Source organism: Microcaecilia unicolor, chromosome 3 (genome assembly GCF_901765095.1).
Source record: "Microcaecilia unicolor chromosome 3, aMicUni1.1, whole genome shotgun sequence".
Lineage (NCBI taxonomy): Eukaryota > Metazoa > Chordata > Amphibia > Gymnophiona > Siphonopidae > Microcaecilia > Microcaecilia unicolor.
In genome coordinates, this window is record NC_044033.1 from 265581316 (window position 1) to 266065839 (window position 484524).

Consider the following 484524-nt stretch of genomic DNA (forward strand, 5'->3'; position numbering starts at 1 on the left):
CCATTCAGCTGCCCCCTCCCAGCCTGTACCCCAACAAGCCAGGCAGCCACTTTCCAATAGGGTTACCATATGGCTACAGAAAAAGGAGGACAGATGGAGCCAGTCCAAGTTTTATTTCCATTGCTTTCAACCCCCAGCCTGTACTCCATCAAACCAGCCAACTACCCACCACCCTCCCCATCCCGTACTCTGAGCCTCTACCCAAGCAAATCAGCTGCCCCACCCTCCCTAGCCTGTGCTCTAAGAAGCTGGTCTGGCACCCCCCCCCCACCAGAAAGTCAGTCAGCTGCCACCCCTAATCCCTATAGAAGTAAGACAGCCTTTCTCCTGTCCTGCTAGCCTTCAGGGGTACCTCTTATCGTGGCTGCTGCCAGGAGCAAAACTTTCTCCTCTGTGCATCGTGTGGCCTATGTGAGTCTGAGCCATGTGCTTGCTGCAGGAACTCTCATACTGGTTTCACAAGATTGGAGACCAATGTGACAGTTCCTATATAATTTGGCTCAGACTTACACAGAGCTGTGTGATGCATAGAAGAGGACATTCCTGCTCCAGCAGTGGTGGTGTCAACCACAAAAGCACTTAAAAATGGTCAAAAAATCCCATATCTAATGGAGTTCCTTTTGTTTAATTATTTTAGTATATTTATGATTGTAAACCGCCAAGATCACTTACAGTTTGGCTGTACTGCATATAAAGTTCTTAATAAATGATCAGTGGCGTACCAAGGGGGGGGGGGCGGTGGGGGCGGTCCGCCCCTGGTGCACGCCGCTGGGGGGGTGCCGCGTGCCTGCCGGCTCTTCGTTTTCATGCTCCCTTTGCCCCAGAACAGGTTACTTCCTGTTCCAGGGCAGAGGGAGCATGAAAACGAAGAGCCGGCAGGCGCGCGGCACTCCCCCCCCCAGCGGCGTGCACCTGGGGGTTCTTTCGCCGGGGGAGCAGGGGGGGGGTTCGCCGGTGGGGGGGGGGCGTTGCGCTGTTCCGGGGGGGCGCATCGGCGATCCGCCCCGGGTGTCAGCCCCCCTAGGAACGCCACTGTAAATGATACATGATAAGCCATTAAAGAGGTTAGTTTCCATTATTAGGGAGTTGAGGTCATGGAATATGGAAGAGAGGAGTGGCCTAGTGGTTAGGGTGGTGGACTTTGGTCCTGAGGAACTGAGTTTGATTCCTGGCACAGGCAGTTCCTTGTGACTCTGGGCAAGTCACTTAACCCTCCATTGCCCCATGTAAGCCGCATTGAGCCTGCCATGAGTGGGAAAGCGCAGGGTACAAATGTAACAACAAAAAAAGCCATCCAGCAGTTTTACTTATTTTTAAAGAATTATTTGTCTTCCACGGAAAGAGGAAGTCTATCAACATCTTTTGTAGCTTAGAACACTAAATTCCCCAGATGTCCTCCTAAGTCTAGCAAGAGTGGTGGATCAGTAGATCACAGTCTGACTCCATGCAATCAAAAGTTTCTTTAATGGATAGGTTGCCCTTAGGGATACACTTTGTCTAAGCATATCTTGGTGCAGGACTTCCCACTGTGGTTTCCTCCATACATTTTTGTACATTTTGGAGTAACTTCAGGTGCTGATCTTTTCTCTTCATTATTCTCTTGGCCAAGACTCAGGTGCTGAGGCACTTGGGAGCTTAGGTTTCACCTTGTAAGGGTGTAGGATGCTAAAATGCTGGTCACTGCCACACTCTGCACTTGATGATTTTTCTAGCCTTTAGCAAGGTGGTTAGATGAAGAATAGCATTTACAGCAGATTATGCACTTTTTGAGCAATTCTTTGCATTCTTTCAAGGGTTCTCTCTAAACCTTCAACATTTTCTCAGTGGATGAGTTTCTTGTATAAAGGGCTTTGTCGGTTCAGGTTCTCTGTTTTTGTCTGTAGCAAGAGGAAGATCAGAAGGTGTAGATGCTGTGGACAACACCTCTGTCTTGTGATAGATATGGGTTTCCTGGTAATGCTGTGCTTCTTGGCTGGCCTTTTACTTTGGAAATGGTTAGTCTTGTTTGCTTTGGGTGCATCAAATGAGAAGCTAGGATCATTTCTCCTCTTCTAAAGCTTAAGAAAAATGCAAAGGAAGGGAATTTCCCTTGATTGTCTTCTTTGTACTTTGCACTATGCAAAGACCACATCTTAGGTCATATGGCAGCTTCTCTGATGAGACTTATGCCTCGAGATGTATCCGAGCAGCAGATTGGCTTTGCCTGCCTCCAGCTCAGGAGCAGATCTAGTACTTGGAACTTGTGATTGTCTTTGCTTGATATTTTTATAAACAGTGCATTTTAATTGTTTTTGTGCTGCCATAATACTACTCAAGGCTTCTTCATATTTCAGCTAGTCCTTCAGAGGGGTTATTCTCATGTGTGAAGATTTTTAGATTTTTAAATATATTATACAAATCTGCTCCCCAGGCACAATATTCTGCTAGCATATAGTTTCTGTGTGGAGATCTGTAGCAATCTTGTTTGTTTTGTTTCCTCACTATGTAGTGTATTGCTGTTTTAGAGCCCAGTGTAATATTTATAGTGCTGCTTTTTCATGAGTAAGATTGCTGCTCTTGTTTGTGAAATAAGCATAGAATGTTTGTACTTTTTTCTTCTTCTGAGAAGGTAACCCTAGAATGAACAGTTGGTTGTGGAGAGGTGGGGCAGGAGAAGGGTGCAGTAAGGGCTTAGGGGAGGGCAAGGGAAGAACATGGGTGGGGCAAGGGAGGCGCTTGGAATGAGGCAACTGTCAGATTTTTCTCTGTGAAAAGGTTGGCAACCCTAATTGGCAGCAGCTTTAGCAGTTGCCCTCTGTTTCTCTTGTTCTGTTCTGGTTCTCTCTGAATTTAGGGCTCCCTCTTGCTGGCTGAACGAGATACACTCTTTTGCTACTTCCTAGCAGTGGCTGCACTTGTTGTAGATTAGATTGAATGCACTGTCTTCCATGATGTTAGATATATGCTTAGAGGCATGGGCATATTGGGAAATATTTTCTTTTGCAAGTTTTCTATTCTCTGCCTCTCTTGTGATATCTGTTACCATATTCTAGCATTTCTGTTCTATGGCTTAGTGGAGTTCACTTTTTCTAGACTTTCCTGGACTTTTTTCTTAATTAAGAAATTATAGAAACAGAGAAAAATGTAGGCAGATAAAGACCATATGGCCTATCCAATCTGCTCATCTATGCCATCTACTTTCCCTAACCACTTCCATAGAGATCCTATGTACTTGTCCCAAGCTCTCTTGAATTCAGATACTGTTTTCATCCCACCACTTCCACCAGGAGACCGTTCTATGAATTCACCCCCTTTCCGTGATGAAGTATTTCCTCAGGTTACTTCTGAGTCTAACCCCTTTCATCCTCATCCTATGTCCCCTTGTTCCAGAGCTTCCTTTCAATTGAAAGAGACTCATCTCCTGTGCATTTATGCTGCATAAGTATTTAAATACCTCTTCCACCTTTCTTCCAAAGTGTACATATTGAGATTGTTATATCTATCCCCATAAACTTTATGACAAAAACCACTGACCATTTTAGTAGCCACCCTCTGGACTGACTCCGTGCTGTTTATATCTTTTTGAAGGTGTGGTCTCCAGAATTGCACACAATATTCTAAATGAGGTCTCACCAGAGTCTTAGACAGGGGCATCATCACCTCCTTTTTTCTACTTTCCATTTCTCTATGCACCCAAATATCCTTCTAGCTTTTGCCGCCGCCTTTTCTACCTGTTTATTCACCTTAAGATAATCACATTCAATCATATCCAAGCACACTCCTCTTTCATGCACAAATGTTCTTCACCCCCTAAACTGTACTCTTCCCTTGGGGTTTTGCAACCCAAATGCATGACTCTGCATTTTGTTTAGCATTAAATCTAAGCTGCCAAATTCCAGACCATTTCTTTAGCTTCACTAAGTCCTTCCTCATATTATCCATACATCAGGGATGTCTACCCTATTGCAGCATGTGGTTTCATTTGCAAAGAGGCAAACCTTACCAGACAACCATTCAGCAATAGTGCTTACAAAAATATTAAAAAGAACCGACTCAAGAATCAAACATTTCCTCTACTTACCACTACCCTCTGTCACCTTCCACTCAACCAGCTCTTAACCCAGTCAATCACTTTAGGGCCCATATTGAGGGCACTCAGTTTATTTATTAGTAGTCTACGTGGAACTGTGTCAAAGGCTTTGCTAAAATCTAAATACACCACAGCTAGCGCTCTCCCTTGATCCAGCTCTCTGGTCACCTAGTCAATGACATTAATAAGATTTGTCTGACAAGACCTGCCTCTAGTGAAACCATGTTGTCGCAGATCCTGTAATCCACTGGATTCCAAAAATCTTTATTATTTTATGTTTTAAAAGCATTTCCATTAATTTACTTACCAGAGAAGTCAGATTTACTGGCCTGTAGTTCCCAACCTCCTTACTTCCAGTTTTGTAGAGAGGGAACACGTCTGATCTTCTCCAGTCCCCTGGAACTGCTATCATTTACTCATAAAACCCAGTGTCTAATGATTTCAAATCCAAAATTTTAATTAAGGCAGATTTTTTTAAAACATAAAAAGTCATAGACCTCAGTGGTGACTCATTTCATAAGAGCCAGATCAACTGTTTGAGCCTTTTTGTTGTATATTCTGCTCCCAGCTGCTTTTAGTGAGATTTCTATGTGGACCATTTGAAGTTGATTTATCATTTACATATATACATTCTAACATCTATGTGCAGGTATTTATACCAGCTATAGGTCTGGTGTAAGTGAGATCAAACCTTAATTTACACATGATTTTGGCCATTTGATCTAGTATTCTATAAAGAAAGTAGGCACCTACCTTTGTTTATAGAATAGGTTTAAATGCAAACATTAAAATAAAGTGAGTACAAAACCTCATGTGGTTTCCATATAAAAAAGATTTTTCTTGCATGGCAAGTATATTTGCAGTGCGCAGTCCATGCCCATTCTCCGCCTATAAACCATCCTGTTTCCTACCCCGTAACACGGCATGCGGTTAGCATGTGAATTAGTGTGTGCTATCATGCCAGCGCAGTAACAGTTACCCCATGCTAATTCACGCACTAACAGCTTAGTGCACTTTAGTAATGCACCCTTGGTTTCCTTGTCTCTTTAGGACCCTCTTGAGAATCTATAGACATGTTAATGGATTGCCTCATAAAGTGGGGGGGGGGGGGGGGGGGGGGAAGGGATCAACCCAACACATTACAATACAACATATGTATCCTGACCATACATTTCCGAATAATTAAAAAAAAATAAATCTAGCCTAGTGACTCAGTGACAATAGATTGTAAGCTGTGTCAAGCAGGGACTGTTTCATACATGTTTACCGTACAGCATTGCTGAGTTTGCATAGTTGCTACTATACGTTATAACTGTGCTCAATGGCAGTAGAAATAAGTTTACAAGTGGGAAAAAGCACTTGTAGTTGTGAACTTAGGCTTTTGGCAGCTTGATTCAGTGAAGGCTGACTCCAATTGAACGAGAACCCCTCCTCCCCCCACACAAAATGACAAAAACCACAGCTTGCACTCCCTCCCCTCCATCAAAAATCAAACCAAAGGATGATCACATAATACATTTACTACTTGCAAGATTGAAAGTTACAAAGTTTACTACAGGTTTAGCCAGTGCGTTTTTTCTAACGAAAAAGGTGCCGGTACTCAAATGCCAAGCTATCCTTCAGGGGTGGGGTGATCACTGAGGGACCCACCCCACAATAGCCAGGCCCCCTGCAACCAGTCACAGAATCTATGACAAGGCAGAATTGGCATATAGAGCCTGAGCTCTTTCATTAAAACGTGGGGACCATGGGTCAATTTTAGCAGACAATGGAAAAGGTGCTGGTACTCAGTACCCCCAAGTACCCCCTCAAAAAAAGCCCTGGGTTTAGCTGAGACAGAACAGGTTATATACCTGCTTTTACAATGCTGAATACGCTAGAATAAAATTAAGTGATCTATCATCCCTTTTTTTTTCTTCTGGGTGAACAAATGATACCGTAGTTCACAACAGTTTCCTCAGCTGCACTGCCATAAAAGTTGTGCAAGTTCAATGCCAGCACTGCTTGATTCTTTGAGGTATCTTCAGCCTTTTTGGCTCATTCTGGTCTTTGGGGAGTTTCGAGCTTTTAGCACAGGAAGTCAGATTTTCAATTCTCAGACCCCTGTGGGTGAGAACTCGATTTCTATCCCGAATACAAGCATTCTCCTGCTTCCATCTCCAGATGTGCATGGTGCAACCCAAATGGTACAAAGCAAGAGCAACAGAAAAATAATCCCCTTGCTGGAGGTTTAGCAGGAGGGCTCTTTCTATCACTGTTTGATGCCGTAAGTCGTATCATTGCTGCCTCATTCTTTTGCTCGCTTTATTTATTTCTTAACTAGCCTTTGAGAGCTAAAATCCTCTTGTTCAAGTTAGAAATGAATGCTCAAAAGATGGCAATAATAAAACTATAGGTGCTGACATGTCAATATGATCGGGGGTGCCAAAGAAAAGATGAATTATCTCTTCCTGGACACAATGAAGGAACTTGCTCAATACTGGGGGTGCTCAGTACCCACTGCACTCACAAAGCTGGCTCCTATGACAAAAACTATAAAGGAACCATAAAAAGCATTCCAATAATAGTCTGAAGGGGACAGGCAGCAGTGGCGTTCCTAGGGCGGTTGACACCCAGGGCGGATCGCCGATGCACCCCCCCCCCTCGGGTGCAGCGCCTCCCCCCCTGGCGAAACGAACCCCCCCGGGTGCATTTTTACTTGCTGGGGGGGTGCCGCGCACCTGTCTTCTTCGCTCGTTCCATGCTCCCTCTGCCCCGGAACAGGAAGTAACCTGTTCCGGGGCAGAGGGAGCATGGAACGAGCGGCGCCGACAGGCGCATGGCACCCCCCCCAGCAGCGTGCACCCGGGGCGGACCGCACCCACTGCCCCCCCTAGGAACGCCACTGACAGGCGGTAGCAGTGGAGAGACTGAGTGATCAGAAGGTAACAGGCAGTGGGATTTTTTTTCACTTATAATGGTTTTAATAAACTATATTGGCTTACAATCGTCTACACTACATCCAAAATATGCATCAAACGAAGTAGACTGTTTCAATAACCCTTACTTCCTGACTGGTGTGTACAGGTATTCTTTTGGGAGGAAAAAGGTCTCATAAATCACAGGGATCTAGTGCTCAATAGTGATTCAACAATGTTATCAATCCCTTTCTTGTGATTGTGAATAATCATAGACCTCAAAAACCTCCTCCTACCCTGTTAGTTGTTTTGGGAAATAATTGCTGAGTAATAAAGAAAACAGCAATGAAAAAGAAAAAAAGTTAAAACAACAAGAAAAATATTTGTTTTCACTTTACAGTATGTTATGCACTAAAACATGAATTAAGGTAGGAGGAGGTTTTTGAGGTCTATGATTATTCACAATCACAAGAAAGAGATTGATACACTGTTGAATTGCTATTGAGCACTAGATCCCTGTGATTTATGAGACCTTTTTCCCCGCCAAAAGAATACCTGTTGTCAGCTGGGCCCTCATCCAAGGTCAGCCCTGCTTAGCTTCCTCAGATACACTGCCAACTGGACAGGTCCGCCACACTCTGGTCTTTAATTAACTCTTTATTCAGCTTCAGTCCTTACTGCCAGTATTGCTGCTCTTTCTATCCACAAATGCACACCAATGGCAAGACTTCTTATAAATGAAAGTTTATTTGAGCAATCCATACCAGTACTGCTTACAACTTCACAATGGAACTTCTTTCTCACCTCAGTCCTGCACACAGCTGGAGGGAGCTTTACTGTGCCTTTACTTTTCAGACACTGTTTTCAAACTCTCAGCAGTTAATGTGCTTCTACACCTTTACAACATCAGTATATTCCTTCACATGGTCACAGATCATCAAACAAACAAATCTCTTTCATTTCTTCTACTCCGGTGCTTAATCTCTGCAACACCCCTTTCTATTCTCTGAAGCAAATTACCTGGCACATCTTTCCCACAGGGGCTTTCCCCATTGCCTCAACCTTCTTTCTCCAGTCTTCCACAACTGGCTCAGCATGGCCGCCAGGAAACCTCTCACTGCATTCTCCTTAGTTTGAGCCAGAGCTGCAATCTCCATACTTTCCTCCTCCATCTCCTCAACTACCTCCATTTTATCATAATCCCTAGTCCCCTCCTCCTCTGACTCTTCCTCATCACTTTCATCAGAAATCATTTCCCAATCCCCACCTCCCAGCTCCTGTGTGACTTGCCTAGGAAGCGAGGGTTCCTGGACTGGTAGTTCCTCCCCCTCTTCAATACTCGGGCTGGTCTCTCGGCCACTAGGGGGCGAACCCTCGGTGTACTGGGAACTTGATACTGAAACTTTCTCTTTCTGTAACCTCCTACCTGCTTGAGCCCCTGTTCCCGTATTCCTTTGGTCCAACTTTTCCTTGCCCCCTTACACTGTACACACCAGTCAGGAAGTAACGGTTATTTAAACAGTCTACTTCATTCGACTTATAATGGTATTAGGAATGCCAGAGCGTTTAAAAGTCCATTTCAATCATATCTTTATATATCTATATACACACACTGTTTAAAAAAAAAAAAATATATATATATACATACACACAAAGCTTTCTGCCTAACTCAGTCAAAACTTGACCAATTTCAATAAAATTTGGGATACATCATTCTAAATAAGTTTGCATTAAACCTACACTCATGCTGGCCACCTCACCTAAATGACATCACTTTACTACCTGATTCTTCAATTGTCATGGTGTTTTCTTCAGTGTGAACTGATCAGGGCCTGCTGCTTACTGACTGACGATCAGTTGAGCCCGTTTCTTACAAGAAACACACCTTCCCAGTTGGCAACAGTATATTGGCTCTGCAGGCTGGATTGGTCACTCATTAGACTCTCCTGCATCAGGAAAGCATAATGGTGTCTCTATCTTTTTTCATAAAGACATTACAATTCAAGCCCTTGATAAATTCATTGACTCAGAAGGTAGATGGATAATTTAAAAAAATGCATATATACAACATGAACATTATTTTAATAAATGTATATGGTCCAAATAGAGATAATCCTGAATTTTTCAATAATTTATTCCAAAATGTTGCAGAATGTGGACATGATCCTATTATAATAGGTGGAGACTTCAACCTTCCCCTTGATCCCTGGTTAGGCAATCAAAATCTCCATATTACCCCACCAAATCACGTTGCATGTTACTTCCTTATATCAAGCAATATCATCTCTTTGACCCATGGCATCTCCATAATCCTGATAACAAAGAGTTCACCTTTTTCTCAAACTATCATCAACTTTCACCAGAATAGATTTTTTCCTAATATCCAGTTCTCTCCTACAATCTTTACTTGCAGCCAAGATAGGCATAATTTCCATCTCAGACCATGCTCTCATCTCAATACAACTCCAATTTATTTTACAATATCCCAATAAAAATCCATTATGGAGTTCAGTCCATATATATTGAATAATGAGGAAAGCATCATTAGAATCTGTTCCTTTATTAAAGATTTTTTTCTCATTAATAACCCAGCAGATACTAATCCATTCATTAATTGGGAGGCTCTTAAAGCTTCTCTACATGAAGAAATGATCTCTATATCCCATTTAAACAAAACAAATAACTAACACCTAAATGATTTAGAAGTCAAACTAAAAAATCTGGAACAACAATGTATAAGATTCAAATCCCAACATCCTTAAAGATATATTTCAAAACAGATATGAATACAATAAACTATGGGCACAAAAAGCTGGTCATGAGATATTTGTCCATAAAAGAACTCAATATGTGGAAATGAACAAAAGTAGTCACATGTTAGCAAACTATTTAAAAAGAAAAAGAACAAAAACCCAAATTCCCTTAATATATGACACCAACAAAAAAGCCATAACCAACACAAAAGACATATTCATTGCCTTTCACTCATTCTCTGCCTCCCTATACTCTTCAGAATCACATAATAACTTACCAAATCTACAAAATGTTTTAAACTCTCTCAATAAACCCATGTTCTCAATAGCTGAACAAAACACTCTGTAATCCCCATTAAAGACACAAGAAATTTATGAAGTCATTAAACAACTTAATTGACCCCCTAAAAATATTTTTTGAAGATCTGGAAAATAATAATAAAACTCCTAACAAATTTAATGAAGTTATTATCACTGTCTTACCCAAACTGAATAACGATGTTACACAAGTTGCCAATTATAGACCCATCTCATTACTCAACTTAGATTATAAAATCTATACAAAAATACTAATAGATTAACACCAATAATCTCAAAAATCATCCATCCTAATCAAGTTGGATTTATGCCCAATAGACTCATATCAGAGAATGCATGTCTATTTCACCATATCAAACCATGCGAAATCTGATTCTGACCCTATCATAGCCTTTTCAGTTGATACAGAAAAGGCATTTGACAGGGTTGAATGGTGGTACCTATTTCAAGCACTTCATTGGTTTGAGATCCCCACAGAATTTATCAACAAAACTAAAGTACTATACAACTCTACTTCAGCCCGTATCCTAGCAAACAATTCTCTTTCTGATCCTGTGATCCTTCACAGAGGAACCCGTCAGAAATGCCCATTATCTTCTCTGCTTTTCAACATAGCAGTGGAACCACTATTAATTGCTATTCGCTCTTCCCCACTCATATCTGGGATAAACATTTAAAAAATTGAAATCAAAATTTCAGCATATACTGACGACATCATGTTCTTTTTATCCAACCCAGATCAATCATTAAATCACTTCTTTAAATTAGTAGATAACTATCGGGCTTATTTTCGAAAGTGATCACCGGCCATCTTCCGACATAAATTGGGAGATGGCCGGCGATCTCGGAAAAGCGGCGAAATCGGTATAATTGAAAGCTGCTTTTTTGACAGCATCGCCGCTTTTCCATCGTCTCACCGGCGAAAGTTCAAAGGGGTGTGTCACCGGTGAAGTGAAGGAGGGACATGGGTGGGCATGGATGTGGCTACCAGATGGCCAGCTTTCGCGGATAATGGAAAAAAAAAAGCGGCGTTAAGCAGTATTTCGCCGGGTTTACTTGGTTGTTTTATTTTTACGACCAAGCCTCAAAAAGGTGCCCCAACTGACCAGATGACCACTGGAGGGAATGGGGGATGACCTCCCCGTACTCCCCCAGTGGTCACCAACCCTCTCCCACACAAAAAAAATAAAAATAAAGCACTTTTTTGCCAGTCTCTATGCCAGCCTCAAATGTCATACCCAGGTCCCTGACAGCAGTATGCAAGTCCCTGGAGCAGTTTTTAATGGGTGCAGTGCATTTCAGGCAGGCAGACCCAGGTCCATCCCTCCCCTACCTGTTACACTTGTGGTGCTAAGTGTTGAGCCCTCCAAACCCCCCAAAACCCACTGTACCCACATGTAAGTGCCCCCTTCACCCATAAGGGTTTGGCAATGGAGTAGAGGTGTGGGGAGTGGGTTTGGGGAGGATTTGGGGGGGGCTCAGCACCCAAGGTAAGGGTGCTATGCACCTGGGAGATTTTTTTGTATTTTTTAAACATTTTTAGAAGTGCCCCCTAGGATGCCCTGGCATGTCAGGGGGACCAGTGCACTAAAAATGCTGGCTCCTCCCATGACCAAATGCCTTGGATTTCGCTGGGTTTGAGATGGCCAGCATTTTATTCCATTATCGTTGAAAAACAAAACCGGCGATTTCATATCCGGTGAACTCTGGCATTTGGACGGGCTAAACCGTATTATCGAAAAAAAGATGGCCGGCCATTTTTTTCGATAATACAGTTCCAACCAGCTGTTGCGCCACTGCCAAAATAGATCGCCGGCGACATTCGATTATGCCCCTCCTTGCCTCCCTCTCAGGTTATAAAATAAACATACAAAAAATGGAAGTATTACCTCTAAATATACATGCCACCCCAGATATTGTCTCCTCATATGGATTAATATGGTCTTCTAAAAAATCATTGATTCAATACAATCATTACTTAAATCATGGTCTTCATTATGCCTATCTTGGTGGGGTTGCTTAGACACCATTAAAATGATGATTTCTCCCCAAATCAATTATATCCTAAGTATGATCCCAATTTTATTTTCTCCCACATTTTATAAACAAATAGACAAAATTCTGAACACATTCCTATGGTCTGGGAAAACACCTAAAATAGCCCTATCTACCCTCAAACTTCCTAAAGAAAAAGCAGGAGTCTTCCTTCCCGACTTTTTTTTCATACCACAGAGCCTTTATTCTGCAACAGGCCTCTACGTGGCTAATAACAGATACAGAATATACTCCAATATGATTACTAATTGAAAATGAAATCTGGAACTCTTTTGACATAGTTCCTATCTTCCTCTCTCTCTACAAGATAAGCAAAAAAATAACATATTAATACCTACTGCATTTTCATGTTTAATTATGTTGGATAAACAAATGGACATTCCCTCTGACACATCACTGCAGTCAACTTTATGGAACAATCCCAAAATTCGAATAAATAATCAACCCATTCTATGGAAAGAATGGTATAACAAAAACATTTGGTCTCTTGAACATATCTTAACAAACAATAAACTGAAATCATTCTCAACTCTCCAAGAACAATATAACCTAAATACCATCCAATACTTTCACTGGATCCAACTTAAACATTGCCTCACGTCAACTCATACATACTTATCAAAAATGACACCGGATACCCCTTCAAGCTTTGAATTCATTACATCAATCAACAAAAAAGGACATGTTGCTTCTCAAATATACAAATTCCTAATTTCCCATAGCTTCAATGGAAAATCTAGCCTTCATTCAGTATGGGAAAATGACATACAACATCAACTAACAGAACATCAATGGACACTCTTCTGGACCAAAATAAGTAAACCAATAGCTTCTGCAAACTATCTTCAATCTACTTTTTTCCTACATCATAGAACTCTATGGACTCCACAAAAAAATGCATGTCGCTGGATTACTTGATAACAACCAATGTTGGTCCTGCAAATCCGAAAAAGGCACCTTCATACATATGTTGATAGAATGCAAATATACTTTCCAATTTTGGAATGAAGTATGGCAAATAATTTTGGACATATTACATTTACCTGAAAATCTATCCACAAGCAAAATCATCTTTGGATCCCTCGCTTTGGAAAACTCAACAGACAGATACGTTTCTAAACTTTATGATACTCTAATTGTAATAGCTCTTAAAATGGTACTATCCAATTGGAAAGATAACACTAACCTCAATGTTCATTTTTGGTGGAACTTCGTAATACAGATTCATAAGTTTGAAACATCCCTCGCTATTAAGCTTAAGACAGTTCAACAAACTGATAAAGTCTGGCTACCAATTAAAAACTACTTAGTAAATGGAAAACCTAATAAGTTTACATGATGTTTATTCTTGAATATATGTTATGTTTAAATATATGACATTGTATAACTTCAAATCCATCTTGTAGATTTGTTAATGCCACTTATTTTCTCTTTGTATTAATACAAAATATACATAAGTGTAAAACATAACTTTTTCTGTTCTCATCATTCCTTCTTTTCTTCCCCTTTCCATCCCTTCCTTCTTTCCTTCCATTCTCTCTTTCCCTAATATATCCCACATATTTCACCCCTATGCTATAAACTAAAGAAACTCAATGTCTAGGCACTTGTCTCTACCATTGATATTATTACTTATATTATATAGAAACTGTTCAAATAGAAAGATAATTTAATAATTGTAATGTTTCTCCCAAATGTTTTCTTGAACAACTAAAAACTCAATAAACTTTCTTTGAAAATAAAAAAAGAAAAGAAAACTTAGGCCCTCACCAAGAGGTTCTGAAAGATAAGACAGTACCTCATTATTTCATTCTTAGAACTATACACAGCGGCATCTCTTCTAGATTTTGATGAGTTTGAGGAGTGATCCACCCCACCTATACAGGATAAGAATGAAGAGACAATGAAGGCATTAAAATGCATCAGATTACTTAGTCTAGCATAAGCATATTCTTCTCAGGTGCTTTCTATTTCTACATCTCAATGAGGCTCCACACCTTTTCAAGGCTAACATGCTTGAAAAGGAAGAGAAAGGAAAGGAAAGGAAGAGAGAAGGTTAGTTCATTTTAACTTGAAGTATTTGTGTGTAGGGACAATCAGCCATTTAGCAGCCTGGTCTTACAAATTATATAGCTGAAGTTTGCTGTAACAGTGTGAGTCCACACAATGGCTGCAAAACCTGTGATAATCTTGAAATCTGATGTCTTTGATAGGCCATGATCATGAACAATGAGGCCCAGGGTCACAAGGAGCTGCAGTGAGAATTGAACCCATTTCCCCAGGTTCTTAGCCCTCTGCACTAATCATTAAGCTTCTACATCTGGCTTCTTATACTAAGGTAGTATCTTTCTTAAGATTTTCTACATTGAATAGTACATACTACATTAGAGGAACATTGGAACAGCATGTGTAAGATTCCCTTATGTTGAGTATTATTTCAATGTGGGTAACTGTGGGGTCCCATGATATATGCTGGCACATTTTGCAGTGACTTATACCACTCTTTTCTTCCTGAGTTTCTTAAAAGCTTGTTTTAAAATAATTTTTGCTTCAGGTTAGGCCATTGTTGGAAGGTCAGTAAAGCAGACAATAGCCCTTTCAGAAATTCTTCCTCCAGGAGAAGTATAATTCGTCCTTCCTAGCTTTTCAGTGCTGGATTGTATGCCACTATAAGGGGGACTCTTTTTCTTTCTTTATATTGTAGGAGGTGTTTTAATGGAAGATGCAATCTTAATGAAAATTATTTTGGAGTAACCTTTTTGTGGTCCATTATACACAACCAAGCCACTCAGTATCACCCTATATGAACATCTCAGTAATGTCCATGTCCTTCAAAATAAGAGGTCTGGGTAACAGCCTAAGGAATGATCTCTTGATGGTGGGGAGGTATAAGAACGCCTGGGTAAGCCTAGAGAGAGAGATAGTCCAGGGGATTCAAGAGAGGGGACCTTGGGAGAAGACCATCCAAGGCCAATTAGGCATGGAAGAAAAGGTTCCCTTAGGCCAGATAGGCTTAAATTTGAGAAGAAGCAGAGGGGTAAGTTGCTTGATCCAGCTCCACTGTGTGGGTAACCTGGACTCAGAAGGAGTGCCAGGACCAACAGAGATAGGGTTCCAGTCAATGTGTGACTGATGTTGGAGTGAAGAGATCCGGAGCTTATTTTGGCCAGAAACCCAGGGGTCTACCAGAAGAGGAGCCAGAAGAAATCAGTTTTTGTTAGAGAAGGGACAGGAAGAGACTTTGTGTGGCCTCACAGGTATCAGTAAATAGAAGCAACAGGATACAAGAGCTTTGAAGAGCCAATGATCATCTGCCTCCAAGGGAGGTTGGAAGGAGAACAGTGGAAAGGGTTACTGAGAAGAAGAGATCCCAGAGACATTCTCTGCCTAAGAAGTTACTTTCATCTGCTTTACAAAAGAGAAGACTTTATAGGAGCTAATTAAATCCAGTTTATTTTATACACACATTTACTCTTGGGTGTGGGCTTCGAAAGACTTAATTTTTTCCCCTTTCTAGAAGTTTAAAAAGTGTGGATTGCTGAAACCATGTCTCCCTCCTCCTCCCCTCCCCCATAAGCATCCAGGGCCTGAAATAGAAATTGTCTTTGTTCCACCATCAGCACTGAAGTACAGCATCTCCTTAGCTACCTTGGGCTACTCTTTACAGAAGCAAAGCAAAAATTTATCTTACGTGTATCCTTAGAATTTTCTAGTCAACTACCCCAGGCTCCAAAATGAAAACTTGTCAGCTAATATCCTGGAAAAGAGAATTTGGCTCTCATTTAAACTTTCTGTTCCAGGTGTGAGGTCTATTTTCTTCAGAAATAGAAAACTAATGGATAAACATTTAACTGGTTGTCTGCTATTATTTACTTTAGCAAGCCAGTGTTTTTGTTTGCTCTGCCAAAAGAGAATCAGCTATTTAAAAGCTCCAGTAGTCAGTAAAAGCACTTAAAGCATGTGGTCTTGCTGGATATTTATCTAAGCAGCATGTTGTCCATCTGAGATTCCTGTGCAAAGAAACTTGCATTTTTTTTTTTTAGTCATAGGATATTTTATAATGTAGTTTCCAAAACAATGAATGAGTAAATCTTTGGAATTTTATTTTAAAAAGGGAAAGATTTTCTCTTTTCATTACTTAAGTACTGCCATACTGGGAAAGACCAAAGGTCCATCAAACCCAGCATCCTGTTTCCAACAGTGGTCAATCCAGTTCACAAATACCTGGCAAAATCCCCCAAAAGTACAAAACATTCTAAACTGCTTATCCCAGAATTAGTGGATTTTCCCCATGTCCATTTAATAATGATCTGTGGACTTTTTCTTTAGGAAGCTATTAGAGCTAAAAGAAAATCCTTCAGAAAATGGAAGAAGGCGAGTGATTCAAGATGGCCGCTGCTGGCATCTGACTCACCTGAATGCTCTCTGAATCCTCCACGTTTTGGGATGCCAAAGAGGAGAGGCCATCCCACTTCTACTGCCCCTCAACGGCAAAACCCTTCACCAGACGTTGGCCCTTTACAGGCATGTTTTCAAAGAACAGGGATTTCAGCAATGTCACGAGGTAGCCCGCTGGTCCACTCTGAGGTGCATGGAGACCCCAGAGCACTCCTTGGGCTAGAGCTGTCGCTCAGCCCTAACATGAGAGCTCCTCCCCCGCAACCCTGCGGCAGTAGTTTCCCATTGTTGGCGTCCTCAAACCCGGCTCCAGAGGTGGGTATGGAAGAAGAGAGACAGGAGGCGATACAAGCTAGCAAGGAAACTCGGGTCAACGGAGCACTAAGAAGTCCGATAAAATGAGTAACACCAAATACATCTGGTACAGTGCAGGAGATTGAAGCTGTAAATACGGAACAAGGCATTTTCTCTGGAAAATCTGAGGTAATAGTGACTCTATTTCCTACATCTATTTCTAAGCCCAGTGAAGTAACTCTGGATAGTTTATGGACATTGATTATGGATTTAGGTAAAGCTTTATCTCCACAAATACAGAAATTATCGCAAGACCTATCTGCATTAGAGAAAAAAACTAATGAAGTTGATTTAAGAGTGGAAACTCTAACCCAACAAAGTAAAGTATATGAAAAAGAAATTCAGCAGATAAGGTCTTATCAAAATAACTTTATTAAAGATTTGACTTATCTGAGAAGAAAAACTGAGTCCCTTGAAAACTTTACAAGGGGCAATAACCTATGTTTTCTCAATTTTCCTAAACAACCCACAATTACCCCACGAGAAATGTTGAGAAAATATATTAAAGAAATACTGGGAGTAGATGAAGGAATTATTCCACCATTTTCGCAAGTCTATTATTTGCCTACCAAATTAATGATGAATCAACAAGATCAAAATAATCAAGAAATGGATGTCTCCGCATTATTAGAACTTTCAGATAATGAAATGGTAGTGGCATCAACTTTGATTTCCACTGTTGCTTTGAAGCCCGATAAAGATTGGATAATGAAATTTTTCTTTAAAAATAAAGATAAAACTTTTTTGGGACTCAAAATTCAAATCTTTCCAGACGTCTCCAAGGAAACTCAAAAGAGATGTCAACAATTTCTACTGATGAGGCCAGCTGTTCTTCAATTAGGTGCTACTTTTTTTCTTAGATATCCATGTAAATGTGTCATTAAATATCAATCAACTAAATATGTTTTTTTGGATCCTCCCCAACTTCCAGCTTTTTTAACATCTAAAAGGATTACTAGCGTGATCCAATAAATAGCTCTATAATTATTTTTCTGATATCTCATTAGGTCTCTCAGATGTAGCAAATTCCTTTATTTTATCTTAATATACTCCATTGTTTAACATCTTGGATCTCAAATAGTGGACTTGAGTAATAACTGGCAGAAATATTGATTCTTTAAGAGTTTTCTTTTGTTAAAATTATACTGTTAAGTCGGTTTTACTTTTCTGTACAAGTGTTCTGCTTGATCAAAATATGAAAATTTCATAAATAAATAAATAAAAAGAAAATGGAAGAACGAACCGACTGAAAATAATAAGAAACAGCATAAGGAATCTCAAGTCAAATGCAAAGTGCTGATAAGGAAGGCTAAGAGGGACTTTGAAAAAAAAATTGCATTGGAGGCAAAAACACATAGTAAAATTTCTTTTAGGTATATTAAAAGCAGGAAGCCGGCAAAAGAATAGGTTGGACTGCTAGATGACCGAGGAGTAAAAGGGGCAATCAGGGAAGACAAAGCCGTAGCGGAGAGATTAAATGAATTCTGTGCTTCGGTCTTCCCCGAGGAAGATTTGGGTGGGATACCGGTGCCAGAAATGGTATTCGAAGCTGACGAGTCAGAGAAACTTAATTAATTCTCTGTAAACCCGGAGGATGTAATGGGCAGTTCTACAAACTCAAGAGTAGCAAATCGCCTGGACTGGATGGTATTCATCCCAGAGTACTGATAGAACTGAAAAATGAGTTTGCGGAGCTATTGTTAGTAATATGTAATTTATCCTTAAAATCGAGCGTGGTACCGGAAGATTGGAGGGTGGCTGATGTAACGTCAATTTTTTTAAAAGGTTCCAGAGGAGATCTGGGAAATTATAGACCGGTGAGTCTGACATTGATGCCAGGCAAAATGGTAGAGACTATTATTAAGAACAAAATTACAGAGCATATTCAAAAGCATGGATTAATGAGACAAAGAGGGGAATAATCGAACGGCGAAATACATGGCCGGCGATGTATTTTGGCAGTGCAGCAAACAGCTGGCCAGACCCGTAGTTTCAAAAAAGATGGCCGGCCATCTTTTGTTTTGTAATACGGTTCCGGCCAGCCAAATGCCTTGGATTTGGCCGGGGTTTGAGATGGGCGGCTTCATTTTTTAGCGATAATGGAAAGTTATGTTGGCCATCTCAAACCCCGGCCAAATCCAAGGCATTTAGCCGTGGGAGGAGCCAGCATTTTTAGTGCACTGGCCCCCCTGACATGGCAGGACACCAACCGGGCTCCCTAGGGGTCATTGCGGTGGACTTCAGAAAAGCTCCCACGTGCATAGCTCCCTTACTTTGGGAGCTGAGCCCCCCAACCCCCCCCCCCAAAGCCCACTACCCACAAATGTACTGCACCCACTAAAATTGCTCCAGGGACCTGCATACAGCCTCTAGGACTTATTGCTGCTATATAACTTTGGCACACCAGTTCACACCTGAAGACTAATCTCTCTGAAAAAGTCCTTTCTTGAAATAACCACGTTTACTCACAGTTAACTGCAGATCAGAGGTTGTGCCCCACTGGCAAAGAGTCCCCTGGTACTAAGATTAGCAGTAGGTCAGAGCTGGCACAATGGTGTACAATGCCTTCTTTCAGCACCATTCAAGGTAATAACTAAGTTCTCTAACGTGGGTAACACAGGAAAGGGAATTAAAACTGGCTTACAAAAATGGCCACTACCGCATGGACTACAACAGGAAACAAAACAGGGCACACTCTGACCCAGTAAGCAGGGGGAAAGCACCAGGGGAGTAGAGCCTACCAACTACCAATACCTACACCCACCACAATGCATTGCTGATGTGACTCTGCAGTGCAAATAACAGAAAACGTGTCACACTCTTCAGCTTGGACAAAAGGCGGCTGAGGGGAGATATGATAGAGGTCTATAAAATAATGAGTGGAGTTGAATGGTTAGATGTGAAGTGTCTGTTTACGCTTTCCAAAAATACTAGGACTAGGGGGAATGCAATGAAGCTACAATGTAGTAAATTTAAAATGAATTGGAGAAAAATTTTCTTCACTCAATGTGTAATTAAACTCTGGAATTCAATGCCAGAGAATGTGGTAAAGGCGGTTAGTTTAGCGGAGTTTTAAAAAGGTTTGGACAGCTTCCTAAAGGAAAAGTCCATAGACCATTATTAAATGGAGAAAATCCACTATTTTGGGGATAAGCAGTATAAAATGTTTTGTACTTTTTTGGGATTTTGCCAGGTATTTGTGACCTGGATTGGCCACAGTTGGAAACAGGATGCTGGGCTTGATGGACCTTTGGTCTTTCCCAGTATGGCAATACTTGTGTACATGCAAAAGTCTTTCCTTCCTTGTTCCTGTGAGAGGAATTAGGAGCCTGGAATCAAAAGCGCTTCTCAGTTCTAGCAAAATTCCTGTTTCTGAAGTAATAAACCACTCCTTTTTTACCTTATCTATCTATGTGTACCTGACCATTCTCATGTCTCTGCTGATGGCCCCCTTATCTAAAAACATCTGGCTTTACTTGTTCCTGAAAAACCAGTCTCACGACCTCCAACCACAAATCTTTACACAGAATAGTCCTAGGGTTTGTTTCACCTCCTTCGTCACCCCTCCCTTTGGCTGTGCTTGCAAGTAAGAACTTATTGCTGTCTGACCTTACCTTGCTGTTTTACAGAGTTGGGCAAACTCTGCTCCACAGAAAAAATGGCAGGCATCTTAGGAGTTATACAGTGGTCCAACATCTTATGGACCACAGATTTATACACACCCCAGTCCACCCCTGAAATTGGAGGGCTGGATACACCCTTGATTTAAAGTGTTTACTGGCTGGGAGAGAGAAATGTTGGAACAAGCAGAATGGAGCTGTAAAGGGAAAAGAGGCTGGGTGATAGGGACAAGACTGCTAGTGGAGCTGTGGGAGAGGAGGAGACCCAGGCTGTGAGGGTGCGAGGAACTCAGGGAAAGCATGGGCTTTGGGGGAGAAAATTGTTAGCAGGAGAAATTATCTGGGAGAGAGGAACAACAGCAGGCAGTGGGGACATGAGCTACAGACAGAAGAAGAGCTGAAAGAGATGGAGGAGTAGCTGTGTGGGACTGGGAAAAGAGCAGGTGAGGGAAAGGGGAGCCACGGTGGAGAGAGGAGACATGAAGTTGAGGAAAAGGGTGAGAGGGAGCAGGAGTGAGTAAGAATAGAAGAAAGTGAGATGAGAGAAGCTGTAGAGAGAAACCATGGAGAGACAAATATAAATGGAGGAAAGGGAAATTATAATGACATGGGAGAAAGACTGGAAGAGAATCCTTAAAAGAAGGATTGTGAGGACAGAGAGAAAACCAAGAACAAGTAGACAGAGGACTGAAGTTTCAAGTTTCTTTATTGCTTGATATGTCGCTAAAGAGTGACTGCCATCAGAGCAGTTTACAAAGGTACACAAAGAAATGAAGCTAAACTACAAAGGTTGGAAACTTTAAGTTTTTAGTAAAGATTTCTGTGTCAGCTGGGCTATTTCAAGGGTAGGCAATAGTCGCATTTTTCTCTTCATCTCCAGCCCTGTAGTTACCAGAATTAATAAGCTATTTTACTGAAAGGACATGGATTGGCAGAAGGAAATTTTGCCAGTATTTAATGCCATGAAAAATATCTTTAAAATTGCTTCTCTTTGGCAGCTCTGAAATGCAGAGACTTATGATTACATCTCAAATTTAAAGGGAATAGAGCGTAACATCAGTGGCGTACCTAGGGTAGTTGATACCCGGGGCCGGTCATTTTTTAACACCCCCCCCCCCCAAAAAAAAAAATCCAGTACTAGGCATGCCGAGAATACAAAACACTCAGGACCTATAGAGTAATTCTACCATACCATAAGCAGTCATTTCTACGAGTCACACAAGGAAAAGGAAAGCATCTTAAACACTACAGTGAGCACTAGAACATCAATTCACCTATTGTAAAACGAAACCAGACAGAATAGTACAGATCGTAGATCCTGCACAGTCAATGCCAACTGAAAGCCATGTCTTTTTCACAAACACAGATACACCCTAATCCACAATAAAATAAGTAATCATAAACTTTCTATTGAGACAAAAATTAAACTGAACCCCCAATGCCAGACTCTGCATACAATGCAACACCACAGAAACAGAAACTGTCCCCTAGTACTGTGCAAAATATAAAGACAGCAGATGTAAATTTGAAAAAAACTAACAAGTACCAATCACCACTTTACAAATTAACAAATAGAAATAAAGCAAATATAGAAAGTAAAATAATACCATTTTATTGGACTAATACATTTAGCTTTCAGAGGCCAAAACCTCCATCCTCGGGTCAGTACAGTATAGTGCTGTTACAGTATCCTATCCTGACCTGAGGAAGGGGGTTTTGTTCTCCAAAAGTTAGGCAAAATGTATTAAAATTAGTCCAATAAAAAGATTACCTTGTTTACATGTTCTATTATAAACATTTATTAACACAGCTACAATACTACTTTATCCTAAAGCAAAAAACAAAAATATATATTTTATTTACAGTTTGTTGTCTCTGGTTTCTGCTTTCCTCATCTTCTTTTCACCGTCTTCCTTCCATCCAGCATCTGTCTTCGTTCTCTGCCATCCAGTGTCAGCCCTCTCTGCTGTCCCCTCCATCCAATGCCTGCCCTCTCTCCCGGCCCCTTCCATCCACATCTGCCCTCTATCTCTGCCCCTTCCATTCACTGTCTGCCCTTTCCCTTCCATCCACGCCACTGTCTGCCCTTTCTTTCTGCCCCTTCAATCCACCATTTGCCCTCCCTCTCCCATCCATCCAGGGTCTGCCCTCCCTCTCGCTCCCCCTTCCATCTAGGATCTGTCCCCTCTCTCTCTGCCCCTTTTTTCAGCCCCCAGTTCCAGCCCCCTTCTCCCCTCTGAACACCCCCACCCCAGTCCCCTTCTCCCCTCCCTGTCTCCCATCTGAGATCCCCAACCCAGTCCTCTTCTCCCTTCCCTCTCCCCTGTCTGAGATCCCCACCCCAGTCCCCTTCTCCCCTCCCCTTTTCCTCTCTGAACACCCCCCACCCCAGTCCCCTTCTCCCATCTGAGACACTCACCCCAGTCCCCTTCTCCCCTCCCCCTCCCCTGTCTGAGACCCCCACCCCAGTCCCCTTCTCCCCTCCCCTTTCCTTCTCCCATCTGAGATCCCCACTCCAGTCCCCTTCTCCCCTCCCCCTCCCCTGTCTGAGACCCCCACCCCAGTCCCCTTCTCCCCTCCCCGTCTCCCATCTGAGATCCCCAACCCAGTCCCCTTCTCCCCTCCCCTGTCTGAGATCCCCACCCCAGTCCCCTTCTCCCCTCCCCCTTTCCCCTCTGAACACCCCACCCCAGTCCCCTTCTCCCCTTCCCTTTTCCCCTCTGAACACCCCCACCCCAGTCCCCTTCTCCCCTCCCCTTCCCTTCTCCCGTCTGAGATCCCCACTCCAGTCCCCTTCTCCCCTCCCCTGTCTGAGATCCCACCCCAGTCCCCCTTCTCCCCTCCCCTTTTCCCCTCTGAACACCCCCACCCGAGTCCCTTTCGCCCCTCTCCTTCCCCACCTCAGTCCCGTTCTCACTACTGTCTGAATCGGCGAAGCAGCATCGCAGGCAGTGCCTCGTCTGCCCTGCTGCTTGTAAAAAAATCAAATCTCCTTCTCCTCGTCTTGACGTCGACTCGGGCCTTCCAATCAATCACTATGTCCCGCCCGGTGCCCGCCCTCGCGAAGTTACCTTAGAGGAGGGCGGGACATAATGATTGATTGGAAGGTCCGAGTCGACGTCAAGACGAGGAGAAGGAGAGATTTGATTTTTTCACAAGCAGGGCAGACAAGGCGCTGCCTGCGACGCTGCTTCGCCGATTTTTATTTAAAGGAGGCGGCGAGAGCGGAGCACCCCCCACCCACTGGCACAAGGGGCTGACTGCCCCCACCGCCCCCCCCCCTTGGTACGCCACTGCGTAACATCATTTCCCTGTTTTTACAAAAATAAAATGGTTATTCCCTTGTTGCATCTTATGGGAGACAGCGTTCTTGGACTTTGGTAGACTTATTATGCTGTATGGTCCCAAAGAAATAGCATAGCAGCAGCAGCAGCAGCAGCAAGAGGTTATATGAGATGGGTGGAGTTTGGAACAAGGTATGGGATTCACTGCCCTCCAACTATATGCGTTTCTTTATTTGGTTTTCCTCTTGGCTCAGCTACTAAGCCATGGTTTTCCATTCTCACTCCCAGCACAGCTCTGCTGCTCAACTTCTGACTCCTTTGGAGTATATGACCTGTGTGGCTGTGCAGGGCACCATCAATGATGGGGTACTACTACAGTGGAGTGCCACCCCCATATCCTTCCACATCATGTGTGCCAGGGAAAGAGGCAAGTGGAGACAATGGTGCTGGGAAGAGAAAGGAGGAGAAAGAAGGGGATGTTTGTTAAAGGAGAGAGAAAGAGGGATGCTGTGCTGGAGTCAGCACTAATAAAGGAGGGGACATTATGCCAAAATATTACTACCAAATGAGGTACCAATTTCTATTTTTGCAAAAAGTGCTAGAGTCAGTGCTAACTTAGCTCCCCAAGCCAACCACTTACTCTGTGACCACTACAGCTTTAGCAGCTGGGCTGGCACACACTGAGCTGATATGAATGCATGCCTTTGGGTTTACTGATTTCCTGCTCAGCATTCAGCCTGAAGGCAGGAAGCACCATATGCAAATGTGGCCCTGGGGGCTGTAGAGCTTCCAAGGTTAGTGTATACAGGTGGTGAAGCAGCTCATAGGTAGGGTTACCATACGTCCGGATTTACCCAGACATGTCCTCATTTTGAGGACATGTCCGGGCATCTGGACGGATTTGGCCAGCCTGCCCGTTTGTCCGGATTTCTGGACAAACGGGCTGGCTGGCGGGGGCGGGACTCCCCTCCCCTCACTCTACTATCCCTGGTGGTCTAGAGGTACCTCTTCATCTTCATTCTGTGAGTTCCAGATATGAATGGTGTCTGGGAGTCTGGGAAGGGGGATCTTTGCCTGAAAGGATAGGGACCTGGGGATAAAAATGTGAAATGTGAGATGAATCTGCTTAGGAGGTATGAGGGATGGATAAGCCTAGCCTACAGGAGAGGGGCACAGACCAAGGTGGAGTGTGAGGGAACCTAATGGGGAGAGGAATTAGTAGGAGGCAAGACAGGTCAGGTCAGGAGGAAGTAGAGAGCAGAGAAGTATAGAATGGGGGAGTGGAGTAAGTATTGGGGGGGGGGGGAGGGTATTAACCACCATACTGCAAAACAAAAGTCAAACTGAATTGGGAGAAAAAGTGAGGAAAAAGCAGAATAAGAAGAGGAGAGGAGGAAGAAGACAATAAGACAGGGAGGGACAGAGAAAGAAGTTGGGATGGTCTGAGAGAAAAGAAAGTGTATGGTATACAGGAGGATGATTTGAAACAGGTTCAGCACTTATTTGGAAGTTAGATCCCAGATTTTTTCACAGGAAGACTGTTGCTCAGATTCCTGGCCAGTTAGTTGCTGGGTGCCCCAAAGCACTTTCCTTTCACTAGTGTCATTCAGTATTTACATTTGACTTCACTGGGAAAGTAAGGATATTCAAGAATCTAGCAGTTTGCTAGATTTTTATATTGCATGGAGTGTAGTAAGTATGCACTTCCTGGAGAGAGAAATCACACTTACCACATTAGACAATGGCACCTCAGGGGTTAAAGTCTAGGAGTTCCTTCAGAAAGGAGGAAATAGTGTCTGTCAAGTGGTTTTTATTTTGCTTTTCTTTTAAAGAGTTTTTTTGAATTGTTGATCCTCTGCCACCCTGAGCCTGGCAACAGTTTCTTGTTTCATTCTTGGCACAGGCAATCTGGATTTGGACCCCAGCGCATTGGAGTTCATTCTCAGTTCATTCTTTTTAAAAACTAGTTAGTCTCAAATCATTTGACTTTCAGTTTGCCCATCCCGAATTAGAAGGAAAACTTGTAAACATCATTTGTGTCTGTCAAGGTACCGCAACAAATGAGGACATGTTTCATTTAACTATTCTGTGAAGTGTTTTCTGACCCAGTAATTTGAATGAGGGTTTTTTTTTTGTTTTTTGCTTTTTTTTGCACATTGAAAGATTATGTAATTTCAGGTAAGTTTCTTTGAAATTTCCGGGGCAATTGAAGCCAAAGACCATGTCAATGGGTTTGCTAAACGCCATAGTTTATAGCCAGTCCTCCCTTAAATCTTTTGAAGCAGTGTTTGGGATGAGAAGGTGCTTTGTATTTCATTGTGACTAATCAATGAAGGAAAATTTATAGGCTCAATCAGAGAAGCAAGGATACAGAAGCAGTGTATACCTATTTTAGAAAAGGAAAAAGAAGTACTCACACAAACTGTGCTCTTAACGTTTGATATTATACATGTTTTGTATAATAAATGTATTTTTCATTATAATTGCGGGACTTTTGGGTGGATTTTCTTCCATGATTGGCCCTGTTCTGGGCCTGCTTCTCTCTTTTTACACTTGTTCTTTTGTTGCTTTCTTACCTTCTCACATGACTGTCAATGCCATCTTTATGGTGATGACTCCCAGAGCCATCTCAATCAATAAATCCCTTTATTTATAGCTTTTTTTTGTTTTTTTTATTAGTGGTTAGCTTAGCGGAGTTTAAAAAAGGTTTGGACGGCTTCCTAAAGGAAAAGTCCATAGACCATTATTAAATGGAGAAAATCCACTATTTTTGGGATAAGCAGTATAAAATGTTTTGTACTTTTTTGGGTATTTGTGACCTGGATTGGCCACAGTTGGAAACAGGATGCTGGGCTTGATGGACCTTTGGTCTTTCCCAGTATGGAAACAAGTAGAGGAACAAGTATAACAGCAATAGGAAAACATAATTAAAACAAGGAGCCATAAGAACATCAAAAATGATTCCATTAAATAGCATGACAGTGTTCAATTAAGAATGTGATACATTAGCATAAAAGATATAAAAACAAACAAAAAGCCTGCTATAATAAAATATCCTAATACAACATAAAAGAGAACCATAAAGCAACCGAAGATCAAATAATACTAGTTAAAAGTGAACAGTAGAAACACAAAAAGGGCACTTACTACTACTACTACTACTTATCATGGGCTCCTGTATTTAGGCATCTAGTAAGTGCCTATCTGGAGCCTATTCTGTAAAGGAAAGTAGGCACCTACTGTCCTTTATAGAATAGTAGTGTAACAGGTAAAATGCATGTCTATAATTTAGACATGATCACTTACAGCAGCTATAGAGCTGGGGTAAATGCTCATGCCCAGATTGTAACAACATGTGTGTAAATTATAGTATTCTATCATGTGCATATTTAACTGTACACCCTGCTACACCCCGCCCATGCTCTGCACAGACTCCCCCTATATGTACGTCCATTAAATTGCCGGAATATTGGCACTTATGTAGTATGCATATGCAGATGTTTATGTGCTGGTATTCTGATTATTTACACACATTCTTGCTGCCTATATGCTGACATCTTTTTATAGAATTACCTCTAAGTGCTATAAATAAGCAATAGAACCTTTTAAGCAAATTTAAAAGGTTGCTTGAGAAATCACGTTTCCATTTTTTATGAGATAAGTAGTTATTAGCTGTTTGCAGTGGCGTACCAAGGGGGGGCGGTGGGGGCGGTCCGCCCTGGGTGCACGCTGCTGGGGGGTGCCGCGCGCCTGTCGGCTCTTCATTTTCATGCTCGCTCTGCCCCGGAACAGGTTACTTCCTGTTCCGGGGCAGAGGGAGCATGGAAACGAAGAGCCGACAGGCATGCGGCACCCCCCCCAGCGGCGTGCACCCAGGGGGGATTCTTTCACCGGGGGGGGGGGGGGGGGGGGTGCTGCACCCGGGGGGCGGGGTGCATCGGCGATCCGCCCCGGGTGTCAGCGCCCCTAGGAACGCCACTGGCTGTTTGACTTCCTCTGTTAAGAGGCTCCATAGATGAGGGCCAATATAAGAAAAGACCTTTGAGTATCAGCAGGGTTCATCTCAAAATTGAAGGATCAAGCACAAAGGCTTTGTTTGCTGATATTAGTGAGTATCCCAGAATATACAGAGATACACTGTTCTCTCTAAGCTGAGCAGGAGTCCTCCACCTACAGTCGTGACAGTGGGGGGTGCTCTTTCAATATCACATTTTCAATAGTGAGGGGCAGGCAAGCTCTGCATGACTCCAGAAAACCTGCCTGTCCCTAGCAATTGAAAACATAATATTGAAGCATCACCCCCACAATGCCATTGGAGGACTCCTGCTCAGCTTAGAGGGAACAGTGCAGAGAAACCTTTTGAGTCTATTCAGGCCAGGCACATGGTGTGATAGAGAGCAAGGCATAGTCATTTCCTTGGAAAAGGTAACATGTCGCTCAAAAACTGTGTCAAGCAAGCATAAACTTGAATTTTCAAAGAAAGTCATACAAATTCTATAAAGTGGGCACTAACATTTAAGTGCCAATTACACCCGTAAATGTTTATAATACCAGCATATTAATGTGTATGTGCACATACACGTGCAAAGGTCAAAATTTTATCTAAGTGATATTCTGTAAATATGGCCATATTTTACATAGCATGCATTACATAGGTGGAATCTGGGCAGTGCATAGGTGGGGTGCACACTTATACATATCACTTGTGGAATACTATAAATGATTCAGCTGGCTGGGTTGATTCAGCTGACTTGTCTGACTGGTTTGACTAGGGTTGAATAAGATGACTAGGCTAACCAAGCTGACTCAGTTAACTGGGTTGACTCGGTTAACTGGGTTGAATGGGTTGACTCAGCGTACTTGGTCAATTGGGCTGACTGGGTTCATTCAGCTCACTGGGCTGACTTTATAGATTTTGGGTTGATTCGGTTGACTTAGTTGACTCGATTGACTCAGTTGACTGGGTTGAGAGCTGACTGGCTTGACAGGGTTAGCTGACTCAGTTGACTGGGTTTAATCAGATGACTGAGTTGACTAGGCTGACTAGAATGACTGGGTTTACACAGTTAACTGGGCTGACTTGGTTGATTCAGCTGATTCGGTTGACTGAGCTGACTGAGTTGACTGGGTTACTCAACTGAATGAGTGGACTTGATAGACTACATTGACTGGCTTGACTCAGCTGACTGGGTTGAGATGATTGACTTGAGTGCCTTGGATGACTCAGTTGGCTTGGCTTTCTGGGATGACTGGGTTGGCTCGGCTGACACAGTTTACTGGGTTGACTGGGTTAACTCAGCTGAATGGACTAACTCGGTTGACTCAGATGACTTGGCTGACTAGCTTGACTGGGCTGACTTTTTTTTTAATTATTAAATTCTCGATTACATTACAAGTATCCACTTGTGACAAGAAACTCACAGTAAAGAGTAATAATACAAGAAAACAGAATAAATTCTATCACGGGTATATCATAACCCTTCCTTAGTCCACCAAGAATGGGGGAAATTGCAGGAAAAATAAGGAGAATATATTTAAAAAAGAAAATACAAAGAAAGGCCCAATTTTGAGTAATGCCCGCTGTTAAGCTTAAATTCTCCAACATCAAGCTGTTACAACATCTTTAGATAACCTCTTCAGGTCAATAAAGGATTTAAGGTATTCTGGCATAAAGAAAACATATTTCACTCCCAAATAACATACAATACATTTGCATGGATATGCCAGCAAAAAGGTCACACCCAGAGCTTTGACTCACTCTCTCATACCCAAGCAAGACTTACGCTTATCTTGTGTAGTTTTAGTAACACCAGGATAAATCCATAGTTTCTGACCACAGAGTAATTTCTGAGAGTTCTTAAAATAGTCTTAATATTGCAAATCCTGTTCAAACACATAAGAAACCAATGATGTAGTTACACCATAAAGTGAGTCCTCCAAAATTGCTAATAGATCTCTCAAATCATTATCTTCCTTTTGATCTTGCACTTGATGTCCCTGTAGCTGTGCCTCCCCCACAGCTTTCTTCATAAGCAAATAATAAACCTGATTGAATGGAGGAATATGTTCTGAGGAAAACTTTACATTTTCAATGAAATAATTCTTCAACAAATCCAAAGGGGAGACATCAACAGGCTTAGGGAAATTCAAAATTCTAAGATTTAAACTATCTATTGAAGTTCTCTTGGATTTCCTGTTAACATCCACCCATGGGTAGACAAACCCTCTAGCGTAGACTGCCTCATCCCTTTTATATTTGGCAATCTTCTGCGCCCACACTTCTTGTTTATATTTATCTATTAACACTAAATGTTGCTGATACTGAAATTCATACACTGTATCTCCTAATAAAAGTTTGAGGGAATTTAGTTTTAACGTTAATTCTTCCTGCTGTAAAGAAAGCTCTGCATGTAATTTATCCACAGTCAGCAGTATCCAATCCAATAAGCATCACGTTATTATTTCATTCCAGTGTGCCACAAAGATCTTATCATCTAAAAACTGAGGTATAAACGATTCACATAACTCTCCTCACAAATATCACCGTAGTTCTCAGGTCTTTTTTATGTTCTTTATTCCCTACATGGTGACTATGTTTCACCTTAAAACGGCGTCATCAGGAGAACAAAACTAAAAAACAAATATAAAGATAACAAAAATCAAAAACACTCTGTCAGCCTCCCACAATCATCCATATTAACCCCCAATCTCAAATCTACTGAACAATAAACAATGCTCTAACAGCTACCTGCAGTGAGATCACAATCCACCTACACCAGTGCTCCAGGAAGACGCCAGCACATGCGTTCTACCAAGCAAATCCCACACCCATTCCTAACCAGGGAATTTAAAGCAGCAACTGCCACTTACTTTCTTTATTCAAATCCCTAGGGGTCATAGTTCGCCAGTTGAAAATAAATTGTTGTTCCTTTCTTAACAATAATGCTGCACTATTACCCCCTCTATTCAAATGTATTTTTACCAAAACAATGAAAATTAAATCCTATTCTGTATGGTGGCACAAATCCCAATGGCTAACCAGGGGAGCCTCAGCCTTATGAGTATGCAAATTACTCAGGTGCTCAGCAATTCTATGTTTTATCCTGCGCTTTGTGTGACCTATATACCATTTTGCACATGGACATTGTATGCAGTACACAACCTGAGATATGTTGCAATCAGTGCGTGCTCTCAACTGGAATATTAGTCCAGTTATTGGATGTTTTACTTCATGAGTGACCCAAGCATGTTTACAGTACACGCAATTACCACAAGTCATACGACCTCTATCTGAATCATCCCATTTAGTAACATTCCTGTTGGATAACATCTTACCCAAATTCCTCCCTCTAGTATTAGCAAAACAAGGGGGAGTAATAAATCCATGCAAAGTGAGAAGGTGCCAATGCCTACGAATAATCTCCCTAATTCGAGCAGATTGCACAGAAAAAAGGTAAAACACATGTAATCCTCTCGTCTTGTTGCCTCCCACTATGGTTGTCACTGAGAAGCCACTATGGGCATTGGTAGCCCGTTTGCATGCCATCCTTACTATTTTCCTAGGATAACTCTGTTGAGAGAACCTAATCTGAAGATTTTAGGAGTGAAAAATAAACTCATCCACACAGCTTTTTGACTCTTAGAAATGCCTGGCAGGTATTGCCTTCTTTAAGTTACTCGGGTGAAAGCTCCTAAAATGCAGTAACGTGTTCATGTCAGTGGGCTTCCTAAATATGGTGGTATCAAACCTACCTACCCTAACAAAAATAGTGATATCTGAATAATTAACAGAGGTATTCCCAATACTGACATCAAACTGAATATTATCATCACATGCATTCAAATAGATGAATAATTGCTGCAATATTTCTATAGTGCCCACCCACACTAGAAAAATATCAACAATGAGGCATTTCCACAAAAATATATATGGCCAAAAGCTGGAACTGTAAACATATTGCTCCTCAAACTCAGCCTCAAACTCAGTAAATAAAACGTTTCTCCAAACTGAAAATAATTCTACTTAATAACCATCCTGGCCATCTGATTCAAAAGAGTTAGGGGTCCTTTTACTAAGGTGAGCTGAAAAATGGCACGCATCCAATATCGGATGCGCACCAAAAAATGAAATTACTGCAAGAGCTACATGGTAGACAGGCGGTAACTCCATTTTGGCACGCATTGACACTTACATGGCTTAGTAAAAGGGCCCCTTATTTTCCCACTAGATAGATCTAATTTTTAAAGAAATTCCAAACTGCCCAGAATACTATCCACCTTATAATTGAAAGAGAAAAACGCCTAGATTTCAACCCAAATCGGGAGATAGACGTTTATCTCACAAAAACGAATAAATCGGTATAATAGAAAGGCGATTTTGGACATTTTCAACTGCACTCCATCGCGGAAGCGTACAAAGTTGACGGGGCTGTGTCAGAGGCGTGGTGAAGATGGAACTGGGGCGTGGTTATCGGCCGAGGAGAGATGGGCGCCTTTCGCCGATAATGGAAAAAAAGTATGCGTTTGTAGCTAGAATTTAGGGCACTTTTCCTAGACCCGGTTTTTTCACGAATAAGGCCCCAAAAAGTGCCCTAAATGACCAGATTACCCCCAGACGGAATCGGGGATGACCTCCCCTGACTCCCCCAGTGGTCACTAACCCCTCCCACCACAAAAAATGATGTTTCACAACTTTTTATTTTCACTCTCAAATGTCATACCCACCTCCCTGGCAGCAGTATGCAGGTCCCTGGAGCAGTTGTTAGGGGGGTGCAGTGGACTTCAGGCAGGTGGACCCAGGCCCATCCCCCCCCACCTGTTACAATTGTGCTGCTTAATGCTTATTAGTCGTCCAACCCCCCAAACCCACTGTACCCACATGTAGGTGCCCCCCTTCACCCCTTAGGGCTATAGTAATGGTGTAGACTTGTGGGCAGTGGGTTTTGAGGGGGATTTGGGGGCTCAACACACAAGGGAAGGGTGCTATGCACCTGGGAGCTCTTTTACCTTTTTTTTTGTTTTTGTAAAAGTGCCCCCTAGGGTGCCCGGTTGGTGTCCTGGCATGTGAGGGGGACCAGTGCACTACGAATCCTGGCCCCTCCCACAAACAAATGCCTTGGATTTATTCGTTTTTGAGCTGGGTGCTTTCATTTTTCATTATCACTGAAAAACAAAAACGCCCAGCTCACAAATTGTCGAATAAAACATGGACGTCTATTTTTTGCGAAAATACGGTTCGGTCCGCCCCTTCACGGACCCGTTCTCGGAGATAAACGCCCATGGAGATAGACGTTTTCGTTCAATTATGCCCCTCCACATAATTTTTGGAAAATCTAAATTCGACAGTTCTAGACCCCTTCATGAGAAACTACACTGGCTTCCAGTAAAGGACCGAATCACTTTTAAAATTTGCACCCTGGTCCATAAAATTCTTTATGGTGAAGCCCCAGGTTACATGGATACCCTTATCAATCAGCCATCTAGGAATTCTTGCAGATCATCTCGTTCATATTTAAACCTACATCATCCTACCTGTAATGGTCTCAAATATAAATCCACTTACGCTTCCACCTTTTCCTTTATTAGCAATCAACTATGGAATGCATTACCTAAATCTGTGAAGATCATTCATGATCATCTAAACTTCAGAAAATCTCTTAAGACCAGCTTATTTGGAAAGGCTTACCCTAATGGACCCGTCTTAAATCCGTAATTCCTGGAACATGACTAATTTATGGACCTCATGGACCCTGTTACCCTTCCCCTCTTTTCCCTCGTCCCTTGTAATTATTATCATTCCTATTCACCTTACTATACTTTGTCTGTCTGTTTACCGGATTGGCAATTGCCTATACGGACTGATGTTAACCACATTGAGCCTGCCAGTGGGTGGGAAAATGCGGGGTATAAATGTTATAAATAAATCAATAAATAAATAAATAATTGTTCTAAGTGAGAATCAATCAATTTTAGGGCATGCCCTTGAGGAATCGTGAGTGTACAGAAAGATCACATCAAGTGTTACCAATATGACATCAGCTAAACCCAAATTAATCTCCTATAACAACTGAATCAAATGGCGAGAATCCCTAACATAAGAGAGTATAAGGGGCACTCTAGGTTGTAAAAAATAGTCTAAATATTTAGAGGTTCAAACAAGGAATTTTTACTAGATACAATGAGTCTCCACGGGGGATCAGTCAAACTTTAGTGAATCTTTGGCAGGAAATATATATAAGGAATAACTGCAAATTGCTTAACTAGATTTTGAAAGGTTTGCTTAGGGTGCCTAATACTGGTGGGACAGTGTTGCTAATTGTCTTTGCTTAGATAGGTTGAAACTAAATGTCTCTAAGACTGTCTCGGTTTTTTTCCCTCTAGTTGGCCCGTCCATTCTGTCATGCTCTCCCATCTTCTGTGGCTTACCTATTCCTTTGAAGGATACTGTTAAAATTCTTGGTGTAGTTGTTGACAGTCAGCTTACTTTTTCAGCATATTTCTACTGTTGTACAAAATCATTCTTCACCTTGAGGCACATCAGAGCTGCCCATTCACTCTTCGTAGTCCCTTCGCCTATTAATACATACTTTAGCCATCTCCCTTCTTGACTATTGTCATTCTCTTTTTCATAGTCTTCCTCATTATCAAATATGTCGCTTACACCTAGTCCAAAATACAGTGGTTAAGCTTATTTGCAGTGCTTGAAAATATGACAGTTACCCCCACTTCTGAAATCTGAGCATTGGCTCCCCGTTCATTATCATATTTCTTATAAAATATTGGTGCTGACACATCAAACTCTACACTCGGGACTTCCTTAGCTTTTGTTCTGATCACTTATCGCCTATGTTCCCTCATGTGCTCTGAATTCCTCTCATCAACACTTATTTACCATTCCTACACATTTAGCTATAGGAAAAGGCTAAAAACTTTTTATTCCCAAGGACTTTAAAATGATGTATTATTATTTGTCTTTGCTTTTTAACTGTTTATAGAAGTTTTATTGTATATGATGTAAACCGCACTGAACCCTAAATAGGGAAATTTAGCAGTATGTAAGATTTGTTTTGATTTGATTTGATTCATACCACCTAGATCTACCTGCTTTTCTGTAATTTCTCCTGTACCCCTTAACCTTAGATTGGAGCTATCCTTTACAAACTTCAAGGTTAAATTGGAAACATATTTCTTTACTAAGGGGGTATTTTACAAAGGCACGCTAGCATTTTTAGTGTACACAAAATGCTAGAGATGTCCATAGGAATACATAGGCATCTTTAGCATTTAGCGCATACTTATTTTTAGCTCACAGTAAGGGGGTTGTTTACTAAAGCTTAGCTAGAGTTATCTTCAGCAGGGCCCATTTTATTCCTATGGGCCCTCCTGGAGATAACTCGAGCTAAGCTTTAGTAAACAACCCCCTAAAATCACTAGCGTTCCTTTGTAAAAGGGGCCCTATGGCTTTTAGCACCACTTAAGTTTGCTCCATGGATTCCCTTGCTATTAGTCATGATGCCTTTGTTTTGTGGGCCCTGGGCTGCACCTCACTTTTGTATAGTCTCTTGTTATCACACCCTCCCACCCTCTTGTTTTGTGTAGGTTTAATTTCTCCTACACCATCCCCTCCCCTATTAAATGCAAATTTGTAACCTAGTTCCCTTGGCTATCTCTTCATTTCTTTCCCTTTTCTGACCTATAATTTGTATCTGAATTTGTAAACTCTTTAGATTTTACTGATTTGCAGAATATTAAATAAAGTTGAACCTCGAACCCTGGATGCATTCATTACTGTTGCATTCTTGGGGGGAGGAAGGGTGTCAATGTGTGTGTGAGTCAGAAACTTGCAAATACTTTATTTCAGGGGGCTACAAGTGGGCCTGGATGGGCACTGGACCATTCATTCTTGGCTTGCACCAGAGATCAGCTCAACCACTTAAAATCAGGACTGACCTTGTGAGCCCAGTCAGTTCCCTTAAAATTTTTTTTTACTGGTCTGCTCTGTCCTTGCTCCTGTTCCGCTCCTGCCAGCACCACTTTGCTTCAGTTTGTAATCAGATTTAGCTCCACGCTCCGACTCTTCTCTCAGCAGCTTGTCTGTGAGCCTGTCCTATGCACAAGCGTCCCACACCTGGTTGATTGGGACATCAGGTAGGCCTCTGTCACTCTCCAGATCTATGCGCAAAAGTGTGGTGCTGCTGTTTCCTGAGCTGATCAGAGAGGTCAGCTGTTGCTATCAGTGGATTATTGGGAGCAGGTCAGGCGCACTTTGAACTGTGCTTTCCTGTTCAATTAAACATTTTAATAGCACATTTGAAATGCTTCAGTCGGACTGTGCACTGAAAGGGGATATATCAAATGCATGACCTGCTTTAACCATCTATGGGACCCTGGGCAAACTTTTACGGATAGCCCCCCCCCCCAATCCAGCAGCACAGCTTCCTTAGCCCCCCTACCAGCCAGGCTGTTTCCTGCTGAAACAAATGTGGCATGAAGGTGCACAGCCACTGTTGTTTACTCTCCTGGTTCTACGCCTTAACAGGAAGTTAATGTAAGAAGAGGCAGGACCTCTAGAAATAGGCATTTTCCCCATAGTTTTAAACTGAAACCTTTTCTAGAGGTAGAAACTAAACAGCCAAGAACTCTTGTTCTAAAAAGGCAGTTATTTTCTGTTCCTTGGCTGCTGGAGAGATAGCTCATCCAGCGACCTCAATTAAATATTAATTAAAGTGTGGGGAAGTAGAATACTTGCATAGGTTGCTGAGTCAGCTTCAAAGAGTCTGTTTAAAAAAGGCTCCTTAGATTCAAAACTATATAAAGAGGAAAGGTCCCACTGAACTTTCTTTCTGAGGAGTTCCGAGAGAAGAGGACATTTCTCTGGTAAGTGAACGTTATTTTGCTTTGTGCTTTAGGAACTTAAAGATTGGGGTTTAAAGGAGGAATTGTAGGTTAGTGTTAGGCAAAATAAAAATATAAAAAGCAAATTTTATCAACTAATCTCCATAGTTTTTCCACTTAGTTTTAAAAACTTTGTACCACAACATTAACAGATAGAATCTAGCAGGCACTGCAGGATCTAGTTTAGTATTAAGGGGGAATAAAAAGAGAGAGAGAGAGAGAGAGAGGGAAAAGCAAGCAGGACCTAGTTTAGTATTAAGGGGGGAATAAAAAGAGAGAGAGAGAGAAAAGCAAGCATCATTAACTAGTTGCTGTGTGTACAAACCCTTTTCCCATAGTTTTAAACTGAAATTTTCTCTAGAAATAGGCATTTTCCCCATAGTTTTAAACTGAAACCTTTTCTAGAGGTAGAAACTAAACAGCCAAGAACTCTTGTTCTAAAAGTCAGTTATTTTCTGTTCCTTGGCTGCTGGAGAGGTAGCTCATCCAGCAACCTCAATTAAGTGTTAATTAAGGTGTGGGGAAGTAGAATACTTGCATAGGTTGCTGAGTCAGCTTCAAAGAGCCTGTTTAAAAAAGGCCCCTTAGATTCAAAACTATATAAAGAGGAAAGGTCCCACTGAACTTTCTTTCTGAGAAGTTCTGAGAGAAGAGGACATTTCTCTGGTAAGTGAACAATATTTTGCTTTGTGCTTTGGGAACTTAAAGATTGGGGTTTAAAGGAGGAATTAGATTAGTGTTAGGCAAAATAAAAATATAAAAAGCAAATTTTATCAACTAATCTCCATAGTCTTTTCCACTTAGTTTTAAAAACTTTGTACCACAGCATTAACAGATAGAATCTAGCAGGCACTGCAGGATCTAGTTTAGTCTTCCCACCCACCCCTAGGACAACTCTTCATTTATAGTCAGTTATTGTAATTAGGGTAACAAGCAAGGAGTGCTCTTACTGAGTTTTAAATACATTTCATTACCATCTAAGAAGGAAACACTAAATAATTCATACAATATACTATATAAACTAAAAGACACTTTTATATTAGGTTAATATCCTTAATACTGTAGCAAGTTTTAAATTATTGAAAAACTCAAAAACACTAAGATGGAGTCAGCAGTCCAGTAGCGAGATGGGTGCTATCCAGTCTTTTGCATTGAGTGTCACATGTATGATTATCTACCAGTTGGTGAGGTGTCATATGTGTGTGCCTGATGCAAAGAGCTCCTAGCTCTCAGAGAACGTGTCTGTTCTCTTGAGGCTAGAGTAGCAGACTTGGTGGAGCTGAGGGAGACATAGAGGTACGTAGAGGAGATCTACAGGGATATTGTAGAGAAGTCCCACCTCCAGTCTGGTAGACCCTGTGCTACCTTGGAGGAGGGAGGTCTCCTAGAAGGAGAGCACCACCCTGGTGAAATAGGAAGTACTCTTGTAGCCAGGACCTGCCCACCAGCGGATGTACTATCCTCTCGCATTGAGGATATGTCTCCAAGTGCTGACTGGGAGGGAAAGGTTGTAGTTGGTGATTCGATCATTAGGCATATAGATAGCTGGGTGGCTGGTGGACGTGAGGATCGCCTGGTGACTTGCCTGCCTTGTGCAAAGGTGGCGGACCTCACGCGCCACCTAGATAGGATTTTCGATAGTGCTGGGGAGGAACCGGCTGTCTTGATATATATGGGTACCAATGACATAGGAAAATGTGGGAGAGTTTCTGGAAGCCAAATCTATGCTCTTAGGTAGAAAGCTCAAATCCAGATACTCTAGGTAGCATTTTATGAAATGCTACCCGTTCCACGCGCAGGGCCCAAGGGACAGGCAGAGCTCCGGAGTCTCAATGCATGGATGAAACGATGGTGCAGGGAGGAGGGTTTTAGATTTGTTAGGAACTGGGCAACATTCTGGGGAAGGGGGAGCCTATTTCCGAAAGGATGGGCTCCACCTTAACCAGGGTGCGACCAGGCTGCTGGCATCGGCATTTAAAAAGGAGATACAGCAGCTTTTAAACTAGAAATAGGGGGAAGGCCGACAGTCATTCAAAAGTGCATGGTTTGGGATAAGGTATCTTTCAAAGATATCACCAAAACAGGGAACATAGGATATCCTGATAGTGAGGTTGCAAAAGAGACCGTAGTAGATCAGGTGTCTTTAAATAAAAATAAAAATCAGACAATAGATTGCAAATTAATACTGTTAAGTACTAAGCATCATGTAAATAGGAGCAACAAACATAGTTTGAAATGTCTATATGCGAATGCCAGGACAGGAGCCTAAGAAATAAGATGGGAGAGTTAGAATATATTGCACTAAATGAAAAATTAAATATAATAGGCATCTCTGAGACCTGGTGGAAGGAGGATAACCAGTGGGACACTGTCATACCGGGGTACAAATTATATCGTAGTGATAGGGTGGATCGAATTGGTGGAGGGGTAGCATTGTATATTAATGAGAGCCTTGAATCAAATATATTGAAACAAAACACTTCTTGGAATCACTGTGGATTGAAATTCTATGTGTAAAGGGGAAAAGGATAGTGATAGGAGTGTACTACCGTCCGCCTGGCCAGGATGAACAGACGGATGCAGAAATGTTAAAGGAAATTAGGGATGCAAACAAACTGGGCAACACAATAATAATGGGTGATTTCAATTACCCCGATATTGACTGGGTAAATGTAACATTGGGGCACACTAGGGAGGTAAAATTCCTTGATGAAATCAAGGACAGTTTTATGAAGCAGCTGGTACAGGAGCCGACAAGAGAAGGAAAAATTCTAGACCTAGTCCATCTGGTGCAGGAGGTAATGGTGCTGTGGCCGCTCGATAACAGTGATCATAATATGATCGGATTGGATATTAGCTTTGAAGTAAGTATACATAGGAAATCAAATACGTTAGTGTTTAACTTTAAAAAAGGAGACTATGATAAAATGAGAAGAACAGTGAAAATAAAACTCAGAGGAGCGACTGCGAGGGTTAAAAATTTACATCAGGCGTGGATGCTGTTCAAAAACACCATCCAGGAAGCCCAGGCCAAATATATTCTGCGTATTAAAAAAGGAGGACGGAAGACCAAACGTTAGCCGGCGTGGTTAAAAAGTGAGGTGAAGGAAGCTATTAGAGCTAATAGAAAATCCTTCAGAAAATGGAAGAAGGAACCGACTGAAAATAATAAGAAACAACATAAGGAATGTCAAGTCAAATGCAAAGCGCAGATAAGGAAGGCTAAGAGGGACTTTGAAAAAAAGATTGTGTTGGAGGCAAATACACGTGGAGGGGCATAATAGAAGGAAAATGTCTATCTCCATGGGCATTTATCTCCGAGAACGGGTCCGTGAAGGGGCGGACCGAACCGTATTTTCGAAAAACATGGACGTTTATCTTTTTTATTAGCAGAAATTTAACAACAAGTCAATTCAGTATACAATACAATAATTCCTACCAGTGACTAAGAATCATTAAACAGTTTTAATTTTTCTCCCCCTCCCTCCCCCCTACTGCCTAGCTCACATCCCATATCAATTCTATATTTGCCAAACATTCTAAATGATACCAAAACAAAATGTACTGCAGAGCAAATAGAAATGCAACTTCCTCATCGTAATCACTTCTAGAAAATTCCTCTACTAAGCTTACACGTCCCGTTTATCTTTTTTTGAGCTGGGCGTTTTTGTTTTTCAGTGATAATGGAAACCGAAAGCGCCCAGCTCAAAAACGAATAAATCCAAGGCATTTGTTCGTGGGAGGGGCCAGGATTCGTAATGCACTAGTCCCCCCTCTCATGCCAGGAAACCAACCGGGCACCCTAGGGGGCACTTTTACAAAAAAAAAAAAAAAAACCAAGGTAAAACAGCTCCCAGGTGCATAGCACCCTTCCCTTGGGTGTTGAGCCCCCCCAAATCCCCCTCAAAACCCACTGCTCACAAGTCTACACCATTACTATAGCCCTAATGGGGTGAAGGGGGGCACCTACATGTGGGTACAGTGGGTTTGGGGGGCGGTTTGGATGGCTCCCATTTACCAGCACAAGTGTAACAGGTGGGGGGGGGGGGATGGGCCTGGGTCCACCTGCCTGAAGTCCACTGCACCCCCTAATAACTGCTCCAGTGACCTGCATACTGCTGCCAGGGAGGTGGGTATGACATTTGAGGGTGAAAATAAAAAGTTGTGAAGGCATATTTTGTGGTGGGAGGGGGTTTGTGACCACTGGGGGAGTCAGGGGAGGTCATCCCCGATTCCCTCCAGTGGTCATCTGGTCATTTAGGGCACTTTTTGAGGCCTTATTCGTGGAAAAACAGGGTCCAGGAAAAGTGCCCTAAATTCTCGCTAAAAACGTATATTTTTTTTCCATTATGGGCGAAAGGCACCCATCTCTGATCGCCCGATAACCACGCCCCAGTTCCGCCTTCACCACGCCTTCGACACGCCCCCATCAACTTTGTCCGCATCCGCGACGGAGTGCAGTTGAAAACGTCCAAATTCGGCTTTCGATTATACCGCTTTATTCGTTTTTGTGAGATAAACGTCTATCTCCCGATTTGGGTCGCAATATAGGCGTTTTTCTTTTTCAATTATAAGCTGGATAGTAAAAAGCAGGAAGCTGGCAAAAGAATCGGTTGGACCGCTAGATGACCGAGGAGTAAAAGGGGCGATTGGGGAAGACAAAGCAGTAGCAGAGAGATTAAATGAATTCTTTGCTTCGGTCTTCACTGAGGAAGATTTGGGTGGGATACCGGTGTCGGAAATGGTATTCGAAGCTGACGAGTCGGAAAAACGTAATGAATTCTCTGTAAACATGGAGTATGTAATGGGGCAGTTCTGGATGGTATTCATCCCAGAGTACTGATAGAACTGAAAAATGAGCTTGCGAAGCTATTGTTAGTAATATGTAATTTATCCTTAAAATCGAACGTGGTACCGGAAGATTGGAGGGTGGCCAATGTAACGCCGATTTTTAAAAAAAGGTTCGAGAGGGGATCCGGGAAATTATAGACTGGTGAGTCTGACATCGGTGCTGGGCAAAATGGTAGAGATATTATTAAGAACAAAATTACAGAGCATATTCAAAAGCATGGATTAATGAGACAAAGTCAACATGGATTTAGTGAAGGGAGATCTTGCCTCACCAATCTACCACATTTCTTTGAAGGGGTGAATAAATATGTGGATAAAGGTGAGCCATTTTATATTGTGTATCTGGATTTTCAGAAGGCGTTTGACAAAGTACCTCATGAAAGACTCCAGAGGAAATTGGAGAGTCATGGGATAGGAGGTAGTGTTCTATTGTGGATTAAAAACTGGTTAAAAGATAGAAAACAGAGAGTAGGGTTTAAATGGTCAGTATTCTCAATGGAGAAGAGTAGTTAGTGAGGTTCCCCAGGGGTCTGTGCTGGGACTGCTGCTTTTTAACATATTTATAAATGACCTAGAGATGGGAGTAACTAGTGAGGTAATTAAATTTGCTGATGACACAAAGTTATTCAAAGACGTTAAATCCCAGGAGGATTGTGAAAAATTACAAGAGAACCTTACGAGACTGGGAGACTGGGCCTCCAAATGGCAGATGACATTTAATGTGAGCAAGTGCAAAGTGATGCATGTGGGAAAGAGGAACCTGAATTATACCTACGTCATGCAAGGTTCCACATTAGGAGTCACGGACCAAGAAAGGATCTAGGTGCCGTCGTTGATGATACGGTGAAACCTTCTGCTCAGCGTGCTGCTGCGGCTAAGAAAGCAATAGAATGTTAGGTATTATTAGGAAAGGAATGGAAAGCAAAAATGAGGATGTTATAATGGCTTTGTATCGCTCCATGGTGCGACCGTACCTCGAATATTGTGTTCAATTCTGGTCGCCACATCTCAAAAAAGATATAGTGGAATTAGAAAAGGTGCAGAGAAGGGCGACGAAAATGATAAAGGGGATGGGACGACTTCCCTATGAGAAACGGCTAAAGTGGCTTGGGCTCTTCAGCTTGGAGAAAAGGCGGCAGAGGGGAGATTTGATAGAGGTCTATAAAATAATGAGTGGAGTTGAACAGGTAGATGTGAAGCGTCTGTTTACGCTTTCCAAAAACAGTAGGACTAGGGGGCATGCGATGAAGCTACAATGTAGTAAATTTAAAACGAATCAAAGAAAAATTTTCTTCACTTCACTCAACGTGTAATTAAACTCTGGAATTCATTGCCAGAGAATGTGGCAAAGGCGGTTAGCTTAGCAGAGTTTTAAAAAAAGTTTGGACGACTTCCTAAAGGAAAAGTCCATAGACCATTATTAAATGGACTTGGGGAAAATCTACTATTTCTGGGATAAGCAGTATAAAATGTTTTGTACTTTTTTGGGATCTTTCCAGGTATTTGTGACCTGGATTGGCCACTGTTGGAAACAGGATGCTGGGCTTGATGGACCTTTGGTCTTTCCCAGTATGGCAATACGTATGTACTTATTTACTCCCATCCCTAAAAATCCATCGGGGGATGTCATGAAATGCCTAGCCACTCAGCTGGGGTTACTCCACATCCACTTATAGGGTCTATCCCCAGCACAGCTCAGGTCCGCCTGCATCTGTCACTTGTACTCTACACCAGGGGCGTATCTGGACTGGCGGTAGGGGGGGCCAGAGCCAGAGGGAGGGGGCACATTTTAGCCCCCCCTCCCTGGCGCCACTGATCCCCCCTGCCATTTCCGGACCCCCCCCCGCCACTGCAAGACCCCCCCCTCGCCACCAATGACACTCTCCACCCCCTCCCGCCGCCGCCAACCCTCCCCCGCTGCTGTCACTTGCCTTTGCTGGCGTGGGACCCCAACCCCCCGCCAGCTGAGGTCCTCTCTTCCATGCAGGCTGCGCCGCTGCAAGTTGCAATGCTTCCTGTTCTTCTGAGTCTGACGTCCTGCACGTACAACGCGCAGGACGTCAGACTGAATTCCAAATTCTGAGTCTGACGTTCTGCACGTTGTATGTGTAGGACGTCAGACTCAGAAGAACAGGAACCATTGCAACTTGCATCCTGCACGGAAGAGAGGACTTCGGCTGGCGGGGGCTTGGGGTCCCCCGCCAGCAAAGATCGGCGACGGGTTGGTGGCGGGCGGGCGGGAGGGAGGGGGAGGTGGAGAGGGTCTGTGGTAGGGGGGTCCAGGGTGAAATCTGCGGGGGCCCAGGCCCCTGTGGCCCCACGCAGATACGCCCCTGCTCTACACTAGAACCCTCCTCCCACTGACTGGGTCACAACCGCCTCTGGGTGAGTCTTTCACTTTCCAATTGTCCCCAGTGATTTCTAGGTTACTGGAGCCACATTCCCAGTGGTCCCACAGTTCCCAGAAAGCACTCACAGGCTCAACACACAAACCACCAGGATTCTTTATCAGTCCAGACAAACAGGGCGAACAAACAATTATGTTTATTCTCTTAAAAATATTGAACAGTGGAACAAAATAGTGCAAATAGCAAACAATAACAGGTAACTGAAATATAGATCAATTATAACACTAACTAAACATCTATACACTGTCTAAACATTACCTGGGAAGGTCAGGATATATAATTCACCGAGCCTTAGCAAAGAGTCTGTCTCTTTTTCTTCCTGGGCTGAAACTGAAGCAACAGCCGGCATCTGCTGGGTAATTTTAAAACTCCAGGCTAATCAGAGCCCAGAATAGTCAAGTTTCAAATAAAAACTGGTTATATCACTGCAGTCCTCTGTAACAACTTTAAGCATAAGCATGCACTATCTGCTGGCCAAGTAGGATAAATACACTTCAGAACATAATCAATGCAGGAAAATATCCAATACATTTTACAGGCTGAAAACATACTGTTGCTTCACAGGGGATAAAAATGATGTGACCAATTATAGACCAATAGTGTCAATTCCACTGATTACTAAATTAATGGAAGGTATGGTAGCACAACAACTTATGGAATTCCTAAACGCCTTCTCATTATTACATAAGTCAGAATCCAATTTCAGACCCTGTTACAGCATTGAGACACTCTTAACAACTTTAATATCTAATTTTAGGAGAGAAATTAATAGAGGCAGAAAAATTCTTATCCTACAATGTGATATGTCCAGTGCCTTTGTCATGGTAGACCATGATATATTTATAAGAATACTTGACAACATGGGTTTCCTCACTTTAAGAGCATATCAAGTAAAATTCAAAGGTCTCATCTCTCCATTATGCTCCTGTGTGTGGTGTGCCACAAGGTTCTCCACTATCTCCTATCCTCTTTAACATCATCATGGCCCCACTCGGGAGGAAAGTAGAAGAAAATGGCTTCAACACCTTTATTTATGCAGACGACGTGACCATTTATATACCTTTCATTAACGATTTAAGTGAAATTTTGAATATTGTTAAAGCAAGACTACACCTGATGGAATCATGGGAAGTAGTCCTTACTGATCCATTCCATACCTTGCCAAAGAATTCGTTATAGATGTTAAGACTGATTCTCTAACCACTAGGCTACTCCTCCATACTCTTCCAAGAATACTAGGACTAGGGACATGCAATGAAGCTACTAAGTAGTAAATTTAAAACAAACCGGAGAAAATTATTTTTCACTCAATATGTTATTAAACTCTGGAATTTGTTGCCAGAGAATGTGGTAAAATCAGGATTTTAAAAAAGGTTTGGATACTTTCCTAGAAGTCTATAAACCATTATTAAGATGGACTTGGGAAAATCCGCTGCTCATTTCTAGGATAAGCAGGATAAAATCTGTTTTACTCTTCTGGGATCTTGCCAGGTACTTGTGACCTGGATTGGCCACTGTTGGGAACAGGATACTGGGCTTGATTTACCTTTGGTCTGTCTCAGTATAGCAATGCTTATTGCCCAGGACTTAACCAACTATTGCAAGGAATCTCAATATTGTCATCAAACACTTAGGAGGTCTTTTACTAAAGCTTAGCTTGAGTAATCTGCAGCAGGGCCCATAGGAATAACATGGTGCCTGCTGCAGATAATTTGAGCTCAGCTTTATTAAAAGACCCCCTTAGTTGGCTAGATTTAGCTCTGCAATATCCATGTTTGGAGTTAGCTGGTTATGGTGGTAAATTGGTGATGGAAACACCAAGAGTTCTGAGATCTTGCCAGATACTTGTTGGAAACAGGCTACTGGGCTTGATGGAATTTTGATCTGACCTAAAATGGCAATTCTTATGATTTGAACTGGTGATATGTTGACATCACAGGCATAGAAGCAGGCAGAAATCTACAGAGGCATAAGAGAGGTTGAGAGCCCCCTTTGATATGTATACAATATGGAGGTGATACTATAACTGGGTGCCTTCTGTTAGGTGCCCTGATGTGGTGTGGTGAGTGGCTATTCTATAATGACATCTGGGTGCCAAGATGCAATCATAGCATACTAGTGTAACCTGTCATCGGCGTGCCTAAAATTGATAGGCCAGCACTTAAATGTGGTAAGGGTATGTGTAACATAGTATTCTGTATGTTACATACATAACTGGGAGTCCTGCCTATGCTTCACCTATGTATATGATCCTATGCAGTTATGAGCTATAGCTCTTACACTCTCCCTTAACGAATAGTGCATAGTGCACTTACATGCATAAGTACTACTTTTCTGTGCACTTACATGTGAAAGGGGCATGTTATCACATAAACTAAGTTATAGAATTGCCCTTTATGTCTTGCAAAGGGAAGAAATAAAACATGCTCCTATAGGATTGTGGCTGGATCTAGGAAAGGTGGAGCAGCAATAAAGAGCAGTATATAAGGCAGAGCTTCCCAAAGTGTTGGTCAGGACCCTAAATTGGATCACAAAACTTAAGTTTGAGGTCACAACGTAAATGTACTCTCCATAGGTGCATCGTTATTCTGCACCTCCAGGGGGAGGTCACACAGTTTTATTTGGCCTCAATCGTGGGGTCACAGCCACAAAACGATTGGACAGCACTATAAGTCTAGCCCTGTCATCACAAGGAAATTTTTCTTATACAATAGCATACTGGAACTTGGAACAATTTCTCTCTTTTTTTTTTCTGCTGATTGCTTTGCTGGGCTGACCCTTGGATTACCACCTCTTGCCTCACTATAGGAATCTCACTTTATCCCTAGATCTGATCCACTGGCCAACGGTCCCACCAACTCTAAGCAAAGTGTGAGAACTGCAAGTGTATAGCATCTACAGCTTGGTTGATTTATGACAATCAGTTAATCCAAAGCACACATATCACAGGCCAGAATCAGTAAATGAGTTTTAATTGGTTAGATTTAGAACCATTGCCAACTAGCTTGTAGCTGCAAATGAACAACTTAGCCAGCTAAGCTGGATGTCAAACACTTATGGAGATGTTACGGGGATAGTGCTGGGCAGACTTACACGGTCTGTGCCCTGAAAAGGACAGGTACAAATCAAGGTAAGGTATACACAAAAAGTAGCACATATGAGTTTATCTTGTTGGGCAGACTGGATGGACCATGCAGGTCTTTTTCTGCCGTCATCTACTATGTTACTATGTATGTTACTTGTTTGAACATCTATTCCACGCTAGTTAAATCAGGAAAAATATGAAGTCTAGTGTTCTTTTCTACCACCGGAGGTCACTGCAGTGTTACTTAGCCTCCAGTATGACAGGGTGCAGTAACAGAATAATAGAATCCCCAATGTCAGGGCTCTAAAACTGCCCCTGTTGAATATTATCCATAGGTTGGAGGCTACCTTAACCCACACAGGGACCAATCCAATACAGTGTGTTAAGCTTCGCACACAGCTAAGCGTGGCTTATGCACACAATTTTGTGCACAATTGTGGGTATTATGGTCAAGCGAGTAATGCAAATGAGCCGTGAGCACAGATTTATGCTGGCATAAGCATACAGCTCAATGAAATCTCATGGTAATGAAGGCATTAGCTATTTAATCCAGATGCAAAGAAGAGTGCAAAAGACCTGAAGGCTGAACACAGGGCTTTCTAACACTGCGGCTTTAACATCAGATTGGAGGAAGTGTAAAAGATTAGCTCATTCTTCTGTGGTTGCAGTTATTAAGGACTTTGTACCTGTTTCTTCTTTTTACAGGGATCATGAAGTACACAAAACTTGCTTCTGTCTTTATTGAAGGGAATGGGTCATAAATATAGCAGGGGGTAAGGAGCTGAGCGGAAGGAAGGTGTGCTGGAACAAACAGTAAAGTGCTGGACTGCTCATAATATAGTGCAATACAAGAATATTTCTGCACAGAATAATATTTAACAAGACATACCACAATGACCAACATATATGAACTCCTTCACACATACCTAGAATTGTCTTTACTATTTGCTTGTTATATTAATATCATGCTTATCATTATCATGTTACCCAAGATCCTTCTATAATACTAAATGTTTATTTCTTACATATCTCCATTATTCATGATGTATTGTAAGCCACATTGAGCCTGCAAAGAGGTGGGAAAATGTGGAATACAAATGCAATAAATAAATAAATAAATATTGATGTTCATACATGAAATAGGATTCCAGTACATGCACATAATGTATGAGCATTATAACCATTTGACAGCCACAATTTTCCCATACCAACAATACTTATGTGCAGAACAGCATTCCAGCACATGTGCAGATGTATGTGCTTGCAACTTCGAGTGCCGATACAAATGTTTTTTTGTGTGCCAAATACAGATATTGCTAGCGCAGACCCATGTACTCATGCTTTTGGCGTGTTCACCCGTGTTAGTGCATATTTTGCATGCAATTTACTTGCAGATGGCATAGGAAAGTAGCACCAGACCACAAGAATCCACAGTGGAAAGGCAAGGTTTATTAAGGACCACCCTCAACACAGGAAGAACTCAATGTAACATAGCAACATAACAACGTGGAGGGGCATAATCGAACGGCGCCAGCCATCTCCGGGACTGGCTCCGCAAATGGGTGGAGCCAACCGTATTTTAAAAAAAGATGGCCTGACATCTTTTTTTTTCGATAATACGGTTGGGGCCGCCCAAATGTCAGAGATGGCCGGGTTTGAGATGGCCGGCTTCGGTATTTGCCCATAATGGAAACCGAAGCCGGCCATCTCAAACCCAGCCAAATCCAAGGCATTTGGTTGTAGGAGGGGCCAGGATTCGTAGTGCACTGGTCCCCCTCACATGCCAGGACACCAACCAGGCACCCTAGGGTGCACTTCTAAAAAGGTAAAAAAAAAATTTAAAATAGCTCCCAGGTGCATAGCTCCCTTACCTTGTGTGCTGAGCCCCCCAAAACCCACTCCCCACAACTATACACCACTACCGTAGCCCTAAGGGGTGAAGGGGGGCACCTAGATGTGGGTACAGTGGATTTCGGGTGGGTTTTGAAGGGCTCCCATTTTCTACCACAAGTGTAACAGGTAGGGGGGATGGGCCTGGGTCCGCCTGCCTGAGGTCCACTGAACCCACTAAAACTGCTCCAGGGACCTGTATACTGCTGCGATGGACCTGAGTATGACATTTGAGGCTGGCATAGAGGCTGGCAAAAAACATTTTTAAAGTTGTTTTTTTTGAGGGTGGGAGGGGGTTAGTGACCACTGGGGGAGTCAGGGGAGGTGATCCCCAATTCCCTCCGGTGGTCATCTGGTCAGTTTGGGCACTTTTTTGGGGCTTGGACCTGACAAAAAAGGGACCAAATAAAGTGGACCAAATGCTTGTTACAGCCGGCTTTCTTTTTTCCATTATCGGGCGAAGCTGGCCATCTCAACGCATGCCCCCTTCCTGCCCCGTCCTGCCTTCGCTACCGTGCTGACACGCCCCCTTGAATTTTCACCGGCCCCATGACGGAACGCAGTTGGCGCTGGCCAAAATCGGCTTTCAATTATACCGATTTGGCCGGGTTCAGGAGATTGCCGGCCATCTCCCGATTTGTGTCAGAAGATGGCCAGCGATCTCTTTCGAAAATAAGCTGGATAGTAAATGTTGGCAGATAATAACCCATATGGTCTATCCAGTCTGGCCAGAGTATTATCTGGCACTCTGTATAGGTTCTACTTCTTCATTATTAAACACTGGTGTCATAAATAGGGCAGTCAGCAACTTGCCACCTTGCCAACCTCATATAGACAGTTATATGATGCAATATTGGAAGATAATGCCACAATGCTTTCAACTCTCAGAATATCTTCTCTTCTTGATATGGTTGCTTTCAAGCCTAAGAATTTATTCTCCTCTCCCAAGTTTTGCCAGACCAGGCTGGATCAGGGGTCTGTTGTACAAACAAATATAATCAATAACAACCATGCAAAGAAGTGATCTACAGACATGTTCATAATTATATTAAAATAGAATTGTATTAAAAATGATCATATAAATAAAAAAGCAAACATTTCACATATCACAATCTGTTGGAAATTGTCTTCATTAAATACAGTTTTGTAGTGCTTCTATAAACTGATGCATTCACAACAAAAAAGGTTAATGGTAAATACTAAATACAGGTAATGTGCCTACCATAAATGAACATCTATGTTATAACTAATTATAAGAAGCCAAACTCAAAAACTAATTAAATCTTGACATGACTAATAATGCTCGTACCACCTCCAAGGTAAAAAGACTCACAGATGTATACATTGTAGAAAAACTTATATATAGACATAAGAACATTTCTACGCCTGTCTGTTCAGTACACTTCTATCACTATCCTTTTTCCCTTTACATATGGAATTTTAATTCACAGGGATTCCAAGATGTGTTTTGTGTCCTGCAGAATTTTTAGTCTATTCAATTCAAGGCCCTCCTTAGCATATAATGCTACCCCTCCACCAATTCGATCTATCCTATCACTGCGATATAATTTGTATCTTGGTATGACAATGTCCCACTGGTTATCCTCCTTCCACCAGGTCTCAGAGATGCGTATTATATTTATACCAGTAAAAAAGCCCCGTTTCTGATGCAAATGAAATGGGGGCTAGCAAGGTTTTCTTCTGTGTGCATGTGGGAGTGTGTGTGTCCCTGCCCTCTGCCCTCTCTCCCCTCCCCCCTCTGAGTCCTTCACTGTTACAGAGAGAGCGAGGGCGGGGCAGACACTCATGGGGAAATCGGATATCTCTCCCACTTCACACTTCCGGCTGGAGGCTTCATAGAACGTTGGTGGTGCCTTTTATATATAGAGATTTTTCATTTAGTACAATATATTCTAACTATCCCATCTTATTTCTTAGGCTTCTGGCATTTACATTTAGACATTTCAAACTATTTTTGTTCTTCCTATTTACATCTTGCTCAGCAGTTGACAGTGCTAATGTGCAATCTTGAAAATCTGTCTGCTGCTTTTTATTTAAAGACACCTGGACAACTAATAAATAAACTGAGTGCCCTTAGCATGAGCCTTAAAGTGACTGACTAGGTTAGGAACTAGTTGAGTGGAAGGTGAAAGAGGGTAGTGGTAAATAGAGCTCACTCTGAGGAAAAAGATGTCAAAAGTGGTATGTTAAAAAAATGCAGGATCATGTATTTGAGCTCTAAAACCCGAGGGAATGGTACAGTTTAGGGGATGAAAAACATTTGTACACGAAAGAGGACTGGCCATCTTAGGATCATCACATACAATCACATCAAACAGGTAGAAAAGGTGACGACGCAAGCTAGAAGGATGCTTGGGTGCATAGGGAGGGGAATGGCCAGTAGAAAAAGGAGGTGATGATGCCCCTATGTAAGACTCTGGTGAGAGCTCATTTAGAACATTGTGTGCAATTCTGGGGTCCGCACCTTCAAAAAGCTCTAAACAGGATGAAGTTGGTCTAGAGGGTGACTACTAAAATGGTCAGTGGTCTTCATCATATAGTGTATGGGGACAGACTTAAAAATTTCAATATATATACTTTGGAAGAAAGGCAGGAGAGGGGAGACATGATAGAGACATTTTAAAACCAATGCAGTGTAAATGCACAGGAGGCAAGTCTCTTTCAATTTGGAAGGAAGCTCTGGAACGAGGAGGCATAGGATGAAGGTGAAAGGGGGTAGACTCAGAAGTAACCTGAGGAAATACTTCTTCACAGAAAGGGTGGTGAATTTGTGGAACGGCCTCTCGGTAGAAGTGGTGGAGACGAAAACAGTATCTGAATTCAAGGGAGCTTAGGACAAGTACAAAGGATCTCTAAGGGAGTAATAGGGAGAGTAGATGGCATGGATGGGCAGATTGGATAGGCCATATGGTCTTTATCTGCCTACATTTTTCTATTTTTCTATATGTGTATCACTCCATATAAACATGCAAAAACCAAACAAAAACATTTAAATAAATGACCATTTCACACAACTAAAACATATGTAAACAAGAAAATAAGTAATAAATAAATAAATAAAATAAAAACTGTGGAATGAATCTTTTACAAAGTGTGGTATTGACAGCTGAAGCTCTTCCGAACCCACCAGTAAGAAAACAATATACATCAGAAGAAAAAACATTACAAATTAATGTAAACCAGGAAACAATTTAGAGTTCCCCCCACACGCAAAAAGAATTACCCAGAAAGAGCATTAAAGTAAAACATTTATTACGCACACAAGGTGCACCAGGAAAATATTGCACAAACCTTCTGAAACAAGGGAAGTTGATGCATTCAAGAGATCCACCTCCAAAATGCATACTAAGGATAAAAAGGGAAGCAGATAACAAAGCAGAGTTAAAAGGGGTAAGTGTTCTGAAATCATTATGAAGAGAGAGAAAAACAATTATTAATACTGCCAAGAATACCCCTAAAGTTATAGAAATTTACTTTAAACCCAATGGGAAACTTGTAGCCACATAACAGCAAAAACGGGTGTATATAAAGAACATATGCCACATAAAACTTAACAAAAAGACATTTGCTGTTAAAATCCCCCCTCCCCCCAAAAAAGAACTTAGACTTGTGTACTCAAAGAAAGGTGCTTTCCAAAAATATTAAAAGGGAGCTGCCAACAGTTAGACACAGGGCTGCTATTAAGAGTCCTTACTGAAAACAAACCAACTAGAAATATCAGTGCAGCCAAAAAATAAATTCCCAACAAACTTATCTGATGTGTATCACAGTAATGTACCATTTAAGGTAAAAGTGCTCTGGGCAGAGGGATGTCATTAACATGCATAGCATTTCACCATCAAATTTGGCTGATACTACAACTGATGCAGTTTGGAGACATTAAAAAAAACCCCAACCTTTATTTTTCTATAAAATGCTTAGAATGCTATCTTAAAAAGGCAAAAAATACCTGAATAGCAGGTCTAAACTAAATGGATAGTGCCAGTGCGCTCACCACACATGGAGGGTAACGCTTTAAGGGGGTGCCTAGATTTAAGCGCTAGGAAAGTACCAATTTGAAGCCTATTTTATAAAGAAAAGTGCCTGCTTTTTTTTTTTTTAAGAATACTAGATTAAGTGGCTGAAAATGCACCTAAATTTAAGGTGCACCGCCATAGAGCTGGTGTAAATACTGGCACCTAGATAGACTGTGCATAGATTATAAAATGTTATAATCAGGCTGGGCAATATTCAGCCCGCTGCGGTCATAGTTTTTATAAATGCTGACCACTGTGAGCTGATTTGTGCCTAGATACAGTGGAACCCCGATATAACGCTATGATTGGGATCCATAAAATGTCATCGCATTAACCCCCCGATTCTATATAGCGTGCCTAGAGATCTGCGCCGAAATCCAAGCGTATTCTATAACAACGCATGTACCTTAATTGGCTTAACAAGCTAATCAGCATTGATAATAGCTTTTATCAAGCAATAATGAGCACTGATTGGTAATAATTAGAATTTATGCACACAACTCACTAAGTGCATTCTGTAATGCAGTGTGCCTAACTTTTTTTTTTTTTTTATTTGTACCCTGCACTTTTTCCCACTCATGGCAGGCTCAATGTGGCAGGCAATGGAGGGTTAAGTGACTTGCCCAAAGTCACAAGGAGCTGCCTGGGCTGGGAATCAAACTCAGTTCCTCAGAACCAAAGTCCACCATCCTAACCACTAGGCCACTCCTCTCCTCCATGCCACTTCTAATGTACGCAGGCAAAAAGGGGGCATGGTTATAGGTGGGGAAATGGGCATTTCATGGGCATTCTGAAATATATGCGTGTAATTATAGAATATGGCCCAATGCGCCTAAATCTACGTGCCAGGATTTATGTCATTGGTGTAAAAGGAGGCGCTTAGTTTTAGGCGCTGAGATATGAACTAAGCGTATTCTATATACTGCGCCTAAATCTAGGTGCTGCTTATAGAATATGCTTTGTCGGCATTGATTTCCATGCTGACTTTTTAGATGCTATATAAAGAATCTCCCCCTAAATGTGGGGTCGTGTTATAGCGGGGTCAATAGAACATGAACACAATTGAACCAAAAATTGATCTGTTGCAAAAGGAGATGTATATAAAAAAGGGGAGCCAAGACACAATTGTGTTATAGGCGGACTTGTTTTATTGCGGGGTGCGTTATATCGGGGTTATGCTCAATTTAGGATTAGATTCAGTTAAAAAAAAAAAAAGAAAGAAGAAGACCAAGTGGTATTCTAGAAACAGTGCTCTGAGTTGGGTGCCATTTATAGGGAGGGAATGGGACTTGATAGACTGCCATTCTGTGGTTTTTGTAATTACATTTGAGGTTTACCTACTATATACAGGTACTTATTTTGTACCTGGGGCAATGGAGAGTTGAATGACTTACCCAGAGTCACAAAGAACTACAGTGGGAATTGAACCCAGTTCCCCAGGATCAAAGTCTGTTGCACTAACCACTAGGTTACTCCTCCATGCCAATTATAGGATACTGTGGGCTCCAATCTGGATGCCAGCACTGAATATCCATAAACTTGGCAGCCCCTAGAAATCCTCTGGGTGCTGGCAGGGCAGCCGAGAGACAAGGCCAGGCCCGGGGCAAGGCCACCCCGCCTCCGCCCCCCCCCCCCGCCACTGCTGCCCCCTGTCGCTCCCCTCCCCCCGCCGCTGCAGTCAGCGGTCTCACCTGCCTGCCTCCATGGCTCCGGGCCCCCTCCATTCAAAGCGGCAGTCACAGATCGCCTCTCTTCTGGCCTTCCCTCCCTGTGTCCCGCCCTCGTCTGATGTAACTTCCGGTTTCCGCGAGGGCGGGACACAGGGAGGGAAGGCCCGAAGGGAGGCGATCTTTGACTGCCGCTTCGAATGCAGGGAGCCCAGAGCCAAGGAGGCAGGCAGGTGACACTGGGGACTGCAGCACCAGCGGCCTGACCCTGGTGCCAGGCCCCCCTTTGAGGCCCAGGCCTGGGGAATTTTGCCCCCCTGCCCTCCCTCTCGGCGGCCCTGGGTGCTGGTGATATTCAGAGCTGGTACCTGGTTAGCTATCTTGACAAGTTAGGACTGCTATTTATGCGGTCCTGCTTGCTCAGATACTGTAGTTATCAGGGCTCCAGCATTGAATATTGCTGAAGCACATATAACTTTAGGGACTGCACAGTTCTGCCCCTAGCAGGGGTCTGTGCTGATATTCAGTGGCACTTTCAAGTTAAGTGAGATCATGTTGGAGCCTTCCTACCTAGTTAAATCCTGCTGAATATCAACCCTTTTGTGTTTAATTTTGAGCCCTGCATAAACTCTACATTAATTGTGCCCATGTGACACCTACCCACAAAGAATGCACCATTGTATCTAGGTGTACAATTACAGAATGCCGCTTAGCTGCAAACTGCTCATTTACACGAATGTGTGACCTCACTTTGAGTACTGCATTCAGTTCTGGTCGCTGTATCTCAAAAAAGATATAGTAGAATTAGAAAAGGTTCAAAGAAGAGCGACCAAAATGATAAAGGGGATGGAACGCCTCTCGTATGAGGAAAGGCTAAAGAGGTTAGAGCTCTTCAGCTTGGAAAAGAATTGGCTGAGGGGGGATATGATTGAAGTCTATAAAATACTGAGTGGTGTAGAGTGGGTAAAAGTGCAGGGCCATGCCGATATGGTAAGCGGGGTAAGCACCGCAGGGGGGCGCCGACCTCTGGAGGGCGCCGCGGCGGCGCTTACCCTCAATGCTTACCCTCGCTCCGCGCCGCTGAGGCCTTTAAACCTTTTACCTCCGAGGCTCGATGGTCGCAGCAGCGTCAGTGAAAGCGCTGCCGACGTCTCCCTTCCCTTCGCGCTCGTTGGTTCCCTCAGTGTCCCGCCTTCTTCTGACATCAGAAGAAGATGGGACACTGAGGGAACCAACGAGCGCGAAGGGAAGGGAGATGGCTGCACTTTTACTGACGCTGCTGCGACCGGAGGTAAAAGATTTAAAGGTCCCAGGGCGCGGAGCTGAGGTAAGGGAAGGGCAGAGAGGCATGGAAGGGAGGGCAGGGCCCAGGGAGAGGACAAATTGCTGAAAATGGAGGGGAGGGGAGAGAGAAGGATTGCTGGCTATGGATGGAGGAGGGAAGGGCAGAGAGAGACAAGGATGGACATAGATCAGAGGGCAGGGCCCAGGGAGAGGAGAAATTGCTGGAAATGGAGGGGAGGGAAGAAAGGAGAATTGCTGGCTATGGATGGCGGAGGGAAGGGCAGAGAGGGACAAGGATGGACATGGATGGACATGGATGGGAGGGCAGGACCCAGGGAGAGAGGAGAAATTGCTGGAAATGAATATAGAACAAGAAATGAAGAAGAAAGGAGGAAAGTAAAGAAATAAATGGAAAGGAAGCCCTGGAAACGGAGTTAAGAGGACAGATAGCAGCAGAATCAGATACTGAGCCAGCATGATCGGAAAAAGAAAGTCACCAGACAACAAAGGTAGAAAAAAAAATCATTTTAGCGTTTGGAATATGTCCATTTTCAGAATTTACATCTGCTATCTTATTTTGCAATGTATAGCAATTTGTTTCTAAGAATATTGCTGACAATTCCTGTCAGTGTGGCAAGTGGTGAGCGATCATTTTCACGGTTAAAAATCATAAAAAATTATTTGTGATCTATTTGTTGAGCAATCCCACAAAGATGCACTCCATCTTTCAGCTCCTATTTCCTTTGCATCTTGTGCCACACGGTGGGGAGGGGAGGGGGCGCCAACTGATAGTCTACAGGGGGGCATCAGAGACCCTAGGCATGGCCCTGTAAAAGTGAATTGATTTTTTACTCTTTCAAAAAGTACAAAGACCAGGGGACACTCAATAAAATTACATAAAAATACTTTTAAAACAAACAGGAGATAATACTTTTTCACTCAAAGAATAGTAAGCTCTGGAACTCACTGCTGGAGGACGTGGTAACAGTGATTAGTGTATCTAGTTTAAAAAAAGGTTTGGACAAGTTCCTGGAGGAAAAGTCTATAGTCTGTTATTGAGATGGACATGGGGAAAATCACTGCTTACTCTGGGGTTGGTTTCTGTTAGGTTCTTGTGACCTGGATTGGCCACTGCTGGAAGCAGGATACTGGGCTAGATGGACCATTGGTCTGAACCAGTATGGCTGTTCTTATGCTCTTATGTATTCACATATGTCTGTAAATGACTAGAATACAGGGATTTACACACATTCTTGCTGCTAAAACTAGGCGGCTCCTTATAGAATTACCCAGTATCCCTTGGATTCTATAAACTTGCATACCCAATTTTACACACAGCATGCAAAGTTCTGTTTGCAAGTTATAGAATTAGCTCAGTTGTGCACATAACTTAATACATCAATGAGATGATGTTAAGACTGATTCTGGGAGAACATCGTTTTGCACATGCCGAGCCTCTGCGCTTCAGACTCCATTGGCTACCTGTAAAGGAGCATATTATATTTAAGCTCTGCTCCTTAACCCACAAAATCATCTATGGGCTTGCTCCAGACTATATGCTCCCCTTGATTGACCTTCCACCCAGGAATGCCACGCCTGCAGCACGGTCATATCTCCATCTACACTTCCCAAACTGTAAGGGTGTCAAGTATAAGAAGATTTTCACCTCTTCTTTCCGCTACTGGTGCCCTAAATACTGGAATGCTCTCCAGCAGCACCTCAAAATGCAAGTGGACCACAACCTCTTCAAGAAGTTGCTGAAGACTCACTTCTTTGCCAAAGCTTACTCCCCTAGTTGATCTTCTGATTGATGCACCCTTCTTGAACCCCACCCTGCTTAGTTTCCCATTGTTAGCTACTGCTCCTTCCGTCTATTCTCTGTCCTCTTTGCAATATTTCCCTTATTGTAACTTTTCTTAATTTACTGTAAGCCACGTTGTGCCTGCATGAGTGGGAAAATGTGGAATACAAATGAACCATAAATAAATAAACTGACCTTAGTATTCTATAACATACATGTACAAAATCCATAACGCACAACTGCAAGGGAATGTGGAATGGAGAGGGGCATGGGTGGATCGGGGGCGTGCCCTAGACTTGTGCGCACATCTTACTGAATACATGCAGCTATGTGTCTAACTGGCAACTTACGTTCAGGGCTGTGGAGTTGGAGTCGGAAGCAATTGTAGGTGGAGTTGGAGTCAGAGTTGGTAAAAATGTATCAACTCGGACTCCATTTTCAAAATAAAAACTTACAACATTAGAATATATAGTAAAGCTCCTGGGAGTGCAATCAGCACTCTGAGCCCAGAGGAGGTGGAGGCTTCCGGGAGTGAAATCAGCACTTGGAGACTCCTGGCAGTGCAATTGGCAATTGAAGCTCAACCTCAGAGACTGGCCAAGCCAGATGATCTCAACACTCATTGGATGTCCTGCAGCCACCATTTTAGAGCATTCCAGCAGGAGGATGAGATTTGGGGACTTGGTGAAGGAGAAGACTCAGAGAAGGAATAAGAGGGTCATAGGTGATACTTCCACTTCCACACAGGGAAGTATTTAAAGTTGTTACCTTGGCAAAGAGACTAACTGGTTTCAAAAGTATTGGTTAAAGACTAATTATTAGGTTGCTCATTGAATATCATTCACTCATATGGGTTAAGTTATTATCACAATTATTCCTCATTATCCAATACCCTGTTTTTATATAGCAGAAATTATAATTAGTACAATAAACTATTTAACATTTCAGCCAGCCTTGTTCACGGTGATCTTTCTTTTGAATTTCCTGGGGGAATGGAGGGAAATTCCACCTGCTAGCACTTTTCTTCCCCAGGTGCAGGCACCAATTATTACAGGGCCCAATGGAGCCTGCCCGAGGGAGACTCCATCCAGGTTGACCTCAGACCCAGGGGTGTCCACAAGGAGGCATTACGAAGGGGAACATGCTGAGGCATACTACTTTAACATCCACTGGGGAAACATGTGTATTTATCTGACTTATACTCTTACGTTGTTCTCTCCCTTCTATCCTGTTCTTTCATGATCAAACTTTGCTTGTCTCCTCCCCAGACATATTCTACTTCCGTCATACACTCACTCTTCCCCACCTCATATATACTGCTGCTCTCTTGCTCCTGTCACAATCTTTTCCTTATCTTTTCCTCCATTCCTCCTTCAATTTTTCTCTCCTCCATGCCACTTTTATTCGTCATCCTTCTTCCACTGCTGCACCTTCTCAATTATTTCTCTTCCCTTCTCTCTTTTCATTTCTCTTCTTACTCCTCTTCACATACTCCCCTCATCTCTCTCCTTTTCCCTATCTCCCCTCCTGACTTTCCCAATGTTATCCCATCTCTTTTCTGTTACACCTCTGAACCCCCCCCCCCCCCCCCCCCCCCCAAGGAAAGAGGTTTTCAGAAACAGAAAGAAATAAATCTTTGGTTAAAATAATTTTTGAAGACAGATTGTTCTCACTGGCTGAGGTAAATTTAGAGAGAAATAGAGTTTTATATCTGACATTCTGGTCTGGTAGAAGGCCTCTGAAAAGTAATATTTTTGATATATTCAATAGAGCGGGCAGGAAACATTAATTGCTCACTGTTAGGAAGGCAGACTAAACGATCAACATTTACACACTTTGGGGAGGATTATCCATCAGAGTTGACAAAGTTGGGGTTATTAATGTATACACACTAAGTAAAGGTAACTGAAGCTGGTTATGGGGTTTGGAAAAACTCACCAGAATATAAGTGGAGAAGTATAGCTGTGACCTCCCTGGGTTTTCAGACCTAGATTCATGTCTTTCTCTGATTCAGAGATCTTGGCCTGTTGGCGGAGAGGGAGGCTCCTCTCAAATGGAGAAATCCTAGAATTGCAGGCCACAGGCATACATCAAGTCTGGATGGACACTACATATGGTAGTGCTGTTTTGCCGTGTGCTACCAGTGTGGTAGCCCTACAGCCAGTATGTAAAAGGACCCCATAATCCAGGCTTAATATCACATCTACTGAATGTATTTTGCAGATTGCTTTGGCCACCCCCTAACACTTACTTTATTTATTTATTTATTTATTTATTTATTTATTTATTTATTTATTTATTTATAGAGCTTGATATACCATAAGGGAGCCATCAATGGCCCCAGACAGGAGAGATGGAGGCTGCAGTCTAAGGTGTTGCCTTGAAGCTGTGTTTCTCTGCCAAGGGATGAATTTTTCAGCCTTTACCACAGCCATGGAAGTGTAGGAGACCAATGGTACCACCCTTCCCTCAGGGGAAATTATAGTAAGAAGGGATAGAACTGAGCACATTAAAAGTATATATAATTAATTAATAATATACTATAGTAACAGATAATACTAAGTGTATATTGGTGATGAGAGTTGAAATTTAATGCCAGAAAGTGCAAAGTTATGCACTTGGGGTGTAGAAATACAAGAGAGACATACTGGATAGGAGGGGAGAAATTGGTAAGCTCAGCTCAGGAGAGGGACCTTAGGGTGATAGTGTCTGAAGATCTCAAGGTGACGAAATAGTGCGACAAGGTGGTGGCCATGGCCAGAGGGATGCTAGGCTGCATAGAGAGGGGTATAACCAGCAGAAGAAAAGAGGTGTTGATGCCACTGTACAAGTTGTTGGTGAGGCCCCACTTGGAGTATTGTGTTCAGTTTTGGAAGCCTTATCTTGATAAGGATGTTAAAAGACTTGAAGTGGTTCAGAGAAAAGTGACAAAAATGGCAGGGGGTTTACGTAGCAAGATGTACATGAGATACTTGAGACCTAACACGTATACCCTGGAGGAAAGGAGAAACAGGGGTGATATGATACAGACATTCAAATATTTGATAGGTATTAATTCACAAGCAAACCTTTTCCAGACACGGGAAGGTGGTAGGACTAGAGAGCATGGACTGAATTTGAAAGGGGGACGACTATGGAATAATGTCAGGAAGTATTTTTTCACTGAGAGGGTGGTAGATACCTGGAGTGCCCTCCCTTGGAAGGTGGTAGATATGAAAACTGTAACAGAATTCAAACATGCGTGGGACAAACACAAAGGAATCCTGTTTAGAAGGATCAGATCCAAAGAAGCTTAGGGGAGATTAGATAGGAAAGCTGGTGCTGGGCACACTTCTATGGTCTGCGCCCTGATCGAGGCTGAATAGACTTGGATGGGCTGAAATGGAGCTTTTCAAGCGCTATGACAACAACTTCAGAATTTTAGAACAAGGACAGTGCCAGGCAGACTTCTATGGTCTATGCCCTAAAAAAGGCAAGGATAAATCAAGATCAGGTATACATATGATGTATCATTTCATATCATGTGTAGTGAGTTTATCTCGTTGAGTAGACTGGATGGACCATACTGGTCTTTACCTGCTGCCATCTACTATGTTACATACTTTTTAGAATTTAGGTTTGTTCCTCCTGATTAAGTATTTTGCGAAATTCAGGTCAGCATAGAGGACTACCTTGGGTGGAGGATTTTTAATTGAAATTGGTTGTTAGCATTGCATGACATACTGCTGGTTTATAAAAGGACCCTAAGATTGTAAGCTCTATTGAGCAAGGACTGTCTCTCTATGTCATGTGTTCAGCGCTGCGTGCATCTGGTAGCGCTATACAAATGTTAATAATAATAATCCAGGCTTATTATCATATCTTCTGAATGTGTTTTGCAGATCGCAGAGGCCACCCCCTAACACAGTTTTTATCTTAAATGCCTGTGTAGATAAAAACGTTGTAAATTTCACTAAGTAATTTAATAACTAACTCCACTGTTCACTAAGCTATGTGGCAATGCAAACACAGCCCATTCAAAATGAATAGGCTGTGTCAGCATTAGTCCATGGCAGCCGCTAGTACGGCTACAAACACATAGCCATAGAAAACATAAAAAAGATAGGACAAAGTACATAATTAAAGGAAAGTGTGTCTATACCAAATCCCCAGAACCAATCACATATTACGGAAAGCTAAAGTAAAATAGTAAGTTTTAATTAGGACTGCATTTCGATTAATCATGATTACAAATTTTAATTGAAATGCAGCCCTAAAAAAAATAATGAAAAGATAAGAAATATAAAACACAAATTTGAAAAATTACATATTAAAGAATCTAAAACAGCATGCAGAATAGCTATAAATAGCCTTACAGTTGTCACAGTCTACTTCAGAAAAGCAACCCTAGTTTTAATCAATGCTGCGAGTGGGAGTTTGGTCTTTAATAGCCCTGCAGCTATTGCTTCCCCCTTGTTCAGTCTGAACCAGCAGAAGCTGTGTCAGCATTAGTGCACGGCTGCTAGTAAGGCTACAAACACATAGCCATAGAAAACCGATATTTGGCAACTAAGGTTTATTCCCAAAAAATGCAGGGTCATGCACTTGGGTCGCAAAAATCCGAGGGAATGGTACAGTATAGGGGGTGTAGTGCTTCAGTATGCAAAGGATAAAGCGGGACTTGGGGGTGATTGTGTCTGACGACTTTAAAGCTTTCAAACAGGTAGAAAAAGTGATGGCCAAAGCCAGAAGGATGCGTGGGTGCATAAAGAGAGGCATGACCAGCAGGAAAAAGGAGGTGATAGTGCCATGTATACAGGGCCGGTCAAACCCGGTAAGCGGGGTAAGCACCGCAGGGGGGGCGCCTGCCTTCAAGGGCGCCGTGCCGCCATACCGCGCCACCCTTGGGGCTTTAAATCTTTAATTTACCTCCGTCCCAGCAGCCGCGTCATTTGAAAGGCTTAGCAAAACTTAGGTCCCCATTTTACAAAGCTGCACTACTTATTAGTGATGCACCGAATGCGAAGAAGTCCATTCTATTCCAATGGGCTGCTTTGCGTTTAGCACACCGCTAATCTGTAGCACTGCTATGTAAAATGGGGACCTAAGTTTTGTTAAGCCTAAGTAGTATCCTAAATGACCATCTCTGCCTAGTGAGGACATAGGAGAAGAAGGTTATTACTGGCCATAGGTAAGGGAGGGGGGAGGGGGGGCAGTGGAAAAGGGTATTAGGACAGGGGTTGTTGGTGGTTGGAGAGTGGGGTAGAGGTTTGTCTCAGGGAGGCCAAGGGACTGGTCAAAGATGGGGAGCATGATGACCACAGTGTGGGTGATGGGAGAGACCATATCAGGATGTGCCACACCAGTTCAAATAAATTCCCACATACCTTCACATAAATAGCCATTGTATGAGATCACTTCTAGCTGCTATGCCCTGCTAGTGTGAGTGCACTTGCACAGGTGCTGGTGCTGCGTGCTCCTCCTGTATGTTCACAAACTGTGGTTTCTCTCCTTCGAGTTGTGGGACTCTGTGCCTTAGTGCTAGGTTGTACAGTATGCAAAGCAATGAATATTTTGCAGACTTTTTCGGGTTTGTACAGTATCTCCACCTCCCATCCAGTATCTGTTGAGGCACCTAAAATGTGTCTTTAGCAACCCCAAAAGTCTTTTCTATTGTTGCCTGGGTATGGTGGTGTGTCCTGCTTTAGTGCTTCTCTGTTTCACTGTGGGGTCTGACGGTGGGGGTCATCCACCACCTCTATGGGTAGCCTTGGTCACCTGTGTCAGATACAAAGCGTGAAAGAGTGGACACGGGGGTATTTTGTGATCTGGTGTTGTAGGGATACTATCACAGTTATCTGTGCTTTGCTGGTGTGAGCAGGGCTGGGCACAGGAGGTTTGAGTTGTCGTGGCATCTGTCTGTGTGTGGGTATGTGCTGTACTTAACAAGAAGTCAGCCATCAGTGTTTTCAAACCGGTTATAGATCCCCGAATGTGCCAGGATGTACAAAACATGGCAGGATCCAGGAATGCGGAGGAATCAGTAATCTCCCTCTGTGCATTTCATACAACTTGCATATTGAACAAGTGGAAGGCATTTCTGTTGTGGTAGGTGGAATCTTTTCCTCTTGGGGGCCACATGGGTGCAATTTATGATGCTGAGGGAAAGAGGGCCACCCCATAAAATTGGGTCTTAGTGTGTTGCCTCCTCTGCAGGGTCTTAGGGAATGAAATGTGGTCAGTGGTGTGTGTTAGCAGGAACTGTGTGATGCTCAGTGAGATGGCAGACTAGCTGAGGCCCACAGTGGCTGCCAGGGCAGTCTGGAAACTGTCAGCAGCCAGGAATGCAAGTGTAGAGGTAATTTTCAGATGCATAGGCAGAAGTTGCCCCCTGAGTGGATGAGCAGAGGAGGGGCTCCAACTCTTGGCAGAGATGGTCAATGGCTGCCTTGTAAAAGTGGAAGCAGCCAACGCAGTGTTCCTCTTTGAGGTCGAGAAACTGTGTCCTGGGGCCTATATATCCTGCGATATAGCTGCTGCCTGGTGGCCCTCTTCTCTTCCCACTGTGCACAGCCCACAGGTTCTGCCAGCTTATGTCCCACCACCAACATCCATGAACAGCCAGCCTCAAACACAGAACAGCAGCACAGATGCTCACAGACATACCCTTACTTGCACACACATATAGGCACAGACTCAGATAGCACATGGGGTAGGGGACTTGGGTACAACAGTACAGATGCAGACAGTCAGTTACTGGGTCACGGATAAGAACATAAGACTAGCTATACTGGGTCAGACCAGTGGCCCATCTAGCTCAGTGTCCTGCTTTCAACAGTGGCCAATCCAGGTCACAAGTGCCTGACAGAAACCCAACATTAGCAACATTCCATGCTACCTATCCCAGGGCAAGCAGTGACTTCACTTCACCATGTCTATCTCAATAGCAGACAGTGGAATTTTCCTCCAGGAACTTGTCCAAACCTTTTTAAAACTCAGATATGCTAACAGCTGTTACCACATCCCCCAGCAATGAGTTCAAGAGCTTAACTATTCTTTGAGTGAAAAAATATTTTCTCCTATTTGTTTTAAAAATGTATTACATGTCATCTGGTCTTTGTACTTTTTGAGAGTGATGGTTGTTGGGGGTGCACAGATGTGTGGTGACAGGTTTGTGCAAGAGGGCACGGCAGAGGGGTGAGGGATTGGTTACAGAGGTATTGGGGCATAGGTGGGATCAGAATGGGTAACACACTGACAAGAAAAACATACAAGTGGCAGAACACTAAATACCAGGATTGATATAGCAAAAGTAGTTTATTCTTCAAAAATATACACAGTGGCGTTCCTAGGGGCGCTGACACCCGGGGCGGATCGCCGATGCGCCCCGCCCCCCCGGGTGCAGTGCCCCCCCATGCAGCGCGACCCCCCCAGCAAAAGGACACCCCCCACCCTGGCGAAAGAACCCCCTCCCCCCAGGTGCACGCTGCTGGGGGGGGGGTGCCGCGCGCCGTTCAGCGTCATTCGTTTCCATGCTCCCTCTGCCCCGGAACAGGTTACTTCCTGTTCCGGGGCAGAGGGAGCATGGAAACGAATGACGGACCGGCGTGCGGCACCCCCCCCAGCGGCGTGCACCCGGGGCGGACCGCCCCCACCGCCCCTCCCTTGGTAAGCCACTGAATATACAAGTCCCAGCTAGGTGTCCTCAACATGGGCTGTGTTCCAGCATAAAAGCCTTCATCAGGAGAACACTTAAATGAAATCAAAACCATATAAAGAACACATTAGTATTATATGAAATGTGCAAATGCATTATATATGCACAATAATATTACAATCAATGAATGGTACAGAAAGGAATAAAAGAAAAAAGTAGTAATAAAAAAGACACCTGAAAAAATTTTTTAAAAACCCATAATAGAGTGAAAAATGGAGAAATGTGTAACAATGTGTGGAATATATTCCTGCTAAAGTCTTCTAAATTGATTCTACACAATGAAAATGATGGTAATAGCACTGTAAACAAAAATGCTATATATAAGTAATGCATTGTTGAATGTTGACTGCGACTTCAAAATGCTTGTAAAAAAATACTATACACTAACCATGGTGATGAAATGTATAATGAGTGAAGACACTTAACTACTGTATAAAAAAAAGTGAAAACATATGTTTAAAGCCACCTCTTAATGAAGAATAATAACCTCAGTATAGCCTGAAAAAAAGGGAAATACAAGGAACATAACAAAATACTATATTATTAACAAATGAGATAAAAATGTAAATGCTAATAAGGGCATCTAAAACGATAGAAAAGATGCAGGCATTATTTTATTTATTTATTTATTTATTTGTGACATTTATATTTCACATTATCCCAAACAAGTCTGATTTCAATGTGGCTTACAATAAACAGTATAGGATACATAACAAAGAATAATGCATGAGAAAGTAATTTGTTGTAAGAATCCAGTTTTACAATCCAGTATCATAAACATACTGGGATAACTATGGATGTTTAACATTTAGAAAATCTATTATGAATGAGAAATTGTACATGAAGCAAAGAAAAAGTTAATGGTAAATAGAGTAATAACCATTTCAGGTAATAATTAATTTTTTGAAATATGGTTATCTTAAACTATGTGCTCTAATAATACTGTGCCGGCTGCTAACAGTCCATAGCGCTCCATATTTGCATACCACTGCCTAAATGAATAGCGCCTGTGGTTGAAATAAATAAACTACATAACAAGTGGAACATCCATCTGTAATGCCTTAAAACATGGGGATCAAATCCGCTATAGACTAAAAGAGAGACATCACAGATGAGGGTTAAAACTAGCTTTAAAACAAACTTATACAATTCAAACAACTTCCCTAGCCACTTGACTGAAAAGGGAAAAGGCTAACAAAATGAGTTAAAATGAAAGTGATAGGTATGTGGGTGCCGTCTAATACATGGCTATGGAAAATAAATGCTATGAAGATCTAGTACTCCGTTACGCCTACTTTATCTGATGAAAGACGTAGTGATACTAAAAAGGCTACTACCTGAGTTCAAATCTAGCACCGTATCTGAAAACATTTTAACTAAAAAATGTTACTTACTAAAATTGATGCTGGAGAGAGCTTGAGTATTCAAGCCGCCAGTGTGCCCGCCAACTAAAACCGCCATACTAATTGGCTATGGGTTTAAAAGCATTAGACTGCTGTCGTCAGTGAAGAAGTCAGAATACATTATGATGTGACATTACCTAATGAAGCAGACTTGAGAGTACAAATTAGCGCGTACATGTTGGGTTCTGCTACCGAAGCACAGAAGCCAAAAAGGATGTAGAGATATACTGGATGTCCTCATTGTTGTGTGAATAGCACTGAAACTAAAAACACTACCAGGAGCAGCATGGCAAAACGATAACGCTAAAGTACATATTTAATGCTGCAATGTGATATTGTTATCCCAATACTATAGGACAATCTATGGACTAAAAAAAAACCCTTATTGTGTAACAAATGTATATATGCCCATGTGGCACTATTATAAATTGAAACAAGGGGGAGGAAGGGGCAGAAAAAAAAATAAAATGAATGTACCAGAAAAAAACAGAAAAACAGGAAAGCAAGGGGCAAAGAAAAAATCTTTTAAAAGGTGATATAACACACTCCTAAATGGAAGTAATAGCTAACTATCCAGCTCATTTTCGAAAGTGATCGCCGGCCATTTTCTGACATAAATCGGGAGATGGCCAGCGATCTCGGAAAAGCGGCCAAATCGGTATAATCGAAAGCCGCTTTTTTGGGAACATCGCCGCTTTCCCGTCGCGTCGCCAGCCAAAGATCAAAGGGGCATGTCGGCGGCGAAGTGAAGGTGGGACATGGGCGGGCCTGGGCGTGGCTACCAGATAGCCAGCTTTCGGCGATAATGTAAAAAAACAAAACCGGCGATAAGTAGTATATCGCCAGGTTTACTTGGTCCTTTTATTTTCACGACCAAGCCTCAAAAAGGTGCACCAAATGACCAGATGACCACTGGAGGGAATGGAAGATGACCTCCCCATACTCCCCCAGTGGTCACCAACCCCCTCCCATACTAAAAAAATAAAACTAAACCTTTTTTGCCAGCCTGTATGCCAGCCTCAAATGCCGTACCCACCTCCATGACAGCAGAATGTGTTGTATCCTCCGACAGCCTTTCCCTGGTTGCGATGTTGCTCTCGGGTGAGTGTGACACCTTTTCTGTTAGGTGCCCTGCAGAGTCACATTAGCAATGCATTGTGGTGGGTGTAGGGTACTGGGCTCTACTCCCATGGTGCTTTTCCCCCCTGCTAACTGGGTCAGAGTGTGCCCTGTTTTGTTTCCTGTTGTAGTCCATGAGGTAGTGGCCATTTTTGTAAGCCAATTTTAGATCCCTGTCATGTGTTACCCACGTTAGTGAACGTTATTACCTTGAATGTGGCTGAAAGAGGGCATTGTACACCATTCTGCCAGCTCTGACCTACTGCTCATCTCAGTACCAGGGAGACTCTTTGCCAGTGGGGCACACCCTCTGATCTGCAGTTAACTGTGAGTAAGCGTGCTTATTCCAATAAAGGACGTTTTCGGAGAGATTAGTCTTCAGGTGTCAACTGGTGTGCCAATGTTATATAGCAGCAACAAGTCCTAGAGGCCTGCCTGTATGCAGGTCCCTGGAGCACTTTTAGTGGGTACCGCAGTGCACTTCAGCCAGGTGGACCCAGGCCCATCCCCCCTACCTGTAACACTTGTGCTGGTAATGGAAGCCCTCCAAAACCCACTGTACCCACATGTAGTTGCCCCCTTCACCCCTAAGAGCTTTGGTAGTGTTGTACATTTGTGGGTAGTGTGGTTTGGGGGGGGGGGGGTTGGGGGCTCAGCACCCAAAGTAAGGGAGCTATGCATGTGGGAGGTTTTTCTGAAGTCCACCGCACTGACCCCTAGGGTGCCCAGCTGGTGTCCTGGCATGTCAGGGGGACCAGTGTGCTACAAATGCTGGCTCCTCCCACGACCAAATGCCTTGGATTTCGCCGGGTTGGAGATGGCCGGCATTTTTTCCCATTGTCGCTGAAAAACAAACCTAGCCATCTCAAACCTGGTGAACTCCAAGGCATTTGGCCGGGCTAAACCGTATTATTGAAAAAAAAGATGGCCGGCCATCTTTTTCGATAATACGGTTCCGGCCAGCTGTAGCGACGCCGCCAACATAGATTGCCGGCGATCTATTTGGCCGGCGACGTTCGATTATGCCCCTCCACATTTCCTTGGCAAACAAAACAAATGACAGCATAGACTAAAAATTGCTACCAACAGGTCAGAATAACATATACTAATATCAAATGTTACTGTCTGTATAATAGCTAAATATATTAGAGCAACAAAAGTTTTGGATGTGGAATAATATATTTGCTAGAAGTAAACAACAAGAAAAATCCACAGCATGAAAATGATGCTAATGAAAAAACCATTTATAACTATTCATAAAGGCATTGGCGCCTGGTATAAGAGGCTTGGAGAGGCTAAGCCTCCCCCCTGCTGCAGCAGAATAAATCAGCTGTGGAGTCCAGCTGCTCTGAGGGGATTAAATTGTTGATTTACCTCCATCCTCACAGCAGGAGCTGCAGTGAAAGCCCTCTAGCAGTTGTAGAAATTGGTTTATGGTTTGTTTACCTTACTGCTGGGAAAGCGGGGGGGGGGGGGGGGGGGGGGGGGGGGGTTGGCTGGAGGTGTCCTGGGTTGCCAGGGAGATATTTAATGAGGATGACTTCCTGACCTGCACTGAGGACAGAAAGCAGCAGAATGGATACTGGGCCAGCATGATCAGAAAAAGTCACAAGACAACAAAGGTAGAAAAGATCATTTTATTTTCATTATAGTGTTTGGAATATGTCCACTTTGAGAATCAGGTGCTCAACATTAAAAGTTTATATTTATTTACTTATTTATGGCATTTTATCCCACATTAAACATGAATTAGGGTGTTTTGTGGCTCTACATGAGAATTGTGATGATATGATCCCTTGTTTCATATTGTTGACGGTCTGCATTTTCCGTATGGGTGGTATATTGGTGTATTAGGTTTTGCCCAGTGTAATATTTATGGTACAGTAAGGTTCTGAGTGTGTTTTTGGACAAAGTTGTGCATAGTGTTTTGCAGTTGAGCGATTGTGGTTAGAATATGCTTTGAGCAACCACTTTATTCTTTGACATATGATACATGTCTAATATCTAAATTTAATAAAAGGTATTAATTGTGACTTTTATTTTTATTTATTTATTTTTTCTGCGTGTTATCAGACAATTATGGATTTAAGCTCCACCCCTGGCCCCACCCCTAACCCCGCCCCCTTTAGCCTCCCCAAACAGTTGGGCCACCGACCGCCTTTGCATAAAGGGAAGGGAAAGGCTTCAAAGAGCTCTGAATCATATAGATGTATAGAGCTGAAACAGATCAAACAATCTTCTCTTCATCATTGGCAAAAAACCTTCCCAGTGAAAAATAACTTCTTAAAGATTTTTTCAAACATCAATTTTTATGTATCATTTTATGCTGTAGTTAACTATAGTGAACTTTTCAAAGTCCAGATTTAGTTTAGCTAAGCGTTAGCACTAGACATTAATGCACAGATACAGCATTTATCCTCAAAGTTCAAACTAATCCTAGTGAAGAGCCTAGCACTTATCTTCAATGCACAGGTGAAGCACTTATCTTTGTAAGGCACTTGTGCTGAAACAATTTCTGCTCTCTTCACCCCCAGGCCAATGATGGCCAGCGTTTCGCTCTGCTGCTTCAGGGTCCTGGCATGGATATTTCTGAGTATATTCTATAACGGACACGGAAAGGACAGCACCCATTATAGAACTGTTGAGCAGGGACTGTCTCTTTATGTCCAGTGTACAGCACTGTGTACGTCTAGTAGCACTATAGAAATGATAAGTAGTAGTAGTAGTAAATATCCACACTTAAATTGAACATTGTGCCAAATTTCCTCGCTTTCCCACAGTTCCACGTGGAAGTTGCACGCCGTCCTTTCTGTGCAGTTCTTGGTGCAATGACATCAGCATGTGTCATGGTGGGCATCACTGTACTTTCTCTCTGCTGATCCCTGTGGGTTCACAATGGACGTCATCAGCCATGGTTTTAGGGGATAGCCATGGTCACCTGCATGGAAGGGGGAAGGGAGGAGAGAAGAGTTTAGAGCATTGACATACTCTAAACTCCAGCATATCCACAGGGTGTTGTTAGTATCCTCCAGACCTTGGGGGCATAGGTGCCCATGTACTCGTAGGAAGAAACAGAGATCTGGTAAGTGCATAGAACAAAGCAGGGTGTACTCTGGGTCTCACCTAGCAGCCATCCTCCTGTGATCTCTCCACTCTGGAAGGCCTCATAAATGCATGATCCAGGGTAATTGGCACAGACATCCGTTATAACCTGGGATGCATTGCATACCACTTGCATATTCATAGAATGGTAGTCTTTCCTGTTCCTGTATGTAGCCTTATGGGCTGAGGGTGGTCTGAAGGCTATGTGGGTCCCATCTATTGCACCTAGGACTGATGGGAAGCCTGCCACCTCATGGAAGGCAGTCATGGTCTGCTCTTGTTCTGCCTCACTCATGGGGAATCAAATGTATTGGGTGTCCCTCCTCAGAACACCTTCCAGGAACTGTGCAATGCATTGTAATGCGGCTGGCTGACTGATGTCTGCAACAGCTCCCAGGATCATGGTAACTCTTACATGCACTAGTAGGGCCTTACCCTTCTAAGTACTGAGCTCCATATCTTCCTGCATCAGCTCACGGAGGTACCTGCATATACACTGACTGAGAGGTTCATGAACTGTGTTCCAGGCCTAAAGATCTGCTACACCATGCCTCTCCCTCTCCCCTACTCCTTCTGCTGTCTACGCCTCTGGCAGGCCTGAAGCCTGGTGCCAAATAACTGCTCAGCATACATGCCTCTCACTACAGCCACCCATAACCACACCCACACACAGGCTCACACCCAGGACCAGGACCAGTGACAGAAGACAAACACACAACCATATAACACACAGCTACTGCCACACAGGGATTGTATACTAGGTCAGGTTGGGGTCTAGGGGGAAGGGTAAGCCACATTGAGCCTGCAAAGAGGTGGGAAAATGTGGGATACAAATGCAATAAATAAATAAAATAAAGGGACTTGCAGGTGGATGGGAAGGGATAGAGAGATGGAGGTGGACAAACAAAGGTAGACACCTGCACACACCTAGGACCAGGAACAGAGACAGCAGACAAACACACACACACACACACACATACAACACACAGCTACTGCCACACAGGGATTGTATACTGGGTCAGGGTGGGGTCTAGGGGAAAGGAACTCGCAGGTAGATGGGAAGGGATAGAGAGATGGAGATGAAGCAGGAATGGGCAAGAGGAGTGTGGGCAGGAGTGATAAAGACAGAGTAAAGGTGAAAGAGGTATAGGATGAGGTCAAAAGCACACAGCAAAATTGCAAAGAATCACTGGAATCACAGTACAGCACACCAAAACACCCTCTGAGTCCCAAAAGAGAAGTGCTGTTGGGTCTGAGCGCTGTTTATAGCAGGTGCAAATCTAACACACAATTTCTGTGCCATCACAGGCTAAGGAGCTTAGGCGAGATTGGATAACAGAGCCGGTAGTGGGAGGCGGGGCTGGTGGTTGGGAGGCGGGGATAGTGCTGGGCAGACTTATACGGTCTGTGCCAGAGCCGATGGTGGGAGGCGGGGATAGTGCTGGGCAGACTTGTACGGTCTGTGCCCTGAAAAAGACAGGTACAAATCAAGGTAAGGTATACACAAAAAAGTGGCACATTTCTTGGGCAGACTGGATGGACCATGCAGGTCTTTTTCTGCCATCATCTACTATGTTAGTATGTTACTATCACATTTCACGCCATTTGTAGAGTATGCTCTTTGCACCGATTTTGAAAACAGGCCAGCTCTCTGCCCCCACCATACCCATTTTTCCATGCAGAAAACTCCATGCGATGAGCAGATTACACACCTTCCTAAGCCTTTATAGAATACCACGTAGCGTGCAAGCAGCAAAAATTGCCATTTCTATGCCTAAATTCCATGCTGATCCCTTATAGAATTAGGGTCAATGTGTGCACATTGATGCACTTAGGCATGGCCCTTTACAACTGCCATTGACATGTTATAAGTGTGCCATAGATAAGGTGCCAATCAGGCCTAGTTTCGAAAGAGATCGCCGGCGTTCTTCCGACACAAATTGGGAGATCGCTGGCGATCTCTCAAAAGCGGCCAAATCGGTATAATCGAAACCCCCTTTTTTGACACCATCGCCGCTTTTCCGTCGCTGAGCCAGTGAAAGTTCAAGGGGGCGTGTCGGCGGCGTAGCAAAGGCGGGACATTGGCGGGCATGGGCATGGCTAACAGATGGCCGGCTTTAGCACATAATGGAAAAAACAAATGCGGCATTAATGAATATTTTGCCGGTTTTACTTGGTCCTTTTATTTTCACGACCAAACTGATCAGATGACCACCGGAGGGAATGGGGGATGACCTCCCCATACTCCCCCAGTGGTCATCAACCCCCTTCCAACTAAAAAAATAAAAATAAAAACCTTTTTTGCCAGCCTGTATGCCAGCCTCAAATGTCATACCCAGCTCCCTGACAGCAGTATGCAGGTCCCTGGAACAGTTTTTGTTGGTTGCAGTGGACTTCAGGCAGGCGGACCCAGGCCCATCCCCCCCACCTGTTACACTTGTGGTGCTAAGTGTTGAGCCCTCCAAACCCCACCAAAACCCACTCTACCCACATGTAGGTGCCCCCCTTCAGCCATAAGGGCTATGGTAATGGTGTAGAGTTGTGGGGAGTGGGATTTGGGGGGATTTGGGGGGCTCAGCACCCAAGGTAAGGGAGCTATGCACCTGGGAGCTATTTGTATATTTTAAAAAAATTTTTAGAAGTGCCCCCTAGGGTGCCTGGTTGGTGTCCTGGCATGTCAGGGGGACCAGTGCACTACAAATGCTGGCTCCTCCCACAACCAAATGCCTTGGATTTAGCCGGGGTTGAGATGGCCGCTTTTAGTTTCCATTATCGCTGAAAAACAAAAGTGGCCATCTCAAACCCAGCGAACTCTGGCATTTGGCCGGGCCAAACCATATTATCGAAAGAAAAGATGGCCGGCCATCTTTTTCGATAATATGGTTCCGTCCAGCTGTTTGCGGCGCCACCACAATAGATCACCGGCAATCTATTTCGCCGGCGCCGTTCGATTATTCCCCTCAATGTCAACTTACTGCAATATTCTTTATTTTACTTTACTTTACAAATGTTCTTATATTTTGCAAAACCTTGCAAGTTCTATGCGGATTACAACACAAAAAAGAAAAACAGACAATCCCTGGAAATCACAATCAAAACATTACTTACATACAAATAATTGAACCAGTTACATGGTAAGGTAACTTTTGAATAGAAAAAGTTTTAGTGCTTTCCTAAACATAAGATAGCCCTGTAATCTTCTAATTCGAATAGGGAGAGCAATCCAAATAGCTGGAGCTTGATAAGCAAAACTCAAAAAGAAGATTGTCTTGTACTTCAGCCCTTTAGGATTTGGAAAATGTAACAGCATAAAATGTCAAAGATGTCGCTTGCTAGAATGCATTTGAATCAGCCCACTCAAATATGCTGGGTGCCAATCCATGATGTATTTTAAAAACTGTCAAACAAATTTTAAAGCAAATCTGGGCTTTAATTGGTAGCCAATCCAGCTTATTTTCGAAAGAGAAAGACGCCCATATTTCGGCCCAAAACGGGAGATGGGCGTCTTTCTCCCATGGGCGTCCAAATCGGTATAATCGAAAGCCGATTTTGGGCGTCTTCAACTGCAATCTGTCGCGGAAATGGGCAAAGTTGATGGGGGCGTGTTGGAGGCGTGGTGAAGGCGGGACTGGGGCGTGGTTATCGGCCGAGGAGAGATGGGCGTCCTCGGCCGATAATCGAAAAAAGAAAGGCGTTTTTAACGTGAATTTGGGTCACTTTTTTAGACCCTTTTTTTTTTCACGAACAAGTCCCAAAAAAGTGCCCTAAATGACCAGATGACCACAGGAGGGAATCGGGGATGACCACCCCTGACCCCCCCCCCAGTGGTCACTAACCTCCTCCCACCCAAAAAACACAACTTTAAAAACTTTTTTTTTCCAGCCTGTATGCCAGCCTCAAATGTCACACCCAGCTCCATCACAGCAGTATGCAGGTCTCTGGAGCAGTTGTTAGTGGGTGCAATGGACTTCAGGCAGGTGGACCCAGGCCCATCCCCCCCCCACCTGTTACACTTGTGGTGGTAAATGGGAGCCCTCCAAACTGCCCCCAAAACCCACTGTATCTACACCTAGGTGCCCCCCTTCAGCCATAAGTGCTATGGTAATGGTCTAGAGTTGTGGGGAGTGGGTTTTAGGGGGATTTGGGGGGCTCAGCATCCAAGAGAAGGGAGCTATGGACGTCAGAGGTAGTTTGCTTTTTTTTTTTTAAATTGTTATAAGTGCCCCCTAGGGTGCCCGTTTGGTGTCCTGGCATGTCAGGGGGAACCAGTGCACTACGAATCCTGGCCCCTCCCACAACCCAATGCCTTGGATTTGGTCGTTTTTGAGCTGGGCACCTTTGGTTTCTATTATCGCTGAAAAACGTTACCGCCCAGCTCAAATCCACACAAATCCGGTGCATTTGCCCGGCACAAACCAAAAATACGGTCTGTCCCACCCCTTCTCGTATCCATTCTCGGAGATAGATGCCCATGGAGATGGGCGTTCGCTTTCGATTATGCCCCTCCACATAAGTCAATTAACAATGGAGTGACCTTATCATATTTATAGTCCTTGGAAACAAGTGGGCAAGCAATCCGCTAGTCCCAGTAGAATGGAAACTGTAGAATCAGACATGGTGAGAAATGAATGACAACCTTTATTGTAAAATGCCCAGCAGGACAAAACACGGCTGAGTTGGGCACCCTTTTACCCATTCTGTTTACTCACTACTCCTTCCAGCCGTACTTAACATATTAGTTCACTCCTTGGTTACACTGTATAAAGGGCTTTGTGTTAAGGGTATACACTGCTTACAGATTATTCAAAATACTGCCATTTGTCTCATCATTGATTCACATAAATATGAACGTTACCCATTTTCCCAGGGACACCCAGTGGCTCCCTTTTACTTATCGTATTACCTATAAACTTGCATTGCTTGTCTTTAAAATCTTGCAAGCTAAACAACCTCTTTATCTTTTTCGTTACCTCATTCCATACAGTCCCACACGTGAACTCAGATCCGCACAGCAGAATCAATTAGTGATACCAAGCCACCATGAGATTACCCATGAGCACACAAGACATGTCATATTTAATGTGCAAGGGCCATATCTTTGGAACTCGCTTCCTGTTTCTCTCCGTCTGCAGACTTCACTGGATCGATTTAAAAGTGACCTTAAAACACACGACTTCAAAGAGGCATATAAATGAGTCTGTGTTAAGCTGCAGCAGGCAACCCAGGAGCCACCTTGGAAGATTCTTGTAGCCCTCCCTCTTGTACTTCCCTTACCCTTTCTGTCCTATCAATTATTGTAGTTCTGCCCCAACCCTAATAGTCATGTCTGAAATTTGTTTTTCTACCTCATCTACTTTCTACTATATTTTAGATTGTAAGCCACCCTGAAGGTTCTTCAAAGGGTGGGATAGTAAGCCTATAATAAACTTGAAACTTGCTTCTGCATCTTCCTATCTTATTTATGAGGCGAGAATAAAACGCGCTGTGGTGTTTTGAATAGTTTGACTTTTCCTAATTAAATTCTTTTTGCAGCCAGCATATATGATGTTACTGTAGACTAATAATGATAAAGGTAAGATTCGAACCACTAAATGAAAAACAGAAACATCTAACAGGTAGCAGATTCTCCTTAGCTTTTTCAATAACAAGAATGATTTTTAACCAATAAATTAATTTGGGATTTAAGAATCAAGGAACTAACAAAAGCCCTAAAGATTTTAATATTAGTTTTAAAAAAGTGACATTTTGATCGCTTAATTTCAAAATGTTATCATTCCATACATTATCACTTTGGTTTTCTCTTTGTCTAATTTCAAACGGTACTTCCATATCCAAGACTCTATATACTGAATACAATCCCTTATCTTAATTGAGACGTCCTCAACTGCTTGATATATCGGTAATAGAACAGTAATATCATCTGAATATGGAGCAGTGATGAAGCTGAGCCATTAGAGGAGGAGGTGCTGCTCCAGCCCTCGGGGGGATCCTGAGCTGCCTGGTTATTCTGTCTTGGCAGGAGGAATAGTTGAGGCTCTAGATTATTTTTCTCTCGAATATGCTTACACAGTAAGGTGTTTTCCAACTTGAATTGTGTGCAGAATATTTACTGTGCCAGAAGTAGTTGTAGATAAACAAATGACTGCACTTATGCCAATGTTATTTTTTTCTCAACAAACGTTATGCTGTGGGAAAATAGATGGAGGATATGAATTCATTTATATGAAGGCCAACAACAACAAAAAAAGAGACATAGAATACAAGACTGTGCCTTAACCCAGAGCTTTCCAAACTTCCAGTGAGCCCACAGCCAGGTAGGTTTTCAAGATGTCTTCACTGAATATGCAAGAGATAAATTTGCTTATACTGGGTTTCTCCTGCATATTATAGTGGATATCTTGAAACTAGCTGGGGGGTCTCCAGGCCAGAATTGTGAAGCCTTAAATTCTATGAGAATGCCAACATTTAAATTAATGCATATATTCAGTGCAGCAGTATATTTTATTTTTTCATATACCACCTGAAAGATATCAAAGTGGTGTACATTAGCTATTTTCAATGTAAAATATAGAGGGTTCTCATTTACAGCGTGAGCAGGCACAGAGAGTGTTACAGGAGGGAAAGCCTCGAGAAGCTCCTAGACTTACTTAACAGTCTTACAGGAGCAGGGCTTCATCATCATTGGCAAAAACCTCCTCTATTACCAAAACAGCCCACCAGGGCCGTGCCTAGGGTCTCCGGCGCCCCCCTGCAGTTGGCCCCGCCGGCGCGCCCCCCCCCCCCCCGAAAACGATTGCTACACTACCCGCCCTCTTCTCCCCAGATCCTTTTCCTTTTTGTTTAAATTTACCTCTCCGGCGCGCGGCAGCGTAGCGTTAGTGAGAAGGAGGCGGCGCTCCCCCGCCCCGACGTGTCTTCTTCCCTTTGCTCAGTGTCCCGCCTTCTTCTGACATCATTTCTGATGTCAGAAGAAGGCGGAACCGAGTGAAGGGAAGAGACTGACACGTCGGGGCGGGGGAGCGCCACCTCCTCACTAACGCTACGCTGCCACGCGCCGGAGAGGTAAATTTAAACAAAAAAAAAAAGGACAAGGATCTGGGGAGAAGAGGGTGAGGTAAGCATGGTGCGGCGGGGCGCCCCCCAGAGGATGGCGCCCTCCTGCCGTGCTTACCTCACTTACCGTGTCGGCACGGCCCTGCAGCCCACAGATCAAATTATAAGACTTAGCTTTGGCTGCCAGGTCTCTTTTCTTCCCTTCTTAGTCTCTTCAAACCGACCGTGATCAACGGTGGCCAGCGTTTCGAATAACTGCTTCAGGATCACAAGCCAGAAGAACCTGTAGGGGAAAGAGATATATAAGTTCTTTTGCAAATGGCGTTTCTTTTCTGCATTGACTTCTCGTTACTTCTGTGCTTACTTCTATTCCGTTCAAACTAGTCGACGGAGGCTTCAGAGACAACTTACCTGGAAAAATGGCAGCCCCATATAAAGCTTTTGATGATGTCACACGCTGTTACTGAATTAGCCAATCAAAAGCTCTCAAAAAACTCAGCTTGGCTCTATATTTTACATTGTGCATAATTGGGTGTTTGGGTATCTCTCCCTCTAAAAGTATTATTTAGTACATTAGCTATTTTCCCATCCCCACATGACTTACATCTGTGGGGCCCTTTTACTAAAGCTTAGCACATGTTAATGGAAATCAGTGTGCACTAAGTGCCATGTGGCCCTTAGGTATTAGAATGCATAGCATTTATGGGTCGATGTTCAGAAACAAACGTGGGTGCTAGATGTGATTAGCACCAAACTAGTGACTACATTAGTGAGCACAGAATGCTCAGCGGCTCTAGCGTGGGAGACAATGAGCATGCCAAAGATTAAAACAAATAGCATGTACATGTAGTCAAATGGGATGTTAATGAGGTCATTTCCTATTCCCACCCAATGCTCGGAGAACAGCGCACAAAACAAAGCCGTCTTACCACTAAAAAAATAATGCCAGCTCGGAGCAGCCATTAGGGTGTTTGAAGAGAAGATTTTTCATGATTCTTTAAATATCTTTATTCTTTATATAATTTGGAAGCAGAAGGAAGCCCGTGCAAGCCCCTAAATTTTATATATATTACATTCAGGTAACACTGGCTATTTCTCTGTGCCTGGAGGGCTCACAATCTAATTTTGTACCTGAGGCAATGAAGGCAATAAATGCTGGCAGTTAGAGACAAAAGTGTGACAGTCATTAAACCCAAAAATGAAAGCACAGATTGGCGCCTGTTTCTTGCATTTAAATATAAGCCTTCCAAGTTAAAAAAAATTGAAACACTTATATTTAAAGGTGCAGAAAACAGATGCCAATGTGTGCTTCACTTTCGGGTTTGCCAGGTGCATGCGCACAGGAGCTGAGCTTACCATAAAACTCTAATGCGCATGCACCAGGCACGTTCCCCCCTCCCCCACCATGCATTTTCTTTTGCAGCACACATATAATTTGAATATAATTTCCATTGAGCATTGGCAAGCTGTGTTTCTGCGCTGTTGGCTTACAGTGGCAATTCTGAGCATCAGCCTGTCAGTGCACACTAATGCCCGTTAGCATGTGCTAAGCTTTAGTAACTAGCGTCAGCGTGCGTTTTCGACACGCACTGAGGCCCTCTTTTACCACAGCAGGTAAAAGGCTGTCCATTTTGGGAAAAAAGAAATGGCCATGCGGTAATTGAACCACTGATTGCACGGCCATTTCAGTGAGGAGCCCGTACCACTACCCATTCAGATCACGGTAAGAGCTCCGCACTAACCCAGCGGTAATCAGGCAGCACAGGGTGCTGCTAGATTATTGCCAGTTAAGTTTCAGGCACTATAAAAAAAAGGACTTATTTTTGTAGCGCTGGACATGGCATGCGCTAGGGGTGGGAACTACCACCGGGCTCCTGCGGTAGCCTGGTGGTAGTTATGGATTGGCGTGTGGTAAGCCCGTGGTGGGCTTACTGCTGCTTAGTAAAAGGGCCCCAAAGCGAATGGGCTGTGTCGGCATTAGTGCAACTTAGTAAACAGGGGAGTAAGTATTGTTAATGGACTTACAAAAATGCTGAATTAGAGTGGGTTCACACTTTCCACAGGAAAACAATACCAACAAAAAGAAGTGGAAAAAGAAACCAACTTCAAGAGATCAGTCCAAACACCAGGATAAGATGCTCCAAATACAGCTTTATTTGGACCCTACACGGTCCGTGTTTCGGCTTTAAAAAGCCTTCATCAGGGGTCAATTGATGAGTGCTCAATATTATACTGACTGACGATGGAGCGCATAAACAACTATCTCTGGGCCAGTGCAAAGATATCCATGGGTTCAATCCTAGCTGCTTCTACCCCTTGGGACCCTTGGTTTCTTTTTCCACTTCTTTTTGTTGGAATTAGAGTGGGGCCAATGCTGAACCCTGAGGCACATCACAGTGTAGATTGTGAGGAGCTAAAGCAGGGATGGTAGTGCAACAGTGAAAGTTCATTCATACACAAAAGATGAAAACCATTGGAGAACAGTACCGGCTATATCAATATCAGTCAATCAGGACAGCAATGGTCTGCGAAATCGCAGGCGGCAGACAAGTCAAGTGAAACTACCAGTGCTATTTTGCCGTCAACTGCAGAATGGAAATTGCTCAGTAGAGCCATGAACCTGCTTCATTGACTAGAGGTTGTGCAAAATACAGTCATTAGGTTAATTAGCACCTCACGGAAGTATGATCATGAGACCCCTTTCCTTTGAAAGGCACATTAGTTACCAATTTCATACAGTTTTGATTTTGGCCCATAGAACCTTTTATACTGGATTACCACAGTACTTACATAACCTTTTGGTTCCCCTATGTTACTGCTAGGGGACTGTTCTCAAGCTCAACATTATTTAGCCATTCCTGCATTATCTATTTCTAGGTTGGACTCTACTGGTTATGCAACATTTTTTAAAATCTTGTTTCTGCTCTTTGGAATGCTCTTCCTTGTTATTTATGTGCAGAGATTAGTTTTAGAAGGAGATTTAAGGTTGGTTTGAAAACACGGCTTTTCCCAGGCAATAGTGTGGCAAGGCTAAATGAGGAGCAGTGCCTGTGATGTAAATTTCCATAATTTCTCTTGTTTTTTTTTTGCTTGTATGTTAGTTTTATGTTATTTGTGTTAATTATTTTTATGTATGCATTGGGCTGTTTTGTAGTTTTGGTTGCTTTCCCTTTTTTCTGGTTTATTCTTTTTCATTTCTTCTTTTTTTGTAGTTGTGAACCACTTTGATGTGAGCTATTTCAAGAGTGATGGTGTAGCAAGGTTTTGGCATAATCATGTTTTCTATGCATAAAGTGGCTCTTATGAAATTGTACAAGTGTATACACACATACAAATAGCTTGCCAACAAAAGCTGACATTTTTATGTGACCTGTATGTATACGTTCTGGGAAGCATATTGGAATGGAGTTGCAATATATGCACACAAAGAGCAATTCTGTAATCTAGGCCTCCACATTTATGCGTCCCTTGCACATATATCTAGAATTCTAGAAGTTATGTGCATAAGTGTTCACTTACCCATGAAAGTGCTAGCAGGATGCCTAAGCACTATTCTGTAACAATGCTCCTAGCTTATATAGATGCGCTATCGTTTTTAGTGCACACTAATGCTAGAGACACCCATATATTCCTATGGGTGTCTCAAGTATTAGCGTGCGCTAAAAATGTTAGCTTACCTACAGCACAGCTTAGTAAAAAGGACCCATAATATATAAAGGGGCAGAACATCCACACTCTTATCACCTCCCGCTTAGACTACTGCAACTTGCTTCTCACAGGTCTCCCACTGAGCCAGCTCTTCCTCTTCAATCTGTTCAAAATTCTGCTGCACGACTAATATCCCGCCACTGTCGTTATACTCATATTAGCCCTCTCCCTCAAGTCAAGTATCCGTTTCTGCATTCAGTTCAAACTCCTCTTACTGACTTACCAATGCATTCACTCTGCAGCTCCTCAGTACCTCTCCACTCTCATCTCTCCCTACAGTCCTCCCCTGGAACTCCGCTCACTGGGCAAATCTCTCTTATCTGCACCCTTCTCCTCCACCGCTAACTCCAGACTCTGTTCCTTCTATCTTGCTGCACCGTATGCCTGGAATAAACTTCCTGAGCCAGTACGCCAAGCCTCATCCCTGGCCATCTTCAAATCTAAGCTAAAAACCCACCTCTTCGATGCTGCTTTTAACTCCTAAACCTAACCCTTCAACTGTCCCCTATCCCTGATACGTCCTATCTGTCCTAACCCTTATCCCTTACTTGTCCTGTCTGTCTGTCATAATTAGATTGTAAGCTCTATTGAGCAGGGACTGTCTCTCCATGTTCAAGTGTGAAGCACTGCGTACGTCCGGTAGCGCTATAGAAATGATAAGTAGTAGTAGTATTAGTAGACTTCTACTTATGCATGTAGCTTACAGAGATGGTGACAGCAGGGGTGTAGCCAGACTTCGGCGGGAGGGGGGTCCAGAGCCCAAGGTGAGGGGGCACATTTTAGCCCCCCCCCAGCGCTGCCAACCCCCCGCCATTGCCGACCGCCGCCGCTGCCACCACCACCTTGACCCCCCCTGCTGATGACCCTCTCGACCCCCCCTCCCGTCGCCAACCCTCCCCCGCCGTCGCCGTTGCCTACCTTTGCTGACGGGGGACCCGAACCTCTGCCAGCCGAGTTCCTCTTCTTCCTTCGTTCTGTTTCTGAGTCTGGCATCCTGATTGTTGTTTACTATGGAATTTGAAAGATTTTGTACTGAAGTTGTTTATTGAATATCATATACAGCATTTTTTTCAGTCTTCATTTGTGTTTCCAGATCTGGCCAAAGTTATACAGAGAAGAAAAAATTTTTTTGCTTCTTGGACCAAGGGTCCAAAAAATAGGGGCCCATTTCCTTTTGAAGTTTCCTTGCAAATGTACTGTTTGGTACAGTGGTGTAGCCACAGGTGGGCCCGGCCCACCCACTTAGGGCTCAGGCCCACCCAACAGTAGCACACGTTTAGTGAAGACTTCTTCCAGAGGGTAACAAAAACGTTACTCTCCATGATACCGGCACCTGCGTATGTTCAGTTTTCAGCGCATGCCTGCTGCAGACTGCCAAGGTGGAAAGAAACGTTTTCACACCAGCTGAGATATTTTTTTGGGTGGTGGTTGGGGGGGGGGGGGGGGAACAATTGGTGCCTACCCACTTCTTCCCTAGGCCCACCCAAAATCTGTTGTCTGGCTACGCCCCTGGTTTGGTATGAAAGTGTGAAGTATATCTTTTTCATTCTATCATAACTGATTTTGGAGTCCTTTTACTAAGCTGCGGTAAAAAGTGGCCTTAGCGCACCCTTATCTGGGACTTTCCCGCATGCTAAGGTCATTTTTACTGCAGCTGTAAAATGGCCAATTTTCTATTTTTTTGTATTAATGGCCACTAATTTTAAGATCAAACTATAAAAACTATGGAATATGTTTACTAAGGCGCATTAATATTTTTAACATGCCTATAAAGTTAAGACGCATTAAACGCTAACGCGCCAATACATTCCTATAGGCGTGTTAGCTTTTAACGTGCATTAAAAATGCTAATGTGCCTGTAGCGCGCCTTTGTAAACAGACATATATTTGGGAAGAGAACCTTCAATGTCTATCAACACAAACAAACAACTAAAGATTCCTTATATAAAGTAAATAAGCAATGAAAATATTAAAAATGATGAAAAGGGAGGAAAAAGCGTAGAGAAGCCCCCAGCTATCAGCTGGTAGAGCAGGACTTCTTCATCATCAGCAAGAAACCTCCCAGAAGAAGCATTTGATTTTAATTGAATAGCAAAACATCAGCTTAAAATATTAAGCTGCATATTCTCGTTCTCTCAGCAAAACCAGTCTTGACAGTTCCGTCAGTGTTGAACAGAGTTTGAATTAAAGTTTTGACCAATTGACCCTGACACAGCTTAACAAAACGCTGGCCACTGTTGGTCACGGTCTGGTTTCTGGTTTTGCGGTTACCGCGCAGTAATGTAGGCGCCCACTCTCCATCCACTCTCTGTCCTCCAGACATGATCCCTCTATGATAAAAGCAGAATATTTTTTAGGGCATAGCTTGCATACACAGATCCAAAAATGACCACAGGAGGCCTAAGCACATCCTCTGGTAAGCTATTTTAAGCATCTGCTAATGTTTACCACAGCTTAATAAAAGAACCCCTTTGTTTTTGAGTAGTAAATCCTCCTTGATTTCTTCCGGATAGGCTCCCAGAGATTCCAACTGCTTAATCCAATTGCCATGCCTGCATTTAATTATTGTTAGGATACTCTCATGCTGATCACAAGTTCATTTTCTTTGGTTTGCCTTTTTTTTCCCTTTTTTAAAATATCTCCTTTAAGTTAACCCTGTCTCCCCCTATTGAGGACTTTAATGTTGGAGCAGATGTTCTAGTTTATTGCTTTTGGGTTTTTTTCTTTTTTTGCTTTTTAGTGTTATTTTTCCTTGTGTTTAGCTCTAATAATTGCAATCAAATGTTGTGCTTGTATTTGATTATTTTAAAATGCAATAAAAATAAAGTTAAAAAAAGAATACTGCAAGTTACAGAATAGAAGACAAAACAGCAGATTGTAGATGTTAAAAACCCAAACTATTCAGTGTATTCATCATATACAAAACAATAAATACATAAATAATTAAAAGCCCGACACAGCTTGTTTTGCCCTATCAAGGGCTTCATCAAGGGCTGTTAAAAGACTGTCAATAGGTACATAAAAATATATTAGCATATAAAAATATAAAAAATGTAAATAATACATACTTTGATTACACCTCTGGGGTATGTGACTTCTCCTAGTTGCTTTCAATACTTTTATGCTTTAACATTTTCATTGCCCTTCTCTGTACCTTTTCTAATTCCGCTATATCGTTTTTGAGATGCGGTGACCAGAATTGCACACAATATTCGAGGTGTGGTCGCACCATGGAGCAATACAAAGGCATTATAACATCCTCATTTTGTTTTCCATTCCTTTCCTAATAATACCTAACATTCTATTTGCTTTCTTAGCCACCGCTGCACATATCTGTCACTTTGTGCCATATTTTAAAGGTTTTTCTGATTTGAAAATGAGCCCCATAGAGAATGAGGCAAGATCAATTAAAATATAGAGTGCCATACTTAGTGCTCTCTCCTTTTTGTTTATTATGCTATATCAGATGAACATAAGAGCATAGGAATAGCCATACTGGGTCAGATCAATGGTTTATCTAGCCCAGTATCCTGCTGATGTCAGAGGGTTGCTTGGATTTCTGTAGTCTCAGAGAGTACTTTGTATCATGTCTACAGAGACAGTGGTCTCTATGGGGTCCTTTTACTAAGCTGCAATAAGCACTTGTGTACGTTTACAACAGTTTGAAATGGTTTACCGCAGGTTGTGCTCAGACATTCTATGGTAAGTTTGAGATCTGTAGGCGCAAACAACACGCTAAATATTTTAAAAATTTTCTCCACAGAGGAAGACAACCAAGGTAGCACTGAAGGTAATCCTCTCACATGGGAAGTCCTTACACCAAGTCACCTACCAGGAATGGTGGAACTTATTGCTCCAAATTTACAAATGCGAATTACACCTTGCAAAGAAATCTTCTCACTTTGCTTCATATAAGGAAAAATGGCTACCACTTGTATCTTATTTGGCAATGGCAATGGCCATTAATTGAGAAAATGGAAAATCATCCATTTTCCAGCTGCAGTAAAAATGGCCTTAGCGTGCAGAAAAGACTCGTGTAACGGTGCGCACAAGCCAATTTTTACTTCCGTTTGGTAACAGGGCCCCTAAGTCTTGAGTCAATCTATGAGCCACCATAGCAGGATCTAACTCTGGTATGTCCTCTGTATCTTATATAGAGCTCTTTATTCATGGCTCTTTAGGGTTACATGATGTGATACCCACAAGCGAGCCTTCTCTGGAGTAGCCCCGAAATGCACTGCCATAAAGGCTCCACTTAACCAAGACTATCTCTACTTCAAGAAGCAGGTGAAAGCTTGGCTCTTCAACCAGGACTTTAATAGAAGAAGTAATTAACTTGTTAGTCTCACACACACAAGGAGTGACAAGGTGCTGCACATATTGCAGCAGGACATGTTTATCCAGTCCTACCCTAGCTAAGATAATATTTAACCATCTCTCTGACCTCATGTGTACCTTTCTTTAAATTAGTCACCTTATTTTCTAACTCCTCATTCTCTCTTACCTCTTACCTTTCTATATGTTCCATCTTTGCTTATACCCTACACTGTCTGTTAAACTGTTCTATTACGTATTGTGTTGACATTGTAAGTAATATTCTATGCCATAATTTGTATTGTTATTTGAATATTTTTACTGCCGTAATTGTCTATTGCTTATGTTTGATTTATTTTTACTGCACACTGCCTTGAGTACATCCTAATAAATAAATAAATAAATAACAATAGAATTTCCTCTATTTTCTCTTTGGTTTCCAAGTTTATAGTTGTGACCTCTAAGGTTTTTACTTACCCCCAAAGTCTATATATGGCGCCCTACGTTGTGCGCACAAATTTGGTTGCATGGCTAAATTACACCCACAACTTAATTGATTAACAAGCCAATCAGAGCTGATAATTGGTACTTAACAACCAATTAGCAGCACTGGAGGAGGAGCTCAGGAGTAGCCTAGTGGTTAGTGCAGCAGACTTTGATCCTGGGGAACTGGGTTCAAGTCCCACTGCAGCTTCTTGTGACTGTGGGCAATTCACTTAACCCTCCATTGCCACAGGTGCAAAATAAGTACCCGTATATATTTAAACCACTTCAAATGTAGTTGCAAAATACCACAGAAAGGCAGTGTATCAAGTTCCCTTTAATTAGAATTTTATGCACATAACATTTTGTGCGTATTCTACAACATGGTGCATGTAAATTCTAATGCGTGTACTCAAAAAGGTGGCATGGTCATGGGCATGGAAAGGGCAAGTTGTGGGTGTTTCAAAAAACTATGGGGTCCTTTTACCAAGCTGTGGGAAATAAGGGCCCTGTGATAGCAGCGGGGCAGTTTTTCCCGCACGCCATAGGCGGGCGGTGGCCCAACTGTTTGGGGAGGCTAAAGGGGCGGGGTTATGGGTGGTGCCAGGGGGCGGGGCTTACATCCATAATTGTCTGACAACACACAGGAAAAATAAATAAAAGTAAAATAGTCACAATTAATACGTTTAACAATTCAACATCAGATCCTTCAGCCCCTCCCCACACACACACTTTCTCATCATTTTCAGCAGCTTCTCCCTTTCTCCAGGACTCCAGATCTTCTCCGTGTCCTCCTTCTCTCCCCATCTTCCCACTCTCTCCATTATACCAGCCTAGTGCCTCCCGCTCCCCCTTCCACCCGGTATTAATTTGTTGGCCACAGAAGCACGGGCAGAGACAGTGACCTCTGACTGCAAGATAATATTACAGTCTGAAAGCAAAACACATCTAATGGCTCTGTAAACACACGGCAGATAAGTTCTCCCTTCCCTCAAAGTGGCAGCAGCGGGATGCAAAGAGTTTCTCGACAGATCAACAACTCTCTTTTCTGGCGTTTCCTGTGTTCCTGCCTCTCTCCTTACGAGCAAAACAGCACCCCCCCACGCCAGTGCCCAGTGAACTTTGCACCAGAGAAAAGACAGAACGTACACTTCGACTGACAGTACGAACGGCAGGGTTTCTCTCGCTTTCGGACGTACTTGAGCAGTTTGATCGTCGTCAGCAGCTCCGATCTCCGCTCTCTCCTCCGCCACTCACTCGGTCTCGGTGCCCGGATGCTGGAGAGGGGCAGGGCCAGGCTCCGCGTCCTCCCACCTGTTGCTGCTGCTGCCGCCACTTAAGTCCAGGACAGTGCGCGCTCTGGCAGGTCTGTGTTGGGTGAGCGGGCCTCGGGCCTGGAGGGAAACTGGGTGCTCCCGTGGCTACGTTTGGGGGGGGGGGCGGGGAAGGTCACAGCTGGGCTGGGGAGGCTTAGCCTCCCCAAGCCTCTTATACGGGGCACCTATGCCGCACGCCAGGGCCAAAACATCAGTTCTCTGTATTAAACAGTGATTTATAAAATGTAGATGAAGAAGGTAAATTATATGGTTTTCCACAAAATCTGAGATCCTGTCCACCCTGTATGTGCCCAGTTAGAATAGACCCTTCCAGTGGATCCTAATGGAAAATTCACATTACCTCGAATTGGCAAACAAGGTGTCATTGAATAATTGATACTCTTTTGTTTATATACCCAAACTCATAAATGATGTAAAGGCCAGAATACCTCATTTTGCATTACATGATGCTTAAGTTGGGATCTCTCAGCATGAAGAAAAATTGCCAGACTAGGTGGGATGCAATGGAGCTACTAAGTAGCAAATTTAAAACAAATCAGACAAAATATTTCTTCACTCGATGTGTGATCAAACTCTGGAATTCATTGCCAAAGGATATGGTACAAGCAGTTAGTTTATCAAGGTTTAAAAAATGTTTGGACAATTTTCTAAAAGAAAAGTCCATAAGCCATTATTAAGATAGACTAGGGAAAATCCACAGCTTACTTCTGGGATAAGCAACAAAAAATTTGTTTTACTCATTTGGGGTCTTGCCAGGTACTTGGAAACAGGATACTGGGCTTGATGCACATTCGATCTGTCCCAGTATGGCACTGCTTATGTTCTTAGGCTCAAAAGTGCAGACTCTCAGGCCCTAGGGGTATAGACAAATGTTCCTTGCAACTAGTCTCTAATGTGGTGCAACTGGCAAGCTTTGCTTTATAACTCCACACCACCACCCTTTCCAGATTTCATCATTGTTTATAAACTCACTTGTACTGCCATACCCTTCCAAAAGAATTAGTTGAGCAATTTATGAAGACTTTTAATGTCTCATTTAAGAAGCAGTAGCCGCACCATTTGCAAAACATCCAACCATTTGGGAAAAATGATTATTTTAAATAGAAGTATTCTACCAGCTAACGATACTGGTAGGCCATGCCATATAACAAACGCTTGTTTCTTGAAGTAATGGAGGAACATTCAGCTCATACAGGGGTCCTTTTACCAAGCTGCGGTAAAAAGGGCCCTGCACTAGTGGCGGGGGCCATTTTTGCAACAAGCTGAGGCCCTTTTTACCGCAGCGGATGAAAAGGGTTAAAATTGCCACGGCTATACGATAAGATTGCTTTTACCACATGACCATGTGAGGGGGAGCACTCACTGCCACCCACTGAGGTGGCGGTATGGGATTCCGCGCTAACCCAGCCATAACCGGGTAGCGTGTGGTACTACCCGATTACTGGCGGGTTAGTGCCACGCTAAAAAATACGGGCCGATTTTCCATAGCATGGGAAATGGCACACGCCGGGGCTGGAACTACTGCCGACACCCACATTGGGCTGGCGGTAGCTCCAGATTAGCGTGCGGAAAGCTCGCGTTGGTCTTACAGCTGCTTTGTAAAAGGGCCTCACAGAGATTGGTTTGAAATTGATAACTGTACCTCTAAGTACCTTAGTGGAGGAGTAGCCTAGTGGTTAGTGCAGTGGACTTTGATCCTGGGGAACTAAGTTCAATTCCTGCTGCAGCTCCTTGTGACTCTGGGCAAGTCACTTAACCCTCCATTGCCCCTGGTACAAAATAAGTACCTGAATATATGTAAACCACTTTGAATGTAGTTGCAAAAAACCTCAGAAAGGCAGTATATCAAGTCCCATTTCCCTTTTATCTATTGTCCAACGTAGTAGAAATGAGTCATTCCACAGAGCTGTAATCTCCCCTGGATTAGGGCTAGTCTCATTTTAGTCTGGTTCAAAGTGAACCCTGCAAGATGCTGAAATTGCTGGAATTCTTGCACTGTATTAGGTAGGGTTGCTTGAGGTTTGTCAATAATAGAAAGATATACCATAACCACCGGCTTGATGTTTTACTGAGAACTTAAGTAGTAAATCATAAAAAAAACTAGTGTTTATCAGCATAAAGCAAATTTAGATCATCTCTTCAACAGAGCCTACAAAAGTCACCCTCAATGAAACAAATCATTCCTTAAACTACCCAAGTACTCCAAAAACACCTCTCACACGACCTTACCTAACACCTTTCCATCTGAATTCCTCTTTCACCTCAGTTTATGATCGACTGTTTTCTTAAATCATGTAACGACGTTCTCATTTCCATACTCTGTAAGCCACATTGAGCCTGCAAAAAGGTGGGAAAATGTGGGATACAAATACAATAAATAAATAAATAAATAAAATGGTCTCAGTAGTGCAGCTTTCAGTATCATACATACATACCAAAAGACTTACAGCACGCCACTCGTCACTGACAAAAAGATCCAAAGGTTCTATATTCATAGGTTCACTCACAATAATAGCTTTCAAATTATTTAAACTTTTTAAGTATTTAAATAATGTCTTTAAAGCATTTTCTATGATATACTAATTTGAATAATAGAAAATATCGGGTCGGGGACTTAACCATCCAACATGTTTTGCTAAACGCTGTATCAAGGATAAGTCCATTTCTGCTTCCTAAAATTCAGCAGCTTCTCAACAGAACCACCCTACAGCAACAGTGTCAATCATACGCTATTTTAAATCAGAGATAGAATGAGCTTTCTCTTCCCAGTGGACTACCAGAGGGGCCTATTGATTACGAGTCAGAATACAAGATTTATGTTCGTCAGCCTGGTTTTCACCTGACGACTACTGCATCTGATGTAAACCAAGTTGCAAGGACATGTGATCACATATGCCACATTTGCACTAAGACACTGAAGAGGACAGGTACAAATCAAAGTAGGGTATACACAAAAAGTAGCACATATGAGTTTGTCTTGTTGGACAGACTGGATGGACCGTGCAGGTCTTTTTCTGCCGTCAATTACTATGTTACTATGTTACTATGTAATATGCTCTAGCTTGAATCCTATAGTTGGTTTGAGGGCTGCTGCCAGTGGTATCAGACTACACTACCTGGCACTTTATGCTGATGAATAATAGAAAGATGTCATCTGTGAAGGTTGGAACTTTGATCTCCTCATGCCACTCCTCTTTATATTCGTTACCATTGGCTTCCAGTTAAGTACAGAATACAGTTTAAAATTCTTACAATGACTTATGAAGTATTACATAAAGATATCCCTTGCTATATCTCTTCTTTAGTTGTACCTTACTCTCCTCCTAGAAAATTATACTCATGTGAATGATTGTTGTCTACGTGTCTCTTCTGATTTCCAAAAAACAACAAGGCAAACAATATGCTAACTTCAATGTAGACAACAAAACAGCAGATACAAAACGGAAGAATGTTCAAAAATTTGTTGATGATGTCAAATACCAGACTTATTGCCCGACACAGGCCGTGTTTCACTCAAGAAGGGCTGCGTCAGGGGCAAAAATCTGAGAGATATAATTCATCGTAATAAATGTTATTCACATGAACCTTGGAATGCTAGGTTCTTGATAGAATAATGAGCACTGGAGGAAAGGCATGTGATGATCGTCCTTAGTATATCCTTCCTGCTGTTTTTTCAAGAACTCATTATTCTATCAAGAACCTAGCATTCCAAGGTTCATGTGAATAACATTTATTACGACAAATGATATCTCGGAGATTTTTGCCCCTGACGCAGCCCTTCTTGAGCGAAACACGGCCTGTGTCGGGCAATAAGTCTGGTATTTGACATCATCAATACATTTTTGAACATTCTTCCATTTTGTATCTGCTGTTTTGTTCTTCTGATTTCCATGCATGACTCAACACCACTCATCACAATGCTTTTTATCGCACTGCATACCTGCTGTAAAATGTTCTCCTGGTATCACTTTGGTTGAAACTTTCTTTTTAAAAATTTAAGATTGCACTGAAAACCCATTTGTTTATTCTGGCTTTACTCAACCAGGTTTTTTTTTTTTTGTTACATTTGTACCCCGTGCTTTCCCACTCATGGCAGGCTCAATGCGGCTTACATGGGGCAATGGAGGGTTAAGTGACTTGCCCAGAATCACAAGGAGCTGCCTGTGCCTGAAGTGGGAATTGAACTCAGTTCCTCAGGACCAAAGTCCACCACCGTAACCACTAGGCCACTCCGGAACAAAATGGATTTCTATGGCATGATGATCAGCGCCTGCACTTTCTCTCTTACTGAGTATCTCTTCTACTACTACTACTACTAGAAATCACTTCTATAGCGCTACCCGTCGTACGCAGCGCTTTACAATTGAACATGAAGAAGACAGTCCCTGCTCAAAAGAGCTTACAATCTAAATCAGGACGAACAGACAGGACCAAAAAGGAGAAGGGAAGGACAGACAGAAGGACACATAAGGATAAGATAAAAGTTACAAGTCAGGAGTCGAAAGCAGCATCAAACAGGTAGGCCTTTAGCCCGGATTTGAAGGCAGCCAGGGATGGAGCTAGACGTAATGGCTCGGGAAGCCTATTCCAGGCATAAGGTGCAGCGAGATAGAAGAAGCGGAGTCTGGAGTTAGCGATGGAGGAGAAGGGTGCAATTAGGAGAGATCTGCCTAGTGAACGGAGTTCTAGGGAAGGAGTGTAGGGAGAGATGAGGATTTACCACCATTTTTGGAGGAATTCACTCAAGGGGGTGTACAGTAAGAACAGATCAAACATGAGCAGTAGGCAATTACAACAGTAAAAAATATTAATGTACTTTTCCTAAAGATAGGCATCAAAAAGCACCTACAAACATGAGATAAATTTGCCTGCATGGTATGTAAATCTATCTCATGCTAGGTGTGTCCCAAGAGCTCGGTTGAGAAAGGGAAAGGGTCATGTATTTGATACACCGCCTTTCTGTGGTACATTCACAGTACAGTCTTAATTATCCAGCGTAAACGGGACCAACCTGTTATCAGATAAGTGAACAGGCATAGGGTATCTGTATTTAAAATATTGTTTATTAGCACTAATCATCAACTGTTTGGGGAGGCTAAAGGGGGCGGGGTTAGGGGGTGGAGCCAGGGTGGGGCTTAAATCCATAATTGTCAGATAACACACAGAAAAAAAAATAAAAAGTCACAATACCTTTTATTAATGTATGAAACAATTGGTCTTTCTTGATTCTTTGGTTTTCTCTCTTTTCTATCATATGAATGGTATTCCATTTCATCCTAATTTTTTTATTTGGTTGTTATGTCTTCCAGAAAGGTGGTATAGCAAATTCAATAAACCATAAGCCATTATACATGCAGAAACGGCTTTATAAAATTACAACTACAAAGGTCAGTTTTCAAAACTTTTTATATTGCGATGGACCTTACTTAATTTCTGCTCATACTCATAAATTATACTGCAGCTCTCACGCTGCATGTTTACCATAAACACTGCCTTACTACTAAACCCAAAGACAAAGGAGAGAAACTTCTAATGTTTTGCATCCAGACTGTACCTGGACAAAAACCTTTCCAAAAAAAGCTCTCCTGCCCATAAAGTTTGCTGCAACACAATGGTGTATTCCTACTTAACTACTACTACTACTACTATTTAGCATTTCTATAGCGCTACAAAGCGTACGCAGCACTGCACAAACATAGAAGAAAGACAGTCCCTGCTCAAAAAGCTTACAATCTAGTAGACAAAAAATAAAGCAAACAAATCAATTAATGTGTAGAGGAAGGAGGAGAGGAGGGTAGGTGGAGGCGAGTGGATACAAGTGGTTACGAGTCAAAAGCAATGTTAAAGAAGTGGGCTTTCAATCTAGATTTAAAGATGGTCAAGGATGGGGCAAGATGTAGGGGCTCAGGAAGTCTATTCCAGGCATAGGGCGCAGCAAGACAGAAGGAGCAAAGTCTGGAGTTGGCAGTAGCAGAGAAGGGAACAGATAAGAAGGATTTATCCATGGAGCGGAGTGCACGGGAAGGGGTGTAGGGAAGGACGAGTGTGGAGAGATACTGGGGAGCAGCAGAGTGAGTACACTTATAGGTTAGTATCGATGTATCGATTTATAGGCTAGTATCAATGTATAAATATAAACACGTGCACATCCAGGACCGAGGTACTCATTAAAATATTTACATGGAGACATTGTACGATAAAAATACTACTACTGCACTCCTCTGGATTCTATATTTCTGCTTGACAAAATCCAATTACAGGCAGAATCCCCTGCATCTTCCGTCTTGACTATACTTTAAAGGAAACTGTTAAATCTCTGTTCTTACCTCTGTTGATCGCTAAGACATAACAGTTACACTTCCTTAATTAGAACATTCAACAATCTCTTTATAAATTTCATAAAATATTTTCACATTGCCAACCCAGAATTATAGCCTTAAAAAGCATATAATGTACCATCTGGGTTAGAACTTAAATAACCTAAATCCAAAGTACTCACCGTTTTTTAGCATTAAAACTTAATTGCCAATTATTGGAGCATTCTTAAAGCTTCGCTAGATCCATCTTTATGCTATCCACACCCTCTGGGGTGTCCACCCTTTTACAGAGTTTGGTATCATCTGCAAAGAGACAGTCCAGACAGTCCTTCCGCAATATTACTTTCCAGACAATCCTTATGCAATATCACTCACAAAGATGTTAAAAAGAACAGGCCCAAAGACCGATCCCTGTGGTACACAACTGATAACATCCTTTTCCTTGGAGCAAACTCCATTTACCACTACCCTCTGTCTCCTTCCATTTAACCAGTTTTTAATCCATTCAGAGGGGCATAATTGAACGAAAACGCCTATCTCCATGGGCGTTTATCTCCGAGAACGGGTCCGTGAAGGGGCGGACCGAACCGTATTTTGGGAAAAAATAGACGCCCATGTTTTATTCAACAATGTGTGAGCTGGGCGTTTTTGTTTTTCAGCGATAATGAAAAATGAAAGCGCCCAGCTCAAAAACGAATAAATCCAAGGCATTTGTTCGTGGGAGGGGCCAGGATTCGTAGTGCACTGGTCCCCCTCACATGCCAGGACATCAACAGGGCACCCTAGGGGGCACTTTTACAAAACCAAACAAAAAGGTAAAAGAGCTCCCAGGTGCATAGCACCCTTCCCTTGTGTGTTGAGCCCCCCAAATTCCCCTCAAAACCCACTGCCCACAAGTCTACACCATTACTATAGCCCTAAGGGGTGAAGGGGGGCACCTACATGTGGGTACAGTGGGTTTGGGGGGGTTGGACGACTAATAAGCATTAAGCAGCACAATTGTAACAGGTAGGGGGGATGGGCCTGGGTCCACCTGCCTGAAGTCCACTGCACCCCCTAACAACTCCTCCAGTGACCTGCATACTGCTGTCACGGAGGTGGGTATGACATTTGAGGGTGAAAATAAAAAGTTGAGAAACTTCATTTTTTGTGGTGGGAGGGGGTTAGTGACCACTGGGGGAGTCAGGGGAGGTCATCCCCGATTCCCTCCAGTGGTCATCTGGTCATTTAGGGCACTTTTTGGGGCCTTATTTGTGAAAAAACAGGGTCCAGGAAAAGTGTCCTAAATTCTAGCTAAAAACGCATACTTTTTTCCCATTATTGGTGAAATGCGCCCATCTCTGTTCGGCAGATAACCACGCCCCAGTTCCGCCTTCGCCACACCTCTGACACGCCCCCATCAACTTTGTCCGCATCCGCGACGGATTGCAGTTGAAAACGTCCAAAAATCGGCTTTCGATTATACCGCTTTATTCGTTTTTGTGAGATAAACGTCCATCTCCCGATTTAGGTCGGAACTTGGGCGTTTTTCTCATTCGATTATAAGCAGGTCAGTCACTTTTGTGCGCATAGTGAGGGTTCTCAGTTTTTTTACACGGAACCATGTCAAAGGCATTGCTAAAATCCAAGTACACCACATCTAGCGGTGTAAAAATAACATGTACACATAACAGTAAACATTAAACAAAATCATGGTGCTTACATACAAGCTGGTTATTGATATTTAATATTGCATATTACTATTAAAATATGGCATGTGATGCATACAATAAAATGATGCTTAATAGGGTAAGCGGTTATACAGTAGAAGTCCAAAAATCTGGTCTGCTAGGGGATTGGGTCAGTCCAGATTTTTGAATCTTTCAGATTCTCAGGCAGCCTTTCTGCATCACTTTCTTGGGCCCCCAAGGACCCCCCCCCCCCCCCCCATAGCTATGCATCCCCCTTCCTTCCCCCCCCCCCCCCTCCCTTCTTGCACGATCCAATGTCTTTCTCTCCGCTCCTGGCACTGCCCGCTTGCTCCATCTCTAACCAAGTCCTGAAATCATCTCATACCACCCCTTTTGATGCAACTTCCTGACTTCACAAGGGGCGGTATAGGTCAGAAGGAAAAGGCCTGGTGCATGCCAGAGGCAGCCAGTGAATAAGGTTACCGCTGGCACTGCAAAGACTTCAGGACGAGGTTATAAAGGGAGCAAGCAAGCAAGGCCAGAAGTGGGGGGAAAGAAGCTGGATAGTGCGGGGAGGGAAGGAGGCATAGCCACAGGGGTGCTTGGGGGCCTGGGAGAGTGAGTGAAGAATCGTGTGGGGCGGGAGAGGGTGCAGGGCTGGCAGAGAAGTTGAACCATGTGGGGGAGGGGAGGGAGAGAGAGTCTGGATTATTGGGCATTTTTCTGGATTATTGGGTGGTTAGCATGAAACTTAGAAGGGCTCGGATTCTTGGGTGGTCTGGATTTCTGGCCTCTGGATTTCCAGACATCTACTGTATTGTTGTAAAGGACTGCAGCCACATGCTCAAATTTGGCTGTTGAACACACTGTATTCCACTGCAAGCTATAGTCAAGAGATGTAGAGTCTTTCCAAGAATGTAGTATAGTTTTGATAGCCAATGATAATAGTATTCTCAATAAGTTTGCTTTGTTATCATTGATCAGAGACTTTAATCCAATGCTAACAAAAATCAAGACCTGATATGATAATGGATCACTAATGCCTAAAAGTAAACAAAGAGTAAACCATATTTTGGTCCAGTAATATTGTAAATAATCACATGTAAATAACATATGTGAAAGTGTCCCTGTAGCTTTTTTACATGACCAACAGGTACTATTTTCATCCTTTTTTAAATTTAGACAAATTATACGGCGTCCAGATGGCTCTGTGCAAAAGAAAATACATAGCTTGAGTGATAGTAGCAGAACGGAGCTTTTTAGATATATTAGTCTACTAGTAAAAAAGGCCCGTTTCTGGATCAAATGAAATGGGCGCTAGCAAGTTTTTCCTCCCCAACACCCCCTCTCTCCCTACCCACCGGTTTGTCGTTCTGAAGCCACTGACGCATAGGTCCGCACCTCGTGAACGCACCTTCATCAGCTTCTTGGTTGTGAAGCCACTGACGCCATTGCCCCACCCTCGATGCGTGACGCCATTGCTCCGCCCTCGACGTCATCACGTTTGACGTGAGGGCGGGGCCCAGTGACTTGGTGCTTTCGGTGGCTTCACCACCACGAACCCTTCATTACGGAAGTGACATCAGTGTCCTCAGAACGTTGAGGGTGAGTTTTATTATATTAGATATTTTTGACCATTGTTTAACCTGGATGAGGGTGTTCACATCTATTTCCCATGTTGATGCTGTACCAGTGAACCTATTGAATTTACTTAATTGTAAAATTTTATACCACTTGGATGCTACACCTCTACTATTGTTGATTTGTTTCGATCTAGTGATGATGCTATGTTCCAACTGTATGGAAGAACAGTCCATGTAAGCACTAGCTACACAATGGTGTAGTTGCATTTGTATTTAAAAGTTAGTTAAACTTCTTATTTAGTTCTTCAAAGGATGCCCATTTAGAATTACCTATTAGTTGTCCAGTGTACCATATGCCAGAATCTTGTTTAAACATTTAATTGTTTCAGTCTGCTTATGGACCCATGCATGAAAAATTGGCCAGTCTCAACACTTTGGATCATTATATTCACCGTTTCCCAGAGACAATCATATATTGTATCAACTGTCCTTGGCCACTGGGATTTTGGAAGGGAAACCCTCTCTGGTGTATCCCTTTGAACATAAGTTTGCAATCCTATGGGAGCATCATGAGAAGTCATGATACTGCAAGTCCCACAGTTAGCTTCAAACTTGCGGCAAAACACCAATTTGAATGGAAAAATACTCAAATATATTCCAATTCAGTTTTATAAAAGGTTAAAATTTGAAATATAAAAAATAAAATACTCCATGAGAAAAATGTAATCAGCCAATCTCTATTGTAATGTTGCTCACCAAGCTTGAATTTCTGGATACTCGGCCAATTTCTAGTTTCCCAGAGAGTTTGTAGTCAAACAATGAACCAGTCTCTCATTCAAGAGGAAAACAGGTGCAACCCCTCCACACACTGGGCCCTGGCCTTCTTCCTTCATGCAAATAATGCCTATCTGAAACAAGTTCCCACTATGAGAACTCAGTGGGAACTTGTTCCCCAGGATCAAAGTCCACTGTACTAACCACTAGGAGTAGCCTAGTGGTTAGTGCTTTGAACCTTGATCCTGGGAAACTGGGTTTAATTCCCATTGCAGCTCCTTGCGACTCTTAACCCTCCATTGCCCAAGGTCCAAAATAAGTACCTGTATGTAGTATGTACATGACTTTGAATGTAACCTCTGAAAGGTGGTATATCAAGTCCCATTCCCTTTCCCCCAATGAATTCAATCCTGCATGTCACAGAATATTGTCAGTTAACCCACTATACCACCACCATGCAGCCTCTTATAATGAAAATCAGATTTATTTTCTCCAGAAAGGACTGTTCACTGTGTGTATACAGCATGCATAGGGCTGGATTTGCTAAAAGTAACTATTGTGTGCATGATAACAGAGGGGCCCTTTTGATAAACAGCTAGCACGGGTTTCACTATACATTAACATGCACCTGTGCTAACTTCTAATGCACATTAAAACTGCTAGAATGGCAACAATTCATACTAGCTGCTTAATGTGCTGAGTGGGTGTGGTAGAGGCATGGCCATGGGTGACAGCTAGTGTGCAGGTCTGTACCATATGCTAGCTGTCATGACTGCTAATACATGGCTGCACTTAGCGCCAATTCAAGAGGAGGTTGTAAGTGCAACAGTGTTACCGGCAGTATGGTAATGCATGTGCGGACAAATACCAGTTACTGTGGTGCACACCCCACTCCTAAACACATTCCCCCCTTTTGATCTGCTTCCCAATCTGCTCCTCCCCCCACAAGATCACCCACCAGATCCAATATCCCCCACAAGATCACCCCTCTCTGATTTGCCAACACTCCCAAAAAGACCCCTCCTACCTGATCCCCTGAAGCCCTCTCCCTACCAGGAAGTTACATAGAAGCTCTGCCCCCTTCTCATATTCCCTTCCCTAAGAGCAAGTTGTCTATCCCTCTGCGCTCCCAGACTCCCTAAGAACACCCCAGGACTTATTCTGGTGCCTTCCTTCATGGGTTAGTAGGACAGGATAGAAGTGGTCCCCCTATGCTCCTGCCCTGTTGAGATCCAGCAACAATATGGCTGCCATGACCTCTAGTGGTAGTCTTGTGGTACTACTGCTTTGGGTCAGCTTTTAATGTAAGGAAAAAAAATTTCTTTACATGCAAATCTGACCCCTAGAAGGAATACCACAAGATTACTGCTAGGGGTCATGGGGACCGTATTGTTGCCAGAGCCCGATGGGATGGGAGTGAAGGGGGACTGCTCCTGTTTGTCCCACTAGCACACCAGGGAAAGTTCCCAGCTAAGTCCTGGGGGTTCTTAGGAGGGATGGTCAGGGTTCTTGGGGGAGAGCCAACTGGATCTTAGGGGAGTTGGAAGTGAGAAGGGGGTGGGAACAGTGGCGTAGCTAGGGGGGTGCAGGGGAGCAGTTGCTCCCCCAAACAGACTTTTAGAAAAAATGGCACCTATGCACCGCTGCCACATGCCAATATCATTCTCTACCTCCGTCCTCTCACCTCCTGTGCGAGCTTCTCCTGTCTCTTCCGCCTCTCCCATCCGCGTGGCCGTTTTTACAGCCCTGAAGCGTTCTCTGTCCAGCACCGGTGATTCAGATAGTCAGCCTTCTTGCCAGCATCGGGGCCTCTCCTCAGGCACGTCCCACCTCTGCAGAAAACAGGACGTTGCATTACAGTAGGTGGGACACGCCTGAGGAGAGGCCCCGAAGCTGGCAAGAAGGCTGACTATTTGAATCGCCGGTGCTGGAGAACACTTCAGGGCACTGAAAATGACCACGCGAACTGTAGAGAGGCTGCGGGCGAAACGTGAAAGATGTAAGACTTGGGGGGGGGGGGGGGGGGGGGAGAAGGGAGAAAGAGCTGCCCAAGGAGGCTTTAATAGACAGGAGTGGAAGTGAGCCTATCTAGTCCATTGAAAGCAAGGAAGCCGATTTGGTTAATCTGTTTCCACTCCCCCGCGCAGCCGTCATTGCTGTTCACTCGAAACAAAGCAAGCAAACTTATGAGCTGCTGCATCCACCTTGTCATTTTTTATTGTTGGTCCATCTGTAGCAAGTCTAAAGCTGTTTCAGTTAGATAGGCAGTGCCTTAAAAGTGGGAGGAGAAAAGAAATAACAATTGAATATCACTAAAATAGCTTCAAAAAATAATGTAGCCGGTAGAAACCGCAATTATAAACTCTATAGGTTCAGCTCAGCTCATTTTTCTTCACTGCTCTTGTTCTATACAATACAGATGTCCAGATTTCAGTGAGTTTATCCTGTTTCCTGATGGGTTCATCTTAAATGTTCTTGTAATCTGCCTTGGGAAGCCTGGTGTTTTAAAGGTGATACAATATATTGAAATTAAATGGAAGTAGAATTAAACTCTCCTTTCATTGGGGCACATGGAATCACATCATCTATTTTGTAGAACTTTCTTTTAGATACACAAATAGATTATTCTGTTTTGAACGTGTTTCAGGGGCAAGTGGTTTTATAAGTCAAAATAAAAAGAAATATTTTGTTTCATCAGATCTCTTTTGTTTAAACATGAATGGGCTATAAGCCCCTAATGCAGTCCACTGGTTTTCTTATATTTTTTGCTTGTGATGACTGTGCCAAAACTGAAAACTCTTATCTCTATCTGGTCGATAATAAAAGGAACACTATCCACCCCAAAAAGTTGTTTTGTGGCTGTGCATGAGGAATTGTGATATTGAATAAATAAATAAATGTATATTTGTGTCCCTAGTCTTGCATCCTACGTTTATAAAATCCTTTCAAGAACTCCAGTTAATCATTTAACATTAGTGGAACATAGCCACAGAGGCATGGTATGGTTGCGTTTTTAATAATGGTAACACTAGGGCCCATCTAAGGAACAGGTTATTTTGAGTTAGTCTTCACTGCACCAAACTTGCTTTCCTTGTGCCATCACTATCCAGCAGGATAGGCAGTGTCTTAAAAAGTGGAGGATAAAGGATTTTTTTTTTTTACACATTTATATCACACATTATCCCAGGCAAAGTCGGATTAAATGTGGCTTACATTTGAAAATACAAATACCTGTTTTGTAAAAGGTACATTTTTTTTCAATTTTTATTTTGCAAAGTACAGGAGAAAATGCATCAACTGGAGCATTCGGCATGCACTCTCATCGCCCCATAATCCCCAATAATACTCAGAAACCACTTCTTCGACAAAATTTGGAATTTATTAAGGCCGCAGCCAGGCACTTAAAACTCTATTATACATAATGCAAATTTAACATGTTACCGTAATACATAACTTCTTATAACTTGCCAAATTCAAACCCTGGGGTACACAGCTTTACTTCATAATGCGCCCCAATCCGCTGCCGGTGGTGCCGTCTAAGCACACCCACCGCCAACCTGTGCTTTCTTATAGCACCCGATGACTATGGTGTATCCCGTTTAAGGATACGCCCCAGATAAGTTCTTGGCCTCCTGGCCGTCCAAGCCAGGAGACAAGCCATATCCCCACTGAATTAACTGTAAACCTGCCCCAACTTTAGGCATAACATTGTACTTCATATTGCACTTAACATTAGGGCAATTATTCACCAATAACATAACAGTCTTCTGCGCTCACTTGCTGTGTACCCGCCAGAGTCCCTGGATAATCACCGCCACGCACCGCTCCAGCTGCGACAACCTCCTCCAACGGGAGGGTGGGCCGGGTCAGCTCCTCTCACCAACCTCTTTCTAGCTGCTGACGAATCCCTACGTCAGCAACACTACTTTATATCCTCCCACTTCCCCTCCCACCCTTCCTTACTTTAACCCTTTCCTTACTCTCTAGCCTCAAAAACCCCTTCTCCCTACCTTCTACCTTAACCCTCGCTAGCTCTCAGCTCAGTTGTGATCGGCCTCTCCCTAACGGGCCGGCCTCTTTCTTTCTGTTTCTTTTTTACCAGTATTGCACTGTTTATAGTGTCTGGCTTCCTTGGGCAGAGAGGAGGGGGTCTCTATTTCAATTTTTGTTGTTGTTTTTTCTTTTGTGGATCCCTATTCTGTATTAGATTGTTATCGTGGAATGTTGTCACAATTTGGGTTTCTGCCAGGTGCTTGTGGCCTGGGTTGGCCACTGTTGGAAACAGGATAATGGGCTAGATGGACCATTGGTCTGACCCAGAATGGCTACTCTAATGTTAACGATGTGTCTAGCAGTGAAATAAATGTGTGTGCTAGGTAGGTAAGAAGACAGGTTGCCTGCTCTGGATAGTCCAGGGACCTCTTCTGCCTCCTGCCTCCTGATGTAACTTACTGTTTCCTTGTAGGCAGGATGCAACAGAGACAGCCTGTATTAATCATTGCCCGCAACAGCCCCTGAGCAACAACACAGACACTGCTGTCTAGCTGACCCCAACCAGCGCCTATTTTATAAAAGCCTGCTCTCCCTGAGATCAAAACCTGGCTACGCCTCTGGGTGGGACTTCAGGGATCGATCAGGTAGGAGGGGTCTTTTTGGTGGAGGGAGTCAGATTTGAACTTTCTGCACATTAATCTTTGCTTTTTAATATGCGGTATGTGCAAAACTTATCATACTGTAGTAAAAGGGCACCACACATTAATGTGTACTATTTACTGTAGACCCCATTTTATATAGTGGGTTTTGTTTATTAATAATGCACATTAATACATAAGTACATAAGTAATGCCACACTGGGAAAGACCAAGGGTCCATCGAGCCCAGCATCCTGTCCACGACAGCGGCCAATCCAGGCCAAGGGCACCTGGCGAGCTTCCCAAACGTACAAACATTCTATACATGTTATTCATAGTAACATAGTAACATAGTAACATAGTAGATGACGGCAGAAAAAGACCTGCACGGTCCATCTAGTCTGCCCACGATAAACTCATGTGTATACCTTACCTTGATTTGTACCTGTCTTTTTCAGGGCACAGACCATATAAGTCTGTGCAGCAGTATTTCCCGCCTCCCAACCACCAGTCCCGCCTCCCATCACCGGCTCCGGCACAGACCCCGTATAAGTCTGCCCTCCCCCATCCTAGCCTCTCAACCGCCAACCCCTCTTCCCCCCGCCACCCAATTTCAGCTGGAATTGTGGATTTTTCCCAAGTCTATTTAGTAGCGGTTTATGGACTTGTCCTTTAGGAAACCGTCTTATCCCTTTTTAAACTCTGCTAAGCTAACCGCCTTCACCACGTTCTCCGGCAACGAATTCCAGAGTTTAATTATGCGTTGGGTGAAGAAATATTTTCTCCGATTTGTTTTAAATTTACTACACTGTAGTTTCATTGCATGCCCCCTAGTCCTAGTATTTTTGGAAAGCGTGAACAGACGCTTCACATCCACCTGTTCCATTCCACTCATTATTTTATATACCTCTATCATGTCTCCCCTCAGCCGTCTCTTCTCCAAGATGAAAAGCCCTAGCCTCCTTAGTTTTTCTTCATAGGGAAGTCGTTCCATCCAGCTATCATTTTAGTCGCCCTTCGCTGCACCTTTTCCAATTCTACTATATCTTTCTTGAGATGCGGCGACCAGAATTGAACACAATACTCAAGGTGCGGTCGCACCATGGAGCAATACAACGGCATTATAACATCCTCACACCTGTTTTCCATACCTTTCCTAATAATACCCAACATTCTATTCGCTTTCCTAGCCGCAGCAGCACACTGAGCAGAAGGTTTCAGTGTGTTATCGACGACGACACCCAGATCCCTTTCTTGGTCCGTAACTCCTAACGTGGAACCTTGCATGACGTAGCTATAATTCGGGTTCTTTTTTCCCACATGCATCACCTTGCACTTGCTCACATTAAACGTCATCTGCCATTTAGCCGCCCAGTCTCCCAGTCTCGTAAGGTCCTCTTGTAATTTTTCACAATCCTGTCGCGAGTTAACGACATTGAATAACTTTGTGTCATCAGCAAATTTAATTACCTCGCTAGTTACTCCCATCTCTAAATCATTTATAAATATATTAAAAAGCAGCGGTCCTAGCACAGACCCCTGAGGAATCCCACTAACTACCCTTCTCCATTGTGAATACTGCCCATTTAACCCCACTGTCTGTTTCCTATCCTTCAACCAGTTTTTAATCCACAATAGGACATTTCCTCCTATCCCATGACCCTCCAATTTCCTCTGTAGCCTTTCATGAGGTACCTTGTCAAACGCCTTTTGAAAATCCAGATACACAATATCAACCGGCTTCCCTTTGTCCACATGTTTGTTTACTCCTTCAAAGAATTGAAGTAAATTGGTCAGGCAAGATTTCCCCACACAAAAGCCATGCTGACTTGGTCTCAGTAATCCATGTCCTTGGATGTGCTCTGTAATTTTGTTTTTAATAATAGCCTCTACCATTTTCCCCGGCACCAACGTCAGACTCACCGGTCTATAATTTCCCAGATCTCCCCTGGAGCCTTTTTTGAAAATTGGCGTTACATTGGCCACCTCCAATCTTCCGGTACCACGCTCGATTTTAAGAATAAATTGCATATCACTAACAGTAGCTCCGCAAGCTCATTTTTCAATTCTATCAGTACTCTAGGATGAATACCATCCTGTCCAGGAGATTAATGCACGCTGATATGATAATGTGCTGTAGCAAATCTAGCCCGTACCGTACTGGATCATATCTGATCTCTGTTGGAATTTGTGGGCAAAGAGCATGATCTTGAACATTTCCAAGACACTTTTAGTGAAGCTGCATCAATTAGATTTGATGATGTCAACATTTTGCGTGGGGCATCTATTAGTAAATGGGGTATCTAGGTTGGGGTGTGCACAATTTTCCTGGCCTGCTGAATGCAGAACCTTTTTGAAAAAGATTCAGAAGGACACTAGGAAATACACGTATTGCTTGTAGCAAGTCCAGTGGGACTAGCCATTTTACAAAGGAACATCGTAAAAAAAAAAATAGCATCCCTTGGGGTTTTGAATGCGTATGTGCTGGCATTATGAGGCCCAAAATTCAGCTGGTGGTGATCAGTGTTTTGCTGACCATCACCAGCAGTTAAACCTGGATATTCAATCCTGGGCCATGTCTGGGCTTCGACATTGAATATCCAGTTTGGCAGAGCCGGCTAACACATAACGAGTTAAGTCCAATATACAGTACTGAGGGGCCCTTTTACTAAGCTGCGTAGGTGCCTACATGTGCCCAACGCATGCCAAATTGGAGTTACCACCTGGTTACCACGTGGCCCTTGCGGTAATTTCAATTTTGGTGTGTGTCCGCTAAGTGCATCTGAAAAATATTTTTTATTTTCTGGCATGCGGCAGCTATGCGTGTCAAGTGGCATTTGACGCGCATAGACCATTATTGCCCGGTTGCCACGTGAGACCTTACCATTAGGTCAATGGCTTGCGGTAAAGTCTCAGACCCAAAATGGATGCGCGGCAATTTTCATTTTGCCGCACATCCGTTTTTGGCAGAAATAAAGTATTTTTTGTAGGTGTGCTAAAAAATAATTCTGCAGGCCATTTTTCAGCGCACCTTAGTAAAAGGACCCCTTAACTAGCTATATGTTACTGCATAAAGATATGATCCTATTTATGTAGTTAACCTGGCCAGTTAAGTACTGCATAGTGAGTGGAGGAGTGGCCTAGTGGTTAGGGTGGTGGACTTTGGTCCTGAGGAACTGAGTTTGATTGCCGGCACAGGCAGCTCCTTGTGACTCTGGGCAAGTCACTTAACCCTCCATTGCCTGCCGCATTGAGCCTGCCATGAGTGGGAAAGCACGGGGTACAAATGTAACAAAAAAAAAATATCAGCACTTTACCCTCCCAAATAGCCTGTTTATAGTTCAGTGCTAACCGGTTAAGTGCCTTTGAAAATTAGCAGTTAGCCCTGAACAGGTGACTTAACCTGGCTAGGAGCTGTTTCCGGCCAGTTAAATCACTTTGAATGTCGACGTTACATTTTTAAGTGCTGATTTTACAACCAGATGGATGTAAGTGCTGGATTCTACAGAACTGGATACCCAGGAAGAGTCAATTATAGAACAGAGCAAAAATCCTTTTTAAAAAATATATATTTTTGAGGTGATTTTAACACAAGAAATGTAAGCACAATTTCCCCTAACAGTCACTTCTGCAAACTCCAGGTCCAAATGAGCAGTTAGCTGATGCTTACACCAGCCTTGGAGCTGGTGTAAATGCTGACGTCTAGTTTTTTTTTTTTTTTTTAAGCATGCATGTCCTGTTATTGCAAAATTGGAAATACATGAATTTTTTGGTCCTACAACATACTCCCTTCCAAACTGTGCCTGATGCGGATCTACATGTGTAGCTATAAATGCATAAATGCCAAATGAGCCTTTTAAAATAGCCTCAGTAGACTACATTCCAAATTTGAAACGTAATAATGAGAATACACAGCAGGCTTTTTAAACTTCTAATCATACCTGTAAAAGAACAGGAGGTGGAGAGGACTGGCGGGGGGGGGGGGGGGGGGGGGGGGGGGGGGGGGGGGTTGGGACCAGAAGTTCGACTAAAATGTTTTAAAGATGTAAGCTTACAGTGACTTCTGTATACTGATAAAAAAATGGTTTTATGATGTTTGAGAATAGGCTCAGAGCTGCTGTTATCAGTAGGTGTAGCAATAAGGATACCTCATCTAAGTATAGATTACAAGAAATGAGCTTTCTCTTTTTACTGTATTTTATTTTGTGATAAGAAAGCTGGGAAATATTCCTAGGAACTGGGGACAAAGGTCCTGAGGATTGCACTCTGTGGAAAGACAAACTAGAAATCTATGTGGCTGGGGTTTGTTTTTTCAACGCGTCACATTGCAAAATAAAATACCAACACAAATGTGATGGATATCTGGCTCCTTGAATCCTGGGCTTCTGAAGAAACAGCAGAATTTGGGACAGAATCTCTCGACTTTCCCTGCAGTTCATCAACACCAGAGAGTGGATGTTGGGGACCCACCTTTGGCTAATTACAAAACTGAGATGTCTTGTATTATTAGTGGAGATGCTTGTGAAGCAACAGTGAAGTTGTTTATTTGGCTATCCCCCTGAAGCAGATTTATTCGAAACACGGGTGATGACAGGGTAGATGATCTTATTCTATATAAATATTATTATTATTGCATTTGTACCCCACATTATCCCACCTTTTTGCAGGCTCAATGTGACTTACTGAGTGTTGTTGTGATGCAGTCATTACATTATCTTAAATACATTCAATAATCGGTTGAAGGTGTATGGTCTAGATGTAAGGTGCTAGGTAAGGTATTGTGAAAGGTGTTTTGATGCACCTGAGTAATTTGAGAATGGTTTATTAGGATGTATTTAGTAGGCTTTGTTGAAGAGATGTGTCTTCAAAGCTCTTTGTGACCTATTTTGTATCTGTCTTTACAATCAAAATAAGATTTGTGTGCCAGAATCAAGATAAGTACCTTTATATTACTCACTTTCTTTTGGTGGAGTTGAGTTTTAAGCATTGGACATCATGGAAATTATCACAAAAGAAAAGTCATCGATTGAGAAAAAGCTTTGATTATTACACTGGGGCATTTATTTTTTAAATGTTTTATTTATTTCATACTGCCTGCAAACCAAAAAGCTATCAAAGCAGTGTACATTCAGGTACAGTAGGTATATTTCTGTCCCTGGAAAACTGCACAATCTAAGGGGTCCTTTTACTAAGTTGTGCCAAAAAGTGGCCTTACCACGCCCTTACATGGGTCTTTTCCATGCACTAAGGCCACTTTTTGCTACAGCTGATTTTCCATTTTCTGATTTAATGGCCATGCGCTAATGTTGGCACGTATTTCTCCAGAAGAAGAAAAGATAAGTTAACTGTTTCATTTTTGAGAATGAAAAGTTTATATTAAGAAAATTGTTGAAAAAAATAAGATTAAAAATATGGACTGATGACAATATAGAGTAATATCTTCTGTCAGTTGTTGAAGAACCAATTACTTCTGATGGTCCATTACCTATGTATCAGGGGCATAGTCAGACTTCGGCGGGAAGGGGGTCCAGAGCCTGAGGTGAGGGGACACATTTTAGCACCCCCGGCACCGCCGCCGACCCCCCCCCCGCCATTGCCGACCCCCACCCCCCACCATTGCCGACCCTGCCGCCACCACCAACTTTGCCCCCCCTGCCGACGACCCTCTCGAACCCCCCTCCCGCCGCCAACCCGCCGTCACCTACCATTGCTGGCGGGGGACCCCAACCCCCACCAGCCGAGTCCTCTTCTTCCCGCAAAAGGCTTCCTTCTGTTTCTGACAGAAACAGAAGGAAGCCTTTTGCGGGAAGAAGAGGACCTCGGTTGGTGGGGGTTGGGGTACCCCGCCAGCAAAGGCAGGCGATGGCGACGGCGGGTTGACGGCAGGAGGGGGGTCAAGAGGGTCATTGGCAGGGGGGTCCAGGGCCAAATCTATGGGGGCCCAGGCCCCCTGGCCCCACATAGCTACGCCACTGCTATGTATAAATAATTAAAAGGATCTAGACCTTAGGTGATTGGATGATAGCCATTAGTGTGTAGCTATTAACAACTATTAGTGTGTGAACCCTTACCACCACCTATTTTCACGCTAGTCCTGTGCTAATCAGTTAGGGGTCCTTTAACTAAGCTATGGTAAAAGGGGGCCTACACTAGTGTCAACGTGTGTTTTTGATGTGCGCTGAGGCCTCTTTTACCACAGTGAGAAAGAGACTGTCTTTTTTTCTGGAAAAGAAATGGCCGTATGGTAAGTGAACCACTTGCCACGTGGCCATTTTGGGGGAGAGCACTTACCGCCACTCACTGAGGTGGCAGTAAGGGCTCCCACACTAACTCGGTGGTAACTGGGCAGCAGGCAGCTTGCGGCACTGCCCGATTATTGCCGGGTAAGCACTGTCACTACAAAAATAGAAAATATTTTTGTAGCACCAAAAATGGCGCACGCAGGGAGTGGGCACTATCGCTGGGCTCCTGTGGTAGTTCCAGACTGGCACGTGGCAAGCCTGTTGCCATGTACCAACCATTTAGTAAAAGGGCTCCTTAGTGCATAGTAATGTATCTGTGCTAACTGATTAGCACAGACACACCCACGCTCCGCCCCTGGATATGTCCCCTCAGCAAAAAAATTAAGGGGCCCTTTAATAAGCCATGTAGCTGCCTAAGCGTGCCCAAAGCACACCAAATTGGAGTTACCGCCTGGTTACCGCGTGGCTCTTGTGGTAATTTCAATTTTGGTGCACGTTCGCTATGCACGTCTGAAAAATATTTTTTATTTTCTGATGCGTGAATTTGACACGTGTAGACCATTACTGTCCGGTTACCGTGTGAAACCGTACCGCTAGGTCAATGGCTTGCGGTAAGGTCTCAGACCCAAAATGGACACGTGGCAATTTTCATTTTGCTGCACGTCCATTTTTCAGTAAAAATTTTAAAAAGGCATTTTTTTGTAGGTGTGCTAATAAATACTATACTATACTACCGCAGGCCATTTTTCAGCGCATCTTAGTAAAAGGACCTTTAATTGTTTTTAGCACACTGGTAGCACCTGCACAAGTTAAAAGTACCACGAGATGCCTTAGTGTGCCCTGCAGTATGCCTTTTAAGTTGTGGTCATGCATTAGTGCTTACTGAAGCTTGGTAAAATAGTCCCTAAGTTTCCACCTGCTCATACTGTTTATTATTTTGATGTCCATTTGATGCCTTCCCTGTGAGACCAGTTATATCTGATGGTCCTAATGTAAAGTTCAAGCTGTAAGTCTGTGTAAGTGCATTGGTAAGACTGTTTATGGGGTTTTTTTGGTGGGGGGGGGGGTGGGTTGTCATTTTTGTTCTAACTTATTTTTTTCAGCATTTGGATTAAGCGGTTGACCTATGGTGGTGACTGACGGTGAGTAGCCTTGTAGAGACACTGAGGCTGTTTGTTTAAGAGATTTGCTTTAATATGCTGTGAGTGGATCTTGAGTGAGTCTTTCTTATCATAATTTGGCTTTCCTGTCTGTAGTATATCAAGTATTTTAAACTATTAAACTGTTCAGCATTTGGATTTTGTCATTTGGTCAGTTCTTTCCTGCAGATTAAACAGTTTTTTTTGGGGGGGGGGAGAGGGGTGTACTCATCCCTTCATCTGAACCATGAGTTGCTTAACATACTTGCCCTCTCAGCTGCTGTGTGGGACAGGCTCTGCATTACTTGGCAGGCAACCAGTCCTTCCCTCTCTTCCAGCAGTGCTCCTAGTACTAAATCATTTGTGCGTATGAGGGACAGAGGGAGGGAGGGAGGGACAGAATTTGCTGTGCACTCTGTAACAGGCACTTTTCTAAGAATTACCAGGAGCTGTCAGAAAGTTTGTAAACCTTAATCCACCTGCCCCTCACATTACAGAAGCTCCACTTCGTTTCCATCCTGGGGAGCTTCTTAACAAAAAGATGCCTACTTTCGATGAGGCCTTAAAAGAAGCCGGTGAATTTGGAAGGTTCCAAAAGAGAGTGTTTTTGCTCCTGTGTTTGACAGGCATAACTTTTGCTTTCTCCTTTGTTGGGATAGTTTTTCTGGGTCATACTCCTGAGAATTACTGGTGCCGGAGTCCCGGAGCAGCAGAGTTCAGTCAGGATTGTGGATGGACACTGCAAGAGGAGTGGAATTACACCGTGCCTGCTGCAAAGCTGACAGACAAATCTGCTGACAGCCGGTGTTTGAGGTATGATATAGAATGGAACAGCACTTCTCTGAGTTGTGTCAACCCCTTACTCCACTTCTCCAACCACAGCCTGGACAGTGTGCCGCTCACTGCATGCCAGGATGGCTGGGTATATGAAGAGACTCATTCGACTATTATCAGTGAGGTAAGAAGATAAAACAACCTGGCTCTGTTTACTGCTTTTCTTGGCTTGCAGGGTTTAAAAAATGTTATTGTTAGTGCCGAACCACCCTTCAAGCTCACAGTGAATGTTTAATTAGGCCAGCCTGGCATTTGGAATCTTGACTTCTATTGTCTAAAAATTGCAACCCCCCACCACCACCACCAAAAGAAAATTAGTAAGAATTTGACATACACAGACAGACATGTCTCATTAGTCCTTCTTGGCAGCAAGCCATGTCTGTCCACTGATCCTGTGAATAAACTGGTATTTTGGCCCCTCTTTCCAATTAACATAGTTAGGATAGCAGAACTTTTGCTAGGATATTGTATTAGAATTACCTAGATTATGCTACAGTTTTACAACAGTTGAAGCAAACTGAATGGCAACATTGCCCCCCCCCCCCCCCAGCATATAGTACTGTATTTAGGACACTGTCAGGATTCATACATTAGAAAAATGAAGAGACCCCATTTTATTACAGGTGCTGTCCAGGCACATGCCTCCCTCCCTCCCCCACCTTCCCAATGATTCTAGATGCCATGGCGGATCCAGGCTACAGTAGCATTATTAGTATCCTTCTCTGACACTATGAACCCAAAGAAGAGAAAGTTGGGATGCTGCAGAGTCTCCTCATCCCTCAACCAATCCTTGGGTATTCTGTACCCCTTCCTTGCTGTTGGCCATAGGCGAGCAGTGCTTAACTGAGTCTGCCACCTGGCTCCACGCTCCTATAGTTTCACATGACCACAAACATTGCTTTAATCCATCTGGCTGGGGGTGGGAGGTAAAAGGCATCTTGCCTCTTTTATCCTCAGGTCTGTGGTGGCTGTTTTACCTCCAGTTCACAGCTCTAGTGATTTGGGCATGACAGCCCCATTTTTCATTTCTTTTCACTACCGCAATAAAGCCTACTCTCTCAGAACGACTTCTACAACCAGTGACACAGGAGCAGAGATATGCAGACAGAAGCATTGAAAAGGCTAACGGCATCTCTTAAGGAACCGACTCAGCAGGAGGGGATCATTCTTGATGCTTCAAGCAGCATAACTGTACTGCTGTGCCACTGAGGAAAAAACAGAGAGACCCTGAACATTCACTTCCAATTGCATGCAGAGAAATGTAACTGCAAATCCTTGGCCACTACTACTACTACTTAACATTTCTAGAGCGCTACAAGTGTTACGTAGCGCTGTACAGTTTAACAAAGAAGGACAGTCCCTGCTCGACAGTGTCCTAACCTCACTAAAACGATCAGGATACTGAGAGCCACATTTTCAAAATTGTTCTCTTTTCTTCTGCACCGGTTGTCAACTGGCTTCAGATTCACCCGATAGGGTTGATCCAGTCCTGGGTTTACCTGATTGCATGCAGACTTGCTTTTCTTGAAGAAATGTATTTATTGGGATTTATTAACCACCTTTATGAAGAGATTCACCCAAGGTGGTGTACAGCAGGTCAATTGGGATATCAGAATAAGTCCCTGCATGTAATGAGATAAACCCAGGTCTGGATAAACCTTGTCAGGTGAATCTGTAGCCAGTTGGCAAACCTAGCAATGAAGCAATTATCCCCTTAACTAAGAGTCTGACAGGAGCCTTATAATATTGCCATTCAAATCACCCATTCTCCCTGGACATTTGTCTGTTGTTCCTCCTTCAGCTGCTTAGTTCTTTAAAGAGAATATCTGGATCCCTTTGCACTTATATCACAGCTCCCAACTTACCCAGTTCCAGTAGGGACAAAGTAGGCCAATTATGGTTTTCAACTTTCATCCCTATTGCCATTAAGTGTGGTTTTTGTAGTCCCTGATTCTGCCCATTGAAAATAATGGTGGTGGTCCCCTAATCCATCACAATAGGGTTGTCAGAAACCAGGACTGACCTAAAAATCAGCAAATTGGCAGCTATGTTTAGATGCTGGGATCCAGAGAACTAATTCGCTAAGTTTTCATTTCCCACAGGCACAGGATGAAAAATAAAGATTCAGTAACTCAGGTCTTATATGTTACTACAGTGATGAGTTATAGGACTTTACCAATCAGCCTCATTGCTTCAGAGTTGCCAAGTTACCCATTCCAGGAGGGAGACTGTTTGGCTGGTCCTGAATTTCTGCCAACCTCATCCTGGTGCATTATGGGACCTGCAGCACTGATTTCAATGGATAGAATCATGGACTACAAGTCCCACACTGCTTTGGGATGTAAGTTTACAACCAGGACCGGCCAAAATGTCTCCCTCCTGGAATGGGTAACTTGGCAGCTCTGTTGCTTTCTGTTAATCCTCAGATTGAAGTTCCATGTCTGTTCTGTTCTCCATGACTTTGGTACTTCCAGGCACCCTGATAAGGTGCACGTGACTTTCACACTGCAAGCTAACATGAACTGAATGCTATATATATATATATACCACTGCCAGTTTGTTTCTTGCTTTGAAAAGAGATTCCTCCTACAGGCTGGTTATTTTGGGTGAAATAAGGGCATGGGAAGGTAACCCCTTTGAATACCATCACAACTCCAATTTCATAGGAAACATCTAGTGATGTCAGCATTCAAGTACAATGTGATAAACTCAGTACACTGGGAGGCACAGTTTATCTCTCTGTTCCATGTTGTTTGATTTTCTTGGTCAATGTGTACTCTCTGACCTTCGGTTTTCTTCCTTTTCACTCACTGTTTAGCTGTATACTACAATTGTATATACCACAGTCTTTCGGCAATCAGCTACAGTTTGGGCACATTTTGAGAACACTGAAAAGCTCTAGTTTACCTGTGACAAATTGTGTGTGAGTTTGGTGCCATAGGCATGATGATTCTCGTATCTAATGGGAAATACAAGATGTCTCATACAGCCATGTACACTGAAGGTGGGCTGCAAACAGAGCTGGTGCAAGGGTATTAGGTACCCTAGACAAATGCTGAGCTTTATTTCCCCTCCCCCAATTAACTTTCAGGTCTCTAATCTGCCCCTCCCCCAATAAATCCTGCTTTTAAATATTAAACATTGGTGTGTGTATCGCATACCCACACACACATAAATAATTAGGGCAATTTCCAAAAGTCATTTACCCAGTTAAATGGGCTATTAACAGGTTTGGAGCACCCTGATTTAAAGAAGCTCTACACCCTGATGAAACATTTGACAACTTATCCATTCTCTAATGTTTCCAATGTTGTTCATCCATCAGCAACAGATCTTGCTTCCTATTTTTCTAACAAAATTGAGGTGATATTGTCTTGTCATCAGATATCAAGTAATGCTCAGTATTGTGGAGGAAATAATTGTGAAATAGAGTTACATGATATTCCAGCTGATAGAAGTTGGCCATCTTTTTCACTGTTTCCAATTCTGATATTGTTTTAATAGTCAAATCTCTTTCTAAAACACACTGTCCATTAGATGAATGTTCTACAAATCTGTATTCTGAACTTTCTCAGCATTTGATTACTTGGTTAACATATGTAGTGAATTTGATTTTAAATTGTGGCTGGTTTTGTCTGTTGCTTGGAGATATTGTATTAACTCCCATTCTGAAAACATCAGGATTAGATTTTTCTCTGCCATTAAGTTTTAGACCGGTTGCCAGTATCTCTTTTTTGACAAAACGTATTGAGTTTTCAGTGGCCTCTCAACTTTCAGATTTTAATATTAATTCAAATATATTGTTACCATCTCAATATGATTTTAAGAATTTTCACAGCACCGAGGCACTATTGATTGCATCGGCATCAGTTGATAAGAAAAAAATAAGTAGAGGGGGTCAAATGATGTTGCTATAATTTGGTGTATCGGCGGTGTTCAATACTGTTAATCATTTTTTGTTGACAGATTGGCTGAGTGTGGAATGACAGGTTAGGTTTTACAGTGGTTTGAAGATTTCTGAAAAAACAGGCGCTATAGAGTTACATTTTACCCAGTTGGTACATGTTCTGACAGATACTACAGGGCATACACTAGATCTTATTTTATTGCATAATGATACTTCACTTTCTCTCTTTCCTGTCTTTGCAAACTTCTGTGCTTCCTTGGACCAATCATTTCTTGATCACCTTAACTCTATAAATAGACATGAGCCCTTATAAATCCTCCATAGAGAACTGTGCTATTAATACCTCCATGAGATTTATTAAGAGTAATCTGACAACTTTCCAACCATTATTTACGGCATTACCAAATAACTTTCTCAATCTTCCACTTGAGAAAGCTGTCCACAGTGAAATTCATCTTTATCAGCTCTTTTTTGTCCTCAAAATTCTCAATCCTCTGCTTGTTTTGTCTCCTGCTCTAAGCATTGTAAAACTTCCCCCTGGTTCCAACATGGTCTTTTATTGTTAAAACTTCAGCTATTTTGAGCACTTTTCAGAGAAACTGAATGAAATCTCTATAAACCTGGAGGATGTAATGGCGCGATTTGACAAATTGAAGAGTAGCAAATCTCCTGGACCGGATGATATTCATCCCAGAGTACTGATAGAATTGAAAAATAAACTTGCGGAAAAATGATTAGTAATATGTAATTTATCTTTAAAATCAAGCATGGTACCAGAAGATTGGAGGGTAGCCAATGTAACTGATTTTTAAAAAAGGTACCAGAGGTGATCCGGGAAATCATAGACTGGTGGGCCTGATACTGGTGCCAGGCAAAATGGTAGAGACTATTATAAAGAACAAAATTACATACAGAGCATATTGAAAAGCATGGATTAATGAGACAAAGCCAACAATGATTTAGTGAAGGGAAATCTTACCTCACCAATCTATTACATTTCTTTGAAGGAGTGAACAAGGGGTGAGCCGGTCGATATTGTGTATCTGGATTTTCAAAAGGCATTTGACAAAGCACCTCATGAAACTGGAGAGTCCAGAGGAAATTGGAGAGTCATGGGAATAGGAGGTAGCATCCTATTGTGGATTAACAACCAGTTAAAAGATAGAAAACAGCGAGTTGGGTTAAATGGTCAGTATTCTCAATGAAGAATGGTAGATAGTGGGGTTCCCCAGGAGTCTGTGCTGGGACTGCTGCTTTTTAACATATTTATAAATGATCTAGAAATGGGAGTAACTAGTGAGGTAATTACATTTGCTGACAGCACAAAGTTATTCTAAGTTGTTAAATCGCAAGAGGATTGTGAAAAATTACAAGAGGACCTTATGACACTGGGCATCCAAATGACAGATGACATTTAATGTGAGCAAGTGAGCAAAATGATGCATGTGGGAAAGAGAAACCCGAATTATAGCTACGTGATGCAAGGTTCCACATTAGGTGTCACTAACCAGGAAAGGGATCTAGGCGTCATCGTTGATGATACAATGAAACCCTCTGCTCAGTGTGTAGTGGAGGCTAAGAAAGCAAATAGAATGTTATGTATTATTAGGAAAGGAATGTAAAGCAGAAATGAGAATGTTATAATGCATTTGAGGGGCATTTTCGAAAGAAGCGTCTAAGTCGGAATTTGGACGTTTTACAAAGATGTCCATATTTGGAGGTGGGAAGAAGGTCATTTTTGAAAAAAGATGAACGTCCATCTTTTGTTTTGAAAATACCAAGGACGTCCTGTGATTTGGACGGCCTTGTTTTTGGTCCATTTTCGAACAAAAAACATCCAAATGGAAGACACCCAAAACAGAGGCGGTGTGGATTAATGGTTAGTGTAGTAAGCTTTGATCCTGGCAACATGGGTTCAATTCCCACTGCTGCTCCTTGAGACTTTGGGCAAGTCAAATACAGAAAGGGCATGTTTGGATTTGACATCTTAGTCTGAATTTGGACGTTTTTTGTAAAACGTCCAAAATCAGAACAGGAAAGGTAATTTTCTACAAAAAAAAAGTCTATCTTTTCCTTTTCAAAGTGCTGTTTGGAAAAATGTTTTGTGATTTGGGGGAGTAAGGGGATGTAATCCCCAAGTCCCTCCAGTGGTCATCTGGTCATTTGGGGCACCTCTTGTGTGGAGTAGAGGAGTAGCCTAGTGGTTAGTACAGCAGACTTTGATCCTGGGGAAGTGGGTTCAGTTCCCACTGCAGCTATTCATTATTAAAACAGGTCTAGCTCAAAACATCTAAGTTCTAGTCTTGGACATCTTTGTGTTGTTCCATTATCACTGAAAGGCATCTATGACTTAGGAACGCCAAAGTCCCACCTTGAACACACCCTTGGCATGCCCCCTTGAGATTTGGACATCCTTCTGACAGACTGCAGTTGGAGATGTCCAAAATCAGATTTCAATTATACCGATTTGGATGTCCCTGGGAGATGGACGTCCATGTTCCGATTTATGTCAAAAGATGGACATCCATCTCTTTTGAAAATGAGCTTGTTTGTATCACTCCATGGTGCAACCACACCTTGAATATTGTGTTCAATTCTGGTTACTGCATCTCAAAAAAGATATATTAGTTGAACTAGAAAAGGTACAGAGAAGGGAGATGAAAATGGACATCCATCTCTTTCGAAAATGAGCCTGTTTGTATCGCTCCATGGTGCAACAGCACCTTGAATATTGTGTTCAATTCTGGCCACTGCATCTCAAAAAAGATATATTAGTTGAACTAGAAAAGGTACAGAGAAGGGAGACGAAAATGATAAAGAGGATCAGACCACTTCCCTATGAGGAAAGGGCTCTTCAGCTTAGTGAAAAGACGGCTGAGGGGAGATATGATAGAGGTCCATAAAATAATGAGTGGAATGGCATGAGAAGACGTGAATCACTTGTTTTACGCTTTCCAAAAATATTAGGACTAGGGGGCACGCAATGAAGTTGCAAAGTAGTACATTTAAAACAAATTGGAGAAAATATTTCTTCACTCAATGTGTGGAATTTGTTGCCAGAGAATGTGTTAAAAGCAGTTAACTTAGTAGGGTTTAAAAAAGGTTTGGATAACTTCCTAACAGAAAAGTCCAAAAGCCATTATTAAGATGGACTTGGGGAAAATTCACTGCTTATTTCTAGGATAAGCAGCAAGAAAATGTATTGTACTGTTTTGGAATCTTGTCAGGTACTTGTAACCTGGACTGGCCACTGTTGGAAACAGGATGTTGGGCTTGATGGACCTTCAGTATGGCCCAGTATGGTAATACGTATGTACTTATATACTTAAGAAACACTGCCTTGACATGACAGCTTACCAAAATTATCATGTCCTGGCTAATCAATATAATTATGAAGTTAAAAAGGCTAACCCCCCCCCCCCCCCTTTATACTAAAATAATATTGGACTCTTCTGCCAATTCCTCACGCATTACTGACCAGAATCTCACACCCAATCATTGCCTTCAACGGACTTGCTAGCTCTTCATGTTCAAAGTAAAGTTTCCCACCTTATTCAACAGTTACCATCTCCCTCTGGTGCTTCTGGAGGTCCTCTTTCCCCAACCACAATTCTCACTTCTCTGGTCCCAGTATTCTCATGGAACATATTTTCAATCCCCACTCTTCCATTCAATTAGATTACATGATTATGCCATGCAATGCAATGCTATGCTATGTAACATGATTCTTATATTCTGCTAAATTCAAAAGAGATTCTAAGCAGATTACAAACACTGAAACTAAAAAAACATCTTTCTCATCAATTGCACATTTAAAACATTAATTACAGTTGTAGAAATAACATATTGAAACCAAAAAGCATCTTTCTCATCAAATACATTGAAACTAAATAAAAAACACCTTTCTCATCAAACAAAAACACTTTAATTCTTTCCTGAAGGAATAATATTGTGTTATTCTCCGAATTTCTAAAGGCAGTTAGTTACAAAGCCTAATTCTCCATTGTAAAAAGGAACGCTCTAGCATGGTTTTCTTCCGAAAACACTTTTAAAAGATGGATAGTTTAATTTCAAACTGCATTCTGATCTACCTGAGGAAAAGGATGATGGGAAATCCAAATAATTAATCAGTCTACCAGATCCATCACCCTACAGCATTTTGTACATCATAAATTCTTGCTTAAACTTCAGTCTTGAAGATATAGGAAGCCAACGTAGTTCCTTCAATAGTGGGGATGCTCTTTCATACTTTCCCAGGCTGTAAATCAATCTTGCTGCTGTATTCTGCAGAAATTGAAATTCTTGTAACAGAGTTTTAGTAAGACCCCCTAAATAGCGAATTACAATAATCTAAGTATAGAATCAGGATTGCCTGTGCCACTGTTCTAAATTTATCCAGGTGTAATTTAGATTGAATTGCTCTCAGATGCCATAATCGGAAATTGTTTTTTTTACATAAAGCCTCCACATGTAATTCAAAAGTTAAGCCTGAATCAATTATGACTCCCAACACTTTTGAGTGGTCATCAATCATTAGTTTCTTACCTGTACCCAATTCCAAACACTTAGCTGTCAGTTTCTCATAATCTGCAAACCAAACAACCTTAGTCTATTCAATTTCAGAAAATTAGCTTTAGCCCAATTATCAATTTTGATGACAATCTCCCTTAAGAAAGTCATAGTATCTTCAAACTTTTCTTGAGCTTCACAGAAGAAATAAATCATCAACGTAAAAGTAGACCAATACTCCCAAGGTGAACAGCACTGTTCCCATCATACTTAAATAAATGTTGAACAAGGAAGGTGACAACAGTGACCCTTGTGGAACTCCGTAATCTGCATTCCACTGCAAGGATACCTTAGAATCATTTCTTACACTATATATTCTCCTCTGTAAAAACTCACTAAACCATTTCAAAACAGTACCACTCACTCCAATCTGACTCAGCCTATTCAATAGTTGTTCATGGTTCACCACATCAAAGGAGGCTGATATATCGAATTGTAGCAAAATCATTTGTTTCCCTTACTAAGAGCCAGTCTGATTTCAGTTACCATTTCCAGCAACAAAGATTCAGTACTATGTAGTGTTCTGAAATCATGTTGTGAAATATGAAGAATGTCAAATTTGCTCAACTAGTCACATAATTAAGAATTCCCAACAGATTCAATAAGTTTAGCAACCGCCTATAATTTTCAGGTGTAGACAAATCAGCTCCCATTGATTTGGGAATAGGAGTCAGCATAATATATGCCAAATTAAGGAGGTAACTCCCAGTACTCGGATTAGAATTAACAAACATTGTCAACCAGACCACTATGTCAGTGGATGCTGTCTTAAATAAATAGAAAGGACAAACATCTAAGTAACTAGCTTTCTTAGACAACTTTTTGAGGTAGATATTAATAGTATTTGTATCAACTTCCAAAAATTAATTCCATAGCATGTCTCCTTTCACAGAGTTATCTCCTGTCTCCTCCTGTTGCTCCCACCATTGGCAATCCTGTATGGTTTCAACAAGACTTGCCTAATAATATCTATTTTAGTATGGAAATAATTTGCCAACTCATTTGCTGTAGGTTGTATATCACGTGAAATCATCTGCAGCTTATCAGTTGTTATCGATGAGTTAAAATTTTGGAAAAGTTGTTTTGATGAATTTTCGGAATCAGTTATAAGTTTTCCATAATATTCCTTTTTTGACAGAACAGAATCTTTATACATTTTAATTTCTCCTTTCCACTTTTCTTTGCACCTCTTCAATTCTTTTTACATCCTTAACAATGCCATTCCAAGATCTGGGTGGCCTATAAATTAAAATTATCCCCAGTTTCTCCTTCATAAAATCTCTGGTACCTTTTTAAAAAATCGGCGTTACATTGGCCACCCTCCAATCTTCCAGTACCACGCTCGATTTTAAGGATAAATTTTTCTATCCTGGGAGAACTGGTCGAGAACCACAGCCCGATGCTCTCAGGCAGCTTCCTAAGGGACCAGGCCAAAATAAGCCCCACCCAGCCCTCCATTTTGCTACAACATCCACTCAAATGGTCCCTCCTAATTCAGGCATCCCTAATGGCTCCCAAATTCAGGTCCTCCCCTGAGAATGCCTGCCATGACAGATTTCCCCCCCCCCCCCATAGGGCCTCCACATGGTCTAATGAGGTCAGTGCAGAAGACTGTGCTGATTTCAAAATGGTACCCATAAGCGCCCGGTATAAGAGGCTTGGAGAGGCTAAGCCTCCCCCCTGCTGCAGCAGAATGGATCAGCTGTGGAGTCCAGCTGCTCTGAGGGGTTTAAATTGTTGATTTACCTCCATCCTCACAACAGGAGCTGCAGTGAAAGCCCTCTAGCAGTTGTAGAAATTGGTTTATGGTTTGTTTACCTTACTGCTGGGAAAGCAGGGGGGGTTGGCTGGAGGTGTCCTGGGTTGCCAGGGAGATATTTAACGAGGATGACTTCCTGACCTGCACTGAGGACAGATAGCAGCAGAACGGATACTGGGCCAGCATGATCAGAAAAAGTCACTAGACAACAAAGGTAGAAAAGATCATTTTATTTTCATTATAGTGTTTGGAATATGTCCACTTTGAGAATCAGGTGCTCAACATTAAAAGTTTATATTTATTTACTTATTTATGGCATTTTATCCCACATTAAACATGAATTAGGGTGTTTTGTGGCTCTACATGAAAATTGTGATATTATGATCCCTTGTTTCATATTGTTGACGGTCTGCATTTTCCGTATGGGTGGTATATTGGTGTATTAGGTTCTGCCCAGTGTAATATTTATGGTACAGTAAGGTTCTGAGTGTGTTTTTGGACAAAGTTGTGCATAGTGTTTTGCAGCTGAGCGATTGTGGTTAGAATATGCTTTGAGCAACCACTTTATTCTTTGACATATGATACATATCTAATATCTAAATTTAATAAAAGGTATTAATTGTGACTTTTATTTTTATTTATTTATTTTTTCTGTGTGTTATCAGACAATTATGGATTTAAACTCCACCCCTGGCCCCACCCCTAACCCCAGCCCCTTTAGCCTCCCCAAACAGTTGGGCCACCGACTACCTATGATGGTACCTTTGATTCTTAGCAGTATTCTATTGGTACTACTGCTAAGAGTCGAGCTGGCTGTGGTTACGTGAACAAGGACAGGCCCAGAGCCTGGATAAAACAGAGCTACACAGTGGATTAAGATGAACAGAAACAGTGGCATCACTAGATAAAAATATTTGGAGGGGGAGCACAGGGGATACTGTCTTTCAAACGCTGGAGGTGGTGGCTATGATAGTGCAACACTGCATTCCAATCCGTATTTTTGCAGTATGCACATGTAACAAATTGATAATTCGTCCAACTGATATTAATATCTAAAAAATGTACATTTAATCCACCCACATTATGTTCAAATTTGATATTTGCCATCTCTTGAATTTAAAAATTCAAAAAATTGTTGCAAAGTGTGGACGTCCCCCTTCCATATAAGGAGGACATTGTCAATGTAACGCAATCACCCCACCAAGTCCAAAAAGAAAGAGGAAGAATAGACATGATTGCCTTCAAACTGGGACATGTACAAACATGCCACTGTGGGGGCCACCGTGGCCACCATGGCAACACCTTTGATTTGATGAAAAAATTGCTGTTCAAACATGAAAAAATTATGGCATATAACCAACTCCGCCATTTCTTGCAACAGAGTTACCATCCCTTCTGACAATGGTAAAGTATTCACCAACTGATCCACCATCTCTACGGCCGCCCTTTGGGGAATATTAGTATATAATGTGACAACATCCATGGTCACTAACGTGACATCTTGTGGACTATCAATGACTACTTGGTCCAAAAGTTGTAGAAGGTGTCCACAATCTCTCACATATGAAACAATCTGAGACAGACAGGGGTGCAAATGAAAATCTAAAAACTGCAACAATGGCTCAAAGAGAGAACCCCGACTAGAGTCAATGGGGCGACCAGGTGGGTGGGATAGACTCTTGTGTATCTTAGGGGCAAAGTAAATCATAGGTACTTTAGGAAATCAGTTAAATAGATATTTAAACTCTCGTGCAGATATGACCCCCGACTCAGCAGCCCTGGATAGCACTGAAAAGACTCGTTGTTGGTACAATATTGTAGGATCGTTAACAAGGTTTACATAGCATGATTCATCTGACTACTGTCTCAATGCTTCATGCCGGTAATCACACCTAATCTGTACCACCACTCCACCACCCTTGTCCGCCAGCAAAATCACTATCGAGCCATCCTGTTGCAGATCTTGTAATGCCAATCTTTGCTCCCTGGTAAGATTCCCCCACCCTCAACTCAAATGTTGTTCCATCTCATGGCTTTGTAGTTCCTAACAGGAATTTTGTGCACAAGCGAGGGAGATGTCTGTTAGGTTTAGACAATGAGGGTATCCCTCCAAGGTGTGCAGGGCGATGAAGAGGGCTTATAATGTTCAGCGTGAATGGTATAATACATCAGCTCCTTCAGAGGGTACCTCGTGTCTCACATGCGTGTTGCCATATACACATACATCCAAATTGGTAGTACACACCTTTAGAAAACACTGGGTGATTTTAGCAATGCATACGCAGTTTCAACAAATGCCTATGTTTGCCTTCACTAGGAATAACAATCTTGGGGAGAGACTGCTCTCATGTGGCTACTGAGCATATGTAATCTGCATATGAGGAAGAAGACAGAGGGCACTTTAAATGTAACCAGTGCATATATTGCCACTATGCCATACAGGCAACAGAAGTCTTGATTCCTCATACGCGAGATCAGATGTTTACATTATACAGGCATACTGATTGCAATTCATCTCAGTCTGTATAAGGGGTGTGCTGCCCATGTGGGCTATGGTACCTTGGTCAAACCATACACAAAATTAAATTTAGGATTGCTCAACATTTGAGCAATCTACGTTTGCAGCGGGTGGAGGCTCCCTTGGTGTCTCATTGGTTGGAGGCAGGGCATGAGGTGCGGGACTTAAGGTTTATTGTTTTGCAACAGGTAATGGCCCCTAGGGGTGGTAACATCTCCTTAATGTTATTGCAAAGGGAACAGCGCATGATTTTTAATTGGAACACTGTGATCCCAATGGGACTTAACAGAGAAATTGATTGGCTCAGTGTGTAGGGTCATGCGTATTTAAATATCTATCTCCCGAGGCGCTCCATGTGCATGTGTGGGCATTTCTCCATTGGGAAACCTGTCGTGAGGCATGGGTGCAGTGTGAGTCCTATGTGGCCCGTTTTGGTTGGTAAGAAGAATTCTACTTGTTTGTTTTGGTTTTGATTTACTAAATGAGTGTGAAAAGTATGAGGTGTATTTTGGTTTTGGTTTTTGTTATGCTGTAGGTGAACCAACCCCTGATGATGCTCAGTTGAGCGAAACACAGACTGTGTAGGGTCAGAGGCATGTAGTAAATGAGCATTTGGTATGTTCTACTGTGGATTACAATATATTGCAAATATTGCGACACGGACTGAGCAATGGTAGTGGTAGAACAGTGATCCAGTTAAGTTATCTGTGAAGCTTCCTGTTGTTGGAGGCGGAGAATGTTTGAATCCACCAAAATGTTTATGAGTCAACTATAATGCCATATAGAGGCGTGACTCAACAGTGAGAACAGTTTGTGCTACATTTTGAGGATCATGTGACTTGAGGATTGTTTATTTATTTGTAGCATTTGTATCCCACATTTTCCCACCGATTTGCAGGCTCAATGTGGCTTACATTTGCCGTAATGGCGGTTGCCATTTCCGGGCAGCAGAGTTACATAGGCATTGCATTAAGGTGCATACATACATGGTAAAGAAGAATACATTATGGTATAGCATATAAGTTCCTGAGTGATAGACAGGATTGTAACATACATTAGGTCATTGACTATAGATAGACCTTATTTGACATAAGGATTGAAGTGATAGTGCTTGATCATTATTAATGGAGAGGTTACTTATTCAAGTGGTAAAAAGTTTGATTATTCTAGTTCATGTGCAATCTTATTATTTAGTTTTGAGGATAGGTGTTATTGGTATGCCTTCTTGAGCAGTTCAGTTTTCAGTAGCCTTCGGAAGATAGTGAGGTCTTGCGTTGTTTTTATGGCCTTCGGTAGTGCGTTCCATAGTTGCGTGCAAATGTAGGAGAAACTGGTTGCGTATGTGGTTTTATATTTTAGCCCTTTACAGTTGGGGTAGTGGAGATTGAGGAATGAGTGTGCTCATCTTTTTGCGTTCCTAGTAGGCAAGTCTATAAGGTCTGACATGTAGGCTGGGGCTTCCCCGTGAATGATTTTGTGGACCAGGGTGCAAACTTTGAACGCAATTCGTTCTTTTAATGGGAGCCAGCGCAGTTTTTCTCTTAGGGGTGTGGCGCTTTTGTATTTCGCTTTCCCAAATATGAGTCTGGCTGCTGTGTTTTGTGCGGTTTGAAGCTTCTTAATGATTTGTTCTTTGTATCCGGCATAGATAGCATTGCAATAGTCTAGATGGCTTAGTACCATTGATTGTACCAGGCTGCAGAATACTTTCCTTGGGAAGAAAGGTTTGATCCTTTTAGGTTTCCACATTGCGTAGAACATTTTCTTTGCGGTATTTTTCGCATGGTCTTTGAGTATGAGATTTCGGTCAATTGTGACTCCCAGAATTTTCAGACTGCCTGAGACCAGAAGGGTGTAGTCTGGGGTATTTATAGTAATGGGTTTGTTTGTGTTATATTGTGAGGATAGGATGAGATATTGTGTCTTTTCTGTGTTTAGCTTTAGTTGGAATGCATCCGCCCATGAGTTCATTGTTTGGAGGCTGTGTTTGATTTCATTTGTGATTTCATTTGTGATTTCAGTTATATCGTGTTTGAACGAGATGTATATTGTGACATCGTCCTTGATTGGATAGCAATTTGGCTAAAGGTGTCATCATTAAGTTGAAGAGGGTTGGTGAGAGCGGTGATCCTTGTGGTACTCCGCATTCAGGTTTCCATGGTGTCGACGTTTTTGAGTTTGAAATCACTTGATATGCTCTTGTTGTTAAGAAGCCTTGAAACCAACTTAGTACGTTTCCTCCAATCCCGAAGTAGTCTAGGATGTTCGAGAGTATTTTGTGGTTAACCATGTCGAATGCGCTGGACATGTCAAATTGTAGGAGCAGTATATTGTTCCCGGTTGCAATCAATTGTTTGAATTTGGTTATGAGGGTGGTTAGCACTGTTTCAGTACTATGGTTGAATCGAAATCCTGACTGTGATTCGTGCAGTATTGTGAATTTGTTTAGGTAGTTAGTAAGTTGGTTACCATGCTTTCCATTATTTTAACTATCATGGGGATGGATGCTACTGGTCGATAGTTGGATGTGTCATTTAGTTTTTTTCTTTAAGTCTTTGGGTATTGGTGTAACTACTAATATATTTCCTTTGTTCTTGGGGAAGAGTCCGTGTTGTAACATGTAATTTAGGTATGACGTCAGGTCTGTTATGAAGCATTTGGGGGCGGACCTTATTAGGTTACTAGGGCAAAAATCCAGTTTGGAGTGAGATTAGAGAGAACAGTTTGTGCTACATTTTGAGGATCATGTGACTTGAGGACTATCACAACAAGAACTGAGATTTTGATTTTTGAATACAAAAAGAACATTGTGACAAGTATTCAGATTGTTCCATCCATATTTCTATTGCAATTCGTACTATTTGACATTCCTGCTTGTGTGATTAAGATCTTTATGTATATTTTATGCTGTGGTATGATTGAGTGAGACATGATATGAGGTTGGGTAAGCATGAGTGGTATGTTGTTGGATTTTATTATGTAATACAATTTACTGAGAATTTTGGTACATTATTGATAATAAAGGTATTTAACTATAATAGTTCTACAAGATGCTGAAGCAGTGGCGTTCCTAGGGGGGCGTGCGGGTGCATGCTGCTGTGGGGGGGTGCTGCAGCGCGCGCCTCCTGCAAGTTTACTAACTTTGCTCGTTCGCTGCAGCTCCCTCTGCCCCGGAACAGGAAGTAACCTGTTCTGGGGCAGAGGGAGCTGCAGTGAACGAGAGAAGTTAGCGAACTCTCACAGCAGGTACGCGTCGTGGCACCCCCCAGTGGCGTGCACCTGGGGCGGACCGCCCCCCCCCCCCCTTGGTACGCCACTGTGCTGAAGTTTTGATATAACTGACACAACTATTCCTTAATACATATCCCCCGTTTTTCAAGTATGTATATTCATTGAGGATATACTGAAAATCTGACTAGCTGGATGTGCTTGAGGACTATGTTGAGAAGAACTACTGTAGAGGATGAGACAGAAACTGAAGACACTCACTCCCAGTTCTGTAAACCACTCCACATTCCTCAATAATGAAGCTAGGACATAATTCAGCATACAAAAATATATGAATATTAAAACTCTAATATCATTTTAGGAGCAAAAAAGCACTCAGAATCGAGCAAACACCATGCCAAACTAGTACTAATTCTCACAATTCACACTGCAACAACCCTACCTCTGAAAAGGCAACAGTGCAAGTACTACACCAGGTCCTAGAAAAATCAATACACCTCCTACTGGAGAAACTCAACAAATGAAACTGCTGGAGATCCCTACACAGGAACCACACATAGCTGAATCCTTTATCTCAGACACACATGTAAAATATGGATATACCCTCATCTAATACAGAATAAGAGATTCCAAATTAGAGACAGAAAATGCGAACATTGAAATAGAAACTCCCCAAAATGCTAGACTGAGAAGTGTATTACTGTAAAAAGAAAAACTGGAATACATTTTATCCTGTATTTTGTAAACATATAAAAAACAGATGTGCACAAATCCCAAGCTGACAGTCCCTAAAAATGAAAAATGTTCTTTTTTATTGCCTTTGTTGTCTTGTCATCTTATTTCTATTTTCTCCATTTTTCTTGTCAGCCTTCTAGGGTCTTTTTCAGGGTATCCTTTTCATTTCTTTTCTCCTACTGTTCTCTTCCATTCCCCCTCCACATGTCTCTGACACTGTTTCTTTTTTCTCTCCATTTTTCTCTACTCCCTCTCTACTTCTCTATTTTATCCTTCATGGAGTGGAGGAGTGGCCTAGTGGTTAGGGTGGTGGTCCTGGGGAACTGAGTTCAATTCCTACTTCAGGCACAGGCAGCTCCTTGTGACTCTGGGCAAGTCACTTAACCCTCCATTGCCCCATGTAAACCACATTGAGCCTGCCATGTGTGGGAAAGCACAGGGTACAAATGTAACAAAAAATAAAACTTTCTCATTTATCATCCTCATCACCACCTTTTCATTTTTCACTCACCTTCTAGCTTTCCACCTCTCACCCCTTCTCCAGAGCTCTCATTGTTTCCTGTTTCTCCATCCTATACCCCTTTTTATTTAATGTACTCCCTATCCTAGTCCTCCATTTCCATTCTCTGTACTTACTCCCTCTTTCATCTTTTTTCCTGTCATTTCTCTTAATTGTCTTTATCTTCCTTGAGCTAGACTTTATTTCCCCCTTTTCCTCCATATACTTCTCTAATCCTGCCATTTCCACTTGTCTCTGATTCCTATCCTTCAACTACTTTCTAGTTTCTTATTTTCACTCTCTGTACTCAGAGCCTACTCAGCCTCATCTACCGCCACCTCTAATCACCTCGCCAACCTCATTCCTTCCCTATCATCTGCTCTGTACCAGTCCCTTGCTAATGTCTTACTCTCTTAAACAGGTTTCTATTCCCACTTTTACATCCCCATTTCAATCTTCTCTCACTTCCTTCAAACGCTTGCCCCCTTCCTTTGTGTCTCACCCTCTTAGTTCATAGCCCTCTGCCTCTTTACCCTTTTTTTCTCCAACATCCATTGCCCCACCTCTCTCCCATCTCTAGCATTCATTCTCCCATCTCTTCCCCCTACCCTCTTCCCCAGCATCTGCTCACCTGCCTCCTCCTCCAGAATTAATTTACCCTACCCTTTCTATTTGCCCCAGCATCTATCCCTTATTCCTCTACTCTGCATCTCCACCTTCCACTGCATATGTCCCTGTTTCACTCTGCCACACTGTCTATCCTCCTCTTCTTTCTCACTCCCCCAGCATCAACCCCTGCTCTCACTGCCATCTGCAAATATAGTCCCCCTTCTCCTAGGGCAAACTTTAGTGTGAGCACGCCATGCAGTGTTACATCATGTGAAAAGTGAAGTTTGGTCAAGCCCTACATCTTCCAGTTTTTATTAAGAAAAATCATTTTGTCCACTTTAGCTGGCTTCAGACAACTTGCTTCTTGCAGCTATAATTTGTCCAGCAGCAGAAACAATTTTTTCTGAGGGCACAGAGGTGGCTGGCGTACACAGAATCTTCTGTGCAATCCGGTTCAGTAGTGGCAATTTCATTTGACTTTGCTGCCAGCAATGAAAAACATCACCGCCAATGGCTTGTAGAAAAAGCATGAAACTCGGGCTTGAGAAGAGGCTACTGATGCTTTAGGCTTTGTGACCACAAAAGTGTCAGACTTAACAGAATTCTTAGAAGTGTCTTCAGCTTGCATATCAACAACTTTTGCTTTATGGTATCTTTCAACATGCTGCCAAAGATTGCTGGTGCCACCGCTATGTTTAACTTTAACTTTGCGAAGCGTACATTTCACAAATTCTCCACTCTGTATGGTTTCATCATCCAACTGTGCAAATGCAGACCATATTAGTGACCGCTTGCCAACAGGGCACGCTGACCTTGATTTCTTCTCTTTCTCTGTGGAATCCATTGTCTACTAAACTGTCCTGCTGTGTTCAAGATTTACAGTTCAATCTGCTGCGCACAGCCACATCTTTGCCACACACTGAGAGCTGAGTGTGGTATGCGTCTTTTAGGCTAGGAGAACAGGACCATGATCTGGCAAAAAAAACCTTGTTGATTTGCAGGCTTTTGAAGAAGTGACTATGAAGGAGGGGCACCGCGGGGGAAGGTGGGAACGTGGCGGCATGTAGAAGAGGCGGGACACACATCCTGCACGAAGAAGATGGAACTGCAATCTTCCCTGCTTCCCTCCAGCAGAGAGTGTCTTTTAAACTTGGGGAATGGAGAGCCAGCACCAGGCCTTAGGAGGGGCGCCACAGGGGAAGGTGGGAATGTGGCGGCATGGAGGGGGAGGGACAAGCATCCTGCGCGAAGAAGATGGAAGACGCAGAGGAAGGTGGGAAGGTGGCTAGTGGCAGAGGAAGTGGCTAATAGTGAGTTACTAAAAAATTGATTTTTAAAAGAAATCGATTTGCCGAAAAAAAATTCATGAATCGATTCGAATCGCGAATTGGACAGCCCTAGCGTGCACTACTAACTCTTAGCAAGGCAGCGCACTTCACTTGACTCTGGTCTGGATCCCCCAAGTTACCAGTACATTCTTTAGCAAATAACCTAGGCCGGCCTGCGTCTGTTCAGGATAAAGATACAAGTCTGTAAGGTCTCAAGTTGAACTTGGCCTACCTGACTGTTGTGGTTGCACTTCACACATACATGGTGAAGGCATATGTAGTCAGGTGATGCTGCATCCCTCTGGGCCTCCAACTAGGCCCTGAACTTTTATAGTTCCTGGACTACGTCCTCTTGGTTCTACCCCTCCCATGTCACTTCTCCCCTGGACGGGACTGTAAATTTAAAGGCGATACTGCCACTTTTTTGCCCTTATATGCCAGCTTGACTTCTAGCAGCAGTAGTACCACTCCTAGTCTCCTGTGAGGGGTACATAGTGCGATGTGAAAAGATAAGAATAAGAACAAATCACATCAAGGGATTGAAACACCAGAAATATATGCTGTCAATATTTGGAACGATAATATTTTAAAGTTGAGTAATACTAATTGTAAGTTTGAATCAAGTATTAAAATTTTAGGAGTTCTTTTCTCCACTCCTCTCACTGTAGATTCATAGATTAATGTATTAATCAAAAAATAATTTTTATCATTAAGAAAACTGAGAAGGATTTGAGGATTTTTAGATTTCTCATTTTTTTGCATGGTGGTGCAATCCCTTTTATTGTCTTTCCTGGATTATTGTAATGTTATTATTATTATTATTTGTTACATTTGTATCCCACATTTTCCCACCTATTTCAAGGCTCAATGTGGCTTACATAGTACCATAAAAGTGTTCGCCAATTCCAGTGTAAAGAGTTACATGGTGATGTTATGGTAGAATCAGTTTCAAGTAGAACAACATGTTGGGGAATCATATAGAGGAAGAGTTACGTTATGTCCATTACGTTCTTTGATTTCGTAGTGTTGCAGGGTTCAGGTATTTAAGTAGGCAAACTATGCCAAAATATCTCACAGGACCCCACAGTCATTCACAAAGGAAAAATATTCAACATTAAGGAATCTTTCACATGCTCATCTTCCAATGTGGTATATATCATTCAGTGTAAAAAATGTAACGAAAGATGCTATATTGGAGAAACAAGTCAGATGCTAAAGAAGAGATTTAATTTACATAGACATCATATGAAAAATGCCAGTACCAACAAAGATGTCACACCTGTGGGACAGCACTTTACAAAACCAGAACACTGTACCAGTGATTTTATGGTAAGGATTCTGAAAGGGAACTTTAAAACAATACAGGAACGTAAGACCTTTGAAGTCAGAATGATCAAATATTTTGACACCCATCAGACAGGACTTAACAAAGATCTGGGTTTTCTAGCCCACTATAAAGCATAAAATTGTATTGCTTTGTAAATTGTATTACTCTGTCACCTTCCTATCTCCCTGACTCTCACCTATCCACCCCCATCCTGTTAGACTGTCACTGAAATGCTTTGATGTTTCACTTATATATACTGTCATCTACCAACATTTGCTTATTTCCGATCTGAAGAAAAAGGGCAACCTTTGAAAGCTAATCAAGAAATGTATTAAGTTATGTCCAATAAAAAAGGTATCATCTTATTTTCTTTTCCATGTTTTATTTTGTTTTATTTCTATTGTTAAAAACTTCAAACCATTCAAAACACGGCCATGTCACTAACTTTCTCTCTTCATAAATATGAGAGAATTACCCCGTTATTTATTCAATTGCATTTATTCCTATAGAGGCTAGATTCCAATTTAATTATGTATTAGGACCTTTAAAATTTTGCATGGTTTGGCACCTAACTATTAATAGGCCAACTATCAGGGGCATTTTCGAAAGAGAAGGGCACTCATCTTTCGACACAAATTGGGAGATTGGCATCCTTCTCTCAGGGTCGCCCAAATCGGCATAATCAAAAGCCGATTTTGGGCATCCTCAACTGCTTTCCGTCGCGGAGATGACCAAAGTACCCGGGGAGGGGGGGGGGGTGTCGGCAGTGTACTGAAGGTGGGACGGGGCTGTGCTTAAGAGATGGGCATCCTTGGCTGATAATGGAAAAAAGAAGGGTGTCCCTGATGAGCATTTGGCCAACTTTACTTGGTCCCTTTTTTTCACGACCAAGCCTCGAAAAGGTGCCTGAACTGACCAGATGACCTCCCCTTACTCCCCCAGTGGTCACCAACCCCCTCCCACCCCCAAAAAATTAAAAAACATTTTTTCCAGCCTCTATGCCAGCCTCAAGTCTCATACCAGCTCCATCACAGCAGTATGCAGGTCCCTGGATCAGTTTTTAGTGGGTGCAGTGCACTTCAGGCAGGCGGACCCAGGCCCATCCCGCCCCTACCTATTACACTTGTGGTGGTAAATGTGAGCCCTACAAAACCTACCCGAAAACCATTGTACCTACATGTAGGTGCCCCCCTTCACCCATAAAGGCTATGGTAGTGTTGTACAGTTGTGGGGAGTGGGGTTTGGGGGGCTCAGCACCCAAGGTAAGGGAGCTATGCACCTGGGAGCAATTTCTGAAGTCCACTGCAGTGCCCCCTAGGGTGCCCCGTTGGTGTCCTGGCATGTCAGGGGGACCAGTGCAGAGAGGGCATGCTGGATCTGTGTGATGGGTGGGGGGAAGCAGGGAGAAATGTGTGTGGCCTCGACTTATACACGGGCCACACCAATTTTGGCCATTTGTAGTCCCAAAACGTCCCTTGACCTATACATGAGATCAACGTATAGTCAGGTATATATGGTTCTTGAACATGCTGTTCACTTTTGCTGTCATGACTTTCATCTCAAGCTATTCTACTACAATCTGGCTTTCACCCTCTACATTTTACAGAAAAAGCCCTTGCCAAAATCTCCAGTGACTTGTTCCTGGCCATATACAAGTGCCTTTACTCAGTCCTCATCCTCCTTGACCTATCTAATGCTTTTGACACTGTTTATAGCCACTTACTCCTTGATACGCTGTCCTTACTAGGATTTTGGGGACCTGCTCTGTCTTAGGTTTCTTCTTATCTCTTCCACCACACTTCTAGCATATATTCTGGGATCCTTCTCCATTGCTATCCCACTATCAGTCAGTGTACCTTAGGGCTCTGTTGTGGGTCCTGTTCTCTTCTTCCTGTATACTTCTTCCCTTGGTGCTCTGATCCCCTCCTTTGGTTTTCAGTACCATCTTTATGCTGATGACTCCCAGATTTACATCTGCATCAGAAATTTCAGGAATACAGGCTAAAGCCTTAGTCTACTTGTCTGACATTGCTGCCTTGAAGTCTCACTGTCATCTGAAACTGAACTTGGTCAAGACTGAGTTTATCTTTCCCCATAAACCCACCTCTCTTTTCCCCCCATTCTCTATCTCTGTAGATAACACAGGAAGACCTTAGGAAACTGAAAGACTGGGCATCCAAATGGCAGATGAAATTTAATGTGGACAAATGCAAATTGATGCACATTGGGAAGAATAATCCAAATATTATTTACTTGATGTTAAGATCCACCTTAGGAGTCAGCACTAAAGAAAAGATCTAGGTATCATCGTAGACAATACGATGAAATCTTCTGCCCGGTGTGTGGCGGCAGCCAAGAAAGCAAACAGAATGCTAAGAATTATTAGGAAAGGGATAGAAAATAAGACAAAGAATATTATAATGCCTCTGTATCGCTCAATGGTGTGACCACACCTTGAGTATTGTGTGCAATTCTGGTCGCCATATCTTAAAAAACATACAGCAGAATTAGAAAAGGTTCAAAGAAGGGCAGTGATGGGATAGAACTCTCATGAGGAAAGGCTTAAGAGGTTAGGGCTCTTCAGCTTGGAAAAGAGACAGATGAGGGGTGATAAGATTGACATCTATAAAATCCTGCGAGGTGTAGAATGGGTAAATGTAAATTGGTTTGTTACTCGTTCAATAAGTACAAAGACTAGGGGACACTCAAGGAAGTTACATGGTAATACTTTTAAAATGGAACTGGAGGAAATATTTTTTCACTCAATGAATAGTTAAGCTCTGGAACTCATTCCTGAGCTCTCATTCCCTTGCTTTCGCTGTCTCCTTAAAGCCCACTTGTTTTCCCAGGCGTTTCCATAAGCTCCTAATCTTAGAATCGGTTTCAGGTGACAGGTGTAGTGGGCAGACGGCTGTCTCTTTGCACCCTGCCCGTTCTCAATCTGTTCCCTTTTTTCTGTCTTGTTCACTTCATTTCCTCTGTCCTATTGAAATTGGTGTTCCTTTCCTTGTTCTTTTTTTATATTAGGCGGTATATCAAGTACCTGAATAAGCATAAACATATAGTGGTTAGTGTATCTGGGTTTAAAAAAGGTTTGGACAAGTTCCTGGAGGAAAAGTCCATAGTCTGCCATTGAGATAGACAAGGGGAAAGCCACTGCTGGGATCAGTATCATGAATCTTGCTATTACTTGGGATACTTTCAGGTACTTGTGATCTGTATTGGCGACTGTTGAAAGCAGGATACTGGGCTAGATGGACTATTGGTCTGACCCAGAATGGTTATTTTTATGTTCTTATGCTCTTACGCTCTCATCCTCCCTGTCTCTTCAGTTAGTAACCTTGGGGTCATCTTTGACTCCATTCTCTCTTTCTTTGCACATATCCAACAGACTGCTAAAACCTGTTTCTTTCTCCAAAATTTGTTCCTTCCTTTCTGAGCATCACCTTTCTCATCACCTCCCACTTAGATTCCTGCAACTTGCTCTTCACAGGCCTCCTATTAAACCATCTTTCATCCCTTCACTTTGTCCAAAATTCTGGTGCACATCTTACCTTCTGTCAGTGTTGCTACACTCCCATAACCCTTCTCCTCAAGTCACTGCATTGGATCCCTATCTATTTCCATAGACAAACTTCTTTTATTGACTTACAAGTGTATTCATTCTGCAGCTCCTCAGTATCTCTCCTCTCTTATCTCTTCCTACACCCCTCCCCTGGAACTCTGTTCATCAAGTAAGTCATTCTTATCTGTACCTTTCACCTCCACCCCAAATCTAGACTCCATTCTTTCCATTTTGCTGTGCCATGCACCTGAAATAGACTTCCTGAGACAGTGTGTCATGCTCTGTCTCTGGCTCTATTCAAATCCAGGCTAAAAGCCCTCCTTTTGAGGCTGCTTTTTTACTCTTAAGTGCTTATGCAACATCTATTCCGTACCCATGATGTTTTAATTATTCCCGTAATAAATGAAACTCCCATTCCTTTATTTGTCCTGTTTGCCTGTCTTGCATAGATGTAAACTTTCAAGCAGGGACTGTCTCTTATATGTCCTGTGTACAGTACTGTTTATATTTAGTAGCGTTATAGAAATGATATGTTGTAGTAATTTCTGTTCCTGTGGCTTGGTTTTTACTGGGAAAACATATTCATAATTTGAAAATGTCATTTCTGCATGGATCATTCCTCCCCTAACCTAAACATGAGCCTGGAATCATATTCTCAACATGACTAAAACCCCATACATTGTTTCATATTGAGGGAGAGCGGTCTTCAGACAACTGATTAATGTCAGTGAAATGCTTTTTAGTTGCATAGATCTCTTGGAAAATTGTTCTCACATACCACTGATGATTTTGCAGTTCATAAAACTAGAAATTCTTACTTCATTCATAGGCAATTTTCAAAACTGAACAGGCAGGTAAAAAAAACAAAACAAAAACAAACGACTGCAGGTATGTGTCTTCCTGTGAAAACTATCCAAGAATAAAAGTACTAGAGAGATTTGCATCTCCTTTTGCTGTAGGTACTTTTTCCAACAAAAATGCACACAGTTTTAGAAATGCAAATGCTGAAAGTTTTATCACCACTGAGCACTGGCCATCAAACATTCATCTTTGAATGATGTGTGTGCTGCACCATATTCCATGAACTACCTGTGATGTCTCCCTTGTGTTGCATGTCCTGTTCTGGAGATTGAGGGTTGATAGGATTTCAGCTGCAGATGTCAGCACTGTTAGCCAGATGCACTAAAGTTTTCCTTAGAGCCGTTCCCTACCGAATTCCATAGCGAATCAGTAGGGAACGGCTATGCATCAAGGAAAGGGAATGCAAATGAGCTACTCATTGTAGCTCACTTGCATTTTCTATTCCATCGTAAAACAGAGCAGCAAAGCGTTACACTGGCTGCTCTGCGCATGCCAAATACGCGAAGATGCGGTGCCGCTCACCCCCCCCCCCGCCACAATAATAAAAACAAAAAGTGCAGTTGAGGCCGGCCATCGAAAAAAGCCGTCTGTTTTTGCCGTCATTCACCTCCGCAATAATAAAAAACGTCTTTTTTGGCCGTGCTTCCACTCAGCGTAAACGCGCTGTGATTGGCTCAGAGACTTCCAGGTCTCTCAGCTGAGTGGAAGCATGGCCAAAAAAGACGTTTTTTATTATTGTGGAGGTGAATGATGGTGAAAACAGATGGCTTTTTTCGATGGCCGGCCTCAACTGCACTTTTGTTTTTATTATTGCGGCGGGAGGCGGAATGACGGCGAAAACGGATGGCTTTTTTCAATGGCCAGCCTCAACTGCATTTTTGTTTTTATTATTGCAGCGGGGGGGGGGAGGGGAATGACTTTTTATAGCGGTTTTTCATCAGTTTTCAATCCTGCACAGCCCCAACGAGAGGTACAGACCTCTCGTTAGAATTTCCAGCGTTAAGGCGATCGGAAAAGCTTAGTGCATCTCATTACAATAGGGTTTCTACACAATTTGCTCATCTGCATTCCATTTTCGTTAGCTGCTACCGTTGTCGTAAAATGGCTTTTAGTGCATGCCAGGGTTTACAACTTGCTCAATAATGGCTTGTTAATGTCTTGTTATTGGCTCATTAGGTTTAGTGCATCTGGCCCTTTATCTTGAGCTGTGAGTACATGATGGAATGGAGAAGTTTACAGCTGGTGCTCTGCTAACCCATAAAATTAAGTAAACTTCTACAGATCATAGACAGTACAGTACAGTCTCAATTTTCCGACCTTCATTAATCCGACCATCCAGCATATCCCCCCGGTGACGTCCCTCCGGTGACATCATTGCATTAATTTTTATTAAAAATCTTTGTTTTAGAACAAGCATATGTACAGAAATTATGTTTTAGCGCTCCAATCATGTTGCAGAATGTACTATAGTGTTGTTAATAAATAATTTGTGAAAATCGGGAATTCTATGCCTTTGTTTACTTATTGTTTGAGGGGCTTGTGTAGTGTAGTGTAGTGTAGTATTATCTGACTTTTCAGTTTCCGAGAATGGATCGGTCCTGTTTATGTTGGATAATCGAGACTGTACTGTACAAACTGATAAAGCCTCATTATTTAGCATCTAATCTCTGTATTATACTATGTGAAAAAACATTCCCCCCCACCCAATATTCAAAACCATTTAACTGGCTATCTGGTGATATTCAGCGGCAGATAACCGGCTATCCCCCACTGAATATTCCCGGTTAGTGGCTAGGACAGTGGTTCCCAAACCTGGTCCTGGAGGCACCCTAGCCAGACAGGATTTCAGGATATCCACAATGAATATTCATGAGAGAGATTTGCATGCACTGCCTCCACTGCATGCAGATCTCTCACATGAAATATTCATTGTGGATATCCTGAAAACCTGGCTGACTGAGGTGCCTCCAGGACCAAGTTTGGGAAACATTGGGCTAGGAGATAACTGCCTATATCGTGCAATATAGCTGGCTATCCCCCAATAACCGGCAATTGTAAGCGGCCACATCGGGCCATGTTACTAGCTGGAATATCTTTGGCCAGTTTAAACTTAACCAGCTAGCTCTGAATATTAGCTGGTTAAGATTAAACCAGCCAAAAATAAGCGGATATTCAATGCCGGTCACTGGAAACCGACTTATTGAATATCCGGGCTGACCGCCAACCGCCCGGATATTCAATGCCTGGCTCACCACCACTAAGGGGCTTGCAAAATTAATTGCAAGCTCCTTAGTGGCTTGCAATTAATTTTGAATTTGAGATGCCCTGTTGTGCTTATTGTATCCTTCTACACTGCACAGAAGTAAAGTAGGTTGGTATTCACTGTTCTCGTATCCAGGCCACGTGTCACTCTGCTTTCTTTTGTACTGCTCCTTCCCTATGGAATTCTCTTCCGGTTTATCTGCTCAAAGTGCTCCCTCCTGAAATTTAAAGTTGCTCTAAAGACTTATTTGTTTACCTGGGTTCCCTGGGCCAGGGGATCAGTAGCTTTGTTTGTGGTAATGTTAGTCTTTTGGGGGGGGGGGGGGGGTGTTTTCTTTTTCCCTTCTTTACTATGCTTTCCAATTTTATACACTGGAGTTCCTTTCCTTTTCTATGTTTAAACTGTACTCCGCTTTGCTTTTTTTTTTTTTTTTTCTGAAAGGTGGTTAAGCAAAATCTCAATAAACTAAACTAAACTCATACACTGGAAGGATATTCTGGAAAGTGGGAGCCAACTGTTAGGCATGAAATACCATATCTCCCAGATTCTATATATCATGCCCAAATTTCTGTGCCCAACTTTGTGCATGTATCAGAGATGGGTGTGCAAAGAGTAATGAGCTCAGAAACATGAGTAATTGGGTGCTAATTGGGTGTTAATTGGCAGTTGTAAAAGTTTGTGTGTCCATCTCTCTGCACGCTATTCTATAAAGCATGGCGCCTGACTTCAAAAGCACGCCTAAGTTGGGTGCTGGTATTTACACTTGCTTTTAACAGGCGTAAGTACAGTGCCCAAATGTTGGATGTGGGATCCACGCCGAACACTATTCTATAAAGGGCTTTTCGCTCAAGGTTTTTGCTGCCGAATTTTCAGCAACATTTATTGAATTCTCTCCTATGCACATAAATGACCAGAATGCTAGAATATACAAATATGTGTGTACATAGGCATGTATAGACTGTGCACTATTCTGTAATTAGGGCTATACCCCTTATATGGAGCCTGAAAAATATGCACCAAAAAAATTACACCTAGGCATATTCTATAAAGTATGCCTAAATTTAGGCTCACTTTATAGAATAAGCCTAAATTTCTGCACAGATTATAGAATACACTGAGTGCGCGTCCGCACAACTAAATTTAGTCACGGGCAGTTATGCCAAGTAAAATTTGGTGTAAATTCTGACATCTAAATTAGGCGCAGGCTGGGTGTATTCTATAACAATGCACATGACCACGCCCATGACCAAACCCCTTTCAACTATGTGACTTAGAATTTACACGCATCACGTTGCAGAATACAGTTAGACAGTTCTGTGCGTAAATTCTAATTAATGCCAATTAGTATAAATAATTCTTGTTAAGTGGCAATTATCGGCGCTGTTTGGCTTGTTAACTACATAAGTTGTGCATGCAAATCCAGAATATGACCGGATTTGTGCGCACAACTTAAGTCGCACAATATATCCGGGGGTTAGTGCATATCATCTATAGCATGTACTTTGCAGTTGGAATTACACACGGGCAGAGTGTGGGCAGGGCACAAATGCGTGTAATTTATAGAATACTATATATATCCTGAATCTAGATGCGAGCATTTACATTAGCTCTTTTGCTGGTGTAAGTGCTCATGCTTAAACGCATAGGCATGTCTACCTAGTTATGCTTGTATTCAATAAAGAAAAGTAAACACCTGCTAATATTTATATGCTAATATTTAAGGGTCGATATTCAAAGCAATTTAACCATCCAGAAACAGTTCCTGGCTAGTTAAATCATCTGTTTGTGGCTAACCACTAATTTTCAGTGACACTTAGGGGCACATATTTGAAACAGAAAAAGGAAAAAAAAAGTGTCACAAAGCCGTATTTGAAGTTTTTCTTGCCAAAACTGGTATTTTGGTATTTTTAAAACTCATTATTTAAATGTTTTGATATGCAGTTCATCAGCAATATATCCAGATAAAAGGGGGCATGTTGGGGGCGGAATTTGGGTGTTACTAACACTTGGACTTTTTTCTGCCATAATGGACCAAAACAAAAACATGCAGGGCTACAAACTAATTGTTTTGGTCTAGATCTATTTTTAGAATGAATAAGACACATAAAGGTGCCCTAAATGACCAGATGACCACTGGGGGAATGAAGACATGACTCCTTTCACTCCCACAGTGGTAACTGACCCCCTCCCACTCTCAAATGTGAAATAAATCTTACATACCAGCTTCTATGATAGCCTTAGATGTTATAGTCAGTCCTATTAGAGCAGCAAGCAGGTCCCTGGAGTAGCCTAGTGGTTGGTGCAGTGCATTGTAGAGAAGGGGGGCCATACCCATATTTCCACTCTAACAGTTACACTTGTGGTCAAAAATGTGATCCCTCCTACATTCACCATAAATTTACTGTACCCACATAAAGGTGACCCCTGCAGCCATAAGGGCTGTTGTAGTGGTGTACAGTGATGTTTTTGGCGGGGTTTGGAGGGCTCAGCAATCAATATAAGGGGGTAACAGTGAGACGTGCACCTGAGAGTTTTATGTGAGGTCCTGGGATGTCTGTGTGGCCAGTCTACCAGGAATGCTGGCTCCTCCTACATCCCAATGACTTGATTTTGTGTGTTTTTCACTTGGACTTTTTTTTTTTTTTAAATGAATCAAAAAGATAAACACACTGAGCACAAAAACATCTAGCAAATGGTAATTTTTGAAACAAAAAGATAGGTTGCTGTTTCATAAAAGGCTATATTTCCTATTCGAAAATGGGACATTTGAGCAAAACGTGCAAAGTCAGATTTAAATGTCATATCGAAAATGCCCCATATTAGTGTAAACTGGCTATTTTGGGGGCATTCTGAGGACAGAGTTAGCACTTGGCTAGTTAAATGTCAATATTCAGCACTTAACTGGCCAGGGTAACCGCATAAATTACAATTACAATTAAATTTATGCTGAACTCTTTTTAATAAAGTAATGTTGGATGGATGGAGGGGGGCAGGGGAGAGAAGAGAATTGCTAGATATGGATGGATGGAGGACAGGGGAGAGGAGAGTTGCTGGACATGGGTGGATGGAGGGGAGGGCAGGGGAGAGAGGAGGGTTGCTGGACATAGATGGATGGAGGGCAGGGAGAGAGGAGAATTGTTGGACATGGATGGAGGGGAGGGAAGGGAAGACAGGAAGGAGAGGCACATGGATGGAGGGGAGAGAGAAGAAATTCTGGACATGGATGGAGGGAAGGGAAGACAGAGGAAGAAGATGCACATGGATGGAGGGGAAGGGAGAGAGAAGAAATGCTGGACATGGATAGAGGGGAGGGAAGAGAGAGGAAGTGAGATGAACATGAATGGAGGGGAGAGAGGAGAAATGCTGGACATGGATGGAGGGAGGAGAGGAAAAATGCTGTACATGGATGGAGGAGAGGGAAGGGAGAGAAGAAATGCTGGACATGGATGGAGGGGAGGGAAGAGAGAGGAAGGAGATGAGATGAGGGAAAAGGAAGACAGGAGAAAAACTGCTCATGGATGGAGAAAATAGGCAGAAGCTGGATCCACTGGACAGTCAAGTCTGCGGAGGACCCAGCTTTTACTTACGGATGTAGGGCAAGAAATGAAGAAGAAAGGAGGAAAGTAAAGAAATAAATGGAAAGGAAGCCCTGGAAACGGAGTTAAGAGGACAGATAGCAGTAGAATCAGATACTGGGCCAGCATGATCAGAAAAACAAAGGTAGAAAGGATCACTTTATTTTCATTATAGTGTTTGGAATATGTCCACTTTGAGAATCAGGTGCTGAATGTTAAAAGTTTATATTTATTAACTTATTTATGGCATTTTATACCACATTAAACATGAATTAGATTGGAACCTGGGATCATTTAAAAACATTTTTTCCTGGAGAGAGTAATGCATCCCCCCCCCCCCCCCCGGCTCTCTCCCCGGCTATAGCCAGCTCTGCAAATTTGATGGGGGGTGCAGAGGTGGACCGGGGAGAGAGCCTCTTGTTAAACATTTACCAGCACACTACTGTGCATATCGGACGTGTGGCAAAAATGAATTTACAGCCAAAGCCACGCGGTAGCCGAGCGGTAACTCCAAATTGGTGCACGTTGGGCACATGCAGATGCTTACACGGCTTAATAAAAGGGCCCCAAAATGTCCTGGTTTTTAGTTCTGGGAATTTAGTAACCCTAGTCCAAAGTAAATACCATATGAAATTCAAGTGACAAAAATGTCCCTTTCCATCTTAAAGTTTAAGGACTCCCTTGAATTTTAGTAGCAATAGCCTGTAACATTCAACAAAGTTCTGATCAGAGCAGAAGGTTAAACTTTGCCAGAAACTAAATAGTATGTGGTAATCTGTGTGTCTTTCAGTATGACAAATTTCAAATACGTAAATAGAAGTGGGCTTAGCAATATCCATGGCAGGAATGTACACCTTATCTTTTTTCAAATGCGCATTGCGACCTTTCAGTGACAGCTTCTCTCTTCCAAAATGTTTTAAATTCTTTCAGTGTTAGCCCTCTCACTTAGTGACGCACTTAGTTCCAGACAGTAAATACTAGATCCAGAGATGATGTGGTCAAATCAAACTGAGCTGGAAAACTCCTCACTATATGTGCCAGAAAATCTACAGCAGAATTAGGCACCTGTCCTGAGTAGTTTATTTCTCCTAGCTCGCCTTTCAACTTCATATGTTGATATTCACCTCATGCCTTATTGACATGATTCTACATAACAAGTGACTCATGTTTCACCTATTTACAAGTGAGCCAGAAACAAGACAAGCAAAACCCTGCACAAAGGATAAGCAAAGCCAAAACAAAAAAGCAGGAGGATCTTGCATGGCAAAAAGATAGAAAACAGAGAGTAAGGTTAAATGGTCAGTATTCTCCATGGAGAATAGTGGGGTTCCCCAAGGGTCTGTGCTGGGACTGCTGCTTGTTAACATATTTATAAATAATCTAGAGATGGGAATAACTAGTGAGGTAATTACATTTGCTGATGACACAAAGTTATTCAAAGTTGTTGAATTGCAAGAGGACTGTAAAAAATTACAAGAGGACCTTACATGTCTGGAAGACTCAGCATCCAAATGGCAGATGACATTTAATGGGAGAAAGTGCAAAGTGATGCATGTGGGAAAGAGGGACCCAAATTATAGTCACGTGATGTAAGATTCCACATTAGGAGTCACTGACCAGGAAGAGAATCTAGGTTTCATCGATGATGATACTTTGAAACCCTCTGCTCAGTGTGCAGCAGCGGCTTAGAAAGGAAAAGAACGTTAGCTATTATTAGGAAAGGAATGGAAAGCAAAAATGAGAATGTTATAATGCCTCTGTATCGCCCAACACCTAGACTACTTTGTGTAATTCTGGTCACCACATCTCAAAAAAGATATAGTGGAATTAGAAAAGGTACAGAGAAGGGCAACAAAAATGATAAAGGGGATGGGACGACTTCCCTATGAGGAAAGGCTAAAGTGGCTAGGGCTCTTCATCTTGGAGAAGAGATGGCTAAGGGGAGATATGATAGAGGTCTATAAAATAATGAGTAGAAGGGAATGGGTGGACATGAATTACTTGTTTACTCTTTCTAAAAATACTATAACAAAGGAGCACGCAATGAAACTACTAAGTAGTAAATTTAAAACAAATCAGAGAAAATATTTCTTCACTTAACAGTTAGCTTAGCAAGGTTTAAAAAGGGTTTGGATAACTTCCTAAAAGAAAAGTCCATAAGCCATTATTAAGATGGACTTGGGGAAAATTCACTGCTCATTTCTAGGATATACAATACACAAACTAGTAAAAAATCAGGTGTGTATGTCATGTATCTTGTTACTGAATATCACACTGTTGTGTTTTTGAAAAGGGTAAGTCTCATATAGTCGCCGGGGTCTATTATGTATAACGCTAATCTTAGCGTGCCCCTATTTTGCAACCATTATAATCATAGACCACCCCTACCTTTACCTCCAACCACTTTCTCGGGTCTTTATCAATATTTCCAAATTTTTCTTTTTTGCTTTTTTGTATAGATTTTTCTCTTAAAGGATTATTTCTTACTAAATTTATGGATGCACATTAAGAACTCATATGTTGAATAATGTTAATAAGCTGTACTGAAAAATATTAATGGACTGTACTCATTTTTGATATACAGTCTTAACTTAAGTTTCCAGGTGCCGATATCACCCCGACAGGTGCCTGTTTCACTCAACTTGGCTTTCTCACGGGGTTGGTAGCACTCTGGTCCTGGAATAAAATAAGATGAAAGATTCCACCATTCAACACAATCGTTCGTGCAAAAGTTGGCGTGCAGGTACTTCTTTGCTTCTAACTTACGGCAGGACAGCCTTCCCTTACTTCTACCAGTATTCAAGTGCGGACGTGAGGACTTTTAAAGGTTAGGCTGATTTATACATTTCCTGTTTCCGGTTCCTTAGTCTAGTGTCTCACATAAAACAACCCCAGTGAATATATGTATTGAGACCCTTCGGGTCCAGGGTATCGAGTTGGAAATAGTTGATAAAGACCCGAGAAAGTGGTTGGAGGAGATTATAATTGTCGCAAAATAGGGGCACGCTAAGATTAGCGTAATACATAATAGACCCTGGCGACTGTATGAGACTTACCCTTTTCAAAAACAGAACAGTGTGATATTCAGTAACAAGATATACGACATACACACCTGATTTTCTACTAGTTTGTGTATTGTATATTTGATGTCATAGTAGAATTTTGCCTTAAGACATTAACAGTATTTGTAGGATAAGCAGCATAAAATTAAGGAACAAAAATTATGGAGTGTCTATACTGTATATGAATTATACTAAGAATTATTTTGATTGGGACACGAGCAGGAGCTTGCGGAGCTACTGCTAGTGATATGCAACTTATCCTTAAAATCGAGCGTGGTACCGGAAGATTGGAGGGTGGCCAATGTAACGCCCATTTTTAAAAAAGGCTCCAGGGGAGATCCGGGAAATTATAGACCGGTGAGTCTGACGTCGGTGCCGGGGAAAATGGTAGAGGCTATTATTAAAAACAAAATTACAGAGCACATCCGAGGACATGGATTACTGAGACCGAGTCAGCACGGCTTTTGTGTGGGGAAATCTTGCCTGACCAATTTACTTCAATTTTTTGAAGGAGTAAACAGACATGTGGACAAAGGGGAGCCGGTTGATATTGTGTATCTGGATTTTCAAAAGGCGTTTGACAAGGTACCTCATGAAAGGCTACAGAGGAAATTGGAGGGTCATGGGATAGGAGGAAATGTCCTATTGTGGATTAAAAACTGGTTGAAGGATAGGAAACAGAGAGTGGGGTTAAATGGGCAGTATTCACAATGGAGAAGGGTAGTTAGTGGGGTTCCTCAGGGGTCTGTGCTAGGACCGCTGCTTTTTAATATATTTATAAATGATTTAGAGATGGGAGTAACTAGCGAGGTAATTAAATTTGCTGATGACACAAAGTATTCAAAGTCGTTAACTCGCGACAGGATTGTGAAAAATTACAAGAGGACCTTACGAGACTGAGCGGCTAAATGGCAGATGACATTTAATGTGAGCAAGTGCAAGGTGATGCATGTGGGAAAAAAGAACCTGAATTATAGCTTCGTCATGCAAGGTTCCACGTTAGGAGTTACGGACCAAGAAAGGGATCTGGGTGTCGTCGTCGATAACACACTGAAACCTTCTGCTCAGTGTGCTGCTGCGGCTAGGAAAGCAAATAGAATATTGGGTATTATTAGGAAAGGTATGGAAAACAGGTGTGAGGATGTTATAATGCCGTTGTATCGCTCCATGGTGCGACCGCACCTTGAGTATTGTGTTCAATTCTGGTCGCCGCATCTCAAGAAAGATATAGTAGAATTGGAAAAGGTGCAGCGAAGGGCAACTAAAATGATAGCGGGGATGGGACGACTTCCCTATGAAGAAAGACTAAGGAGGCTAGGGCTATTCAGCTTGGAGAAGAGACGGCTGAGGGGAGATGATAGAGGTATATAAAATAATGAGTGGAGTGGAACAGGTGGATGTGAAGCGTCTGTTCACGCTTTCCAAAAATACTAGGACTAGGGGGCATGCGATTAAACTACAGTGTAGTAAATTTAAAACAAATCGGAGAAAAGTTTTCTTCACCCAACGTGTAATTAAACTCTGGAATTCATTGCCGGAAAATGTGGTGAAGGCAGTTAGCTTAGCAGAGTTTAAAAAGGGGTTGGACGGTTTCCTAAAGGACAAGTCCATAAACCGCTACTAAACGGACTTGGAAAAATCCAAAATCCTAGGAATAACATGTATAGAATGTTTGTACGTTTGGGAAGCTTGCCAGGTGCCCTTGGCCTGGATTGGCCGCTGTCGTGGACAAGATGCTGGGCTCGATGGACCCTTGGTCTTTTCCCAGTATGGCATTACTTATGTACTTATGAATATCTCCTATGTTAATTCTAAAATTGATTTAGAATTTAATTTTAGTTATTGAATTTTCAAAAAATTTTTAAAAATAAAAAACCAAGCTTTTCATATACATATTTTACCCAAATAAGACTCATCCACAATACTGTGGTAAAAAACAAACAAAACAAAACAAAAAAAAGCATTGTCCAAAATACCGCAATTGAAGGGTGTCTAAATATTGGAAACCTTCAGAGCATATTCAGATGACATATAGCAAACATAGATTTATAGAATGTGTGGGTGAAGGGAGTTTGTTGTGGGACTGTATGTGAGCAAAGTGGTGCACGCCAGCTGTGTATTTTAAGGGCCCCTTTGTATATATCGGGGGTGTAGGCAGACTACATGAGAGTGAGTGTGTGATAATGAACAACATTTTAGAAAGGACATCCAAATTGGAAAAGGGATGTCTAAGTCAGTGTGGAGCTCATTTTCAAAAGAGAAAACCGTCTAAAAAGTGGCATAAAGCAGCATTTGGTCATTTTTCTCACAAAAACGTCCAAATCAATATTTTCCAAACAAATTTTTAGATGTTTTTCTATGAAGACCATCAGAAGTGCATTGAAAACACAAGGGGGCATGTCAGGGGTGTGTTAAGGGTGTGTTAAGGGCGGGACTTGGATGTTTTACAGCCATAATGGAACAAAACAAAACCGTCCAGTAGTAAAACTAAGACGTTTTGAGCTAGACCTGTTTTTATAATGAATAAGGCACAAAAGGGCACCCTAAATGACCACTGGAGGGAATCAGGGGTGATCACCAATACCCCCCAGTAGTCACTGACCCCCTCCTACCCCCCAAAAATGTGAATAAAAATATGACTTCCCAGCCTCTATGACAGACTCAGATGTTAAGCCAGGTCTATTAGAGCAGCATGCAGGTCCCTGGAGTAGTGTAGTGGTCAGTGCAGCGCACTATGGCTTGGGGGAGTCAGGTCCCTATCTCCCTCTACCTGTCACATTTGTGGTAGAAACTGTGAACCCTCTAAAACTCACCCAAAACCCACTGTACCCACATATAGGTGTCACCTTCACCCATAAGGGCTACTGTAGTAGTGTACAGTTGGTGGTAGTGGGTTTTGGGGGGGGCTCAGCAGACAAAATAAAGGAGCAATGATGAGATGTTTTATCTGGGTGCATGTTTTAGAAGTCCACTGCAATGTCCCCTGGGATGCCCCATTTATCTCCTGGGATGTCTGTGGGACCAGTCTGCTAAAAATGCTGGCTCCTCCTACATCCCAATGGCTTGATTTTGTGCGTTTTGCACTTGGACTTTTTTTTTAACTGAATACATCGACAATTTCTCAATCCTTCATGAATCACAGTCGGGCTTCAGATCTCTCCACAGTACGGAAACTGTCCTGGTAACTCTCCTAGCCAAGTTCAAAAAGGAAATCGCATTAGATAAAAACATACTCCTCTTGCAATTCGATTTGTCAAGCACATTTGATATGGTTGACCACTATATACTATTAAGAAAACTCGACAAGATAGGCATAGGAGGGAATATACTCAAATGGATCAAGGGTTTCCTAACTATGAGATCTTATCAAGTAAAAGCAAACTCAAACATATCACCATCATGGAGTACCGATTGCGGAGTACCCCAGGGTTCACCTCTCTCATCCATATTATTTAATCTGATGATGATCCCCCATGCTCATGCCCTATACAAGCATAATCTTAATCCTTTTCTGTATGCGGATGATGTCAGCATTTACATACCATTCAACTCTAATCCAACAGAAATCACTGTTGCAATAAAGACTAGTTTAAGCTTAATGGATGCCTGGGCATCGGCATTCAAACTCAAACTCAACAAGGAAAAAACTCACTGCCTTATTCTCTCTTCTCACCACGAAACAAACCTCCCTTCATCCATAAAAACCTCGGAACATATTCTCCCAATATCGGACAAACTGAAGATCCTTGGAATTACTATTGACACCAACCTAACCCTGGAGAGCCAAGCCTCTACCACCACTAAGAAAATGTTCCATGCAATGTGGTGAAGGCGGTTAGCTTGGCAGAGTTTTAAAAGGGTTTGGACGGTTTCCTAAAGGACAAGTCCATAGACCGCTACTAAATGGACTTGGGAAAAATCCACGATTTCGGGAATAACATGTATAGAATGTTTGTATGTTTGGGAAGCTGCCAGGTGCCCTTGACCTGGATTGGCCACTGTCGGGGACAGGATGCTGGGCTTTATGGGCCTTTGGTCTTTTCCCAGTATGGCATTACTTATGTACTTAAACAATTCTTCCCAAGGGAAACTTTCCATAACATAATTCAAACAATGGTACTATCTGACTACGGTAACGCCGTATATGCGGGATGCAAAGAACAGATCTTAAGGAAACTCCAGACTGCGCAGAACACGGCAGCTAGACTCATTTTCGGAAAGACAAGATTTGAAAGTGCTAAACCGCTAGGCGAAATTCTGCACTGGCTACCAATCAAGGAATGGATAGCCTTCAAAATTTGCACTGGTCCACAAATTAATCCATGGTCTAGCCCCAACCTACATGACCGAACTTATCGACTTACCAACTAGAAACATCATCGAATCATCAAGAACGTTTCTAAACCTGCATTACCCAAACTGTAAAGGACTAAAATACAAATCAACATATACATCCAGCTTTTCCTCCATTTGCACCCAGCTCTAGAACACATTACCTAGAAACATTAGAACTGTGAACACCCATTTAAAATTCCGAAAAGATCTCAAGACTCACCTCTTCCGGAAAACCTACCCAGCAAACCTGAACTAATTCATGAACAATCAGGGCCGCCGAGAGCCAGAGCCGGGCCCCCCACCCAACCCACCCGAGGTCATCGTCGCCGCCGGGCCCCCCCACCCGAGGTCGCCAGGCCCCCCCTCCACCCGCTACCGGGCCCTGAACTAACCTTAAATGCCTCCTTCCTTTTCTTTCACCACCTTCGCGGCAAGCAGCAGCAGGGCAGACCTCTCCTTCCTTCCGTGCTCCGCCCTTGCGGATGTTACGTCAGGCGAGGGCGGGACATGGAAGGAAGGAGTGGCCTGTCCTGCTGCTGCTTGCCGCGAAGGTGGTGAAAGGAAAGGAAGGAGGCGTTTAAGGTTAGTTAGTTCGGGAGCGACGGCGGGCGGGCCTGACTGCGGTGGCGCCAGGCCCCCTCCGGAGGCCCAGGCCCGGGGACTTTTGTCCCCCTTGTCCCCCCCTCTCGGCGGCCCTGTGAACAATGCATCACATCTATTGAACTAAGAAATGAACAATACCCCTTCCACATAACCCTATTACTTCAAACTGTACGAATTTTACCACTCCAGTTATATTTAAGTGTACTTCTACCCTGTATCCTACTCTGTATTGCTCACTAGAAGCTGTAGTCCCATCCCCGGAGACTTATCAGCCTCATTGGGATTACTTTTCTCTATATGCTACTATATATTCGTCCCAGAGTAGTATTCTCTTTTCCGGAACCTTATCAGCTTCCTTGCACCTACTGTTGCTCTATTTTCCACTCTGTATATATTCCCGGAGTTGGTACTCTCCTCTCCAGAACCTGTAAGCCACATTGAGCCTACTGCTATGCGGGGAAAATATGGGATACAAATGTAAAAAATAAATAAATAAATAAATAAATAAATAAATAAATATTTAGATTTTGGAAGTTTTGAGCAAAACATCCAAAGTCAGACTTAGATGTCATATTGAAAATGCCCCTTCATGTTTCTGGTGGCATCTGAATATGTCCAAAGTGAACAGTCATTTTACAACCCTGAATGTTGAAACTGTGGATGTAGCTAAACCGAAACATGAAGGCCCGTGTTCTAAAATGACCAAATAGATGTCCATGTCCAGGGGTATGAATGTCCATTTCAGCCATTTTAGTGCCATGAACATCCATCTTTCCTGGAGATGTAACATAGCCATATTTTTCCTTGCTAGTGTCACTTTTGGGAGGGATGTCTGCCCCCTGAATATCACCAGTGAAGTGCTGCTCACTCAGCACACCTTTAGGTAACATGGACATTCCCAAAAGCAGGTCTAAATATCAATATCCATCTTTATGGAAATAGACATTACAGTCTTCTTCTGTAACAGGGAATAGCTGAAACGTGAATATCAAAGTGTCATCCCCCCCTCTAGTTCCATCTAAAACATGCCTCCTTGCTCTTTGCTGGGATAGGGTCATCCAAAACAGAAGAATGCCCAAAGTTTAATCAGTATTTGGACAGTCCTGCATTTTCTACATCCAAATACCAGTTTTAGGGCATCTAGAATGCAGACAGAGCTTCAGAAATAACCACCAATATGTCAGTGTTAATCAGTCGCATAGCCAGACCATATAAAACTTTGCCTCACCCCCGCACTGATCTATGTGCCCCCACAACCCACAAGTACATGAGCTGTTGGGGATTCCTGAGCCCTGCTAGCCATTCCTCCACTGGTGGCTTGGCAGTTGATGGATATCTGAGCTGCCCCCACCCCATGCATGTTCAAATTTCGCACATGTATGAAAACCTAGCATAATTGGGGAGGGGGAGGGGGAGCTGGCGCAGCAGTGGCAGTCTATAGAAAGGGCCTCCAACTTCTACGCCACCAGTGGAGGATCTCTTCCACTGGTGGGGCTTGGGAATACTCACCAATCGTGGCCAACAATGCTCCAATTTTGAGGGGACTGAATCCAAAGTGTATATGTGTGTGGGGAGGGGGGTGCAGGCCCTCTCGTGGCTATGCCACTGGTCTGCATGGATGGTTGGGAGTGTGTGTTTATGTGGGTGAGGTATGTGTGGAGGTGTATATTTGTTGGTAAGCAATGTGTATGTGATAAAGATGAGGTCTGTGTGTATAATATGTTATGTATCTTGTGGGTGGGTGGATGTGTGTGGGATTTATTTTCAAATAGGTAGGGATATGGGTGTGTGGGAGGGGTTTGTTTATGAACTGTGACTCTGTGGGGGGTGTATGCTTCTTGGGGTATGTATGTAAGTTGCACATATGGTTGTCAGGGATTATATATGGGGTGTTTGCAATTGGGGGATGTGTGAGTTTTGGGAGTTGTGCACTTATTGGAAGGATACGGTGTATGTGTATACGCACTGGGGTTTCTGTTTTGAGGTATGTGTATGGGGGGTATAAGTTGGAATGTGCAGGTGTAGGGTATAGTATGTGAGAGGAGTATGTTTGGGAAGTGCTTTTATGAATTTGTGTGTGTGTGTGTGTTAGGGTGAGGTGCGTGGGAGTATGCATGTACTGTTTTGGGGTAGTGTATGGTGGAGAGGTGGTGTGGGGTATGTAAGTATGGGTGAGAATGTGTATAAGGATTTAGAAATGCAAGGAAAGTGGTTTTGAATATGCCTTTTTGAACCATCCTTCACCAACTGCATTGGTTAATTTTCCCTAACTTCATCTGCTTGTGCTACTGGGGGAGGGAGCATTGATCCTCATTCCACAGCTTCTAACAGTTTCCCATAGAAATCACTGGGGAATTTTTTGAGGTCCAGTTCTCTGAAAAAATTGATCCAAGATATATATGAATTTTGAACTTGTCTATTTATGTTTTTTTTCCTCTGTGCCAAATTTGGTGAACTTTCTGTCCATTTTTGGAAGGATTGATAAAGATGATTTTATAAAGGTATGCCTATTTTTAGACATCAAGATGGAACCTATCAGGAGCCTATTTTATAACAGAAAGTAGGTGCCTACTTTTCTTTATTGAATACTAGTGTAGCAGTACAATTATGCATGTATAATTTAGGCACCAGTACTTACACAAGCCAAACACATACAGTTCAAACTCCTTTTATTGACTTACAAGTGCATTCACTCTGCAGCTCCTCAGTACCTCTCCACTCTCATCTCTCCCTACATTCCTCCCCGGGAACCCCGTTCACTGGGTAAATCTCTCTTATCTGCACCCTTCTCCTCCACTGCTAACTCCAGACTCCTTTCTTTTACCTTGCTGCACCATATGCCTGGAATAGACTTCCTGAGCCGGTACATCAAGCTCTATCTCTGGCCGTCTTCAAAACTAAGCTAAAAGCCCACCTTTTTGATGCTGCTTTTGACTCCTAACCCTTAGTCACTTGTTCAGAACCTTTATTTTATCATCCTCACTTTAATATTCCCTTATCTCTTGTTTATCCTGTTTGTCTATCCTGATTAGATTGTAAGCTCTGTTGAGCAGGGGCTGCCTCTTCACATTCAAGTGTATAGCGCTGCGTACGTCTAGTAGCGCTATAGAAATGATAAGTAGTAGTAGACTGTTTAAAAAATACATGTAAAATTTAGTATTCTATGATTTACACACATAGCTGTGTGCCCTGCCCATGCTTTGCCTACACTCTGCCCAAGTGTACGCCCACCTTCAAACTATTCTCAATCACATTTAGATGCCATGTTATAAAATAGCTTGTATGCAAAATATTGGTATTTACATACATATGTGCACACATACATGACTACATGGCAGTATTCTGATCATTTGTGCGTGTTCTTGGAGTCTAAATGTTGGTGCCCTCATTATTTCCATGGTACCTGAAAACTAAGAGCTCTGGAGTTGGTCACCCTCCCCAACCGCTGCTTTAGGGGGTGGCCTTATCAAGAAAGTGCTTTCAGGTTCAATTCTGTATACTGAGCACTTTTTCAAAATGGCAGCCATTCAGGAGGGCCCCAGTCTTCACTGACAGGAGGGATAAGAGAGCCCTCCTGCCAGTATTGCTGCATTCTGCCCAATGATGTCACCTAGTGGTGCTTCAAACTATCTCAATGCTTGATACATTGCTGCCCTTATACAGGCCGCTGGTGAGGCCTCATCTGGAATAGTTTTTGAAGGTCATAGCTTAATAAGGAAATAAAAAGGCTAGAGGTCAACCAGAGAATGGCAAGAAAAATGGTACAGGATCTGCACCAAAAAAACCCAGGAGAGAATTGATGACCTAAATATGTATACCCTTGAGGACAAGAGGGAAAGAAGAGATATGATATAGATGATTTTATTCTTGAATGCTAATAATTTTATTTATTTATTTATTTATTGATTTATTTATTTATTGCATTTGTATCCCACATTATCCCACCTCTATGCAGGCTCAATGTGGCTTACAATTTGTCGTGGATACTGGAAATAGAAGAGAATATACATTTGGTTTTACAGAGGGTTTTGGGTTACATGGTGGTGAAATACATGGTTGTATTAAATAATGAACAAACAAACCTTTTGAGTTACTAAAGGAGAGGATCCTGTAGAACCAGAGGACATGTGAAGCCTCAAGGAAGTAGATGCAAAACCAACATTAAGAAATCATTTTTATCAAGGAAAGGGTGGTGGATACCTTGCAGAGGAAGTGGTAGACACAAAACAGATAGAATTCATAAAAGAATACACACAGAGGATTGCTAAATGTCTAGAAGATGGAAACCAAGCACAGAGCATGTCAGTTCAAAACAGTGGTGAAACGACTTTTTGCTTTTCTAAAACATAATGGAGGCAGTGGGTAATCTGCCTGGAGCAGCAGTTATAATCTTAAATGAAGGCATAGGAAGGTAACCTGCATGGAGTGGCAGTTAAAAACCTAAGCACTGTACTAGACAGACTGGATGGGCTATGTTGCTCTTTATCTGCCATCATTTACTATAACAGACCATGGGACTGTAGCTAGAAATCAAGTGGCATCTTCAGTACTATAACAAGAAAGGAAAATGAGCACACCAAATGGGTCTTGTGGTCTTTATCTATCATTTTAAGCTATGTTTGTTGTTTCTATGTAGTAATTCTTAAGTGTCTATAGTATTCATTTATATTACGCATGAGGAAAACACCTTCCAACAGCTGTTGACCGAATTTCCAGTAAATCAGTCATCCTTTTAATTCCCTTTCCCAGCAGAAGTTAGTGTTTATATATATCTTCAGACTAAGCAATGTCCTTTCTTATTACAGTAATTGCAGTAAGACAGTAAGATTAAGATTTACGTGTCAACATTTTAGTCCAGTTAACGTGAAGAAAAAGGTAAAAAAACAACAAATGATATCATTTTACTGGACTAAACTTTAGTTTTATTTCACTTTGGGGCTCATTTTCAAAAGAGAAAAATGTCCAAAAAGCAGCATAAATCTGCATTTGGATGTTTTTCTCACAAAAACATCCAAATTGGTATTTTGAAAACCAATTTTTAAATGTTTTTCTATGAAGTCCATCCGAAGTGTGTTCAAATCACAAGGGGGTGTGTCAGTGGCATGTTAAGGGTGGGATCTGGGCATTTCTAACACTTAGAAATGCCCAGATCCCACCCTTAACACTTGTGCATTTTTTCTGCCATATTGGAACAAAACAAAAACATCCAGGGCTGTAAGTTGGACATTTTGGTCTAGACCTGTTTTATTAATGAATAAGCCACAAAAAGTGCCCTAAATGACCAGATGACCACTGCAGAAATAAAGGAATGACACCCCTTACTCCTTCAGTGGTCACTGATCCCCTCCCACCCCAAACAAATGTAAATGAAACAGTACGTACCAGCCTCTATGACAGCTTCAGATGTTATGGCCAGTCCTATTAGAGCAGCAAGCAGGTTACTGGAATAGTCTAGTGGTTGGTGCACTGCACTGTAGAGAAAGTGACCCAGGCCCATAATCCAATCTAACTATTACACTTGTGGTGGAAAGTGTCAGCCCCCCATAACCCCCCAAAACCTACTGTACTCACATATAGGTGACACTAGCAGTCATAAGGGCTATTGTGGTGTATAGTTGGGTACAGTAGGTTTTTCATGGGTTTTGAAGGACTTAACATACAATATAAGGGAGTAATGGTGAGATATATACCTAGGACCTTTTATGTGAAGTCCACTGCAGTGCCCCTTAGGGTGCTCCACTGATCTACTGGGATGCCTGTGTGGCCAGTCTACTGTCTTCTCCTATGTCCCAATGGCTTGATTTTGTGCTTTTTTCACTTGGTTTTCTTTTTTGGGGTGGGGTGGGGAAATGGTCCAAAAAGATAGATGTACTAAGCACAACAACATCTAATAAAGGTATGGGGAAGCAACTGCTTGCCCCAGAATTGGTGGCATGGAATGTTGTTGCTAATTGGGTTTCTCTTTTTATTTTATTTTAAGCAATTTACAGAATAATTCCAAGAATAATCTTGATACAGTAAAGATGGATATTATTGAAACTTATTATATACCAGTAAGATAAACAAAATATTATATTATCCAATCTCTAGTCCACAATTGAAGAGGGAGAACAAGGCACAATTCCAAGGGAAAATATCACTAATTGAAATTAGATATAAGAAGAGAATAATTCAGACTTAGAATTAAATTAGATTACGGAGTAGATGAAATTACTACTGCTGGCTGCGAAATTGGAGTTACAACAGTCTTGGATTCCAAAAATGAACTTAAATGTATAGGATCATAGAAAACATACTTCCCTGAATTCAATTTCAATACACACTTGCAAGGAAAATTCAACCAAAAACTAATTGGGTTTCTGACAGGTACTTGTGACCTGGCTTGGCTACTGTTTGGAAATGGACTAGATGGACCATTGGTCTGACCCAGTATGGCTACTCTTATGTTCTAGAATAAAATTACAGAGCACATAAATAAACATGGGTTCAGCCAAAGGAAGTCTTACCTCACCAATTTGCTTCATTTCTTTGAAAGTGTGAATAAACATGTGGATAAAGGTGAGCCAGTTGATGTAGTGTATCTAGATTTTCTGAAAGCTTTTTACAAAGTTCCTCATGAGAGACTCCTAAGAAAATTAAAGTCATGGGATAGGAAGCAATGCCTTTCTGTGGATTATGAACTGGTTATTGGATAGAAAATAGAGGGTAGGGTTAAATGGTCACTTCTATCAATGGAGGAGGGTGAATAGTGGAGTGCCGCAGGGATCTGTACTGTGACCAATGCTATTTAACATATTTATAAATGATCTGGAAATCAGAACTATGAGTGAGTTGAATAAATTTGCAGATGGCACAAAACTATTCAAGGTTGTTAAAACACATGTGGGCTGTGAAGAATTGCAAGAAGACCTTAGAAAATTGGAAGACAGGGCATCCAAATGGTGGATGAAATCTAATGTGGACATATGCAAAGTGATGCACATTGGGAAGAATAAACTGAATCATAGTTACCTGATGCTAGGGTCCACCTTGGGGGTGAGCACCAAAGAAAAAGATCTAGTTGTCATTCTAGAGAATACTAAACAGAGCATGAGGGGAGAGAGAGGGAGGCAGACGGCTACAAACTAGGGCTTAGAGAGGGGGCAAGACAACTATAGGGGGTGAAAGAGGGTGAGAGACGATTACAGACTGGAGTAGGCCAGCTGTGAGCAAATTAGAGACAAGCATCTGCTTGCTATGTCCCCCATAGTCAAATGAGCTGATCTAGTCCAAGCTTTGGCATTGAATATCTGATTTAGCTAAGAGCAGTGAGCCGAGATCTAGAGAAATTCCGTTCAAATCTCACTGACGCTCTTTCTAATCTTGGGCAAGTCACTTAACACAACATAATCTTGTATTTGTTACCAACCGTAATGGCAAACGCCTTTACGATACTTTGTAAGCCACATTGAGCCTGCAAATAGGTGGGAAAATGTGGGGAATAAACGTAACCACACCAAACAAGAGGTGGAAGAAAACCAAATCCAAGTGACCACCAGCCAATTAAAACACAGGAGTTAGAGCTCCAAACAAGGTTTTATTAGGACCCTACATGGTCCGTGTTTCGGCAAGAATGCCTTCCTCAGGGGTCGATGAATCTTCTGCTGAATATCAGACCAAACCTTGAATACTAGCAGAGCACGATTGTAATGCTGGGTCCGTGAGTAGGGACAAAGTCAAACTAGCCAGAAATAGAAAGCAAAAACGGTATAAATGTAACAAATAAAAAATTTACCCTCCATTGCATCAGGGACAAACTTACCCCTCCCCCCCCCCCCCCCCCCCCCCGTTACAAAGCTGCACTAGCAGCTGCTGGTGTAGTAATGCGGAAACAGCCCATTCAAAGTGAATGGGCTATGGTCATCATTATCGCATAGCAGCCACTACCAATGCTTTATAAAAGGGGGGGGGGGTAGATTGTGAGTCTCAATATACAACTCTTCAATAGCTGTTTGGCTTGCAGGTGGTATATAAGAAAATAAAGTTAATTAAAACAAAATTAATATCCTTGCAAGTAATGGAGGGGGGGGGGGGGGAACAAGGACTGAATCAGCATTTTTGGTTGATTTGGGTGAGATGACAACCCTAAATAACATTTATTTTGATTAGGTATATGACTTTGAAGATGTTTAGGCTATTTTGAAATATATTTTTAAAACTAGGTTTTAATATTCGAGGCAGGGTCTTTGGCTAAGGTGAGAATGGCAGTCAATTACTAATGTGCCTCCATGCTGCCGTTGCTGCTTTTAAAGGCAGTAGGGACTCCTTTAAGTCCTAACACATTTGTTAGTGTGTGGCTTTTTATTGAGTTAAAGAGGGAGCACTCCCTCAGCCCCCTATACATGAACAGCTGAAACATTTGAAGGGCCTTAGTCCTCTGAGATTATCTGGAGTGCTGTCTAACCCAGACCCAGTCTGATGCTAAGTGAAATAACTGACCCCTGTTGGGTGGAATGGCATAGCCTTGGGGGCATGGGCTTCCTCATTTTTGGCTCATCCCCTCTGCTTTAATGGCTGGCGAGGATGCCAAGCCCTGCCAGCTGAAGAGGTTTCCTGTGTGCGTCTCGCCCATGCTGTCTGAGCAGTGCTTAAGTCAGCAGGCGTACTTCAGCTGCTGATGCCAGCACCCTCGCTCATACTCGGTTCAGCCACTGCTCTTGCAGCACATGTGAGGATTCACTCAGGAGACCTCTTCAACTGGCGGGGCTTAGCATCCCTGCCAGCAAAGGAATGGTTTAATGTGGTGGTGATGGTGGTGGTGGTGGGATAGGGGTGGGGTGAGATGTATGTGGGAAAATCCACTGCTTATTTCTAGGATAAGCAGCAAGAAATCTGTTTTACTCTTTTGGGATCTTACCAGGTACTAGTGGTACTTGTGACTGGCCACTGTCGGAAACAGGATACTGGGCTTGATTGATCTTCAGTCTGTCCCGCTCATGTTCTTATGTCATTATGAGGCTGAGAATATGGAGCAGGGGAGGGGTGAGAATACCTGGCCCCCTCAGTCCACCTTTGGGTCTGTCCCTCCCCCCCCCCCCTACGTCCCTGGTTGTGTGACAGTGCTTTCCTTATGTTAGCCCTGTCCTGCAGGATTTTCCAATGATTTTTGACTTTTTGTTGTTGTTTACAGAGCCGTAGCGAGGGGAGCTGACACCTGAGGCGGGTCACCGCTGCGCACCCCCCCCCTGGGTGCAGCACGGCGCACCCTCCTCCCGCTGGAGCACACCCCCCCGGAGCGCATACCCCCCCTGGAGCGCATACCTGCGGCGAGGGACGGGCGGGAGGGCCGATCCGCCCCGACTGCACGTTGCTGGGGTGTGTCGGCTCCGCGCTGGTTCACTGCTCTCTCTGTCCCGGAACAGGAAGTAATCTGTTCCGGGGCAGAAAGGGCAGTACCAGCGCGGAGCCGACAACCCCCAGCGGCGTGCACCCGGGGCGGACTGCCCCCGCCCCCCCCTTCCTACGCCACTGGTTGTTTACGTCTGGAGGTAATTTTGTGTGCACATACTATACATTTTCCTTCTTTTCCCATCTCTGCCCTGCCCATTTCCCGGAAGTTCACAATCCAAGGATCATGGGCTGCTATAACAAAGCTGCTAACCCCTCAAACCTCCCCAGAGCCTGGCCTGTTTGAAATGCTTCTCCCATCCTCCTGGCAGAAGGAGAAATGTTTAACTCCTGATGTTTTACTGTATCACTTAAAGACATAGGAAATGCTATACTAGGTGAAAGGGAAATGAGACTTGATATACCGCCTTTCTGAGGTTTTTACAACTATATTAAGTAGAGGAGTGTGGTAGCCGTGTTAGTCCACCCTTAAGGTTATCAATAGAAATCAAACAAAATAAAACATGGAAAAGAAAATAAGATGATACCTTTTTTATTGGACATTAAGTTATATCCAATTAAAAAGGTATCATCTTATTTTCTTTTCCATGTTTTATTTTGTTTGATTTCTATTGATATACAACTATATTCAAAGCGGTTTACATATATTCAGGTACTTATTTTGTACCAGGGGCAATGGAGGGTTAAGTGACTTGCCCAGAGTCACAAGGAGCTGCAGTGGGAATTGAACTCAGTTCCCCAGGATCAAAGTCAATTGCACTAACCACTAGGCTACTCCTAGTTCAGTTTCCTGCTTCCAACAGTGTCAAACCCAGGTCACAAGTATCTGGCAGAATTCCAAAAAGTAGCAAGATTCCATGCTACTTACCCCCAGAGATCAGCAGTGGCTATCACTGGGTCTACATTAATAATGGTTTATAGACTTTACCTTTAGTAATTGATCCAAACCTTTTTGTAAACCCAGCTACGCTAGCTGCTTTTACCTGGCAATGAGCTTAATTGTGCATTAATCTAGGTGCGCTACATGAACTGGCTTACCTTTATTATCATTACTTTCATTAGTCCCAGTACTTGTTCTCCCATCACAATATATTCTCACATCATGATTTTCACAAGCAATTCAAGCAGTATTATTCTTGCCTCAGTAGTGCTAAATTGCCAAACAATAATTTTATGGCAATTCAAAACAGCACTAACTTCTTCACCGGCTTTTATTCATTTATATTAACACTAGTAAAAGAGGCCCGTTTCAGAGCAAATGAAACGGGCGCTAGCAAGGTTTTCGTCACCAACACCCCTCCCTCCCTCCTTGGCCAACCCCTTCGTTGTTCTGCCATTGCTCCGCCCCCAACGTCATGACGTTTGACGCGAGGGCGGGGCCCGGAGCGATTTCCCACCCACCCCGCCTCCCTGCCTCCCTCCCTGCCAACCCCTTCATTGTTCTGCCATTGCTCCGCCCTCGAGGGCGGGGCCCGGAGCGATTTTGGTGACTTCACCACCACGAACCTTCGAACCTTTTTGAAGGAAGTCAGGGCTTGGCTTCACTGACGTCAGTGTCCTCAGAACGTTGAGGGTGAGTTTTATTATAGTAGATTTTAAGCACACTTATCTTACGTGTGTTTGGACTGGGGGCTCAAAGCTGTCCGACATGCATGTTTCGCCACCCGGCTGTGTCAAGGACCTCCCCCTTACGCCGTTCTAGCGCCAGCTCAACCAATTTTGTCAAAGGAACTATTCCTTTATTATCCACATGTTTATTTACACCTTAAAATAAATGTAGCAGATTAGTGACACAAGACTTCCCTTGGCTAAATCCAATTGACTCTGTCCCATTAAGCCATGGTTGTCTATGGACGCAATAAGTTTGCTCTTTTTAATAGTTTCTGCCATTTTGCTTGACACTAACATCAGGCTTACTGGTCTGTAATTTCTCAGATCGCTCCTGGAACTCTTTCAAATATCAGCACTACACTGGCTTATTTCCCGTCTTCAAATACCATGGAAATTTTAATGTCAAGTTACAGATTACTAATAGTAGATCTGCACTTTCATTTTGAGCTCTTTCAGTGCTCTTGGGTGATTTATTGCTTTTTAACTTGTCAGTTTGGGTTATCACATCTTCCAGGTTCATTGAGATTTGTTTCAGCTTCTCCATATCATCACCCTTAAATACCATTTCTAGCACAGGTAGGAGCTCTCTTATATCCTCCCCAGTAAAGAGAGAAACAAAAAATGTATTTAGTCTCTCTGCTATGGCCTTGTCCTCCCTGAGTGCCCCTTTTACTCCTTGATGGTGCAACTGACTTCCTCACAGGCTTTCTGCTTCTAATGTGCTGAAAAAGTTTTGACTATAAGACTATGCCTCTATGGCATGCTTCTTTTGAAATTCTCTTTTTACTTTTCCTTATAAATCTAACTTGCTGGTGCTTATGGTGCTTCCTGTTGTCTTGATCTGGATCCTTTTCCCATTCTTTGAAAGATGTTCTTTTGGCTCTAATAGCCTCTTTCACTTCATCTTGTAATCACGATGGCAGTTGTTTAGCGTTCCTTCTTCCTTTTTAAATGAATGGAATACATCCTGTACGCTGATGGCATTCAATTCTTTTTCAGTTTGATATTTCCTTTAACGATACTGCCTTGACACTGCATAACTGCCTACAAGTAGTTTCCTCCTGGATGCCTGCCAATCGCTTATCCTTGAGCTTAACTACATTGGATATATTATAGTGCTAAGCTGTTCACCATTCCTTGATGTTCCTGTCTGTCCGATTCTTGATAAGTAGCATTTGCCCATTTGATAGCATGTTTGTAGTCTATTCCCCTGATATTCAAACCCAGAAACATGGCTGGTTAAATGGTACATAACCGGCTATCCAGTTAATATTCAAGGGAGAATATTCAGCTATCCCCTGCTGAATATTCTAGGTTAGTGGCTAGGAGATAACTGGCTATTGTCATGGAGCTGGGTATGATATTTGAGGCTGGAAAAAATATTAAAAATGCTTTTTTTTAGGGTGGTAGGGGGTTGGTGAGGGGAGGTGATCCCCGATTCCCTCCGGTGGTCATCTGGTCATTTAGGGCACATTTTTGTGGCTTGGTCGTAAGAAAAAAAGGACCAGGTAAAGTTGTCCAAGTGTTCGTCAGGGACGCCCTTCTTTTTTCCATTATCGGTTGAGGACACCCATGTGTTAGACATGCCCCAGTCCCACCTTCGCCATGCTTCCGACACGCCCCCGTGAACTTTGGTCATCCCCGCAACAGAAAGCAGTTGAGGATGTCCAAAATCGGATTTCGATTATGCCGATTTGGGTGACCCTTTGAGAAGGAAGCCCATCTTGTGATTTGTGTTGAAAGATGGGCGCCCTTCTCTTTCGAAAATAAGCCTGATAGGCACCTATGTGCACCCAACATTGTAATTTCACTTTTGACGCGTGTCTGCTAGACACGTCATTTTATGAGCATAGACCATTACCGCCCAGTTACCGCGCAAGACATTACCGCTAGGTCAATAGCTGGAGGTAAGGTCGTAGACCCAAAATGGACACACAGCAATTTTCATTTTGCCGCACATCCATTTTTTACAGGTGCACTGAAAAATGATTCTGCGCGCACCCAAAACACGAATCTACACTACCGCAGGCCAGTTTTCAGCGCACCTTTGTAAAAGGGCCCCTAAATTGTAGAGCTTGTCAGGGACAGGGATAAAAAAGAACTATAGTAAAGTCCAAATGATTGCTGTTTAGAGTGTCCAGCCTGTGGAGAGAACAGACTTGAAAAGTCCTTACTTTGAACTTAATAAAGCCATTGTTTTACTTTTGTTTAATATATTTGTGAGAGATATTGCTGAAGGGTTGGAAGGAAAGGTTTGCCTTTTTGCGGATGACACAAAGATAGCCAATAGAGTGGATACGCTGGAGGGAGTAGAAACGATGAGAGGGGATCTCAGAAAGTTAGAAGAATGGTTGAGGGTCTGGCAGTTAAAATTTAATTAAGATACTGGGTTTTAAATAAATTTCGGTTTCTAATCAGTGAATTGAAAACTATTACAGAAACCAGAAGATAAAAAATATCAAAACAAAAAAATTCTTAATGAAAAATTTATTTATACTAAAAATGTGTACTAAATATGTAGTAATGAATTGTGCTCAGTTTTTTTGGTGTATTACAAGGACCCGAAGACTCGAGATGTGTAAAAACACCATACCACCATCATCGAACACCCTGCCTCCACTCCTACCTATGATAGTTTCACACAATGTGACAGTCTTCAACAAAAAAGAACCAGCTACTTAACTTAAGTGGAATTGGGAGGGATGAGATGGGATCGTGATCTTCTTAGCGTTCTCAATAAGATGTTGCAGTTCAGGAAATGATACAAGTCCCGGATCGATGCAATACTTTTATATATCAAAATAAATCTGTGACATCACCACTATTGTGTCCATTGCTCAATGTTTGTGGTTCCCTACATGGGCCATGTTTCGCCGTGATATTGGCGTCTTCTGGGGAACTGGTCTATATAAAATAAAAATAAAGAACGATGAAAAAATAATAAACACAAAAAAGCACAAAAAACTCTCTATAGAATTGATCAAAACTCTTGTCATTTATAGAAGATTCTGAAACATTCAAATCAGCATTTGTAGAATTTTTACGTTGTTGCTTACAATTTGGCAAACTATAGGGAGGATCAACTCCCATCCGGGTTAAAAACCTGCAAAAATGCCCACACATGCACAACGCTTTTGTAGGCTATCAGCTGACTCGCAAGCGCGGGAAATCTCTAATCTAAGCTGTTTACATTCCAGTCTTGATTTGTGGTGCTGACCTATGAAAACATATATCTTCCTCTTAAACTTGCTTTAGAAGAAAAATGATCCCTTTGGATGCCTTTCTATAGGTTGCAATTTAGAGGAATTGTGGTTTGGGTGAGCTTACAACAGTAGTATGTAAGTTAAATAGCCCACTTATTCATAGCTTTGATTTTGTGGAAAACCACCCAAAAGTCACTAAACCCTAATACCTCCAGAGTTTCAGTTAACATTTCTGCATTAAACCATCGCCTTTGTTAACAAACGCTGTGACCTCAAGTTTCTTTTCCCACCAGCCACCTCTCTGTGCTCATCTGCATGCCATTGGCCTAGCTAAAGTGACAGTATGATGGATGCTTTTTTTCTATTTATCAAGGTCTGCTTCCTAATGCGTCATTAGCAGCCACTTGGCAACAAGCTGAATGTGGCCATGTTAGCACCCACATAAAGCTTAACACAACAATATTAGGCTTACCACATCTGTTGTAGGCTTATTTGTTGTTTTTTTTTAAGTGAGCAGATCTAAATATTATGTGCTGGCTGTTGGCCAAAATTCTTGGGCACTTTTCAGACTGCCTGTTAAGAGCATGCCAAGAGTTATGACAGCTGAAGGAACAGAACAATTAACTATGGTTCAGCTGAGGCAAGAAAAAGTTGCCAGGATAATTTTCTATTTCCATATGCTAGAATGCTAGATATGTTTGATTTGAATTATTATTGTTTGGCTACAATGTTGAATGCAAGGCTTAAAAAAATTAGTTGAAGCTTAGGAGGATGGCTAAAGCATTTTTTTTAATAATAAAAATGTAAGACCAGGAAAAAAAATCTTCAAAACAAATATAGAAAAAAAATGTACATCAAATTGGTATAAATTTGATTTTTATGTATTTTAAAATTTGTTTTGAAGAGTTTTTCCTGGTCTTATATGTTTACAATTTGTTCTCGCCCCCCCCCCCCCCCCCCCATTTTCAAAGTGAATGGGCTGTGTCAGCAATAGCCTATGGCAGCCGCCTAGCGAGGCTTAGTAAACAGGGCAGGGGGGGACTTGAGGAATTTATATGTACATTTATGTAATGTTTCCTGAATTTTTTTTTGAGTGTAAAGCCTTTTTTAGACATGCTTTTGGGATTATGTAAATTTTTAGGGTGTTTTAATTATTTTCTATGCTGTTTGTAGTTTATAATATTTATGCTATATTTGTATTCTGCTGTGCTAAGACTGTACATTATTGGAATATATGCTGGTTTAAAATAAATACAAAACTAGAACAGATATGTGCTCCTCATCCTTTCTTTCACATTTGGACATATTGATTACCAAGTTCTAGGACCATTTTCCATAGGCGTAACCAACAGCTGGTCTGCGGCAGTGTGAGCACGTGTTTTTGGCGCACACCAGACCCTTATTGCACTGCATCTGGAAAAAAGTGATTATTTTAATGGGCTGGAAAATGGACATGTGGCAAAATGAAAACCAGCAGTGTCCATATTTGGCCTGAGACCTTGCTGCCACCTATTGACTTAGCAGTAAGTTCTCAAATGCTACCCAGACAGTAAGCATGCAGTGGGTGCCAACTGCCATTTACTGCCAGGTAGGTGCCCCACGGTAAAAAATAGAAAGTATTTTCTACCGTGCGTTTCCAGGGTGCACCAGATTTGGAATTACCACCCGGGGCATGCGGTAGCCGGGTGGTAATGCCGATTTGGCACATGCTGGATGCGCGTAGACCCTTACATGCCTTTGTAAAAGGGCCCCTTTATTTGCTAATTTTAAACTTGATTAAACAGAGCTACTTTTTCAATTTGTTGCTAGAGCTTTAAGGAGATAAATAGGCCAATGTGCTAAAACGGAGTGAATTTCCATTTCTGTGTGTGCTATTTTGCTACTAGGACTTCTATGAAGATACAGTTGGTAACAAAGTAGCACACATAAGTTTTCTACAGAAATGTTTTGCAGAATTACATCTGCTATTTTCATATATAGGGCTAGATTCTATATATGGCACCTGAAAATTCTGCGTGGAAAAAAAACATATGCCCAGGCACATTCTCTAAAGTATGCCTAAATTTTATAGAATAGGCTTAATTTTCCATGTGGTATATAGAATACGCTGAGCGCCAGTCCACACAACTAAATTTTGTCGCAGTGAATTACGCCAACTAAAACTTGGTGTAAACCCCATTGCTTAAATTAGGTGTGGAGTGGGTGGATTCTATAACAATGCACATAGATTTTAGAAATGCCTACACCCTGCCCATTCCATGCCATAACCATGCCCACTTTTCAACTGTGCGACTTAGAATTTGTGCGAACCATATAACAGAATACGCTTAGCAAGTAGTGTGCATAAATTCTAATTAATGCCAATTAATGCTGATAATTGCTTGTTAACATTCAATTATCAGCACTGATTAGCTTGTTAACTAATTAAGTTATTCGCATTGTTATGGAATACGCTTTGATTTCCAAGTTGAAATCTCGGTTTGATATCTAGAATCCTGAGTACAGTTTTATTATGCTCTCGTCATTAATGAGCTGATCTTTCTAATTTTGCATCACAAAAGCTCATCAATATAAATTTATGGAAAAATCATCTTTATTAAATTTTCCAATAGAACTTCAGCTCAACATTACCAACATTAGCCATAGAGAAACAACAGGTTTTTATTTTCTCCCCCTCTTCCCCCCCCCCCCCCAATTCAATCAAACAACTAAAGAAACAACTATCTGTGCTAAAATCCCTCCACATCCCTCCCAACCCATCCCATCCCAGGGGAGAAATTTCATATACTCCTATCCCACATAGTCAAATATGCAGCATTTTAAGTATTATACTCCTTAGTTTAGGGGTTAATGAGTTCAGAAAAGGTGTCCACATTTGCATAAATTACTTGATCCTCTTATCTCCCTTCCTACAAATTGTCATGCTCTCCATACGTAACAACTGATGCATTTGGTTTCTCTACAGCATTAATGTCAGCGGCTCCTGTTATATCCACTGTAGCAGAACATATCATATTAACATAGTAACAAGATAAAGTCATAACATAAGCTATGACGTGATACTACATATGCATACTTGATCTTGATTTGTCCTTGCTATTTTCAGCACACAACCCATAGACATTTGCCCAGCCTTGTTCTCCACCTAATGAAGCAGTCATCGAAGCCCCACTCTAGTCCATCCAAATCTGTCCAGCCATGATCAGGGCACATACCGCAGAAGTCTGCCCAGTGCTGGATTTACTTCTCAATTACTGGAGTTGCTATCTAAACAATGCTAAGTTTGTTTGGTTCCATTCCTTCCATACAGGATTCCTTTATGTTTATCCCATGCATTTTTTAATTCTATTACCATTTTCACCTTCACCACCTCCCATGGGAGAGTATTCCAAGTATGTACCGTCATCTCTGTGAAAAAGTACTTCCTGACATTATTCTTGAATCGACACCCACCCTCCTCCAACTTCAGTTCATGTCCTCTAGTTCTACTGCCTTCCCGTCTCTGTAAAAGGTTTGTTTGTATAATAATACCTTTCAAATATGTGAATGTTCATATCATATCACCCCTATCTCTCCTTTCCCCCTGGGTATAGATCTTCAGTTCCTCAAGTCTCTCCTCATACGTCTTGTGGTGCAAACCCTATACCATTTTTGTCACTTTTTTTTGTTGTTACATTTGTACCCCACGCTTTCCCACTCATGGCAGGCTCAGTGCGGCTTACATATTGTATACAGGTACTTATTTGTACCTGGGGCAATGGAGGGTTAAGTGACTTGCCCAGAGTCACAAGGAGCTGCCTGTGCCTGAAGTGGGAATTGAACTCAGTTCCTCAGTTCCCCAGGACCAAAGTCCACCACCCTAACCAATAGGCCACTCCTCCACTCCTCTCTCGCTTCAAGTCTTTTTACGTCCTTTGTGAAATATAGCCTCCAAAACTGAAAACAATACTCCAAATGGGGCCTCACCAATGACTTGTACAGGGGCATCGACATAAACAAACTTACTTGTCTCTTGAACCCAGTGTCTAGCATGTATCATTAAATAAGCTGTATTATAAACGTTGATGTCAGGAAGGCCAAGACCTCCCTTCTCTGTGGGAACCTGTAGCAGGCACAATTGCATGCTTAGCTTTCACCCCCTCCAGAGAAAACGACTGAGAAGTTTGTTCCACCACTTAATATCCTCACCTTTTAGTCTTATAAAAAGATTTTGCAGGACATACAGCCACTTGGGCAATAGTATCATTTTAATTGGTTCAATTCTATCACTTAGGGATAAAGGCAAATCCTACCAATTTTTCAGGAGTCTTTCCATCTCGTAGGAACTTTATGTTAAGAGGATACAACCTAAAGAGCTATCCAAGTATACATAAGCCTAAATATTTAAGGGGGCTCGAGGCCTATTGCAAGGGACAAATCCCCTGCTATGCCCCCTGCTGATTTTCCTGGGTGATAATCATAAAGGACTTTAATTTCAAGCCAGTAAAGTTTGAAAATTCCCCCAAATGAGTCAACAGCTAGGGAGTACCTACTGTGGTGTCATGATAAAAAGCAGTATGTCATCAGCAAACAGCGCAATTTTTAGTTCATAGGCTCCCGTACAAATACCCAATATCCCATTATCTTGTCTGATCAACTATGCTAGCGGTTTCCTGCAGAAAATGGAGATGATGACAAGGGGCAACCCTGACAGGTGCCCCTCTCAATTGGAAATGGATCTGATAGCCAACCGTTTATGGAGACTCGAGCTTTGGGATTTTGATATAATTGGATCCAATTAAGAATCTGTCCCTGAACTCTGAAATTTTGCAACACTCTCCGCATGTAATTCCAGGTGACACTATCAAACGCTTTCTCAATATTTAATCTAACTAAGGTTTCATCTTGTTTTTTTTCAACTGTGCTGCTCTTATGGCTCCTATTGCATATCTAATGTTAGGGCCCTCATTCCTGTACAGATCCTGCCTGCTACAATTCTACTAGCTCGAGTAAAATATTTTATAGCTGATTTGCTATGAGCTTGGCATATATTTTAATATCTACAATTAAAAGTGAAATGGGCCTATAAGAATATATCTGAGAGGACTGGTTTTAAATACAATGTTGACAATGCAGTAAGTTAAACAACACATCCCTCCCACCTACCCCCACCCTGAATGAGAATTATACATTCAAATCCACTTGCATAGTCAAATTTTCATTGTGTTAAGTAACATACTCCTCATTCTGGGGATCAGGGAGTTCAGAAAAGGTGTCCAAACTTGGATAAATTGTGTATTTTTCTTCCCTTCTTTATGGCTAATTGACAGATGCTCAATACACAATAACTTATGCATTTGATTTCTCCAGAGTGTTATGGTCCTTGGTTTTGATTGGATCCATTGCAAGAGTATGTATTTCTTCGCTATTAAACATGTTTTTCATACAAACAAGTTGCTTTCTTCCGAGTTTAAGTCTAAATCATCGTTATATCTATCAAACTCAATACTATCGATGTCTCAAAAGATTTCCCTACAAGACATTGCTGGTGGCGCCACAATTTAGCCAAAGAAGTAGTCACATGAGGACATCCCCACTAGCAATGGATATAGGTGCCCTGTTGATCACCATATTTAACACAATTTTCAGATACATTTGTCATACATTTACTCACCCACCTGCTCTTACCATCTGTAGTTTCAGTCTGGTCTTTCTGGATTTCTTCCGCTTGTTTTGTTGTTTTCTTGTGTTTTTTGCGGGAGATTCGGACTCTCTCTTTGTGGCTTATAGAACTGGTGCAACATTTTATAGTGAATTTCCCTTAATAGTGTACTTTCCACCAAGTCTTCACTGTTTAATACTCCTTTCATGAAACCTCCCATGCTGTAGACCTCCATTTTGTCCTGGATCCATTTCTGCGCTGTATTTATGAAAGGTTCCTTATATCTCTTTTCCATATAGGATTTATAATATTTCCTAACAAGGCCTTTAATTATCCCCTTTTGAGGCCAAAAAAGATCAAAGGGCCTATGTTCCATGCCTCTGGGTACTTATCGATCAAAGGTTGTATATAGTGTTTCAATTGCAAGTACTGAAATGTGTCTGAATCACTAAGTCTAAAATGATGCTTTAATTGATCAAAAGAAAGAAGCTGTAAAGAGCCCAGAGTCTTTACTGTTCGGAGGTGTGTGATGCCTATAGTATCCCAGGCTGTACATCTCATGCCCTGTATTCCTGGTATAAAGTCTTCATTTCCCTGCAAAGGCAGATAGGGGGAGCAGTGGACTGGTAAATAGAGTCCTATTCATCCTTCACGCCCATCTCACCGCTTGAATCACAGGATGTTGTATAATTGCTGTGGGTAGTTCTGCACTTCTAGTAATGCCCCACCATGCCCCCGCAAAATCAACACCCCGGGACACGTTAGCAAGCGAGGGACCTGCTAACAAAATGGCCGCCAAAGCCTTGTGGACCACAGGAACCAACCGTTGGTGCTGAGCCCGCCTAAACTACCATCAGAGTGGGACCAGATTGAATTCTTGTAGATGGAGTACTGACAGCCAAAGTAGGCAAAAACAACATGTCCACAGAAGTAAAGGAAAGTGTGCAGGAACTGGTAGCTGAGCACTTACCCCTTCAGCGCACACAACACTTAATAGATGCAGACATAGAGAATAATAAATATACTCACAGAAAACAGACAGTCTCGTGACCTCCAAGGCATTGAAGCCCCACAATCTTCCCACAGCACAAATGCTCTCAAAAAGAACCAAAGTGGAGGGGGCGGAGCAAGATGGCGGCAGTAACACCATGCCATGAGTGAGCCTTTCGATAGAGCTGCGTTAAACCCACACCTCCTGATAGAATTTATTTCTTAAAGATTTATCTTACTTTTTTTTCGCCGATGCCGCATACCAAGAGGAAGGGGGTTTTGAGAGCCGGAGCCCTGCCGGCGCGAACCTCGACTCCAACGCAGCTCTCTATCCAAGGATTCCTCGCGAGAGCCCCTGGTACGATGCCGGGAAGCCCTGCTGAGCCCGATGCCCGAGGAGAGGCCGAGCTTCAAGGGCAGGACGTTTCATTGTCCCCCCCGGTGCGCCCACCACCACCGCAACCGGCTGAGGTCGATGATGGAGGAGTAGCCCCTAACCGTGGAGACGAGAGAGGAGAGCTACTACCGGGTCCCCACTTCGACGATACAGCTGAGGCCTGTACAATAGCTATGGCTGAGAGTCAGATGGCACAGAGACCAGGAAAATCTTTAGTCTCCTCGCCGGCGGTGACTCTTGAGGCGATATGGAAGACTCTACAGACGGTGATGGAATCAACTAGCAAGATTGAACCGTTACTGGGTAATGTAAAGGGAATTAACTATTGCATTTTCCTCTATGAAAGAAGAGGTAACTGAAAAGATTCAAAATTTGTCTATTGAAACTTCTAAATTGAAGGAAACCTCAGTTAAATTAATACAAGATAATATGCTGATACATAAAAAGCTGGAATATTTTGAAAATTATAATAGGAGGCTAAATTTACGATTTTTGAATTTCCCACGGACTTCTATATATCCTCCATTAGAAATTTTTAAAAGGTATTTGATGGAAAATTTAAAATTTACCTTAGAAAATGTGCCTCCAGTGAATAAAATTTATTATCTTCCTACAAAGAAACCAATACAAGAGCTGGAACAACCGGATTTAAACGTATCAGAACTACTAGAAACCTCGTTAATTGATATAACTGAGCAGCAAACTTTGCTGGTTTCATTCATATTTCCTCAAGACTTAGAATCTGTTAGGAAGATGGCTTTGAAGAACTTGCAAACCCCATTTTATGGGGGGAAAATCTGGGTATTCCCAGACGTTACTAAACAAACTCAAAGTAGAAGGAAAGACTTCTTAGCACTTCGTGCTGAAACTTTGTCTTTAGGAGCCTCATTTCACTTGAACTATCCTTGCAAATGCAATATTAAACATTTAGGGGTAAAATACGTTTTCTTTGAACCCGAACATTTAAAACAATTTATTTTACAGAAAAAATTATTATAATGCTTCTTGAATCTAAACCGTTATGATTCGCCTTAAGACTAAGATGTTGGGAGAGTAATTATATATATTTTTGGGGTTTGTAATAATCTGCTATTGCTTTATTTCAATCTTGAGATATGATCAAGTAAATTTCTTTCTCCTAAGTCAACGGCTCTTAGCCCCTGGAATTTGGTGGTCTAATACAAGTTTGTAATATTTTCCTGTTTTATTTTGTTTAATTATGTGGTAATTTCTTAACTGTATTACCTATTCAAGTAGTAAATGCTTGTAAAAATGTGAAAATGATAAATAAAAATTAAAAAAAAAAAGAACCACAGTGGCTGCTTGTTTATTTTAGAGGCAGAAGAAAAAGAGAAGGGAAGACTAAGATAAAGAGATAGAAAGTGGCAATGGGGGAGCAGGGAGGGATCTAAACCACTAAGTTTATACATGAGGTACAGAGCATCCTCAACCCCAACACTCAACTGAACTTCCAAGCAGGACAGGAGGTCATACAGAAGTCACCACAGTGCACAGGAGCTGCTATCCCATCTGCTGGAGATAGAGAATAATGGCTTGGTTGCTAAGTGCAGGAGCTTATGAGGCACAGTTCATTAGAGTTCTCTATCTCCACCTGCTGGCGGATGGTCATACCCCATTTGTCTGGACCAGTGGTGTAACTATGGGGTGCATTGGGGGCCCAGCCCCCCCAATTCCAGCCTCAGGCCCCTCCAACCCAGGTGGCCAGTCAAGTGCCTGTGTTTTGCCACTACTGGCTGCCCTCCCGCTCCCTGCATTGCTGTAGTTCAATTTTCCAGGCTGACAGCAACTTCAGTAAAGTAAGCACACTGCCTTTGGCAGCCTGGAATCTTTCCCTCTGCTACAATTTCCTGTCCCACATAGGCGGGTTACAGCAACAGAGGGAGAGCTTCCCTGGCCGCCAAAGGCAGTGTATTTACCTCAGTGATGATACTGGCGGCCCAGAAATTTGAAGAAGGGCAGGTACAAGGAGCCAGAATAGGCGATGTTAAAAAGATGAAGTCAATTTAAGTCTCCTTTACCCTTTCCTCTGCACAGCTGTTGATCATCCCCATTCACGCAAAACAAAGCAAGTAAACATATGAGCCACATTATCCACGTTATTGTTCTTTATTGTTGGTAACATTTTTATTTCATCTCGCTTATATTTTCAAACATGCCAGCTTGTGCAGCATGTGGATGTACACAGGGGAAGTATTGGTTTCATTGATTAGAGTAGTAATTAGTTTTAAATTGTAAATCATTGTAAGTCATTTTGAGAGGCTGGCTATTGTGACTCCCTGTATTCATGCAGAGATGTTTTCACCTAGTAAAGGGCCACAAAAATGGACATCATGTTATAAGAATCAGGTGCTTAACAATCAGACTTACTATTTTTAAGTATAATTTAAAATATATATATTAATTAGGTTGAAACCTGGGAGCATTTAACATCTTTTTTTTCCTATGCCTACATCAAAAGAAAAAAATGGTGTGTGGGAACTTGCTCCTTTTGTTTTGTGAAATGCAGTTGTATATTATAAAAAATGCACTTGCATTTTTTTTATTACTACCGTTTCACAGAGAGGTATTGATTAATGAGGGAAGGGCTTCCTTCATGCAGAAGTTTTGTCCAGACTGAGTCAGTCTAAATCTGGAAACATTGTCCAGTTCAGCACACTATTAGCCACAGTGTTCATACAAAGTTAATTACGTTCGGTGGAAAATAAATCTGTTGACTCAGGCTGCTTGCTATATGAATATTCCATCACTGTTTCATTATTGCTACCAAGTATTACATATTAAGGGCATTTGCTTTAAATTGTGTTTTAATTTGTTTATCCAGTCCTTATATGCACGTGGTTTGGCTTTTTAAACCCAAAGGTGAATCCTAAGGGTGGCTGAATAATTAGGTATAAACTGTGTTGTTTCTGACTTTACTTGTTTTGGGTCCTACTGATCTGTACATCTGCTATTTAGAATTTTGGAAGATGGAAATGAGAAAATAAATATTAAGTTTTGGATGTACTCTATATAAGTTGTATACTTTTGCAATGTGTGTATGGATGCCTGTTCTGGTGTGTGCATGTCTATACATATAGCTATGATTTCTGAACATACGGCATCATTAAAGGACAGACTTTTAAATGCCCATTTGGGTATATATGCTAATCTCAACTTTGTTAAATGTTTCAGACATATCCATCTGTTTTCTCCCATGCTATAACTGAATTCTATTATTCTGTATTGCTATATTTTCAACTGAAAGCCACATTGAACCCAAGTCTGCTTGGAATAATGTGGGATATAAATGTAAAAAACAAAAAAAAATCCTTTATCATCCACCTTTTAAGACACTGTCTATACAGCTGGATGGTGATGGTACAAGGAAAGCAAGTTTGGTCCAGTTAAAACTAACTCAAAATAATCTGTTCCTTAGCTGGGATCTAGTATTACCATATTGAAAATGCAACCACATCATGCTTTTTTGATTATGTTCCACTAATAAGTTGGCTGGAGACACTGTTGTCCCACAAGATTTTAACTTTTCATAGGTATCCAAATAATTTATTTGTGGGTTTTATTTTAGAGTAGAAAGTGATCTTGTATTTTGCTCCCTACAGTAGATAATCCCATTTTATTTTTATTTCTTCTGTGCTGTACTGCTTATAGAGAATGTGATTTCTCAGTGTTTCCTTTTCTAATTTTGGACCTTTATTCTGTAATTGATGAGGATTGATTTGTGTTCTGTGAGTGACCAAGGTGAGAGATTCTGCTGGTATGTAATTTGTGCGTGGAGCCATAGGAGTCTGATTTGTCTGGCTTTTCCAATAGGAAGCATACTGTGGTTTTGTATATTCACTGCTGCCTTTTTAAAGGTACAGTTACTGATATTTTGTGTGTTCAGAATTGGTGCTGTTAAGCTTGCTATATAGGCTCTGAGAAGCTTCTTTTCAGGATTTGGTCTTACTTCACAAAGTAATTTGGCAGACAATAAAGAGAAGGGGGTGGAAGGAACACTGTCAGGAACTCCAGGGACTTTGAACTGGTTAATGTCAGCTTCAGAAAGGAAAGAAAGCAGTAGAACTAGAGGAAGGGTCAAGAATACTTATTTTATTAATACAGCTTAATAAGGCATTTTATATTTGTTGTAAAGTAAAGTTGAGGGATATGTGCCACTGTAGTAATTATTTTTCATGATACTGTGATGTGTGTTGAGAGGTTGACCAGACTCAAGTCTACTATAATGGTAAAGTTTAAGTTATGGGGTAATGCAACTTCATTAAAAAATGTCAGTGTTTCCAAGGTTTCTATAAGTGTGCATGTGGTTTATGTTGATGCAGGACAGACTGTTTACTTAGAAATCCATTATCAAGTGCTGTCCAGACCTCTTAAAGTTTTAATATCCAAGAAGTATAACCTTGGCACATCAGCACACACCAGAAGTCTCTTTTCTTTTTCAGAAATTTACTTATATTGAATAAATGCAGCTAATTTTCTCACAGTTAGTAGATATTCAGAAGTTAATGCCCCAAGGCAAGAGACTTTGTAGTTCTGAGAGCTGTATTGGTGGGTGGAGATGGAAATCTTAAGAAAGAAAGCTTTATTGCAGAGGTGGTCAGGTAACATTGAGGATGTTAGGATGTATTATTGTAAGTCACATTGAGTCTGCAAATAGGTGGGAAAATGTGGGATACAAATGCAACAAATAAATAAATAAATGAAAGCAGTTCAGAGATGGGGTGCTGAGTTTGTGCAATATCTTGAAAGAAAGAATGAATGAGGTAAACAGACAAATTTTCTTCAGGGGAGCAGGAACATGTGCAATTCAAGACAAGATGGAGAATGTCAGACTCATGGGGCAGAGGGGATGAGAGGAGCACCCAGTGCCGTAGCGAGGGTGGCTGACACCCAGGGTGGTTCGCCGCTGCGCACCCCCCCCCCCCCCAGGTGCAGCACGACTCACCCCCCGGAGCACATTCTTACCAAAGAGGGCGGGCGGGAGGCCCGCTCCGCCCCGAGTGCACATCACTAAGAGCTGCGTCTGCTCCGCTGGTTCCCTGCTCTCCCTGCCCCGGAACAGGAAGTAACCTGTTCCGGGCCAGAGAAAGCAGGGAACCAGTGGAGCCGACACCCCCCCCAGCGGCGTGCACCCGGGGCGGACCACCCCACTGCCCCCCTTCCTACGCCACTGGGAGCACCCACACGCCCGGGGGGGGGGGGGGGGGGAGAGAGAAAGAAGGGCCAATAAGGACAAAGCCTGAGATCAGGTTGCACAGGTGGTCACGGAGGACAGTCATAAATTGGAGAGACAGGTCATACCTTAGCTGACTGTAACAGTAGAAATCCTTAGAAGCGAGAATCACATTAAAGTCATTAAACACATTTTAGGGCTACACTATAAACCTCTGTAAGGCTACCAGGGGGCAGAACAAGTGCACTCTAAGGCAATATTTAGGAGTATATTTATTTATTTATTATCGCATTTGTACCCCACATTTTCCCAACTGCGTCAGGCTCAATGTGGCTTACAGCGCACTGCAGAGGTGGACGCCAATGCAGTAAAATTAAGCTAATACAACAGAAAACCTACATAAGTAATAATGGGGAGGATAGGGAAGGGATGGAAGGAGCAGGGAAACCAGGAGAGAGGAGGGAAGGGTGGATGCGTCCAAAATTGACACTTTTTTGATGTGTATCAAGCAGAGGAGACACATTCTGAGTCCTTTTCCAAATAACAAGGTCTTAAGTGATTTTCCTGAAATTTAGATGGTTGGAGATGGTTTTCATAGTTTTTGGTAAAGAGTATACTAAGCACAACTCACACCTCTATGCCTAGTGCTCCCCCATGTTAACTCTAGTCCCCCCCCCCCCCCCACCAAATGTCAGGTCTATTTACGCCCCTGGTTTGGACTGATCCTTGTGACGTATGGAAAAGGCCATTGCACACTTTCACTGGAGCAGTTAGTAAAAACTCAGATCCTCTGTGCAGTATATACTCACAGCATTGGTCATTTCCTCCAAAATATGATTTCAAATAAGATCTGCACATTACTGTAAATGCCTCCGCAGTTCTTTTCCTGTTTGTTCCTTTAATTGCTCAGGCTCTTCTATTCCCCAAGTGTAATCTATATGGCCTTTCTTAGTTAAACAATTGTCTTTTTATCCTTCCACCTCTTACAGTTACCCTTTGCCATCTTGGGGTTCTGCCTTCAGAGAGTTGCAATTTATTCAAGTTGTTTACCACCTCTGCAAGCAACTGGCCCTCCTTCTGTAAGATGGGCTTTCCTTCTTCTAAAGAGTGCACCCATAGGCGCCCCGTATAAGAGGCTTGGGGAGCCCAACTGACCGTGAAGTTTTTCCCCTGCTGCCTCCACCCCGTGAGGTGCCCGCTTCCCTGCTCCCCAGCCAGGTCGTTGATCATCTCTCCCGTTTTCCCTCAGCTCCCCGATAGGCAGCCCTCGTTTCCTTCCTGCCCCGGCTCCCCGCCCTACCTTTAAATATTATATTTTTCCTGAAGTTGCGGGCAGCGCCGGCATTGAAGGCAGCAGCAGGCTCATCTCGGCTCCAGCAGCCTTCCCTCGCAAATCGCATGATGGCTCTGCCCTCTTCTGACATATTTCCTGTTTCTGCGAGGGCGGAGCCATCATGCGACTTGCGAGGGAAGGTTGCGGGGGGGGGGGGGGGCCGGAGCAGGAAGGAAATGAGGGCTGCCTATCGGGGAGCAAGGGCAGATGGGAGAGATGATCGAGGACCTGGACATGGGTGGATGGAGGGAAGAGGAGAGGAGGGTTGCTGCACATGGTGGATGAAGGGGATAGGAGAGGGAAGGGGAGAGGAGAGTTGCTTGTCATGGGTGGATGGAGAGAAGGGGAGAGGAGGGTTGCTGGACATGGGTGGATGGAGGGGAGGGGAGAGGAGGGTTGCTGCACATGGTGGATGAAGGGGAGAGGAGAGTTGCTGGACATGGGTGGATGGAGGGGAGGGCAGGGGGCAGAGGAGGGTTGCTGGACATGGAGGGGAGGAAAGAGTGAGGAAGGAGATGAGATGAGGGAAAAGGAAGAGAGAAAAACTGCACATGGAGGAAGAAAATAGGCAGAAGCTGGATCTACTGGACAGTCAAGTCTGTGGAGGACCCAGCTTTTACTTACGGATGTAGGGCAGGAAATGAAGAAGAAAGGCGGAAAGTAAAGAAATAAGTGGAAAGGAAGCCCTGGAAACGGAGTTAAGAGGACAGATAGCAGCAGAATCGGATACTGGGCCAGCATGATCAGAAAAACAAAGTCACCAGACAACAAAGGTAGAAAAGATCATTTTATTTTCATTATAGTGTTTGGAATACGTCCACTTTGAGAATTAGGTGTTCAACATTAAAAGTTTATATTTATTTACTTATTTATGGCATTTTATCCCACATTAAACATGAATTAGGGTGTTTTGTGGCTCTACACGTATCATGATATTATGATCCCTTGTTTCATATTGTTGACGTTCTGCATTTTCCATATGGGTGGTATATTGGTGTATTAGGTTCTGCCTAGTGTAATATTTATGGTACAGTAAGGTTCTGAGTGTGTTTTTGCACAAAGTTGTGCATAGTGTTTTGCAGCTGAGCGATTGTGGTTAGTATATGCTTTGAGCAACCACTTTATTCTTTGACATATGATACATAGCTAATATCTAAATTTAATAAAAGGTATTCATTGTGACTTTTATTTTTATTTTTTTTCTGTGTGTGATCAGACAATTATGGATTTAAGCTCCACCCCTGGCCCCACCCCTAACCCCGCCCCTTCAGCCTCCCCAAACAGTTGGGCCACCGACCGCCTATGAGTGCACCTTATACATTGTCCCTCTTAATATAAACTGAAGGCAGAATGGAAACAGCCATCTATGCTGTATCACTTCTTTTTGCAAGCAACTAGTGAGTGGATGTAGTTCCCATCTGTACCCCAACATATGTGCCGCCATTTCATTATAAATCTATTTTTCCACCTTGCCATTTGATATTGCCCATCTTTCTGGCTTTGCAAATTATCTTATCCTTGATGGTGAATATATGAAGGCAGGAAAAAATGTCTCTCAAGAAGTTTGTGCGGAGAGGGCCCTATGTTTGATGTGCCCTCTCTATTTTTATCTACTTGTTGTCCTTCTGGACCAAATGCTAAGATGGAGGCACAGATCTGTTGTACTATCTGTTTACAGTTTTCATCTCCCTACACTTCTGGTACCCCTCTTATTCTTAATTTATTTCTTCTTGATCTATTTTCCAAATCCTCGAGCTTCTCAAGTAAAACTTGTCCTTCCATTTTGTCTAGACGGTCAATAACACTGTCCAATTCTGTTTGTTGTTCATCTAATCGCTGCACCAACTTTTTCACTTGCCCACAGATCTTAAGTCTGCTCTGAGCTCAGTTAATAAAGTTTTCAGTTCAATCATGCTTGCTCCCATCTCTTTTTTTAGGTCCAATTTAAGATCTGTAAATAGCTGTTGCAGTTCTTGTTTAGTAATCGGGTCATTACCTGATTGTTTCTTACTTAAGAAGAAATCTAAGTCCCAACCATCTCCATCCTCTCCACCAGACTCCATGTGGTTTTCCATACTTATGGCCTTTCACTCATGAGGCTCTCATGGCCCGATGTGAAAAGTATGTTTTTATATCACTTGGGTTTCTTACCCGGTATTAGCAATTCTGCTCACTGAGTCCTTAAATCTTCTGGTATTCCCAAATCAGTCCAGTTAATGACAGGAAGCAGGAGAGATTAATTTCAGTATCAGCGGGTCACGGGGAGCTCCGCAGTCATGTAGCCATTTGCTGCTGACGTCACTGGATGTCCCATCCATATAAACAGAAGTTTGCAAGTGCAAACTATTTACATAAAAATTTAATTCTGAAGCAAATATCTATATTTTACTCATCAGAAAGGCAGATAGTACTTAGCCCATTTTGAATGCAATTCTATGAATTGGCACCTACAATTATGCACCTCTTGGATGTGTGGAGCAAGTTTAAAACTGGATTATCTGGATTTCACAGATGTTCATAGGAATCCATTTAAATCTGTGTATGAAGGCCAGATTTTTCCAAGGAAATTGGCAGTAAGGCAGTAGGGGGTCCTTTTACCAAGCTGCAGGAAAAAGGGCCCTGTGCTAGTGGCAGGGGCTGTTTTTCCCGCACGCAAGGGCCCTTTTTAAAGCAGCGGGTAAAAAGCTTCCAGACACACATGCTCATGCGATGGGGAGCCCTTACTGCCACCCACTGAGGTGGCAATAAGGGCTCCCATGCTAACCTGGCAGTAACAGGGAAGCGTGCAACGATGCCTGATTACCGCCAGGTTACCACTTCACAAGCCATTTCCAGGGGTTTTCCCCCGGAAATGGCACGTGCTTGGGGCGGAACTACTGCTAGTGGCTGTGTTGGGCCAGCGGTAGTCCTGGAAGAGCAAGCGGTAAGCCCGTGTTGGGTTTACCGCCGCTCTGTAATAGTACCTCTAGGTGCATTAGATGCCATTCTGTAAAGACGCATGTTAACTGGTTCGGCGTGTAAGTGCTAGGGGGCATGGCAATGGGCAGGGCATGGGTGGGGGTGCCAAACCATGTGCATACAGCACAGAATCCTAATGTGCCAGCCGTCTATTGGCTGTAATTGGTGATAATTGGCACAAATTAACAGTTATGTGTGTAACTGCCCTTAGTTAGTATTTTACAGATTGTGTGCACAAAATGCATAGTGTGCAACTGAAAGAGGGTTGTGGACCTGGGAGGGGCATGTCTAGCACTTCTGTGTGTGGATCATAGAATATTATCAGTTATGTGTAACTTCCAGCGGCTAGATGCAAGCATTTACACCTGCCTGTGAGCTAACATAGGTGCTCACACCTAAAGGTAGGCACATAACTGTCAATTTAATGTTTTATTCTTTTTCTTTTTGCACAAGCAACAATGACATACATGTGATGAACATAATGCTTTCAAACATCTGAAGCATCCAGGTACAAATATAGTTTATAATACAGTCAATACAAAAGTATGCATGTTACTTGCCAACCACCTGTCTCCATTATATGATAATATTTAAATTTTCTTCCCCTTCGTCAGTCATCTCCCCCCCCCCCCCCCCCCCCCACACACTCACCAACTAAAGTCACATCACACATACTCCCCCTTCTGGAACTAGGTCATTGCCCTTAACCCCTGGGGCAACAATGTAAGTATAACAAAACAAACTATAAGCAATGCTGAGTTGCAATTCAGGAGGCAACAGTCTCATAGAACTTTTGCCAAAGTCTCTTATAGCATTGTTTCTCTTTCTTGTGATTGGCTGCAATTATCCTAATTTTGTGTTCTGCAACTTCCTGTATGCACTGAATCCAATATTGCAAAGCTGAAGCATACTCCACTGTCAAGTATTTCAAGATCGCCTTTTTAACCAACCAAGTATAAATATATATAAACTGTCTCTGCAGCTTTGTCACAGTTTGCTCCAGTAACAATCCCCCATAATCCCAATCTAGAGAACACTGTGTAATAGTTGATATTAAATTCAAGTCATCCCTCCATATTGACAATTTAGGGCATTCTAAGAAGGAATGAACAAAAGTACCCCTCTGAACTTTACACTAAAGACATTCCTCTTCCTCCCAAATCCCTAAGTGAGCCCCTCTCACTCTCACGAGGTATGCTCTATGTAGAATCTTATATTAGGTTTCTTGTAACTCTGTGGATTTTAAAGCCAATTAAAAGAAGCAGCAATCTGCAAACCATCAGTGTAGCAAAACAAAGAGCAGACCAGCAATTAGAAGAACAATGTGGTTTATTAAAAGAACAGACACCCAACGTGGCCACGTTTCACTCATCTACTTGTATGGAAGGGATGCTACCTCTAAGGTGGAAGATAAAAAAAGCAGATCGTGTAAAAAGATAAATATAGTTTATTTCAAACAATATACTGGTATTTGTATAAATATAGACAGCCTATACCAGTATATTGTTTGAAATAAACTATATTTATCTTTTTACACGATCTGCTTTTTTTATCTTCCACCTTGGAGTTTGCAGACCGCCTGCCTTTGTGCTTTCTTGGACCCTTCCTTTAGGGATGCTACCTCTATCAGGACAGATGGCTGTTTTGCTATTTGGGATTGATTTGGCTATTTGTGGAAAGTTTGTTTTTCATTCCCCAGTAGTTGTACCCCTGATGCAGCCTTAGGGCAAAACGTGCCCATGTCAGGTGTCTGTTCTTTTAATAAACCACATTGTTCAGATTGCTGATCTGCTCTTTGTTGTGCTACTCTGTCGATTTTGACATGTCATATAAATTTGCAAATAGCTCTAATATTTGAGGTCTATCATGTCCTTGACCCACATATTAAATCCAATCCTTCCCAAGCTTGTCCACATGCACCAAAGGAAAGGTTTCTTTCACTAATTTATTCCATATGGAGAGTTTATTATAAGAAACAGCATTAGGAATAGCAAGTCAAATGCAAAGCGCTGACAAGGAAGGCAAAGAGGGACTTTGAAACAAGATTGTGTTGGGGGCAAAACCACATGTGTAATTTATCTTTAAAATCAAGCACAGTACCGGAAGATTGGAGGGTAGCCAATGTAACGCTGATTCCGGTTCTAGAGGTGATCCAGGAAATTATAGACCGGTGAGCCTGACGTTGGTGCAGGGCAAAATGGTAGAGATTAATGTAAAGAACAAACTTACAGAGCATATTTAAAAGCATGGATTAATGAGACAAAACCAACATGGATTTAATGAAGGGAAATCTTGCATCACCAATCTACTACATTTCTTTGAAGGGGTGAACAAACATGTGGATAAAGGTTTATATTGTATACCTGGTTTTCAAAAGGCGTTTGACAAAGTACCTCATGAAAGACTTCAGAGGAAATTGGAGAGTCATGGGATAGGAGGTAGTGTTCTATTGTGGATTAAAAACTGGTTAAAAGATAGAAAACAGTGAATAGGGTCAAATGGCCAGTATTCTCAATGGAGAAGGGTAGATAGTGTGGTTCCCGAGGGGTCTGTGCTGGGACCGCTGCTTTTTAACATTTATAAATGATCTAGAGATGGGACTAACTAGTGAGGTAATTAAATTTGCTGATAACATAAAGTTATTCAAAGTTGTTAAATCGCAAGAGGATTGTGAGAAATGACAGGAGGACCTTACAAGACTGGAAGAGTGGGCATCCAAATGGCAGATGACTTTTAATGTGAGCAAGTGCAAAGTGATGCATTTGGGAAAGAGGAACCTGAACTATAACTATGTAATACAAGATTCCACATTAGGAGTCACTGACCAGGAACGGGATCTAGGCGTTATCGTTGATGATACGTTGCAACCCTCTGCTCAGTGTGTGGCAGTGGCTAAAAAAGCAAAATAAACGTTAGGTATTATTAGGAAAGAAATGGAAAACAAAAATGAGGATGTTATGCCTTTGTATTGCTCCATGGTGCAACTGCACTTTGAATACTGTGTGCAGTTCTGGTCACCACATCTCAAAAAAGATATAGTGGAATTAGAAAAGGTACAGAGAAGGGCGACAAAAATGATAAAGGGGATGGGACGACTTCCCTATGAAGAAAGGCTAAAGCGGCTAGGGCTCTTCAGCTTGGAGAAGAGATGACTGATGGTAGACAACAGGTAGACGACTACCTGTCCTTCCAACTATCGCCCCATCTCCCTCTTCCCTTTCCTATCCAAGATACTTGAACATGCTGTTCACCGCCGTTGCCTTGACTTTCTTTCATCTCAAGCTATTCTTGATCCACTTCAATCTGGTTTTTGCCCCCTTCATTCAACTGAAACAGCGCTTGCTAAAGTCTCCAATGATCTGTTCCTGGTCAGATCCAAAGGTCTCTACTTTATCCTCATCTTTCTCGATCTATCTGCTGCTTTTGACACTGTTGATCACAGCCTACTCCTTGATACGTTGTCCTCACTTGGATTTCAGGGTAGAGAGCTGCACGGCTTCCGTCCCCGCGGGAATCCCGCGGAACCCGCGGGATTCCCGCAGGGACGGAGGCAGTTCCTGCGGGGTTCCCGCGGGGATGGAACCAGTTCTGTGGGCTTCCTGTGGAAGTGTAAGCTGCACCTGCACCAGCCTCTCATCTACCGAATACCAATTTATTTGAGTGCTCTCCTCCTCCTCCTCTTCTTCCTTGCTTTAACAGCATAAATGTGGAAAGTCTTCCATTAAGGAGGTGGTAGAGTCACAAATGATGACGGAATTCAAAAAGGTGTGGGATGAACACAGAGGATCTCTAATTAGAAAATGGAAGTTATATAAAAGCTAACCTTAAATGGCTGCATGTGTGTGGATGTGTCAAGTGACGCTTAGATGGCGACTCTGGCTGTGATGAACTAGGGCTGATACCTGGCAGACTTGTATGGTCTGTGTCTCATACATGGCAATCTGGTGTAGGATGGGCTGGAAAGGGCTTAGACAGCAACTTCAGTGGCTGGAACATGAGGACAGTGCTGGACAGACTTTTACGGTCTGTGTCCCACAAATGAGAACATGAATAGGCTGGAGTGGGCTTCGATGGTAACTCCAGCAGTTGGAACATAAGGATGGGGCCAGATAGACTTCTGTGGTCTTTGTTCCAGAAACACGAAAGAAAGACCATAATCAAGTATATAATATCACACTCGTTGATTTAATGATGAATTGATCATGAGTGTGACTATTGGGCAGAGTGGATGGACCGTTCAGGTCTATTTGCTGTCACTTACTATGTTACTATTAATCCTCTTTGCTCCCAGGCCTCAGCTCTGACACAGGCACGAGAATCAGATGTCACCTGACCTACTGGCGCATGCATGTGGCGGCCTCTCAGCACCCACTGCCAATGGATCAGAGACAAATCTTACATGTGCACACCAGAGTGTTCCAAGTTCCAACTTCCGTTCCTTCCTTGCCTACAGTGCTGTGGCTCAAATCCAGAAAGAGACTGAGGGAGCTGACTGGAACTTTCTTTTATGCACTTTTAAATTCTTACGGGGATGGGTGGGGATGGGTTAAATTCTTACGGGGACGGGTGGGGACGGGTTGGGATGGTTTAAATTTTTGCGGGGATGGGCGGGGACGGGTAAGATTCCAGTGGGGATGGGTGGGGACGGGTAAGATTCCAGCAGGGACGGGCGGGGATGGGTAAGATTTCTGTCCCCGTGCAACTCTCTATTTCAGGGCTCTGTTCTTTCCTGGTTTACTTCTTATCTGTCCCAGCGTACCTTTAGTGTATACTCTAGTGGATCCTCCTCTACTTCTATCCCACTGTCAGTTGGTGTACCTCAGGGATCTGTCCTGGGCCCTCTCTTTTTCTCCATCTATACTTCTTCTCTTGGTACTCTGATCTCATCCCATGGTTTTCAATATCATCTTTACGCTGATGACTCCCAGCTCTACCTCTCCACACCAGAAATCTCAGCCGAAATCCAGGCCAAAGTATCAGCCTGCCTGTCAGACATTGCTGCCTGGATGTCTCAGCGCCATCTGAAACTAAACATGACCAAGACTGAGCTTCTTATCTTCCCCCCTAAACCAACGTCTCCTCCTCCCCCATTCTCTATTTCTGTGGATAACACTCTCATCCTTCCTGTCTCATCAGCTCGTAACCTTGGGGTCATCTTCGACTCCTCCCTCTCCTTCTCTGCACATATTCAGCAGACTGCTAAAAGCTGTCGTTTCTTTCTCTATAATATCACCAAAATTCGCCCTTTCCTTTCTGAGCACACTACCAGAACCCTCATTCACACTCTTATCACCTCTCGCTTAGACTATTGCAACTTGCTTCTCACAGGTCTCCCACTTAGCCATCTCTCTCCTCTTCAATCTGTTCAAAATTCTGCTGCACAACTAATATTCTGCTAGTGTCATTATGCTCATAGTAGCCCTCTTCTCAAGTCACTTCACTGGCTTCCTATCCGTTTCCGCATACAGTTCAAACTCCTCTTATTGACCTATAAGTGCATTCACTCTACAGCTCCTCAGTACCTCTCCACTCTCATCTCTCCCTACATTCCTCCCCGGGAACTCCGTTCGCTGGGTAAATCTCTCTTATCTGCACACTTCTCCTCCACTGCTAACTGCAGACTCCATTCCTTTTATCTTGCTGCACCATATGCCTGGAATAGCAGGGCAATGGGCAATGGGTGGGGAAATGGGCATTTCGTGGACATTCCAAAATGTATGCCCATTGTTATAGACTATAGCCCTCTGCTCCAAAATCTATGCACTGGCATTTACACCATGTTTTCATTGGTGTAAATGGACATGCATAGTTTTAAGCTCTAGGATATCAACCAAGTGTATTCTACATATCTCGCCTAAATCTAGGCGCTGCTTATAGAATACACTTAGGTGGAAATCACTTCTGCACAGATTTTTGAGGCGCCATATATAGAATCTGGCCCCAAATTGCTTACTTGAAGAACCATAATCAAAGACCAATCTAAAATAATCCCCAATATCTACACAGAAGATTCCATAGAAATCAGACATCCCAATAATACCAATTGGAACTAAGCCAAAGAATTCTTATTTTGGCTCTATTTAGAATCAATTTATGCATATTGGCCTGATTCTTTACCAATGAAAAACTGCTATTTAGCCGGTACGTCAAACTCCATCTCTGGTTGTCTTCAAATCTAAGCTAAAAGCCCCACCTTTTTTATGCTGCTTTTAACTCCTAACCCTTATTCATTTGTTCAGAACCCTTATTTTATCATCCTCACTTTAATATTCCCTTATCTCTTGTTTGTCCTATTTGTCTGTCCTAATTAGATTGTAAGCTCTGTTGAGCAGGGACTGTCTCTTCATGTTCAAGTGTACAGCGCTGCGTACGTCTAGTAGCACTATAGAAATGATAAGTAGTAGTAGTATGATAGAGGTCTATAAAATAATGAGTAGAGTGGAATGGGTAGACGTGAATTGCTGTTTTACTCTTTCCAAAAATACTAGGACTAGGGTGTACACAATGAAGCTACAAGGTAGTAAATTTAAAACAAATTGGAGTAAATATTTCTTCACTCAACGTATAATTAAACTCTGGATTCGTTGCCAGAGAATGTAGTAAAAGCAGTTAGCTTAGCAGGATTTGGATAGCTTCCTAAAAGAAAAGTTCATAAGCCATTATTAAGATTGAATTAGGGAAAATCCACTGCTTATATCTATGATAAACAGCATAAAATGTATTGTACTGTTCTGGGATCTTGCCAGGTACTTGTAACCTGGATTGGCCACTGTTGGAAGCAAGATGCTGAGCTTGATGGACCTTTGGTCTGTCTGTCCCAGTATGGCAACACTTATGTTCTTATTAAAACGCGGGGGCAATTTAGTCTAAAGTCACATACTTCAAGGCTAGCCCATATTTACTCTGCAGAGTATCAAAATAATGGCATATCTATCAATAGAAATTCCTAACTCAGGCTCACACTACCTGTCTGCTTCTGTTGTGAACATAATATATTTTTCAATATGGAGAAAAAAGCTTCAGAATCGCCGCCCAGCCAGTCCCCCTCAGCGGACTATGAGCTCGGCGTGCCATCATATTGCTTTTAAAAAAAAAATTCTATGTGTATAATCAGTCACCAATTCTCTTAAATGTGCTGCTCTATAATTTATAGTTTATAATTTATATGTCTACTCCACCATCAAACAATATACTGTATATTCTTGGTGCTAAAGCAATCCAAATACGCATACAGTTTGTTGAATGCACATCTAGTAAGTCACACAAACAGAAGCCGCCCCGAAACCACCACTTAGCTCTGTATTCACGCTAAGTGGTGGTTTCGGAGTGGCTTCTGTTTGTGTGACTTAACGTGAGCAAGTGACATTTGTGTGACATTTAACGTGAGCAAGTGCAAAGTGATGCATATGGAAAAGAGGAACCCAAGCTATAGCTACATGATGCAAGGTTCCATATTAGGAGTCACTAACCAGGAAAGGGATCATGTGTCATCATTATTGATACATTGAAACCTCTACTCAGCGTACAGCAGCAGCTAAGAAAGCAAATAGAATGTTAGGAATATAAGGAAAAGAATGGAAAACAAAAATGAGGATGTTATAATGCCATTGTATTGCTCCATGTTGCGGCTGCACCTTGAATACTGTGTGCCATTCTGGTCACCGTATCTCAAAAAAGATACAGTGGAATTAGAAAAGGTACAGAGCAGGGTGACGAAAATGATAAAGGGGATGGGATGACTTCCCCATGAGAATAGGCTAAAGCATTTAGGGCTCTTCAGCTTGGATAAGAGACAGCTGAGGGGGGATATGATAGAAACCTATAAAGTACTAGGTGGAGTGGAACGGGTAGACATGAATCGCTTGTTTACTCTAGGGGGCACACAATGAAGCTATTATGTAGTAAATTTAAAACAAACTGGTGAAAATATTTATTCACTCAACATGTAATTAAACTCTGGAATTCATTGCAAGAGAGTGTGTTAAAAGCAGTTAGCTTAGTAGGGTTTAAAAATGTTTGGTTAATTTCCTAAAAGAAAAATCCATAAGTCATTATTGAGATGGACTTGGGAAAATCCACTGCTTATTTCTGGGATAAGAAGCATAAAATCTGCTTTACTCTTTTGGTATATTGTCAGGCACTTGTGACCTGGATTGATCACTGTTCAAAACAGGATACTGGGCTTGATGGATCTTCAGTTTGTCCCAATATGGCAATGCTTATGTTTTTACATTATCTTTACATTTTATTTTTGTTGCATTTGTACCCCGCGCTTTCCCACTCATGGCAGGCTCAATGCGGCTTACATATTGTATACAGGTACTTATTTGTACCTGGGGCAATGGAGGGTTAAGTGACTTGCCCAGAGTCACAAGGAGCTGCCTGTGCCTGAAGTGGGAATTGAACTCAGTTCCTCAGTTCCCCAGGACCAAAGTCCACCACCCTAACCACTAGGCCACTCCTCCATTAGAGTAAGGTTTGGAAAGGGTATAACAATTTTAATAACGTTACTATTTTGATCAGGGTCACCCACCCCAATGCTCTATTTCTTTTTAATATCTTTATTGAAATCAGGAGCAAAATAATGGAGAAAGGTAAATGGAACAGATATAACAAGCCAATGATGTGCATAATTGCTGATGTAGAATTCACACATAGTATGCATCATTCCAACAACCTGTAGTGAATTAGTCTAGCATAATAGAGCATTATGGGAGAATTCATCAAGCAGTGTTAGGGCTTTAAGTTGCATTATTTGGCTCTTAAAGCCTACATGTCCCTGGATCAAAAAACAAACTAGCTGACTCTTTGTTCTTGGTGCCATTAGATGACAAGGACAGAACAGCAGCCCCACAAGGTGGTATGAGGATTTTGTCCTCTGACGTTTGGGCCCTCACCTTGATATCCCTCTCCGAAGAGACCAGGAAGAGATATCTAAAAGCCTTCCAGGACATTCAAGAATTTTGTGTAGAAGATAAATTATGTGAAAGGGCATTGTTTGCAACTGATATAACAGTTCACTTCATATTGAAGAAAAGAGATAACAGCATGCCTAGAAAAACTACCTATGCACCTAGCAAGTATTAGCTTTTTTTTTTTTACCAAGGTTTGTAGTGCCCTCATAAGGGTGGGCAATTGTGTTGTCAGCAGAATTATGAAAGAATGGGCCTCACTGTCTAGGAGATGTCCAGATATGACATCTATTACGCATATATAGAGAGGTCAAAAAATGACCAGCAGGCAAGGGGAAAAATTAACTGTATGCAGTCTGGATAGGGACTGCCTGCTCAGCAAAGAACCTCAGTAGGGTCAGTGGTGTAGCTACAGGAAAACCTTGGGTGCATGGGCTCCCACCAATTTGGGTTCAGGCCCCCCCCCCCCCCAAAAAAAAATTTGAGATGCTGTCTTCTGCTTTGACATGTGGGGGTCCCTAAGCCCCACCAGCAGAAGCCCTCCTCCAGCCAAAGCTTGATGCATTTCCAGGGCCGCTGCTACACTGACATCTGCCTCTGCATATGCTTGTTTTTTGTGAAACTGAGCATGCACGAGGTAGGCCCTCTCCCAAGCATGTGCAGCAGTGGGGGTTTTGCATGGCAGCAGTAGCCCAAGAAAAACACTAGGCTTTGGCTAGAGGAGGGATTCTACTGGTGGGGCTTGGTGCCCAAACCAGCTCAGGTATGTGGGATTGCATGGGTGGGGGGGGGGGCAAATTTTGGGCCCCCTCACTTTGGACTCAGGCCCTGCCCCCCCCCCCCAAACCTATGCCCCTGCAGTAGCTACTTGGCTTATAGTCCTCAAAGTTCTCCTCACCTTCTGATAGATGAAAACATGCTTTGATCAGGAGCGGACTGACCGTTCGGGCAACTGGGCAGTGCCCGGGGGCCCAGAGGCTCTGCCTAGATGCCCACCGTTCTATCCCTACTCCCACCCAATACCCCCTGCCGTGGCCACCACTGCTGCTGCTGCTGCTGTTACAGCAGTGGCGGCAAAAATAGAAATAAAGATTGTGGAGACGCACTGTTCATCCTGTTTGTGGCTGCCGGTCTTGCCTTCCTCTAACAATTTCCTATGCCGGGGCAGAGCTGGTCAGCTGTGAGCGGGAAGGGAACGGTGCAACCCCGTGATCTTTTTTTTTAATTTTTGCCGCCACTGCTGAAACAGCAGCAGTGGTAGCTGCAGCAGGGGGGTATTGGGTGAGTGTAGGGATAGCCCTGGACCTGGTGTGCCAGTGTTAGTGGGGGTGTCCGGTGGGGGGAGAGGGTTTGGGTGTTGGGTGGGGCTGAAAAAAAAGGCTGCAACACTCGCTGGAGGGGGGAGGGTGTGATTGTAAGTGAGGGTAGGCTGGAAGAGTGGGGACATGGGGATTAGGTGGGGTGATAGTGGGGACATATAAATTGAGCAGGGATAAGGAGGACCCCAGGTACAGGGTGACTGGGCGATGGGGAAGGACAGACGATGGATGGAGAATGGAGTGAGGGAGAAGAGATGGGACAGATACTGGATGGAGGGGGAAGGGAGGACAGATGCTGGATGAGAAGGAGAGAGGGGAAAGATGTCAGATGGAAAGAGGGAGAGGAGGGACAGACACTGGATGAGGGAAAGAGAGGGGATCGAAGCTGGGTGGAAGGGGGAGAGAGGATGCAGATGTTGGATGGAGCTGGAAAGAGAGAAGGGCCTGAGTGGATGGAAGTGAGGAGAGAGAGGGGCCAGATGCTGGATGGAGGAGGGAGAAAAAGAGGAGAGACTCTGGATGGACGTGAGGAGAGACAAGGGTCAGATGCTGGATTGAAAGGGGGAGGAGAGGGGCAGATGCTGGGTGGAAATGGGGAGGAGAGGGGCAGATGCTGGATGGAAAGGGCAAAGAGAGAGAGGGATAGACACTGGCGAGAGTTAAGAAGAGATCGAGGAAAGAAGAAACAAGAGAATGGGACAAACACAATTAGAAAAAAGTAAACGGCCAGACAACAGAGGTAGTTTAGTATAAAGTAGTGTGGTAGCTGTGTTAATAAAGAAAATGGAAATAAGATGATATTTTATTGGCCTAATTTTAATACATTTTTGACTGTTTGGATACCCAACTCTCCTTTCTCATATCAGAACAGAATACCTTAATAGCAGTATACTGTCCTGACCTGAGGAAAGAGGTTTTGGCCTCTGAAAGCTAACCGGAAAATATATTTGATCCAATAAATTGGTATCATCATATTTTCCATTTTTTTGTTTTATGTGAATTTGTTAACCTATAGTATAGTGATTGAAATATGTCAGTTTTTGAAATTTGCATTTGTGGGCGGGGGAGTAGCAGCAGCGCAATGGGTAGGAAAGAACTGGGATGGTGGGGGCATTGGCTGTGACGGTAGGGGACATCAGCTGCAGCGGTGGGGGGGGGGGGGGCGTCGGGTGGTGGCCAGTCGGGGGGCCCAGACCATTCTCAGTCTGCCCCTGGCTCTGATTATTACATTTTCAGAGCAATGGGAACATAAGCACATGACCTGCAAAAAAAAAAAAGCCTGACTTTAATGCCGTGGTAAATCTGGGTTTAGCATATTCTAATGTACATAAGTAATGCCACACTGGGAAAAGACCAAGGGTCCATCGAGCCCAGCATCCTGTCCACGACAGCGGCCAATCCAGGCCAAGGGCACCTGGCAAGCTTCCCAAACGTACAAACATTCTATACATGTTATTCCTGGAACTGTGGATTTTTCCCAAGTCCATTTAGTAGCGGTTTATGGACTTGTCCTTTAGGAAACCGTCTAACCCCTTTTTAAACTCTGCCAAGCTAACCGCCTTCACCACGTTCTCCGGCAACGAATTCCAGAGTTTAATTACGCGTTGGGTGAAGAAAACTATTTTCCGATTTGTTTTAAATTTACTACACTGTAGTTTCATCGCATGCCCCCTAGTCCTAGTATTTTTGGAAAGCGTGAACAGACGCTTCACATCCACCTGTTCCACTCCACTCATTATTTTATATACCTCTATCATGTCTCCCCTGAGCCATCTCTTCTCCAAGCTGAAAAGCCCTAGCCTCCTTAGTCTTTCTTCATACGGAAGTCGTCCCATGCCCGCTATCATTTTAGTCGCCCTTCGCTGCACCTTTTCCAATTCTACTATATCTTTCTTGAGATGCAGCGACCAGAATTGAACATAATACTCAAGGTGCGGTCGCACCATGGAGCGATATAATGCCATTATAACATCCTCACACCTGTTTTTCATAACTTTCCTAATAATACACAACATTCTATTTGCTTTCCGAGCCGCAGCAGCACACTGAGCAGAAGGTTTCAGTGTATTATCGACGACAAAACCCAGATCCCTTTCTTGGTCCGTAACTCCTAACATGGAACCTTGCATGATGTAGCTATAATTCGGGTTCTTTTTTTCCCACATGCATCACCTTGCACTTGCTCACATTAAACATCATCTGCCATTTACTACTACAACTACTACTACTTAACATTTCTAAAGCGCTACTAGGGTTACGCAGCGCTGTACAATTTAACATAGAAGGACAGTCCCTGCTCAAAGAGCTTACAATCTAAAGGACACGTGAACAGTCAGTCTGATAGGGGCAGTCAAATTGGGGCAGTCTGGATTTCCTGAAAGGTAAGAGTTAGGTGCTGAACGCAGCATTGAAGAGGTGGGCTTTAAGCAAAGACTTGAAGATAGGCAGGGAGGGGGCTTGGCGTAAGGGCTCAGGAAGGCTGTTCCAAGCATAGGGTGAGGCGAGGCAGAATGAGCGGAGCCTGGAGTTGGCGGTGGTGGAGAAGGCTAATGAGAGGAGGGATTTGTCCTGTGAATGGAGGTTTTGGGCGGGAATGTAAGGGGAAATGAGGGTAGAGAGGTAGTGAGGGGCAGCAGACTGAGTGCATTTGTAGTTAAAAAGGAGAAGCTTGAACTGAATGCCGCCCAGTCTCCCAGTCTCGTAAGGTCCTTCTGTAATTTTTCACAATCCTGTCGCAAGTTAACGACTTTGAATAACTTTGTGTCATCAGCAAATTTAATTACCTCGCTAGTTACTCCCATCTCTAAATCATTTATAAATATATTAAAAAGCAGTGGTTCTAGCACAGATCCCTGAGGAACCCCACTAACTACCCTTCTCCATTGTGAATACTGCCCATTTAACCCCACTCTGTTTCCTATCCTTCAACTAGTTTTTAATCCACAATAGGACTTTTCCTCCTATCCCATGACCCTCCAATTTCCTCTGTACCCTTTCATGAGGTACCTTGACAAACGCCTTTTGAAAATCCAGATATACAATGTAGGACTTCCCCATGTGCTAAGCCCAGATGTCACTGTATATTAGTGACATCTGAGCTTAGCATAAATCAATTTAACAAATCTGAGATATAAAACTATCACTATAATCAGTTAAAGTCAAAAGTCTGCTGAAAGAGCCAAGTCTTCATTATTTTTTGAAAAGAAAAATAGCCTCCAAAGTCCAGAAAGTGAAAGCTTGTTAATGTGGATAGCTTGAAAATCTGACTGGCAGTAGAGTTACTAGGAGAGGTTTTGGAAATCTTTTAGCCATGTTACTGCACTAGTCCGTAAGGGCTATGCTACGTTGTGTAAACTGAGGGCTGTTAGGAAATATTTTGATGAGAAGACGTTTTTGATATTAGTACATGCATTATTTATGTCACAGTTGGATTATACAAATGCAATTTTGGCAGGAATAACGAAAGAAAATCTGAGAAAATTACAGATCATGCAGAATACTGCAATTTGGATTTTGGGGAGGGCCCCTAGGTTTAATCATGTATGCCCTTTTATTTGTATTATCATTGGTTGCCAGTGGGTTATAGGATCCTTTTTAAATTGATAGTCCTTATTCAGCAGGCTTATTATGAATATAGTCCTGACTCTTTTGTGCATTTGTTGACACCATAAATCATAGTAGATGACGGCAGAAAAAGACCTGCATGGTCCATCCAGTCTGCCCAACAAGATAAACTCATATGTGTATACCTTACCTTGATTTGTACCTGTCTTTTTCAGGGCACAGACCGTATAAGTCTGCCCAGCAGTACTCCCCGCCTCCCAACCACCAACCCCTCTTCCCCCCATCTGCTCCGCCACCCAATTTCGGCTAAGCTTCTGAGGATCCATTCCTTCTGCACAGGATTCCTTTATGCATATCCCACACATGTTTGAATTCCGTTACCGTTTTCATCTCCACCACCTCCCGCGGGAGGGCATTCCAAGCATCCACCACCCTCTCTGTGAAAAAATACTTCCTGACATCTTTCCTGAGTCTTCCCCCCCCTTCAATCTCATTTCATGTCCTCTCGTTCTACCGCCTTCCCAGCTCCGGAAAAGATTTGTTTGTGGATGGGAAAATTAGGTTCTTACCTTGGTAATTTTCTTTCCTTTAGTCATAGCAGATGAAGCCATTATCCTGCACAAAACTTGCGATCTATGGATGCATTGCAATTATCAGTTCCTCCATTGGCTTAGTCTTGAATAGTCATGAGTAGAAAGTGTATGTTTTTTTTTACTTGGCCCCTGTGTTGTGGAACATGCTTCGCATGCCTTCTAAAAGCCTTCTAAAAGCACATTATTATAAAGCTGCATTGACATTATTCTCCCTGGGGATTGGTGGGCCTGACGCTTCGGATAGTTACTGATGGTTGGTTTCTTTTTGTCTGACTATTTTGTGTGTGTGTACTTTCCTGTCATAAATTGGAGTTCCTTTATCTTTTTTTTACATTTTTAAAGTTTTATTTTTACACTGCTGTGATTTTCTATAAAGTTAAGTGGTATATCAAATTTAATGAACTATAACTATAAACTATGTAACTCTGGGAACATCTCTGGCTCGGCTCCTCCCAGGGTTTCACTCACACCACCCAGGACTGGGGTCACACAAATGATACTTCTGCACACACACAGCTCCCACTGGCTGGATCACTCAAGCTGGGTGTAGACTGGGGCCAGGGTACTCTTTCTCTGAGCACTCTCACTCAAAAGATTAGGCAGTGGTCTTAGTGTTGTTATTAACAGTAACTTGGAAAAAACAGTTCATAACTTGTCAGCTTGTTCTGTACAATTCAGGGTGTTTTCTCAGATGGTCAGCACAGCACTAAACATATTCTCCACATGATATCAGGGCATTAAAACTCACAGTTCAGTTCTATCTTAAGTCTCCTCTATTTGCAAACCAGGACAAAGTACTTGATTTTTCTCCTCTTAATTAAACTCTCAATCTACAATCAGTGGCGATCCTAGGTTGGCTGCCACCCGGGGCGGATCGCCGCTGCACACCCCCCCTGGGTGCAGCGGCATCCGTCCCCCCAGGGTGCAGCACAACCCCCCCCCCCCCCGACGCAATGATACCCCCCTCCCCGGCGCATCAAGCCCTCCCCCTCGGGTGCATTCTTGGCTGCTGGAGGGTGCAGAGAGCACCTGCGCCCCTGTCAGCTCCGCTGGTTCCCTGCTCCCTCTGCCCCGCAGCAGGTTCCTTTCTGTTCCGGGGCAGAGGGAGCAGGGAGCCAGCAGAGCCAACAGGTGTGCGTCTGCTCTCTGCACCCTCCAGCAGCCAAGAATGCACCCGGGGGGGGGGGGGGGCTTGATGTCCCCACCGCCCCGCCCTTGCTAGTCACTGTCTACAATCATTTCCACAGTCTCTTCAGTTACTCTGTGTCCCATCCCAGAACAGGGATCATTCACACATGCAATGAAAGTCCTGCCAGAAGTGAGACATGCCAACTCCCACTTCACCTTGTCATTCCCAAGTCGTGAACACTCTGCAGGCACTTGCTGTCATGTAACAGAGGCTTCCAGTCACCACACACTGCAAACTTCTCCTACTTTGGTTCCCAGGACTTCCCCATTGGCACAATGGGTCTCAGCGGGGGTGGGATTCCATAGATCAGAATTTTCTCTATGTAATGCCTTTTATTACTGGCCCTGCCCCCATGGACTGGGCTATATTCTGATTCTCTCACCAGGCTGTCAATACCAGCTCTGTTTCCTTAGTGACCCCAGAAAATCCTCCCTCCTCCAGCCTTATGCCAGACCCTATTTTCAAGGGGGGGGGGGGGGTGTCACAGCTACATTGTGCTACCATATCATCTCAAGATTTTACCTTCTTTCCTTTTCTTTATTCCTCCTTAAATCTGATTCACCCGTGAAGCTTATCTACTGCAGGGAATTTCATTGCTGCCAATTTTATCCCATAAAACAAATGACTTTTTAATCTATTAGGATACTTTTACTTCAAGAGATGAATTCTGGAGATTCCAAGCCAAAACAATTAGCCACCAATCTGTCGTCTGGCTTCTAAGTGAAATTAAACATGTGCTTTCTTATCATAAGTAGACAAACGTGATAAAATCAGGCTAATTCTCCTTTTGTTCATTTTCTAGTACAACCTGGTCTGTGCCAATGCCTGGAAGCTAGATATGACCCAAGCTGTTCTCAATCTGGGATTTTTAGCAGGAGCTGTCACCTTAGGCTATGCAGCAGACAGGTAGAGTATATGCATGAAATATCAACCATCAAGACAATCTAGAGACATCATCGTGAATTAAGAATCTTGGAATGTTAAAAGTAGTATTTGTTTAAAGGTTATACATTAAAATATTTTCTATTATAAATATAACAGAATGTTAACATTGATTCTAAGCCTTCTGGTTTCTATGAAGAGTGTTCCCTACCAATTTACTGTTCATTTTACTTAAAGCATTCAAAGTGCTCATGTTTTCTGCTTCTTATTAAAAGTAAAACTGCTAAAATCACCCCGGAACATCTCTATATATAAAACGCACCTCCAACATTCTAATGAAGCCTCCATAAGTCCCAACATTCTAAATCTGTGGTGGTGTAGATCAAAGTTTGCCCATGAGTGTTTGCCCTGCCCTTGCCTGTAAGGGAAGGGATGCTACTATAGCTATCATAAGAGGGGGGGGGGGGGGGGGAGAGAGGGGGGCAAAGGGGAAGAGAGGAGTAGGAGGGGGGGAACACACTCACTCTCTCACACTCACTGTGTCTCACATACGCACTCGCACACAGTCATTCTGAAACACACACACTCACTCACAGATACAAAGCCACACAGACACAATCTCTCTCTGACACACAATCCCACAGTCACTCTCTCTTTCACACAGAGGGGAATAATCGAACATCGCCGGTGAAATAGGTCGCCGGCGATCTATTTTGGCGGCGGCGCAACAGCTGACCGGAACCGTATTTTCAAAAAAGATGGCCGGCCATCTTTTTTTTCGATAATACGGTGTGGCCCGGCGAAATGCCTTGGATTTCGCCGGGTTTGAGAGCGCCACTTTTGTTTTTCCGCGATAATGGAAAAAACTGCCGGCGATCTCAAACCCGGCGAAATCCAAGGCATTTGGCCGTGGGAGGAGCCAGCATTTGTAGTGCAATGGTCCCCCTCACATGCCAGGACACCAACCGGGCACCCTAGGGGGCACTTCAAACATCTTTTATAAACAACCAAATTAGCTTCCAGGTGCATAGCACCCTTCCCTTGTGTGTTGAGTCTCCCAAATCCCCCCCAAAACCCACTGCCCACAAGTGTGCAACATTACCCTAGTCCTAAGGGCTGAAGGGGGGCACCTACATGTGGGTACAGTGGGTTTTGGGGGGTTTGGGAGGGCTCAACATTACCCACCACAAGTGGAACAGGTAGGGGGGGATGGGCCTGGCTCTGCCTTTCTGCAGTCCACTGCAACCAACAACTGTTCCAGGGACCTGCATACTGCTGTCAGGGTGCTGGGTATGACATTTGAGGCTGGCATACAGGCTGGCAAAAAAGTTTTGTATTTTAATAATTTTAGTGTGGGAGGGGGTTGGCGACCACTGGGGGAGTAAGGGGAGGTCATCCCCCATTCCCTCCGGTGGTTATCTGGTCAGTTGGGGCACCTTTTTGAGGCTTGGTCGTGAAAATAAAAGGACCAAGTAAACCCAGCGAAATACTGCTTATCGCCGGGTTTTATTTTTCCATTATCCGCGAAAGCCGGCCATCTGGTAGCCACGCCCAAGCCTGCCCATGTCCCGCCTTCGCTTCGCCGCCAACACGCCCCTTTGAACTTTTGCCGGCGAGGCGAAGGGAAAGCGGCGAAGCTATCACAAATGTAGCTTTCGATTATACACTTTTCGCTGCTTTTGCGAAATCGCCGGCCATATCCCGATTTGTGTCGGGAAATAGCCGGCGATTACTTTCGATTATAAGCTGGACAGTCACTCTCACACACACACTCACTCAAACATACACACACTGAGGAAAACCTGGCTAGCGCCCATTTCATTTGTTTCAGAAACGGGCCTTTTTTACTAGTTAGTTCATAACAGCAATAATCCCATCTGGACGGCGGATTTACTGTCATTGTTGTGGCTGGATTAATGTACATTGACATCACTGTAGGTATGCAGCTCTTTTGGACAAGGCGCTAGCTATCATGGTTATAAAGGATTACTTGATAAGGTTGTTTTTTTTACTGGGACAGATGATTCAATATAATGAGTTCATTTATGTGTTTCATTCATTAATGAATTAACATTCTTTTCCTAAAGCTGTGGTTCCCAAACCTGGCTTGGGGGAACCCCAACAAGTCAGGTTTTTCAGAACAACCACAATGAATATGCATGAGAGAAATTTGCAAGCAGTGCATGCAAACTAATCTCTTTATTACAGATATCCTGAAAATCTGACTGACTGGGGTTCTCTCAGGACAGGTTTGGGAACCACTGCCCTAAAGTATGATCGAAGGGGCCAATGTTCTAATTAGACCACACTTAATTTTGGTGGGGAAGAATTTGAAATGTCCACTCTGCTAATAAATCACAATGCACCACTAATATGTTTCAACTCATTTTTATTAGTAATAAATCAAACATAAATAATAAGTGTCAGAATAATATACAGTAAGCCACCAGGACAATAATCTACACCCCCTACCACCCTCACACCCCCATTCCAGTCCCTACCCCGAAGAAAACAAATCACAGCAAACTTAAAAATTAAGTAATCAACTACGTGCTGTAGGTGACAATGAGGCGTAGTTTCAAAGCATGTAGATTTACAAAGTTCCATAGTAGCCTATGGAACTTTGTGAGTCTAAGTGCTTTGAAAATGAGCCCCAGTATATTCCAAAAGGGGGTCCAGAAGCACTGAAAATAGAGTCCCACAGAGGAAGAAATATCCTTGGTTCCAAGTATCTCCGTGCATAAACGCAGTCATTGGAGCACACTATTGTTGCATAGAGAAGCCTCAAGGGGAGAGCCACCTCAGTAAAATAGTTTTCTAGGCAATTAGTATAGAGCTTTCATGCCTCGCGGGACTGGTGAAATCAACGTAGGGTGACCAAAAAGCAGGAATGGGATATGCACCACTATTATATAGAAATGGAAGTAGATGAACAGTAAGAACGAGATGAGTGTTCTGTTCATTTTACTATCTTCAAAACATGGGAGAACTATAGTAGGAGAATAATGACATTTTATGTGTGTGTGTGTGTGTGTGTGTGTGTATACATATGGGAGAATAAGTCTATGTGGAACCCCCTAGTTAGATGATATGTACACATATAAATCTAGTATTCTTGCATTACATGCACATGTGAACACAAACTCCAAAACTAATAATCTGTCTAGGCACTATTCTGTTAAGTATGCACATATCTTCAATAGCATTAACATGATTGGCGTCTAGGTGCAAATTAATGTGCTAACTTTTAGAATACCATGAGGCATATTTTCAAAGCACTTTGGGAGGCTAAGTTCCATAGGTTTCTATGGAACTTTGGGAGGCTAAGTGCTTTGAAAATGAGCCTCTATAAGTTATGCATGGATCTCTCCAATCTAGGTGCAAGTATTTGCACCAGCTTTATGGCTGCCATATGTGCTCATGTCTCAACTCCTATGTGCGTAAATATCCAGTCATGCTAGTATTCTATAATGTAAAGTAGGCATTTAGATGTCTTGTAATGACATTGATATCCTGTAATGACATTGTTAACAACATTATGTAAGCCACATTGAGCCTGCAAATAGGTGGGAAAATGTGGGATACAAATGCAATAAATAATAATAAAGCTTAGTGCATGCTAACAGAATTAGCATGCGCTAACCCCCGGGTTCTATATAGCGTGCCTAGAAATCCGCATCGAAATCCAGGAGGATTCTGTAACAACCTGCGTAACTTAATTGGCTTAACAAGCTAATTAGTGTCGATAACAGCACTTTGAACTCAAACTTGTTTGAGATAATGTGGGATATAAATGTGACAAATAAATAAACTTACTAAGTGTATTCAGTAATGCACTGCGCCTAACCTCTAACATGTGCAGACAAGAAGGGGCATGGTTATGGGCAGGGAAATGGACATTTTGTGGGCATTCTGGCATAGTTATAGAATATGGCCCTCTGTGCCTAAATCTATGTACCAGGATTTACACCATCCATCTTATTTTCGAAAGAGAAGGGCGCCCATCTTCCGACAGAAATCGGGAGATGGGCGTCCTCTCCTAAGGGCACCCAAATCGGCATAATCGAAAGCCGATTTTGGCTGTCCTCAACTGCTTTCCATCGCAGGGACAGCCAAAGTTCAAGGGGGCGTGTCAGTAGTGTACCGAAGGCGGGACGGGGCGTGGTTAACAGATGGGCGTCCTCGGCTGATAATGGAAAAAAGAAGGCCGTCCCTGACGAGCATTTGGCCGACTTTACTTGGTCCCTTTTTGTTCATGACCAAGCCTCAAAAAAGGTGCCTGAACTGACCAGATGACCACCGGAGGGAATGGGTTTTGGGGGGCTCAGCACCCAAGGTAAGGGAGCAATGCACCTGGGATCAATTTGTGAAGTCCACTGCAGTGCCCCCTTAGGGTGCCCGATTGGTGTCCTGGCCTGTGAGAGGGGACCAGTGTACTACGAATGCTGGCTCCTGCCACGACCAAATGGCTTGAATTTGGTCGTTTTTGAAATGGCCGTCCTCGGTTTCCATTATCCGCATAAACCGAGGTCGGCCATCTCTAAGGTTGGTGATCTCAACAATTCGGTCAACCTAAATATTGAGATTTGGCCGTCCTTGACCGTATTATCAAAACAAAAGATGGACGCTGGATGCCCATCTTGTTTTGATAATACGGGATGCCCCGCCCCTTCGCCGGGGCGCCCTTAAAGATGGTCGCCCAGTTCGATTATGCCCCTCCATGTTGTCATTGGTGTAAATGGAGGCGCCTGGTTTTAGGCACTGGGCTATCAACTAAGCTTATTTTATATACCGCATCTAAATCTAGGCGCCGCTTATAGAATACACTTAGGCGGAAATGTTTTCCATGTGAATTTTTTAGGTGTCATATATAGAATCCCCCTAAATGCTAAGAAGCCCATTTTATACCTAAGGGCTTTTTAGCATATAGCGTGCACTAAGCTTTAGTAAAATGGCCCTGAAGTTTCCTGTATAGAATAGGCACCCTCTAGGTGCTTAAATATAGACATCCCTTTATAGACTTGACCCCTGTCATCCCAGATACTATAACTTGATTTTGGCCTCCTTCTTCCTACAACTAAAAGAAAGATCATTCTGCAGTAAATCGTTAGTGTATTAAAACTCAGAGAACACAGTGTTACATTGAGATCGATTCCTATTTTCTGTTCCTCTCTGCTATATTCTCAACTGCTATCCACTTCTCTTCTGCTAAACTATCTTTCATTCAGAAGCAGTTGTTCTCTTTGCTCCTTACTACTACTACTACTACTATTTAGCATTTCTATAGCGCTACAAGGCGTACGCAGCATACGCCTTCTGTCTAGTGTCATCAGGGATATTGAAGGTTAGACTGTACGTTGGAAAATCATGTGAATTTTTACTAAGTTTTATGTGTGTGTGCACTAGGTATGGAAGAAAACTCACATATCTCATCTCTGCCTTTGGGGTAGGAATGTGTGGCCTTGTGGCGGCTTTTGCACCCAATTTTCCAGTCTTTGTGCTCTTTCGCTTCCTACAAGGCGTCTTTGGAAAGGGAACCTGGATGACATGCTATGTTATTGGTAAGAATTCTATTTAAGTACTTTAGAGGTAAATAAAGGTGGGATGGCTGGCCTTACTGGTTTTCAGTACAACAGTGATGATCAAACCTTTCCACGTGAGCTCTAGCCAAATTGTAGGATCCAGGATAGAATCAGACTTCCAGTTAAATTATTAAACTTTACAGGTAAATCACAACACATGATTTTTCTTTCAAATACAGCTGTATTTTTCTGTTGAGCACATAGGACAAGATCATTGTTAACATGAAAGTATCTTCAATAGAAAAAAGGGTCAGTACTGTGAATAATACTTTCCATCAGCAAGCAGAACTGAGTCATGCACACCAGTTGGAAATGTCATCTGATGGTGCTGGGATGAAGGTGCTCTCCCAGAACTCAGAACTTAGTGAAAAGTCTGAGCGTATGCAGATCTTCCAGTGCACAACAGTCTCCTCAGCTCCTCAGTTTTGTTTTTTTCCTGACAGAAGAACAAGCAGAAATCAAAGGTCTCCCTTACAATTTTAATAATATTCTAGTTCTTTGGTGTTGTTTTCCTCCTTTCCCCTTTATTTTTTCTAAAGAACAAAAAAAAAAAAAAGACATATATTAGTATACCACTAAAATTGGGTTCAGCCTGGTGGTAGTACTGTGAGACTACCACTAGGAGTTGGTGGCCACCATTTTGAACCCAGAGACAGACCAGACAGGAGCAGAAGGGAGCCACCCACATGGGCCTATTAGCCCACCATGGATAGCCCCTGGGTAAGTCCCAGAAGTTCTCAGGGGGGTCCGGGGGCTGGGGAGGACCAGGCAGGGTTTTGGAGTTGAGTTTTGATTCAGGGGGGTCTGCCCAGGTGGGGGTGGATAGTGAACATTTGGATGGGGATTGGGGATTCAGCAGTACTGGAGGGATTGGGTGGGGGGGGGGGGTTTCAACATTTGGATGGGGATCAGGTGAGGAGGTCAGTGTGGAGGGGATTGGCACTCTGTATTGCTGTGACATGCAATTTAAACTTGCTAACACTGTGTTACATGCAGTGCCTGATAGCAACTAAGTGGTAAGTGACTGCCCTGTGTGATAAATTTAGGTCGTCCATCTCTAAGGTTGACCATCTCTTAGGTCGACCTAAATGTTGAGATTTGGGCATCCCCGACCGTATTATCGAAGCAAAAGATGGACACCCATCTTGTTTCAATAATACGGGATGCCCAACCCCTTCGCGGCGACGTCTTCAGAGATGGGCGTCCCCATTCGAAAATGCCCCTCTATGTCATGTCCAACCATGAAGGAGGTGCACTACAGTTCTATTTCTTTCCTTGTCCTTAGTGTTGCAGGTGTTCAAGCATGGAATGTTCTTTCTTTTTTAGAATGTGATCTTATCATATTTCAGAAGAGTTTAAAGAGATCTTTGTTTAGGATTACATTTCCTGAGTTTGTTCAGGTATTTGTTTTTACTAGGTATAATGTCTTTTTTTGTTATATGCTATTTCTGTATGTTATATGTTTATGACTATAAGTACATAAGCACCGCCATACTGGGAAAAGACCAAGGGTCCATCAAGCCCAGCATCCTGTCTCCGACAGTGGGCCAATCCAGGCTTCAAGAACCCGGCAACCCCCACCCCCCCAAAAAAAAAAATATTAATAATGTTCAATGGGCTTTTCCCTCAGGAATCTGTCCAAACCCCCCTTTAAATTCCGTAAGGCCAGCTGCTGTCACTACATTCTCCGGCAACGAGTTCCAGAGTCTAACTACACGCTGAGTAAAGAAAAACTTTCTCCTATTTCTTTTAAATCTACTATATTCTAGCTTCATCTTGTGTCCCCTGGTTTTGTTCTTGTTTGAAGTGTAAACAAACGCTTCACATCTGTCCACTCTACTCCGCTCATTATCTTGTAGACTTCTATCGTATCACCCCTCACCCGCCTTTTCTCCAAGCTGAAGAGCCCTAACCTTCTCAGCCTTTCCTCATAGGGAAGTCGTTCCATTCCCGTTACATTGTTTGTGATAATTGTTATAGATGTTTTTCCCCCTCACCTAGCACTAAAGAGATAGATGGATTATAAATAAATGAAATTAAATATTAATTTGAGACATCCTAAAAACCTGACCTATTCATGATCCTAGGCCCAAATACGCGTAGCACTGAATAGCAATTTTTATCTTTGAACTATACAAGAGTGGAAAATATGTTTAAAAAAAGATTAATAAAAATGAGGACAAAAAGATGTAGCGCTGGGAAGCAGATGGGTTAGTACATTGCAATGTGTCACAGCCTGTACCTGTAATGGGAGCTGAACTGGAATCTTCATACTATACTGTTGTAGTCTAATGACAAGGCCATGTTAGCAGTGGCGTTCCTAGGGCGGTTGACACCCAGGGCGGATCGCCGATGTGCCCCCCCCAGGTGCAGCCCCCCCCCCCGGCGAAACGACACCTCCCCCGCAGTGAAACAACCCCCCCCCCCGGGTGCATTTTTACCTGCTGGGGGGGGGGGGGGGGCCGCGCGCCTGTCGGCTTCGCTCATTCCATGCTCCCTCTGCCCCAGAACAGGAAGTAACCTGTTCCGGGGCAGAGGGAGCACAGAACGAGCGGAGCCGACAGGCGCATGGCACCCCCCCAGCGGTTTGCACCCGGAGCGGACCGCACCTACCGCCCCCCCCTAGGAACGCCACTGCATGTTAGCCATCTCTGTCTTTTCTTATTAGGTTGGTTGATATTATATTTGCCTTTTTTTGGATTGTAGAGTTGGCAGTGCCTCAGGAATCTGCCTCATAAGTACATAAGCACTGCCACGCTGGGAAAAGACCAAAGGTCCATCAAGCCCAGCACTCTGTCTCCGACAGCGGCCAATCCAGGCCCCAAGAACCTGGCAAAAACCCAAAATTTAATAACGATCAATGGACTTTTCCTTCAGGAATCTGTCCAGACCCCCTTTAAACTCAGCAAGGCCAGCTGCCATCACTACCTTTTCCGGCAATGAGTTCCAGAGTCTAACCACACGCTGAGTAAAGAAAAACTTTCTCCAATTTGTTTTAAACCTACCACATTCTAATTTCATCTTGTGTCCCCTAGTTCTATTATTGTTAGAAAGCGTAAACAAACGCTTCACATCTACCCCACTCATTATTTTGTAGACCTCTATCATATCACCCCTCAGCCGCCTTTTCTCCAGGCTAAAGAGTCCTAGCCGTCTTAACCTCTCCTCATAAGATAGTCGTCCCATCCCTTTTATCATTTTCGTCGCCCTTCTCTACACCTTCTCCAATTCCCTTATATCTTTTTTGAGATGAGTCGACCAGAACTGAACACAATACTCCAGGAGCGGTCGCACCATGGAGCGATATAACAGCATTATAACATCCTCATGCTTGTTTTCCATCCCTTTTGTAATAATACTCAACATTCTGTTCGCCTTCTTAGCCGCCGCAGCACATTGAGCGGAAGATTTCAACGTTCTATCCACGATGACTCCCAGATCCCTTTCTCGGTCCGTAACTCCTAAAGCGGAACCTTGCATGACATAGCCGTAATTCGGGTTCCTCCTTCCCACGTGCATCACTTTGCACTTGTCAACGTTGAACTTCATCTGCCATTTGGACGCCCAATCCCCCAGTCTCACGAGGTCCTCTTGTAATCTTTCACACTCCTCCCGCGACGAGACGACCCTGGATAACTTTGTGTCATCTGCGAATTTAATTACCTCACTAGTTACTCCCATCTCAAGGTCATTTATAAATATGTTAAAAAGCAGCGGTCCCAGCACAGACCCCTGAGGGACCCCACTAACTACCCTTCTCCATCGAGAATACTGACCATTCAACCCTACTCTCTGTTTCCTGTCTTTTAACCAGCTCTTTGTTGACAGTATTGTTTTGACCTCACCATTTCCTTCTTCTCCTTTGGACTTCCAGCTCATTTGAGACCAGCCTCTTGTGGGTATCATGAGGGCAATTCTATGACAATGCAGGAGTTCTCAACACAGTCCTTGCGTCACACCCAGACGCTCTGGTTTCAGGATTTCCACAATGAATATGCATGAGATAAATTGCATGCACTCCATTTTTGGTATGAAGGGGGGGGGGAGGGAATGGGACTTATATACTGCCTTTCTGTGTTTTTTTCAACTACATTCAAAGCGGTTTACATATTATATACAGGTACTTATTTGTTCCTGGGACAATGGAGGGTTAAGTGACTTGCCCAGAGTCACAAGGAGCTGCAGTGGGAATCAAACTCAGTTCCCCAGGATCAGTCCACTGCACTAACCACTAGGCTACTCCTCCACTCTATCTCATACATATTCATTAGTTAGAAGATTATTAATTGATTATAACAGGATATCAAGTGACACTCCAGATTGTGGGTTAATACATATTCATTAGGGATATCCTGAAAACTTGACTGGCTGGATATGCCCCGAGTACTGGGTTGAAAAGCACTTGCTTTGAGGGTGCCTATTCTTCTTTCCTTTCTAGAATACTAGCATAACCAGTCAAATATGCACCTATAATTTACATGCAAGCACTTATTCCAACCATAGAGCTAGTGTAAACTTTCATGTCCAAATTGCTAAAATATGCATGTAACATAATATTCTATGAGTGCCCCACCCATGTATACATCCACATTAAAACTATGCACCAATTCATTTAGGTGCCTTTTTACAGCATAACTTGTAACCAGAACATTGGCATTTATTTATTTTTGTTACATTTGTACCCCGCGCTATCCCACTCATGGCAGGCTCAATGCGGCTTACATATTGTATACAGGTACTTATTTGTACCTGGGGCAATGGAGGGTTAAGTGACTTGCCCAGAGTCACAAGGAGCTGCCTGTGCCTGAAGTGGGAATCGAACTCAGTTCCTCAGGACCAAAGTCCACCACCCTAACCACTAGGCCACTCCTCCACTTTAGAATTATCCCCCATGAACTGTAATTTGCAGCTAGTTAGATGTAGCTTCCATTTTTTAATCCTCTGTGATGTAGCCCATTGCAGTAGCTGCTTTCGTGCAGGGGCCACAGATTGCATGTGCATCCCCTAGATCAGATCACTTGATGTTGCCATTTCATGATAAATAATACACCTCCACCCACAGGCACCAACTTTTCAAAATTATTGGGGGTGCTAAACCCAATAGAAATGACCTCTCCCTGGACAAATTCAAAGTCTGTTCATTATTGGGGGGGGGGGGGGGTGCTCAAACACTCCCAGCCCCCACAGAGATGGCTCCTATGCCTCCATCCAAGGAACTCAGCATGCTGCCTCTCCAGTGTCTCCATTCCTGAATGGAGCCCAAGAACCAGAAGTAAGGCTCAAGAATCCAGTTCAGGTGGCTTGCATGACATAATTCCTGCCACTGACAGACATCAAGTCCCTCATTTGTATTCCTTCAGATAACTTCTATGAGTTAGTTCATGACCACTAACAAACAGCATGAAAACTTGCTGATAGCACATTCACTGTTTTCATGCTGCCTGCAAAATATGCTTGTAAAACATATTGTACCTTGGCTATTTCTGCTTGCAATCCACATTTATAGGGGTGATAACTGTGGCCTTGAGATTCCTTTTCACATCGACCCCTCCCCCCCCCCCCCCACACACACACTTACGCTATTTCATTTAGGACACAACATTGCTGCCAAGAAATACACGTGGAGGGGCATAATCGAAAGGGGCGCCCACGTTTTCCTGAGGACGTCCTCGCAGGACGTCCTGGCAAAGGGACGGGGAAACCCATATTATCAAAACAAGATGGGTGTCCATCTTTCGTTTCAATAATATGGTTGGGATACCCAAATCTTGACATTTAGGTCATCCCTAGAGATGGTCATCCTTAGACTTGGTCATTTCTGATTTTCGGCAATATTGGAAACTAAGGACGCCCATCTCGGAAATGACCAAATGCAAGCCCTTTGGTCGTGGGAGGAGCCAGCATTCCTAGTGCACTGGTCCCTCTCACATGCCAGGACACCAACCGGGCACCCTAGGGGGCACTGCAGTGGACTTCATAAATTACTCCCAGGTGCATAGCTCCCTTACCTTGTGTGCTGAGCCCCCCAAAACCCACTACCCACAACTGTGCACCACTACCATAGCCCTTATGGGTGATGGGGGGCACCTAGATCTGGGTACAGTGGGTTTCTGGTGGGTTTTGAAGGGCTCACATTTACCACCACAAGTGTAACAGGTGGTGGGGGGGGGTGGGCCTGGGTCCGACTACCTGAAGTGCACTGCACCCACTAAAACTGCTCCAGGGACCTGCATACTGCTGTGATGGAGCTGGGTATGATATTTGAGGCTGGCAAAAAATACTTTAAAAATAGTTTTTTGAGGGTGAGAGGGAGTAAGAGGAGGTCATCCTCGATTCCATCCGGTGGTCATCTGGTCAGTTTGGGCACCTTTTTGTGGCTTGGTCGTAAGAAAAAAAGGACCAGGTAAAGTCATCCAAGTGTTCGTGAGGGACGCCATTTTTTTCCATTATGAGGACGCCAATATGTTAGGCACGCCTAAGTCCCGCCTTTGCTACGCATCCGACACGCCCCCGGGAACATTGGTCATCCCCATGACGGAAAGCAGTTGGGGACGCCCAAAATTTGCTTTCGATTATACCGATTTTGGCGACCCTGTGAGAAGGACGCCCATCTTGCGATTTGTGTTTAAAGATGGGTGCCCTTCTCACAGGGCCTGTTAGTCTGAAAAGAGATGGGACTATGTTCTCATAAAATTTGAACTTTCCCTCTGCGAATTTGCAAATAGAGTCACAAGCAGCAAAGATAGATATACCACACCATTCTGTGCAGAAACAAGGCATTTGTTGTCTAACTTAAATTAATGCTTTGCTCAGTCACTGCTGGTACTTTGTTAAATAACAAGTGCTGATAAAGGCTCAGGTCAAAGCAGCAAAAGATTTAATGGAGAATGACATTTATTTAAAAGACTAAACAAACCTTAGAAAAGCTATCTATAAACAGAGAACTATAATTCTACATGCACAGTTTAAGGAGAAACTAAATTAAAGCAATGTGACGCAGTATATGTGGGTCATTTGGGGATTATTTTTAAACAAAGGAAAAGCTTTATTAACTATGGGCCAGATTCTATATATGGCATCTAAAAAATCCCTGTGGTAAACATTTCCGCCTAAGCGTATTCTATAAGCGGCACCTAGATTTAAGTGCGGTATATAGAATAAGCTTAGTTAATATCCCAGCGCTTAAAACTATGCGCCTCTATTTACACCAACAAAAAGGTGACATAAATCCCTGCAGGTAGATTTACATACACTGGGCCATATTCTGTAACAACACCCGTAAATTTGGGAACGCCCATAGAATGTCCATTTCCCTGCCCATAGCCACATTCGTTTTGAACTGCACACTTTAGAATTAAGGCGCAGTTTATTACAGAATCTGCTTAGCAAGTTGTGTGCGCAAATTCTAATTTTTACCAATTAGTGCTCATTATCCTATATAATAATTCTCATCACCAACGTTCTAATGTGGGACTGCCTGTGTCCGTGGCTCCTAGAGTTGCTGAGCTAGGCTCCTTAGCCAGGATGACGTCACTAACAGCTGATTCCCAGGCAGGGGGAGGAGTAGGGAAACACGCTCTGGCACATCAAACACCCCCTCCCCCACAAGCACATCAAACACCCCACTCCCCCCACCCAAAGCACATCAATACCCCCCTCCCCCTTGGCGCATCAAACCCCATTGCCATCCGCAGATGCCAGTAGTAACGCTGTCCGGCCGCTGCTGCTTCTCCTGTTGAGCAGCAGCGGCTGCTACAAAAAGAAAAGAAGCGATAAATGTTTTTAAACCCAGCCCAAATCATTTGCAAATGCCTGAGTCTTACAACGCAGTCTCTGCAGCCGCTCCTCCTCTCGCCTCCACATCACTGCCCCTGGAGTAAGACCCTGGAGGAGCGCAGTGACGTGACAGGCGAGAGGAGGAGCGGATGCAGAGACTGCGTTGTAAGACTCGGGCATTTGCGAATGATTTGCGCTGGGTTTAAAAACATTTATTGCTTCTTTTCTTTTTGTAGCGGCCGCTGCTGCTCAACAGGGGAAGCAGCAGCTGCCAGACAGCGTTACCACTGGCAGCTGCGGGTGGCGAGGGGGTTTGATGCGCTGGGGGGGGAGGGGAGGGTCGCTGGGCATGGGGGTAGGGTCGCTGGACATGGGTAGCTGGAGGGGGGAGGGGAGGGTCACTGGACATGGGTAGCTGCAGGGGGGGCAGGGGAGGGTCGCTGGACATGGATGGCTGGAGGCTGGGCAGGGGAGAGCGAGTTGGGAGGGGGTCCTGAGACCAGGGAGGTGGGGGCGGGGAGGGGGGCCCTGCGAGAGGGGGGGTGGGGGCTCACACTCACTCACTCACTGTCTCTCACAAACACTCTCTCTGACACACTCCCTGTCTATCACACTCTATCTCTCTGTCACACACACACAGTCTCACACACAGACACTCTGTCTCTCACAAACACACACACACGCTGTCTCTCTCTCTCTCTCTCTCATTCTCTCTATGACACACACACTCCATCTCTCACACACACTCTCTCTCTCAAACATACACACTCCGAGGAAAACCTTGCTAGCGCCCGTTTCATTTGTGTCAGAAACGGGCCTTTTTTACTAGTTACTTATAAAGTACTGTTAAATATGCTGATTGGTTTCTTAAGCCAATCAAGTTATGTGCATTGTTATAGAATATGCCTGTATTTTGGCATGGATCTCTAGGTGCGCTATATAGAATCAGGCCCTATGTGTTCAATCCTGGGACCATATTTGAACCCATGTCCAATCCCCAAATGACAGCACTAAGGAAGTATAATTGAGCAGTTGCACTTACTGCATTCTATTAATGGAAACTACATGCTAGAAGGATTTTAACTGGTATTTTAAGAGCAGATGTCATAACCCCAGAAGAGCAGAAAGCAATAAAATGGCTTTTGTGACAGCATTTAAATATCATTTTCCAGAACAGTAAGTCCAAGAAGAGAATTTTAAGAAAATTAATGCTAGCTTTATTTGAGAGGTGTTAACTGGATTTGTTGGCACTCAAATGTATGAGCACGTACAATCCTTTGGGGAAAAAAATAACCCTGGAAATGGCACACAATCTTATAGCAAAGGTTTATTGTCCAAAGTGAAGAAGCCATCTTGGCTGACTGCTGAGTGTGAGACTAGTTAGTTCCTTTTCAAAGTTATAATCCCCCTCCCCCCCTGCAAAAAATAAGTGGCTAGATAGATAGATAGATAGATAGATAGATAGATAGATAGATAATGAGCTTAGGAAAGGAAATTGTAACTTATTATTCTGGATCTGACTGTTTCATTTTCCTTATGTGCTGTGCCTGTCCAAATTGTCACCTTACAATAGATAAACTGATAGACTGTCATAAATGTATTCAGTGTACATTACTCAGATTCCAGATTATGGCCTTGATGCTCAAATGTAAACATGGGTGGTAGAGACCATTAGCACCGCATTAGTGCCTGCATTTACCTGCACAAAATGTTCAGAGCGGTCATGGCAAACAACAAGCTTGCCAGGCATTAGCGTAGATAGCCTGCAAATGTAGCCAAGCTCATGTAAATAAGGTCATTTTGTAGTCTTCCCCAATGCTCAGAAAAGAGCACTCGAAACAAAACCGCCTTACCGCTGCAAAAAATAACACCAGCTCGGAGCAAGTGTTAGGGTGTTGGAAGAGAGGATTTCCCATGATTCTCATGTTTCTTTCATGCTTCTTTCTGCAAAATCTTCTGGTTTTTATTGATTTTTGGAAGCCCTTAAGCGCTGGTCATGAGAAATAGCAGCCCCACGCAAACGCACACATTGGTGTCTGTTTCCTGTGTCTAAATTTAAAGCATCCTTGCTAAAAAAAAATATATAATTAAAAATGCCCAGTGAAAGCACACATTGGCATCTGTTTCCTCCATCTAAATATAAGTGTCCAAGGTAAAAAAAATTTTAAATTTAAAAAACGCTTATATTTAGACCGCAGAGAACAGACACCTCTCTCCGCTACAGGAACTCACTTCCCATCCATTGACTTCATCACCTCACCTTCTCTCCTACCCTCTTCCTCCCTCTTGGCTTTTAATCTCCGTCTCTTTCTTCCCTCCATTTTGCCTTCCCCATTCCACCTAAATACCTCTCGCCTTCGACGCCTTCGTGGCCACACCTCTCCTACTCTCCTCCGCTCTCTTTTACTCCTTCTCTTACTCTCAGCTGGTGACATCAATCCCAATCCTGGCCCTCCTCACCAACTATTATCCAAACTCTACAGATCTCACCGTGACCTCTCTAACCTCATCTCTATTCCTCTACTCCCCTCCTCTTCTCTGCCCTTCTCTTGCGCCCTATGGAATGCCCGCTCTATCTGTAACAAACTCCCCTATATCCAGGACCTCTTTATCTCGCGTCACCTCCATCTGCTCGCCATAACAGAAACCTGGCTCTGCCCTGATGACTCTGCTTCAGTCGCAGCCCTGTGCCATGGCGGTTATCTATTTTCACATACTCCTCGCCCTGCTGGCCGTGGGGGCGGTGTTGGACTACTTCTCTCTCCCTCCTCCAGATTTCAACCCCTTCTTCCACCTCAATCTCACTGTTTTTCCTCCTTTGAAGTCCACTCTATCCGCCTTTTCTCTCCTCTGCCTCTTCGAATAGCGGTCATTTATCGTCCCCCTGATAAGTCCCTTTCATCCTTTCTCAGTGACTTTGATGCCTGGCTTGCCTTCTTCCATGATCCTTCCTCCCCCTCTCTCATCCTTGGTGACTTTAATATTCCTGCTAATGATCCTTCCAACTCTTATATTTCCAAGTTACTCGCTTTAACGTCCTCCTTTAATCTCCAACTATGCTCCACCTCCCCCACTCATCAAAATGGTCACTGTCTTGATCTCATCTTCTCCTCCAACTGTTCACCTTCTAGTTTCCTTGCCTATGATCTTCCCTCCTCTGATCACCATCTTATAACTTTCACACTTAAATCTCCTCCCTCCCAGTCCCTTCCTATCTTATCTAATTTATCTAGGAATCTTCACGATATTGACCCTTCATCTCTATCCTCCCATGTTTCAAACCTCCTCTCTACTGTGGCACCATCCACATCTGTCAACGAGGCTGTTTCTTCTTACAACAATACTCTATCCTCTGCCTTAGACACTCTTGCACCTTTGATGACCCGCCCTGTAAGGCGTACAAAACCCCAACCTTGGCTGACTTCTAATATCCGCTACCTACGTTCCTGTACCCGCTCCGCCGAACGCCTCTGGCGGAAATCTCGGGCCCTTGCTGATTTCTTACACTTTAAGTTCATGCTGACCTCCTTCCAATCTGCTCTTTTACGTGCCAAACAGGATTATTATATCCAACTGACCAACTCTCTTGGCTCTAATCCTCGACTTCTCTTCACCACATTGAACTCTCTCCTCAAGGTGCCCCCTCCCCCAACTCCCCCTTCATTATCTCCTCAGACCCTTGCTGAATTCTTTCACAACAAGGTTCAAAAGATAAACCTTGCTTTCTCTACCTCACCAGCTCTCCCTCCACTAGTCCGTTCCCCTCTCTCTCCTTCCCCTCATTCCCTTTCCTCCTTTCCTGAAGTTACTATTGAGGAAACTACACTTCTCCTTTCTTCCTCAAAATGTACCACCTGTTCCTCTGATCCCATTCCCACCCACCTTCTTAATGCCATCTCTCCTACTCTTATTCCTTTTATCTGTCACATTCTCAACCTCTCACTTTCCACTGCAACTGTCCCTGCTGCCTTTAAACATGCTGTGGTCACACCTCTCCTTAAGAAGCCTTCACTTGACCCTACTTGTCCCTCTAACTACCGACCCATCTCCCTCCTTCCTTTTCTCTCCAAATTACTTGAGCGTGCTGTTCACCGCCGCTGCCTTGATTTTCTCTCCTCACATGCTATTCTTGACCCATTACAATCTGGTTTTCGCCCTCTCCACTCAACCGAAACTGCGCTTACTAAAGTCTCCAATGACCTATTACTGGCTAAATCCAGAGGTCAATATACCATCCTCATTCTTCTTGATCTTTCCGCTGCTTTTGACACTGTCGATCACAGCATACTTCTCGATACCCTGTCCTCACTTGGATTCCAGGGCTCTGTCCTTTCCTGGTTCTCTTCCTACCTCTCCCTCCGCACCTTTAGTGTTCACTCTGGTGGATCCTCTTCTACTTCTATCCCTCTGCCTGTCGGCGTACCTCAGGGTTCTGTTCTTGGTCCCCTCCTCTTTTCTATCTACACTTCTTCCCTTGGTTCATTAATCTCATCCCATGGCTTTTCCTACCATCTCTATGCTGATGACTCCCAAATCTACCTTTCTACCCCTGATATCTCACCTTGCATCCAAACCAAAGTTTCAGCATGCTTGTCTGACATTGCTGCCTGGATGTCTCAACGCCACCTGAAATTAAATATGACCAAAACCGAGCTTCTCATTTTCCCCCCCCCAAACCCACCTCCCCGCTCCCCCCATTTTCTATTTCTGTTGATGGCTCTCTCATTCTCCCTGTCTCCTCAGCTCGAAACCTTGGGGTCATCTTTGACTCTTCTCTCTCCTTCTCTGCTCATATCCAGCAGACCGCCAAGACCTGTCGTTTCTTTCTTTACAACATCCGTAAAATCCGCCCCTTTCTTTCCGAGCACTCTACCAAAACCCTCATCCACACCCTTGTCACCTCTCGTTTAGACTACTGCAATCTGCTTCTTGCTAGCCTCCCACTTAGTCACCTCTCCCCTCTCCAGTCGGTTCAAAACTCTGCTGCCCGTCTCATCTTCCGCCAGGGTCGCTTTACTCATACTACCCCTCTCCTCAAGACCCTTCACTGGCTCCCTATCCGTTTTCGCATCCTGTTCAAACTTCTTCTACTAACCTATAAATGTATTCACTCTGCTGCTCCCCAGTATCTCTCCACACTCGTCCTTCCCTACACCCCTTCCCGTGCACTCCGCTCCATGGATAAATCCTTCTTATCTGTTCCCTTCTTCACTACTGCCAACTCCAGACTTCGCGCCTTCTGTCTCGCTGCACCCTACGCCTGGAATAAACTTCCTGAGCCCCTACGTCTTGCCCCATCCTTGGCCACCTTTAAATCTAGACTGAAAGCCCACCTCTTTAACATTGCTTTTGACTCGTAACCACTTGTAACCACTCGCCTCCACCTACTCTCCTCTCTTCCTTCCCGTTCACATTAATTGATTTGATTTGCTTACTTTATTTATTTTTTGTCTATTAGATTGTAAGCTCTTTGAGCAGGGACTGTCTTTCTTCTATGTTTGTGCAGCGCTGCGTATGCCTTGTAGCGCTATAGAAATGCTAAATAGTAGTAGTAGTAGTAGTAATGTGCTCCACGCTCAGGTTTTTACCAGGCACATGCACACAGGAGCTAAGCTTACCGCGGAACTCTTCTGTGCATGCGCCAAGCACAATCCTCCCACACCAAAGCACAGTCCTGCCAAACTCCCTAATGTTCAATGCGCACCTATAGTTACATCTCATTAGCATTGAGCATTAGGGCATTGTTCTTCTGCGCTGTTCCCAGCGGTATTTTTATGCCGCTATTCAGAATAGCGCCAGAGTTTTGAGCATCGGGGCCTATGTGCGTAATCCATGGCCATACCCTGGTATCTCCCAGTAAAGCAAAGGAGATGACTATGGTGCTACTAAGGAAGCAATCACTGATTAGTCATGGTTTGCCAGTGCAATATATCATGCCATTTTCTTGACAGTTTCCACTGTAGACAGATAAAAATGATTTTCTAAGTAAAGCACATTTCAGTTAATATTCAAATAGATATATGTTTAGGGGCTGCCACTGAAAATCTCTTTAACTACTACTACTACCACTTATCATTTCTATAGCGCTACTAGACATACGCAGCGCTGTTGCATCACTATCTGGATAGTGCCAGGGCAGAGTTAGAGTGGAGGGAGGAATGAACAGGACTATTACACCCAATTGACTAATTCTCTCAGCTCTAACCCTCGTCGTCTCTTCGCCACCCTTAACTCCCTCCTCAAAGTGCCCTCCGCTCCCACCCCCCCGTCACTCTCTCCTCAATCACTGGCTGACTACTTCCGCGACAAGGTGCAAAAGATCAACCTTGAGTTCACTACCAAGCCACCTCCTCCTCTTCACCCTTCAACCCTCTCCCTCAACCAACCAACCCAGACCTCCTTCTCCTCCTTTCCTGATATCTCCGAGGAGGAAACCGCCCGCCTTCTTTCCTCCTCAAAATGCACCACTTGTTCCTCTGATCCCATCCCCACCAACTTACTTAACACCATCTCTCCTACTATCACCCCCTCCATCTGTCATATCCTCAACCTCTCTCTCTCCACTGCAACTGTCCCCAACACCTTCAAGCATGCTGTAGTCACGCCACTCCTCAAAAAACCATCACTAGACCCTACCTGTCCGTCCAACTACCGCCCCATCTCCCTCCTACCCTTCCTCTCCAAGACACTTGAGCGCGCAGTCCACAGCCGCTGCCTTGATTTTCTCTCCTCTCATGCCATCCTTGATCCGCTTCAATCCGGTTTTCGCCCTCTTCACTCGACAGAAACAGCACTTTCTAAAGTCTGTAATGACCTGTTCCTTGCCAAATCCAGAGGCCACTACTCCATCCTCATCCTCCTGGATCTATCCGCCGCTTTTGACACTGTCAATCATGACTTACTTCTTGCCACACTGTCCTCATTTGGGTTCCAGGGCTCTGTCCTCTCCTGGTTCTCCTCCTATCTCTCCCACCGCACCTTCAAAGTTCACTCTCATGGATCTTCCTCCACCCCCATCCCCTTATCTGTTGGTGTTCCCCAGGGATCGGTCCTTGGACCCCTTCTCTTCTCAATCTACACCTCTTCCCTGGGCTCCCTGATCTCATCTCATGGTTTCCAGTATCATCTCTATGCTGATGACACCCAACTGTATCTCTCCACACCAGACATCACCGCGGAGACCCAGGCAAAGGTATCGGCCTGCTTATCCGACATTGCTGCCTGGATGTCCAACCGCCACCTGAAACTGAACATGTCCAAGACCGAGCTTATCGTCTTTCCACCAAAACCCACTTCTCCTCTTCCTCCACTTTCTATCTCAGTTGATAACACCCTCATCCTCCCCGTCTCATCTGCCCGCAACCTCGGAGTCATCTTTGACTCCTCTCTCTCCTCTGCGCATATCCAGCAGATAGCCAAGACCTGTCGCTTCTTCCTCTTTAACATCAGCAAAATTCGCCCTTTCCTCTCTGAACACACCACCCGAACTCTCGTCCATGCTCTCATTACCTCTCGCCTGGACTACTGCAACTTACTCCTCACCGGCCTCCCACTTAGCCATCTATCCCCCCTTCAGTCTGTTCAGAACTCTGCTGCACGTCTCATATTCCGCCAGAACCGATATACTCATATCACCCCTCTCCTCAGGTCACTTCACTGGCTTCCGATCAGATACCGCATTCAATTCAAGCTTCTCCTTCTTACCTACAAATGCACTCAGTCTGCTGCCCCTCACTACCTCTCTACCCTCATCTCCCCTTACGTTCCCGCACGTAACCTCCGTTCACAGGATAAATCCCTCCTCTCAGTACCCTTCTCCACCACCGCCAACTCCAGGCTCCGCTCATTCTGCCTCGCCTCACCCTATGCTTGGAACAACCTTCCTGAACCCTTACGCCAAGCCCCCTCCCTGCCCGTCTTCAAGTCTTTGCTTAAAGCCCACCTCTTCAATGCTGCGTTCGGCACCTAACCCTTACCGTTCAGTGAATCCAGAATGCCCCAATTTGACTGCCCCTATCGGACCGACCGTTCACTTGTCTATTAGATTGTAAGCTCTTTGAGCAGGGACTGTCTCTCTTTGTTAAATTGTACAGCGCTGCGTAACCCTAGTAGCGCTCTAGAAATGTTAAGTAGTAGTAGTAAGAATAGCGGCAATATATAGCCACTGTCCATGTAGTTAAGCAATAAAGCTGTCCTAAATGAAGCTGCTTAACTATATGTATACAGGTTGAATATCACTTATATGCATATTCAGCACTGCCAGTTATCTAAATATACATAATTGTTTCCATGTCACAGCTGACATATAAAAAAAAGAGGCTCACTATCACTGCTGAATATTGACCCATTTGATATTGTGAATTCTGTTGAGTGTTCTAGAAAATAGCTTAAATCATTTCTGTGATCCAAAGTTGATGTTCATGAGAAAGATCTCTGGTTTCTTTTATATTTCCATTAGAGTAATTTTCTACAATATAAAGATAAGTATTTATTATAAAAGAATATTTTTGTAAATGAACAGTTACAGTGAATTATTTTTAAAAAAGGGTTTTCTGGACCAGTGATAATGGCAAATGTCAAGGAACTCTTTCCTAACTAAATTTCTAAGGTCCTTTTTCTAAAGTTTGTATAAAAGTCAATATAACAATTTCTATATTTAAAGTATTACATGAGGTTGTGAATTGGATGGTTAGTATAATGTATGCTAGCATTTAAGTAAACTGGGCATGCTGCTGTCCTATGAAACAGCCAGATGGCTGCCCAAGATCACTTATTATTATACATCTATTTTAGTCAGTGTTGTTCACTGTAAGCTTATAGATGTCATTGTTCTGAGATGGCTACTTGCAAGAACTTAGTAGCAGCAAAAAGAGGAAGGCTACTGTGACTCTAACGTGAATAATTAAACATCAACAAGTGAAGAGTCCAGTGTATGTGCTTAATTAAATTTATCAACACGATATACTAATCTGCTTAACAGCTAAGATCGCTGCATTGAAAAATTGGGGTTAGATAAGATGCAATGTAATCACAAGAATATGTGATATCATCTTTTTAGATATTGTAAGAAAGTTGATGCACGGCTCCTGATGACGCATCCAAAGTGAAACGGGTTTGGCCACCGTCGAGCCATAGCTAAGTGCTCAACAACTTTTTCTTTTATATAAAAAATACAAAAAGAGAATGTTTGAGAATAAAGGAAGATTTGAAACTTTAAATACATTGTGTTGATAAATCTGATTAAGCACATACACTGGACTCTTCACTTGTTGATGTTTACTTGCAAGAACTAGAATCTCTTGAACAAAACTTCAATAAAGTAATGCACCTTTTCAACAAGGCTATAATTTTTTTAAATTATTATTATTTTCATAGGGTTCTTTCTTAGCTGAATTTTTAAAATAATTTCTCCTTTTAGTGACCGAGCTGGTTGGATCGGATCAGCGAAGAATTGTTGGTATCGTGGTTCAAATGTTCTTCACTTTAGGAGTCATTATCATTCCTGGGATTGCATACTTAATTCCAACGTGGCAGGGGATTCAGCTGGCTATTTCGCTACCAAATTTCTTATTCCTGCTATATTATTGGTAATTTTTTTGTTTTATAATTTTTATTATTTTGATTGATGTGATGTTAATTTATAGCACAAAATAATGGTTAGAGATAAACTTGGAATAAGACCTGTTATCTTTATTCAACACTGGTAGTATGCATGGAATTGTACAACAACCATATGCTTCAGTGCATGATAAATAGTTAACATCAGAGCCAACTTAACTGGGATTTCTGGTAATGTGCTAAATTGGTTTTGAGGTTTTTTGTCTAGAATTTATAAGGTGAGGATGAATAATATCATATCAAATGGTTGGGTTATTCCATGTGGAGTGCCCTAAGGCTCTCCACTTTCACCAATACTCTTTAATGTGTTTGTTCACTCTCTTGGATTCACCTTGGAAAGGGCCGGTTACTTGACATACATATATGCTTATGAAATTAGCATATATGTATGTCAAGTGAAGTGGAATGGGTAGACATGAATCGTTTGTTTACTTTTGCCAAAAATACTAGGACTAGGGGGCATGGAAAGAAGCTACAAAGTAGTAAATTTAAAATGAATTGGAGAAAATATTTCTTCACTCAACGTGTAAAACTCTGGAATTCATTGCCAGAGAATGTGGTAAAGGCAGTTAGCTTAGCGAGGTTTAAAAAAAAGGTTTGGACAGCTTACTAAAGGAAAAGTCCATAGACTATTATTAAAATGGGGAAAATACACTGCTTTTTTCTGGGATAAGCAACATAAAATGTATTGTACTTTTTTGAGATCTTGCCAGGTATTTGTGACCTGGATTGGCCACTGTTGGAAACAGAATACTGGGCTTGATGGACCTTTCATCTGTCCCAGTATGGCAATACTTATGTACTTATTCACTCATCCTTGGAGGCTACTAAAGAATTTATTAACGATCATCATCTGAAATTGAATAATGAAAAAATAATTATGTTAGTGAGCAGGAATTTTAATTCTTTATGTGACAAATCATTCAGACATAACAATTTAGAGTATTTTTTCTCACCAACAATTAGGGCCCTGTTTACAAAGTCATGCTAGCATTTTTAGCGTGCACTGTGTAGGTGCCCATAATATTCCTATGGGCGTCTATATGGTTAGCACGTGCTAAAAACGCTAGTGCGCCTTTGTAAACAGGGCCCTTAGAATTTTGGGAATAATGGTTGATCAAACATTGTCATTAGATACCCAAACTAATTCTATAGTCAAGAAATCTTTTTTCCTAATGAGGAAATGATGTAGAATTCATAAATATTTTGACATTGCCTGTTGGTTCAGTCACTTTTATTGTCTCAAATCGACTACTGTAATGTGATTTATCTTTGTTCAAAAAATATTTTTTAAAAGCTTCAGATGATCCAGAACACATCAATCAGGTTGATATTCTCACTTTCTAAATTTGATCATGTTTCTTTGTTTTTCCTACACCTTCACTGGCTTCCGGTGGAGGTTAGGGTGACATTTAAGTTTTATTGTGTTTTGTTTAAGATCTTGCATGGTTTAGTACCATTATAAATGTATTCTTTATTTGAATTTGTTTAATCAGTAAAGGTTCGGCCATTCATACAGCTGAGCCCTTTTGCCTTCCCTAGTACTAGAGGGCTGAAATTATCCCACATATTTGAATCTTCTTTCTCTTCAGATTGATTTATGGTCTATTACAGATTATAAAAGTTTTTAAAGACTCTTATTTCAGAGATTTGTTACCTATTATAAATGTTGATTATATCACTGCTGATATATTATGGAATGATTATGTAATGTCTACTTATGTTGGCATATTATGGCATAATTATGTTATGTAGCTTTTTATGTATTTCCAACATTGTGTCTGGTTTCTTACGAGTTGTGATTTGCACTGAACTAGTTTTGGTATTCACAGAATAGAAAAATAAATACTGTATTATATTATACTTAACCATTGAACCAAGTGAGACTCTGGCCCAGGGCGCTGGGGATTAAGTGCACCAAAATACCCAGCCTCTGACCTCACCTGATCTACAAGTTAAGCCTTTTCTTCCCCACCCCCCAGTCCGGCCTCATCGTAAGTGTTGGGTTTAGCTGTCCTGGTTTGTGATTTTTAGGGGGAGGTCGTAGCTCCCAAAAGGGATTTTAATGTCAGGAATATGACCACTTGTGTTACGGACACACAGGAGCCCTGTTTTACATTATGGAAGGCTGACTCCTAGCAGTAGTCAAGTGAGACTACAACTAGGGGTCAGCCAGCTGTTTTGAATCCAGAGCCAGACTTGGCAGGAGCCCTCACATTGCCTGGTTAAGTGCCTCTGAACATTGGTGGCTGGCCCAATCAGTGTGGTTTAAACAGGCAGGAGAGGCTAATATTGGCCCCTTTATTTTTATTATGCAAAATAAATGTGCATTACTTAATATGAAAAACCATTCAAATTTATGGTCATGGGCAGCATAATTGCAATTGAATTTTAGAAACTTTATCACAGAATTGTCAACCCTTTGTGGTGGAATATATACCTAAATGGAGGCTGTGATCTACAGACTTACAGTCCAGCAGCTGAGTTGAACTGCAATGTTTCTCATTGGAAAGAAAGGATAGCAAAGGCATGAAAAATGGAACAATAACTAATACAGAGAAAAGGCAGCAGCAAGACTTTTTTTTTTCTTATATCTCAGTGAAAGGCTTAAGTATAGCTGTAGGGCTGCAAATCTGAAAAGTAAAAAAGAAAAGAAGTCAGAAAAACTGAAAATACTGAAGAAATCCTTCTATTCAGTGTTCAGTCGAGCTCAGGTTTGGTTTGGAAAGGAAAATAATCTAAAATCCAAAAACAAATGCTTGGCAGGGGTACAGATATCAGGGGAATATCACTCTATTTACCGAAGACATAATTTATATGGGACTAGCAAAACTAAACTTGGATAAGGCAAAGGGAGCAGCTGGGATACATCTTAGGACAGTAAAAGGAGGCCAGAGAGGTCCTTGCAGCGTCACTGACAGTTCTGCTCAATCACACTTTGGAGACAGGGATGGATGCAGAGGATAGGAGAGGGATCAGAAGTCATCCTTCACAGAACTGGAACTATGGGGAAGGGGTTGCTGTTTCATAATAGGTTGCTTCGTTTGACATCAACAATGATTAAATTAAGGGAGTCACAATTAAAGAAAAGTTGCTTCGTTTGACATCAACAATGATTAAATTAAGGGAGTCACAATTAAAGAAAAGTATGGTGATGTACAGAAGAATCTAACTTATATGGTGTTTTTAGTAGTTTAAAATCATGTAGCCTAGTGGTTAGAGCTAGTGGACTCAGAACTCGGGAAGTCAGTCTTCAAATCCCACTGATGCTGCTTGTGATTCTGGGTGAGTCACTTAAGCCTCAATTGCCATAGGGCCAAAGAAATTGTAAGTCATTTAGGAATAGGAAAATAGATACAAATCCTGAATGTAGCTTACCTTGAGATACCACTGAAAAGATGCAAGCTAAATCCAAATAAAGAAATCTGGTCAAATTCTTTGGGTGACTAAAGAACTGGCACAGGGTCACATACTAGGTGGAACAAAGCTTCGCAGCCTTTTCAGCAGGTATTACAAGTTTCATTAAGGAGATGTGGCGGGGCATAATTGAAAGGGACGCCCACGTTTTTCTGAGGACGTCCTCGCAGGACGTCCCCATGAAGGGGCGGGGAAACCCGTATTATCGAAACAAGATGGATGTCTATCTTTCATTTCGATAACACGGTCGGGGATGCCCAAATCTGGAAATTTAGGTCAACCTTAGAGATGGTCGTCCTTAGACTTGGTCGTTTCTGATTTTCGGTGATAATGGAAACTGAGGATGCCCATCTCAGAAATGACCAAATGCAAGCCCTTTGGTCGTGGGAGGAGCCAGCATTCATAGTGCACTGGTCCCCCAGGACACCACCGGACACCCTAGGGGGCACTGAAGTGGACTTCATAACATGCTCCCAGGTACATAGCTCCCTTACCATGTGTGCTGAGCCCCCCAAAACCCACCCAAAACCCACTACCCACAACTGTACACCACTACCATAGCCCTTATGGGTGAAGGGGGGGGTACCTAGATGTGGGTACAGTGGGTTTGTGGTGGGTTTTGGAGGGCTCACATTTACCATCCCACGTGTAACAGGTGGGGGGGATGGGCCTGGGTCCGCCTCTCTGAAGTGCACTGTACCCACTAAAACTGCTCCAGGGACCTGCAAATTGCTGCGATGGACCTCAGTATGACATTTGAGGCTGGCAAAAAATAGTTTGAAAGAATTTTTTTGAGGGTGGGAGGGGGTTACTGACCACTGGGGGAGTAAGGAGAGGTCATCCCTGATTCCATCCGGTAGTCATCTGGTCAGTTTGGGCACCTTTTCGTGGCTTGGTCATAACAAAAAAAGGACCAAGTAAAGTTGTCCAAGTGCTCGTCAGGGATGCCCTTCTTTTTTCGATTATGGGTCGAGGACACCCATGTGTTAAGCACGCCCCAGTCCCGCCTTGGCTATGCCTCCGACACCCCCCCCTCCCCCCCCCCGGGAACTTTGGTCGTCCCCGCGACGGAAAGCAGTTGGGGATGCCTAAAATCGGCTTTTGATTATACCGATTTGGGTGACCCTGTGAGAAGGACGCCCATCTTGCGATTTGTGTCGAAAGATGGGCACCCTTCTCTTTCGAAAATAAGCCTGGTAGTCTATCAGGCTATAAGTATGTTTTATGCAACAACTTATAAAAGGATTTTTTAAATGGGAAATCCACTAGTCCATCAGTGATATTTCAGTCTACAGTCTCAAGCACATTTATTTCAAATGTGGTACAGTGAATTAAGAATACCTCAACCACAGCATGATAGAGGTTGGAGATCCAGCCAAAGTATTCATTGGTGCCATATATAAGCCTTTCAATGGCAAGGCTGATCCTCAATGATTTCTCACTGTTTTGTGGCAAAGATATACCACTTTAACTTTTCATACTGAAAAAAGGAAAACTCTCTTTTTCTTTCTTTATTTTTTGTTTGCTTTTTGTTTATAAAATTTTGAATTTAAACACCATTAATCCCATTGTCAAAAATTCTAGATGCCTAACTTCAAGAGTTAAGCCTGAAGACTTTTGAATTTAAAATGTACAGGCTCCAAGCCCCTAAATTTGGAAAGCTTAAAATTATAAGGCTCCTCAATTTAGACATCTTAAAAGGGAACATGGCCAAACCAGGAATAAATTTGAGGGTCATAAAACTCTATTATTTTGGAATAAAAATATACAATAACTCAAAGATCATAGTTAGTACTGTCTCTTAGGTTTGCATTTACTGGTATTGGCCTAATAAAATTTAGGGATTATTAGTATCTATAGGAGAGGAGACCTGAGAAGTTTCTGAGACAACTTATCACAAAGGGGTCAATATTCAAAGCAATTTAACCCTTTAGTGTCCAATGTTCCCATCAATCTGTTCCCATATGGCTTATTACGGGAACATTGGACACTAAATTAACCAGCCAGGAACAGCTCCTGGCTGTTTAAATCTCTTGTGCGGGCTATCCACTGATATTCAATGGCACTTAACTGGTTAGTGCCACTGAATACCAGCTCTAATCACCAAACACAAACCCAGCTATTTTGTGGGCAGTCTAGGGTGGCATCAGCACTTATGCGGCTAAGTATCAATGTCAGTATTTAGTGTATAATTGCATAAGGTAACTGCATAATAAAAGACAGCATAAAACACAGTCTTATCTTTAGGTGGTTAATCATATGAGGTTAAGTTGAAAGGGGATAGACTCAGAAGTAGCCTGAGGAAATACTTCTTCACGGAAAGGGTGATGGATTCATGGAACGGCCTCCCAGAGGAAGTGGTGGAGACGAAAACAGTATCTGTATTTATGAGAGCTTGGGACAGGTGCATAGGGGTCCTTTTACTAAGGTGCGCTGAAAAATGGCCTGCAGTTGTGTAGGAGTGTGTTTTGGCCGCGTGCAGAATCATTTTCCAGCATACCTGTAAAAAATGCCTTTTTTGGGGGGGGGGGGCTGAAAATGGACGTGCGGCAAAATGAAAACTGGTGCACGTCCATATTGGGTCTGAGACCTTTACACCAGCCATTGACTTAGTGGTAAGGTCTCACACGTTAACCAGGTGGTAATGGTCAACGCGCATTCAAATGCTGATTACTGCCTGCGCATCAGAAAATAAAAATATTTTCTAACGCGCATTGTGGATGTGCATCAAAAATGAAATTACCTCCCGGGCCACGCGGTAAGCAGGCGGTAACTCAGAATTGATATGCATTGGGCGCTCGTAAGTGCTTATGCGGCTTAGTAAAAGGGCCCCATGGTATCTCTAAGGGAGTGATAGGGAGAGTAGATGGTATGGATGGGCAGACTATATAGGCCATGTGGTCTTTATCTGCCTACATTTTTCTCTGTATGAATATTTAATTGCACTTAACCACATAAGTTTTAGCCAGCCGCATTCAACTGGATATTCTTTGCCAATGCTCGAACATGGTCTGACATTGAATATCCAAACATATAACCAGTAGCGGACAAAAGTATTGACCCCAATGTGTTTGTTTATGGGGGAGCACGGGGGCGGGGGAGAAAAAAGTTGTAGGGGATGGGAACCGTAACTTTTTGGAAGACATTGATCTGGTGAGTAGTGGAGTCTAACAAAACCAAACTAGACATACCTTTTTAACCGGGTGTTTAGTGGTTCATAAACATTTGGGGACTCATCAGCCACAGGCCTGCAATTTCTACTAAACTTCCCCTCAACTTTTCTATCAAGAATTTGTAGTTCTTTTCCTCCTTTTATAAGTAATATACATTGTCTTCAGTCGTCTGGAGAGGTAAAAACCTTAGGTGTTAAGATGCAAGAATTGAAAGACTCTGTTGATATGATTAAACAAGATTTTTCACAGAAAATTGAGAACTTACAAAATGAGGTGGTTCAAACTAATGAATTTAAAGCTGCTGTGATAAAAGACAATGTGGATATCAGGAGAAAACTTGAACATATTGAAAATCACAATAGGAGATTGAACTTGCGCCTGCTTAATTTTCCTAAATTGTATGGGGTTTCTCCCCAAGATTTATTTACTAGATTTCTTAAAGAAAATTTAAAATATCCTCAAGAAGCAATTCCTCCATTAGAAAAAATTTACTTTATACCAAATACGATAAAAAAAACAAACGAGGTAACAAATGTTCAACCTGGAAATGAAATGGACGTGGAAAATCTAACCGCGATTTTGGAACAGTCAATAGAAACTGCCACTGAAAGGGCGACGTTGTTGGTAACCTTTCTTTTTCAACAGGACTTGAATGCTGTAATGAGACTTTACTTTAAAACAACAAATCACAATTTTGGTGGAGAAAAAATATGGTTGTATCCAGATGTGACAAAAGTGACTCAGCAAAAGCGAAAACAGTTTCTTTCAATGAGATTAAAAACAATAGAATTGGGAGGTTCCTTTCTGTTAGCATATCCATGCAAATGTATTGTGAGGTTTAATAATACTAAATATGTTTTTTACGTTCCTGATCAGCTTAAGTTGCTCCTAGATTCAAAACAACGATAGAGATAACAAAATAGTAGACTGAGAAATGTGGTGTCATCATTTTCTTATAGAAACTGTTAATATAAAGGTAGCTTCACCTATTCTAAACCCCCCAACTTTTTGAGGTCTAAGAAAGCCATTTAAAGTGTAATGTTAAAAGATTATGTAAGAAATGTTTTATTTTGTGGCTGTTTTTCACTTAACAGTAATATTTCTGTTTAAGTTTAAAGTAAACTAATAAAAATTATGAAAAAAAAAATATATACATTGTCTTGATTTGCCTCTGCAAGAAAGCCGGTATATTAAATCTCAACAAACATAAGCATAAAATAAGACAGGATGAAAGTGAAAAGGATCAGACTCAAGAGTAACATGAGGAAATACTTCTTCACAGAAAGAGTGGTGAATTTATGGAATGGCCTCCCGTTGGAGGTGATGGAGACAAAGATTGTATCTGAATTCAAGCAAGCTTGAGAAAAGTACATAGGATATCTAAGAGAGAGGAAGGGATAGAAAAATGAAGGTAGATAAAGACCATATGGCCGGTCCATACCATCTTCTATGTTTCTATAAAGAGGGGCTAAGCCATATATGGTTTTAAAAGCTAGATATAATACTTTAAATATAATATGGGCAAAGGTAATGTTGTAGACTGTTCACCCAATAAGGATCTCAATAGTTTTTCAGTTCTACAGACAAAGCAGCATTCTGATATATAATCGCCATAACTATTTTTGATATTTTGCAAGTGAGTTACTTGTTATGTGGACTGTAGATTAATGATACAGTGGGCTCTTGCATATAGTTTTCAGGCAGTAGCAGGAAAAGAAATCTCATGCTGTCCAATTAATTTTTGTAGGCTGGTTCCTGAATCCCCTCGTTGGTTGCTGACACGTCAGAAAAAGGAAAAGGCATTGAAATTGATGCGCACCATTGCCAAACATAATGGGAAATATCTGACACCAAGTTACAGTGAGGTACACGCAGTAATTTTGTATCTTAGGATTTCTCTCTGCTGGTAATTAATGGTCATATTTGATGAATGTGTGTAAGACCCCATTGCTCAGGGCATTTCCTGGTAAGAGACCATGCTGGAATACTACAGAGCACTGACAAACTCTCTACAGTCCCAGATCTCAGGATTCTTTCTGTAAGGAGCAGCACGCACTGCCTCCTGGATTCTATGTATGGTGCCGAAAGGTGCGCACACACAAATAAATTATATGAGCTCTGAACCATCAATAATTGAGTGCTAACAACCAATTCTTGATGTTACTTGGCACGTGTTAAAATTTGCGAGTGCATTTGGATTTGCACTATTCTATAAGGCACAGAGCCTAACTCCCAGGGTGTGTATCTCAAAAGGGGGCATGGCCATGTGTAAGTCGAGGACATTCTGAAAAGTAGCACACGGAATAACAGAATACGGCCTAACCACATCTAACTTGGGCTCCGGCATTTATATCAGGTTTCAGCAGGCATAAATCCAGTGCCCTTTATAGAACAGCGCTTAGCACTGAAGTTTTTTGGCAGCAACATTTCAGTAAGAGACCCAAAGATGGCAAAGGTGGTCCAGGAAGGAGGAACAACCAATGATGTACATGTAATGTTTTTTTGCACAAGGACCCGACTTGGCCAAGTTTCGACAATAGCCTTCATCAGCGGTCATCAGATTCTTCAATAAAAAACTATGAACACACGGTGAGACACAATCTGTCTTTGGGTCCCATGCTGGTTCTTCAAAGGTCGCATTCCTGTTTTTCTGCTTGTACCAAAATTTCAGTACCATTTATTGAATTTCCTCCTATGGGCTAAAGAGAGTCACACACAGCTATTTCAATAAACATCTAAGTTTACTAAAGATGAAAACTATTAATTTCAGCCAAACAAAAATCAGCACAAACAGGACAGTTGGTGTAATTCCAAGTCCAAAACATAAAAAATTACATAGCTCAACTCTCATAAGAGGAACAATTCACACACACTACAGCTTTTAATGCCATCTGAGTAATGATATGATATGAGTCTTACAGCCTACCAGGTGAACAAAATTGAACTTCTGTTGGCCCCAATAAAGAGGCAGCTGTGGCAGCATTCTCAGGGCACTGTCTAACTTTGGTTGATTAGCACAGTTATTTAACGGTTGCCAGCCATAGTAACTGTGGCTATCCTAAAGTAAATCAAATAATCTTATCTGACTAACTTTAGTCCGGTTATTCAGCCTCAGCCGTCACGCATGGACGTCCATGGACTGTCGTCACGCATGTGGGGCCTTATCTGGATGAGTACGTATTCACATGGGCGGAGCCTTCCTTATATGGATCATTATCAAGTGTGCGAACTTCATATATACACAATAAAATATGTATGTTCCTTATATTTCCCATAGCTGCATATTCCGGAAGTACAATGCATATAGTTGCAGATATGCAGGTACGGGAAAAATATAAGGAACATTGAGAAGTATAAAGTACAGTAACAAGGACGTGTTTTTCACAGAACTGCCGAAGGACGTTCCTATTACAGCTCCAACGACCTTAGGTCGGCCTAGTAAGATGGACGTCCTTCGGCAGTTCTGTGAGAAACGCGTCCTTGTTACTGTACTAAGGACGTCTTTGCAGTATTTTTCCTATACTTTGGGCGTCCCTGATTTGGGTGTTTTCAGCTGCAATAATGGAATGTCTAAGGACGTTCATACTATTTTTCCATTATACCTACCTGATTTTGGCCGACTTCATGAGGGCGTCCTCATTCAGACTTGGATGACCTTTCGAAAATGCCCCTCCACAGCAACTCATAGCTTGAACCATGAATTTGACATCTCAATGTATTTGTAACATTATAACTTTACATTTAATATTTTTAGTCTGGCTGTATTTTATATTTCAGTCATACATTTCTATACGTTTTGTTTTTACAGTACAGCTTGACTCTAACTTCATTTTTTAGAAATGGAATGTGCAAAATCATCTTATATATGTTAATGCAATGTATATATGGTTTTATACATGGTTTATGTATTTATTATTTTATTTTAATGATCAACTTCATCTTATCATTGCACAACCTGCTGAAGACCAGGGCACCAAGAATCTACTGTTTTTCATGGAAAATGATCATTCTTTAAGCTCAAAATCAAGTTTTACGTCTTCCCTGCATCTCTCAAAGAATTTCCATTGATGAAAACGGCATGAATGCACCATATGCATTATCACTATGTGATGATGTCATTGTAATGCATAACATTTTTAACTTATTCGCTTCATTTTACAGCATTCTGGAAGTCAGAAAATTGCAAAATCAGTGTGGTTTAACTCCCTTGCATCCTTTCTGATGATCTTTGAGAAAATATGATTTTTCAGTGTATTGAGTATTTTTTAAAGCAGATGTTCTGCTTTTGGACAGAATATATTATTTTCTTGGGCTTTACCAAATATTCGTATTTAATTCAGCCCCGAATACATTATTTGTATTCGGCCAAATAGTGATTTAAATTCAAATATGAATAATCTGGGGCTCTACTGTGCTAAACCCTATTTAAGTAAATACTTGATATCTGATTTCATGTTGCTTATTTTATTATTTGTTATTTTAAAGCTCAATGCCCATTATTCGTATTCCTTATTCGGTTGAATATTTTTCATTATTCATATTTGACCAAATAGTAAAATATGCTATTTGGTACAGCTCTATTCATTTCTATGTGAAAACAGCAGAATAATTATCTTTAAAAAGCTACTGGTATAATTCCTAAAGGTTTTGGATAAAAATATCAATAATTAATATATTTTAATAGATACTTGTCTAAGTGATCACGGGACCACTAGGAAGCATAAAAGCACATCCTATATAATAAAACGCACCTCCAACATTCTGAAGCTGACTGCATGGCTGAGGCATTCCTGCTCTCTGTATCCATCTCCTGAATTGACATCACGTACTTCCGGGTTCGTCACAAGCAGAAGTGACCAACCACACGAGGTTTCTCGGCTTCAGAATGTTGAAGTTGCATTCTATTAAATAGGATTGGTCAGTTCCTTGAAGCACAGCCAGAGTTCAGCGTCCTGCACAGTAACGCTCAGACACCAGAGAGGGGGGGGGGGGCCTGACACCAGAGAGAGGGAGGGAGGGGGGGGGGGGCTGACACCAGAGAGGGGGGGGGGGGAAGGTATCTCTGTCATACACACACACTCTCTCTCTCACAGTCATTGTCTTTCTCTCTCTCACTCTCACACACTGTCTCTCACACTATGTCTCACACTGTATCACATTCGCTCTCTATGTGTCACACAGTCACTCACACACTCTCTTGGTCTCATACACCCAGTCTCACAGAGTGTCTGTGTCTCACACACACTCTCTCTCTCGCACACACTGTATCTGTGTGAAACATACTCTCTCTCACACTGTGTCTCACATACACACTTGCACATACACTCATTCTCACACACACACTCTCTCTCTCACAGACACTCGCACCCAGACTCACTCTCTCTCTCACACACACACACTCGCACATTCACTCTCTCTCACACACACAGTCACTCTCATACACTCTCTCAAACGTACACACTCCGAGGAAAACCTTCCTAGCGCCCATTTCATTTGTGTCAGAAACGGGCCTTTTTTACTTGTATGATTATAAAGACTGGTTGAAATGGCAACAGAACCTACATTTGAGGGAGAAAGACAGTATGTTTCCCCTATTAACTATTTTCTGTAGTTTTAAAATTAGTAGTTTTTTATCGCTCAATTTGTTTAGTTTTTATTGCTCATTTCTTTTTGTTTTATCCTTAGTGTGTACCAGATTTGGGGCAAGCAGTATATTATACGCATCTGAGTACGTACTATGGACTTTGTTCCCCTGTGAATACACTTTTAAGTCTGAGCAGTTTTATCTTTTGAGTCATTTTATTTTGAGTAATTATTATTTTGCCATTATTTTATTATTTGATTATAATTTTGATTCATTGATTTTTAATTCTGATGTTCTTTATGTTTCTATTAGCAGTCACTAATCGTGTTATTGCTGTTTTGTTTAAGTCGGTATTTATGTATGTTGTAGATGTGGTATTAATATTCATCAGGTTCTACAATAGTTTTAGCCCCCGATGCAGCCCAAGAAACGCAAAACTTGGCCAAGTTGGGTGCAGTTTTTACTCCTCTGCTGTTTTTGCTAATAAAGATGCCATTGGACTTTCTTTTGGACTACATTGGTCTGCTCGTTATTTTGGAACACGGATGGGGCATAAACAGGGCTTTCACTTATGTTCATAACGTACAAAATAAAAAAAGTTATGTGCAGCCCTGCCACATTTAGGAGCCCAGAGTTACTCCAGCTCTTTGGCTGGTATAAGTTCAGGTTCCTAAATTTTAGGCATACTGATACTGGATTATACTGCTGAACATCTCACAGCCAACAGCACTGGGCAGCTAGGGCTAACTGGAAACCAAGTAGCTGTGTATGTTTCCAGAATGCTGAATATGTTGTTCTGTTTAATATGTTTTATTATTTTGATTTTTTTTTACACATAATTTTCTGTTCGGTGTATACTACCTGTGAAAAGATGGCGGCCGACAAGATGGTCACGGAGCTACTGCTGCTCCAGTGACCCGATCGGATCCCAATTTGTGTTCCCGATTTGTGAGGGAACACATACCTGCCTGACCTGCACTCGAAGGTTGCCAACAAGCGTGAGACAACCCAGGAAAGCGACCCATCTCTCCCTCATGGCTGAAAGGCGGCACTGGAGGACACACAACCCCCACCCACTCCGACTGGAAGGCTCACCTGAAGCACAGAACGAGGGACCGAAGGAATCTCGAACAGCCTCCCGGTGACGCGGACCTGCACGCGAGGAAATCCGCCGAGTTTTGAGACGCCTTTGAAGCTGTTGCGGACTACCGGCCCAACGGGGAGAATCGATCCAACCACATCGGACCGCTGCTATCCAGCCGACAACCACATGGATCTAAGGCCCCCATGCGATCTAAGCCGTGTGCTGCACATCCGTCGCTGACTACCGGTGCGGATCCCCTTCTGTCTGCAGCCACCACACTGCACCGTAGAGGTGCCACTATTGGGAAGCCACCGGTGCCACCAGAACATACGGGCTGCAGTGGCAGTGTACCAGAGGATCGGAAGGTGAAAAGGACGACACGAGCCTCACCTAGGCAGACCGCGATTTCCCCATCGTCCTGGAGATCTAGCGACTCTCTCTACTGAGCCACGTGGCTTAAAATCACCCTCGAACCCATCGGAACACATGGACTATTGCGGCACCACACCAAAGGGTCGAACGGAGTAAGACGATCGAGTTATCCCGCCGATCCCCCCACGGATAGACAGCCGACTGTCTCCAAGAACTACGGACAAAACCACAGCGCGTAAGAGATATTAAATTTAAAAGTTCTGAGAGTAATAATACGAACAAGTATCTAAGTGTCTTTTAAATGCTTTTAAATGCTGTTTATGCATCTAGCATAACACTAAATTGTCTAAGTGCCTTTTTGAATGCTTTTGGATACTTTTATGCACCTAGCTTTTAATGCTTTTTATGCTCCTAGCATAATACTAAATTGTTTATCTAGGTGCCTTCTAAATGCTTTTAGATGCTTCTATGCACCTACCTTAGCAATATATCTAAAACTGTAATTTAGTAGAAATAAATACAACTATCTAACTCATAGTCACTATACCATCTTTCACTTGCATGTATATTGACCTATTGTTATGCTTGTCACACCGCATGCATCCGCCCACCTTCCAACCTAAATATCACATCAGCATGATCATCCTAATAATAACATTCACCATCCACTCACTCAATATATCGCTTACAACTCTCTCAACTCCATTAACTGCAGTCACCATGACATCATCCCTCCAATACTACCCGAACACTCACACAGCATCCATTCCCCCACAAACCACCAAAAACCTCAGAATCCACCCATCGTCCACACCCTTAACAACACCACAACAACACCAAAACACATATAAAAAGACAACTTATCAATATTCGCCCATCCCCCCCACTCCACTGATCCACTCCTATCCGTCCAAATAGGCTACACTAATGCGAGATTAGTGGTAAATAAAAGTGAAATCATCACAGACTGGATCACCTCAGAGAACCTGGATCTACTTTTCATCACTGAAACCTGGATCCGTCAACCAGAAGACCCTATCATAAACGATCTATGTCCCCCAAACTACAAAATATCACACTGGCCAAGGAAAGACAGAAGAGGAGGAGGAATTGCACTCATCTACAGATCACACTTCTCCGCAGAACCCACATCAGAGTCCATCTCAACTCAACTCGAAATAGCCTCTATAAAACTATATAGCCCCATGCTATACGACCATTTAACATGCATACTGTTTTACAGGCCTCCCAATAACTGGAACCATAACCAAACCATATTTATGGACTTCATATCAAACGCATGGGTCAACAATTCCAATATACTACTACTAGGGGACCTAAATCTCCATTTAGAAGACTCCACCTCTACTCACACCCGGGATTGTATAGACTTCCTCCAACTCTGTGAATTCCACCTTCCACCAACAGAACCAACCCACAAAAAAGGCCACTCCACTTCGACATCATAACACTCAAACATTCTACAGATCAAAACTTCCTCCTATCAGACATCCACTGGACTGCATCTCCCTGGTCCGACCACCACAAAGCCACCCTATCCGTACAATGGCAAAAAAAAAGGCCAACCCAAACCACCAGAACCCACAACAATTAAAACCAGAGGACGAGTAGAAAAGGATACCTTCTGGCAACTTATCTTCGACAACAACTGGTCGATTGACCCAAACTCAAACCAATTCCTTGCAGATTGGGACCACAGATGCAAACTCATTCTAGACGAAATTGCTCCGCTACACTCCAAAACACTACACACAAAGAAAAAAACCCTCTCCATGGTTCAATGAAGAATTAAAAATACTGAAGAAGGAAACCAGAAAACTTGAAAAAACTTGGAGCAAATCGAAAGACGACATCACCCTAAATGCGTGGAAACAATCACAAAAGAAATACAAGAATGACATTAAATGAGCCAAAAGAACATACTACACGAAACAAATCACAGCCACTGGAACAGACATAAAAAAAACAATACAAAATCATAAAGAATCTTCTTTACACAAATCCAGTAACAACCTCACCCTCAAACTGCCCATCAGCCGACCAGATGGCCAAATACTTTAACGATAAAATCACAAACCTGTGTAACACAATTCCCCACGATGATACCAATCTTGACACTTTCCTTGACAAACTAGACCCCAATACCAAAGAGATCCCAGCAGATCGCTACTGGACAGATTTCACCCCCCCTCAACACTAAAGAAGTCTCCTCAATACTATCCAAACTCTCAAAGTCTCACTGCCATCTGGACCCATGCACCAACTATCTTATGAAAAAGGCCCCAGAACGATTCATTACTGAACTCATCACCCACTTAAACCTCCTACTCCTACAAGGCTCCTTCCCCGCCGAATACGGCAACATTCTACTCAAACCAATACCGAAAAACCCTAAGAAACCAGCGAATGACATCACCAACTATCGACCTGTGGCCTCCATCCCTCTTCTAACCAAACTGATGGAAAATAGAGTAACCTCCCAACTCAACGAATTCATACAAAAGTTCTCCATACTACATGAATCACAATCGGGGTTTCGACCTGCACACAGCACAGAAACAGTATTACTCACCCTGGTTTCCAAGTTCAAACAAGAAATTTCAATTGGCAACAAAATACTTCTTCTGCAGTTCGACCTATCCAGTGCATTCGACATGGTAGACCATGAAATTCTCACAAAACTACTGGACAAGCTAGGAATCGGAGGAAACATCATTAAATGGATAAAAAGTTTCATCACCACCAGAACTTATCAGGTCAAATCAACATCTTCAATATCGCCTGCGTGGCCATCAAAATGTGGAGTTCCCCAAGGCTCACCCCTATCCCCGATCCTCTTCAATCTCATGATGATTCCTCTGGCCAAATCCCTATCTAAATCTGGCTTAAATCCCTTCATCTATGCTGATGATGTCACAATATTCATCCCCTTCCAATCCAACCTCACAGAAATCTCGGATAAAATAACCACTGCCATGAACATCCTAACATCCTGGGCCAACACTTTCAAGATGAAAATGAACAAAGAAAAAACTCAATGTCTAATCCTTTCATCACAACACTCTACTCTGCTCCCAACTACCCTGAACACTCCAGATGTTACAATCCCAATATCTGACAACCTAAAAATTCTAGGAGTAACATTAGATAAACACTTAACTTTAGACACTCAAGCAAAAGCCACGACGAAGAAGATGTTCAACATGATGTGGGTACTGAAAAGAGTGAAACCATTCCTCCCACAGAAAACTTTCCGCAATCTAGTACAATCCACAGTACTTACCCATGCTGACTACTGCAACAGCATCTTCATCGGTTGCAAAGCCCAAATCATGAAAAAAACTCCAAACTGTCCAAAACACAGCAGCAAGACTAATTTTTGGCAAATCACGATTCGAAAGCGCAACACCACTTCGAGAAAAGCTACATTGGCTCCCTATCAAAGAACAAATAAACTTCAAAGCCCACACTATGATTCACAAGATTCTCAATGGCGAATCCCCAAGCTACATGTCCAACCTGATCGATCTTCCAGCCAGGAACTGGTCCAACTCTTCTCGAACATATCTCAATCTCCATCTTCCCAACTGTAAAGGCCTCAAATACAAAACCTACTACGCATCCAACTTCTCTGTTATAGGCAGCCAACTCTGGAACGCCTTACCTCGACATATCCAAAAAACCAGCGAACACCTACCCTTCCGAAAGCTGCTGAAGACTCACCTATTCAAACAAGCCTACCCAGACAACCCTACAAAGTCTCGGACCTAACCCACACCACAAACAATGCCCACACTCCAATCCTTCCCCACATCGCACACTACTGTCCCACTCTTTATAAATGTGTTATCTCCATGATACTTTGTACCATACTTTGTATTATCTCTATGATACTATGTACCATACTCTGTAAGCCGCACTGAACCTGCTATTGAGCGGGGTATAAATGCCACAAATAAATAAATAATTAAATAAAAATAAATAAATTCTATAATGGAACCTAAGTGCCTAGGTTCCATTATAGAATAGACTCCTACCACATGTCCTCGGGGCACCTTAAATGGAGGTGGCCAGGTACAAAATTGCCTCAAGGGGTCCTTTTACTAAGGTGCGCTAATAGATTTTTGCGCATGCTAATGATTAACGTGTGCTAAATGATAAGATGGTCATAGGAATATAATGTTCAATACTACATCCAGTAGAAAAGATCTACGAAGTATATATGTGCCACTAAGTACTATTGGCTGTTCAAGGGAGAGTCTCATGCAAACACCATAAAAATCCTCTACACCATTCGGTGTATAACCTTTAAAATGGTGACAAATTTAATCATTGACAGCCTCCCTCCTGCCTGTATATCCGAATTTTTATGTTTTTTAAATATTTTTTAAATTCTTTGTTTTTTCAATTCTTTGTTTTTTCAAGTATAATGCTTTCCCACTGTTCTGCATCAGCTTTCATGCAATCAACAACGGAGCCTAAATCCTTTTCTATGCATTACCGCTGTGGTTATGTATACTTCTTGTGCAGATCAAACAATGCAGTCGGAATAGATTAGTAACGGCACTATCGGCTGTGTGGTTTACATCAAGCCTGGCCGTATTCACTTATCTGATGTTGTTACTGTCCTTCGTATTCCAGTCCAGGTACATCTCACGTCCCAGGTACTGGTCTTGCCCCCCGACAGGTGCCTGTTTTGCTAAGACGGCTTTTTCAAGGGGTTTTGGCAAAATGTGATCCGGACAGTGTAGCTGCCTTCGGTGTTTTACCGCGTCATAGGAATATAATGGGCATCTTAACATTTAGTGCATGCTAATTGTTAGCATATGCTAAATCTCTCAGCGCACCATAGCTAAAGGACCACTAAATTATAGCGTTATCATACAGTAGTTATAACTACATTGAATCTAAACCTTTGTTCTGACACTCATAGCCAGTTTCTTTTCTTTAGATTGTGGTTGCAAATGAAAACGTCACTAATCCATCATTCCTAGACCTGGTCAGGACTCCACAAATGAGAAAATGCACCCTTATTCTTATGTATGCTTGGTGAGTTAGATCTGTGGGTTGTTGTTTTTTTTTTTCAAGAAATTATCCATACTGGATGTCTAGTCTACTTGCATAGCAACGTTTTACATTCAGATACCAGGTGGCACTTTTTATTCATTTATGCTCCTTGCTCTGTGAAAATTACATTGTTTGAGGAAAGAAATGTGGTGTGACATGGCAAGGCAGTTTCTAGCTTTTGTCCCTGCCAAAACTGACCTCTTGGCACCTACTATAGCATATACCACTGAAGATTGTGTTTTACTGCAGTCTGCTTTAGGAGGCAGTTGTAAGAGGTGGTCATTAAACATGAGGTGAATGACAATCATAACCTCACGCCTATAAAGTACGAACAGCAAAAAGTATGAAAAATGGCTTTTCACCCTTACACGTTTTTCACAAAAAATAGTTTCCCAAACTCGAGCTTTCAGAATACACTTATATACACAGAATAATATATATGAGCTTATATTTGTATGCATTTAATCTAAATAATTAAAGTGTACATTTTCATTTCCTTGAAATCCAGTTCTTGTACGAGAGTCATTCATGAGGACCGGATTTGAGTGTCATTGAAGAAATGGAAATTAAATTGATATTTTAATAGTTTTGCAAGATGTCACATTTCATGTTAGTGTGCATTTGGTTTGTCAGTCCATTAAAAAATGTAGAATTAAAATCTTTTTGCTTCTCAATCAGTCACCAAGTATAGCTAAACAAACTCAACAAGTCAGCTACTTACTTTCTTCACATGCAGAGCTCATTCAGACTGGCTACCACAGCATCACATATAAACCTAATATAACAATAATGTGTAATGATCCTTTCATTAAGTAGTGAGTTTGATACTTGAGCGTGGTAGGTTTAAAACAAATTGGAGAAAGTTTTTCTTTACTCAGCGCGTGGTTAGACTCTGGAACTCATTGCCGGAGAAGGTAGTGACGGCAGCTGGCCTTGCTGAGTTTAAAGGGGGTCTGGACAGATTCCTGAAGGAAAAGTCCATTGATTGTTATTAAATTTGGGGATTGTGCCAGGTTCTTGGGGCCTGGATTGGCCGCTGTCGGAGATGGAGTGCTGGGCTTGATAGACCTTTGGTCTTTTCCTAGCATGGCAGTGCTTATGTACTAATATAATTCAACTGATGAAGACAAAGTAGAGAGTGCCTGCTATTAAGATCAGTAAGCCTCTTTGAGTTGAAGTCCATTTAAATATTTTCCTCTATTGGCACATTTTGAAGGAAAATCACACAAAGTATACATATTATTGTTATATAATAGGCCCTGTTTACTAAGCCGCGCTGTAGGCGTGCTAGCGTTTTTAGCGGGGGCTTAAAATTAGTACACGCTAATGCTAGAGACATTTCTATGGGTGTCTCTAGCATTAGCACATGCTAAAAATGCTAGTACACCTAAGTAAATAGGGCTCTAAGGGGCCTTTTTACTAAGCCACGGCAAGAAGTGGCCTGCGGCAGTGCAAGACTGTCTTATGGGTGTGCACCGGGTCAGTTTCTACCGCGTCCTGGAAAAAATTGCCTTTTTTTAAAGGGGTGAGAAAATGGACGTGCCGCAAAATAAAAACCAGCGTGTGTCCATTTTTGGCCTGCGACCTTACCACCATCCATTGACTTAGCAGTAAGATCTCACATGCTACCTGGATGGTAGGCATGCATTGCATGGACATTGCTGTTTACCCCTGGGTAAGCGTCACGCGGCAGAAAATAGCAAATATTTTTTACCGCGTGTTTTTGGTGCATGCCAAATTCAGAAATACCACCTGGGGCACGCATTACAAGGGCCCCTAAGTTTATATGTGATGCTCTGAATGAGCTCAGTGTGTGAAGACATTGAGTGGTCGCTGATGAGATTTGTTAATAAGTTTAGTACATGCAAAATTATTCACTGCATATGAACCAATAGATTAACACATGTAAAGTCGATTTGCATTTGTTTAAAAAGTTCTAAAACATTTTCAAAAAAATTTTAATGCAAATATGTGAAACCAAAATAAGTCGTAAAATTGATAAAAAGGGGCAAATAAACCAAAACTTTTGCCCTGTATACCTCCCAGGAAATTCACAGAACAAATGTTTCCATGAAAGGTACAATGTAGAGAACTCTAGAAAATTTATTGTCAAAAGGAGAGGAGTGTGATAGCCGTGTTAGTCCACTCTTAAGGTTATCAATAGAAATCAAACAAAATAAAACATGGAAAAGAAAATAAGATGATACCTTTTTTATTGGACATAACTTAATACCTTCGAAAGCTAATCAAGAAATGTATTAAGTTATGTCCAATAAAAAAGGTATCATCTTATGTTCTTTTCCATGTTTTATTTTGTTTGTCAAAAGGAGAAATTCAGTTGTCCCTCCATTTGCATTCCCTACACATATACACTTAAATTTTACAAAGGAGTACACTGTGGTGGCAATACAACAACACAAGACTGGAGAGATGCACACATATCATCACAGTTTTCCTTATTAAGGTAGATGCCTTCTGCCATTACACACATTTAACTAAAATAGGTTGCACCTTACCAATTGTGATTCAGTTATTACCTTAACACAACACCATTTTCTCATTCTGTTTAGGTTTACAAGTGCCATAGTTTATCAGGGGCTCATCATGCGCTTGGGAATTGTATCAGGAAGTCTCTACATTGATTTTTTCATCTCAGCCATAGTGGAGTTGCCTGCTGCTATCCTAATATTACTGACAATTGATCGCATTGGTCGGCGTCTTCCCTTCGCACTGAGCAATCTTGGGGCTGGAGTGGCATGCTTAATCACAGCTTTCTTATCAGAAGGTATGGTACCAAGAGGTCATTCATGTCTGCTTAACAGGTCACTCCCACACACATGTTCAGAAGTAGGGTACAATAAGCAATCTGGCTGTAAGAGTTCCCAGTTGCACCATAAAGTAATGATTCATATTACAGGAATTACAAATTCAAAACAATCAGGCAGTATATTGATCTGATTTGTGCATATATAGATGTATGGATGAAATTTTAAATGTACCTGGGGCAGTGGAAGAAGTACACAGGAGCAGGGTTGTTGGAGCCAGGGCCTCTGTTGGCCGAATTAGGAGAGTTTGGGGCCTTGTGTTGGAAGTATCTTAATAAGGAAACTCTGTAGTAATCAGGACACACAAAAATATATAGAAGAAAGGCATAGACAGATTTCAAACAGTATTACTATTGAAAAATGACCAAGGAAACCATAAAGGATTATAAAAAACAATTTAAAAATCTTATCAAGACATTTCTAGAGCAAGTATAAAAACTTATTCCAAACCATCCTTTTGTGGGCTCTGCTTTCTAAGATCCATAAGCTTGGAAACCCATTCAGACAAATCATATCTGGTATTGGCACACTCACTGATGAAATATCTGGACTTATAAAGCGTCATATGCTCCAATAATAAATTGAAAGTAACAGCTGATGCACAAACATTGTGAAGACATGAAGAAACAGAAAACAGAGATATCAAAATACAGTATTTACAGAAGACTCAACAGTTCCACAAGGAACTGGGAAAGAACATCTGTACAGTGAAAATACTACCAAATAAAGCTCAGATAGAAACGTTCTAGAGAAACTTATATGAGGACTCTATAGAGCATAATTAAGATTGCAGAATGGCATCCCTGCATATAAGCAAGTAAACATTACCACTATGGAATGGCATGACGTAAAAACAAAAGAGTTCGAAAACCGGTTAAAAAGAGCCCCAAACTGGAAGAACCCTGGCCCAGATGGAATAACCAGTTCTTGGCTGAAACAGCTAATCCCTTCACCAAGACATGACAAACTGCAAAACTCAGTTCATCAGCCAGGCAAATTTGACACCACATTGGCTTACAACAGGAAGAACATTTCTGTTTCCAAAGGAGATACAAGTAACCTTCCCAAAAATTACAGACCAATAACTTGTCTACCTTTGATCTATAGGCTGTTCGCTGCAATAGATGTTGACAGAATATGAGGCTCATTTAAAAAAAAAAAAAAGGTCCAAAAACGTCACAATGTGGCAGAAGGATGTTTTTCCCTAAAAAATGGCCAGTTGTGATTTTTGACACCCCAAGTTTAGACATTTTGCTTCACAGTTTGTCCAAATTTCAAGGAGACATGTTTTGGGTGGGACCTGGGCAGGACCAAAAGATAGACATTTTTATGCAATAATGGAACAAAATGAAAATGTCTAGGGCCAGAATTAAGACATTTTTGGTTAGACCTGTTTCAATCGTGACTAACGGACCTAAAGGTACCCTAAATGACCACTGGAGGGACTAAAGCATAACCCCTTCTTACTCTCCCAGTGGTCACTGACCCTTTCCAAGCCCCCTAAGAGGTGACAGTCACAGTACATACCAGGCTCTTTGACAGCTTCAGATATGATGGCCATTCCTATTAGAGCAGCAAGCAGATCTCAGGAGTAGCCTAGTGGTCAGTGCAGTGGACTGTAGAGAAAGGAACCCATGCCCATATCCCATTGTTCTCCTGAAGACCCTAGGCCTAGTCATTTCCCAACATCTGAGGACATGCAGACACGTAGTATCCTGCTTCCCCGCAATACATGCACAGGTTGTGAATTCATCAAAGCTTCCTTTCCTCCTCCGACAATCAGTTTCGGCCCAGGAGCATAGGTTCTTCCATCCTCCCCTCTGCAGCAGAAGAGGAAGGGGAAGAATTCATGGGACATTGAAACCATGGAGCCAGGCGTAGTAGCTGCCTCATTATGTTACGTTCCTGTACCCGCTCCTGGTGTTGCACATTAATCTGGACTCAGAGGGCGATAAGATCATCTAAGGTAGACATTGTCTCCCGACCAGCCAGCTCATCCTTAATCCTACCTTGAAGGCCTTGCCAGAAGATGGGTACTAGTGCCTCCTGGTTCCATCAAAGTTCTGATTATAATGTCCAGAAGCGAATGGCACAGTTCCCTAAAGTAAGTGACCCTTGTTGCAGATGGCGGAGTTCACTGGCTGCAGAGGAGGATCGGCCTGGGACATCAAAGACAAGCCAGAGTCAGGCAAAAGCAACACTCGCAACGCAGAGGCAGAACACAGTGGAAGACCAATACTGAGGCTCTAAGTGAGGCAAGAAGTAGGAAATAAAAAAGGGAAGGCATCTGACATCAGAGCTCCACCCCGACCGTGAAGATCCACCCCGAGATGCCCGAGAACCCCAGCCAAGAGCACGCCCCAGAGGTGCTGGGACCACCAAATGGCCCCAGCCAGGACCCAAAAACAGACCACCAGAGCCAGCCCACCAATGGAACGTCCGTGCCTGTGCACATGGGAAGTCAGCTGAGCGGGCCGCCTCTGAGCGTGGCAGGATCAGCGGTTTGTGGAAGAACATGGTGGGAGTCAGCAGAACTGCAGTGGGAGTCAGCGGTGCATGGTGGAGCCAGTATGTGACATCATTATTCTACAAAGACTTAAGAGCTAGAATGTACAATCTTTAAAGTAGTGTTAAGTTAGCATGGCAACTTGATACTCAATGGAAATGTACTGTTGAAGATTGGTCCAAAATTTTTAGTATCATCCTTTGCCTTACTGTATCTATTAATTTAATCAATGTATTTCCTAATACATACGGCCATTTGGATCCCAAGTAAAATTACATCGTTCATGTCTTGGTGCCAATAATTGTAATTTACAATTGGATGATCTCATACATATGAAATACCTAAGCCCACAAACCAATACTTTTTGGGTTTTAGTCTGGGATGAAATCAAAACAGTTTTACCAGTTTCATCCTCCCTCAATAATGATATTATTGTATATTGCTCTCTTGCCTTACTGATAGTTTAAACTAAGGGCAAACTATTTTATTTGATATTCTTATTGCTTTGACATTGCAAATGATTCTTGCCAATTGGAAATCAGCAAACCTTTTAAACTTAACATTTTGGTGGATAACTATTAACTCTATTTCTTTTATTCACCATTGATGTAATTCCTCATTTCTGGTAATAATATTAATATCATTATAATTTTGTTTAATTTGAAGTATTCTTTTATTTCATGACTGCTGAATAATTTCTTTATAATATTAGTATTATTCCATGTTGTTGTTCTTGATAGATAGATAGATAGATAGATAGATAGATAGATAGATAGATAGATAGATACACACTGCATATTGTTATTTGCAAAAACAATAAAAAAAATCATATACACTTTTACAACATCATGGCAATACAGCAGAAGGGTAATAAGAGAGAAGCATATAGAACGAAAGACTAGCTCTTGTTAACTAAAGCCATTATGGCTAATGCTAAGAAAAGTATAAACCTCAGTGTAGCATGGATTGATTATAAGAAAGTATTTGATAATATCCCACATGCCTGGATAATAAAATTGTCTTGCAATGTACAATGTAAACTCTAAATTGATTGAGTACATTAACTTCACCATGAAAATGTAGCAAACCACACTCTATCTCCAGTTTGAAAATGGACCACGGCATCCCTAATATCAGGATCCAGCAAGGAATATTTCAGGGACATTCCTCGTCACCGCTCTTGTTTTGCATAGCATTAACTCTTTGAGTACTGTTCTTAACTCTTTGGGCTATGGATTTAGACTTAATCCTAGAACTGGCAAAGATCCAGAGGTAACATCACACCTACTGTTTCTCGAGTTGAAGATCTATAGTTCCAGCGATCAACATTTGGCAGAACAACCTCCATTTTGTAAAAAAAAAAAAAAAAAAACTACAACTTTTTAGAGAACATCAGGATGACTTTTGGCCTGGATAAATGTGCTAAGGTGACATTCCTGGGACAAAAATTGATTGGTGATTGTGCAATCAAGGAACTTGAACAGAAAGGGGTATATAAATATCTAGGAGTAGAGGAAGCAGCCACAGTCCAGCATAAAATTCTAAGAGAATATTACAGGAGAGTGAAATTGATACTAAAAAGTGCTTTAACATTAAAGAATAATGTACAGGCCATCAACCAGCTTGCGATGCCTGTACTTTCATATAGCTTTGGAATTGTGGACTGGCCTCTTAAACTTTATCATGACAAATTGGATAGATGAACAAGAAACCTCCTCTTCGCTCATGAGGTAGTCTATAAAAATCAGTGTATACCAGGACTATATTTCTAGAGCTGAAGGAGAAATGGGCCTCATAGAATAAGTTACACATTAAGGGGTCCATTTACAAAGCTGTGGTAAAAAGTAGCCTGCGGTAGTGTGGGCATGTCTTTTAGGCGCACACTGGGCCATCTTTTACTGTGACTGGGAAAAAGGCTGTTTTTAATGCTACGCTAATATTAAAACTAGCGCATGACTATTTACGGCCTGAGTCCTTACTGCCACCCACTGGCCTAGTGGTAAGGGCTCATGTGCCTGAATCACTCAAAAAAAAAAGCTGCTGCTAAACCACTATTTTGAGTGATTCAGGTATCACACCCTCTTCAAACGATTTTGTTGGTAATATGTACTGCAGAATTTTCTTTCAAAGCTCTTACAATTGAAGGATGACATACATCCAAAACACATAATCTTGTCCTGTCAGATTTGACACTGATAAGGAGGATGGGCTGTGAGTGAGGGTAGAGAAATTGGAGGGAGAAGATTGAACTATATCCTGTACCCTTGTGCGATGATTTTCAAAACCCATTTGTCTGTGGCAATTTTTTGCCATGCTTCCTGGAAGAAGTGAAAGCGACCCCCAACTCTATAGTTGTCAAAAACTAGGCAGCTTCTTTGCAGTTGAAGTGGAAGTAGATGGTGAGATTTCCACTCCTGTGGTCTTTGTCTTTGAAACAAGATCTGAGGAGAAATGTGAGGCTGAGTTATTTGAGATTAAGGCTGGTACCTCCTTTTAAAATATGACTGAGGATAGAGTTGAGAAGGATAATGTCTATGAAGTTATGAAGATGTTGATTTTCTGTAAGTTGTAGTGGAATCTACGGAAAGAAAAGTAAGTTCTTTAATTGTAGAACTGTCCTCTTTAACCTGAGAAACAGCATTTTTAACCTTGTTCCCACCTGACACAGGGCATTAGCAAACTGGTCATGTAGCTTCTCATGAAGCCTAGAAGTATGTAGCCAGACTGTTCTGCAAGCTTCTATGGAGACAGCTGCAATCTGCAAGGCAGTGTTATACATATACATATCATAGGTGTTCTTAATCAGATGAAGCGTTAAATATTGTTAAGATATCCTGAAACATTACTAGCTAGTATATGTAGTACCTTATTTAACTAAGAATGTTATAGTGCAAAATTTGCAGCTAGTAAGCAATTATTCTTTTATCTAACATTGCTTTTGAATAAACCTTTCTGTCCACTGTGTCATGAACTTTAGGATCTTTATCAGGGAGGTATTAGAAAGAAGATCTACTGGATTTACTCTTTAAAAAAACTGCTTCCAAGTCTACTGAATGATGCAGTAATTGTGGTTTGTGATGGCCTGAACAGATTGTACTTTGTATTTTGCATACAGATGCTCAGATATGGGTTGGGTGGAGCATGAGTTTTTCCATATTTTACTTTGCAGACCTTTTAACACTGAATAGGTGGAAATATACTTAGCTGGATCAAGGGTTTCCTAACCACAAGAACGTATCAAGTGAAATCAAACTCCAACATATCATCTCCGTGGAAAGCAGATTGTGGAGTACCCCAAGGATCACCACTATCACTGATCCTCTTCAACCTAATGATGACCCCACTAGCCAAGGCATTATCCAACCAAGGCCTTAATCCTTTTATATATGCAGACGATGTCACAATATATATTCCATACAAACATGACCTAACAGAAATCAGCAACAAAATCAAGCTCAGCCTGAACATCATGGGCTAATGCATTTCAGCTAAAACTCAATAAAGAAAAAACACACTGTCTCATCTTCTCATCCCAATACAACACATACAACCCCACAAGTATCAACACCCCAGATTACACCCTCCCTATCTCAGACAGCCTGAAAATCCTCGGTGTCATATTGGACCATAACCTAACACTAGAGAGCCAAGCGAAATCCACAATGAAGATGTGGAAACTCAAACGGCTGAAACCATTCTTCCCGAGGGAAATAGTTCGCAATCTGATACAATCAATGGTACTAAGTCACGTCGACTATTGTAATGGAATTTACGCGGGATGCAAAGAACAAATCCTAAAGAAACTTCAGACCGCTCAAAATACGGCAGCCAGGCTTATATTTGGGAATCCACAAACCCCTCTGTGCAAAACTACACTGGCTCCCAATCAAAGAACATATCGCTTTCAAAATCTGCACCCTAGTTCATAAATTAATCTTCGGCGAAGCCCCGAGATACATGATAGACCTACCAACCAGAAACACATCTGAATCATCACGAACCTATCAATCTCCACTACCCAAGTTGCAAAGGACTTAAATACAAATCAACTTACACACCCAGTTTTCCAAACAGTGGCCAAGCCAGGTCACAAGTACCTGGCAGAAACCCAAATCGTGGCAACATTCCATACTACAAATTCCAGAGATTTGTCCAAACCTTTTTTAAACCCATATATGCTAACCACTGTTACAGAGGGCATCAGACAGCCCATAAAGCAAGCTATCAGACCTCTTATAGCGCACAGCTATTTCAAGTCCAAGCTCTTGAGATAGTCCTCCATCATTTGTTCAAATGTTCCTCATAAATATATATTTTCTTAATTATATTGATACAACAAACAACCAAAAAAAAAAGCAATTACTTAATGACCAGATAGAGATAAGAGTTTTCAAATTTCAATTTTGGCACAGTATAAGTCATCACAAACAAAATATAGGAAAACCAAAAGCATTGGGGGCTTATAGCCCATGTAGTTATGTTTAAACACAAGAGATCTGCATGAAACAAAATATTAATTTTTTTTATTTTGACTTAAACCCTTCAGAGTTAGCACCTACCTCTCCTGAAATCCAACGTGTGCTGCGTGCCACAATTTCCTCAAATTATTATGGTCTGGGAAGGAAGTGGGAACACCTCAGACAGCCACTCTTAACCAGCCTTGAGCCTTCCCTACTCAGTGACGGCACAAAAAAAGCACTGTATGTATCCCTCATTGATAAGTCTCTGACTCTAAAGTTTAGCAACTTCATTAAAGCAAAATGTATTTTCACATATCACAAACTCTTCCTATAAAAACAAACACAAAAAAAGCAATCAGATTTTCACTTACCAGCTCTGTCAACACATGTCAGCTAAACTTCCTCTTTGAACATACTGTTGGAACCATCAGCCAATGAAATGGCTTTTAGCTGTAGCTATCCCAGGTTACCTGATAATTATGCACACATCATTGCAGTCATGCCCTCCTCTCGGTGTATATGCTCAGAAAAAAAAACTTTGAACCATTTAAAGATTTTAACAATTACACTATTTATTTTTTTATTTCTCCCCAGTCTCACTTGCACACCTCCCTCCAAACCTGTTCTCTTTAATTTGAATGTTGTTCACTTCAAGCTCACCCCGAATGAGAACTTCTTCCCACACCAAAGACATATATAGCACTGGTTGTATTCTTTTAAGCAACTTCAGCAGAGCATGCCTGCCTTAGTGAGCATTGCTGCAGAGTGACTTGGGCAGGGGAGAGAGGAAAATCACAACTTCAGGTAAAAGATTTTGCAAGTGAGCGGACCTGAGCTTCCCCAAGCCTCTTATACCGGGTGCCTATGCTGACGAAGCCTATTTGTCTGCATTGCCGTACCAGGAATTGCTAGCACTGTTTAGTAGAAGGGGCCATTAAACAATAAGTGATTTGCTGTGATTAGCTGGTGAGATACATGAAAACCTTCATTCAAAAGTTTTTGGGTGTTTGTGAGTGCTGATAAGCTGGATTCTTCTCATTTATTTCTATCCAAATATATACATTTTTCTTTGTAAAATTATTCTGCTAGTGCTATTGCTCCAATGTGCAGTCTCTCTGTTTCCCACCTCAACAGTTCATAGTAATATTGCAACACAGCAGATGACAACAGGTAAAAAACGATACAGTCTGTCTAGACCAGAGGTTCTTCACCCAGTCAGATTTTCTGGATATCCACAAAGAATATGAATTGCATAATAGTGGGTTCACAGTCTAAGTAAAGTGGTAGCCTAATTGAAACCTACTCATAAAATAACCACTTACTGTCAGTTACATCTAATATATAAATTTTATTAACAATCCTCCCTTGTTAAAACAAACCACAGTTCTATAAATGCATGCCCTGCAAATTACAACTTTTTCATGACTCTTCCTTTCCAGCTGGGGTCCTTTAGTTCAATTTAACAAGACACTGCTGGTAGTCACTTTGTTTTTGTCCTTTAAAGTTCACCAATAACCGCTGTCATCATGTTATAACACCCGCTAAAATGCGAGTAGCTCCACTGGTTTAATCTTCATTTATTCATATATTTTTTTCTTGTCAAGCTGAGATTTCACCTTTTGGCAATGTTGAATCTTTGCGGGTTTGCACTGTGCTATTGTGCTCATTCCTTTTTAAAAAAAAAAAAACGTGGTCTCCCACTCCAGCTAAGCTGTGTGTCAAAGCTTAAAACAGTGCCGTGTTTCCTCTTTCGGCATCATCAGGAGCTAAGACTGCCAAAATACAAAAATTATTCTTAATGCATCTACTTCCACAGCACTATTTAAATTTTTTATCATGGAAAAGAAAATAAGATGATACCTTTTTTATTGGACATAACTTAATACATTTCTTGATTAGCTTTCGAAGGTTGCCCTTCTTCATCAGATCAGAAATAAGCAAATGTGTTAGCTGACAGTGTATTTAACAGTCCCTCATAGATGGTCTAGCAGGGTGGGTAGGAGATGTGTATAGGGATGTCAAAGCATTCCATAGTCTAGCAGGATGTTTGTGGGGAGAGGAGGGGAGGGGAGGGGAAGGTGATAAGCAGTGAAATATAACTCATGGTTTATAGTGAGCTAGGAAACCCAGATCTTTGTTAAGTCCTGACTGTTGGGTGTCAAAATATTCAATCATTCTGATTTCAAAGGTTTTACGTTCCTGTGTTGTTTTAAAGTAACCTTTCAGTATTCTCACTGTGAAATCACTGGTACGGTGTCCTGGTTCTGTAAAGTGCTGTCCAACCGGGGTTGGGGCCCTACTGGCAGTATTGTTCATGTGATGACTATGTAAATTGAATCTTGTCTTAAGCATCTGGCCTGTTTCTCCAATATAACAACCTTTGTTACATTTTTTATACTGAGTGATATATACCACATTGGAAGATGAGCATGTGAAAGATTCCTTTATGTTGAATATCTTTCCTTTGTGCATGACTGTGGGGTCCTGTGAAATGTTTTGGCATGGTTTTTTATCTAAACATCGTAACAACCTTTTACCTTATACATCCTGAAAACCTACTCAGGCAGCTTGTGGTGTTCCTCCAAAACCCAGTAAGGACACCTTCCTTACCGGGCGTCTCAATTACCCTCAGACAATTAGTGCTCTACATTTATACACACATACCTCATCCACATCCCAATGCTGACCAATCAACTTCCTTATTTAACCCCATTGGTTCCACAGATTGCCAATAGTAAATTAATTTTTGTTCCTTATTCAACAACATCTGAGACATACCACCCCCTCTGATGGTTTGGATATACAGTAAAATTACAAACTTTAAATCCTTTGGTAAATGATTAAATTGCAACCAGTGTTAAACTAATGGTGCCTCCTGTCGGTTCAGACATAAATTGCTTAAATGTTGAACTAGTCACAATTTAATTGGTCTCACCATCTGCCATATATACCATTTATCACATGGTCAAACGATACCATAGACCATATTTTGTGTATTACAATTAGTTCTACTCCTGAAATAGAATTTTTTACTTGAATATGGAATTTGTATCTGTTGGGTTTCCACGCAAAAAGTACAATAACACAGTTTCCACATTTAAAATGTCTTACCTCTCCCTGGGGTTTTCTGTCATCTTTTCTTATATATCTGCTGTAACTAAACAAGTCACCTAAATTGTGGCTTCTAGTGTATGCAAACCTGGTTAATTCCCTAAACTATTGATGTAACCCTAAAATTGCCCAATGTTTTGTATAATGGATTTAACTTGATGAACTTCATAAAAAAAAAAAAAAAAAGAAGGAAGAACACAGGTTAGATACAAATTTTCCTGGGGGGGGGGGGGGGGGTCTCTGATGGAACAATCATTCTCTTTGTACATTAGTGGCCCATTTAAATGCTTTATTAACTCCTTTTTTTTTAATAACCTCTCTGAATAAATAATTGCCTTATATTTGCAGCCTGTGAAGAAATTGGCCTACTGGGATGCTTTCTTTCAGCTGACTAGGGTGAAAACTATGAAAGTGTAACAGCGTGTTCCTATCTATTTCTTTCCTATGTGATTGGGTCATAAACCCTCAGGGTCCCAGAGCAATAGTGATATCCAAAAAATTTATTGAGCGATTCCCAATGTTTGATGTAAATTTAATATTCGGATTGCAAACATTTAAATAATCAAGGAACCCCCTAAGTTCACTGATACCACCCTGCCATGTTAGAAAAATATCATCTATAAATCATTTTCAGATTAAACCAGTGGAGTTACTCTCATTTCAGCGTGGATTATAATATGATCAGATAAAGAGTCCACCAGAGGTGGACGAACACCAAAATCCCAAGGGAAATCAACAGCAAAAAGACAATGGGAAGTGAGCCAGTGACTCAAGAGACCAGGACAACAGACAAATTTCTGAGGTGATTCAATAAATCACCTCAGAAATGATTCTGTTGTCCTGATCTCTTGGGTTATAATATAGAGGGGCATAATCGAATGGGGATGACCATCTCTAATGGCATACATCTCCAAGGACGTTGCAGCGAAGGGGCGGGGAAACCCGTATTATCGAAACAAGATGGATGTCCATCTTTCGTTTCAATAATACGGTCGGGGATGCCCAAATCTCAACATTTAGGTCGACTTTAGAGATGGTCGTCCCCAGTTTTCGGCCATAATGGAAACCGAGGATGCCCATCTCAGAAATGACCAAATCCAAGCCATTTGGTCGTGGGAGGAGCCAGCATTCATAGCGCACTGGTCCTCCTCACATGCCAGGACACCAACTGGGCACCCTTGGGGGCACTGCAGTGCACATCACAAATTGCTTCCAGGTGCATAGCTCCCTTACCTTCGGTGCTGAGCCTCCCAACCCCCCCCCCCCCAAAAACCAACTCCCCACAACTGTACACCACTACCATAGCCCTTAAGGATGAAGGGGGCACCTACAAGTGGGTACAGTGGGTTTCTGGTGGGTTTTGGAGGGCTCACATTTACCACCACAAGTGTAACAGGTGGGGGGATGGGCCTGGGTCTGCCTGCCTGAAGTCCACTGCACCCACTAACAACTGCTCCAGGGACCTGCATACTGCTGTGATGGAGCTGGGTATGACATTTGAGGCTGGCATAGGGCTGGAAAAAATGTTTTTTAATTTTTGTTTTAGGGTGGGAGGGGGTTGGTGACCACTGGGGGAGTAAGGGGAGGTCATCCCCGATTCCCCTCGGTGGTCATCTAGTCAGTTCAGGCACCTTTTCAAGGCATGGACATGAAAAAAAAAGGGCCCAAATAAAGTCGACCAAATGCTCACGAGGGACGCCCTTTTTTTCCATTATCGGCCGAGGATGCCCATTTCTTAACCACGCCCCCGTCCCACCTTTGGTACACTGCCGACACGCCCCCGTGAACTTTGGTCGTCCCCACGACGGAAAGCAGTTGAGGATGCAAAAAAAAATCGGCTTTCGATTATGCTAATTTGGGCGACCTCGGGAGAAGGACGCCCATCTCCCGATTTGTGTCAGAAGATGGGCGTCCTTCCCTTTCGAAAATAAGCTAGATGATGACATAACGGTTATTGGTGAACTTTAAAGGACAAAAACAAAGTGATTACCAGCAGCATCTTGTTAAATTGAACTAAAGGACCCTAGCTGGAAAGAAAGAGTCATGAAAAAGTTATAATTTGCAGGGCATGCACTTATGTTATAGTACTGTGGTTTGTTTTAACAATGAATATGCATGAGATAAATTTATATGCACTGCCTCCACTGCATGCAAATCCATCTCATGTATATTCACTGTGGATATCCTGAAAACCTGATTGGTTGGGTGTGTCCTGAGGACTAGGTTGAGAACCCCTGGTCTAGACTGCCCAGTAAGCTGGTTCGGTCTGAACATCAAGATAATACTGACATCTTATGGTAAAAGTTAAACTTACATCTGTTCATTATAATATCTAACTTTAACTTGTGGTAATACAGGATTTTACCACGCACTAAGCCGAAATTTAACGCAACACTTTTGGGAGGATTTTTCAAAAATATAATTTAATACAGGTTGTGTGATAATGTTATCATTAGCGTGCAGTACCTGCATAGAGATAATACAGGAGTACTTACCGTCTCCTATTTAGGTGATGCTAACTACTCTAGCTGGTTAACTCTTCCGCACCACTCTCTGCCCATGACATGGCCACACCCAAAAATATTTTTTAAAAAGCAGTAATTCTCCTTAGGATATTTTACCTGCACAATTCATTATTTACATATAGTAGAGTAGTGGTTATTTGCAACTAAGTCGAACACTGACAAAATAGAAATGCTTTGGATCAGAGAGCCCCGCATGTCTTTTCTTTGTCCCAAGATTACATTATGAAATTAAGTTCTTGATCCATGCTCAAAAATTAAGATCTTAGGGGTTTGGTTGGATTTTCATTCATTCACATATTTTCATACTGCTTAGACCTAAGCAGTTTACAGTTCTCATTTTACAGGTGCTGGGTCCATCCCTAGTGGGTGCACAGTCTAAGTAGTACATTGTACTACTGCTGTACCTGCGCCAACAGAGGATTAAGTGACTTGCCCAGGTCACACAGAGCTGCAGAGGGAATTGAACCTGGTTCCTCAGAATCTCCACCCATTGCTAACTATCAGGCAGCAGCAGGAATAAACCCAGTTCCCCAGGTGCACAACCCGCTACACTAACCATTCCTCCACTTGGATATTCAGAAGCAAATACATGTGGTAGTGAAGGTAAGTGTCCAGTATTTTGGGGATAGTTATTTATTTATTTTACAGCACTTATATCCCACAATTTCCCACCGCTGGCAGGCTCAATGTGGCTTACAACATTTAAATTACAAATAGGTGAGCACAATAAATGGTAAGGGATAGGCAAGGGCAGAGAGGCAAGGAGAAAGAAATGGGTTAGTCCATAAGGGCAGTGTCCTGAGATCAGTGAGGTTGGCCAGTATCTGCGGGGTACGCTTGCTCAAATAAGCAGGTCTTAAATGACTTCCTAAAAATCAGATAATCCTGAACCGTTTTCACTGATTTGGGTAGTGCATTCCACAAGTGAGTACTGACGTATGAAAAGGTGGAAGCATACATGGTTTTATACTTCAGTTTTGAACACGCAGGGTAATGGAGGTTTAAATAAGAATGGGCAGTTCTGAGTGAGTTTCTTGGTGGTAGGTGGACAAGGGCATCCATGTACGCTGGGGCTGCTCTGTAGAGAATCTTGTGGAGTAGGGTACAGATTTTGAAAGTTATACGCTCTTGTACAGGAAGCCAGTGTAATTTCTCACGAAGTGGACTGAAACTGGTGAACTTTGACACTCCATAGATTAGTCGAGCTGCTGTGTTTTGGACGGTTTGTAGCTTCTTCAGGAGTGCGCCTGTGCACCCTGCGTAGATGCCATTGCAGTAATCTAGTCGGCTCAAGACTAACGATCTGACCAGATTGCAAAAAACTCCTCTTGGGAAATAGGGTTTCACTCGCTTTAGCTTCCAGAGAGAGGAGAATGCTTTCTTGGTGGTTGAGATGGTATGATCAAGTAGCGTTAAGTTCCGATCTACAATAACACCTAGCATACTTAAGCTCTCAGAGATGGGTAAGTTAAAGCCTGGTACGGTTAAGTTAGTGGGTCTGTATTTATTAAAGGGAGAGGCTAGAATGAGGCAATGAGTTTTGTTGGTGTTAAGTTTTAACCTGAAAGCGTTGGCCCATGTGAGCATGGTATTTATTCCAAGGCTGATGTCATCAGTAATTTCAGCGAATCTCTTACGAAATGGGATGTAAATGGTGACATCGTCTGCATAAATAAATGGGTGGAGACCAAGTTTTAAAAGGGCTGCAGCCAGGGGAATCAGCATTACGTTGAAAAGAGTAGGAGAGAGCGGTGAGCCTTGGGGCACCCCACAGACCTGGTGCCACGGAGAGGAGAATTGTGAGTCAGACTTCACTTGGTAGGTCCTGGTGGTTAAGAAACTGGCTGTTTTGTCAGGGCTTTTTTGTCGGGGCTATATTATGACTGGGTGCCTCAAATTTGGCATGTGCCGAATCCCACAGTAGAAAATAAGTTTCTATTTTCTACCGTGGGCCATTTACCCGACGATAAACAGCATTTGGTGTGTGCTGCATGCTTACCGCACGGGTAGCACAGGAGACCTTATTGCTAGGTCAGTGGGTGGCGGTAAGATCTCAGGCCAAAAATGGACGCGTGCTGGTTTCAGTTTTAGCATACGTCCATTTTCTGGCCCCTTAAAAAAAAAGACCTTTTTCCTAGACACAGTAAAAAATGGCCCAGCGTGCGCCCAAAAGATGCACTCGCACTACCGGAGACCTCTTTTTACCAAAGCTTAGTAAAAGGACCCCTCAGTGATATTCTGAAGGGTAAAAGGTGGTGGTGGTGGTGGTGGCAGGGTTATAATGCATTAGAAAACCCATATCTTTGTTAATGGAGTGGAGGAGTGGCCTAGTGGTTAGAGTGGTGGACTTTGGTCCTGGGGAACTGGGTTCAATTCCCACTGCAGGCACAGGCTGCTCCTTGTGACTCTGGGCAAGTCCCTTAACCCTCCATTGCCCCAGGTACAAATAAGTACCTGTATATAATATGTAAGCCGCATTGAACCTGCTATGAGTTGGAAAGCGTGGGGTACAAATGTAAGAAAAAAAATGTGTCAATGCAGGAGACCATGCAGATTTTAGTGAATTAGCCACATTGAAATAAGGGTGGGTGTTGTAATTGAAATACACGGTTACCTGTATTCATAGTAGAACTGGAAAAGGTGCAGCGAAGGGCGACAAAAATGATAGCGGGGATGGGACGACTTCCCTATGAAGAAAGACTAAGGAGGCTAGGGCTTTTCAGCTTGGAGAAGAGACGGCTGAGAGGAGACATGATAGAGGTATATAAAATAATGAGTGGAGTGGAACAGGTGGATGTGAAGTGTCTGTTCACGCTTTCCAAAAATACTAGGACTAGGGGGCATGCGATGAAACTACAGTGTAGTAAATTTAAAACAAATAGGAGAAAAATTTTCTTCACCCAACATGTAATTAAACTCTGCAATTCGTTGCCGGAGAACGTAGTGAAGGCGGTTAGCTTGGCAGAGTTTAAAAAGGGGTTGGACGGTTTCCTGAAGGACAAGTCCATAGACCGCTACTAAATGGACTTGGGAAAAAATCCACAATTTCGGGAATAACTTGTATAAATGTTTGTACGTTTGGGTGGCTTGCCAGGTGCCCTAGACCTGGATTGGCCACTGTCGGGGACAGGATGCTGGGCTCGATGGACCTTTGGTCTTTTCCCAGTATGGCATTACTTATGTACTTACGTTCTTAAAAACCTAGGCAAATAGACTACCTGGGGTATTCTATATATGACAACTAAAATTGCATGCACAAATCAGCACACAATGCTATTTGTGCACACAACTTAATTGATTCATGAGCCAATCAAAAGTTCATCGCGTACCTTCTTAAACCTCCACTACCCCAACTGTAGAGGACTCAAATACAAATCACTACACGCATCTACCTTCACATACCTCTGCACAAAATCATGGAATAAACTACCGAATGCTATAAAAACAACGCATGACTTGGCAACCTTCCGGAAGTTATTGAAGATGCACCTGTTCGAAGAGACTTACAATAAAAATCCTCCTTAATGACTTGATTCCATTCTATATCTAAACCAACTAATACTGATCCCTTCTAATTTGATTATGTTAATCACATTATCACTATTGGTCGTTATATCTTACCTGTTTTATTTTGTGTTATGTAAATAATTCTACTGACCTATCTACCTAATTTTTTACACAGTAATATGTTAAATTAGACCATGCCTCTTACTCTGTTTATGAATATACCTTTTGCAACATAGTGTAAGCCACATTGAGCCTGCAAATAGGTGGGAAAATGTGGGGTACAAATGCAGCAAATAAATAAATAAATAAATCAGCACCAATAATTGGCTGCTAACAACCAATTATTGGTGTTAATTGTCCTTAATTGGGATTTACACATGAATCGTATTCTTTAACACTCGGCACTTAAATCCTATAGCATGTAAATTGAAGGGGGCGTGGCCGGGGGCATTCCAGGGGTGTTCCCAGAATTTACATGCATTGTTACAGAATAGACTCCATCTGGCATTTATATCTGCTTTCAGTAGACGTAATTGTGGGCGCCTTAAGTTAGCCGCCATTTTTCGCTTAGCACTATTCTATAAAAAGCATAGATTCTTTATAGAATAGCGCTCAATGCTTCAATTTTTCAGCACCATTTATAGAATCTAGTCCTACAAGTCTAAATTTAGGAAACATTTCAGCTGAAAACTTAGAAGTCAGTCATCAAAAGGATCTATGAAGTTAACTGCCTAAATTCTTTTTCTGAATTTGTCAATATCTGACCAAATGTTATGCTTATAGGAGGAGGAGGGGCCGGGAGGCATTGTGGGGAGCAGGGCCTAAAGTTATGTGGATGGCACCAATAATCAGAACTATTCAGTTAACTTTACCTCTTTAAGTAGGACCACATAAATGGAAAACTTATCTGCTTAAGTTTACTTACATAGAAAATCCAGCCAAAACGTAAACTGATAAGTCATTCACATATCGTTTTGCAGCAGCTGTCCTGCTGAATACTAACTGCTTTGTTTCCTAAGTTTGAGCACCCACTTATATGATTTCTTATAGTATCAGATGTAAACTTGGTGGTATATTGCATGCTATTTCAACTTGGCTTTCACATTTCTTTCATTACAGATATACTCTGGCTAAAAATAACAATAGCCACATTGGGAAGACTCGGGATCACCATGGCCTTCGAAATTGTCTATTTTGTAAACACTGAATTGTATCCAACATCCTTAAGGTAACTGTAATATTTTCATTGCCATGCTCTTTAACTACTTTCCAACACACATTGAGTGGTCAAAGCATGGAATCAATGTATAAGTGTATTAATTTAACAGGAAGTAAGATTCAATTAAAGCCTAATATATAATGAGCCATCCTAAGGATAACGTAGTAAGTGTCAGCAGATAAAGACCTGCACGGTCTATCCAGTCTGCCCATCAAGGTGGCCAGAGTTGATTGATAGCTGTAGCCCAGGACAGTAGATTATGGACAGGATGGTTTACAGCAAGCTTAGGGAAGTACTGGTATCTGTAGATTCTGCAAAAAAGAGCTGGAAACAGTTACTCATCTCATAGATGTCTACAAAGTGCTGATGGTGGTCAATTTCTCATTGGAAAGGCACAACAAGGTGGCATGTCTCATCCATTAGAAACATAAATAATACAACATCATTGTACCAGAAAAGCATTGGGATCATCCTTAAGAGAACTGTGAAGAATGAAGAGGTTATGATAACCTGGAACATCCCTATCCCAGCCGATAATAGTTGGATGCAAGGAAACTGGACATAACTAATCGAAAAAAGCACCAGAATGGTATAGTGGTATCAGTCCTAGGCAATTATGTGTGGATAGAAAGAAGATCCTCAAGCATCAAGAAATGTGGCAGACCAAGAAAATGTGTCAGAAAAACACAGAACTATTTCCCACCATTTTTGATGCCCCAAGTTTGATTAAAAAGAATTTCCAAGCACACCTGGAGGTTTCAATTACATATTACATCTTATGAACTCCAGTGGGAGGCTCTCTTCGGCATAATGCAAGTTCTATGGTAAGCATTAGCAGTAAATTTGAGAGGCTGAGATCATAATCCCCATTCTCTGGCTTAGAAGTGTGCAAGAAAGATATAGTGGAACTGGAAAAGGTGCAGCAAAGGGCGACTAAAATGATAGCGGGGATGGGACGACTTCCCTATGAAGAAAGACTAAGGAGGCTAGGGCTTTTCAGCTTGGAGAAGAGACGGCTGAGGGGAGACATGATAGAGGTATATAAAATAATGAGTGGAGTGAAACAGGTGGATGTGAAGCGTCTGTTCACGCTTTCCAAAAATACTAGGACTAGGGGGCATGCGATAAAACTACAGTGTAGTAAATTTAAAACAAATCGGAGAAAATGTTTCTTCACCCAACGCGTAATTAAACTCTGGAATTCGTTGCTGGAGAACGTGGTGAAGGCGGTTAGCTTGGCAGAGTTTCGTTTAAATCTTTTTTTATTGGCATTGCGAAACAAATGACAACAGAATCTAGACATATGTCACTAGCAGTGTAAGTCACAATGATCAACATCTAGTCAAGCATCAACATATCATTTACATTTTTCTCCCATTTTCTAACCCTCCCCCCTTCCTATTCTTCCAATTCCTCCTCTCCTCCATCCCTAGCCCTCCCCACCCCTCCCCCTCTCCTTCCTCCCACTTAATATATCCCCTCCCCTTCTCCCTTCCCTTCCCTCCCTTCCCGCACAAGATTATCATGTTAACAGTATTATCACTATTAGGTACTATGAATTGAGGATTCTACTTCGTGCAGTAGGTTGTAAAGTGTCCCAAAAGTTCGTCCATGTTTTCTGCAGCTTCCGACCTTCTCTTGATGTCAAATCTTGAATTCCACGCCTCTCTAACTTCAATAATTCAATCATCTGTATTCTCCAGTCCGCTATGGACGGTGCTTTACTGTCTCTCCAATGCAGCAATATGGCTCTTTTCCCCATCAATGTTGCCCTCTGTAAGAAAGCGCGAAGACCTGAGGGAGCGGGTCCAGCACACTTGAATTCTCCAAAAAGGAGTAGGGGTTGTCGCTGGCTCTTATGACCCCAGTATCTCCTAGTCTCCCGCAGTATCTGTGCCCATAGCAATGTCGTGTGGCAGCAAGTCCAGAACATATGTCCAAGGGAGGCTTGCGCGAAACCATACCACGGGCAGATGTCAGACTGTCCAAATCCTGCTTTAAAGGCTCTGTTTGGAGAAATATAAAGTCGAAGGGCGAATTTATATTGTAGCTCCCAAAAGCGGGTGAAAACCGAGGTATTTTGTATGGAGGTCAGGAAGCCACGCAGTGTATCTTCCGTTATCTCCACCTTCAGGTCTGCCGCCCATTTGCTCGCCACGGTTCTATAATCTATGTCCTCTGTTGTGTCTTGTAGGTATCTGTGGTGGTATTTCAGGGGCACCGGGTTCTGTGCCCCCAAGGTCAATGCAGTGTTTAAAATGTCCTGAACGTCCTCGCTTAGATTGTACCATCTCAAAGATCTGATATAATGATGCACTTGTATATAGGCAAAGTGATCTTTCTCGGTCAGCTTAAACTCCTGTTTTAGTTCTGTGAATGGACGTATCTTGCCCTCTTCCGTCACTAGTTGGTAGACATACTGTATCCCACTTGTCCGCCATCGGGCGAAGGCTGCAGAGGTAGACCCCTCGGGAAAATCCGGATTATGATACAGTGGCAGAAATGGAGTCGCCCTCCAATCAAAGTTATGTCTCTTGCAGAGCCACTTCCATGTTGCCCTTGCTGCCATTATTAATGGATTCTTTCCCAGCCCCTCTTCCAATCTATTTCCCGGTGCATGTAGTCCCCATCCTAGATGTGCAGTGGGAGCCAGAGCCATCTCTAAAGGCGTTATCGAAAAATCTTGAGTTCCTGTTAGCCAATCTTTTATGTGCCTCATAGAGCTAGCTACAGTGAGGTAGCGTATGTTAAGCAAGCCCATTCCCCCATGTGATTTTGGTTTCTGTAATGTCTGAATAGGGAGTCTAGGCCTTTTCCCATTCCACAAAAACTTCTGTGTGAGCTGATTAAGAGTCCGCTCCTCCCTCTCCCTCAGGTACAATGGCAGCATCTGAAATATATATAGCCACTTAGGGGCAATCATCATGTTAAAAAGGCCTATTCGACCCGAAAGGGAGAGAGGGCACGCACTCCATGTCTGTAATAATCTCCTGGTCGAGGTCATAAGGGGCGAAACATTACTCTCATATAGTGCTTTCATATCTACTGGGACTGTGACCCCCAGATAACGGATTTGATGTTGTGCCCACTGCAGTGGTTGTTGGCCTCTCCACTCTTTCCTTACCGTCTCACTCAGCGGAAGGGCTAGTGACTTAGCCAAGTTAAGCCTATATCCCGAAAGTTCCCCGTAATTCTCTATCACAGATAGGAGTGATGTGAGGGAGGCCTGTGGATCATTCAGCAACATCAGCACGTCATCTGCGTATGCCAGTACTTTCAGTTCCCTCCCACACACCTGGATGCCCTTAATGTTACCCTGCGATCGAATTTCTGCCAATAAGGGCTCTAAAGTCAATATGAATAGCAATGGTGACAGAGGGCATCCCTGTCTTGTGCCTCTTTCGATGTCAAAACTGTCTGTGTACATCCCATTTACTCTTAGCATTGCTCGTGGGTGTGTACAATGTTTCTATCGCTTGAAAAAACTACCCTGCCAACCCTCTGTCTCTCAGGACTTCAAACATGAAGGGCCACTCCACCTGATCAAAAGCGCGTTCCGCATCTAAACTCACAAGCAGCCCACGGGCTTCTGAATCTTGACTAGCCATCATGGCTAATAGTAATTTCCGCACGTTAAGGACTGACTGGCGGCCCCGAACGAAGCCCGTTTGTTCTTCCTGTACTAGTTGAGGCACTAGGGGCGCCAATCTATCTGCTAGAATATGAGACAGTAGTTTTGCCTCTACATTAATGAGTGATATGGGTCTGTAGGAGCTAGGGTCCAAGGGGTCTCTGCCAGGTTTAGGTATGAGGCTGACCGCAGCCGTATTCGCATGAGCTGGGAAACACCCCGCCTCTACCACTGTATTTAGATATTCTGTTAAAGGACCTATTATCTGTGATGTTAGTATCTTGTAAAATTCGCCGGACAGGCCATCGGGCCCAGGGGCGGAATGTAATGGCTGTCTGTAGCTCTTTGGCCTCTATCGGGACGTTTAAAGAGGCTAAATGGTCTGTCAAGATGCTCCCCAATTTCCTCTCTTGTAGGTATTTCTGAATTTTCTCCCGGAGGTCCACCCTCCTCACTCCCCCTCTATATAAGGTGGCAAAATGATCTTGAAAAGTCTGCGCTATTTCTGATAAGTTATTTGTAGTCTTGCCCTCAGGCGTCTTTATAGCAGAAATGAAATGCGGTCTCCGGGTTCCTTTTACCAGGCGGGCCATCATTCCTCCTGCTCTGTCCCCAAATTTATACAACTGGTATTTCCTGTACAGCAGGGATTTCTTTATTCTCTCATGTAGTAGACTATTTAAGGCCACTCTAGTAGCCGTCAGTGTCTCATAGTGGGATTGAGTAGGTTCGTGAGTGTATCTGCGTCTCGCCCCTCTTAATTTCTTCTCTAGGTCTATGATTCCCTGGGTGATTTGTCGATTTCGTCTACTGATGTAAGCGATAACCTCACCTCTGAGTACCGCTTTGGCGGTAGACCAAAAAAGAACAATGTCCTCTACGTGTGCCAAGTTATCTGCCTGAAACTCTTCCCATTTCTTTTGCAAGTGGCCTTGGAATTCTCTAGAGGAGAATAAATATGCTGGGAATCTCCACCCCGATGGTCTCTGGAAGAAAGTCCCCGATTCAATATCCACCCAAATGGCAGAATGGTCCGAAATCTCTTCCGGGCCTATTGTGGCTGTAGTGATCCTGGGGAAGAAATCCGGTGTTACCAGGATATAATCTATTCTGGACTGTGTGTGATGTGCTCTGGAGGTATGTGTGTAATCCCTCTCTTCCCCATGGAGGATCCTCCAAGGGTCTATCAGGCCCAGTCCTTGGCAAAAGGTTTCTAACACCGAGGGGGAGGAAGTCAAGCTCCTAGGAGGTGGGTTAGATCTGTCCAACTCTGCATCCATCACCAGATTTAAATCCCCTGCTATTATTAAGGGCCGCCCCTTTCTGTCTTGATATCGGGTTAACAGTTGTGCATAAAATTTTTGCGTTGAGGAGTTTGGCCCATATGCAGAGGCCAACAGTATCTCGTTCCCTTGTAGATTGAGTTGTATCCCCACTAATCTTCCCTCACCATCTTTGTACATCATTTTTGCTGTGCATAAAAGCGCTTTGTGGATCAGGATCGCTACTCCCCCCTTTCGTCCTACTGCTGGGGAGCTAAAAACTTCCCCCACCCAATGGCGTTTCAGTTTCTCATGTTCTTCTTGTGAAAGTCTGGTCTCCTGAAGGCAGGCTATTCCTACTTTATGGCGATTAAGGGCCGCGAGTATTTTAGTTCTCTTGACTGGGGAGGAAATACCCCCCACATTCCATGAGATCAGGCGAATCTTAGCAGATGGCATTCAGGGGTACAGGCTGTCCTGGTAGCGCTAGGATGTTTTGTTTATGTCTCCAGAGCACCCAGCCTTGCCCCAGAGTTCTCTTTTCCCCACTGCACATCTTTTGTCATTATCCTCTCTTTTGTACCTGGTGTTGTTATATGTTTTCTGGACTGGTATCTGTGTTGTATTTCGTGTTCCCAAATGAAATCTTATGCGCCCCTTTCTTCTAACCCTTCCCATCTCATTCCCTATCCCCCCCTCCCAAGAGTCTAACCTTTGTACTCGTTCTCTATCCATCTACCCTCGTTAAGTTGGGAGCCCTACAATGCTCGAGGCCTCCCGCCCTTGTTGGCTGTATAATTAATAAATGTTCTCACAGCTTATTTTACTCACTGCATCAGTTCACTGCAAGGTCCAAGAACAGTCTCATTCTCCCCCTGCTTCCACCGGTTGCGGAGTTAACTTGCTTTCCAACTCAGTGATATATTCCTTGGCTGTCAGCTCTGTGTCAAACGACTTCCACCTTTCTCCATGTCGTATACGTAACACCGCTGGGTAGATAAACATAAATCTGACCTGCAATTCCTGCAAGCGGCGACACAGCGGGTTAAATTTCTTCCGTCGTTCTTGTAGGGATACTGAGTAATCCTGGAAAATTCGAATCAAATGGCCGTCATATTTGGTGGTCTCTCTCTTCAATCTGTAGCCTCTCAGAATCTCTAGCTTATGTAGGTAGTTATGTACTTTTAATATGACTGCTCGCGGTGCCTGGCGGCCATCTTGTCTTCGGCCTACTCTGTGAACTCTCTCCAAACAGAGTGCCCCAGCATGATCTGATAAAGCGAATTCTGATTTGAGCCATTTTTCCACGACTTCTGCTAATGCTGTGTCGCTGATCGATTCTGGCAAACCAATAAGACGTAAGTTGCTCCGTCTCGATCTATTCTCGAGATCGTCAATCTTTTCATTTAGCGCTGTTACCGTACTCTGTAGCTGTTTCATTGTTTGTTGCACCGGGGGGGTGGCTATCTTCCAAGTCTGACACCCGCTTCTCTAACTCTCCTGTTCGCTTGGAAGTTTCTGTCAGACGGGCTTCGAACTGTTCTATTTGTGTCGACAAACGCTCCAAGCGCGGCTCCAGCGCTTGGGTTACTGCCGTCGTTATTTGCAGTAGCTGTTCCTCGGAGAGGGCAAACCCGCCTCGTGCCATTTGCTGATCGGCGCCAGCGTCTGTTCCTCGCGCTTTTTCTTTTTCTTTTTTTACGCTGCGAGCTGGCATTGCTTTTGGTTGTGCTTCAACAAACTTGTCCATCGGTGGGTAAGCTTCCTCTCTGGTCTTTTCTGACCTTCTCAAGAGATTTTAATGAGAATAATTGACGATTTTGGGCGTCGGGCCTCGGAGAGCAGAGATCACACGTCCTGCTCTCTCAGCGCATCACGTGACTCCCCTAGCTTGGCAGAGTTTAAAAAGGGGTTAGACGGTTTCCTAAAGGACAAGTCCATAAACCGCTACTAAATGGACTTGGGAAAAATCCACAATTCCAGGAATAACATGCATAGAATGTTTGTACGTTTGGGAAGCTTGCCAGGTGCCCTTGGACTGGATTGGCCGCTGTCGTGGATAGGATGCTGGGCTCGATGGACCCTTGGTCTTTTCCCAGTGTGGCATTACTTATGTTCTTATCATGGTATGCACAAAACTAACCCATTTGGAGACATTGTCCTTGAGAAAAAACATAAGAAAACTAAGGTTCAAGGGCTAGGCCCTCACACATTAGACTCTAATTAGGAGTCTGATTCCTCACAGATCAAAACACCACAGTACCAAAATCCACACATGCTCACTTTGGTGTCTGACTTTTAAAGGGATGGGAAATACCATTGCAGCCATCCCTGGAAGGGGGATGCTGTAACCAGATGGTATACACTTTTTCTCTTCTCTAACTTGGTATGGTTCTGGGGACAGGAACATACAGAACTAGTGAGGGTCCTGCAAAAATCCTTACACATGGAAGCAGTGGACATCAGAACCTATGTATGTAATAACCGTCACTTACATACAGAATCTGCTGAGTGATGCTGCTCTCTCTCTGAATGGTTTTTTTTAGTTGTTTATTTTTGTTAAATGGCTGTTGCTGCTGGACACGCCAGCAAATACATGTGTATTGCCTGGAATTCCCTATTTTACAAAAGACTCCATGTTAAGCAGAGACTTTTACAAAATACTGGTGGATCTGTGCACATCCTAAGTTGGATGTCCCAATTCCGACTTAAGATGCCCTCTGTAAAACTGGGCTTCGCATCAACTGATCCACCTTTATCCACATTTGTTTATTTAAGAAACTGGTAAGGCAAGACGGGCTGCCGAGAGACTGAACCAGGCCTGGGGTAAGACCACTGCTGCAAGCACTCCCCCCCCCCCCCCCCAGGACTGCCACTTAGCCAGACCACAAAAATTGGGGGTGGCCGAGCCCAAAATGGGGGGGGGGGGCACATTTTGCCCCACCTCCCTGCCCCCCGCCGCAACTCCACATACCTTGGCCCCGCCAACAGAAGTCTTCCTCCAGTGCTGTTCTCTGCTGCACTGCCTGTTCTGTGGCTGCTTTCCCCCTCAAATCGCGCATGAATGACATGAGGAGAAAAGCAGCAGCAGAGTAGGCTATGTGGAGGAGAACAGCTTCTGCTGCCGGGGCTTGGGAACCCCCGCCAACCAAACCAGAGGCCCTGAAGCCCTGTGTCTGCTCCTCCCCAGCCTCTAGGGGGGGCCTGGTGCCAGAGTTCTCACGTCTGCTCCTGTCGGGATGTGATCACCTGGGTCCCTTCAGAAGCAGGAGAGAGACAGACCCCGGCGCCTATATAGATTTCATATGGTATGCAAGAGAGCGACACGGTGCCAAGGCCTAAAATAATCTTTTTTCAAAAGACAAATCAGTATACCGGGCAGATTCCAAAGTCCAGTCCCTCAGTTTACCAGATGAAAACTGTCCATTTGGTTAGTGAACTTGTTTTATTTGCATTTAGCTTCAACATCTGGGAAATAGCCAATGCTTTTAAGTTCTCAATACATCTTCCTACTTTACTCCAAGTTTGTTGGTTATTGCCCAATACAGTTTTAGTATAAAGAATAGATAATTTCAACAGAGGCCAAGGACACAGACCCAAGGTAACTCATAAAAAAGTTAAAAAGGATTGGCGAGGAGACTTCCGGTGATGTCATTGCTACAAGGCAGCCTCAGCCTGAAGCTCCAACTGAGCCCTGCACAAAAGGTGACATAAGTATTGCCATACTGGGAAAGACCAAAGACTATTGAGCAATGTTTTCTCTTCTAAAACTATCCAGCTGGGAGGTATTCCAAGGAGATTTTTTGGTTTTTGGAGAATTTTCAGTTGCAATGGGGCTTTAGTATCATTCCATCTGGTTCTGTACTAGATGATATAAAAGGTAAATTCACTTGCGATCAAAATTTAACAGATTCTGTTTTCCCTCTAGAAAAAAAAAAGAAACATATTTCTAACTGGTATAGCTCTTTATATATCCATACAGGCATTCAGATTAAATTGGGCCAAGTAATGATCTGACCAGGTTACAGGGTTCCAGTTTAAATCTGAAACAGTGTTATGATAGTCAGAATAAGAGGAGAAAGCTACAGCATCTAAAGAATGCCCCTTGGCATGCATAGACCCCAGTCGATGATGGATTGGGGGGGGGGGGGGGGAGTAAAGGTGCGCTTGTTTTCTGAGCTAAGGCTGGACTTCATGCCTCTTCCTGTAGAACCAGTGTCTTGCACCACTCTGCAGATTATCTACATACAATGTGTGTTGTCTCCTTCACCGCAGACTTGCAACTAAATATTTGGAACTTACATTCCCTTGGAGACTCGGTGTCCAACCCTATAGGATTTTCATGGTTGCTTTGCAGTATTCAAATTGTATTTGTTCTTAGTTTTAAAGGAACCAGGCTATGCTGTGAATATACTGTTCCCTGTTGCAAGAAGGGTCTTCTTGATCATTTACAACTGTGTGCTTATATATATTAGGATCGTGTATGCTGATAGGGGGGGGGGGGTTCTTTGCTGTGGGTTGGCTTTGATGTGTGGGCATGATGTTGCTCTTAGTTTAGGGGGAGGCCAGGGCTTTTGGAAAAGTAACATCTTTAAGGTGGTTACTGTAATTATGGGGCTGAGGTGTGGGGGAGGGTTGTTTGGCACAGTGGACAAGGGGAGGTAAGTTTTGGAACTTTTGGGGGGTTTGGTTATAGTTATGCATGTTTTTTTAATTGGCTACTGCAGTGGAGTGTCTTATATGTTTTGTGTTTTTTAGGGGTCTCACTGGGTTGGTACTGCTGTGCATGTGTCTGGGGGGGGGTGGCTGGGACATATATGGGATCATTTTGTATTCCTCCCTTGCATGTAACAATCCCTAAACCTCACAAGATTTTAACTTGGAATGTGGGGGGCATCTACTCACCTATAAAGTGACAGAAAATTCTTCATGCTCTGAACAAACGTGGAGCATCTATAGTTTTTCTACAGGAACCCCATAGCACTTTATTCACTCAACGTGAGACTTTTATCATTTTCTAACCCATTCAACAATGTGGACCCAGTTACAAGCAGACTGAAAAGGTGTTTCCAGGAGTCGAGAAGGGAAAGGAACAAACAAGACCCACAGGCTTGTTTGGTCAAAAGAACAGGCGTTATTTTGCCTAGAAAGTTTACCCACAAAGAAATCAGGAGCAGATCTGTGGCAGTTATATTTTGGTTTGACAATAGAGAAATCAAAAGTACTACCTACCAGTACTACTTATCATTTCTATAGTGGTATAGATGTACACATCATATTGCCTACCTATTGCATCCTCTGTATATGGGAGAACATGGGGGGCAGATATATGGAAAAAAAGAGTTTCCCTACATGTAGAAAGTTTTTGGTATGTATTTGTAGGTGACAAATGAATTAGTGTATGAGAGCGTGACAAAGTGAGGACATCAATATGCAGTAAAAGTATGTGGCTTTAGTTAAGAGCCAGAGAGATAGTGTGCAAGTTGTAAATAAGAGACTAGGACCCGATATGTAAAGGATATATGCTCCTAACTTCGAGAGTTAAGCTCCAAAACTGGCCTCTTTGAAAATTTACTAGGGCTGAATACATAACTTTATACTCAAAATTTCACCAAACTCCTAAATTAAAGAGTATAAAAAGTAGGTGGCAACATGGGCAGATTTAGGGTGGGGGAAACAGGAGCTTAGTCATGAGTTTTGGCATTAGGTTAATAAATCTAGCCCAATAAATGTCAGGCTTAAAATTATAAGCGGAACTTTTAAGCTCCTATATTTTTTTTTTTTTGGCCAAAAACTTAGGGGCCAACTTCACTAAAACTTAGTGTGCGCTAAACGCTAAAAAGCCATAAGTATAGATGGACTTCTTAGCTTTTAGGGCTGGATTCAATAAATGCTGCTCAAAATTGGCGTCTTTTATAGAATAGAATGTAGCAAGGAGTTACACCAACCGAAACCAGGTGTAAATCCCGGCATGCAAGTTGGGCACGGAGCCACATATTCTATAACACTGTGTCCATTTTAAGGGAATGTCCTGACCCGCCCATGCTCCTCCCATGGCCACACCCCCTTTGCAGATCTGCCCAAAACCACATAGGCGTTATTCTATAAATAAGCATGTGTGTTTTCACACAGATCTGCTATTTCTGCCCTGTTTTGGTGCCTTGCACTCGTTAGAACGCTTTTCCATGCTGAAAATTCAGCATGGAGATAGCGCCCTAAAGTTTGGCGCCATTTATAGAATTTCCCTGTTATTGCACACTAATTCCATTAGCATGTGTAAGCTTTCGTAAAAGGGCCCCTTAGGTTCCTAAACTCTGCTGAAAATAGGACACAAAGGAGTACTAAAGGATTTAGTGCTCAATAAATGATAAGATGCCCATAGGAATATAATGGGCATCTTATCATTTAGCTAACGCTAAATCCGTTAGCACGCCTTAGTAAAATGACCCCAAAGTCAGGAGCCTAACTTTGGTCTTCAGTGCATAAATTTAGAAGCTCAGTTTTTGTTTTTTTTTTAATATATCATGCCCCTAATCTTTAGGGCAGACTAATGCAATTTCTAAAAAGTGAGAGCTATCCTCCCCTAAGGTACTGACTCTTAAAACCAATTTTTACATAAGAAGCTTCAGCTAGCATGCAAAAAGAAGTCCCACTGTTCATTTTTCATTTTTAATCTACAGTTCAACACTTATTTGCTTGCTTTCTGATCAACACAATAAAAGTGATCTTTGCTTGCTTTGCAGAAACTTTGGAGTTTCACTGTGTTCAGGTTTGTGTGACTTTGGGGGCATCATAGCCCCATTCCTGCTTTTCCGGTTAGCTGCTTTATGGATGGAGCTACCTCTGATCATTTTCGGTAAGAATTTTATGATATTTTCTCTCAAAAATTTGGAAAAATATGTGAGCACTGTAAAAGTCATGATTTGAGAGTAGTTTATCAAAAAAAAGGAAGGAATAGCCCAGTGGCATAGCCACAGGTGGGCCTGGGCGGGCTGGGGCCCACCCATTTAGGGCTCAGGCCCACCCAACAGTAGCACACATTTAGTGGTAGCTGGTGGGGATCCCAAGCTTGGCCAGCTGAAGACTTACCCCCTGATGGTAACAAAAGTGCTACTCTCCATGATACTGGCACCTGAGCATGCTCATTTTTCAGCACATGCCTGCTGCAGCCTGCCAAGGTGGAAAGAAGCGTTTCCCCGTCAGTTGAGATATTATTTTGGTGGTGGTTGGGGGGTTGGTGCCCACCCAGTTCTTGCCTAGGCCCACCCAAAACCTGTTGCCTGGCTACGCCCCTGGAGTAGCCTAGGATGCAGGGCTCAAATTCCACTTTTTCCACTGATCCTCCTTATGGAAGCCATTTTGTCTCCCATTGCCTATAGTACCTAGTTACGTGGTACGCTCTTTGTGGAAGAGACTTATTATACCTAAAAAGGTTGCAAACCACTTATGAGCTAAAAATTGAAAAGGTAGTTGGTTATGAGAGGCATGACAAAAGAGAAAACAAAGATCATTTCTGGATAGTAGTGAAGCAACTAAAGAGAAAGTGAAAATGATGCATATACTGACGTAATAAGTGCCTGGTCTGTACTGCAAAACATGTTGCAGGTTCAGTAAACTACAAAATTATCTTCACCATTATCCCTGTAATGTAACATCCGACACTATTCTGGAAAACGAAAAGACACCAGGGTGGAGAAATTCCAGCCACAAAAGTCAAGGAAAAGTAGAAACAATTAGCCTAAATTAGCACTACAGGAAATTACCTTAAATACATTCCACACTCTTAAAAAAATAGATTTCATGCTGCATGAACTGATCAGTTCCGACAGTGAAGTCTAGTGAATATACTGTATATTAAAAAAAATATTGACACCTCCAGAAAGAGCTATATTATTAATTATAATGCAGGTTTTGCTGTTCTAGACAAACCAACTCACTGCAGCCTGGACTTATAAGTGAGAGTTAGTGTGTGGAAGATGCAAAACCCTCTAAGCAAAGAAAGAACTTTTCAATACATCTAAAATGTTGTATTTCCCTTTCAATTTTTCAGGCTGATATATTTTTTAAAAAGAGCAACAACAAGCGATTCTCATAACCAATACTCAGGACACAATCGGCTAGTCAGGTTTACAGGGTAACCACATGCATGAGATACATTTACATACAATTGAAGTGGTGCATGCAAATTTAGCTCATGCATATTGAGTAGCCTAATGGTTAGTGCAGCAGCCTGGGAAACTGGGTTCAATTCTAACAGCAAAAAACACTAGTGCATAGAGCTTTAATCAAGCTGTTGTTGATTTTATAGGCGAAAGAGACCTCAGAAACCAATCGGATAGCAATCCTTGGTTGAGTACGGCTGAATTTTCAGCCAGTATTAATTTTCTATCATCGGGCTCACAAAACTCCTTTTAAGTGCTATATTTTTTATTGTGCATCAGAAATTTTGTTTTTAATATATATGTATTTTTGAAAATTCTACTGACAGTGATATAAGCGACAAAATCACAAAGAGGGGCATAATCGAAGGGGGCCCAAGTTTTCCTGAGGACGTCCTCGCAAGACGTCCTCAGGAAGGGGCGGGGAAACCCGCATTATCGAAACAAGATGGGCATCCATCTTTTGTTTTGATAATACTGTCGGGGACGCCCAAATCTTAACATTTAGGTCGACCTTAGAGGTGGTCGTCCTTAGAGATGGTCGTCTCCGGTTTTCAGCGATAATGGAAACAGAGGACGCCCATCTCAGGTTGACTAAATCCAAGCCATTTGGTCATGGGAGGAGCCAGCATTCATAGTGCACTGGTCCCCATGACATGCCAGGACACCAACCAGGCCCCCATAGGGGCACTGCAGAGGACTTCATAAATTGCTCCCAGGTGCATAGCTCCCTTACCTTGGGTGCTGAGCCCCCCCAACCCCCCCCCCAAAACCACTCCCCACAACCTTACAACACTACCTTAGCCCTAAGGGGTGAAGGGGGCACCTACATGTGGGTACAGTGGGTTTCTGGTGGGTTTTGAAGGGCTCCCATTTACCACCACAAGTGTAACAGGTAGGGGGGCATGGGCCTGGGTCCGCCTGCCTAAAGTGCACTGCACCCACTAAAACTGCTCCAGGGACCTGCATACTGCTGTCGGGGAGCTGGGTATGACATTTGAGGCTGGCAAAAAATATTTTTAAAGTTATTTTTAGGATGGGAGGAGGTTAATGACCACTGGGGGAATAAGGGGAGGTCATCCCCAATTCCCTCCGGTGGTCATCTGGTCAGTTTGGGCACCTTTTGAGGCTTGGGTGCAAGAAAAAATGGACCAAGTAGTCGGCCAAGTGCTCGTCAGGGATGCCCTTCTTTTTTTCCATTATCAGCTGAGGACGCCCATGTGTTAAGCACGCCCCAGTCCTGCCTTTGCTATGCTTTCGACACGCCCCCATGAACTTTTGTCATCCCCGCGAAGGAAAGTGGTTGAGGACGCCCAAATGGGCTTTCGATTATGCCGATTTGGGCGACCCTGGGAGAAGGACGCCCATCTCCCGATTTGTGTCGAAAGATGGGCGCCCTTCTCTTTCGAAAATAAGCCTGAAAGTGCATTAATATTACAGCACTGGTCTTAACATTCAGAGTGCAATGGTAAAACAGCACTTATCTTAAAGTTCAACGGGGCCACCGTTTCACCCGTCTGCGACTTCTTCATGAACTATTGCTGCTTAATTTCACTGAAAAAAATCTGAAAAAAGAAAAATCTTATATAAGTTCTACTAAATACTTTTTAAACTATACAGCTTGAACATGACTTCTCAGTACATATACTTCCAGTGTCAAAGCTTTTCCTGCTTCAAAATGGTGCCGTTACATCACACGCCAACTTTGATTCTTTAAATAGGGATACCATCATGAAATCTTAGAGATACATGGCCTAATGCAGTTAGTAAAATATATGCCAGTCAATCGAATTATTTAATCCTGCTGGCTCTTGTAAGCAGGTGCCTCTAAGTGCAGCCAAGGATAGAACAATCTCCTTCAGCCACAAGCTTCTGGTACAGTCAAAATGTCCACCAGCAACTTCAATTTTAAGGCTTTTATTCCATGCAGGTTTCTAGTAGACTGACACACGGTTCCAACAGCAGCATTCATCTTTAATCTTAAGCACATGTAAGCCACCTGAAAGCATGTGGCAAATAGTCCCCTTTAAGCAGTAGGCTACCAGCACCTACCAGGATTCAATACAGGCTCACAGTCAGCTTCAGTCTGGGCTCTTTATCCAGTGCACAATAAACAGTAGTTCAATTCCCAAGACAAACAGTTCAATCAGTTCATCATCCCAGTTCAATCACAAAGCAGCCTTTACTTTCAGGAGGTTTCAATACTTTAGGGACTTCCTCACACCCAAGGGATTTCAGCCTGCTTCAGTACTTTAGGGACCTCTCTTGCCCAAAGATTTTCAGCCTGCAACTGCTTCTCTCCTCCTGAACTGAACTCCTGAGACTCTTTCCCACCTGCCTAATCAATCCCTGGCTTCTGCTCTCACAACCAGTCATTCTCCTTCCACTAGTTTCCACCACACCCATACCAGCTGAGTTAAGCATTAGCCTAATGATGAGCTCTTGCACACAGGGTTTCCTATCTCTTTCCCCCTAGTGGCAGCCAATCTACACATCCTGCTAGCTTACACCCATGTCTTCTCCCATTGCAGCTAGGAGTCCAGTCCAGGTTCCTCATCTTACCCCCTGGCTACTTGTCTGCAATGCCCTCTGGGACTTGTATTTCAAACTGACACTGCCTTAACCCAGTTATCCTGGAGGTGACTTTATCACACTCTACAGACTTAAGTTGAAAGATCCACTTAGCTTCTTTACATTGCAACAACAATTTGCAATTTCCTCCTCTTCTTAGCGGTTCAGTCTTATCCAGGGCACAACATCTGAGATCTTCAAAAGAGTGTTTCATTGACATACAATGTTCCACTAAAGGTTCTTTGCAGATCATTCTTCTTATATTCGATCTGTGTTCCAATAGCTTGACTTTCAACTATCTTGTAGTCATGCCTACATATAATTTGCTGCATGGACAACAGCTCACATAAACTACATGATGTTAAACAATTGGTGTAATGTTGTAAATGGTACATTTTGTGATTAATTTCATCTTTGTAGTGTGATTCAACAAATCTGACAGGTGCCACATTTAAAATGGCCAATAATTTGGTGTTCGTTGCCTCTTGGCTTTGTACATAAATCTGTAGGCCTTAACTTTTCTTTTAAGTTATTCCCTATTGCAAAAGCAATGTGTAAATTTAGGTCTTTAAAAATGGGGATTGATTGTATAATCTCCCAACAGTTTCTCACCATCTTAGCAATCTTAGGGCTGTTTTCCATATATTTCATTACCATTGTACAAGTGCCTTCATCCTTAAATTTTGGACTTGGGCCAGACAAAGTAAGATCCCTGTTGTTATGTTTGGCTCTTTTATATGCTCTACTAAGTACCTTACCTGAATACCCTCTGTCCTTCAATTTGTCTATTACATTTTTAGCTTGTTTTTTATACATCTTGTCATCTGAACATATTATTCAAATTCTCAACATTTGAGATAATGGTAAGCTGTTCTTCAAATGAGTTGGATGGCAACTTGAGTTATGCATAAATGTGTTTCTTTATATGACTTTCTTTGAAAGAGAATGATTAGAAAAATCACCATTTAAAGATTTAATACACCAATGGTGGAGGTTCATAGATGACATTTATGTTGTGGAAGGGAACAATCGTTGAATTACAACATTTTATCAAGTGACTTAATACCTATAAACACCAACATCCAGTTCACTGAAGAACATTCTTTTACAATTATCCATTATCTTGATGTTGAAGTTTCACTGATCGATCAACAGTTTCACACAAGGGTTTATGAAAAGACAACAGACAGAAACACATTTTTGCAATTCTGCCTTGTCATAGATTCTGTGACTAGTTGCAGGGGGCCTGACTATTGTGGAGTGGGTCCCTCAGTGATCACCCCACCCCTGAAGGGAGGCCTGACATTTGAGCACCAGCACCTTTTTTGCTGGAAAAAACACACTGGGGCTCAGACTGAAAAGACTGCTTGGCTCTATCCCTACTTCTCAACTACTGGAGTTGCCGTTGGTCAAAGCCCACTATAGCCCATCCTGATCTGTCTTGCCAAATACAGGACAGACCATAGAAGACTGTCCAGCACTGGCCTCACTTTCCTACTGCTGGAGTTGCAATCTAAGAACCACCCCTGCCCATCACAAATGAACTCATAGCTGTTGATGTGTTAAGTCCTGTTTTTGCCTCCACCACCTCAGAAGCTGATCATAAGTGTGCATGGGGGTTTTGTTTGTAACCCTGGTCGCTTGGGTACTGGCTACCTCTGGGGTCGGGCACTCAATCCAGGGCCTACAAAACATAAATTGTCTGTGCTGAGCTGGGCACAGGCCAGGGCCAGGCTTTACCCCAGTATGCCTTGGGGTATTAAGCCACAAGTCTTTACCAGTAACTGTTCATTTCCCTTCTTACCCCCTAAATTAAAGAGCATAAAATGTAGGTGGCAACATGAGCAGATCTAGGGTAGAAGAAACAGGAGTGTACTACTGAGTTTTAGCATTAAGCTTATAAATTAGGATCATAAATCTAGTCAAATATATGGCAGACCTAAATTTATAAGTATAACTTTTAAGTTCCTTAATACATTTGTGTGCAAAAAAACTTAGGGGCCAATTTCACTAAAGCTTATTACGCACTAAATGCTAAGAAGCCGAAAGGTATAAAATGGGCTTTTTAGCTTTTAGGGCTGAATTCATAAGTACATAAGTATTGCCATACTGGGACAGAACGAAGGTCCATCAATCCCAGCATCCTATTTCCAACAGTGGCCAATCCAGGTCACAAGTACTCGGCAAGATCCCAAAACAGTATAATACATTTTATGCTGCTTATTCTAGAAATAAGGAGTGAATTTTTCCCAAGGCCATTTTAATAATGGTCTATGGACTTTTCCTTTAGGAAGCCATCCAAACCTTTTTTAAACCCCACTAAGCTAACTGCTTTTACTACATTCTCTGGCAATGAATTCCAGAGTTTAATTACACATTGAGTGAAGAAATATTTTCTATGATTCATTTTAAATTAACTACTTTCTAACTTCATTGCGTTGCCCCTAGTCCTAATATTTTTGGAAAGAGTAAACAAGCGATTCACGTCTACCACTCGACTCATTTTATAGACCTCTATCATATCTCCCCTGAGCTGTCTTTACTCCAAGCTGAAGAGCCATAGCTGCTTTACTCTTTCCTCATAGGGAAGTCGTCCCATCCCCTTTATCATTTTCGTCCCCCTTCTCTGTACCATTTCTAATTCCACTATATCTGAGATGTGGTGACAAGAATTGCACACATTTGAGGTGTGGTCGCACCATGGAGTGATACAAAAGGCATTATAATGTCCTCATTTTTGTTTTCCATTCCTAATAGTCCCTAACATTCTATTTGCTTTCTTAGCCTCCACCACACACTGAGCAGAGGGTTTCAATGTATCATCAATGATGACACCTAGATCCCTTTCCTGGTCGGTGACTCCTAATACGGAACTTTGCATTACGTACCTATAATTCGGGTTCCTCCTTCCCACATGCACCACTTTGCAATTGCTCACATTAAACGTCATCTGTATTTAGATGCCCAGTCTCGTAAGGTCCTCTTGTAATTGTTCACAATCCTCTTACGATTTAACAACTTTGAATAACTTTGGTGCTCATTTTCAAAGCACTTAGTGCTTTGAAAATATGCCTAATAGTGTCATCAGCAAATTTAATTACCTTACTAGTTACTCCCATCTCTAGATAATTTATAAATATGTTAAAAAGCAGCGGTCCCAGCACAGACCCCTGGGGAACCCCACTATCTACCCTTCTCCATTGAGAATACTGACCATTTAACCCAACTCTCTGTTTTCTATCTTTTAACCAGTTTTTAATCCACAATAGGACACTACTTCCTATCCCATGACTCTCCAATTTCCTCTGGAGTCTTTCATGAGGTACTTTGTCAAACGCCGTTTGAAAATCCAGATACACAATATCGACTGGATCACCTTTATCGATGTTTGTTCACCCCTTCAAAGAAATGTAGTAGATTGGCGAGGCAAGATTTCCCTTCACATGGAATTTCAATCCATAGTGATTCCAAGATATGGTTTGTTTCCTGCAGAATTTTCTATCTATTTGATCCAAGGCTCTCCTTAATATACAATGCTACCCCTCCACTAATTCGATCCACCCTATCACTACAATATAATTTGTACACCGGTATGACAGTGTCTCACTGGTTATCCTCCTTCCACTGGGTCTCAGAGATGCCTATTATATCTAATTCTTCATTTAGAACAATTTATTCTAACTCTCCCATATTATTTCTTAGGCTCCTGTCATTCACATGTAGACATTACAAACTATGTTTGTTGTTCCTATTTACATTATGCTTAGTACTTGACAGAATTAATTTGCAATCTTTTGTCTGATTTTTATTTTTATTTAAGGACACATGATCTACTACTGTCTCTTTTGCAACCTCACTATCAGGATACCCTATCTTCCCTGTTTTGGTGATATCTTTGAAAGATACCTTATCCCTGAACACCCCATTTACCCCTCGGTCATTTAGCGGTCCAACTGATTCTTTTGCCGGCTTCTTGCTTTTAATGTACCTAAAAAAATTTTTTAATATATGTCTTTGCCTCCAACGCAATCTTTTTTTCAAAGTCCCTCTGCCTTCCTTATCGGCGCTTTGCATTTGACTTGACATTCCTTATGCTGTTTCCAGTCGGATCCTTCTTCCATTTTCTGAAGGACTTTCTTTTAATTCTAATAACTTCCTTCACCTCACTTTTTAACCATGCTGGCTGTCGTTTGGTCTTCTTTCCTCCTTTTTTAATACACGGAATATATTTAGCCTGGGCTTCCAGGATGGTATTTTTAAACAGCATCTTTGTTTTGCAAAGTTTTGCTCAGAAAATCTTCACACTCTGCTTTTCTAAATATAGCACCTGAAACCCACATTGGGGACGATATTCAAAGTGGTTTAAAGAGCTAGGAGAGACTCCTGGACATTTAAATCACTTGTCCTGGGTTAACCAGACATATTCGGCAGCACATACCTGGATAGTGCTACGGAATATAGCCAGTTAGGGCCAGATTCTATATATGGTGCTTAGAAAATCCACATGGAAAACATTTCAGCCTAGACTTATTCTATAAGATTTAGGCACGGTACAGAGTATACGCTCAGTTGATCTCAGCACCTGAAACTACATGCCTCCATTTACAACAAAGAAAACGTGAAGTAAATCCCTGCGTGTAGATTTACGCAGACTGGGCCGTATTATATAACATGCATATATTTGGGAACACCCACGAAATGCTCATTTACCCACCCATAGCCATGCCCCTTTTGAACTGCGCTCTTTGGAATTTAAGTGCAGTTCATTACAGAATACACATGGAGGCATATTTTCAAAGCACTTAGCCTTCCAAAGTTTCATAGATTTCTATGGAACTTTGGAAGGCTAAGTGCTTTGAAAATATGCAAATTAGCGCGTTATGCACATAAATTCGTATTGCTAATTAGTGCTCATTATTGCTTGCTAAGGGGCTAGGGCACACTAACGTTTTTAGCACACACTAATTAGGATGAGCTAAATGCTAGAGATGCCCAGATATTCCTATCAGCGCGTGCTAACAACGCTAGCGTATCTTAGTAAAAGACCCCCTAAGTGCTTAAAAAAACACCGATTGGCTTGTTAAGCCAATTAAGTTACACACTTTGTTATGGAATATGCTTAGATTCCAGTGCGGAACCCTAGGCGCGATATATAGAATCTGGCAGTTAGTGACTAAGCTGAAGCCGACTATTTTGTGGGTGGTTCAGGAGTAGAGTCGGCACTTATATTCAGTGCTTAACCGCATAAGTTAACTGGATAAATAGGACCACATAAACTTAAATGGATAAGTGGTATCTAGCTATATATAACCAGATATTCAATGCCAGTGTTCAGACATAGCCCAGCATTGAATATCTAGGGATAACAGTGACGGTGACCAAAACTATGCTGACTGTCACCAGCTGAATTTCGACCCCAAAGCTTATGCAGAAACAAACACTTTATGAGATGAGCCTCTGGTCTTATTATTATTCACTAAAACATCCTCTGGACATGTATTGGAGCATGAGAAAACTCATGCACTCCTTTTTAACTTGATTCCCTCTGACTTGTCCTAGGTATACTTGCCATGATTTGTGGCGGCCTGGTACTGCTTTTGCCAGAGACCATGGGAATTCCACTGCCAGAAACAATTGAAGATGTTGAAAATCTTTCAAGGTAGGGTGCTGATGCTACTGTCGAATATTTTTGTGGTTAACAAATTGTATCCGTTTTCAATTTGGCCTTAATTCACCAAGATTCAGCCCTTCTCTACCGGGTCACACCCATTATGACTTGTAGGGGTGGGACCCGCTGAGAAAACACAGGCATGTCAGTTCTAGGAACTCCCCACATACACCAGCAGTGGCAGGCAGAGAAAAAGGACTCCTTTTTTAAGGTTGTTCGTAAAATCCAGGAAATTCGGATATATCCGGGAAATTTGTTGTTTAACCAGGCCCCTATGTGAGTTGGGGAAACTCTTTTGGTTGTTAACAGAAAATCGAAAGTTGTGCTGTTCAGTGTTTGACATTTTTTTGCAAATTTATTTAATAAAAAATATTTAATAATAAAGACAACATAGGTACTTATATGACTTTATAATATAGGCTCCCAGAACCAGCCCGATAGCCCAGAAATGCTGACACAAATTCACACCTGCTCCAAAGAAAGTGTAAATTTGTGTGTGTGTGTGTGTGTGTGCATTGTGAAGGTAATTCTATAATGCGAAGGTAATTCTTTGTGGTGCCCCAATATCGCATGGTGAGAGCCTATTCTATATTAGTAACTGGGTATCCAGACCCAGTTATTGATTACAAGCATAATCTGTTATTGGAGTGCGAAAAATCTAGATGTCCACACCTAGTGTAATTGTGGGGGCCTAAATGTGGCAACAGTGAGTGACCCATGTAAATGGCAGCACTGTCCATGCCCCTTCCATACTCCACTCATGAGCTCCCCCTTTGCATTTATGCACTATCCCCCGGATTCTATATATGGCACTCAAAATTGTGCGTGCAAATTTTGGCATGTTCCCAATTTGCACATGCAATTTGATTAAAGAGCCAATTAGCACCAATAAGTGGGTACTAACCAGTGCTTTTTTTGTAGAAAAAAAGGTTCTGGTACTCATTATGGGCGGGGTCACCACATATGACTCCACCCCTATTATAGCCACACCCATATTAGCCACACCTCTTATACCAGCCATGGCACATATAAACAGACATCATTGAAAATATTATACTAGTATTGGAGAAAAAATAACGTGTTTTTCATTATAAATAATTTCTGTAAGTTGTTATAGCTCCAGTATACCCAGTGCAAAATAAGACAGCAGATGTAAATTCTCAAATTGGACATATTCCAGACGCTAAAATGAAAATAAAATTATTTTTCCTACCTTTGTTGTCTGGTGACTTTGTTTTTCTATCCATATTGGTCCCAGTCTCTGATTCTGCTGCTCTCTATCTGTACTCTTAAGTCCGTTTCCAGGGCTTCCTTGCCATATATTTCTTTACTTTCGTCCTTTCTTCTTCATTTCTTGCCCTACATCCATAAGTAAAAGCTGGGTCCTCCTCTGTGGAATTCACTGTAGGAGGTATAACGTGGATCCAGCTTTTGCCTATTTTCTCCATCCATGTGCAGTTTTTCTCCTCTCTTCCCTTTCTCTCATCTCCATTCATGTGCATCTTCATCTTTTTTCTCTCCTCCCTTCCATCCATGTCCAGCAATTCTCCTCTATCTCCTGCCCTCCTCTCCATCCATGTCCAGCATGTCTCCTCTGTCCCCTGCCCAAACCTCTCCCATGTCCAGCGATTCTCCTCTATCCTGTCTTCCCCTGCCATCCATGTCCAGCGATTCTCCTCTCTCCCCTTCCCTCCCCTCTCATCCATGTCCAGCGATTCTCCACTCTCCCCTGCCCTCCCCTTCCATCCATGTCCAGCGAATCTCTCTTCACTGATCTCCCCTCCTATCCATGTTCAGTATGTCTCCTCTCTCCCCTGCCCTCCCCTCTCATCCATGTGCAGCGATTCTCCTCTGCTCCCTGTCCTTCCCTGCCATCCATGTCCAGCGGTTCTCCTCTCCCCTGCCCTCCCATCCATGTCCAGCAATTCTCTCTTCCCTGCCCTCTTCTCCCATCCATGTCCAGCATGTCTCCTCTCTCCCCTGCCCTCCCCTCTCATCCATGTCCAGTGATTCTCCTCTGCCACCTGTCCTCCCCTGCCATCCGTCCAGCAATTCTCTTCTCCTCTGCCCTCCCCTCCATGTCCATCAATTCTCTCTTCCCTCCCCTCCCCTCCATGTCCAGCATTTCTCCTCTGTCTCCTGCCCGCCACTCTAAACCATGTCCAGCGAATCTCTCTCCCCTGACCTCCCCTCTCATCTATGTCCAGCGATTCTCCTCTCTCCCCTGCCCTCCCCTCCCCTCCATGTCCAGCAATTCTCTCTTCCTTGCCCTCCCCTCCCATCCATGTCCATCATGTCTCCTCTCTCCTCTGCCCTCCCCTCCTATCCATGTCCAGCAATTCTCCTCTCTCCCCTGCCCTACATTCCCTCCATGTCCAGTGATTCGTTCAAGCCCCAGTCCCCCCACCCCCGCCCTCCCTCAGCTCCCCGACTTTCCTTGAAATCTTTAATTTACCCAAAGTCACGATGAACCAGCAGGAAAAACAGCAGGCAGGCAGGCTTGCCTCCTTGTCACGTCCCTTCCCTCTCAGCGCGTCCCGCCCTTACGGAAAGGAAATTGCATCAGAGGAGGGTGGGACGCGCTGAGAGGGAAGGGAAGCAACGAGGAGGCAAGCCTGCCTGCCTGCCTGCCAGCTGTTTTTACTGCCGGTTCGCCTCGACTTCTGGTAAATTAAAGATTTCAAGGAAAGTCGGGGAGCTGAAGGAGGGCAGGGGGAGCTGAGGGAGGGCAGTGGGAGCACAGGTGCATGAACGGAAGGAAGGGAGGGAGGGAGCGAGCGGGTGGAGGGTGGAGCATGGGTGCACAAATGGAAGGGAGCAGGCAGGTGAGCCGGACCTCAAAAAAAGGTGCCGGTATGCCGTACCGGCACAAAAAAAGCACTGGTACTAACAATCAGTTATTGGTGCTAATTGGCAACCATTTAGAATTGCGCATGCATCTTGCTAAGCACTATTTTATAAAGATGCGCTCACAAATCTTTTAGCAATCAGCTGTAAAGGGGGCACGGCCATGATAGGGGCATGGGTGGGTCAAGGGCGTTCACTAAAGATGCATTCAGTGTTATAGAATTCAGGGGGGATATACATCTAATTTATGTGCAAGGATTCACAACAGGTTTCAGTTGGCGTAAACCTCACGCCCAAAGTTGGATGCAGGTCACAGGGCTAGCGCTGTTCTATATGGAGTCCTTTGACTAAGCTGCGGTAAAAGGGGGCCTGTGTTAGCATCAGCGCATATAGGCCCCCTTTTACCAGAGTGGGTAAAAGGCTCTCTTTTGTTTGGGAAAAGAAATGGTCGTGCGGTAAGTGAACTACTTGCCGTGTGGCCATTTGGGTGTGAGTACTTACCACCACCCATTGAGGTGGCGATAAGGGCTCCCGCGCTAACCCGATGCTCATTGACACTACAAAACTAGAAATGGCACGTGCTATGGGTGGGAACTACCGCCAGGCTCCTGCAGTAGTTCCAGATTGGCGTTCGGCAAGCCTGTTGCTGCACATTAACCCTTTAGTAAAGGGCCCCAAATGTTTATAGACTAGCGCTCAGTGCGCACTTTTTTTGGTACCCAAATTTGGGCGCCATTTACCGAATCTAGTCCTATACCACGTATGCACACGTTTACAGAAAAGAGCTTAACTGTTTTGCTGCCACTTACGTGTGTCAGCGTACAGTCATGTGCACAAGTTGTGCTGAAACGTTGGCATCCAGTTATAGAATAACCTCCACACCTTAATTCCGCATGGAGATTTCACTTTCCTTGTAGTAAAGGTTTCTGGTTTTCTCACCCAGGTTTCCTTTCTTTCTTTCTTTTACGCAGATCTCAAAAAAGTGTTAAGAAACAGAAGAAGCTAAACACTTCCCCATGCATTTGATCATTTCAAGAGGATAGATGATGAGGACAAGGAAGCCATTCATGTGAAGGATGAACATGCTTTTGGACTGAGAGCTCGCTCTCTGCCATCTTCCTCGTCCCCTTTCAAACCTGTTACAAAGACTGTTGCACAACAGGTTTCATAGCCTTGTTGCCATCCTATAAACTGCTCAAATAATATTTTATAAACTAGCCAAAGGTTGGACATACTTTATGCATTTGTTTTGTATAATGAAGGAATAAATCTATGTTTTTAATGAATGTGTTATTTTCCTCTCTACTATATTAAGGGAATGTATGACAATTTCAGTCTGGTACACACCTAATAACGTTTGCAAACCTTCAGAAGAAGGGATATTTCTCACCTTCAGGATCATTGTATATGACCTTGGCTTTCACTCCCAGTCCTTTAGGCCCACGAATAGGTCATGAATATTCATGAGAGTGCTTTGCAGAGAGTAGAGATAGAAGGAATGCAGGTCTTCTTCACGAATGTTTATTAGGGGTATCCTGAAAACCTGACCCCTTGGCACCCCTAGAGGACTGGAAGACCGAAGGTATATGACATCTTCAGTAATTATAGGGAGTAGTTTTATAAAACTTTTTTCATGTGCAAAACAAGTTTTACATACAAAAAATGGCTCTTATAAAAGGGACAAACAAACTTAAAACATAGGCACACCGAATGATTGCACCTACTTTTACGTTATCTAAGTATAGGCTTTCCTGCGGGCATATTTTGAGCATAACAAGAATAGAGTTGTGCCATACCCACTTATTTTATAAATTACACCTGTACATGGACAGAATTCATGCACACGTTTATAGCTTTCTTGACAGCAGGTATCAATTTGTTTGAGAGAACTTGTGTGTGACTGGAAATCATTGTAGGAGCCTATTTAATAAAACAGCACCAACAGTAATACCTCAAAACCTATCACCTTAAAGCAGGGGTTCTCAGCCCAGTCCTCAGGACATACCAAGCCAGTCTGGACTTCACGATATCCACAACACATATGAATGAGATAAATTTGCATGCACTGCCTCCATGGTATGCAAATCTATCTCTATCTCATGCATTTTCCTCTTCGCGATACTGAAAAACTGACTGGCTGGGTGTGTCCCGAGGACTGGGTTGAGGACCCCTGACTTCAAGATTTCCAAAATTATACCAATTTTATATTGTAATGGACCATCACATTTGAAGCAATTTTTTTGAAAAGCAATAGTTGTCTGTAGTTTCAGGGCCCTGTTTACTAAGGTGACTAGCGTTTTTAGCATGTGCTAAAAATTAGCACGCGTTAACTGTGTAGACACCCATAGGAATATTATGGACATCTTCACGGTTAGCACGCACTAAACATTAGCGCATGCTAAAAATGTTAACTCGCCTCTAAACAGGGCCCTCAGTGTTTGAATATCAGTCCATAAAAGCAAGAGAACTTTTTTTGGTGTTCACAAAATCTCTCTTTTTTTTTTTTCAAACAAATTATGGCCGTCATTTTACAAGCCCTATTCGCAGTTGACACATGCATAAACCGGCACTTAAACATTTATCTTGCATGAAACTTGAAGCGTTCTGTACTGGATGTTTCAATTCTGCTTTCTACATCCTTTCTAAAATGGGATTGTATGTGTACCAATTCACAACTAGTGTTTCAATATTATAAAAATACAAAATCATGAAGGAGTAGCCTAATGGTTAGTGCAGTGAACTGAGATCCTGGGGAACTGGGTTCAATTCCCACTGCAGCTCCTTGTGACCATAGTCAAGTCACTTAGGGGCCCTTTTACTAAGCCGCGTAAGCATCTATGCGCACCCAACGTGCACCAAAATGGAGTTACCACAATGGCTACTGCTTGGCCCTTGTGGTAATTTCATTTTTGGCGCGCATTCCCCCCCCCCCCCCCCCCCCCCCCACACACAAATTTTTTATTTTCTGGCACACGTCAGCTATGCATGCCAAGTGGCATTTGACGTGAGTAGGTCATTACCACCCGGTTACTGCATGAGACTTTACCGCTAGGTCAATGGCTGGCGGTAAGGTCTCAGACCCAAAATGGACGCTCGGCAATTTTGATTTTGCCGCATGTCCATTTTCGGCAAAAATTTTAAAAAGAACTTTTTTACAGGCACGCTGAAAAATGGATTATCGCACACCCAAAACCCGGACCTACACTACCACAAGCCATTTTTCAGCACACTTTAGTAAAAGGACCCCTTAACCCTCTATTGCCCCAGGTACAAAAAACACCTTAGATTGTGAGTGCACTAGGGATAGAGAAAGTATCTGCCCATTCTCCGAGGACAAGCAGGCCAGTTGATTCTCACATGTGGGGGTGACATCATTACTGGCACCCGGTGCAGAATGCTGCCTAGCGTAGTACAGCTTTAAGAGCTCGTGGCAGCACTCCCACCACGCATGCATGTGTGCCTTCCCCATCAGTCTCTTCTCATCTGCGGTGAGGAAAGGAAATGTCTTCACATTTGTTTATTTTCAAAGTGATTGTTGAGCCTTCTCTTACAGGTTTTTTCTGGCTTGAGTTGCCTTTTTCCCTATTCAGGACTTTTTTCAACTCCTTCCCTTATATTTTTTTAGCTTATTTTCCCCTCTTAAAGTTTCCTTTATTTTTCTCGGGCTCACAAAGCCCTTTTAGGCCTGAGCCTTGGTCGGGTACTAACCCTTCTATTTTTTGGTGATCTGCCCCTTTTTTATATCACCATAGATTCATATTATTAATTCTTTTTTTTCTCCCTGCTTTTATATGACAGTTATTATGAGTCCATAATAGTTTGCAATTGAAATGTCCTATATTTAAAAATATTCGGTTTAAGCAGTTGTTATTTGGAATAAATTACCAAGCGTACTTCGAGTAGATCAAAACTATATGCACTTCCATAAGAGGTTTGATAAATCTGATGGTTAATTTGTTAGTTTATATTATTAATTATGTAATTTCGCGTTTTGATTGAGCTTCTTTTATATAAACTGCCTAGAACCTCTTGCTGGGATAGAGTGGTATATAAAATACTAGCCGTTAAGCCCGTAAAATGGGCACGTATTAGTGCAGACCAATTTGATGGGGCCCCATCTTAGCCCCGCCCCACCCTAGCTCCACCCACTGAGCTCCTTCTGAGCTCCAGGGCCGGCCACCCCTCCCTCCGAGGCCTCCCTCCCCCCCCTCCCAGCTCTAAGGCCCCCCTCACCCTCTCTCCCAGCTCCATGGCCCCCCTCCCTCCCCCCCCCCCCCGCCTCCCAGCTCCAAGGCCCCCTTCCTCCCCCCTCTCTCGCAGCTCCATCCCTCTCTCCCAGGTCCAAGGCCCCCCTCCCTCCCCCCTCCTTCCGAGGTCCCCATCCCTCCGAGCTCCAGTCCCCTTCCCTCCATATTGTAAACGTCATCTTACCTCATCAGGTTACAGCACCAGGCAGCAGCAGTGAAACGCATGCGAGCTGTGCGCTTCAGGAGCCTTCCTTTCTCTCTCTCTGCTCTGGTCCCGCTCTCATTTCCTGTTTCCGGGAGGGCGGGACCACAGCTGAGAGAAGGAAGGGAAGGCTCCTGAAACGCCGAGCAGCTCGCACACTTTTCACTGCCGCCGCCTGCTGCCATAACCCCAACGATGTAATTTTGATGACATTACAATTCTGAGGGAGGGGGAGTTGAACTCGACAGGCGGTTGGGGCGGAGTCACCCCGCCTCTGGATGACGTAACGATGTGTAAACTTCAGAGGGATGGGGAGTAGAACTCGATGGGTGTTCTGGATTGAGTTGCCCCGCCTCTAGACTGTTGCTCTTTCAACGTTCGGACTCTACTGCGCATTTGCAGGTGAGTCGGTCACGTCTCATTTATATGTTTGATAGATAGATTAGATTAGGTTTGATTTAACCATGACTGTTTTTCCTTCTATGTCATTGAAGGTTCCCCAGTGGCTTTAAGCGCTGAGATAGGTGTAATAGGACCATTTCTGGGCTGATACCCATTACTGTTGTTTGGGACCAGACCATAACTCTACTGGCTGTATTCTTTGTTTGCATCCAGAGAGGCTCAAAAAGAGAAAATTTTTGGAGCCAGGTCCGAATTATCAATGTCGGCAATGAGATCTATGTTTGATCCTGGGAGTGGACATGCATCGAGCATGTCTCCACCTGACTCAAATTTTCAGGGCGCCCGGGACTGATCAGCATAGGACCCGACACTGAGAAGATGGGATGATTCAATGTAGTCCTCTTCGGCACCGAGGAGTGTCGATGTTCGGCATCAGAAAAAGGCCAAGAAGCACAAGCATCAATCCCCATCAACACTTGGTGCCAGGAGCACCAGGGCACAGAGAGATTCGGTACCTGAAGCATTGGCACCAGGAGAAGCACTGCTCCTCCATTGAAGAGGTGACAGCACAGAAGTCTCATGTAGCTGGGACCAGGCCCCCAAGTCAACACCGGTGGTTCAGCAAGATAGCTCTGACCTGATGCCCCAGCCTTTCCCGATGTGGCCCCTGATGAGCGGATCCAGGCCATGCTCCAAGAGCACTTGGCAGGGCTTTTACAGCAAAGTGCATTGGCATCAGGGGTGCTTGCAACAGCCTTCCATCTGCCTCACAGGACCCACAGCCTGTGGTGAGATTACCGATGCTGGTGCCGCATTCGATACTGCCATCCACAGGCACCCATACGGGTACTCCCTCAACGTAGCTTCCTCCATCTACGTCGAGGGGGTACCCAGACTGGTGCCTGTGGAAGGCAGTATTGAATGCAGCACCAGCATCGGTAATCTCACCACAGGCTGTGGGTCCTGTGAGGCAGATGGAAGAGACATGGCTGTTACAAGCACCCCTGATGCCAATGCACTCTGCTGTAAAAGCCCTGCCAAGTGCTCTTCGAGCATGGCCTGGATCCGCTCATCAGGGGCAACATCGGGAAAGGCTGGGGCATCAGGTCAGAGATATCCTGCTGAACCACTGCTTATTTCTAGGTGGTTGGCAAACAAACATCTGACAGCCGAGACTGCACGTTAAGTTCCCCTTGAGAAAGCCAGGAGGGCGAAACAGGCTCCTGTTGGGGTGTGCTTGTCTACGGCATGCAGATAAGTTATAAGCTTGAAGTTTGCTAAAATAACACAATGGCTTAACAGCATGTGGAAATGATATAAAAATATATAAATAAGAAAACAAACAAAAAAAGTAAAAAACCAGTAGTGCTGTTAGCGGAGTGAAAAGCTAGGAGGGAGGGCATGAGTCTATGATTAGAACGTTAGCAGCAAATTAATTCAAGATCAGCTGCGACTAAATATGAGACTATGTCTGAAAACTCCACCCCAGTAATTCTCCCATAACACTCTACTTTTTTGTATCGATTAGATTATTTCTAGGATAAGCAGTATAAAATGTATTGTAGTTTTTTGGGATCTTGCCAGGTACTTGTGACCTGGATTGGCCACTGTTGGAAACAGGATGCTGGGCTTGATGGACCATCGGTTTGTCCCAGTATGGCAATACTTATGTTCTTATATGTACTGCACAAATATGTTACAAAGCTTTGCAGGATTTTGTCTATTTTCATGCGCTAACCTGCGCATTACTGATTTTTTAAAACACTTTTTTGAGAGGGGGTGTGTCATAGGTGGAGAGTGGGCATGTATATGTTAACCAGTTAGCAATGCATCAACTGGCTAACGAAAAGTCAACCCAGGAGCACTTAGCTAAATTGGAGGTGGCACGTTTCCTGCATTAACTCTGTGCATGTACTATGCGCTGACTTTAGCCCATGAACTGCAATTAACCGCCACCCCCCAAAGTGCTGCATTACATCTGAGCTTTGAAATACTGCATTACCATGCACTAAGCCTAGATTCTAGTGCGTTTTAGTTAAAAGAGCTCCAAAGTTTGTTGATGTGGTAGCACAGTTCAGTAAATGCAGTCCATGATGAACTAGTCATAATCTTACAAGAATGAGAGAGAACATTCTAATCATGATTATCTGTTAAATCTCACCTCTAGTTACTGGAACAATACTCTGGAGTGATTCCATTTGTAAAATTTAGGGACCCTTTTACAAAGGTGCAGCAAAATGTAGCCTTACCGCACCTTTAAGCAGGTCTTTACTGCATGCTAAGGCCACTTTTTGCCTTGGTCGGAAAATGGCCAATTTTCTTTTTTCAGCATTAGTGGCCATGTGCTAATGTAGTCACTAGCGCATGGCCAATAGCATGTGGGCCCTTACCGACACTTATTTTGCAGGCGGTAAGGGCTCACGTACTAATCAGTTAGAGCACAGCAGTATGGATGTGCTAACTGACGCTCCACCTCCAGACATACCCCCTCGGCCAAAAAAAAATTTTTTTTTTTGAGCGTGTAGCACACACACATCAGGATTTTACCACTAGATGCCTCTGTGCCCTTTTAATCTGTGTGTTAGCATGCATTGGTGAAATGCTGGTAAATAGCTCAGAGAAATGCTGAGTATGCAGTTCATCACAACTAAAGAAGCTATCCATATGATCTTGAAATCTCATATACCACCTCACCTTTGAATGATTTTTTTAGTTGAACTTATAAACAACATCACAACTTGCAAAGAATCTACTTACTTCAAGTCCACAAGCATTACTAGAAGTCTACGTAAAAAAGAGGTACTCTAAAGCATATATCATAAAGGGACGGTCACATATTTTAGGAAATTACCACATCTGATTTTGAAATGCCTACTTTTTTTCTGACAGATAGAATGTCCATCTGGCTTTACCCTTGGCAAATTCTTTATAATTAGATATGAAAGCCACAGTGGCGCTTATTTTTGAAGCATATGGATGTCTCAAAAGGCCAAAACCGATGTCCATGTGCTTGAAATGTCCAAGTACCAATTTTGCAAAGGACATTCCAGTTTGTAAAATGGATGTTCATGCTGGACGTTTCCAGCGTATGGATGTCCAGCTCAGATATTTTCGAACAGGAAATCTTGATATATTTCCTATTTGATAATACATGTGAGATGGACATCTGTTTCGGACATTCTGAGTTGGACGTCACTATTCTGACTTGGATGTCCTTTCAAAAATGTCCCTCAATGTATATGAAGTATGTATTCAACAGATAAAAGTATGCAAATTATGTGATATGGTAGTCATCATTATACAACAGGACCCCAATAAGAGCTACTCATCTTTCAAGAAACCTATCGTTTCGATAATACGGTCATGGATGCCCAAATCTCAACATTTAGCTCGACCTTAGAGATGCTCATCCCCGATTTTCGGCGATAATGGAAACCGAGGACGCCCATCTCAAAAACGACCAAATCCAAGTCATTTGGTCATGGGAGGAGCCAAAATTCGTAGTGCACTGGTCCGCCTGACATGCCAGGACACCAACCGGGCACCCTAGGGGGCACTGCAGTGGACTAACTGATGCACTAACTGAATGGAAAAAGGCATGCAGTGACAGGAAGAATGACAGCCAAAGCATAAATCATTCCTGGAAAACATCTTTCTTTCTTTTCCTTTATTGCATTTTACTGCACACATTTGCAATCTCTTTCAGGGTCTACTTTAAGTACTTTTGTCTTGCTTAACATTGGCAATGATCAAACAATTATTTTTTCATTATAGAATGTTTTAGAGTATGTGAGAGACTCAGATAAACAGGCCAGGAGGGGGTGGGGAGTTGCTGTTTCTTTAGTACAATAGCTGACTACATGATAGATTTTTTACTAACTGCTGCTGGTAATTTCAGAATAATTATTGTATGCACTTTGATTTGTAAAGGCGAATGAGTCCTCAGGAATTTTCCTTTATTGTCTCTTCTAGCCAAGAGATAAACTTGGAGACTCGAACATAAACACCAGGCTTCATAGGCTGGGCACAGCCAAGACCCCAAGATGTCACTCCTTGCAAGATATATTGGTTTCCATCAGAACAAACCAGAGGTCCTCCACTGTCGCCCTGAGAGAAAAGGAAAAGAAAGGTATGTGTGTCTTATACCAGATTCTACCAAATTAATTCGATATTCATTCATTTCATTTAGCAGCAATTATAAAACAATAATAAAATATACAAAATCAACATAACAAGAACAAGGCAACAATGGGAGTCGACCACAAATGGGCTGCAGGCCTCCAAAGGATAAAATGGAAATGGGAGGGAACGAGGTGGGGTGGGAGGGGGAGAGACCAAAGGACAGGAGAAAGGACTAGGGGCAAGAAGGGGTTAAGGAGTTAAGGGGAAGAAGCTAGGAAGGTAGGGCAGGGCAAGTGGAGAGACAGAGAGAGGGGCAGGAAAGCAGGAAGGAATGAAGGAAGAGGGAAAGCCAGCTCAGACACTTTTGCATGAGGCAGCACAAATTTTGAGGCACCGACCCACTTCTGGCTTGAACCCATCCTACCTCCGCCAAAACTTACTTGTGCTGCATTGAGGGACAGTTTTGTTGGTACTGCAGTCATCTTTCTGGTAGGGTAAGAAAGCAACATGAGGTGGTATTTGGGGAATAGTGCACATTGCGGCTTGGTGGAGGTTAGGCTCAGCATTTCGGGGCCCCAGTGAAATGGAGGGTATGCTGCACTGTGCCGAGACATGTGCTTGGTGTTCCCTATGTTATCAACAGAATGTGGGGCAATCAGTGCACACGATTTGCTATTGGCTGTCCCCCAGTGGCTAGGTCAGGTGGGCGTTGGCAGAGTAATCGGCACAGTGAGTATCCCAATGTTATAACGGGCAGTGCCAAACAATAGCGGCATCAGATGCCTCCAGCTGGGCTCCTTTCCTTGCAGGAATAGTGGACACCGACAGGAGAGGGCTGTTGATTTTCTGCTCCCCCCCCCCCCCCCCCCCGGCAAGAAGATGTGATAACTTCCAGCGGGCTGCGACATCAGCCACTGGAGATTTGAGGGCAGTGACAGCCACATGTGTGGTGGTGTCATCTTTACTCCGATGGCCAGCCCCTTTCCTCAATGACACCTTCCCTCCAGTATGATCAAGAAGGCCTTGGCGGACATAGAGTGGTTGGAAGGATTAGGGGGTTGCATCAAAGGGGGAGGATGACGGTGCACATCAGGCAAGATGGATTTGGGCAGGTCCAGGAAGTCAGGAAGTGGCGATCTTCAAAGTGGGCTTCTATGGAATCAACATAAATACAGCCAAATTGGTGGGGAACAAAAAAAAAACCTTGTACAAGACGTTTGCCATATTTGAATAGGCATGCTACATGGCTATCTTAGTTGTGGGCTGGAGGCAATGTAAAAGACAGCAGCCATCTTTGAATAGGCATACCACACAGCCATCTTGGTTGTGGGCTGTGGACAACAGCTTGCAGCCAATGCGTGTAAGACGGCGGCCATATTTGAATTTGTGTAAGTTATGTTCAAGGGAAGCATAGTTGAAAGAGATTTTTAAAAAAACAACCTCTAATTGTCTGTGTAATTTAGTGTCTCCCTAGCAGTGCAATGTCACTGCAGTGCAAAAAGGGAAAGAAAGCAACTGCAAGCTCTATGAGAACAGCTTCTCAGGGCAAATAAGTGGCAGACAACACAGAAAAGACTACGAGACAGACCAGGAGCATTCCCAGAACTCGACAGCAATCGCAGCAACAGGAGATGAGCTATCTCATGTCAGAGCTGAGAAGGCACATAGAACAGCATGGCATGCAACAGTGAGACCGTGATTGCAGGACATTGATGATGCAGCCAATGATCACAGCCACGCTACCACAGTAGATGAGGCACAACTAGTGGTGTACTGAAGGCAGGGCGGTGGGGGCGGCCACCCTGGGTGCAGATCATAAGGGGGTGCTGCCATGGGTATCTCCCCCTCCCCCTGACTGGTACGGTGCTGCCATGGATGTCCCCCCCCCCCCCCCCCGACTGGTGCAGTGCTGCCATGGGTGTCCCCATCTCCCCGACTGGTGCAGTATTGTTCTCACTCCTTTCTTCACCCCCCCCCCCCCCCCCCCCCCCCGCCTGCTGCAGGCCTTTAAACTTTCAGGCCTCTGGCAGTGTCAGCATCAGCTATGTAAGTGCTGCTTTCGGCCATCCCCGGAAGTATTCTCTGTACAGCGTACCACAATGTGATGCCAGACCACAGAGAAAGGGGAAAAGGGTGGAGAAAGGAGGGAGCGTGATGCTGGAACAAAGGGGAAGGAGGGAGCGAGAGCAAGAATGAAAGGGGGGCGGAAATTGGACTCACCGAGGGGGAGGGGAGAGAGAAAGGTGGGATGCATGAGGGAGGGGAGACTGGGAAAAAGTTGGATCTGGGGGGAGAACAAGATGCAGTGTTATGGGGCAGGGGAGAGATGCTTCCCATTCTTTCCTTCTGTTTCCTGCACTCCCACCCCAGGGCCAGGAAGAGAGGGGAGAGGGATGGGGACACAGAGAGCAGATGCTGAACATGGGGGGAATAGGGACAGATACACAGAGGAGAGGTTATGACCTGACCTGAGGAAGGAAGGTTTGGCCTCTAAAAGCTAACTGAAAATGTATTAGTCCAATAAAATGGTATTATCTTAATTTCCATTATTTGTTTTATTTCTATTTGTTAATTTATAAATTGGTGATTGGTATTTGCCAGTTTTTTCAAATTTGGCTCCGCTATCTTTATATTTATATTTTGCAGAGTACTAGGGAACATGCATCAAGTTTCTGTGGTGTTGTATTGTATACAGAATCTGGCTTCTTGGGAGTTCAGTTTAATTTTTGTCTACATATTTCTATTTTTAGTTTGTGGTTATAAGTACATAAGTATTGCCATTCTGGGACAGACCAAAGGTCCATCAAGCCCAGCATCCTGTTTCCAACAGTGGCCCATCCAGTTCACAAATACCTGACAAGATCCCCAAAAAAGTACAAACATTTTATGCTGCTTATCCCAGAAATAAGCAGTGGATTTTCCCCAAGTCCATTTTACTTATTCTATACTGGGTGAAGGTGTATCTGTGTTCTATGTTTGTGAAAAACACACGGGATTCTGTTGGCAGGATCATCTTTACTAATCTGGCTTGTTTTGTTTTACAATGGGTGTATTGATGTTCTAGTGCTCACTGCAATGTTTAAGATTCTGCCTTTTCCTAGGTACACCCTTGTTGTGTTACTTGTGGATTATTACTAAAATAATTTCACATTTCTGCTCATCACTATCTATAAACAAGAAGTCATCCAGGTAGGTACGCCACTGGGCACGACCACAGCCATTTGAGGCCAGCCTGCCTATGGTTGGTCCCATAGGGGGTAAGTCTTCTACTGCCTCTGTGCACACACCCAGATCCACAAATACAACATAAAATAGAAAGGATATGTCTCTGGCTGGTGATTAGGAATGTCAGGTCTCAAAGCAGCAACTAGGTTTGTGAGCCCTTTGGCCGCTGCCAAGGAGCGGCAGTGGCAGGCAAAACCACCCCAACCAGCACTGGGCTAACAAACACACAAAGCAGGGACTGCAGACAGAGATAAGCAAAGCAGGAACACACTGGACAAGAACACTTGGACAGAACACAGGACTGGAGCAAGGCTTCACCTGCACTTGACCACCCTTCCCCAGGAGTTGAGCCCCCGGGTGCAGGCGGCCGGCAGGACTTACCAGACTGGGCAGGAACTGGATACCAGCAGGAAACACACAACAGAGTCTACAAGCTGCCAGGCAGCCACTAATACAGAAACACAGACAGGAGGGAGTCAGGACTAAAAGCTGCCAAGCAGCCACTAATAAAGAACACAGACACAAGACAAGGAAATGCAGACCAGAAACAAGACTAGGAACTAAACAATAAAACCAAAGCTAACTACACACAAACAAACAAACAAGAACCAGGCAAGAACTCAGAATAAAACTGGACTAGGCAGAAGTGCACAGAGCACACCCACATACCAGGGACCTTAGACAATGCAAAGGCCAACACAGAAGTTTATAGGTGATTAATAAAGCCCTTCAGCTGCTAAAGCTCAGCTGCAGCAATCACAAGGCAACTACGGGTGCTGTTCAGGTACAAACAAGGAAAGCAATTCTGGCAGCCCGAAAGATCTGGACTGAACTGGGCTGAAGTCTGGAACGGGTGACAGTAAACAGACAGTCCAGTGCAGCCACCAGGTCTGGCCACCAGAGGGCGAGGTGAGCACAGATAAGGAAACGGTCACAAACGTGACAAGGAATGCCTTACAGGCATATGAAGCAAATAAATGAACAGCTACTACTACAACACTTAACCCTGCTGGTGCTGAACCATGACAAGCCACCAATGTTACAATAGCAGGACAACAATCACCTACTGCAGGGACAACATTAGCCATGCCAATAGTCAGAGAACACATAACTGATCTAATGGAAGATGTCCTAGGCAGTGGCGTACCAAAGGGGGGGGGGGGTGGTTGGGGTGGTCTGCCCCGGGTGCACGCCGCTGGGGGGTGCCGCGCGCCGGTCAGCATCATTGGTTTCCATGCTCCCTCTGCCCCGGAACAGGAAGTAACCTGTTCCGGGGCAGAGGGAGCATGGAAACCAACGATGCTGACCGGCGCGCGGCACCCCCCTCCCAGCGGTGTGCACCCGGGGGGGTGTCCCTTTGCCGGGGGGGGGGTTGCGCTGCACGGGGGGGGTGCGGCACCCGGGGGGGCGGGGTGCATCGGCAATCCGCCCCGGGTGTCACCGCCCCTCGGAATGCCACTGGTCCTAGGTATTGTCACTTCACTCACAAGAGGCGTGCCAAAAAGTGTGAAAGAAAAGATTTGGAGAACGGAGTTTATTGATATATTTTCATTGCTCCTTAGAGACCAGGAGGACGACTGGTAGCACTATAGAAATGATTTATAGTAGTAGTAGGATATAAATCCCTATGAAAAAGAAAAAAAAATCCCAAAATATTTAAATCTATTACTAATTGGATTTCTTATCTTCATGAGCGTTATAGTAGAAGAACCAGAAATGAGCCCTTACTTAATTAGATACCTGGACACAATAACTAGAACCCACAGGCATTAAGGGGTTGGGTGTGGCTCAACTATGACATTAAGTTTAGAAAAAGTATGTCAGATGACACGTCCATTACATGAAAACAGAGTGGTTGATTTCTGTCTTGATGAAATTTCAGTCCACAGACTTTTCAGCCGGATAGAGGGTATAACCTGTTTTAGGCTGGAGAATACAAACAGATTACCCTCAAGCAGGAAAAAGCATATGCAGACCTTACAATAATAGTCACTGCATATGGAACCCATGTAAATTCAGACATGCTTGCACGCTATGTGGTCAGGTTTCGACAAACTTCCTCAGGGAAGAGGTTCTCTAAAAGTACAGAAAATATATCAAAAACTCTCATAACACTAGTAGCAAAAATCTCTTGACTTACATTCCTACAGCGATATATTAAACTTTCATCGCACTCACAGCTACGTAGTAATCATGCTCCTGCAGAAGAAAAAATGGCCACGGTGTCTCAGTGCAGACTTAAGCTTTAAATAGTCTACAGCTGATCGACAAAACACGGCTTATGATTGGACCAAGGAACTGCACAGATAACCAATCAGATTAGAGACCACCAATCAATCTCAGAATTCAGTCCGTCAGGATGTAAAGTTTGTAGTTGGAAAATCCAGCGCTGTTCTTTAAAATTCAGTAACTGACTAGCATTCCACCCTCCCACCCCAGCTGCACATGGTCTATAATCCTCCATTTAATCTCTCTTAATGAGTGATGAAACTCCAACCAATGTTGGACCAATGATGCTGCAAGGATTTGATTTTTGATCCTCAATTTATGCTCGTTAAGACGAGCCTTTACTGGTCGGCTTGACCTGCCTATATAGATTTTTTGGCAGGGACATATAATTGCATAAACTACATTACTAGTTAAGCAGTTAGTGGATGACCATGCATAAATTGGGCTTGAGGTGGTAGAATATTGCCACATAGGTCCTTCAATAGTTAAATCACACCACTGACAGGAACCGCATTTGACGTGCCCCAAACTCTCAGAGGGATTACCATCATAATCCAGTCTTTTATAAGTGAGAAGTTCCCCTATAGTTTTATTGTGCTTAAACGTGCAGATTGGATGTTCCAAAAAACAATCATAAATTTGTAACATATGCCAATGAAGATGAATACTAGCGTTAATTTTGGAGTTCAAGGGAGATTATGGTATCACCACCGCTAACTTATCTTCTTCTTCTTTAGACCAATATTGTAATAATAAATCTCTCTGAGAAAATTTCGCTCTTAAATAAGCTCTTTACACAATAGACCGTGGATAACCTCTCTCCTGGAAGCGCTTTGCCATTAAAGCAGCTTGGGTCTCAAATGCAGTGCTATTATAACATATTCTTTTTATTCTTAAGAATTGGCTGATAGGCAAGCTAGCTTTCAGATGGTAGGGATGAGAGCTAGAAAAATGCAACAAAGTATTACATGCGGTAGGGTTCTGAAAAAGAGTAGTATGTACATGATTCCCTACCCTAAATACCCATACATCTAGAAATTCCAAACCTTGAGAATGATAGTGAAACGTGAACTTCAAATTTTGTTGAAAAGAATTCAAATTATCCATAAAATGCAATAAGGATTGAGAAGAACCATTCCAGATGAAAAAAATGTCATCCAGGTAACGTTTCCAAAAGGAGACACACTGAAATTCAGTAGAGCCATACACAAATTGTTCTTCAAATTTTGCTAGGTAAAGTGTTGCTAAAGACGGAGCTAAGGTTGCCCCCATCGCTATTCCTTGTTTTTGCTCATAATATTCCTTCTGAAAAAAGAAATAGTTTTTACTAATGACAAGGTGTGCCAACTTCATCAAAAACTGTGTAGAGATTCGTTGAGGCAAGGGGCGATCATCAAGTATCTCAGAGATAGTTAATAAAGCTCCATCCTGCAGAATAACAGTGTAAAGTGAGGTAACATCAACTGTCACAAAAGTGGACTCCTCAAAAAGCTCCACCTCCTGGAGACAACGTAAAAAATCTGTGTCCTGCAAATATGACCTTACCTGATGTGCTACAGGTTTCAGAAAAAAATCTAGGAATTTTGACAAAGGTTCCAAAACAGTGTTACATAATGCCACAATAGGGCGGCCCGGAGGTTCTTCAATATTTTTATGGACTTTGGTGAGGAGGTAAATTCTAGGTACATTAGGAGGGACATAATCCAACGGGGCCGCCCATCTATAAGGGCGGCCATCTCTGAGGACGGTGCCGCGAAGGGGCGGGGCATCCTGTATTCTCCACACAGAATCTGAGATACTTTCTGTGACTGGGAAGTATCGAAATGTGGGTAACGGAATCCTTAAGTCCAGACAGCATAGCCAATCATTTGCCTGAATCATGGGTAGAAGGATGCCCAGGAAAATCCATCCTGAACTTTTCTCTGACCAAAAACTTGTTCAGGGCCCTTAGGTTTAGGATAGGACAGAATACTCCTGCTTTCTTGGGCAGAAGGAAGTGCCTGGAATAAAATCCCTTCCCTTCTTCTCCAGGTGGCACTGGTTCGACCACACTGGCCAGTAGAAGGCTGGAGATTTCTTCTACAAGTACCTGCTTGTGCTGAGATAGTATGCTCTTGGTGGGCAATTTGGTGGTCTTTGACATCAATTCAGAATGTAACCAAGACAGACTATTTGAAGAACCCACCGGTCAGAGGTTACAAAGTGCCACCTGGGATGATAAAAATTCATCCTCCCCCCTACCAGTAGGCCATTCTGGACAGTTACCTAGGGTGAAGTTGTGCTCTCCAAGAGCCAGTCAAAAGATCATTTCCTGCTTTGACTGGGGAGCCTGTTGGGTTTTCTGGATGCAGGGATGGTGAGGCCTGGGACACATAGGTGGAGTGAGAAGGTGGCAGAAACCTATGCCTTTGAGAGTAATAGGTCCGCCGTCTAGGCCCACTTGAAAATCTTCTAGTGGAAGATGTAGCAGATGGAGGGTGCCGAGATAAAGTGTGGATGTGTCGGTATGCTTCTTGATATGATCAGCAACCTATTCCACTTTATCCCTTAATAGATTGTCCCCTTGGCATGGCACATCCACTAACCTCTCCTGAATTGCTGGTTCTAAGTCATAAACATGCAGCCATGAGAGTTTGCACATTCCCACACCCATGCCTGAGAGTCTGGACGTGAAATCAAAATTATCATATGTGCCCCTGGTCAGGAATGTCCTACAGTCCATCTGCATATCAGTATGGGCAGTACAGAAAGTCTAAATAAAGCATAAACTGCTCATTGGCCAACTGGTGAAGTTCTTCGGCCTGTTCCTGAGGGACAGAATCTGCGAATTTGAGTGTACTGTTTACCAAAGACTCCAAGTAGAGGCTCATGTAGAGCTGGTAGAACTGGATGACGGCAAAGAGCATTGAGGCCTGAAACGAGTCTAAGGTCTGAGTATAAGGTCCTAGCCTATCTACCAAGGGATGCTGAGGCATGAGACCTGGAACTTCTAGCCCATTTAAAAGTGGATTTGACCACCATAGAATGGTGCGGAGGCTGTGTCTTCTCAAATTCAGACGTATCTAACCACTTTCTTGGGTGCCACCTGCAATGAGAGGAGAGATTCCTAGTTCTTCATCTGTGTGCCCTGAAGGATAGGGTGCAATGGCACAGTGACCTCTTCCTTGGGAGGTGACTTGTAGCCCAGAACAGTCAACATCTCAGCCCTGGGCACTTGCTACATATCTAACTTAAATAGGACAGCAGCCGCCATCTCCCTCACAAAACTTGTGAAAGAGATTCCCTCAGGAGGGGATTTTGAGTAGGAGAGGGATCAGAGGGAAGTCCATATGATTCCTCCTCTGAGAAATAGCGTGGATCTTCCTCTGCAGTGGGCCAAATCAGACGCGTGGATCTTCCTCTGCAGTGGGCCCAATCAGACTCTTCAGCATAGTCATAGTCACTACTAGAGCCTGTTCCTGACTCAGCCTGATGGAGCCATTTCCATTTCCTGAAGGGCCTGAATGTTTTCCTGTTTTCAGACCCCAGGGGAGCTTCCTCCCCCAATGTTGAGGGGAGTCCTGAGTGCTTCAGTGTCAACACCCTTCAAGGAGCTGGCATCCAGGATCTCCGCCCAAGCATTCGTGGCTCCTCAGAGAGAGGCTGGGGCTAATCCTCCTGTGGCAAAAGTGCCCTCGATGCTGCAGCAGCCTGCGTCGGCAGTAAGTGCACCAGCTCCTTTCTGAGCATAGCTGGAACTGCTCATCAAAGGCAGGCATTGGCAAAGGTGTGGGCATCTGTAGGGTAGTAGTCGAAGTAGTTGTCGGTGTCAAACCAGAAGCTGGGACCTGACTGCATGGAAACTGGCATGTCGCCATCTCTTTTAAAGAGGGAGAATGCTCCTATCGGTGCTGGCGCTTCTTGGGTACCAATGCATCCAATGTCCCAGTGCTCTTAGCACCGTGCATTGAGGAAGATCGATGCTTTTGCTTCTTGGGCTTTCCCGAGGGACTGCATCGTAGTCCTTTGGTGCTGATGAGGATGCCACAGAAACTGAGCACACCCTCGTGTCAAGTCCAATGCTGACTGTGTCCAGGGGCCTACTATCAGCGCCTGATATCAAGAGAGGTGGAGAATTTCTCTATGCCAGTGCACTCCCAATGAGTGTTGAAGTCTGTGCAGCCATTGAGATTGATGTTTCTGGTGTCGATGTCAATGCATCAGACTTCAAGGACCCATAAAGTCTCTCCTGTTGGGTCTGCCACACTCTCTGCGTTCTCAGCTGCATTTTTAAACAAAGAGAGCAAGAATTAGGGTCATGGTCAGGCCTGAGGCACCATGAGTGCGGGTCCATCATGGAAATCACTCTACTACACTGGGCACATCTTTAGAGGCCACTAGATGCCTTCTGAGACATTGAAAAAAAGAATAGAGGTCACATTAAACTCCTTAATTTTGGCACAAAAAGCATGGCAGCACCAGGGGCGTAGCCAGACTTCGGCGGGAAGGGGGTCCAGAGCCCAGGTGAGGGGGCACATCTTAGTCCCCCCTCCAGCGCTACTGACCCCCCCCCCCCCCCCCCCCCGCTGCCATCCACCACCAACTTTGCCCCCCCGGCCGATGACCCTCTCGATCCCCTCTCCCGCTGCCAACCCTCCCCCGCCACCGTCGTCACCTACCTTTGCTGGCGCGGGATCCCAATCCCCGACAGCCGAGGTCCTCTTGCTTCCCCCGCGCAGGGCTTCGTTCTGTTCCTGACATCCTGCACATTGTACGTGCAGGACATCAGACTCACAGAAACAGAACGAAGCCTTGCTCTACAAGGCTTCGTTTTGTTTCTGTGAGTCTGACGTCCTGCAAGTACAACGTGCAGGACATCAGAAACAGAATAAAGCCCTATGCGGGAAGCAAGAGGACCTCGGATGGCAGGGGTTGGAGTCCCCCGCCAGCAAAGGTAGCCAACGGCGACGGCAGGGGAGGGTTGGCGGCGGGAGGGGGGTGGAGAGGGTCATTGGCAGGGGGGTCCAGCACCAAATCTACGGGGGCCCAGGCCCCCATGGCCCCACGCAGATACGCCCCTGGGCAGCACCAAAATTGAGGTTGGGGCTCTGGCCAAACCGTGGGCCTAGTCAAACACGAAAAAAAAAGAAAACCTACAAAATGTCACAAAAGACTAAGAGAAATGAAAAGAAACAAGGAATAGATTTTTTAAAAATGAGAAAAATAAAGAAATAATGCGGAAAGGAACCACACAATAAGGCACTTAAAAAATCTAAGTTGTGCCATGTAGAGTAGATGGGTCCTCTCAGCTCTGTAGAAAAACTAAGACTGAAGTGACGGCGCTCATGCACTGGGTGGGAAGGCACCCGCACATGTGCAGTGCGTTGCTGCTAGAAAGTTCTACACGTAGCTAGTCAGTATCTGTGACAGGCTCCGTCGTATGACATCACCCATCTGTGAGAATACGAAGGCCTGCTTGTCCTCAGAGAATATCCAGTTAGCGCTTATGTCAAAACCAGCTGCTATTTTGGGGGCATTCCAGGATTGAGTCAGCACTTGGCCGGTTAAGTGCCAATATTCCGTACTTAGCTGGCTCTGCAAACTTGGAAATTCAATGCCAAAGCTCGTCTTAGCCCAGCACTAAATTTCAGGGCATAATACTGCGATGGTCAGCAAATTACTGAGCACTTTTGGCTGACTATCAAGCCTATAGATTCTTGTGTTTCTTCCTTCAGCGCATCTTGACCTTTAGACGCCTACTAGACTCAGGGGCTTAGCCAGACAGCATATTTTGGGTGGGCCTAGGCAAGACGTGGGTGGGCACCAAGTGTTCTCCCTCCCCCACACACACCAAAAAAAAATCTCAGCTGGCGGGAAAATGCTTCCTTCTACCTTAGCAGTCTGCAGCAGGCATGCACTGAAAACGGAGCATGTGCAGGTGCCAGTATTGTGGAAAGCAGCGTTGTTGTTACCATCAGGGGAAGTCGAAGCTTGGGATCCCCAGCAGCTACCACTAAACATGTGCTACTGTTGGGTGGGCCTGAGCAGGGCCGTGCCTAGGGTCTCTGGTGCCCCCCTACAGACTATCAGTTGGCGCCCCCCCCCCCCCCCCCCCCGTGAAAATGATCGCTCACCACTTGCCACACTGACAGGAATGTCAGCATATTCTTAGAACAAATTGCTGTACATTGCAAATAAGATAGCAGATGTAAATTCTCAAAGTGGACAAATTCCAAACACTAAAATGAAAATAAAATGTTTTTTTTCTACCTTTGTTGTCTGGTGACTTTCTTTTCTGATCATGGCTGGGTCCGGTATCTGATTCTGCTGCTATCTGTCCTCTTAACTCCGTTTCCAGGGCTTCCTTTCCATTTATTTCTTTACTTTCCTCCCTTTCTTCTTCATTTCTTGCTCTATATCCCCTGTGCACCTCTTCACTTAACCCTCCATTGCCCCTGGTACAAAATAAGTACCTGAATATATGTAAACCCGCTTTGAATGTAGTTACAAAAACCTCAGAAAGGCGGTATATAAGTCCAATTTCCCTTCCTTTCTTAAAAAACCCTTGTGAAACTGAAGCTTTAAACGAGAGAATTATATACCATGAAAGGATGTAAATTCTGTGCTTCCTGTCTGTGCAATTATAAAACTGTGATAGTCTTGGCAGCGTTTGATGCGTGTTTGTGGCCTATGTGAAATCCTACAGTGATCTCATCTAGTTCCATGGCCCACAAGAGTCCCAGGCACATTCAGATCCTCTCAGGTTCCCTGCAAGCACATCTCATCACTGACTTGAGAAGAGAGATTGAGGAAGCAAATGAGGAGAAGTGCTGCTGGATGCTTAGGAACGGTGCAATTTGCAGACTTTTCTCTGTCCATTCCAGGACATGACTGCGTTACAATGCCTCGTTCATTACATGTCCACAAGCAAAAATTCAATCAACTTCTCAGCCGACCGAAACTATAGGGTTGTTTTGTTTTTCGCTTTGCTTTTCCTCACTGCTCCAAATGGAGCCTCCCCTACAGCTCAGCAGCAGGAACAAAGTGGGAAGGAAAGTAAGTAGCTGCAGGGTAGGGCTTTAGAAATGTTAAATAGGGCAAAGGAAAGGGCTTGGTCCGACCTTTCTCTGGCCCTCCTGCAACATTTTTGGCACTTCCTCAAACAAGGTGCTAAGTCTGGCTGTGCGCAAGACACAAATGGAACTCGTTCACTAAAACAGAAACTGCTTTCAACTGAAAGCACCCACCCAACACCGTAGGAGTAAACTGTGCTCCTTCCTTCTAGTGTCAGCATTAGGAAGTACAGTGCTGCGATGCAGAGACTCTCCGCATTTCTGCCACGTTTGCCACTCTGAAATGCTTCTTCCAATATCCGCACAGATTGAAATGAGACAAAACGGAGGAGTTTGAGGTAAGCGATGGGTAAGCATGGCGCGGTGGCGCCCTCCTGAGGTCGGCGCCCCCCTGCAGTGCTTACCTCGCTTACCGTGTTAGCACGGCCCTGGGCCTGAGCCCTAACTAGGTGGGCCTCGGCCCACCCTGGCCCACCTGTGGCTTACGCTACTGCTAGCATGGAGGAGGGCTCATGGTTGAGCATGCCAACCTTACCTTCCAAGAATTGTCACAGCTATATTAGACTCCTCCCAGAAATTACATAAGTACATAAGTAGTGCCATACGGGAAAGACCAAAGGTCCATCGAGCCCAGCATCCTGTCAATCCAGGTGACAAATACCTGGCAAGAATCCCAAAATTTCTTGCAAGCCATGTGTAAGTCTGCAGAAGACTCGAGCATCAGCATAGGTTCATAGGAGATATGTTATGCAAACAGATTGAGAATATGAACCTAGTAAAATACTGTACAGCTACATGGTGTTGTCCAAGAGGGAAAGGGAAATGGGATTTAATATACCGCCTTTCTGTGGTTTTTTTTGCAACTACATTCAAAGCGGTTTACATAGATATACAGGCACTTATGTGTACCTGGGGCAAATGGAGATTTAAGTGACTTACCCAGAGTCACAAGGAGCTGCAGTGGGAATCAAACCTAGTTCCCCAGGAGCAAAGTCCGCTACACTAACCACGAGTCTACTCCTCCACTCCAAGAGTATAAACATTGTGATACTTTGAGGACTTCTACTGGTCTCTGGCCTCTCACTTGGGACATCCATTTTAATTGCCAGAGGAGAAAGAAAAAGAGGGAAAAGACCAAGATATAAACCAAAGGAGACACAGAAATTGGATGCAACTTGAATTGTTTTTAGAAAACTATAGTTGATGGAACTGCTTCTCCATTCTCTCCACATCTCCAAATTGACACTCTCATTATGAATTATTTTTAGAGCAGTTCTACATGGCCACAGAAAGAGGAGCCCTTTTGACAACTGAGTCCAGATGAGCACCTTCATAGTAACAAAGTAACATAGTAAATGATGACGGATAAAGACCTGAATGGTCCATCCATTCTGCCTAACAGTCACACTCATTATCAAGTCATGATTAAACCAGCAATGAGATTACTCCCTGTCGAATATATAGTTTGTATATAAAATACTTGACCATTGTCTTTCTTTGGCATTTCAAAGCCAGTAGCCATTGTGGTGTTGAATGGTTCTCTCTTACCTGACAGGAATCGGTACCACCATGAATGTTTCCAGCACACAGTTCAGTAGACTTGACTCTTCCACTCAGAAATTCGGGTCGGTTGCATACTTTGCTCTCAATGACTGGGAAACCAGCTTCTTTCAATAAGCCATCTCCTCCAGTACCTGCACCCAGAGAAACCATGCATAAGATAGAGCAAATTTACATTTCTAGAAAGCCAACAGTTACCCGGGAGCACATGGTTTGGAGTGAGGTATTTCACATTATACTATTAAAAAAGGGAAATCAGTAGAGATAAGGAGAATAACTTTGTAGGTGGCATCTAATAAATCTTCTAGCCATGTAAACTATGCAATTATTTTACAAAAGGCTTCTATATTTGGTGACTTATACTAAATAAAAGGCTATTTTACAAATGAACACATGTTTTAAAAAAAGCGACATCACTAGGGGGGTTTGGAAATATAAATAGTGTTACACAAGCATATGACGCAATTTCATAACTTGGACATGTGTATGGCAACATTAACATACATAATTGGATGATTTTGTAAACTTCCATGTCCAAAAAGAGCTAATTAGGGAACCATCCTATGAAATTCCTCCCTCAAACCCTCTTTCAAGCCTCCGGTTCAAAAGAGAAGCTAGCTAGAGTTATAAGTGACTCAAAACAGATCTAATTGCTGACAGGAAGGAATGTGCATTTTTGTATCATTTAGTTTTTTTTAATGATGCATTCTGTTTCAGTTAGTGCACATTAATAGTAAACACCATTACTGAATAACATTTGTTATTACAAAGTAGCATGCATTATTATAGAATGAACTGGGACAATATAAATGGAAATAAAACAACATTTAAAAAAAGATAAAGCAAAATGCAATGAAAATTTCCTGCTCTGCACATCTCTACTAATGGGTGAAACTTTCAAGGGATGTCTAAAATAGAAGATACACATAAACCTGGAAGACAGGCCCAGAAACTATAAATCACCATATATATTCCTATATAACAAAGACATATAGGATTGTAATACATGGCACTATCCAGCATTAATAACCTGCTAAAAATGGAGATTCAAGCTTATTCCGTCTTTCAATTCAAAGCCTATTATTTCCTGAAGCTTGACCTTGCATACAGATGAAGACAAGGGTTCCAATGAGCTAGAATAACAAGATTGTTATCAGCATTGATGTCATGGCCAGAAAAGCCAATGACTCTTGGAATTACCGTTGCAGCTGGAGAGACACTGTGACTGGCAACGTTGCACATTGTTTATGAAATCCTGGCTCCTTGTCAAGGTGATCCCATCTATGTGGTGCCAGTGAGACAATGTTGGGGCCCTGAAGTCATAACAATGGGGATAACAATGTTATGTGTGTGTCACCCACAAGGCCAGAATGTGCATCATTAGCACAGATGCAGCCCATGATTTCTGTATAAAATGGGGGGCTTATCTGAGGCAAAGGACTGCTGTCAACATTCCATCCGAGGAGCATCGGGCAGGAAGGTACCAGCACATGCACAGTGGGATGCTGCTAGAAGCTTCTACATTATTTGCTAGTCAGCATTCGCATCAGGCTCCGACAGACGACATCACCCAGATGTGAGAAGAAGCCTGCTTGTCCTCGGAGAATTAGCAGTTAACTCCAATTAACAGCCACTTATTGAATTAAGTTACACACACCACTGACCATATTCTATAACTTTTGTGTGGAAGTTTATAGAATTTAGGGGTATAAGAGCAATTCTAAATTACTTTATGAGGACATTTACTGCAATAATTCTTTATTAATGTTAATGTGAGCAGTTCAATGCGGGTTACAGTACCAAGAAGCTGACAAAATTTCAGGAATTACATATTAAAATCATTTGAGTTTAATTTTTTTTTTCAAATAACCAGGTTTTTATAGTTTTTCGAAATATCAAATGGGTAAAATCAACTACTAATAATAAATAGGTTGAGCTCAATTTTCAGTGGTGCAGCTGTCATTTAACTTTAAACTGATAATTTATAAGCATAAAGTTGTGTGTTTTTATTTTCAGATGCACTGTCCATATACTTATATAGATAGTTCTATATTTAGGACCAGATTCTATAAATGGCACGTAAAAAAATCAGCACAAAAAAAATAGCTTTGTGCTGTTCTATAAACCTCACCTAAAGATAGGTACAGTGTATACAATATGTGTAGCACTTGTCCCCGTGACTAGAGTTTAGGCTTGACCATTTACCCCAACAAAAACTTAGGCGTGGATCAGGCGTATTCCATAAAATGCATGTAATTTTTAAGAATGCCCATGCCCCTCCCATGGCCACGCCCCTTCGATTCACTTTACAGAATGTGCTTAGAAAGTTGCGCGCATAAATTATAATTAGTGCCAATAATTGCTTGTTAGTGGCCAATTATCTATGCTGATTGGCTTGTTAAACACAAGTTGCACGTGCAAATCAGCTACATGTGCTGATTACATGTGCTGATTTGCGTGCACAACTTTAGTCACTGTTTATTAAATCTGGAGGTTAAAGTTGGACCTGCTATTTAAGTATCATCATTTGGATGTATAAGTTATGGAGGACATTCTTTACAGGTTGCCTAAAATTAGACGTCTACAGCAGGGGCGTATCTGGACTCCGGCTGTAGGGGGGGCCAGAGACAGAGGGAGGGGGCACATTTTAGCCCCCCCCCGCCGCCACCGACCCCCCACCCCCCCGCCATTGTCAGAGCCCCCACCGCCACCAATGACTCTCTCCACCCCCCTCCCACCGCCAACCCTCCCCCGCTGCTGTTGCTTACTTTGCTGGCGGGGACCCCAACCCCCCGCCAGCCAAGTTCTGCTTCCACCTGCCGCTGCCTTAAAAACTTCTTCTTCAGCCGGCGGGGGACCCCAAACCCCCGCCAGCCGCCCCGAGGTGTTTAAAATTCATCTTCGGCCTCCGTGGCTGTGCTGCTGTTGATAGGCGCTGTTGAAATCCACTTCGGAGTCTGACGTCATTGTACGTTGTACGTGCTGCGACGTCAGACTCCGAAGTGGATTTCAACAGCGCCTATCAACAGCAGCACGGCCACGGAGGCCGAAGATGAATTTTAAACACCTCGAGGCGGCTGGCGGGGGTTTGGGGTCCCCCGCCGGCTGAAGAAGAAGTTTTTAAGGCAGCGGCAGGTGGAAGCAGACCTCGGCTGGCGGGGGTTGGGGTCCCCCGCCAGCAAAAGTAAGCAACAGCAGCGGGGGAGGGTTGATGGCGGTAGGGGGGTCCAGGGCAAAATCTGCGGGGGCTCAGGCCCCTGAGGCCCCACGCAGATACGCCCCTGGTCTACAGTGTATATGCTAAGCGTGATTTCTGTAACAGCAATTAAGCGTTTAATTGCCATTACAGAATACTAATGTAAGTCCGCAGTTTTATTTATTTATTAATACATTTATATCCCACATTTTCCCTCTGACTGCAGGCTCAATGTGGCTTACACAATCTGCATGAAACAAATTAAAAGTTTTGTGCCCTCTCCCCACCAGTGATGCATCCCCTAACCCCCTTCTAGTTGAGAATCACTGTTCTAGGACAAACACGTTTTTAGAACATCCACACAGGAGACGTTCTTGTACTGGATAATTTAATGAAGACTTCCATCTTTTCTATTACTTTGTGCTAGTACTTGTGACTCTTGTTTATACAGATCTATATTACCAAGCCTCTGTGGTTTTCCTTCCTAAAGATATACTTGTATACACTGAAGACCCATTACATGTAAATTTATCATCTGCATATTCATTGTAGATATCCTGAAAATCTGCCTGGATACAAGGACCCAAGGACAGGATCAAAAATTACTAGACAAAAACATAAAACAGTAGAGATAAAAGAATGCAAAGGTTTGCATTTCACTTTAGAGAGGGTGGCTGTTTCTAGACTATTTTCCATGCATTTGAACATGTGGACTCACCATGTGTATCACCCCATCCTGTAACATGGCACGGTGATCTATCTGGTACGACATAATCTTCTGATGGCAAGCAAGCAGGAAGTACTTCATCGGTGATCAGTACTGGGCTAAAACAACAAAGATGATTTTCTAAGATTTAATTTATTTTCTTGTCCCCTTTGAGACACACTGGGCCCTATCCAAGAAGGGCCTTTACTATTTCTGTGCCTGAGGAAAAAACCTTCTTGAATAAAACCACTGGATCTTATAATTATTAGGCTGATCTGTGTTTAAGGCCGGAGACCTCCAATTGTAATTTTGGAAGTGGCAGCTCTTTTATTCCATTTAGTAGATCAGTGGTGCCCAATATTTGCAACACATTTTCTCTTCTCTTTTCCCATCACAATAAGTGAGGGTTTCAAATAAAGAACAGCTGAGGACATTAGAAAACAAATTCTCATCCGAGATAGGGAAAGCCACAATGAATGGTAAATGTGTTGCCAAGTAACATGTTATAGACAGTACTATGATCCAGTCTAGGCATTCACTGAAATGCCTAGGAGAACATGTTCATAATGTCCACACTGAGGCAAAATTTACATATTACCCATAGGCTTTGCTCCAGCTTGAAAGTGCAAGTGCTTGTGTACATGTGACATTTTTGTATGGAAAATAATCTGGTCAGTTTTCAGTGCCAACAGTCAGCATTTAAGAAAAAAAAAAAAAATATATATATATATATATATACACAGTGCAATCAGCTTAAGTGCAAGGGTCTGGGACCAAAGAAATGCATGCAGTTAACCGGAGCATGCACTTAACCATTGTGACATCTGATAAACATATGTACAGTACTGTTTATTATTATACATACAGTATACAGTCTCCGTTAACTGACATTAGGCTTACTTGAAGTAATCAGTTATAGTCCTCTGTACACTATTGAGTCTATGAGTTCCATAGACTACGTCTGCCAGATGGTAAAAACTGTCATAGCACTGACATCCAGTGGCCTCCAGATAGGCCCACACGGTATTGAGACTCTCCAGCGCTCTTGCAAAAGTGACAGGAGGTTGTTGAATTTCGTCAGCATGTGCCTCGCTGCTCATTTCGTCATCTGTTCCATCATCAGCCATTGTTGTCTGCGTGTAGGCGCATATCTTGACATCAGTTCTGTCGTCAGCTGTTTGTGGATCATAATCAACAGCGATGAAACTCCTCTTCAGTAACACTGGCTGGGATGTGAATAACTTGTTCATCTGACGCGTTTGCAACAGCTGCATCTGTTTCGTCCCTCTCCACATCCTTAACAAAGCTTGCCTGCTTGTAGCAGTTCACAATGGTTGCCTGTGTAACATGATTCCAGGCTTCTTTCTGCATATGTTAGGAATCCAACAGTGATAGATTACGAGCCATTTCAACAACACATTTATCCTTGCCAGTCTGGTCATCCATAACGCTCATCAGACGACGTAGCACAAGAGCCCGATAATGTTGTTTGAAATTGGCTATTATGCTCTGATCTATAGGTTGGATCAGAGAGGTAGTGTTTGGTGGCAGGAAGACCACCTTGAAGTTAGACAGCCTGACATTAGCCCTGTGTGCAGCACAATTATCACAAAGCAGCAAAATCTGACACTTTTGTGCCTGCATTCTAGTGTCTAACTTCTTTAGCCACTGCTTCCAAATTTCCCCAGTCATCCATGAATTTGCATTAGCCTCGTATGACACAGGAAGTTGCTTAACTTTCTTGAAGCACCGGGGCTGTTTGCTCTTTCCAATGACGAGGGGTTCCAACTTCTCACTCCCATCCATATTGCAGCAAAGGAGGATTCGTCAGTCGTCCTTTGACATTTTACCTCTAGTAGTTTTGGCATGTTTGAATGTAAGTGTCCATCAAGAATCGCTTGCCAGTAGAGACCATTTTCATCAGCATTGAAAATGTCACAAGGTTGCAACTTGTTCAAGATGGTAGGAATAACTGAAACAACCCAATTTTCAGCGCCAAAGTCATCAGCGTCTTGTTTCTCACCATGCTTTTTCTTGAATTTTATGCTGTTCCTCTCCTTCCATCTTTCCAACCATCCAACAGTGGCTTTGAATTCAGTTAGTCCAAGACTTTCAGCTAGCTGGTTAGCTTTCTCCATAAGCAGTGGATCACTGACAGGAAACTGTCTGCTCCTGACTCGAGAAAACCACCGAAGAAGAGCATCTTCTACCTCCTCAGCTTTTCCCGCCCGTTTTTGTTTCCGTTGTGGATTTGTATTGTTTTGCCAGTCTTGAAGAAGCTGGTCTTTCTGCTTCAAGACACGTGAAATTTGACTGGGATTGACACCATATTCTTTAGCAGTAGATGCTTGACTTCGTTTGTTTTCTAATTTTTTAAGAACTTCTATTCATTCAGTCAGTGTTAAAGTCTTACAGTTCTGCCACGACGACGACCCCAGTGTACACTCTAACAACATTATTTCACCTATTCTGCCTGTGGCAGTTAAAGGGGTGGTAAATTTGAAATCTTGTTGGTTGTCACACGCCAATCGGCTTCCATATTCCGTGTGCGCGCTTATGCGGAGTCTTTCCTGCAGAGGAGTGATCTTAAACCATGCATATAAGCGAATCTTGCACTTATCAGTGGTGCGCTAAACCGAAGTTTGTCCCCATAGAAATTGATGGTGCCAAAAACGGGACCGAAGTACGGCATGCAGCTAAACAGAGCATGCGCTTATCCGATGTGCACTTAAATGGAGTGCACTGTGTGTGTATGTATATATATATATATATATACAGTGGGGGAAATAAGTATTTGATCCCTTGCTGATTTTGTAAGTTTGCCCACGGACAAAGACATGAGCAGCCCATAATTGAAGGGTAGGTTATTGGTAACAGTGAGAGATAGCACATCACAAATTAAATCCGGAAAATCACATTGTGGAAAGTATATGAATTTATTTGCATTCTGCAGAGGGAATAAGTATTTAATCCCTCTGGCAAACAAGACCTAATACTTGGTGGCAAAACCCTTGTTGGCAAGCACAGCGGTCAGACGTCTTCTGTAGTTGATGATGAGGTTTGCACACATGTCAGGAGGAATTTTGGTCCACTCCTCTTTGCAGATCATCTCTAAATCATTAAGAGTTCTGGGCTGTCGCTTGGCAACTCGCAGCTTCAGCTCCCTCCATAAGTTTTCAATGGGAGTAAGGTCTGGTGACTGGCTAGGCCACTCCATGACCCTAATGTGCTTCTTCCTGAGCCACTCCTTTGTTGCCTTGGCTGTATGTTTTGGGTCATTGTCGTGCTGGAAGACCCAGCCACGACCCATTTTTAAGGCCCTGGCGGAGGGAAGGAGGTTGTCACTCAGAATTGTACGGTACATGGCCCCATCCATTCTCCCATTGATGCGGTGAAGTAGTCCTGTGCCCTTAGCAGAGAAACACCCCCAAAACATAACATTTCCACCTCCATGCTTGACAGTGGGGACGGTGTTCTTTGGGTCATAGGCAGCATTTCTCTTCCTCCAAACACGGCGAGTTGAGTTCATGCCAAAGAGCTCAATTTTTGTCTCATCTGACCACAGCACCTTCTCCCAATCACTCTCGGCATCATCCAGGTGTTCACTGGCAAACTTCAGACGGGCCGTCACATGTGCCTTCCGGAGCAGGGGGACCTTGCGGGCACTGCAGGATTGCAATCCGTTATGTCGTAATGTGTTACCAATGGTTTCGTGGTGGACAGTTGGTCCCCAGCTGCCTTGAGATCATTGACAAGTTCCCCCCCTTGTAGTTGTAGGCTGATTTCTAACCTTCCTCATGATCAAGGATACCCCACGAGGTGAGATTTTGCGTGGAGCCCCAGATCTTTGTCGATTGACAGTCATTTTGTACTTCTTCCATTTTCTTACTATGGCACCAACAGTTGTCTCCTTCTCGCCCAACGTCTTACTGATGGTTTTGTAGCCCATTCCAGCCTTGTGCAGGTGTATGATCTTGTCCCTGACATCCTTAGACAGCTCCTTGCTCTTGGCCATTTTGTAGAGGTTAGAGTCTGACTGATTCACTGAGTCTGTGGACAGGTGTCTTTCATACAGGTGACCATTGCCGACAGCTGTCTGTCATGCAGGTAACGAGTTGATTTGGAGCATCTACCTGGTCTGTAGGGGCCAGATCTCTTACTGGTTGGTGGGGGATCAATACTTATTTCCCTCTGCAGAATGCAATAAATTCATATACTTTCCACAATGTGATTTTCCGGATTTAATTTGTGATGTGCTATCTCTCACTGTTACCAATAATCTACCCTTCAATTATGGGCTGCTCATGTCTTTGTCAGTGGGCAAACTTACAAAATCAGCAAGGGATCAAATACTTATTTCCCCCACTGTATATATATATATATTCAGTGCCACTATCTCCATGGACAGTAGCGCTAAATATACTTATTCACTGCTGACTGCCAACCATTATCCGGAAAGTAGTGATATTCAGACTCTATTCAGCAGGCTTAAGCAAATGCATAGGTTGCTAAGATATAGACTGAATATCACCTTTGTCTGGATAATTTTTATTCCTACTTTACTCTGCCCCAGACCTGGCCTCATTTTATAGAGATAGTATGGGCAGGTCAATTAAAAAAAAAACATATTTTTGAAAATTTGCAGATGGTAGATTTATATGGGTACCGGTGGCTGGTGTCCATATAAATCCCTTTGAAATCTGACCCAAATATGTATAGATTTGAAAACACAATCTAAAAGTTCTGTTTGCTATCCCTGATCAAAATATGTTTTCTCTTAATAAAGGCAAAAGTGGTTACTTCATGGGAAAGCACACACATTTTCAGCTGTATTAATGGAGGGCAACTTTCTGCTAAGAAGATGGATGATGCGCATGGGTATCTTTGGGTATTGCCTTTTGACAGTAAAACTTTCATACAGAGCTGCAAAGTCTATAAGGACAATTAACCATACACTTTGCACCAGCTTTCAAGTGAAAATGCACTTTTACTGTCCCTTCAAAAACTGCAGAAGTCAAAAATATCCACAGACACTTGCACCTTCTTTTTCCGTGGGTATTTTACCTGACCAACACACATAGGGCTGGATTCAGAAAATGGTCAAAAATTGAACGGTATTCTATAATGGAAATCACAGAATGCTGTTCCATTCAGTACTATCAGTGAGACTCCTTTACCTCATTGCATTACATATAATCATACTTTTTCTGATTTTTGATGGTTGGTTATTGAAAAGATTTCTGACAATTTTACAGGTGACACACCCTTTTCTGGAGATGGGAAGGTTAGTAGAACTAGAGGACATGAATTGAGGTTGAAGGGGGCAGACTTAGGAAAAATGTCACAAAGTATTTTTTCACGGCAAGGGTGGTGGATACTTGGAATGCCCTCCCGCTGGAGGTGGTGGAGATGAAAACAGTAACGGGATTCAAAAATGTGTGGGATAAACACAAAGGAATCCTGTTCAGAAGGAATGGATTCACAGAAGCTTAGCAGAGATTGGGTAGCAACACCAGTAATTAGGAAGCAAAGCTAGTGCTGGGCAGACTTCTACAGTCTGTGCCCTGAAAATGGCAAGGACAAATCAAGGTCAGGTATGCATATAAAGTAGCTCATACAATGAGTTTATCTTGTTGGACAGACTGGATGAACAGTACAGGTCTTTATCTGTCGCCATCTACTATGTTTCTATGTTACCTGTAACACTGCAAGCAGTTTTGGATATACAAGTTGCAGACGACGAAACCATGGAGTCTGAATGATGGTATTGAATGGAATACCATTTGTGATTTCCATAGGATGACTGTGTTAATAGGTTGTTTGATGATGTCATTCAATTCAACTCTTTTTCTGTAGGAAGCAGGGTTGGCATTTTCCTGCCTGGTCCGCCATCTTAGCACAAGTGTATTCTTTGAGTAAACCGCCCGCCTAGTTCCCGATGAAGGATGTCAGATTCCAAAACGGGGCTCTGTCAAACCACTCCAGCTATAGGATAACGGGCAGCTATTAATTAAGATAAGTTCATTTTAATTATATGTAAGGTACCCATATTTACGTCATTCATTTGGAAAAGATATATTTAAGTGTTATTTGCTGGATGACATACTTGAGACTTTTTTGGTGGAGTATCACTATTATTTTTATTATTTTCATCACTTTCAGGACCTGGTATGTAGAAACCTATTGATGTTGTAAGGAGACTTTATGATTGCCCAGTTTAGGGCTATATTCAATAATGCCAAGAGCTGGGTGCTATGGTTTAAACTAAGGACTTCCACACCCAATTATAATAATATTACTTTGGGGATATATAACATTTTTATAGTACATACTTACCTATTTTGCTCACCATGTTTTGGTGGGACACATGGAGGTGTATTTTCAAAGCACTTAGACTTACAAACCTATGGAACGTTGTAAGTCTAAGTGCTTTGAAAATGAGTCCTCTAGTCTCAAACACTAGTTGCTTAATTCAAGAGAATTTTTCTTGGGACTTCTATGATATTCTCCGCCGTTTGGTTATTTTTTGTGCCAAACTTGGTATAAAATTTTCAGACACGCAGATGAAAGGAAATGCTCAATATGTCTCCCCACTAAGGGCCCCTTTTACTAAGCGGTAGTAAGCCCAACATAGGCTACCGCAGCAGCCTGGCAGTACTTCCCACCCCTAGTGTTCCGAAATATCTGGCGCTATAAAAATAAACATACTGCCCAGTTACCGCCGGGTTAGCATGGGGGCCCTTACCGCCACCTCAACGGGTGGTGGCAAGGGCTCCCCCCCAAATGCTTTATTTGCCATGCAGCCATTTCCTGCAGGAAAGAGAGACTTCCCTTCTTCCCACTGCGGTAAAAGGGGGCCTCAGCGCATGTGAAAAACACACACACACAGATGCCAGAGCAGGTCCCCTTTTGCCACAGTTTGGTAAAAGGGGCCCTAAGAGAGCAATTTGCTATCCTACATTTAGTGCCAAGACCAAATATAAATCAAGAAACAATCTGGGTTCCAATACACCAAAAACTGAAATGTGAAACTACATTATTACCTGCTCAGTTTCAGTAGGGCAATATCAGCCCTGTTGGGCCCCTTGAAGATTTTCACCACTTGTCTAACTTGCTTGGTTGCCTCAGTGGCAGCTTCTCTGTGTATTCCAAGGTATACTTTGTAGAAAGAGGGTCTATCTGATCTGAAAAGGAATGTGGCTGCATATGAGATCAAAGCAACCTCTGTTATCCTCTTTTCACAGAGGTGGAATGCATGTTACATTGAAAACCATTCTTTGTCTTTGTACACTTGTTGGACACTTAATTTTATATAACAGGGCACCTATGTCAAAGTTCCAAAAAAGGGCCTATTGTCAGTGGTGTAGCTAGGTGGGGCAACAGGGGAGTGACCGCTGCCCCATACAGACTTCAGACAGCGACGGTGCCTATTTTTCAGGTGGTCCGTCGTATCTACGCAGTGTGTGCACATGCCTCTCCACTCTCACTACTTACGTTTCTGCCTAATTTATAAGGGCGATTTAGGTGCCTATATGCCTTTCAAAATAGGATCATACGGGGGGGGGGGGCAGTGATTGATGGTTGTTGGAGATCAGGTGATGGTAGGGGGTGTTGTTGGACAGTGTTGGGAAAGGGGGAGGAGGCCAGCATTAGAGTATAGCTGTGATGGGGGGGTGGGGGTGGCACCGATGCTGGGATCAGGGAGCAGTCATTTTAGAAAGCTGCTCCCATGTCTATTTTGAGAGGGAAGAATGGTTGCTCTCTCCCCCTCCCCCAAGTACAGCTTTCTAAAATTGCTGCTCCCTCTGAATGTGGAGGGGCTGGTGCATGCAGCCCTGCTCCTGTTTTATAAGAGACTTTATGTTTGCAGAACCATTTGTAAAAGAGTTTGGAGATTCCCCTCATGTCCTGACTTGGGCACTGGAATTCCCCTCTGCATGTCTCTTCTAAAATGCTCTTCTGTGTGTCTTTATACAATGGAATCACAAAAGCAGCTAAAATTATGGCTAAAATGTGGCCATGAACATTTACACCAGCTTAATAAATGCAGGCAGCTAAGTACAAGCATAACTGAGTATTTTTATAACTGTGGGCCCAGATGCACTAAACGTTTTTCATCGTTAAATGAGCCCCTAAGGCAGAATTTCCTATCCTTTCCATGCACTAAAGCCTATTTTCCGACGACAGTAGCAGCTAACAAAAACTGAATGCAGATGAGCAATTCTTCTACAAATCCCATTGAAATGACATGCACTAACCTTTTCCGATTCGTTTAACGCAGGAAACACCGTGAAATCTAACGAGAGTCTGTACCTCTCGTTAGGGCTGTCTGTCTGCTAGAAGTTTACAAAATCCATTAAAAAAAATAACTGGGGGGGGGGGGGACAAAAACGTGTCAGGGGCATCCTTTATTGACGCCCCAGGTCGCCGCTGCTCCCCTCTCCCTCAGCACCAAAAAAGAAACAAAACAAAAAAAAAGGATCGGGAGGGGGCAAGGGCGCTCGTCATGAGCGTCCTGTATAGACGCCTGGCCCCCCCCCCCCGCTGCTCTCCGCTTCCCCCCCCCCCCCCCACGAAAAATCTCCAATTTTAGCAGCCCCGGGCCGGCCCTCCGCTCTTCCTGTGTATTCTCCACACTAGCTCCGCCTCCTGCCACGCTCCGGTCCCGTGCCCCGCCCCCGCCCCCGCCGCCCCCCCTTTGGTCGTGGCTGCCGCCCCCCCCCCCCCCCCCCCCCCCCCCCCTTTGCCTTACCGGCCCGTGCAGCGCCTGTCACCTCTGCTGCACGGGCAAGAACAGCTGATCGGCGACTCAGAAGGCCTCCTCAGAGGTCCCTTCTTTCTTCCTGGGCCCGCCCTCCTCTGACGTAGGTAAACTAGGGGCAGAGGGAGCATGGAAACGAAGGAAGCTGACCGGCGCGCGGCCACCCCCCCCCCCCAGCGGCATGCACCCCGGGCGGACCGCCCCCACCCCCTTGGTACGCCACTGATATGCATGTAAGGACTGCATACACGAATTAAAACAAATGCCCTTAAAATGTAATAATACTGGACTGGTCTGGCAAGCAATAATGAAACAGTGAAGGAATATTCATTCACATAACAAGCAATAATGAGCACTAATTTTTCTAATCATTCTACAACTCCAAGCACATTTAATTCTTTTCTCACTATACAAAACAGAGAACCACAGAAAAACTGAAATAGAGATCTCCCTCAAGAAAGCCAGGTAAACACTGTTGTAAAAGAGAAACAGAAAAATGTATTTTCTCCTGCACTCTGCAAAATACAAAAGTAGAAAAGACGTACATTTCACAAAGCAGGCACATCTCAGTCCTTAAAAACTATTAAATAAAAATATTTCTTTTCTACCTTTGTTGTCCAAGCACTTTATTTTTCTAATTGGGCTGCTCCCAGTCTCTTTTCCACTTTCCATGTGTCCGTCTTCTTTAAATTCTTTTCCACGTTGGCTTTTCCATTTCTTCTTTCTCTCCTCTTGGCTTTGTCCTTTCCTTCTCTACATCTGTCTGGCAGTGACCTTTCATTTCATGCCCCCCTCCCCACCTTATTTGTGTTTATCTCCCCTTTCTCTCACCTTAGTCTGTTTCACTTCTCATCTACCTACTAGCTTTTACCATTGCTCCCTCTCTCTCACTTAATATCCAGTCTCCTAAACCCCTATCTTTTTTCACCCACTTCCTTAGCCCTCATCCCCATCCTATTAGCCCTCATCTACCCTCCACTGGATCTCATCACCCTATCAGTCCCCAGCTCCATTCGTTTCTCTCTTTCATTCCCTTGCTTCCAAGGCCCTATACCCCATGCCCTTCCTTCCTCTTCCCCCGTACAAGGTCTTGTCACTCTTCCTTCCTCCTTCCCTCCAAGGTCCGGTGTCACTTTCCCTCCCTCTCCCCCTCCACAAAGTCTGGTGTTGCTTTCTTCCCTCCATCCTTGTCCAACATTTCTCCTCTCTTCCCTGCCCTTCACTCCATCCATGTCCAGCATTTCTCCTCTCTTCCCTCCGCTCCATCCATGTGCATCTTCTTCCTGGCTTCCCTCCCCTCCATCCATCCATGTCCAGCAACTCTCCATTCTCCCCTGCCCTCTCCTCCGTCCACCCATATCCAGCAAATTTGCTGTCTCCCAAGCCCCCTCCATTCATCCATCCATGTCCAGCAATTCTCCTCTCTCCCCTGCCCTCCCCTCCATCCATCCATGTCCAGCAACTCTCCATTCTCCCCTGCCCTCTCCTCCGTCCACCCATATCCAGCAAATTTGCTGTCTCCCAAGCCCCCTCCATTCATCCATCCATGTCCAGCAATTCTCCTCTCTCCCCTGCCCTCTGCTTCATCCATCCATGTCCAGCAACTCTCCATTCTTCCCTGCCCTCTCCTCCATTCACCCATATCCAGCAATTTGCTCTCTCCCCTGCCCCCTCCATTCATCTATCCATGTCCAGCAATTGTCCTCTCTCCCCTGCCCTCCCCTCCATCCATGTCCAGCAATTCTCCTCTCCCCTTCCCTCCCCTCCTCTCCACATCCAGCAATTCTCCTTTCCCCTGCCCTCCCCGCCTCTCCATATCCAGCGATCTCTTCTCTCCTGCTGCCCTCCCCGACTCTCCATGTCCAGCGATCTCTTCTCTCCCTCTCCTCCATGTCTAACAATTCTCCCTGCCCTCCCTCAGCTCCCCGACAGCCTTCCTCTCCGTTCCTTCCTGCCCCCCTCCCCTGCGCGTTTAAACCTTTTATTTTCCTTGCAGCGATGGCAGTGAAGCACACAACACAGCGGGCTCGCCTCCAGCCTTTCCCTTCCCTCACACAGTGTCCCGCCCTCGTGGAAACAGGAAATACATCATCGCAAGAAGGCGGGACACTGAGTGAGGAAAGAGAAAGGCTGGCGGCGAGCCTGCTGTGTTGTGTGCTTCCTCGTCGCTGCGAGAAAAATAAAAGGTTTAAATGCATGCGAGGGGGGGGGGAGGAAGGAACAAAAGAGGAAGCCTGTCCAGGAGCTGAGGGCGGGAAGAGCTGCCTGCAGTGTTGCGCCAGCCCTGTGTTTCAGGGGACAATGCCCCCCTCGCCCCCCCCCAAACTACGTCCATGGGTAGCCGTCTGTTGTATCGCGGATGCAGGGGTTATTACTGCTCCTGCGGGGCAAAAACCTCTTTTTGCACCCACGGTAAAACTTTGAAAATTTTCCATATTCCTGCGGTTTTACTGTGGATTACTGCAGTTTACCACGATTACCTGCTCCCGTGTTATTCTCTACCTTCCACATGTGTGTACAACAAGATTTATAACCAAAAAAAATCGTTAAAATTTACTACCTATCACGGATCAGGTATTAATTTTTAGTGCATATGCCATGGAACGGGATCTGCAGCCAGCAAGCATTGTGGCTGAAAGATGAAGGTCATATACAGGTGATGAAGTAGTTTGATGGTTGTGTTAGGCCCAGGGGCGTAGCCAGACAACAGATTTTGGGTGGGCCTAGGTAAGAAGTGGGTGGGCACCAAATGTTCTCCCTCCCCCCCATCACCACCACCACAAAAATATCTCAGCTGGCAGGGAAATGCTTCTTTCCACCTTGGCAGTCTGCAGCAGGCATGCACTGAAAACTGAGCATGCGCAGGTGCCAGTATTGTGGAGAGTAGAATTTTGTTACTATCAGGAGAAAGTCTTCAGCTGGCAGAGCTTGGGATCTCCACCAGCTACAGCTAAACATGTGCTACTGTTGGGTGGGCCTGAGCCCTAAGTGGGTGGACTCAGCAAAGATATAGGTTTCTTAAAAATCATGAACTATAAATTTGCACTGCCTGATCACAACACCTCAACCTTCCCCCACCCTTCCCCTTCATGGTACCATTGAATTATATTTTATGATTCACTTATATCTTCGGCACCCTTATGTTTTGCTTATTCTATTCAGACATAGGAAGGGAGTCTCAGCTTTAATAAAAAGAGACTATCTTATATTACTATTTTGGGGGGGGAGGGGGTAAACTTTATTTCAATGCACAAGTGATGACCCTGTAAAAGTTTAACTCAGATGAAAACAGAGGCTAGTAAAGATGAGTTGGGAAAAAAGGAAGAACGTCTACATATAGAGTGTGGGCATATTTGCACAGCATGGTAATATATATTTCTAATATACATGTGCAACATATATGTTCTATTGGTTTGCAGAATGAGATTTTTATGTTTTATGGTTTTATTTATATTTTAGATGTCAATGTATGCCTCGATTGCAAACATAAGCCAAAACACGGCTGAGTCGGGCTGTCTTTTAATAAAGTGACTGTTACCATATTGTTGTGGATGTTCTTCCATTTTCTCACAACTCGTCTTTACCTAAAATTTACCACAGGCCTTTCAGGCACATTTCAACTTTCCACACTTTTCTTTTGAAACCAAAATGGCAGCTCCACGTGTGTTTTGGAACTTCGTGTTCAGATCCACTTTATGCTGTACAAAAAACTATCTTCTGAGTACAACGGATGACTATTAGAGTTCAAGCAATGTTGTATGCATCACAGTGCAGAAGAGCCAGTGTTCAAGTTAATGATATAATTGTCACAATCATTGATAGTTTTGCACTGGTGGGCCCACAACAGTGGTTTCTTTCCCTCCCCCAGCTTATTGCTGAGGCTAATGTATACATTTTTGGATACATTAAGATAAGTGCTTTATGCTCAATTAAAAAAGGCTATACATGAATGAAACAGTAACTGTATAACATATAAATATTAAAAAAGAATTGGAGGTTTTTCAGCCAATGAAGAGTCCACCCCGTGAGTCATATGAATGAAAAATCTTGACCGGAGCTACAGAGGCTTTTTTCCTCCATTATTGAAACATAATTATTACCACAGTGTTTTCAAACCACTCTCAGAATATTAGGATATAAATTTCATAAATAAATAATAAATAAACTTCATTTGTCTAGCTTCAGCTCACTTCAATGGTTTCATTTCAGTTATAATTCTTAGCAACACTCCAAACTTAGCTTATCTTGGCTGGCCTCAATGGGGCCTCTCCATTTCCCAAAATATGCTTCTTCAGGAGCTGCCAACACATACAACATCAAAAGTGTCTCTTCTAGCGCCGTTTCTCATTTTCTCAAGTACTATTGTACTGCTATTTGATTACTTCATAAACAGCCAGGGTTACTGCATCATTTATCTATGTTCCTTAACTTATGAAGGACACTCTGCTACCGTTAGTTTAGCTCAAACATTCTTTACACACAGAGGGTTCATTAAATTGCACCAAAAATTAGGTGCCACAAAAAAATCAGTGCCGAGATTGAGCGCTCTTTATAGAATCATGTGTAGCATAGATTCCCACCCCCACCCCGCTCCCAGCTGAAACCTGGTGTAAATCCTGGCACTCAAGTTGGGCGTGCATCCCTGGAATTGTATAATACTACACCCAACTTTTTGGAACGTCAATGACCCACTCGTACCCCTCCTTCTTTTGAGTTGCATGCTATGGGATTTGGGCACCCTATGTTGCAGTGGCGTAGCCAGACTGCCAATTTTGGATGGGCCTGAACCCAAAGTGGGTGGGCACAAAATTTTCTCTCTACCCCCCTCCCCCAGCAAAATTTAGTCACGCTAATCAGATGCATTTGTCACACAGGGTAAAGTGCTGCTTTTCAGTGCATCAGATTTCAGAAAATTTATTTAATAGCCTAACACCCTTTTCAATGAGCTTTCAGAGGCCAAAACCTCCTGCCTCAGGTCAATATAATGCTGTTACGGTATCCTCACCTGACCTAAGGAAGGAAGTATTGGTCTCTGAAACTTCATTAACACAGGTACCATATTACTTTATCCTAAATTAAAATAAAATTATTTTCTTTACCTTTCTTGTATGGCCATTTACTTTTTCTCATTGTGTCGCTCCCAGTCTCTAGATTCTGCTTTCCTTCGTTTTCGCTTAACTCTTCTGCCACGGTTTCCTGGCCATTTCTCATTTTTCTCTCCTTTTTCTTTGCTTTCTTCAATATTTTTCTGCCTCTCTCTCTCTGTCCTGATTTAATTCATTCTTACTATCCATTCTTTAATTTCCTTCATCTACTTATGGCTTTTCATCTTTTTCTCACCCTTGTTCTCCCCATGCCCCTTCCTCTTATTCTCCAGTCTTTCACTACTCTCCTTTTACATCCAGCAGCTCTCTTCTTTCTCTCCCCATCCTTCCAGTCTCCCCTCTCTCTCCCCATCCTTCCAGTAGTCTCCCCTCTTTCTTTCTGCATCCTTCCGTCCAGTGTCACCTCTTTCTCCCAACCCTTCCATCCAGCGTCTTCCCTCTTTCTCTCCCCATCCTTCCATCCATCTATCCTCTCTCCTGATCCTTCCATCTAATGTCTCTCTCCCTCTTTCTAACCAGTGTCTCTGTATCACTCTACCCTTTCTGTTCAGTGTCCCTTCTCTCTCCACATCCTTCCAGTCTCTCAGCCTTTCTCTCTGCATCCTTCCAGTCTCTCCCCTTTCTCTCCCCATCCTTCCATCCAGAGTCTCTCTCCCCATCCATCCGTTTTCCCTCTTTCTCTCCCCATCCTTCCATCTGTTTTCTATCTTTTCTCCCCATCCTTCCATGTTTTCCCTCTTTCTCCCCATCCTTCCATGTTTTCCCTCTTTATCTCCGCATCCTTCCATCTGTTTTCTATCTTTTCTCCCCATCCTTCCATGTTTTCCCTCTTTCTCCCCATCCTTCCATGTTTTCCCTCATTCTCTGCCATCCTTCCATCTGTTTTCCCTCTTTTCTCCCCATCCTTCCATGTTTTCCTCTTTCTCCCCATCCTTCCATGTTTTCCCTCATTCTCTGCCATCCTTCCATCTGTTTTCCCTCTTTCTCCCCATCCTTCCATGTTTTCCCTCATTCTCCCCATCCTTCCATGTTTCCCTCTTTTCTCCCCATCCTTCCATGTTTTCCCTCATTCTCTGCCATCCTTCCATCTGTTTCCCTCTTTTCTCCCCATCCTTCCATGTTTTCCCTCTTTTCTCCCCATCCTTCCATGTTTTCCCTCTTTTCTTCAACGAGGCCCGCCCTGCATGCCAGCGCCAGCTCCCGTTGCCGGCCACTGCTGCTTTTCCTGTTGAGCAGCAGGGCCGGTGCTACAAAAAGAAGAAGCGCTAACGGCGCTAAGGACCGTAGGACGAGAAAAGTTAAAAAAAAAAAAAAGCGTGGCACCTGCAGGCACTGTCTCGGCAGCGGCAGCCTTGAGGCATTGGCTGCTGAGGCATTGGCTGCTGGCTCGCAGGCTCCTCCCGCAGATGGGAGGAGCCTGCGAGCCAGCAGCCAATGCCTCAGCAGCCAATGCCTCAAGGCTGCCGAGACAGTGCCTGCCGGTGCCGCGCTTTTTTTTTTTTTTTTAACATTTCTCGTCCTACGGTCCTTAGCGCCGATAGCGCTTCTTCTTTTTGTAGCGCCGGCCCTGCTGCTCAACAGGAAAAGCAGCAGTGGCCGGCAATGGGTGCTGGGGCTGGCGCTGGGCGGGCCTGGGCTGAAATTGGGTGGGCCTGGGCCCACCCAGGCCCACCCGTAGCTACGCCCCTGCTATGTTGTAGAATAGCACACATCAAAACAATCAGATGTTTCCACAGAAATTAAGAACAAATCTTGATCAACAATACTGTGGTATATAAAGGCCAATGCTAGACTTGGCAAAAATTAAAATATGGAGGAAAGGCCTCAAAAGTCTGCTGTACTCAATGAAATTTCAAAAACTTTGATACTGCCAACAGTCAATTAGTTCATCATCAGTGTTTTAATATGGGGGTTCAGAGACCTCAAATCTGACTCCATCTCTAAATAGCACTAGCACTGGGGTAATCAAGAAGTTGTGAAATTCTAAAAGGAATTGCCACTAAGAGAGACGTTAGGTCTAAGGAAAAGATACCAGCCTTATGACAAACTGGATTTAGGTTACAGGTTATACAATGCAGCGAAAGATAGCCTGATGCAGCAAAAGCATTTATACTTACAGCCTTTCATCATTATGTGAAGCCCACAGATCATCATTTGGGATGAGGAGTTTATTTGCCAAGGTACAAGTCAAATCAGTGATTGACAACAGGCATGTACAATCAATTAGTTATAGGAATATAATAATCCAGCTGCAAACAGGTGTTAATTAGTTCCGAATCTTTTATAATTTCTTTTACCAATTAAAGGTTTTACAAGGGAAAGCAATTAGGTAATTTGTCAATTCTGCTAGTCACATTGGGTTTCCCTTGGAGAGAGGGAGTGGCAACCCTTCTCTCTAACTTAAACCAGGAAATACCTTGATTTTTATAGGTGCCCTCAGGATATGGATAATATGACAGTAGATATACCTGATTGGATCTATGCTAATGTCATGGTTGTCACTGATTGGCTCATGCTAATGAGTAGCTTCTATCTTGCTAACATGGTTTTGTCTTTAGCTCGCTTGACCACAAATCTTAAGCAAGACCCTGCATCCAGCTACACCTTTCCTTTCTCACACCATGGCTGACCACAATGTCACTCTGTCCTTTGGACCCCCACCTTTGTGTTTCCTGTTGTTCTCTTTAGAGCTCCAACACCGAGAGTCACTCAGGCCTGTAAGCTTTTCCCTCATTTTAGAGCCTGAACCAAAGTCTAGGCAGGGGACCAAGGCTCATAGCTGTAGCATTTTTATACATCAGCCAGAAAAAAACTTCCACATATCCCACAAATTGTATTGTTTTTTCTTTTTATTTTAACCTTTAATTCATCAGTAGGCAAAATTAGTAGTGCAAGCTGTCGAACATGAATTTGTGCATTCAAAATGTCTCCTAGGCAATATAGCACTTATCTGGTCATTTGCCCAACAGCTTTGTCAAGGGAAAACCTCCATCGTGCCAAAACACTGACTTGCCATTTGCCACTTCTTGCGTTGCATGTGGAGGTTTTTCTGGCCGATGATGAAGTAATTGTCTGTTGCAGTACTAAATTCTTTGAAGGTTCATTGAGAATGGCAGACTTTTAAGGCCTTTTCCTCCATATTTAAATTTTTGCCAAGTCTAGCATTGGCCTGTATATACAATCAAGATTTGTAGAGTAGCACACAGCCAGATGTGCACACAATTCTTAACTGGTGCCAATTAAAGCAATAATTGATTGTTAACACCCAATTACTGTCATTAGCCTATTAAATTGTGTGCTTATCTCAGGATTGTGCCCAAATTTGGGCACACAAATTTGTACGACCTTTATAGAATCCAGGGGAGAATGCTTTATAATTCCCCGCCTCACATTTTCCCACAGGCTGACTTACCTCGTCAAGCAATGATCAGCAGTGAGAACCCACTGTGGTGCTATCAAAGTGCCTCCACAAAAGTGCACATCAAAACTGAAAGAGAAAAAGATCACACTCAGAAGATTGCAGTGTTTTAAGTGTAAGATTATGAGAAAAGATATGTATCAGTAATGATTTTTTTCCCGTATACTATGAACTTTTAAAATAATGCCCTTGTCCTCGGCACTCATTTCCTAGTCCTGGTCCTTGTTCCTTGAGGTGGACAAAACTCCCCTGCATCTGATGTAGCTCCTAGTCCATGTAGGTTGGTAACTCCAGTGCCAATGACCCTGGATTGGACTTTCTCAGTGTTCTGTCCTCATAATGCAGTTGATAAATTTAAATATCTAGGTATTATACTAGATTCTAAACTATCATTTTCTGGCCAGATATAGTCAGTCCTTAGATCTTGTTTTCTGTCACTCCGTAAATTATACTTTATTCGTAGTTATATTGATGAGAGGCTCAGCATGCCCTTTAACATGCTCTTGTAGGCTCCTGACTGGATTACTGTAATTCAATATATGTTAGTGTTCAGTTTGAGCTAAAATGACTACAATCATTACAAAATATGGAAGCGTGAATGTTATGCTGTGCGTACAAAAGAGATCGCATAACCCCACTATTTTTCAAATTATACTGGCTTCCAATTAAATTCAGAATCAATTACAAGATTCTTCTGTTGACTTTTAAAACACTTCATATATGGGTTTACTGGATTACCTAGCTACTACTACTACTACTACTATTATTTAGCATTTCTATAGCGCTACAAGGCGTATGCAGCGCTGCACAAACATAGAAGAAAGACAGTCCCTGCTCAAAGAGCTTACAATCTAATAGACAAAAAATAAAGTAAGCAAATCAAATAAATTAATGTGTACAGGAAGGAGGAGAGGAGGGTAGGTGGAGGCGAGTGGTTACAAGTGGTTACGAGTCAAAAGCAATGATAAAGAGGTGAGCTTTCAGTCTAGATTTAAAGGTGGCCAAGGATGGGGCAAGACGTAGGGGATCAGGAAGTTTATTCCAGGCGTAGGGTGCAGCGAGACAGAAGAGGTGAAGTCTGGAGTTGGCAGTAGTGGAGAAGGGAACAGATAAGAAGGATTTATCCATGGAGCAGAGTGCACGGGAAGGGGTGTAGGGAAGGACGAGTGTGGAGAGATACTGGGGAGCAGCAGAGTGAGTACATTTATAGGTTAGTAGAAGAAGTTTGAACAGAATGCGAAAACAAATAGGGAGCCAGTGAAGCGACAATTCCCTATGCTACAGCGCAGCTCCTTCATTCTCACAGTGATCACGTCCTAATTCTTCCCAACCTGTCGCAGGCCTATTACGAATCCACAAGGAGTGCCTTCTACTTCCTGTCTCCTTTTTGGTGGAACAATCTCCCACGTAGCTTACGCTGTGAATTATCGTTAAACAAGTTTAGATAGGTCTAAAAACCTATTTTTTTGCCCTGGAGTTTGGAAACCTTTGAAACGGATGGCATGGTGATATGAGATGAAAAACAAAGACTTAGTAGCGCCTCTTTAGGACTTACTGCTATGGTCGAGATTGAAGCATGTGTTTCTTGTGTGATTGTTGTTCTGTCCTATATCAAATAGAGTTCCTTTCAGGCTAAGCTAATTGTGTACTGGATTATTGTACATCACTTTGATTTATAAGGTAAAAAAAGGTGATTCATCAAATGTAAACATAAACATGCATTACTAGACAGCCAATTTAACAAGCAGCTCAACATCTACAAAAAAGACTCTTATTTTCCTTAATTTCAACTGTTTATTGCAACATAAGGCTGAACAGTTTACTTATTGGATGCAGAAGCTAAAAGCAGAAGTCTTTCTGCCCCAGGCTAGAGTCTTCGACTGGATATTCACAGTTGCTGACTAGCTGACAATAATGAAGAAAGGCAGATATGAAGAAAGAGCTTGATTTATTGTAAAAGTGGAACTATAAGGGGACTAAACCGAGACTTAAAAGATTGGGCAAAAGAAAATGTGAGGGGCTCAAAAGGTCCACTTTCCAAGGGAGGAGAAGGGCAGAGCAGTATGCTCTGAGCCAAAATGGTGATTCTGCCTTGCAGGTGTTCGCAAATGTTTTACAAAAGAATAAGAAACATTTGTATAGTCTTCATAATTCTTCATGTTCTCATATATAAGGACATCTTCAAACAGAAGTTGGTAGTATAGATTATAAGATATATACTACTACTACTACTACTACTTAGCATTTCTATAGCGCTGCCAGGGTTACGCAGCGCTGTACAAGTTTAGACAAGGGGAAGGACAGTCCCTGCTCAAGAGAGCTTACAATCTAAAGGTAATAAGCTACAGTGGTGGAAATAAGTATTTGATCCCTTGCTGATTTTGTAAGTTTGCCCACTGACAAAGACATGAGCAGCCCATAATTGAAGGGTAGGTTATTGGTAACAGTGAGAGATAGCACATCACAAATTAAATCCGGAAAATCACATTGTGGAAAGTATATGAATTTATTTGCATTCTGCAGAGGGAAATAAGTATTTAATCCCTCTGGCAAACAAGACCTAATACTTGGTGGCAAAACCCTTGTTGGCAAGCACAGCGGTCAGACGTCTTCTGTAGTTGATGATGAGGTTTGCACACATGTCAGGAGGAATTTTGGTCCACTCCTCTTTGCAGATCATCTCTAAATCATTAAGAGTTCTGGGCTGTCGCTTGGCAACTCGCAGCTTCAGCTCCCTCCATAAGTTTTCAATGGGATTAAGGTCTGGTGACTGGCTAGGCCACTCCATGACCCTAATGTGCTTCTTCCTGAGCCACTCCTTTGTTGCCTTGGCTGTATGTTTTGGGTCATTGTCGTGCTGGAAGACCCAGCCACGACCCATTTTTAAGGCCCTGGCGGAGGGAAGGAGGTTGTCACTCAGAATTGTACGGTACATGGCCCCATCCATTCTCCCATTGATGCGGTGAAGTAGTCCTGTGCCCTTAGCAGAGAAACACCCCCAAAACATAACATTTCCACCTCCATGCTTGACAGTGGGGACGGTGTTCTTTGGGTCATAGGCAGCATTTCTCTTCCTCCAAACACGGCGAGTTGAGTTCATGCCAAAGAGCTCAATTTTTGTCTCATCTGACCACAGCACCTTCTCCCAATCACTCTCGGCATCATCCAGGTGTTCACTGGCAAACTTCAGACGGGCCGTCACATGTGCCTTCCGGAGCAGGGGGACCTTGCGGGCACTGCAGGATTGCAATCCGTTATGTCGTAATGTGTTACCAATGGTTTTCGTGGTGACAGTGGTCCCAGCTGCCTTGAGATCATTGACAAGTTCCCCCCTTGTAGTTGTAGGCTGATTTCTAACCTTCCTCATGATCAAGGATACCCCACGAGGTGAGATTTTGCGTGGAGCCCCAGATCTTTGTCGATTGACAGTCATTTTGTACTTCTTCCATTTTCTTACTATGGCACCAACAGTTGTCTCCTTCTCGCCCAGCGTCTTACTGATGGTTTTGTAGCCCATTCCAGCCTTGTGCAGGTGTATGATCTTGTCCCTGACATCCTTAGACAGCTCCTTGCTCTTGGCCATTTTGTAGAGGTTAGAGTCTGACTGATTCACTGAGTCTGTGGACAGGTGTCTTTCATACAGGTGACCATTGCCGACAGCTGTCTGTCATGCAGGTAACGAGTTGATTTGGAGCATCTACCTGGTCTGTAGGGGCCAGATCTCTTACTGGTTGGTGGGGGATCAAATACTTATTTCCCTCTGCAGAATGCAAATAAATTCATATACTTTCCACAATGTGATTTTCCGGATTTAATTTGTGATGTGCTATCTCTCACTGTTACCAATAACCTACCCTTCAATTATGGGCTGCTCATGTCTTTGTCAGTGGGCAAACTTACAAAATCAGCAAGGGATCAAATACTTATTTCCACCACTGTATGTAGTCAGTGTATGTATCTGGAATGGGGAAGGTGGTTAGGCGCCAAAAGCAAGAGAGAAGAGATGGGCCTTGAGTAAGGACTTGAAAATGGGCAGGGAGGGCGCACGTTGTATGGGCTCAGGAAGTCTGTTCCAGGCATAAGGTGAGGCGAGGCAGAAGGGGCGGAGTCTGGAGTTAGCGGTGGTGGAGAAGGGTACAGATAGGAGTGATTTGTCCTGAGAGCGGAGGTTACGGGTGGGAACATATGGGGAGAGGAGGGTAGAGAGGTAATGGGGGGCTGCAGGTTGAGTGCACTTGAAGGTCAATAGGAGAAGCTTGAATTGTATACGGTAGTGGATCAGGAGCCAGTGAAGCGACTTGAGGAGAGGGGTGATATGAGAGTATCGGTTCACGCGGTAGATAAGACGTGCGGCGGAGTTTTGGACAGATTGAAGGGGGGATAGGTGGCTAAGCGGGAGGCCAACGAGGAGAAGGTTGCAATAGTCAAGATGAGAGGTAACGAGTGAGTGGATGAGAGTTCGGGTGGTCTGTTCAGAAAGGAATGGGCGAATTTTGCTAATATTATAGAGGAAGAAGCGACAGGTCTTAGCTGTCTGCTGGATATGGGCAGAGAAGGAGAGGGAGGAGTCGAAAATGACTCCGAGATTGTGGGCTGAGGAGACGGGGAGGATGAGGGCATTGTCAACAGAGATGGAGAGTGGGGGAAGAGGAGAAGAGGGTTTGGGTGGGAAGACAAGGAGCTCAGTCTTAGCCATGTTCAGTTTCAGATGCCGGTTGGACATCCAGGCAGTGATGTCGGAGAGGCAGGCCGAAACTTTGGCCTGGGTTTCGACTGTGATGTCGGGAGTGGAGAGGTAAAGCTGGGTGTCATCAGCATAGAGATGGTACTGGAATCCATGTGATGAGATCAAGGAGCCCAGGGAAGAGGTGTATATCGAGAAAAGAAGCGGTCCAAGTACAGATCCTTGAGGGACCCCAACAGAGAGCGGGACGGGGGTGGAAGAAGAGCCATTAAGAAAATACTCTGAAGGTGCGATGGGAAAGATACGAGGAGAACCAGGAAAGGACGGAGCCCTGGAATCCAAATGAGGACAGTGTGTCAAGAAGTAACTTATGATTGACGGTGTCAAAGGCGGCAGATAGGTCGAGGAGGATGAGTATGGAATAGTGACCTTTGGATTTGGCAAGGAACAGGTCATTGCAGACTTTAGAGAGTGCTGTTTCTGTTGAGTGTAGTGGGCGAAAGCCGGATTGAAGCGGGTCGAGGACGGCCTGAGAGGAGAAGAATTCAAGGCAGCGGCTGTGGACAGCACGTTCAAGTAATTTGGAGAGGAAGGGTAGAAGAGAGATGGGGCGGTAGTTGGAGGGACAGGTGGGGTCAAGCGATGCTTTTTTGAGAAGTGGTGTGATTACAGCGTGCTTGAAGGTGTCAGGGAAAGTAGCAGTGGAGAGAGAGAGGTTGAGGATGTGACAGATTGAGGGGTTAACTGTAGGAGAGATGTTGGTAAGCAGATTGGTGGGAATGGGATCAGAGGAACAGGTGGTGCACTTAGAGGAAGTAAGAAGGCGAGCAGTTTCCTCTTCGGTGATCTGAGGGAAGGAGGAGAAGGAGGCCAGGTTAGGTTGGTTGAGGGAGTGGGTTAAGAAGCAACCGGGAGGAGAAGGCTTGGAAGTGAATTCAATTATATCTTTATATCTTGTGATCTAGTGTTTTATGGCATAAGAAATATCCAAATGTTGTTAAAAATTGAAAAAAATGATAACAGTCTTTTACCTTGTCCTGAGGCTGATTTGCCAGGGCCAGGAATGTGGATATGAAACACAACCACCCACAATCCTTCCAGAACATTTTCTTGGAGTTCTCTTCGGTTTCCCACATTCCATTTCAGTCGGAGCTAAATGAAACAATTATAAAAGGGCACACTCAAATGCACAGAGCTCTATTTTTTTGAACTGGTTTCATGAATTTAAAATATATCAAAAAGCCAGAATCCATAGTTAATTTTCTCTGTTAAATGCCATGGCACTTGATTTAGAGAACTACTCTAGTGCTTGTGGACTGGAGTTACTTCTATGTCCGCAAGCACCAGGAATACCATAAATGTGGAAAGCAGACAAAGGTCAATATTTAAACTCTGCAGTCAGTGTTTTTTGTTTTAATGCTGGCCATGGTTTTTTTAAAACATTTGTTAAGTATATTCAGCACTGCTATCTGTCAAACCAGTGGCAAACTCTACTGCTTGATAGCTAGCGATATTCAACTGCTCTCTGTTTAGCATTTTTGCTATCCTAAACCATTTTTGAAGAAATTCACCCAAGACTGTGTACAACAAGATCAATCTGGACATAGGCAATAGATAATATCAACAGAAAAAAATATTCAAATAACAGTGCATATTATGGCATTGTATGCTACTTACAATGTCGACACAATACACATTAAAATATCTTAATAGATAGCATAGGGTATAAGCGGAGGTGGAGCATATGGAAAAGTCATGTTCTCACCTGATAACTTTCCTTTAGTTGCAGCAGATGAATCCAGATACTTGTGGGTTGTGACCATCTACCAGAAGATGCAGATAGTATTGAACTCTGTCTTATTGGATAATATTGCTCCTGGACCTCCAGTATATCGATTAGCAAAACAAAAAGGGCACACATATAGCCACATAACCTTCCTCTCAGAATAATCTCTAGAAATTTGAATGAAACCTAGAACCAGAACAATAACTGAAACAGGCCAGCAACATTCCCAACTGGCTGAACTCCTGACGTTAAGGTTGGGGCTCTGGATTCATCTGCTGCAACTAAAGGATAGAAAGTTATCAGGTAAGAGCATACATTTTCCTTCTTTTGTATCAGCAGTACATGAATCCAGATACTTGTGGGATGTAATAAAGTAGTCCTCACATCGGGTGGGAAGACACCACCCCTGCAACCAGCACAGACCGGCCAAAGGAAGCATTCCCCTGAGCCGTGACATCCAAGTGATAATGCTGTGCAAAAGTATGCAGGGATGACCTAGTTGCCGCCTTACAAATATCCTCCAATGAAAAAGCGGAGGACTCTGCCCATAAAGTCACCACTGCCTGCGTAGAAAGAGCCCGTAATGCACTCAGCGGCTGTTTATTCACAAGTAAGCACCCAAAATCACCTGCTTGATCCACCTTGCAATGGTTGCCTTCTTTGACGACGCTTCATGATTCTTGCCCAACAGCAGATATTCCAAGTGACAGAAATCATTGGTGGCACTGAGAAATCAAAGAAGTGCCCGATGAACATCCAGTGACCAGAGAGATAAAGACTCTGTTGAATAATCCTTCTGGTGAAAGGAAGGAAGAAAAATCAGTTGGTTGACATGGAAGACTGAGATCTTCTTCGGCAAGAAAGATGAAACCATTGGAACTGTCACCCCAGACTCCATGAACTGGAGAAATGGATCCTTACACGACAATGCTTGTAACTCAAAGATCTACCGCGCTGAGGACACCACCACCAGAAACACTATCTTTAGTGTAAGATCCTTTAATGTAGCCACCATCTCAATGGATCAAAAAGAGCCCGCTGCAACCCGCAGAGTACCAGATAAAGCTTCCATGCTGGGCATGCCACACAAACCAGGGATGCAGATGGACCACTCTTTTCAAGAAGCGCACCACATCTAGATGAGAAGTCAAAGAGCAGGGCTGTGCCAAGGGTCTCTGGCGCCCCCCTGCAGACTACCAGTTGGCGCCGCCCCCCCCCCCCCCCCCCCCCGCACCTGCCTGGCTCCAAGGCAGCGATTCCCCTCTCTCCCTGAGCCCTACCCTTCCACCCATCCATGCCCATCTGTCCCCTGCCCCCGCCATTCATCCCGATTAAGCAATTCCCCTTTCTCCCTTCCATGAACCCTGCCCTCCCATCTATGCTCCTCTCTCCCCTGCCCTCCCGCTCCCATGTAGGAACTGCCCGCCCTCTTCTCCCCCAAGATCCCTTTCCTTTTTTTTTTCTTTTAAATTTATCTTCCTCCGGCAGCGCAGCGTCAGTGAAGGAGGCGGCGCTCCCAGTCCCGACGTCTCTAGCCTTCCATTGGTTCGCTCAGTGTTCCGCCTTCTTCTAACATCAAGGATGACATCAGAAGAAGGCGGGACACTGAGCGAACCAATGGAAGGCTAGAGACATCGGGACTGGGAGCACCGCCTCCTTCACTGACGCTGCGCTGCCGGAGGAAGGTAAATTTAAAAGAAAAAAAAAAGGAAAGGGATCTTGGGGGGGAGAAGAGGGCGGGCAGTTCCTACATGGGAGCGGGAGGGGCAAGGTAAGCATGTGGGCAGCGGCGCCCCCCAGAAGATGGCGCCCCCCTGCGGCGCTTACCCCGCTTACCGCATCGGCATGGCCCTGTCAAAGAGGAATTGAGAATGCGACCCCACTAACAAGAAAAAGTCACTACATGCACTTGCAGCGTGTTACAGGCCAGGCCCTTCACAAGACCCTTTTGTAGGAAGGCTAGAATGTGTGGCAAGGCTGCATTCAAGAGGGGAAGTGCCATCTCAGAGCACCACCCCTCATACACCTGCCACACTCGAGCATAGGCCGTTGATTAGGGCTTGTCCTCCGGCAACCTCTGTGTATTAGAATTGTCCAGATCTTGGACCAACTTCTCCACATCCTCCCCAAAGAGAAGTGTACCGCAAAAGAGTAGGCAAGTAAGGGGTTGCTGCGAGGTGGCTCCGCCACCCAATGGCGCAACCAAAGTAGCCATTGAGCTGTCACTGCCATAGATCTCACCAAGTCATACAAAGAATCAGCTAAATATGCCAGCCTTGTCTCGATGCTTAGGAACTCGAGAGATGAAGCCAACTGACTCCACCAAAATGTCAGCTGCCTGCTGAACCCAGCTAAGGCAAACCCTGGCGGCATAGGAACTGCATATAGCCACTTGCAATTACAGAGCAAAAATCTCAAAGAATATTTTAAGGGAAGATTTCAGCTTTCAGTCCTGAACATCCTTCAATGTAATCCCCCCTTCCACTGGGAGGGTGGTCTTCTTCATCACAGCCACTACCAGGGCATCCACCTTAGACAGCTTCAACTTATCCAGTTCTCCTTCAACCAGGGGATAAAGCCAGACCATAGCCCAGGAGGCACATAGGCTACCATTTGAGGTTACCCACTACAGTGAGATAAGTTCCTGGATTACCGCATGGACCTGGAAGGCCCTAGGTGGCCACCTAGTGCTCACCATCTTGGGGTTCGCAGCTGCAGTAGCTGGTTCCTCCTCCGTGGAAATATTAAGAGCCTGCAAAGCCTTAGAAATAAACTTGAGAAGCTCCTCCCTATGAAACATGCATACCACTGTAGCATCACTGGCCTCATCCGCTAAGTTGTCATTTTCCTCAGATTCCTCATGTAAGCAGTCTGGGAAAGACACAGTGGAACCCCCCTGCCACTGACCATGGAGGGAATAGAGGAGGTAAAGATTCACCCTCAGTGATGTCCTCAAGATGCTGCCATTTGGACCCCACGTCCTCAGGGAGAGCCTGACCCCCCTGACTGGACTTTCCCAGATCAGACACCATTGCCAATGCAGGAGCTGCGGCTTCTGGGTAAGCCTACTACAGCAGATAGGCCTGGTGAAAGAGGAGGAAGAATTGGAGAGTAAAAGGTTCTTTAACCTCCCCCCCCCCCCCTTCATGGTCTGTGCAAGACCTGACACCTCCAGAGCGAGAAACCTCGACTCCCGATGAGGCACATGTTCTGGAGAGTCAGCTTGCCAGCTGAAGCAACATAGCTGTGGCCTCGAATCGCTAGGGGCTGCGTCTGAGCAGGAACGCTGAGGAGAATACTCTGGCAACATGGAAGCATGAGAAACACCCAGGCCCTCAATAACACTGGGGCTCTCCAGGGACATCGCATCAGCACAGCCTCCCGAACAGCAGCCCGACGCTGCTCTGCACTTTCCACAGCGGGGGCAGCATTTACCGCTTCTGCCACCAGTTCCCAAACTGAAAGTGAAACTGGCACTCACCCCACTGACAGCCAGTGAAGAACACCTTGCTTGTTTCAGTTACTGCTGAAGAGAGACAAGCCTCTCACTCTGACAGTACAGGCAGCCTAGCTGCCATGCTCTCTGACCCTTTAGAACTTTTTCTTAAAGCTGTCCTGTGACCAAATTAGTTAGCACTGCTGATTTTTGTAAACAGAAACAGCTCAAAAAGCCCTCCTTTTTTTTTAAGCTGAGAGAAAGGGAGCAGATATCAGAGAACAGAAAACTGTGCTGCGGAATGGAGTGGGGTAGGGACCTGGCACCACCAGCTGTACCCCCTAAAGCCGGCAATGCAGAGCCTGGCACCCCCAAGCTCAACAGGACCAGGCAACCTGGAACTAAAATGGCCGCCAAAGATGAATCCAGGAGTTTGTGGAGAACTGTCCATCACCTGCTGGAGGTACAGATATACTTAAGGTTTAGGAGCAGTACCATCCTATAAGACAGTGTTCAGTACTCTCTATCTACCTGCTGGTAGACTGTCATAACCTGGACTCATCTGCTGCTGATGCAAAGGACAGACAGATTACATTACATATTTCTTATATTCCACAATCCCCTTCTTAGGTCTATGTGGATTTCAACCAAAGAAACTTGGTATCCCGAGGAATAACAATCAATAATATATGAATAATAAATCAGAGTACAGAAATAATATATTTCTGCAATAAAAATGTCTTCACTGCCTTTCTAAATTCAAAATCATTTTATAACATTCTTATGTGTATTGAGTTCCAAAATTTAGCCACCTGTAACGAAATGATGAATTCAGAAATCTCCAAGATCTAACCTTTCTTGAGCATGGATATAGCAAAAGCGTTTGGTGATGGAGCAAACTACTGCTATTAATATTGAACCTCAAAATCAAAATAGACATATCAGATAAGTTTATTATTAATATTAATATTCAACTTTATTAATATTTGATTTACCTCCCTTTAGTAGGCTTTCTGCGTGGCTAACAAAAATTACATTTTGCAAAAAGGAAAGGAAATACATTTGTAAAAGGAAAGCGTATTAGTAGACAAGCAGAGTTCAGAGTTTCCTGGCCTAAATCCCAATTGCTTAAAGATCAAGAGAGTAAGTATGAGGGAGATTAGGTTTGATAGGTGTCTTTAAAAAGAAAAGTTTTCATATCTGTTTTAAATATATCAAATAGCCATAAGGTGAGTGTAGAGCATTCCAAAGAGTAGAAATAGTGACACTAAATATCTTTGCATGTTTGTAGTCAAAGCAAATGATTATAAAGATAAGGGAAATGGGACTTGATATACCGCCTTTCTGAGGTTTTTTGCAACTACATTCAAAGCAGTTTACATATATTCAGGTACTTATTTTGTACCAGGGGCAATGGAGGGTTAAGTGACCTGCCCAGAGTCACAAGGAACTGCAGTGGGAATCAAACTCAGTTCCCCAGGATCAAAGTCCACTGCACTAACCACTAGGCTACTCCAGATAGAGTAACAGGAGTTAAATAGAGAATAAGGGGACTAGCTTTAAGACAGTATATTAAACTGCTTAGCTACACAGAGAGCTGCTAAATGTCGCCAGCTATCCATATGGGGCCCTTTTTCTAAGTTACGGTAAGAGCTACCATGCTACCATGCATTTACCACAGCTTAAAATGGCCTACCATGGGATGCACTCAGGCATCCTATTGTAAAAGCCAAAGTGGCATGCACTAATATGTGTGCTCTGAATTTTTAATATTTTTTTGAAGGGGGCGGAGAATGGGCATTCTGGGGCCCTTTTACTAAGCTGTGTAGACGGCTACGGGCACCCAACGCACACCAATTAGGAACTACCGCCCGGCTACCATGTGGCCCGGGCGGTAATTTTATTTTGCATGCGCGTTCACTACATGCTCTGGAAAATGTATTTTATTTTCCAACGCGCGGTACTAACCAGGGGGGTAATCGGTATTGTACGTGTGCAGACGATTACCGCCTGGTTAATGCGTGATACCTTACTGCTAAGTCAATGGGTGGCAATAAGGTCTCAAGCCCAAAATGGATGCGAGCCAATTTTTATTTTGCAGCATGTCCATGTTCGGCCCAAAACAAAAGGCTTTTTTTGCAGGTGCGTTGACAAATGGACCTGTGCACGTCCAATATACACATCTACAACAGCACAGGCCATTTTTCGGTGCACCTTAATAAAATGACCTCTCAGTTGCTAATCAGTTACTTCATCTATGTTGCCGTGCCCTAACTGGTTAGCGCAGGATTAGAATGTGAACCCTTACTGCCTACAAAATAGGTGTTCATAAGTGCACACGCGCTAATATTTTTTTAATGGCCATGCGCAAATGGCAACATTAGCGCATGGCAATTAATACAAAAAGGGGGAAATCGGCCATTTTACTGCTCGGCCCTTACTCTGCCCTGGCACTATCCAGGGCACTATCTTGGTTCCACCTCCTAAAGCAGCGGGTTCATGAAACAAGTGGCCCTTGTCGAGGTTTTGGACAGCTGGAATATCACAGCACATTTATGCATTGGAGCAGTAGTGGTTTTGACGATCTAGCATGGGGGCAGGATGCCGCTTCAGTCGAGCTAAGTATCTGTGGAACTGTATTTGATATAACTTGTGAATTACCAATGGTATTTATTGGGACTAATATGGATTTGATGTGGAAATTTTGTTTTTTTGATGACTAAAACAGACTGTATGGGTTTTGGCTATTTTTCTCGTTTTTTTCTGGAGAGCAACTTTTTTCTCCATTTTTGGGAATTTTTTTGGTGGCTCTTTTTTTCTAGAGTTTGATAACTTATTGAGGCCAATGATAATATCTGGGAATTTCTTTGGGAAAACTGGCACATTTCATCAGACTAATGCTCTCTGAGTTTTGAAGCCTTGTTTATTTAAATTTTCAGATGTTTGTAGCCCCCTCATAATCTGTGTTAGACATTTTGTTAGCAAACTGCATGATTCATGCTTTTTGAGGATACTATCTAGGTAGTGCCATGGTGGTCAGTAATGCCTTTTTTTCTTTTTAATGTGACTAAAATTACATATGTGGTGAAAGCAAGTACATGATTTTAGATGCTACACAGATATCCAGCAAAACATACTCAGTAGTTACTCAGATTATTTTCATGTCAAAGTATTAAAAAAAAACCTTCTTTGCAAAACAATTAAAGAATTGTACCAAATTCTTCTGCACCCAATTCCTCCCATGCTCAACTTACATATCCGTTAACCCCATTAATATTGCATTTACTACAAATTGTATATTCTTCTTACGACTTTGTAATTCATTATATTGTTACTATGTAAGCCGCATTGAGCCTGCCATGTGTGGGAAAGCACGGGGTACAAATGTAATAAATAAATAAAATTCATCTCCAAAAGCACTGTTATATATCTGGCAATGTAAATAAGTGATTTTTTTCCATGAGAAGATTGATAAAATTCACTCTACCTTGGATTTAGAGGTCAACCTACGGATATAGGGGGGGAGGGGGGTTAGTGTTAGATAAATCTTATTCTTGTGTTCAGAAGAGGCCTACATGTAATACTTTAGGTCAATTTCAGGCTGTTTTGTTGGATGATCTAGGAAAATAAATAGCTTCCTTACGTCCTTCAGCTTCAATTTTTGATCTATGTCCTTCAACTTTACTACTGGCTGTGAAAGATGTAACGCTTAAGTCTGTTATTGAGACTGGGAATTGTACATAAGGCTTGGAACACCGCAGTAGTTCGACCAATATTGAAGAAACCTACATTAGACCCAGGTCTGCCGAGTAATTTTAGGCCAGTGTCCATTTTGTCATTTTTATCTAAAGTTTTAGAAAAGGTGTTTTTAACACAGCTACTTGATTTTGTTGAGAAGCAGGGGAATCTTTCTGAGTTTCAGTCTGATTTTAGGAAGCTACTACTACTACTATTTAGCATTTCTATAGCGCTACAAGGCGTACGCAGCGCTGCACAAACATAGAAGAAAGACAGTCCCTGCTCAAAGAGCTTACAATCTAATAGACAAAAAATAAATAAAGTAAGCAAATCAAATCAATTAATGTGAACGGGAAGGAAGAGAGAAGGGTAGGTGGAGGCGAGTGGTTACAAGTGGTTATGAGTCAAAAGCAATGTTAAAGAGGTGGGTTTTCAGTCTAGATTTAAAGTTGGCCAAGGATGGGGTAAGACGTAAGGGCTCAGGAAGTTTATTCCAGGCGTAGGGTGCAGCGAGACAGAAGGCGCGAAGTCTGGAGGTGGCAGTAGTGGAGAAGGGAACAGATAAGAAGGATTTATCCATGGAGCGGAGTACACGGGAAGGGAAGGACGAGTGTAGAGAGATACTGGGGAGCAGCAGAGTGAGTACATTTATAGGTTAGTAGAAGAAGTTTGAACAGGATGCGAAAACGGATAGGGAGCCAGTGAAGGGTCTTGAGGAGAGGGGTAGTATGAGTAAAGCGACCCTGGCGGAGGCGAGACGGGCAGCAGAGGTTTGAACCGACTGGAGAGGGGAGAGGTGACTAAATGGGAGGCCAGCAAGAAGCAGGAAGCTCCATAGTATGGATACTGTTTTGTTGGACATTGTTGATGATTTTTGGAAATATTTAGATAAAGGGAATGAGATGAGAACGAGCATGTGGAGCATGACAGAGTACGGAGGTAGCATAGTGCACTTGTACAGGTGCCCCCACTCCCACCCTGCTACTCAGCCCGTTGGGAAGTATGGGCTACTCTTAAGCACTGGTTGGGCTGGAAAAAAATTTCCCACATAGCACAACTTAGATCTTTTTTTTAGAGAATAGGTCCCAGAGTGTGTTGGTTGAATCTGAACTTTCTAAACCAAAATTTTTGAAATATGGTGCATATCACAAGGTATCGTATTGTCACCATTGCTTTTTAATCTTTATGTATGTCCAGTTATTGACATCACACTGAGATATCAAATCCATATCCACTCATTTTCTGATGAACATCAGTTATTTATTTCCTTAGGATCAGAGGGCCAATTGAAGAAATTGCAGATTTCAGATATTAAAAACATTAACACCCCACTAAAAATAAGGTCAATATAATTGGATCTGAACTTACAATGAAGGAAAAAGCCTCAGAATAACAATGGAGCACAACACTGTGCTTTCCGATTTCAGTCATCGGCAGAAAAAACCTCTGTGAAAATCAAGAATCCAATGTGCAGTATAATTTAATACATTCAAAATTACAAAAATGTGCTTAAAGTGTCCAAAAAGGTTCAAAATATGCTTAAACTTATCTGCACATGGTTACTACAGGATATCTCAGGATCTCTAAGAGGGTCTTTTACTAAGGCGTGCTCACATTTTTGGCGCGCGCTAAACTTTACAGACGCCAATGCATTCCTATGGAAATCTCTAACGTTTAGCGTGCCCACAATTTTAGCACGTGCTAAAAACGTGGGTGCGCCTTAGTAAAGGACGCCCTAAGTGAGCTACATCATGGTTGCTGATAGCCATAGATCATGGTCTGAATTGCCAACAAGGGCCTTTGTTTTGAGAGAAAATTCACTGCTTCGGGACAAATAGTAGACCATTTCGAGCACTGCTGTGTCAATTCAAAGTCCTGAGGATTTGTCTGGCTGAAATAAAAAAAATTGGATAATGTTGAATAAATTGAAATTAAATGCATCCAAACTCAAATTCTTGTGGATTCCTAGAGGTGATTGTCAGTTTTCTCGTCCATCTTTACGATGGGAAGGGTCTAATATAGTGGTGAAAGATCAAGCACTTAGTCTGGGAGTTTTGCTAGATGCTGGATTAACTTTTGATAATCATATTTCTCAGTTGGTCTCGTCTTCATTTTACTATCTACACCAATTACACACAGAATTCATACTTATTTTACAGAGCCTGATTTTGCTCAATTGCTTTATGCTTATGTAATTTCATGCATTCATTATTGCGGTGCATTGTTTGTGGAATTACCTGATTAGAGTTTTAAAAGACTCCAGCATGTTCAAAATGCAGCTGTTCGACTTTTGAAGACTTTAGGTTTACGAGATCATATCTCACCTATTCTATCTTCCTTCTTTGCATTGGCTTCCAATTACAGAACACTGCATTTACAAAATGCTGATGTTCATAGAAGCCAACTTTTCAAAATGATTGGGGGTGCAGAAAAATTTTTTTTTTACAAGTGGTACATTCCCCCCCTCCATTCATAACCTGCAATTCTCATCTCTCCCCTGCCCTCTCCTCCATTTATATCCAGCAATTCTCCCCTCACCTCTCATCCATGTCCAGCAAATTCTCCTCTCTCCCCTGCCCTCCATCCATGTCCAACAAGTCTCATCTCTCCCCTGCCTTCTCTTCCATGTCCAGCGATTTCTCCTCTCTCCCCTCCCCTCCATGTCCAGTAACTCACCCCAAACACCACCTGCCCCTTTTCAGCCCCCCCTCCTCCGAGTTCCAGGCCCCCCTCCTCTCCTCCGAGTTCCAGGCCCCCCTCCTCTTCTCCGAGTGCCAGTCCCAACCCGACCTCTTCTCCCACAACAGTCCTCCGTCCTCGCTTTCCTGCCGCCCAGAATTTAAAACTCACCTTACCTCGGTCCCAGCAGCAGTAAAAGGCGAGCAGGCTCAGCTTCAGCCTTCCCTTCTCTCTCAGCTCTGGTCCCACCCTCGCAGAAATAGGAAATGAGGACGGGACCAGAGCTAAGAGAGAAGAGAAGGCTGAAGCCGAGTCTGCTCGCCTTTCACTGCTGCCGGGACCCGAGGTAAGATGAGTTTTAAATTCTGGGCGGCAGGAAGGTGAGGACGGAGGGCTGTTGAGGGAGAAGAGGGCAGGCAGGTCGAGCGGGTTACAATATTGAGGGTGCTCGAGCACCCATAGTACCCACAGAGTCAGCGCCTATGCTGATATTGATGTTTCTGATAAGCTGCCAATTTATACTCCTGAGCGATCATTACGTTCTTAGAGTGAGAGGCATTTTATTTTACCTCCTACCAGATCCTTTCAGTTAGACTGTGCTTGCTCTCGAGTTTACTCTTATTTTATGACCTGGTTGTGGAACCAGGTTCCTCCCTTTGTGATATCTGTTAATGATCTTTTGGGATTTCATAAGGCTGTTAAAACGTACTTGTTTTAATTTAACAATATAATGAGTTGACATGGAAACTGTCATGTAGGAACTGTTGTTTAATTTAATTTAGTTATATGTTATACTGGTTTTATTATATTATGAATGTAATTCTGTAACTCGTTCTGGGCGCTGTCAGGAGGATGGGCTAAATAATGGAATAGGTAAATAAATAAAAGATCTTAAAGTACCAAAACAGTACAGCTTAGCTGAGCTGTGTATGTAAGTAAGTAAGTATTTATTTATTTTACAGCACTTATACCCCACAATTTCCCACCGCAGGCAGGCTCAATGTGGCTTACACAGTTAACTAACAAATAGGCGAGTACAATAAATGGAAAGGGATAAGCAGGGCGGAGAGGTAAAGATAAGAAATGGGTTAGTCCGTAGGAGCACTAGAGGGGTCACTGTCCTGGGGTCAGTGAGGTAGGACAGGATCTTTAGGGTACGCTTGCCCAAATAAGCAGGTCTTGAGTAACTTCCTGAAAGTCAGATGATCCTGAACTGTTTTCACTGATTTAGGTAGTGCACATTCCACAAGTGAGTACTGACATAGGAAAAGGTGGAAGCATATGTGGTTTTATATTTGGGTCTAGAACACGCAGGGTAATGAAGGTTTAAGTAAGAACGGGCAGTTTTGAGTGAATTTCTTGGTGGCAGGTTGACAAGGGCATCCATATACGCTGGGGCTGCTCCATAGAGCATCTTATGGACTAGGGTACAGATTTTAAAAGTTATTTGCTCCTGTACGGGAAGCCAGTGTAGCTTCTCATGAAGTGGCCTGTAACAGGTGAACTTTGATGCTCCATAGATAAGTCAAGCTGCTGTGTTTTGGATGGTTTGTAGCTTTTTTAGGAGCATGCCTGTGCACCCTGCGTATATGCCGTTGCAGTAACCAAGTCGGCTCAAGACTAACGATCTGACTAAATTGCAAAATACTCCTCTTGGGAAATAAGGCTTCAGTCATTTTAGCTTCCAGAGAGAGGAGAATGCTTTCTTTGTGGTTGAGTTGGTATGATCCAACAGCGTAAGGTTCCAGTCCACAATAACACCTAGTATACGTAGGCTCTCAGAGATGGGCAAAGTAAAGCCTGGTACGTTTAAGGTAGCGGGTCTGAATTTATTAAAGGGCGAGGTAAGAATAAGGCAATGAGTATTTTCGGTGTTAAGTTTTAATTTGAAGGAGTTGGCCCAGGTGAGCATGGTGTTTATTCCAAGGCTGATTTCTTTAGTGATTTCGGCGAAGCTTGTCCGAAAAGGGATGTAAATAGTAACATTGTCTGCATAGATAAATGGGTGAAGACCAAGCTTTGAAAGGGCTGCGGCCAAGGGAATCAGCATTACATTCAAGAGAGTAGGGGAGAGCGGCGAGCCTTGGGGCACTCCACAGACCTGGTGCCACGGAGAGGATAACTGTGAGTTGGACTTCACTTGGTAGGTCCTAGTGGTTAAGAAACTGGCTAGCCAGGCTAGGACATGCCCACCGACACCAAAGTAGTCGAGAAGTCTTAACAGGATGGCGTGGTCCACCATGTCAGAAGCACTTGACAAGTCAAATTGCAGTAGAAGAATGCTTCTCCCTAATGCTATTTCTTGCTTGAAGATTGATAGAAGCGTGACAAGCACAGTTTCAGTGTTGTGAAGGGTCCTAAATCCAGACTGCGATTCATTGAATATGGAGAACCTGTCAAGATACTCAGTGAGCTGTTTGTTCACCATGCTCTCCATTAGCTTTACAAATAACGGTATTGATGCAATGGGGCGGTAGTTAGTTAGATCAGTGCTATCTTCAGTTCTTGACAGGGGCCTTAGATTTTGGCTATCAGCTAAAGTTATTACATGCATATTTAACTTTTGTCTATACACATTATTTTGTGGAGCTCAGTTTAATGTGAGATGGCCTCTCCTGTACCTTTGGTGAAAAACAAATAGGTTTAACAATGACACCACTCCCCCTAACATTATAACCAATTGTCAAGAGAAATGGCATATTGTCAAAAAAATTAGTTAAGCAGTATTGTATCAAGTTATAGGTTATTATTCATTTGGCACATAAACGTTTCTGCATGGATTTATGTTATTTTGAGCTAAGTGCACAGTTAGAAAATAGGCCACCTAGAGAATACAGGAGCTTATGTTATTTAATGTGATCTAAATTGTATTAACACACAATAACCCATTAATGCAAGACAGTAAATGAAGGCCATAACTTATGCACTGTGCTGAATATTAAATATCATAACCAAATGGGGTGTCACGGCATAAGACATATGACATGAAAAATTACCACACTTGGGGATGTCACAGTAGTCCCATTCTACAGAATCAGGAGTTGATATGAAGCACCAAGGTCCGTTAATATCTCCATCTGGATTTCGACAGTACTGTGAGAAAAGCAAAAAGACAAACGTAGAATTATTATATAAATAAAATTATACGTTACTCACCCAGACTTCATATGTACTCCTTTAGACCCACTAGGGCATGTAGAACATGGACCCAAACCTTGTTGACACCTGCACATATGCAATGGAAGTTGGGCCTAGTCTTTATGGATATCCACTGCAAAGTAGAAAAAAAGATTTTAGTATAGGGAGAGGAAGAGACTGTGGTGCTCAGCTGTTAGCGTGGATGGGCAAACAGCATAGACCATATGGTCTTCATCTGCTGTTATTTTCTATGTGTCTATCATTCTATCTTCTGCTTACTCTTCTAAGATTGAAACTGTTCACAAATACACAGAGGCACAAGTCAAACAAATTATAACTATAACTTATTAAACCTACAGCCCCATTTTAGATAGAATGCAGATATCAGAATTGATATGGCACAATTATTTCCCAATCATCCACTCCTTTTATATTCTATACATATATCAACTTCACTTTCAAATGTGTGTCGAAGAACAATACTTTTATGGGGATCATCAGAATCTTCAACAGCAATCCCTTACGGGCACAACGTCCCTCATATTTAGGGCGCCGTATACCTCCTCACAGATCAACCCAGTATTATATTTTTTACTTCTTTTTTACTTCTTTCTTTAAATCTTCATTTTTCATTAAACAATTTAAATAAATATATAACTCTTCAATTTAGAGTGACAAAATACTTAGCTTTTTCGCAGCAAATTTTGTAAAAGTCACACCACCTGTCGATCACAGCATACTTCTCGATACCCTGTCCTCACTTGGATTCCAGGGCTCTGTCCTTTCCTGGTTCTCTTCCTACCTCTCCCTCCGCACCTTTAGTGTTCACTCTGGTGGATCCTCTTCTACTTCTATCCCTCTGCCTGTCGGTGTACCTCAGGGTTCTGTTCTTGGTCCCCTCCTCTTTTCTATCTACACTTCTTCCCTTGGTTCATTAATCTCATCCCATGGCTTTTCCTACCACCTCTATGCTGATGACTCCCAAATCTACCTTTCTACCCCTGATATCTCACCTTGCATCCAAACCAAAGTTTCAGCGTGCTTGTCTGACATTGCTGCCTGGATGTCTCAACGCCACCTGAAATTAAATATGACCAAAACCGAGCTTCTCATTTTCCCCCCCAAACCCACCTCCCCGCTCCCCCCGTTTTCTATTTCTGTTGATGGCTCTCTCATTCTCCCTGTCTCCTCAGCTCGAAACCTTGGGGTCATCTTTGACTCTTCTCTCTCCTTCTCTGCTCATATCCAGCAGACCGCCAAGACCTGTCGTTTCTTTCTTTACAACATCCGTAAAATCCGCCCCTTTCTTTCCGAGCACTCTACCAAAACCCTCATCCACACCCTTGTCACCTCTCGTTTAGACTACTGCAATCTGCTTCTTGCTGGCCTCCCACTTAGTCACCTCTCCCCTCTCCAGTCGGTTCAAAACTCTGCTGCCCGTCTCATCTTCCGCCAGGGTCGCTTTACTCATACTACCCCTCTCCTCAAGACCCTTCACTGGCTCCCTATCCATTTTCGCATCCTGTTCAAACTTCTTCTACTAACCTATAAATGTATTCACTCTGCTGCTCCCCAGTATCTCTCCACACTCGCCCTTCCCTACACCCCTTCCCGTGCACTCCGCTCCATGGATAAATCCTTCTTATCTGTTCCCTTCTCCACTACTGCCAACTCCAGACTTCGCGCCTTCTATCTCGCTGCACCCTACGCCTGGAATAAACTTCCTGAGCCCCTACGTCTTGCCCCATCCTTGGCCACCTTTAAATCTAGACTGAAAACCCACCTCTTTAACATTGCTTTTGACTCGTAACCACTTGTAACCACTCGCCTCCACCTACCCTCCTCTCTTCCTTCCCGTTCACATTAATTGATTTGATTACTTTATTTTTTGTCTATTAGATTGTAAGCTCTTTGAGCAGGGACTGTCTTTCTTCTATGTTTGTACAGCGCTGCGTATGCCTTGTAGCGCTATAGAAATGCTAAATAGTAGTAGTAGTAGTAGTTGAAAATAAATTCAGATAAGATTATCGATTCGTCTATCGGAAAGTACCTGAACGACCACCACTGCATGTGGATATTCAACCCCATGCTTCACATAAAGGAGGAGTTTGGGAGCGCATGATTGGGCTCGCTCGCCGCATCCTTGATTCTATGCTATCAGAAAAAAAAAACTAACCACCTCACCCATGAGGTTTTGACTACTTTCCTGGCAGTGGTGTCTGCCATTATCAATGCAAGACCTCTAACTCCAGTGTCCTCCGATCCAGAGTCGCCTTTGATCCTGACTCCAGCCACGCTCCTAACACAAAATATAGTTGTACCACCAAATCCGCCTGGAGACTTTGATGAGAAAGATCTATGTAGATGGCAATGGAGACAAGTCCAAAATCTTGCCAACACCTTCTGGAGCCACTGGAGACGAGAGTACCTCCCAACCCTACAGATCCGCAGTAAATGGCAGACCAGTAAGACCAACATCCATGAAGGCGACATTGTCTTACTGAAGGACAATCAGACTCAACACAATGATTGGCCCCCGGCATTAGTCACCAAAACCATCCCCAGTGAAGTTGGAAGAGTCGGAAAGGTAGAAGTCAGAACTGTGAAACAAGGAACAGCAAAGACTTTCTGCAGACCCATCACTGAAATCGTGCTCCTCGTACCGCATGAAGAGGCATGAGCACAGCGAGTCATCATCTACCCAGGAAGACCAGCAACTCAAAGACTTTTTCTCTCTCTCTTTTGTGTTTAGCGTTGTTGATGTTTGTCTCTCGTTTCAGGTCCTGTATGCTGAAGAAGATGACCCTACAGCTGGCGGATAACCTGAATGCAAAGAATGGACTTTACATGTTATTGATTTTGATGAAGTGTGGTAATAGTAATAGTGGTATCTAGCGATACCAGGCGGGGAGTGGTCTGTCCTCTGACAGCCTTTCCCTGATTGTAATGTGGCTCTGGGGTGAGTGTGACACTTTTTTCTGTCATTCTCACTGCAGAGTCACATGAGTGTTGCATTGTGGGGGGTGTAGTTATCAGGCAATGTGACTTCACTAGCCTGTCTGTATAGAACTGTTATATGATTGGTTATGCTGTTGCTAGTTGGCAGGCGCTGTTCCCATTGGTGGTTTTCCCCCTGCTCACTGGGTCAGAGTGTGCCCTTTTCTGTTCCCTTTAGTCTGAGGTAGGCTCCATTTGTTAGAAGTACAGAGCCCTTTCCTGCGTTACCCTCTGTTAGAGTACTTAGTTTCTACCTTGAATATATCTTGCTGAAAAAGATTGTACACCATTCAACCAGCTCTGAGCTAATGTTGTTCTCAGTATCACGGAGACTCTTTGCCATTGGGACAGAACCTCTGATCTACATTTGACTGTGAGTAAACATTGTGTTATTCAAATAAAGGACTTTCAGAGAGATAAGAGTCTTCAGGTGTGAACTGGTGTACCGAGGTTATACGTCAGGATATAAGACTTAGAAGCTACAAGTCTTAGAGGCCTGAACACTTACATTGTTTTCCAAGCCTGCATTTGGATGAGTCATTGGAGTAAAGCTGGAGTGAGGATGAGGTGTCTGTGAACTCCATGCTTGGCATGTGTAGCCTTTAACAGTTGTCGATTTAGTACCACGATAACTTTCACCTTTGCCAACCATACAGTCTGCATGGGAACAAAAGAGGTTTATTTGGGGGCAGGGATGACACAGGCCTGTAATATATATAAATGTAAACATCCTTTTAAGTATACATGGTGAAAGATCACGGTTTGCATTCATCCAGTTGCCTAACTGTAAAATACATGTGTATTTCAAAATCCACCCAAAATGCAATTATTTTCAAATAAGATGTGTCCGTATACATTGAGTTGTCCAGCTAGCGCAGTCAAATTAACTTGCTGTCTATGTCACTTTTCTCCTTTGAAGGCAAAGATTTGAGGAATATGCTAAAATTTTTCTTCAAGAGGTTACTTTAGTATGCCATTCAACAAAACAAGTTAGGATACAATTTAATAGGATATATCACATGTAATTAAATAACCAAGATAGTTAAAGGCAATGGCATTTAACATTACGTAAGTACATAAGAATTGTCATACTGGGAAAGAACAAATGTCCATCAAGCCCAGCATCCTGTTTTCAACAGTGGCCAATTCAGGTCACAAATACCTGGCAGATCCCAAAAACGTACAAAACATTTTGTACTGCTTATCCCAGAAATAAATAAATAAATTTAATAAAGATCTATGGACTTTAACTTTAGGAAGCCGTCCAAACCTTTAGGGATGCACAGATATTTTCCATGCTGTTTTTAGTCCAACACAACAGGAAAAAACCTGAAATGTCATTTTTTTCTCCTTTGTCCTTAATAGTGCATGCTCTTTCCAAATACAGCACACTCTGCAAATCTTGCTAACATGGGAAATTAAACAGAACAAAAATGTCTGCCCTACTTAATATTCTAGCCATGTAAAACCCTAACAATTGCTAAAAATATATAAATTAGGACACTTCCATGTTAGCATTTTTAAATCATGGACTGGCTGATGTTCAAAGCACTTATCTGGTTAGCACAGATAAGCACTTATTTCACCAAAAATTTGACAGACACCACTCTTGTGCTTTCCTTAACAACCATATGTGTGGCAGGTTAGGGAGAGTTGAGAACCAGAAAATCTCCATATCTAGTCCTGTCACTAGCTCCAGCTGGAAATGTTACAGGCCTCTGGCCCACCCTTGCAGTCACTCTTGTCTGTATTTCTCTTTCATCATTGATAGAGAAAGGGAAACAGATTGGGATTTTATATACTGCTTTTCTGTGATTACATCAAAGGTTTACATAGTGGTTTACGTGGAGGGGGATAATCGAACGGGGGCGCCCATCTCTAAGTTGTGGTTGACAATGTTGAATGCACTTGACATGTCAAATTGGAGGAGGAGAATGCTTTTGCCTATTGCTATTTCCTGCTTGAATTTGGTTAGGAGAGTAAGTAGTACTGTTTCGGTACTTTGTAGAGGTCGAAATTCTGATTGTGACTCATGTAGTATAGTGAATTTGTTTATGTAGTCGTTGAGTTGCTTGGTCACCAGACCTTCCATTAATTTGACTACCAATGGGATAGATGCTACTGGGCGGTAATTGGTAATGTCGTCTGTTTTTTCTTGGTGTCTTTTGCTATTGAGGTGAGCAAGATGTTGCCTTTTTCTTTGGGGTACCGGAAGGTACCCTGCTGTAGCATGAAGTTTAAGTGGGATGTGAGATCTGTTATGAAGCGATGGGGGGCAGATTGTATTAGGTAGCTGGGACAGGTGGCCAGTTGACAGTGGCTACTGGAGTATTTTTTAATCGCCTGGGTGACTGTATTGGTGCTGAGGGGGGTGAAATTTGACCATATTCGGTCAGCAGGGTATTCACCAGGGGTTGGGCCTAGACCATTAATGAAGTTTTCTATGTCCATGTTGTTCCTAGGTAGGGTTTTGCGTAGATTTACGATTTTTTCATTGAAATATTTTGCAAGGTTGTCTGCAGATGGGATGTCAGTATTGATTGTGGTGACCGGCGTTGTGTCCAGTAGTTTGTTCACGAGATGGTATAGTTTCTTCATGTTTTTGTAGTCCGGCCCAATTTTAGTTTTGTAGTATGACCTTTTGGTCTGCCTTATTGCATATTTGTATTTCCTTTGTAGTTGTTTCCAAGCGTTGAGTGTGTGTTTATTTTTTATTTTTTCCCATGCGCGTTCCAGTTTCCTAGATTGTGTCTTTAGTTTTTTCAATTCATCGTTGAGCCATGGTATCGAGGTATGTCTCCATGAGTTCTAGTTTGTAAGGGTGCTATTTCGTCTAGTATGTGTCTGCATCTTTTGTCCCAATCTGAGAGGTAATATACGGATTCCATTTTTGCTGTCCAGTCATTGTTGTATATCTGGTGCCAGAAAGTAACCGGGTCTATTTGGCCTCTCGTGGTGTGAGTTGTGTGTTCTCGTGTGTGGGGAGAGCCCCTTTTCCGCCATTTTAGGGATAGGCATAATTTGTAATGGTTGGACCATGGTGTTTCTGTCCATCTAGTTTGTGTTATGGTTAGGTTCTGATCAGTGGACAGTTTGTATGAGAAGAGGTTGAGTGTGTGACCCTTCGCGTGGGTTTTTTGCATGTGTGGCCATGTGAGATCGCATAGATGAAGGAATTCCTTGCATTCTCGTGCACTGGGGATGGGACGACTTCCCTATGAGGAAAGGCTAAAGCGGTTAGGGCTCTTCAGCTTGGAGAAAAGGTGGCTGAAGGGAGATATGATAGAGGTCTATAAAATAATGAGTGGAGTTGAACTGGTAGATGTGAAGCGTCTGTTCATGCTTTCCAAAAATACTAGGACTAGGGGGCATGCATCCAGCTTTTCCTACTTAAGTGCAGAACTATGGAACGCACTGCCAAAAATAGTAAAAACTATGCCAGACCACCTTAATTTCCAAAAATCACTAAAAACGGTCCTGTTCAAAAGAGCATACCCCACCGACCCAACATAAAAATACATGGACACCTGCAACACAATGCAACCAAAGAACGTAAAGGACACTACCTGACTCTTCCTCCCCCCCTTTCTAAGTTCCCCCAAATAAACCTACCTTACATGTACCTTATCTATCACAACATCACCTTGTATTCATTCATCACCTTGTATTCATTCGTACCATGTATTTGTTCAGACTGGAATCGGCTAACGCCATTAAAGGCAATATGTAAACCACATTGAGCCTGCAAAAAGGTGGGAAAATGTGGGATACAAATGCAACAAATAAATAAATATTATATACAGGTGTTTATTTTGTACCTGGGGCAATGGAGGGTCAAGTGATTTGCCCAGAGTCATGAGGAGCTGCAGTCGGAACTGAATCCAGTTTCCCTGGTTCTTAGGCCACTGCATTAACCATTAGGCTAGTCCTCCTTAGCACAATGAAATGAAATATAGGATTTTTTCCTTCTTTTTTTGCTTTCTTCAGGTGTGAATAGTACTGTTCAATGTGTCACGCATATGAACATCGTCAGGTGTGTTGTAACAGAAGATAGGTTAAAAATCTCTGGGTTAAGGTTACCATATGCCCTCTTTTAAGAGGACACGTCCTCTTTTTGGACTTCTTCAGATATGTCCTCCAGGATTTTTAATTTTTAGGGAAATGTCCTCTTTTTCTTTTATGTGCCTATGACCAACACACCTATCCACATAATGAGAGAAACCGTCTCTGACCTATTAGTCAACGAGGGTGCTAAAGAGAGAGAAAGGCATTGCTGATCCCCTCTCTGTTCCCCTGCTGGTTGAATCTGTCACAGGAATTTTGTTTGTGCAGCGCAACTTTAAGCATATGTCATACAAAGACTTTCACACGTATCTCAGAAATTAGCCAAAGTTGTTGAAGGATATGCGTTCTTATGATAAGTTTGCTTGGGCTCAGACTCAGTCAAACTCAAATCCAGAAGTTCTTGGAAAGTAGATTGCCTACTGCTGTACTGTAAGTAAGTTGATGTGTGTTCATTAACTAAAGGCTATGATTAAATATTTCTTTAGCAAAAGTAGCAACCATTTTTATTTTTTCTGTCCTCTTTTTTTTGTCTCTGCAAATATGGTAACCCTACTCTGGGTCAGCAGGTGCTGCTAACTGAATAAGTGCTAGAGATGGGAATATTCAGAGACACTAACCAGATAGTTCCACTGAATATTCCCTCTGACCTCCTCAGCACCAACTGAACAGTGCAGTGTTGTCTCTGGGCAGAGCTTGGGCAGAGCCAGAGGTTATCCGGTTAGCGGTGTTATTCAGACCATTAACTAGCTGGTTAACCAAATAAAGATAGGATAGAAAAAAGGCTCCGGTTAGAGGTCTGAATATCACCACTAACTGGATAGCACCGGTGGTCAATGCTGATTCCTGGATACCAGCGCTGAGTATCTGGTATAATTTTAACCTTACCATTTGGCATTTTTAAAAATGCTGTATATTGGTCCCATTGTATGTTCAGGATCTAACTACAGAATAGTGTTTTCTTTTTACAAACAAATTCTCGTGCAGCACCCTCTTTTTTAAGTTCCCAGTATTCTCAGATTACAAGGCACACTTTTGATAATTTGAAGCAGTGGCACTCAACCCAGTGTTTGGGGACCACCTGGCCAGTCCAGTTTATGGAATACTCACAATGAACATTCATAAAATTTTCACAGGTTATATACTGCATGCAATGAATCCATTTAATGCAAGTAGATTTCATGCATATTTATTGCAGGTACTCCTGCAGACTACATTGAAATTCTCTACCCTGAGACTATTGCAAAGTACCTTATAAAAATCAAGCTCACAGTTAATGAAGGATTCACTAAACCAAGACAATAACAACTTTAAATAAAATAAAAAAATAATAATCAACATAACCTGGTTTTAGTTCAGGTTTGACAGGTGAACTTGATGTTTCTGGTTTCTTAGCTGGTGGAGGTTCACTATCAGTTGGAATAGGACATTTCTGCAGATTGCAGTACTCCCATCTCACTCTAGGATCCGTGGTGTAACACCAGGGGCTTATGTCATTGTCTGGATTTCTGCAGTAGTTCCTTGTTAAGTCTCTGTGGAGCAAAGCACAATCACATCAGAGAAGAAACAATGGAGATCCGAACTCAAAATGCTCTGTGGGGCAGGGGCGTAGGCAGACCTGCCATTTTGGGTGGACCCAGAGTTAACCTGGGTGGGCTCTTCCCACCCCTACACCTGTACATACATACAATATAGTGGAATTTTTTTTAATGACCCGACGTCTGCCCGTTTCTCTCTGAACCCCCTTCCCCAGTCCTACCTCAGAGCCATTGCCCATCACAATTCCTATAGGCAACCTGCGCTAGCCCTGCAGGCTTCTCTGTACCACATTCCCGCAATAGAAACAAGAAGTGACATCATTGAGGACAGGACATGATAGAGAGAAGCCTGCAGGACGGGCACAGGATGCCTGTAGGAATTGCCGCCAGCAGTAGCTCTGAGGTAGACCGGGGGGGGAGGGTTCAGAGAGAGACAGGCAGATGCCAGGCCACAAGTGGAGAAGAGGGAGAGAGTGAGGCGCCGCCACTGAAGAGTTTTGGGGGCCTTAGGGGCTGCTGACTAGGTGGGCCTAAGGAAAGAATGGGTGGGCTTGTGCCTACCCAGGCCCACCCTTAGCTACGCCACTGCTGTGGGGCAAATTCTAAAAGGGATTTCTACAAGAAAAACATGTTTTACACATAGAAAGGATTTTTTTCTAAAATTACTCAGAATATGAGAAGTAATTTAAGATAGGCTTTCTAAACTGGGCTTTACATGTAGAGTTTTTATAAAATTTTCCAACATAAATAAGTACCAAAGCCATAAACCCTATACATACTTTTATATCTATTTAAAGTGGGCATTCCTAGGGATGGAGTTTCAGTTGTACACGTATACCTTGTAAATGTATCTATTCCTACTGGGGGCAATTCTATAACACAGAAACTAACAGGTACACACCTATTACTCACGTGTTTAGCATAGGGTCCCAACTTATGTCTCCAAAGTACTGTAAATGTACTAGCCACGTCAGGAATTACAATCTGAAACAACTAAACAGTTAGTTGTATTCTAAGCTTTAGCTTTTCAATATATGGAAATTCGAGTGCATGCTTTGGCTAACCATGTCGAACGCGCTGGACATGTCAAATTGTAGGAGCAGCACATTGTTTCCGGTTGCAATTACAGTGGTGGAAATAAGTATTTGATCCCTTGCTGATTTTGTAAGTTTGCCCACTGACAAAGACATGAGCAGCCCATAATTGAAGGGTAGGTTATTGGTAACAGTGAGAGATAGCACATCACAAATTAAATCCGGAAAATCACATTGTGGAAAGTATATGAATTTATTTGCATTCTGCAGAGGGAAATAAGTATTTGATCCCCCACCAACCAGTAAGAGATCTGGCCCCTACAGACCAGGTAGATGCTCCAAATCAACTCGTTACCTGCATGACAGACAGCTGTCGGCAATGGTCACCTGTATGAAAGACACCTGTCCACAGACTCAGTGAATCAGTCAGACTCTAACCTCTACAAAATGGCCAAGAGCAAGGAGCTGTCTAAGGATGTCAGGGACAAGATCATACACCTGCACAAGGCTGGAATGGGCTACAAAACCATCAGTAAGACGCTGGGCGAGAAGGAGACAACTGTTGGTGCCATAGTAAGAAAATGGAAGAAGTACAAAATGACTGTCAATCGACAAAGATCTGGGGCTCCACGCAAAATCTCACCTCGTGGGGTATCCTTGATCATGAGGAAGGTTAGAAATCAGCCTACAACTACAAGGGGGGAACTTGTCAATGATCTCAAGGCAGCTGGGACCACTGTCACCACGAAAACCATTGGTAACACATTACGACATAACGGATTGCAATCCTGCAGTGCCCGCAAGGTCCCCCTGCTCCGGAAGGCACATGTGACGGCCCGTCTGAAGTTTGCCAGTGAACACCTGGATGATGCCGAGAGTGATTGGGAGAAGGTGCTGTGGTCAGATGAGACAAAAATTGAGCTCTTTGGCATGAACTCAACTCGCCGTGTTTGGAGGAAGAGAAATGCTGCCTATGACCCAAAGAACACCGTCCCCACTGTCAAGCATGGAGGTGGAAATGTTATGTTTTGGGGGTGTTTCTCTGCTAAGGGCACAGGACTACTTCACCGCATCAATGGGAGAATGGATGGGGCCATGTACCGTACAATTCTGAGTGACAACCTCCTTCCCTCCGCCAGGGCCTTAAAAATGGGTCGTGGCTGGGTCTTCCAGCACGACAATGACCCAAAACATACAGCCAAGGCAACAAAGGAGTGGCTCAGGAAGAAGCACATTAGGGTCATGGAGTGGCCTAGCCAGTCACCAGACCTTAATCCCATTGAAAACTTATGGAGGGAGCTGAAGCTGCGAGTTGCCAAGCGACAGCCCAGAACTCTTAATGATTTAGAGATGATCTGCAAAGAGGAGTGGACCAAAATTCCTCCTGACATGTGTGCAAACCTCATCATCAACTACAGAAGACGTCTGACCGCTGTGCTTGCCAACAAGGGTTTTGCCACCAAGTATTAGGTCTTGTTTGCCAGAGGGATTAAATACTTATTTCCCTCTGCAGAATGCAAATAAATTCATATACTTTCCACAATGTGATTTTCCGGATTTAATTTGTGATGTGCTATCTCTCACTGTTACCAATAACCTACCCTTCAATTATGGGCTGCTCATGTCTTTGTCAGTGGGCAAACTTACAAAATCAGCAAGGGATCAAATACTTATTTCCACCACTGTAGTTGTTTGAATTTGGTTATGAGAGTGGTCAACACTGTTTCAGTGTTGTGGTTGGATCGAAATCCTGACTGTGATTCATGTAATATTGTAAACTAGTAAAAAAGGCCCGTTTCTGACACTAATTAAACGGACGCTAGCAAGGTTTTCCTGGGAGTGTGTTTGCTTGAGAGAGTGTGTGTGAGAGTGACTGAGTGAGAGAGTGAATGTGCGAATGTGTGTGTGTGTGTGTGTGACAGAGAGAGAGTGTGTGTGTGAGACAGAGAGTGTGTGACATAGAGTGAGACTGTGTGACAATGAGAGTGTGTGTGTGTGAGAAAGAATGAGAGTGTGCGGCAGTCTCCCTGTCTCCTTCCCCCTCCCCCCTGTCTTCCCTCCCCCTTTTTCTTCCCCTCCCCCCTCCCAGCTTCAGGGTCATGGCTCCCCCCTCCCTCTGCCTGTCAGGGTCGTGGCTCCCTCCCTCCGCCTATCTGGGTCATGGCCCCCCTCCCTCCGCCTGTCAGGGTCGTGGTTCCCCCCCTCCCTCCCTCCCACTCCCACATTCAGGCTGGCTAGCTGGCTGGCTGGCTGGCTCCCTCCCTCCCTCCCTATTACCCTCAGGCTGCCTGCCTGCCTCCCTCCCCTCCCACGTTGAGGCTGCCTGCCTGCCTCCCTCCCTCCCAGAGACAGAGGGTCCAGTTCAGAGATGGATTCCACACACCTCCTTTTTAAATTTGAGGAAGCTGCATGAGACCCTGAAAACTAAAGCTTGCGGCAGGAAGGGGGAGAGGGGAGGGGAGGGGGAGGGGGAGGGACCTTGCGCTGTCACGCCACCTTACCTCAGTGGCGTACCTTGAGGCCATCAGTCTTCCTGTTGGTGGCGTGTCCGCTGCTTTGCGGCTCTTTGTCGGCACCTTCCCAATCTTCCCTATCATCGGCGCTTTCTGTGGCATTGCGGCTATCTGCCGGCGTCTTCCCAAATGCTTTTAAAAAGGAAGCTGGGCACCGGAGGCAGCCATCGGCTGTCAGCTGTGCATCCGCTCCTCTTCTCACCTTTGACATCCCTGCCCCTAGAGAAGAACCCCGGAGGAGCACACTGCGCAGCGACGTCAGAGGTGAGAGGAGGAGCGGATGCACAGCTGACAGCTGATGGCTGCCTGTGGTGTCCCGCTTCCTTTTTAAAAGCATTTTTGCAGGTTATTGTTTTTGTATCGGCCGGGGGGGGTACCGGCGCTGAGCTGATGTAGGGGGGGGGTAGCAGTGGCGACCTGTTTTGGGGGGGGCGGGGGGAACAGTGGCTGGGGCGACTCTGGGGGGGGGAGGGTGGAGCAGTGGGTGTTGCGACCTCGGGGAGTGTGTGGAGGGGAGAGCGGTGGCAACATGTGGGGGGGTGGAGGATGATAGTGGTGGCAACTTGGGGGGTTGTAGGGGTGAGGGGCGTTGACTTTGGGGGGGGCGTGAGCTGATGTAGGACAGAGGGGGGCTGGCTCTTAGTGATGTAGATCGATGTGTGCCACGCCCTCATGTCAAACGTGATGACGTTGAGGGCGGAGCGATGCGATTGGTTGAGTGCCATTGCTCCGCCCTCGACATCATCACGTTTGACGCAAGGGCGGGGCAAACACTCATGGGCAAATTTCGATCTACACCACCATAAATTTAGAACGTTGGGACTTGTGGAGGCTTCATTAGAACGTTGGGGTTGTGAATTATATCTGGATGGGGCGTGGCTGAGGGCGGGTCTATGAGTGAGAGTGAGTGGTGCTGACAGCCTAGCCTACCAACAGTACAGGGCTTTAGTGTTTCCCTGCCACAGAGTGAGCTTCAGAACTTTGGAGGTGAGAATTATTTATATAGATTTGTTTAAGAAGCTGGTAAGTTGTTTGGTTACCACACTTTCCATTAGTTTGACTATCAGGGGGATGGATGCTACTGGTCGATAGTTGGTTGTGTTGTTTAATTTTTTCTTTAAGTCTTTGGGTATAGGTGTAAGTAGTATATTTCCTTTGTCCTTGGGGAAAAGTTCGTGTTGTAACATGTAGTTCAGGTGTGACGTGAGGTCTGTTATGAAATTTGGGGGCAGACCTTATTAGATTGCTGGGGCAAATATCCAGTTTGGAGTGGGATTTGGAGAATTTGTTGATTGCTTGCGTGATGGTTTCTTCGGTTAGCAGATCGAAATTAATCCAGATTCGATCTGCTGGATATTCATCGGGAGTTGGGTCCAAGCAGTCCACGAATTTTTCGTGATCAATGGTATTAAGTGTTAACGTGGATCGTAGTTTTATAATTTTCTCATTGAAGTATTTGGCAAGGTTGTCTGCCGATGGGGTGTCTGTGCTGTTTGTGGTAACCGGTGTGGTGTCTGTTAGTTTATTCACGAGTTGGTAGAGTTTATGTGCGTCTTTATAGTCTGGCCCTATTGTGGTTTTGTAGTATGCTCTTTTAGTTTGTCTTATTGAGTATTTGTATTTCCTTTGTAGTTGTTTCCATGCATTGTGTCTGTTCATCTTTCATTTTCTTCCATACTCGCTCAAGTCTCCTAACATGTGTTTTTAGTAATTTCAGTTCTTCGTTGAACCAAGGTATTGAGTTTTGTCTTCGTGTAGTCCTTTTTTGTAGTGGTGCAATTTTGAATAGTGCGTTCCTACATCTGTCATCCCAGTTTAGTAGAAAGTGTTTGGAGTCTGCTTGTGCTGTCCATTCATTGTGGTAGATCTCTTGCCAGAATGTTACAGGGTCAATTTGTCCTCTCGTAGTGTAGGTTGTGGGTTCTTGTTTTAGCTTGTGGTTGTGGAGAGTTTAGATATTGACTGGTCCCACAAGTGTGAAAGAAGACATTTATTTTCCCTAAGTTAAAGAATCATAATCTTAAGGATGCAGATACGGCTAATTTATCATCCAATTGCTAATCTGCTTTTTTGGGGGGAAGTTGACAGAATCAATTGTGTAGAGGATTTTTTTGGAACAGTCTGGAACTTTGCATCCCAATCAAACTGAGTTCAAGAGGGGATAGTACAGAAACTGCACTTGTAGAGATTACTACTTTTATCAATGTTTTGCTCAGGGTAAGACTATGGTTGTTACATCCTTAGACCTGTCTTCTGCTTTTGATACTATTGAGCACACTTTACGTTTACACCATTTGCAAGAAATCTGGGTCACCCAAACTGTATTGGTTTGGTTTGTTTCTTACTTTTCTGATCGTATTAATATAGTACACTGGCGTGATTCTTAATCTAGTCCTTATTCTCTTCCTTCAGTGGTTCCTCAGGGTTCTTTGTTAGCCCCTATTTTGTTTAATATTTTTTTCTCACCACTTCTTAATTTTTTATTTATAGAAAAAGTTTTTACATAATTCCAAAGCAAACTTTGTCAAGCAATACGCCCAAATTTACAAGGAAATAGTTATCCAGGAAGATCCCTGATCTACAATAGCATTTATAGGCTGTATTCCACAATAAGGGGGGAGCTGATACTCTATTCCTAAAGAGAGGAAAAGGAAAATTAACAAGGATAAATAAAGAAAAAAAGAAAAAGGCGCAGAGAAGGTCATTGAACTGCATTATATTTCCTACAAGTCCAAAAGTCACTACCCTGCTTATTTTTGAAAGAGAAGGGCGGCCATCTTCTGACATAAATCGGGAGATGGCCGGCCATCTCTCAAGTCTGGCGAAATCGGTATAATCGAAAGCCGATTTTGGCTGGCCTCAACTGCAGTCCGTCGCAGAGCCGGCCAAACTTCAAGGGGGCGTGTCGGCAGGGTACAGAAGGCGGGACGGGGGCATGATTAAGAGATGGCCAGCTTCACCCGATAATGGAAAAAAGAAAGCCGGCCCTGACGATCATTTGGCCGACTTTACTTGGTCCCTTTTTGTTCACGACCAAGCCTCAAAAAGGTGCCCCAACTGACCAGATGACCACCGGAGGGAATGGGTGATGACCCCCCCCGTGTTGCTTCTAACTTGTGCAGTGATTCACACACACAGGCCGGCTTCAGGGTTTGCTCTTTCACATCCCGCCCTCTCCGATGCAACTTTCTGTTAGGGCAGGACGTACGCGGCAGAGGGAACCCCAGAGCCAGGCCCGTGTCTGTGAATCGCTGCACACGCCAGTACTAAGTTAGAAGCACCGCGGCAAAAGCAGGGAGGAAAAAAAACTGACGTGCCGGACTCGCAGGACGAGGTGGGAGCACAGGGAAAGGAGCAACAGAAGGGAGGAAAAAGACAAAGAGGACCTTCCGGGCAGGGGAGGGGGGAGTTCTGGAGGGAAGGGAGAGAAGTGCTGCCCTGTGGGAGGGGCAGGCTGGGTGACTGGCTGGGTGCTGGACATATGGAAGGGCTGTAGGGAGAGAGGGACTGGAGCTGTGGGGGGAGGGGCTGGAGGGAAAGAGATGCTAGAGCTGTTGGGGAGGGGCTGGAGGGAAGGGAGAGGGGTACTGGACTTGTGGGGGGGGGTCTGGAGGGAAGGGAGAAAGGTGTTGGACCCTTTGGGGGGCTGTGGGGAAGAGAGAGAGGTGTTGTACTCATGGGAGGCGGCGGCTGACTGGCTGGAAGGAAAAGAGCTGCTGAACCTGGGGGAGGGGAGAGGGAGAAGGGAAGGGAAAGGAAAGAGGTACTGAAGCCAAGAGATGAAGAACAGGGAGTCAAATACTAAACGCACAGAAAAAAGTGAGAAAAGGAGGGAGGGCAGGCAAGCCAAATGCGGGCGGGTGGGGGGAAAGAGGGAGGGGAGAGAAGCTGGATGGGGAAAGATAGTGGCACAAAGATGGATGGTGAGAATGAAAAGAGAAGAAATGTCAAATGGACAGAAGATCCTAGCGAGAGAGTTAAGAGAAGGCAGTGGGAAGCAGAAACCAGAGCCTGGGATGAACACTATTTGGAAAGAAAAATGACCAAACAACTAAAGGTAGAAAAAATAATTTTATTTTCTATTTTGTGATTAGAATACGTCAGATTTGAAATGTACATCCTGCCAGATGTGGTGTTAGATATGGCTGGGGCCCAGGGCAGAAATCTAGGAGGGACCCCAAAGCACATTATCAGGCTGCACCTTCTTCAAGTTCTGGCAGGCTTAGGGCTCTCTCTGGCCAGGAGGCCAAGCAAGGGCAGTTGCCCTAGCTGCACTCCTCTAACACCATCCCTGGCATGTGTCATCTTTCTTTTTTGTACAGTATAGGAGAAAATGCATCTCTTTCTATTTCTCTGGTATTGTACTACATGAAAAGGCTGGCTTCTTGGGATTTCGGTTTAATTCATGTTTATATTTGTGGTCACCTATTCTGTATTTGGCATTTGTGTTCTGTGTGTGTGACCACCAAGGTATTCTGTTAGTATGAATTTTCTATGTAGCATTCTGTAGTAATTTGGCTTGTTCAGTTTTCCTAATAGATGTTGATATTTTAGGGCATCACTGTAATATTTAGGGCCCTAAAATATCGTAGGTAGAATCCTTGTTTTGGGAGCTAGTGCTGGAATGATCTAGGTTCTGAGTAGCTTGAATTACTTTACACGTCTGTTATTGAGATTACACAAGAGACAAATATGTATTTGGTGAGTTTTATGGGGAAGTACATAAGTAATGCCATCTGGGAAAAGACCAAGGGTCCATCGAGCCCAGCATCCTGTCCATGACAGCGGCCAATTCAGGCCAAGGGCACCTGGCAAGCTTCCCAAACGTACGAACATTCTATACTTGTTATTCCTGGAATTGTGGATTTTTCCCAAGTCCATTTAGTAGCGGTTTATGGACTTGTCCTTTAGGAAACCGTCTAACCCCTTTTTAAACTCTGCTAAGCTAACCGCCTTCACCACTTTCTCCGGCAATGAATTCCAGAGTTTAATTATACGTTGGGTGAAGAAAAAGTTTCTCCGATTTGTTTTAAATTTACTACACTGTAGTTTTATCGCATGCCCCCTAGTCCTAGTATTTTTGGAAAGCGTGAACAGACGCTTCACATCCACCTGTTCCACTCCACTCATTATTTTATATACCTCTATCATGTCTCCCCTCAGCCGTCTCTTCTCCAAGCTGAATAGCCCTAGCCTCCTTAATCTTTCTTCATAGGGAAGTCGTCCCATCCCCGCTATCATTTTAGTCATCCTTCGCTGCACCTTTTCCAATTCTACTATATCTTTCCTGAGATGCGGCGACCAGAATTGAACACAATACTCAAGGTGTGGTCGCACCATGGAGCGATACAACGGCATTATAACATCCTTACACCTGTTTTCCATACCTTTCCTAATAATACCCAACATTCTATTCGCTTTCCTAGCCACGGCAGCACACTGAGCAGAAGGTTTCAGCGTATTATCGATAACGACACCCAGATCCCTTTCTTGGTCCGTAACTCCTAACGTGGAACCTTGCATGACGTAGCTATAATTCGGGTTCTTTTTTCCCACATGCATCACCTTGCACTTGCTCACATTAAACGTCATCTGCCATTTAGCCGCCCAGTCTCCCAGTCTCGTAAGGTCCTTTTGTAATTTTTCACAATCCTGTCGCGAGTTAATGACTTTGAATAACTTTGTGTCATCAGCAAATTTAATTACCTCACTAGTTACTCCCATCTCTAAATCATTTATAAATATATTAAAAAGCAGCGGTCCTAGCACAGACCCCTGAGGAACCCCACTAACTACCCTTTCTCCATTGTGAATACTGCCCATTTAACCCCACTCTCTGTTTCATATCCTTCAACCAGTTTTTAATCCACAATAGGACATTTCCTCCTATCCCATGACCCTCCAATTTCCTCTGTAGCCTTTCATGAGGTACCTTGTCAAATGCCTTTTGAAAATCCAGATACACAATATCAACCGGTTCTCCTTGGTCCACATGTTTGTTTACTCCTTCAAAGAATTGAAGTAAATTGGTCAGGCAAGATTTCCCCACACAAAAGCCGTGCTGACTTGGTCTCAGCAATCCATGTCCTTGGATGTGCTCTGTAATTTTGTTTTTAATAATAGCCTCTACCATTTTCCCTGGCACTGACGTCAGACTCACCGGTCTGTCTATAAGTGTCCTAGCCTTGCTCTGCATCCACTGTTGGGGAAGGTGCCAGGGGGTTCTGTGGATACAGAATGTATTTGGCTTCAATACCATATAAGACAGAGCTTCCAAAACTGTGGGTTGGGGTACCAACTGGGGTCACAAAACTCACATTTGGGCAGTGCCATAGCGAGGGCGGCTGCGCACCCCCCTCCTGGGTGCAGCACTGTGCCCCCCCCTCGGCGCGCACCCCCCCCCCCCTCCGGAGCGCACCCTCTCCCCCCCCCCCCCCGGAGCGCATTTTTAATTGATTTAAAAGCAAGAGGCGGGCGGGAGGGCCGATCCGCCCCTGAGTCCAAGTCACTGGGAGCTGCGTCGGCTCCGTTGGTTCCTTGCTCTCTCTGCCCCGGAACAGGAAATAACCTGTTCCGGGGTAGAGGGAGAAAGGAACCAATGGAGCGGACACCCCCCCAGCGGCGTGCACCCAGGGCGGACCGCCCCACCGCCCCCCCTTCCTACGCCACTGCATTTGGGGTCACAACTTGAGTGGGCTCTCTATAGGTACATGATTGTCTGCACCTCCAGGGGGGTCACATAATTTATTTGGCCACTATTATAGGGCTGTGGCCACAAAAGAATTGACAAACCCTTTTACAGGAGGAGCATATATGTGTTGGGGGACCATGGCTCAACGGGGACTGAAGAGTGCAGTCTTTTGGACTTCCCTCAAGCTTCAATGTGGCCTGCACTGCTACCCTCATTGAAGTTATTGGGAGTGGAGTAGGGGCGGAGCATGGGATGAGGCAGGGCACGGGTGCATCAGGTGGTGGGTTTTTCTCTTTCAGAAAGTTGACAACCCTAGTGTCCACCCAACCAACTTGTTGGCCCACCCAAAAATTGCCTTCTGGCTACGCCACTGCAAAGGTTCAGAAAAATGAAATGTCGTTTTATCTATCTGAAGAACACATTTACATGGGAACCTTAATTGAAATTTAGCACCCAAAGTCAAGGTTTCTTGTCTCATAGACAAAAATCTTTTTCTTCTTTCCTGTGTCGGTCTTGAAACATCCGGAAAATATCTGAATCTTTTCTCCCATGAAAAGAAGTGGAACCGATTGTCTCAAGTACAGTCTTATCAAGGCCTCTTTATCTTGAAGAAATACAAAGGAAACCAGCAAGTTGGTCCGATAATCCACCTCATCCTGCGATTTCTCCAAAAGCGCTGAGACGTCCAAACTATCAGAAGACAAATTCGCCCCCACTTGATCTTTTACTTTGGATGCCCGAGTTGATAAAGATAGTAAATAATAAAATTTTTGTAATGGGGGAAGCCCATTTTCAGGATATTGGAGAGCTTCTTTTAAAAATTTATGAAATAAGTCCCTCAAGGAGCTATATTTAACAAAAGGAAAATTTAGTATTCTCAAGTTTAATGACCTAGCTCCATTTTCCAGGTTCTCCAATTTACGATGAACCACATCAGCATTCTGTAATAGTTTACATTCCACCTCCTTAACTTGAGTTAAAGATTTTTCATAGTTTTTAAAACTTAATTTCTGAAGAGAAAGTCGAGATTGAAGAGATTCTATCATTGAGGCATTCGACCTTGTATTGGATACGAAAGTAAGACAAACCTTATGCAGGGATTCCATTGCTGACCATAAAGACTCCAATGTTACCTTTGCTGGTCTTTCCAATGGTTTCAAGGCAATCTCACGGCCAGGCCGCTTCTCCACTCCCAGCGGTGCCTCAGATGTTGACTCTGGCCCCTTCAAATTCCGCCCAGCTTCCGAGGAGGTAAGTGGAAGGCTCCGATTTTCGGGAGAATCCCCCTCTTGAAGTGTCACAATAGCATGGGAAGAACCCTATTTAGCTCATTCAAAAGCCCCGACTTCCGATGGCTCAACGAGCATTCCTCCCAGCGAGCTTTTTGCTTCTAGAACCTGCCTTGGACTCCGTGGGCTAAGTGATATCTCACTTTCCTGACCGGGATTCCTCTCTGAGCTGGTCAACGGAGCACCCCTAAATGCAGATGGCTTTGCACATGCTGTAATCGGTAACTGACGAAGAGTAGGGTCTGGCAAGGGTAGGGAGGAACCACCTCTAGTCTTTCCCTTCCTCTTTGGCATTGTTAACTAAGAAAATAGAAATTTAGGAAAAAAAATCTCCGGAGCTCAGCATAGCATGTCTGGTCTCGGTGCCATCTTGGTCAGCTCCCCCCTTTTCTCTCCACTTATATGGTTGGCTCAATTGTTGGCTCTTCTATGTATATGCTGACGACATCCAAGTACTGTGTCCTATTGATTGTACTTCGCTTTTCATCTCTGGCCATCTTCAAATCTAGGCTAAAAGCCCACCTTTTTGATGCTGCTTTTAACTTCTAACCCTTACTCACTTGTTCAGTTCACATGTTTTATCATTCCCACCTTAATAAGTTCGAAAGAGCTTACAATCTAATCAGGACAGACAAACAGGACAAATAAGCGATATGGGCTCTGATGACCATCTTGGATGTGGCCCACCTGATGTGCTTGCTCTATACAGAAGAGGCCCATGCTGTCAGAAAGGGCAAACAAAGGGCAAACTCTGAAGACAACCAACGCTCCAACAGAGAGGTAAGATTCCTCTCTGGCAATTGCTCTGGTAGACCCTCTAGGCGTAAGTTTCCCCAGCGGTAATGATTCTCCAGATTGTTGATTTTTCCTGATGCTCCTTCCATTTCTGCTCCAGGTCCACCATTGTCTTCCAAATCAGAGACACTCTGCTCTAATTCTCCCATTCTCTGGGTAGTTTCTGTGAGCATTGATTTCATATTATTTTATTTATTTGGATTTTACTCACACCTTTTTCAGTAGTAGCTCAAGGTAAGTTACATTCAGGAGTGCACTGGGTATTTCTCTGTCCCAGGAGGGCCCAAGATCACAAAGAGCAGCAGTGGGAATTGAACCAGCCACCTAACCACTAGGCCACTCCATATTAGCAATCGCCATTCATGGTTCGATCGCTTTGCCCACTGCAGCTGTAAGCTGATTAAGCTGCAGATCAGTAAACGCAGGAACCACAGAGGCCGCTAACTCCACCATTTTTTTCTTCACCACCATGTGTCTTGTCTCTCTCCATTTTTGGACTTTTACCAAATTTGTCCATGCAATGCTCCTGCTTCTATTGTGAGGCACTATACCCAGGATTCTACAAGTAGAAGACCAAGAAGAGCAGATAAAATGCGGGGATCTTGGAGCAGCACAGAACTGCATCTGCGCTTCTCAGCATATCATGTGATCTTCAATGTGTTCCTCAGTTTAAAGTGGGGGATAAGGGCAGGCTCCAAGCTCAACATCTGAAAAGTGGAATCCTTCAATCAAGCTGAAATCTTCACACTCCTGACAGAGGGGAGAAGTTATCAACATGCGTAAAATGGGAACTGTGCTAAAACTGTACAAGTTAGTTGTAAAATAACGCATCCACGTTGATAAATATGCACCATAGTCAGACAACTCTGCCCAGTTCTCCCTCAGAATTCAAGTTCATGGGACCGGTAAGAGAGTAATATAAGACTCAGTTACTCTCAAAACAGCATCTCATGGCTCTGCACATGGATTTTTCGCTTATTCTGGTTCCAACCAACTACCAGGTCATTGCATCAATAGGGGCCACTTCTGATTAACTTCACTCTATAAACTCCTTTGCAACTCTGTCTCTTGTCTGGTGACAGACTCCCTGAATATACTTGTTGGGTTCTGCACTTTCTCTGTCCCTGCTTCTCTGCCAGTTGAGACCTTCACCTTTTCATGCATTTCCTGTTTCCTTGGAATGACTACCTGGTACTGACTGCTATTGTTTACTGGAGTAAGCTGTGACAAAGATATTGTTGCCTCTCTGTTTACTTGAGCAGTGATCTATGTCTCAAGTACAACTTCATACCATCCTGGGAAAAAAAGGTAGAAGAAAGTTTAAGCAGAATATCAAAACAAATACATACGCCAAGGGATGGTTTTCCGGTGTTTTGGCATGATTGTGGGGTGTCCTGGAATTCCAGGCTTGACATGTCTTTCCTGAGATAGTCATACTTGCTGTACCACGGTACGTTGTGCCACTGTCTACGTAACATTCAGGCTCTGCACTTGAAGAGACTTGTTCAGACAAGAATTCAACTGGAAAAAAGCGACAGATAATCATTTGTGACCATTTTAAAACTCCATACAAAGCAGTACCTTTTACCCATTTGAACTAATTTTCAAAGTAAAAGTACAAGGTAAAAGTACATATGGACTTTTACTTTGAAAATTGCCTAAGAAAAAATTATCCCCACACACTTGCACCTCATTTCTGTGCAGATACTTTTTTTTTTCTTGTTGTAACAAACAGATATGTTTCAACCCCTGCTTCCAACAGAGACAGAAAGTAGGAAGGAGGAGGCAGACAGGACTGAGCATTGAAAGAGTGAGCAAGGGATATGAACATGGTGATATCACGTGTAGGACACCAGCCCTCATGTGGGCCCACTGGCCTCACTCCTTCCTATCTCCCATTTTTAGGCCTGACTGGGACTTTCTGTGTTCCTCCTTCCCTTTACACCTGTCAAATATTTAAAGACTCCTTTGTCACTCCTCCTACCACCACCACCTCAGGTTCTGACTGTTGTATGACTCATAATTAAGAGAACCATATGTTGTCAGCATGAGGAGAGAATGAGCCAGTTACAACATGGGGGGGGGGGGGAAGTTGCTTACTGAAATGGAGTCTGTGGAAGGGGAGGGACGATGAGCTGAATGAGCTGAAGGAGAGGGTTAGCAATAAGAAACAGGGAGAGACTATCTAGAAAAGGATATGAGCTAGGAAGGAAATAAAAAAGGATGAAGGACTTGAGGGGAGATGAAAGCAGGAGATAATTGTAATCATATAGACATTTTACTGATCTGGATTTTATCAGGTCACTATTCAGCTGCTGCAGTCAGTGTTTTTATTTTTTTTAACATATATATATATATATATATATATATATATATATATATATAAAGAAAATACAACCATCTCAGAAGAGAGAAATATACAAAATGCATAAGCAACAGAGAATAAACAGCAGCATCCAACAATGCCACCCTTCCATCCCCCCCCCCCCCCCCCAAAAGGAGGGAAAATAGGGGGAACGGAGCAACGTAAGACTTCCATTAGGACAATAAGAAAATAAAAGCAATCATCAGGTATTAAGCAGTCTACTTTGAGTAGGATGGGTCAAAAAATTCCAAAAGGGTTCCCAAATAGCACTAAACCGTTTTCAAGGCACTGAGTCCAAGTCAGAAAATTGCCCATGGTCCATAGAGGCTTGTGCGATCATTAATGATCTCCACTGAGGAAGTGATGGAGGCTCTGGCCAAAGCCAACAAATAAGAATAATTTTAATTCCCAACAAAACCGTTCATTTCACATATCCCAAATAACATTTTGTTTAGGAGAAACGAGATCATGGATGCCCAACAAGGATATGGCCAAGAGTAGCTTCTGGCTGATGAAATTTAAAACAGTGATCAGACTCTCCAATATGTGCTTTATATGCTCAATGAGGGGAAATATATGCATCTTCCAAGCAATACATTTTTGTGAAAGCCCAACAAATCTTTAAACTCTGAAGCAAGTGCTCATCCAGCACTTGAATTACCAAATCTGTTGACCATCGCTGAGCCAAAGGAGTCAGGTCATAAGAGGGAATGTTATCCAGCAAATTCTAGTGATGATGACACAAAAGGACTTGTTGCTGGGCCTCTAGGCCTTATGCTTCAGTAAGCGACTCATGAGATTCTGAAGTCAATGTGGATAGAGGTAAAGAGGCCACATAGTGTTGAAGTCGTAAATATGAAAAGACATCTTGAGCATCCAATCCATACTCTGTGCATACAGAAGGATATGGGCACAATGCCCAGTGTCAGTAACCACCTGGAAAAGAAAGGAGAGACCTCACTGACCCCAGGCCTGGAAGCAAGCCACAGGCATGCCTGGTAAAAAAATCCCCATTACCCTGAATAGGTAGTAATGGGGATACTTGGGGGGGGGGGGGGGGGGGGGGAATTTAAGAACTTTGTTAACTCAGTGACAAGTTAAGCATATTGGAGGAAAAATCGGGTAAGTGTGCAAAAAGGGGCCCAACTGCCTGACCGTGGCATGAAACATAAAACTAAAGTGGAAAGGGTGTGTCAAAGAAGTCTCAACTACAGTACACAAAAAATAAGAAACCTTTCAAAACCAATCATTAATGCATCACAAGCCACAGGCCAAACAATCGGATCAGTAAAAGGCCCCTCCCTCCTTCCCCCCCCCCCCCCCCCCATGTTATAGACAGTCTGGCTCGCTTGCCATTCCATAAATATGAATTTAGAAGCTTAGTCAATCGTTTATGCTGTTTCACACTCGACACCGTGGGAAGCATTTGACAGACATAGAACCAATGAGGTAGCAAAATCATATTATGCAGCGCAACTTTGCCCAGTAAAGATAATAGGTGTGACACCAGGCACATAGTCTTCGTTTAGTTTGGACAAAAAGAGGTTCCAGATTACAGTCACATAAAGTAGTAAGATCTCTAGGTAGAAGAACACCTAGATGTCTGATTGTATCATCGGCCTATGTTAAGGGAAACCCCCCCTCCCATGCGGTTCAGACAGGCTAGCAAAGGTAACGCTATGAATTTTTGCAGATTAAGCTTAAAACCAGAATAGTAGTGGAATTCATCCACAATACTCAAAAGTCATTGAAGAGAGGCTCGAGGATGAGATAACACAAGAAGAATATCATCCGCAAAAGCTAATGCACGAATCTTATGGGTACCAATCTGTTTACCATGTATATCTGTTTCTTAAAGGATCATGCATATGAAGGGCTCCAGATACAAGAGAAACAAAAGAGGGGAGAGGGGACATCCCTGATGGGTACCACGCAATATAGAAAAGGATTACGTCCTAACGCCATTAACCAAGACAGATGCAGTTGGAGAGCTGTAGAGTGCTCCAATAGCATGAAAAAAAAAAACAGCCTTCAATGCCAACTTATCATAATGTGTGAAATAAGCAATCTCACTAGCATACTAGGAGTCTGGGTAGATTGGGTGTGTGGAACGGCGCCGGCAAAATATATGGCCAGCGATATATTTTGGCGGCACCGCAAACAGCTGGCCAGACCCATATTTTCGAAAAAGATGGCCGGCCATCTTTTGTTTCGATAATATGGTTCCGGCCAGCCAAATGCCTTGGATTTGGCTGGGGTTTGAGATGGCCGGCTTCGTTTTTAGCGATAATGGAAAGTTATGTCGGCCATCTCAAACCCCGGCCAAATTCAAGACATTTGGCCGTGGGAGGAGCCAGCATTTTTAGTGCACTGGCCCCCCTGACAAGTCAGGACACCAACCGGGCTCCCTAGGGGTCACTGCGGTGGACTTCAGAAAAGCTCCCACGTGCATAGCTCCCTTACTTTGGGAGCTGATCCCCCCAACCCCCCCCCCCCAAAACCCACTACCCACAAATGTACTGCACCCACTAAAACTGCTCCAGGGACCTGCATACAGCCTCTAGGACTTATTGCTGCTGTATAACTTTGGCACACCAGTTCACACCTGAAGACTAATCTCTCTGAAAATGTCCTTTCTTGAAATAAGCACGTTTACTCACAGTTAGCTGCAGATCAGAGGTTGTGCCCCACTGGCAAAGAGTCCCCTGGTACTAAGATGAGCAGTAGGTCAGAGCTGGCAGAATGGTGTACAATGCCCTCTTTCAGCACCATTCAAGGTAAGAACTACGTTCTCTAACGTGGGTAACACAGGAAAGGGAACTAAAATTGGCTTACAAAAATGGCCACTACCGCATGGACTACAACAGGAAACAAAACAGGGCACACTCTGACCCAGTAAGCAGGGGGAAAGCACCAGGGGAGTAGAGCCAACCAACTACCAATACCCTACACCCACCACAATGCATTGTTGATGTGACTCTGCAGTGCAAATAACAGAAAAGGTGTCACACTCACCCCAGAGCCACATCACAAGCAGGAAAAGGCTGTTGGAGGACAGAACACATTCTGCTGTCATGGAGGTGGGTACAGCATTTGAGGCTGGCATACAGGATGGAAAAAAAGTGTTTAAAGTGGGGTTTTTTTGGTGGGAGGGGGTTAGTGACCACTGGGGGAGTACGGGGAGGTCATCTCCGCTTCCTTCTGGTGGTCATGTGGTCAGTTCGGGCACCTTTTTGAAGCTTGGACCTGAAAAAAAAGGGACCAAGTAAAAGCGGCCAAATGCTCTTCATCGTTGCCTTTTTTTCCATTATGGGCTAAAGCCGGCCATTTCGTAACCCCGCCCATGCCCACCCATGTCTCGCCTTCGCGTTGCTGAACTTTCTCCGGCTCTGCGACGGGAAAGCGGCGATGGTGTCAAAATAGCGGCTTTTGATTATACCGATTTGGCCGCCGTGGCGAGATCGCCGGCCATCTCCCGATTTGTGTCGGAAGATGGCCGGCGATCACTTTCGAAAATGAGCTGGATAGCTACCAGCACTTTTTGTACATTAAGGAAAAGGGAATGGGATGATATACTGCCTTTCTGTGGTTTTTGCAACTACATTCAAAGTGGTTTACATAATATATACAGGAACTTATTTGTACCGGGGGCAATGGAGGATTAAGTAACTTGCCCAGAGTCACAAGAAGCTGCAATGAGACTCAAATCCAGTTCCCCGCTGCACTAAGCACTAGGCTACTCCTCCATTAACTGGCACCCCTTCACAAAACCGGTCTGGACTTCGCCAATCAGCAAGGGCAAAAGAGCCAACAGTTGGGTCTGCCAAGACACAGGCCAAAAGTTTAAACTTGACATTTAGCAATGAAATGGGCCAATAAGAACCCAGACTGGTACTTGGCTTGATTTGCTCCTAGGGTAAAGAAACCTCACCCAATGGCCTTTTTGTAATATGCCGCCAATGGACCACTTAAGTCATGCACTAAGATCCTATAAAATTCAGGGGTGTAACCGTCAGGTCCAGGAGCCATCCTATTCCTTGGGGCCTTAACAGCCTTTTGAATTTCTATGGCAGTGAGAGGAACATTGAGACAGTCCCGGTCCTCCGGAAACAATCATGATAACAGAGTCCACTAAATAGTCCAGTATATCAGGACCATCCTTCCGAGGATACTCTGCATAAAAGTATTTCAAATGCATAAAGAAAAGTTGTGCAATCACTCGGGAATCATGTTGCAGGCAACCCTGATCGTCAAATAAACTGGGTATGCATCCAACGTTTAGTGGGGTGAGCATAGGCGGTCAGTGGCCCAACTGTTTGGGGAGGCTAAAGGGGGTGGGGTTAGGGGTGGGGCCAGGGGTGGAGCTTAAATCCATAATTGTCTGATAACATACAGAAAAATAAATAAATAAAAATAAAAGTCACAATACCTTTTATTAAATTTAGATATTAGATATGTATCATATGTCAAAGAATAAAGTGGTTGCTCAAAACATATACTAACCACAATCGCTCAACTACAAAACACTATGCACAACTTTGTGCAAAAACACACTCAGAACCTTACTGTACCATAAATATTACACTGGGCAGAACCTAATACACCAATATACCACCCATAAGGAAAATGCAGACCGTCAACAATATGAAACAAGGATCATAATATCACAATTCTCATGTACAGCCACAAAACATCCTAATTCATGTTTAATGTGGGGTAAAATGCCATACATAAGTAAATAAATATAAACATTTAATGTTGAGCACCTGATTCTCAACACTATAATGAAAATAAAATGATCTTTTCTACCTTTGTTGTCTGGTGACTTTGTTTTTCTGATCATGCTGGCCCAGTATCCGATTCTGCTGCTATCAGTCCTCTTAACTCCGTTTCCAGGGCTTCCTTTCCATTTATTTCTTTACTTTCTGCCTTTCTTCTTCATTTCTTGTCCTCGCTTCCCTGCCCCCCCCCCCCCCCCCCAGCCATCCATACCCACCCATTGATTCTCTTCTCTCCTCTCTGTTCCTGGGCAGATTTTCTAACAGGAGCTGCTCATCCAATCAGAGAGCTCTATTTGAATGCAGATTATCATACAGACACTCTAATGGGAATTTTTAGTCAAAAACACTAGCTAAACCCTTCGATTATGGATCAAAGTTCACATTTTTGATCAGAGCCATGCCCTAACATTAAGGCTGTAAACATTTCCAACAATTTTTACCCATAAATATGCAAATGAGAACCTCCTAAAAATGGGCTAATTTGCATATGGCTTGAGCAAATTTGAGTACATAGCATACCAATCCCACTTCCTAGCACCTAAATTCTGCAATTAGATTTAATGCAAATACTTTTAAAACTTATTTTTAGCACTTTTAAATTTTCAGGGGTCAGTGCAAGTCTCTTTGGTGTGAACTGCTCATGTACAGGAATTCATGATCCTAGTTAAATACAGTGTTGCCAATTACCCAGTCCCCAAACCCGCCCAAAAAGTTCACACCCCTGCCGTCATCAACCCCGCCCCGCCGTCATCAGCTCCACCCCCGCCATCAACCCCGCCTCCTCCGTCATCAACCCCGACCAAAACGTCATCAAACCCGGCCCAAAACGTCATTAGCCCCACCCCACAGCCCGAAAAACCGCACAAAAAACAGCACAAAACCCCCCAAAATAGCCCAAAAAACCGCAACCCGCAGCGGGTTGCGGAAGAAAACCACCCACCTGGCAACCTTGGTTAAATATCTCCCTGGTAACCCAGGACACCTCCAGCCAACCCCCCTGCTCTGCTCTCCCAGCAGTAAGATAATCAAATTACAACTGGTTATACACAAGGCTAGAGACGGCTTTCACTTAAGCTGCTGCTATTTAAACCCCCCAGAGCAGCAGGACTCGCAGGAGAACTACTACTAATACTATTTAGCATTTCTATAGAAACAGCTGATCCATCCTGCTGTGGCTGGGGAGGCATAGCTTCCCCAAGCCTCTTATACCGGGCACCTATGGAGGTGAGCCAAACATTTGCACGCTTTATTGCCATATCTATAGTATAGAATTTCTTATTTAAAAAACATCTTTATGGTACGTTCATGTATAACAGTATTAAGGGATACCTAAGTAGCCGTAAGGGCCTCTTTTGCAGTGGGGGTAGGATGTCGGGCATACGGTCACTTGGCCAAGGCATATTTCTTCTCCAGATGAAAGATGCCCTTAGATATTCTATGTTTTCTGCCAGCCACATAGGAAATAATATCATCCCATAAAGCAAAGATACTTACCTGTAGCTGGTGTTCTCCGAGGACAATGAGCCGACTATTCTCACATGTGGGTGACGTCATCACGACGGAGCCCAGCATGGACACTGACTAGCTTACAGTGTAGAATTTTCTAGCAGTATCCCACCATACATGTGCTGATGTTCCCCACCCCACCCCCCACCCCCAATGCACGAGTGCGGTTCCACCAGTCAGTTGAAAAAGCAAAAAGCCTAAACTAAAGACAACTCCTAGGGGAGGTGGAAGGGTATGTGAGACTTGTCAGCCTGCTGTCCTTGGAGAACACCAGCTACAGGTAAGTATCTTTGCTTTCTCTGAGGACAAGCAGGCCTTCCTATTCTCACATGTAGGAATCCCTAGTTACCAGGCTCACTGGAAAAAAATGAAACTAGGATAACTGAGTCTTGAAACGTCGAGACAAAAATTTCAATCAGCCTGAAATGATATACATACTAGCTGTGGAGGTGCAGCCTGGAACAGAATAAAACAGGGCCTAGGAGGGTGGAACTGGATTCTAGACACTGAACAGATTCTGCAAAACTGCCTGTCCAAACCGACTGTCGCATTGAGTATCCTGATCCAGATAATAGTGGGATTGAATATGTGGACTGAAGACCAAGTCACAGCCTTGTGAATCTCCTCTATAGAGGTTGATCTCAAGAGGGCTACCAATGCCATCATGGTTCTAACATTGTGAGCCGTGACATGACCCTCAAGAATCAGCCCAGCCTGGGTATAAGCAAAGGAGATGCAGTCTGCTATTCAATTTGAAAGTCTGCGTTTGAAGAAACAAAAAGCTGGGTGGAATGTCTATGAGCTTTAGTCTGGTCCAGATAGAAGTCTAAGGCTTGGTCTAAGGTATGCAGTACACTTTCGCCAGGAAGGTTATGAGGTCTCGGAAAAAAGTTTGGAAGAACAATTGACTGATTAAGATGGAACTCCGACATTACATTATGAAGGAACTTAGAGTGCGTGTGGAACTTAATAAACAGTGGATGAACTACCAGGCCTGGAGTTTACTGACCCTGTGAACTAAAGTGACCGCTACCAGAAACACGACTTTACAGGTCAAAAACTTCAGGTGGCAGGTATTCAGAGGCTCAAAAGGAGCTTTCATCACCTGGGTGAGGACAAAGTTGTGATCCCATGACACAATGGGAGGTTTGGTAGGGGGCTTTGTCAACAACAAACCTCTCATGAAGCGAACAACATAAGGCTATAAAGAGATGGACTCACCTCCTACACGATGATGATAAGCACCAATTGCACTGAGATGGACCCTTACAGAGTTGGTTTTTAAACTAGACTCAGAAAGGTGAAGGACGTGCACAAGCAGTTTTTGTTTAGGGCAAAGGCCTTGCGTTCACACCAGACGGCAAACCTTCTCTGTTTAAAAGAGTAACATCTCCTAGTTGAATCTTTCCTGGAAAACAGCAAGATACAGGAGACACCCTCAGGCAATCCGAGGGACTAAATTCTATGCTCTCAGCATCCAAGTCACGAGAGTCAGAGATTGGAGGTTGGGATGCAGAAGGGACCCTTCATTCTGCATGATGAGAGTTGGAAAACAGTCCAATCTCCATAAATCTTCATAGGAAAACTCCAGAAGAAGAGGGAACCAAATCTGCAACGGCCAGTAGGGAACGATCAGAATCATGAGTTTTGGCAAAATCTTCTTTATGAGAGGAATGGGAGGATACACAGAAGACCCTGTTCCCAATGCAGGAGAAAGGCATCTCACACTAGTCTGATGTGTGACCCGAGTCTGAAGCAGAACTGAGGGACCTTGTTGTTGAGATAAGCGGTGAAGAGATCCAATGAGGGGGTTTCCTCACTCTCAGAAGATCTCATGGGCTAGGCCCATGTTGAGAGGCCACTTGTGTGGTTGCAATATCCTGCTCAGTCTGTCAGCCAGGCAGTTGCTCTTGCTGAGCAGGTAAGTGGCACGGAGGTCCATCCCGTGAAGAAGAGCCCATTTCCACATGTCTAGTGCTTTCTGAAACAAGGAGTAGGATCCTGTACCTGTTGTCTGACTGAATTTGAACAATTTGGTTCTGGACTCAATCTCTGAAAGCTTTAGAGCGTTCCAAATGGCCCAGAGCTTGAGGAGATTGATGTGGAACTGAACCTCCTGAGCGTACCACTGTCCCCGAGTGTGAAAACCATCCACATGAGCTCTTCAACTCAGGTTGGATGCATCCGTAGTCAACACATTCTGAGGCGGTGGAGTTTGGAAAGGAAGTCCCAGAGTCAAATTGGAATGAATTGTCCACCAGAGAAGGGGTGAGCCAGCTCTGGTGGAATGTAAATGGCATCTGTAAGGTTCCCTGTTGCCTGAGACTACTGGGAAGCTAGGGTCCACTGCTCTTTCTGCTCTTCATGGTTACAAAGATCTCTTTGTGTCATAATCTTACAGTTATTACACTTAGAGGCCTTGCGATCTGGGACTAAGCACAGCAAGCACCAATTATGAGTATACACATAAGATATGGTCTTGACATACAACCTGCACATTTTGAAGCTGCTGAACGCTGTCTTTCGGGTCATGTCACTGAAAACCATGGCTGAAGCAAATTGAAACAACTCCATTTTGAAAAAGTGGCCCATCTGAGCCATCAAAAAGCAGTAAAATGGTGAAAAGAGGCAGACATGAAAAAAAATAAATAAAACTTATAAAGTGACTGAAAAAGACATAACCTGGGAAAACATAAGAGGAAAAAGAGGTAACCGATGTGAGAGAATGGAGGGAAAATCTTAAAACTTGAAGTATTTTATAGCTGAGAGGGGAGATATCTTGTCAGCTCCATGGAGAAAACAGAACTGAGGCAGACTAGCTCAATCGCTATGTGTGGGGAGTATGGCTCATGCATAGTTGACACACTTGAAAAGCTAGGGGAAGATTTCTCGGGCAGGCTTCATCTACACCACTGTGCAAGGCAGAATTTGTACAGAATTCCCCTCCCATGCAGAAAATCTACATATGCTCCACCACTTTTGGTGCAGAAACCAAGAGATGGTGGCAGCTGCATAAGCGGCTGCAAGAGAGGCACCTTCTGCATAATCTATGGAGAAAAATTTCTCTCTCAAGATTTCTGTCTCTGTCAGGGATCTTGGTTCTATCACTATGGCTGCTGGGGAAGAGAAAATGAAAGGAAAATGTTTAGAAAGTTCCATAGTATTAGGTTTAAAATATTTCTTTCTTTTCATGAAGTTTTTGTTTCTCTTACCCTCGGGAGCTGCGCCACTGCAGCTGGGTATTTGGCAGTATTCCCATCGTGTATTGTTGTCTGTGGTATAACACCACGGCATTTTCTCCTCATCCGGATTTCTGCAGTAGTTTACGTCTAAATTCCTGTAATGAAAATATTTTCAGACAAAATTCATGAGTGAATTTTTTCTAGGGATGTGCATTGTTTGAAATGACAAGGTACATGTCAACAAAAACGTTTGGCCTGAACTCCCCCTACCATTTTCCAGAGATGGCTACATTTTCATCTTTCTTCAAGGTACAGGTTGTATAAAAGACTCTATTTTTTCAGATTACGCTTTTCATAAAACTTGAGCCTTCCAGTACTTTGTACAAATACAGTCAAACCTCCAGTCGTTAAGCAAGCAAAATTCAAGGAATAAGGGCAAAAGCAATAGCCTTACATCTCTCCTGAAGAATGAAACTGCAGAAGAACTGTGCAGGACCTTTTGTATCCCATAACCAGGGCTGTAGCCACAGATGGGTCTGGGTGGGCCATCCCCCCTCCCTTTGGAATCAAGCCCACCCAGACAGCAGCAGTAGCACAGGCCAATGGGAGAAGCACTAGAAGCAGTGCCTAGTGCCCACCCATGTTAAGCTTGGACCATACCAAATATTAGTCCCAGCAATGCCATTGCCTACAACTACATATATCTGGTTAACTGATAGTGAAAAACCTTGTGGTGGAATGTTGCACACCAAGGCAACTAGACATGACTGGGATTTATGCCATCTTTTCCACAAAGGCAAAATTCCTGAATGAATGGAGTCTCCTTTTTTGCCAAAAAAATCTTTAGGCTTGCATCACATATAAGGGTCATAGGCAGCATTTCTCTTCCTCCAAACACGGCGAGTTGAGTTCATGCCAAAGAGCTCAATTTTTGTCTCATCTGACCACAGCACCTTCTCCCAATCACTCTCGGCATCATCCAGGTGTCACTGGCAAACTTCAGACGGGCCGTCACATGTGCCTTCCGGAGCAGGGGGACCTTGCGGGCACTGCAGGATTGCAATCCGTTATGTCGTAATGTGTTACCAATGGTTTTCGTGGTGACAGTGGTCCCAGCTGCCTTGAGATCATTGACAAGTTCCCCCCTTGTAGTTGTAGGCTGATTTCTAACCTTCCTCATGAAAGGATACCCCACGAGGTGAGATTTTGCGTGGAGCCCCAGATCCTTGTCGATTGACAGTCATTTTGTACTTCTTCCATTTTCTTACTATGGCACCAACAGTTGTCTCCTTCTCCGCCCAGTCTTACTGATGGTTTTGTAGCCCATTCCAGCCTTGTGCAGGTGTATGATCTTGTCCCTGACAACTAATAAGGCATTAGAATGTGTATATTGTTACACAACTTTGGTCTTATATCTTTAAGCACCCATGATGTTTAACCATGAAATTAAACCATAAGAAGTAGCTTAGTATATACTATCAGGCTTATTTTCGAAAGAGAAGGGTGCCCATCTTTCGGCACAAATCTCAAGATGGGCGTCCTTCTCACAGGGTCGCCCAAATCGGCATAATCGAAAGCTGATTTTGGGCATCCTCATCTGCTTTCCATCGCGGGGACAACCAAAGTTCACGGGGGCCTGTCGGAAGCGTAGCAAAGGCGGGACTGGGGCGTGCCTAACACATGGGCGTCCTCAACCGATAATGGAAAAAAGAAGGGCGTCCCTGATGAACACTTGGGATGACTTTACTTGGTCCTTTTTTTCTTATGACCAAGCCACAAAAATGTGCCCTAAATGACCAGATGACCACCAAAGGGAATCGGGGATGACCTCCCCTTACTCCCCTAGTGGTCACTAGCCCCCTCCCACCCTCAAAAAAAATTTAAAAAATATTTTTTCCAGCCTCTATGCCAGCCTCAAATATCATACCCAGCTCCATGACAGCAGTATGCAGGTCCCTGGAGCAGTTTTAGTGGGTGCAGTGCACTTCAGGTAGGCGGACCCAGGCCCATCCCCCCCCCCCCCCCACCACCTGTTACACTTGTGGTGGTAAATGTGTGTCCTTCAAAACCCACCCGAAACCCACAGTACCCACATCTAGGTGCCCCCTTTCACCCATAAGGGCAATGGTAGTGGTGTACAGTTGGGGGTAGTGGGTTTTGGGGGACCAGTGCACTACGAATGCTAGCTCCTTCCACGACTAAATGGCTTGGATTTGGTCGTTTCTGAGATGGGCGTCCTCAGTTTCCATTATGGCCAAAAATCAAGGACGACCATCTCTAAGGTTGACCTAAATTTTGCGATTTTGGCGTCCCCAACCGTATCATCAAAATGAAAGATGGACATCCATCTTGTTTCGATAATACGGCTTTCCCCGCCCCTTCGCAGGGACGTCCTGCAAGGATGTCCTCAGGAAAACTTGGGCGCCCCTTTTGATTATGCCCCTCCACATAAACCACTTTGAATGTAGTTGCAAAAAAGCACAGAAAGGTGGTATATCAAGTCCCACTTTCCATTCCCTTTCCCATTAGTGGTTAAAGTGCTGGGCTTGACATCCAGGGGTGCCCAGTTCAACTCCCAGTGCTGCTTGATGTGCCCTCTTGGGCAAGTCACTTAACCCTCTATTGCCTTTGGTTCAAAATTAGATTGTGAGCCTCTAGGGACAGGAAAATTACCCACTGTACCTAAATGCAACTCACCTTGAGTTACACCTGAAAACGGTTTGAATAAAATCCAAATAATAAATAAATTCTATGACAGCAAAATACTCTGTTGCATTCAACTGTGATTAACAATTAAATTGTTTAACTCAAACTATTTTAATAAGATATCAATATAAGACATAATATTTGGCAACTTGCCATAGATCATCTGAGAGGCCCTTTTACAAAGCAGTGGTAAGCCCACCTTGGGCTTAACGCACGACAATCCATAAGTACTGCCAGCTATAGGTGCACCCCTAGCATGCGGCATTTCCAGAACTAGCGGAAATATTTGAAAAATATTTCCACAAGGGGTTACCGCCGGGTTAGCGCAGGAGCCCTTACCGCCACCTCAAAGTGTGGTGGTAAGTGCCCCCCCCCCCCCCCAACATGGCCACACAGTAAGTGCAAACTTACCCCAAGGCCATTTCTTTTTTCGGCCTTTTTAACCGCTGCAGTAAAAAGGGCCTCAGCACGTGGCATAAATGGCCGCTGCCACTAGCGCAGGGCCCTTTTTACCGCAGCTTAGTAAAAGGACCCCTGAATGTTTATCACTACAGCAATACAACAGGATTGCCAGTTTTTACACTCCCAAATGCTTTCAAAACAAAACAAATATGTGTAGCTTACTTGCAAGGGTAGTTATCTGGAATTCTGTGATGCTTGTGTGGGGTCTGAGAACTCCAGGCCTGGCAAACTTTTCCTGATACTGTCATAGCTATTTTACCTACATAAGACTCTCCATTCCCTGAAAGACACTCAAGACCTGGGTTGGAAGTTGGTGGTCCAGTAGCTGTTTCATAGAAGAAACAAAAAATAAACTTAATCAACGGAAAATACAATTTAAAGATCTTCAGGAATCTACTGCAGGATGCCCAATTATTTTCTAAAAGGCTCGTTGCAATGACAGCACCGTTGTGTGAAGGCCCATTTTACTTGGAGACTGGAACCGAGTTGTCCAGACTTGGACATGCTCTATTCCAGGGGTGTTTTAGAAAAGGCTCTGCCAACACAGAACCTTTTCTTAATACTTGCTTGAGTGCGCACGGATTTGCTTGAATGCATGCAATTTCTCGGCTTGTAAAGAAAGAGCAGCCATTTTGGAAATGCACATGGGGATAAAATGAACAGCAAAAGCTTAGCAGCTTCTATGTGGATATGTCAACACTAACAGGGTCGGTCTTAGCAATTGTGGGGCCCTGAACAGACTGGTTTGGTGGGGCCCCCCACCCTATCCATACCTAGCCCCACCCTCATTGAGCAGATTTTAAAATTTTTTAAACAATTTTTATTTATGAAATTTCAAAGCCAAATCAAGCAAAATTTGGACAGAAAAACTGATTGAAATAAGCACAATGCTATTATAAGAAACCTAATATTAAGCACAGTTCAAGTCCGCTATAATTAGGAGTTCCAATTCTCATAACACAGAGGAGAATAAAGGAAAAATATTAATTAAGAAAAGATCCAGGTATGTGGGCAGTGTACTTTCAAATTCCTCTATTATTGTAACCCGTCAATCCAGAGAGGTAACACCAGGAATCTCCGAGTAGCCAAAAAAGATGCATAGGTTCCCAAAAAGACATATTTCACATTAAAGACAAAATCACAACCAATTTACAGGTAGCAAACAACATCATCTGATAAAAAACATCATTTAAAAAAAATATAACAACTGTAAATGAATCAGATACTGCACCTTGACATAAACAGAACTAAATATATACAACACTTATAAAAAAACAGTCAAAAGTGGCCAAAAGAAAGGCGAGTGAAGCTCATTTGCAAAGAACATGCATAAATAATATAACCAAAATTGTGTGCATATGTGTGAAACCTGTGTAATGTGATAACGGGAAACCTGTATAATATGATGAAAAAGAAACCTAGTGTGTGAAATGCCAAAATGCACCCACAAGTGGATAGAATAACATAAGGTAAAAAAATATAAGGACTAAATACAATAGCTTACCAAACAAACGATACTCAATGTATAGGTATTTGCACAAAAAATGACAGCTCCGTATGATAAAAAAAAGCCACTCTAATGAGAAAGAAAAATGCATAGTCATAAAGGACTATAAAAGCCCACACAGGAACAACACGATAAAAACAAAGGGCCATCTCAAAAGCCAAATGCTTGCCAAATATCTATCACCATCACCAACCCGCACCACAGTAAGAAGGAGAACTAAGCCAAGCAGCTGACTAATCCACACCTACTCTCCTCAGGCCTGGTCCAAATGCCTAAGAAAGAAGGAGAACCAAGCCAAGCAGCCAACTAATCTGCACTTATTACTCTCAGACCTGGTCCACCGATGCTGGAACTTCCCTCTGCCACGGCCCGCCCTTGAGGAAAAAGGAAATTACATCAGAAGGGGGTGGGCAATGGCAGAGAGAAGTTTTGGCATCAGCAGACAAGGCATCAGGACAGGCAGGGTAGCTGAGTAAGCGATGTTGATGGTGTCTCAATCCCGGGGAGTACGGAGGGGAGCGACTCGAGAGGCCTGGAGGGATGTTATGTTGGGCTAATCAGGTGGGGAACATTGTGGGGGGCAGGGAAGAGCAGGGTGGGAGGTTTACAACTTGCACACAATTCTGACCATCAATGTAATGTGGAGACGCGACCAGAGCCGCTGCGATTAGAGAACATTAAGGGCGTGGGGGGTTCATATCTTACACATCCAACTATCAATGCCGAAGATGCAACCGGCCGAACATTCACGACTGCGGGGCCCCTGTGAGCGCGAGGCCCTGTGCGGTTGCCCCTGCCTAAGACCAACCCTGAACATTAACACAGGGAGATGATGGCAAACCTGGCCAAAACATGCACTTTTTAAAATCCTGTGTATGACTCTGGAGGGTGTAAAACCTGGTGTACTCCCTTTGTGAAATCTCTGCATGGTGTGTGATCTCCACATGTCAACAGCAGCTTTCTAAAATTGCTATTTACATTTGTATACAATTTACATGTATAACTGTGGCTATTTACGTGTGAAGATGCTTTTAAAATAGGGGAGTATAGTTATCAATGTTGGCTACCATTAAGATGGGCTATTTTACTACTAGCTTGTGCTATGTTAGCCCAGGTCCCATTTTATGCAATGAGACCTAGTTACTTATAACTGGGGGTAACAGTAAAACGACAAATTTTAACAGTAGCCCATATTGCTAAGCCCAGGGGTGTGCTGGTAAATTTTTAACAACGGGGATCTCTCTCCAGGCCTAACCAGCCCTGAAATTGGGGGGGGGGGGGCAGGGGTGGACTGGCAGGGGCAATGCATGCCTTCCCCCCTCATGCAGGCACACTAGGCATACCTTTTCTGGCAGGGATGCCAGCCCCACCAACCAATAAATTGACTGCCACCACTCCCACTGCTTGCATGAGATGTCCCAGCCTGTTGCTCAGAGCTGAAAATAAGGAGTGGGGAGCAGCAGTCTATTTACTTGGCTGTCAGGGCTCAGCATCCCTGCCAGCAAAATAAAAGAATGCAGGAGGGGGCTTGAGCCCACATTTTGGAAGCCAGTTGTTAAAGTAGCCACAGGGGGACCTACTTTAACAAACGGTTCCCAAAATTCTTAAAAACGTAACAAACGGCTCTTGCAAGTCCTTGAGAGGCTGCTCCAGCACACCACTGGCTAACCCCCCCCCCCCCCCTCCCTTTTAATTAAATAAAAGAGAAATCCTATATAATAAAACGCACCTCCAACATTCTGAAGCCGAGAAAGTGAAGCCTTCAAGCCTTGAAGAGTTCCTGCAACGTTCTGGAACTACGTGTCGTCAATTGAGGAGATGGAGCCTAACAGAGCACATGAATGCTTCAAGGCTTGAAGGCTTCACTTTCTCACACACACACACTCACTCTCTGTCTCTCACATACATTCTCTCTCTCACACAGACTCACACACACACTCTGTCTCTCACACACTCTCTCTCTCTCTCTCTCTCTCTGTCTCTCTGACACAAACACACACACACACACTGTCTCTCTCTCTCTCTCACTCATTCTCTCTCACATACACACTCCATCTCTCACCCACACACTCCGAGGAAAGGGGGGCATGGAACACGCTGGGGAGGAGAGGGAGGGGGACATGGAACTCGGAGGGAAGGGGGTGGCCAAGAACTCGGAGGGGAGGAGAGAGAGGGAGGGAGGAGAGGAGAGGGAGAGAGGGAGAGGAGAGGAGAGGGAGAAAGGGAGAGGAGAGGAGAGGGAGGGGGGCCTGCACCTCGAAGGGGGGCCTGGAACTCGGAGGGGAGGAGAGGGAGGGAGGGAAGGAGGGGGTCATGGAACTCGGAGCCCCACACACACACACACACACACACACACACTCTGTCTCTCACACACTCTCTCTCTCACACACACACATATACTCTGTCTCTCACACACTCTGTCTCTCTCTCACTCACACACTCCATCTCTCACACACACTTTCTCTCTCACACACATACACTCACACTCTCTCTCTCTCTCTCTCTCTCTCTCTCTCTCTCTCAAACATACACACTCCGAGGAAAACCTTGCTAGCGCCCGTTTCATTCGTGTCAGAAACAGGCCTGTTTTACTAGTGTCTCTATAAATTGAAGTCACTGCTATATGTAATAAAAGAGAGCCAAGAATAGGGCAATCAAGTCATTGTGACATCACTGATGAGGTTGACTCTTAGGCATTGGTGAAATGAAGCATTATGACATCACAATATCAGCTCTGGTTACCGGAGACAGAAACTCATTCACACGCAGGGCGGAAGTTATCAATCTGGACTATTTTACCAATAACTTGTGCTATGTTAGCACAGGTCCCATTTTATGCAATGAGACCTAGTTTCTAATAACCCATCTTAACAATAGCCCATGTTGATAACTCTCCCCACCTTAAAGTTTTATCTAGCCTACATCCGACCCCCAAAGGAAGTTACAGCAAAAGAATTAAAAGAAAGTATTCAGGTGGCCTGCAGGGAGCTGTGGTGACCTCTAATTTACAATTCTGGGGGAAGTTAGAGCTTACATGCAGACTTTATAAAGTACATGCATATGCTTGCAAATGAACCGCATACAAGTGCGGTTATATGCTAGGTGGATCATAAACTGCTCATGATTGGCCAAAAATCATAGACCTAAAGGATTTATTTGCCAAACTGAACCTCATTCTACTGCATTCTGATAGAAGCTACAAGTCAGCGGTGTTTATTGATACTGGAAATGCTTACAGCAACGAGGTATACTACAAAACTCCCAGCGTTTAGAGGGGCTGGTTGTGAAACACCATGGCTGTGGCTCCCCATCAGGATTACGACAATAATTCATTTTCAGATCCTTTTCTGGAAAGCTACAAAAATGAAAAAAAAATAAGCAAAGGATTAGCAAGGATGAAAAAAGAATTACAATTGTGTTCTAATTTTCTTTTCTTAAAATCTGTGTTCATTTACACATCATTCAGAGCAGCTGTTCTAAATATGGATGAAATCTGATCAAGCAAAGTTGGCAAGTTGATCTCACACTATCAAACTGTCTCAAAATAATAATTTACTGAAAGCAATGCTGGCTCCTAAGCCAGACTCCAAAATCTGTGCCCTATTTTCAGCCATACTTTGTAGCCTAAGTCTTCAGCTGAAAATTCATCATAATTTAGGAGCTTAAAAGTTATCCTTATAAATTTAGACCTGCCGTTCATTTGCTTAGCTTTATGAACCTAATTTATGAGCCTAAGGCTGAAAATCGGTGCTAAGTTCCTTTTTTCCCCATCCTAAATTTGCCATTGTTACCACCCAGTTTTTATGCTCCTAAACTTAATTCATTGTTCACATTTAATATAGTATACCACAAGTTATTAACACGATTCCCAGTTAAGTCACTTGTGCCTGGCTATCTGCTGAAATTCAGCAGCACTTAACCAGATACTGCCTCTGAATATCGGCACTGACCACCTCAGCACTATCTGAGTAGTCCTGGGGCAGTCTAGGGGCAGAGACTGGATATTCAATGCCAGTGCCCGGACAGCTAACTGGGCAGAGAGAAACACATAAAAAGCAGTCTTTTCTTTGTCCAATTAGCTATTCAGGCACTGCCACTGTATATCACCAGTGCCCGGATAATATTTATTTGTTACATTTGTATCCCACATTTTCCCACCTATTTGCAGGCTCAATGTGGCTTACATAGTACCGGAGATGCGTTTGCAGACTCCGGTGTAAACAAATACATAGTGATGTTGAGATAAGATTAAGTTCATGTGGTCCAACCACACAAGGGAATCGTGCAACGGGAGAGTTGTGTTATGTCCGTTACGTGTTTTAGTTTGTTATGTTGGAGGTCAAGCATTTATGATGGATTGGTAGGATATGCCTTTTTGAACAGATGAGTTTTTAGTGTTCTCTGGAAGTGTAGGTGGTCGTACATAGTTTTCAAGGTTTTTCGTAGTGCATTCCACAATTGCGTGCTTATGTAGGAAAAACTGGATGTGTAAGTTGATTTGTATTTGAGTCCTTTGCAACTTGGGTAGTGGAGGTTTAGATAGGTTCATGTTGATTTGGATGTGTTTCTAGTTGGTAGGTCGATCAAGTCTGTCATGTATCCCAGGGCTTCACCATAGATAATTTTGTGAACGATGGTGCAGATTTTGAAAGCAATGCGTTCTTTGATTGGGAGCCAGTGTAGTTTTTCATGGAGTGTTTTTGCGCTATCAAATTGGGTTTTTCCAAAGATAAGCCTAGCCGCCGTGTTCTGAGTGGTCTGAAGTTTCTTTAATGTTTGTTCTTTACATCCCGCTTAAATTCCATTGCAGTAGTCTAGATGGCTTAATACCATTGATTGTATCAGGTTGCGAAATGTTTCCCTTGGGAAGAATTGTTTCACTCGTTTGAGTTTCCACATTGAATGGAACATTTTCTTTGTTGTGGATGTCACTTGGCTCTCTAGTGTTAGGTTGCGGTCCATTGTAACTCTGATGATTTTCAGGCTGTCTGAGATAGGGAGGGTATGGTCTGGGTAGCAGGTTGATTGGCCACTTCCTCTCCCCTCTTGACTTCAATCCCTACAATGGCATTCCCCCCTCCCCAACAACTCCTCAAGTTGGGGACCAGAAAGAGCCTGTTATTGCATGCAGTGCTGGTGAACAGCGCAAGTTTGTATGGCCTGGGTGGGGGGGAGGGGCCAGAGGGAGGTAAAAGGGCAACACCAGACCCACAGGAGGGAAGAAGAGATAGAAAGAGTTAAGGAGCCATTGCCAGACTGGTGGGGGAAATGTACTGATTTTGGAGCAGGGATCTGGAAGCTAGAATGCAAGTAAGGAAGGCACAAATGTATGAAAGTGTGAGAAGGGGCACAAATGCATGTGTCACACATCAAATGTGTATGACTTGGCATGTCTGAGATTGGGTGGAGTGGGGAAGACTCCAAGGGGATGGGAGAAGTAGCAGCCCTGAGTATTGTATGCTGGTCCCTTTAAAAATGCCTGTGAGCATTGGGCCGCAGTTTTGCAGCCCCATGGTCCCAGGATGGTATCATAACGTTGCTTGCGAGTTTGATTGCAAGCAGCACTATTCTTGTACCTCAGGAGTGTCTAACCTATAGTACTGCTCTACAGCAGGCTAGTAACTCCTGAGGTAAATTAAGGTGCTGTAAAAGCCTGACTTTTACTGCACTTTAATAACTACACGCTAAGCATCAATAAGGGGTGTAGAGGAGTAGCATATTGGTTAGTGCAGTGGCCTGAGAACCAGGGGAACTGGGTTTGGTTCACACTGCAGCTCCTTGTGACTCTGGGAAAGTCACTTAACCCTCCATTACCCCAGGCATAGGCATCAGCTCTACGGGTGCCTGAGCACCCCTAATATTCTTCTTTGTAAATCTGTAGATTTGAAACAAAATTCTCCAAGCATCAGAGCTGCAGGGAAACACAGGAAGAAACTGTTTCTGTATCCTAGTTACTGCTCCCACACCAGAGTCTCCTTGCAGCCTGTTGGCTGGCTGTGTCTGACCAGGGGGAGGAGAGAGTTGCTGTAGCCTGCTGCGGCAAAAGAGGGCCTCAGCACGCATGAAAACATGCGCTGATGCCAGCGCAGGCCTCCTTTTGCCGCAGCATGGTAAAAGGGGCCCTTTGAACATTGGCCAGATGGATTTTAAAGTGTCCAGGGCCTGTAGACCTTGCCTGACCTGAAAGCAAATCTCTTATCTATGAATGCCGATATGAAAATACATTATTTTTGGCAATGGCTCTATGGTGAGACTTTTTCGTTTAGTAAGTAACCCACAACCATAAATACTCCAGGACATACCCTCCCTACCTCGGACAGTTTGAAAATATTCGGTGTCACACTCAATCGCAACCTTACTCTCGACAGTCAAGTAAACTCTGTAACAAAGAAAATGTTCTATTCAATGTGGAAGCTCAAACGATTAAAACATTTCTTCCCAAGAGCAACTTTTCAATACCTAATACAATCAATGGTCCTAAGCCATGCAGATTATTGCAATGGAATCAACGCGGGCTGCAAAGAACAACTCATTAAAAAACTCCAGACTGCCCAAAATACAGCAGCCAGGCTGATATTCAGCAAAACACGCTTCGAAAGTGCCAAACCCCTCCGACAAAAGTTGCATTGGCTCCCAATCAAATAACGGATCGTCTTCAAAATCTGCACCTTAGTCCACAAAATCATATACGGCGTAGTTCCAGAATACATGACAGACCTCATAGACTTACCAATAAGAAACAAAGTCAGATCATCAAGATCCTACCTAAACCTACACTACCCAAATTGCAAAGGACTGAAATACAAAACAACTTATGCAAACGGCTTCTCTTACATAAGCGCACAACTATGGAATGGGCTCCCAAAAGCTGTGAAAACAATCCACGACCACTTGAACTTCAGGAAATCACTAAAAATCAACCTCTTCAAAAAGGCCTACCCCAACGACCCCCACGTAACCCTCTTCACCTACCAACACAGCATGACTATGATCACACAGGACAACACGCAATCTTCATCCATTTCGACCCTCCACTTATATACATCATACGATCACTATACAACTTTGTATTTGTTATCCACCGACTGGGCAAATGCCTTTGACGGTACTATGTAAGCCACATTGAGCCTGCAAATAGGTGGGAAAATGTTGGGTACAAATGCAATCAATAAATAAATAAGTAAGGGAAGTCGTGGGGGGTTAATTTTGAACTTATAAGCACTTGCTTACATTTCTATGCTTTGCTTTGACCACACCACCTTGGGTGAATCTCTTCATAAAGGCAGTTAGTAAATCCAATTATTAAATAAATAATTAAATAAAATTGTTCTGGAGAACAATTAGGTACCGCATTGGAGCACGTTGGATGCTGGCAGTTTGGAGGTGCATGTGGCTGGTATTATCCGCATTTTTTCCCACTACAAGTGGAAAAGCCTTAACCATGAACCCTGAAGCAGTACTCATTTAAATTTGGCGTTGAGTCGGGTTTATTGGATAGGCTTTTATGTAGCCGGGAAGCTCGGAGGTGGCTTGGAAGCAGTTTGAAGATAAGTGTATTTTATTTTAGCAAGCACTGTCTCATTGAGTAACATACAAAAGTTATTAATCCAATGAGAATACAATCTAAGGGGGTCTTTCATGAAGACACACTAGCGTTTTTAGTGCATGCTCAAAATTCACATGTGCTAAATGCTAAGATGCCCATAGGAATATAATGGGCATCTTAGCGTTCAGTACATGTTAAAAACACTAGTGTACCTTTGTAAAAGGGAAAGGGAAATGGGACTTGATATACCGCCTTTGAGGTTTTTGCAACTACATTCAAAGCGGTTTACCTATATTCAGGTACTTATTTTGTACCAGGGGCAATGGAGGGTTAAGTGACTTGCCCAGAGTCACAAGGAGCTGCAGTGGGAATTGAACTCAGTTCCCAGGATCAAAGTCCACTGCACTAAGCACTCCAAAGGGGCCCTAATTTAGTAGATCCTCCAAAATGATGAAGATTCTGGTATCTAATCATAAATCAAAACTGTACATAAATTTTTACCACAATTTTTCTCAATTTGGAGTAACATTTGGCATTTAGGTTATTATAGAGAATATTATAATGTTACAGAAACAGATAATGTTGTGTCAGTTTTTAGATTGCAATATTGATCATCAATCCTTTTATTATTTAATTAAACACAGAACATTTGGATGCTTTTGTGCAGGATAAGCACTGGGAAAGATAAGGGTTCTTTTGTCTTGGCCTTTATAAAATAAGCACAACGGGCTAGATTCTATATATGGCACCTGAAAAATCCATGCAGTAAAAAAATACACATAGGCATATTTTATAAACTAAGCCTAAATTTTAAAGAATTGGCTTAAATTTCCGTGTGGTATATAGAATACGCTGAGTGCCTCTCCACGTGACCAAATTTGGTCATGTCCATTTAGGCCATGTTCTACTTCGCCTAAATTAGGTGCAGAGGGGGAGATTCAATATATGACCCCTAAAAAATCAGCATGGAAAACATTGCCGACTAAGTGTATTCTATAAGCAGTGCCTAGATTTAGGCATGGTATATAGAATTTGCTTAGTTGATATTACGGCGCCTAAAACTATGCTCCTCCATTTACACCAACGAAAACGTGATGTAAATCCTGGCAGATAGATTTACGCACACTGGGCCATATTCTTTAACTACGCATATACATTTCAGAATGCCCACGAAGCACCCATAACCATGCCCCTTTTTGGCTGCGTGCTTTAAAAATTAGGCACGGTGTGTTATGAAATACGCTTAGGGACTTGTGCGTGTAAATTCTAATTATTGCCAATTAGTGCTCATTATTGCTTGTCAAGTGCTGCTAACAATGCTGATTAGCTCTTTATGCCAATTAACATACGTGCGATGTTCTAGAATACGCTTGGATTTCGTCACGGGTCTCTAGGCGCACTATATGGAATGCGGGGGACAGCAGGTGTATTCTATAATAACGCGCATAGATTTTTGAAATGCCTACAAACTGCTTATTCCATGCCCATAAACACACCCCCTTTTCAACTATGTGACTTGGAATTCACACACATCACATTACAGAATACATTTAGCAAGTTCTGCGTGTAACTGTTAATGCCAATTAGTGCTAATTGCTTAACATCCAATTAACAGTGCTGATCAGCTAGTTAACCAATTAAGTTACACACTGTTGTAGAATATGCTTCAATTTCTGCGCAGAAATTAAGGTAGGATATATAGAATTTGGGGGAATATATGAAAATGGTAACGGAATTCAAACATGCTTGGGATAAGCATAAAGGAATCATGTGCAGAAGGAATGGATCCTCAGGAGCTTAGTCGAGATCGGGAGGCAGGGCTGGTGGTTAGGAGGCGGGGATAGTGCTGGGCAGACTTATACAGTCTGTGCCAGAGCCGGTGGTGGGAGGCAGGGATAGTGCTGGGCAGACTTATACGGTCTGTGCCAGAGCCGGTGGTTGGGAGGCGGGGCTGATGGTTGGGAGGCAGGGATAGTGCTGGCCTGACTTATACGGTCTGTGCCCTGAAGAGCACAGGTACAAATCAAAGTAGGGTATACACAAAAAGTAGCACATATGAGTTGTCTTGTTGGGCAGACTGGATGGACCGTGCAGGTCTTTTTGTGCCATCATCTACTATGTTACTATGCAACTACATGCCTTTCCCGCCAAGGTGATCTGTTTTAAAGTTACCCTCCCTGCATTCAAGTTAAGTGTTGCACTGAGCATATGCTGAATCATTTCTAGCATTAGTTTTATTGCACCAGCCCCTCAGAGAGGCTGAGAACTCAATTGTTCACTGAGCCGTGTTTTATTGAATCCTGATCATATGCACTTAAACTTACATTGATGGTCGGTATCCATGTGTGTGAGGAGTCTGTACTTCCCAAGACTGACAGTCCAAACCAGACTCTGTTTTTGAAATTTTGCCTCTATAATTTTTCCCATTGCAGTGCATACAATCCTCTGTAATAAAAAGAGAGAGAGAGAGAATACAAATGTTGATGTTACATAGGAAGAAAGTAGGAATGGCCCATATTTGACCTTAAAAAAGTATAGCAACCTCCACATGAGAAAATACTGTCAAATGTTAGAATCAAAATTTGACACCTGCAGTTCTCTGGTGCTGTACATATGATTAGACATATTTACATATTCTGTATATTGTTACTTTGCTTGATACTTTGGTTTTCCTGCTTAATGATTATGTTGACAAGGAGGAATTTGGTTACCAGCATTCACTGAGGGGACCATATGCAAAAGTTAAGTCTGTTAAAATTTTCCCACCAACTGGTTAAATTTTATGAAGACAAATTGCAGCCCGAACATAATTTAGTCAGATAAAGGCAGTTCAAACAAGCAACAATGTTTTACACTTATATAAACACAAAAAGGAAAAAGCCTCAGTCGACCCCTGCTATTTCACATTTATAGCTATTAGGGGTTCCCCATTGTCTATCATTGGCATAAAAAACCTCTTTGCATTTTTTAATTTACAAAAACACATCCTGCTCTCCTGTAAATTATTTCTCAGAAATATCAGTACTTAACTCAGTGGTGTAGCCAGACCTGACATTTGGGGGTGAGGGCCCAGAGTTAACATGGGGGGCACTAGGCATGAGTAGTGCTTGCTGTACTCCTAAATAATACCTTAGCGTGCACTTGATAACGGATTTCTAAGTAAAATGTCTGTCCTGCATCAACATAAACCACATGCACACTCAGGCCCATGCCAAGGGTCTATGCCGCCCCCCTGCAGACGAACTGTTGGCGCCCCCCCCCCCCCCCCCCCCCCGCAGAAGAACAGTTGGCGCGCGCGCCCCTCTCCCCCCCTCCCCCGTGAAGATGATCGCTGCGCGCCCTGGGGGCCTTTAAATCTTTTACTTGCAGTGGCAGCAGCGTCTGTGAAAACGGAGCGCTGCCGACGTCTCCCTTCCCTTCGCGCTCTTGGTTCCCTCAGTGTCCGCCTTCTTCTGACGTCAGAAGAAGGCGGGACACTGAGGGAACCAACGAGTGCAAGGGAAGGGAGACGTCGGCAGCGCTCCGTTTTCACAGACGCTGCTGCGACTGCAAGTAAAAGATTTAAAGGCCTCAGCGTCGCGGGGCGAGGGTAAGCACTGCGGCGGCACCCTCCAGAGGCGGGCGCCCTCCTGCGGTGCTTACCCCGCTTACCGCATCGGCACGGCCCTGTGCACACTTATAGAAACCCTGAAAGCACTGACATTTTTAAATGAAGTTGCATTAACTTAAACTTTACCATTATAGTAGACTTGAGTCTGGTCAACCTCTCAACACACACCACAGTATCCCGGAAAATAATTACTGCAGTGGCACATATCCCTCAACTTTACTTTATAAGAAATATAAAATACCTTATTAAGCTGTATTAATAAAATAAGTCTTCTTGTCCCTGCCTCTGGTTCTACTGCTTTCTCTCCTTTCTGAAGCTGACATTAACCAGTTCAAGTTCCTGGAGTTCCTGCCAGTTTTCCTTCCACCCCCTTCTCCTTACGAAGGAGCAGACAAATAAAGGGTTGTCTACCAAATTACTTTCTGAAGTAACACTAAATCCCACAAACAAGCTTCTCAGAACCTATATAGCAAGCTTAGCAGCACCAATTCTGAACACACAAATATCGGTAACTGTACCTTTAAAAAGGCAGCAGTGAATGTACAGAACCGCAATATGCTTCCTATTGAAAAAGCCAGACAAATCACACTCCTATGGATCCACTCACAAATTACATGCCATCAAAATCTCTCACCTTGGTCACTCACAGTGACAGAACACAGACCAATCCTCACCAATTACAGAATAAAGGACCAAAATTAGAAAAGGAAACACTGAGAAATCACATTCTCTGTAAGCAGTACAGCACAGAAGAAATAAAAATAAAAAGGGATTATCTACTGTAGGGAGCAAAATCCAAGATCAATTTCTACCCCAAAATAAAGCCCACAAATAAATTATCTACCCAAGAAATGTTAAAAACTCATAGGATAACACAGCTGTATTTTCAAAGCACTTAGACTAACAAAGTTACATTCCAGCTTATTTTCAAAAGAGAAAGACGCCCATATTTCGACCCAAATCGGGAGATGGGTGTCTTTCTCCCGTGTGCGACCAAATTGGTATAATCGAAAGCCAATTTTGGTCATCTTCAACTGCACTCCATCGCAGGAATGAACAAAGTTGACGGGGGCGTGTTGGAGGCGTGGCGAAGGCGGGACTGGGGCGTGGTTATTGGCCGAGAGATGGGCATCTTTAGCTGATAATCGAAACAAGAAGGGCGTTTTGGATGAGAATTTGGTCTGCTTTATTTGGACCCTTTTTTTCAGGTCCAAGTCCCAAAACAGTGCCCCAACTGACCAGTTACTGCTTAAAGTACAAGCCACCTTATAAATATTACCTCTTAGGCAGAGCCGCCAAGAGGCAAAGCTGGCCCAGGACAAACAATCTTCAAAGCCCCACCACTGCCTCCATCACCGCCATTCCCCCACCACCACCACTGCCTCATCCAGCAGTAACAAATGAGAGAGAGTGCTCTGCCGGCTATAGGTCCTTCTTCCTGCCATGTCCCACCTCCTGTGAAGCAGTTTCCTATTTCTGCGTAGGCAGGGGACAAGAAGAAGAAGGACTACAGACTGATGTCGATGCTGGGCAAAATTGTAAAGACTATTATAAAATTACAGAGCACATTCAAAAGCATGGATTAATGAGACAAAGTCAACATGGATTACCGGTAAGTGAAGGGAAATCTTGCCTCACCAATCTATTACATTTCTTTGAAGGGGTGAACAAACAAGTGGATAAAGGCGAGCTGGTTAATGCTGTATATCTGGATTTTCAAAAGGCATTTAACAAAGTACCTCATGAAAGACTCCAGAAGAAATTGGAGAGTCATAGGATAGGAGGTAGTGTCCTCTTGTGGATTAAAAACTGGTTAAAGGATAGAAAACAGAGAGTAGGGTTAAATGGTCAGTATTCTCAATGGAGAAGAGTAGATAGTGGGGTTCCCCAGGGGTCTGTGCTGGGACCACTGCTTTTTAACATATTTATAAATGACCTAGAGATGGGAGCAACTAGTGAGGTGATTAAATTTGCTGATGACACAAAGTTATTCAAAGTGTTAAATCGCGAGAGGATTATGAAAAATTACAAGAGGACCTTACGAGACTGGGAGACTGGGCGTCTAAATGACAGATGACGTTTAATGTGAGCAAGTGCAAAGTGATGCATGTGGGAATGAGGAACCCGAACTATAGCTACGTAATGCAAGGTTCCACATTAGGAGTCAACGACCAAGAAAGGGATCTCGGTGTCGTTGTTGATGATATGTTGAAACCCTCTGCTCAGTGTGCTGCAGCGGCTAAGATAGCAAATAGAATGTTGGATCTTATTAGGAAAGGAATGGAAAACAAAAGTGAGGACGTTATAATGCCTTTGTATCAGTCCATGGTGCCACCACATCTTGAATTTTGTGTTCAATTCGCATCTCAAAAAAGATATAGTGGAATTAGAAAAGATACAGAGAAGGGCGACGAAAATGATAAAGGGGATGAAACGACTTACCTATGAGGAAAGGCTGAAGTGTCTAGGGCTCTTCAGCTTGTAGAAAAGACGACTGAGGGGAGATGTGATAGAGGTCTATAAAATAATGAGTGGAGTGGAACGGGTACACTTGAATCATTTGTTTACTTTTTCCAAAAATACTAGGACTAGGGAGCATGTGATGAAGCTACAAAGTAGTAAATGTAAAACGAATCAGAGAAAATATATCTTCACTCAACATGTAATTGAACTCTGGAATTCATTGCCAGAGAATGTGGTAAAGGTGGTTAGCTTAGCGGGGTTTTAAAAAAAGGTCTGGACAGCTTCCTCAAGGAAAAGTCCATAGATCATTATTAAATTGTCTTGGGGAAAATCCACAGCTTATTTCTAGGATAAGCAGCATAAAATGTATTGAACATTTTTGGGATCTTGCCAGGTATTTGTGACCTGGATTGGCCACTGTTGGAAACAGGATGCTGGGCTTGATGGAACTTTGGTCTGTCCCAGTGTGGCAATACTTATGTACTTAATACCCCAAAGTTTGTTAAGAGTCTTAAATTTGATTTCTAACTTGTACATGTTTATGTTCATTTAAGGAATTTGATATACCACCTTATCTGAACTGACAGGTCAAGGCATGGAAAAACTGCAAATTAATTAAAATAGAACAGAAGAGAATGTCATTAATAGACAGGACAGAAGGCAACCACACACACAAAAAAAGAAAAAAAACCCTCTAAAAGATAGTCCAGGAATGCAGCAACACACACGAGCCATCAGGGCCAGTGACCAAAAACCAACTCAAAATAATAAATCCTTAAAGATACCTTGAATTTAGAAAAGGATTGTTCTGCCCGAAGGAAGGGGGTAAGTCATTACACAATTTCAGAGCCAGAAAAAAGAACGCTGCAAGTCTAGTGGATTCAAAACGTACAAAGCGGGGAGAGAGTAGAACAAAATGGAGGCCAGCCTGAGAATGAAGAAACCAAGGAGGGGTATAAAACTTTACATTAGAGAAGTAAGCAGGAATACCTAAGTATAAAGCTTGGTGAGCCAGGCGTAGAATCTTAAACTGAACACGAACATAGACAAGAAGCCAATGTAAGTGAGACAGTGATGGAGAGACGTGATCAAAATTTCTGGCATGGCACAAGAATTGCACTGCAGTATTTTGCAAGGTCTGGAGCCACCTAAGCTGGTTTTGCAGCACTCAAGCATAAACAATGTTACAACAATCCAGACGAGATATTAAAAAAGAATGGATCACTGTATGCAGAGTAGAGGGCGCTAACAAACTACAAAGCGGTCATAGTCAACACAAGGCATAGTAAGCAGCCTCCAGATCAGCTGTAAAATAAACTCTACATATAGGAATCAAATCTGTAAATGGTAACCAAAATTGGGTGCCAAAAAATGCACACTAGGCGCTATTCTATAAACGGCACTCCAAGTTATCTTAGTGCTCGCATGGAAAAATTTATGCACACATCTTTACACAATAGTGATTATAAAGATGCACATATAAATTCCTATTAGCAACAATTGATTGTTATCACCTATTAGCACTAATTGGCTTATTAAACAATTAAATTGCTTGAACCTTTTAGCGCTATATATAGAATTAGGGCAATGGTATTTATTTTCCTCTTTCACTGCAGCTTATGGTGGTTGTTTTAGAAGCCCTATTCACAATTTGCATGTGTAAACACTGGCACACACACATCTGTGTTGAATAAATGTAGAAAAGCCAATTTTACACATGAAAATCTGCAATATGACAAGGGGGCACGGTCTGGGCGTGTTTTGGATGAGACTATAACAGCCTGAGAAATTCAGCAGTGATGAGATTAGTTGCATCCTCAGTGCTGTTACCATTGTCCTCATTCTTATTACCATTTTCCTCGATGCTCCTATGAAAATCTGCAGTGATGATGATGTAGTCCACCAATAGAATAAAACTTTGTCTGACCTCACAGATAGTCAGGCAGGCAAGCTGTGTCCTTGACGTGAACTTTCTAGTTTCCTGCCTTCCAGAAAGGAGTAGAAGGCCCAAGAAAGTTGTAGAAAAATAGGAATGTCTGGTATAATCAATGGAATGCCTCTGGTGGTAACAGAAGCCCTTTCTGTTACCACCACTGTAACAGTGTCTTAGGTCCATATGTTATGCTATGAGGGACTTATCTTTCACCAACTCTATAATATAAAATTCAAGGCAAGTTACATTCAATTTAAAATTAAAAAAAAACTGACAACAAACGTCAGGAATTACACAATTTCAAGAAAGTAACATAATAAAAAGCCTTCAGAAATTAAAGAACCTTCTAGCTACTCCTGAACAATGTAGGACTTAGACATATATAGTGTCACGGCCGTTGTCAGTGCCCTGTTCCTCCTTCTAAACCTTCTAAAATTACCTACAGTTCCAGTCAGTGACCTGTGGGGTCACTGTAGAGTGGTGGAGGGAGAGAGAAGAGATCGCTGGACATGGAGAGGAGGGGAGGGCAGGGCAGGGGGGAGAGAGAAGAGATCGCTGGACAGGAGAGGAGGGAAGGGCAGGGGGGAGAGAGAAGAGATTGCTGGACAGGAGGGGAGGGCAGGGGGAGAGAGAAGAGATCACTGGACAGGAGAGGAGGGCAGGGGGAGAGAGAAGAGATCACTGGACAGGAGGGGAGGGCAGGGGGAGAGAGAAAAGATCGCTGGACAGGAGAGGAGGGGAGGGCAGGGGGAGAGAGAAGAGATCGCTGGACAGGACAGGAGAGGAGGGGAGGGCGGGGGGAGAGAAGAGATCGCTGGACATGGAGTGGAGAGGAGGGCAAAGCAGGGGGAGAGAGAAGAGATCGCTGGACAGGAGGGGAGGGCAGGGGGGAGAGAGAAGAGATTGCTGGACAGGAGGGGAGGGCAGGGGGAGAGAGAAGAGATCACTGGACAGGACAGGAGGGGAGGGCAGGGGGGAGAGAAGAGATCACTGGACAGGAGAGGAGGGCAGGGGGAGAGAGAAGAGATCACTGGACAGGAGGGGAGGGCAGGGGGAGAGAGAAAAGATCGCTGGACAGGAGAGGAGGGGAGGGCAGGGGGAGAGAGAAGAGATCGCTGGACAGGACAGGAGAGGAGGGGAGGGCGGGGGGAGAGAAGAGATCGCTGGACATGGAGTGGAGAGGAGGGCAAAGCAGGGGGAGAGAGAAGAGATCGCTGGACAGGAGGGGAGGGCAGGGGGAGAGAGGAGAATTGCTGAACATGGATGGATGAATGGAGGGGGCAGGGGGGAGAGAGGAAATTTACTGGATATGGGTGGATGGAGGAGAGGGCAGGGGAGAATGGAGAGTTGCTGGACATGGATGGATGGAGGGGAGGGAAGTCAGGAAGGAGATGCACATGGATGGAGGGAAGGGGAGTGAGGAGAAATGCTGGATATGGATGGAGGGAAAATTGCTGAATTTAAGGGCTGGATCGGAACACTTTGAAGGCAGATGCTGAAACTGGAGAAAGGATAGGGACAGGGCTACAGATGGTAGACAGGACACAGGAGGATGGTGAACATGGTGAGAGAAAAAATATCAAATGGAAAGAAGACACTGCATAAAACAGAAGACACTGGAACCAAAGCGAATAGAAAAACTAAATGATCAGTCATCAAAGGTAGAAAAAAGTATTTTATTCAGAATTTATTAATTGGAATATGTTAGCTTTTTGAAATGTGTATCTGTGATATTTTTCATGTAAGTTTCATTTTTTCTAGTATTGCTGCATGCTGAGTCTGACTTCTTGAGGTAACTTTCCAGTTCAGTATTTTGCCTTCATGTTTTTTTTTTTTTATTTCTAGTTCCTTGTGTCATATCTGTTGTCATGTGTTTTTCATGTGTGATCAAGGTGCAGTATTCTGCTAGTGTGTAGTATTTGCAGCCCTTTTGTTTTGTTTTTTTCACGAGGTAGTGTACTGGTGTTTTAGAGCCCGGTGTAATTACAGTGCTGCCTTTCCACGCATAAGGTTGTAGCTAGTCCTGACCTTGGAATTAGTGTTGTTATGGTTTGGTAAGGTTATGAGTGGGTTTTTGCACAAGTTTGTGTATTCTGTTTTGCAGTGGAGAGATTACTGAGATGGCACCAAAACATCAGAAAAGGTGTAGAGCCTAAATCATGACACACTACCCTCTTGAAGGATCTACATATAGTGCAGGGGCCTGACCCGGTGGCGGATGGAGGGGAACGGGTGGGGGGGGGCCGCCTTGTCCCGGGCCCAGCCCAGTCTCTCGGCGGCCCTGACTAGGTTGCTTCTGTTTGATTTCCTCATACAGCTAGGCCGTTCTACTTTACCTTTACTGTACACTTTATGCTTTCCATTTTGTCGGCTAGTATTGAGATGCGCAGCTAGGCTGTTTAAGTTTGATTTCCCTATACAGCTAGGCTGTTCTACTTTACCTTATTTTATGTTTGCCTTGCTTCAGCTAGGTTAGACTGTATAGCTAGGCTGCCTGTTGTCCTTTCTGTGCCGTTTGGCTACCTTTTAGCCTTGTGTTTTTTTACTACTAATAAAGCTGCCTCAGTTCATCTCCACTTGTGGTCCAGTCCGGTTCTTGGGAGTACTCTTAGTTCTGAGGGGACTCGGTCTACCCAGAGGTGGTTGGGTGATTGTCAAGCAGCTACCTCTGGGCCAAGGGCTCATAAAAGTCACATATAGAAGCCTTGCTTAGTCACCAAGGCCCCGATTATCAAAGGTAAATGAGGGCGCTAGAGGTCACTAGCGCCGGACTAGTGCCCGAATTTACCAGCACACAATGATCAGAGGGGTCTGGCATGGCAAACAATGCCTTAAAATATGCTCTGAAGTATTCTACCTGTATGATCAGAGCACAGCGCTCTGGTCGGAGGGGCGGAATACCGCCTTAACCCTAAGCCAGCTCTGAGCTGGCATTGGGGTTGAAGCTCCTCTCCTCTCTTCCTTCTCCTCCCAACTCCCCCTCCCCCCACCCCCACCCCCAGTCCAAGCCAGGCAGCCCAGGCTGGTACTGTCAGTACAGGCTGCCACCGTCAGTGGCCAATCCAGGTCACAAGTACCTGGCAAAAACCCAAATAGTAGCAACATTCCATGCTACCAATACCAGGGCAAGCAGTGGATTCCCCATGTCTGTCTCAATAGCAGACTGTGGACTTTTCTTCCAGGAATTTGTCCAAACCTCTTTTAAACCTAGATACACTAACTATTTGTTGAGTGAAAAAATATTTCCTCCTATTTGTTTTAAAAGTATTTCCATATAACTTCCTTAAGTGTCCCCCTACCCCCACCTCTGTTTACAAAGGCATTCTGCCATGCACTAATGCCAACACAGCCTATTGAATGAGTTGTGTCGGCATTGCCGCATGGCTTTGTAAACAGGGAGGGCTAGTCTTTTGCCTTTTATATGTTTTTTGTAGATTATTTCTATTCATCGTATAATGTACAATATAATATTTTGAAATTTAATAGTTAAAAATAATTTTAAGAGATATCTGGAAAGAGTAATGGTTAAAAATAGTGACATAATAATTACTGTACAGAACCTTACCTTCGCATTCTTGTATATTACAGTAGGCAAATCGCATACTGCTGTCTGTGGTATAGCACCAAGGTCCTTCTGAATCTCCATCAGGATTTCTGCAGTAGTTTGACTCTAACCCTCTATCTGGAAATGTTTCAGGTGTAAAGCTATATCAGAAACAAAGAAACAAAACAAAAGAAAGATTCATTTGGAAGCTAAAAAGTAAGCAAAGCAATACTATGAAAGATGTTTCAACCAGCCACTCATCTTATGGCTACCATGTAACAAAACCAGCCAGCATGATAAAACACCTGTTTAAAATGGGTAGGGGAGGGTCATGGGTGTGACAGAAGCAGAGGCGGACCAACACCATAAAATAGAATCCAATGTAGACAACAGTATGTGCTTACTAAGGCGCATTTGCGTTTAACACGCCTTTAAAGTTAAGGTTTTGTATATATGTTTTAAATATTTACTTTATTTTGATTCGCTTTAACTAGACTCGCTTTATTCCGGTTTGTTTTCCCGCTCTTGAAATGCTACGAGAAGACCCATGACTTTGTTAGTGTAGTAGAATCATAATCATATGGGAATATGATTTGATCCTACTACCCCTGGATAACGTATGAAATATTGGCATTCAAGAGCTGTTTCATTACTTCCAATTGGTCATCGCATTTTTTGTCATTAATCGCTTTTTGATCCTCACAGTGTTCGTTTCAATTTTGATCCTCACAGTGTCCACTTCATTTTTTCATTCACATGGCTGTGGTCTCTTTGTTATCATTCAACTCTGGATTTCATAAATCTTTTCTAAAAGAACACTCTCAAAATACTTTGAATAGTCACTATGTTTACTGCGTTTTTTGTCTATTGTTACGTTATTCCACTTGTTCTTTGCTAAATATTTCATTGTTGCACCAGCTTATTGTCAATACAAGAACGTAAGAGTAGCCATACTGTGTCAGATAAATGGTCCATCTAGCCCAGTAGCTTGTTTCCAACAGTGGCCAATCCAGGTCACAAGTACCTGGCAGAAACCCAAATCGTGGCAACATTCCATACTACCAATCCCAGGGCAAGAAGTTATTTCCCTCCAGGAAGTTATCCAAATTTTTTTTTAACCCAGATACGCTAACCACTGTTACTATATAAATTAGATATAAATTAGATTCACACCCTATCACTTACATTCTGGATACAAATTACATTTACACTTTAACCACTTACTTTGAACATGTTTCCTTGTCTAGATGGTCTCTTTTACTTTATTGCATAGTTCTTTTAAACACTGCAGTACACAATACCAGACAGATTTTCTTGTTCATTTTCCTTCTTTTTTTTGATCCAGTACATCTATTACATTTATGATTATGTATATGTTTAGTTATGTTTTTATTTATTTTTATATTTATAGTCCATTATATACTTCTATACATTAACAGTGCATATGTATTTCAAAAAGTATTATGTTTTATATCATGTTTTTGTTTTAATGACATAATTATGTTTCTTTATTATTATTAACATTTCAGATATTCTTTTAACATATGTTTTTAATATTTACTTGATGTGATATTATATATTTATGGTGAGTTATATCCTTTTATGAATTAACAGTATGTATGTTGTGTTTCTGGAAATGTACTATGTTTTACATCACTATTGAAATCGACAATCTTATGTACATAAGTACATAAGTAATGCCACATCCACGCTTCACATCCACCTGTTCCACTCCACTCATTATTTTATATACCTCTATCATGTCTCCCCCAAGCTGAAAAGCCCTAGCTTCCTTAATCTTTCTTCATAGGGAAGTCGTCCCATCCCCGTTATCATTTTAGTCACCCTTCGCTGCATCTTTTCCAATTCTACTATATCTGTGGCCAAGTGGTTACATCACTGGTCTTGTAATGCAGAGGTGGTTGGTTCAAATCCCACTGTTACTACAAAAAAAGCAGTGTGCAAAAACTTTCCTACCCTCCTTTCTTCCTTCCCGTTCACATTAATTGATTTGATTTGCTTACTTTATTTATTTTTTGTCTATTAGATTGTAAGCTCTTTGAGCAGGGAATGTCTTTCTTCTATGTTTGTGCAGCGCTGCGTACGCCTTGTAGTGCTATAGAAATGCTAAATAGTAGTAGTAGTAGTTCTCCATTGAGAATACTGACCATTTAACCCTACTCTCTGTTTTCTATCTTTCAACCAGTTTTTAATTCACAATAGGACAGTACCTCCTATCCCATGACTCTCTAGTTTCCTCTGGAATCTTTCATGAGGTACTTTGTCAAATGCATTTTGAAAATCCAGATGCACAGTATTGATTGGCTCACTTTTATCCACATGTAGTAGATTGGTGAGACAAGATTTCCCTTCACTAAATCCATGTTGGCTTTGTCTCATTAATTCATGCTTATGTATTTGCTCTGTAATTTTGTTCTTTACAATAGTCTCTACCATTTTGCCCGGCACAGACGTCAGGCTCACTGGTCTGTAATTTCCGATATCACCTCTGGAACTATTTTTAAAAATTGCAAAAGAGAGACAATGATCAAGTATTCTATACCACAATCATTGTTTGTTTAATCATGACTTGATAATGAGTGTGACTGTTGGACAGACTAGATGGACCATTCAGGTCTTTATTTGCCATCATTTACTATATTACAATGTTAACCTTTCTCTGCCATATTGTACTTATCTTCTCAGCTTTGCCTTTTCCTAAGTGGAATTTAGCAGTGGATGTGCTTTTTATACTGTGACAATCAGCACCAGTTAGTTCATATTATAGATGCCTCAACTCAAGGGTGGAGATTTTATCTAGACAACCAACATTGACAAGGGATGTGAACAAGATATATGTTAGCTCTACACATCAACAATTTGGAACTTGGGGCAATCTTGTATGCCCTACGAGTATTCCTTCATTATCATCACAGTTTCAAATGGACAAATAAAGTAGCAATGTTACATGAACAAGCAAGGAAGCTTGTAATCTTTTTCTCTGCAGAGAAGCAGCAATAATCTGGGTCCTTGTGATAGCTAGCTCCATCCAAATACAGGCCACTTAAGTTCCTGACCTGAAGAATCAGTTAGCTGACAAGCTCAGGAGGGTGCTTCAATGTAGATAGTCTGAAGTCAATCGTTCAAGACTGGAGAATACCTCAAATTGATCTGTCAGTGAAGAAAACACAAATCTTCTTCTTTAAGGATCCCTTCTCTCTTACATCTTGCTGCAGATGCCCTGATGATTCCATGGACTGGGTCATTTCGTTATTCTTACCCTCCAGTTCCACTCATACCAAAAGTACTGCACAAGTTCTAGCAAAGCCATTGAACAAGGATTCTCATAGCACCCTGCTGGCCTTGGCAAAACTGATTCCCTTTCCTTCACAACCTTGCAGTTCAACCTCCTCACAGGCTGCTTCAGTTGCCAGCACTGATAACTCAGTAGGAAGGCTGACTTCTTCATCTAGACCTCAAATTGTGAATGTTGGTTGTCTAGATAAAATTGAGCAGGCTTTAATGTCTATTCTTGGTATTCCTTAGCCTATCCAAGATATCTTGATAGCTGTTCAGAAGTCTTCAGTTAGAGGAAAGTATGCTTTCAAGTGGAAAAGGTTTTCATTCTGGTGCTCCACTAATGGCTAGGATCCACCTTTGATGATTCTACACTATCTATACCATTTATATCATCTTGGGCTTCAAACTTCTATCAGAGTTCATCTCAGTATACTATTGACTTAACTGTTGCCAATTGATAACTTTATAGCTGGTTATGCACATCATGAAAGCCTTATTTCAAGTAAAATTATTATAAAAGCCCTATGTACCTTGGAACCTGAATCTAGCCGTCACTCCATTCATGAAATCTCTTTTTGAACCTCTAGAAACAACATCTCTCAACCTCTTAACTTGGAAAGTACTGTTCCTGATAGCTATTACTTCAGTTAGAAAAGTTAGTAAGATTTAGGCATTGGTAATGTACAAACCATATAGCCAATTTATCCCCACAAAGTTGTTACAAATTTTTATCAAAGGTTGTAGCACTGTTCCATTTGAATGAAGAAATGGTGCTTCCAACATTATGGCTGAAGCCTCGTTCAGATACTTGAGAGAAAAGCTTCATACTCTAGATTGTAAATTGGCTCTTGCCTGCTACTTGAACATAAAAAAGTATTTTCCAGTCATGCTGGGTGCAGCACTACCACTGTCTCCTGCATTAGGTCAGTGGTCGTGCCAGATTGGCGCATGGCAACGCTGTGGTAACTCTACCGCAGCATTGTAAAAATGGCTCTATATTTGTTATATGGTCTTTTAATTATCTCAGCATTTTTATATGTATGACATTTTATGTGCATTGCATTTATATTATTCTGTTAACATAAAAAAAAATGTATCCTTATAAGTTCAAAGCATGTAAGTCATCTTTTATTTATTTATAGAGATATCTAATACAGTGGTGGAAATAAGTATTTGATCCCTTGCTGATTTTGTAAGTTTGCCCACTGACAAAGACATGAGCACCCATATTGAAGGGTAGGTTATTGGTAACAGTGAGAGATAGCACATCACAAAATCACATTGTGGAAAGTATATGAATTTATTTGCATTCTGCAGAGGGAAATAAGTATTTGATCCCCCACCAACCAGTAAGAGATCTGGCCCCTACAGACCAGGTAGATGCTCCAAATCAACTCGTTACCTGCATGACAGACAGCTGTCGGCAATGGTCACCTGTATGAAAGACACCTGTCCACAGACTCAGTGAATCAGTCAGACTCTAACCTCTACAAAATGGCCAAGAGCAAGGAGCTGTCTAAGGATGTCAGGGACAAGATCATACACCTGCACAAGGCTGGAATGGGCTACAAAACCATCAGTAAGACGCTGGGCGAGAAGGAGACAACTGTTGGTGCCATAGTAAGAAAATGGAAGAAGTACAAAATGACTGTCAATCGACAAAGATCTGGGGCTCCACGCAAAATCTCACCTCGTGGGGTATCCTTGATCATGAGGAAGGTTAGAAATCAGCCTACAACTACAAGGGGGGAACTTGTCAATGATCTCAAGGCAGCTGGGACCACTGTCACCACGAAAACCATTGGTAACACATTACGACATAACGGATTGCAATCCTGCAGTGCCCGCAAGGTCCCCCTGCTCCGGAAGGCCCGTCTGAAGTTTGCCAGTGAACACCTGGATGATGCCGAGAGTGATTGGGAGAAGGTGCTGTGGTCAGATGAGACAAAAATTGAGCTCTTTGGCATGAACTCAACTCGCCGTGTTTGGAGGAAGAGAAATGCTGCCTATGACCCAAAGAACACCGTCCCCACTGTCAAGCATGGAGGTGGAAATGTTATTTTTGGGGGTGTTTCTCTGCTAAGGGCACAGGACTACTTCACCGCATCAATGGGAGAATGGATGGGGCCATGTACCGTACAATTCTGAGTGACAACCTCCTTCCCTCCGCCAGGGCCTTAAAAATGGGTTGTGGCTGGGTCTTCCAGCACGACAATGACCCAAAACATACAGCCAAGGCAACAAAGGAGTGGCTCAGGAAGAAGCACATTAGGGTCATGGAGTGGCCTAGCCAGTCACCAGACCTTAATCCCATTGAAAACTTATGGAGGGAGCTGAAGCTGCGAGTTGCCAAGCGACAGCCCAGAACTCTTAATGATTTAGAGATGATCTGCAAAGAGGAGTGGACCAAAATTCCTCCTGACATGTGTGCAAACCTCATCATCAACTACAGAAGACGTCTGACCGCTGTGCTTGCCAACAAGGGTTTTGCTACCAAGTATTAGGTCTTGTTTGCCAGAGGGATTAAATACTTATTTCCCTCTGCAGAATGCAAATAAATTCATATACTTTCCACAATGTGATTTTCCGGATTTAATTTGTGATGTGCTATCTCTCACTGTTACCAATAACCTACCCTTCAATTATGGGCTGCTCATGTCTTTGTCAGTGGGCAAACTTACAAAATCAGCAAGGGATCAAATTTATTTCCACCACTATATATTTATCATTTTTTCCATATAAATCTAGTATGCACATTTGTGTTTTATTGTTTTTGTAAGGAACTGTGACTCCTGATGCAGGCACCCTTGCTGAAATACAGCCGTGTCGAATCTGGTGTACACTAGGCATTTGGACAGTCTGGATACTTTTGGAAATTTGAACTGCATTAAAGGCTTTTTGGATTAGCTCCTTGGAATTCTCCTTCTGTGTTGCCTCACTTTTTGTTTTTGCAGGATTAATATAGTCCATAATCCCTCCTGCCTCCCTGAGAGTTGTCTAATTGTGCTGTGGAAACCAAAATGTGTAGGAAGGGCTGTGCATGCTCAGAAGTTTACACTATATTCTGGGCGCTGGAAAAGGAATTCCACATTAGCATCATCAGATGACATCACCCACTTGTGTGCCTCATCCATCCTGCCATCTATGGAAAATACTTGTTACGGGGAACAAAATTATGATCTAGGCCTCTTTCATCCCTGCACTCCCACACACACTCAATTACCTATGCCTAATTACCATCTCGACACATGCATGTCTTTTTCTTTTCCTCATGCACATCCACACTCAGCTCTATCTCCCCACACATCCTACCCATGCATATTTACCCCATTCCCCACCTTACCCATGCACACCAAGCTACACACACTCCCACCATACAACCCCTTCATAAACACATTCCCCTTACACTCAATATATAACCAACTCTCCCCAATGTGTATACTCCCAAGCTCCACTTTCCACACATTCTATGAATACATATACCCCAACACTTTTAGAGGGTTGTTTACTAAAGCTTAGCTCGAGTTATCTGCAGCAGGGCCCATAGGAATAAAATGGGCCATGCTGTAGATAACTCAAGCTAAGCTTTAGTAAACAGGGGGGTTAGTCTTATATACTGAACTACACATAACCTCCTGAGACCATTCCAAAACAAACAATTATCCTATCTCCCCCTCAAAAACTCTATATATACCACTTAACCACTACAACAACCACACCCCTATAAGGATATACTTTACAAGTTGTATTTTGTCAGTTTGTTTACATATATGTTGTATATCTATATATGCATTATATTTATGTCTTACTGTTTATGCTGCCCTGAGGTCTTTGGAAGACCAGGCGACTAATAAATAAATAATCTATTGACAAGACATGCAAAGAACATTATGTTATAGAAATATGATAAGGTCATACTTGGGAACATGTGGATAAGTACTTGACCATGCCTGGCATAATATTCCTGTTGCTGTTTTAGACTCAGTCCCTCGATAATCGGTGCCAATGCCTTTCTTGCACTCTAAAAGGTAAACTGAACAACCAGATCCATTTTAATCAAACAGTTTCATAATATGGCTTCTATGAAAAACATAATATGGCTTCTAAGAAAAACAAAATATGGCTTCTATTTAAAAAGTACTATGTTGTATCAGTATAATATTGTTGTGAAATCTTATTCCAACTCATTCATTTACAAGAGCATTTTCAATGGGCAGAAAAGGGGATAATTTCTGAAATACATAAAATCTCTGGGAAAGTTTTACCAACATGTTACAGGGCCAGGGTTGTGTAAGACTGCTGCAGGCCTCCTACACTTGCACTAAGTACATAATTATTGCCACACTGGGACAGACCAAAGGTCCATCCAGCCCAGCATCCTGTTTCCAACAGTGGCCAATCCAGGTCACAAATACCTGGCAAGATCCTGAAAATGTTCAATACATTTTATGCTGCTTATCCTAGAAATAAGCAGTGGATTTTCCCAAGTCAATTTAATAATGGTCTATGGACTTTTCCTTTAGGAAGCTGTCCAGACCTTTTTTTAAACCCCGCTAAGCTAACCACCTTTACCACATTCTCTGGCAACGAATTCCAGAGTTTAATTACACATTGAGTGAAGAAACATTTTCTCCGATTCGTTTTAAATTTACTACTTTGTAGCTTCATTGTATGCCCCCTAGTCCTGGCACTGCTGGCAGATCACTTTCTATTCCTTCTATTTACTACTACTACTACTACTTATCATTTCTATAGCGCTACTAGACGTACACAGCGCTGTACACTTGAACATGAAGAGACAGTTACCTTACTGATTTCACATACTTGCAAACAAGAAAAGCCTATTCCTATATGGTTAGTTTTATTAGACATTTTAACATACACAACATACACAAGGAAAAAAACATATCATCTGTAACTACCTCACCACATGGCATCTAGTCAAAAAGTAGATTGTCAACTGAAACGCAAAAGAGGTATCATCCATGTATATGCCCCTTTCAATTTACATGGTATTTAGGTGCAGGGACAGAAACAGGCAGAGCAGAAGAAGGCAGATTTAGCATTAGGCTACAAGTACTCCAGATAGACCTCCAGGAATGCTAGCAAACACAGGATGGTGTTCAGGGATCGGTGCTGTTCAATATATTTGTGAGTGACATTGTTGAAGGGTTAGAAGGTAAAGTTTGCCTTTTTGCGGATGATACTAAGATTTGTAACAGAGTGGACACTCGGGAGGGAGTGGAAAACATGAAAAGGATCTGCGGAAGCTAGAAGAATGGTCTAAGGTTTGGCAATTAAAATTCAATGTAAAGAAATGCAAAGTGATGCACTTAGGGAGTAGAAATCCATGGGAGACGTATGTGTTAGACAGGGAGAGGGATCTTGGGGTGATAGTATCTGAGGATCTGAAGGCTACGAAACAGTGTGACAAGGCGGTGGCCGTAAGTAGAAGGTTGCTAGGCTGTATAGAGAGGGGAGTGACCAGCAGAAGAAAAGAGGTTTTAATGCCCCTGTATAAGTCATTGGTGAGGCCCCACCTGGAGTATTGTGTTCAGTTTTGGAGGCTGTATCTTGCGAAGGATGTAAAAAAAATAGAAGCGGTGCAGAGAAAAGCTACGAGAATGGTATGGGATTTACGTTACAAGACGTATGAGGAGAGACTTGCTGACCTGAACATGTATACCCTGGAGGAAAGGAGAAACAGGGGTGATATGATACAGACGTTCAAATATTTGAAAGGTATTAATCCGCAAACAAACCTTTTCCGGAGATACGAAGGCGGTAGAACGAAAGGACATGAAATGAGATTGAAGGGGGGCAGACTCAAGAAAAATGTCAGGAAGTATTTTTTCACGGAGAGAGTGGTGGATACTTGGAATGCCCTCCCGCGGGAGGTGGTGGAGATGAAAACGGTAACGGAATTCAAAAATGCATGGGATAAACATAAAGGAATCCTGTTCAGAAGGAAGGGATCCTCAGAAGCTTAGCCAAGATTGGGTGGCAGTATAGTGCTGCGTGAGTCTGGTAGCGCTTTGGAAATGTTGAGTAGTAGTAGTAGTAGTAGAGCCGGTGGGGGGAGGCGGGGCTGGTGGTTGGGAGGCGGGGCTAGTGCTGGGCAGACTTATACAGTCTGTGCCCTGACAATGGCAGATACAAATCAAGGTAAGATATACACAAACCATAGCACATATGAGTTTATCTTGTTGGGCAGACTGGATGGACCATGCAGGTCTTTTTCTGCTGTCATCGTCATCTACTATGTATTTGTACATATGGTTTTGCTATATTCCATATTTATATGTCCAAATACACATGTGGTGCAATATTTGGCAGAAGACAGCTGGGGTCCTAGGGCTAATTTTGCAACAGACTAGCAACATATAAGATGGAAGAAACCAGCCCAAAAGAGCTATCATGCTGACTCATATAATTTTTTTGTTTGCATGAACTGCTGACAGTTTATATAACCTTCAGATTTTTGTCCCACACACTTGCAAACTTTAACCTCAAATACTCAGTGTTCTTTTGGTTAAAAATTTACAAATCAATCACCAAATGTAGCTGGTGTTCAGCATATAATCATTTTTTTCTCTTCCAGTTTTTTTTTGAATAATGCTGAATTACAGATTTTCACTTGTGCTGATTTGCATACAAAAATTATTACATTATATTAATATGATAATGCATTTGCCCTTTAATTTACACATTTTCCTCGCATGAAAAGATGCCAGATTAGCTGTCTGGATTTAGCTATGAAAATGCCTTCTAAAATAACCCAGAAAGAGAACAATATTTAAACTGTGCTTTCGCGCATAGTTTGTATGCATTTTCACCCAGGGACTTTGCACTAAATTTTAAAGGGGAAATACTTATGTACTCTTTTATGGAAATTTGTATGGGTACGTTTGCGTTTGCCTTTTCTTCAGGTAGATTTTTCATAAAAAATAACGTACTAAGACAGGCTTTTCCAACCTTTTTCTATTGAGGTCTTTTGTAACATTTGGAGGGACAAAACACACATTGTCGTATTTGGCTACATGTTTCATCAAATAGTAACAAAATATGATGGTGCATCATCTCCTCCCCAACTTCCACCCAGTGTCACTCTCGCTCATGGAAACCCCCTCCCCCACCCTTGAACCAGCCTCCCTCGCTCATGTAACCCCTCCCCTCCGCCTTTGCCCAGTCTCTCTCGCTCAAGTAACCCCCCCTAGCCTTTACCCAGTCTCTTTAGCTCCTGTACCCCATCCCCCTAGCCTTCAACCAGTTTCTTTTCCCTCATCTGGCTTCGGTTGCAGAAGAAACAGCAAGATTCCTGCTTCCCTGCCATGTCATGGCTCTCTGCAAGTTTGAGCAATGCGGTGCCGGAAGTTTGGGTTGGTCTTGCGGTTTCAAGTCTCACAAGACTTGAAACCACAAGACCAACCCGAACTTGCAGGACCGTGCAGCTAGGGTTGCCATATGGCTCCAGAAAAAGGAGGACACATTGATCCAGTCCGGGTTTTGCTTACATTGAAAGCAATGGAAGTAAAACCCAGACTGGCTCAATCTGTCCTCCTCTTTCTGGAGCCATATGGTAACCCTAACGTGCAGCTCATGCTAACAGAGAGCCAAGGTGCAGCGAGGAAGCAGGAATCCTTCTGTAAGCACCACAAGAATTGCTAAGCTTCTGAGGACCAGGACAAGCCTGCACTAAGGGGTACTTTTACTAAACTGAAGTAAACACTAATGCATGCTTACTGCAGTAAAAAAGGCCTTTCCATGAGGTGTGTTCAGGCATCCTGCTGTAATTTTGTGATCGGCACAGGCTTTCCATTTGCTAAAAAAATAGATTTTATTTTTTAGTGCTGGGAGCGGGTTGGGATGGAGTTGGCTTGTTCTGCAATAATCAGCACAGTTACATTAAAATATGATTAGAGTGTGAGCCCTTCCTGCCTACAAAATTAGTGCGTGGCCATTAATTCAAAAAATAGAAAAAGACGCTATTTTACCTATGCTGGAAAAAATGTCTTTTAGCACACAGGAATGACCCACGAAAGGATGCACTAAGGCCACTTTTTACCACAGTTTGGTAAAAGGGCCCCATAGATTTGTAAAACAAATCTACATATGTTGCTTTCCAGTCCTGACCATACCATGTCTCTAGAAATATCTCTTCCAAATGTGGCCATAGGTACACACGTTGTGAAATAGTACACAGGCTTTAACTGAACTGAGGGAGAGAAATTTTCAGAAGCCAATTTGCAGGCATATAATCACCCTTTATCCACATCAATGGCCTTGAAAATGGTCTTCCACAGGGGAAAATTTGATTAGTACACCTGGGTCTTAGGGCCCTGTTTACTAAGCCACGTTAGAGGTGCGTTAGCATTTTTAGCGCATGCTAACCATTAGCACACACTAACTGTTTAGGCACCCACAATATTCCGATGGGTGCCTACACAGTTAGATCCTGCTAATTTTGTGCACGCGCTAAAAACGCTAGCGCATCTTAGTAAACAGGGCCCTTAGTTTGTTACCTTGATTTTTCCATTTCTAATAAAATATATACTGCTGGACAGTCAGTTGCAAGACTACTCTAGTCTGAATTGTACTAAGTAGCACAGATATTCAATGCCAGGCATAATCCAGGCACCAGCATTGACTATTCAGGCTTGGCCAGCTGCTAGAAGTTATTCGAATACCAACCAATATTGAGTGCTGGTGTCTGGATAAATATCTGGGAAAGTTAGGCCTGCTGTTTGCGTAGTCCTACTTGCTTAGATAGTTAAGAACATAAGAATAGCCGTACTGGGTCAGACCAATGGTCCATCTAGCCCAGTATCCTGTTTCCAACAGAGGCCAATCCAGGTCAAAAGTACCTGGCAGAAACCCAATTAGTAGCAACAATCCATGCTACCTATCCTGGGGCAAGCAGTGGCTTTCCCCATGTCTCTCTCAATAGAAGGCTATGGACCCGGTTAGTGCTGAAACCGGCAGGCAGCACTCTTTTGAAGTGGTTTTTGATGCTGATATCAGCACTATTAATTTTAAAAATGTAAATTATAAGACTGTTTATACAGCTGGATTCAGTTATCAAGGCTCTAAATGGTGGCATCTTATTCCTAAAGAAATTAGAAGCATATGTTCTTATCTCCTATTCCTGAAAAGGTTTAAAAACATATCTCTTTAAAAAATATTTCTCTATTAACTGTTAACTAGAAACCTCAATCTATTGTATATAAACGGTTATATCATTGTTTATTATAAGCCAAATTGAACTGAAATCAATAAATAAAGATCCACATGTAAAGGCTTTTTTGTATATGGAACAGGCTTTTTATAAAATGACCTCATGGTATGTGTTTATACAATTTTCCAAGGACAAGCAGGCCAGATGATTCTCACATGTGGGTGACGTCATCCACGGCGCCCAGTGCAGATGAGAAAAGACCACCGGGTGCCATGGATAATATCACCCACATGTGAGAATGAATGGCCTGTTGTCCTCAGAGAATACTTGCTACAGGTAAGTATCTTCGCTGTATACACACTGACAAAACAGCACATATTTATGTGCCCTGTGTGGGTATTCCTGGGGCATACTTTGGATGGAATAGGGTGGGGTTGCAGTTTATGTGCATGTTTTATGTAATAACCATGTACATGAGTAGAGTGCATGCACACATTTATTTCTGCGTTGGAGCAGGAATAAGTGTGTGTATCAGCATTTGCATGCTACAAATAGGTGCATTTTTGGATTTCTCAAATAAGCGTTGTATTGTAAATTCATGCTCTAACAATGAGATTTCCATCCCTTTTTATTGAAACTTATTTAAGGCTTGCTCTCAGTATCTGCCACAGAGGGAACAGCACTCTAGGACATCAAGAGTGGCATGAAATCTTCACAGAACCAAAAGAGGGATAGAGAGCATTGTCAATGTCAATATTGTACTTGTGGAGTGGAACAGGTGGATGTGAAGCGTCTGTTCACGCTTTCCAAAAATACTAGGACTAGGGGGCACGTGATGAAACTACAGTGTAGTAAATTTAAAACAAATCGGAGAAAAGTTTTCTTCACTCAACACATAATTAAACTCTGGAATTTGTTGCCGGAGAACGTGGTGAAGGCGGTTAGCTTGGCAGAGTTTAAAAAGGGGTTAGACGGTTTCCTAAAGAACAAGTCCATAAACCACTACTAAATGGACTTGGGAAAAATCCACATGTATAGAATGTTTGTACGCTTGGGAAGCTCGCCAGGTGCCCTTGGCCTGGATTGGCCGCTGTCGTGGACAGGATGCTGGGCTCGATGGACCCTTGGTCTTTTCCCAGTGTGGCATTACTTATGTACTTATACCGCTATATCCTTACGTGTTCAACGTGGTTTACAAAATTCACAAACTCCAATACAAAATCAACCAAACTACCTGTAAATAGACCACTCACCCAGAAAATCAACAATTATTGAATAAAAACGTTTTCAGTTTCTTGAGAAATGATTAAAAAATCCATTTGACAGCTCGAACTCACGAACAGCGAGGATGCACAAAGGGGGATCCGTGCAGCTCATTTGCATGCGATTCCCTTTGTGCATCGCTGGCTGTTAGCAATTCACTAAATTTTAGCAAGGCAGCCATATTTTACCTTTGTGCATCGGGGCCCCAGTCTCAAATCTAGTCAGAGAGGGCAAAGAGTTCCAGAAGGAGACTGTAGCAAAAAAATAACGTACTAAAAATTTGCAAGAAACGAACACCTCTAGAACTAGGGGGTTGTAATATTAAAGAAACACACAAACAAGCTGAATATCCAAGCAAAGAGATATTCAATAAGCTGCACAGTAGTTCTGAATTAAACCATAGACCATCTGGAGCACTAGGTATGCTGTTTTAAAAAGAGTCCTTTTACGTATAGGCAGCCAATGTAGCACTATCAAACATGGTATAACACTATCACATTTCTTGAGCTTATAAATCAAGCGGGCTGAAGTGTTCTGAATAAGTTGAAGCTTATTCAGCAACTTTGAGGATAAACCCAAATGCAACACATTACAATAATTCAGATAAGACTAACATCTGAAATTAATAGTAGCATGATCACTGTGCAAGAGGGAAAATATCATAATCTAGAAAGAAGACCCCAGACATAGGGAGATGGGCAAAACAGCACTAACATTGGCATGGAGACCCCCAAGGCACCAGCAGAGGGGTAAATCAGCACCAATATTAACAGGAAGACCACAAGGTAATGAGGACAAAAAGGTTGGAATTAGTGTTCAGTTTGGGGGCTGGGAAGGAGTGATAATAAAAGATTTGGCCATTGGGATGCAGTGGCATTCTGCCCAACAAGATAAACTCACATGTGCCATTTTTTGTGTATACCTTACCTTGATTTGTATCTGTCTTTTTCAGGGCACAGACCAAATAAGTCTGCCCAGCACCATCCCCGCCTCCCAACCACCAGCCCCGCCCCACACCACCGGCTCTGGCACAGACCGTATAAGTCTGCCCAGCACTATCCCCATCAATATTCAAGATCTCCTGAGGTACTTGTGTGCTCAAAATTTGTTAGCATAAGAAATGCTATCCTGGAAGTCACTTAGCAATTGGAGGCTAGGAGGTATAGCAATCATTTCCTCTCTGTACCATGGAAGGAAGAAGACCCCAGGGCACTACAAAAGGAGTAAAGCAACACCAGAAATAATGGAATAATGAGCCAAGGCACTCAGAAAAGTGTTAAGTAGGCAGGGGAGAACTGACATCTATGTACAAAGACACTGATCACAAAAGATGTAAACTGATGGCGTGGCTGGTAGAATAGAAAGGGAGATCACTTGGGTAATATGTAAGCAATGCTCAGAAGAAGCAGCAATGTCAGAAAACAGGAAAGATGCAGAAGAAGTTTTATGCTAAGAACCTACCCAGTAACTGTCAGTATGAAGCAGCACAAAAATCTGTTCAAGTATAAGTCAAAGCATAGCTACACAACCACTGGGGCCGAGCTGCCTCCCGCGGTCAGCACTGAGCCCGGATTTTCAATGCCGGGCTGTTACCAGTGACCGGCATTGACTATCCGGTTTATTTTTTGTCCGGTTCCAACTTAACTGGCCAGGCCGATATTCAGCGCTAGCCAGTTAAGTTTGAACTGGCCAAAGATATTCCAGGTATTGACGCAGCTATATTTGGCTGCCAAACTTAGCTGGCAACAAGCTGAAAATCAGCATATAGCCAATTATATTACGTGCTATAACCAGCTATACGCTAGGCGCTAATATCGCTATCCACTAGGCACTAAAGGGTCCTTTTACTAAGCCACGTAAGCATCTACACGCACCAAAATGGAGTTACCGCCTGACTACTGCGTGGCTCTTGCGGTAATTTCATTTTTGGCACGCGTCCAATACGCACATCTGAAAAATATTTGTTATTTTCGGGCATGCGTAACAGACGCTTGCCAAGTGGCATTTGGCGCGCATAGGTCATTACCGCCTGGTTACAGTGTGAGTCTTTACCGCTAGGTCAATGGCTGGGCGGTAAGATCTCAGACTCAAAATGGACGCGCGGCAATTTTCATTTTGCCGCACGTCCAATTTTGGCAAAAATTTTAAAAAGGCCTTTTTCACAGGTGTGCTGAAAGATGAATCGGCATGCGCCCAAAACCCACGCCTACACTATCGCAAGCCATTTTTCAGCGTGCCTTTATAAAAGGACCCCTAAAATCGCTGGATAACCAGCTAAGTATCATTTAATCAGCCAGATACCTTTCCTGGCTGGTTAAATGATTTTGAATATCGGTCGGATTATCTTTAATGGTTTGTCCATTATATCTCTTTCATACCAGTTTTTAACATTTGTAACAATAACAGGAATGTCAGTCAAAACATATTTAATGTTTTGCATAGAGAAATGAGGAGTTCTGTCTGTCTCTCTTTGGGTATCTGAAGCAGGTTCTCTAAAGCAGTGTATCACTACCCATCTAGAAATATTTAGCTAAAATATGTTGGTCTGGCTCTTCTGCAAAGTGCATAAACATGGCCATGTTTCCCCATTGTTCCTTTGCCTCCATTGGCTGCCAATCGGTTCTTATATTGACTCATAAAGCTTACTACTTGGGCACACCACCCTATCTCTCTACTCTTGTTCTTTCTTATACACCAATTCATAATCTGCGCCCTTTAGATTTTAAGGGCCCCTTTTACGAAACTGCGGTAAAAGGGGTTTTGCGCTAGCATTAGCACATATTTTTGATGCACGCCGAGGCCCCCTTTTACCACAGTGGGTAAAAGGCAGGTCTTCCTTTTTTCAGGAAATGGCCGTGAGGCAAGTGAAGCACTTGCCACGCGGCCATTTCGGGGTGGAACTTACCGCCATCTACTTGCTGTTCCAATTTCCAGATCATGTATAAATATGTTAAACAGCACCAGTCCCAGTACAGATCCCCACAGCACTCCACTATTCACCCTCTTCCACCAAGAATGGCCATTTAACCCTACCCTTATTTTTCTATCCATTAACCAGTTCCTAATCCACAACAGAACATTGCCTCCTATCCCTTGACTCCTTAATTTTCTCAAGAGTCTCTCTTGAGGGACTTTGTCAAAGCTTTCTAAAAATCTAGATACATTACAACTGGCTCACCTTTATTTTTTTATTTAGATTTTTCTCACACCTTTTTCAGTAGCAGCTCAAGGTGAGTTACATTCAGGTACACTGAATATTTCTCTGTCCCAGGAGAGCTTACAATCTAAGTTTGTACCCGAGGCAATGGAGAGTTAAGTGACTTGCCCAAGATCACAAGGAGCAGCAGTGGGATTTGAACTGGCCACCTCTGGCTTGCAAGACCAGTGCTCTAACCACTAGGCCACTCCTCCACTCCACTCCTTTATCCACGTCTATTCATGCCTTCAAAGAAATAAAGCAAACTGGTAAAGCATGACATCCCTTGGCATAGGCGGTCGGTGGCCCAACTGTTTGGCGAGGCTAAAGGGGGCGGGGTTGGGGTGAAGCTTAAACCCATAATTGTCTGATAACACCCAGCATCAAGCACCCCACCCAGCACCAGGCATCCCACCTAGCACCAGGCACCCCTCCCACCCAGCATCAGGCAGACAGGCAGGCACCCCTCCCTCCCTCCCACCCACTCAGCATCAAGCGCCAGGCATCCCACCCAGCATCAGGCCTTCCTTCCTTCCTCCCTTCCTCCCACCCTGCAGCATCAGGCCTTCCTCCTTCCCTCCCCCCCTCCCTCCCACCGAGCACCAGGTCGCACGCGCAAGTTCCCACCCCCCCCTCCGAAATTTAAAACTTCATACCTGCTCGGGGTTAAGGGAAGGCGGTGTCAGCAGCGACACAGCATGTCAGCACCAGTGAAAAGCGTGCTGACTCGAGCGCTTGAGAGACAGAACGAAGGAAAGCTGAAGGCGCACCAAGCCAGCACGCTTTTCACTGGTGCTGACGTGCTGTGTCGCTGCCGACGCCACCTTCTCTTAACCTCGCGCAGGTATGAAGTTTTAAATTTCGGAGGAGGGGCAGGAGGCAGGCGGGGAAGGTCACAACTGGGCTGGGGAGGCTTAGCCTCCCCAAGCCTCTTATACGGGACGCCTATGTCCCTTGGCTGAAGCCATGCTTACTCTGTCCCATTAAACCATGTTTGTCTATGTGTTCAATAATTTTATTCTTCATAATAGTTTCCACTGTAGTTGGGGGGGCTGGCGGCGAGTGGGAACAATGTTCTCCAAATGCTGGATGGTAGCACTTGCAAGGAGAAGGTCACATGGGTTCAGCTCATCTAAAATTTATAGCTTCCTCTAGCTATTTTGCTCACACCTTTACAATGGTAGCTCAAGATGAGTTACATTCAGGTACACTGGGTATTTCCCCGGTCCCTGGAGGGCTCACAATCTAAGTTTATACCTGAGGCAATGGAGGGTTAAATGACTTGCCCAAGATCACAATGACCTGCCAGAATAAGCCTCAGAGAGCCTTCACAGTCCTGTGCTGGGAAAGACTCTGATATCTAGGAGTATGGGCTAAAGCAGGATCAAGCCAACCAGACACCTATGAAGGCTCCGCATTTAAAAGCCATTTACAGCGCTAATGCAGGAGTGCAAAAATTTGGAAACTGCACTCCTCCCTCACTCTTAACGGCCTTAAGTTTGCTAAGGGCAATTTTATTCCCCTTTTTTAATTATTCCACAGAAGCTTGGTGAGTATTTATGTAACTTTGATTAAAAAAGATCTGACAGAGTGAAAGGGCAGCATACTCAGCATATATTTGGGGGGGGGGGGGGGGATTACTATCACAACCCCACCATCACAGATATAGAGGTAGCCAACCATTTACGACCTCCTAGGTCTCGCACTGTATTGTTTTTATATTGAGGTTAAGGTCCCAAAATAGCTACCCAAATATTTTAGAGACATTAAGACCCGTTTAGGGGTCAAGAACCCCAGAGATGCTGTGGTGCAATGTACATTAAGTGGAAATATCTCTTATGTATCCCAGTTAATTTTATACCCTGATAGTAGAGCAAACCTATCAATAAGAGCAAAACGTGCAGTTAGTGAGTTACTAGGGCTGGATATGTAAAGAAGCAAGTCATCCTTATAAGTCTGTCATATTTAAATTTGATTTTCTGGAGCCTAAAAAGAGCATCCACTGTGGGATAATTAATAAAATCATGCTCAAGGGTGGAAATGGTTTGCTCCATCGCAAGTTGCTCAGTCAATTATTCTTCCCTCTCTTACTTGCAAAGCTAATAATTACATCCCTAATAAAGGCTGCCAATACTATCACCAGTGATACATCTTGAGCCGCATTATTCTGAAAGTATCCTGCAAAAGCCTCTGTGATGTAAGGGGAGCTTACAAGTTGAAGCACCTTAGAGAATGTTAGAATCATACCTTGACCTTCGCAGCCATATGGAGACAGCTACAAAGTCAGACAGTCAGAGAAGAGGATGTCATGTACCTTAGAATCACGAACATAAGGCAATACACTTTTAGAGAATATGAAATAGTCTATTCTTGCATATGTATAGTGGGGGAAGGGAAAAAAAGGTGAACTCTTTCTGGGTCAAGTGCTGGATTCTCCAGGGATCCATCAAACCCAGATCAGCATTATGGTCTTAAGAGTTCGTCTAGCCTTAAGTTCAGAAGGCCTGGCCTTGGACTGATTCAGAATCAGGACCAAAACCAGGTTAAAGTCACCTCTTTTGATAAGCAGGGTGCCTATGCTTAATAGCTCATTCTTTGCAATGCAAGAGAAAAATTATGGGCCATCTCTGGGGAAGGAGAAAACATTAAAAATAGTAATGTAGGAATACATACCGCCTATACCTGTTTGTGTGAGGTAAAGTCTGCATTGGCTTAACTCAGGCCCAAGAACAAAACTCTCTCTCTATTATACCTCTGTTTTATATTAAATTCATGAAATGAAGATAACTTCTTTTTTCAATATCCTGAAGCAGTTTCTGAGACATTTTACTTATTTGTTATAAAGAAAGGCCATATCCGTTTATAAAGCAGCTACACCAGCCTGCTAACACAAAGAATTTGTCTATACCTTTAGCTCAATGTTTGTCCTATTTTGCCATTTGAAGGCCACATAAGCAAATTCTCGTGTGTGTAACACAGTATCCATTTTGAGAGCACTCTAGATCCCAGCTGTTCAAATCATCCTAAAGAACTGAGGATGATGTAGTTTAATGGTTTAATAGGACAGAGTCAGCAAGGGTTCTGTCAAGGGAAGTTTTGCCTCACCAATTTACTTCCTTTCTTTGAAGGTGTGAATAAACATTTGGATAATGGTGAGCAGGTTGATGTAGTGTATCTAGATTTTCAGAACGCTTTTGACAAAGTTCATCATGAGAGACTCTTAAGAATGACCTGTGTTTTGGCCAAGATACAGCAGATCCCTGGGGAACCCCTGAAGTTAAGTCAATCATAGTAACATAGTAGATGACGGCAGAAAAAGACCTGCATGGTCCATCCAGTCTGCCCAAGACAAACTCATATGTGTATACCTTACCTTGAATTTGTACCTGTCCTTTTCAGGGCACAGACCATATAAGTCTGCCCAGCAGTATTTCCCGCCTCCCAACCACCAGTCCCGCCTCCCATCACCGGCTCTGGTACAGACCGTATAAGTCTGCCCTCCCCTATCCTCGCCTCCCCACCACCACCCCCTCTTCCCCCCAACTGCTCCGCCACCCAATTTCAGCTAAGCTTCTGAGGATCCATTCCTTCTGCACAGGATTCCTCTATGCATATCCCACGCATGTTTGAACTCCGTTACCGTTTTCATCTCCACCACCTCCCGCGGGAGGGCATTCCAAGCGTCCACCACCCTCTCCGTGAAGAAATACTTCCTGACATCTTTCCTGAGTCTGCCCCCCTTCAATCTCATTTCATGTCTTCTCGTTCTACCGCCTTCCCATCTCCGGAAAAGATTCGTTTGCGGATTAATACCTTTCAAATATTTGAACGTCTGTATCATATCACCCCTGTTCCTCCTTTCCTCCAGGGTGTACATGTTCAGGTCAGCAAGCCTCTCTTCATATGTCTTGGAACGTAAATCCCATACCATCCTCGTAGCTTTTCTTTGCACCGCTTCCATTTTTTTAAACATCCTTCGCAAGATACGGCCTCCAAAACTGAACACAATACTCCAGGTGGGGCCTCACCAACGTCTTATACAGGGGCATTAAAACCTCCTTTCTTCTGCTGGTCACTCCTCTCTCTATACAGCCTAGCAATCTTCTAGCTACTGCCACCGCCTTGTTGCACTGTTTCGTCGCCTTCAGGTCCTCAGATACTATCACCCCAAGATCCCTCTCCCCGTCCGTGCTTATCAGACTCTCCCCGCCTAACACATACGTCTCCCTTGGATTTCTACTCCCTAAGTGCATCACTTTGTATTTCTTCGCATTGAATTTTAATTGCCAAACGTTAGACCATTCTTCTAGCTTCTTCAGATCTTTTTTTCATGTTTTCCACACCCTCCGGGGTGTCCACTCTGTTGGAAATCTTGGTGTCATCCGCAAAAAGGCAAACTTTACCTTGTAACCCTTCGGCAATGTCACTCACAAATATATTGAACAGAATCGGCCCCAGCACCAATCCCTGAGGCACTCCACTACTTACCTTTCCCTCCTCCGAGCGAACTCCATTCACCACCACCCTCTGGCGTCTGTCCGTCAACCAGTTCCTAATCCAGTCACATCAGATCTCTCTTTCCCTTGTACTGCTTGATAGTGTCGTTGTTCCAAAAATGAAGAAAATCATTTTCCTACTGTTCCTGTAATCCTGTTCTCTCATAATCTTTGCAACAAAATCGAATGACTAATAGAGTGAAAAGCACTAGAGATATCCAGTGAAACTAAAAGATAAGATTCACCTTTGTCAAATCCCACACTGATGAGGTTGCACACAGCATTAATGACTTGGTATCATGTTTACTCCTGAAGCCAAATTGGTATTGGTCCAGCACCTGATGTTCATTCATAAAGTCGACTAACTAAGATAGTACCGCTTTTTCAATGACTTTTGCCAGAAACGAGAGGGAGGAGATAGGTCTAAAGTTCTCTACTTTTGAAGCATCTAGTTTATCATTTTTAAGTAGTGGTCTCACTGCTGCCAGTTTTAATGAGTCAACTAGCTGACCATCAGTCAAAGATTTGTTCACTATACATAACACAATGTCAACTGCTACTTCTCCTAACACCTTGATTACAGAAAGGTGACAAGGGTCAAATATAGAGCCTGACACAATGTTCTGCAAGATAGATGTTATTTGCTCCTTATTAACTGGAGCAAAGTCTGTCCAGATGGCATCATCTTGGATTGGAAATGCATTCGATTCCCAGGTAGACACTGGATCAAAAGATGCAGTAATGTTCTACAAATCTAAATTTTGTAACTGTCTTTTTAGCAATATGTAAGCCACATTGAACCTGCCATATGGTGGGAAAATGTGGGATACAAATGCAATAAATAAATAAATAAATATTTTTGATCCTGTTTCATGGTAGTTCTATTATCAGGTCTCAGTTTGCTGCTTTCAAGTTTTCCTCTTTCATTCTATCTATGTATGTCTTTACTTGTTCATTTTACTAATGTTATGCTGTTAACAAAATTGTAAGTTTGAAGAATCTTGGGTGAATCTCTTCATAAAGAGAGTTAATAAATCACAATAAATAAAATATCTACATGAATCCTGTAGGAATGCTTGGTACATGGATTTCAAATAATCATTACATATATACATACTTCTCTTCTCATAGAGTACAGAATTTGAACTTCTGAGTAACGATGCAGTCTTGCTGTTTCCAGATAATGTAACACACTGCTGAGTTTTTGGACTGTAGATGAAGGACCTGTAGGAATCAGAAAAAAAGTTAGTTGTAATCATTTTTATATACCTTATCATCTGAATGGCAGGCATATCAAGTGGATCACGAAGGGTAGGTTGTAGGACATGCTATCTACAGAGCAATGAAATGTATGTTAGTAATGTCTAACTGCATAGGGATATATACTCCTTTCATTCTCTCTACTATACCAACCCAAGTTTTTGGGTAATGCATCTGATTCTCAACTGGACTACACTAGCAGAATGTAGATCCAAAGTTGTAGAACATGCAAAACACTTCTGACGACAAAGTGCTGTCTGTGTTGATCTAAAGTTACATATTGCTTTGGAAACGTTACCGACCTTTGTACAATGAACAATACAAGACTCCTGATGCAGGCGTTTTGACGCCGAAACACAGCAGCTGTGTCGAGTCTTTTACTTGTTTCAATAAAGATCACCATGTTGAACCTACATCTCCCTTGGTTTTCTGGAAGAGCCTATCTACCATACTTCTCAGACTTTCTCTTACTGGCGTATATAAGGACTTCATGTACCTCCTTTTCGTGAGGTTGTCTCTTATCATTTCAGGACAGGCTAATGCAGTTTTAATTTAATTTCCAATTTGTATATTTGGCTTTTAACAGCATTAAATCAATCAAGGCTGAATATAATAAAGAATAAAGTCCCTTTAACACATTTCTGTCTTCACCTCCTCTGCATGTGTAGATGTGGTCCTGCTTTTGCCTGGCAGTCAGTGGGGACATCAGAGCAACAGTATTATGCATGCAGTGAGACTGTCCTGAAAAGATGGTGTCAGTTGGAAACTCTGTGTAGGAAAGGGAAGGGGAAATATACCCAAAAATTTATGTTTTTAAATCCCTGCATATACCTTATGTATACTTTCGTGGAAGAGGGAAGATATGATAGAGACATTTAAATACCTCCATCGCATAAATTCACAGGAGGTACAATTATTTCAATTGAATGGAGTTCTGGAATAAGGGGACATAGAATGAAGGCGAAAAGGGATAGACTAAGGAGTAACCTGAGAAAATACTTCATGGAAAGGGTGGTGGATGCATGGAATTGGCTCCTGGTGTAGGTGGTGGAGACAAAGACTGTATCTGAATTTTAAAACACTTCTGACTAATACATAGGATCTCTAGGGGAGAGGAAGGAATAGTTGATGACATGAACGGGCCGACTGGATAGCAGTGGCATAGGCATGGAGGGGCCTTGGGAGCCTGGGTCCCTCAGTTTAGGTTCAGGCCCTCCAAAGTTGAGGCGATGTCTTCTCCTTTGGCTAGCAGGGTCCCCAAGCCCCGCCAGTGGAAGCCTTCATCCAACCAAAGCCTGCTGCGTTTCCTGGTCATCACTGCACCAGCAAACCCCCTCCCCCACACATGCTTATTTTTTGTGAATGCGCGAGGGAGGCAGCCCTTTCCCGTGTATGCTCAGTTTTGTGAAACAGAGCAGGGGTGGCAATCTTGTGCAGCGGACCAGAAAAAGTGCCAGGCTTCGACTGGAGGATGGGGCTCCAGCCAGCTAAGGGTATGTGGGGTTACGTGAGGGGATGGAGAATTGGGGAACAAAGGTTTGTGCCCTCCTTTTTGGGCTCAGCCCCCCCCCCCCCAAAAAAGAAAAACCTAAGGTCTGGCTACGCCCCTGCTGGATAGGTCTTACTTAGCTGTGTGGAATTTGCACCTGTGCCAAACCAGATGTAAAGTTTGTGGGGGCTTTTCTACTTGCTGTCTGTGATGGCTCAAAGGTTCAAAGGGAAACTCTGACTTAGTAAACCAGATCCATAATGCTTTCAAGTCCATAATGAAACCAAATCAGGTCAATATAAACACTTATGGGGTCAACATCGGGTGCCGAGTCCATAATTAACGTAACATAACATAGTAAATGACGGCAGATAAAGACCTGAATGGTCCATCCAGTCTGCCCAACAAGATAAACTCATTTTACATGCTATGTGATACTTTATATGTATACCTGAGTTTGATTTGTCTTTGCCTTTCTCAGGGCACAGACTGTAAAAGCCTGCCCAGTACCGTACTTGTACTATGATCAGGGCGTAGACCGTAGAAGTCTGCCCAGCCCCCGTTTTGCTTCCCAATTACCAGCGTCGCCACCCAATCTCCGCTAAGATTCCGTAGATCCATTCCTTCTAAACAGGATTCCTTTTTGTTTATCCCACGCGTTTGAATTCCATTATCATTTTCATCTCCACCACCTCCCGCGTGAGGGCATTCCACGTATCTACCACCCTTTTCGTGAAAAAAATACTTCCTGGCATTACTCCTGAGTCTGCTCCCCTTCAACCTCAATTCATGTCCTCTAGATCTACCACTTTCCCATGACTTCATTTAAATTTCCTGATACAGAGAATGGATATATTTTGAATCATGTAAGTCACCAAAAATCAATCATAGCTGATTATAACATAAATTAAATATATAAACTTAAATTAATATATAAACTAATCCTATATAATAAAACGCACCTCCAACATTCTGAAACTGACTGCATGGCTGAGGCATTCCTGCTATCTGTATCCATCTCCTGAATTGACATCACGTACCTCTGGGTTCGTCACAAGCAGAAGTGACCAACCACACGAGGTTTCTTGGCTTCAGAATGTTGGAGGTGCATTCTATTAAATAGGATTGGTCAGTTCCTTGAAGCACAGCCAGAGCTCAGCGTCCTGCACAGTAACGCTCAGACACCAGAGAGAGAGGGGGGGGCCTCACACCAGAGAGAGGGAGGGAGGGGGGGCCTCACACCAGAGAGGGGGGGAGGTATCTCTGTCACACACACACTCTCTCTCACAGTCAATGTCTTTCTCTCTCTCACTCTCACATACTGTCTCTCACACACTCTATGTCTCACACTGTATCACATTCACTCTCTATGTGTCACACAGTCACTCACACACTCTCTTGGTCTCATACACTCAGTCTCACAGAGAATCTGTGTCTCACACACACTCTCTCTCGCACACACTGTATCTGTGTGAAACACACTCTCTCTCACACTGTGTCTCACATACGCACTTGCACACGCACTCATTCTCACACACGCACTCATTCTCACACACACACTCTCTCTCTCACAGACACTCGCACCCAGACTCACTCTCTCTCTCTAACACACACACACACTTGCACATTCACTCTCTCTCTCTCACACACAGTCACTCTCACATATACTCTCTCAAACATACACACTCCGAGGAAAACCTTGCTAGCGCCCGTTTCATTTGTGTCGGAAACGGGCCTTTTTACTAGTTAATATATAAACTAAATATAAATTAATACATAAACTTCAAGAGCCATCAAATAAAATTAAATAAATGAAAAAAAAGAGAGATCAGATACCTTAACCAAATGAAAGGCTCTATATTACGAATGAAGACGCAAAGGAAGAAATAGTAATACAATACAATATTATATTCCACAGAAAACCAAACTGGTTCTTCGCAGATCATAATAGAAAGACTAGCCATATCTAGGAAGTACAATTAAAAATAAACTCATATCAAAACACTCATAATCTAATGTAAAAGGAATTTAAGGAATTTTCCAAACAGATATGTCTTCAGTTTCTTACGAAACCTAAATAATTCTTTTCTGCTCTAATGCACAATGGTAAAGAGCTCTATATTTAAGCAACTTGATAAGTAATCACATATTAGCAATCAAGTGTCAGTCTAATCTGCTTTTTAAACTTTAAGGGGTCGATGCTCAAAAGTACTGCTGCCCAGTCCACGTAAATCTACACGCAGGGATTTATGCCATGTTTTCATTGGTGTAAATGGATGTGCGTAGTATTAGGTACTAGGCTATCAACTAAGCATATTCTATACACCTCGCATATTATAGAATATGCTTAGGCGAAAGTGATTTCCAGGTGGATTTTCCAGGTACAGTATACAGAATCTCCCTCAAAAGGTCTATGGATAAGTCTGAATACAGAAATTTTTAGTAGAAGTATATCCTGCAAAAGATAAATGGATAACTTATCTACATATCTTTATCCCTGTTATTTCTGTGTTTCTATGATCTAGTGGATTGCAGGATTCGAGGCAGCATGATAATACTAGATGTGGGTCTTATTTTATTTATTTATTTAATACAATTATACCCCACATTTTCCCACTTAGTTGCAGGCTCAATGTGGCTTACATAATACCGTAGAGGCAGGCTCCAGTTCGGTAAAATACAAATACACAAAATAATAGTAAACCTATAAATAACATGAGTATAAGGCAACAAACATATGATAAATAGTCCAATACGGTCCATAGTTTTGCTGTTATCACAGGAAGTAGAAAATTAAGTTGGGTCTGAGGGGTAGGCCTTCTTAAACAAGGTGGTTTTCAGTGACTTCCTGAAGTTAAGATGGTTATAAATTGATTTCACGGTTTTAGGCAGTGCGTTCCACAGTTGTGTACTTATGTAAGAGAAGCTGGATGCATAAGTTGATTTGTATCTAAGACCATTGCAGTCTGGATAATGTAAATTTAAGTAAGTTCGGGATAGACTGGTACTGTTTCTGGGTGGCAGATTTATTAGGTTCAACATGTATCCAGGAACTACGCCGTAAATAATCCTGTGGACCAGAGTGCAAATCTTGAAGGCAATGCGTTCTTTGATGGGAAGCCAGTGCAATTTTCACGAAGGGGTTTGGCACTTTCAAATTTTGATTTTCTGAAGATCAGTCTCGTTGCTGTATTCTGGGCAGACTGAAGTTTCTTAATTAGTTGTTCTTTACAGCCTGCATAGATTCCTTTGCTGTAATCTAAATGGCTTAATACCATTGATTGTATTAGGTTGCGAAATACATGTCGCGGGAAGAAAGGTTTTATACGTTTAAGTTTCCACATTGAGTGGAGCATTTTCTTTGTGGTGGAATTTACTTGGTTTTCAAGTGTCAGGTTCCGATCAATTATGATGCCGAGTAGTTTTAGGCTATCCGAAATAAATAAATAAATAAATAAATAACCTGATTAATTTCTTTAACTGGATTATCAGAGAGTTGGATCAAGAGAGAATGCTAGATGTACCGAACTTATGTTTCAACAAAGCCTTTGACATCCATCTTATAAATGAGCACTTTTGGTGCAAACCTTAAAGTGGTTGACTGGATTAGAAACTGGTTGAGAGGGAAATCACAAAATTTAGTGGTAAATGAGGTTCAGTTTGAGGAGAAGGACATTACCAGTGGTGTATTGGTTATTGCAGAAGGGCTGTCAAATAAGGTTTGCCTCTTTGCAGAAGATACCAAAATCTGCAATAGGATAGACACCCTGGAAGGTATGAATAACATGAGGAGGGATCTAGCAAAGCTTGTAGAATGGTCTAGAATTTGTCAGCTAACATTTAATGCTAAAAAATACAGGGCCATGCATTTAGGCTGCAAAAACACAAGGGAATGGTATAGCTTAAGGTGTGAAGCACTTCTTTGCATGAAAGAGGAGCATAAGTACATAATCATTGCCATAGTGGGACAGACCGAAGGTCTATCAAACCCAGCATCCTGTTTCCAACAGTGGCCAGTCTAGGATACAAGTACCTGGCAAGATCTCAAAACAGTACAATACATTTTATGCTGCTTATCCTAGAAGCAGTGGATTTTCCCGAAACCCATCTTAATAATTGTTTATAGACTTTTCTTTTAGGAAGCAATCCAAACCTTTTTTTTAAACCCCGCTAATCTAACTGCTTTTACTACATTCTCTGGCAACAAATTCCAGAGTTTAAACACACATTGAGTGAAAAAAATATTTTCTTCAATTTGTTTTAAATTTACTACTTTGTAGCTTCATTGCATGGCCCCTAGTCCTAGTATTTTTGGAATGAGTAAACAAGCTATTCACGTCTACAGTTCCACTCCACTCATTATTTTATAGACCTCTAGCATATCTCCCCTTATCTGTCTTTTCTCCAAGCTGAAGAGCCCTAGCCGCTTCAGCCTTTCCTCATAGGAATGTCGTCCCATCCCATTTATCATTTTCATCGTCCTTCTCTGTACCTTTTCTAATTCCACTATATCTTTTTTGAGATACAGTAACCAGAATTGCACACTGCAAAACACATTGCATGACTTGGATGTGATCATATATGATAATCTTAAGGTGGCCAAACAGACAGAAAAGGCAACTTATTTTTGAGCAAAGTAGACTTAGGGGTCCTTTTACTAAGCCACGTAAGCGTCTACGTGCACCCAGCATGTGCCAAATTGGAGTTACCACCCGACTACTGTGTGGCTCTTGCGGTAATTTCATTTTTGGCAAGTAAGCAAGAAATGAAATGCAGTTCACATGCAATTTTGACATGGAACAAAAGTTCTTGGATCCTCACTTCACTACCATGAGATGTGTTGACATGAACAAACTACTGGTTCAATGGAAGGGAAGGGATTTTGGATTTAGCTCAAACCTTTTCAGTAATAGCTCAAGGTTTGTTACATTCAAGTACAATCCACCCGATATTTAAAACCATTTAACGAGCCAAGAATGGCTCCTGACTGGTTAAATGGCACTTAACCAACTATCAGCATCAAACACAGAAGTACTTCTACCACCAAACACAGAAGTGCTTCCAAAGCACCAAAACCAGAAGTACTTCTTACAGTAAACCTGAAGTGCTTCTAACAGCACCAAACACAGAAGTATGTCATTTTAAGCCCAGAATCACAGATGTAGAAGGCAGTCAAGCAATATTTGTGTGAAGCAAGAGAAAAAAACCACAAAGATTTATTCTCACATCAATGGCAAATTCTTTCACTTGAAACTATATAATCTCTCTATATAAAACGCACCTCCAACGTTCTAATGAAGCCTCTCTTAGCAAAGTGAAGGGGGTGAGATCGCATTGTGTCTGCCCCACCCACGCGTCAAACGTGATGATGTCGAGGGCGGAGCAATGACACGCAACCAATCGCATCGCTCGGCAGCGAAGCGTCAGGGAAGGAGGCGGCGCTCCCGACGTCTAGCCTTCCCTTCCATGTGTTCCGCCTTCTTCTGACATCAAGGATGATGTCAAAAGAAGGCGGAACACAGCGAAGGGAAACCTACACGTCGGGAGCACCGCCTCCTTCCCTGACGCTTCGCTGCCGGAAACCGCCACGGAGGTACATTTAAAAACAAGAAAAAAACAAAAACACGCATGTTGGGAGGAGAGAAGAGGGTGGCCAGTAAAGTACAACAATGGGAGCGGGAGGGCAGGGGAGAAACGAGAGCATGGATGCGAAGGGGGGGGGGGAGAAGAGGGCGGCCCAGGCTGGCACATGGGAGAGAGAGGAGCATGGATGCGAGGGGGGGTCATGGAAGGGAGAGAGGGGACTTGCTGGAAAAGGATGAATGGAGGCGGCAGGGGACAGAGGAGCATGGATGGCCATGGATTGGGAGGGCAGGGCTCAGGGAGAGAGGGCAATTGCTGGAAAGGGATGAATGGAGGGGGCAGGGGACAGAGGACCATGGATGGGCATGGATTGGGAGGGCAGGACTCAGGGAGAGAGGGAAATTGCTGGATAGGGATGAATGGAGGGGACAGATGGGCATGGATGGATATGGATTGCAGGGCAGGCCTCAGGGAGAGAGGGGTATTGCTGGATAGGGATGAATGGAGGGGCCAGGTGACAAAGGAGCATGGATGGGCATGGATTGGAAGGGCAGGACTCAGGGAGAGGGGAATTGCTGGATAGGGATGAATGGAGGGGACAGATGGCCATGGATGCATATGGATTGCAGGGCAGGCCTGAGGGAGAGAGCGGAATTGCTGGATAGGGATGAATGGAGGGGCCAGGTGACAGAGGAGCATGGATTGGACTCACACTTTCACTCTGACTCTCAAACAGTCACTCTCACATACACTCTCCCAAACATACACACTCCGAGGAAAACCTTGCTAGCGCCCGTTTCATTTGTGTCAGAAACGGGCCTTTTTTACTAGTCTTTTGATAAAAGATTATTTCCCAGAAGCCAGGGGCACTTGCTCAAATAATCCAAAATCATGTATTATTTCTCTTGAAAATGGCAGATACAAATCAAGGTCAGGTATACAAATAGCACATATGAGTTTATCTTGTTGGGCAGACTAGATGGACCGTACAGGTCTTTTTATGCCGTCACTTACTATGTTACTATGTATGTATCTGGGAATATTCAGCAGGAGATCATTGGTTATCAGTGTATATAATGAACCAAACTAGGCCCTGTCATTTATAGGTTCAGAGGTCTGAAGCCATCAGCTAGACCTAAAAATCATGCCCTCTGTGTAACCCAGAGGCTCACTTGTTCATTTGACAGGCTTACTGACAGGCTTGCAGAAAAGATAACATGCAGCTTTTTCTGTTATCAGAGCTTATCAGAGCTGGAACAAAGATAAATGAATGCTGGAAGAAAAGGGAACTTGCTGATAAGGAGGATGCTATTTTAGCTTTGCCTGGTAATCACAATCAAGGTGGTCGAAACTAATGATTATCAAGATTGTGGTTGAAACTAATGCTAGCAAATTAATAGAGCTGTATAATGTTAGAAAAGTATAAAAGGTGAAAAATGACAGGAGAAAATTGGAGAAGTACTCAGAGATAGCACTTCTTGTGCAGCTTTGTTGTAACTCCCATGAGAAAAGAACCATAGTCTGTATTCTTGCTTGGTAAGTAAATAAATAAAGGAGAGCATTTTCTCATCTCTGTGTGACTTTTACTTCCTCTCTAACTGTAGGAATGTGTGGAACATTCTATTGGGTTGAGGAGGGAGAAGAATAAAAATTTCATCAGATAACCAGCTATCTGCCAATATTCAGCTCATCGCTGGCTAAGTTTGGCGGCCAAAATTCGGCCGCCGAAATAGCAGACCTATCTTTGGCCATTTTCAACTTAACCGGCCAGTGCTGAATATCAGCTTGGCTGGTTAAGTTGAAACCGGCCAAAAAACACCCGGATATTCAATGCCGGTCACCGGAAACAGCCCAGCATTGAAAATTCGGATTCAACGCTGACTGCTGGAGTCAGCCTGCTAACTTCCATGGTCTGAATATCATGCCGAATAGGTATTTTTTGTGTCCCGGAGGTCTCAAAATCTAAGGGGGTTGGTGTTCAACTAGCGATGCTCAGTGTTTTGCTGAATGCCCAAAATCAAAAGGGGCAGTAGTGGGATTTGAAACAGGCTTTCCTGCTTTTCCTCCTACTGCTGTAACCATTAAGCTGCTCCTGGGATATTTAAAACCCACTATATCTCCTATAACAATCCTCACGTACATTAAATGACCGAAATATATCTACTGAATGTTTAAAATCACAGGGAGGAAAAAAAGCCTCAGCAAACCCGGACTTACTTTAATATATAATCACTTCAAGGCTTTGTTTCAATCATAGGCATAAAAACCTCCCTTGTGTCCTATATTCATGTAACTAGTAATTTTTATGTACTTTTTATGCTTTTATCATTCATTCATTTTCTATCCGAAACCACTTAACTTATGTTCATATTCCCATAGAAAATGAATGAATGATGAAAACATAAAAAGTACATAAAAAATACTAGTTACATGAATATAGGACACAAGGGAGGTTTTTATGCCTATTTATTTATGTATTTATTTATTTGTTGCATTTGTATCCCACATTTTCCCACCTATTTGCAGGCTCAATGTAGCTTACATAGTACCGTATTGGCGATCGCCAGTTCTGGTATAACAATTACAAAGTGAGTAATGGTATAATAAGGTTCATGTGTACAAGACACAATAGTGGATCGTAGAGAGGGGGAGTTGTGTTTTGTCCATACGGTCTTTGGTTTCGCTTGTGTTGCAGGGTTTAGGTATTTAGGTTGGGTCGGTAGGGTATGCCTTTTCGAACAGATAAGTTTTTAGTGATTTCCGGAAGTGATTGAAACAAAGCCTTGAAGTGATTATATATTAAAGTAAGTCCTGGTTTGCTGAGGCTTTTTTCCTTCCTGTGATTTTAAACATTCAGTAGATATCTTTCAGTCATTTAATGTATGTGAGGGTTATTATAGGAGATGTGAATGAAATAGGACCTCACCTCCTTCTATTTTTGTTAACATATTTAAACCCAGACAATATTCACTGTTGGTTTATATTTTCAGTAAAATTTTATAAAATATTTCCACATTTAGATAGAAATGAACAAATCTGATTGGTGTATTAGACTCAGCCTGTCAGTCCCTCATTGGTTTTCATGTTAGACAACTGCATTAGATTTCTAACAGATATAGGAACACCACTACTTGCAACTAAAGAAATTGCAACCACCTTTCCTAAAAGTGGTCTCTTTGAGAGATGTCTACTCTATGGTATTAGTATGAATCATCTTGCGGCAAAGATGTTTATATTTATTAGAATATTTGCTTTACCGCTCTTTGCATATAAAAAATTACTCAGGGAAGAAGAAAGCAATGTATTTTAATATGTGATAGGAAACAGAAGGAAAAAGAGTTCAAAGAGACAAGAGAAAGGATATGCAAAATGTGCTTGACAACACCTTCCCTAACCAATGTTCCCTCTAAGCTGAGTGAAAGTCCTCTTGCTGCTGGGGGGAGGGGGGAGGAGGAGGGTAGTGCATCAATGTTGTGTTTTCAATGGTTAAAGAGGTTCTCTGGAAGCCTGCAGAGCTTGCTTGTCCTACATTATATTTCAATCATTTTTATTGAGTGCGTTCCAATACAAAGCACAACATGTCACAAAGAACCGTGTAACCAACAACAAAATTACAAGAGGACCTTATAAGACTGGGAGACTGCGCATCTAAATGGCAGATGATGTTTAATGTGAGCAAGTGAAAAGTGATGCATGTGGGAAAGAGGACCCTGAATTATAGCTATGTAATGCAAGATTCCACGTTAGGAGTCACCGACCAAGAAAGGGATCTAGGTGTCATTGTTGATGATACATTGAAACCCTCTGCTCAGTGTGCTATGGTGGCTAAGAAAGCAAATAGACTGTTAGGTATTATTAGGAAAGGAATGGAAAACAAAAATGAGGACGTTATAATGCCTTTGTATCGCTCCATGGTGTGACCACACTTTGAATACTGTGTTTAATTCTCTTCACCACATCTTAAAAAAGATATAGCGGAATTAGAAAAGGTGCAGAGCAGTAGCATTCCTGGCCTGGATGGCACCCGGGGTGGAGCGCCGATGGGCCCCCCCCCCCCCCCCCCCCCCCCCCCGCTAGATGACACCTCCCCCCCTCCGGTGAAATGACACCCCCCCCCCCGGGTGCATGCCGCTGGGGGGGTGCCGCGGCGCGCGCCTGCTCCTCCGAGTTCACTAAACTTCGTTCGTTCACTGCAGCTCCCTCTGCCCCGGAACAGAAAGTAACCTGTTCCGGGGCAGAGGGAGCTGCAGCGAACGAACGAAGTTTAGCGAACTCGGAGGAGCAGGCACACACCGCGGCACCCCCCAGCGGCGTGCACCCGGGGCGGACCGCCCCCTCCTTGGTACGCCACTGGTGTAGAGAAGGGCGACGAAAATGATAAAGGGAGTGGGACGACTTCCCTATAAGGAAAGGCTAAAGTGGCTAGGGCTCTTCAATTTCGAGAAAAGACGGCTGAGGGGAGATATGATAGAGGTCTATAAAATAATGAGTGAAGTGGAAAGGGTAGACGTTAAGCATCTGTTTACTCTTTCCAAAAATACTAGGACTAGGGGGCATACAATGAAGCTATAAAGTAGTAAATTTAAAACGAATTGTAGAAAATCTTTCTTCACTCAACATGTAATTAAACTCTGGAATTCATTGCCAGAGAACGTGGTAAAGGCTGTTAGCTTAGCTTGGTTTAAAAAAGGTTTGGACGGCTTCCTAAAGGAAAAGTCCATAGACCATTATTAAAATGATCTTGGGAAAAATCCACTGCTTATTTCTGGGATACTGTCAAACAATTGTAGACCGTCACTCTGTCCAATTACACAAAATAACAAAAAATATACACAGAGTGTATAGATGCAAATATTATAACCATAAGGGCTGTTAACTAAGGTGAGGTAGAGTCTTCATATATACTTCACGATAGTATTTCTTTCACTCAACAGGTGAATCACTTATTCATGTTCATTTCTTAATCATTGACTCAGCCTCCACCATCCTAAATCTGCTAACAAAATAGTATATAACTAATGACTTTTACAACACCCTTAATGCGATAATGCACACTGCACTTATCTTAGGCAGGTTGGTGCGCTCTTAAACCCCGACAGGTCCCCGTTTCGTGTTCACTTTGTCAAGGGAGACATCAATAGCAAGGAAAGAGTATTAAAACAACTATCTGATTTTGATATAAAGACAGTTTAAATATTTATCTGAAAAGGTTCTTTTCTGCCTTTTTAGGTGATTTTGTTGAAAGAAACAGAAGAAGTTAAGGGTATACATGTAGTTCTACATTTCAATGTTGAATATGTTATTGCAGTTCTATTAAGCCATACACTACTTGGGAATTTGAGTTTATTTGAATGAAAATTTGTTTGCATTTGTATTCAATAAAGAAAAAGATATCTTGCAAATCTGAAGGTGTGGTCCTTCCATTTCAGGAACAAATCCTAAATTTAGCTTCTTTTCCTCCTTTATTCTTTGAGAGTAAAGGACGAGGTTAGCTTATTTGTGTGTGTTCCCTGGATATTCGCCACGACTACAACAATCAGGTATCTGGGAGCACATCACTACAGTCCAGCCGAGAGGGGTGGTAACACAAAGGGCACCTTTTCTGCGTGGGGCAACATCTGGCACAGGGCCAAATAGGAGATCAGGTTCCACCGGTACTCGAAGTGCCTACAAGTTGAAGATTATACCAAGCACCCCCTGCCACAATGCCTGGATCCCCAGGCAACTCCACAACATGTGACCCAAACAGGCCTCCACATGCCCACATTTGAGATATGCTGCAGTGGGGCAGATTTTCATAAGGCATGCTCGCTTAGGGGAATAGTAAAGTCTCATATTGATTTTGTAATGTAATTTCCAAAATGGAACATGGTCTGTAAAGGCCCACACCCTGGTGATCCCAGCAAGCAAGCATCCCTCACGCAGAGATGTACCTAAATCAGCTGCCCAAGTCTGTTCTGATTTGCCAAGGTCCAGCAAAGCAGCATGATCTTTGAGATGATGATGATGAAAAGTCAAAGGGACTTTCAGTTGAGATTCCAAGAACAATGCCAATGTTTCATAGACTTCACCAATGTCGCAATATAATGTTGCAGCTGCAAATAAGGAAAAGCATCGCTGGGACAAATGAAACTCAGTACGCAATGTATCAAAAGGTTTTTAAGGAGTCAGCCTCCTGCAGAACCTGATGTAAAAACTGTACCCCGTCTGTCTCCCAGCAAACAAAGAATCCATCCCAGCAGGAATGCTTTGTTGTGGCGTATGAGCAACAAAAGTATAGTATTCGGGTCGACATTTAGAAATTTGCAAAGCCAGTGCCCGGTGGACCATAGAGGTCTACAGGCCCTGGGTATACTAGGCAACTATGCAGTAGGCGCATGTAGGTAGCAACTGCTGTGAACACTCCCCGGGATCAAAGACTCCAGCGAAGTACAAGTGACATATTTGGACTTCCAAAACCAGCCATTAAGGTGCCATGTTCTACAGCCAACAGTATGGTATCACAAGCTGAGAAGGCCCAGGCCCCCAGGCTCCCGGGGCAGTACTGCAATCTTGAGGGGCAACCTGGGACGCCTTCCCCACCAGAGATAGTGCTGCAGGGCAGAACGCAGTGTCCCCTTCTACTTAGTTCACAAATATAGTGGCAATATTTGAAAGGTGTACAGTCAACAGGGAGCAAGGACCATGTTAAACAAGCTAAAATGCCTCAGAAGAGAAAGAGAATAGGATTACCAGGCCTGCAACTTGGACTTGGTATCAGATAACAAAGGACCCACATTAAGATGATACTATCAGGACAAATTCATTGGGATATGCACCCCCATATATTTAATACTACCCTCTGCCCACTGTAGAGAAAACGGTTCTATCTAGGCCAACCTAATCGATAGAAGAGCCAGCAAAGCAAAAGATTTATCTAAATTCAATAAAAAGCCAGACAAAAAGCCATACTCCTCCATCAACTCAATCATCATCTGTAAAGATTGCTGAGGATTAGTGAGGATAAGCAACAAAAAAGAGCGGACCCCATGGGCAAATCTTCCACCTCCGCAGCAGCCCGCAAGGTACAAAGTAGAGGTTCCAATGACAAAACAAACAAAATGGGGGAAAGAGGACAGCCTTTTCTCATGCCCCATTCAATAGGAAATGCAGGGGTGTGAACTCCATTAAAGAAGCAAGTAGTAGGGCATAAAGGGCCCTTATAGCCTGAAGGTACCATCCAGAGATCCCCATATACTCCAACACACGAAAAAGAAAAGGCCAACTAACCTGGTCAAACACTTTAGCCACGTCCAAACTAACAAGGAGAGCAGGAACCTCATGATGTCTGCAACGAGTCAATGACAACAGCACCTTACTCACATTGTGAGCTGACTGACAGCCCACTACAAAGCCAGTCTGATCTCTTGCCACCACTGAGGGTAAAAACGCCAACAATCAATCTGCCAGGATTCACAATAACAATTTAATATCCACATTGACCAAAGAAATCGGGCGGTATGAGCCAGGATCATCCTTCAGTATGCCTGGCATCAAAATCAGGGTGATCAAATCTTTGTTGGCTTGGTGAGGTAAAGCACCCAAATCCACCACCTTTTGAAAATAAACCAATAGGGGAGGAATAAGCCCCAGACCCACCATTTTATAAAACTTACTAGAACACCCATCAATACCTGGGGCAGTCCCATTTTGCAAGCGCACAAGCGCCACCTGAAGCTCTATAGCCTGCGAAGGCTGATTAAGATGCGCAATAGCATCCTCTGACAAACGTGGCATACCAGACTGCTCTCAATATTCCTCAAACTGTTCTGAAGAAAACTCACATCAGCTTTATATACAGTGGTGGAAATAAGTATTTGATCCCTTGCTGATTTTGTAAGTTTGCCCACTGACAAAGACATGAGCAGCCCATAATTGAAGGGTAGGTTATTGGTAACAGTGAGAGATAGCACATCACAAATTAAATCCGGAAAATCACATTGTGGAAAGTATATGAATTTATTTGCATTCTGCAGAGGGAAATAAGTATTTAATCCCTCTGGCAAACAAGACCTAATACTTGGTGGCAAAACCCTTGTTGGCAAGCACAGCGGTCAGACGTCTTCTGTAGTTGATGATGAGGTTTGCACACATGTCAGGAGGAATTTTGGTCCACTCCTCTTTGCAGATCATCTCTAAATCATTAAGAGTTCTGGGCTGTCGCTTGGCAACTCGCAGCTTCAGCTCCCTCCATAAGTTTTCAATGGGATTAAGGTCTGGTGACTGGCTAGGCCACTCCATGACCCTAATGTGCTTCTTCCTGAGCCACTCCTTTGTTGCCTTGGCTGTATGTTTTGGGTCATTGTCGTGCTGGAAGACCCAGCCACGACCCATTTTTAAGGCCCTGGCGGAGGGAAGGAGGTTGTCACTCAGAATTGTACGGTACATGGCCCCATCCATTCTCCCATTGATGCGGTGAAGTAGTCCTGTGCCCTTAGCAGAGAAACACCCCCAAAACATAACATTTCCACCTCCATGCTTGACAGTGGGGACGGTGTTCTTTGGGTCATAGGCAGCATTTCTCTTCCTCCAAACACGGCGAGTTGAGTTCATGCCAAAGAGCTCAATTTTTGTCTCATCTGACCACAGCACCTTCTCCCAATCACTCTCGGCATCATCCAGGTGTTCACTGGCAAACTTCAGACGGGCCGTCACATGTGCCTTCCGGAGCAGGGGGACCTTGCGGGCACTGCAGGATTGCAATCCGTTATGTCGTAATGTGTTACCAATGGTTTTCGTGGTGACAGTGGTCCCAGCTGCCTTGAGATCATTGACAAGTTCCCCCCTTGTAGTTGTAGGCTGATTTCTAACCTTCCTCATGATCAAGGATACCCCACGAGGTGAGATTTTGCGTGGAGCCCCAGATCTTTGTCGATTGACAGTCATTTTGTACTTCTTCCATTTTCTTACTATGGCACCAACAGTTGTCTCCTTCTCGCCCAGCGTCTTACTGATGGTTTTGTAGCCCATTCCAGCCTTGTGCAGGTGTATGATCTTGTCCCTGACATCCTTAGACAGCTCCTTGCTCTTGGCCATTTTGTAGAGGTTAGAGTCTGACTGATTCACTGAGTCTGTGGACAGGTGTCTTTCATACAGGTGACCATTGCCGACAGCTGTCTGTCATGCAGGTAACGAGTTGATTTGGAGCATCTACCTGGTCTGTAGGGGCCAGATCTCTTACTGGTTGGTGGGGGATCAAATACTTATTTCCCTCTGCAGAATGCAAATAAATTCATATACTTTCCACAATGTGATTTTCCGGATTTAATTTGTGATGTGCTATCTCTCACTGTTACCAATAACCTACCCTTCAATTATGGGCTGCTCATGTCTTTGTCAGTGGGCAAACTTACAAAATCAGCAAGGGATCAAATACTTATTTCCACCACTGTATATTAAGATAGTGTCCACAAATGTGCTATCAATGTCCTCGACCTGGGAGAGAAGCGTGCCATCCGCTCTCTTCAATGCAAGCACCGGACGCCTACCCCTCCAAGACTTGAGCAAGTGAGCCAATAATTTCCCCATTTTATTAACAAAATGATAAAAATCATACTTACACCCCAGTAGCATCTTTTGAATTCTACAGTGAAGCAAAAAAATCAAGTGATGCCTGGGTGTCCAAATAGGTCTCCTTATGGGCCGCCGTAGGATTGCGCATAGACCCTTCTTGTCCGACACAAAGCTTTCTCCAGGGTGACAATACTCAAAGAAAGCTTCCTACTCCACATACAAGTAAAGGCAATATCTCTATGAAGCACCATCTTAGCAGCCACCTAGAACAAAACCGGATTATCCTTATACTGGGCATTGTTATTACAGTAATCTTCCCATCTAGATAGGCCTGAAATTCCCTATCGTGCAGTAAATAAGAAGGGAATCTCCAAGCCTGTACACCCTGATAATATGGCTCTGCCGCATTCTCTAGCAGTACAGGAGCATGATCTGAAACCACAATAGTGACAATGTCAGCTGCAATCACAGAAGAAAAATAGGTGGCTGATGTGAAAATGTAATCAATGTGAGAACAGGAACTGTGTGCATGAGACAAGTGGGTATAATCATGGGAGTCCAGATGTAGCAGCCACCAGGGGTCTACCAAGTCCAAGGCCTTACAAAAAGAAGACATTCCCCTTCACCTCTCCTCCAAGGAGCTGCGCAGTGGAGCAGACCGATCCACTAAAGGATCAACAACCAAATTATGTCCCTTGCCACCAACGACTGGCCAACATATGGAGCACAGAGACATATCAATTGAGAAAAAAATTGTGCATCATAAACATTGGAGCCATACAAGACTTTACATGAAGCAAAAGATTTTGGCCCTGGGTGTCAATGGCCAACACCGAGGCCGAGCACACCAAATATTTATGAATAAAAATAACTACTCTACCACACTGCCCGTCTCCCACCCAATAATGCCGAAGCTTTAAATGTTCTGCATCAGTGAGTCAAGTCTCCTGCAAACAGGCCACATCAGCCCCCAATCGTTGCAAAATGGTAAGGATCTTTGTTCTTTTAACCAGAGACATAATGCCCCCTCCCCCCACATTCCAAAATACAAATTTCAAGGCAGTCAGCATAACACATACAAAGGAGAAAAATGAAGTATATTACACAGTGCCCTAGAACAACAGGTCCCCCAGGCCCAGTCCCCCCTACTCACAGACCACTACAGTCTTCCACATAACCACTGCCCATTCCAAGGGGCAAACCCACACCCCTACTCACAAGATAGGTATCACAGAACACACTACTCACTAAAAGGACAAAACAAAAATCAAAGGATTGACCTGTCCCTTTCATTAGTCCCCATCCCTGCCCACCCAAACTGTCTCCCCACCCCCACAGCCAGCCAGCTAACCAACCAAATGACCCCAACCTGTACCTTAAATTCACAAAGCTCCCCTGCCCCCCCCCCCCCCCACCCCCCCACACACACACCATTTCCAGTCTGGGAGAATAAATGCATTCAGAATAAGTAATATGCTAGACATCAACTGACCACAAAATACAGTCCAAAGGTACAACATGAACCTGGGCATCAGGTGTAATCCTCGTAAGCTCAAAGGAAGGGAAGACAGCAAACTGAAGACCTGTCCAGCAATCAAGAGTTGTAACACCCAACAAAAAGAAAAACAGGGCTGCAAAGCAACTTGCATGATGCCTCAGTCTAAATGGGACGAGTCTCGCCAGCCTGATCCCAGCAGCCAGTTACTCTGGTGAAGAAAGGGAGTCCAAAAAGCCACAGGCCTCTTCACCAGTATTGAAATACAACACTTTCCTATCATGCCTGAAGCGTCTGTTTACACTTTCCAAAAATACTAGGACTAGGGGGTCATACGATGAAGCTACAAAGTAGTAAATTTAAAACGAATCGTAGAAAATATTTCTTCACTCAATGTGTAATTAAACTCTGGAATTCATTGCCAGAGAATGTGGTAAAGGCGGTTAGCTTAGCAGAGTTTTTAAAAGTTTTGGACAGTTTCCTAAAGGAAAAGTCCATAGACCATTATTAAATTGGACTTGGGGAAAATCCACTATTTCTTGGATAAGCTGTATAAAATGTTTTGTACTTTTTTGGGATCTTGCCAGGTATTTGTGACCTGGATTGGCCAATGTTGGAAACAGGATGCTGGGCTTGATGGACCTTTGGTCTGTCCCAGTATTGCAATACCTATGTACTTATGCCGGATACGCTGCTTGGCAGGATATATCAAAGAAAAGAGAATCTTCCGATTATGAAGCTCTGAACAAATGGATGCCATCTTTTTCTGGCTCTGCGCCACGAGGGACGAATAGTCAAGAAACAGCATCACCTTATGACCACTATATTCCAAGGACCCATGGCATCTATACAACTTCATGCAATGTTCCGTGTCCCTCCAATTCAGAAGTTTCACAATAACAGGCTGGGGCTGCACATCCCGGGGCTTTGATGGCCCAAGCTGGTGCGCCTGCATGCACGTGATCAAGGCCTGCGATTCCTCCAAGTCCAAACTCATGGGAAGCCATTTCTCAAAGATTTGAAGCAATTCACTGTCTTTCACTACCTTGGGCAGGCCAAGCAATCTGATATTATTCCTCCGGCTCCTGTTCTCCTGTTCCTACAGGCATTCCAGGAGCTGGGCATTGTCCACCTGCAACCGCATGACCTGTTCATCCAGCCACTCCACAGATCCTCCTGGGCAAACACTTAGGACTCCACATCATCTAGGCACCACGTGTGAGAATCAAAGTGCTCCCTTATTTCCTCTATGCTGACATGTAGCTTATTCAGTTTATTGTCCAGGGAAGCCAAGAAAATCATCAAGGTTTCTTGCGCAAAATCTCCAATAAGTGCCACATTAGGACTATCCGCTGTCTGCGCCATCTTAAGTGAAATGGGCATGCCCTTCTCTCACTGCTGTTTGGGCAGTTTCAGCAGCATTCTTGGCCCCAAGCGTGTTGCAGTCCAAATCACTCCCAAGGGCATGATGAGCTGTCCAATAACCAAGTAAAAGATGCTAAAACTCAGGCCTTAGGCCAATGTGTAAGGTCATTTATGCTGGGGTATGCAGGAGCATCCAATACACGCATACCGGAAGTCCTCCGCCTGTTGGAAATGTGGCAGTGAAACAGCACTTCCCACTGGCAGGACTGTAGATGGAGGACTCCCACACAGGTTAAAAGGAACACTGTTTTAGGTTGTTTGCCTACTATGCTCACTATCTGAATTTTGAAACCTACACTGAGATTTCTGTCACATAGCTGGTCTAGGACTGATCAGCTATCCATCCACTTTCAGTCAGTTGGGGGTAAAGATAAATGGGGAAGGCAGTGGAAAACCACCCTATTAAAAGTCTGCTATGTGAATGAAATCCCTTAGAAGCAGGGGTGTAGCTCTGGGTGGGCCTGGGCCCACCCAATTTGCCTCAGGCCCACCCAGAAGCATACCTCCATTTCTTTCTCACCCTCTCCCACCCCTGCCACAGCGCTTGCACTTTACTATCGGCGCTGCCTGGCAGCAACTCACAGACGCAGCGTCCTGCTCCAGGGCCTTCTCTGCCGTGTCCCTGTGTAAACAGGAAGTTGTATCAGTGTGGCAGAGGGAAGGCTCCAGAGCAGGACACCGCGTCTACAAAGTGCAAGCGCTGCGGCAGGGGTGGGAGAGAGGATCGCTGCAAAAGGATGGTATCCATCTAGCCGTTCAAGGGTCCGCAGCAATGATATAATCCTTAGAAAGCAGCACAGAACCTCCCAGTCACATTATGGCTCTGCGGCACCCGACACAGACTTCCTGTTTCTGAGACGGCAGGAGTCCCACTTGAGAAGTCCGGTGCCACCTTGTAAAGACTGCATCGTTGCTGGGTTTAGTGGTAACCATGGGTAAGGAGCTGTTTGCGGTTGAAGGGGAAAGAGCTGCTGTAGGGGACAGGAAGACTTGAGAGTGCCAGAGAACAAGAAGGCAAAAATTGGGCATAAGGAAGGACACCGAGGACTGAAAAATAGAAGATATGCTGGATAAGGGTTGCTGGATAAGTGAAGGAATGAGGGAAGGAACTGCGGAGGGGGGAAGAATGGGTGCAGGGAAGGACTGGATACAGAGAGGGGTTGATGGACATGAGTGAAAGAATAGGAGAAGATTCTGAACACAAGGAAGGACAGGATGCAGGACATGAGGTAAGGAATAGGGGGAGATTATGGCCACAGGGAAAGATAAGAGCAGGGTCACAAAAGTGAGGTGCTGGACATGGGGAAGGATAAGAGCAAGGACACAGAGGGAGGATAAAGACATGGACACAGAAGGGAGATGGATGGTGGACATGGAGAGAGAAGAAAGGTCAAATGGACAGAGGATACTGGAAAAAAAGTTAAGAGAAGAGAAGACAGAGGAATGCAGAGACTGGGACAACATGATTAGAAAAATAACATGACCAGACAACAAAGGTAGAAAAAATGTTTATTTTCTATTTAGTGATTGGAAAATGTCATGCATGAGAACTGAGCATGCCTATGGTGAAGAAGCCAGTGTCACTAGCATGGAGCACTGCCTTTGACTGCTGTGCTTTTCTAAACAGGGGTCTCTGGGCTAGAGATCTTCACCAGCTAAAGTATTTAATTTTTTAAAGTTCATGGTTGGGGGAAGGGAAGAGGAAATGCATGCCCACCCAACCTGCCCACTGGCCCACCCAAAAACTGCCTTCTGGCTACGCCACAGTCGCCACTGCTTAGGAGTCAATCACAACTTGGCATTTGCATAGCTTGAACTTTTTTGCAACAGGGCTCTGAGTGGAATAAAAGGGACAGGGTATTCCAAAGAAGAGGTGTGGCTAGAGAATAACATGGGAATGGGGATGCACGGTAACCCATGGTAAACCCGTGGTAATAGTAATAATTTTAAACAGAATTGCAAGAACAGGGTATTCAATTCAGTTCAAGTCAATTCTTGTATACCACTAATATCCTCTTTCCAGGGTTCAGTGTGGTTTACATTCTAGGTGAGACAAAAGCAAATAGTGTTAGTGTGAGGTTTGAGAAATATTAGCAGTGCTTTTTTTGTGCCGGTACAGCGTACTGGCACCTTTTTTGTGAGGTCCAACTCACCTGCCCGCTCCCTTCCTTTTGTGCTCCTCCCCTCCCTCAGCTCCCCGACTTTCCTTGAAATCTTTAATTTACCTGAAGTCACGGCAAACCGGCAGTAAAAACTGCTGGCAGGCAAGCTTGCCTCCTCGTCGCTTCCCTTCCCTCTCAGCGTGTCCCACCTTTCTCTGATGTAATTTCCTTTCCGCGAGGGCGGGATGTGCTGAGAGGAAAGGGAAGCGACAAGGAGGCAAGCCTGCCTGCCTACCAGCTGTTTTTACTGCCAGTTCGCCGCGACTTCGGGTAAATTAATTTCAAGGAAAGTCGGGGAGCTGAGGGAGGGCAGGCAGGGGTTTGAATGAATCACTGGACATGGAGGGGACGGAGGGCAGGGGAGAGAGGAAAATTGATGGACATGGAGGGGAGGGGAGAAAGGAGAATCGCTGGACATGGATTTGAGGGGAAGGCAGGGAAGAGAGAATTGCTGGACATGGATAGGAGAGGAGGGCAGAGGAGACATGGATGGGAGGGGAAGGCAGGGGAGAGAGGAGAATCACTGGACATGGATGGGAGGGGAGGGCAGAGGAGAGGAGAATCACTGGACATGGATGGCAGGGGAGGACAGCAGGCAGAGGAGAATCGCTGGACATGGATGAGAGGGGAGGTCAGGATAGGTCAGGAGAGAGAGATTCACTGGACATGGATAGCAGGGAGGACAGGGGGCAGAGGAGAATCACTGGACATGGATGAGAGGGGAGGGCGGGGAGAGAGGAGACATGCTGGACATGGATGGGAAGGGAGGGCAGGGAAGAGAGAATTGCTGGACATGGATGAGAGGGGAGGGCAGGGGAGAGAGGAGACATGCTGGACATGGATGGGAGGGGAAGGAAGAAAAAATTGCTGGACATGGATGGGAAGGGGAGGGCAGGAGAGAGAGGAGATTCGCTGGATGAGAGGGGAGGGCAGGGGAGAGGCGAATCACTGGACATTGATGGCAGGGGAGGACAGGGGGCAGAGGAGAATCACTGGACATGGATGAGAGGGGAGGGCAGGGGAGAGAGGAGACATGCTGGACATGGATGGGAAGGGAGGGCAGGGAAGAGAGAATTGCTGGACATGGATGGGAGGGGAAAGCAGGAGAGAGGAGAATCCCTGGACATGGAGGGGAGGGGAGGGCAGGGGAGAGAGGAGACATGCTGGACATGGTTGGGAGGGGAGGGAAGAGAGAATTGCTGGACATGGATGGGAGAGGAGGGCAGGAGAGAGAGGAGAATCGCTGGACATGGATGGCAGGGGAGGACAAGAAGCAGAGGAGAATCACTGGACATGGATGAGAGGGGCGGGCAGGGGAGAGGAGACATGCTGGACATGGATGGGAGAGGAGAGCAGAGGAGAGAGGAGAATCGCTGCACATGGATGGGAGAGGATGGCAGGGGAAAGAGGAGAATCGCTGGACATGGAGGGGAGGGCAGGGGAGAGAGGAGAATCACTGTACATGGAAAGGAGGGCAGAGGAGAATCGCTGGACATGGATGGGAGGGGAGGGAAGGGGAGAGGAGAATCGCTGGACATGGATGACAGGGGGCAGAGGAGAATCACTGCACATGGATGAGAGGGGAGGGCAGGGGAGAGAGGAGACATACTGGACATGGATGGGAGGGGAGGTCAGCGAAAAGAGATTCGCTGGACATGGATGGAAGGGGAGGACTGGGGAGAGAAGAGAATCATTGGACATGGATGAGAGGGGAGGGAAGGGTAGAGAGGAGAATCGCTGGACATGGATGGCAAGGGAGGACAGGGGATAGAGGACAATCGCTGGACATGGGAGGGGAGGGGAGAGAGGAGACATGCTGGACATGGATGGAGGGGAGGGAAGATAGGAAGAAGATGCACATGGATGGGAGGGGAGGGCAGGGGACAGAGGAGAAATGCTGGAAATGGATGGAGAGGAGAGCAGGAGATAGAAGAGAATTGCTGGACATGGATGGATAGAGGAGTTGGCGGGGAGATAGGAGAAATGCTGGACTTGGATGGAGAAGAGGGGAGAGAGAATTATTGCTTTATATAGATACGGGGAGGGAAGAGAGAGGAGAAATGCTGGACATGGATGGAGGGAAGGAGAGAGGAGAAGTGCTGGACATGGATGGAGGGGAGGAAAGAAAAAAAGAAGATGCACATGGATGGAGTTGAGGGAAAGGGAAGAGAGGAGAAAAACTGCACATGGATGGAGAAAATAGGCAAAAGCTGGATCCACGTTATACCTCCTCCAGTCAATTCCACAGAGGATGACCCAGCTTTTAGTTATGGATGTAGGGCAAGAAATGAAGAAGAAAGGAGGAAAGTAAACAAATATATGGAAAGGAAGCCCTGGAAACGGAGTTAAGAAAACAGCTAGAGAGCAGCAGAATCAGAGACTCGGACCAATATGGATAGACAAACAAAGTCACCAGACAACAAAGGTAGAAAAAATCATTTTATTTTCAATTTAGTGTTTGGAATATGTCCAATTTGAGAATTTACATCTGCTGTCTTATTTTGCACTGGGTATACTGGAGCTGTAACAGCTTACAGAAATTATTTATAATGAAAAAAAAAAATCATGTTATTTTTTTCTCCTATACTAGTATAATATTTTCAATGATGTCTGTTTATATGCGTCATGGCTGGTATAAGGGGTGTGGCTAATGTGGGTGTGGTTATAATAGGGGTGGGGTCATATGTGGTGACCCCGCCCATATTGAGTACCAGCACCTTTTTTTCTACAAAAAAAGCACTGAATATTAGAGACCATTGGATTAATGCATGAGACTGAAAACATTAAGGAAAGGATAATGCATGATACTAGGAGGTAGAAGTCATGATGGGTAGGGATGGAGTTTGAGTTTGCAGGGATGGGGTGGGGATGGGGACAAACTTTGTCCCCATGTCATTCTCTACTGTTCACGCTACATGAGTTTATGTAGAAGCCAAGCAGTATGAGTGTTACGGGATCTTTGTATGGATGAATTGACACTACAGTATTTTAATTCAAATTTAAAAATATACATGTAATGTTTTTCTTTGGTTATTTTAGCTATTGACCTACAAAAGGCTCTACATAATATATAAAACCACTAAGCATGCAGGGGTGGGATCAGAACTTGCACGGACAGGTTGCGGCAATATAGAAGACTGCCTGCCTAGTGGATTCAAGCCACATAAGAGGCAGAAGGGATCATCAGAAAATGCTCATGCTAAGAGCATAGACAGTGAAGGGAATAAGTGTGGAAGAAAGGTAGAGTGCAGTTCTTGTATTAAGGGCTTTATGAATCAAATGAAGGAGTTTGAAACATATTCAAAAGACAATTGAAAGCCAGTAGTGCTTAAGTGAAAAGGGTGTGACATGAAGAAAATTATGTACATGACAGAGCTTCCTGATAACTGTGTTTTGGACTGTGTGAAGATGCTTAATATCGAGTGATCTGATCCCAAAATAGACAGAGGTGCAATAATCAAGACATGATGTCACCTGGGTAAGAGTTAAGATATATTGTGCTGGTAAGTATTATTTATATGGTAAGTTTCAATAACTTATGATGAAAAGCTAAACAGATCTGGGCTCTTCAGGTTGAAGAAAAGATAACAGAGCAGAAATGAATAATCAAGTTATGGAATTTGCTGCCAGTGTTAAACAGTGATGATTTGGTGAAAGAGAAACAACTCACAGTGAACCTGGAAGATGTAATAGGGCAAATTGACAAACTAAAGAGCAGTAGATTGCCCGGATCAGATGATATACACTCCAGAGTGCTAAAGGAACATAAAAATGAAATTGCAGATCTAGTATTAGTCATCTGTAATCTTTCATTAAAATCATCTATGGTGCCCAAAGATTGAAGGATGGTCAGCATAGCATAAATTTTTTAAATAGGCTAAAGGGATGATCTGGGAAACTACTGAATGTCTAAGAGCTAACGTCAGTGCAAGAATAAAATTACTGAACATATGCATGGACATGGTTTAATAGGGCAAAGCCAACATGGATTTAGCCAAAAGAAGTCGTGTCTCATCAATCTGCTTCATTGTTTGAAGAGGTTAATAAACATGTGGATAAAGGTCAGCCAGTTGATACAGTGTACCTCGATTTTCAGAAGGTGTTTGACATGAGAGGTGTTGACATGAGAGACTTCTGAAAAAATTGGACAGCCATGGGATAGGAGGCAATGTCCTAAGTCAATTAGGAACTAGTTAAAAAAATAGGAACCACAGAGTAGGACTAAATTGTCAGTTTTCTCATAAGAACATAAGAATAGCCATATTGGGTCAGACCAAAGGTCCATCTAGCCCAGCATCCTGTTTCCAACAGTGGCCAATCCAGGTTGCAAGTACCCGACAGGATCCCCAAAAGTAGCAAGATTCCATGCTACTTACCCCCGGGGATAAGCAGTAGCTTTTCATAGGTCTACCTTAATAATAGTTTATAAACTTTTCTTCCAGGAATTTGTTCAAACCTTTTTTAAGCTATTCTACATTAACTGCTTTTACAATATCCTCCGAAAATAAATTCCAGAGCTTAACTAAGCACCGAGTAAAAAAACATTTCTCCAATTTGTTTTAAATGTACTTCCTGGCCTTTGAAAAGTAAACAATTGATTCACATTTATCCTTTCCACTCCATTCAGGATTTTATAGACATCTATCATATCTCCCCCCAAGCATCTCTTCTCTAAGCTGAAGAGCCCTAACCTCCCTAGGTTTTCCTTATATACGAGTCCTTCTATCCCCTTAATCATTTTGGTTGCCCTTCTCTGTACCTTTTCTAATTCGATTGCATCTTTGTTTTGAAATGGAGAAAGATAAATTAAGGAGTGCTTAGGGATCTGCACTGGGGCCAGTGCTTTCTACCATATTTAAAAATGATTTGGAAAAGGGAAGAATGTGTGAAGTGATCAAATCTGCAGATGACACAAGGGGGTAATATTTATTTATTTATTTATTTATTGCATTTGTATCCCACATTTTCCCACCTCTTTGTGGGCTCAGTGTGGCTTACAATAAGATATGAATAGTAGAAATACATTTGTAACAACTTGGATGTGGAATACATTGTGCAGAGTTGTGCGATACATTCGATTATCATTAGGAATATAACAATGGGACATCAACATAGAAACATTGGGAGGTGACAGTGGGACAATTGATTACGGGATGAGGGATCTGAAGTGGATGTATGTTGCATTGATGAACAGTGAGTATGGACTCTATGTGTTTTGGTTCTTTCCGTAAGTTTGTTCAAACAGGTAAGTCTTCAGTAGTTTTCGGAAGGAAGCTTGTTCGTTAATCATTCTTAGGTTGCGCGGTAGTGTATTCCAGGCCTGCGTGCTCATGTGGGAGAAGGTTGACGCGTGTAGCGTCTTGTATTTCAGGCCCTTGCAAGTGGGGAAGTGGAGGTTGAGGTATGTTCGGGATGACCTTTTAGCGTTTCTGGGTGGTAGGTCTATTAAATCAGACATGTACGCTGGGGCTTCGCCGTAGATGATCTTATGGACTAGTGTACAAACTTTAAAAGTAACGCGTTCCTTAAGTGGAAGCCAATGTAATTTCTCTCGTAGTGGTTTCGCCCTTTCGTATCTTGGTTTTCCGAGGATGAACCTGGCTGCTGTGTTCTGGGCTGTTTGAAGTTTCCTCGTTATTTGCTCTTTGCAGCCCGCGTATAGTGAGTTGCAGTAATCCAGATGGCTGAGGACGAGGGATTGCACTAGGCTGCGGAAGACGAATCTTGGAAAGAATGGTCTTATCCTTTTCAATTTCCACATGCCTTAGAACATCTTCTTGGTTGTATTGTTTGCGTGGGTTTCGAGTGTTAGGTGGCGGTCGATAGTGACTCCAAGGATTTTTAGCGTTTCTGAGACTGGGAGGTTTAGGATTGGTGTGTTTATAGCGTTGAATTCATTTGTGTTGTATTGGGAGGTGAGTATCAGGCATCGGGTTTTTTCTGCGTTTAATTTCAGGCGGAATGTGTCTGCCCATGTGTTCATGACATGTAGACTTTGATTGATTTCGTTGGAGATTTCTTTGGTGTCTTGTTTGAATGGGATGTATATTGTTACATCATCGGCATATATATACGGGTTGAGGTTATGTTTTGATAAGAGTTTTGCTAAAGGGATCATCATTAGGTTGAAAATGGTTGGTGAAAGAGGTGATCCTTGTGGGACTCCACATACAGGTGTCCATGCCTTGGACGTGGTTGAATTAGAAAATAATTGAATATTCAGCCTGCAACAGTCAGCAGCTTTTAAGAGTTTTAACCCTGGATATTCAATGCCAGGCCATATTGGGGCTCCATTATTGGATATCTGAGTACAGTATGTGCGGTCCTAACTTTAGGGGTTAGTTGACTGACCGGTTAAGTAGTGACTCTGCCCAAACTCCACCCTCGGACCATTCCTTGGATAGCAGGTTTGCAAATGGTCGGTTAGAGCAGATATTCTGTGGAACTACAAGTTAATTGCCCCTAAATACTGACAGCTGGCCAACTCTGTGGAGTTTAAACAGGCTGAAACCTCTTCTATCTGATTAAACCACTTTTATTAAAATTTGATATACCACCTAGCCTGCGAAGATCCAGGTGGTTTAAAATAAAATATATTTATAAGAAAGGAATGCCATAAAAAACTGACAGAAAAGACCTAAACCATTCTTAAAGAATGAAAAGAAAAGAAACAGTGAGCTAGATTCTATATATGGCACTGAAAACATTTCCACCTAAGTGTATTCTATAAGCTGTACCTACTACCTAAAACTACGTGCATCCATTTACACCAATGAAAATGTGGCTTAAATACCGACACAGAGAGCCATATTCTATAATAACGCACGTTATACTCTGGTTAAAAGAAGAGCCTCATAAGTATCTCCATCTGCCAGTTGGCGTAATGCCTCTTGTTGATACAGGAGTCGCGGTGGCACAGTTGTAGCACCCCCCTTATCAGCTTTTAATATCACCAACTGATGATTGTCTTTTAACTGTTCCAGTGCTGCCCGTTGACGATAGGGCTGTTCTATTCAGGTGTTCTGTGATTTAATTATGCATTACTTAGGGATTTTTGAGAATACAAACCAGATTAAATCTTATGATAACCTAACCTATCGTCAACGGGCAGCACTGAAACAGTTAAAAGACAATCATCAATTGGTGATATTAAAAGCTGATAAGGGGGGGGTGCTACAACTGTGCAACTGCAACTCCTGTATCAACAAGAGGCATTACACCAACTGGCAGATGGAGATACTTATGAGGTTCTTCTTTGTGATCCTCTGCTCGAATTACAAGAACAGATAATGGATATTGTCACTTTGGCCTTTTTGGAGAACATGATAAAGCAACAAGAGATGTTCTTTTTAATGATTCAGCACCCTAAAACACCACGTCTGTATTTTGTACCCAAAATTCATAAAGGATTAACTGCGCCACCTGGAAGACCGATTGTGGCCTTAAGAGGAACAGTGTTGGAGCCATTGAATAAGTTAGTGGATTATTTTCTAGCACCTCTAGCCCGTCAAGTCACCTCATACCTCCAGGACACCACACACACTTATTGCGTGAATTGAGAGATGTCAAATTAACTGAGAGATCCATATTTATATCATTGGATGTTGTGTCATTGTACCCTCAAATTTCTCAGAATGAGTGTTGATCATAGTAGAAGAGACTTTGGATAAGAGAGATGTTAACCAACGATTATCTACCACTTTCTTGCTTAAACTAGCTACCTTAGTGATAAAGAAGAATTATTTCTTCAACAATGGGACATACTACTTACAACGCAAGGGTGTGGCTATGGGTGCTTCATTAGCCCCTTCGGCAGCGACGTTGTTCATAGCGAATTTTGAAGAACAGTTCTTGTATCAGTCACATTGGATCGCAAAAATTAGAATGTGGCGTCGTTTTTTGGACGACATCTTTTTTATCTGGGAAGATTCGATAGAACAACTTAAAGAATTCATGACCTGGTTGAACCCTCTGACTGCTTCTCTACAATGAGTTGTGATAAGCAAAAAATTGAATTTTTGGATGTGGTCATCTATCGGGAAGATAATTTCATCCAAACAACGTTATATCGAAAACCAGTGGCAAGAAACACACTACTACACTTCAATAGTTTTCACCCTTGTAGTCTGAAAAGAGGATTACCAGTTAGCCAATTTTTGCGCATAAGGCGCAACTGTTCTACACAAGATCAATTTGAGCTTCACACTACATTACTGAAGAAACAGTTGTTGGCTAGAAGATATCCCTATTTCATCATTAAGAGAGCATATCGTAGAGCAAAATTCGCTAGTAGGGACCTCCTCTTACAATACAAAGTAAAAGAATCAGATGACAGACCGGTGGCGATATTCCCTTATAATAAAGTAGCTATGTTTGTGACCACATTGATTCATAAGTATTGGGAATTACTGTTTCTCCTTGTTTTCAAGAACATCCCATAGTGGCATATAGGAGGGGTAAAACCATCAGAGAAATACTATCCTGTAAGCGAATGGACTATGATAATCCTCCACAACTGACAGGACAAATGACATGCACCTGTTGTCAATGGTGCACTTCAGCTGTCACGGGGATAAATTGGACAGTACCCAATAGACGAAAAATCATATCAGCTCAAAGGAATATTACGTGCGATACTGGAAATGTGGTGTATGCCATTTATTGCCTGTGACAAACTATGTGGGCCGTTCATCTCGCCCTATAAAATATAGGCTGTCAGAACATAAATCGCGTATACACACTTCTACGGTTTTGGCCCCTCTGGTCCAACATTGGCTAGAGAAAGCACATGGGATAACAGATTTGAGATGGAGAATTATTGATGCAGTCAAGGGAGGATGGGAGGGTGGGGGATATAGCCAGGATTTTAAATTTCAAGAAACAGCGCTGGATATTCAATTTAGACACAGTAGCCCCTCGGGGCTTGAATAACCAATTAGAATGGAGTTCGCTACTTTGATAATGGTAATTGAGTACCTGGATTGGGATGGGGGCAGCACCATTTAAATTTTGAGTCAGCAGCAGCCATGTTAGAAGTTAGAATGTGTGATGGTGTGCCTAAGAGTAAGTACTGATAAGTAGATTACTGTGATGTGAGATAGATAATTTGTGTAGAGAAATGTGTAATTGGTTCTCAATTACAGCTTTCAGACCCTGACGCAGCAATCGCGAAACATGCCGCATGTCGGTCATATTGAGACGGGGTTACACGGGAACAGTGAACTGCTATCAAGTTCTACTCAAAGCTAAGTAGTAGTTATATCAATGAGTAGTTCAAGAAGTGGTAAATAACTTACATACTTATTAAAGAAATTTTTTTGAAAAAATTAGGTAGGAAGGAAAGGGGGACCAATGAGGAGCCAACAGCGTGAGTCGGGAGCATTCAGGTCTTCTGATATATGAAACGCTAACATATTTACGTTGTGCCACTGAGGTCCATTATTAAAGATAAACCATAGAAATATCAAGACACTTGGATATCTAAGGAGAACAGATACAAGAGGAATGTTTTTGAAAATGTGAAAAACTTTATGGTGTTGGGCAATTGATTATGAATATCAGATGCAGCTGTATAGCCCCCACATTTTTTGAATTGAGCTGAAAGGAATATTTAGTCCATGAGTTAGAATTACTTTTTTACAACATCAATTACCCCTTCATCTCACCACCAAATATCTCCTTTTATGACCATTTGTTTAAAATCACCAAAACCCAAACATTCCCAAGTATTCTCTGGAGGACAAAATGAACCCTAAAATGAATTATTAGTGGTAACAGAATTACAGTCTCCACAGCTGGTTATGTTTGCCTCAACTAAACTTACATAATTCTTTTCCTATACATATATAAAATACAAAGCTTGTTTTCTGCATAACTCTGTCAAAACGTGACCAATTTCAATAAAATTTGAGAAATTATTGTCCTGAATAAATTTGAAATTGGTCACATTTTGGCAGTTATACAGAAAACAAACTTTGTATAGTTTTTTTTAATATTCATATTTTCCACCCAATCGTCCAAGTGATTTGCCTATGCTGACATTACAGCATACTTGAATATATCGATTACATACATTGCACATTACTATAAAGAAAAATAGATATTACCTGCAGAGGAACTTTGGTTCGGCCTCACATTTTAAAGCACATGTCTCTTCATTGTCTGTTACATAAAAATATTTGCTTACACCAAATATCCAGGCTCCTTCTGTTTTCACGTACTCATCTAGTTTCTGACCTTCCACTAAAGGGAGAAAAAACAAAACATTACAATCAAATTCATTCCTCAGTGGAAAATCTATTAATTACATCCTGTGACAGTGTGTGAATTGCTGATAAAGTAGTATGTTTACAGTATTAGACTACCTGAATACACAATATACAATAGATGTATAGATCAGTGGCATAACCAGGGCTGCAGAGAGACTGCACCAGGCCCAGGGCAGGGCCGCCGCACCCCCTGGATCGCCGCCACTCCCCCCCCCCCCCCCCCCCCCCCCCCAGATCCCTGCCGCAAAATACCTTGATGACTGCTGGGGATCCCGAGGCCCCAACAGCAGATGATGTCTTCCTCCAGCGCTGCTTTCTTCTGCCAATTGCCTGCCCCTGCAGCTGCTTTTCCTCTCAGGGCATGCTCAGTTTCAAAACAGAGCATGCATGCCTGAAAGGAAAAGCAGTGCACTCAGCTGGGCAGAAGAACAGCGCTGGAGGTACTCCTCCGGGTCATCCCCAGCCTCCAAGGGGGCCCCGGCCGCTGCGCTGGAGTTTTCTCTCACCTGCTCCTGTCAGGATGCCATCACTCGGGTCCCGGCAGGAGCAGGAGAGAGAGAGACCCCGGCACCAGTCCCCGTTTGGAGGCCCGGGCCGGGGGAATTTTGCCCCCTGTCCCCCCTCTCAGTGGGCCTGGGTGGGCATAGGCCTACCCACTTTGGGCTCAGGCCCACCCAGCAGTGGCACATCTCTGATGTGCTGGCAGAGCTCTTCAAGCCATGCCAGCTGAAGACTCCCGGCATCCTCCTCAGGAAATTGGGCATCTATCAACTCTCACCCTTCCTCCATTGGCAGAGTCTGGTCAGAGGGAAGGCTCGCTGACAACGAAGAACTAAAAGGTTTAAAAGGTACAGAGGGGCAGGGGGAGGAAGGAGGGGTGAGAGTTGAGAGACACCCTTTGCCGGGCGGGAGCAGGGTTCTCATGCCTACCCACTTTGGGTATCTAGCTAAGCCCACGATATAGATGTCTTATTAAAATTGGATGTTTTTATATAGACTACTACTACTACTACTACTTAACATTTCTAAAGCGCTACTAGGGTTACGCAGCGCTGTACAATTTAACATGGAAGGACTCGTTTCATCACGTCCAGGATACAAAAGATGCTCTGAAAGAGCAGCTAACCACTGGAAGGATTAAGGCATGACCCTCATGAATCCCCCCCAGTGATTGCTGCCCCCCCCCCCCCCCCGAAAGTGAATCCAAAAGGAATACCAGGCTCTATGACAGCATCAGGTATTATAGGCATTCTTAACAAAGAAAGGCTGAGGAATAGTCTAGTGGTCAGTACAGTGGACTATAAAACAAGGGACCTAGGTTCAATTTCCACTTCAGGTCTCTCTTTTTTTTTCCTTTAAATTGTAAGCCCTCCAGAAACAGACATATACCTACTGTACCTAAATATTTATGACACCTGCTAGCCTAAAGATTATTGAGGTGTGAGTCAGGTACAGTAGGTACTTCCCTGTTCCTGGAGGGCTCAGCATTTCAAATAAAAGAGTTGTGGAGCGGATATGAACCTGGGTGCCCTGGTTTCTTTTTTTTACAGTCCACTGACGTGAGCACTAGGATGTCCGTCCCTCTGCTCTGCAAGGGCCTCTGTGTAGCCATTTTTGAAAAAAAAATGCTGCCAGACATTCTTCATTTCATTCCTTTTTTTTCATTTTATTATAACTTATATTCTGCTGGTCCCTGGTTTCTTGTCATTCATAATTTAGATGCTTCAATTTAAGTGGCTGTTCGTTTTGGACGTTCTCATGTATTTTTGGAGAGGAAACCCCATCATATTTCCTGTTCAAAAATGGCTGTGAAATGGATGTTATTTTTGGATGTTATGAGCAGGATGTCCCAATTCTGACTTAGTCGTTTTGAAAATGCCCCTCCATGCATATAACTGAATATTTGATCAAATACTTTGCAACACTTCTTGAGCCTCACCCAAACTATACCCCCAGGAACCCACTCCTGAAGTCACTTCATTGGCTCCCTGTCCGCCTCCGCATACAATTCAAACTTCTCTTACTGACCTGTAAGTGTATCCATTCTGCAGCTCCCCATTACCTCTCCATTCTCATCTCTCCCTACATTCCTCCCCGTGAACTCCGCTCACTGGACAAATCTCTCTTGTCATCCCCCTTCTCCTCCACTGCTAACTCCAGGCTTCGTTCCTTTTCCCTCGCAGCACCTTGTGCCTGGAGTAGACTTCCTGAGCCTGTACGTCTAGCTCCATCTCTACTTGTTTTCAAATCTGTGCTGAAAACCCACCTTTTCACCACTGCTTTTGGCTCCTAGCTACTACTCAATTGCCTCCCCCCTTGTTCCTTCTCACCTAGTACTTCCCTCGCCCTTAATTGTCTTGTCTGTCTGTATTTTTAGATTGTAAGCTCTATACAGCAGGGACTGACTGTCTATGTCAAGTGTTCAGCTCTGCATGCGTCTGGTAGCGCTATACAAATGTTAATAATAATAATAATCTTGTTGGCGTGTATACACGTATATGACCAAATAATTTTAGAAGATGTCTTTTCCTCACGTAAAACAGACTTTACACTGTCATCCTCTCCACCATACCGTGACCCCATCCAGCTCATCTTGCGGGTCTCGGGCAGGGCGGACCACTACCGATTGAGCTGGGAGCATCGCATCTTGAGCCATGGAAGGAGCCTGCCTGACCGGCGCTATGTCACTCGTGCACACACTCGGCACGTGGGCTCACGGACATCAGACGCACCCGGATGATGGCCATGGTGGGCACCTTGAAAACCGGTGTCCCTTGTGCTATCGGCACCTTTGCTTTGCCTGCCTCCTCGAGGAAGCTCCAGCCAGACCCCGCTCAGCTCCAGCCAAGCCCAGCTAATGCTCCAGCAAAGTCAGCTATGCTGCAGTCTAGCCCAGGCAAGCTCAAGTCTACCCAGCCAGCCTCCCACAATCCAGTGACTCATCTGCCGCCATACGGGACCCCAGCCTTCGGGACAGCTCTGTTCAGTGGTCACCTTCAGGTTAGTGACATACACATGGAAAAACCTTTACAAAATTATCCCTAAGAAGTAATGCTGTCAAAGCACCTCACCAGAAAAGCCTCACACTTGTTCGGAGGCTGTTCACAATTCTGTCCTAGTTCCACCCAACTTCTGCTTCAGGAATGCTTACAAATATATAACCTAAAAAATGGGTTCTATAGGGCTCTTTTACTAAAATGTGCTAATATTTACAGTTATCCCAGCCGGGACCTGTTGAGAGTTAACACAGGATCACTTACCGCTTCCTATTTAGGAAGCAGTAAGCAGCCCCATGTTAACTCTGCATTAGCCAGTTAACATACAGTAAGTGTGCACACTCCCTGAGGGAAAAATCTGAAAAATGCAGTAACATGCAGTTTAACACACAGAAGCAGGCAAAGTACTGCAGAACCCTTTAACGAGGCTGTATGGCTACCTGTTTCCACATGTTAAGCGCACATTAACGGCTCCTCTGTGTTGGTAGAGTACACTTTGGTGCGTATATATACTTGGGCAGTATTTTAAGGAGGCAGTTCTACTACTGGATGCCTTCATTTTGGCATCCCGAGGATATGCAGAATGAGCCATTCTATAATGGCACCTGAACGCCCAAGTTCCATTATAGAATATTAGTGTTACACGGGATCAGCATGCCTAACCCACAGTTACAAATAATGGTCAAACAGTGGAAAAGAAAAGCAAAAAAAAACAAAACAAAACCACACAATGGTGTGTAAACACATGAAAGTCCTTTATTCAGTTATTCTGGGATCCAACACGGACCGTGTTTCGGCCTAAGGGCCTACATCAGGGATCCAAGAGTCTACAAAAAAAGCTCTGGATATGGTATCCTATATCTCAAACCAAAATCTCTATAAGACTATTCAATTACCATTGAGATATCCAATGAATATAGCAAATTCAGACGCAGTCTCAAAAAACAGCTATGATCCTGAGTAACCGCATTGGTGCCAAACCATCTTCAAACTCGCAGTTACACCAACCATAGACCTGGCATAACTGCTGTCGTTTCTTTCTCTATAATATCAGCAAAATTCGCCCTTTCCTTTCTGAGCACACTACCAGAACCCTCATCCACACTCTTATCACCTCTCGCTTAGACTATTGCAACTTGCTTCTCACAGGTCTCCCACTTAGCCATCTCACTCCTCTTCAATCTGTTCAAAATTCTGCTGCACGACTAATATTCCGCCAGTGTCGTTATGCTCATATTAGCCCTCTCCTCAAGTCGTTTCATTGGCTTCCTATCCGTTTCCACATACAGTTCAAACTCCTCTTATTGATTTATAAGTGCATTCACTCTGCAGCTCCTCAGTACCTCTCCACTCTCATCTCTCCCTACATTCCTTCGAGGGAACTCCGTTCACTGGGTAAATCTCTCTTATCTGCACCCTTCTCCTCCACTGCTAACTCCAGACTCCGTTCCTTTTATCTTGCTGCACCATATGCCTGGAATAGACTTCCTGAGCCGGTACGTCAAGCTCCATCTCTGGCCGTCTTCAAATCTAAGCTAAAAGCTCACCTTTTTGATGATGCTTTTAACTCTTAACTCTTGTTCACTTGTTCAGAACCCTTATTTTATCATCCTCACTTTAATATTCCCATATCTCTTGTTTGTCTGTCCTAATTAGATTGTAAGCTCTGTCGAGCAGGGACTGTCTCTTCATGTTGAAGTGTACAGCGCTGTGTACGTCTAGTAGCGCTATAGAAATGATAAGTAGTAGTAGTAAGGACCTAAATGTGATAGGGATATGTGTAAGTTACATGTATAACTGGGAGCCCCACTCATATCCCACCTATGCTTCGTCCACCACCCCCTTGCATTTACAGAGTGGAGAAGTGACCTAATAGTCTAATGGATTGTGAACCAGGGGAACTGGGTTTACTTCCCACTGCAGCTCCTTGTGACTCTGGACAAAGTCACTTAACCCACCATTGTCCCAGGTACAAAAACTTTGATTATGAACCCACTAGGGACATAGAAAGCACCTGCATATAATATGTAAACTGCTTTGGTTGCATCACAGAACAGCAGTATATCAAATGCATTACCCCTATAATATGTTACATAAGTTATGGATGCCATTAAAGAATAGTGCCTATGCGCATAAATGATAGTACTGTAGACACGTGCCCTTTAAGGGTCTAGTTCTATGCATAAAATGTTGTTTTTCACACATAAAGGGCCCCTTTTAAATGACTTAGATAACATAGAGGGGGTAATCGAACGGCGCCGGCCATCTCCGAGGACGGCGCCGCGAAGGGGCAGAGCCAACCGTATTTTCGAAAAAGATGGTCGGCCATCTTTTTTTTCGATAATACGGTTGGGGCTGGCCAAATGTCAGAGATGCCCATAATGGAAACCAAAGTCGGCGATCTCAAACCCGACCAAATCCAATGCATTTGGTTGTGGGAGGGGCCAGGATTCGTAGTGCACTGGTCCCCCTCACATGCCAGGACACCAACCGAGCACCCTAGGGGGCACTTCTAAAAAGTAAAAAAATAAATAAAAATAGCTCCCAGGTGCATAGCTCCCTTACCTTGCTGAGCCCCTCAAAACCCACTCCCCACAACTATACACCACTACCATAGCCCTAAGGGGTGAAGGGGGGCACCTACATGTGGGTACAGTGGGCTTTCGGGGGGGGGGGTTGGAGGGCTCCCATTTACCACCACAAGTGTAAAAGGTAGGAGGGGATGGGCCTGGGTCCGCCTGCCTGAAGTCCACTGCACCCAGTAAAATTGCTCCAGGGACCTGTATACTGCTGCAATGGACCTGAGTATGACATTTAAGGCTGGCAAAAAAGTTTTTAAAGTTGTTTTTTTGAGGGTGGGAGGGGGTTAGTGACCACTGGGGGAGTCAATGGAGGTGATCCCTAATTCCATCCGGTGGTCATCTGGTCAGTTCGGGCACTTTTTTGAGACTTGGACCTGAAAAAAAAGGGTCCAAATAAAGCGGACCAAATTCTCGTGAAGGCCGGCTTTCTTTTTTCCATTTTTGGGTGAAGCTGGCCATCTCAACGCATGTCCCCGTCCCGCCTTTGCTACCATGCCAACATGCCCACTTGAAGTTTCGCTGGCCCCACGACGGAACACAGTTGAAGCCGCTTTGAATGTAGTTGCAAAAACCTCAGAAAGGCGGTATATCAAGTCCCATTTCCCTTTCCCAATCGTTATGCTGGCTGCTCTGTGCATGCCAAAGACTGCTTTATACACGTCACTCTGAAAAAAAAAAAAAGGACATCCCTGACGAGCACTTGGATGTCTTTTTCTTCAGATTTTGTGATGGGCGTCCTTTTTGGACGTGTTTTTCTTATGTGCCCAAAATGACCACCGCCAGAGAGAATCTGGGATCAGGATGTGCGAGGAAGTCTCTTTCGATTATGCCCCTCCAGGTCTCTCCCAACCAATCACAGCGCGTTTAGCTGTCAGCTAAACACGCTGTGATTGGCTGAGAGAGACCTGGAGGGGCATAATCGAAAGGGACATCCAAATAGTTTTGATTTGGACATCCTCGCACGTCCCGATCCCCGATTCTCTCCAGCAGTGGTCATTTCGGTTCGGGCACCTTAGTCGTAAGAAAAACGCGTCCAAGAGAAGGACAACCATCACAAAATCTAAAGAAAAAAAACGTCCAAGTGTTCATCAGGGACGTCCTTTCTTTCGAGTGAAGGACGTCCAAGTGTTAGCACTCGAAAGGACGTCCCTGACGAGCACTTGGACGTTTTTTTTCTTCCAATTTTTGCGATGGGCATCCTCCTCTGCATGGGTCCTGTTCATAGCAGCCCCAACGAGAGGTGCAGACCTCCTGTTAGATTTTCCATGGTGCATGGGGTCGGAAACGATAGTGCATCGCATCACATTCACATTATAATAGTAATTAGCTCATTTGCATTCCATTTTTGTTAGCTGCTACCGTGACAGGAAAATGGCTCGGAGAACCCTTTTGTGCATGTCTCAGTTTACTACTTGCACACTAAACTGGCTAGAACCAGTTTAAAAACCACGTTGCTGGCTCGTTAAGTTTAGTGCATCGGGCCCTTAGTCTAATAAAATGGTATCATCATCATATTTTCCATTTATTTTATTTGTATTTGTTAACTTATAGTGTAGTGACTGGAATATGTCAGTTGTTGAAATGTATGTCTGCCATCTTTATATTTGCACAGTACAGGGGGACATGCATCACCTTTTCTCTAGAGTTGCACTGTGGCTTCTTGAGGGTTGTTTAATATTTGTCTACATATTTTTATTTTTAATTTGTGGTTAATTTTATACTGCGTGATGGTCTGTCTGTGTTCTGTGTATGTGAAACAAACATGGGTTTCTGTTTATCATTAACAGTGCAGGATGGATCCACTTTAGTTTTCCAATAGGGTTTATTGATTTTCTAGTACCCATTGCAGTGTTTGTGGTGCTGTGTTTTCCTAAGTAGGTGCTTGGTATGTGACTCATGGAAACTATGCTGCTATTGTGATATGGTGGACTTGCTCTTTAGGTCCTGAGTGACATTTGTAGTGTTGTAATAGAAATGCCTGGTAATGGATTTTGGATTTGAATTTAGATCACAGCTTTCTCAATAATACTGTAGCTCAAGGCAAGTTAGATTCAGGTATAGTGGGTATTTTCCTGTCCCTGGTGGGCTTACAATTTAAGGGTCCTGTTTACTAAGCAGTACTAAGCATTAGTGCATGCTGTATAGACGCCCATAATATTCCTATAGGTGTCTACACATTAGCACATGCTAATTTTTAGCACCTGCTAAAAACACTAGCGCACCTTAGTAAACAGGGACCTAAGTTTTTTGTACCTGAATCAATGGAGGGTTAAGTGACTTGTCCAAGATTTCAAGGAGCAGCAGTGGCCCTCCCCATTTCTCAGCCTGCAGCTCTATTAGGTACAGCTAATAGAGATAGCACAAATGATCTATATTAGCTGTATAACTCAACCGCATACTAAAGGCCAGCTGAGCTGAAGACTGGTCGCCATTTGACAACCTTCCAAAAACATTGATAGGTAAATTATTTTATGGTTGCCAGTAACCTCAGGATTTCTGTTATAGTGCTGCTGAGATTCACGTTCATGTGGCCAACGGGAAGATGCTGGAAGGGTGAGCTAGGGCTGACAGAGATGCAAGTATTAATGTACCTACATATATTTCCAGACTACTGTAAATACTTTTCTGTGTAATATGCTGCATTGTTTTGTCATATATTATTTTGATGTTTGTGGTAGATAATTCCCTGAAGTGTATTGATGTGCATAATACCATCCAAAAGAGAGGTACTGGAAGAACAGCAGCTGGTAGACAGTGAAGGGGTCCTTCCCTACTGTGTTAAAAAGTACCCCTACTGTCCCTTTATTATTATTTTTTTTTTGAAGTGGCACTATACATCTGAGTAAAATTCAGAGTAGCTATGAACATAGGTAAACTACAGGTGAACAAGGAGGGAAAGCATGCAGAGCATGGCTCATGGAATTCTTTCCAGTCTCCCTGTGAGTGTTTACGTTATCTGTAAAAAGTGCTCACAATGTAATGTAACAGAAAATTTTTACTCATGTCAACTTCAGTCCTAAGAGGGAACATTGCTCCAAGTTCTCCATCTTCCTCGCCCCCCCCCCCCCCCCCCCCGGCCAGGTACTTGTGACCTGGATTGGCCACTGTTGGAAACAGGATGCTCAGGATGCTGAGCTTGATGGACCTTCGGTCTGTCCCAGTATGGCAATACTTATGCTGGCCTCTGTGCTTTTGGTGCTGTGCCAGTTGGAATATGACTGCCCTAGGGAAGGGAGGTAAGGCATTAACATGTCACAGAGAGCAGGGAGGTGGAGAGAAGTGCTGGAGACTATGGGGGAGGGGAGGAAAGCAATTCTGGGCACCATGGTGGGGAGGTTCAAAGATAGGGAATGATGCTATATGCCATGGGAGGGGATGACTATGTGATGGTAGGTAAGGGGAGATGTTGGAGCTGGGAGTAAAGCTTGCTTGGGGCTGGGGTGGATCTTGCCCCCCCCCCAAACAAAAAGGCATTCCGCTACCCATGTGGGCTAGTATTCTATCAAATATAGACTTATACTAGGATTCTATAATGGCTTCAGTGCCAAATTTTGCAGTTCCAGAATACAATTTTTTTGTGCCTAACTTGTGACACCCTTTCTTGAATCTACCCTTTTTTTAAAATTTATTTATTAAGTTTTCACATAAATACAAACAAAACCAGTTTGTAAGGCAATACAGAGGAATATATAAAAGGAAAAATTATAAAATTACACATAAACATCATTTTACTCTTCCTTAGACCACCATAAGAGAAATGGGGGGGGGGGGGTCCACACAAATTTAAGGAGAATTATCAATAAAGAAAAATCTTGCTTCAAATTGGCATAGTCCTGTTCTTACATTCTCATTGATTCAGATTTATCGCTGATTCAGTTATTCCTCTTATTCGGCTAGATAGATTTTTAGCGTTGAGGAAAGTCTTTAGTTGAGCTGGCTCGAAAAATACATATTTAATTCCCGACATGCGAATTATACATTTACACGGATATGCCAATGTAAAGGTTGCACCCAATGTTCTCACTTCATCTCTCAATGCCAGAAATTGTTTTCGTCTCTGCTGAGTCATCTTAGCAGTGGTGTTCCTAGGGGCGCTGACACCCGGGGCGGATCGCCGATGTGCCCCGCCCCCCCTCCCCATGCAGCGTGACCCCCCCCCCCCCCCCGGTGAAAGGACACCCCCCCACCCTGGCAAAAGAACCCCCTCACCCCCGGGTGCACGCCGCTGGGGGGGGTGCCGCAGGCCTGTCAGCATCATTCGTTTCCATGCTCCCTCTGTCCCGGAACAGGTTACTTCCTGTTCCGGGGCAGAAGGAGCATGGAAACGAATGATGCTGACAGGCGCGCGGCACCCCACCCCCCCAGCGGCGTACACCCGGGACGGACCACCCCCCCCCCCCTTGGTACACCACAGCATCGTAGTAACATTGGGATAAACTCATATTTTCTGACCACAGAATAGGGCTGAAGAATATTTAAAATACAGCTTCATGAACATATTCAAATCTTGTTCAAATACCATAGATACTATCAGAGTCCCTCTAGATGATATTTCTGTCATTGAATCCTCTAGTAATGCTGTTAAATTCTGTATGTCAATAGCAGGGGATTCAGAGATTTCTCCACGCTTTTGTGTATTAGGCAAGTAATAAACTTTATTACAAGGAGGAATATCCGACAGAGATAATTTGAGAATCTCCTGTAAATATTTCTTAAGAAAATCTCGAGGTGTCAAAGCTGGTGATATAGGAAAATTCAACATTCTGAGAGTGAGACATCAGTTATAATTCTCTATTTGCTCTGTTTTACGTGCAGTCAAAATTTTATCCTTCACTAAGTAATCCACAGTTGTTTTAACAATATTAACTTCTTCTTTTATAGTGGTAAACTGATTTGCAGATTCTCTTTTAGCTTCATCGAAAGATTCAGACATTATTGTCAACTTACTTGCAATTGTAGACATTTCTTTCATGGATTTAGCCACCTCAATAGTCTCTGAAGAACAGTCCAAATAGCTTCCATAGTCACCTCTTGGGGCATTTCTTGCACCAGTGTGTTCTCGACCGCTGCTCCAGGGGAGAAACCGCCAGATAGGGACAAATCAACGACCTCTTCGGATCCAGTTTGAGGCTGAGCCCTTGACTCCAGTCTGGCTCCAGCGGGACAAGGAGGGGGATTCAGCGCCGGTGGTGATAGTGTAGATGCCCTGGATTGGCATCGCTCCTTCGTCGTCAATCAATGCGGGACTCGCCGAACCAGAATCAAATGGTATGCTTCTTACGAAGCGATCTAATGTTTGCTGGATCGGAGACGGCGTTAGTGCAGTTGGCGGTTGCACTTTTGTTGTCCCCTTTCTCTTCGTATGGGGCATAACGAATTGGAGGAAAATCTTAGGTATTACCAGCAAGCAGTTAGAGAGTGTCCGTGAATTTTTTTTTATTACATTTGTACCCCGCGCTTTCCCACTCATAGCAGGCTCAATGTGGCTCACATATTATATACAGGTACTTATTTGTACCTGGGGCAGTGGAGGGTTAAGTGACTTGCCCAGAGTCACAAGGAGCTGCCTGTGCCTGCAGTGGGAATTGAACCCAGTTCCCCAGGACCAAAGTCCACCACTCTAACCACTAGGCCACTCCTCCACTCCTCCTCCAATTCAGCTAGGACGCCATCTTGCCACCGAATCTACCCTTATATTAGCCATTGTTGCACAACCTATAAAGCCTCTTCAAAGTGCTCAAACAATAGATGTATGGGTCACTTGAAAGAAGGCCTCTTCCGTTACTCAGGTTTGGGCTATAATTTATAACTTTCCATCTATCTGGAAAAGGATGAACCACATAGAGTCTGATGCATTCATGTCTTTTTCCACAGACCCCAATAGAGAGAAGAGTGTTAATGAATCAAACACTGTCAGCTCTGTTTCACCAACATAAACAGTTCCTTCCTGACACTTCCTGTTCCGGGGCAGAAGGAGCATGGAAACGAACGACGCTGATCGGCGCACGGCACCCCACCCCCCCAGCGGCGTACACCCGGGGCGGACCACCCCCCCCCCCCCTTGGTACACCACAGCATCGTAGTAACATTGGGATAAACTCATATTTTCTGACCACAGAATAGGGCTGAAGAATATTTAAAATACAGCTTCATGAACATATTCAAATCTTGTTCAAATACCATAGATACTATCAGAGTCCCTCTAGATGATATTTCTGTCATTGAATCCTCTAGTAATGCTGTTAAATTCTGTATGTCAATAGCAGGGGATTCAGAGATTTCTCCACGCTTTTGTGTATTAGGCAAGTAATAAACTTTATTACAAGGAGGAATATCCGACAGAGATAATTTCAGAATCTCTGAAATTATCCCAATAGAGAGAAGAGTGTTAATGAATCAAACACTGTCAGCTCTGTTTCACCAACATAAACAGTTCCTTCCTGACACGAAGAAAGGAGAAAATCTCTAGAATGGATCCTAGAAATTAGAATCTTCTGTGTTACTATTATCCTTTAGAAATGTGTTAGCAATGCATTCTATATTATAAAACTCTCAGCATAAAGATTACATCCTTTAAACCAGTGGTTCCCAAACCTGGTCCTGGACACATCCCAGCCAGTCAAGTTTTCAGGATATCCACAGTGAATATTCATGAGAGATTTGCATGCACTGCATCCTCTACATGCAAATCTATCTCATGAATATTTATTGTGGATATCCTGAAAACCTGAGTGGCTGAGGTGCCTCCAGGACCAGGTTTGGGATCCTAAACAGTAGGTTGGATTATTGATATATTAAACAGAAAACTGCTATAGTCATGCTATTTATGATTGCCCCCAATTTAGGGATTTTTCTCACTCACTATCTGCAAGTTTGGTACATTTGGTTTGTAGGGCATTTTCTTGTTTTGGTTTTGAAGGTTGTTTGCTAATATATTGCCATTAGCATGCGAGACTTGTAAAAACATAACAGACTATTTAGGAGGCACTAAGAACCAAATGCAATAAATGGCGCCTTAAAAATTGACGCCAAAAACAAATCACAGGTTAGCTTGATTCTATAAACTATGCCTAACGTTAGGTATAGTTTATAGATATGCACATGTGCCATCCTTATGACTAAAATTTAGGCACACCCAATTAGGCCACCTAAAACCAGGCCTAAATACCTGCGCCTAAGTTAGGCACAGATCGGGTGGATTCCATAATAGTGTGCATAGTTTTTTGAAACGCCCACTACCTGCCCATTCCACGCCTGTGGCAATGCCTGCTTTTCGACTGCATGCATTAGATTTTTATATGCACCGCATTATAGAATATGTCTAGAAAGTTGTGCACGTAAATTTTAAAGCTAATTAGTGCCGCTAATTGGTTAAGTACCAATTATCGGTGTTGATTGGCTTGTTAATCAGTTAAGTTGTGCACACAATTTAGCCACACGGCCAAATTAGCACGCAGATCTTAAAGCTCTGTATATAGAATTTGGGTGTTACATGTGCATTAACCATTTAGATTAACACAAATACACCCACTCATGTCCTGTCCCCTCCCAAAAATATTTTTTGAAAATTCTTAAGCGTGTGGTTTAGTGTATAACAACAGGGAAAACACCGCACAGCACTGTAACGCATTTGCGCAGTAGTCTGTTCTCATGTGCTAACCACATTTTAAGGTGCACACCAATTTAGCACTACCACTGGCCTACCGCAGGAGCCGGTGGCAGTGGCATCCCCACCACTACCCCATTTCCAGTGCAGTGGGAATTTGTTTTTATTTATAGCACCGGGGGGGGGGGGGGGGGGGCTTACCCGGCCGTAATCAGGCAGCTCCGGTTACAACCAGGTAAGCGTGGGGGCCCTTACCGCCTCCTAAATAGGAGACGGTAAGGATTCCCCCAGGAAATGGCCGCACAGCAAGTGTGTACTTACTGCACAGTCATTTCCTTTTTTTCTGCCTTATACCCACTGCAGTAAAAGGGGCCTTAATGCCCTTTAGCAAAAGGGTCCATTATTTATTAGACTTTATTTACCATCTTTTTAAAAAATGTATATCCCACACGATCTACGATTCTAGGAGGCTTACAAAGAAATCCACCCACCGCTGTTACCAACATGATCTTATCTATAAGCAGCACAGGATTTCAGTTATTTGAATGAAATAGCCATGCATGTTATTAAATAAAATGTTCGGTTAAAAGGACATTAAACACGACCTTACCTGAATATAGAACTAAAGAAAGCAGAAGCACTATTGTACTAGCTCTCATTTTAGGGCAGGATTGCTTGTGTGCTGATGTTTCCCGAGTAAATGGGCAAACTTTATGGAGAGACAGGAAGACTGTGTACTTCATCAAACAAACAAGATTCACAGATTAAGTCAATTATTGCCCGAGTGACCCACAGCCCCCATGATGCAAACGTCCAAACATTACCTTGAATTGGTATCTCACAAAATCAAATTTTAATGTTTGTATTTAACTTAGATGATGGGAAATGTGCTTTTTTCTACTGGGAAACTCTCAACAGCATTTGAAAGCTGGAATAGTGAACTGGGTGAAAATTAGTGGTGTTTTCAATTTCAGCTCAGTATAACAATGGAAGCAAAATCTAAAAAGGACCGATTATTTGATTATACAGTCATTATTATAAAGTACATTTCTGTTTTCAAAAGTGAGCATAAACGCTCACACATCATCAAGTTGCAAATTTTTAAGCTTTTTGTTTTAATTAATGAATATATATATATATTAAAAGCATAAAATTTGCATCTGAAAACTAAACAAAAAACCCCAAAATGATAAGAAATAAAAATTCACAGTAATGTGGTATAAAATGCACAGATGAGAGGATGGTGCAAGAAAAAGTTTTAGATTTATTAGGTATTGGGCAACATTCTGGAAAAGGGTGGGGGAGGGAAATACAGCAGCTTTTAAATTATATAATTTAAAAGCTGCTGTATTTCCCTTTGTGAAGGTTAATAGCACCCTGGTTAAGATGATTCATATTCAGAAGCCAAAGAATGTCAAAGGTGGAGAGTCCACATTTGGGACACCACTGTGAAGCTAGTACATACGTATATAGGTCTGCAAGCCAGTTTTTTTTTTGAGTATTGTAAAATTACAGTAAAATAAACCCAGCTTTTAGCCAAACCACAGCCCTATGCCATATGTCCATCAACCACAATTAACTTTACCAATAATTATGAGAATTAAAGGTGCATGGGGATGTGGCAGGGTTTAAGTTAATTTTCAACAACAAATGATTATAGGATCTAAATACCATACCTCTATACCTCAATAGACATACAGTATGGTATATTTGTAGGAAATACAGAGCAAAATTGCTTATTTCTCAAAAATTAGGAGGAAAAGACCTCATTAAGACCTCAATCCACAAACTTGGAGCTTATAGCGTCCTATATGTGTGATTGTTCAAACAAGTCATCATTGGTCTGAAAACCTCCTATTCACAGTTGCTGAGTAAACAAAATTTCAAGAACTTTAATTCACAATAAATTTCTACCAACAACTAAATGAAGTGAAATTATTACTTAGCTTAAATTGCATGGCTCAAACAAAACTTCAGATGATCGTCAAAGTATCTTTGTTCTGCAAAATTATTTTAAAACTTAGGTAGAGGTCCCAACGGGGTCCCGTTTCGCATAGGCTTCTTCCAGAGACTCCACCTCTCTTTCAGACGATCTATTGTGCCTGTGAGTTGACGTCCCCATTCCTGAAGGCTCCTTGTGCTTTTGTTCTTTGCTTAGGATCCAAGAGGAGTAATAGTATCGACAGGATAAACTTAAAGGAAACAACAAAAAGAAATCAATTACCATAAGGGAGGGTTTCTGGACTGGTTTGGTAGGACTAAAGGAAAGAAAACTATTGAATACTACTTCTTTCCTTCTCCCCCTCCTCTTCTCCCCACCACCATCCTCCAAGAGTCTGGGAATGCTACTTAATTTGGGAATCTGATGGGACTTTCCACATGATCAGGTGCAGCACTTGATACTGAGCCATCATGCGCGGGAACATCACACTGCTTCTAAAAAAATCAGTGTGCTGTAACCAAGTTTTTACAGTTTATACATATATGTTCTATAGGAGGACATTGGTAAATGAAAGCTACAGGATCATTCAAACAATGGCATGATTCACGATTTGCAGAATCAACAACCTTGCCATGTTCAATGGAATATGCTGATACTAGACTGTGGACTCCATCCAGCATGAAAAGTAGCAGCCGCAGGAAATCTACAGAAAGAAGGAAATCCATTTCCCAAGCTGAGCCCCCAACCTTTTCCCCAGTCTGTGGCAGGCAAGAAGCCCTGATGTCTGTGTAAGCAAGTCACCATAAAGGGGATGGACTGGTGTTTATCATCACTGTCCTGAAGCAACTAGTAGGTAACATTAAAGGTGGTGACGTGGAACATCAGGGAAATGGTTGCATGGATGACTAACCTTGCAGGTGGTTGAAAACATGGAGTTTAAGGCTACCACATCTCTTAATACTTACTACCAAGTACTCACCATGATAACCTTTAGTAGCGGAGTGACCCCAGCTTGTATAATCAGTTGCATGCCCAGATGCAGGCACAGCTGGCCATGGCAGAGGGTAGTATTCTGAATTTTACCAGCAATATCTGACCTAACCAGGATGCTACACAGACTACTTCCTCCTGATGGCTCATTTATGCCAGCTGAAAGAGTCAGAAGAAAGCAGTAGGTATAGAGGGGACAAGAAAAACAATATACCTGTCCTGAAGATAGCTGTTGAGAACTGTGATAGCAGGTTATTTCCACTAGAATGTGAAGGGTCAGAAGCAGGAAGCAACAGTCACCTGTGCAATAACTCATTCAGGATGATGGCACCAAGTGAAATTCTACCTACCTGCTGCTGGAGTGATCAGTGAATCAAGGGGGGATACCAAAGAGGAACTGAGGCCCCAATGCTCAAAAGTAAATGCAGGTGCTAGATGCCATTAGCACTGGACTAGCGCCCACATTTACTTGCGCTTAATGTTCAAAGCCACGGAGTATGGGAATCAATGAGTGTGCAGCCTTTCAGTGCAAGTAGCATGCTAATGCATACTGATGTGCTCTTTTCCAGAAGCTGCCCCATGCTCAGAAAAACAGCACACTGAACAACAGCGCCCTACCCCCTTAAATCCTACACCAGCTCAGAGCTGGCATTAGAGCAGGAGGGAAAGCAGACTAGACTGGTCAAGTCACTGGTAGAACAAATTCCTTAACAGGGAACCTTTGGTCCCGGTTGTATCAAAGCAGGGACGGAGCAGCTGTGCAAGCCTGATCTGTGAAGTGTTAGACTCCCTCAGCTCTGTGAAATTTCAACAGAAGAGCAGTTTGTTAATGACTGAGACCCATTGGCATTGGTAGTGTTGTGCCCATCTCTGAACTCCTGTGAATGCTATCGCACTTCTTCCTCCTCCTTCCCCCTCCCTTCTCTGGCATTCTGGGCATGTACAGAAGAGCTGTGCTTGACACACAACTCTTCAGCGTATGCACCAGGCACCATCCTCCCGCTTTACTTCCTCATGCTCGAAGCTAATAATGTGCATATCATTAGCATACAATTAGCATTGAGAATGAGGAAGTAATACCTCAGTGCTGTAGTGGTGGTAGAACTCTGGCGCTGTTTCGTACAGCACTGGAGTTTTGAGCATCTGGCTGTGAAAGAGATTCACATCAGAAGTGTTGGTGTTGGTGGATTCCTTGAATGTTGAGATCCTGACCAAGGAGGATACTTACACAATAGCCGCCCCATGTGACCCATGGGTAAAAGGGAATATCGCCCATCAGTGAAATGCACTGATATGCTGGAGGGGTTGCTTTGCCCCTCTCCTGGAGCTTTGGGGTTTCTATACCAGTGTTGGTGCTGCTTTACCCCTGTATGGCAGATGCCTGTTAGCAAGTTATAAGCAAGTTTGATTACAAATGGGTACACAATAGAAGTCCAAAAATCCAGACTGCTCAGGGATCGGGTCAGTCCAGATTTTGGGATTTTCCAGATTCTCAGGCAGCGATCTCTCCCTCTTGGTTTCTCAAATTTTTTTTGGGGGGGGGGTGGGGGGGGGACAAGAATCCAGCCTGGCTTAAGTAGTGTGTTAGTAATTGGTAGGTATTTTCCTGTGAAAGCTGTTTTTTCTCTCTCTCTCTTTGCTGATGCAAAATGGGGAAAAGAGTATCACCCCCCCCCCCCGTGGCTACGCCCTCCCTTTCCTCCCTCCTTCCCCACACAATCCGGCATATTTCCCCCTCACTCCCGGCCCTACCCGCTTGCTCCTTCTCTAACTTGAAGTTCTGAAGTCGTCGCAGTGCGAGTGGCAGCAGCAGCAGCCTTACTCACTGGCTGCCTCCGGCATGTTCTGGGCCTTTCCCCTCTAATCCATACTGCCCCTTCCTGGTATGGGTCAGAGAGGAAAGGCCCAGTGCATGCCAGAAAAAGCCAATGAGTAAGGCTGCCGCTGGAACTGGGAAGACTTCAGAACTTCAGGTTAGAGAGGAAGGAAGCAGACAGGACCAGGAGTGGGGGGAAAGACACTGGATTGTGCAGGGAGGGAGGGAAGGAGGGGGAGGCATAGCCATGTAGGGGCCTGGTAGTGTGAGTGAAGGACTAGGAGTGGAGTGAGAGTGTGCAGGGCCAGGAGAGAAGCTGTATCTTGTGGAGGGAGGGGGGAGTCTGGATTCTCAAGCAGTTTTCTGGATTCTTGGGTAGTCAGCAAGAAAATTTGAAGGGTCCAGATTCTCAGGTGGTCTGGATTTCTGGACTTCTACTGTAAAATCCCACTGTTAATAGTTCAAAATTGTTTGTTCTGTTGACTTTGGTGGACCTGAATGATCCAAATAACTTGGAATCTGAAAATGAACCAAACAGGTCATTTGATTGAACACAAATTAAACAAAACCTTTTGTCAATGGGTGCATAAGCCAATCCGATTAGTTTTTCACAAATTGAAAAAACAAACGAGTCAAAATTACTTTTTGCATTATCGTCTTGCTCTTCTTACTCAAACTATTGTTCTTTCTTCTGTAGACTACTGTAACTTTTATATGTTGGTTTTACTGAGAGTTTCTTTAGCTGTCTTCAAATCTTACAAAAGCATGTTGCTAGAATGCTCTTTGGTGCACGTCACCAGGAGAGGGCTACTCTTCTTTTGATAAAGCTTTACTGGTTTCTAGTCTGTGCACATCACTTATTTAAACTCTGTACCATCACCTTTAGAATAACACATGGATTAGCCCCAAGTTATCTACTTTATCCATCCTTTTCTAAATGTCTTTTAATAAGGAATAATGATTTGTTAATTTTCCCCTGTACAAACAATATACATTATAAGCAATATTATTCTGCATGCTTTCTTCGTCAAGCAGTTAACTTCTGGAACTCTCTGCCCTATTTACTAATATTGGAACCTTCCTATTGAAGAATTAGGAAATTACTAAAGTTCTATTTATTTAGGAAGTTTTTGAAGGTCTAATGTTTTGATCTTTCTTTTTCTTGATTTATTTTATATCGTATTTTCTGGGATATTTTATTTCCCTTAACTTTTTACTGTAATCCACACTAAGCCTTCTGACAAGTTGTGGAATAGAAGTCTCTATATGTAATTGTACTGTATTGGTCCTGAACCCTGTGTGATGGACTAAATAAAAGTAATTAAGTTTCACCCTTTTTGAATATCACTCCTTTCCCTCTCTCCCTCCCCTACCCTTATCTCTCTGCTATCTACTTTACTCTCCTTGGTGCATGCTTGTTTTCTTCTCCCTCCTGCTGTATCTCTACCTCTTTCCTATACTGAATGAAGTGCTTTTCTGTTCTGTTTACTATAGACTTAAGATGTAAACCGCTCTGAAGTTTCATTCCCCAAGTGGTTAATAAAGCAATTAATACACTTGAAACTTGCTGCTTAATTTGGGAATCTGATGGGACCTTCCAAACAACCAGGCACAACACTTGCCACTGATCCATCATGCAGGACCATCACGTTGGTTCTCAATAAATCAGTTTTTATAGGGTTTCAGTCTGGATTGGGTTCATGGTGCCCATACCAATGAATCTTTGTGCTTTGCAGACGTTTTGTGTATTTACATAATTACATGTTGCTCAAGTGTTTACAATAGCTTGTTTGACATCCTACAGGTGTAGTGATAGGTTTATCAAAGTTTAAATCAGGTTGTGCTGCACAGTTAGCACAGTGGTTAAATTATAATCAGACCAAGATCACTTTAAAACAGCTCAGTTCTTACTACAACAAAAATTGTGACTACTTTCAATGCATTTAAATGGTGCAAGTCCCCCACCCAAACACACACCATATTTTATCTCTTGTTATTCTAAATAAATCACTGACAGGAAATCTATCTGTTATAGCTTCTACATTCCCTATTATATCTCACATCGTCTTAACAAATAGTCAGAGCTCATTTGAAGTTCCATGAATGAAGTAGAATCCTCCTTCAAAGAGAACATATAACTCTTAACATATGTTCTTGAACATATAATTATCCCTAAATGCCACTTAGATATATTCCCCTTGAACTGTTACAGAACTGCTGAAAAAGGACTAATCCAGTACAACTACTTTCAATGGACACATCACTCAGTACTCTCTGAACCTGGTCTTTTAGGAAGAGAACAAAGGTGAACAAATGTGGCATGCAGAATCAAATGTCCACTGTCTATCGAGCATATTTTCAGTGCTCAAACCTGGACCAATAGTGTAGCTGAAAATACATGTAAGGATATGTGGAAGTGTATTTTCAAAGCACTTAGGGGCCCTCTTATGAAGCCACAGTAGGGCTACCATGGGTATGGAATGCGGCAAATTGGCTCTACTGCCGGGCTACCGCAGAAGCCCAGCAATAGTGCTGGTGTGTGCCACGCATATTTTCAAAGCACTTAGGTTCCATAGGTTACTACAGAACTTTAAGTCTAAATGCTTTAAAAATAAGCCCCATAGATAATTTATCCATATATTATCTTGCTACGATTCTTATTCCACTAAATATTTACCTCAATATGTTTAGTTTTGTTTAACGAAAATGGATTTCAATTTTTTGTAAGAGTCAGATGAAATTTTATTCCTTCCTCCATTCTTTCTGTATTTGGATTTATTTACTGCCTGTAACCCTGGCCTGTGGATGGTAAGGTCTTCTTAGGCACCAATATCAATCCCGGTTGAGCATGAGCAGGGCTGGGCACATAAGGGCTTCCCTCCCACCTTCCAAGGATGGTCAATGCAGAAGGGGGAAAAAAAGGGCACACAGAGAGATTAACTCCAACAAACTTTATTGATCCAATGGTTTGATAACCAACAGAGGTGACAAGTAAACACACAAAAAAAAGGGGGGGGGGGGGAAACATATCCACAGCCTTTATGGTTCCTGAAAAAGTTCACTGTTCCCGACAACTATATTAGTCTGTCTGCCCTATCCCAGACCTTTGTTTGTGGACTGTCAGTGCCAGTCTCTTCCAGAGCCCCAAATTTCTACTTCCATTGGGCTCTCTTAGGACAGAACTTCCAACCGTCCCACAGTTCCTCCTTGCACACAGAGAGTGAGTCACCCACTCTCTCCTTCCCAGGGTATTCTTCCCTCTCCCTCCCCCCCCCCCCCCCCCCCCACCGGCGCTGCTTCTCTCTTCTCCCCACCTCCCCACTATCGGAGGCAGCATCTGCTTCCACAGTCATCCCTGTGCTGAAGCAAAGGTGAAACCGCTTTCTCCAATGTTGTTACCCTAAAGCCTGGGATCCCCCCTCAATGCTCTGGGTCTTGGCAAGGGACGGGTAACTAAAGACCTGATTATTTTTCCACTCAGTACTTTTATTTCTTTCCCAGCCCTGCCTCTATAGGGCTGAGCTTCTCAAGTACAGTCTCCTCCCATTTTTACCAACATCACTCTAGTAAATCCCCAACTCTGATCTGCAGCAAAGTTCTCCAGGGGGCTAAGAAAAAAAAAAGATTTCCTCCTAACACTCTGAAGAAATCATTTTTTAAACTCTGTCCTCAGAGGTCACAATCATACCTCTAATTCTTATGCTCATTGAGCAACCAATTCTTCAAACATGACCAGTAGCTATACAGGGTCAGACCAATTGTCCATCTAGCCCAGTATCCCATTTCCAAACAGTGGCCAAGCCAGGTCACAAGTACTTGGCAGAAACTCAATTAGCAACTTTCCATGCTACCAATCCTGAGGCATGCAGCTGCCTCCCTGTCTGTCTGTCTCAATAGCAAACTATGGACTTTTCCTCCAGGATCTTGTCCAAACCTTATACGCTAACCACTGTTACCACATCCTCCAGCATAGAGTTCCAGAGCAATCAAATATGCATTCTAATGGGATGAAGACAGACAATGCATGTTCCCCCAGCACAGTACAATCGTTTATTTTAAATCATCATTTGTAGGTGGCTTCAGCACTCCCTCTGCAACAGAAACAAGATTAACATATCATTGTTACGTATTTTTCATATAACAGCTCCCCACAGCTAAATCATTAATCTCAATTAACAGATTCACTAATAGTTCCCTTGTAAACTGTACCACATTGGGGGGGGGGGGGGGGAAGATGCACTAAAACAATCGTTAATGCCCTTCCCTTACCAATTCCTTAGCGAATTGGTAAGCAACAGGAATGCATCAAGGAAATCGCATGCAAATGAGCTGGTCACTGCTAGCTCATTTGCATGGAATTTCCTTCCAAGCCAGTCGGCCAGCTAAGCATGCACAGAGCAGCCAAGCGTTATGCTGGCTGCTCTGTGCATGCCAAGGACGTTCTTTATGGACGTCCTACACTGAAAGAAAAGTCGTCCCCATAATTGGGAGGGAGATCAAAGGGCTACGAGGAGGCTCCCAATGCTGCTGGCTGCTATTGGCGGCTTCTGCTCCGGCCGCCTTGCTCCTTTCTGTCTGCCCCGGGGTGTTAGCAGCACGTCCGATGCTCCTCCTCCAGGTCTCTCTTAGCCAATCACAGAGCATTTAGCTGTCACTGGTGTCAGCTAAATGCGCTGTGATTGGCTGAGACCTGGAGGAGGGGCATAATTGAAAGAGACATCCAAATAGTTTTTTGATGTCCTCGCACATCTCTCTCTGGCGGTGGTCATTACAGGACACCCCTCACAAAAACATCTGGGGGAAAAACGTCCAAGTGCTCGTCAGAAACATCCTTTTTTTTGTTAGTGAAGGATGTCCATGTTAGGCACTTTAGAAGGATGGCCCTGACGAGTACTTGGACGTGGCTAGGCAAAGGTTTCCGGCTGGTTGCTTTAGTTGTTGTTGTTTTGAGTGAAGTACATCCATAAAGGACATCCCTGACGAGCACTTAGACATTTTTTTCCTGATTTTTTTTTTTTTTTGGGGGGGGGGGGGGGTTAAATTTATAGAAGTTTTAAGAGGCGAATAAATCCCACGCAGCCCCAACAAGAGATACAGACCTGCCGTTAGATTTTCTACGGTTAGGCAATCGGAAAACGGTAGTGCATCTCATTACAATACGATTTATACACATTTATTTATTTGTGGCATTTATACCCCGCTCTTTCCCACTCAATAGCAGGTTCAGTGCGGCTTACAGAGTATGGTACATAGTATCATAGAGATAATACAAAGTATGGTACAAAGTTACAAGGAGATAACACATTTATAAAGAGTGGGACAGTAGTGTGCGATGTGGGGAAGGATTGGAGTGTGGGCATTGTTTGTGGTGTGGGTTAGTTGGAGTGTGGGCATTGTTTGTGGTGTGGGTTAGGTCCGAGACTTTGTAGGGTCATCTGGGTAGGCTTGTTTGAATAGGTGAGTCTTCAGCAGCTTTCGGAAGGGTAGGTGTTCGCTGGTTTTTCGGATATGTCGAGGTAAGGCGTTCCAGAGTTGGCTGCCTATAACAGAGAAGTTGGATGCGTAGTAGGTTTTGTATTTGAGGCCTTTACAGTTGGGAAGATGGAGATTGAGATATGTTCGAGAAGAGTTGGACCGGTTCCTGGCTGGAAGATCGATCAGGTTGGACATGTAGCTTGGGGCTTCGCCATAGAGTGGGCTTTGAAGTTTATTCGTTCTTTGATAGGGAGCCAATGTAGCTTTTCTCAAAGTGGTGTTGCGCTTTTGAATCGTGATTTGCCAAAAATGAGTCTTGCTGCTGTGTTTTGGACAGTTTGGAGTTTTTTCATGATTTGGGCTTTGCAACCGAGGAAGATGCTGTTGCAGTAGTCGGCATGGGTAAGTACTGTGGATTGTACTAGGTTGCGGAAAGTTTTCTGTGGGAGGAATGGTTTCACTCTTTTCAGTACCCACATCATGTTGAACATCTTCTTCGTCGTGGCTTTTGCATGAGTGTCTAAAGTTAAGTGTTTATCTAATGATACTCCTAGAATTTTTAGGTGTTCAGATATTGGGATTGTAACGTCTGGAGTGTTCAGGGTAGTTGGAAGCAGACTAGAGTGTTGTGCTAAAAGGATTAGACATTGAGTTTTTTCTTTGTTCATTTTCATCTTGAAAGCGTTGGCCCAGGATGTTAGGATGTTCATGGCAGTGATTATTTCATCTGAGATTTCTGTGAGGTTGGATTGGAAGGGGATGAATATTGTGACGTCATCAGTGTAGATGAAGGGATTTAGGCCAGATTTAGATAGGGATTTGGCCAGAGGAATCATCATGAGATTGAAGAGGATTGGGGATAAGGGTGAGCCTTGGGGAACTCCACATTTTGATGGCCACACAGGTGATATTGAAGATGTTGATTTGACCTGATAAGTTCTGGTGGTGATGAAACTTTTTATCCATTTAATGATGTTTCCGCCAATTCCTAGCTTGTCCAGTAGTTTTGTGAGAATTTCATGGTCTACCATGTCAAATGCACTGGATAGGTCGAACTGCAGAAGAAGTATTTTGTTGCCAACTGAAATTTCTTGTTTGAACTTGGAAACCAGGGTGAGTAATACTGTTTCTGTTCTATGTGCGGGTCGAAACCCCGATTGTGATTCATGTAGTATGGAGAACTTTTGTATGAATTCGTTGAGTTGGGAGGTTACTCTATTTTCCATCAGTTTGGTTAGAAGAGGGATGGAGGCCACAGGTCGATAGTTGGTGATGTCATTCGCTGGTTTCTTAGGGTTTTTCGGTATTGGTGTGAGTAGAATGTTGCCGTATTCGGCGGGGAAGGAGCCTTGTAGGAGTAGGAGGTTTAAGTGGGTGGTGAGTTCAGTAATGAATCGTTCTGGGGCCTTTTTCATAAGATAGTTGGGGCATGGGTCCAGATGGCAGTGAGACTTTGAGAGATTGGATAGTGTTGAGGAGACTTCTTTAGTGTTGAGGGGGGCGAAATCTGTCCAGTAGCGATCTGATGGGATCTCTTCGGTATCGGGGTCTAGTTCATCAAGGAAAGTGTCAAGATTGGTATCATCGTGGGGAATTGTGATACACAGGTTTGTGATTTTATCGTTAAAGTATTTGGCTATCTGGTCTGCTGATGGGCAGTTTGAGGGTGAGGTTGTTACTGGATTTGTGTTAAGAAGATTCTTTGTGATTTTGTATTGTTTTTTTATGTCTGTTCCAGTGGCTGTGATTTGTTTCGTGTAGTATGTTCTTTTGGCTCGTTTAATGTCATTCTTGTATTTCTTTTGTGTTTGTTTCCACGCATTTAGGGTGATGTTGTCTTTCGATTTGCGCCAAGTTTTTTCAAGTTTTCTGGTTTCCTTCAGTATTTTTAATTCTTCATTGAACCATGGAGAGGGTTTTTTCTTTGTGTGTAGTGTTTTGGAGTGTAGCGGAGCAATTTCGTCTAGAATGAGTTTGCATCTGTGGTCCCAATCTGCAAGGAATTGGTTTGAGTTTGGGTCAATCGACCAGTTGTTGTCGTAGATACGTTGCCAGAAGGTATCCTTTTCTACTCGTCCTCTGGTTTTAATTGTTGTGGGTTCTGGTGGTTTGGGTTGGCCTTTTTTTCGCCATTGTACGGATAGGGTTGCTTTGTGGTGGTCGGACCACGGAGATGCGGTCCAGTGGATGTCTGATAGGAGGAAGTTTTGATCTGTAGAATGTTTGAGTATTATGATGTCGAGTGAGTGGCCTTTTTTGTGGGTTGGTTCTGTTGGTGGAAGGTGGAATTCACAGAGTTGGAGGAAGTCTATACAATCCCGGGTGTGAGTAGAGGTGGAGTCTTCTAAATGGAGATTTAGGTCCCCTAGTAATAGTATATTGGAATTGTTGACGCATGCGTTTGATACGAAGTCCATAAATGTGGTTTGGTTATGGTTCCAGTTATTGGGAGGCCTGTAGAACAGTATGCATGTTAAATGGTCGTATAGCATGGGGCTATATAGTTTTATAGAGGCTATTTCGAGTTGAGTTGAGATGGACTCTGATGTGGGTTCTGCGGAGAAGTGTGATCTGTAGATGAGTGCAATTACACCTCCTCTTCTGTCTTTCCTTGGCCAGTGTGATATTTTGTAGTTTGGGGGACATAGATCGTTTATGATAGGGTCTTCTGGTTGACGGATCCAGGTTTCAGTGATGAAAAGTAGATCCAGGTTCTCTGAGGTGATCCAGTCTGTGATGGTTTCGCTTTTATTTACCACTGATCTCACATTAGTGTAGCCTATTTGGACGGATAGGAGTGGATCAGTGGAGTGGGGGGATGGGCGAATATTGATAAGTTGTCTTTTTATATGTGTTTTGGTGTTGTGGTGGTGTTGTTAAGGGTGTGGCCAATGGGTGGATTCTGAGGTTTTTGGTGGTTTGTGGGGGAATGAATGCTGTGTGAGTGTTCGGGTAGTATTGGAGGGATGATGTCATGGTGACTGCAGTTAATGGAGTTGAGAGAGTTGCAAGCAATATATTGAGTGAGTGGATGGTGAATGTTATTATTAGGATGATCATGCTGATGTGATATTTAGGTTGGAAGGTGGGCGGATGCGTGCGGTGTGACAAGCATAACAATAGATCAATATACATGCAAGTGAAAGATGGTATAGTGACTATGAGTTAGATAGTTGTATTTAGTACTACTAAATTACAGTTTTAGATATATTGTTAAGGTAGGTGCATAGAAGCATCTAAAAGCATTTAGAAGGCACCTAGATAAACAATTTAGT

At 43.1% G+C, this 484524-nt stretch overlaps 2 protein-coding genes across 2 annotated transcripts; one reads left to right on the forward strand and one right to left on the reverse strand.

Moving 5' to 3' along the window:
* Positions 1-110633: 110633 nt before the first annotated feature.
* Positions 110634-284254, forward strand: SLC22A3 (solute carrier family 22 member 3). The gene is made up of 11 exons (XM_030198062.1): positions 110634-111194; positions 196904-197007; positions 202390-202544; positions 219760-219928; positions 228297-228414; positions 238562-238659; positions 241248-241462; positions 258731-258839; positions 270467-270579; positions 280013-280112; positions 283940-284254. Exons 1-11 carry the CDS (start codon positions 110778-110780, stop codon positions 283992-283994), a joined length of 1653 nt encoding a protein of 550 aa, XP_030053922.1. The 5' UTR covers positions 110634-110777; the 3' UTR covers positions 283995-284254.
* Positions 284255-291453: 7199 nt separating this feature from the next.
* Positions 291454-471740, reverse strand: PLG (plasminogen). The gene is made up of 19 exons (XM_030198063.1): positions 471637-471740; positions 457681-457816; positions 425726-425832; positions 410397-410511; positions 403200-403339; positions 393953-394073; positions 387319-387437; positions 382738-382900; positions 379438-379562; positions 368923-369094; positions 355058-355245; positions 350160-350308; positions 346513-346609; positions 332909-333029; positions 327188-327262; positions 316953-317093; positions 309922-310028; positions 305996-306141; positions 291454-291926 (listed from the first exon to the last, which is right to left on the reverse strand). The coding sequence occupies exons 1-19, from the start codon at positions 471683-471685 to the stop codon at positions 291762-291764; spliced, it is 2436 nt and encodes an 811-aa protein (XP_030053923.1). The 5' UTR covers positions 471686-471740; the 3' UTR covers positions 291454-291761.
* Between the last annotated feature and the right edge of the window lie 12784 nt (positions 471741-484524).

Excerpts from the sequence above, each read along its gene's own strand:
- SLC22A3 (XM_030198062.1), top strand. The coding sequence starts at position 110,778 with ATGCCTACTTTCGATGAGGCCTTAAAAGAAGCCGGTGAATTTGGAAGG. Across the intron at positions 111,195-196,903 it reads ATTCGACTATTATCAGTGAG|TACAACCTGGTCTGTGCCAA; the intron begins GTAAGAAGATAA and ends TTCATTTTCTAG. Across the intron at positions 228,415-238,561 it reads TGACACCAAGTTACAGTGAG|ATTGTGGTTGCAAATGAAAA; the intron begins GTACACGCAGTA and ends TCTTTTCTTTAG.
- PLG (XM_030198063.1), bottom strand. The coding sequence starts at position 471,685 with ATGAGAGCTAGTACAATAGTGCTTCTGCTTTCTTTAGTTCTATATTCA. Across the intron at positions 394,074-403,199 it reads TAATATACAAGAATGCGAAG|AGGATTGTATGCACTGCAAT; the intron begins GTAAGGTTCTGT and ends TTTTTATTACAG. Across the intron at positions 346,610-350,159 it reads ATGCAGGCTTGGAAAACAAT|TACTGTCGAAATCCAGATGG; the intron begins GTAAGTGTTCAG and ends CTTTTCTCACAG.